The 462500-nt window shown below is 42.4% G+C and overlaps 3 protein-coding genes across 13 annotated transcripts in view; all 3 read right to left on the bottom strand.

Annotated features, from left to right (window-relative positions):
* mcf2a (MCF.2 cell line derived transforming sequence a) overlaps nt 1-68700 on the bottom strand; it is a 92129-nt gene extending 23429 nt beyond the window's left edge. For 3 of the 5 annotated variants that reach the window (XM_060927779.1, XM_060927781.1, XM_060927783.1), the window contains exons 1-15: nt 65949-66451; nt 54985-55053; nt 51615-51729; nt 49670-49760; nt 41991-42110; nt 41752-41868; nt 41511-41660; nt 32955-33076; nt 22316-22430; nt 22099-22218; nt 15365-15556; nt 15043-15234; nt 12678-12849; nt 7597-7673; nt 7342-7424 (exon numbers count right to left, since the gene is read on the bottom strand). In XM_060927779.1, coding sequence (XP_060783762.1) covers nt 7342-7424; nt 7597-7673; nt 12678-12849; nt 15043-15234; nt 15365-15556; nt 22099-22218; nt 22316-22430; nt 32955-33076; nt 41511-41660; nt 41752-41868; nt 41991-42110; nt 49670-49760; nt 51615-51729; nt 54985-55053; nt 65949-66042 — 1829 coding nt within the window. In that variant the 5' untranslated portion in view covers nt 66043-66451. Of the gene's footprint in view, nt 1-7341; nt 7425-7596; nt 7674-12677; nt 12850-15042; nt 15235-15364; nt 15557-22098; nt 22219-22315; nt 22431-32954; nt 33077-41510; nt 41661-41751; nt 41869-41990; nt 42111-49669; nt 49761-51614; nt 51730-54984; nt 55054-65948; nt 66452-68613 lie in introns of those variants that run through there. The other 2 variants (XM_060927780.1, XM_060927782.1) reach the window with 2 other exon arrangements.
* A 17108-nt stretch (nt 68701-85808) lies between these two features.
* Nucleotides 85809-359202, bottom strand: atp11c (ATPase phospholipid transporting 11C). Of its 7 annotated transcripts, none has more exons than XM_060927771.1 (31): nt 358703-359201; nt 253232-253351; nt 251739-251828; nt 191723-191803; nt 188976-189083; nt 183088-183216; nt 182654-182742; nt 179506-179556; nt 179085-179149; nt 172191-172272; nt 171954-172104; nt 169854-170051; nt 160159-160329; nt 158267-158454; nt 158115-158186; nt 151493-151566; nt 151291-151394; nt 151006-151187; nt 143693-143959; nt 137895-138066; nt 137592-137694; nt 130063-130208; nt 129907-129966; nt 126136-126263; nt 122274-122409; nt 122112-122177; nt 121890-121993; nt 115446-115602; nt 98787-98895; nt 97916-97947; nt 87964-88019 (listed from the first exon to the last, which is right to left on the bottom strand). In XM_060927771.1, exons 1-29 carry the CDS (start codon nt 358727-358729, stop codon nt 98791-98793), a joined length of 3426 nt encoding a protein of 1141 aa, XP_060783754.1. In that variant the 5' UTR covers nt 358730-359201; the 3' UTR covers nt 87964-88019; nt 97916-97947; nt 98787-98790. The 7 variants fall into 7 exon arrangements, with proteins under 7 accessions (XP_060783760.1, XP_060783755.1, XP_060783761.1 ...); XM_060927774.1 differs by having other exon boundaries at nt 98787-98892; XM_060927773.1 differs by lacking the exon at nt 358703-359201 and adding an exon at nt 358430-358513.
* A 100502-nt stretch (nt 359203-459704) lies between these two features.
* sox3 (SRY-box transcription factor 3) lies at nt 459705-461803 on the bottom strand. Its single transcript, XM_060926924.1, has one exon. It carries the CDS (start codon nt 461540-461542, stop codon nt 460631-460633), a length of 912 nt encoding a protein of 303 aa, XP_060782907.1. The 5' UTR covers nt 461543-461803; the 3' UTR covers nt 459705-460630.
* Nucleotides 461804-462500: the final 697 nt, after the last annotated feature.

Genomic DNA, 462500 nt, shown 5'->3' with positions numbered 1-462500 from the left:
TTCTGAGGTAGTCCTCCTCCTTCATTATTCCATCCACTTTGTCCAATGAACCAGTTCCACTGGCAGCAAAACAGCCCCAGAGCATGATGATCCTACCACCACCACCAGTTGGTACAGTGTCCTTCTGTACATGGTGGTCATTGTGGCCAAACAACTCATTCTTTGTCTCATGTGACCATACAGCTATCCTCCAGAAGGCTTTCTTTGTCCATGTGGTCAGCTTCAAACTTTATTTAGATAGCAGCCTCTTAGTCCATGGTGATCTGAACTGTAGACAGTGATCCATCAGCTTCCGGTTCATGGCAGGGCTGTGCCATGGTGGTTCCCAGGTTGTTCCTGACCATTCAAACCAATTTCCTTTCAGCTGAGGTTGACAGTTTGGGTTTTCTTGAAGCAAAGCGGCTTGGCAAAGTGACTACACCTCACAATAACTTGCATACAATTTTTTGAACTGATCTTGGAATTTGCAGTTGTTTAGAAATGGCTCCAAGAGACATTCCGGAGATGTGTATATCTGCAAACCTCTTTCTCAGATCTGCACTGAGCTCCTTGGACTTTCCCATTTTACTGTGTGTTGGTCAATCCAGTGAGTGCTGTAACAAACCCTTTTTATGAAGGCACAGAGAAGTTACCAGCTGTAGTCAATCAATCACAAACAGGAAGTTAAGAGACCTCAGCCTTGGCAAGATAAGAGACATTTTGGAAGTTTCAGCACCTCTGAATTAATAATCTAAGTGAGTTTATGTAAATTTTTGACCCTGTATGTATAATTTTGACCCTGTGTTGATTTCAGAAAACACAAAGAAAATTAAAACTTGTGCACCAAATTCTAGTGGGGTTTTTTTTATTATTAAAGATGTATGCTCTACATTCTGCCACAGAAAAACAGTTCAGAGAAATTACTGAAAGCCCAAATATTGCCATGACATTCATGTCACTGACCACAACTCTGTGTGTGTGTGTGTGTGTGTGTGTGTGTGTGTGTGTGTGTGTGTGTGTGTGTGTGTGTAAATAAAAAAAAAATGTATATCTTCTTGGAAAATCTGTCTTGTAAAATAAAATCTGTTTTGTAAAAAAAAAAAGTCTTTGTAAACAAAAGAAGGAAAGAGAAGAAGTTTGTCTACTTGTAAAGGGGGAAAACAGGAAAAAAATGTCTTGTAAAAAATTTCCTCTAGAATTTTTGTTTTAGATATTATATTTAGATATTTGTGTTTACAAACCCACCTAGCCTAGCTATTTAGCTATATGTGGGTGTGTAATTGATTGTACTTATTTAGCTAAAACTTGAATAAACTTGAACTTGGAAAAAAAAAAGAAAAAATATATACAATGACGTACACAAAGCAAACACACACGCACATCCAGGTCATTCAACTTGTATATCTTTGCTCTTTAATTCCCGGTAAATTGAAATGCTACAACAGATCTCCATTTTGTGCAAAAAAAAGAAAAAAGTGAAAAGGACAGGCTGGATGAGATAATAGTGATAGAATGATACTTTTATGAGACATAAAACTAAGCCTGGGTGGCACGGTGGTGTAGTGGTTAGCGCTGTCGCCTCACAGCAAGAAGGTCCGGGTTTGAGCCCCGTGGCTGGCGAGGGCCTTTCTGTGTGGAGTTTGCATGTTCTCCCCGTGTCCGCGTGGGTTTCCTCCGGGTGCTCCGGTTTCCCCCACAGTCCAAAGACATGCAGGTTAGGTTAACTGGTGACTCTAAATTGACCGTAGGTGTGAATGTGAGTGTGAATGGTTGTCTGTGTCTATGTGTCAGCCCTGTGATGACCTGGTGACTTGTCCAGGGTGTACCCTGCCTTTCGCCCGTAGTCAGCTGGGATAGGCTCCAGCTTGCCTGCGACCTTGTAGAAAGATAAAGTGGCTAGAGATGAGATGAGAAAACTAAGCCTTCTTTTCATCTCTGGTCCCTCTTGCCGGTTGTTTGGGTTTGATAGACGCATCCTTGATCCTTTCAAGAAGTTACAAGAAGCCCTTGATGAGCGGTATTTTTGAAGCCGTTATGTAACGATACACGTTAATCATTTAACAAATGAACTATGTAAAGAATGAGCACAACAGGGATGTTGATTAATTTCTTATAACAGCATGTCCTGAAGTGTTTTATTCCTCTTGTGCCACAGCAATTCACCAGCAAGTACAATTTTAATTTGACACATCGTGCATGCAACTGTTTATATTTAGATAATAATAATAATAATAATAATAACAACTTTATTTAATAAATTCCACGAGGTGGCGCTTCTTCTATTGAATATTTTGCCTAAACTATCTACAATAAAATTACAAGAAATAGATACTACAAAAATTAAAACTGAATGATGCATATATAAAAATGTTAATCATAATAGAGGAGAAAAGATTGGAGTTGCAAACTTAAGGAATCATCAACTGCAAAACTTGGAAACCATGAAAACAAATAGAGCGGAGGCTCCAATTATCAACAGTCCATAATTATCGACACTTTTTCAGATTTACCAATAAACAATTTTACAAAAGGTGAGTTTCAGTTACAACAGTTATTATTAGTTAATGAATCAAATGGAAGACCCGTCTCGCCCTTTGATCTTGTCGTCTGATGAAACAGATCGTTACCTGAGATGGAATTTTTTTTAGCACGATCAGCAATTTGAGGAAAACCCGGACTTTATCATCGCAGGTAAGCGTGGTGGAAAGATCATGGACATGTTTTTACTTCTCAAATTCACCGTATTTCATGATCTCCTTGTCGAATCCCACTTTGTTTCTTACTCTTTCAGTTGACAGTCGACATTTTGTATCTATATGCGTGTTTGAGAAGTCATGTGAGGTGTCGATAATAGTGATCACTTTCACCGGTGTCCACCATTATCGACACCCTGTGGAATTAAGTGACATTTACAACTATTATGGATCGATCTTTGTGTAACATTGTTGAAGTAGATGAAGTACTTTTAAAAAAATAAAAGTGCTCTGATTTCGAATAATTTTTTTATGAGTCATAACAGAATGGAATGTTTATAGAGTATTTGGAATCCTAGTGCAATAAATAGAATTGGACCAGAATTAAATTCCTAGCATATAAAAATTACATGCTTGAAATATTCGGATTTTTCTATTCCATTCAGAATTTTTTTTTTCTTTGCAGTTTGTAGTAAATATCTACCACATATTACAATATCAGTAAACATTTTATATTTTGGTTCAAGGAATGACATGCGACCTTTGACCTGGATTTTCTTGTGGTTACAATGTCAATCTCCTGTTGACGTTTATCGGTAAACTACAAAACTAGAAATTAATACAAACAACAACGAATGATTAACAAAATGTGATCTACGAAAATACTTAGAAAGTGGAACAAAAAGATTTTCTGACACAGGTTAAACGTTATCAGTTCATTTGTTTACAAACATTGGAATTACTTCCTCATTTATGTAAGCACAAAGATTGATATTTATATAAAATATATTTTGTACTAAATGTAAGTATGTAAAACACGTTTTAAATAAAAACTATGCTTTGTTAACTTAATACCACATACTGATTTTTTCTCATCTCATTATCTCTAGCCGCTTTATCCTGTTCTACAGGGTCGCAGGCAAGCTGGAGCCTATCCCAGCTGACTACGGGCGAAAGGCGGGGTACACCCTGGACAAGTCGCCAGGTCATCACAGGGCTGACACAGACACAGACAACCATTCACACCCACATTCACACCTACGGTCAATTTAGAGTCACCAGTTAACCTAACCTGCATGTCTTTGGACTGTGGGGGAAACCGGAGCACCCGGAGGAAACCCACGCGGACACGGGGAGAACATGCAAACTCCACACAGAAAGGCCCTCGCCGGCCACGGGGCTCGAACCCAGGACCTTCTTGCTGTGAGGCAACAGCGCTAACCACTACACCACCGTGCCACCCTACTGATTTTTTATTTAATTTTTTTAAAAATAAATAATCATCTGGATGTCGATAATTGTAGAACGGTGTCGATAACTGTGGACAAAGTTGTCGATAATTGTGGAACGGTGTCACGTGATCTGATATGCTAAGTAATCAGGAATCAACTCATTTTTTTTCCCCAGTGGAAGTTAGAGTAATTATTCATGCACAATTTATGTATTGTAAGTCTTTTTTACTTTTGCAACGGCCAAAAGATCGTTAATGTGTCGATAATTGTAGCCACCGCTCTATTTTACATTTTGAGGCAATTTTACTGTATATTTTTATATATATAATATATAATTTTTAATTCCAAGCATGTTTTTTTAATTAAATTAATAAACGTTCACACAAAAGAATGAGTAAATAATAAGCTAAATAATTAAGTAAATGTGTTCCCTGTGCCTGTTCATTTCACTGGTACTCAAACATAGTCAGGATTTAGCAATGCTCTTCCTTATATATGCACGCGCGGAGAGAGTGAGTCAATTCAACCTCCTTAGGTAGACAGATTAAAGGAGAACTGAAGTCATTTTTAAACTTGCTTTATTTCTTAATTAACGTGGTATTCAATTATGTTTTCGGTGTTAGTAACCTTCTATCGTGACTCGTATTGAAAACTAATTGCAAGTAAATATTACACTTATCGGCCTATTCGGTTTTTAGCCATGTTGAATTTAGTTCATTTGGTCCACGGCAGGTGTCGCTTATCTGCGCGATCTTCATGAGACTTGTGTGAGACTTTGAAACGTGAAGTGTCAGCCAGGTGTCACTGCCGCCATTTTGAAAACTGTTTTCCAAACAAAATATTACACAAAAACGAGTTTAAATGGCGATTACTGCCTACTTTTTTCAAACTTTCCTGATTGCTATCAAAACAAACAATTAGCTAACTTCCGGCTTGATTATGTCAGCATTCGAAAGAGGGCGCGCGCGTCTTTTGACAACGTTGGCAGATGTCGGTCACTTTGATTTCCACTGTACGTTTTACTTCCGCCCTACGATGTCTCACACAGGTCTCAGCGAATCTCGTTTACGGCCATTGCTTTGACATATGGACTGATGTATTACAGAGCATATTTCAAAACACTCATAACTTGCTACAGCAGTGACAAAATAGCTGTCAGAAATGCATTCTTGTATTCAATAAAATGAGAAACAGAATTTTGATTAAAAAATTTGCCTTCAGTTCTCCTTTAAAACCTCTCTCTCACGTGCGCACACACACAAACACCTCATTTATGACACTAAATGAGATAATCACTTGTCTAATGGAGTTAAATTTGATTCAAATGTGGCAATATCAATGTGACATTCCGATATCCATACGTAATCCCATAACATACTGAAATATATTCATAGTGTTTTGCGTACAGTTATTTAATAGTTAACTCTGTGTACTTGCAATATACAAGAAAAATAATTTACAGTGGTGCTTGAAAGTTTGTGAACCCTTTAATGTTCTATATTTCTGCATAAATATGACCTAAAACATCATCAGATTTTCACACAAGTCCTAAAAGTAGATAAAGAGAACCCAGTTAAACAAATGAGACAAAAATATGATACTTGGTCATTTATTTATTGAGGAAAATGATCCAATATTACATATCTGTGAGTGGCAAAAGTATGTGAAACTCTAGTATTAGCAGTTAATTTGAAGGTGAAATTAGAGTCCGGCGTTTTCAATCAATGGGATGACAATCAGGTGTGAGTGGGCACCCTGTTTTATTTAAAGAACAGGGATCTATCAATGTCTGATCTTCACAACACATGTTTGTGGAAGTGTATCATGGCACAAACAAAGGAGATTTCTGAGGACCTCAGAAAAAGCGTTGTTGATGCTCATCAGGCTGGAAAAGGTTACAAAACCATCTCTAAAGATTTTGGATTCCACCAATCCACAGTCAGACAGATTGTGTACAAGTGGAAGAAATTCAAGACCATTGTTACCCTCCTCAGGAGTGGTCGACCAACAAAGATCACCCCAAGAGCAAGGCGTGTAATAGTTGGCGAGGTCACAAAGGACCCCAGGGTAACTTCTAAGTAACTGAAGGCCTCTCTCACATTGGCTAATGTTAATGTTCATGAGTCCACCATCAGGAGAACACTGAACAACAATGGTGTGCATGGTAAGGTTGCAAGGAGAAAGTCACTGCTCTCCAAAAAGAACATTGCTGCTCGTCTGCAGTTTGCTAAAGATCATGTGGACAAGCCAGAAGGCTATTGGAAAAATGTTTTGTGGATGGATGAGACCAAAATAGAACTTTTTGGTTTAAATGAGAAGCGTTCTGTTTGGAGAAAGGAAATCAATACATTCCAGCATAAGAACCTTATCCTATCTGTGAAACATGGTGGTGGTAGTATCATGGTTTGAGCCTGTTTTGCTGCATCTGGGCCAGGATGGCTTGCCATCATTGATGGAACAATGAATTCTGAATTATACCAGTGAATTCTAAAGGAAAATGTCAGGACATCTGTCCATGAACTGAATCTCAAGAGAAGGTGGGTCATGCAGCAAGACAATGACCCTAAGCACACAAGTCGTTCTACCAAAGAATGGTTAAAGAAGAATAAAAGTTCATGTTTTGGAATGGCCAAGTCAAAGTCCTGACCTTAATCCAACAGAAATATTGTGGAAGAACCTGAAGCGAGCAGTTCATGTGAGGAAACCCACCAACATCCCAGAGTTGAAGCTGTTCTGTACAGAGGAATGGGCTAAAATTCCTCCAAGCCGGTGTGCAGGACTGATCAACAGTTACCGGAAACGTTTAGTTGCAGTTATTGCTGCACAAGGGGGTCACACCAGATACCGAAAGCAAAGGTTCACATACTTTTGCCACTCATAGATATGTAATATTGGATCATTTTCCTCAATAAATAAATGACCAAGTATAATATTTTTTGTCTCATTTGTTTAACTGGGTTCTCTTTATCTACTTTTAGGACTTGTGTGAAAATCTGATGTTGTTTTAGGTCATATTTATGCAGAAATATAGAAAATTCTAAAGGGTTCGCAAACTTTCAAGCACCACTGTAAAACACCAGCAGCAGATTCAACACCAGTTTCCCCCATTGACTGTGAGTGTCCCCCAGAGGCACATACGCAGTCTGTGTATTCAGCTGAGAGCGAGTCGCTCTTTGTTTTGAACGAGTGGTCCGGGTCTCTCATAAATTCCGAGCAAACTAAAGGACTACTTTGGCTACGATATTGTTTGGGAAAACCATGTTAGCTTGATGATGGATCTTAGGAGGTAATTAAAGACACTCTTGGCCTTAAGAGGCTTTCAGGAAACCCACCCCAGATTTGGGAATTCAACAGTGCTGTGGCATAATACATTTTAATAATGAAATACTCAGATTTTTTTGTTCTGGTCAAGCACAGAAAAAAGAGAGAGGACTCACTGTTTCAGCAGGTCTGCTCCATCCTCACCATCCACAATGTAGGACAGTGTATTGCGGTTCTGATAGTCGTGCAACACCTCAATCTGACACACACACACACACAAAAAAAAAATCGTATATACATACACTCAAGTCATGTGTCTGACAATGCCTAACATCCACATATTAAATATTAATCACAAACGAACTCTGTACTGTAAATGAAACAGACAGTGGTATCGTATGTTACACGGTACTTCAGTCAGACTCTGTTACCTTCCTGGAGTTTGGGCTTTTCCGTGTTGCTCTTTTGCCTGAGAAGTCAAAGTTGAATTTAATACTTGAATTGAGATCTGTGGAGCAGGAAAAATATCAGTAAAATGAATTCCCCCCCCCCAAAAAAAAGGCAGGGGAAATAAAATAAATTATCAGATGAGTAAAGACATTTAAAAATAAATAAATAAATAAATAAATAAATAAATCCCAGCCTGCTCATGCTAAAACAGTTCCAGTGACAGTGCAATTATACTTGGACATATAACAATTTGTAAATAGAACTGTAAATATGTAGTCAAGAATGATGCTTCTACACAGAGCACAGAATTAGGAGATAGTTCCCAGTTACTCTTGGGTATGAGAGATCACCAAGAAAGAAGTTTTTCAACTACCTGCTTCTGGCTTTGATGCATTTTCTAGATGTGTGGAACAAGCAGGGGTGATCCTTTTGAGATCCTACACAGCAGGGGTCAGTATCTGCTCCTAGATTTAAGACTGGTTGGTTTCTTCCTAACCTCCTGGCACTGTGCTCTGGCTCCCGCAGAGTCTGAACGTATGTATTAACTCCAGCTCCACTAGGACTCGCCATTTTACACTATATGTAACCAGTGACTGCTTTTCGCTGAGGGTCTCACTATAACCTAAACCAACATCCACCACGATATCCTCTTGATATCTCGCAGTGCTTTCCTTCCTTATTTTAATAATGATTGAAAATAATGGCGGTCGTAAAGGTTCAAAAGCATTTACTGCATGCTGTCGATAGCTTTGTTAGAGTTTACTGTAACTAGAGCGCATTTCCTCTAGGATTAGTAGATCCATCCATCCATCCATTATCTGTAGCCGCTTATCCTGTGCAGGGTCTCAGGCAAGCTGGAGTCTATCCTAGCTGACTATGGGTGAGAGGCGGGGTACACCCTGGACAAGTCGCCAGATCATCACAGGACTGACACAAAGAAAAACAACCATGCACACTCACATGCACACCTACAGTCAATTTAGAGCCACCAATTAGCCTAACCTGCAGGTCTTTGGACTGTGGGGGGGAAACCAGAGCACCCAGAGAAAACCCACACAGACACGGGGAGAACATGTAAACTCCACACAGAAAGGCCCCAATCAGCCACTGGGCTCGAACCCAGAACCTTCTTGCGATGAGGCAACAGTGCTAACCACTACACCACAGTGTCGCCCTGGATTAGTAGACATGCTCAAACACCCCATGTTTGGGGTGCCAGGGAGGGGTAGAACCTCCGTTGGGGAACATGTCGTGCTCTTCGGAGTAGTTTACCCACGTTGGTCTCCACCTGACACTCAACTCTCACCTGTGGCTCCTCGTAGCTGTTTGCATGCAACAGCAGCCACACCCCGGGCAACAGCTTCGACAGGCCGGCAAAACCAGGCGAGGGTAGCTGAAGTGCCTGAAACCTTCTACCTTGCATGTAAAGACTGGATCTGACAGACTCTGTGGATGAAACCTTCATGGTTCAATGTAGAGGAAAGCGTTTACAGCAATGCACTGTGGAGTGCAGAGAGCAAAATGAGGCACAGAAGGATATCTTGGTCATCCACTGCATCCGTTTCCATCCTCCAGTTATCTTGACCTGGTTTTGCCATTGGAAACAGATGGCTTCGGACGAGAAAGTGAGGTCGATGTCGCGCAACTCTTCTTCACTTTCAACAAATTTATCACGCAAACCATCTGTCATCCTTCTTCTCAATGGTCAGAGACTCAGCGAAGTTGACCGGTTCACCTATCTAGGCAGTACACTGTCGCAAAGCGTAACCATTGACGCGGAAGTGAACGTTAGAATCGCAAGAGCCAGTGCAACCTTCGACAGACTATGCACCACTGTTTGGAACAGAAGAGGTATTAGCTTGGTGACTAAGCTGAAGGTATACAGGGCAATAGTACTCTAAACTGCTTTATGCTTGTGAAGCCTGGACAGTGTACCAATGCCATGCCAAGAAGCTCAACCACTTCCACACAATATGCCTCAGAAAGCTGCAGGACAGGATTCCCAACACTGAGGTTCTCACGTGAGCAGCCCTTCCCAGCATCTATACCATCTTGATACAGTCCCAGCTATGCTGGGTTGGCCATATTGCTCACGTGCCAGACTATTGGCTGCCCAAAAGACTCTTCTATGGTGAGCTACAGCAAGGGAAGAGGTCACAAGGAGGTCAGAAGAAATGCTTTAAAGATACCTTAAAAGCATCCCTTAAAGCTTTTGATATCAACCATGACCCTTGGGAGGAAGTTGCTCTGGACTGACTCAAATGGCGCTCAGCTGTACACAAAGGCGCCAAGCTGTATGAAGCCAGCAGGACTGCTGCAGCAGAACAGAAGAGACAGGCCAGAAAATCACAGGCAAACACTCTCCCAGATGATGTCCCTCCCCCATTGTCTGTCCACATTAAGTGCACCTTCCATGCACAAATAGGACTTTTCAGCCATCTGCGCACTCGCAGACGGACCTAATTTTCTTCAAGTTTTTCCTTCCCCCCCTCCCTCCTAAACAGGATGACAAGAATGGTCCTCATCGAAACTGATGGAAATAATAATAATAATAATAATAGTATTATTATTATTATTATTATTATTATTATTATAAGATACAGTGATGCTTGAAAGTTTGTGAACCCTTTAGAATTTTCTATATTTCTGCATAAATATGACCTAAAACAACATCAGATTTCCACACAAGTCCTAAAAGCAGATAAAGAGAACCCAGTTAAACAAATGAGACAAAAATATTATACTTGGTCATTTACTTATTGAGGAAAATGATCCAATATTAAATATCTGTGAGTGGTAAAAGTATGTGAACCTTTGCTTTCAGTATCTGGTGTGACCCCCTTGTGCAGCAAAAACTGCAACTAAACATTTCCGGTAACTGTTGATCAGTCCTGCACACCGGCCTGGAGGAATTTTAGCCCGTTCCTCCGTACAGAACAGCTTCAACTCTGGGATGTTGATGGGTTTCCTCACATGAACTGCTCGCATCAGGTCCTTCCACAATATTTCTATTGGATTAAGGTCAGGACTTTGACTTGGCCATTCCAAAAGAATTTTATTCTTCTTTAACCATTCTTTGGTAGAACGACTTGTGTGCTTAGGGTCGTTGTTTTGCTGCATGACCCACCTTCTCTTGAGATTCAGTTCATGGACAGATGTCCTGACATTTTCCTTTAGAATTCGCTGGTACAATTCAGAATTCATTGTTCCATCAATGATGGCAAGCTGTCCTGGCCCAGATGCAGCAAAACAGGCCCAAACCATGATACTACCACCACCATGTTTTACAGATGGGATAAGGTTCTTATGCTGGAATGCAGTGTTTTCCTTTCTCCAAACATAACACTTCTCATTTAAACCAAAAAGTTCTATTTTGGTCTCATCCATCCACAAAACATTTTTCCAATAGCCTTCTGGCTTGTCCACATGATCTTTAGCAAACTGCAGACGAGCAGCAATGTTCTTTTTGGAGAGCAGTGGCTTTCTCCTTGCAACACTGCCATGCACACCATTGTTGTTCAGTGTTCTCCTGATGGTGGATTCATGAACATTAACATTAGCCAATGTGAGAGAGGCCTTCAGTTACTTAGAAGTTACCCTGGGGTCCTTTGTGACCTCACTGACTATTACACGCCTTGCTCTTGGAGTGATCTTTGTTGGCCGACCACTCCTGGGGAGGGTAACAATGGTCTTGAATTTCCTCCATTTGTACACAATCTGTCTGACTGAAGATTGGTGGAGTCCAAACTCTTTAGAGATGGTTTTGTAACCTTTTCCAGCCTGCTGAGCATCAACAACGCTTTTTCTGAGGTCCTCAGAAATCTCCTTTGTTCGTGCCATGATACACTTCCACAAACATATGTTGTGAAGATCAGACTTTGATAGATCCCTGTTCTTTAAATAAAACAGGGTGTCCACTCACACCTGATTGTCATCCCATTGATTGAAAACACCTGACTCTAATTTCACCTTCAAATTAACTGCTAATCCTAGAGGTTCACATACTTTTGCCACTCACATATGTAATACTGGATCATTTTCCTCAATAAATAAATGACCAAGCATAATATTTTTGTCTCATTTGTTTAACTGGGTTCTCTTTATCTACTTTTGTGAAAATCTGATGTTTTAGCTCATATTTATGCAGAAATCTAGAAAATTCTAAAGGGTTCACAAACTTTCAAGCACCACTATATGCTATCTAATAAAGTGGTACTACTAGTTAAGGAATGAGTATTTCCCTGCATCTGAAATCACTCCCTACTCACTATATAGCGGACTATATAGTGAACTCGCCATTTTGGAGTGCTGTCTGAATGTATAGTGAGCATTATTACACCCTATATAGTGCATTCAAAGTATCCCACAATGCATCATGAAAAGTAGTGTACAACCGATGGTCACTAACCAAGCAATATATCCCAGCATGCATTGCGGTCACACTGACAAAGAAAAAAAAAAAAAGTGTGTTGGGGTGAATGGACGAAGGAAGAAACACGTTATAAACAGACATTCAAGTACAAATAAAAATAGCAAGAGAATAGAAAATAAGCTAACATAGAATAAGACAGATAAAATACAAGAATAAAAGTTAGTGTAGAGCGAGGAATGGACCGAATCGATCAGATGATTCACTGCCGTTGAATCATCAAATCTGGTTTAATAAAAGGCAGCGGCAAAGAAGAAAGGATCCAGCCTTGATGTAAAAGAACTTGAAAGATGCAGCAGACACAAAGTACTTTGTATTGATTAATGCGGGAAATATGCTCAGTATAATATGTATTTATCACAAAGCTACATGCAGGTATTTATTATTTTGAAAACCCACCAGCCGACTGATAATGTACGTTTTAATTGTGTGACAGTAATGACATAAATAACGGCGCGGCGGAGTAGTGTCCGAAAGTGTTTTTTTTTTTCATTTTATGAATGAGCTCACTATATAGTCCTCTATGTAGAATTCCTTAGATAGTGAATAGGGAGTAGTGAACGAGTGAGGGATTTCAGACACAGGGTTTGAGTTTCTCTGTGTAATTATAGGTGGAGAGGTATATCAGTGTACCATATTTTGGGGAAAAGCCTGGGGACTTTGGATGTGGTGGATTCTCTGGTCGAGGTGCTACTAGCTGGATCGGCCGCACACGTTTGTCTGCAAGTTTCTTCAGGCAGGTCTGTCTCGTCTGGAATAGGTTCTGTACAGATGCATACTTCTCAAAAGTCTTCTCTATATGAGTCTGGAAACACATGGACATGAAATACATTTATATCAGCAACAAAAATGATACAAACAGAAAATTACACACACACTACTGTGCAAAAGTCTTCGGTACAATGCCTTGCAAAAGTATTCATCCCCCTTTAGTGTTTGTCCTGTTTTGCTGCATTACTAGCTGGAATTTAAACGGATTTTTTTTTGGGGGGGGAGCACCAGTTGATTTACACAACATGCCTACAGCTTTAAAGGTGCACATTGTGGGGGTTTGGTTTTTTTTTTATTGTGACAAACAATAATTAATATGAAAAAACAGAAATCTGGAGTGTGCATAGGTATTCACCCCCTTCAAAGTCAATACTTTGTAGAGCCACCTTTTGTTACAATTACAGCTGCAAGTCTCTTGGGGTATGTCTCTATTAGCTTAGCATTGGGATCCCTAGCCACTGGGATTTTTGCCCATTCCTAAAGGCAAAACTGGTCCAACTTCAAGTTAGATGGGTTGTGTTGGTGTACAGCAATCTTCAAGTTATGCCACAGATTCTCAATTGGATTGAGGTTTGGGCCTTGATTATGTAATTCCAAGACATTTAAATGTTTCCCTTTACACTCCAGTGTAGCTTTAGCAGCATGTTTAGGGTCTTTGTCCTGCTGAACCGTGAACCTTCGTCCCAGTCTCAAACCTCTGGCTGACTCAAACAGGTTTTCCTCCAGAATTGCCCTGTATTTAGTGCCATCCATCTTTCCTTCAGTCCTGAATAGCTTCCCTGTTCCTACAAATGAAAAATATCCCCACAGCATGATGCTGCCACCAACATGCTTCACTGTAGGGGTGGTGTTCTGGGTTTGCGCCACGCACGGCATTTCTCATGATGGCCAAAAAGATCAATGTTGGTCTCATTTGACCAGAGAATCTTCTTCCATGTGTTTTGGGAGTCTGCCACATACTGTTGGGCAAACTCCAAACATATTTTCTTCAGCAATGGCTTTTTTTCTGGCCACTCTTTCATAAAGCCCCACTCTGTGGAGTGTCCGGCTTAAAGTGGTCCTATGGACAGATACTCCCATCTCCACTGTGGATCTTTGCAGCTCCTTCAGTGTTCTCTTTGGTGTCTTTGTTGCATCTCTGATTAATGCCCTCCTTGCCCGGTCTGAGAGTTTTGGTGGGCGGCCTTCTCTAGTCAGGTTTGTAGTGGTGCCATATTCTTTCCATTTTGCTATAATGGATTTAATGGTGCTCTGTGGGATATTCAAAATTTGGGATATTTTTTATAACCCAACCCTGATCTATACTTCTCCACAACTTTGTCTCTGACCTGTTTGGAGGCTCCTTGGTTTTCATGTTGCTTGCTTAGTAGTGTTGCAGAGTCAGGGTCCTTCCAGAACAGGCTGATTTATACAGACATCATGTGACAGATCATGTGACACTTTGATTGCACACAGGTGGATCTTAATCAACTAATTATGTGACTTATGAAGTGAATTGGTTGAACCAGCTCTTATTTAGGGGTTTCATATGAAAGGGGGTGAATACCTATGCACACTCCAGATTTGTGTTTTTTCATCTTAATTATTGTTTGTGTCACAATAAAACAACAATTTGCATCTTTAAAGTGGTAGGCATGTTGTGTAAATCAAATGGTGCTAACCCTCCAAAAATCCATTTTAATTCCAGCTTGTAATGCGACAAAACAGGACAAACACCCAGGGGGATGAATACTTTTGCAAGGCACTGTACATGTAAAGAAATGCTGGAGACCAAAAATGGCTTAAAAAATAATGAAATTAAATGTTTCAACATGAAAAAAAATACTATAAATTACAGTAGGACATAATAAATGAAGCAAAGTCAATATTTGGTGTGAGACGACCCTTTGCTTTTAAAAAAAAAATAGTCTCAGGTACAGTTAGTGCAGTTTTATAAGGAAATGAGCTGTAGGTTTTACTGAGCATCTTACAGAACCAGCCACAGTTCTTCTGGATACTTTGACGGTCACACTCGCTTCTTAATTTTGCACCAAAACCCAGTAGCCTTCATTATGTTTTCTGTTTTAATCTGAAAAGTGGCCTTTTATGTAATATGCTGCTCAGGTCCAAACTTTTTTTCTCTAACATTTAATTTTGTGCTGCAAAATGAATGTTTGGAACTCTAAAACGTTTTTGTACTGATTTGATAATGTAGAAGTCATAATGAACAATGAAAATGAAGGTTTACCTGTAGCTGAGGAGTGAGAACTCCCTCATATTCCATAAAGAGCAGGTCTGGTCCTGCATTAAGGAGCACTGGCGCCCCCTCCTGGAACTTCTCTATATCACTCAGAGCTGCCTGAGCACCTTCTTTAGAATGAACTTTTTCTAACTGCTGATTGGCCAAGAGGTAAGTGCCATCATCACACCACTTCTGGGCCTGCACAAGAAACACACACACAAATCGCTCAGTTTATGGATCTGGAATATGAACAAATAATTCTTAAATCTTTGTCGAAGATGATTTTTGAGTTGAACAGAAGCAGGGTGTGTGTGTGTGTTAATCTCACCTCCTCTATGTGTTGCAATAAAGTTTGCACTTGTATGAGTGTTTTGCATTTTGCACTGATGGCAGAGTTTAGTGTGTCACAGTGGTGTCTGAGCTCATTACAGCGCTGTACGATCAGAGGCGTGGCATAATGATGACCTGCAGCCAACTGGTGTCCGTGCAAAATCATCACCTGGGCCCGAGTCATTTCCTCCTTCCAGCACAGAAAAGAATGTCAAGTCAAGTTTATTTCTATTGCGTTTTTAACAATAGACATTGTCGCAAAGCAGCTTTACAGAATTTGAATGACTTTAAACATAAGCTTTATTTAGATTTTATCCCTAATCTATCCCCAATGAGCACGCCTGTGGCGACGGTGGCAAGGGAAAAACTCCCTCAGATGACATGAGGAAGAAACCTCGAGAGGAACCAGACTCAAAAGGGAACCCATCCTCATTTGGGCGACAGACATGATTATAACATTAACAGTTTTAACATGAAGTCAGTTTCGTTGATGTTATAACTCTTCACTGATGGAAACCTGAGTGCAAAACTGAATGTCAGACAGAGTCACAGATAAGACGTCATTTTTGACATCAGAAAGCTGTTGAAATTACTAATATTTATAAATCGAAACATCCGTATGTTCGCTCATAAAAAAAAAAATGTTTACAGGAAAAACATAGTGAGGTGGAAATTAAGTTTTCAAAAGTTAAAAAAAAAGTACAAATTTATTTCTGTGGTATACAGTGGTATGCAAAAGTCTGGGCACCCCTGGTCAAAATTGCTGTTACTGTGAACAGTTAAGCACGTTGAAGATGAAATGATCTCCAAAAGGCATAAAGTTAAAGATGACTCATTCCCTTTATATTTTAAGCAAAAACTTTATTTTTATCTTTTACATTTTCAAAATGACAAAAAAGGAAAAGGGCCCAAAGCAAAGGTTTGGGCACCCTGCATGGTTAGTACCTAGTAACACCCCCTTTGGCAAGTATCACAGCTTGTAAACACTTTTTGTAGCCAGCAAATAATCTTTCAGTTCTTACCTGGGGGATTTTCACACATTCATCCTTGCAAAAGGCTTCCAGTTCTACAAGTTTCTTGGGCTGTCTTGCATACGCTGCTCTTTTGAGTTCTATCCACAGATTTTCAATGATGTTTAGGTCAGGGGACTGTGAGGGCCCGGGCAAAACCTTCAGCTTGTGCCTCTTGAGGTATTCCATTGTAGATTTTGAGGTGTGTTTTGGATCATCGTCTTATTGTAGGACCCATCCTCTTTTTAACTTCAACTTTTTTACAGATGGCGTGATGTTTGCTTCCAGAATTTGCTGGTATTTATTCGAATCCATGCTTCTCTCGACCAATGAAATGTGCCCTGTGCCACTGGCTGCAACACAACCCCAAAGCATGATCGATCCACACCCATGCTTCAGAGTTGGAGAGGTGTTCTTTTCCTGGAATTTGGCACCCTTTTTTCTCCAAACATACCTTTGCACATTGTGGCCAAAAAGTTCTATTTTGATTTCATCAGTCCACAGGACTTGTTTCCAAAATGCATCAGGCTTATTTAGATGTTCATTTGCAAACTTCAGATGCTGAATTTTGTGGCTAGGATGCAGGAAAGGATTTCTTCTGATGACTCTCCCATGAAGGTCATATTTGTTCAGGTGTTGCTGCATAGTAGAACAGTGCACCACCACTCCAGGGTCTGATAAATCTTTCTGAAGGTCTTTTGCAGTCAAACAGGGGTTTTTATTTGCCTTTCTAGCAATCCAACGAGCAGTTCTTTCAGAAAGTTTTTTTCATCTTCCAGACCTCACCTTGATCTCCACTGTTTCTGTTAACTACCATTTCTTAATAACATTACAGTCTGAGCAAACAGCTACCTAAAAACACTTTGCTACGTTCTTGTAGCCTTCTCCTGTTTTGTGAACATCAATTATTTTATTATTCAGAATGCGAGGGAGTTGCTTAGAGGAGCCCATGGCTGTTGATTTTAGGGAAAAGTTTGAGAAGTCAGAGAATTTATACAGCTTTGAAATCTGCATCACCATCTGACCTTTCCTAACGAAGAATTTGAACAAGCCACAGCTCAATAAGCTAATTAAGGTCTGGAACCTTGGTAAAAGTTACCCGAGAACTCAAATGTACTGGGGTGCCCAAACTTTCGCATGGTGTTCCTTTTCTTTTTTCACTCTCCAATTGTACAAAACAAAAATAATACACAAATCTTGCAGTAAACGCTGAAATGTCTCATCTTTACCTTTATGCCTTTTGGTGATCAGTTCATCTTCTGCTCACTTAACTATTCACAGTAACAGACATTTTCAGTAAGGGTGCCCAAACTTTTGCATGCCACTGTATTGTTATACACCACAGTGGTATATAGTGGCATATACAACCCCTGGCGAAAAATATGGAATCACTACTCTTGGAGAATGTTCATTCAGCGGTTTGATTTTGTAGCAAAAAATAAAAATAAAAAAATCACAGATATGACAATTATTTTATTTAACAGCTGAACATTCTGGCTTTGTAAAATATACCTAAAAAAATTAAATGAAATTGTTGTAATGAATGGCACTTTTTTTTTAAAGATCAAGTAGAGGAAAAAATTATAGAATTATGAGCCCCAAAAAAATAAAAATAAAAAAATCACAATAAGTACTTGTTGCACCACCTCTGGCTCTTAGGACGGCTTGAATTCTTTGAGGCGTGGACTTCACTTATGAAAACCAATCTTATCAGCCACGTTCCAACTTTCTCGTATAGCAGTTGACAGATCAGCTTTGCAGGATGAAGCCTCGTCATGGACCTTCCCCCCCAATTTCCCCAATAAATTTTCAATTGGATTGAGATCCGGACTGTTTGCTGGCCATGTCACTGAGTTGATGTGCCTTTCCTGAAGAAAAGTTTTAACGCTCTTTATTCTGTGGCAAGGTGCATCATCATCCTGAAAAATGACTTTATCACCACCAAAAGTACTTTCGATTGATGGAAGTGTCCAAAATTTCAATGTACACCTGTGCATTTACTGTAGAGGTAATGACTGCCATCTCCCCAGGTCCTTTCCCTGACATGCAACCCCATATCATCAATGACTGTGGAAATTTGCTTGTTTTCTTCACGCAGTCATCTTTATACAGTATGTTTCATTGGAACGGCACCAAACAAAAGTTCCAGCATCATCTCCTTAGCCGATGCAGATTCGTGATTCATCACTGAATATCACTTTCATCCAATCATCCACAGTCCATGACTGTTTCTCTTTAGCCCACTGGAACCTTGTTTTCTTCAGTTTAGGTGTTAAAGATGGTTTACATTTGACTTTTCTGTATGTAAATCCCACTTCCTTCAGCTGATTTCTTACAGTTCAGTTACAAACATTGACTCCTGTCTCTGCCCATTTGTTTTGCATTTCTTTTGTTGTGCATTTTCTATTTTCAAGGCTTTGAGTTTCCTGTCCTGACGCTTTGACATCTTCCTCGGTCTACCTGTACGTTTTCTTTTTACAACCTTCCCATTTTTATTTGTACTTGACCCAAATTGGAAACACAGCTGACTGGGAACAACCAACATCTTTTACCACACTCCATGTTGAATTACCTTCTTTAAGGAGTTTTATAATCCTTTCCATTGTTTCAACTGACCGCTCTCTTGTTGGGGCCATGTTTCCTGTCAATCAGCCAGGTCCACCAGTTCGTTAAGGTCTATAAGCACTCTCCCTGTGTCCGAAACCGCTCACTCGTTCACCGCTCCCTACCCCCTACAGTATATAGGGAATTACTATATAGAGGACTGTATAGTGAGCTCATTGGTAAAATGAAAAAACGCTTTCGGACACTAGTCCGTCGTGCTGGTATTTACGTCATTATATCTATGAAGAATCTCAGTCATCCAGGTACATAGTAATCTGTGGTTGGTAGAAGAGAGCAACTGGACTTGCTTGAAGATTATTGAAAACGTTTCGCCTCTCATCCGAAAGGCTTCCTCAGTTCTGTCTGACTAATAGGGAGTATCACTTTGGGATGAGATCCCTTCGACTGGTGCGGGACTATGAGAGGACTTCCAGAAAACTGGCAGACATCTTAGCCAGAGAGGATCATTCATTTTTGTCAACCTGGAACGACCATCATTGAACAGAGGTGGGTGTCTATGACATCTTTATCAGCCACCTACAATGCAGCCATTAGCATTCTGATTCGGATTCTATGATGATCCATGAGAGGATAAATACTTGATACTCCCTATTAGTCAGACAGAACTGAGGAAGCCTTTCGGATGAGAGGCGAAACGTTTTCAAGAATCTTCAAGCAAGTCCAGTTGCTCTCTTCTACCAACCACGGATTTACATCATTACTGTCGCACAATTTCACGTGCCAGATCAGTCGGCTGGTGGGTTTCAAAATAATAAATAGATGCATGTATTTTTGTGATAAATACATATTATACTGAGCATATTTCCCACATTAATAAATACAAAGTACTTTGTGTCCGCTGCATCTTTTAGCTTTTTTAAATCAAGGCTGAATACTTTCTTCTTTGCCACTGCCTTTTATTAAATCACATTTGAGATTTTTAATTTGATTTCTTTCAACGCAACCACAGTGCATGATGGGATATATTGCTTTGGTTAGTGACCATCAGTTGTACACTACTTTTCATGATGCATTGTGGGATACTTTGAGCGCACTATATAGGGTGTAATAATCCTCACTAAGGTTTCGGACAGTCCTACAAAATGGCGTCCCCACTATATAGTGCCCTATATAGTGAGTAAGGAGCGATTTTAGACACAGGGTCTGTTTTAACTGGAGACTAATTTGCATATTTAAGCTTGTGTGGGTATTTGTTTTAGAAATGCAAGTTATAGGGTGATTCCATCATTTTTTTCCCCCTCATCGAGTGATTCCATATTTTTTTCCTCTACTTCTCATCTCATCATCTCTAGCCGCTTTATCCTCTACTTGATCTTAAAAAATGTGCCATTAATTACAACAATTTCATTAAATTTGAGGTATATTTTACAAAGCCAGAATGTTCAGCTGTTAAATAACATTTTGTGTCATAGCTGTGGCTTGTTTTTGCTACCAAGTAAAACAGCTAAATGAACATCCTCGAAGAGTAGTGATTCCATATTTTTTGCCATGGGCTGTAGTCATACAGCAAATTTTCTTCTGCTTTTGCAAACACTTCTAATCTTTCACTCATATACACTACATGGCTAAAAGTTTATGGACACCTGACCATCACACCCATGCACAGTTCTTCCCCAAACTGTTGGAGTTGGAAGCCTACAATTGTATAGAATGTCTTTGTATGCTGTACAGTTTCCCTTCACTGGAGCCAAGGAGTCCAAACCTGTTCCACAATACCACTGTGCACAAAGTGAGCTCCATGAAGATATGGTTTGACAAGGTTGGAGTGGAAGAACTTAAGTGGCCTGCACAAATCCCTGACCTCAACCCCACTGATCACCTTTGTGCTGGATGAACTGGAACACTGACTGCACACCAGGCCTCCTCATGAAACATCAGAGCCTGACATCACTAATGCTCTTGTAGCTGAAAATCGAGTGTGGAAACCTTCCCAGAAGAGTGGCTGTTGTTATAACAGATGGCTATGATGGTCAGGTGTCCATAAACTTTTGACCATACAATGTACAACTGCAAACAAACCCTATTGAGAACACAGACATACACTTATAGAAAAGGGGTCATATCCAGAACACTTAAAGGTAGACTGCCTTTCAGATTTTTCAAGTTTAGGTCATGAAAAGAATTTTCCCTGACACCCAATTATTTTTGTTTAGTGGACCGAAAGCTCCTGAATTCGAATCACAGATTTCTAATTTCATTAATTTTTAAAAATAGAACAATTAATGAGTTTAGGGCCATGTGGCCCGAAATTCTCTGCTATTTTTTCTTGCTTCACCATGACGCAATACAAGATACTACGTCATGCATCAAGTAGTGAGCTTTCCCCATTCACACAAGGCATTGTGGGGTACAAATTTGAAACAGGAGAGAACAATGGCGGACAAACTAATAACTAATAAATATCGGCAGTCAGTGAGCACCTCGGTATGATCAGCTGTTCGTTTAGTGACAAGATGATGTAACTGGCCCTGTGATGACCTGGCAACTTGTCTAGGGTGTACCCCGCCTTTTGCCCGTAGTCAGCTGGGATAGGCTCCAGCTTGCCTGCGACCCTGTAGAACAGGATAAAGCGGCTAGAGATAACAAGATGAGATGAGATGAGATGATGTAACTGTCAGTGCACGATCAAGGTAAACCTGTAGATGGCAATAATGCAACACTGGATGCCAGCTGCTGTAAAACCCAAAAGATGAAGAAGCAGTCAACGAAGGTAATGCGCACATGGATTTCCTCTGTCTGCTTGAATGTGCGAAGCGAGCGATTTCATGCACATTATTTGCTAAGGAATCCGTTAAAATTAAAGAACTTCCCAACCACAGAATGGCCTGGGTTTTTTAGATATTACAGAAATAAACACATCATAATGACCAAATTTTAGAGGGAGCTAAATTTCACTGATTTTATGAAATCGAAAGGCTGTCTACTTTTAAGGGTTATTTGGCAGTCACTTGGGGAACCCTTAAAGGTTTTATGTCGAACTCTACAACAGATTGTTTCCTCATCAGAAACACTTCCTAGAAGAATCCTTTAAGAAAGTGGAGAACCCTTAGCTCACCAAAGAACCCTTTGAAGAACCAAGAGAGTGCATTTAAACTACCTGGGCTCGTTTCTCCAGAATATCCAGCTCTTTGATGATCTGCTCTGTCTGTGCCAGTGTTTCTCCTGTAACAATGAGCTTCCTCTCCTGAGCACTCAACTTCTCCAAAGATTTCTCCATCTGCAAAAGTCAATACAGGTCCAATATACTGTAGACATCCAGTACAGTCCTGTTGGCATTGTGTTGCATTGTTTTTGTGCTCAGAAAACCAGTCTACCTCTTGAAAGCTGTTCTCGTATCTCAGCAACTGCAGGTACTGCTGAAGTTTGATGTGGTGCTTGTCAAAGAAATCATCAAATGCCATCTCCATATCTCTCAGCTGGGCCAGCAGTCTGTAACAGCATGCAAAAACAACAAGTTGTTCTATATTTTTTTCCTTAATACTATGTTACATTTGAAGCCAACAGTTTCTACACACCTCAGCCAAAGATATTCAATCTCAGTTTTTCCATGTTTGCTACAAGTTTCTTTTGGCAAGTCAATTGGGGTATCTACTTTGTTCAGTTTAAAACAATCAAATTGAGACCAATTTATTTCAGCTTTTATTCACTATATCAGAATAACAGTGGGCCAAAAGTTTACATGCACCATGTTGACAGTCTACATAGTCTCGATGTTTCCAGAAATGAATGTAATTACTTAAAATCTTCTCAATTTTCATAAGAGTCAGTGGGAGGTGAAGGAGCTGGAGGTATCAGGAACCATAGGATGTACTGTACATCCACCATTAAGACAGTCCTACAGTGCCACGGCCGGACAGAATGTCATGCAAGAAAGAAGATACTTATCCTAAAAGTGATTTGTCGACTGAAGTTTGCTGGTGATCACTAACATTTTGGAGAAGTTTTCTCCAGCCAGATAAAGACTATGAAACAAAAAAAATCTGGCCTTAAAAAAAGCATAGGCTTAAGGCAATGACCCAAAGCATACCATTAAAGTTGTAACAAAATGGCTACAAGACAACAAAGTTACATTATATTCCAGGCATTTAGCAGACACTCTTATCCAGAGCGACGTACAAGTTAAGAATTGCTGAACTTCTAGACAAGAAAGTTCTGGTGCCAAATAAACAAGTGACAGAATAACTCCTAGTGTAACAATTGGCAAACAACCAAGGAAAATAAGCCAACCATATAAATGAGTTGGCAAAGTACAACAAAATTGAGAACAATAAATCCTCATCGGCTAACACTCAGTCATCATGGCCAGGCTAGACAGCAGTGTTGTAGTTGAGTCACTAAACCTCAAGTCCGAGTCCAGTCTTGAGTTCCCAGTGTTCAAGTCCGAGTCATTAAAAAAAAATTGAATTGAGTCCGAGAACAAGACTCCAACTGCACCATTTGACGGTGGCTGTTTTAGCGCCATTAACATTAGTTTGTTCCTGAACATGATGTATGAACAGGTGAATGTGCATTCTCTTTGTCAGGGAGTGCAAAGTATTCTGTCAGAGATGGTTGGGAGACGGATGCAAGTGCACAAGAGGTTTGTTTATTAATACAAGTGAAGACAGGTAAACAATCCAGAATGGCAGGCAAAATCATAAAACGGTGAAACTGACAATAGGTCGAGCAAGGCACAAACAGGCCGTCATAGACGAGGCAGAATCAAAGACAAGAAACAGGAAATCAGGGATCAGGAACCCAAACAAAGAAAAAAAGCTCAGTAATGTGTCAGCAACGCAACTCAATACTTCGCAAAGTAAGTGTGTTTTCACAGTTTTTATATAGGCGCGTTAATTGCGCCTTAATCCTGTGCAGGTGCGAGTTGTTTACGGTGCGTGTGCAAGAGTCCACTTGGCGTGTGTGCTGTCCAGAGCACGCCCAAGAGTCTATCTGATGCACGTGTCAAGGTGCACAGGTGTGGCACTCTTGCACGAAATTAGTACAAAAATTAATGTAGATATAAATATCTTATGCCAAATTATTATGGCATGTTACAAAAAATAAAGGAAAAAAATCTGAGTCCTCGTCTCCAATTTACAAGTAATAATGCACGAGTCCAAGTCATCAGTGCTCAAGTCCAAGTCAAGTCACGAGTCCTTAAAATTAGGGCAAGAGTCAGACTCAAGTACTACAAGCCTGCTAGACAGTACACAGTCTGGGTTGGTCAAGACAGCTAAGGCAGCTGCGTGATTACACAGTGGGCAGGGAAGAAGGGGAGAGGTGCAGCCTAAAGAGGTGGGTCTTCAGTCTACGCTTGAAGGTGGTCAGAGAGTTGGTAGTTCTGACCTGGATGGGAAGGTCGTTCCACCAACGGGGAGCCAGAACATACAGCAGTCTTGAGTGGGCTGGGCAGGAGTGGCAAGGAGGAGGAGGGGCCAGGTGACCAGTAGCAGTGGAATATAGGGATCTGGTTGGTGTGTAGGATCAAATGAACATTTGGAGGTATGCTGGACTTGACCCCTTGGACTACCTGGTAAGCTAGTACTAATGTCTTAAATTTTATGTGAGCTACAACAGGTAGCCAGTGAAGGGCAGTAAGCAGAGGGGTAATGTGGGAGGAATGAGGGCTAAACTGTTAAAAGTTAAACCACTGGAGCGGTCATCACAAAGCCCTGACCTGAATACTATATAAAACTTGTGGACTGAACTGAAAGAGTGTCCAAGCACAAACCTGACTGAGTTAAATCAGTTCTGCCAAGAGGAATCAGCAAAAATTCTGTTAAAACATCATGAGAAGCTTGTTCGAGGGTAGCCTAAGTGTTTGATTCAAGTTAAGCAATTAAAAGGCAATGATGCTAAATACTAACAAAATGTATGTAAACTTTTGACCAACTGGAGATATGCGATACTAGATAATAGCTGATATAAATCTTTTTTTCTTGGCTAATATACAGTACTGTGCAAACATTTTAGGCACATGCAATGAAATGCTGTAGAGCAAAGATACCTTAAAAAATGATGAAATTAAATGTTTCTACATTAAAAAAATACCATAAAGATCAGTAAGCAGTAATGCATGGAATAAAACCACTCTCATCTCATCTCATTATCTCTAGCCACTTTATCCTGTTCTACAGGGTCGCAGGCAAGCTGGAGCCTATCCCAGCTGACTACGGGCGAAAGGCGGGGTACACCCTGGACAAGTCGCCAGGTCATCACAGGGCTGACACACAGACACAGACAACCATTCACACTCACATTCACACCTACGGTCAATTTAGAGTCACCAGTTAACCTAACCTGCATGTCTTTGGACTGTGGGGGAAACCGGAGGAAACCCACGCAGACACAGGGAGAGCATGCAAACTCCACACAGAAAGGCCCTTGTTGGCCACGGGGCTCGAACCCGGACCTTCTTGCTGTGAGGCGACAGCGCTAACCACTACACCATTGTGCCGCCCGGAAGAAAGCCAATGTTTGGTAAAATGACCATTTGCTTTAAAAAAAAAAAAAAAAAAGGTCTTTCAGGCACAGTTAGTGGAGTTTTATAAGGAACTGAGCATCTTACAGAATCAGCCGGAGTTCTTCTGGACACATTGACTGTCGCACTTGCTGCTTATTTTTGCAGCAAAACCCAGCAGCCTTCACTATGTTTTTTTTTTTGTTTGTTTGTTTGGCTGAAAAGTGGTCTGTTATGTAATACGCTGCTTTCTTTACTGACATACTAACATTTTTCTGTAACATTTAATTTTGTCCTGGAAAACTAATGTTTGGAAATCTAAAATGTTTTTGTACTGGTTCCATAATGTAGAAGTCATAAAAGTCTATAACAAAGTTTGTGTTAAAAAAAAAATTCGGGTGCCTATGACTTTTGCACAGTACTGTATATATTTAGGCAGTGCCTAAAAGCAGAGCTCCTGATGAGTATATGAACAAAATATTTGCAAGGGCACAAAATCAACCTGAATAGAATAAAAATATTACAGCATATGAACCATTGAATTGTGTAGTGTAGTGCATTTCACGTCAATAAACTGCTACGTTGTCTTGTGACAGTGAGACTAATCATAAGATATGAATCACAATTACGAATATATATTTATTCCTTTCTTTGACACTGCATGCCATGCACCAGAAACAATACCACGATATTTATTATGGTGTGACTCTACCGGGTGCCTGGTGGACAGTGCCTTCACTTTACATCATTACTGTATAGTTATGATCAAATATTAAACTTGATACGTCACAGTTATCTGGTTACATCTTTCACATCAACATGCATTGGTGCGCGCGCAGCGCCATTCGGACGAATTCGCATGCACCTGTTCCTGATTAGAGTGCAATCACAGCGCATACATCTAAGGACTCTCAGTAACACACAGACTTTACAACAGCCTTCTATTTTGTATTGCTTTTCTGGTTTTGGCCCTGTTTGCATTTTTGGACATTGAGCATTGTATTAACTCTGATATCCCGTTTGTGCCTCACTCACCCATTGCCTGTTTTTTTTTACTCTGCCTTTGTATTGGTTTTGGATCTGTTCACTAGTGTTTTTTCAAAAATAACTTTTCCTGCACTTAAATCTATCTACCACTTTTATATGACAGAAATTGTCAATTGTCCAACAAGCTAGTGGACTCAAAATGGTTTTAACTAGTTTTATACAAAACTGTTGTGAATATTTTCCGTAAAACGTGTTAGAAAATAACCCCGCATTATTTAAAAAAAAAAAATTAAAAATAAGCACTGGAAAAAAAAATCTCTCTTATGTAAATAATGATACAAATTCCATTGTCTGGTGGTCAAGTGTTTATGAGATGCATTGCCTTGCGCTTATGATCGGGTTCCCTGTAGTGGTACAGTGTCTTGCAAAACTATTCATCCCCCTTGGTGTTTGCCCTGTTTTGTTGCATTACAAGCTGGAATTAAAATGGATTTTTGGAGGGTTACCACCATTTGATTTACACAACATGCCTACCACTTTAAAGGTGCACATTCTTGTTTTATTGTGACACAAACAATAATTAAGATGAAAAACAGAAATCTGGAGTGTGCATAGTTATTAAACCACCTTTCGTATGAAACCCCTAAATAAGAGCTGGTCCAACCAATTAACTTTATAAATCACATAATTAGTTGATTAAGATCCACCTGTGTGCAATCAAAGTGTCACATGATCTGTCACATGATATCTGGATAAATCAACCTGTTCTGGAAGGACCCTGACTCTGCAACACTACTAAGCAAGCAACATGAAAACCAAGGAGCCTCCAAACAGGTCAGAGACAAAGTTGTGGAGAAGTATAGATCAGGGTTGGGTTATAAAAAAAAAAATCCCAAACTTTGAATATCCCAGGGAGCACCATTAAATCCATTATAGCAAAATGGAAAGAATACTTCACCACTACAAACCTGACAAGAGAAGGCCACCCACCAAAACTCTCAGACCGGGCATGGAGGGCATTAATCAGAGATGCAACAAAAACACCAAAGATACCACTGAATGAGCTGCAAAGATCCACAGCGGAGATGGGAGTATCTATCCATAGGACCACTTTAAGCCCTACACTCCACAGAGTGGGGCTTTATGGAAGAGTGGCCAGAAAAAAGCCATTGCTTAAAGGGGAAAAAAATAAGAAGAAAAAACATTTGGAGTTTGCCCAACAGCATGTGGCAGACTCCTCAAACACATGGTAGAAAATTCTCTGGTCAGATGAAACTCAAATTGAACTTCTTGGCCATCATGGGTGAGGTGCAAACCCAACACCCTGAGAACACCATCCCTACAGTGAAGCATGGTGGTGGCAGCATCATGCTGTGGGGATATTTTTCATCCGCAAGGACAGGAAAGCTGGTCAGAACTGAAGGAAAGATGGATGGCACTAAGTACAGGGCAATTCTGGAGGAAAACCTGTTTGAGTTGGCCAGAGGTTTGAGACTAGGATGAAGGTTCACGTTCCAGTAGGACAATGACCCTAAACATACTGCTAAAGCTACACTAGAGTGGTTTAAAGGGAAACATTTAAATGTCTTGGAATGGCCTAATCAAAGCCCAAACTTCAATCCAACTGAGAATCTGTGGCATACAGGGGTGATAGCGTTCCGGCGCACCGCGCCGGATTTCCGGCGCGCCGTGGCTGGGGAAAAAAAAATAAAAAATCTAGTTCGCCCATTGTCCTGTGTCATTCTGAGATGCGCAGATAGACAGTAAAGGGAATTCGGAATTCCCTTTACTGTCTATCTGCGCATCTCAGAATGACACAGGACAATGGGCGAACTAGATTTTTTTTTTTACCCCAGCCACGGCACGCCGGAAATCCGGCGCGGCGCGCCGGAACGCTATCACCCCTGGGCATAACTTGAAGATTGCTGTACACCAACACAATCCATCTAACTTGAAGGAGTTGGAACAGTTTTGCCTTGAGGAATGGGCAAAAATCCCAGTGGCTAGATGTGCTAAACTAATAGAGACATACCCCAAGAGACTTACAGCTGTAATTACAGCAAAAGGTGGCTCTACAAAGTATTGACTTGGGGTGGGGTAATACTTATGCACACTCCAGGTTTCTGTTTTTTCATCTTAATTATTGCTTGTGTCACAATAAAACAACAATTTTCACCTTTAAAGTGGTAGGCATGTTGTGAAAATCAAATGGTGCTAACCTCCCAAAAATCCATTTTAATTCCAGCTTGAAATGCAACAAAACAGGACAAACACTTTTGCAAGACACTATACATGTACATACGGACATCGTATGGTCAAGCCATCAAAAATTAGGTCCATGCATTACCATATTCTCAAGTATTGCACTCCACTCTGCACTTTGTGTGTGGGGAACTCTGCTATTATTTGAAATTACCTTTTGTGCAAATAAAATAGATAACCTAATTGACTTAACACAGGAAATGCATGGTAAAATGGAGTGTGTGGAGTTCTGAAAAACTGAGCTTGTATGTCTTTACTCATATCTTAAGTGTATGTAGGTGTAAGCTTTGGCCTGTATACATTTTTCAAAATACAACTAGTGCTGTTCTATATTTTTCCCCCTAATACTAGGCTATAGCTATGTTTTGCCAAATATATCTACTGTAGTTCTACAACCTCAATTCCAAAAAAAGCTGGGACACTGTGTAAAACGGAAATAAAAACAGAATGTGGGGCAAGAACGGGACAACATTTCACTTTCAAAACTACAGCAGCTGGTCTCCTCAGTTCCCAAACATTTACAGACTGTTGTTACAACCCCAATTCCAAAAAAGTTGGGACGCTGTGTAAACTGTAAATAAAAACAGAATGCAATAATTTGCAAATCATGGAAATCGTATATTTAAGGGGTCATCAAACTGCGGGCCAACTCCGGCCCGCCACCCCCCTTTGACCAGCCCCCCAGCCCCTCTGCCCCCCACCACTTGAACCGGCCCTATGAGGCAATCCCCAAAAGTGGTCATGGCCTATTTTTTTTAAATTGCTTTTTGGCAAATAATAACATGTCTGCATCTTGTATTTTGTTGATTTTATCAATTAAAATTGATATTTAGTTATAAAATGAACTATTCATATTTTCTGAATTTTCGTCATATGCTCGTGATCAAGCAGTGACAGGCAGTGCACCCGCAGAGAACTGTCAGTGTTCAGGACAAAATGGCTAGCGGTAAGCGAAAAGCTGACAGAGTGCAGAGTTTTTAAAGAACAGTGGACCACCAATTATTTTTTTCGTTCAGTGTAAGGACCGTGCAGTTTGTCTTGTATGTAAAGAAAGTGTGTCGGTTTTCAAAGAATATAATCTGCATCGTCACTATGAAACCCGCCACAAAGAGTATGCTAGTTTGCGAGGGCAAACAAGAGAAGACAGGATTCGGAGGATGAAATGCGGACTGGCTGCACAACAGAATGTATTCCTTCACCAAACCCAGATCAACCAGGCTGCTGTCCGAGCTAGCTATAAGGTAGCTCACCTACTAGCTACCCATGGAAAGCCGTTTACTGATGGGGACTTTGTTAAAGTATGCATGCTTGCTATGGCCGAGGAGGTGTGTCCCGACAAGAAGGATGCGCTCAACACGGTGAGTCTCTCCGCACCTACTATGACCAGGTGAACCGAAGATTTAGGGGACAACGTGTATGACCAGCTGAATGAGAGAGCGTCAGAATTCGAGTTTTTTGCTTTGGCCATGGATGAAAGCAATGACGTGTAGGACACAGCACAACTGCTGTGATCTATTGATCTATTGCTCATATTATTATAATTTCACTGTTTTTTTTAATGTATTTTATAGGCCTATTTATTTGACCTTTAAGTGCTGCACACAATTATTAATATTATTAATAATATCAACAGGCCTACCTACAATTTATAATTTTCCACTTACCTTTGCCAGTGTCAATCACCTCAACTAGACAGATGTTTCTTACCTTGACAGCTTTGATGTTATTTTTATTAGAAAATAAATAAATGGAATATCTGTGGTATTTCAAATTAAAACAAAGTGTGAAGACTCAATTACTACTTTTGCAAACCACTAGTAAAGATAAACACATATGTGCCAGGAATCAAGTGTTGATATAGTAGTGGGGATATGGTAGTGTGGATATGGTAGTGTGGATATGGTAGTGGAGATGTAGTAGTGGGGATATAATAGTGGGGATATAGTAGTGGGGATATAGTAGTGGGGATATAATAGTGTGGATATAGTAGTGGGGATGGCTGTGCCAGGCTAGTAATCTCTACTACACAATGAGGCCTGCTGGTGGTCATATTTGTCTGGGTCATACAATTCTATGTTATATAGCTGACCCGACCCCGGCCCCCCCATCACAGTCAGGAACGACAATGTGGCCCCCAGAGAAAAAAGTTTGGTGACCCCTGGTATATTTCACTGAAAGTAGTACAAAGACAACATATATGTTGAAACTGACAAATTTTATTATTAACATTATTTTTTTAAACATATGCTCATTTTGAATTTGGTCTCAACACGTTTCAGAAAAGTTGGGACAGGGGCATGTTTACTGTGTTGCATCACCATTACTTTTAGCAGCACTCTGCAAACGTTTAGGAACTGAGGAGACCAACTGCTGTAGTTTTGAAAGAGAAATGTCCCATTCTATCCTGATACACAATTTCAGTTGCTCAACAGTTCAGGGTCTCCTTTGTTGTATTTTGCGCTTCATAATGCAGCAAATGTTTTAAATAGGAGACAGATCTGGACTGCAGGCAGGCCAGTTTAGCACCTGGACTCTCTTACAACAGAGCCATGCAGCTTTAATACGTGCAGAATGCGGTTTGGCATTGTCTTGCTGAAAGAACGAAGGCCTTCCCTGAAAAAGACTGTCTGGATGGCAGCATATTGCTCTGAAACATGTATACATCAATCAATCATTCAGTATTAATGATGCCTTCCCAGATGTACAAGCTACCCATGTCATGTGCACTAATGCACCTTCATACCATCACAGATGCTGGCTTTTGAACTGTGCACTGATGATGTGGTGTCCATGATTTCTAAAAATAATTTCTACTTTTGATTTGTCAGACCTCAGGATAATTTTCTACTTCACTTTAGTCCATCATAAAAGAGCTTGGGCCCAGAGAAGGTGGTGCTGTTTCTGGATATTGTTTATAAATTGTTTTAACTTGCATTTGTGGATGCTGTAATGAACTGTTTTCACAGACAATGGTTTTCTGAAGTGTTCCTGAGCCCATACACTGATTTCCACTACAGACACGTCTGCTTTTAATGCAGCGTCGCCTGAGGGCCTGAAGAACACAGGCATCCAATGTCAGTTTTCAGCCTCGTCTCTTGCATACAGAGATTTCTCCAGATTCTCTGAATCTCATCTCATCATCTCTAGCCACTTTATCCTGTTCTACAGGGTCACAGGCAAGCTGGAGCCTATCCCAGCTGACTATGGGTGAAAGGCGGGGTACACCCTGGACAAGTCGCCAGGTCATCACAGGGCTGACACATAGACACAGACAACCATTCACACTCACATTCACACCTACGGTCAATTTAGAGTCACCAGTTAACCTAACCTGCATGTCTTTGGACTGTGGGGGAAACCGGAGCACCCGGAGGAAACCCACGCGGACACGGGGAGAACATGCAAACTCCACACAGAAAGGCCCTCGCCGGCCACGGGGCTCGAACCCAGGACCTTCTTGCTGTGAGGCGACAGCGCTAACCACTACACCACCGTGCCGCCCTTCTCTGAATCTTTTAATGATATTATGTACCACAGAAGATGTAATCCCCAAATTCTTTGCAATTTTATATCGAGGAACGTTATTCTTAAATTGTTGCACTGTTTGCCCACGCAGTCTTTCACAGAGCGCTGAACCCCTCCCCATCTTTACTTCTGAGAGACTCCGCCTCTCTGGGATGCTCTTTTTATACCCAATCATGTTACTGACTTGTTGCCAATTAACCAAATTAATTTGTTTAGCATTACACAACATTTTCAGCCTTTTGTTGCCCCTGTCCCAACTTTTTTTGAAATGTGTTGCTGACATCAAATTCAAAATGGGCAAACATTTAAAAAAAAATTTTTTTTTCCTCAGTTTCAACATTTGATATGTTGTCTTTGTATTATTTTTAATGAAATATAGGGTTTCCATGATTTGCAAATCATCGCATTCTGTTTTTATTTATGTTTTACACAGCGTCCCAACTTTGTTGGAATTGGAGTTGTATTTTCATGTTCCTAATACTCCCATCTGCTCAGGTCTACAAATCAAGTCACCATTATGGTTATCAAAACCATTTACATGTATAGTGAGTGATACAAAATCTCATACACAAGACAATGAGGCTATGAACACCTGACTGAAAATAACCAGAAAAATGAAGTCTTCTTTGCTCAGCTGTCATTTGTAAGAATATTACACTCATTCTTGGATATTGTTTTTGCTTGTTTGTTTGTAAGTAGGTCAGAGTCAGGGCAGTAAATTAGTCATGAGGGCTACATACCTTTGCACTGTGTCCCAGTCCTGTGTTATATCCCAGTGCGCATCTTTATTCTCCTCCTTCCCAGAAGCTTCCAGGCTGGAGAGCAGGTAGCGTCCCTCCCTCATCACTGAGCTAATCGCATCCTACATTCACAAAGAACACAAACTTCTGTCATCGTCCCAGGAGAGGCATACGGTAGAGAACAGTATTACATGACTGGAGTGGCAGAGACAAAGAAACACTCAAGAGACACTAAAATTGCTTTGGATTTCAAAGAATGTTTAAAAGAAGCCTTAATTATTTAGAATTATTTCTTTTCATATCATGTTTTTGTATTACTTTGTAAATTATTTATAGATTATAACTTAAGCACTGTTCAGGCTGGACTGGTTTTGCCAGAGGAGGCTTGGTGATGTAAGCTTGAAAGGAACGCTTGCTGATTTGAACAGGACACAATATTTATTCAGTTTACTCAAATTACCACAGACCAGGCTTGTAGTACTCGAGTCTGACTCGTGCCCTAATTTTAAGGACTCGTGACTTGACTTGGACTTGAGCACTGATGACTCGGATTTGGACTCGTAAATTGGAGACGAAGACTCAGATTTTTTTTCTTCATCTTTTTGTAACGTGCCATAATAATTTGGCATAAGATATTTATATCTACATTCATTTTTGTACTAATTTTGTGCAAGTGTGTCACACCTGCGTGCCTTAGCGCGTGCATCAGATAGACTCTCAGGCGCGCTCCGGACAGCGCACGCACCAGGCGGACTCTCACGCACATGTCGTAAACAACTCGCACCTGCACAGGATTAAGGCGCAATCAGCACACCTATATAAAAACTGTGAAAACACACTCACTTTGCGAATTATTGAGTTGCGTTGCTGACACATTACTGAGCCTTATTTCCTTGTTTGGTTTCCTGATCCCCGATCTCCTGTTTCTTGTCTTCGATTCTGTCGAGTCTACGATAGCCTGTTTGTACCTCGCTCGACCTATTGCCTGTTTCACTGTTTTACGATTTTGCCTGCCATTCTGGATTGTTTACCTGTCTTCACTTGTATTAATAAACACACCTTCTGCACTTACATCCGTCTCCCAACCATCTCTGACAGAATACTTCACACTCCCTGAGAAAGAGAACGCACATTCACCTGTTTATACGTCATGTTCAGGAACAAACTAATGTAAATGGTGCTAAAACAGCCACCGTCAAATGGTGCGGTTGGAGTGTTGGACTCAACTCGGATCAATAGTGGACTCGACTCAATTTTTTTTAACAACTTGGACTTGACTCAAACTTGAACACTGGGGACTCGAGACTGGATTCAGACTTGAGGATTAGTGACTCAACTACAACACTGCCACAGACAGGCTAGACTACACAGCTTAGATGTACAGGTCTACTGACAGGCACAAACAACAATAGGGTTTTTTTTTTAAACTTTGAGATTGAGTCAAACAGAACAGAGAGCTCAGGTGTTCTGTTAAACAATTTACTCCAAAATTATGACTTTTCAGACTAAAAACACTGCCAGCTTATACTCAACTAATACCACAGATTTTGTTGGTAACCATTTAAATACACTCACTCTCACAGCCAATCCACCTAGTGGCATATTTTTGGGAAATGGGAGGAAATAGTCCACTGTGCCACCCAATATTAAGCACCATTCAATCAATATTCCCTTTCTTTTTTTTTTCCTTGTTGAGCAAAACCTATTTCTATTGTGCAGACCCTTGAGCAGAAATACCCCATGATGTGCACAAACTGTGGCTGTTCTGCCCTTGCCTCATTAGTTGTAGCATCATCACTCCTAGCAGCACAACTATGCTAAAAAGATTTAACATGTGATTGTTAGAGGTGTTGAACCACTCAAATAGCTTGTGATGCTCAAAGATAATGTAGCTAGTTGGCATTGTTTGTGGTAGGGAGTGAATTTGAGTGGTGGCAGGGCTGTCTCTGTTTTTAATAAGTATTCCTGTTTGGGCTTTCAGAAACTAGGGGAAACACAATGCTGCTATGAGAGTCAAGTGTACCTGTGGCCAGTCATCTGTCGGTTACTCTAACTGACTAACACTTTTTTTTTTTTTGTTCCTTATGTGGGAGCATGGGCAGCACAGTGGTGTAGTCATTAGCGCTGTTGCCTCACAGCAAGAAGGTCCGGGTTCGAGCCCCGTGGCCGGCAAGGGCCTTTCTGAGCGGAGTTTGCATGTTCTCCCCGTGTCCGCGTGGGTTTCCTCCGGGTGCTCCGGTTTCCCCCACAGTCCAAAGACATGCAGGTTAGGTTAACTGGTGACTCTAAATTGACCGTAGGTGTGAATGTGAGTGTGAATGGTTGTCTGTGTCTATGTGTCAGCCCTGTGATGACCTGGCGACTTGTCCAGGGTGTACCCCGCCTTTCGCCCGTAGTCAGCTGGGATCGGCTCCAGCTTGCCTGCGACCCTGTAGAACAGGATAAAGCGGCTAGAGATAATGAGATGAGATGTGGGAGCATCATCAGAAGTACATAACTGTCCATGCATAGTTTAGAGGGAACAGTAATTCCAATTCATTACAGAATGACATTCTGCTGTTTATCCATTTATCGTGACATTTAATATTGTGGAACATCCTCATGACAAATTACTTCCTGTCGTCACTTACATTAGAGGAGCTATAAACAGTTGCTCTCTGATCAGCTGTTCTTTTTGATGGTGACAAAAATCACAACTTGTCATGTTAATAAGTACGGAAGCCGAGAGAGGCCCTTCATATAATCTTTTTTTATTCACCTTGTTATCCCGAGATAACGACATAATTAATTCAGGATCTCGAGAAAACAACACAACTAATTTGAGATCTCAAGAAAACAAAACCGTTATTTCGAGATCTCGAGAAAACAAAACAATTATTCCGTGATCTCGAGAAAACAAAACATTTATTTCATGATCTCAGCTGTATCACTGTATCTCCGTCGGTAGAGACGAAGCCGGGCCAGTCTTCTGCGGAGGTGCCGCGGACTAATTTTGAAATTATCCCTTATTAAAAGACTTAATGCAATCTCTCCCTGTGTCAACCCCTGATCAAAATATTGCCTTATTAGGTGATCGATTATTCCAGACATTCTAATGACCAAAGTTGCATCTATACAGAATGAGAAATAGCCCCAAAGTCAGCATATCACAAGTCTCTTGACGTACCTGAATGAACCATTTCTCAGCTGCTTACTCGAGATCACGGAATAATTGTTTTGTTTTCTTGAGATCTCGAAATAACGGTTTTGTTTTCTCGAGATCTCGAATTAGTTGTGTTGTTTTCTCAAGATCCTGAATTAATTATGTCGTTATCTCGGGATAACAAGGTGAATAAAAAAAAGGATTATATGAAGGGCCTCTCTCGGCTTCCGTAAATAAGAAATCAGAAGGGGCAAATTTGACGTGTAGTGTCACTAGTGTGAACACCTTCTTACCAGATTCAAAAAAAAAAAAAACCCCACAGCTCTGTAATACAAATATAGTTTTTCTGTTAAAAATACTTTGAACATACACACAATGAGAAACTACTGACATTTTGCAACTGTTTAAGACCTTAGCATTCAGAAAAGGACAGCTGAAAAAAAGGATTTCAGGGGCGTAGCTGGGGGGTCCCTGGGGTGCCCATGACCCCCCCCCTTTGTCGGACCATACATTTTTTCAATAGCCACATAAGAATATTACAAAAGCACCCACTGTAATTTTTCTAACATTTTTTTTAAACCAGATTGTCACCTCAGCCTCATTAGGGTTTCTGTAACCTTGTATGGACTTCCTGTGGTTTGGGCGCGAAAACCCAGTTCTGCGCAAGCGAAACACGATCACACTAGAAAGCATGGTCAAGCTGCCAGTGTAGCTGCAGTCTTTTTAGTTGCGAATTACGAGTATTACCTCTTGTGTTGTTAAGTCACCATGTCCAAACAAGCATAACTTTCCTCCTCCTTTCAACGTGAAGACAGGTAAGCAATTTATTATATATTTTTTCCATCAAAGTTGCATGTTGCGGCTTCGAAGCTACGTTTTAGTGTGCCGTTTCTAAAATACATCAAGAAAACGTGGAAGAAACAGCAATGATGGAAGAGCCGGTTTCTAAGCTACCTAAAACTAGCAATGGTAATTATTTTTTGTTACATATTTTTCATAGTTCTATTTTAGTACCAAGTCAAATTTTTTTTATGATAAAACAGACTCAAAACAAGATGCATCATCGCCTTCGGCAGACCAAGAAACACCGGCCCAAGTGGCAGTTGCTGGTGAGTGAGCTTGGTTTGCTTATACTATGGTCGCTGTTGTTTGGTCTGATAGAATTCACCTAAAACATTAGTACGGTCAGTAAGCTCAACCATTCTTTTTGGTCGATGTAGGCTTTCTTGATTTGCCAGATGAAATAATCTTGAAGATTACGAAGCACCTACCGCTCTTGGCAGTGTTCCATAGCTTGTCGAGTACCTGCAAAAGGCTGCTGCAGCTATCTCACACGGCCGTGTTATGGAAACGTTTCATGTTAGAAGATACAGGACGTCCTCCTTTCTACACCATCCATAGTTTTAAGAGCAGTTTTGAGAGGTATTGTACTCATTTTTCACCATCTTTATTTTAACGGCAATTTTGAATAACATTTCACCTTTCGGCGGCACAGTGGTGTAGTGGTTAGCGCTGTCGCCTCACAGCAAGAAGGTCCGGGTTCGAGCCCCGTGGCCAGCGAGGGCCTTTCTGTGCGGAGTTTGCATGTTCTCCCCGTGTCCGCGTGGGTTTCCTCCGGGTGCTCCGGTTTCCCCCACAGTCCAAAGACATGCAGGTTAGGTTAACTGGTGACTCTAAATTGACCGTAGGTGTGAATGTGAGTGTGAATGGTTGTCTGTGTCTATGTGTCAGCCCTGTGATGACCTGGCGACTTGTCCAGGGTGTACCCCGCCTTTCACCCGTAGTCAGCTGGGATAGGCTCCAGCTTGCCTGCGACCCTGTAGAACAGGATAAAGCAGCTAGAGATAATGAGATGAGATTTCACCTTTCAGTTTAGTAAATTCAATTTTGCACAAACGTTGGAAAATTGCTCAAACCTTGTTATTTTAGATTTGTCGACAAACTTTCTCATAGAAGACATTTCTTTTGTAATACATTTGTGCACCATGACCACACAGTGGCAGTCGGGACTGGCAATGATGAACATATACTATGGCAGAGCGATCAACATTGACAAGATCGTTGACATCTTTGCCATTCGTCATCCATGACGCCTTTTACTTAGAAACATTTTGGCCGATGAGCAGTAAGACAACAAGAATGGAGAGCTCTGCATCGGTTGACTCGGGTAAGATGTCGAGCCGCTATCCATACACTGGCGCTGTTCTGATAAACGGTCCTACATCTGCGAAGCGTCCTACGGTAGGAGGGGATGTCAGACATGTCTGTCAAGCAGTCCTACATTGCAGGAAATCCTACAGTGTGATTCAACTTTAACTTTTAGTCATAGTTCGCGGTTTTTCCCTCTGCAAAGAACATGCTTCTACATTGATACAACGTCCACCAACCCTGTCAGAATTCATATGAATGTAGGACGTTCTGACAATTCAAACGACTCCATCAGAACATGCTTTTACATTCATATGAATCTAGGATGCTCTGACTCTTCAATTGACCCTGTCAGAATATGTAGAATTAATAGGGTTTTTTTGTCACTATTCACAAGTACCATTTGCTGTATTAAAATGAGTGTAGGACGTTATTACAATTCAAATGACGCCGCAGGACGTTCTCACAACTCATATGACCCCATCAGAATATGCTTCTACATTAATAAATGAATGTAGGATGTTCTGACAATTCAAAAGACCCCTTCAGAATATGCTTCTACATTAAAATATGAGTGTAGGACGTTCTTACAATTCAAATGACGCCGCAGGACGTTCTGACAACTCATATGATCACGTCAGAATACACTTCTACAGTAAGTAGGACGTTCTGACTATTCAATTGACCATCGGAATATGTTTTTACTATATGAATGTAGGGTGTTCTGACATATGCTTCTACATTAAAATAGGAGTGTAGGACGTTCTGACAGTTCAAACGACCTCGTCAGAATATTCTTTTACTTTAATATATGAATGCAGGACTTTCTGACAACTCAATGACCATCAGAATATGCCTTTACATTAACATATGAATGTAGGAAGTTTTGACAATTCAAATGACCCCACCAGAATATACTACACTCACTGTAAAAAAGAATAAGTTAAGCTTACTTGAAAAAAGGTGGAAACTCGTTGCCTCAAATAAATGAAGTAATATAACTTGTTCTCTTTCAAGTTATCTTTACGTTTGATCAGATAGGTCAGAAGTTGAAGCGCTTTGGTGGAAGATCATGAAGGGGAGATATTTCAGATGTATTGCAAGACTCACGCAACGGTTAGAAATCAGCATTATGTTAGATTCAGTGGCGGCTGGTAGTCTTTCAAACAGGGGAGGCTGGTCGGTTACAATATTTCCAGATTTTAAAACACATCAATTTTGCCCATACTCTTGCCTCTGATCTGGCTGATTGTTGGCAGCGTCACAAACTGTGAAATAACAGGTTCTTTTGGCCCATTAGCCTACTGTCCAATATACATGATGGTGGTGTTGAGGGGGTATATTTTAACATTTTATATTTTAAAATTGTGGCATGTTGTCTAAAAATTGATCATTATTGAAAGCAGCTCTTTGTCAGGAACCTCAGCAGTAGAGCTGGGTGCCACACATTTCATTCAATGACACTTTCCCTATATTTTACTTATTTTGACTGAGAAATGTTTTACTGACAATTTTGATAACCCTTCACTTTTAATCCAGGTCTGTAGTGTGAAATGTTCTCGGCTGTGTTTTTGTTTAAAAATGTTTTCCAAATTGTAGCTGTGTTTAATTCATATCCAGAAAAATATATATTCCAATATAATATACTCAGCATAAACATTTTAAATAGATTCTATATTTTTGGTCCATCCATGACATATTACTAAAGTAGCCTATTTACTGTTGTTGATGTGGGTCACTTGCTGTTAGCCAATTCACTTTCTCATACCAGGAGAGCTGAAAAGAACGAGTATTATTCCCTACCTTTTTCACTAAGTCAATTTGAGGCGTTGGTCTACCCTGCTCTTTAATTTTAATTTTTTCCTCGAAAGGAAGACTGGCAAATGGCTTCGCCAAAATTAAATCAGCAATGCTTGGCCTCCGTGCGCAGCTTTCTTGCTAGCTGACTAGCCCCTTCAAGTTCAAGTTCAGTCACTCAAATAAACTAAATTTCTGGAACTAAGATAGCAAACTTGACAACACTATATTTACACTTTATTTACAATGAAAATATATACAAACTAAAAAAGCTGGTAGAAACCGTATGTAATGAATGAAATCGAAATGTAAGCTGATCTCTTACAATACACCACAGCACTTGCGAATCCGCATGGGACTGAACTGAAATTCACCGCTGCCTGTCTATATTTGAAACGAGCTGTCAATCAAAGAAAATATCCGGCCGCTTTCACCAATCACCAGTCTCCTCGCGGAAACTGCCATGTCCCTCCCACTGTGAGGCTGGGAGTCCGGTGGGCGGGCGTTTTCGCAGTATTTGTCCAATAACCGTCTCGCATTTTGAGATTGAAACGCGCATAGCTCCCAAATGCCATTGAAGTCCACTGAGGCTGGGAGTCCGTGAGACTCCGTGGGCGGGCGTTTTCGCAGTATTTGTCCAATAATTGTCTTGCATTTTGAGATTGAAAAGCGCAGAGCTCCCAAATGCCATTGAAGTCCACTGAGGCTGGGAGTCCGTGAGACTCCGTGGGCGGGCGTTTTCGCAGTATTTGTCCAATAATTGTCTTGCATTTTGAGATTGAAAAGCGCAGAGCTCCCAAATGCCATTGAAGTGTACTGAGGCTGGGCTGCATCGCGCTGTCATGAGGGGGAAAAACTCACGCGCACATTAAAGTTATAAGGGAATGATTTCGCACTGTAGTTGGGTTGAGCACATATATTTCTATGATTCTGGATCTGAAATAGCAATGTTATAAGGTCGGCTATAACATAAGCCTAGCGCAATTCATCCTACACGATGTTCATCATTTTTAGAGGAGGCTGAGCCTCCCTCGTTGTCTTGGAGCAATCGCCCGTGGTTAGATTAAGTAGTAAAGATTGAATGCACGCCGTTAATCTGCACCGTTTATAGCACAGCTGATGTAGGACAAAAATCTGTTCAAATGCCAGGAAATGACGTTTTGTGCTCTGCGCATGTGCAGTGGGGCTTTGTAGGACGCATTGACGTGTAGGACAGTTTATCAGAACACCTGATAAAGCTGATTTGGCTTAATCATTGTCCGACATCTCAACAGCTCGCAACGAGATGAAAGAATGATGCAAAGACTGCGTTATTTTCTCAAATGTATTCAATGTATTTTTTCATTTACAAACCTGCAGGTATGTACTCAGGCTGCCAGTCAGTGTGTGACCCCCCCTTTGAAAAATCCTAGCTACGCCCCTGGATTTTTCACACTACACTCTCACTCACGTTTGACTTTCAGCAGTACCTTCAGTCTCCTGTACTTCTCAGTGTGTGACAGCAGCAGCAACTCGATGGCGTTGCTCTCCTGTGATAATTCCATCTCGGCCAACTCCGTGCCAAAGGCCTGTAGCATCTGAGCAATGTCCTTCACAGTCACTGCGAAACTCTCTATAGCCTGCAAAAAGAAAAGACGCCTCATCATTAACATCACCATTGATGTAATCCGTTATCTGTATGTGGAGGTGGTATGAGTGGCAGCGCAGTACAGTTCTGAGGAAGATCCAGTCGCTATGGCAGTAGTCCAGAGTGCCTCCAAAATCCGAAGTTAGTTGATTCTCATCAATGTAGCGCAGTAAGTCAGTAACCGAGCTCAGCATTACAACCTGATATACACACACACACACACACACACACACAGTCTATTAATACAGGGACGGGGTAATTATGGTATACTGTGTAGTGCTGTGGCTCTCCAGGAGCATAGAATAAGTGTAGATGGTCTTACGGGTAACTTGAGCATAAAATCCTCTTGGCTGAAGCGGAAGACAAGGTCTGTGAATGTGCGCTGGAAGAAACTGGTTGGTCTCAGAACTAGTACCAAGTGAAGGTTTCCTGGAAAAGATTCCTAGAGGACAGAAAAAAAAAACAGCATCATGAAGCACATCCAACCACCAAATCCAACCTGAGGAGAAATCTTCTTTACCACAGTTACAGAGAGGGCAGCTCTTATTACCTCACCTGCGACGGAGTAAGCAGGGTGAGGTATTGTAATCAGTGCGGTTTGTTTGTTTGCGTGTCTGTCTTAATAATCTAGCGTCTAGACAGTTGCACTGATTGACTTCAAATTTGCAGAGTAGGTGGCACTGGTCCATAGATTACCTAATTAAATTTTGGAAGTAACCAGGTTAAGGTCACCGGAAAGGTCAAAATCGTTTTTTTTTTTTTTTTTACAATAACCTTCAATTTCATCGTTTTGATTTCAAACCAAAACATGCATCTTTCAATTCTGCTTCCAACCATAGGCTGCATGATGGGGTAGCTTGGACAGTCTCCATAGCGATTGGGGGTTAAAGGTCAGGGGGGATCAAGGTCAACATCAAAATAACATTTTCCATTATAACTCAAAAGCGGTTGCCGACAGACAGATGTTTACTATTATGAGCATATAGGAACTCCCATATGGCCTTTCATTTGGCATCATGATCTTTGACCTTGAGTGACCCTAAAAGATCAAACTCAAGGTCATGGGTTTTCAAAGGACTATAACTTTAAAATGGTTAATGATAGCCAGATGTTTACCATTATCAACATATAAGAAGTTCCAGACATGCTTTCAGTTGCTGTCATGACCTTTGACCTTGAATGACTTTGAAATGTCAAACTCAAGGTCATGGATTTTCATCGGACTATAACCCAACAGCTGATGATTGAGAAATATTACCATGATCAACATATAAGTAGAAAATAAGTGCTGCCAGGCACAAATTCCACATTATTGACAAATAACTGCACTAATAAAGGAAAATCAAAATGGGTGCAATTTCATTCCTGATTGTGAATCGTAATCATGTTACAATTCTATAGGAATCCACAATATTTAATTTTATGCCATGTGAAGTTATCGTGTTGCATTCTGGGGGAAAAATATCAAGAATGGTTCATTTTGCCAATGAGAGCATGGACTTTTTTTTTTTATTTGGTCTTCATTGTTTTTGATGGAATAGCTATAATAGGTCAGTCAGCATGATGATGAGTAAGCTAGCTTTAAAAAAAAAAAAGTCAGATTTTAGCAGGTTAGGGAAAGGAAGCTCTCACAATGATGATCTCAGATTGTACGTTTTGACTATCACTTCAGTAAATACTCTCAGATGGTTTGTCAAGGTATGATATTTTAAATATTATCCATGGATGATCCACTACGTTAACATCCAAACTACGCCTAGTGACAGCTAACATGAGCTAAGCGTTACTGAGTTAGCAAGCCAGCTTACGTCAATATAGAAAAACAAACAACCTGCTCTTGAATTAGTCCAATTTCAACAAATACAATTCTGAATTCACAGATTATTAGGAAACGAGTTACTGCAAGCAAATTATTTCCTTCCCATTTGTGTTTGTCATTTTTGACCCGTTTGTATTTGAGGAACAAAAGACACGTGAATAAAACTATACATGTCCTTGGATGTTTGAACTCTAAATGTCACTTATTGCATTTTGTATTTGTCATATTGTCATTAATACCATCATATTCGTATTTACTATCACTTCACACGGTATATTCTAGCTGCTGCTGTAACGCCTTCATTTCCCATTTAATCATAAAGGATTAATACAAGGTTATATATCAGAATTTCATCATGGGTGCCAATAATTCTAGAGGGTGCTGTCGAAAGTATTTACTTCTTCCTCTGCTACATCATTAGCACAAAAGGTATTTCAGATTGTGTGTTAATGAAAAAAAAAAAGAAGACCTTTACTTTGTCCCCAGTTAGTTGTGCTGATGTTGCTCAGTGCTGCTGTTATTGATTCAGTAACTGGGTGCAAACTGCTGCAGAGATGAAGTCCATCCATATTGTGTTTGAGAAAAGGACAAGAAGCTGGTGATCAGCTGATTATTACCAACCACGAAGTGTAAATCTGTGCAGGATTCTCTCCACAAAACAAATCCGACCCAACGTGAATAACAATGCTGAACACTTACGAGACAGACAAGCTCGATTAACTTTGCTAACGTTAGAAGTTGTTCATGGAAATGTGTTTCAAGGATCGTACATCAATCTCAATACAAAGCAGGGCTTTCTTTAAAGTCTCATGTAAAACACCAAATAACATCAGCAGTGGCATGAATAAGCTAAATCCACTCTAACCCTTTAAACGCCGGAGTGTTACCATTGCAGTATCCTCTTTATATCCGTGCAGGACTCTGTAGAAGGAACAAGGAGCACTTATGATCACAGCAGTTTAAAACGTACAGATAATCCTTTAAATCAGCTCGTCCTCTCCTGTCACTGCGTGCATGATGCAGTACTCTTGTGGCTGCAGAACTACCTGCAGTCTCTCAGTCTCTCTCTCTCTCTCTCTCTCTCTCCACAGCACAAACTCATCATGTATAACCTGCACGTAGTGCATGCTGCCTAAACTCAGGTATCTCTGCGTGCAGGAGGTGGCCAATCACATGCAAGCCTCACTCAGCACTTTTTTTTTTTAAGGTTTGCTCCATTGCACCAAGCAAGAGCTGAAATCCCTTGCTTAAGTTCTTAGATTTAAAAAAAAATGTGGAGCACATGGCAACATGCTGCAATCTGTGCATGACTTCCGAAAATATTCTAACTTCAGCACACAATATGACATTACTGCCTAATTAGGTATAACTAGTCCTCTAACTATGATGTACAGTCTCTGTGTCAATCTCTCTCTGTCTTCATGTCAGCCTCTTTCTCAGTCTCTGTCAACTACTCTTGCAGTCGTCTCCCAGTGTCGGTCTCTCTCTCTGTCTCCCAGTGTCGGTCTCTCTCTCTGTCTCCCAGTGTCGGTCTCTCTCTCTGTCTCCCAGTGTCGGTCGGTCTCTCTCTCTGTCTCCCAGTGTCGGTCGGTCTCTCTCTCTGTCTCCCAGTGTCGGTCGGTCTCTCTCTCTGTCTCCCAGTGTCGGTCGGTCTCTCTCTCTGTCTCCCAGTGTCGGTCGGTCTCTCTCTCTGTCTCCCAGTGTCGGTCGGTCTCTCTCTCTGTCTCCCAGTGTCGGTCGGTCTCTCTCTCTGTCTCCCAGTGTCGGTCGGTCTCTCTCTCTGTCTCCCAGTGTCGGTCGGTCTCTCTCTCTGTCTCCCAGTGTCGGTCGGTCTCTCTCTCTGTCTCCCAGTGTCGGTCGGTCGGTCTCTCTGTCTCCCAGTGTCGGTCGGTCGGTCTCTCTGTCTCCCAGTGTCGGTCGGTCGGTCTCTCTGTCTCCCAGTGTCGGTCGGTCGGTCTCTCTGTCTCCCAGTGTCGGTCGGTCGGTCTCTCTGTCTCCCAGTGTCGGTCGGTCGGTCTCTCTGTCTCCCAGTGTCGGTCGGTCGGTCTCTCTGTCTCCCAGTGTCGGTCGGTCGGTCTCTCTGTCTCCCAGTGCCGGTCTCTCGGTCTCTCTGTCTCCCAGTGCCGGTCTCTCTGTCTCTCTGTCTCCCAGTGCCGGTCTCTCTCTCTCTCTGTCTCCCAGTGCCGGTCTCTCTCTCTCTGTCTCCCAGTGCCGGTCTCTCTCTCTCTGTCTCCCAGTGCCGGTCTCTCTCTCTCTGTCTCCCAGTGCCGGTCTCTCTCTCTCTCTGTCTCCCAGTGCCGGTCTCTCTCTCTCTGTCTCCCAGTGCCGGTCTCTCTCTCTCTGTCTCCCAGTGCCGGTCTCTCTCTCTCTGTCTCCCAGTGCCGGTCTCTCTCTCTCTGTCTCCCAGTGCCGGTCTCTCTGTCTCCCAGTGCCGGTCTCTCGGTCTCTCTGTCTCCCAGTGCCGGTCTCTCTGTCTCTCAGTGCCGGTCTCTCTGTCTCTCTGTGCCGGTCTCTCTGTCTCTCTGTCTCCCAGTGCCGGTCTCTCGGTCTCTCTGTCTCCCAGTGCCGGTCTCTCGGTCTCTCTGTCTCCCAGTGCCGGTCTCTCTGTCTCTCTGTCTCCCAGTGCCGGTCTCTCTGTCTCTCTGTCTCCCAGTGCCGGTCTCTCTGTCTCTCTGTCTCCCAGTGCCGGTCTCTCTGTCTCTCTGTCTCCCAGTGCCGGTCTCTCTGTCTCTCTGTCTCCCAGTGCCGGTCTCTCTGTCTCTCTGTCTCCCAGTGCCGGTCTCTCGGTCTCTCTGTCTCCCAGTGCCGGTCTCTCGGTCTCTCTGTCTCCCAGTGCCGGTCTCTCGGTCTCTCTGTCTCCCAGTGCCGGTCTCTCGGTCTCTCTGTCTCCCAGTGCCGGTCTCTCTGTCTCTCTGTCTCCCAGTGCCGGTCTCTCTGTCTCTCTGTCTCCCAGTGCCGGTCTCTCTGTCTCTCTGTCTCCCAGTGCCGGTCTCTCTGTCTCTCTGTCTCCCAGTGCCGGTCTCTCTGTCTCTCTGTCTCCCAGTGCCGGTCTCTCTCTCTCTCTGTCTCCCAGTGCCGGTCTCTCTCTCTCTGTCTCCCAGTGCCGGTCTCTCTCTCTCTGTCTCCCAGTGCCGGTCTCTCTCTCTCTCTGTCTCCCAGTGCCGGTCTCTCTCTCTCTGTCTCCCAGTGCCGGTCTCTCTCTCTCTCTGTCTCCCAGTGCCGGTCTCTCTCTCTCTGTCTCCCAGTGCCGGTCTCTCTCTCTCTGTCTCCCAGTGCCGGTCTCTCTCTCTCTGTCTCCCAGTGCCGGTCTCTCTCTCTCTGTCTCCCAGTGCCGGTCTCTCTCTCTCTGTCTCCCAGTGCCGGTCTCTCTCTCTCTGTCTCCCAGTGCCGGTCTCTCTCTCTCTGTCTCCCAGTGCCGGTCTCTCTCTCTCTCTGTCTCCCAGTGCCGGTCTCTCTCTCTCTGTCTCCCAGTGCCGGTCTCTCTCTCTCTGTCTCCCAGTGCCGGTCTCTCTCTCTCTGTCTCCCAGTGCCGGTCTCTCTCTCTCTGTCTCCCAGTGCCGGTCTCTCTCTCTCTGTCTCCCAGTGCCGGTCTCTCTCTCTCTGTCTCCCAGTGCCGGTCTCTCTCTCTCTGTCTCCCAGTGCCGGTCTCTCTCTCTCTGTCTCCCAGTGCCGGTCTCTCTCTCTCTCTCTGTCTCCCAGTGCCGGTCTCTCTCTCTCTGTCTCCCAGTGCCGGTCTCTCTCTCTCTCTGTCTCCCAGTGCCGGTCTCTCTCTCTCTGTCTCCCAGTGCCGGTCTCTCTCTCTCTGTCTCCCAGTGCCGGTCTCTCTCTCTCTGTCTCCCAGTGCCGGTCTCTCTCTCTCTGTCTCCCAGTGCCGGTCTCTCTCTCTCTCTGTCTCCCAGTGCCGGTCTCTCTCTCTCTCTGTCTCCCAGTGTCGGTCTCTCTCTCTCTGTCTCCCAGTGTCGGTCTCTCTCTCTGTCTCCCAGTGTCGGTCTCTTTCTCTGTCTCCCAGTGTCGGTCTCTCTCTCTCTGTCTCCCAGTGTCGGTCTCTTTCTCTGTCTCCCAGTGTCGGTCTCTCTCTCTCTGTCTCCCAGTGTCGGTCTCTCTCTCTCTGTCTCCCAGTGTCGGTCTCTCTCTCTGTCTCCCAGTGTCGGTCTCTCTCTCTGTCTCCCAGTGTCGGTCTGTCTCTCTGTCTCCCAGTGTCGGTCTGTCTCTCTGTCTCCCAGTGTCGGCGTCTCTCTCTCTCTGTCTCCCAGTGTTGGTGTCTCTCTCTCTCTGTCTCCCAGTGTTGGCTTCTCTCAGTGCCAGTGTCTCTCATTGCCTGTCTGTGCCAATGTCTCACTCTGTATCAGTGTCTCTCTGTGCCAGTGTTTCTCTGTGCCTCTCCCAGTCTCTGTGCCAGCCTCGTTCTCAGTCTCCGTATCAGCTTCTCTGTGTCAGCCGCTCTTGCAGTCTTCTCTGTGTCAATCTCTCCCAGTCTCTTTGTCTGTCTGTCTCTCTCTGGGTCTCTCTCAGTCTCTGAGTCTCTCTCAGTCTCTGCATCAGTCTCTCTGGGTTGCTCAGTCTCTGTCAGCCTCTTTCTTAGTCTCTATTTCAGTCTATGTCAGTCTCTGTGTCAGCTGCTCTTGCAGTCTTCTCTGTGCCAGTCTCAGTCCGTCAGCCTCTTTCGCAGTCTCTGTTTCAGTCTCTCTGAGTCTCTTTGTCTCTCTCAGTCTTTGTGCCAGCCTTTTTCTCAGTCTCTGTGTCAGTTGCCCTTGCAGTCTCTGTCAATCTCTTGGTCTCTCAATCTCTGGGTCAGTCTCTCTCAGTCATTGTGTCAGTCTTTGTGTCTGTCTCTCAGTCTCTGTGTCAGTCTGTCAGTCTCTCTGGCAACTCCTCCATCAGTCTCTGTCAGATTCTCTGTCAGTTTCTCTTTCAGTTGTCTGTCATTCCTTCCATCAGTCTTTCTTTAAATAGTCTGTCAGTTTCTCTGTCAGTCTCACCATCAGTCTTTGTCTGTCTGTCTGTCAGCTTGTCCTTCAGTCTCCCCATCAGTCTCTCTGCCAGCCTCTCTTTCAGCCTGTCCTTCAGCTTCTCCATCAGTCCCACCGTCAATGTCCCCATCAATCTTTGTCAGTGTATTCATCACTCTTACAGTCTGTCATTTTCTCTTCTCCACCAGTACTCTCGGTCATTCTGCCTTTCACTCACAATCAGGCTCGTCCTCTGTCAGGCCATTAGCATGCAATAGGGTCTAATGAAAGTATAAAATGTTTTTAAACTATTTTAAAAATTGTATACACCTGTTTACCAGGTAATCCACCAGTTCTCACATACTCAATATGATAAAACACCAATAATGATCGGCCCGTTTCTAACAGCTAATTATAACCTGCTGAAAAGAGTGACAAATTTAAGTAAAACGTAGTTCAGTACTTCTAAACTTCACCTGCCCTTCCGCCAGTAATGTGCAATGCAGCCAAAAGAAACTTCATCCAATTCGGCACCATGAACAAATACAGAGTTATTATTGGCCTCAGTGTGCAACTCCAATAATGATATTAAATATGTACAGTACCAGTCAAAAGTTTGGACACCCCTACTTATCCATAGGTTTTTCTGTATTTTGACCATTTTCTACATTGTAGAACAATGCTGAAGACATCAAAACTATGAAATGACATATATGGAATTGTGTGGTAAACAAAAAGTGTGGAAAAAAATTAAACATTTCATATTTTAGATTCTTCAAAGTAGCCACAGTTCACCTTGATGCTTTGCACACTATTGGCATTATCTTAACCAACTTCATAAGGTAGTCACCTGGAATGCTTTTCAATTAACAGGTGCCTCGTCAAAAGTTAGAGCAATTTCTTGCGTTCTTAACACATTTGAGCTCAAATAGTAAATAAAAACAATATAGTAAATAGCCCGACTCCGTAACTGTAGTAATCCAGATCATATCAAGAACCGCTCAACTAAGTAAAGAGAAATGACATCCGTCATTACTTTAAGACATGAAGTGTCTTAATTAATAAAAATAAAGAAAAAACATTGAATAATAAGGCGTGTCCAAACTTTTGATCAGCTCTGTACATTGAATACATTAAAATACAAACATTTCACCACTAACATGCATATGTATGTTGGGAACAGAAGTAGGATACTGATTTTGTAATCATAATCAGGAAGTCATAATCTCTCACCGCAATCCTTGCAAGTGCTGTTTTGATGGAATTCCAGGTATCCAATCTTCGGTCCAAAATAATGATAAACTTTACTCCGGGTTGTCGTGCTCTGAAAACATCAGCAGTTGCAATGAAGTAGGTGAGAGCAATATAGAACCTTAAGAGTTAATGTTTACACTACCGTTCAAAAGTTTGAGGTCACCCAGACCCCACAAATGTGATGCTCCAGAAACTCAATCTGCTCAAAGGAAGGTCAGTTTTATAGCTTCTCTAAAGAGCTCAACTGTTTTCAGCTGTGCTAACATGATTGTACAAGGGTTTTCTAATCATCCATTAGCCTTCTGAGGCAATGAGCAAACACATTGTACCATTAGAACACTGGAGTGAGAGTTGCTGGAAATGGGCCTCTATACACCTATGGAGATATTGCACCAAAAACCACACATTTGCAGCTAGAATAGTCATTTAGCACATTAGCAATGTATAGAGTGGATTTCTGATTAGTTTAAAGTGATCTTCATTGAAAAGAACAGTGCTTTTCTTTCAAAAATAAGGACATTTCAAAGTGACCCCAAACTTTTGAACGGTAGTGTAAAAGCTTGCAAACTGGGAAATGCTTGTAAAGAATACTGTATACAGTATGTATGGTTTTGTGTCAGCCAGTATGGTTTGGTGTTTAGTCTTAGTGTTGTTGCTGTCTTTTTATAGTGTCCTGTAATATTCTCGTGTTCTGTTTCGTGTGTTGTTGTTTTTTTATTTTAATTATTACCTCGCCCGCGACGGAGCAACCGTGGCGAGGTATTGTAATCCGTGCGGTTTGTTTCGTCTAGACGGTTGCACCGATTGACTTCAAATTTTCAGGGTAGGTGAACAATGGTCCGTAGATTACCTGATTAAATTTTAGGGGTAATCGGGTCAAGGTCACCGGAAAGGTCAACCTTTCGGTCAAAATAACATTTTTCCATTATAGCTCAAAAAGAAAGAGGTTCCGCAGCATTCGGTGCAGGACCACCAGGTTCTGTAACAGCTTTTTTCCCCCAGGTCACCAGACTGCTGAACTCCAAACCCAAACTCTAAACTTCTATTTATAACTTGAACATTCCTAATTCTACAGGTCACTTTATAATATTTTTGCTGCTGCATAATTTAATTTACTTCATATTTAATTCTGTGCTGAGCCAGATTGCAACAAGATTTCGTTCGGTGTACACTTGTTGCATACTGAATGACAATAAATGTCGTCTAAGTCTAAAAAAAAAACAGTTGTCGATAGACAGATGTTTACTATTATGAGCATATAGGAACTCCCATATGGCCTTTCATTTGGCACCATGATCTTTGACCTTGAAAGGTCAAACTCAAGGTCACGGATTTTCAGAGGGCTGTAACTTGAAAATAGTTGATGGTAGACAGATGTTTACCGTTATCAATTTATAGGAAGTGCCATACGGGCTGTCATTTGGCACCATGACCTTTGACCTTGAATGACTGACATGCCAAACTCAAGGTCATGGATTTTCACAGGACTATAACCTGACAGCTGATGATTGAGAAATATTACCATGATCAACATATAGGTATAAAATAAGTGCTGCCGGGCAAGGTTTGTTTTGCCTGGCAACACTTGTTTATTTTTAATTTGGCTTCAAGGAACTACTCACTGGTGATCAAAACATCTTGCTAAAGGACTACAGTTGAAAATTAGCCTGCTGGCTAACACTGGCACATTTACAGACATGTTGATTAATGCCTGTTGTCCTTATAAATAAATGAAATGAAAATGAAATAAGGTTGAAGCATATGGTTACATAGTGAAGTTAAGATTACTGAAATAGCTATAGAACTGAGAAACGGCAGTTTGCAATGATTTAATGTGGACAGAATATATAAACGAGCGTTGCTGTGCTGCATTGCAGTGAGAGAGAAGGAAAGCAGGAAGAAAAGATAAATCAGTATCACGTACCGTGGAATCAATGTGAGATACGTGAGGACTTTAGCCAGCGCTTCCTCCGGGATATCACTGAAATCTGAGCATTCTGGCAGAGTAATGATGACACTAGAATCTTCGCCACGGCCCCCTGAAGAGACCAGATCACAGTGTTAGGATGTCCTTGACACACGCAAATACAGTTGCAACCAGAAGTTTACAGTACATACAGTTTAGAAAAAGATACACAAACTTTTTTTTTTCTCCATGTCTGACAGTAAAATTGAGGAAACTTTTCCTGTTTTAGATCAGTTAGGATCCTCCCTCTTACATACACCAAGTTGACTGTGACTTTAAACAGCTTGGAGCATTCCACATGATGATGTTTTGGCATTAGACATTTCTGATAGGCTAATTGACATCATCTTCAGGCTATTTCCCACATGGTATGGGGTCGCCGGTGCTAATCCATGCCCTCCAATACTTTGTCAGTTGCCATTTCCTCCATCACTCCAGCAGCTTTCATATCTTCCTTGACAGTCTTGTAGACATCGTTTTGGATTACCTCTTCCTCTCCTTCCGATGGACATCTCTCTCACTCTTTTTTCCAACATACCCAGAGTCTCTCCTTAACACATGTCCAGACATTCTTAGCCTTGTTTCCATGAGTTTTCCACTCAAAGGCCCCACTCCTAACTTTTGTCTTACCACTTCATTCTATACTTTGTTCAGTTTAGTCAGACCAAGAGAGAATCGCAGCATCTTCATCTCGTCCACGTCTATCTGCTTCTCTTGTGCCTTGGTGACTGCCACTGCCTCCATTCCATATAGCATTGCTGGCCTGATGACAGTTTTGTAGAGTTTCCTTTTGACTTTTGGAGCTACCTTTTTGCCACACATAGCGGTAATGCCAGTCACTTTTCTCCAGCTGTTGCAACCAGCCTGGATCCTTTTGATCACTTCTCTATTGCTTTCTCTGTCTTCTTGTACAGTTGACCCCAAGTACTTAAACACCATTACTTTTGGTACCTCTTCTGCAAGTAGTGTAATTGTACCATTCTGATGACTGTTGCTTATTTGGAGGTATTCAGGTTTTGTCCTACTGACCTTCATGCCTCTCATTTCCAAGGCTCTCGTCCAATCCTCAATATTTTCTTCCAATTCATCCCTCAACACTCTACATAGGACATCATCTGCATACATCATATCCCAAGGTGAATCCTTTCTTATTTCATCTGTCAAACAGTCCATGATGATTACAAATAGCAGTGGGCTGAGCGCTGATCTCTGGTGTATTCCACCTGTACCTCAAAGGGGTCACTTAATCCACCTGAGCACCTAACCTGTGTAAGGCAGGTTAGGTTGACATCAAAACTGACATCATTTGAGCTAATTGGAGGCATACCTGTGGATGTATTTTAAGGCAAACCTTCAAACACAAGGGCCTCTTTGCATGACATCATGGGAAAATCAAAAGAAATCAACCAAGACATCAGAAAAAGAATTGTGGATCTTCACAAGTCTGGTTCATACTTGGGTATAATTTCCAGATGCCTGAAGGTCCCACGTTCAACTGTACAAACAATAATATGCAAGTATAAACACCATGTGAGCGCACAGCCATCGTACCGCTCAGGAAGGAGGCGGCTTCTGTGTCCCAGAGATGAGCATGCTTTGGTGCGAAATGTGCAAATGAACCACAGAACAACAGCAAAAGACCTTGTAAAGATGCTGGCTGAAACCGGTAAGAGAGTATCATTATCCACAGTAAAACAAGTTCTGTACCGACATGAGCTGAAAGGCCACTCAGCGAGGAGAAAGCCACTGCTTCAAAACCACCATTAAAAAAAAAAAAAAGCCAGATTAGAGTTTGCAGCTACACATACATGGAGACAAAGATCGTAATTTTTGGAGACGTGTCCTGTAGTCTGATGAAACAAAAACTGAACTGTTTGGTCATAATGATCATTATGTTTGGAGGAGAAAGGGGGAACCTTGCAAGGCTCAGAAGACCATCCCAACCGTGAAGTATGGGGGTGGCAGCATCGTGTTGTGGGTCTGATTTGTTGCAGGAGGGACTGGTGCACTTCACAAAACAGACAGCGTCATGAGGAAAGAAAATTATGTGGATATATTGAAGCAACATCTCAAGACATCAGCCAAAAAGTTAGAGCTTGGACATGGATGGGTCTTCCAAATGGACAGTGACCCCAAGCATACCGCTAAATTAGTTGCAAAGTGGCTTAAGGACAACAAAATGAAGGCATTGGAGTGGCCATCGCAAAGCCCTGACCTCAATCCTATAGAAAATTTGTGCAAGCAAGAAGGCCCATAAGTTTGACTCAACTCCACCAGTTCTGTCAGGTGGAATGGGCCAAAATTCCTGCAAGATATTGAGAGAAACTTGTGGAAACACTTGATCCAAGTTAAACGGTTCAAAGGCAATTCTACCAAAAACTAACCAAGTGGATGTAAACTTCTGACTTTGATGAAAGTAATTAAAAATTCTCTGAAAAATTCTCGCTGATTATTCTGATGATATTTTACAAATTAAAATAAATAAATAAATGAATAAATGGGGGGATCCGAACTGACCTAAAACAGGAAAAGTTTCCTCAATTTTACTGTCCAACATGGAGGAAAAAAAATTGTCTTTTTCTAAACTGTATGTAAACTTCTGGTTGCAATTGTACTATGTTGTAAATATGGCTGAGTGCACAACAGGTGTAAATGGCTATGATTTTTGCAAATACAATAATCTGTGAATATACAGTAGAAACAAGACAACATGGTCAGCACTATCCCCCGCCACGAACATTTTATGAAGACCTCTTAATACTTACCTACTTATCAGCCCATTGCTTTAATATTAACTTAAGATGTCGTAAGTGCCATGACACCTTCATAAAATGCTACCCAGCTTTTTTCAGTAGTATGAGCACGCAAAGTTTTATCGATGTAGCTTATGCAGTTTCTGAGAAAACTTGTCCAGACTGAGTCCACTTGTACGAAGTCCAACAATGAAAATCAAGAGCCATAACTCTGAAAATAATAATTAAATCGTAAAAGATTTTCAAACTCCATTTAGATCATGAATAGTAATCTGAGCACGCAAAGTTTCATCGATGTAGCTTATGTAGTTTCTGAGAAAACTTGTCCAGATTGAAACTGACGGACTCCATTCCTATATCCCGCTGCACACTTCATGGCGGGGGATAATAACCAAATCACAACTTTCTGCTTGGCTGGGAAAAACAAAAAACAAAACACTAGGCTAAATATGTATATTAATGGAGCATTAAATATCTGCATGCTTTGCATATATGAGAAAAGATCTCCGAGTAGAGCACATCATTAGAGCAGACATTAATGGGATACCATGAAGGCAAACTACTCAGTGCCTCACCTGATAAATAAGCCACTTGCTTCTCAATATAGCCAGCCACCTCGTTCATACTCACAGGAATTGACACCTCTGGATAGAGGACAGAAAGAGAACAACATTTTCACCTTCCTGAGCACTTAACGGGTTTGGTGGTTATGAAAGCCACAACAAACCAATCCTGACATAATGAAACTATTTTTAAGATCATTACAATGCCAACCAGTGTTCACATGGCAAAACAACCAAATTAAGCAGGAATGTTCAGCTTAATCACATTACTGACTAAATCATTTCATGCATTATCAAAAGTCCAGTAGGTTATAAATCACATGCATTCTTGCAAGACCGTTTGCATTTCTGTTTCTTTGTCACTGGGATGTACCTTTCATTTCAAGGAAGCATCCATGTGCTTGATTGCATGGTGACCCCTTAAAGTCACTTATTACAGTGTCTTGCAAAAGTATTCATCCCCCTTGGTGTTTTGTTGCATTACAAGATGGAATTAAAATGGATTTTTTTTGGGGGGGGTTAGTACTATGTGATTTACACAACATGTCAACAACTTTAAAGGGGAAAGTTGTTTTATTGTGACACAAACAATAATTAAGATGAAAAAACAGAAATCTGGAGTGTGCATAGGTAATCCCCCCCCCCAAAAAAAAGTCAATACTTTGTCTCAGAGCCACCTTTTGCCGTACTTACAGCTGCAAGTCTCTTGGGGTGTGTCTCTATTAGCTTAGCAATTCTAGCCACTGGGATTTTTGCCCATTCCTCAAGACAAAACTGCTCCAACTCCTTCAAGTTAGATGGGTTGCGTTGGTGTACAGCAATCTTCAAGTTATGCCACAGATTCTCAATTGGATTGAAGTTTGGACTTTGATTAGGCCATTCCAAGACATTTAAATGTTTCTCTTTAAACCACTCCAGTGTAGCTTTAGCAGTATGTTTAGGGTCATTGTCCTGCTGGAACGTGAACCTTCATCCCAGTCTCAAACCTCTGGCTGACTCAAACAGGTTTTCCTCCAGAATTGCCCTGTATTTAGTGCCATCCATCTTTCCTGTCCTTGCAGATGAAAAACATCCCCACAGCATGATGCTGCCCCCACCATGCTTCACTGTAGGGATGGTGTTCTCAGGGTGTTGGGTTTGCACCACACATGGCATTTCCCATGATGGCCAAAAAGATCAATTTTAGTCTCATTTGACCAGAGAATCTTCTTCCATGGTGTTTGAGGAGTCTGCCACATGCTGTTGGGCAAACTCCAAATGTTTTTTTTTTCCTTTTCTTTAAGCAATGGCTTTTTTCTGGCCACTCCGCTCTGTAGAGTGTACGGCTTAAAGTGGTCCTATGGACAGATACTCCCATCTCTGCTGTGGATCTTCACTGCTCCTTCAGTGTTCTCTTTGGTGTCTTTGTTGCATCTCTGATTAATGCCCTCCTTGCCCGGTCTGTGAGTTTTGGTGGGCGGCCTTCTCTAGTCAGGTTTGTAGTGGTGCCATATTCTTTCCATTTTGCTATAATGGATTTAACGGTGCTCCGTGGGAAATATATTTGTGATTTTTTTTTTTTTTTTTTATAACCCAACCCTAATCTATACTTATCCACAACTTTGTCTCTGACCTGTTTGGAGTGTTCCTTGGTTTTCCTGTTGCTTGCTTAGTAGTGCTACAGACTCGGGGTCCTTCCAGAACAGGTTGATTTACTGTATACAGACCTCATGTGACACTTTGATTGCACACAGGTGGATCTTAATCAACTAATTATGTGACTTATGAAGTGAATTGGTTGGACCAGCTCTTATTTAGGGGTTTCATACGAAAGGGGGTGAATACCTATGCACACTCCAGATTTCTGTTTTTTCATCTTAATTATTGTTTGTGTCGCAGTAAAACAACTATTTGCACCTTTAAAGTTGTAGACATGTTGTGTAAATTAAATAGTGCTAACCTTCCAAAAATCCATTTTAATTCCAGCTTGTAATGCGACAAAACAGGACAAACACCAAGGGGGATGAATACTTTTGTATGACACCAAGTACCTTAGAGGGTACTGCCGCAGTGACAAGCTGTTGTACCCATAAAGATACAATAATGTACTTTGTTTTCTGAGAATGTAGGGAATTGTTTGATGAGGTGGCATTTTCTATGAGGAGACTTGTATTTAACATTTATGAAAGAAGGCTGCAGTGTCAGCATTTTGTAGCAAAGGTAAAGCCGCTCCTTTAAGTTTTCAAACATTGGAGAAGATGGAGATTTTTTTTTTTTTAATTGCCAACATGACATGGCATGAACAAGAAAAAAAAGGGGTGGGGGGTTTAAAAAAAGAAAACATAAGTGATAGCAGAAGCAAGCTTATTTTGTGGACATTCCACAACATTAAATGTAACTATAAATAGACAAAAAATTTGAAGTGACATTCTGTAGTAAATTAAAATATGTTGTTTTAGTTAAAAGAATAAAACCATGGAATGTTCTGTTAAATGTAGGAAAATGATCACCTTCATGGTGGTAACAGTAATTCTTGATTTTTATCCCCCGGCATATAATGCAGGGGATATAGCTATCGCTCTGTCCATCTGTAAACACTTTAGTTTCTGGAGCATAACTCAAAAACATTAGAAATTTTCTTCACGAAACCTGACAGTTATGTTAAGTGACTAGAGGAGTTGTGCCTTTTGACGTTTTGGGATTTCTGTGATTTTTATTTTTTCCGTATTTCCATGGCAACCAATTCAACTTAGAAAAATTTGGAGTGGGGTTTCACATGGGGGCCGGGGGGGATACGTCATCGCCTGATGACTCTTTTTATTAAAGGTATGCTCTGTTTTTTTCATATTCCATATTATGCTCTTCTCATAGAAAATGTATTCCTCATCACTCAAATCACTAGATTTTCCAAACAAAATGGGCCCTGGTAAACTAACAGACCAGTTTTGATTTCTCCCTGGTCAATTTTTTAGGCTATAAAACACCACCATGTGGGATCACGTCCTGCTGATCCAGTAGTGTTATAGTAAGTGCAGTATAGCTTTATAATTACATTTCTATCAGTATAGCACATGTAACAGAGCACTAATACAGTATGTTACTTATTTTACAGATGACGAAAACAGGTGGCACTTTTTAACATATGGCTCTTGCTTGTAAATAATAAATATAGGACATTAAAACTGTGTAAAGCTCGAGAGATAATGTAATTGTGCGTAGAATGCTGCTGGAGCCAGTGGAAAGGTTTGACAGTAAGACAGGGGCATGATAAATAAATGAACTCACTCAGAGATGAATGTTTAATGGCTGAGCAAAAAAAAAAAAAAAAAGCCATCGTCAGCATCAGTGCATCACTACATAAATGTGCACACACTCCTTAACTTGTACTTTGTTAAAGAACCTCTTGCTTGTAATGAAGCATTTAGTCATTTAGGGAAAGAATCTACCAACTTGGCACAACTTGATTTCGCAGTTCTGCCACTCTTCCTTGCAAAAACACTCTAGATTTCTCAAATTGTCAAAGAATCTCCTATGCATAGCCCTCAAGTCATTCCATCCCATCTTCAGCTGTCTAACAGAGACCTGCAGCCAAAACAGATGGGTATTTGGAGCGCTCCATCATTCTAGCTTGACTAGAACCCTAGTCCCAGCTGAAGAGAAGTAGCCCAGTAGTATGATGCTGCCACCACCATAGGCATGGCGTTCTTTAAGTGATCTAAGCTGTCTTGTTTTGTGCGAAACGTCTTATAATTATGACAGAAGTTGTACCTTGGTCTCGTCAGACCAGAACACATTTAGCGACAAGATTTGGAGTTTGCTCAACTGTATGTTTGTTATGGCATAATTTAGGTGGGATTGGATTTTTTTTTTTTTCTGGTGAGAGAAAGCGTTTCCATCTAGCCACCATCTCCCACAGCCCAGACATGTGGAAAAATATGAAAGACTGTTGTCACATGCAGGGGAAAAAATTTTACTAAACAAATAAGTTTATAAAGCCTTTTTCTGTCTATTTTTTATTCATTTTAAGCTCAAAATTGTCTTGTTCTATTGCCAGATTATTTTTGCTCTTTCAAATGTTTATACCGTATCTATAAAAAATAAGTAAGTTATATCCCAAAGGAATAAGACAATATTAAGCTTGAAATTAATAAAATATCTAGAAATAGGCTTAAGGGTCTAAGTACTTTCCTTTAGTCAAGATATCTTCACTTATACACACTTTTTTTTCAGTGTTGGATTTTAATTTTCAACTTTTAAAAACAATATTTAAAAGGTATCCATTCAAGGCGGCACAGTGGTGTAGTGGTTAGCACTCTCACCTCACAGCAAGAAGGTTCTGGGTTTGAACCCAGTGGTTGACGGGGGCCTTTCTGTGCGGAGTTTGCATGTTCTCCCCGTGTCCGCGTGGGTTTCCTCCGGGTGCTCCGGTTTCCCCCACAGTCCAAAGACATGCAGGTTAGGTTAACTGGTGACTCTAAATTGAGCGTAGGTGTGAATGTGAGTGTGAATGGTTGTTTGTCTCTATATGTGTCAGCCCTGTGATGATCTGGCGACTTGTCCAGGGTGTACCCCGCCTTTCACCCATAGTCAGCTGGGATAGGCTCCAGCTTGCCCACAACCCTGCACAGGATAAGCGGCTACAGATGATGGATGGATGGTATTCATTCATTTACTACAACGTGTCATTGTTAGCATAAATAGAAGTACCATTATTACATAATAAACAAGTGTTGCCAGGCAAAACAAACCTCGCCCAGTAGCACTTATGATGAATATGAAGGAAGATATCACAAAAAAAATAGGTACCCTGTGGGTACATGTGGCTACTGCTTATAAATAAAATTGTTTTCTGATACCATGTCCATACAGTAAATAGAGTAAATATACTGTATATGCTATATGAGGCAATAGCCACAAAAATGAAGCATAAACCAAAAATGATTAAAAAAAAAATCACAGAAGTAAAATATACCAAGTGTCTATACTTTTTATATTATTCTACTCTTACCTCTTACAGTTTTCGAAACTGAAACCTCTGAACCGAGGCTGACATACACACGCTGTCGCCATGACCCAAACTCTTATTTCCTAGAAATGGCCCGGCGCTAGAGCTCAGTGGAACGCACTTTCCCTCTGTAATAAGCATAAACATGTCTGAAAGCGATTTCTTTAGTTTAGTCCGTTTATTTCGAATGGTGAACCGAACACGTGCATGCACGACTGTTACACTCTTACATTCTTACAGCACAATGACGCAGTGGCTAGCGCCTCTATATGAGGCAGTAGCCACAACAAAAACGATTTTGACCTTTTTGGTGACCTTGACCAGATGACCCTCAAAAAGTTGGAGGTTCTATTTGAGACCAATGCCCAGCTATCCTGAAAGTTTCAAGAAGATTGATCCAGCCGTTTTCCCCGTAATATCGTTAATGAAAAAACAAAGAAACCCGACCGAAAACAATACCTCGCCCCCGAGTGGACTCCGTCCCGGGCGAGGTAATGATGGCTGAGTCTTTTAACACATCACCAAAAAATTTGAACAGAGAAAATGTGTGTGGTGTGATGAGAACTTTTGCCTCTTTAGTCAGTTTAATCCTAATTTTAAAAGCAATCATCCCAAGAAGAGATATTAGATTGCATGCATGTTCAAATAATAATTTAAAAAAACCCACCAGTGGTTATGTCGCTCTGCTTATTTAACGCTTGAATGGTATTCCATGTTTGTTCTTCCATGCCAATAAAATGCCTTTTATCAGAGGATCCAGTGACATCCTGACATTATGTTGGCTTTACACACATAGCCCATGGCAAAGCACATAAACCTTGAGCCAGTCTTCTCTTTTATTACTGAGGAACGGTACACAGATGTTTGCAGAACCATCCATTCCCCATTTCGCTCAGCTGAGTGGGAACTTGGTTTTCAGTTTGTAACTATTGGTGAATGTATTTTCAACTCAAAACAGCTTACCATTTATCTGATGCAGTTATGCTATTTTGAACTTTGGATGACATGCTGGGAGATACAGGAGATACTGAACTTTCCTCCCACCACCCTTTTGCCTTTGTAACTTAGGCAAGGAAACTCCTTAACTGCTCAGCCTAAGTGGTTTTTCCCCTGCCGAAACTGTATGAACCACATCATTATTTTTTATCTACCCCCCAAAAAAAACACATTCACTGAGAGCAAGTTTTTTTTTTTTGCCCAGTTTATAGCTTGGTGTTGACTATCTCCTTACCACAGCACACAGATGAGGAATGGCAAAATCTATTCATACTGTATAATGGGGACAACGGTCATTCTTACCTTGGGCTTTGTGCACCTCTTTTATATGCTGCTGTAATTAAATTTTAATTATAGGCTATTTAACACAACCTCCATTCTAAATTTGATGCCTTCTGAGCAAGCAATTTAAGCACGTCATTGGCAATGTCTAGATGAATGCTTATCAAGTTTTTTTCCTCATTATATACTGATCAGCCATAACATTAAAACCACTGACGGGCGAAGTGAACACTGAATATCTCATTACAATGCTGTATTGTCGTGACTGTACATTCTTTTCTACAAACTAAAAATGGTGTGTAGCATTTTGTCATACTCTTTTCTACATCTTTAAAATGCTTTCTGTTCAATCATATTCCCTTGTTCTCTTATAATATCGTCCGAATGTCTAACCTATTTTTTTTTGTCATGTTCTCTTCTGTTTTGTGAACATACATCCTATTTCTCAATGTTCTATCTTAATATATACTAATTTGTCGTTCTATTATATACTGTCATTCTTAGTCCTGGGTATGACTTTAAACTGCAACCGGGGTGAGTCTCAGGTCCAGGAGGACTCGAGTATTGGGGAAAGTGGAGTTACCCCTTAATCACCATTGCTCCCAGGTCCGCTCTGACCCGGAGTGGTAGCACCTGCCTGGGTTCCAGCTATGGGTTAAATAATACATCACCAATAAAGCGCTGACAGCACGGTGCTTTTCAGTGCAATGTGGCAGATGAACCCAACAGGGTCAATGGCGCATCACCAGATGGCATGCAGAAGAGCCACTGAAATAGCCAACGGATGGCATCACTCAGCAAGTCAGTTGTCACTGTGGGGAAATTTCCATACCTGTCAGGTCTGTGGCACTTTTGTGCATCACTTGGCATCAGGTCTGGAAGTCGAGAGAGACAACACGATGGGGCCACGACATTGTTTGTCTTACCTTACTCTGCAAGGCGCTTCGTTAGGAGAGGAGCTTTAGTGCGGGCCTTGCGACCCAACTGCATTTCTGTGCATCCTAATGAAGCAGTCATCATCGCTAGCAATGGAGAACTGACAACAATGGCACCTGTCAAGGGGTGGGATATATTTGGCAACAATTCATATATTCAGCAGTTTGTACTACAGTAGCTCTTCTGTGGGATTGGACCAATTGGGCTAACCTTTGTGCCCCATGCAAGTCAATGAGCCGTCAACAACCATGGCCCTGTCACCGGTTGTCCTTCCTTGGACCACTTTTGGTAGGTACTAACCACTGCATACTGGGAACACCCCATAAGATGTGCCATTTTGGAGATGTTCAGACCCAGTCATCTAACCATCACAATTTGACCCTTGTAAAAGTCACTCAGATCCTTACGCTTGCCCATTTTTCCTGCTTCCAACACATCAACTTCAAGAACTGACTGTTTTCTTGCTGCCTAACAGATCCCACCCCTTGACAGGTGCCATTGTAAGGAGATAATCAATGTAATTCACTTCACCTGTCAGTGGTTTTAATGTTATGGCTGATCAGTCTATACTCTACATAAGTTTTGGGGTGTTTATTTTGACATTTGGTATCTTACGAGCTGAAACTAAATCCCAACTAAAGACAAAGCTGCTGTATATCCCTGGAGATGTATCACCACATCAAGATCATGTAATCTTCAGAAAATATTCAGATCATCCCAGCTGACGCACACAGCCTTGGGTAGTTCTGGACAACCAGCTATTCTTCTTGCCTCACATTGCTATCCTGATTTGGTTATGCAGGTTTCTTCTTTACAAAATCAGGCCACGATGCACCTCATACTCTTATCCACTGACCGTGAGTTGGCCTAGTGGTTAGCGTGTCCGCCTCTCGACTGGGAGATCACGAGTTCTACTTGCGGTCGGGTCATACCAAAGACCATCATAAAGATTGTATCTACTGCCATCTGGCAAGGCACTCTGCAATATAGATGTGAGTGGGGAGTCAAACTCTCGCGGTTACCAGAGGACTAGAACCCCACTGTAACCCTAGCTGTATAGGCGAGAGGCTGAGGGCTACGGAAATGGAGATCGGCGCTGCACCCATACGCCTTAAAGAGCTGGTTAGTACTGGGACAGGAGACTGCCTGGGAAGACCAGATTCTGGCATGAGAGGAACCTTGACACTTATCCATTAGGCACATAGGAGTAGTTTTGATAGCTGATCACATTTTCTTTCTCTAAAAGGGCACTTTAGTGCGAGGGCATTTGGTGAAAAGGGGTTCAAGAGGGATTAATGGCTTGAGTGATTGTAGGGGAGGCATATGAAAGAAATGGAGGATGCTGGACAGATTTGCAGTCATGATCACGTTCTAGTATTTCTACCATTTAATTTTCATGCGTGTCTGATTCTGTCTGTATCTCCAGTGTGGTACGGCATGGCACTGTATTTTAAGCATGCTCAGAATCACTTTACTAGAAATGAGGAACCACTTTAGAAACGAGGACTTGGACAACAGGAATATTCTAAATCTGGTAGGCTTTACTCTGGAGTACCGTGACATATAGGACAGTGGCGGAGATTTAAACTGACTCTATATAAATTACAGAACTGGTACTTGAAGGATTTATAGCTCAGGGAAACGGCAAACCTGTTAAATATTCAAATGATGAAAACACGATGTTTTTGCACCAGTACAGTACATCGGTTTCTCGATACACTGAACCAACCCAAATCTGAGAAGAACAGCTGGATCATGTTACCCTGGCCGTTAGACAACGCTAACCATAACATCAGGTAAAAACAGACGTGCATAGCTGCAGAATTACCAGCAGAGGCCAATAAAATGGCATCACAAAGAATGTGTCAACGTATGATACATTTTAACTAGTGCTGTCAAAAATGTCGCGTTATTAACGCGTTAACTTGACTCAATTTTAACGGCGATAATTTTTTTTATCGCGAGATTAACGCTCTGTGACATGATGCCACGCCCCGCACAGCCAGAGTCCTATGCCCTCCCCCGAAGAGCCACGGTGCTCGGCTTAGGTTTCGTTTTCCCATCGGCGGCTCCAGCCCCACTTTGCAGTGGCTGTGACAAGACGTGTTATGCTCTGCAATAAAAAAAAAAAAAACATTGGTACAACCAGTGTTCGAACTATGCCGATATTTTCGGGGGGTCCCTTTTTTTTCCCTTGGGGGGGTGCTTGCGCTTGTCTCAGAGCGCGGATCTCCATCGCGCGCTCACTTCGGATATGCAAATGCTTCCCGTTACACACGATTGCTATGTCAATAAACATCATTTTGCCAATATTTTAGAGACCCCCCAACATTTCCCAAATCATGTTTTCAAGGGATCTCATGTCTGTTTCAGGGGATCTCGGATCCCCCGAGTACCCCCGTAGTTCGAACGGTGAGCAAGCCCATTCACTTTTTTATGCTGATAAGAGAATTACATGGTTTTTCATGTGACAAAAATGTGCGATTAAATTGCGATTAATCGCGAGTTAACTATGACAGTCGCAACATTAATCGCGATTAAATATTTTAATCGCTTGACAGCACTAATTTTAACACTAAAGTCAAAGCTTGTAAACAGCTTTCGAGGAAGCAGAGCATATCCTTCAGGTATAACTTCCAGTAACTTTTTTTTCTCCCACAGAATACGTGATTATGGAGAGGAGAGGAGAAAGTGAACTGGATAGCAGTATAGCATCCAGATGCTGAGTCACTGTTTCAGGCAGAAGCCATGTTTCGGGGCTGCAGGGGAAAATGAAGAGGAGGAGATTTGGAGCAGATGGGTAACTACAGCACTGTGTTGGTGGCCGTTCTGCCATCTGGTGCAGCGCAATGTGAATTTCGTTCTCATCATCACATCCCGCATCAGTCCTTGAAATCTCATGTGTGAGGAGAATGGGATTGCACTATCTGCCAGCCAGGATAGTCTACGGAGCATTTTCATCATAAAGCAAATGTGTAAACAAAATGTTACAGTTAACAGGAAATTGCAGGAGTGTGGGTGGGGGAATGTTACATCATCCTATTAACATTTTCACAATATAGATGATATCATGGTATAATTACATTATTGGCATTTAGCAGACACTCTTATCCAGAGCAACACACAACGTACCCAGAGCAGCCTGGGAAGCAGTTGGGGGTTATGTTCCTTGCTCAAGGGCACTTCAGCCATTCCTGCTGGTCCAGGGAATCAAACCGGTGACCTCCTGGTCCCAAAGCTACTTCTCTAACCATATTGGTTTTATAGACATGACCAATCCCGTAGTGGTATTAAAACTACTGAAACACTACGATTTGATGATATTGATTAAACAACAAGAAAGAAAAAGCATGGGAAATAAAACACTGGGTGCAAAATGTACTTCATGCCCAATCAACTCTCTATTACTGTCATAAAGGCGTTAGTTATTATTATAAATATAATGATACCCAAGATACTCTCAGAAGAGCGTATTACGCTGTAACCTGTCCATACACATGACATCATCCATCATCTTATACTATAAGGAAATATGATCATTGCATATGATCAAGCTTTACACATTTGTTTTCAACCGCATAGCCACTACATTCTATATGTCGATTATAAATAAATACCGAATTTGTTCAGGGCTTAAAATAACCCATGCTGCACTACTACTAAGATGAACAATATGAGTAAACAAGCAGCTGTTAAAGCGGTAGGTGCATGGCTGTGTGATGTCCCTGAAGCTATAGACCCAGGACGCAGGGAGAGTTTGTGTGTGATGAGTACTCACGCTGCAGTGTGTTCTCCAGTTCTGTGCCAGCCTGCAGAAGGCTGTAATAGCCCTCCATGTCTCTCTGAGGCTGGTGAGGAGAGGCTGGGCCCATTCCCTAGCCGTGCTTCAGGAGAGAAGACCACACTTATGGGCCTTCAGGCCCTCACATCCTTCCTTCTTTCTTTCCTGCCTCCGGTTCCTCAAAGTCGTGAGAAGTACCGAGCACAGAGCTGGATCAGGGCTCGTCTTCTGATGGTCACTTTGAATGAAGCCAAGTGTATATTCCAGCTTCTCCAGCTCAAGGTGCCATCTAGGAAAATAACACCACCAAGTGCGCACACACACACTGCTATGACCAGGAGAGAGGTCACACTATGCTAAAAAAAAAAACAAAACACACACACACACACACACACAGAGGGTGAGGTAGAGAAGCGCTGAATGTTAGGAACCCATCCTTTACCAAACAGTAATGAGACGTCTGTGAAGTGCCACTCCATAACAGCCCTGTTCCTCTCTCTACACACCACTATTTCTGTGGATGAGAGTGCGTCAGTGCTGCAGCTCTATGTGAGGCTGCTGACACTTCAGCTCCAGGCTCCTCCCTGTACTGCTCTCTCAAATCCCCTCATTGGTCAGCCAGGCATAGGAGGAGCGGCTAAAGCCCTCCACTACTGCTGTATTGTCTCTTTGGAGGCTCGTGCATCAGACAGCTATACTGATACTCTCACTCACACACTAGGAATCATTGCATGGGAAATAAAAACATTTTTCTTTCCGCAGCTTTGTACTCACTATCCGTGCAGTACTGGAAACATAAACGGACATGGACGGTGTATTTCCCACACAATCCATTTTCCAATATCCATGTTTATTAGTTTCCATTCTTTTCCACGGAGGGTCAATGTCACACCTGGATATCTTTAATATTAAACACAGTGGATATAAAAATTCTACACAGCCCTGTTAAAATGACAGGGTTTTTTTTTTTAATGGAAAAAGACTTGATACGATTTACAGTGTACACACCCCATTAAAATTATAGGGTTTTCTGATGTAAAAAAAGACACTGATAAATAATTTCAAAACTTTTCCTACCTTTAATGTGGCCTATAACCTGTATAATTCAACTGTAAGCATAATACTAATACTTTGTTGAAGCACCTTTTGATTTAATTACAACATTCAGTCTTTTTGGGTTCACACCTGCCATCAACTAAAATGACTCTGATTAACCCCAAATAAAGTTCAGACATTTACTCCGTTGCATCCTCCAGCAAAAGCCAGGGTTCACAGAGAGCTTACAAAGCATCAAAGGGAGCTCACTGTTGAAAGGTATCAATCAGGAGAAGGGTACAAATATGGGACAACAGTGACATTACCGAGAACTGGATGTCCCTTCAAAATTAATGAAAAGACAAGATGAAAACTGGTCAGGGAGGCTGCCAAGAGGCCTACAGCAACACTGAAGGAGCTGCAGGAATTTCTGGCAAGTACTGGTTGTGTACTACATGTGACAACAATCTCCCGTATTCTCCATATGGCTGGACTATGAGGTAGGGTCAAAGAAACATCCAGGCCCAGCTAAATTTTGAAAAAAAAAAATAAAAATACATCAACTCTCCCAAAAGCATGTGGGAAAATGTGTTATGGTCTGATGAAACCAAGGTTGAACTTTTTGGCCACAATTCCAAAAGGTATGTTTGGCGCAAAAACACCACTGCGCCTCACCAAAAGAACACCACACCCACGGTGAAGTATGGTGGTGGCAGCATCATGTTTTGGGGTTGTTTTTCTTCAGCTGCAACAGGGGCTTTAGTCAGGGTGGAGGGAATTATGAACAGTTTGAAATACAAGTCATTTTTGGCCCAAAACCTTCAGGTGTCTGCTAGAAAGCTGAAGATGAAGAGGAATTTCATCTTTCAGCATGACAGTGACACCAAAATAGTTTTGGAATGGCCCAGCCAGAGCCCAGACCTAAATCCAATTGAAAATCTGTGGGGTGACCTGAAGAGGGCTGTGCACAAGAGACGCCCTCGCAATCTGACAGATTTGGAGCGCTTTTGCAAGGAAGAGTGGGCAAATATTGCCAAGTCTAGATGCGGCAGGCTGATAGACTCTCCGACCCAAAAAGACTGAATGCTGTAATTAAATCAAAAGGTGCTTCAACAGAGTATTAGTTGAAGGGTGTGCACACTTATGCAACCAGCTTATTGTACTGTTTTTTTTTTATGTTTTTCCCCCAAACAGATGTGTTTGTTTTTCAATTGAATTGTACAGGTTACAGGTCACATTAAAGGTGGGAAAAGTTTTGAAATTATTTATCGTGGTGATTTTTTTTTTTTTTTTACATCAGAAAAACCTATAATTTTAACAGTGTGTACACACTTTATATCCACTGTATTTTGAGTTCATTTTCATTCCAAAAAGCCTGCAATGTTAACATGGAGTGTAGACCTTTTATATGACCCCTAATAACCTAATGGAGCTTTGTGATTCACCCAGTACTTCCCAAAAGGAGATCATGCCCATGTCCTACCCTTTCTTAAGTGGATAATCACACCTGCATACTGTAAATTTATACATAAGAACTGCTACTGCAACCTAAAGAAAGTGATGCTTCCACTACACACCCTGTCAACACACTTAGTACTGTTTGACTAGAGGAATAATTTATAATTACATGATCCAATGTCACCCAGAAGAGGATGGGTTCCCATTCAAGTCTGGTTCCTCTCAAAGATTCGTCCTCATGTCCTCTTCCTTGAATTTTTCCTAGGCACAGTCACGTCTGGATTTCTGTAAAGTTGCTTTGTGAAAATGTCTAAAGTACTATACATAGAGGATATTACACGGTTGCATGAAGATATGAAGTTTATCTTCAAGTGGTGAATATATTCATGAGTCAGCAAAGCAAATGAATTAAAATATTTTCAAATACGAGAAATATGTAATGCTCTTTATATTGTCTCCACAAAAAATATGCAAGTTAATTAAAATAATTCTAATGTTGAACTGGTTCGCCATGTTGACAACACGCATCTAGTCAGTGGGAAAACACTGGGAGTAACATCACTGGAGTAAAATATCTGGAATTATTATACATACATGCCACTTTTTCCATGGAATAAAAACCTGTATTCTATTCCCTCCTAGTGGGTTTATTGATGGCATACAATATTATCATATCGCTTCTCCTCCATGTATTACGCCACTCTCCCCAATGGAGAATGAGCATGCAATATTGTTATAATATTGCATGCTGTCAAGACAACACACTCAGTGCGTTTACATGCACATAGAGAAAATCTAATTTCTGCCGTAGCTTGACTGAAATCGAAGTTCTAAATGCCAAGGAAACACCTTAGCTCGGCTGAAATCGAACCGAACTGGATTTCTCGTAATCGAGCTACGTGACCTAGATTATGCGATTGTAGCCGAGCTACTTAGTGCATGTAAACCCTATCGAGCTACGTAGTCGAGCTACTTACTTCAGCACTGCCCCTTCCGGAAGTGACGAGTGACGAGACCACAAGCGGGAAACACAACAGCCTCGGTTGGCATGACAACAGTAGTAGTAGCGAGCAGCAGAAGAGGTCAGGAGGAACAACATCTCTCGATGTTGCTGTCCTCATCGTCGTTCTTCTTGTGAACACGGAACTGATAACTTTGTTTATACTCTTGAATAGCTCTTCTTCATGACGACAACCGGAAGTGTACCAACACGATGGGGCGTGTAGCGCCACCTGTGGCTCGGGTGCACAATGTACCTCACACAATAGCTCGATTTCCTTGTGTGCATGTAGGATTGGATTTCTCTGGCACCCCTGCTGGGACCCTTAGTTCGATTACCGACAGCAGCTCGATTTGGATGTGCATGTAAACGCACTGAATGTCTCATGTTGGAGCTCATGCGAAGATCCAATGACAAAACATTTCTGCTGTGCATGCGCACAATCATTTCTTTATCCACCAGAAAAAGAAGACAAAGCTAATCCAATGCTACTGCTAGGATGAGCGATGCTATAATTAAGCACTAAATAAATAAACTAAAAGACTGAAACCGAAGATGTGCTGAACATCCAAAAGGCTACCAAAACTTTCATTAAATCTTCCTCACGCATATTTACAAGAGAAGAACATACCAACGGACATCAAAAAACTGGAAAAGAGACACACTGGAGATGTAAAACTTCCATGCTAGTGAGTGAGTGACAATTTGTAAACAAACATGGCCACAAGATTTGCTTCGCTTGAAAGGAAGATTTTGAGAGAATTTTGGTTGCCAGGTTACATCGTTGTGTGTAGTTGTCAATGTTGATTATAAAAGTAATGAAATACATTACACAGGGAAAATAGTAATAATAATAATATTCATTGTCAGCTCGACTGTGCTAGCATTGGCCTGCGCTAACACTACACCAGCTAGAAGGTAACTCGACTGCTGCGCTAACAGCACAGAGTTGTCTTCGACTCGTTAAAATATCATGCTAGCTGAAAGGAATATATCCGATAGACCACTCAAAGCCAGGCAATATTATTTAAATATGTCACTCGGATCCACTATGCATTTTGTATGAAAAATGTGAAGTTTTCAACACGAGAAGATAAGCTTCATATCTTCAAGCCAAAGTTGATGTTCTTTTTATTATATCGACACAAACAAAAAGTACCCAAAACAATTCATCGATTTCCTCACAAGTGACAGATTTTTGTCACGGCTTTGGATCGCCATGTCCCGGATGTACTTCATCTGAAAAGCACTTGTGTCTATATAATATAAATAAAAATGTAATGGAATTGAAGTACTTCACATATTTAGGACTCACTTTGTTCACTTACCTTTCCTTCTCTACCCTTAACTTGATAAAATTGAAAATAAAACTACACTTGACTTGTTTTTATACACCAATTCTAATCCATTTCTAATCTCATTTAGAATAAGAATCTGAACAGAAATTCTGTTCAGATTCTTATTCCAAATAAGATTAGATTATTCTTGCTGAATAATAAACAGAGGTCTCGTCCTAATGGACAGCAAATAAACAGTGTACTGTACCTTTTATTGGTATGAGTGTGTCCCAGCGACCTCAGGGACTGGGTAGCCATGGAAAAATCTCATGTACACTAATCTTTTTTATGGCTGTACTTGCCTCGAAGTTGGTACTATGGTTGTTAGGGGAACACTGTATCTTTGGCATCAATTCATAGTTCATTTTGGTTTGCAGCTCCCTGTTTATGCTAAACCTCTGTGGTTCGCAGGTTGTACAACAGAAAAGCATCTGCCCTTCCACTGGGAACAGCTTACCCATGGCTGGGAGCCAACGGAACCAAATTGGCCATGTTCTCTGGGTGGGAGGGATGGCGTACTCGCTTCCCATCAATCACAGTGACACTAGCCAATCATAGACGACGGTCGGCTCATGTATGCAGAAGGGGGTGGATAGCAATTTCCTCAAGTGTGCACTGTGACACCACATGAGCAGCAGTTCAAAAAGATCGATGGTCTGCATCAAGATAGAAGAATCTGTTTGCCGCACCCTTCCCTATTGGTATCGGAGCCATTCTACCGAACGGGTGCCATTTGCTTGTTGCTACTCTTCAAAATTAAACTTTTTAATCCTTTTTCAACACCGAATATAATAACACACACATTTAACTATTCAAAATGTGTATTGGTCAATCTTAGAGTATTTTATTTCATTTTTTACAAGATTTCTAAGAGCAAGATGATTGCTTCTGATTGCCACCTCATACCTATCCTGTAGCTCTGCATCATTCTGGAAGGACTTCCAGTTATACCTTACACCCCTTGGTGCATTATTCTTCTGTGCTTACAGGGGAGTTAGTTTGAGCTCAGTGGTTGCGAAAGTGTACAACAGGCTGATTTTGAATAGAATAAGACCACCCCTGGACCCTCTTTTGAGACTCAACCAGAATGGCTTCAGAGGGGGAAGATCGACAACTGCACAAGCACTGGCACTAAGACAGCTCGTCGAGGGCGCAAAGAAGAAAAACCTGTCGGCAGTTTTAACATTCGTCGACTTTAGACAAGCCTTTGATTCCATTCACAGAGGCAAGCTCATGAAGATCCTCCTGGCATACAGCATTCCTTCTAAAATAGTGCAGTCAATAATTGATATGTACGCTAACACCTCAGCTAAGGTCCTCTCTCTGGACGGCGAAACAGAAGCGTTCAACATCGAAGCAGGCATCTTGCAACACGACACTTTAGCTCTGTATCGGTTTGTGATCACACTTGACTATGCTTTGCGAAAAGCAATAAATGGTCACGAAGAACAACTAGGGTTTACCATACACCCAAGATGGAGCCAGCGAGTGGGCCTGGTCATGATAACAGACCATGATACGGTAGCTTCGCGGAGAGTATTGCACTGTTGAGCGACTCCGTGAGCCAGGCTCAAACGCTGCTCAGTGGTGTGGAGACGCAATACAGAAAGCTCAGGCTGACCTTGAACGCAAAAAAGACTGAGGTAGTACCGCTGAACATCTCGGGCAAGGTCAAGCTGACTACTCTCAATGGTAAGATTTCTGTGAAGGATGATTTCAAGTACTTGGGCTTGTGCATTGGTTCATCAGGGAAAGATATTGGTGTGAGAAAGGCCCAGGCCTGGTGCGCACTCCATAAGCTGAAGAACATCTGGTATTCAAATATGGCAATCCGGTTTAAAAAGAAAACCTGCATCTTCAGTGGAATCTATTCTCACGTACGGATGTGAGGCCTGGACACTGACGGTCCGGGAAGAATTGAGACTGAACGGCTGGTATACACGCATGCTCCGAAAAGTCCACAATGTCACCTGGTAGGACCAAATTCCAAATGAAGCGCTGTATGGAGATTTACTGCCACTCTCTTTAAAGATAAGATCAAAACGATTGCGTTTGGCATGGCACTGCGTCTGCCACAGCGATGAGGCAGCTCACAGCTTGGTTCTGTGGGAAGCACGCCATTAGTCAGGCTTCCTGGGGCGGACAGAGCCTGAGATATGTCAACCAGCTGATGCGCAATACTGGTTTCGCTTCAGCAGATGAAATTAGAACTGTTATGGGTCACAGGCCATCCTGGCATACCATCGCCAGTCATTCCCAAGGAGACTCGACCTAGTATTAGTAAATGATTGCTTTGTCCTCAGTCCTGTTAGCAAAATTCATGCGTCATTTTAAAAGTATGTTTAAAATTATGTCAACGTAAGGCCTCTGCATGCTCTCGCGAGAAGGCTTTCGCAGATAGCTTTTCGCAGACAGTTGTAATTTATCGTTGAGCGGGGAGTAATAGGCGTGCGCGATGTTATTCACCACCACAACGCAAGGGGGCGCGAAGTCGCTAGGAGTAGTTGGTGGGTGTGGTTAGTGGAGTGTTTATCCTCCGGTTACTTATAATGACGAACTTTTTTTTTTATAATGACTAGAACTGGATTCGTATAGATGTACGTACTTCCTCGATCAACCGCTCTTCGTGCTGCTCCATCTTCGCTCGTGTTTTTAAAAATGGCGGTCGTGAAAACAAACCAAACCGGGAAAGTAGGGAAGCGGAAGTGCGTGTACAGCGGATGTAGAGTGGACCAATCAGAGCCCTCTTGTCTGCGAGGCTTCTGCGGTGGTCACAATTTTTGGGAGGTGCGCGCAGAGCGTCTGCGAAGGTGGGGGGGCTACGCAGACACTGTCTGCGACGCTATCTGCGAGGACTGGGTTGTCAGCATAAATTGGCCTTAATTCCTTTCTTTTCCCATCAAGAAAAATATTTTAAAGAAATGATTGGTGACTTGATTAAATAATATACTTGTGACTAAAAATCACTTTATATGCACGCAAGTTGTACTTTTCTAAAACTGCAAAGCCCCTTTTCTCTTTTAAAGGAGACTTGAACCTCAACCTTATCAATTTTTTTAAACAATTAGATAAATGATGGACCAAACATAATTGAAAAAAAGTGATTTTTCTTTCGTCTCATCTCATCCCATTATCTCTAGCCGCTTTATCCTTCTACAGGGTCGCAGGCAAGCTGGAGCCTATCCCAGCTGACTACGGGCGAAAGGCGGGGTACACCCTGGACAAGTCGCCAGGTCATCACAAGGCTGACACATAGACACAGACAACCATTCACACTCACATTCACACCTACGGTCAATTTAGAGTCACCAGTTAACCTAACCTGCATGTCTTTGGACTGTGGGGGAAACCGGAGCACCCGGAGGAAACCCACGCGGACACGGGGAGAACATGCAAACTCCACACAGAAAGGCCCTCGCCGGCCACGGGGCTCGAACCCGGACCTTCTTGCTGTGAGGCGACAGCGCAACCACTACACCACCATGCCGCCCCGAATTCTCAATGTAATCATGTCTATTTTCAAATATTTCGCTCTCCTCTCTGGGTCAGCATCGTGGCGAGCGCAATAGCGCCGCTGCTTTTCTGCAACACTTAGTGGTGGATTGGCTCCCTGTAAGCAGAGTTGGACAAAGTACCCACGTTTATTACTTAAGTCAAAGTACAGGTCCCACTGGTTAAATGTTACAAGTTGTCCAGTCAAATTTTTACTTGCTTTTAAAAATACTTTATTAAAAAAGTACATTTTCCGTCAGTGCACTGTTGTATTATTGCCACAACGCTTACAAAACCTAATGCCTCTGAAGCAACCGACTGGATTTTCTGACTAGTTTGTAGAACCTATAGAGCTGAAACTCCACCTGACATGCTAGCAAACTCTTTTCAAACTCGAAATCATATTGGGTCGCTAATGTTACTAGAAAGGAAAGATTTTTACATTCTGTTTATTTGGCAAGATTACGCTAATATTATTCATGTTAGCATAACTCTGTTTTTGCATGCTAACTAAGAGCGTCCAAGTTAACTAGCCATGTGTTAACGTTAGCCATGGACAAGGCTACAGCACCTTGGCGGGCAAATCCACAGAAAGTCATTTGACTAACCAGACTGCATAGCTATTGCAACATTATCGCTAGCTCTAAAAGCACAGACAACTTCACTGCAAGCGTTCTCTTGGAATAAAACATTTACACACCTCAATATGCTTCCGCAGGTTGGACGGCAAGTTTTTGAAGGCCGTGATGTGGTTCGTTTTAGGGAAACAAAACGAAATGAATCTTTATTCCTTTCAGAAAACTGAAACATGGGTTCTAGGTATGGCCATGAGTGTGTGCATTCTCCAGAAAAACCGCCTCCTTCCATTCTGCCATCAACTGATCGTGTTCAAATAATACTGCTGAGAAATTGAGCTTGATTTTATCCAGGTCTATGGACGTGTCGTGACCCTAGTGATTACTGACGGGCTGTTTCAGTGTCACCTGTGAAAAAACCAATTGTGTTTTATAAAAGAAAGCAAAAAATATCCACTTTCAAAGCTGCTTCATTAGACTGGTACCAAAATTCAAAAAAGTGCTTATTTAAGGAGTTAAAGGCATTTTTGAGACAAAGTCGGCAAACAGTCTTATTTTGTCAATTTGGGTGTGCCGAATTCACATCTGCAATTGCCGAGCTCTATCTGACCTCTGTTGACCTCTAGAGGTCATTGAACTTTGGGCCTGTAAACGTCTCAGCTGAACCCAGTTTCTCAGCTTTCTAAGGAATGAAATGTACTAAAATGATTAATGAAGTTAGCAAATGGCCTTGTTTGTTAAATGTTTGGGTGCTGAATTCATTTTTTGTTTGTAAAATGACATACGACCTCTGATAACCTCAAGGTCATTAAACTTGGCCTATAGGCCTATGCATTTAACGGCATTTTTAAACTGACTTTACTCCCCCAAAAAGAATATGAACAGACAAAAAACAAATAGAAAGGAACAAATACAACATTAAATACCAGTCCATGTACATGTGACTTACTTTTCACAATGAGAACGCCTAGGCGATCACCTTACATAACATTGCATTACATTTAGCGGTTATTGTTTATACAAAGCTACTGAAAAAAGGACAGATTCAGCAGCATACAAAATGTGGGGGCATACAGGGTATACAGGTTAATCAGGGTTAGTATATAGGAGAGTTTTTCTTTGTTGTTTGTTTTGTTTTAAACGGGGTAAAGCCTTTACAAAAAACAAACAACAAAGAAAAAAACTCGTATATACTAACCCTGATTAACCTGTATACCCTGTATGCCCCCACATTTTGTATGCTGCTGAATCTGTCCTTTTTTCAGTAGCTTTGTATAAACAATAACCGCTAAATGTAATGCAATGTTATGTAAGGTGATCGCCGAGGCATTCTCATTGTGAAAAGTAAGTCACATGTACATGGACTGGCATTTAATGTTGTATTTGTTCCTTTCTATGTTTTTTGTCTGTTCATATTCTTTTTGGGGGAGTAAAGTCAGTTTAAAAATGCCGTTAAATGCATAGGCCTACACTGTGTGCACAATTATTAGGCAAGTTGTATTCCTGATGATTAATTTTATCGTTGAACAAATACAGTGCTCTCAGTCAATCCAAATTGTTAATAAACCTAAAACCAGAATGATTAACAAAGGAAAGGGGAGTTTAGGCCTTCTCAGGGGAATATACAAGTGTGCAGAATTATTAGGCAACATTTAGTGTGCAGAATTACTATGCAACTAAATGAAAAGCTTAAAGTTTCCCATCTCACTTGTTTATTTTAATTTTCAGTGAAACAAATAAACAACTCAGAATTAACAAATAAACACTTCTAGCATTTCAAAAATATTCAGTGACCAATATAGCCACCCTTCTTTTCAATAACTGCCATGAGCCTTCCATCCAGTCTGTTAGTTTTTTGATTTGTTGACGATCAACTTTTTGTGCAGGAGCAACCACGGCCTCCCAAATGCTATTCAGAGTGGTGTATTGTCTTCCCTCGCTGTAAATCTCATGCTTAAGAAGGGGCCACAAGTACTCAATAGGGTTTAAGTCAGGTGAGGAAGGGGGCCATGTCATTACTTTGTCATCTTTAAGGCCTTTGCGGGCTCGCCAAGCAGTGGAGTACTTGGGTGCATGTGATGGTGCATTGTTCTGCATAACAATCATGGCCTTCTTGAATGATGCAGACTTCTTCCCATACCACTGCTTGAAGAATGTATCTTTTAGAAACTGGCAGTAGGTTTGGAAGTTGATGTTAAGTCCATCTTCAACCTGAAATGGTCAAACTAGCTCATCCTTAATAATAGCAGCCCATGCCATTACCCCTCCACCACCTTGCTGGTGTCTGAGTCAAAGTGCCCTGTGTCCATTAGTTATCCAGCTATGGGCCCATCCATCTGGTCTATCCAGAGTCACTGTCATTTCATCTGTCCATAAAACCTTTGGAAAATCTGTCTTCAGATATTTCTTGGCCCAAACTTGACATTTCAACTTGTGAGTCTTGTTTAGTGGTGGTCGTGTTTCAGCCTTCCTTACCTTGGCCATGTCTCTGAGCACCGAACACCTTGTCCTTCTGGACACTCCAGGTCGGTTGCAGTTCTAGAATATTGTGGCGCTGGAGGATAATGGGTTCCTGGTAGCTTCATGTTTAATCCTTCTCAAGTCTTTTGCGGTTAATTTGTGTCTTTTCTTCTCCACACATTTTTTGCGACCCTGTTGACTATTTGCAACAAAACGTTTGTTTTGTGCTCACATTTCTATAGCTTAGCTATTTCAAGAGTGCTGCATCCCTCTGATAGGCATTTTACAATTTTTGTCTTTTCAGTGTCTGTTAAATCTCTTTTTTGGCCCATTTTGCCTGAGATAAAGAAGCTGCCTAATAATTATGCACACCTTAATATAGGGTATTAATGACTTTAGGTCACACCCTCCCTCATTACACAAATAAATACCACCTGAGAATGCTTAAATCCAATTAGCATTCAAGTGTATCTAGCTTGCGGTTGGAAAACATGCATAGAAATAATGGTAGGGTCAGAGTACTCACTTGCCTAATAATTGTGCACACAGTGTATAGGCCAAGTTTAATGACCTTGAGGTTATCAGAGGTCATATGTCGTTTTACAAATGAAAAATGAATTCAGCACTCAAACATTTAACAAACAAGGCCATTTGCTAACTTCATTAATCATTTTAGTACATTTCATTCCTTAGAAAGCTGAGAAACTGGGTTCAGCTGAGACGTTTACAGGCCCAAAGTTCAATGACCTCTAGAGGTCAACAGAGGTCAGATAGAGCTCGGCATATTGCAGATTTGAATTTGGCACACCCAAATTGACAAAATAAGACTGTTTGCTGACTTGGTCTCAAAAATTCCTTTGGGTGTCACAATTTTGGATTTTGGTACCAGTCTAATAGTAATGAGGACCTTGATAGAAAGGTAGTGGAGTAAAAAGTATGGTATTTGTCTTTCAAATGTAGTGAAGTTAAAGTCATCTCATCGCATTATCTCTAGCCGCTTTATCCTTCTACAGGGTCGCAGGCAAGCTGGAGCCTATCCCAGCTGACTACGGGCGAAAGGCGGGGTACACCCTGGACAAGTCGCCAGGTCATCACAGGGCTGACACATAGACACAGACAACCATTCACACTCACATTCACACCTACGGTCAATTTAGAGTCACCAGTTAACCTAACCTGCATGTCTTTGGACTGTGGGGGAAACCGGAGCACCCGGAGGAAACCCACGCGGACACGGGGAGAACATGCAAACTCCGCACAGAAAGGCCCTCGCCGGCCCCGGGGCTCGAACCCAGGACCTTCTTGCTGTGAGGCGACAGCGCTAACCACTACACCACCGTGCCGCCCTAAAGTCATAAGTTTCCAAAAAAAAAAAATACAAGTACAGATACTCAAGTAAGTGTACTTCGTTACTGTCTACATCTGCCTGTAAGTATGGCATTCACGTTGAAAAACTGATCTTAAAATGCCGACTGTAAAACTTAAATCAGCTAAATATAGTCTTATACTGACTGATATTCATAATAAATCAATAAACCCGAGGAGTCTACTCATTCCTGTTATGATCACTCACTTTTCATTTAACTAACAGGACTGAGTTTTTAAGCATAGAATTAGCAAAATATAGCCACATGGCATATCCATGCTAGCAGCATAAGGACATTTTGCACATTCTAGTGATTTACGAAAATTAACATTTTAAAAATAAACAACGTCTAAGACATAATTTAGGTAACAGGACAATATGTTGAGATTGACCATCCTGGTTATGGTTACAATACTATCGAATATATCAAAAAAATAAATCAGAGAACTTACTTTTGGCCTTCCCATGAGCTTCAGATGATTCAAAAGATGTAACTTCCTGTTGGATATATGACTTGTGGAATGTGTTACAGTAACAGGACTGAGGGAAAACTAAAATGTATATTTTAACTACAATATTGTGCATTTCGGGCGGCATGGTGGTGTAGTGGTTAGCGCTGTCGCCTCACAGCAAGAAGGTCCGGGTTCGAGCCCCGTGGCCGGCGAGGGCCTTTCTGTGTGGAGTTTGCATGTTCTCCCCGTGTCCGCGTGGGTTTCCTCCGGGTGCTCCGGTTTCCCCCACAGTCCAAAGACATGCAGGTTAGGTTAACTGGTGACTCTAAATTGACCGTAGGTGTGAATGTGAGTGTGAATGGTTGTCTGTGTCTATGTGTCAGCCCTGTGATGACCTGGCGACTTGTCCAGGGTGTACCCCGCCTTTCGCCCGTAGTCAGCTGGGATAGGCTCCAGCTTGCCTGCGACCCTGTAGAACAGGATAAAGCGGCTAGAAATAATGAGATGAGATGATTGTGCATTTCTCATTTTAAAAACATCTTTAAAGAATAGATGGGATATGGAGTTACACAAAATATGCAAAAAAAAAATTCTGAAGGATTTAATTAATTGTATTTAATGGTAAAGTGAAGTGTTTAAAAGCAGGGATAGGTAACTAATGCAATTTTTTCAGTGTTCTGGGCAGCTTTTATCGATGTTTTAAATTATAGATCATAAATTTTCAATTAGATCAATATATAGGACACTTTAATAATAAAATTAATACCAAATGGCACCCATTTGGTAGAATGGCTCATCTGTTATGTGATGGGGTGAGAAAATATGGAAACCATCCATCCATTATCCGTAACCGCTTATCTTGTGCAGGGTCGTGGGCAAGCTGGAGCCTATCCCAGCTGACTATGGGCGAGAGGCGGGGTACACCCTGGACAAGTCGCCAGGTCATCGCAGGCCTGACATATAGAAACAACCAACCATTCACACCTACGGTCAATTTAGAGGCACCAATTAGCCTAACCTGCATGTGACTATGAGGGAAACCCACACAGATACGGGGAGAACATGCAAACTCCACACAGAAAGGCCCCCGTCGGGCACTGGGCTTGAACCCAGAACCTTCTTGCTGTGAGGCAACAGTGCTAACCACTACACCACCGTGCCACCAAAATATGGTAACCCTGTTGCTTATTAGATTTTGCTTTCCACTGGCATAAAGCTGAAAGTTATACACAGATAGGGATATTTATAGCTTGTTCAAGATTTTCCCTCCATAAAACTCATTTTCCTGTATCTACAAACTAAGGATACAGTTTCAGTGTCCTCAACTTCCCCATAAAAATGACTGAAAGATGAAATTTTTTCCTCATGATATTACCTTATAATCAGTTGGACTCGTGTCTTGGACTCGACTCATTTCAACAGAGCCGTCTTCATTATCTCCATTCCACATTGTGCCTTTGTTCACTGCACTGTGCTTTCTTCAGTTACTTTAATCAGTGGCTCCAGACTCATTTACACGCATCTTACCATTCATACCATATTTCATGCCCTTTTCCTTTTGCACTGTTGATCCCATGCCATTTGCTGATTTGCATGTCTGGTTAGAGGCTAACTACATTACATTAGTTTTGTACATGTTCTCTGATCAGTGACAAAGTTTAATCTAATGTAATATAATCTTCCACCAAAGTTGTACGGTAGGAGTCTTTCCCCTGTCGTTTCTTCTGCCTATTTCATTAGATAACGAGTGCTCTGAGAGCACAATATCCCCTGCTGGCAACTACGCCATAACTCTGGTAAAATGCAACGGAATTGAACGAAATTGCAATATGTGTATTACCGACATATGACAAAGAATCCTGCCAAGTTTTGTGGAATTCCTCCAAACATGGTGCGGGGAGTTGATTTCAGAATGGGAGTACCCTTCCTGGGATGGACATGACAATCCCCCTTCAGGCCTTTCAGCCAGCAGGGGATAATTGTGAGGGAAGTTGATTTCAGAAAGCAAGCACACCTTGATGAAATTATTAACAAACTTGTACTTTGGCAATCAAGGGTATAACTCTGGTAAAATTTGCCCAAATTAAATGAAATGTCAATATGTGTATAACGGTCATATAACAAAGCCTTTTGCCAATTTTGGTGGAATTCCTCCACAAATTGTGAGAGGAATTGATTTCAGAAGGAGAAAACGAACTCAAAATTGTCAAATTATAATTTTGTTCATCAAGGGCTGTAACTCTGGTAAAATGCAACCCAATTTAACGAAGTTACAATAGGTGTAGCACCGATATATAACAAAGAATCCTGCCAAGTTTCGTGAAATTCCTCCAAAAATTGTGAGAGGAGATGATTTCAGAAGGTAAGCACCCTTCCCAGGACGGACGGATGGACAACGCCACAACCCAATCCCCCTTCGGGCCTTTCGGCCAGCGGGGGACAAATGGTGGAAAAGTGTGGGACGGCGTCCACCGTCACATTCAGAGGCGATTCTAGAGTCTGCTGTGGCCCCAAGCAAAAATTTCCAGGGGGCCCTTCTGACCAGTGTTCATCACCAATGTGTTATAATCTGACACCAACGAAAAATGTATGAAACCAAAGTTTTTTAAATTCCAAATGTGAAAATACAATGGTAAAGAACAATAAAAAAACAAAATAAATAAGCCCTCGGGCCCTGACTCTCGGGGGGCCCCAAGCAGTTGTCTGCCTTGCCTGTTCACAAACTGCGCGTCTGTTCACATTAATTCTTCCTCAATATCTGCTCTACATGGTTTCATTCAGCTGAAGAGAAATACACTGATGCTCCGAATATATTTGACTGAGGTCTAACTAACCAAAATTCATCCACCTTTTACATGGCAGGCGTCACTAAGCTCTTGCTAACCCGTCATGTTTGAGAGCAATTAATATTTGATGCTACGCTACCATTTTTAACAAACTTGTAAAGCACAGCTCTTTCATTACGTTATTAGTTTTACATTTTGGGGATATTTCACTCTCTCACTCCAGTCAAGAGGTTACACAGTCAAGTCTGACGGGTGTTTTTAGGAATCTTACAAATAACCATTATTTTTTTTTTTTGGGGGGGGGGGCTGGCTTTACCTTGAAACCTTTAATTTCATTTTATAGTTCTTTTATCATTTTTTTTTTTTACCCTTTTCCCTTTCCATCATCCTTTTCCTTTCAGGTTTGCTATGAGTGGGTTTGATGGGAGACAGGAGTTTGGTCAGCTGTTAAATGTGCACTTGCATGTTTTTAAATTGTATTTGTGTTTCTGCAATTAGTAATTTTCTTTTCCCTGTGGGAGGGGAAAAAAATTACCAAAAAAATAAAAGTTAAATCAAAACCGTTATAATTTTAAATTAAGATTTCCTGCTGAAGATTTGCGCTCGTCGTCTCGATCACTTTCCTAGGGAAGCTTCACCAAAGGGTCCCCTAATAGACCGAATACATTGTGGCTGCCTCTTCCAAGTTCTAAAATTGGGTCATTCCATGCCAAATCAACAAGAGGTTATGCTCGACCATCTCAGATTTCAATGAAATTTGGAGGGCTCAGAGATACTATTAAAAGAAGTTAATCCCCAAAATTTGAGCTTCCTGTCTCCAACAGTTTCAGAGATACAGGCATTTGAATTTTTTGATTTTTTTTTGCATTTTGCTCAAAACATACATATTTCAAAGTGCAATATAATCTTTATTATGCAAGATAGAAACCTAAAATTTTGCACAGAGAGACTCAATGTCTTGTATTACAAGCTTCAACTTAGAATTTCAATGGTCATTGTATATTAGATGGTGATTTTAACAAGGAAATTAAAAAGACAAATTTGCATTTTAACTCATTCTGGAAGCTTGCCTGTGGCAGTAATGCTTAAACTAAGAATGCTATTCAAATCTACACAGAAATATCTACCAATTTCAGTTTTACCAAGTCTCCACTATTCCTAGTTTGTCTGTAATAGGGTTTTTGAAATTCGCCGATTTCTAAAACATGCCATTATCAGTAGCAAGAAATCCAATGTGGGATAGCAGTTAGGAACTTGTAAGTTTTTTTTCAGTAATCCCCAAGACCCATATTTTATATTTCCAAATTTTTGTTCTGTGTCTCTCAAGTATTTTTAAACTACAGGGGTTTAAAAAATCCATATTCACCAAATTCAAATTTTTGATATATTTTCATACAACTGATATTTGAGGGTTAATAAATGCTTCAATAAGGCTCAAGTAGGTTAGGAGACATGTTTCTTCCTCAATTTTAAATAAAATTTCAATTAATGATTATTTGTAAATTGATTTTAATCTAAGACTGTGTAACATTAGCAATCAATGACCAGCTGTTGTGTACCAGTCAACAGCCAGCCTTATCAATATCAACACAGCACAATAGGTGACCTTTGATACCAGAACAGATGGCTCATATCTTATAGTTTTAGAGTCTGTAAACTGCATACTTGTTCAGATAACATTATATTGCTTGGATTATATTAAATACATTGTAATACAGAGCACTGAGAAAATTTACCAATGTTATTAACTGAATGTTTCTCTTTGCAAGGATTGGATATTTTGAATAGTTGACTAGGGAATTTAATTGTAGTTGCTTTCAATTTGAGATCAGAATAAATGAGTTTGTTTTTAGACATCTAGAAATGGCTGAACTTCCTCCCTGTTCTATAGGAATTGGACTAAAGAAAGATTCTGACTGCCATAAACTAACATACAACAGAAATTGTAAGTTAAATACACTCAGTATAGTTTGGAGCAAATTTCATTAATTAATAAAACTTCATTTTAGAACGTAAAGTTTCTTCTACTCGTTGCAGCTTTGCTTTGCCATATGCAGCTTTCTGTTTGTGGCTATACTTGGCAATTTTCAGTGGAGAGCAACCAATTAACACAAGGCTTTTGTCAAGTGATTCAGCTACCTCACCAGTGTATGCTGGATCCACATCTACACACATGCTCTCTTGTTCTGATTCTGTAGAACCTGCTGAATCTGCTTGGCTTAAATGTTCTTTCACTCTCTGAACGTTTAGAACACAATTTTTGTCCAGGTTTAATATTTTTATTTATCAGTTTTGAAAGTGAATCTGCTGTTTCAGGAAGAATTGAACGTAATTCTGTTTTAACTTTTTTCTTGTGCCTTTCATATGGATCACAACAACTTTTCTGTAGCTCTTCATATTTCATCAGAAACAATTTCTCATGATGCAGACATACTGTGTCTGTGCTTGAAATGTTCTCAAGTTCAGTTCTCTGTTTAATTAATGAAATTTGCTCCAAACTATACTGAGTGTATTTAACTTACAATTTCTGTTGTATGTTAGTTTATGGCAGTCAGAATCTTTCTTTAGTCCAATTCCTATAGAACAGGGAGGAAGTTCAGCCATTTCTAGATGTCTAAGAACAAACTCATTTATACTGATCACAAATTGAAAGCAACTACAATTAAATTCCCTAGTCAACTATTCAAAATATCCAATCCTTGCAAAGAAACACATTCAGTTAATAACATTGGTAAATTTTCTCAGTGCTCTGTATTACAATGTATTTAACATAATCCAAGCAATATAATGTTATCTGAACAAGTATGCAGTTTACAGACTCTAAAACTATAAGATATGAGCCACCTGTTCTGGTATCAAAGGTCACCTATTGTGCTGTGTTGATATTGATAAGGCTGGCTGTTGACTGGTACACAATAGCTGGTCATTGATTGCTAATGTTACACAGTCTTAGATTAAAATCAATTTACAAATAATTAATACTGAGCATTAATTGAAATTTTATTTAAAATTGAGGAAGAAACATGTCTCCTAACCTACTTGAGCCTTATTGAAGCATTTATTAACCCTCAAATATCAGTTGTATGAAAATATATCAAAAATTTGAATTTGGTGAATATGGATTTTTTAAACCCCTGTAGTTTAAAAATACTTGAGAGACACAGAACAAAAATTTGGAAATATAAAATATGGGTCTTGGGGATTACTGAAAAAAAACTTACAAGTTCCTAACTGCTATCCCACATTGGATTTCTTGCTACTGAAAATGGCATGTTTTAGAAATCTGCGAATTTCAAAACCCTATTACAGACAAACTAGGAATAGTGGAGACTTGGTAAAACTGAAATTGGTAGATATTTCTGTGTAGATTTGAATAACATTCTTAGTTTAAGCATTACTGCCACAGGCAAGCTTCCAGAATGAGTTAAAATGCAAATTTGTCTTTTTAATTTCCTTGTTAAAATCACCATCTAATATACAATGACCATTGAAATTCTAAGTTGAAGCTTGTAATACAAGACATTGAGTCTCTCTGTGCAAAATTTTAGGTTTCTATCTTGCATAATAAAGATTATATTGCACTTTGAAATATGTATGTTTTGAGCAAAATGCAAAAAAAATCAAAAAATTCAAATGCCTGTATCTCTGAAACTGTTGGAGACAGGAAGCTCAAATTTTGGGGATTAACTTCTTTTAATAGTATCTCTGAGCCCTCCAAATTTCATTGAAATCTGAGATGGTCGAGCATAAATTTGTCAGATATTTGTTGATTTGGCATGGAATGACCCAATTGTTTAAAAAACCAAAAAACACACCTTTTAAATAAAACTGATTACAATTATATTTTTGATAAAATAATTTGATTTTTTTTCAGTTAAACCAACTCAGACAAGACATTTGATTTCAAAACAGTTTTATTATACAAAGATTAATTTTTATTTGGAACAGACCGTGTTAAAGAGGTACATTCAGCTCAGAGGGTCAGAGCCTGAGGGTCCTGACACCGAGGACATGGCTGCCTTTGTTTGTGCTGGACTCCCATCAGCACCACATCCTGATACAGCCCCAGTTTTCACCCTCAGGTAGTCTTACACCTTTTTTTTTGGACATTCCTTCCCTCCATTTTCTTACAAAATAGCTTGGAAAAAAGGGTGCATTAAAAATACTCATTTTTTTTTCTCCTTGGTTTCAGGCAAGTATGACAAATCAAACAGATATAAGCTGTGAAAATAGCATCTCTGATGTAATTTAAAGATATTTGAAACATTGCAAGCAGGTCCCTTTCACCCATCCCGAGCACCACACACACAGACCTGGTGTATGCATGCACTGTGCACACATGCACCATTACTCAGACTAATAAAACTTTATCTCAGAATGTCACTGCTAAATGGCTGTGCAACACCGACATCTCCAAATAAATCTTTCAACCAAATTAAATAAAAATACAATATAGTGCTTTTATGTATAGTCTCTTTTTTTTTCTTTCCCAAAATAGCAATTAAATGACAGAAATAGAAAGTGCTCATCAGCTAACTGAAATCTGGGCTTAAGATGCTTGGCATCATGACACAGTCAGAGGTCTAACACACGTCACTGCTCTCACAGTAATGCACATACAGCTGCTTGAAATTGAGTTCAGCTGTAATGGGGCACGACGCTTCGCTTTTCAGATCTGAATGATTTCAAAACATGGCTAATTCTTTAAAAAAAAAAAAACCCTGCATGCTGAAAACAGGTTCTTCATGCCCACTTTGGGCTACTAGCAAATACATACAAACGTAAAGAATCATTCGGCTTTCATTAAAGGGCGTATTGAGCTGTGACCTCGTGCACCGTTCCAGCTTTAAACCGACCGAGCAATGTGTAAAAACGCTGATCTAGCAGCTATCCCTGCTCTCAAACATCTGATTAACCCAGCATGTGGGATTACACAAGCTAAACTTACTGTTCCTGATGATAAAAAGAGACGCACGCCATAAAAATATAACCTTTGTGACTAAAACTACGTAAATAAATATACGCCGTACTGACTCGCACGGTCAAAAGGAAAAAATCGGTAATAAATCAAGAAAATCATGGCACATCGAAATGGAATGTATGAAGAAGCGCAAAGTAGGAAGGATCGAAAAAAGGAACCGAAGACGAATGCTGTGGCAAAAATAAAAAAAGAGTGAAAACTGACCTCATGTCAGGACAGACAGAGGGAAAAGGGAAAAACAAAACAAAAAAACAAACAAACCAACAAAAAAACAAAAAACAAAAACACTAGCCCCCCCATGTTCCACACTGTTTGAATGCGTGTTGATTTCAACTTCACTTCAGTCTAGCTCACATAAAACATATCCAACACCAGCAGGACTGGCCATGGAGAGCAGGCACTCCAGAAAACTTTTTTTTTTTGGTTTCCAGCATACACTTGACGCAAATAAACATCCTCTTATTAACAAGTAGTAATCCATAATCTCGCGTGATCCCTGCATCAGAAGATACTATGATCGGCACTCAAATTTAAAAGCTTGCACACTTTAGAATATGCCTCCTAATCTCACACACACACACCTCTCGCTTAACACAAGTGGACACACAGCATGTTGAAAGGCAGCTTTGTAAACCAGTAGGGTCAGGGCTATTGGTACAGCATGTTCGAGAAAGCCCAAAATCTTGAATGTCTGACACTAGCTCGACTAGAAACCTGGAAGAAAAGACCTGCTGGGATGACGGGGGGGGAAAAATGTGGCACTGTGACAGAAGAAGTGGTGGATGGGTTATGAAACATCATGGTCCAATAAGTGGCACATGCTGTGAGGACCAGCGACACAGTGTGCATACGTGAAGTCACACAAGAAAGAGGAAAGGATGAACGGGAGAGAAACAAGAGTCAGAGGTTTGTCAGGCTGCTGGATCCAGGCCTGGTATGAAAAGGCTTTGTTGGTTTGATTTTTCCATTTCGTTTCATTTGGTTGCTCCCATTTTCTTGTCCGTTTCTGACCAGGCAGAAGGACAGGCAGCCAGTATGGCTCAAGGTTCTTTCCCTCCAGGCTTTTCCACGTCCTTCAGTCGCGTTCTTTCAGAAGCTTGTAGGACAATGGGATGACGGTACCGATCTGTAGGAAGAGCAGAAATACACACAGTGATGCATCATTTCTATGCTGGGCAGGAGTTTCTGAGCTGAACCACCGCTGACTATGTTCACATCAAACATCACAATGGTGGAGGGGGAAAGAAAGGAGGGAAATAATAATAATAATAATAATAATAATAAAACCACCACATGATCTCAGTGACTTTAACATGACATGGTTGCAGGTGCCAGACAAGCTCGTTTAAGTATTTCAGAAACCGCTGATGTCCTGGGATTTTCATGCAAAAAACAGTCACATAGAAAACAGTCCAAAAAGCCAAAAAGGGGAAAAAAAAAATTAGCAAAAGTTCTGCAAACAGAAATTCCTTGTTGATGGAGGCTTAAAGAGAATGGCCCGACTCTTTTGAGCTGACAAGAATGCTAAAGTGACTCAGATAACCGCTCTTTACAACCGTGATGAGCAGAAAAGCATCACAAAACGCATCAAATTTTGAGGCTGAAGGCAACATTACGTAGGTTCCGCTCCTGTGAGCCGAGAACAGGAACCTGAGGTGAACAGGAATCATCCAAATGGTTAAACATTGGAAAAAGACCTGGTGATGTTTTAACAGTCAATTCTCCAGGTCTAGTCTGCCGTCGTAGCCCAGCCACCTCAAGACTCGATGTGTATTTTGAAATGCTTTTCGACTCATCATGGTTACAAAGAGTGGTTATTTATTTGAGCAGCCACAGCCTTCCTCTCGGCTCAAAAACCAGTCTGGCCATTCTCCCCTGCAAGGCGTTTCCAACCACAGAACTGCTGCTTAGTGGAATTGTTGGTTATTTTTGCACCACTCTGTGTAAACAGTACAGAGTGTTTTGCACAGGAATTCCAGGAGAACAGCACTTTCTGAAATCCCCAACCCATCTGGCACCAACGACCAAACCACAATCAAAGGCAGGGAGATTACATTTGCAGTTCTTGACCTGAACTGGCATGATTTTATGCTGCCGCATGATTAGCTGATTGTAGAACTGCATAAATGTGAAACGCTATGGGGGTTCTTCAAAAAACGGCCTGCGGATTATTTAACGTAGGACTATGAACTGAGAACGGATTCAGTGTTTAACTTGTGTGCAGGCTTGGGCTCATTTCTATCACGCAAATCATGGTAATGTTTCAATTTAAAGATAAAAATCGCTGTGGTTTAATATTAACTAAAAGAGTCAGAAGGAAACCATATGACCAAGTAGATAGAACACAAATGTTCATTAGGTCAAATATTAAAAGTGATCACCAGCATCTCAAATCAAAACATGAAGTTAAATCATTGGTTCAAATTTGTCAGCTTCTTTATGCACAAGATTAGAAATGATTAGATCATTGCTTGATTGAGTTTGATTTGATTGTATTAGCCAGACTGTGGTCTGCGTACATTGTGCTTTATATATAGACATGAGTGTTTTACTGGGAAGTACACCACTCGTATTTTTCGTATGAACTACAGCAGAGACATCAAGAACAGCAACCGTGACATAAATCTCCATGGGTTACTCATGAGGAAATCGACGACTTGTTTTGATAAATTTGGGTACACTTTGTTTGTGAACGTGTCTACGTAATAAAAGCATCACCACACATTGGTTTGAAGATATGAAGCTTATCATCTTGTGTTGAAAAACTCGTATATTTTTCCGTACAAAATACATCACGGATCTGAGTGACATATTTAAATACAACCCCGATTCCAAAAAAGTTGGGACAAAGTACAAATTGTAAATAAAAATGGAATGCAATGATGTGGAAGTTTCAAAATTCCATATTTTATTCAGAGTAGAACATAGATGACATATCAAATGTTTAAACTGAGAAAATGTATCATTTAAAGAGAAACATTAGGTGATTTTAAATTTCATGACAACACATCTCAAAAAAGTTGGGACAAGGCCATGTTTACCACTGTGAGACATCCCCTTTTCTCTTTACAACAGTCTGTAAACGTCTGGGGACTGAGGAGACAAGTTGCTCAAGTTTAGGGATAGGAATGTTAACCCATTCTTGTCTAATGTAGGATTCTAGTTGCTCAACTGTCTTAGGTCTTTTTTTTTGTCGTATCTTCCGTTTTATGATGCACCAAATGTTTCCTATAGGTGAAAGATCTGGACTGCAGGCTGGCCAGTTCAGTACCCGGACCCTTCTTCTACGCAGCCATGATGCTGTAATTGATGCAGTATGTGGTTTGGCATTGTCATGTTGGAAAATGCAAGGTCTTCCCTGAAAGAGATGTCGTCTGGATGGGAGCATATGTTGCTCTAGAACCTGGATATACCTTTCAGCATTCATGGTGTCTTTCCAGATGTGTAAGCTGCCCATGCCACACGCCCTAATGCAACCCCATACCATCAGAGATGCAGGCTTCTGAACTGAGTGCTGATAACAACTTGGGTCGTCCTTCTCCTCTTTAGTCCGAATGACACGGCGTCCCTGATTTCCATAAAGAACTTCAAATTTTGATTCGTCTGACCACAGAACAGTTTTCCACTTTGCCACAGTCCATTTTAAATGAGCCTTGGCCCAGAGAAGACGTCTGCGCTTCTGGATCATGTTTAGATACGGCTTCTTCTTTGAACTATAGAGTTTTAGCTGGCAACGGCGGATGGCACGGTGAATTGTGTTCACAGATAATGTTCTCTGGAAATATTCCTGAGCTCATTTTGTGATTTCCAATACAGAAGCATGCCTGTATGTGATGCAGTGCCGTCTAAGGGCCCGAAGATCACGGGCACCCAGTATGGTTTTCCGGCCTTGACCCTTACGCACAGAGATTCTTCCAGATTCTCTGAATCTTTTGATGATATTATGCACTGTAGATGATATGTTCAAACTCTTTGCAATTTTACACTGTCGAACTCCTTTCTGATATCGCTCCACTATTTGTCAGCGCAGAATTAGGGGGATTGGTGATCCTCTTCCCATCTTTACTTCTGAGAGCCACTACCACTCCAAGATGCTCTTTTTATACCCAGTCATGTTAATGACCTATTGCCAATTGACCTAATGAGTTGCAATTTGGTCCTCCAGCTGTTCCTTTTTTGTACCTTTAACTTTTCCAGCCTCTTATTGCCCCTGTCCCAACTTTTTTGAGATGTGTTGCTGTCATGAAATTTCAAATGAGCCAATATTTGGCATGAAATTTCAAAATGTCTCACTTTCGACAGATATGTTGTCTATGTTCTATTGTGAATACAATATCAGTTTTTGAGATTTGTAAATTATTGCATTCCGTTTTTATTTACAATTTGTACTTTGCCCCAACTTTTTTGGAATCGGGGTTGTAATATTGGCTGGCTTTTTTTCCCCATGGTATATCAGATATATTCCATTCAGCTAGCATGATATTGAATGAGTCGAAGACGAGTTCAATATCATGCTAGCTGAATGGAATATATCTGATAGACCATGAAAAAAAGCCAGCCAATATTATTATTATTCGTACACACTCTTCATATCAGCATTCTCAAAGGCCAATGCTAGCTTACCCGCGACTCTGCGCTGTTAGCATGGCAGTCCAGTTACCTTCCAGCCGGTGTAGCAGTAGTGTTAACGAAAGCCAATGCTAACGCAGTAAAGCTGAATATAATTTTCCCTGTGCAATTTAGTTACTTATAAAATCAACATCAGCAACTACACAACGGCGCAACCTGGCAGCCAAAATTCTCTCAAAATCTTTCACTTTTAATGAAGCAAACCTCGCAGCCATGTTTGTTTACAAACTGTCACAATCACTTGCTAGCGCAGAAGTTTTACATCTCTGACATGTCTCTTTTCCAGTTTTTCCATGTCCGTTGGTATGTTTTTCCTCTTGTAAATATGTATGAAGAATATATAATGAAGTTTTGGTAGCCTTTTGGGTCTTCATCACGTCTTCAGTTTCAGTTTATTTATTTAATGCTTAAACCTAGCACTGGATTAACCTCATCTTCTCTCTTTCCCGGCCGACCAAGAAATGATGTGTGCATGCGTAGCAGAAAAGTAGTCAGTGGATCTTCGCATGAGCTCCAAATTGTGACATCGTGTTATCTTGACAACGTGCAATATTGTAACAGTATTGCACGCTCATTCTCCATTGGGGAGAGTGGCGTAATACATGGAGGATAAGCAATATAATATTGCATGTCATCAATGAACCCACTAGAAGGGAAGAGAATTCATATGTTATTTACCAGCTTAAGGTCGGTCCGTATGGTGAAATACCATGACCGAAGTCTTGAAAGTACTGAGCGAGGCCCTCTGGGTCGAGGTCAGTATTCAAGGCCGAGGCCACGGTATTTCACCATACGGACCGACCTTAAGCTGGTAAATAATATTTTTATTTTTCTTTACCAAATTCTAGCAGAAAACGAGAGCGCCCGAAAGAGAAAACTGAGCCGAGCCGCCATTTTGAATCCTTATTCATGGCTGTAATGCAAATTGCTTCCTCCTCGGTATACAAGTGCACTTCCATGGCAGGAAAAAAACTACATTTTGCCGCCTATGTAGTCCCCTATTTATACAAAATTGAGTCATTCAGGATTCAGCCATGTTTTTACTCAGCATTAGCAACAGTTACAGGTTTTTAGCTTTCTCCTGAAATGTTTTCTTTTATTTCTTCTTCCTCAGGGTAGTAAAACTCGCTTTCGCTGTGAACACTTATCGCTATCCATACTGTAAAATTAATGCTATTCTCCTGAGAAATGCTGGAAAAAATGTATAAGATTTTTGATAATCTTATAAATAAATCTTTATATATATATATATTATATATAAAAAAAATGTTGACAAAAAATTCTACCATGTTTTTTGTTGTGAATGAGCGAGTCATCAGAGGTCCGTAACCAGGGTCCATACCGTAGGATACGGACCTGCTCGCCAGCCAATCAGAGCGCAGGATTTGGACCGCGAAAAAAATAAATGTTTTTGTTCCATGGAAAAAGTGGCCTGTATGTATAATCATTTCTGATATTTCACTCTGATGACGTCAGTCCCAGTGTTTTCCTGCTGACTTGACACGCGTTGTCAAAATGGCGAACCGGTTCAAAATTAAAATTCTTTTGATTAACTTGTGCTTTTTTTGTGTGGATGTGTCTATACAATATAGAGGACATTACACGGTTGTGAGAAGATATGAAGTTTATCTTCTCTTGTTGAAATCTCTCTCTCTTTTTTGTGGCTCACTCATGAAATATACATTCACCACTTGAAGATAAACGTCATATCTCTGTGCAACCATGTACATGTCCTCTACACACACACAAAATATATGCGCACGCATGCAGTTGCAGTCAGAAGTTTGCATGGACACGAAATGTCATGCATACAACTATAATAGGGGAAAAAAAATTTGGTGCAAGCTTTATTTTGGGTTTTCTGAAATCAACACAGGGTCAAGGGGAAGGAAACCCCCGCCCCCCACATACAGCAGACCAAACATTTGGTTAAATGTCCCTTAGCAAGTTCAATCTTGACCAGACTTTTGGTAGCCATCAACAGGTTTCTGGTCAAATTCTGGTTGGGTATTTGACCACTCTTCTTGACAGTATTGATAGAAATCAATTAAATTTGTGTTTCCTGGAACAAACCTGACTCTTATGCAGGCTTGTAGTACTCTAGTCCAACTCGTGCCCTAATTTTAAGGACTTGTGACTTGATGAGCACTGATGACCTGGACTCATAAATTGAAGACGAGGACTCTTTTCTTTAGGTTTTTGTAACATGCCATAATAATTTGGCATAAGATATTTATCTCTACATTAATTTTATACTAATTTCGTTCAAGAGTGTCACACCTGCACGCCTTGGTTCATGCATCAGATGGACTCTCGGGCACGCTCGCCAAGTGGACTCGCACGCGTATGCCATGAACGACTCGCATCTGCACGCCTATATAAAAACTGACTACACACTTGCTTTGCAAAGTATTGAGTTGCGTTGCTGACACATTACTGAGCCTTGTTTGAGTTCCTGTTTCTCGTCTTTGATTCTGCCGAGTCTACGATAGCCTGTTTGCCTCGCGCGACCTATTGCTTGTTTTACACTTTTGCCTGCCGTTCTGGATTGTTTACCTGTCTTCACTTGTATTAATAAACACACCTTCTGCACTTACATCCGCCTCCCAACCATCTCTGACAGAATATTTCGCACTCCCTGACAAAGAGAACGCACATTCACCTGTTCATACGTCATGCTCAGGAACAAACTAATGTTAATGGCACTAAAACGGCCACCGTCAAATGGTGCGGTTGTAGTGTTGTTCTCGGACACGACTCAATTTTTTTTTTTAATGAGTTGAACTTGAGGTTTAGTGACTCGGCTACAACACTGCTTTTAAGCACAGTCCACCTATTTTCCACAGGTGTTGAGGTCAGGACTTGTTTGAAGCTTAATATTAGCCTGCTTTATCCATTCCACAACCAGCTCTGATGTGTATTTGGGGTCATTGCTCTGCTAGAACATCCAAGTGTGTCCAAGTTTCTGATGGTTTGAAGTTATGCTGAAGAACTCTGAGGTAGTCCTCCTTCAGTATTCCATCCAGTTTGTGCAATGCACCAGTTCCACTGGCAACAAAACAGCCCCAGAGCATGCTACCACCACCATGCTTACAAGTTGGTACAGGGTTCCTCTGTACTGCTGGTCATTATAGATAAACAACTCAATCTTGGTCTCATCTGACCAATAAAACTTTCCTCCAGAAGACTTTTTCTTTGTCCATGTGGTCAGCTGCAAACGGAGCTTCAAGATGTCGATTTTGAAGCAGGGACTTCTAGATAGTATTCCAGCAGCTTCCAGTTCATAGCAGGCCTGTGCTTTGGTGGTTCCTGACCATCTGAAACAATTTCCTCTCTGCTGAGGATGACAGTTTGGGTCTTCTTCCAGCAAAGTGGCTGCACCTCCCAATAATTTATACTTGGGTACAATTGTTTGAACTGACGATCTTGGAATCTGCATGCGTGTTTAGAAATGGCTCCAAGAGAAATTCCTGAATTGTGTAAATCTGTTACACTCTTTCTCAGATCTGTACTGAGCTCCTTGAACTTTCCCATTGTACTGTGTGTTGGTCAATCCAATGACTGCTGTCAAACAAACCCTTTTAATGGTGGCACAGAGAAGCTACCAGCTGTAGTCCATCATGATCACTAACAGGGAATTATGAGGACTTGACAAGTTAAACATTTGAGAACTTTCAGCCCGACTGAATTCATTACCCAAAATAAATTAAAACTTGTGCACCAATTCTTGGGTTTTGGTCTATTAAAGCTGTATGTTGTATAATCATTCTGCCACAGAAAAAGAACAGTTCAAAGAAGAAAAAGAAAAAAAAAAAAAAAAATCACTGAAAGCCCAATATTACTTCTGACCGTAACTGTATTTTTTTCGCGGTCCGGTTTCCATCAAATCCTGCGCTGGCGAGTGGCTGGCTGGCGAGTGGGTCCGTATCCTACGATACGGACCCCAGTTATGGACCTCTGGCGACTCGCTCGTTCACAATAACGAACATAGTAGCAATTTTTGTCAACATTTATTTTCGCGTTTCTCAGGAGAATAGCATTAATTTTACAGCATGGATAGCGATAACGACAGTTCACAGCGAAAGCAAGTTTTACTACCCTGAGGAAGAAGAAATAAAAGAAAACATTTCAGGAGAAAGCTAAAAACCTCTAACTGTTGCTAACGCTGAGCAAAAACATGGCTGAATCCTGAACGACTCAGTTTTGTATAAATAGGGGACTACATAGGCAGCAAAATGTAGTTTTTTTTCCTGCCATGGAAGTGCACTTGTATACCGAGGAGGAAGCAATCTGCATTACAGCTGTGAATGAGGATTCAAAATAGCGTCTCGCTTCGGCTCGGTTTTCCCTTTCGGGCGCTCTTGTTTTCTGTTAGAATTTGGCAAAGAATTACATATGCAAAAATGAAATATTCAAAACAAGTCTTTTTCCACCATTATTATGACACACCAAAAAAAAATTGAAAAATCAAATATTGTAAGAAAGAAACTTAGAATAACCTGGTTGCATGCATGTACACACCCCTTAACTAATACTTTGTTAGAACACCTTTTGCTCAAAATACAGCACTCAGTCTTTTAGGGAGAGTCCAGAGTCTCACACATCTTGATCTGGCAATCTGCTCTTCCACTCTTCCCAGATCTCTCACTTGTAAAGAGATCTCCTGTGCACAGCCATCTTCAACAGATTAGCTGATCTTGATTTGGAGTTAATCAGACTCACTTCACTGATGACACGTGTACAGGCTTGTAGTACTGGAGTCCAACTCGTGCCCTAATTTTAAGGACTCGTGACTTGACTTGGACTTCAGCACTGATGACTGACTCGTACGTTAACTGCATTTGGACTCGGACTCTGATTTTTTTCTTTTTTTGCAACATGGCATAATATCTTTATCCACGTTAATTTTTGTACTAATTTCGTATAAGTGTGTCACACCTGCATGCCTTGGCGTGTGCATTAGACAGACTCTTGGGCATGCTCTGGACAGCGCACGCAGTAAATGACTTGCACCTGCACAGGATTAAGGCACAATCAGCGTGCCTATATAAAAGACCGTGAAAAAACACTTACTTTGCGAAGTATTGAGTTGCATGACTGATGCATTATCGAGCTTTGTTTGGTTTCCTGATCCCCGATTTCCTGTTTCACGTCTTTGATTCTGCCGAGTCTACGATAGCCTGTTTGTGCCTCGCTCGAACTTGCCCGTTTTACGATTTTGCCTGCCGTTCTGGATTGTTTGCCTGTCTACACTTGTATTAATAAACACACCTTCACTTACATCAGTCTCCCAACCATCTCTGACAGAATACTTGGCACTCCCTGATCAAGAGAAGGCACATTCACCTGTTCATACGTCATGTTCAGGAACAAACTAACGTTAGCGGCGCTAAAATGTCTGGAGAGAAGCCGCTAGGATTGTCTGTTTTGCTTATACAGACTTCTCGTACAGTGGGGGAAAAAAATGCACTGCTATGGTGTTCCATATGTACAAGAACTATCGAAGAGACGACGGGGACATCCTCGAACTTCAATCGTCATTTGGCAAGACTCCACCCAGAGAAGGAAGTGACACGCTATGCTCATTGCCCTGTTGATGGTGGGCGGGGTTTGCTGAGTGATGAACTAGCTTTTTATCTGTAGCCTATTAACTAAAGTGGGGCAGTTGAGCAGTAACGCTTTCACATAAAGGCAGCAACAGCCTTCGGTAGTTGACTCGAAATTTTCTTTAATGACTTGGACTTGAACACTGGGGACTCGAGGTTTAAGCCTAGGTCACAACCGGACGTACGATTTTTTTGGCCGTGTGATTTTTGGCGTTTCCCCAAATCGCTGCTTTTTTTTGTTTGTGGAGAAAGACGCACATTGGCCGCAAGTTTGTCTTGCAACCTGAAAAAACGTAAGCGCCTGTAGAGTTTATTTGACATGACAAAGAACCTCTGCGGCCGGTCTGCGGCCAGTCTACGGCTCGAAAATCAGCACGTAACACGCGCACCCTCCGTGCGTTTCTTTGAACGTAGACACCGAGGCTTAAGTGACTCGACTACAGCACTGCAGGTGTATGATGATTACTTTTGAACATCAGCTTGAATGTGATGGGGTAAACTGAGCAGTCATATGCCCAATTATAACGTGCTTTCACTTGAATTTTCCTGATTGCTGCGTCACATTAAAAAATGGAAAAAGACCTGATTTATCATAGCTTCATTTCTTTACATGAGGAAAAACTTGAAATGCACTGTACAGAAATAAAAGAAAGAAAACTTTCGTTTGTTTTCCCGGTTTCATTTCGAAACGGACCAAAAAAAGAATGAATAAGCACAATGTACACAGACCTGCTGAGAGCAGATCATTGGCATCTTTGCCATCAAATTGTCAAGGCCATCATATTACCTGGCTATATGAAGGAGGGGGTCCTCGGACAGCTGAGAAGAACAGAAAAGTGGATTTAATGCTGGGGAGGGAGCAATGGATATAGTCTCATCTATATCGGACTCGATCACCATGCACGCATTCGCAGCAAGCAAAAGCACATAATCAGGGTGCGAAGTTCTTGTTAAAAAAAGTTTCCAAGTTTCAGCAGCCAAATACACAACACACTGACCAGGCTGGTTATTGCAGGGATGACATGCAACACAGAGCACACAAATGAAACAAACAAAAAAAAAGATAAATCCCAAACCACATCCAAACACGTGTCATGGACAAGACCACTTAAAGATGCAGACAGGTTTGCATAGTATACACGTGTACGTATGATACAGAACACCCACACCCCCGACCACAGAAAGGATTTCCAGACCAACATAGCTGAAAAGGGTTTAGTCAGGTAAAGTCGGATATTAGTCAAGTACCCAATCAGAGGGATTTTTTTTTTTTTTCCTAAGAGATCATGCAAGAGCTTTAAGAAAAAGCATTTTGCTTAAGCGGTTAAAGACTTCATTTCTTATCGCACCTTAACCCTGTCTTAATTTAATTCAGCTAATGTTTACACGTATACTTTACATAATGAGAACATTAATTTAATCTAGATTAAACAGTGTCGCTGAAACCTGATGTTAAAATATACCTGCAGATGTTGTAATTCTTTTTTTTTTTTTACAATGTGCAATTTGACTACAATGATTTGAAAACCATGTCTTTTTCAGCCAAACGGCACTATTTGATCAGGTGAAGGCTGGAAGTACAGGAATTTACCAGAAGAGACATGACTGCCTGGGCAGCACTTAAGAGGAGAAAAGCCCTGCATTGGTAGGTCTGGTACCTGTTCATAGGACAGTATTGGACTCGTCTGAAAAGGTTCTCATGAGCAGAGGCCTGGCTGAAGATTGGGAGGACTGGCCTCCCCTCGCACCCGAGCGAGCCGGCTTCTTCTGAAAGGGTGGGGAGTGTGTGAGACACTTAAAACACCATGGAAAGTTTAACCAAGTCATACAGCCCCCCCCCCCACACACACATTCTCATTAGTCTGATAAAACCTTATACAGCCTTCTCATTGCTTACAACCATGGAATCCAAAAGTCTGAATTAAAACCCAGGTGGCAGTAATGCATTTACACTGTTTTGTGACTGTATCCATCCAGAGATGAACCGTCATGCAAGAGGCACTAAACATCAAGTGCTCCCCCACCCATGACATACGGAAACAAGATAGGGCTTTTACAGGACCGTATTGCTGCCACACCAGAACAAAAAATATGGATCAGTATCACGTTATGATGTGAAAAGTTTATTTATTGTTATATTTTTCACATTTTAAAGGAGATACGCAGAACCATGGCCTCACTTTCGTTTATAAATGCCTTGAGACCTCAAGAATGGCACAGGAATAGTTTTGAGCGTTAACAATAAATCTCATCTCATCCCATTATCTGTAGCCGCTTTATCCTGTTCTACAGGGTCACAGGCAAGCTGGAGCCTATCCCAGCTGACTACGGGCAAAAGGCGGGGTACACCCTGGACAAGTCGCCAGGTCATCACAGGGCTGACACATAGACACAGACAACCATTCACACTCACACCTACGGTCAATTTAGAGTCACCAGTTAACCTAACCTGCATGTCTTTGGACTGTGGGGGAAACCGGAGCACCCGGAGGAAACCCACGCGGACACGGGGAGAACATGCAAACTCCACACAGAAAGGCCCTCGCCGGCCATGGGGCTTGGACCCGGACCTTCTTGCTGTGAGGCGACAGCGCTAACCACTACACCACCGTGCTGCCCTAACAATAAAACTAATATAGTAATTTTGATGATTAAAGTGATTCGTAGCGATCTGAGTGAATGACCTTTACATCCGTGATGTCACAGCAGGAAGTCTATCAGTCTCATCGCCATTTCCGCTATAGTAAAACACAGAGCTGACTGCAACTCCGATCCTCCATTTTGAGCCAATTTATTTAATCGCCATGCCACGTAGATGTGTTTTTGGCTGGTGCAGCAGAAGGTGGATTTACATTGCATTCATGGCCCAAGAATATTCAAACTGCAAAGATCTGGACGCGTTTTGCGAGAAGTTCACGGGCACATTGGGCGCCTATGAAGTGGTCTCTCCTCTGCTCTGCACATTTTACTGAGGACTTGTATGAGACCTCTGAACTGTTGAGGAGCATTGGCTATAAGCCCGTATTGAAAGACGGTGCAGTACCAACAATTAAATAAAACAAATATTTATTTTATTTTTTTGAAAAGGAAAGTAAACTCCGTTGCACCAGTTCTCCCGGAGTGTGAGCCGAGGGTTGTTGCTAAAACCTGGGATGGAACGGAACGGGACGTGACATACGGCATTATTGCTCGGGCAGTGACCTCCCTGCGGTTGTTGCTAAACACAGTGATGTCCCGTCCTGTCCCGGGTTTTAGTAATTGCCTGAGCCGAGCAGTAATGGCAGAGTACTCAGTATGGAGAAAATAGAGAATGAGCGCAGCAGCAGCCTTATTTCTGCACTGGATATTGCTGCCATCTCGCCCTTACATGGAAGAAGTGAATAAACAGAGAACTGAACGAACAACTGAAAGTCAGATTGTTTCAAAAACAATCGGCCACAAGATTGGCCTTCAAGAAGCGAGAACACAGACGGGTAAGCTCCGACTCTCATTTGGATATAAAACAACGTGTTGTTTACCTGCATTTAGATTAATACCTGTAACTTGTATTGTGTGTTTAAGTTACCGGTATAAGATTATTTAATTTGCTTCAGAATGTGATTGTCTCAGTTTATCTGATTATTTAATTAGCCTTTTACGTTTTATCAGTGAAAATGCATGCATGTTGCATAAGTTATAACACCGATCCTGTTTTAATGAGAGTCAACCCACAATCAATGAAGTCAAATCAGTCTTAGTTGAGCAAGTCGGTAACAGTATTTCTTACTTTCACCATAAATTTTTATTTATATGACTTTGGTCTGTAGCTGTCAAAGGCCTCGGCCTTAAAACCGGTTACTGCTGTGATGTCACGCACTCAGGGCTGGCTGGCTCAGCGGGGCAGCTCGAACACCAACTTTGCGGTCGATTTTAACTCTCAAAAATATTTTTTTAAAATTCCCATTTATGCAGCATACAAGAGTCAAGGATGGAGATACTATCCACTCAAAACTTATTTAAAAATAAAGGTTCTGCATATCTCCTTTAAAAAGATTTTCAAGTGAAAATACAAACATCAAATTCTGACAAGATACTTTTCTTGTTATAACAATATAACTATACATGTTATAATGCGATGTTTCACATTACAATAAGATCATTTATATTGTTAGGCTATAATGTTAAACTCCTGTTGGAATGAGGAAAGTGTGTGTGGAGAATAGATAAACCGAGGAACATGGCTCATTTACATGATTTGATTAAAGGGGCCGGCTCACTCTTCCCAGAAGCCTCTGTGCCAAGTAGCGAGTTGTCATTTTCACGTCCACAGATATTCCGCTGTTTGGCTGTAGGAAGTCATCGGATTTTCATACATTGTAACTTTTAATGTGAAATGAAGGATATTTTGTCAAACGTGATTATATTTAAAATTTTTCAACCAATCCATCTGTTTTCGTAGGTTAATCTGCTGTAACGGGCCAGAACCAGCCTCGGCTGTCTCAATGCTGGCCACGAAGGAAAGAAAGAAACAAAACGTCTTCTTATTCGATTCAAAATTTCACTATAGGACATGTTGATGAAGAAAAAGTTCAAGATGGATTTCGAAGGGATCACGAACAGTGAATTTGCAGAGGTTTTGCTGCACAGAAATTGAGTGGAGTAACGATCACATGATTTAAAAACAAACAAACAAACAAACAAACCATAAACTGGATTCTGGGAAGGGCAAGTCGGCCCCTTAAAGCTCTACTTCATGCTTGGGTTGAGACATGGCGAGACTGTGCATTTCTTGAGCATGATTAACGACTTACAACAAGAACCTGTTCTCATTACAACATGATAAATTTGTATGTCGTGATAATGTGAAAAACACCTGATCGCAATAAAATCCTCATGTTACAACGCGGTACTGATCCGTTTTTCATTTTCTGGCATGGCAGCAATATCCTGCTGTATAAAGTTATTTTATTATTTACAAATCAATCAAAATACATTGTATTTCAATGTTTTTAATTGAAACAAATCTCTTTTTTTTTTAAGCATAGAGGAAAGATAAATGTCATCATGCGTTTGCCAGGACCTAAATGCAATGTTTTTACGGTTAACATATTACTTGCTGGAACCAATACCTACACTGTACGTCACAAAAATATAAGCATGACTTCATACAATTATAATTTTGTAGCTTATTTCATAGTCCTGACAAATTATAATAAATATATCAGTGTTTCCCCTGAATTTACTGGCTGGGGGAGAGAGGGTCACCTGCAAGACCCCTCCCCACAGCTCCTGTTACACAGCATTTGGACCTGAGCAAACAGTTAAAGGAGTCATATTTAAATCTTCATATTTATCTTAGAACAATAATTAGAACGTTTTTTACAATCCAAGTTGGCTCAAAGCCGCTGATCCCGTGGCGAGTCCCGTGCTGAGGTGATGCAGTTTCAGCAGGAGAGCTGGTCGGGTTCTATTCAGGCAAAAGGTGAGGGGGACAAAGTACAGGCACAAATCCTCAAAGGGGCTTAAAGTTTTCCAGTTAGCCCTACCCGAGGGGCATCTGCTGTACTCGGGTCTCTCTTGCAAAAGAAATCTTCATCTCAATTAAATTACCTGAGCAAATTAAAGGTGAGAGAATACCTTGGAGGAAAGTTCATCCCTCCAGTACAGTTCCACAGAGTTGGCAAGGAGCACTGAACATATTCTGGAGACTCATGGTGGCCTCACTACTAACACACTTCATTTTGGCTTTGTCACCCATCTGTACCACAGCCTCTTCTAGCTTACTGCTTGATTCTGTAATTCTCTCACCTCTCCACTTTCTACATAATGTTCCTGCTCCCTGACCACCACCTGGGCCGCCACCTGCTCTTTCTCCCTAACCACCACCTGGGCCGCAAGCTGCTCTTTCTCCCTGACCACCACCTAGGGCCGCCAGCTGTTCCTGCTCCCTGACCACCACCTGGGCCGCCACCTGCTCTTTCTCCCTGACCACCACCTGCTCTTTCTCCCAGACCACCACCTGGGCCGCCACCTGTTCCTGCTCCCAGACCACCACCTGGGCCGCCACCCGCTCTTTCTCCCTGACCACCACCCGCTCTTTCTCCCTGACCACCACCCGCTCTTTCTCCCTGACCACCACCCGCTCTTTCTCCCTGACCACCACCCGCTCTTTCTCCCTGACCACCACCCGCTCTTTCTCCCTGACCACCACCTGGGCCGCCAGCTGTTCCTGCTCCCAGACCACCACCTGGGCCGCCACCTGTTCCTGCTCCCTGACCACCACCTGGGCCGCCAGCTTCTCCTGCTCCCTGACCACCACCTGGGCCGCCAGCTGCTCCTGCTGAGTTCGACACAAATTATTTCCAAATAAAAATACTTTTATGAAAGTGTTCTACTGTAGTGACTTGGAGATTAAAATGGCATACGAAGCATTTGTAGTTCTGATTGATTCATAACTCTAATTAGAAAGTCGGAGAGCTTATTTTTTCTTTCTGTAATTTGTTTTCACTCCCCTCTTCACTCACGACCTTGTTTTATGTGCTGAGTGAAGAACTACAGTAGTAGACTGACTGTGCTCATTTGAAATAACATGTAAAATACTCATTTTCTATGGCTAGCTAACGTGACGTTTACAAAGTGATATAATTTTCCAAAATGATCTCACTATGAATATTCGTAACATAACGTTAGCTAACTTAATACAGCGTGTGTCTGAAGACATCACTCACTTTTACTTTTGGAAATTTTTTTTTTTGCAATATCCTCCATCTTTTGCCCCTTGGGGGGATTCGGACATTGCTAACTATTGTTGGAATCAAATAGTTTGTGAGCGCATGAGAGGAGAGCGCAGTGGACGGAAAACCGGCAGCCCGAGTGGTGGATGTTTCTGCATGGTCCTTGTGCCTGCCCCCTCCTGTTTTTGAGCAGGTCCTCTTTCCACGTGGTCCTAGTGCTTGCACACCCCCCCACAATACAATGGTAGGGGGAAACACTGAATATATTATATCGACTTATTCCAAAATTGTAACCTGTATAGATAAGGAAAGAAAAAACCCTTTACAGAGATTCTCCGATGAAAACATGACTCTACCGTTTGTCATGAGCAGTGAAAAGAAGGCTGTAGCATAATGTGTAATATGAGGAATTACGGTTTCATCATCACGCCACAGTCTGACCTGTTCATTATGCAAGTCGTGTAAATGATCCCAACTCAATAGCAATAAAGCGGTTTAAACTATAAACCAGTGTGGGTTTCACGTTTATAAACACACAAAAATATGCACCAACACAGACACAAACTCAGTAACTTTCAGTACAGACACTCTGGATGACAGCCCACAGCAGCTTTGTGCGGAACAGTGTAGACTCGGCTGAGCACGCATGCAGGTACTGTATAATCTGTGCAGATGCGTGCTGCATTCACCTCATTGGGCATGCACAGACAAAGCAGGTGACTGGGGAACAGGAGGCTGAGGGAACTCAAACACACACACTGCAGCATTCTCACAGTGGCGCACACACAACCATCCATCCCTCCATCACGGATGGCCTGAGCATGAACCCACGGAATTCCTTTGCATTCCCTCTACACACACACACACACACACACACATAGCATTCAAGCTTTCAAAGAAGCTCACTGAGCATTCCTCTCAGGAACAAGTGCACAAAACAACAACCCAAGAGACTCTCTGGACTACACACACACCCCCCCAAAAAATGGGGGGAAAAGACAGGAGACAAGTTTGGAGAGAAGGCAGGCAGAAAACAAGGGGGAGAACCAAACAAACACAAAGAAAGGCAGGCCAAGAGACCTCAGTCACTCCAGGAAAAGCTGTGAGTGCTGGTAGTCTGCGACAGCATGAAGATCGTGGAAGTCCCAGAAGAAGGAAGCCGCTGTTTCTTCTACAACACCGAAAAAAGACAACAAAGGCGGGAAATAGGAGACAGAGTAAGAGTGATCAAATAAAGGAGAAACATGAAAGCGAATAAAGAGGGGAGGGAAAGGAAGGAAAGTAGGAAAAAAAATAGTCAACAATGTGTGTCTGGGAAAACAGAAATTAAACAGGAAGTAAAAAAATAAATAATAAATAAAAGGACACGTAAAAAGACTGCCATGTCTGGCCTACAGATTCCTGTACATGCAACGTCGTCCTCTGTAAGAAACCTGTAAAATATCATCAGTGAGATTTATACGTTCAGTAGATTTCAGAACCTGGGGTGGAATCATCCCCAAACAGTCTGAGAGCTCAGGGAACGGAACAGAGCAATTCAAAAAAGAAAAAGAGGCATTTAAATTATAATAGTGAGGAACGCTCCGAGTGTGTGCAGTTGGGTAGTGTGACTCTTACTAATTCCATCTAAGATACTCCGGTTTATACCACAGCGCTGCTGAAATCCGTTTAATCAGAATCGGTCGAATAATTTTCGAGAATAGCACGGACCTGATATTAGTGCCAGGTTCAAACCAAACCACAGGTCTAGATCAGTGTTTCGCAAAGCGTGGTCCGCGGACCACTGGTGGTCCACGAGAGACCTCAAGTGATGTGATCTACAAATGTAATTTTCAAGATAAGCTAGCGTATGCTTTGTAACATTATTAGAAAGTTAAATTTATCCAACCTTGTTTTTAACGACAATCAAACGGGCCTGTAATTTCATCGTTATTATTATTTAAAAAGCGTTCTGCATCTGAATTTGCACCACATAAAACTTGTAGTGTGCACGTGCTCTTATTCCGCCTCTCGTCTCTAGGCAACAGTCACCTCACAAATCTCTGCCTCACAGGCAAACAGACCTGAAAACAAGCAAACGAAAATTCTCAACATATAATAGGCTAATCCTAACTAGCTCGTGCTCGCGGCGATTTTTTTAATTTACTGAAAGTGAAACAACAAAAGTGAGACAAAACCCACATCGAACGTGTCAGTTCTGCATTATCTGCAAGAGAGGTTGACAGCCTAGTGGACATTGCAGCAGATGGCTCCCTAAAGATGGCATTTAGGGAAAAAATCACTAACAGATTTCTGGGTTCGTGTGCAGCCAGAACACCCCAAACTTGCTGAGTCTGCATTAAAAACACTCCTGCCATTTTCATCCACATACAGATGCGAGGTTGGGTTTTCAGCACTGGTTGGGTTGAAAACTAAAAAGCGAAACTGAGTCAATGTGGCCCCCAATCTCAGATTAAAGCTGTCCAGCTTGGAACCAGATATTAAATCATTGATGCTTAGTATGCATCAGCACCACTCCTCCCATTAAGAAAAAAGAGTCGGTTTTGAGCAGAAGACAAGTAAGTGTAATCTGTTAAATCTAAAATTTGTTTTGTTCATTTCAGTTCATTCATGTTCCTCCTAATTTTGAACAATTTTGAACTATTGATATGAAATGTTCTGATTAACTGTTTGCTGAATTTTAAACCTCCATACTTTTGCCTTTAAAAACCACAGAGGATATGGAATGGATAGGCCTTTAATGTATTTAGTTAACCATCATTTTTTCAATTAAAAAACACCTAATAGTACACATCTCTGTATGGGGTGTGTGTGTGTGTGTGTGTGTGTGTTGGGGGGGGGGGGGGGGGGGGGGGGAGTGTTTGACAGCTGGTCCCTGAAATTTTTTTTTTTGGGACAAAGTGGTCCTTGGTCTGAAAAAGTTTGAGAAACACTGATCTAGATTAATGCTCTGGTACCAATATGTTATGGTTTCTAAAGTAACAGGTCATTTACCAGGACTTGGAGGATGTTCAACATAATCCAATTTGCGATATAGTGACGCTTTTTGTAAAGAGACGTTTATTTAGCCTTGTGAAAGGAGTCTTGAGTGTCGGCGCTTCGTAAGTGCCATCACCCTGGAAAAGTCTTCAGAACGGACGACTTTGTGCTTTGTTTCTCTGTAACATGACGAGCTAATTTTTTTAATCTTATTAACATCAAATGAGGAAAACAATATTTTACACCTGCTATTAACGTAAGCGGTAGCAGGAACTAACTTAAGCCTAGGTCACAACCGGACGTACGATTTTTTGGACGTGCGATTTTTGGCGTTTCCCAAATCGCTGCGTTTTTTTTTTTGTTCGTGGAGAAAGATGCACGTTGGCTGTAAGTTTGTCTTGCAACTTGAAAAAAACGTAAGCGCCCGTAGAGTTTGTTTGACATGACAAAGAACCTCTGCGGCCGGTCTGCGGTCACACGCGCACCCTCCATGCGTTTCTTGCGTTTTTTGCACGTAGACCGGACGTAGGAGCACGTACGGCCGGTTGTGACCGAGGCTTTATCGCAAACGTTCCACAACATTAAGCGTAAATAAGAATGGACAAGTTGCATGACAAGATTAAACAAGTGTCCGCAGGAGAGAACGCATCCCCCCCCAGCCGCCACTCCAAATTTTCCCAAGTGGAATTGGTTGCCATGGAAATACAGAAAAAAAAATAATCACAGAAATTCCAAAACATCAAAAGGCACAACTCCTCTGGTCACTTAACTGAGGTTTCGTGAAAAAAAATCTTAATAGTTTTAGGAGTTATGCTCCAGAAACTAAAATGTTTACAGACGGACAGAGTGATCGCTATATCCCATCGCGTTATATGCCGGGGGGATAAAAATGGTAATCGCTGGCAAATCACTGTGGACTGAGATGAAGTAAAGACTTCAGGGTTTGATGCTACGTAATATTCCGCTTCAAAGTGGTCAGACGTCACCCCACAATGCTGTTCATTATTTTCCTATAACAGCACACCCGGTCATGTTTTATTCATTACTTATAGTCTAGGACCTGGCTTAGACATGCACGCACATAGTTTAGGAAAGGATAGCTCAACTATTATAGGCTAATTTGACTCCAAGGAATAACTTGGGACGTGTGCCAAAATCGCTATCTGGGGCAAACAGCCTGAAAATTAACAATCCAAGATGGCCGCCGGTATTACGGTATTATTATTGCGTTACTCATGTTCTTGACCCTGGTTTATGTCACACAAACAGTAATAATGTGATGTTAAAAGTTGTATTGTTGGCTGTTAAACATTTAGGCTCTCAAGATACTGCTGCCTACTAAAGTTTTTTTGTATTTTTCACTTTAAAAGGTCATAGGCAAGGGTCGGACGTGAAACGTAGAATATCAACTTTATTGTTTAGAAGAACGACCCAAAAAGTGAATTCAATCTTCCTGGTGTCTAATTTGCACCCTAAAATTGAATAAAACGGTTAAAATATAGTGTTTTGCGCAAGTTCCGAAGGTTTGTTTACATCTCACTTATGTGCACTTTCACCGCCAGGGGACCGTCGTCGTGACGTCATTTAAGGCAAACAGACTGGGAGCAGCTCTGTGTTTACTTGCGAACCGAGCACACGTGTACGGACTTTGGTCGTGAGAGTTTGTGTAAAAAGTCTGAAAGCGATAGTGATTTTGAAGTCGGAACTCTCCAAATTGAATACAGAGAGATGAAACCATGTATGTATGAACCTCTGGCCGTTGCAAAGCAATCGGTGAATGTGGCTCACTGGTTTGACCGTGCGGCCTCGGAATTGGACAGCGACTCGGCCGACTCTGATCACGGTGACCCCGGACCTCGACAAGACTCGCGCCCAAACGATTTATCCTGGTAGTTATGATAAATTCCTACTTTCGTCGTAATACTAAATAAGAGCCCTTTTGAAGAATAATTAAACCGCCCTCCCTAGCGGATATGGGTAACGATTACTTGGCAGTGCGCCGGTAGGCCACATTAGCCTGCCATCCGCGACATTATACTATTTATAGCCGACTCTGAGTGAGGAAATATCCCTTTGTCTCATTTCCACAGTGATTGTACAGGATCCCTCAGGATTCTTGACTTGTCAATTGCAAGCAAAGGTAAAAATGTTTATCTCCAATCTTCTCCTTTTAGCTTGAGCTAAAACCCTCTGGCTTCATGCGCACAACCCACTTGCTCCGCCTCTTCTTTTTTGGAAAAAGCCAACCCTCTCGCTCCGCCTCTTCTCCTCTTTCAGAAAAAGCCAACCCACTTGCTCCGCCTCTTCTTTTTTGGAAAAAACCAACCCTCTTGCACCGCCTCTTCTCCTCTTTCGGAAAAAGCCAACCCACTCGCTCCGCCTCTTCTTTTTCGGAAAAAGCCAATCCTCTCACTCCGCCCCTTCTCTTTTGGAAAAAGCCAACCCTCTTGCTCCGCCTCTTCTCCTCTTTCGGAAAAAGCCAACCCTCTTGCTCCGCCTCTTCTCTTTCGGAAAAAGCCAATCCTCTTGCTCCGCCTCTTCTCCTTTTTCGGAAAAAGCCAATCCTCTCGCGCCGCCTCTTCTCCTCTTTTGGAAAAACCCAACCCTCTTGCTCCGCCTCTTCTCCTCTTTCAGAAAAAGCCAATCCACTCACTCTGCCTCTTCTCCTCTTCTGGAAAAAGCCAATCCACCCTCTCTGCCTCTTCTCCTCTCTCGGAAAAAGGTAAAAACTTCTTCCTGAACCGGTCCCGTTGTTACAGTTCACTGCACAACAGTAAGGCCTGGGGTTTTTCTTTGGAAATTCCCGAACGCACGTCTGCACTTAAGCCGAACGGCAATGTAAGTAAACGGAAGTGGACTCGACTCAAGCGGTTTGTTTGACTTAAATGACGTCACGCGCCAAGTGGTCACGAAAACAGCCTAACAGAAATGTGCCACGATCTGCGCTAACTTATTTTAATCATTACTTATTAACGATACTTCTTGGGACCAGAAGAAAATTACAGAGGGTTTAACATATAAAGTTTCAAATGTGCATAAAATTAAAACTGTTGCCTATGAGCTTTAAGTTAACATTCCATTGATCATAACAGCATGACTGAAAATACAATTTCTTTATATTAATCAAATGCTTGCTTTCTTATACTCTCCTAAATTATGTGCATAGGTCTCCCAATTCCATGATTTCATATTTGAGGTAGGGTTATTCTGTTTTTCTCATGTTTTCTGTGAAACTGCAATTTTGGCTGATTTTTGGCATTTTGTCACCTCAGGTTCACTCTGCGAATTAAATGGGGCCACTTTGTTTCAAACGAGGTGGTCCTAGATAAAGCAAACGTAGAAGACCTTGAGATCAAACTGGTCAGAAATCGCCTTTGCTGGATGGGGCACGTTTGCCATTTGGACGATGATCGCCCAGTCAAAGCTCTATTATATGGCGAGTTAGCTGATGGAGCCAGAAAAGTGGGCTGACCACTGCTTCACTACAAGGACACGTGCAAGAGTGCTCTCAAGCGTGGGGAGGCTTTGGAAGACTGGAGTTCTATGGTTAACGACCGCAGCAAGTGGAGACTTCTGAACTTTAACACTGTCACAGGATTGACATCAGAAGAAAAGAGGACTATGAAAGAAAGCGTGCAAAGCGCCATAAACAGACAACTACCAACTACAATACTTCATGAACTATAGACTAATTTGACTGTTATTCACTGCGTTATACCCGTATCGGTGTCGGAAGGACGTATATTTTTTTCCTTGCCCATGACCATAGCTTGTTTCCTTTTCCTTCAATCATGAAAACGATGTCACTAATGGATTCCCCATACCCAAAAACCTATAAAATTAAATATTGCACATACTTCTGTGGTGAGTGGTTCAAAAATTCTCATCTCATTATCTCTAGCTGCTTTATCCTGTTCTACAGGGTCGCAGGCAAGCTGGAGCCTATCCCAGCTGAGTACAGGCGAAAGGCCGGGTACACCCTGGACAAGTCGCCAGGTCATCACAGGGCTGACACATAGACACAGACAACCATTCACACCTACGGTCAATTTAGAGTCACCAGTTAACCTAACCTGCATGTCTTTGGACTGTGGGGGAAACCGGAGCACCCGGAGGAAACCCACGCGGACACGGGGAGAACATGCAAACTCCGCACAGAAAGGCCCTCGCCGGCCACGGGGCTCGAACCTGGACCTTCTTGCTGTGAGGTGACAGCGCTAACCACTACACCACCGTGCCGCCCTGGTTCAAAAATTGATATTTTCAATATGGCTACCAGCGGCCATCTTGGATCGGTAATTTTCAACCTGTTTGCCCTGGATTGCGATTTTTGGAACGCGTCCCAAGTTGTTCCTTGGGTTCAGATTAGGGATGTTAACCGATGACCGTTTGACCGATGGTTGACCGAATCAACGTCAACCGGTTAATTTTTTTTGGGGTTGTCGGTTAAAAAAAAAAAAAAAAAAATCGATCGTTTTGAAGCTGCCGATTTTGGAGCGGAGAACCTGGAATTCTGTGTTGTAAACGCTTGGGGCATGCCATGCGGTGTAAGGACAACAGCTGACAAATCAGAAACACCCATTCAGTCATGTCCCGCCCTCCCGCCCCAGTTGAAGACAGCTGCCACTCGGCGAAAGAAAAGTCTCAGTGTTGGATTACATTTTACTACGATGTTAACCAGGTACGGAACATCAAGGAAATTCTTGACTATCAAAGAAACAAGAACACGGCGCATGAATGAAGTCGATGGTTGATTAGTCTGGTGAATATTAATGTCAACGTAATAATCATAATACACAAGATCTGAACTAAAACCTGGTTACTCACTGATGTTACTTAGCATCAGACAGTTGCTATATTAGCTTAGCGGCTAATCAGCTCAGCTATCCCATTCCCAATGGCTGTGCACAATTAGCAGCCATGTAACCGTAATATCAGTAGTTGGAAAACAATTGCAGTACGAGGTCTCTGTGGCTCACTTCAAAGAAAAGTGCCTAGTCCGTAGCAGTATGCAATATCAACACAGCCTACTACAGTTAACTGTAAACACCAGGGGCCGTATTGCTAAAATGTCCTATCTTCAATGAGAAGTTAAGATGGGACAAGTGTATGATAGGATTGTTTTCAATAGGCTACTCAACGCAAGCACCGGTAGTGACTGAGCTAAAGCTTGCCGCTTAGAAAATGACGGCAATTTATTGAGAACATGTTCACACTGATATTTTTAATGCCAAGTTGCAACTTAACAAAAGTGCGTGCCCCTTGCTGACACGGCCATTTGTCCTCCGCTCCAATACAAACCCCTCGACATCAGTGCCGCGTTTGACTAAATGTTTCGCGCTGTAGAAAAGGTAATGCGAGTGGAGGGCAGCGACTGGGACTGAATGTGCGGATGATCACGGTTAGATTTAGAATAGATTCTAAGAATTCCAATTCTAGAATTTTAAACTCATAGATTAACCGACTTTAACTGGCTAATGAGGCTCGGTGGTCGGTCAAGATTTTTTTTAAAGTTTTCGCCATCCCTAGTTCAAATTAGCCTGTAACAGTTGAGTTATCCTCTCCTAGATTATGTGCATACATATCCAACCCAGGTCCTCTACTATTAATGGAATTAGTCACAGTTTACAACTAAACCGAACGCCCGAATGCGTTGTATCGAATAACAGGGTTTCTGCAGGCTTGAACAAGTTCAATTTAAGACTTTTTAAGACCATAACAGGTTAAATTTAAGACTTGTGCCGCACAAAAAAAATAAAGAAAACTGGGAGAGCCTGAATTACTTTCAAAATAACATTTATCATTCACCAATGAACTCATTACATCCCTAGGGTGCGCTCTTGCATTAATGAGGAACTAAGCTGCAGTGGAGCCAAAGACATCCCGCAAATCACTTGAGGATGAGGCATTCGATTCCGTACGGTTTGTGTGTTGTAACGTTACAGTTTGCACGGAGTTAGCTGATACACCGTCTCGAGATGTGCTTGGACCTGACAACGGTGAACAAAATTGAGTGACGGCATGCGATTGTTGCAGACTTTTATGGGCAGCCTGGTGCTTCTCCGCTTTCGCGTGCGATTCCAGTGCCTTTACACCCAGGGTGCTGAGTTTGAGTGTTCTTTTGCACAATGTGCAGTACGCAGGGCTGTGAAATAGAAATGACAAAATCCAAGGAAACAATTTTAGCAGGGGGTCTGGGGGGAGCAGCCCCCCAGGAGCCGGGGGCCCAGAAGCTGAACAGATTTTGTGTATATTGATAGATTTGAAGCATCTCCTGAAAGCAAATATTTTCTCAACCATGCCATTTAATTTGAACTGTTTATTATTATTATAATAAATTGAATATATAAATGTGAACAAGATGGTCTACCTGGTAATCTATAGTTCGACAGCTTCAATTTCACCAATTCCGCATGTTTTTTTTCCTTTAACATGGTCAACCAAACGCGTTCTTCCACCAGAACCGTACTTCACATCCTGATGGCACAAGATGCAGTAAGCTTTCCCCGGTTCTTTTATCTTCCGTATGTGCTCATTCACTACTGACTTTAAACTCCAGCCATCGCCAAGTCCATGGATTTTTGATGCCGTTTTCCTTGTCAAATGTTTTTAATATCGTCGGTCTCACTGTCCTCCCTCTGAACGATGTCCCTCCGTGACACGGACATACCGCGAAATTCTCCTTTTCAAAACTGTTGATATCGAAAGCGTGTTTAAAGAACACAAGATTCGCGCCGTGGTTTGTAAGCATGGCGCAAATGCCGTAAACCAGTCTGTCATTGTCGCAAAAGAAACCTACGCCCCCCCCCCCATTTTTATTGCAAAATTAGATGATTTACTAAAATGATATTTTTGGCGGCCAAATTCGCGGAATTCCGCAGATTTTTCACAGCCCTGAGTACGCCTCAAACGGATTGTTTGGTGCACATTTTAAGCAGTCTACGAAATCATTGCGTTCAAGCCAGCAGTCATTAAACTTGCATTTGCCTATTTTGCTACAAACCGTGACAATCTCCCTCGCTTCTTTTAGGCTCTACTGTCCAAATGTGCGCGTGCCATGCCCTGTGCATCACCATGCCAACCGGGCTAGACGCCGGATTCCACTGTGTCTCATTTGTAGTTTGCAGCGTAGCCTACTGATACTAAAGGCCTCTGCATACTCTTGCGACAAGGCTTTTGCAGATAGCTTTTCGCAGACAGTTGTAATTTATTGTTGAGCGGGGAGTAATAGGCGTGCGCGATGTTATTCACCGGCACAACGCAAGGGGGCGCGAAGTTGCTAGGAGTAGTTGGTGGGTGTGGTTAGTGGAGTGTTTATCCTCCGGTTACTTAATGACTAGAACGGGAGTCGTATAGATGTACGTACTTCCTCAATCAACCGCTCTTCATGCTGCTCCATCTTCGCTCGTGTTTTTAAAAATGCCGGTCGTGAAAACAAAACAAACCGGGAAAGTAGGGAAGCGGAAGTGCGTGTACAGCGGATAGAGTGGACCAATCAGAGCCCTCTTGTCTGCGGCGCTGTCTGCGAGGCTTCTGCGGTGGTCACAATTTTTGGGAGGTGCGCACAGAGCGTCTGCGAAGGTGGGGGGGCTACGCAGACACTGTCTGCGAGGACTGGGTTGTCAGCATAAATTGGCCTTAAGTAGGCCTAGCCTATATGACCAATTATGAATATCACCAACGCATTTAACAAAAAAATGGACGTAAGGATTTAAGACTACAAAATTGCATTTAAGAACTACAATGCAATATATGCTCGTATTTTAGCCTTTTTAAGGCCTTAAATTAGGATTATCAAATTTTAGACTTAAGACTCCACAGAAACCCTGGAATAAAGTGCCTCTCAGTTTTGCAAGCCAGAAACAAGAAAGAAATTGGATACACTGGCTTCATGTTTATGTTGCATTACAGTTTTATGTAAGCAGTGTTAAATTCTGCCACTTCAAGTACAACAGTGCTGCAAACGTGTGCAGTGTCGAGTTTTACACTGACGCAGCTTCTCTGCTTATCACTCAGTTCAGTGAGGAGTTGGTTCCCATCTGTGAATTATGCAATGATCAGTTGGACTGCATATGCCGTTTCTCAACAGTTGGTCACTTTATGTGACAAGCCTGAAGAGGCGGGAAAGGCTGTGCGTGATGGAGCAGATCGACTCCATATGCTCTTCTCCAGCCTCAATTAAATCAGGGCTGGTGATTGAGCTAATTAATAAATGTGTCACTTTTAAAAGGGTTTTGCGTGTAGTCTTAGTCCATTATTGGATGAAGGTATGTAAAATCCTGAGTTTATGCCTATTATAGTGCAGCTCGCTCTGCATTCGTTAGACGGATAATAGAAAAGAATGGAGATGCTTAAAACGGCCGAGTACCCTGAGATGAAGAGGAATAAAAGATCGAGAGAGAATATATATTTAAAAAAAAAAGAATAGAACAAAGGAAAATAGGAAAGTAAGAAAGAACAAGGGCAGCTGATGGATGTTCGAAGTTTTACAGTCACAAAAGTAGAACATAATGAGATGTGCAGAGGCGGGATGAGAGAGAGGTAAAAAAATACGGGCTGGAAAATGATCAAATTTCATGTGGATGACGGGTTATGAAAGGGGAAAACTGAGAAAGAGGGAAGTACCTGTTGAGCGCGGGGACTTCTGGGCTTACGCAGGACCGCCAAAAGGATTTCAGGAAGGAGACTGACGACGATGAGGAGGATCATGACCAGCCAGGCAGACACCGAGCTAAGCATGTTAGCGAAGACAAAGTACATCCGCTGTTGTCTCAGGAATGGCCTAGGAGAAAGACGAGAGAGTGGATGGGAGCGTGGTGGTATTAAAGCAGAGATGTACTAGTAATCTGTTATACGTCACAATTCAACATGCATACTACTGGACAAATATTCATCAGGAATATAGCAGTCACTCATGTTGCTGCTACTGAGGAAGCATTTTCATTAAAGGAACATTTAACATCATGATAATATTGTAAGACATGATAAAAGGTTACCCAGTTAGCAGGCAGGAAACTATTCACTGAATTCACAACCTGGTTTGATTCACAATTTGATTTCCCCACTATACTTTTTTTTTTTTAATTAAAGAACATTTCCGGACAAAAAAAATATGCAACATTTATTTTCCTATTCTACATATCCACTTAAAGGAGAACTGAATGAATGAACTCTATTGTCACTAGTCAGTGCCAGCGAAATTAACCATCAACCTGTCCTTACATATACACATACATACAATTGACAGAGGGGGAGTAGACAGGACAGGAAGACAGGGATGAAAAGAAAAAAACAAAACAAAACATAGTAACATGAGAGGGGAGGAGAAAAAAAAGCAACCCCCACACTATGCTCCTGTGAGGAGTACAGTGTGGGAACATTAAAAAAAACCACCTCAGCACATAAGCACAAAATAACACAAGTACACTTTACAACATGAAAACTCGGGACTTGAGGGGGGATGGAGGTAGAGGTAACCCAGCGCAAGCAAGCAGCCATCCGTTCCTGCAGCCATGATGGCGCTGGTTGCGCACCCGCTTGTCACACTGGGGGTAAAAGTGGCGACCGTGGGAAGTGGGGGAAGGAATGCAAGAGCATCTCACTGCAGTGATCTTCAGGGGGGAGTTGTTGTCCCAGCAATGGCCTTGGCCAAGGCCAGTGCTGTCTGAGGGAGCCGAAAGCAGATAAGATTGGGATTGTTTGGTCTTGGGGCAAGTAGATGCATTCTTTTACACGACTACTCTGTTTGTCCATTCTGGTCTCCGAATCGATCCATTTTCCTTTGCAAAGCCAAAAGCTTCTCCATGTTGCGGTTCAAGTTCTAATAGCCACAGTCTGAGTGCCGACAGCTCTGCCCACCGCTTCAATCATGTCGGGCAGCTTTATGGGGCTTTGGACAGCTGTCACCGTTTTCTGATTTCCTCGATAAACCAGGGCAATGCCTAATCCAATCAGCAAAAGACCTGCAATCATGGTTCCGAATAGGTAGATGTCTTCAATGTCCTCCACAGAAAGAACTGCCAGGCACACGACCCGCCACCTCTCCCACGCGTCCATCGTGTAGCCAGCTGCGAACGTTCTGGCAGGACAGGCTGGTTCCCCTGAACCCAGGCTTCTCATTGAGAAAATTGCGTCAATTGCGTGAAGAGACCAGTTTATCAATTCCATGATTTTTAGTTTGGAGAGCAGTGCGGAGAGAGTCTCTCAAAAGTATAGACAGTAGACAGACGAGACACGAGGCACAAAGCAGGGAAGATAAGGGAGAGGAGAGGCAGAGTGATGCGACCGCCTTCCGTGAGAGCACGGAGAAAAAAAGTCATTTTTAAACTTGCTTTTTTTCTTAATTAACGTGTTATTCAATTACGTTTTCGGTTTTAATAAGCTTATATCGTGACCCATATTGGCAACTAATTGCAATTAAATATTATACTTATCAGCCTATTCGGTTTTTAGCAATGTTGAATTTAGTTCGTTTGGTCCACGGCAGGCGTCGCTTGTCCGTGCGATCTTCGAGAGTTGCGCGAGACTTCGAAACGTGAAGTGTCAGCCGGATGTCGGTGCCGCCATTTTGAAAACTGTTTTCCAATCGAAATATTGCACAAAAACGAGTTTAAATGACCATTACTGCCTACTTTTTTCAAACTTTCCTGATTGCTATCAAAACAAACAAAACTTCCAGCTCGATTACATCAGCATTCGAAGGAGGGCGCGCAGGTCTTTTGACAACGCTGGCAGATGTCGGTCACTGATTTCCGCTGTACGTTTTACCTCCATCCTACGAAGTCTCGCACAGGTCTCAGCGAATCTCGTTTACGGCCATTGCTTTGACAAAAGGACTGATAGATTACAGAGCATATTTCAGACCCTCATAACTTGCTATAGCAGTGACAAAATAGCTGTTAAAAATACATTCCTACATTTAATAAAATGAGAGAAATAGAATTTTGATTTAAAAATTTGCCTCCAGTTCTCTGCTAAATTAATTTTGTTAAATAAAAAAAAAAAAAATCATTTTCTTAGGAAAACAATTTACCCACATTTATAAAGGTTGGAACAAAATATAGCCTATTAACTAACATTTTTCATTTTTAATAAAAGGAATACTTAATACCAAAGAAACCTTTTTTTAATAAAACTTTCTAAATAGTTCTCCTACTTCCATTTTTCTTCTCCTCTTTAGCTTTCAGCAGTCTGTAAAAAGAGAGCTCCCATTTCTTGTTAAATCTATTTGTACAGTCCATCACACAACAGCTCTCCCATTTCAGCTGCATGAGAGCTGCGTTACTTCCACCTACAGTGAAGTCAAGTGCAAGCCCTGCATTTTAGGTTACTGCACCCTTTTCTGTCTAAGCAACGCAATCACGGCTAAGAAAAACTAAGATAAGATATTCCTTTATTGATCCCCATGAGGGGAAATTCAAGTGTTGCAGCAGCTCAAGCACAGAGTAAAATATAGATAATTATTATACATACGTGCCACTTTTTCCATGGAATAAAAACGTATTCTATTCCCTTCTAGCGGATATATTGACGGCATGCAATATCATAATATTGCTTATCCGCCATGTATTACACCACTCTCCCCAATGGAGAATGAGCATGCAATATTGTTATAATATTGCACGTTGTCAAGACATGTCACACTTTGGAGCGGATGCAAAGATTCAATGACAAAACCTTTCTGCTGCGCCTGCGCACAATCATTTCTTTGTCAGCCGGGAAAAAAAAAAGACAGGGGTTAATTCAGTGCTTGGGTTAAGCACTAAATAAACAAACTGATAACTGAAACTAAGGATGCACTCAACACCTGAAAGGCTACCAAAACTTCATTAGATACTTTTCACGCACATTTACTGTACAAGCGAAAAACATAGCAACAGACTTTGAAAAACTGGAAGAGAGACACAACGGAGATGTAAAACTTCTATGCTAGCGAGTGACTGACAGTTTGTGACAGTTTTTTTTTTTCCGTTTCCGCTTCCGGTTGAGAGTACGTCGTGCGCATTCTGGCTGCCGCTTCTCACCAGAGCTTTTTTTTTTTAATTTTATTTTTATTTTCTTTCTTTTTCAATTTTCATTTTTTTTCTTTGTGTGTTTGTGTAGTTTGATGTTTGAGTGTTTTGTCCGCCGGTGGTGGTGTAGCTCCGGACCCAGTTTTGGGCGTCGGTTTCCCTCCAGGCCTTGGTTCGCCATGGGCGATGCCTGCGCTCCCAGCTGTGGACTGCAGTGGGTTCGTTGCTCATTTGGCATTCGTGGCTGTCCAGCGCTCTGTGCTTTAATGCTTAGCGTGATGTTCCGAGCGATGTTGCTCGGTGGCGTCGCGGCGGCTGTGCGGGCGGTTTGGGACACACCGGCACTCTGCGTGGCGGAGCTTCTCTGCTCGCTTTGTGGATCCACGGCTTGGTGTTCAAGCGATGTGGCTGGCGGCGGCTGTGCTGGAGATGTGGGACTCGTCTTCGTGCGCCTTTTGGTGGGACTGTGGCTGCTACACCTCGGTGAATTACACCCTGACCCCTACTTGGTGGACTTTTTACTTTTTATTATTTATTTATTTATTTATTATTTTATATTAATTTTTTTTCTTTTTTTGTCTATAATTGTAAAGCGTCCTTGGGTTTCTTGAAAGGCGCTATATAAGTTCAACTTATTATTATTATTATTTTGTACACAAACATGGTCGCAAGGTTTGCTTCATTAAAAGCGGAAGATTTAAAGAGACAGACGTGCTGAACACCCGAAAGGCTACCAAAACTTCACTGGTTATTCTTCACGCATAGTTACAGGAGAAAAACATACCAACAGACATTGAAAAACTGGAAAAGAGAGTGATAGCGGAAATATTGTCGAAGTTCTACTTGGAGATGAGGAAAAGTGACGGAGACTTTTACAAGAGGACTTCACTCAGCAAAGCCCTTTTGTTTTGAATAACCGCAATCTAACAATGAACTACGACCAAAAGTAACTCTGAACTTGAACTGTCTACCTGGTAGGGCTGGGTTCAAAAGATCGATCCACGATCAGATATCGATTCACGTTCAAAAAATACAAGATCGATCTCTTCCAGGTGGCTATAGGCACTATGTTCCCAACCGCGCAAGGACCGCTATAAAAAGTGGGTGCCGGCAAACGAAACCGAAACTCAAGAACGCGAGATGGCTGAAGCTGCACAGCTAAAAATCACCGCCTGGCCTGAAAGCTGATGTATGGCATTACTTTGGATTCGAACGTTACGAGGACAGAGACGAAGTTGATAGAACAAAAGCAGTGTGCAAACTGTGCCACATATACCCCTTTTCCACCAAATCAGTTCCAGGGCTGGTTTGGAGCCAGTGCTGGTGCTGGTTCACAACTCGTTCAACTTGTGAGCCAGCTGAGAACCGGCTTGCTTTTCCATAGCTCGCGGTGCTAAGAGAAGACACGTCATTATGTCTCTGTATACGTCAGTTACGTCGTTGTATACATCATTACGTCGCTACGTTTGCATAAACCTTGGCGCGAATATCGAAGCAAAAACAACGCGGAAGAAGCAGCAGCAGCAACAACAATAATAATAATAATGGATGACTTCGCGTTTGTACAGCTGCTGCTTCTCGTCGCTTAAAAATGGCGATCTTTCGCGGTCTTGTTATTGTTGTCGGTCTTAACAACTCCGCCCCCCCACTGACGTAAGCGGTTCTTTCCTCTGGCCCAGCAGAGAGTTGGTGCTAGCCTGGAACCGGTTTTTCTGGCCCCAGAGCCAGTTCTTTGTCAGTGGAAACAGAAAACCCGGTTCCAAACTAAGCACTGGCCCCGAACCAGCCCTGGAACTGCTTTGGTGGAAAAGGGGCAAGAGAGGTAAAATATAGTGGCAATACAACCAATCTCCGCAACCACTTATCCAGGCACCACGCCGACACAGTTTCAGCTAAACCTGCGGCAAATCAAACTGCACTGGAGAAGGCATTTGGTGTTAAATTACATGCACAAACACATATGGGGCTGTTCCTGTCAGTAGGGACAGTTTTTACTTTAAAGTGACAATCCAGCAATATCTAAGCAGATCGATATCGGATTGAATCGGATCGTGACCTTATGAATCAGAATCGAATCGATCCAGGAAATCTGGATCGATTCCCAGCCCTACTACCTGGATATAGCTTGGATAGAAGTTGGGTTGTTGTTCAGGGTTTTTGGACTTGGACCATTTTTATTGTTAGAACTTTGACTTTGTACATTGGATTGACAGAACACTGAATTACATTCGATCAGAATCAGCATTCAATATTGGTAAGTCACCCCCCCCCCCTTAACTTTTTGTAAAGTCTATAATTCTTCCATCAAATGTGTATGTATTATAATAATAGCTGGTTTTTTCGTGGTATATCAGATATATTCCATTCAGCGACTCATCTTCAACTCGTTCAGTATCATGCTACTGTAGCTGAATGGAATACATCTTATCTCATCATCTCTAGCCGCTTTATCCTGTTCTACAGGGTCGCAGGCAAGCTGGAGCCTATCCCAGCTGACTACGGGCGAAAGGCGGGGTACACCCTGGACAAGTCGCCAGGTCATCACAGGGCTGACACATAGACACAGACAACCATTCACACTCACATTCACACCTACGGTCAATTTAGAGTCACCAGTTAACCTAACCTGCATGTCTTTGGACTGTGGGGGAAACCGGAGCACCCGGAGGAAACCCACGCGGACACGGGGAGAACATGCAAACTCCACACAGAAAGGCCCTCGCCGGCCATGGGGCTCGAACCCGGACCTTCTTGCTGTGAGGCGACAGTGCTAACCACTACACCACCGTGCCGCCCCTGGAATACATCTGATATACCATAAAAAAGCCAGCCAATATTAATGAAATATAGGTTACAAATGCTGATAATAATCATGATGCATTTTTTTTATTTCATTGATTCGAATGGTCATAAATTAGCATCGGGATTTATCATCACACGATACATCATTATGTGCCTGGTAGTTAGTACCTGCGTAATCCCCCAACATACAGAAATAAGGTTGAAACGTTCAGCCATAAAAAAAAAAAGTTTCATACTGCTTTCCACATTTACTCACCAAATTATGCCTCCCCAGAAGAAGCTGAAGAACACATAGAAGGCCAGTGAGCCCCAGATCACAAAGTGATTGATCCATGTCCAGTGCCGTGTGTCCAAGGCCAGCTGAAAGAGAAAGCAGAAAACAAGTCATGTCATGCACTTTTCATTATAATAATATACACAGACAAACCTAAACTGATGCAAGTAATCCAACAGATATTTGCTTGCTCCTCATGCTAACCTTTAGTGTGACGGTAAAAACAAGGACTGTAAAAACTGTTGTTCCATAGGACCAATTTCCAAACACCTGCAAGAAAGCGCCGGAACGTGAGGATAAACAGGCCATGCTATTACTGTACCCAGCTTGAAGAACTGTTAAAGAGTAGCCAGAAATGACTCTGACCTGGCCGTTGTCCTGCAGTGCTGGGTTGCTGTACAAACATTTGACACCAAAGAAGAAGAGAAGCCCCTGGAAAACCCCCAATATGGTCCAATAGAAGAAGGGACACCACCGTAACCTGGCGTTCTTTGCTATCTCCCTATAGAAAGGGCGAAGAAATCAATTTAGAGAATAAGAAAAGAAAACTGGAGTCGATACAAACCATAAACTTTTATCATCATCATCTCCAGGGTGGCACGGTGGTGTAGTGGTTAGCGCTGTCGCCTCACAGCAAGAAGGTCCAGGTTCGAGCCCCGTGGCCGGCGAGGGCCTTTCTGTGCGGAGTTTGCATGTTCTCCCCGTGTCCGCGTGGGTTTCCTCCGGGTGCTCCGGTTTCCCCCACAGTCCAAAGACATGCAGGTTAGGCTAACTGGTGACTCTAAATTGACCGTAGGTGTGAATGAGAGTGTGAATGGTTGTCTGTGTCTATGTGTCAGCCCTGTGATGACCTGGCGACTTGTCCAGGGTGTACCCCGCCTTTCGCCCGTAGTCAGCTGGGATAGGCTCCAGCTTGCCTGCGACCCTGTAGAACAGGATAAAGCGGCTAGAGATAATGAGATGAGATCATCTCCAGAAACATGCTCCTGATGTTGGAAGATGGCATGTTACTTTTATGCATTAAAACGTCCTACATAATTCTAATCATTAAGACCAGACCAACGCAAACTAAAGATCGTTAGCTAGCTAACGTTAAATGTTAAAAGCCATGTGACGCCATGTCAAGACCTGTAACGTTTTCTATTTTGAAATGCTGGAGAATGTGTGTTGCTGATGAGTGCACAAGTTTTGAGAACACCGGAGAATTTACTACTTTCTAAATCACAAAAAAATGATACAACTCCAGTCAATCAATCAATGTGCGCATGCCCAATGTGGGGTGCATTCAGATCCAGCTGAATGATTTATGGGTTTGTTTGATCTCGCTCCAACTTCTGGAACAAAAGTGACAGCCCTAATAACTCACATCTCCATTTATCATGAAACTGGGCAGAGAGGGGCAACTCTAAAGCATTTAGGTGTGCAGTTCAAGATCTACACAGGATATATATATATATATATATATATATATGGCCTGAAAGTAGATGCTGCCTTTCCTCCATTTCAACACACAGCCGTGACTGAAGTTGCAGCAGAGTGGAGACCACAGAATGCACAAGGCACATAATGCACTTTCTACCTTCACCTGATTGTTAATTTCTTTTAAATTTAGACAAATTTTTTGATTTGGAGTAACTGCTGGAGTTTTATTATACTGGTTTACCTCTGTCCATCCGTAACACCCTTTTTCTCAGCAACTACAAATCATAGCCACTTGATATTTGGTACCGAGCTTCAGCTTGGGGTTCTATACCGTGTGTACCGTTTTCAGGTCTGTCGCACGTCGACTTCCTGTTTACCGACTGAACGCATTTACGAAACATGTAGCATGGATTTACAAAATTTTCGTAACACTGTTCTCAGCAACTACAAATCACAACTGCTTGATATTTGGTACAGAGCTTCAGCTTGGGGCTCTATACCGTGTGTACCGTTTTCAGGTCTGTCGCACACTGACTTCCTGTTCACCAACTGAATGCATTTACGAAACATACAGGGTGGATTTTGACACTATTTCAAGAAGCAAAATGCTGTTTCAAAATGACCGTTTACCAGGATGCTATTTGAAATCCCCGGGGAGAGACGCTGCTCTTTACTGACTTGTTTCAGGATTAATTATCTGTTGAAGCCAACATTCATAATAAATGTCCTATTCCTTCGATTGCTTGCATTCTGATACAAGTGAGAGCGGGGGGGGGGGGGGGGGGATACGCAAGCGAGCAGTAGCTCACAGCTGATCTTGTTTTATTACTGCCACTTTGCTCATCCTTGGGTTTAAACGTGGACGGAAAAACAAGGACATCGGAAATTTTATTTTTCTTTTGTATCAGCAAGAAAGTTCATTCAAAGATGCATTTTTGAATGAAGTATTCATCTTAATGAATGCCTAAACCAAAGCCAAGTTTAAAGCAAATGTACAATTCATAACCCAAATAGTCGATTATTCATTTCAATAATTGATAGATTAATCAAGTAGCAAAATAGCTGTTAGTTGCAGCTCGAGTACAAATGAACGATTTACCAATTCAAAATGAAGCGTAATGAAAGCGTGAAAAGTTCATTGTGCGTGTAATACAATTTCATTACTTCAGTTTTGAATATCAATGTTTCATGGCCAATTTGTGTCACACAATATTAAAAAAAATGACCGCGACTCTTAACAGCAGGCACAGAATTTATCATCCTTGGGTGGAACCCATATTGTTAAACTGAGAAATCTGCAGTGTTCACAAATTAACACACCTAGGATCCTTTCTGCATTCTCATCTCATTATCTCTAGCCGCTTTATCCTGTTCTACAGGGTCGTAGGCAAGCTGGAGCCTATCCCAGCTGACTACGGGCGAAAGGCGGGGTACACCCTGGACAAGTCACCAGGTCATCACAGGGCTGACACATAGACACAGACAACCATTCACACTCACATTCACACCTACGCTCAATTTAGAGTCACCAGTTAACCTAACCTGCATGTCTTTGGACTGTGGGGGAAACCGGAGCACCCGGAGGAAACCCACACGGACACGGGGAGAACATGCAAACTCCGCACAGAAAGGCCCTCGTCGGCCACGGGGCTCGAACCCGGACCTTCTTGCTGTGAGGTGACAGCGCTAACCACTACACCACCGTGCTGCCCCATTTCTGCATTCTATTCCTGACAAACAACCTTAATATACACTTGTGGCAGCGGGGGTGTGGCCAAATGGCGGTTTGTGAATGGAGGACGGGGCCAGGGAAGGGCACAGCAAAGTCAGTCTACCTGTTGTCGACTGATGTGTGTTTTGCAGTGACGACGGAGGATAGAAAAGCAGGGAGAGAGCGAAGAGACGGGCTCTCTCCCGATCAGAGCACGTGTGTGAGTGTGACAGAGAGAGGAGTAAAGCTGAAAAGCAAGTTATAAAGTCACAGAAATAAAAAGTCTGTGTTAACATCAGTTCCCGCCTGCCGCGCTTCAGTATTCCACCCACATCAGACACACTATACAGCCAAAAGTATATGGACACCTGACTGTCAGACACACGTGCTTGTTGAACATGACAATCCAAATTTATGCGCATTAATAGAGAGTTGGTCCCTCCTTTTCCTTCTATAACAGTCTCCAACTTTGAGACAGCTTTCCACTAGATTTCCACGACTACCAACGTGGCTGTGAGGATTTGCGCTCATTCAGATCCAAGAGCCGACATTGACGCAAGGTGATCGTGTCCTGATTTCAGGCGAGAAGGCCTGGCACACAGTCAGCGTTCCAATTCATCCCAAAGGTGTTCCAGTTTAGGGACGACCCATACATGAATGACAGTCATGTGGCCATGTAGGTTATTTGCAACACACTCGATTGGACCATCAGTCACTGTTTATTGAATTGTTGCCTTCTTCTCTTTGTAGAAGCCTAAAGTGTATTATTTTAAAAGGTAGGGTAGGTGATTTTGTCGACACCGGCAACAGTAAGCATGTAACTGAAAACTCCCATGCCCTTCTTTCAGTGCTCCCTCCACTCCTCCGAAAGTCCACGAGAGAGCGTGTGGGGTAGAGCAGCGCAGGAACTTTAAACATTTGTCTAACACTCTGGATGGAGATTGCACATTCAGTGGAAGCAGTCAGCTAACAATTTATCCATCGTAACACACTGCCACAAGTTTAACTGGTAACGGTATTATTATACTACAACAACAAAAAAAATCCAATTTAATAATGACAATAGTATGGAAAAAAAAAAAAAAAGTGTCTTACTTGTAAAGAGAGGCATTATGTAGCAGGACCTCAATGGCTATGTGCTGCTCCAGCAGACTGTATGCCAGGATAGGCATGGAGGTAAAGCAGATGTTGTACATCGTCAGATAAGCTGCATCATACAGGGGCTAGAGAGGGCAGGGATGGCAGGGACATGGCACCCGGGGTTAATACAACACAAAGGAAAAAGTGCACCCACACACGCACACACTACCATGAACAAACAAGTACGGTATATCCCCCGCTGGCAACTACGCCATAACTCTGGTAAAACGCGATTGAATTGAATGAAATTGCAATAGGCGTATTACCGACATAAAGAATCCTGTCAAGTTTCGTGAAATTCCTCCAAAAATTTAGAGAGTTGATTTCAGAAGGTGAGCACGCCTTCCCGGGACGGACAGACGGAAATCGCCACGACATAATCCCCCTTCGGGCCTTTCGGCCAGCCGGGGATAATAATTGTCAAGGAAGTTGATTTCAGAAAGCAAGCACACCTTGATGAAATTGCCAAAGTACAAGTTTGTTAATAATTAAGGGCATAACTTGCCCAAATTAAACCAAATGTCAATCTGTGTATAACTGTCATATAACAAAGCCTTCTGCCAAGTTTGGTGAAATTCCTCCACAAATTGTGAGAGGAGTTGATTTCAGAAGAATGTACACCCTCATGAAATTGTTTAATCAAGGGTCAAAACTCTGGGAAAATTTTCACAAACGAAATTAAATCGCAATCTGCATATTAGCGTCATATAACAAGGCTTTTTGCCAAGCTTCGAGAAATTCATCCAAAAATTGTGAGAGGAGTCGATGTCAGAAGGCAAGCACACCTTCATGAAATTGTCAAAGTATCATTTTGCTAATCAAGGGCTGTAACTCTAGTAAAAGGTGACCCAATTTAACGAAATTACATTACAGTATGCGTATTACCGACAAAGAATCCTGCCAAGTTTCGTGAAATTCCTCCAAAAATTGTGAGAGGAGCTGATTTCAGAAGGTGAGAACCCTTCCCGGGACGGACGGCTAGACATCGCCATGACATAATCCTCCTTCAGGCCTTTCGGCCAGCCGGGGATAATAATTGTCAAGGAAGTTGATTTCAGAAAACAAGCGCACCTTGATGAAATTGCCAAAGTTGGTTAATAATTAAGGGCATAACTCTGGTAAAATTTGCCCAAATTAAACCAAATGTCAATCTGTGTATAACTGTCATATAACAAACCCTTCTGCCAAGTTTGGTGAAATTCCTCCACAAATTGTGAGAGGAGTTGATTTCAGAGGAATGTACACCCTCATGAAATTGTTTAATCAAGGGTCAAAACTCTGGGAAAATTTTCACAAACAAAATTAAATCGCAATCTGTGCATTAGCGTCATATAACAAGGCTTTTTGCCAAGCTTCGAGAAATTCATCCAAAAATTGTGAGTCGTCGTCGATGTCAGAAGGCAAGCACACCTTCATGAAATTGTTAAAGTATCATTTTGCTAATCAAGGGCTGTAACTAGTAAAACGTGACCCAATTTAACAAAATTACATTACAGTATGCGTATTACCGACAAAGAATCCTGCCAAGTTTTGTGAAATTCCTCCAAAAATTGTGAGAGGAGCTGATTTCAGAAGGTGAGAACCCTTCCCGGGACGGACGGCTAGACATCGCCATGACAATCCTCCTTCAGGCCTTTCGGCCGGCGGGGGATAAGAAAGCCAACTCCACAGTAAGAGTAAAGACTGTGTGTGGCCACATGCAAAATATAAATCAAATCTTTCTCTCTTTTTTAAGCTACATCCATTAAACTCTGTGTGTGCTACAGCATAATGCCTCACTTATGGTCATTAGTCAGAGCACATGAATGCAGTTTCCTTCTCCAATTATTCAGCCCTTTTATTATGGAGGAGTCAAAACGCTAAAGTAGGAAAAAATGAGGGGGGAAAAAAAGTGAAACATTAACACTGGCAGCCTTGAGATAAAAATATGATAATTTGCTATAATTGCTGACAGGTTTGTGTTAACTATTCATCCAAGCCTGTTCAGGCCAAAAATAAAAAATTCCAAGGGGAAAAAAAAAATGTAATTAGTTAAAGCATGTCAAGTACATTTTTGCTTCCAAGTCAACTGAGAGGCTGTCCACACGGCAACGGATTCAGGTGAATCTGATAAAATTGTTTATCGTTTCGGCCTGGCGTCCACACGGCACCGGCGTTTTGGGTGCCCCAAAACGATATTTTTTGAGAACAGGTTCCAGAGTGGAAAAATCTGGCAACAGCGCCGTTGCGAAGTCGTCTGGATGAGTAGAACGGATTTGTTTACAATGACGTCACAACCACATGACTAGAACAAGCAGCACTCTCGCTGTTTTGTATGAACCACTGCATTGCATTCACTTTTGTATGCAGCTTTTCTTTTAAATAAACAAGTAACTGAACCATTTCTTGAATTTCTTTTTTTTATTGGATAAGACTGCTTTTCAAAATGTTCACACACAATATAAAAAGTTATATAAATTATATAAAAATGCTTTTCAAAATGTTCACACAATAAGAAAATTAAGTTATATAAAACTATGCACACTAATAAAACTAATTTGTACACACAGAAGGCACGATTTCCTCGCGTAGTCGCAGCCATCTTCTTCTTGTTGTTGTGTGTTTGTTCCTGTGAGTGCTTCACGCCGGGTAGAAGGGGTTTATGCACATGCGTCCTACTTCTTCTATTGTTCTGGTGTCTCCGATGGGACCGTCTTAGCCCATGTTTACATTAGACCGTATCAGCGGATCATCAGATTAACGTTTTTAAAACGATTAGTGTGCACACAGAAACACCAATACACGATTTGCGTGCACACAGCAACACCAATACACGGATACGCTCGGCTCCGCAGGCATCCTGCGCTCCAAATCACTCCGCCCTGAACAGCGAGTGCCCTCTGGAGGGTGCGCACTCCGGCCCTGCGCAGCTCACACAGCGCGCGAGTGAAGTGCACAAGCTGTGATTCGGGACTGAGCCGCTGTGTGTGAGATCCCAGCGCATATCACTTACCACTTGCAAGTGGAAGGATGGCAAGCCTAAAGACAATCATAACTACACAATGGGCAGTATTTGCATCAGTATTTGCAGTATTTTCATACTTTTATACTCTTTAATGAAAGGTGATACAAGGCGGAAGTCCGCGCCGTTTTTCAGCAGTCGCGTCACATGACCAACGCCAGCGAATCAGGAAGGTGGAGGTCACAGTGACGTTGTCCAATGAGATGCCAGCTAGAGCTCAGCACAGCGTATCCGCGTATTCTCAATGTTTACACAGCACCGGACCACACACGATCTGGATTGAATACGTGGACGCTGGCGGATTCCCGTTTCCCGGCGTTTCCAGGCGTTTTAATGTAAACGGACAGTGCATCCGTGAAGAAAACGAGACAGATACGGTCTAATGTAAACGTAGCCTTAGAGCGCACGTAGAGGTGTGGCATGTGTATTGCATCGTTTTCAGCAAGCGTTGCGTTGCCATATGTACCTGATATTTTACTGATCTGTTGCCCATGTGGACGCGATATTTTTTTAAATAAAATCTTGTTGCCGTTGTCGTGTGGATGCAGCCTGAGGCGATGGTGTTCTTGTTTTTGAGAAAACAGAACAAATAATTAAAATTAAAATATTTTGGTGATCTGAAAGCAGTCCACACCACACCACAATCACTAGGGGGCAGAGAGAGAGAGGAAGGAAATAACAGAGGGGAAGTACAGACAGGAAGTGGCTTTTCTCTGAATGCTCACCTGTTGAGACCAACCACAGAAGAACTGGTAGAGGAACTGAGGTAAAATGAAACAGAGGTTCTGAGGGGGAAAAAAAAATTATACACATCTTAATTTGTTCAGGACAAAAACCGCGATGCATGTTATGGTATGAACAGCCATTTTAGTTTTCTCTACCTTGTAGAAGAAGTACTGCACGAGGTGAGCGATGCGGACGTAGTAGAGGTGGCCATGTACCAACAATAGCTTCTTTAAGTGTTTCAGTTTAGGGATGGCATAGTCACTGTTTCTGACTGCCTGTCGCCCCTCTTTACCCTTTATACCTGCAAGACGAGAAGAAAGCAAGTCAGCCTGTGAAATGAAAGCTGCCCCTACACTACTGAGGAAATAAGACACTGCAAAACCTACTTTAAGATGAATTTTGATTAAGCAATATCGCACAAGCATGTTCTCCCATATAAACTGTACATTGAGTTGACTGGAGTGTGTAGGAACTTTCAAGCTGTAATCCATGACTTCCAGATTAACTGGGGGACAAATATGAGGTGACACAGAGGCCAAATTCCCTTAGTCATCCATCAACATGGGAAAAGAGACGAGAACACACAAACCAAATAAGAGAGAAGAAATGTGTCGACCTTCATAAGTCAGGGACCGATTATAAAAAATATCTACTGTTAGGGCAACAACAAGAGTGCTCCGAGAGCACAATATCCCTCCTGGCAACTCGGCCATAACTCTGGTAAAATGTGACGGAATTGAACAAAATTGCAATGTGTGCATTACCAACATACAACAACAAATCCTGTCAAGTTTCATGAAATTCCTCCAAAAATTGTGAGAAGAGTTGATTTCAGAAGGTGAGTACCCTTCCTGGGATGGACATCGCCACGACATAATCCCTCTTCGGGCCTTTCAGCCAGCGGGGGATAAAAATTGTGAAGGAAGTTGATTTCAGAAAGCAAGCACACCTTGATGAAATTGCCACAGTACAAGTTTGTTAATAAATAATTAAGGGCATAACTCTGGTAAAATCTGCCCAAATTAAACCAAATTTCATTATGTGTATAACTGTCATATAACGAAGCCTTTTGCCAAGTTTGGTGAAATTCCTCCACAAACTGTTAGAGAAGTTGATTTCAGAAGAACGTACACCCTTCATGAAAGTGTCAAAGTACAACCCCGATTCCAAAAAAGTTGGGACAAAGTATAAATTGTAAATAAAAATGGAATGCAATAACTTACAAATCTCAAAAACTGATACTGCATTCACAATAGAACATAGACAACATATCAAATGTCGAAAGTGAGACGTTTTGAAATTTCATGACAGCAACATCTCAAAAAAGTTGGGACGGGGCAATAAGAGGCTGGAAAAGTTAAAGGTACAAAAAAGGAACAGCTGGAGGACCAAATTGCAACTCATTAGGTCAATTGGCAATAGGTCATTAACATGACTGGGTATAAAAAGAGCATCTTGGAGTGGCAGCGGCTCTCAGAAGTAAAGATGGGAAGAGGATCACCAATCCCCCTAATTCTGCGCCGACAAATAGTGGAGCAATATCAGAAAGGAGTTCGACAGTGTAAAATTGCAAAGAGTTTGAACATATCATCTACAGTGCATAATATCATCAAAAGATTCAGAGAATCTGGAAGAATCTCTGTGCGTAAGGGTCAAGGCCGGAAAACCATACTGGGTGCCCGTGATCTTCAGGCCCTTAGACGGCACTGCATCACATACAGGCATGCTTCTGTATTGGAAATCACAAAATGGGCTCAGGAATATTTCCAGAGAACATTATCTGTGAACACAATTCACCGTGCCATCCGCCGTTGCCAGCTAAAACTCTATAGTTCAAAGAAGAAGCCGTATCTAAACATGATCCAGAAGCGCAGACGTCTTCTCTGGGCCAAGGCTCATTTAAAATGGACTGTGGCAAAGTGGAAAACTGTTCTGTGGTCAGACAAATCAAAATTTGAAGTTCATTATGGAAATCAGGGACGCCGTGTCGTTCGGACAAAAGAGGAGAAGGACGACCCAAGTTATCAGCGCTCAGTTCAGAAGCCTGCATCTCTGATGGTATGGGGTTGCATTAGTGCGTGTGGCATGGGCAGCTTACACATCTGGAAAGACACCATCAATGCTGAAAGGTATATCCAGGTTCTAGAGCAACATATGCTCCCATCCAGACGACGTCTCTTTCAGGGAAGACCTTGCATTTTCCAACATGACAATGCCAAACCACATACTGCATCAATTACAGCATCATGGCTGCGTAGAAGAAGGGTCCGGGTACTGAACTGGCCAGCCTGCAGTCCAGATCTTTCACCCATAGAAAACATTTGGCGCATCATAAAACGGAAGATACGACAAAAAAGACCCAAGACAGTTGAGCAACTAGAATCCTACATTAGACAAGAATGGGTTAACATTCCTATCCCTAAACTTGAGCAACTTGTCTCCTCAGTCCCCAGACGTTTACAGACTGTTGTAAAGAGAAAAGGGGATGTCTCACAGTGGTAAACATGGCCTTGTCCCAACTTTTTTGAGATGTGCTGTTGTCATGAAATTTAAAATCACCTAATTTTTCTCTTTAAATGATACATTTTCTCAGTTTAAACATTTGATATGTCATCTATGTTCTATTCTGAATAAAATATGGAATTTTGAAACTTCCACATCACTGCATTCCGTTTTTATTTACAATTTGTACTTTGTCCCAACTTTTTTGGAATCGGGGTTGTACAAGTTATTTACTCAAGGGTCAAAACTCCGGGAAAATTTTCACAAACGAAATTAAATCGCAATCTGCGTATTACCGTCATATAACAAGGCTTTTTCCAAACTTCGAGAAATTCGTTCAAAAATTGTGAGAGGAGTCGATGTCAGAAGGAAAGCACACCTTCATGAAATTGTATTATTTTGTTAATCAAGGGCCACAACTCTGGTAAAATGTGACCCAATTTAATGAAATTGCAATACACGTATTACCGACATATAACAAAGAATCCTGCCAGGTTTCGTGAAATTCCTCCAAAAACAGAGAGGAGTTGATTTCAGATGGTGAGCACTCTTCCCGGGACGGATGGATGGATGAACATCGCCACGACATAATCCCCCTTCGGGCCTTTCGACCAGCAGGGGATTAAAAAGTGGACACGAACTGGAACTGTTGCAAACTTGCCTGGAAGAGATCCCAAATTTAGTAAAATCTTGGGCTTTCCAAAACCTCCAATAGAGAAAGAACTCTATCCCAACTGTAAACAGGGATGTGATTTGGGGCTGGTGAAATTGTCTGAAAATTTTAGGCGGGGGTCTGGGGGCCGCAGGCCCCCAGCTGGTCCAGGGCAGCGCCCTGGTGGGGGGACAAGGGGGGAAGCCCCCCGAAGCTCCTGGGTTTTGGGGTTTTCTGACTTAAAAATTGTACTAAAATGGCAAGCAAAACACACAAGAAAAAACTTGTCATGATTAACAAATTCAAGCCAATTTAATGGTCAACATGCAACTCTGACGCACGCTCTCACTCACCCCCCCCAAAGAACCAGCGCGAGCAGGGCCCGCTAGCCCTGCGCCTTGGGACGTTATTCGCCCTGAGGCGAGCCGCGGCGCTCCGCTTAGGTTTCGTTTCTATCCCGGGCTCCAGCCCGACTTTGGACGCTCGTAGCTCGGGCAGGGGAGGTCCCAGTATCCCCAAACTTGACAGCCAGAGACCTCTGCCCTCTCCCCAAAGAACGAAATCGCTGAACAAATGTCTCACAGTCTTATGTCCAACGTCTGTAGCAACCTCTTTCTCCAACCATTCCCAGCGGAACTTGTTTTTCACTATTCTGTCGATTTCTTTAACTCGATTTGCATCTTTACGCTCGATCACGGAGGCTGCCATCTTTCAACTCTTTGTTTGAAGCGAGCTTACGTACAGCTAACAAGCACGTTCATTGGTTGTTACAGAGCGATGGGCCAATCACGTACCTCGTTTCATCTCAATGACGTAATTGCGTAAATGACGTAATTATGTCAATGAGATGAAACGAGGTACGTGATTGGCCCATCGCTCTGTAACAACCAATGAACGTGCTCGCTTCAAACAAAGAGTTGAAAGATGCCAGCCTCCGTGATCGAGGCATAAAGATGCAAATCCGAGGCTGCCATCTTTCAAACAAAGTCGGAACGAATAGGATACAAATGTGGATTTGAGGGAAAAATCGGAAACATTTTTTTTTTCAAGTTTTGAGGTGAAAAAAGCGGAATTCCGCGAATTCGCGGAAAAAAAAAAAAATCACATCCCTGTGTAAAATATGGTACAAGTCCTGTGACCTTTTGGGGCTGGTTTTCCTCCAAAGGCCCTGGAAACCTCGTTAGGGTACATGGCATCAAGGACTCCATGAAATACCAGCACACTTTAAATCAAAATCTGACTGCCTCTGCCTGGAAACTAAAACCAGGGTGTCCTTGGACCTTCCAGCAGGACAATGATCTGAAGCGCGTGTCCAAATCAAGACAAAAATGGTTCGCTGACCACAGAATCAAGCTTCTGCCCTGGCCATCTCAGTCCCCAGACCTGAAAACCTGTGGGCTGAGCTGAAGAGGAGAGAGCACAAGAGAGGGTCGAGGACCCTGGATGATCTGGAGACGGTGTAAAGAGGAATGGGCTCAGATGCCCTGCTCTGTACCTTATAAAATGTTATAGAAGACTCAGTGCTGTTTTACTGGCAAAGGGAGGTTGTACAAGATAGTAAACACAGGGGTGCCAGTAATAGTGGCACATGTGTTTTTGTTGAAAGTAATTATTTCTGAATGAGGGATTTGTTTTCCTCTGAATAAATTTGCTTCAATTAAAAGGTTCGATTTTTTTTTTCAGTGAGATGAAGCGACTTCACCAAAAGATGTATTTTTTTCCCCTAACGCTTTTTCCTAATCTTTAAAAGGGGGTGCCAATAATCATGGAGGTCACTGTGTATACACGCATACATAGGAGTAGCGAAGGGATGGGCAGCAACGTCACCTAACAACAAGGTGGTTCTGGGTCCAAACCTTGGGGCTGGCTGGGGCCTTTGTGTTTGGAGTTTGCATGTTCTCCCCGTGTCTGCACGGGTATTGTCCGGATGCTCTGGTTTCCTCCCACAGTCCAAAGACGTGGATGAGCTCAACTGGCTACTCTAACTTGTCCAAAGGTGTGAATGGGTGTTCACGTCTGTATTAGCCCTGCAATAGACTGGCGACCTGTTCAGGGTGTACCCCGCCTCTAGCCTGAACTTAGCTGGGATTGGCTCCAGGTTCCCACGCGACCCTGATGCATAAGCAGTATTCTTTGTTTGCACATGACATCATGGCTAATTACGCATGAGGCTTTGAACTGGAAGTTGGCCATGTTGGAGGATGTACACAAACTCATGCGGCACAAATTTACTATAGAAGATATACTCGAGAGGTTGTTACGCTCAAGAATTCCTTTTGTTTCTTTGCTATGCTGACTCTGTGCTGTAATTGGATGCGGGCACAACTTGATTCGAGACAAGGGGATTTGTAAGCTCTTTAGATTTCCAGCAACTATAAATAATCAAGGAGGAGAGAAAAAAAAAAAAAAAAGAGTTGTCCATGGAGCACAGTCCAACATAAACCGGGCTGATCTAAACGACGAGAAAGCAAAAACCACACAAGTCTGCAGTGAGCATTTTATCACTGGTAAGTGCTATGAACTAGTTATTAATGAAAGATTGCAATATATAAGAAAATATTGGATTGTTTAATAGTCTGGTAGTGCAGAAACTCGCTGCCGTCAAACGCGACAGAGTCGTGATCATCGAATGTGTGAGCCGACAATCAAAGGCTTCTACGATCATTTCATTTTAAAAAGAGCTGTAGGCCATTTTTGATTATTCTGCTTTTTCTTTCCATTATGGAAACCAGCTGATCTTGACAATTTACAGATCCGGATTGGGCTCCAACACAAAACATGGGCCATAACAAAATCAAAGATGGTACTAAAGCGGGAGCTCGAAATGCTCGGGTCAGAAAGCACAGAAAGAAACGCAAAACTATTGAAGAACCTTCCCAAACTATCAGTCAATCGAACAAGATTCATATCAATCCACTCCCTCAAACACTGCAGCCTCCTCGCCCGGTGAGTGCTCTTTTATAACTAAATATGTTACATAGTGTGTTAGATACCTATTTTTTAAACAGTCAAAAAGATTGTTTTTAAAATAGATTTGAGAAATGACTACAAGCTTCGAAATGTAACTCCTTTACCTTCCAGTCTGTACTCTTACCACTGTATACATACACTACCGTTCAAAAGTTTGGGGTCACTTTGAAATGTCCTTATTTTTGAAAGAAAAGCACTGTTCTTTTCAATGAAGATCACTTTAAACTAATCAGAAATCCACTCTATACATTGCTAATGTGCTAAATGACTATTCTAGCTGCAAATGTCTGGTTTTTGGTGCAATATCTCCATAGGTGTATAGAGGCCCATTTCCAGCAACTCTCACTCCAGTGTTCTAATGGTACAATGTGTTTGCTCATTGCCTCAGAAGGCTAATGGATGATTAGAAAACCCTTGTACAATCATGTTAGCACAGCTGAAAACAGTTGAGCTCTTTAGAGAAGCTATAAAACTGACCTTCCTTTGAGCAGATTGAGTTTCTGGAGCATCACATTTGTGGGGTCGATTAAATGCTCAAACTGGCCAGAAAAATGTCTGGACTAGATTTTCTGTTCATTTTACAACTTATGGTGGCAAATAAAAGTGTGACTTTTCATGGAAAACACAAAATTGTCTGGGTGACCCCAAACTTTTGAACGGTAGTGTATATATTTCGGATATCTTCCAACATGGCGGCGGTCAATGACGCAAGCAGTTTTGGTCACATGGTTGCAAACGAAGAATAGATAGATCATTGCTGTTGGTCAGTGCGGTAAATCTCACTCAGTGCGTTTACATGCACATAGAGAAAATCGAATTTCTGCCGTAGCTCGACTGAAATCGAAGCTCTAAATGCCATGAAAACACCTTAGCTTGGCTGAAATCGAACCGAACTGGATTTCTCGTAATCGAGCTACGCGACCTAGATTATGCGATTGTAGCCGAGCTACTTAGTGCATGTAAACCCTATCGAGCTACGTAGTCGAGCTACTTACTTCAGCACTGCCCCTTCCGGAAGTGACGAGACCACAAGCGGGAAACACAACAGCCTTGGTCGGCATGACAACAGTAGTAGTAGCGAGCAGCAGAAGAGGTCAGGAGGAACAACATCTCTCGATGTTGCTGTCCTCGTCGTCGTTCTTCTTGTGAACACGGAACTGATAACTTTGTTTACACTCTTGAATAGCTCTTCTTCATGACGACAACCGGAAGTGTACCAACACGATGGGGCGTGTAGCGCCACCTGTGGCTCGGGTGCACAATGTACCTCACACAATAGCTCGATTTCCTTGTGTGCATGTAGGAGTGGATTTCTCTGGCACCCCTGCTGGGACCCTTAGCTCGATTACCGACAGTAGCTCGATTTGGATGTGCATGTAAACGCACTGACTGTGGTAGACTAGTTAACATAACAGAATGCTCACTTCAGGCGAGTTTAAAGTCACAGGATTTTCTTTTTCCTTGCGTCCATTTTGGTGAAATTGTCCACTGGGCAAATAAAACCCCAACAGCCCAGACGAGAAATCGGCTCCTTCTGAGCTAGTGATCTGTTGAACTTACCAATGCCCACATGAGCCTCCAGGATCATACTGACATCATTAGCACCGTCTCCAATGGACAGGGTGATGGGAGAGCCTTTCGAATTCTTCACCATTTTCACTATCTACAAAGTTTAATACAAATACATGTTATACCGTATTTCCAGCATTCACACCTCAACACCTGTATAACAACAGATTCCGTGTGCCCTCTATGCACGTGTGTACAGGACCAGTCAAAAGCTGGGACAAACTTCCTCATTACTATGAATCAGTAAACGGTGTCCAAACTTTTGACTGGTGCTTTATGTGCTGCATGTCAGACCTGTGCCTTCTGCAGGGGCGCCATGCGGCAGCAGAGCACAGCTGTGCAGTTCTGGCAGATCTGCAGGAAGAGGCTCTTGTAGCGGCTTGCGTCAGGAGATGAGTTCAGTACTAAAGACAGTGTGGCTCCGTCGATGATGAAGCCGTATTCCTGACTGGCTGTGGACCAGCTCCTGAGGGAGACAAGTGCACATACGCTAGGTTTAAAAAAAAAAAAAAAAAGCTTCAAAATTACACCATCTTTAAGATGCAGCATCTGGATAAAACAAGATCAGCTGTGAGCTACTGCTCACTTACGCATCCCCCTGCTCTCGCTTATATCAGAATGCAAGCAATCGAAGGAATTAAACACTTATTATGAATGTTGACTTCAACAGATAATTAATCCCGAAACAAGTCAGTAAAGAGCAGTGCTCTCCCCGGGGATTTCAAACAGCGTCCTGGTCAACTCATTTTGAAACAGCATTTTGCTTTTTGAAATAGCGTCAAAATCCACCCTATACGTTTCGTAAACACATTCAGTCGGTAAACAGGAAGTCGATGTGTGACAGACCTGAAAATGGTATAAATGGTCTAGAACCCCAAGCTGAAGCTTGGTACCAAATATCAAGCAGTTGTGATTTCTAATTGCTGAGAAAAATGTTAGGAAAATTTTATACCGTAAATCTATGCTACATGTTTCGAAAACGCATTCAGTCGGTAAACAGGAAGTCGATGTGGGACAGACCTGAAAACGGTACGCACGGTATAGAACCCCAAGCTGAAGCTCGGTACCAAATATCAAGCAGTTGTGATTTGTAGTTGCTGAGAAAAGGGTTATGAAAATGTTATAAATCCATGCTACATGTTTCGTAAATACATTGTCCATAAACAGGAAGTCAACGTGCGACAGACCTGAAAACGGTACACACGGTATAGAACCCCAAGCTGAAGCTCGGTACCAAATATCAAGCAGTTGTGATTTGTAGTTGCTGAGAAAAGTGTTATGAAAATTTTATAAATCCATGTTACATGTTTTGTAAATACATTCAGTCGGTAAACAGGAAGTCAATGTGTGACAGACACGGTATAGAACCCCAAGCGGAAGCTCACTACCAAATATCAAGCAGTTGTGATTTCTAATTGCTGAGAAAAATGTTAGGAAAATTTTGTAAATCCATGCTACATGTTTCGTAAATACATTGTCCGTAAACAGGAAGTCGACGTGCGACAGACCTGAAAACGGTACACATGGTATAGAACCCCAAGCTGAAGCTCGGTACCAAATATCAAGCAGTTGTGATTTGTAATTGCTGAGAAAAATGTTAGGAAAATTTTATACCATAAATCTATGCTACATGTTTCGAAAATACATTCAGTCGGTAAACAGGAAGTCGATGTGGGACAGACCTGAAAACGGTACGCAAGGTATAGAACCCCAAGCTGAAGTTTGGTACCAAGTGGCTATGATTTGTGGTTGCTGAGAAAAAGGGTGTTTTGGACAGAGGTAAACCAGTACACACCTCCCCCGGAGCGGGGGTATAAAAATAATAATAATAATAAAAATAATACTATAATGCTGACTGCATGGATACACAAGTCCTTCAGAAAAGTATAATTAAATCTTTTTACTCTGTTGCAACGATTTTGGAAAACTAGACAGAACTACACTACCGTTCAAAAGTTTGGGGTCACCCAGACAATTTTGTGTTTTCCATGAAAAGTCACACTTTTATTTACCACCATAAGTTGTAAAATGAATAGAAAATATAGTCCAGACATTTTTCTGGCCATTTTGAGCATTTAATCGACCCCACAAATGTGATGCTCCAGAAACTCAATCTGCTCAAAGGAAGGTCAGTTTTATAGCTTCTCTAAAGAGCTCAACTGTTTTCAGCTGTGCTAACATGATTGTACAAGGGTTTTCTAATCATCCATTAGCCTTCTGAGGCAATGAGCAAACACATTGTACCATTAGAACACTGGAGTGAGAGTTGCTGGAAATGGGCCTCTATACACCTATGGAGATATTGCACCAAAAACCAGACATTTGCAGCTAGAATAGTCATTTACCACATTAGCAATGTATAGAGTGGATTTCTGATTAGTTTAAAGTGATCTTCATTGAAAAGAACAGTGCTTTTCTTTCAAAAGTAAGGACATTTCAAAGTGACCCCAAACTTTTGAACGGTAGTGTACAAGAGACAGATTTGGTATTGCTTTGTTTCATCTTTCTGATCATAAGACCTTTATTTCAAGCAACTGCAGTTTTGAATGTATTTTATATACCAGTAGTTGTGTATTTAGATTCCCCCCCTTAAACTTTACTGGGTTTTGAGTAATAGGTTTTCTATTTATTTGTTCTTCATTAGAGATGAATGTGCTTAAATGATGAGCACTGGATTGATATTAAGGTTGAAAAATGCAGCATACACATTTTTCACTAGATTGGTTTACTTTGCACCACACATGCCCCTTTTCCACCAAAGCAGTTCCAGGGCTGGTTTGGGGCCAGTGCTTAGTTTGGAACCGGGTTTTCTGTTTCCACTGACAAAGAACTGGCTCTGGGGCCAGAAAAACCGGTTCCAGGCTAGCACCAGCTCTCTGCTGGGCCAGAGGAAAGAACCGCTTACGTCAGCGGGGGGGGGGCGGAGTTGTTAAGACCAACAACAATAAGACCGCAAAAGATCGCCATTTTTAAGCGACGAGAAGCAGCAGCTGTACAAACGCGAAGTCATCCATTATTATTATTATTGTTGTTGCTGCTGCTTCCGTGTTGTTTTTGCTTAGATATTCGCGCCAAGGTTTATGCAAACATAGCGACGTAATGACGTGTCTTCCCTTAGCACCGCAAGCTATGGAAAAGCAAACTGGTTCTCAGTTGGCTCGCGAGTTGAACGAATTGTGAACCAGCACCAGCCCCGAACCAGCCCTGGAACTGATTTGGTGGAAAAAAGGCAAAAGTGTCACGCCACCGTCAGACTACAGACGTCACTATTGTTTCTAGTCAGAAATTGTTTCCTTTCATCTTTTCACAAACCAAAAACCTACAGGTTAGCTGTTAAGATTAACGTCCTAATTCTTTTGTTTGTGGTACATTCAGGAACTCAGACTCCACAGTTTCCCTCCCAGTACAGTGGTGGCCAAAAGTTTTGAGACGGACACAAATTTTGGCTTTCACAACGTTCGCTGCGTCAGTGTTTTGAGAGTGTACTGAAGTACAATTATAAGCATTTCATACATTTCAAAGGCTTTTATTGACAGTCAATTTTGGGGCTTTTGTTTGTCCGCAGGTTCTCGATGGGATTAAGATCTGGGGAGTTTCCTGGCCAGGGACCCATAATTTCAATGTTTTGTTCCCTGAGCCACATATGGCCCTTTTCCACTACCCTTTTTCAGCTCGCTTCAGCTCACTTCAGCCCGACACGGCTCGCGTTTCGACTACCAAAAAACAGCACGACTCAGCTCGCTTCAGCCCTGCTTAGCCCCTAAAACTCGCACCGTTTTGGAGTGGGGCTGAAGCGAGCCAAACCGTGCCGAGTGAGGCTGGGGGCGTGAGCAGACACTCCCCTGTGCACTGATTGGTGAGGAGGAGTGTCCTCACATGCCCACACACGCCCCGCGAGCACGCTGGGATCTGTAAACACCGTAAACCCGGAAGAAGGAGAATTACGAGAATTATGAAGCCTTATGCGCCTCGCCTCATCTATACGCTCTTGCCAGTATCTGTTGCCGTTGTCGGTGACAACAAGCCACAGCACCAAGACCAGCAACACTAACGACACCATGTCCTCCATGTTTATTGTTTACTATCCGGGTTGTGAGACTACCGCTTAAAAGATCACTGATGTCACTGTTTGCGCTGCTTAACGACATCACGTAACGTCCACCCACTTTCGCTAACTCCACCCAATGTGTCCACCCACTTCCAGCCAGCACGGTTCAGCGCGGTTGTAGTCGAAATGCAACTCCAACAGCCCCGCTCAGCCCGACTCAGCCCAACTCAGCACGGCACGGCTCAGCCCGACTCAGCCGCGTTGGTAGTGGAAAAGCGGCATTAGTCATCACTTTTGCCTTGTAACATGGTGCTCCATCGTGCTGGAAAAAGCACCGTTCATCACCAAATTGCTCCTGGATCGTTGGGAGAAGTTGATCTTGGAGGATGTTTTGACCCCACTCTTTATTTATGGCAGTGTTCTTTGGCAAAACTGAGAGTGAGCCCACTTCCTTGGATGAGAAGCGACCCCACACATGAATAGTCTCAGGATGCTTTACCCTTGGCATGAGACAGGACTCATGGTAGTGTTCACAGTCTGTCTGGAGAAGAAAATCGTTTTTCCAGATGTCCCAAACAGTCTGAAGGTATGGAATCAATTTTGTGCCAAAATGTTCATACAATACTTTTGAAATATCAAACAAAAAACAAAATTGAAAAAAATAAAAAGTCAATTTTTTTAGACTGGCAAACAAATTATTCATGTAATCGTGCAAAATATCAGTCTATTACTCTTCAGAAACCTTTTATTTTTGTTCCGCGTCTTTCTCAGTTTTGTTTGACGTAATTTATTTTGGTTGCGATTCCAGCTTTCTCGTTTGCTCTCCCTGACTTTTTGCTTGCAGTTTTGGCGCAAACTTCACGTGTGGGTGGGCTGTCCAGGAATGCATTCCCATTGGCTAACTTGTGTTTGACTGACAGCTACGTTCAGCCATTCCCTACTCGGATTCTGGCGGACTGTTTGACGAGTGACCGATCCATTGACGGTAAACAAGGATCGAGTGGACTTCAGTGGCGACTATGATATTGAATTAATTCAAAGTGTAAGTGCGGGACAAATGTGCTGTATGTGTTGCAGTAGTACACAAGTCCACTCGATCCTTGTTTACCGTCAATGGATCGGTCACTCGTCAAACAGTGCGCCAGAATCCGAGTAGGAAATGGCCGCAACAGCCTCTGGGGGAATCTCTGAGCGTAGCTGTCAGTCAAACACAAGTTAGCCAATGGGAATGCGTTCCTGGACAGCCCACCCACACGTGAAGTTTGTGCCAAAACTGCAAGCAAGAAGTCAGGGAGCGCAAACGAGAAAGCTGGAATCGCAACCAAAATAAATTACGCCAAACAAAACTGAGAAAGACGCGGAACAAAAATAAAAGGTTTCTGAAGAGTAATAGACTGATATTTTGCACGATTACACGAATAATTTGTTTGCCAGTCTAAAAAATGGACTTTTTAAATTTTTTTTTTTAATTTTGATTTATCGTTTTTGTTTGATATTTCAAAAGTATTGTATGAACATTTTGGCACAAAACTGATTCCATATGAAGGGGGCTTCATCAGAGAAAATAACTGTACCCCAGTCCTCTGCAGTCTGCCCTGCAAAAAGATATTTTCTCTGATGAAGCCCCCATCGAGAACCTGTGGTCGATTCCTCAAACAGCGGGTGGACCAAAAAAAAAAAAAAAAACTCCAAGCACTGATTATGCAAGAATGGGTTGCCATCAGTCATAATTTGGCCCAGAAGCTGGTATCCAGCGTGCCAGGGAGAATTAGAGGAGTCTTAAAAAAAGAAGGGTCAACACTGTAAATATTGACTCTTTACATAAGCTTGATGTATTTGCCAATAAAAGCCTTTGAAACTTATGAAATGCTTATAATTGTACTTCAGTACACCACAGAAACATCTGACAAAAAGATCGAAAAACACTGAAGCAGCAAACTTTGTGAAAACCAAAATTTGTGTCCGTCTCAAAACTTTTGGCCATGACTGTAGTTCCACAGTGAAACCCAGTTTAATCTGATATGTCTTTATCGAGACTGCAGACCTGGTGATTCCACCTTTGGTGGGTGCTGCATCCTGCACTGCCCTCTTGTGGTAGTCCAGGAGCACCTCATGGAGTCGTTCCTCGCGCTTCCTCCCGCCATCCTCCAGTGTGCGCACAGTCAGCTCCAGCAGCTCTGTGCCACTCCGGAACAGGCGGCAAGCGTAGCACGTGGACTTGGCCGTCTCCATCTTGTCTCCAGTGAGAACCCACACTTGCATCCCAGCTCCATGTAGGGCTTCCATTGTGTCTGCAGCCTCTTCCTGCAATCTGAAAGACAACAAGGGAGAAATATTCAAGAATTATAGACGAAATGCAGGTTTGGGAAATCACACATCACGGATATGGCTGCATGCAGGCTGGAATAGGTCTGGTGTGACAACTATACAACACAAGATCATGGTTTTTCAGTACATGATGTTTATTTCTGGAATATCTTTAAAAAAAAAACAAAAAAAAAACAGGCTATTCTGTGGCTGGGAATTTATTTAATTTGACAAGATTCCTGAGCAAATAATGTGGAAGAAATCGCTCGCTTCGCGCAGTCAAGCTGACACAGGAAGTCCGTGTGTGCATGCGCAGGTTTACCTTCGATCGTGCACTGACGGTTACATCATTCTGTCGCTAAACGTACAGCTGATCACACCGAGGTGCTCACTGACCGCCAATATTTATCTATCAGTTTGGTCCTACGTCGCGTTTCCTTTTCTTCGCAACATAACGTCTTTTCCTCGCTTTCTGGTACTGTAGTCCAGGGGTCACCAAACTTTTTTCTCTGGGGGCCACATTGTCGTTCCTGACTGTGATGGGGGGCCGGGGTCGGGTCAGCTATATAACAGAATTGTATGACCCAGACAAATATGACCACCAGCAGGCCTCATTGTGTAGTAGAGATTACTAGCCTGGCACAGCCATCCCCACTACTATATCCCCACTACTACACTATATCCCCCGCTACTACATCCCCCGCTACTACATCCCACACTTGATTCCTGGCACATATTTGTTTATCTTTACTAGTGGTTTTCAAAAGTAGTAATCGAGTCTTCACACTTTGTTTTAATTTGAAATACCACAGATATTCCATTTATTTATTTTCTAATAAAAATAACATTAAAGCTGTCAAGGTAAGAAACATCTGCCTAGTTGAGGTGATTGACACTGGCAAAGGTGAGTGGAAAATTATAAATTGTAGGTAGGCCTGTTGATATTATTAATAATATTATTAATAATTGTGTGCAGCACTTAATAAAGGTCAAATAAATAGGCCTATAAAATAAATACATTTAAAAAAACAGTGAAATTATAATATGATTAATAGATCACAGCAGTTGTGCTGTGTCCTGCACGTCATTGCTCTCATCCATGGCCAAAGCAAAAAACTCGAATTCTGACGCGCTCTCATTCAGCTGGTCATACACGTCGTCCCCCAAATCTTCGGTTCGCCTGGTCATAGTAGGTGCGGAGAGACTCACCGCGTTGAGGGCATCCTTCTTGTCGGGACACACCTCCTCGGCCACAGCAAGCATGCATACTTTAACAAAGTCCCCATCAGTAAACGGCTTTCCACGGGTAGCTAGTAGGTGAGCTACCTTATAGCTAGCTCGGACAGCAGCCTGGTTGATCTGGGTTTGGTGAAGGAATACATTCTGTTGTGCAGCCAGTCCGCATTTCATCCTCCGAATCCTGTCTTCTCTTGTTTGCCCTCGCAAACTAGCATACTCTTTGTGGCGGGTTTCGTAGTGACGACGCAGATTATATTCTTTGAAAACCGGCACACTTTCTTTACATACAAGACAAACTGCACGGTCCTTACACTGAACGAAAAAATAATTGGTGGTCCACCGTTCCTTAAAAACTCTGCACTCTGTCAACTTTTCGCTGACCGCTAGCCATTTTGCTGTCCTGAACACTGACAGTTCTCTGCGTGTGCGCTGCCTGTCACTGCTTGATCGCGAGCATATGACGAAAATTCGGAAAATATGAATAGCTCATTTTATAACTAAATATCAATTTTAATTGATAAAATCAACAAAATACAAGATGCAGACATGTTGTTATTTGCCAAAAAAGCAATTTAAAAAAATAGGCCATGACCACTTTTGGGGATTGCCTCATAGGGCCGGTTCAAGTGGTGGGGGGCAGAGGGGCTGGGGGGCCGGTCAAAGGGGGGGTGGCGGGCCGGAGTCGGCCCGCGGGCCGTAGTTTGATGACCCCTGCTGTAGTCGGTCTTTCACGTTTCATTTGCGTCCTCCATTTTTCTCTCCTGTTTCAAATTTGTATCCCACAATGCCTTGCGCGAACAGGGTAAACTCACCATGTGATTCATGACGTAGTATCTTGTTTTGTGTCATGGTGAAGCAGGAAAAAATAAACAAATAGGGCCACGTGGCCCTAAATTCATTATTATATATTTTTTAAAAATCTAATAAAATTGGAAGCCTGCAATTTGAATTTGGTAGCTTTCGGTCCACTAAACAAAAATAATTGGGTGTCAGGGAAAATTCTTTTTATGACCTACACTTGGAAAATCTGAAAGGCAGTCCAGCTTTAAAGTTCACCATTTCCAAAACAGGACAATATTAAATGACATGCAACATTGCTGCAGCTACTACTAAATGCAATTATTATTAACTGACATGTTAAGAGGATGATTCTAAGCCTTTGGTTGTTGATGGAAACAAGAGCAGCTGTGAGCTACTGCTCACTTACAGTGGTGCTTGAAAGTTTGTGAACCCTTTAGAATTTTCTATATTTCTGCATAAATATGGCCTAAAACATCATCAGGTTTTCACACAAGTCCTAAAAGTAGATAAAGAGAACCCAGTTAAACAAATGAGACAAAAATATTATACATGGTCATTTATTTATCCAGGAAAATGATCCAATATTACATACTTGTGAGTGGCAAAAGTATGTGAACCTTTGCTTTCAGTATCTGGTGTGACCCCCTTGTGCAGCAATAACTGCAACTAAACGTTTCCGGTAACCGTTGATCAGTCCTGCACACCGGCTTGGAGGAATTTTAGCCCGTTCCTCCATACAGAACAGCTTCAACTCTGGGATGTTGGTGGGTTTCCTCACAAGAACTGCTCGCATCAGGTCCTTCCACAACATTTCGATTGGATTAAGGTCAGGACTTTAACTTGGTCATTCCAAAACATTAACTTTATTCTTCTTTAACCATTCTTTGGTAGAACGACTTGTGTGCTTAGGGTCGTTGTCTTGCTGCATGACCCACCTTCTCTTGAAATTCAGTTCATGGACAGATATCCTGACATTTTCCTTTAGAATTTGCTGGTAAAATTCAGAATTCATTGTTCCATCAATGGCAAACCGTCCTGGCCCAGATGCAGCAAAACAAGCCCAAACCATGATACTACCTCCACCATGTTTCACAGATGGGATAAGGTTCTTATGCTGGAATGCAGTGTTTTCCTTTCTCCAAACATAACGCTTCTCATTTAAACCAAAAGTTCTATTTTGGTATCATCCGTCCACAAAACATTTTTCCAATAGCCTTCTGGCTTGTCCACGTGATCTTTAGCAAACTGCAGACCAGCAGCAATGTTCTTTTTGGAGAGCAGTGGCTTTCTCCTTGCAACCCTGCCATGCACACCATTGTTGTTCAGTGTTCTCCTGATGGTGGACTCATGAACATTAGTCAATGTGAGAGAGGCCTTCAGTTACTTAGAAGTTACCCTGGGATCCTTTGTGACCTTGCTGACTATTACACGCCTTGCTCTTGGAGTGATCTTTGTTGGTCGACCACTCCTGGGGAGGGTAACAATGGTCTTGAATTTCCTCCATTTGTACACAATCTGTCTGACTGTGGATTGGTGGAGTCCAAACTCTTTAGAGATGGTTTTGTAATCTTTTCCAGCCTGATGAGCATCAATAACGCTTTTTCTGAGGTCCTCAGAAATCTCCTTTGTTCGTGCCATGATACACTTCCACAAACATGTGTTGTGAAGATCAGACTTTGATAGATCCCTGTTCTTTAAATAAAACAGGGTGCCCACTCACACCTGATTGTCATCCCATTGATTGAAAACACCTGACTCTAATTTCACCTTCAAATTAACTGCTAATCCTAGGGGTTCACATACTTTTGCCACTCACAGATATGTAATATTGGATCATTTTCCTCAATAAATAAATGACCAAGTATCATATTTTTGTCTCATTTGTTTAACTGGGTTCTCTTTATCTACTTGTAGGACTTGTGTGAAAATCTGATGTTTTTGGTCATATTTATGCAGAAATATAGAAAATTCTAAAGGGGTCACAAACTTTCAAGCACCACTGTACGTATCCCCCCCCCGCTCTCGCTTAGATCAGAATGCAAGCAATCGAAGGAATAGGACGCTTATGATGAATGTTGACTTCAACAGATAATTAACCCTGAAACAAGTCAGTAAAGAGCAGCGTCTCTCCCCGGGGATTTCAAACAGCGTCCTGGTAAACTCATTTTGAAACAGCATTTTGCTTCTTGAAATAGTGTCAAACTCCACCCTATACAGTGCTCAGCGTAAATGAGTACGCCCCCTTTGAAAAGTAACATTTTAAACAATATCTCAATGAACACAATTTCCAAAATGTTGACAAGACAAAGGTCAATATAGCATCTGTTTAACTTGTAACGTGAAAGTAAGGTTAATAATATAACTTAGATTACACATTTTTCAGTTTTACTCAAATTATGGTGGTGCAAAATTGAGTACACTCCACAACAAAAACTACTACATCTAGTACTAAAAATCATGGAGGCCATACAAAGTACTAGATGTAGTAGTCTTTGTTGTGGGGTGTACTCATTTTTGCACCACCCTAATTTGAGTAAAACTGAAAAATGTGTAATCTAAGTTATATTATTAACCTTACTTTCACGTTATAAGTTAAACAGATGTTATATTGAACTTTGTCTTGTCAACATTTTGGAAATTGTTCGTGTTCATTGAGAAATTGTTTAAAATGTTACTTTTCAAAGGGGGTGTACTCATTTACGCTCAGCACTGTATGTCTTGTCAACACATTCAGTCGGTAAACAGGAAGTTGATGTGGGACAGACCTGAAAACGGTACACACGGTATAGAACCCCAAGCTGAAGCTCGGTACCAAATATCAAGCAGTTGTGATTTGTAGTTGCTGAGAAGAGTGTTACGAAATTTTTGTAAATCTATGCTACATGTTTCGTAAATATATTCAGTTGATAAAACAGGAAGTCGATGTGCGACAGACCTGAAAACGGTACACACTGTATAGAACCCCAAGCTGAAGTTTGGTACCAAGTGGCTATGATTTGTGGTTGCTGAGAAAAAAGGTGTTTCGGATGGACGGATGTAAACCAGTATACCCCCCCCCCCCCCCACACACACACACACACACCTGAATTCTGTACTTTATACCTGATTTACTTCTTTAAACTAGATAGAACTCGATGCCAACGGCGTCGATGGGGATGCCTCCGCCCGGTAGACTATACGCCTTAAGTTGTGATTTGGGGATGGACATTTGACGTCACAGTAATCCTGACCTGGTGAAATTACTTGCATCAGCCTTGGAGACATTGTGTTCACAAGGTTTTCGGACAGACATTTGACCTCACAGTGACCTTGACCTTAGACCTTTTGATCTCAAAATCTAATCAGTTCATGTTTGTCCCAAAGCGCACAAATGGTAGCCTGGCAAGCCAGACTAAATGTGAATATTTAGTCTGGCCTCGATCCGTAGACATTTCTGAAGGGTGGGGGTAGAACAAACCGCTGTCTTTCAAACTGTCTCTGTGCGTATAGGCCAACGCTCTGACCAATCAGCGCAACAGTGACTGTGACGTAGTCAGAGCGACAGAAAGCAGTGGGGGAGACCTTGAAATAAATAATTTTTCAAAATGCGTATTAATTAATAAACAGGTTCTAGATATTAAGAAGTTTGGAGATAATGACCACAAGTTTGGAGTCTGTACCACCTACTTAACATACATTTATTTTTTTCAAGTGTTTTTCAAGGGTTTGCTTAAACTGTTTTTGAGAGTTTTTATTTAGTGGTGTTTGGTGAAATAATTTCCCTTAAATTTAAAATAACGGGAAAATAAGAAACAATCAAAAAGTAATGTTTCAAAGCTGTTTATTAATTCTTCGTACTGCACAAACTAGCCCCATCCTTTTGGCTACGAGCGGAGCCAGCTGGTAGATCAGACTTTTGCCATAGCCGGTCGGCAAAACAGCGAAACGTCCTTCTTGAAAAGGAATGAGCAGAGAGCCTCTTCCTGCTCATGTTTCAACGAAAACTCCAAGTCTAATTCTTCTAAAACTGATTCCAAAGCGGAGTCAAACGCGCGCTCTTCACTAGCCCGTAGCCAGCTTTCCTGTTGTGCTTTCTCCAGCGTCGCGCAGCTTTGTCGTCACTCCTGCAAAAGCCCGCCCAAAGAATCCAAACAAAAACCTTGCGTTGTGATTGGCGGGCACGATTTGATGCCCGGGTGTTTTTATGGTGCGAGGCTAGACCCACTCGCTAGGCAAAAATATTTTTGGCCGCTAGGCGGGTGGGTCTAGTTTACTAGACTACACAAATGGTGAAAGTTTGGTGAAATTCCTTTCATCAGCCTTTGAGATATCGCGTTCACAAGGTTTCGGGACGGATGCACACGGACAGACATTTGACCTCACAGTGACCTTGACCTTAGACGTTTTGATCTCAAAATCTAATCAGTTTATCTTTGTCCCCAAATGCACAAATGGTGAAAGCTTGATGAAATTCCTTTCATCTGCCTTGGAGATATTGCGTTCACAAGGTTTGCGGACAGACATTTGACCTCGCAAGACCTTTTGATCTCAAAATCTAATCAGTTCATGTTTGTCCCAAAGCGCACAAATGGTGAAAGTTTGGTGAAATTCCTTTCATTAGCCTTTGAGATATCGCGTTCACAAGGTTTCGGGACGGACGCATGCACGGACAACCCGAAAACATAATGCCTCCTGCACCTTACGGTGGCGGAGGCATAAAAACAGGAAGCTCCTTACAAAACAAAATAGTGTAGCACATTTTAAAGGGGATGTACGTAAAAGTAATGTTTAGGGCATGAAATGATAACTTCATGGGACACTGGTACACTTCATGTACATAAGATTTATTTGTTTACATTTGATGAGGTTTTTGGGTAAAATGGAAGCAGCCTAAAGTTCCTGAACTCTAAAAAGTTGACTGATTTCCTAATGGCTGAGGGAGCAGAGTCGACCTAGTATACTATTAACTGCTGTTAATGCCCTGTCGGCCACTGACCTGCCCTCAGCTGTAGTGCACACTGGGATACTGACCTGTCCTCTACTGCTGTAGCTCCAATCAGACTCATGTCCGTCTCCACCTGGTTATACACCGCCATGAGCTTCACCTCACGATCTTGCAGAGCCAATCGCGCTTCCCTTAGCCTTGCATCTGCTGCATCATACTCCTCTTGACTCAGCTCCTTATAGGCCACACACAGGGTTCTGTAGCCCTCCTGTTCACATTCACACACACAACCCCATATGTTTAGTGTTTACCAGGTGTTTGAGTTTTTCCACGACCTGGACGTTTACTGTAAAAGCTGAGAGAAAGGATACCGTAGCATTGCGCTCAACGTGCATGCGAATTCTGTCCACCTCATCCGCCCTAACTCTGGGAAAGATTGAGGAATCTGCCCCTTTGCAAAAAAGCAGTGTCTTACCTGAATACACAGACACACAACAGGACAGTTATTCATTCAGACTTCACCTTGTTTGAAGTTCAAAAGATTGGGAAATTATTAGTCACATGTTAACTTACCCTTCTCGGTCCTGACTATGACGCTCATTCTCCGCCGCACAGGGTCAAAGTTGAGCACATGAAGCAACTCGTAACTGCAAGTCAATAAAAGGAAACCATAAAGACCTTGAACTACCTTTATTAAAAAGTATCATCCGCCATCATAAAATTATCCAGAACAGTTCATCTCTATTGGTATTCATAAATCATCCCCTGTTACCGTAGCTCAAGGTGTGCCTCAGGGTTCTGTCCTTGGTCCCCTTCTTTTTATATTATACGTTTCTCCTATAGGCCAGATCATTCGCAACCATGGCCTTAACTTTCATTGCTATGCTGATGACATTCAAATCTACAGTTGCGCTTGAAAGTTTGTGAACCCTTCAGAATTTTCTGGCATTCTATGGGTGGCAGATCATTCAGTGTTGCTGCTCCTAAACTCTGGAATTCACTACCACAATCACTCTTCCTTCAAAGCTAACCTGAAAACTTTCCTCTTTACCTCACACTGCTCTTCTTAGTGTGTTTTTAGTGTGTGTCTGTTTTTTGTGTAACTCCTGTGTAAAGCGTCCTTGGGTTTGTGAAAAACGCTATACAAACTGAAATTATTATTATTCCTGAAAAGCAGCGCACACACACGACTCATCACTTAGCACAACAGAGAACATGAGCATAATTGTGTGTCAGCCTGGCAAAAGTTTGTAAAATATTTTTGTACAAAATGACATGCAAGTCTAACAAATTGTCTTTGTGCTTTTCTGACTGTATTATCGTTTTTAGACTGATAGTATTCTTAGTCTGTGACCTACTGAACCAGTATCAGGATGTATTTATTGAGAGAGACCTCAAAGGACTTATGCAAGTCGCTCTGGATAAGGGCGCCTGTCAAATGCCGTAAATGTAATTTAAGTTTTCTGAAATGATCACAGGGTCAAAATTATACATGCAGGGTCAAAAATGTTCAGGCACCCACTTAGATTATTAATTTAGTAGTGCTGAAAGTTCTAAAAATGTCTCAACTTGCCAAGGCCAAAGCCTCTTAACTTCCTGTTAATGATCATGATTGACTCCAGCTAGTACGGTAGCTTCTCTGTGCCAATATAAAAAGGGGTTTGTTTGACAGCACTCACTGGATCGACCAACACACAGTACGATGGGAAAATCGCATGTATTCCGACCATTGTTCATTATTGTACCCTTTGCTGGATCAACAATGCAGTTACAGATAGGAACAAGAGTGCTCTGAGAGCACAATATCCCCCCTGGCAACTCGGCCATAACTCTGGTAAAATGTGAGTGAATTGAACAAAATTGCAATATGTGTATTACCAACATATAACAAAGAATCCTGTCAAGGTTCCTAAAATTCCTCCAAAAATCGTGAGAAGAGTTGATTTCAGAAGGTGAGTACCCTTCCTGGGACGGACATCACCATGACATAATCCCTCTTCGGGCCTTTCGGCCAGCGGGAGATTAAAAATTGTGAAGGAAGTTGATTTCAGAAAGCAAGCGCACCTTGATGAAATTGCCAAAGTACAAGTTTGTTAATAATCAAGGGCATAACTCTGGTAAAATTTGCCCAAATTAAACCAAATTTCAATCTGTGTATAACTGTCATATAACAAAGCCTTCTGCCAAGTATGGTGAAATTCCTCCACAAATTGTGAAAGGAGTTGATTTCAGAAGAACGTACACCCTCATGAAATTGTCAAAGAACAAGTTATTTAATCAAGGGTCAAAACTCTGGGAAAATTTTCACAAACAAAATTAAATTGCAATCTGCGTATTACTGTCATATAACAAGGCTTGTTGCCAGGGTTCGTGAAATCCCTCCAACAATTGTGAGAGGACTTGGTTTCAAAAGGAAAATACACTCATGAAATTGTCAAAGTATAATTTTGTTAACCCTCTGGGGTCTGAGGGTATTTTCTGGCACTCATGATTTTGGCATGCTCGGATTTTGTGATCAATTTCAACAAATCTAAGCAGTATTTTCAAAGTCATATGACTTTTTTTGTATTCAGCACAAGTTCAGCTACAATAATATCTATGTAGTATGTCATGATTGTACTTAAAAAAAAAAATAACAAATGAAGATGCTCTAAAAAGCAGTTTTAGAAGTGTGTTGGAATGTGTGGGGAAAAAACAAACAAATAAAAAAACATGACCTTACCCATAATGACAAAGCGTTTTGGTCACTTGAGGTGATTCTGTTCAGTCTTAGAAATGTATCAAGCACAAAAACTTAAATCTGCTCCATTGATTTGGACAATTAACTGGCCATTAGTACATTTATATGTCCTATTATTTTGGGATAAAGGGTTGGCAGTGGGAGGGGTATTCAATTAGAAGAGTAAAAAAATCCATTCCATTCAATGAGAAGAGTGAAAACCCCTCCCACTGCTGTAACGGTGTTACCCAAGGTTCAAGTATAAATTTTAGTTCGGGTGCCAGGCAGGCCCAAAATCCTGCCACTTAACTAAAAGTAACCACCGCCAGCAATAATAAAACAATAACAAAAGTAGGATTTAAATGTGCATATTCTGTTTACTTATTCACACACAAAAAAATAATGGCATCAATACAACTCCATAATGTTCTTATGCTCCCAATACAGCAAAAGGGGCATGAAAAAAAAAAAAATGTCGTGTAAACCCAGTGCTCGTGTGTGTGTGTGTTTTTGTATGTTTGTGAATGTTCGTGTGTGTAGAGGGAGAGAGCGTTTGTAGTTCCAGTAGCGCTTGGTAAACGAGCAGCAAGGGGCGTGTGGATTACGGATTAACTCACAGTTCTGGAGCTGGCTATGTAAACTGGATTGTCCTGGATCCGAAGCTTCAACAGTCCTTAGCCATCCGCTTCCCGCATCAGGCTTGAAGTAGCTATTAGCTCCTCCCACCTGTGGCTTGCGATGTTCCTCCGTCACGGAAATCTTGCTTGGGTCGGCTTGCAAATCTCCGCTGCAAATTCCGTCGTCGGCAACAATGTACAAGTCTTCCACTCGGTTTAGCTTCTACTCCAGAATCGCACCTTCACGCTTTGCTTGCACAGGAACCAAACGGAGCTCTGCACTGCTCTGCTGCACTACACTTCCTCCCCTAGCTACGGATGCAACATCGTGACATTTAAAAGCGAGCGCTTCATCAATCACGCGTGACCACTCCCTCAATCAGCGTTCGCAAGTGTTGTGTGTTATGTTAATGAGGTGAGTGCTGTGTCGTTTTAGTGTGCTTTTGAAGGTGACAGTGATGGGGAAAACGTTATGTCTGAGGGGCAGAATGTATTTCGCCACGCTGCCAACTCTTCATCCCCTCAGGTCAAGTCACAATGGATACGATAATGATTTTTCACACATTCCAACACTGTTCTAAAACTGCTTTTTACAACAGCTTCATTTATCTGGTATTTGACTTTATTTTGGTATTTGAGTCTATTCAGTGTGCCTTGAAATTAACTCTTGTACTATTTTACTCAGTTCAGAGCCACAACCAACTCTGTTACACAATTACTCCAATGATCTTTCGCTGGATCGAGTCGAGGGGAGAAGGGGAAGCGCCGCTCATCAGTGTCGCGGTTCTCAAGATTGAATTGAATCGCTGTCCTGAATCACCCGAAGCACATAAAATCTGCGTACCATCTCGCAACAAGTTTTACCTCCAAATAGCCTAAACTATATCTGACAGATTTTATCCTGTTTATGGTGGGCGTTCCCACTGTGAAAGAGAAACCAATTGAAACCGAAAGAGTGAAAGTGATCATCATGCCGTTACCATGTGAAGAGTCTTTTATGAATGCATAAGCAGGTTCTCAGTGTTCCGATTCCGGTGTGACTGAGTGAGGTGACAAGTTTTACGTTTCATCTAATTGAGGTAATTTAAAAACTATAATATTATTTGGCAGTGGGCACATAGGAAAATGTAAAGTTTGTCAATATGTTCATCATGCTTGTATGGTGAAAAACTCGCAAAGATATTTATCTAAATGCACGACCTACTCATTCTGAACCTGTCGAGCTTCGCCGGCGAAGCTCTTGACCCCAGAGGGTTAATCAAAGCCTGTAACTCTGGTAAAATGTGACCGAATTTAACAAAATTACAATACGCGTAGTACCGATATATACACGGATGCAAACGGCGCGCCTTTTGGCGGATGCCGCCTTTTTCACGGCTGTCTGGGGGACTTGTGTGAATCGCGCAGATCCGATGAGTTTACTGTGGGTGGTAGAAATGGGCAACTGGACTTGCTTGAAGATTCTTGAAAACGTTTCACCTCTCGTCCGAAAGGCTTCCTCAGTTCTGTCTGACTAATAGGGAGTATCAGATATTTATCCTCTCCTGGATCAGAATCAGAATTCTGATGACCAGCTCATCTAAGGTGTCATTGAGGCATCATGTTGGTGAGGGTCACTGGAGGCTGGGTGTGAACGGCGAGTCATTAGGGTGATCAAAGGATTGCCCGTTAGGGTGATCAATGACAAGCTGACTCTCTCTGTCCGCCTGCGAGTCACTGAAAACAGCTGGGTCCTGGCGTACACCCAGCCGTCTGGGAAGAGTGTCCAAGACCGCATTGTAGATGGCTGATAAATGATGTCTTGGGGCCAATTTATGCTGACAACCCAGTCCTCGCAGATGGCGTCTGCGAAGCCCCCCCCCCCCGCTTCGCAGACGCTCTGTGCGCACCTCCCAAAAATTGTGACCACCGCAGAAGCCTCGCAGACAGCGTCGCAGACAAGAAGGCTCTGATTGGTCCACTCTACATCCGCTGTACACGCACTTCCGCTTCCCTACTTCCCCGGTTTGGTTTGTTTTCACGACCACCATTTTTAAAAACACGAGCGAAGATGGAGCAGCACGAAGAGCGGTTGATCGAGGAAGAGAGGAAGTACAAACATCTATACGACTCCAGTTCTAGTCATTATAAGGACAGCGGTGTTGAATGACCTGTTGCTCAGTAACCGGAAGATAAACACTCCACTAACCACACCCACCAACTACTCCTAGCGATTTCACGACTTCGCGCCCCGTTGCATTGTGGCGGTGAATAACATCGCGCACGCCTATACTCCCCGCTCAACGATAAATTACAACTGTCTGCAAAAAGCGATCTGTGAAAGCCTTGTCGCAAGAGCATGCAGAGGCCTTTAGACCCCCACCTCTGTTCAGTGATGGCTGTTCCAGGCTGACAAAAAAGGCTTCTTTAACCCCTCGCTCATACCAACGATCCTCTCTGGCTAAAATGTGTACGTTACAATCCTGAACGCATTTTAGCCAGAGAGGATCGTTGGTATGAGCGAGGAGTTAAAGAAGCCATTTTTGTCAACCTGGAACGGCCATCACTGAACAGAGATGGGGGTCTAAGACATCATTTATCAACCATCTACAATGTGGTCTTGGACACTTTTCCCAGACGGCTGGGTGTACGCCAGGACCCAGCTGTTTTCGGTGACTCGCAGGCGGACAGAGAGAGTCAGCTTGCCATTGATCACCCTAACGGGCAATCCTTTGATCACCCTAATGACTCGCCGTTCACACCCAGCCTCCAGTGACCCTCACCAACATGATGCCTCAATGACACCTTAGATGAGCTGGTCATCAGAATTCTGATTCTGATCCAGGAGAGGATAAATATCTGATACTCCCTATTAGTCAGACAGAACTGAGGAAGCCTTTCGGACGAGAGGTGAAACGTTTTCAAGAATCTTCAAGCAAGTCCAGTTGCCCATTTCTACCACCCACAGTTTACTATGACCTGGATGATTGAGAATCTTCACAGACATCCAATGAGTTTTTTTTTTGGGGGGGGGGGGGGGGGGGGGGAACAGTAAATCAGAAAGCTGCGTGCGTAAAGCCAATTGGCTGCGCGCCATTATCTGCTGCTGGCTGCACTTCACTGCACGCGCAAGGATTTCCATCAGTCCAGCGTAAGTTACGTAATTGGCTTTATGTGCGCAGCTTTCTGATTTACTGTTTTCTTCTCATACTTATACTTCCTATGTTTCATGGACTGTAACGGCATTTGCTTATTTAGTAATTTTAATACAGAATTTACTTTGATGAAATTATAATCAGACACTCCAACGCCCCCCCCCCCCCCCCCAAAAAAAACATAACTCATCGGATCTGCGCGATTCACCCAAGTCCCCCAGACAGCCGTGAAAAAGGCGGCATCCGCCAAAAGGCGTACCATTTGCATCCATGTATATAACAATGCCTTTTACCAGGTTTCATGAAATTCCTCCAAAATTTGAGAGAGGAGTTGATTTCAGAAGGTGAGCGCCCTTTCCTGGGACAGATGGACATCGCCATGACATAATCCCCCTTTCGGCCAGCAGGGGATAAAAACTAAGACTATGCAGTCCAACCATAATCTATTATTTCAATGATTCGAATCATCAAATTTGCATCTTGGTTTATTGCCACATGATATCATTACATGCCTATGAATAATAGAACAGTTTTTGACAATGCTGAGCAATTTTTTTCCCCCTTTAAGTGAGAGTAATATTGTATGGACGTGAAGCAGAGTGCACACAACACTTGAACCTTCTCCGCTCAGGTTACATTCTCCACAGCACAAATTACTACTACAACACTGGGGCAGTATGGATTCTATACCACACCTTTCTGTGAACAGAAAGAACAGCACTTACGCTTCTACGCCATTTTGGCGGTTTCTTATCTTCATCGTTTTACTGTCCAAACCCATGAAGGTAAACCCGTATCTGAGGAAGAGAGACGTGTTATCACATTGATACAACTAATGCCAGTCATCCATGAACAAGGGTCAAGAGCAGTGGCTTACTGCATGGCTCCTTTAACTAAAGCGACCTCATCTGGGGAGGACGCAATGTATCCTGTCTGCTCGGCCTGCTGGGAGTGTCCTCCGTCCAGCCCGTCTATTTGGTCGCCATCAATCTCATCTGGCCCCGCCTCTTTCACCTGCACTGTGTGGCACAGACACAGAGCCCGCAGGAAAAGCTCTTCCTTCTCCTGAGAGACGGACAAAGAAAAAGAAAGGACAAAGTGTACGCAACTAAAACGCCAGAGACATGGAGGGGACACACGTCACAAGGACACAGCAGAGTTAAGCGCTCCCAAAGGAGTCCAGAAGCTGCGGTACTTGGTATAGAAAAAGACTAAATACAAACGGCATTTGTTTCAGAGCCAATATCAGGTCAACCAGATGAAAAGCCTTCTATGAACACCTTAAAGTGCATATCACGGGTAAATTCAGGAGCGAGATCAATGTAATTCCCCTATTTTATATTAAACTTTGGTCAAATATCTGTCACATTCGGCATTCTCTGAAATTTTTTTTACCTTGCGCAATACCAGAAAAATTCAGTTGAAATCAAGCCATTTGAGGCGAATTGGTCCGCCTCTGAAAAAACTTGGCATTTGGATTTCCTGGGAAACATTGATTTTCGTGACGTCGCGTGCGGGACGCCTCCCTCTGAATCCGACGTCAGCGTTGGTTTGTTTATGAGAAAACGAACTTTCTTCAACGTTATCCGTAATTATTAAAATGATTAACAGATGTATCATAGGAGGGTGTAGCAACACCAATCTTGATGGGATTAGTACTCATCGTTTCCCAAAAGACCGGACAATGAGAGAAATGGGAGCACCTCATGCAAGGCACCCAGAAAAATTGGCTACATGCTACAGACTACAGCATTATTTGCAGTGCTCACTTCACAAGGCCCGACGACTTTGAGAACTATTTGCAGTGGGAAACGGGCTTCGCGAAGCAACTTGATCTGAAAAAAGACGCAGTTCCATCTGTCAGAATGCCCAAAGCAACACCGTCTCCATCTGTGTCAGCGCCGCCAAAGGAGCCAGCCGTGTTCGTCTCCCCTGACAGAAGGCGAAGTGCCGCATCCACTGAGGCCCTCGAAGCCGAGGACCAAGCAGAGCCGAGAAAAAAACCAAGAAAATCGGCAATTTCACAAGTCGACTGTTGCCAGGGTAAGAAATAATTCTGACATCTCATTATATTCTTCATCCAAAGGTGAAGTAACATTGCGCTCAAGTGACAATTCCATATTTCAATGCAAAATCGCTAGCTGCTAAACGTGGTCTACACAGGCTGTGCACTGAAACCGTGCAAAGCTCGCGCAGCCCGCTGGCGCTTCCGCAGGTGACGTCACGAATCTGGCTCCAGACTCGCTTGGGATTTTTCCAGACGCGTTTTATTTTATTTTTTTCTGCTGTAGACAGATGGCCTTGTGCAAAATTACCCTTCTGGATGAGTGTGTAAAGGGACATTCTTTCATATAAAAAAAAAACGAAATTGGTCCAGGATATGCACTTTAACGGTGCATTTGCAACTTGTAGAAACTATCCTAGACTTAAAATAATCAACGAACTTCAAAAGATACCTTCGAAATACTATGACAATATTGCCGTGCAGTGTGCACGGCTAGTTTCTGGTTGTTTCGGGCTTATGTTCGGTTTTTCCAGCCCAGAAATCAGCCTCGGCCCTGACCAAAGCAGAGCCACACAGCTTTCCTCCATTTTAGTAAGAAGCAAATCAGAAGCCATACACAGTTGCCAAGAATGGCTGGGACTATTTAGGAGTCAAGAGGAAAGCTTGTTCATGTTTTTCACTGATCTCTAAAAAGTACAAACCGCTACTTCAAACAATAATATACAGTTCAACAAGCATGTAGTCTGAAGCACAGAGTGACTTACACTCCCAGCCTTCTGATGGAGTTTGTTTATTGGCCCATCTGTCACACAAAACCCGTCCACCTCGCTTCTGGACTCGGTGTTCTTATACTGGAAGCCATCTATACAGCACTCAATAAACTCCATGTTGTTCTGGGTCAGCGTCCCCGTCTTGTCCGTGAAAACGTACTCCACCTGCAAATAACAAACAGGCCAAAGTCAATGTAAGGCCATAAACGCTACACTAGAGCTGTACATAAGCGTACATGTGCCTGCTCCCAAAGGAATGCTGATGAATCCTGTCCACTTCCCCAGAAAGTCTGGCCAATCCCTTCCGCAGTTATTGTTTGCACTTGCCCACGATATATTGACAAAATTTGTTGGTTCGATTTTATCTAAAGACGACCAACAGGATCCCAGTACCAATGCGTACCTCAATGATTAAAGCGACACTTGGACCAAATTTCCCCTCTTTGAACACTGGAGGAAACGCTCTCCTGATTACGCGTCTCAGAGGTGGATGAAAAACTCAAAAAAAGCACAATGATTACGGTGGACATTTTGGTGGGAGTGAGATTAAGGGGGAATGGTTATAAAGAAAAGCAACTACCCTAGCAAATGGGTTATAATACGATCAAAGTAACTATCAGGAATTTTATTGAGGCATCAGACTGGCATCAGCTAAAATGTGCTGTTATGGATTAGCACAAAAAAGATGGACAGCTATTCAGCTAAATTAACACTTTTAAATGGTGTAAAAAAGTTGCTTGGTGCTCACAACTTGGCCGATTTTAATCATTTCTTTTTATCATGATTACAATATCAGGGATGCTGTCCATCCACCCATCCATTATCTGTAGCCGCTTATCCATGGGCGAAAGGCGGGGTACACCCTGGACAAGTCGCCAGGTGATCAAAGGGCTGACACACAGAGACAAACCACCATTCACACTCACATTCACACCTACGGTCAATTTAGAGTCACCAGTTAACCTAACCTGCATGTCTTTGGACTGTGGGGGAAACCGGAGCACCCGGAGGAAACCCACGCGGACACGGGGAGAACATGCAAACTCCGCACAGAAAGGCCCTCGCCGGCCACGGGGCTCGAACCCGGACCTTCTTGCTGTGAGGCGACAGCGCTAACCACTACACCACCGTGCTGTCTGGGATGCTGTTGTAATCATAAAAGCGGAGATGCCACCCAAAAAGAAGCTATGAACTCTTTAGTAAGTGGAACAAATGTTAGGGGCAACTAAACGCCCATAATAAATTCCATGTTATGAAAAACTACAAATTTAGGTATTCTATACAGTGGTGCTTGAAAGTTTGTGAACCCTTTAGAATTTTCTATATTTCTGCATAAATATGACCTAAAACATCATCAGATTTTCACACAAGTCCTAAAAGTAGATAAAGAGAACCCGGTTAAACAAATGAGACAAAAATATTATACTTGGCCATTTATTTATTGAGGAAAATGATCCAATATTGCATATCTGTGAGGGGCAAAAGTAAGTGAACCCCTAGGATTAGCAGTTAATTTGAAGGTGAAATTAGAGTCTGGCGTTTTCAATCAATGGGATGACAATCAGGTGTGAGTGGGCACCCGGTTTTATTTAAAGAACAGGGCTCTATCAAAGTCTGATCTTCACAACACGTTTGTGGAAGTGTATCATGGCACGAACAAAGGAGATTTCTGAGGACCTCAGAAAAAGCGTTGTTGATGCTCATCAGGCTGGAAAAGGTTACAAAACCATCTCTAAAGAGTTTGGACTCCACCAATCCACAGTCAGACAGATTGTGTACAAATGGAGGAAATTCAAGACCATTGTTACCCTCCCCAGGAGTGGTCGACCAACAAAGATCACTCCAAGAGCAAGGCGTGTAATAGTCGGCGAGGTCACAAAGGACCCCAGGGTAACTTCTAAGCAACTGAAGGCCTCTCTCACATTGGCTAATGTTAATGTTCATGAGTCCACCATCAGGAGAACACTGAACAATAATGGTGTGCATGGCAGGGTTGCAAGGAGAAAGCCACTGCTCTCCAAAAAGAACATTGCTGCTCATCTGCAGTTTGCTAAAGATCATGTGGACAAGCTAGAAGGCTACTGGAAAAATGTTTTGTGAACGGATGAGACCAAAATAGAACTTTTTGGTTTAAATGAGAAGTGTTGTGTTTGGAGAAAGGAAAACACTGCATTCCAGCATAAGAACCTTATCCCATCTGTGAAACATGGTGGTGGTAGTATCATGGTTTAGGCCTGTTTTGCTGCATCTGGGCCAGGACGGCTTGCCATCATTGATGGAACAATGAATTCTGAATAATACCAGCGAATTCTAAAGGAAAATGTCAGGACATCTGTCCATGAACTGAATGTCAAGAGAAGGTGGGTCATGCAGCAAGACAACGACCCTAAGCACACAAGTCGTTCTACCAAAGAATGGTTAAAGAAGAATAAAGTTTATGTTTTGGAATGGCCAAGTCAAAGTCCTGACCTTAATCCAATCGAAATGTTGTGGAAGGACCTGAAGTGAGCAGTTCATGTGAGGAAACCCACCAACATCCCAGAGTTGAAGCTGTTCTGTATGAAGGAATGGGCTAAAATTCCTCCAAGCCGGTGTGCAGGACTGATCAACAGTTACCGGAAACGTTTAGTTGCAGTTATTGCTGCACAAGGGGGTCACACCAGATACTGAAAGCAAAGGTTCACATACTTTTGCCACTCACAGATATGTAATATTGGATCATTTTCCTCAATAAATAAATGACCAAGTATAATATTTTTGTCTCATTTGTTTAACTGGGTTCTCTTTATCTACTTTTAGGACTTGTGTGAAAATCTGATGATGTTTTAGGTCATATTTATGCAGAAATATAGAAAATTCTAAAGGGTTCACAAACTTTCAAGCACCACTGTAAATCAAAATTTTAATTAACTCATTCATTAACATAAAAAACACAGAACTGACACTGGCCCTGTGTCTGAAATCACTACTCCCTACTCACTATCTAGGGAATTACTATATAGAGGACCATATAGTGAGCTCATTGATAAAATGAAGAAAACGCTTTTGGACACTACTCTGCCGCGCCGTTATTTACATCATTACTGTCACACAAAACGTGCCAGATCAGTCGGCTGGTGGGTTTCAAAATAATAAATCCATATTATACTAAGTGTATTTCCCACATTAAAAAAATACAAAAAGTACTTCGTGTCTGCTGCATCTTTCAGTTCTTTTAAATGAAGGCTGAATCCTTTCTTCATTGCCGCTGCCCTTTCATCTCATCTCATTATCTGTAGCCGCTTTATCCTGTTCTACAGGGTCGCAGGCAAGCTGGAGCCTATCCCAGCTGACTACGGGCGAAAGGCGGGGTACACCCTGGACAAGTCGCCAGGTCATCACAGGGCTGACACATAGACACAGACAACCATTCACACTCACATTCACACCTACGGTCAATTTAGAGTCACCAGTTAACCTAACCTGCATGTCTTTGGACTGTGGGGGAAACCGGAGCACCCGGAGGAAACCCACGCGGACACGGGGAGAACATGCAAACTCCGCACAGAAAGGCCCTCGCCGGGAACGGGGCTCGAACCCGTACCTTCTTGCTGTGAGGCGACAGCGCTAACCACTACACCACCGTGCCGCCCCCGCTGCCCTTTATTCAATCAAATTCGAGGCTTTTGATTAATTCCTCACTCTGCACTGGAACTTCTATTCTTATATTTTATCTGTCTTATTCTATGTTAGCTTATTTTCTATTCTCTTAGTATTTTTAATTGTACTTGAACGTCTGTTTATAATGTGTTTCTTCCTCCGTCCATTCACCCCAACTTTTTTTTTTCAGCACGACCACAACGAAAGATGGGTTTCAGTCACATGACTTTTCTTCGCGGTTTTACCGGAAGTGAAATAGCTGGTGGTCTAAACGGCTGCCGTAGCGCAAACAACTAGCGATAACTTATCAGAGTACGCTCATAATCTAGAAGCCGCTGCTCACTTTAGATATATTCAGAAGATTGCTATGTGCAATGGAATCGACCCCTACAGTCTGGGAAAGAAGGATTTGGCATACGATCTCGAAAACGACCCTTCAGTCGAGTTCCCCGACATCTCGAACTATCTGGTGTTACAGACGTCCTTCTACACCGCAAAACAGATGAACGCGTGGAAGAATATAGAGGCTTACAACTTTTTTTTTTTTGTGTGTGCATGTGGCTGGGTAAAGGACCTCGGTATCAAGTCACTGCCGAATGAATCCTGGATTGTTTTTGCCTGTGTAAGTGGGTTTAAACTTTTCATTCGCATCTTTACAACGAAGTGCTGCAAGTTCAAGTGTAAACAAACAGTTTGCTCACTTCTCACTTGTGTTTGCGCTTTTCTCTCAGGTAAATCATTCACAAAGATCATCAGAAACCCCTTTAACCTCCTAGGGCTTAGCGGTCACATGCGTGGACAGCACTTTTTAGAAATTCAGAACAAGAATCCACATATGTGGACATACTTTTTCTCAAAAAGTACATCTTATCAAAGATGATGCTTAGTTTTTATTCTAATCAGGTTCTAATAAGCCCAAATAGCAAAAAGAAATAAAAAATGAATGTAAAAAAAACAGCTTGGGTCTTAGGAGGTTAAAGACCTGGATCTTGGTTAAACAAGACGGAGAAGTGATCACGGCGCATTGTAACTGTACGGCTGGGGAAGAATTTTGTTGCGATCTTCACGCATATGGACTTTGTGAGGAGGAAACAAAGAAACAGCTGGGGACTTTAGCGCCTGACTAAAAAAAAAAAAAGTACCGTAAAATAACGACACACAGCAAGAAAAGTACTTGGAAAACACCAAGGCCGTAGCTGAGAGGGAAAAACAAACCTTTCATGAAGTGATCACTGCAAACTCGAGCATGCTCCGACTCGGCTCCCTTCGATTTCAGCGACGGGTTCGAAAGCCACCTTTCTCGACGTCTTTTTGTGAAATCCTGTGTTCGTTCACTTTTTTATTAGTTCACAGGGAACCCTGAAGAAAGTTATTAGTTTTACGGTTTGATCAATTCGAACAACCTAAAATAACACGAGCGTAAGGCATTTTTCACTCGAGCAATGGACCTTCTCCGTACAAACGCTTCGTTAACTGAGCTTTGGTAGACCACCAGCTAAAGTTTTGAATGACTAATGAGGCGGATGTGACGTCACGTGAAACCCAGCAATACAATGGTTTTTGCGGTTTGTGTTCTCTTAATAATCTCTTGAAAAACCTCCAGGTTTAGTCGCCTTTCTGAGTAAAGTGTGTGTGTGGAGCTGTAACCTTGAGGCAGTCTTGTGGTTAATGAGTCCTGAAGAGAGGCATGAGAGAAGGACGGCCTGCAGAGATGGTGACTGTTCAAAAATAAGTGCGAGTTCATGGACCTGTTGCTTTCCAGGCTTGGCGTTCCCGACAGCGTTTGAATAACTAATGAGGCGGATGTGACGTCATATGAAACCCAGCAATATATTGCTTGGTTAGTGACCACTGGCTGTACACTAGGGTTGCCACCCGTCCCGTAAAATACGGAATCGTCCTTTATTTGGCAATTAAATCGTGTGTCCCGTATTGAACCGATACGGGACGCGATTTGTTCCGTATTTTCATAAATGTCCAATACGCATGTCTGTCTCACATAACACTAAATCTAACAATCATGAACAAAATAAAACAGGAAATACTCCGTTGCGGGATCTACCCAGGACACAAACCCCTCCACTTTGTGTCACGCTCTGTGCGTCTGTGCCTGGCTGCCTGCGTCACTGCGTGTGGCGTTGTCACGGTTGCCTAGAAACAGACAATACACACCGGAGCTGCTCAAAAAACCCGGGCCTTTTAAAAATGTCTGCTGCACCCGGGACTCCACCACGTCCTCGAAAGCGTAAACGCTTACAAAAATACAGACGTGAGTGGGAAGAGGCACATCCTTGGCTGGACAGCGTGAGTGGAGACGACTACAGAGCAAACTGTAAACAGACATACGTTTGTTGTTTTTTGTTCTTTTTTTTCCTCTTTAAGTAAAAATGTCCCCACGGTTCACAAAGAGAGTCCCTACACCAAGAACAGTTATGCACTTACATTTACAGTGATAACGTTCTCAATATATTTAGATTATATTTTAAAAGTTCATTGTTGCCCACTTGTACATTATACATTTTTACAGCACTGGCAATAAAGCATTTCAAGCTTCAAGTATGAGTAACTGCTTTCTTGATCACCCCTTTACTAAAAACACCTACAAAATGAAACGTACCACTGCTGCGGGCACCCCACCCCATGGGAGTCGTGCCCGTGGTGGTCATGGCCCCAAGGAGCCGTGGTGGGCGTCCCTTATTTTCATTTCTGAATGGTGGCAACCCTATTGTACACTACTTTTCATGATGCATTGTGGGATACTTTGAGTGCACTATATAGGGTGGAATAATGCTCACTATCCATTCGGACAGCACTACAAAATGGCGACCTTGCTATAGACCCTTCCCACGTGACGTCATGACAAACGCGGCCGCCATTTTGGACATGAACTACCAGTAGTCTACCACAGCCAACATTGAGGAATGACGGCGAAGCATCGAAAGGAATATAGCCATCAAAGAAAGTTTTTTTACTTTCAGCAAGACTTCCATCATGCCATTATATTGTTGTGCACCTGGATGTAGTAACCATCAACACACAAGGCAAGATTTATCATTTTATCGGATCCCGACAGATGCTGACCGACGGAGAAGATGGATGGTCTCTAAAATATTGGCAAAATGATGTTTATTGACAGCAATCGTGTGTAACGGGAAGCATTTGCATATCCGAAGTGTTGTGTTTACATCAAAGATAAAATAAACCGATATGACAACGACTGCTGCTGCCAGGTTGGGGACACAAACTAGTAGAAAGGAAGTGTGCCAACAGACTTCCTTTGTGGTCGATTCTGCTTTAAGGTAAGATGCATTTAATTATTTGTCTGCTGTGGGTTTGGAATCGGTAGCCTGACCGATTCGTTCATGTTTGTGGTGCCATTTGTTTGTTGACATGATTTCCAGTGATGCTTTGGTGCTGCTGTGGATCAGATGTGTTGAGTAGCCTGACTGTTTTTTTTTCTTCTTGCGTGTGGTATCATTGTTGACGCGAGGTTGTTTTTTGAACATGCCAATGCGGACACGATTTCCCCTGATGAGTTATGACTACAGACGCGATGCGTGTGTGGAGTCCGCGTGATATGTGCGTAAGATAGGCTTCTCGTATGTTTGGAGATCCGCACTCTGAGACAAGCGCAAGCACACACCCCCCAGGGAAAAAAGGGACCCCCCGAAAATATCGGCATAGTTCAAACACTGGGTTGGAGAAAGTAATGGCAAATAGTGAGTGCACAAACCATAGAAGGTAAACTGTACACAGCACCAGGGCAGTGTGATGGTATGTCTACTTTTAGATTGTGTTAGCTTATCAATGAACACACTCGGCACTCGACGAGTTTCATGTCTTTACGACGGATACTTAAATGTGTGTTAGGTATTATTGTTGCAGTCTAAAGGCCAATTTATGCTGACAACCCAGTCCTCGCAGATAGCGTCGCAGACAGTGCCTGCGTAACCCCCCCCACCTTCGCAGACGCTCTGCGCGCACCTCCCAAAAATTGTGACCACCGCAGAAGCCTCGCAGACAGCGCCGCAGACAAGAGGGCTCTGATTGGTCCACTCTACATCCGCTGTACACGCACTTCCGCTTCCCTACTTTCCCGGTTTGGTTTGTTTTCACGACCGCCATTTTTAAAAACACGAGCGAAGATGGAGCAGCATGAAGAGCGGTTGACTGAGGAAGTACGTACATCTATACGACTCCAGTTCTAGTCATTATTAAAAAAAAAAGTTCTAGTCATTATAAGTAACCGGAGGATAAACACTCCACTAACCACACCCACCAACTACTCCTAGCGACTTCACGCCCCCTTGCGTTGTGCCGGTGAATAACATCACGCACGCCTATTACTCCCCGCTCAACAATAAATTACAACTGTCTGCGAAAAGCTATCTGCAAAAGCCTTGTCGCAAGAGCATGCAGAGGCCTTAAGCAGTCATTGCAGCAGCTAGATGAGCGAGAACCGAAAGGGTCTGTGCCATAAACCGTTATTTCTTCATGTCCAAAATGGCGGTCGCATTTACGAAGGTCACGTGAGTGAAAAGGGTCTATATAGCGAGTGATTTCGGACACAAGGCGGGACTGTGTATTAGGGAACAAACAGCGTGCACTTCATTACCATAAGTAAAGGGTTAAAATCAGTGTTGTATAGTAACGAAGTAAAAATACTTCACTACTGTACTTAAGTACATTTTGGGAGATTTTGGACTTTACTTGAGTTCTCAAAAAATTTGAGAACTTTCACTTTTACGTCACTATATTTTTTAACTTAATTGCATACTTTTATTCCGATACATTTTCAAAGAGCCGTTTCGTTACTCTTTACAAAAAAAAGGAAAAAAAAAAAAAAAAAAAGTGTTTTAACCCCACTGACTGCAACGAAGTCAGGACGTGCCTGGGCTTGTTCACCACTTGCGCATGACAACCAGTAGGCTGCACCTGTTGGCTTCACGCAGTAAGCAGAAAGCTAGCTTCGCAATCAGCAGCCCTGATGGAAGAGGAGACGGAGACAGCAGCTACTGTGTCAAAACTGTGGTCTCCATCTTCAGATGCCAGATAGGCAGCTTCATTTTTCCCCAAATTTATTTTTTTCTTGTTTATAATGGTTGTGTGTGCACCTCTATTTTCAGCAGTGTAATTGCTGGTCATGAACCATTGGTGACAAATTACCTTCAGTTTACCAAAATATAAAAAATATTACAAATTCAGATTGCCTTTGCTTGTTTACTTTTACGTGTACTTTTAATTACATTACTTGAGTACATTTATTTTTGCATTACTTGTCATACTGAAGTCCAAGAAATGTCAGATACTTTAAGACTTTAACTCAAGTAACATTTCAGTCAGTGACTTTGACTTTTACCAAAGGCATTTTTTGGAAGGGTACCAATACTTTTACTTGAGTGTGATTTCCCAGTACTTTATACAACACTGGTTAAAATGATTTAAACTGTTGGTCACATATTACACCCCGTCACACACACTGTGTGGTGGGGAGGGGTGTTGGTCTAAAGGCCAATTTATGCTGACAACGCAGTCCTCGCAGATGGCATCGCAGATAGCGTCTGCGTAGCCCCCCCCCCCACCTTCGCAGACGCTCTGCGCACACCTCCCAAAAATTGTGACCACCGCAGAAGCCTCGCAGACAGTGTCGCAGACAAGAGGGCTCTGATTGGTCCACTCTACATCCGCTGTACACGCACTTCCGCTTCCCTACTTTCCCGGTTTGGTTTGTTTTCACGACCGGCATTTTTAAAAACATGAGCGAAGATGGAGCAGCATGAAGAGCGGTTGATCGAGGAAGTACGGACATCTATACGACTCCAGTTCTAGTCATTATAAGTAACCGGAGGATAAACACTCCACTAACCACACCCACCAACTACTCCTAGCGATTTCGCGACCCCTTGCGTTGTGGCAGTGAATAACATCGCGCATGCCTATTACTCCCCGCTCAACGATAAATTACAACTGTCTGCGAAAAGCTATCTGCGAAAGCCTTGTCGCAAGAGCATGCAGAGGCCCTAAGACCTTGAGCCTTTTGAAATTCTCACCTGACCGAGCTCCTCATTAAGATCAGAGGTATTAACCAGCGCCCCCTCCTGAATCTCTGGGTCAAAGAAATCCTTATCCCAGGTGATAAAGATGGAACCCAGGAACTTCTGCATCTCCACAGTGACGTACATGGATACAGGGATGATGAAGTTGAAGAGCACCATGAAGGACAGGAAGTCTGTAAACATCTTCAGATACTACAAAAAAAAAAACAGAAAAGGAAGAATAATTTTCCGAGAAACCTACATAGGCAGTGCTTAATTTGTGAAGTGGGAGGTCCCGGAACGCAGGAGGTGGGTGGGTCCGGCGACAAAAAAAAAAAAAAAAAAGGCGGGGGGTGGTTTACTATACTAAGTAACTTTAAAAACGCACAATGGAATTCAACACGATATCACTTTAGATCCATGCATATATTTGAAATTTATGATATTGTATGTAATGCACACACATCTTGAAACATCGATAAAGGACATTTATTGTCAAACTCAAGAATTAATTCACAATAAAAAAATTCAAAGTGACGGTTGGTCCATGTTCGGACCGTCATGCTGGAGATTCTGGGTCTGTGTCGTCCAGGGGTCTCAGCAGCAGTGACTGAGGGTGTCAGGAATCTGTCACGGAGGTGAGCTAGCCTGATGTGCTGATCCTGAACTGGCGTCGTGACTCGAGGCTGACCAGGGCGTGGACGATCCCTGGTGCTCCCTGTCTGTCTGTAACGCTGACTCAAACGGGAAATGGTTGAATGATGAACACCGAAGTGCCAGGCGACCTCTGTCTGTGTACTTCCGGCACGCAACATCCCGATGGCCTGTTCATGTTGATTTTGGCTTAGGCGTGGCATTTTCCCATCATTTCCCCCGGGGATTTATAGGCAAGATTGTGTGTGTACAGTGTATGCAAAATTTGTTTGAAAATTAAAGCCTGTCCATGTCATTGACTACCCGAGTCATATTGTACGTTATTGAGTACAACTCCCTTAAATTCTGATTTGAGCACAGATTTGGAACTTATTCGGGCGGAACGAAGTTATTTTTCCATTGTGATATATTTCTTTTCTTCTTGAGATAAACTCAGCACGAATTCAGCAAGTTTTATCAATGTGCGTTTTTAAAGTTACTTAGTGTATAACTTTATGCACACACGCCTATTGCATGACATGTATTGCAACAGCACCAGTTATCAAATCCTAGACAACAATGGACAACGCTCAGAATGTTCTCCAAACAGGCACTCAAGTTCACGCTCGCTCTCCACACATACGTTAAGGCAGGGGTCGGGAACCTTTTGGCTGAGAGAGCCATGAAAGCCACATATTTTCAAATACATTTTCGTGAGAGCCATATATATTAAATTATACATTAAATTTATCTTCTAAAATAACAGACTGTACTCATATCACAACCGGTTTATTTCACCATTGAAGATCAGATCACACAAGACATGAGTTAAATGACTCATTTTAAGGATTTAAGTAGGGGATTTAAAAGCATAGCCTAGGATTTCAAGCATATTTCAAGTTTAAAAGCAGTGCCAGCAAACGTAAGTGCAATCAATTCAAGCAACAGTTAAGAAATAAAGGGTTTACAAAACAAGTTGGAGACTGGTACACTTGCAGCAGGTGCTGGTGCAGTGTCACTGTGTCCAACGTCGTCCATTTTAGGTCGTTTAGGATCCGGCTGTCCTGGGACTTTGAAAAATTTTAGTAAGCTTTCTTGTTTTTTTGCCATTTTTTCCCCACAGCGCAAGCTAACGGCTACAAAAAACCTGGTGTTCTACTGAGCAGAAGTATACACCCCATGCCCCCCCCTTCCCCTTTCACATAGATTTTGTGGATGTCATAGGAGAGAAATCAACAACAGATATCAAAATCAAAACCGAACACTAAACACATTTTATTTACTTATTTATTGTTTGATTTTTTTTTCCCTTTGTGATGGTCACGGAGGTGATCTGATCCATTTAAATAGCTGCCGGAACACCGAATGAAATGAAAATAGCTGCCGGATCCGACGACGGAAGTTCCGGATCTTGTTCCGGCTCAAATTAAGCCCTGTACATAGGCAACAGTGGACATAAGGGAGAGGAAAGAGAGAGATTACCAAAGGAGTCGTCTTCTCCTTCTGCGTTTCCTGGTTGTACCAGGCACTGTCGGATCCTTCGTGGTTCTGCCAAATGTGCTTCAGTGTGGTGCACACGACTGCTTTACTGATCAGGATGCACAGATAGACCAGCAGGAAAGCATTGATGGACCTGTTAAGCGAAACGCACACCAAAGTAAAAGCGGCTGAGACCCTGCTCTCTGTTCAGCCATGCTAATTCCTTCTTTATCCACTTACTTCTCTACAGCTGAGCGCTTCTGAGACTTGCCCTGGTAGTTGAGAGCCATTTTTGTCTCCATGCCTGTGTACACTGCTACACCTGCGAACAGACCCAGCACGTGTGGAGTTAATCCTCCTATTCTGCTTGCCTTAGTCCGTCTTTTCTCATCTCAATTTTAAGCAACACAACCATATGGATATCGGTTTTCCAGCTGGACGGGCACAAGAAACCGGACAGGCCTCGTAAAACATGGGATGAGGTGCTAACTGAAGACCGGAGATCGAGTGGCCTCGCTGCTGCAGATGCCCATGATCGAATTAAGTGGAGGAGGAAACTACGTTCATACAACCCTGATTCCAAAAAAGTTGGGACAAAGTACAAATTGTAAATAAAAACGGAATGCAATAATTTACAAATCTCAAAAACTGATATTGTATTCACAATAGAACATAGACAACATATCAAATGTCAAAAGTGAGACGTTTTGAAATTTCATGCCAAATATTGGCTCATTTGAAATTTCATGACAGCAACACATCTCAAAAAAGTTGGGACAGGGGCAATAAGAGGCTGGAAAAGTTAAAGGTACAAAAAAGGAACAGCTGGAGGACCAAATTGCAACTCATTAGGTCAATTGGCAATAGGTCATTAACATGACTGGGTATAAAAAGAGCATCTTGGAGTGGCAGCGGCTCTCAGAAGTAAAGATGGGAAGAGGATCACCAATCCCCCTAATTCTGCGCCGACAAATAGTGGAGCAATATCAGAAAGGAGTTTGACAGTGTAAAATTGCAAAGAGTTTGAACATATCATCATCTACAGTGCATAATATCATCAAAAGATTCAGAGAATCTGGAAGAATCTCTGTGCGTAAGGGTCGAGGCCGGAAAACCATACTGGGTGACCGTGATCTTCGGGCCCTTAGACGGCACTGCATCACATACAGGCATGCTTCTGTATTGGAAATCACAAAATGGGCTCAGGAATATTTCCAGAGAACATTATCTGTGAACACAATTCACCGTGCCATCTGCCGTTGCCAGCTAAAACTCTATAGTTCAAAGAAGAAGCCGTATCTAAACATGATCCGGAAGCGCAGACGTTTTCTCTGGGCCAAGGCTCATTTAAAATGGACTGTGGCAAAGTGGAAAACTGTTCTGTGGTCAGACAAATCAAAATTTGAAGTTCTTTATGGAAATCAGGGACGCCGTGTCATTCGGACTAAAGAGGAGAAGGACGACCCAAGTAGTTATCAGCGCTCAGTTCAGAAGCCTGCATCTCTGATGGTATGGGGTTGCATTAGTGCGTGTGGCATGGGCAGCTTACACATCTGGAAAGACACCATCAATGCTGAAAGGTATATCCAGGTTCTAGAGCAACATATGCTCCCATCCAGACGACGTCTCTTTCAGGGAAGACCTTGCATTTTCCAACATGACAATGCCAAACCACATACTGCATCAATTACAGCATCATGGCTGCGTAGAAGAAGGGTCCGGGTACTGAACTGGCCAGCCTGCAGTCCAGATCTTTCACCCATAGAAAACATTTGGCGCATCATAAAACGGAAGATACGACAAAAAAGACCTAAGACAGTTGAGCAGCTAGAATCCTACATTAGACAAGAATGGGTTAACATTCCTATCCCTAAACTTGAGCAACTTGTCTCCTCAGTCCCCAGACGTTTACAGACTGTTGTAAAGAGAAAAGGGGATGTCTCACAGTGCTAAACATGGCCTTGTCCCAACTTTGAGACGTGTTGTTGTCATGAAATTTAGAAAAATTAGGTGATTTTCTTTAAATGATACATTTTCTCAGTTTAAACATTTGATATGTCATCTATGTTCTATTCTGAATAAAATATGGAATTTTGAAACTTCCACATTGCATTCCGTTTTTATTTACAATTTGTACTTTGTCCCAACTTTTTTTGGAATCGGGGTTGTACCATGCAATGTCAAACCAACTCGTCAGCAACGGAAACTCATGTTAAAGTGTATGTAATGCCTTATTGTAATGATTTAAAATCAATGTACATCATTAGGAACAATCAAAACGAATTAATAAAGCAGGGGGAAAAATAATATACATCATCATCATCAAGCACAAGACTGTTGATAAATCGTGGCTTCCGGATCCCAGAAAAAGGCAGCCTTGCCTCAGGGCTAATTTCGCATGACGTCATGCGTGGAACCTTGGTTATCTGGGTCGTTTCGGTTCATCTGACTCCGTGCTTGTTTACTCGCTGAAATTGTTACAAAAATAACCATGTCAAAGCGCTGAGTTGTGTTTGGATGTTCAAATTCATATCCAACAGGACATTCGGTTCACGAATTTCCAAGGAACGACACTAATCTAAAGCGACAGTGGGTGAGGTTTGTGCAAACAAACAAAGCGGGCAGATTTCGTGTCGCCTACTAATAATAAATCTGATTCGTCAAGTGTTCACCACCACCCGAACGACCACATGGGAATTACTGGAGCAAAAAAGAAACCCAAATGACGTTTGGACAGTTCGTCGATTCCATTATCATCTGTCTCTCTCTCTCTCTCACACACACCGCACGAGATGCAGGATTTACCAGCAACATTTACACACTTGCGACATCTGATCTCATCATATCTGATGCACTTTAATAGAAAGAAAAAATGTGCACGCACAATTATTAACTGGAACGTGTTAAATGCTCTCAGATTGCAATATTCAATTTGGTTTTAGTTCTGTTCAGGAAAACATGATAGGCAACTACCGCATTCTACACATCCCTCTCTCGATCCATCTCTCCATCTCGCACACGCTACAGAGGAAGCCTGTCGTGAACTGACACTACGTTCACACTGCAGGCTGAAGTGACTCAAATCCGATTTTTTCGCCCATATGTGACCTGCATCCGATCTTTTATTGACAATATGAACGACACCGATCCGATTTTTTCAAATCCGACCCAGGCCGTTTGGATATGTGGTCCTAATTCCGATTCCTATCCGATCTTTTCATATGCGACTTCAGTCTGAACTGCCAGGTCGCATTCATCCGACTTACACGTCATTGACAAGCCACAAACGTCACTATTCTGCGCTGAAGTAGGCGGCGGGCCTCTCAAAAAAAGTTACAATAACACGGCGCATGACATCGATGCGACTCCGCACCCACTACCCCGCAGAACGCCTGAGCCAAAACCCTTGCCCTCTTCCTTCTCAACCTCCTCCTTAACATCAGGCTATTGTGCATGTTCTGGCTCCGTCGCAACAACAACTGCATCATCGCCAGGTACTCCATGCTGGCTACTGTCATACACAGGAAACTTTAGGTTACTTCCGTAAACACTGGCCATGCTCACCGCGTGTGACGTCGTCGTATCCTGCAATGCGCATGCGGAACACTTTTAGGTCGCTTTTCGTTCATACTGAGGATCACATACAAGTCGCATATATTTGTTAATGTGAACGACCTCACAAAAAATCGGATTTCACAAAAAAATTGGAATTGAGCATTAAGCCTTGCAGTGTGAACGTAGTGTGAGTGAACTGCCAGTTTCCTGTCTTGGGGGGCTCGAAAAGATAACCATTTACTCCGGAATATCCTTGATAACCATCTGCCCCTTCATCCGAGATATAAGAATCCCAATCACTATCAGAATTCTCGCCAAAACGTGATTCCATATCGAGACTGGTCTAGCCACTGCTGCGCACATGAACGAAACTGGTACCTAGACTGTTACACGTGTGACGTCACGCACCCCTGCAGGATCTTCCGGTGCAGTCTCGGCAGATCCCATGAAAATCGGCTGATCTTATTGATTTTCCATTAATTTATGGCCGTTTGGATCAGCTGTGGTTCGAAAACACATGGTCAATCAACATAATTGCTTTGTACAAGGAAAAAAGTGGGGTTTAGGGGCGTTACATACACTTTAAACGGATGGACAGATAGAGCGAGAATTATTACAGAGAAACGTATTGCATCGATAGACAAAGGCAGATGTGTGTGAATGGGTTCGAGTGCAAATAAATGCACTCATGGTGACAAACTTTCTCTCATACTCAAGTTAAATGATCTAAACATTTACAGATTCAATCTGATTTCGAGCCTCTGGGTGGAGTTGAGTGTTTTCACAGTGTCCTCACTGGTTTATGGGTTTCCTCGGAGTGTGAATGGTGCGTGCGCGCATGGTGCCCTGTGACAGACTGGTGTCTCATTTGGGATGTATTCCCAGCTCGCATTCAGCCAAGCACTTTGGACTACTGGACTTCCATCGTGGAAATATCCATTTACAGCCCCAATTCCGTGAATTTGGGCCACTGTGTAAAACGTAAATATAAAGAACAAACAATGACAGTTTGCAAATCTTGTAAACTCTAAACATGCCCCTGACCCAACTTTTTTTGAAATGTGTTGCTGACATCAAATTTAAAAAAAAAAACCTTATTCAAAAAAAACAATTTCTCAGTTTCAACATTTGATTTGTTGTCTTCGTATGATTTTCAGTGAAATATATGGTATCCAAGATTTGCAAATAAAAGTGTGTGTGTATATATATATATATATATATATATATATATATATATATATATAAATAAATAAATATTAGTGCTGTCAAGCGATTAAAATATTTAATCGCGATTAATGCCGCGACTGTCATAGTTTACTTGCGATTAATCGCAATTTAATCGCACATTTTTGTCACATGAAAAACCATGTAATTCTCTTATCAGCATAAAAAGTGAATGGGCTTGCTCACCGTTCGAACTACGGGGGTACTCGGGGGATCCGAGATCCCCTGAAACAGACATGAGATCCCTTGAAAACATGATTTGGGAAATGTTGGGGGGTCTCTAAAATATTGGCAAAATGATGTTTATTGACATAGCAATCGTGTATAACGGGAAGCATTTGCATATCCGAAGTGAGTGCGCGATGGAGATCCGCGCTCTGAGACAAGCGCAAGCACCCCCCCCAGGGAAAAAAGGGACCCCCCCGAAAATATCGGCATAGTTCTAACACTGGTTGTACCAATGTTTTTTTTTTTTATTGCAGAGCATAACACGTCTTGTCACAGCCACTGCAAAGTGGGGCTGGAGCCGCCGATGGGAAAACGAAACCTAAGCCGAGCACCGTGGCTCTTCGTCCCGAGGTGCGGGGCTAGCGCGCTGGTTCTTTGGGGGGAGGGCAGAGGACTCTGGCTGTGCGGGGCGTGGCATTACAGTCTAGCTGCTATCGTTTTTCTAAGCAAAGTCTCTGTTCCAAGTTCCTGGCAGTTTCAAAAGCTTATGAAAAACCTACATCATGTCACAGAGCATTAATCTAGCAATAAAAAAATTATCGCCGTTAAAATTGAGTCAAGTTAACGCATTAATAACGCGACATTTTTGACAGCACTAATTTTATATATATATATATATAAAAATAAAAACCCCACCGTGACCGAGGTCTTGAAAATACTGACCTCGGTCACGATATTTCACGATACAGCCCGACCTTACGCTGGTAAATAATATTCATTTTTTTTCTTTACCAAATTCTAACAGAACACGAGAGCGCCCGAAAGGGAAACCATATTTACAACTATGGAATCAATTTTGTGCCAAAATGTTCATACAATACTTTTGAAATATCAAACAAGAATGACAAATCAAAATACAAAAAAAGAACAAAAAGTCAATTTTTTTTAGACTGGCAAACAAATTATTCGTGTAATCGTGCAAAATATCAGTCTGTTACTCTTTAGAAACCTTTTATTTTTGTTCTGCGTCTTTCTCAGTTTTGTTTGACGTAATTTATTTTGGTTGCGATTCCAGCTTTCTCGTTTGCGCTCCCTGACTTTTTGCTTGCAGTTTTGGCACAAACTTCACGTGTGGGTGGGCTGTCCAGGAATGCATTCCCATTGGGTAACTTGTGTTTGACTGACAGCTACACTCAGCCATTCCCTACTCGGATTCTGGCGGACTGTTTGACGAGTGACCGATCCGATCCATTGACGGTAAACAAGGATCAAGTGGACTAAAGTGGCGACTACGATATTGAATTAATTCAACAAAGTGTAAATTCAATATTATAGTCGCCACTGAAGTCCACTCGATCCTTGTTTACCGTCAATGGATCGGTCACTCGTCAAACAGTCCGCCAGAATCCGAGTAGGGAATGGCTGAACGTAGCTGTCAGTCAAACACAAGTTACCCAATGGGAATGCGTTCCTGGACAGCCCACCCACACGTGAAGTTTGTGCCAAAACTGCAAGCAAAAAGTCAGGGAGCGCAAACGAGAAAGCTGGAATCGCAACCAAAATAAATTACGTCAAACAAAACTGAGAAAGACGCGGAACAAAAATAAAAGGTTTCTGAAGAGTAACAGACTGATATTTTGCACGATTACACGAATAATTTGTTTGCCAGTCTAAAAAAACTGACTGTTCTTTTTTTGTATTTTGATTTGTCGTTTTTGTTTTTCAAAAGTATTGTATAAACATTTTGGCACAAAATTGATTCCATATACAACAAACCTGCTGCAAGCTCATCAAAAACCTGTTTGACAAGCTATGTCAGCTCAGAATTTTCCAAAAATAAAAAGAACTTCATCTAGGCGATCCATGTTGTAAATATACTGAGAAATGCAAAAATAAATGTTGACCAAAAAAAAAAAATTGCTACTATATGTTTTTTTGTTGTTATGAACAAGCAAGTCGCCAAAAGGCCTGAAACCGGGGTCCGGATCGAAGGATTCCGGACCGCTCACAAGCCAATCAGAGCACACGATTTGATGGAAATCGGGCCGCGAAAAAAATGTTTTATTTACGCTTTACACAGTGTCCCAAATGTATGGAATAGGAGTTGTATTTTAACACCTTCGTAAACGTTTATGGATCATTTTGACACAGACGGACCACACGGGTTCAAAGAAGGTCTGCACCTACCATAAATCTTCTTGGTGTTTTTTAAAGTTGCACCTTTCAGGAGCAGATTCTCCGGACCCAAAGATCTACAGAACACAAATACATGACATGCAGATCATACCAACAGCTCCATGTTCATGTCCGTGACGGACAACAACGTAGCAGATGTCTGAACACAGTGAAGTGAGTTTGCTTGGTGTGGGCTGGTTGTGTGAAGGACAGGGTGTGTGGACATTTACGACGCATTACTCACTGCTCCAGTGACAAATAAGTGTTTTTGTAGCTGTGTTTGAGCAGCATAGTCCTGCTCTGATGTAATGTTTGTTTCGGGTTACAGGTCAATGGAAGAACGAACAGAAGAGGAAAGTCTCAGAGCTGAAGGGACGGAGATTACAGAGGTGGATGACGTCGGATGAGGAGAGTAGAACAAGGACGGCCTCACCTTACTAGTGACTCCTGGTCGGGCTTGTAAATGTGCATCCGTCCCACAAACCTACACAAACGAACACGACACACAAAAGTACACCGTGACCTTGACATAGTAAAGTACTAAATATAACTGATCACTGCCTCCAGATGGTTGAAACATACTGATCCGTTATTTGTGCTCATCTGGAAGTCTTCATTCTATCTTCTAGAAAGATCTGTGTGCCGTTCTAGCAGCACAATCAATAACATCTCCACAGCGAACCGTGCATCTGAAATGCACCAATTATAGAGACAAGATGCTGACTGGTTTTGACCCAACAATAAAGCACGCTGGCCCCGAGATCCATTTATAAAAACTTCACCCGTGCCAGAGAATATGTAGAACTTTTGCAGCAGAGAATTTAAAGTCACCTTCAACTCTCTCAAGCACGCTTTTATCAGAAAATAGTTTTGAGGAAACTTATTCCACGACATTTTCAATACAGGCTTTTGACACATTTTAAGAAACATGTAGACCTCGATAATAGTACTGAAGATACGAGATACAAATGTTTCTGGGTCATCAAATATGACGGGGACCATCCCGCTCCACTATGATGAGCAGTTTGAGGCCGTGTCACACTGGTTTACAAAAGGGAAAGAAGTGGTGTGTGGGGGATTGTGCATGGTTTTAACCCCTTCGATACCCTTGGACGAGTCACGTACGTCATGAAATCTTTTACCGCTGTGCCTTATGACGTACGCTACACATTACCGTGAGTTGGCCTAGTGGTTAGCGTGTCCACTTCTCCATCGGGAGATCGCGAGCTCTATTCGCGGTCGGGTCATACCGATGACCATCATAAAAATGATACCCAGTTACTTGAATACACAATGTACACCCTTGGTGTGCATTGTGTTTCCAAGTACTAGTAATTCATGTTTATGGACAGGTTCTCATCGACAAGACCTGTTGTCTTGGTTTATTGTTTTTTTATGCTTTTGAAGTTGTTTTTGATTACTCAACTTGTTACTCTACAACAGTGTTTTCTGTGATTTTTCTATACAAATATTAAAAATATAAAAGTTCTGAACAAGTTAGAGAAAGATTATCAAAATATCCCAATTTTGACCTATATGCCCGGCCCATTACAATTAATTATGGGTGGCAGCCAAGGGGTTAATTTGCGTATGGCAGGCTTGTCGAGTACTCGAGTCCAGGACACGTGCCCCAATTTTAAGGACTTGTGCATTAACTGCATCAGGACTCAGAAAATGGAGACGGAGACTTGGATTTTTTCTTTTTTTTTCTGTAACGTGCCATAATAATTTGGCATAAGATATTTATATCTACATTCATTTTGTACTAATTTCATCTAAGGAGCATCACACCTGCACGCCTTGGTCTATCTGTGTGCATCAGATAGACTCTCAGGCGCGCTCCAGATAAACAACTCACACCTGCACAGGATTAAGGCGCAATCAGCGCGCCTATATAAAAACTATGAAAACACACTTACTTTGCGAAGTATTGAGTTGCGTTGCTGAGCCTTATTTCCTTGTTTGCGGATTTCCTGCTTCTCGTCTTCGATTACGCCGAGTCTACGATAGTCTGTTTGTGCCTCACTCGGCCTATCGCCCGTTTCAGCGTTTTATGATTTTGCCTGCCGTTCTGGATTGTTTACCCTCTTCGCTTGTATTAATAAACACACCTTCTGCACTTGCATCCGTCTCCCAACCATCTCTGACGGAACACTTCACACTCCCTGACTAATGGCCCTTTTCCACTACCCTTTTTCAGCTCACTTCAGCCCGACACGGCTAGCGTTTCGACTATCTCAGAGCAGCACGACTCAGCTCGCTTCAGCCCTACTCAGCACGCAAAACTCGCACGGTTTTGGAGTGGGGCTGAAGCGAGCCAAACCGAGCCGAGTGGGGCTAGGGGCGTGAGGAGACACTCCCCTGTGCACTGATTGGTGAGGAGGAGTGTCTTCACACGCCTACACACGCCCCGCGAGCACGCTGGGATCTGTAAACCCGGAAAAAGAAGAATTACGAGAATTTCTGAAGCCTTATGCGCCTCGCCTCATCTATACGCTCTTGCCAGTATCTGTTGGCGTTGTCGGTGACAACAAGCCACAGCACCAAGACCAGCAACACTAACGACTCCATGTCCTCCATGTTTATTGTTTACTATCCGGGTCGTGAGACTACCGCTTAAAAGGTCACTGATGTCACTGTTTGCGCCGCCTAACGACATCACGTGACGTCCACCCACTTTCGCTAACTCCACCCAATGTGTCCACCCACTTCCAGCCAGCACAGTTCAGCGCGGTTGTAGTCGAAATGCAACTCCAACAGCCCCCCTCAGCTCCACTCAGCCCGACTCAGCACGGCACGGCTCAGCCCAACTCAGCCGCGTTGGTAGTGGAAAAGCGGCATAAGAGAACGCACATTCACCTGTTCATACGTCATGTTCAGGAACAGACTCATGTTAATGACGCTGAAACGGCCGCCGGTTGGAGTCTTGGACTCGACTCAGATCGATAGTGGACTTGACTTGAAATTTTTTTTTTTTAAATGGCCTGGACTTGAACGCTGGGGACTCGAGACTGGACTCGGACTCGAGGTTTAGTGACTCGACTACAACTACGCACAGAATCTGGATTTCCTTGGGTGGATAGGAGTGTGGACACTTCAGTGCCTTTTTCTGCTTTGCATCAAGCGAGATATTTTTCAAAAAGAGAAAACTGTAGGTATTAAATAATAATAATAATAATAATAATAATGTGGTGACTTTAAATGGGTCCGAGTTCCAGCTGAGCTGCTGCAGTGAGCAAAACCTGCCAACAGAGGGAGCATGAGAGATCTCTGCTGTGAGCAACAGGAAAGCGCAGATTCCCTAACAATATTTGTACAAGTCTGCTTGCGCTCACTGTGGCTCAACAGGATGGCTGATTATAAACACGGACATCTATCGCCGCGGTGAAACTCCACCGTTTCCTCCTTGGCCATCTAATCAGCAATGTTTTTGATTAAAAATCAACCCAATACTCTAACCAGGACCATTACCAAAAGATCCGGGGTTCAACTGACAAACAACTTTATTTACATGTACTGTACTGACTCGATGTACTGAGTTTGTGCCAGTATGTTTTGCAACACACAAGATGAGTTCATACTTGTAGAGGTCAGGCTGGGGCTGCTCACACTCAATGGTAGCAATGAGAGACTGCAAATCCTTCTCTGTATCTGGCACAGTGTAATGTGTCTGAAAGAGAAACCAAAGGCTCAGAGAAGAAAGAAAAAAAAAAAGAAAATGGCTCAGTAGAACAAACTCCATGCAAAATAATCCATATTTAAAAAAAAAAAAAAGTTCAATAATTGGCTGAAGTGTCGGGAGGAACATGACAAGTTGTAGAAAGATGACAGGATGTGGGTCAACTATTTTAAGAACCAGAGCAAATCGAGGGGGGAAAAAAAAAAAAAAAAGCAGCGATCTGGGCCTCTGCACTTCATCTAAACTGGAAACGCACAACTAATGTAATGTAGACATAAACGCGATGGCCTTTAATAGAGCTATGGCCGACGTCACGAGATGTGGAAATAAGCTCACTTTATGGTTGGACTCCCCGTCCAGGCTGGCTGTGGTGACGAAACACGTATCGTCGTCTCGACTGGAATGCAGCAAAATGAGGTCACAGGGAAAGGTCTCATCCTCCACAACCTCCACGACATCACCCACCTGCAAAATAAAAACCATCCAACCAACACGCGACAAATTTGACAAAATCGGACAGGTTTCTGCATGGCGGGCTCCTGGCGAATCAGCAGAGCCTCCTTTACTGGCTGTATCCATGACCCGATACGTTCTGATCGGCACAGCACTTTGGGTGGTTCTTTCGTTTCCTTTTTCAGATGCGCACGTGTCGTGTGTGTGTTTGAGCTGCTCTGCTTTAACAGCCGGTTTCAGATGGGGTCAGAATTTAAGTGGGATTAAGAGCAGACTTCCGTTCGAGAACATTTCCTTCACAGACGCTGACTGACTCCTGATGGTTTAGAGTTTCCGACTACGACTTGAAATTCACTGGTGAATCAAACACTGCAGTCAGATCACGTTCTCGAGCAGCACAACACCTTCGCTTCCCCACTGAGAAGAGTGTTTCCGGTTTCATATACAGCGGTCCTTTTGATCTTTTATCCATGCTTCTCTATGTGCCAGATTCTAATAATAAAGAACATCACATGGTGGCGCAAAGATATGAAGTTTAGCTTGGTGTTAATATTTTCGCGTCGCTCACTCGTGGATTCACCACTCGAACATAAACTTCATATCTTCGTGTGACTGTGTAATATCCTCTATTAAGCCTCGGTCACAACCGGCCGTACGTGCTCCTACGGCCGGTCTACGTGCAAAAAACGCAAGAAACGCACGGAGGGCGTGCGTGTGACATGCTGATTTTCGAGCCGCAGACCGGCCGCAGAGGTTCTTTGTCATGTCAAACAAACTCTACGGGCGCTTACGTTTTTTTCAGGTTGCAAGACAAACTTACGGCCAACGCGCGTCTTTCTCCACGAACAAAAAAACCGCAGCGATTTGGGAAACGCCAAAAATCGTACGTCCGGTTGTGACCTAGGCTTTAGATTACAGTACTTTACGAGTAACAAGAGCAAGTGTTATCTTTATAGCATATATTTTATTAATGATACACTTCTTTAATGAGTGATTACATGTATAAATTCCTTGTGCCACATGCCAAGAGTCCTTATGTATGATGGTTTTAACACATCGCTGTGCATGGGCATTTCTTTTCTTAGACATAAATACAGATTTGAGAAATGGTTTATCTACTCTGAGCTTGAAGAAGCATGGACGGAACCAAACGTGGCAACGCGCAATTGGTGTGAAAAGACTGGATGCAGTAACCAATAGGCCCGTCACGATACATTTTGTTGGACGATATACTGTCTCAGAAATGATTGCGAACGATATTATTGTTGACGTCTTTTCAAGACAATTTTATGCCACTGGTGAAATAATAAACGACGATCATGCAAATACACCCTTTCAAAGAACAGTAAACTTTAAGTCAACTTCAACAGTGGAATGTAAAAAATATAAATATAAATAAATAACCTCAAGAAATAAAAACAAAAAACCGCTCAACAAAAACAACAAATGGCTCTTAAAAATTGCACTTAAGTAAATATTAACTTGGCACAGGGTAATAAAGAGACCAACATTCTTTTCTTCACAGGCAACATTCTGCCAATCCAGTTTCTCAAAGATTGCTGCCCAGATAAACAAAAAGTGCAAAGTAACAACGTATTGCCAGCCGTCATTTGGATAAAAGTAATAATTCGAACGAGATAACATCTAGACAAGGGCGTAGGTTTGGTATGAACATTGGCGGGGACAAAAACCCAATGCCAACCCACAGTGGCGCCAACTTCAGGTCAACATTAGAGGGTCACAATATTTTTGCTCCGTTGTGTTCCACCAAAAAAGATCCATCATCTCTCCAAAGTCCAGACTTTTAAAATTTGAAGTTCAGAAGTGTAGTAATTCATGAATAATAATAAGCAATTCATTTGATTAACTGCAAATCTTGCATGTGATGATTAACTCATTCTACCAATTTGTAAATGTGTTTTTTACAAGCGAATAATGCATTGACCGTCAGGAAGGTGCATGTTCTTTTCTCCCTCATAAATGGAAGTAAAACACATCCGGAGCCTTAAACACTGTTCCACGAGGCTGGCAGGGGGAGTCTGCTCTCTTCTGTGGGATCTTTAACTAGTTTTAGAATGCTAGTTTAAGCTGATATGTGATTGATGTAACAGTAAAACAGGACGAGGGCTCGAGAACTTTGACACGTTGAAAGGTTAGAATTTTACTTGGCAACAGAATGTACCTGAATTCTGATTATTGCCTTTCTGTCGTCTTCTTGAGCCCAGAGCGGAGGGAGCGGAGGGAGTGACGGGGTTCTACAGAGAAGTTTTGAGCCTACCGCTTTCAAATGAAGCCCCTTGAAAACCAATCAGTTCAGCATATGTATGTACTCGGTATGTGACGTTTGCAAAAGAGAGGCGGAGTAACCAAAAATTTCTGATCGAGAAGGCGGAGGCTGTTTTGCTTATTACATGAAAATTTTTATTTGATTAAAAGGTGTCTGGGCCACGAACGATGTCCACATCACCATCGGGTGGTGGTTGTTGTTTACGTGCGTCATGTTACATGAACTCGGTCAGGGCTCTCTGCAGGTCTTGAATGAATGAATGAAGCCTTTGTCATGTAGTCACAAGTACTAGTGAAATTAGCTGTCAACCCGTCCGTACATATACATACATACATACAATTGACACGGGGAACAGACAGGACAGGAAGACAGGGATGAAAAATACAGAGTAACATGAGGGAAGGGGAGGAGGAAAAAAAAAGCAAACCCCACACTATGCTCCTACGGGGAGTACAGTGTGGGAACATTAAAAAAAAACACCTCAGCATATAAGCACAAAATAACAATACAACACGAAAACTCGGGACTCAAGGGGATGGAGGGGGGCGGGCGATCATGGGAGGGGGGGAAGGGGGGAGGGGCAGAGGTATAGGTAACCCAGCACAACCAAGCAGTCCGGTCCTGCGCCCGACAACGGTGCTTATCCACTTGTCACACTGGGGGGTAAAAACGGCGACCATGGGAAGTGGGGGAAGGAATACGAGAGAGTCTAACAGCAGCATTCTCCAGTGGAATTGTTGTCCCAGCAACGGCCTTGGCCAAGGCCAGTGCTGGCTGAGAGAGCCAAAAGTAGATAAGATTGGAATTGTTTGGTCTTGGCGAGTAGACGCATTCTTTTTACACGACTACTCTGTCCATTCTGGTCTCCAAATCAATCCATTTCCTTTGCAAAGCCGAAAGCTTCTCCATGATGTTATCCATGTTGCGGTTCAAGTTCTGAATAGCCACAGTCTGAGTGCCGACAGCTCTGCCCACCGCTTCAATCATGTCGGGCAGCTTTATGGGGCTTTGAACAGCTGTCACCGTTTTCAGTCTTAACTGAAGCGCTTCAAATTAAGGCTTAGCGGGCTGCTAAAGTTCGCAGGCACTTCACAAGCAAGACTCGGTGCAAGATTAGCCAGCATTAGCGCAGTTTGACATGATTTAATAATGTTTTTGTGACCTTAATGAACACCAATTGTTGTCGGTATCAAGTCGGATTGTTATTTACATGCCACACAAACTTAGAAAACAGTCATATTCGTATGTTGTCGTTTTTTAAAAAAAACACACTAAATACGAACTGTTAACTGATTAATTTTACGAGCTAATCTAACATTACATTCCTCAAGGACAGTTTGCTAGCTAGCAGCTGCTCACTGCACCCGCACTTGCTAATTGACATGGCAGCCGAACTTGCTTGCTGTTTTTGCGACCACGCCCACAGAGCCGATATTCATGAGCAAATTTTGCATGGTTTCGCCCAGTGGAAACCTATAGTAACCATTTGTGTACCGCGCACGGAGCACAATTTTTTTTGTTCAATCAGAAATATTGGTAGGGACCTGTCCATACCCAATTCTACGCCTATGGTCTGTACAATGGAGCAACGTGTCGTCTCTTCCCCATTCAGTGGATGCCCTGGCCGGATAACTGTTGCATGCTGGGAGGCCCCACCTCTGATAGAGAGCTGCATGAGACGACAGAAAACAGCGCAGTGTTTTATTCAGTCAATGGGTCAAGCTAATACTCTGGCGACTTCCCTATGTAGATGTACAATGCGTAAATGCCAAAATCGCGGTAAAAAAAAAAAATTACCGAGTTCACTTTCATTTACCGTACGACAAGTCGGTATATCGAATATCGCGACAGGCCTAGTAATCAACAATAGAAAAGAAAAAAAAAAAAAAAGAGTGCGAAGAGGACATAATGATGCTTCAATGAAAAGTAGTGGTGATAAGCGGTTTGGGCGTGCCCCAAAACCTCAAATTTTACAAAAGCATCATTTGTACCTGCATGCTTTTGTCTGTTTTAGAAATGTAGCACATTTGATTTTGAAGGATGTAAAAGAGAACACAGTTATCCATACAAACCCATAGCAAGCTTAATAAATTATGCATACGGGCCACTTTTTCCATGTAATAAAAACATGGATTCTATTCCCTTCTAGCGGATTTATTGATGCCATGCAATATTATCATATCGCTTATCCTCCATGTATTACGCCACTCTCCCCAATGAAGAATGAGCGTGCAATATTGTAAGAATATTGCACGTTGTCAAGACGACACTACGTCATGTATCGGAGCTGATGCGAAGATCCAATGACAAAACTTTGCTGCTGTGCATGCGCACAATCATTTCTTTGTTGGCTGGGAGAGAGAAAAGATGGGGTTAATTCAGTGCTCGGTTTAAGCACTAAATAAATAAACCGAAAAGTGAAACTAAAGACGCGCTGAACACCCAAAAGGCTACCAAAACTTCATTAGATATTCTTCATGCATATTTACAAGGGGGGGGGGGGACAAAACAAACATACCAACGGACATCGAAAAACTGGAAAAGAGACATGTCGGAGATGTAAAACTTCCGCACTAGCGAGTGACTGACGGTTTGTACACAACCATGGCTGCAAGGTTTGCTTCATTAAAAGCGGAAGGTTTAAAAGAGACAGACGCGCTGAACACCCAAAAGGCTACCAAAACTTCACTGGATATTCTTCACGCATAGTTACAGGAGAAAAACATACCAACGGATATTGAAAAGCTGGAAAAGAGAGCGATAGCGGAAATATTGCCAAAGTTCTACTTGGAGGTGCGGAAAAGTGACGGAGACTTTTACAAGAGGACTTCACTCAGCAAAGCCCTTTGGTTTTGAACAACTGCAATGTTACAATTAACTACGACCAAAAGTAACTTTGAACATGAACTGGATATAGCTTGGATACAAGTTGGGTTGCTGTTCAGGGTTTTTGGGACTTGTACCATCTTTACTGTTAGAACTTTGACTTTGTACACTGGACTGGATTGACAGAACATTGAATTATATTTGATCAGAATCAGCATTCAATATTGGTAAGTCACCCCCCACGTTCTTAACTTTTTCTAAAATCTATAATTGTTCCATTGAATGTGTATGTATAATAATAATGGCTTTTTTTCATGGTCTATCCGATACATTCCATTCAGTTACTTGTCTTCGACTCGTTCGGTATCATGCTGGATGAATGGAATATAATCAGATATATCACTCCAAGCCAGCCAATATTATCCATGTGTATTCTGCAAATGTAAAATGGATACAGTTCCATTTTGCTGGCTTATAAGAATGCTATAATAATAAGCAGCTATGGGGAGCTACAGAGTTCATTTAAAACCACAGCTTTTATTAGTGCTGCACATCAGGAAAAACTGCTTATACATTGTACACAAGCAAACAGAGTTGTTTCCTCCTTCTGTCTCACACACACTCGCAGACAGACATTGGTGGAGCAGCGGACAGGTACCTTGATCTTCTCGCTCTCCTTTCGCGCTGGCTGACCGTTCTCCAGCACTCTCACTTGGTACTTATTCACTTCGTTGTCTGCTTTGTGCCGCAGCCAGTCCTCATAACCCTAGAGAGAGAGCAAGCGCGAGAGAGAGAGAGAGAGGGGTGTAAAAACAGACAAAGCAGTACATGAAATGTCTGCAGTGAGCTATAATTTGTCTTTGTGCTGCCTAATTAAAATCAAGACAGAGGGTACAAATACATAAAAGTCGTAATAATAATAATAATAATAATAATAATAATAGGGGCGACACGGTGGTGTAGTGGTTAGCGCTGTCGCCTCACAGCAAGAAGGTCCTGGGTTTGAGCCCCGTGGCCGGCGAGGGCCTTTCTGTGCGGAGTTTGCATGTTCTCCCCGTGTCCGCGTGGGTTTCCTCCGGGTGCTCCGGTTTCCCCCACAGTCCAAAGACATGCAGGTTAGGTTAACTGGTGACTCTAAATTGAGCGTAGGTGTGAATGTGAGTGTGAATGGTTGTCTGTGTCTATGTGTCAGCCCTGTGATGACCTGGCGACTTGTCCAGGGTGTACCCCGCCTTTCGCCCGTAGTCAGTTGGGATAGGCTCCAGCTTGCCTGCGACCCTGTAGAACAGGATAAAGCAGCTAGAGATGAGATAAAGAGAAACCCATGTTGGTACACTGTACGCAGTCACAGAGTGCGTTTACATGCACATAGAGAAAATCGAATTTCTGCCGTTGCTCGACTGAAATCGAAGTTCTAAATGGCATGGAAACACCTTAGCTCGGCTGAAATTGAACCGAACTTGATTTCTCATAATCGAGCTACACGACCTAGATTATGCGATTTTTGCCGAGCTACTTAGTGCATGTAAACCCTATCGAGCTACGTAGTCGAGCTACTTACTTCAGCACTGCCCCTTCCGGAAGTGACGAGTGACGAGACCACAAGCGGGAAACACGACAGCCTTGGTCGGCATGACAACAGTAGTAGCGAGCAGCAGAAGAGGTCAGGAGGAACAAACGAAGAAGAGAAAATGGCGAGCAGAAACGTGCACTTCTGGAGCAATGAGGAGACAGAGTTCATGCTCATTCAGCTTAAGGAGTTGAATATATTAAAATTCACAGACGGGAGAAAAACGCGCAATGGAGAACACGGAACTGATAACTTTGTTTACACTCTTGAATAGCTCTTCTTCATGACGACAACCGGAAGTGTACCAACACGATGGGGCGTGTAGCGCCACCTGTGGCTCGGGTGCACAATGTACCTCACACAATAGCTCGATTTCCTTGTGTGCATGTAGGATTGGATTTCTCTGGCACCCCTGCTGGGACCCTTTGCTTGATTACCGACAGTAGCTCGATTTGGATGTGCATGTAAATGCACTGACTCTCCACCTCAAGTTCGAGCCTGGTGTGTCTGTAATTCTGGAAGAAAAGGTCAAAGTCCATCTCTCTGCTCTGCTTCTTCCCAGAACAGAAGAGCTATGAAACAGTTTTTGGTACTGTGTTCGAACCAGAGACCAATTTTATGGCCGTTCCAATAGTTGTGAGTGGGTAACATGACGCACATACAGCCTCACATGTTTTGGGAAGTAAATGCGATACAGTTACGTTCATAAAAAGGTCAGTGACGTCATCAGTCACATTCCTGCATATTTAACCATCCCAGAAACCCAAATAAGTGCTCGTTTGTCATCGCATTTTATGAGAGCCCAGCTGCTATAGGATTAGCGGGATTAACCAGTTGGGATCCTGCATTATTTCCAATTCTGTTTGAAACCGACTGGCCAGCTGGCTGGCCAGCTGGCTGCACCGTACGCACAGCGGCATTGATGTGACAGCCAACGAAGTACTGGAGGAGGAGAAGAAAAAGAAGCATAGATCTGGTTTTATAGGTTAAGTAATACGCCATATGTTCATAATTATGTGGACACCTAACCAAATCGCAACCGAATGCTCTGGATGAACGTTACATTAAAGATTTAGTCCCACCTTTGCTGTTGTAATAAGTGCCACAACTTCTGGGCAAGCTTTCCACTAGATTTTGGAACATGGCTGTGGGGGATTTGTTCATTCAGCCACTCGAGCATTAGTCACTGATGTTCGGTGAAGAAGCCTGGTGTGCAGTCGGCATTCCAAATTAAAAATAAATGCGTTCAGTGGGGCTGAGGTCAGGGTCTTGGTGCACAAAGGTGTGTATGTATATATATATATATATATATATATATATATATATATATATATATATATATTGTGTGTGTATATATATATATATATATATATATATATACATACACACACACACACACACACACATATTTTATCAGTTTTTGCTGGAGGAGTCTAACAAGCTCAAAGTGCAGAAACCTTTTTAGTTTCCGCTGAACAGGAGAGTACATTTCTAGAGACCAGGAAGTGTTACAGTTGAGTTTTGTGGTACTGAGCTTTAGTCACTGCTGAAACACAAACTTGACAGAAACGCACAACAAACCTCGTACAACATTACGGTCTTCACGGATCCGAAGGATCCACTTAATTTTTTGGGATGCAAGCACGCTTGTAAGTGACCGACGAACTCCTCAGTCAAAGGTACAATCAAAGAAATAGAAACAATCTGTCAAACAGCAGTAAGATCTCAACACTGGGTTGAGATTTGCATCAAGTGAACTGAAAACATGCTCGAGTGAGACTATGAGGAGGGCAGAATGCGGTGAGAGAAACAGACAGAGAAGATACTGTGGTCACCTGTTTGATAGCAGTCACTGTTATCACGAAAAACAGTGGTAAGCCACTCGTCACAGGGCTGGTTGGGGTGTCCACAATAACCTAGAGAAACACAGGAAACATACAGTGCTGCTGTTAGGTGCAGCCTCACATCTCACAAACAACACTTTAAAAAGCAATAAACGATATTCACCCACTCTGCGCTGAAGGTGTCCTGTTTATTTCCTGCAGCAACAATTTTATAAATCGGTGTTCATTCATGACACTTTCATCACTCGTTAAAATACATCACCCCATCCCATTTTCTTAAATTGCATTTTACTTTTACAGGAGCATGTGTGCGCAAAATTAACTCGAGTCAGATTTGGTATGTACTTCAAATCATACTGTACGTCTCAATATACAGTACCAGTCAGACATTTGGACAATGTTTTTCTTTATTTTTATTTATTAAAAGGCACTTCATGGCTTAAAGTAACGACGGATGTTGTTTCTCTTTACTTACTTGAGCAGTTCTTGACATATGAATGACTGCAGCTGTGGAATAGGGCTCATATCTCTCTAGCCGCTTTATCCTGTTCTACAGGGTCGCAGGTAAGCTGGAGCCTATCCCAGCTGACTACGGGCGAAAGGCGGGGTACACCCTGGACAAGTCGCCAGGTCATCACAGGGCTGACACAGACACAGACAACCATTCACACTCACATTCACACCTACGCTCAATTTAGAGTCACCAATTAACCTAATCTGCATGTCTTTGGACTGTGGGGGAAACCGGAGCACCCGGAGGAAACCCACGCGGAGAACATGCAAACTCCACACAGAAAGGCCCTCGCTGGCCACGGGGCTCGAACCCAGGACCTTCTTGCTGTGAGGTGACAGCACTAACCACTACACCACCGTGCTGCCCTTTGTTTACCATATACTAGTGCATCTCAAAAAATTAGAATACCATGAAAAAGGTTTCTTTTTTTCATAATTTAATTAAAAAAGGTAAACTTTCATATATTCTATATTCATTACATGTAAAGTGAAATATTTAAAACCTTTTTTGTTTTAATTTTGATGATTATGGCTTATAGCTCATGAAAATCAGAAATCCAGTAGCTCAAATTATTAGAATATTCCCCAAGATCAATCAAAAAAAGGATTTACAATACAGAAATGTCCAACTTCTGAAAAGTATATTCATTTATACACTCAATACTTGGTTGGGGCTCCTTTACCATGAATTACTGTATCAATGCGGTGTGGCATGGAGGTGATCAGTCTGTGGCACTGCTGAGGTGTTATTGAAGCCCCGGTTGCTTTGATAGTGGCCTTCAGCGTATCTGTATTTTTGGGTCGGTGTTTCTCATCTTCCTCTTGACAATACCCCATAGATTCTCTATGGGGTTCAGGTCAGGCAAGTTGGCTGGCCAATCAAACACAGTAATATCATGGTCAGCAAACCATTTGGTAGTAGTTTTGGCACTGTGGGTAGGTGCCAAGTCCTGCTGGAAAAGGAAATCAGCATCTCCAAAAAGCTCGTCAGCAGATGGAAGCATGAAGTGCTCTAAAATCTCCTGGTAGATGGCTGTGTTGACTTTGGACTTGATAAAATACAGTGGACCAACACCAGCAGATGACATGGCACCCCAAATCATCACAGACTGTGGAAACTTCACACTGGGCTTCAAACACCTTGGATTCAGTGCCTCTCCACTCTTCCTCCAGACTCTAGAACCGTGATTTCCAAATTAAATGCAAAATGTACTTTCATCTGAAAAGAGGACTTTGGACCACTGAGCAACAGTCCATTTCTTTCTCTCCTTAGCCCAGATAAGACATTTCTGACACTGTCTCTGGCTCAGGAGTAGCTTGATATTAGGAATGCGAAAGTTGTATCCCCTTTCTTGAAGATGTCTGTTCGTGATGGGTCTTGATACACTGACACCAGCCTCAGTCCACTCCTTGTGAAGCTCTCCCAAGTTCTTGAATCAACTTTTCTTGACAATCCTCTCAAGACTGCGGCCATCCCTGTTGCTTGTGCACCTTTTCCAGCCACCCTTTTCAGCAATGACCTTTTGTGGCTTACCCTCCTTGTGGAGGGCATCAGTGATCATCTTCTGGACAACAGTCAAGTCAGCAGTCTTCCCCATGATTGTGTGTACTGAACTAGACTGAGAGATACACTGTGTTCATACCAGGGCTTTGAACCGGTTCAAGGAACGAAAACGAAAACCGGGAACTTTTTCTATTTCACATGGAACAGAAACGAAACCAGAAACTTTATTATTTTTTATGTTCCGGAACAGAAACGCTTATTAAAAATAATGGTAACCGGTTAATACCGGTTTTTATTTCGTTCCTCAAAGTTTCTGTAGCCTACGAATAAAAAAGTCATTCTTCTCCTGCGCAAGTTTCTATAACCCGCTGGGGTTCACTTCCTGTGTGACGTTCGCTGACTGAATGGAGAGAGCGGGAGGGTGGACTACTATCACGTCTCCACATCTTAAATAAGAGGTAAATATTGCAGTCTATCGTTACTCGAAAACGTCAATTTCAAACACGATATCAAAATATTTGTCCACGTTAATGAGAGGCTCGCGAACATTAAATGACGTTAACCTCTGTTAGCCTATCAATGCACAGGGCCTGACTAGCCTTTGGTAACACACTAAACGAATTATCTTTCATTTTTGGCACTTTTTCTGTTTGTGTAGATGGGAAGACATACTGAGAATCCAAATCGCCAACATTTGAAATAATAATTGTTTTGAATTATTTCTTGTCTTATTTAATGAAGGTTGTAATAGAATTAGCCTACATTTGGCTTAAGCTGGATGAGACAGAGACATCATTTTATAGCCATTTGTTAAACAGCTGACAGGGAACGTAATTAACCGTTCCGGGAACGAAATTTTTTTTTGTTCTAACCGGTTCGGGAACGTCTATTTAATGGTGGAACCCAAAACCGGAAACGTTAAAATTCCGTTTCTGTTCGGAACGAACCAATAGGAAAAAAATTCTGGTTCAAAGCCCTGGTTCATACTGTTTTACTCAAACTCGAAATGAAATATTCTAATATTTTATGATGGGGTGTTTTTATGTTTTTGTACTGTATGCCATACTGATTAAAATTAAAATAGAAAAATGCTTGAAACATTTTAGTTTATGTGTAATGAGTCTATAATATATAACATTTTCACTTTCTTAAATAACTGATGGAAAATATTGAACTTTTTCACAATATTCTATTTTTTTGAGATGCATTAGTAGTTCCATATATTAGTTCAAAGTTTTGATGACTTCAGTATTGCTCTACAATGTAGAAAATAGTCAAAATGCAAAAAAAAAAAAAAACCCACAGTCAGTGAATAGGTGTTTCCAAACTTTTGAGTGGTACTGTATTATACACATTTATAAACTAAATCTAACGGATTTGGCTAAATAGTGATATTTAGACTCCCACAGTTCAAGGACATGCACGTTAGGTGTGTGGTGTGTGCGCGTGCGAGAGAATGGTTGAGAGGAAAAAACTACTATAATAAGACAGTAGAAAGCAACAAGAAACCACTACTGTAATCCTTCCCTAGAAACTCTGATGGAAGACAGAGTGGCCACATCACCCGAGTGACATGCCAGAGAGAGAGAGAGAGAGAGAGACCCAACTCGGGCCTGAATTTTCAGCACTGAAACCTATAATGATAAAAAGAGCCTGTGATTTCCATTAACTAAGGGCCAATAACTCCTCTCTCAAGGAGAAAAAAAAAAAAGTATCTTCACTTAAATAGAAATGTATGAAAAGATCATGAGTAGTATAAAAATGGTTAAGCAGGCCTAAATGTACATCAAGAAACAAATCAGTGTTGTAGTCGAGCCACTAAACCTCAAGTCCGAGTCAAGTCATAAAAAAAAAAAAATTTGGAGTCGAGTCTGAGTCCAACACTCCAACCGCACCATTTGACGCTGGCTGTTTTAGCGCCATTAACATTAGTTTGTTCCTGAACATGGCGTATGAATAGTCAGGGAGTGTCAAGTATTCTGTCAGAGATGGTTGGGAGACAGACGTAAGTGCAGAAGGTGCGTTTATTAATACAAGTGAAGACAGGTGAACAATCCAGAACGGCAGGCAAAATCGTAAAACGGGCAATAGGTCGAGCGTGGCACAAACAGACCGTCGTAGACTCGGCGGAATCAAAGACGAGAAACAGGAACTCTGGGATCAGGAAACCAAACGAGGCTCAGTAATGTGTCAGCGATGCAACGCAATACTTCGCAAAGTAAGTGTGTCTTCACAATTTTGATATAGGCACGCTGATTGCACCTTAATCCCGTGCAGGTGCGAGTCGTTTATGGCATGAGCTCGAGAGTCCGCTTGGCGTGCGTGCTATCCGGAGGGCGCCCGAGAGTCTATCTGATGCACGCGCCAAGGCATGCAGGTGTAACGCTTGCACAAAATTAGATATAAATCTCTTATGCTAAATTATGGCGGCATGTCCCCCCCCCCCCCAAAAAAAAAATGCAGTTAATGCACAAGTCTGAATTATCAGTTCTGAAGTCCAAGTCAAGTCACGAGTTGGACTCGAGTCCTCCAAGCCTGGAAATAAACATTTTGAAATTTGAGATGATTTCATAGCACCTTCAATGCACACGTGATTTTGGGATGAGGGGGAAAACCAATTGGCATGACGTATCGCATTAGGGCAATTCCATGTAAATGTCAACCTCACCATGCAAAAATAAAGCAACATGTAATACATCAAAACCACTCCCAGAGATATCACCTAGGCCTGTATTTTACAGATGTGAATAAGTTGAACCAATTTGTAACCAACCTAATATGTCACTGTCAGTCTTTCTTTCTTATAATGTAAAACCCAAGCTAAAATCAACTTTGATCATGTACCATTCTATATTATTGCCACAAGCCACAGAAATGTATGCTAAAATCCACAAAACAGCAAAACAATAGCCATCCTAAATATTATTTAAGAACTTTGATAGTTTTAGCTGATATTTAGAGTTTTTCAAAGGGTTATGGTGGTTAAATTGCTGATTTTCTAAGCATATGCCATGTCTATTTCAGACGCGTCACATCCATAACGGAATTTCGTCACATCCATAACGCTGACTTTTCCTTCCGAAACTCTGCATGAAATACAAAATATTTTAAACAAAGATTTTTTAATATTCACCTTGGACCCCTCTATCAAATGGATATCTCCATTTCGACATTAGGTTTACAATTTCACAGAGTTTGATAAAAATGTACAGTCACCCAAGAAAAGTGATACTTTTTCTGTCACATCCATAACGCATCTTTTATTGGCATTTTCTGGCATGCCCTAGATGTACTATAGGAATTGTTCTTGTTCTATCACTTCTCCAGTATGGTACAGCCTTAAAATATGCAACACCTGTTTAAATACTGGGAGACAATAAAACATGCACTGGGTCATTTGTTGCCATTTTGAGTTCAAGTGTCACGTCCATAACGCTGGAATTGCTCATTACAGACAGCAATGTTCACACCTCTCCTGTTGGCTAATTGGTTCAGATCTTGAGCAACTAGCCTATAGAGATCTTGCAGTCACGTGACCAGAAAGTTAACAGCCGCCATCTTGTCGGTAAAAAACACAGCTGAATACCGCTGCACTCGTGTACAGAACGGATCAATTTCAACCGACGGACTACACGGCTCATTTTTCTAATGAATAGATAATTAGATATATGTCTAAAATAAACAATCTACAGATTAGTGACCCTTATAGCTTACCAGACGGAGTTTTCACGACCGTGTCAGTGGATTTTGAACTGCCAGCGGAATACCTGGACGTGTATAATTACCTTATTAACTTTCCCTCGCTGTTCAGTGGTGAAGCACTGCATGCTTATAAATCTCTGGATAGTTATCTTTACAGAAATTCAGGATTTGTCAGCGACTCAGATGTGGCATCTTGTAAACAAGAAAATAATCCTCATTGGACGGGTAAGTCACTTAAGTATTACTAGTACTGACCAGCCGATTATAGAATAGAATAAGGTAATTCCAGCTGTAATTCCAAATCGTCCGTCTTGTTTACCATGGATCTGGCGTTGGAGAGGTAGCGGCTTAGCAGTGGAGATTTGAGTGGCTGTTTTCTGAGCTTAGTCAACAGGCCAGCTCTGCAGCCTCGCTTTTGCTTCTGCTCCTGACGCCGCCTCCTTCGCTTTGCTTCCGATAATCTACGGAGACCCCGCTGGTCTCGCTATCTCGTCCGGAATGTTGTGCATGCGATGGAAATTGCTACAAACCATCATTTTCTGCTGGAAACCACTGTCCAGTAAGTCCCTACAGTTGTAGTGAATATTGAAGTCCGATACAGACGAACAACACGCAAAAATACACACAAAAAACGTGCACAGGTAGGGAGAGCTTGTAGCCGCAGCCGTTGTAGTAGAATTGTATATAGTAGGGTTTTCCAGAAGAAAAGGTAGAAGTAGAAGGCGGAAATATGGCGTTTGACCGACAAGATGGTGTCTGTCACAATCTGGATCGGCTGTGATGTCACATGCAAGATCTCTATATTGGGAGCTTTTCCACAATCACGCCTCCTGTTTGCTCAAGAGCTGGGATCAGACAGTGATTTCCATTTACTGGTGGTACAATTACAGCATGTACTTTTCCCAAAAAAACAAAAAACAAAAACAAGAGTCGAGAACATCTGGTTCATGTACTGATGCACAAGTTAATGATGAAATCATTAACTTGGGCGTCATGTGATCCCTGAGCATCGCTTTTCTGGTTAGTGGCTGAACAAGGATATAAGACAATGAAATGACTGCTTTTCACTGAGGCATGTTCTCTTCACATCAAGCAGTGCAAAACAAATCACTGATATGCCCTGCATTTCCAGTTTGTTTGCTGATCTCTGTAAAACAATGTGTCCTGCCAACTGGTTTTCCCCGCAGTCCAACGCCGTGTTTGCATTTAAGCGTGCCATGAAAATTTCTTCATAATGCACACAATAGAACTGCTTTCATTAGGCCTACATACAGGGGTTAAATTGGGATTGGTTATGTGGGGGGGCTCTGCCTCGTACCCGCCCCTGCCCCCGCCGCCCTGCCCCAATATACTTTTTGGAAAATAACCCTCTAATTTGATAACCATATCATATTGCACAGAGATATACACCTTATCTGTGTGTTGTAGGCCTATGTGTGTCTTGTAGTGCCCCCCTACACATTATGGCAGTTTGAATGTAGATTGGTTGGCCAATGTAACAGATTGTACAGGTTGTTGTACATTGGTTTGAAGGAAATGATTAGTGGAGGGGTCTGGGGGTCCTCCCCCAGAAGTTTTTTATTATCATATATGTTATTTGCTGAATTCTGGTGCATTTTAATAAGTTGTTAGCTGACTTTACAGAGGTAGGTTGAGCAATATCATGTTAAATCTTGTCACATGCCTACAGGTGAAAAATGTGAAGGAGAAATGTTCAGTGAGAAAATTTGAAGGCTTGCACAATCTTAAACCAAAACAGTAGATTTATTTTGGAGGATAAATGTTAAATATGCCAAAACACTGTCAGTCAAATTGTCAATCAAATATATTCATGCAGTGAATGCAACCAAATACAAACAACACTATAACATTGGAAGCATTTATTATTATTATTATTATGTATTCAATTATTTATTTGGCATGTGGTGCTTTTTGTATTGTCTAGAACATACATAAGATGAGCATATTATAGCAGCAAAATAGAAGCACAATCATTTGAATGCAGCAAAAGTTTTGTCGATAACTGGGGACTATGGAAATTGAACTCGCCAAATGCACAGACAGTTCGTTCAAGCACCTCTGATGGATTAGGATCGTATGCAGGTAAAAGGGGAGACGGTGTACGGAGAAAATTATAAACAAGTCACAACGCTGAAACACAAGCCCCAAAACCCGCAAACCACGACTTCTGATTTTTTTTTTAAAGCGAGCTCACAAAAAAAGAAACCCCAAAGTCGCTTATAAAAAGCGGAATTGGCAACCCACGCAGTGTTCCAGAAACCAGAATCTCTGATCGCAAGTTCTGTTCTAAATAGCTTTGACAGGTCGTCTTATCAGGAAAACTATGATCTATCTCATAAAAGTCATGGGTTTATTGATTAATAAAACGATATTTAATTATTCAGAACTGAAAATCATGAAAAGGGTTTGTTGCTTTTGATGTGTGCGTAATCATATGCCATCCGCTCCGAGCTTATGTGCCGGGGCTCAGCCCCGGACAGCCCCGGCCCAATTTAACCCCTGCCTACATACATAAGTATTCATCTGGAAACATGCACATTTGTTAGTTTTCAAGTACTTAATTAGGAAAAAAAAAAAAGTTTAATCCATCTTCATTACTCATATACAGCATGCACAAAGTGTTAATATAACAAATACTTTAGCATACTTTATATATGAACTGTACAAAAAATTTAATTTAAAAAAGACAATTTGTACACATCCATTTTAAAGTGCATATCCTGGACCAAATTTTTTTTTTTTTTTAATTATATGAAGAGTATGCAGGCCTAGACATTCAGCATTTACCACTGGTGGCCCACTGGGCCAGTGGAATTGAAAAGTGACTGGCCCAAATGGAAAACTTGGTGGCCCGAATGTGTGCGGTACCTGCATTCGGGCCACCACATTTCATACAGTTCATAATACACTATGATCATTGATTTTTGGCTAGAAAAGTAGACTTTAGGGGTACATGTTGTTGCCGAACGCAGCGAGGCTGAAAATTTTTGCAGAATATCCCCAAGCCACATCATTGTAGGAGGCAATAATCTCCTCATCTCCATACAAAGTAGTGTCACTTTTTCATGACCCCCCCACAAATTCATAGCCCCCCTCCCCCATAAATAATGACCGCCCCCTAAAATTAAAAAGAGCCTTCTCAAGATTATCACAACTTATATTTTGATTTTGTACCTGAAAACAATACTGACAAGACACAGTAACTCAGTCCAAATTACCAGCAATGGACTCAAACAGTCAAATCAAATTGAAACAAATATTTAAAATGTTTTTGCTTCTGAAAATGTGCACTGCACTGAAATAGCGATAAAGTAATTGAAGGTTTATAGTTTAGTGCAATAGCTTTCCCCTTCTACACTCATCTAAAATGCATGCACATCCTATGTCCCTTTACACACTCATCCAGAAGGGTAATTTTGCACAAGGCCGTCTGTCTACAGCAGAAAAAATAAAATAACAAAACGCATCTGGAAAAATCCCAAAGGAGTCTGGAGCCAGATTCGTGACGTCACCTGCGGAAGCGCCAGCAGGCTGCGCGAGCTTTGCACGGTTTCAGTGCGCAGCCTGTGTAGACCACGTTTAGCAGCTAGCGATTTTGCATTGAAATATGGAGTTATCACCTGAGCGCAATGTTACTTCACCTTTGGATGAAGAATGTAAGGTTGCTACACCCTCCTACGATACATCTGTTAACCATTTTAATAATTACGTGATAACGTTGAAGAAATTTGCAGAAAACCACCAGGTCGCTTTCTCATCAACAAACCAGCGCTGACGTAGGATTAAGGAGGCGTCCCGCACGCGACGTCACGAAAATCAATGTTTGCCGGGAAATCCAAATGCCAAGTTTTTTCAGAGGCGGACCAATTCGCCTCAAATGGCTTGATTTCAACTGAATTTTTTCTGGTATTGCGCAAGGGAAAAAAAAATATTGCACAAAATGCAGAATGTGACAGATATTTGACCAAAGTTTAATATAAAATAGGAGAATTACACTGATCTCGCTCCTGAATTTACCCGTGATATGCACTTTAAAGGATCCATGTTCCATCTTGATTTACTGGCAGTTAGCTTATCCCAGCCGATAATATTGGCAGACTAATGTATCTGTTGGGGCGTAGTAGTAATGTACAGTCAGCTAGTTTGCTGATCCAGACTATGGAAGCATACGCGTGTGAGACCACGGAGCACGCTGCGTTTGCGTCACTTGACTAAAAAGGTCCGCAAGTCACTGAGTAATTGATGGACTATAAAATGTAAATGTACTGTCCTCACGCTGCATATTTTCTCTCAATATGTTTAACTCCATGCACATTACAGTCTGAAACTTTAACAGTGCAAGAACCAAGATAACACATTTTCAAAAGTATCACAGTATTAAGCATTTAAACACAAACTGGTGATGAAAATTAATGGGGGGAGCTTTGTACAAAGGTCTCGTGTGTGTATATAACGAAAAAAAAAACACCTCACGGAAATAAGAGATCAAATCCCCTAATATTAGTCTCAAATTTTTGAGAATGACTTTTTCCATAAAAACTGACCTCATACAGTGTTGGTAGATCAGCAGGCAGAGGGGTTTGCAGTTTCATAGTTACAGATGTGTTGAGGCGTGTTGCGTTGCATTGCGTTGCGTAAACAAAAACTATTTTGAGGCGGTCAATGAATGAAGTAGTAACCATTTTTTAGGGTTGTTGAACCTCCTTATCAGCTGAACAACTAAAGATAAAAATATACATTAGTATAAATATGCACGTGATCATCGGAAAACGTGCGTGCTGATTGGTCGAGAAGTTTGGACTATTTCTCGATAATCGCCTCAAGCGACTCGGCAAAATGGCAGCCAAACGCTTGGTCATTGCAAGTCAGGAAGAATTACACTTTATGAAAGAAAATCCTGTTTCTAAAAAGCATTAAAGATGCTGCAAAGTTTGGTCAAAAACTATTCAAAGGTAAGGTGGAATTGTGTTATTTTATCCATTTCAAAACAAGTATTTATGAGTCGGCATAGATAAGCGGCAAGTCTGCACGCATGACATTTGCATGTTGCTTTTGAAGACTGAAATAAATTTTTTTTTAAATAAACCACCAGTGCATTTATGCTAAAACAAACAATTATCCGCCTCAGGCTCAGTGAACTTGTGGCCCTTTTCCACTACCCTTTTTCAGCTCACTTCAGCCCGACACAGCTCGCGTTTCGACTATCTAAGAACAGCACGACTCAGCTCGCTTCAGCCCTGCTCAGCCCCCAAAACTCGCACGGTTTTGGAGTGGGGCTGAAGCGAGCCAAACCGAGCTGAGTGAGGCTAGGGGCGTGAGGAGACACTCCCCTGTGCACTGATTGGTGAGGAGGAGTGTCCTCACACTCCCACACACGCCCCGCGAGCACACTGGGATCTGTAAACACCGTAAACCCGGAAGAAGGAGAATTACGAATTACGAGAATTATGAAGCCTTATGCGCCTCGCCTCATCTATACGCTCTTGCCAGTATCTGTTGGCGTTGTCGGTGACAACAAGCCACAGCACCAAGACCAGCAACACTAACGACTCCATGTCCTCCATGTTTATTGTTTACTATCCGGGTCGTGAGACTACCGCTTAAAAGCTCACTGATGTCACTGTTTGCGCCGCCTAACGACATCACGTGACATCCACCCACTTTCGCTAACTCCACCCAATGTGTCCACCCACTTCCAGCCAGCATGGTTCAGCGCGGTTGTAGTCGAAATGCAACTCCAACAGCCCCGCTCAGCCCGACTCAGCACGGCACGGCTCAGCCCGACTCAGCCGCGTTGGTAGTGGAAAAGCGGCAATACACTACCGTTCAAAAGTTTGGGGTCACTTTGAAATGTCCTTATTTTTGAAAGAAAAGCACTGTTCTTTTCAATGAAGATCACTTTAAACTAATCAGAAATGCACTCTATACATTGCTAATGTGGTAAATGACTATTCTAGCTGCAAATGTCTGGTTTTTGGTGCAATATCTCCATAGGTGTATAGAGGCCCATTTCCAGCAACTCTCACTCCAGTGTTCTAATGGTACAATGTGTTTGCTCATTGCCTCAGAAGGCTAATGGATGATTAGAAAACCCTTGTACAATCATGTTAGCACAGCTGAAAACAGTTGAGCTCTTTAGAGAAGCTATAAAACTGACCTTCCTTTGAGCAGATTGAGTTTCTGGAGCATCACATTTGTGGGGTCGATTAAATGCTCAGAATGGCCAGAAAAATGTCTTGACTCTATTTTCTATTCATTTTACAACTTATGGTGGTAAATAAAAGTGTGACTTTTCATGGAAAACACAATTGTCTGGGTGACCCCAAACTTTTGAACGGTAGTGTAGGTGAATAATAACCTCGACTTCATCGCAGTTATTATCCACCTCACCTTTGGCGAATAATTGTTAAACAGTCTGGACAGGAAAGGTCCCGGGCACCCGAGCTATTTATCTGATTTATCCACGCGGACATCACGTCTCCTCTGAGCTTTACTTCACTTCCATCATCTCGGTGTACACACACACACACAGCATGCTGCTTGCAAAATGGAAGCCTAAACTTGCATTGAGACCGTGTGTATTCCCACAAGCCACGTGTAAGGTCCACGACAGGCTATGCGACACACTGGAGGTACAACAGAGGTGTGTCAGTGAATGAGAAAAGTCATCACCGTGGAACAGGAACATGTAGCAGTTGGTCACACTTCACACACAAACAAACCCATTTCAAGGTAAACAACCCCAAACTGTTTTACTATCTACACGCTCAGGCACATCCACTTTACACATAGCAGTTAAAGGCAGACTGATTTTTCCAATCTGGTCACCACCTGCAAAACCTCACACTCACTCACTCTCTTTCTCTCTCTCACGCACACACAGGCTCCTGAGAAATAAGCTTTGGCAAGCAGAGACAGACACAAACATGTTCAAAGCAGCTTCCAGATTCCACTAAGGGACTTGTGCTGATGTCACATATGGATCAACTGGAACAAGAGACAGCATACGCGAGTGACTGACACACACACACACACACACACACACACACACACACACACAGAGAGAGAGAGAGATCTCTCTCTGGAATCACCATATACAGACATGAAAATACTCTCTCGCCCTGACATAGTGAGGCAGCTTGTGTTGATCAGAGGATCAACATCTGCCAGAGGTGTGCTTGCAGCTGCTCCGTGACACTACTGTCACAAGTATTCGCACAGAGAGACCAGACGAGGGAAGAGGAAAAGCTTAATGGGTCAGAAGAGAATGGCTCCAGAAGGAGTCCAATTCACACTTTTGAGCAAAGTTGGTAAAATAAATAAATAAATAAATAAATATTGTTCCTGGTATCGTCTCCGTTGTAATGTCTACTAAGCAGGGCTTTGAACCAGAATTTTTTTCCTATTGGTTCGTTCCGAACAGAAACGGAATTTTAACGTTTCCGGTTTTGGGTTCCACCATTAAATAGACGTTCCCGAACCGGTTAGAACAAAAAAATTTCGCTCCCGGAACGGTTAATTACGTTCCCTGTCAGCTGTTTAACAAATGGCTATAAAATGATGTCTCTGTCTCATCCAGCTTAAGCCAAATGTAGGCTAATTCTATTACAACCTTCATTAAATAAGACAAGAAATAATTCAAAACAATTATTATTTCAAATGTTGGCGATTTGGATTCTCAGTATGTCTTCCCATCTACACAAACAGAAAAAGTGCCAAAAATGAAAGAGAATTCGTTTAGTGTGTTACCAAAGGCTAGTCAGGCCCTATAGAGGGCTACCGCATGACGTCACCGCGCCGCAAGATTTTGTTAGGCACCATATTGGAAGACCAAGTACACATCTATGCAAGTACATACATACATAAAACAAACTACACCTGAAATGTAGCCAGGGCCGGTTCTGCCCTAATCTGGACCCGGGTGCAACATCACGCAAATCCCCCCCCCCAAAAAAAACAGTCTAAATCAGGACAACCATCACATAACTATAAACATTTTATATCAACTATTTTAACTAAATGGGCTATAATAAATAAGCCTGCAGGCAGCCACGGCGGGCTGCCTCAGAAAACTAACCATTCAATGACACAACTGAAAGCCTGCAGCCACGGCGGGCTGCCTCAGAAAACTAACCATTTGTCCTACCTTAAAACTCGTTTTGCATTTTCTGCCTCCTTTTTTGTATTTTCGACCCTCCGTTTATTTTCTTTCCTGAAAACCCGATTTGTGTCCAGACATTTTGTTCTGCTACCAACGAACTAACTCGTCAGGTCTCGTCTCTCGAGCCCGCGATGATTCCCGTGGGAAGGGCAACAACTGATACATTTTTACAAACAGCCAATAGGGAGGTTGCAACGTTCAGGCTCTTCTTTGCTCAGACACTCAGTAATGCACTTATTATCACATGGAGACGTGATAGCAGTCCACCTTCCCGCTCTCTCCATTCAGTCAGCGACCGTCACACAGGAAGTGAACCCCAGCGGGTCATAGAAACTTGCACAGGAGAAGAATGACTTTTTTATTTGTAGGCTACGGAAACTTTGAGGAACGAAATAAAAACCGGTATTAACCGGTTACCATTATTTTTAATAAGCTTTTCTGTTCCGGAACATAAAAAATAATAAAGTTTCTGGTTTCGTTTCTGTTCCATGTGAAATAGAAAGAGTTCCCGGTTTTCGTTTTCGTTCCTTGAACCGGTTCAAAGCCCTGCTACTAAGTGATAAAGCAATAGGAGACTCATTTTCTCTGGAAGTGTGTGGCACATAGCTGGGATCCCGTTTCCAGGAAAGTAAAATGGCCAAGTTCTAGCGAAATGCAATTCACTATCCAGATTTCTGAAAAGCTGCTTTGTGACCGTGTCATATTTAATGCGCAACAGAAATCTAAATGAATGACTTCCGGTGTAGCGACTAATGGAGTAGGACGCGTTTCTCCGAGCTCCTGCAGCAACCTTTAAAAAACCCTATTTTAGGTACACCTTTTGTATCTTTTTTCGGTGTGTGTGTTCTCCACCACCATAATTTGAATTTAACGCTGGTTTTTTTTTGCCGATCTAAATGCCTCCAAAGCCTAAAGTACCTGTGCAGCCACCGCGGCCTGCTTCGCACGTTACATCCCCGCCTCGTAGTGATTCTTCTTCTGGTCTGGCTGAAGCCGCAGGCGGCGCTGCTTTCCACGACTTTAAGGCCGAGCTGCTCTCGTCACTCCGTGTTGAGATGTCGGCTATTTTTAAAACTGAGCTTCAGGCTGCCTTGACCGAAAACTTGTCAAATATCAAGGCTGAGCTACAGGCAGTGAAGACTGAATTATCCAGTAGCATTACAAACATCCAGTCCGATGTGTGCACTCTGAAGACTACCGTAGGTGAAATGGAGACATCGCTGTCCTCCTGCGCCGACGACATTACTACCTTACAGGCTAAAGTGGAGCATCTGACAACTGAACTGACGAGATTGGACAATAAATGCGAGGATTTGGAGGCGAGATCGCGGCGCAACAACATACGGCTAGTGGGCATTCCCGAAGACTTTTCCACCTCCTTTACTGCTACAGCTGTTTCCTCTCTGCTCAAGGAGGCCTTTAACCTCGCGAAGGAGCCTCTCGTGGACCGCGCTCATCGTACTCTCCAGCCGAAACCGAAGCCCGGAGAGCGCCCGCGCCCCATAATCGCTCGTCTGCACTACCATACAGACTGTGTGGACATACTGCGCCGAGCCAGGGCTCAGCAACGGATCAAGATTGGAGACATGAGTTTTTCTGTCTTCCCCGACCACACTCCGAGGACGGCCCGTGCCCGAGCCTCCTTTAATGAGGTCCGACGCCAGCTCCGCGAAATACCGGGGATTCGCTTTGGTTTGCTGTACCCGGCGCGCCTCCGGGTCACTCATAACGGTGCAGAGAAGGAGTTTAAATCACCAGAAGAGGCCAGTGCATTCATCAGATCGCTCAGTAGTGAGAGAACCGAGAAATGATACACAACCTTGAGGAAGCAGAGTCAGTTAATATTGACAGTTATTACTTTATTTCATTTGTTTCCTCTTTATTATTCTCATATACGCACAATGTGTGGTTTTCAGTTTTCACTTGGACTTGATTGGTTGTACCGATCTGTCAAATGTTGCTAGGACTGCAGGAGCTCAATCCGAAGCTCGATAGTCATGCTCAAAGCCGCAAGTTTTCGTTTTGGGGATCTGACTCCTTGTGGAGTTAGCACTGGGTTCTCCATCGTTTGGGGATGGGGTCGTTGTAAGTGCAATGGGGCGGGGTGGGGGGTTCAATTTGTAAGTGTGGTGTTTTTTTTTTTTTTTTTATTCTTTTTTGTGGGTTTTTTTTATTTTTTGCGTTTTTCCCCTCTTTTCCTTCCTTCCCTGGGGGTCCGTTTTCAGTCTATTTCTATCTCTAGGAACTTAACATATGTCCACCAACGCTCGTACTCCTGATATTCCACATATTGGGTCCTCTGTGAGATTTTTGAGCTGGAATATTAAAGGCATGGGGAGTCCAATTAAGAGATCAAGGATATTTGCTCATTTGAAACGTCTTAAAGCTGACCTAGTGTTTCTGCAGGAAACCCACATGCGCGTCAAAGATCAGGTCAGACTTAAATGTTCCTGGGTTTCTGAGGTGTTTCACTCTAATTTCAACTCTAAAGCCAGGGGGGTTGCTATTTTAATTGGTAAGTCAATCCAGTTTTCAGCTTCTAAGGTGATATCAGACAAAAACGGCAGATACTTAATTGTTACAGGCACGCTATTCCATACTCCCGTTTTATTAGTTAACATATATGCCCCCAATTTTGATGATCCACACTTTATGAATAAACTTTTTGAATGTCTTCCCTCATTGAACAACAGCCTTCTTATAATTGGAGGGGACATGAACTGTGTAATTGATCCCAACCTAGACCGCTCTAACCCACAAACTCTGACCCCTTCTTTAATGTCAAGGTCACTTTCAGATTTTATGTCTAAGAACAGTTGCATTGATCCTTGGAGATTTTATAACCCTTGTACCAAGGAATATTCATTTTTCTCTCAGATGCATCAGTCTTTCTCTCGGATTGATTATTATTTTATTGATGCCAAACTAATTCCCAAAGTACTGTCTGTCAATTACCACCCGATTGTTATTTCTGACCATGCTCCTCTTTCTTTAGATATTCAGTTTTCTTCACAACCCCGTTACTCAACACCTTGGAGGTTCAATACATTACTTCTCTCAGATGATAAGTTCACAGAATTTATTGCAACTAAAATTGATGATTATATCTCTATAAATCAGAATGATATGGAACCTGTTTCTTGTTCACTGCTGTGGGAATCATTAAAAGCATACTTGCGGGGACAAATTATTTCCTACTCTGCCCACTTGAATAAGTCCCGTAAAACCAAATTGCAAGAACTCTCTATTAATATCGCCAAATTGGACCAACAACTCGCTACTTGCCCCTCTCCCAGTTTACTTAAACAACGTGTTGATTTACAGACTGAATTTGATCTCATTACCACTAGTGATGCAGAGCGACTTCTCTTACGATCACGCTCCACATATTATGAACATGGCGACAAGGCAAGTCGGCTCCTGGCTCATCAACTACGTCGCCAGGCAGCCTCACGTATGATCCCTCAGATAAAAGATTCATCTGGCTCATTGCATAAGGATCCCATTACCATTAATTCTGTTTTTCACTCATTTTACTCCTCTTTATATACATCTGAATCTTCACCTGACACCACTGAAGTGAATTCATTCCTGGATAGCCTCAATTTTCCTGTGTTAAGCTTAGATGCTGCTAAAAAACTTGACTCCCCATTAACGGTAGAAGAAATCACTCTCGCTGTGAGTAGCATGCAAAATAACAAAGCTCCTGGCCCTGATGGATTCCCAGTTGAATTTTTTAAGAGATTTCAGGAAAAACTGCTCCCTTTACTGCATGCTGTTTATAAAGAATCACTGGAACATGGCACTCTCCCTCCCACTTTAAGGCAAGCCTCCATAAGTCTCCTCTTAAAAAAAGATAAGGATCCAAATCTCTGCAGCTCATACAGACCTCTCTCATTAATAAATGTAGATGCTAAGATCCTTGCTAAAGCTTTGGCCTGTCGCCTGGAAAACATTGTACCAACTATTGTCTCACATGAGCAAACTGGATTTGTTAAGGGGCGGCAGTTATTTTTTAATGTCCGCACACTCCTAAATATTATTTATTCTAAAACTACCACAACAACACCCGAAGCAGTAATCTCGGTTGATGCAGAAAAAGCTTTCGACAGGGTTGAATGGGACTATTTATTTACTGTACTAAAGAAATTTGGACTGGGAAATGGGTTCATTTCATGGATACGTCTCCTTTATACATCTCCACAAGCAAGCATCTCCACTAATGGCATCCAATCCAGTTTTTTTACTCTAACCCGTGGTACCAGACAGGGGTGTCCCCTATCTCCTCTATTGTTCGCACTAGCTATAGAGCCCTTGTCAATCTTTCTGAGGTCCTCCTCAACTTTTAGAGGGATCTCACGATTGGGCACAGAATTTAAGTTGTCACTTTATGCTGATGATTTATTGTTATATGTCTCAGATCCTGTCCTTTCCATTCCCACAATTTTATCTGCTTTCCAGAGATTTGGATCATTCTCAGGCTATAAAGTGAATATCTCTAAAAGTGAATGCTATCCTATTAATGCTTCAGCATCACAGCTTACACAGTCAGATATCCCTTTTAAGATGAATCTGTCTGGCTTTAGGTATCTTGGGATCAGCGTTACTAGAACGTTAAAGTCACTTTTTTCTGCTAATTTTTTACCTTTAATGTCTAAAATTAAATCTGACTTCCAAAGATGGAGAAGCTTGCCTCTCTCGTTAATTGGAAGAATTCACGCAGTTAAAATGAACATCTTGCCCAAATTTCTATTTTTGTTCCATTGTCTCCCACTTTTCCTGCCAAAGCAGTTTTTTAAAACAATTGATCAAACTATTTCTGATTTCTTATGGTGTGGAAAGGCTCCCAGGATCCGTAAATCCATACTTCAGAGATGTAAATTCAATGGTGGATTGACACTTCCGAATTTCCAACTGTATTATTGGGCGGCACATATTCATAAAATTTCATTTTGGTTCAAATCTACCAATCTGCCATGGTGCAACTTGGAGGCACAGTCATGTGTTTCATCCTCCTTACCTGCTTTACTTACCTCTTCTATTCCATCTAACCCCTCTGGCTTTACAAATAATCAAGTGGTTCTCTCCACACTTAAAATTTGGTATCAATTTAGGAAGCACTTCAAATTTAAGTCAGCGTCTACATTAGCTCCTTTACTGAAGAATAATTTATTTCAACCTCCGTTTACAGATTCAACCTTTCTTGCATGGCATAATAAAGGCCTGAAATGTTTTAAAGACCTTTACAAGGATGGTATTTTTCGCAGCTTTATAGATCTCTCAAAAGAATTTCATCTCCCACCTTCTCATCTCTTTCGATACTTTCAAATTAGACACTGCGCTAAAGCTTTGTTTCCAGTTTTTCCTTCCTTACCGCCTACTCTACATTGGGAGGTGTTTTTAAACCGCGATCCACTTCAAAAATCATTTATTTCTAAAGTTTATAACGAACTTCTTTCTTTTGATTGCTCACCAGTTACTAAAGTTAAGACTGCCTGGGAAGATGAACTGGATCTAAACTTGGAGGATGACTGGTGGGACACTGCTCTTAAGAAAATTCACACAAGCTCATCCTGTGCTCGTCTCACACTTATACAGTTTAAAGTACTGTTTAGAGTCCATTTTTCCAAAGCTCGATTGTCTCAAATCTATCCCAGTATTGCTGACAAATGCGACAAATGTCATGCCTCATCCTGCAATTTAACCCATATGTTCTACTCTTGTCCGCTACTCTCTTGCTTCTGGTTGAATTATTTTGATACCATGTCTAAAATACTATCAGTGACCATAAAAGTCTCCCCCCATGTTGCTATATTCGGGCTCCCAGAGGACCATAACCGGTTTACCTCTCATCAATTGGATATTTTAGCTTTTACTTCCTTACTGGCAAGACGCCACCTTCTACTCCACTGGAAGTCGACTAAAGCTCCCTCGAGTCGTCAGTGGCTCAGTGACGTCATGTCTTTTCTAAAGTTGGAAAAGATCAGATATTCAGTGAACGGTAACTCTGCTAAATTTTATAACAAGTGGCTTCCCTTTCTTACATTCTTCCACTCTCTCCAGTCTCTGCCCCCTAACTGACGGACCCTCTCGTTCCCTTTTTTTTTTTTTTTTTTTTTTTTTTTTTTCTCCCCTTTTGGTTTTATTTGTACTGTGTAGCTTTAATATTTTAATTATTTCATAATAGAATCTCGTTATCAATTTTTATTTTTTTTTTTTTTTGAATTGTGTAATGTTCTTGTTTGTATGAAAAAAAAAAATCCTAATAAAAATATTAAAAAAAAAAAAAAAAAAAAAAAAAAAAAAAGAAATCTAAATGAATTGCAGCGCGCTGAGCTGAGCTGGAATTCTCTGCAGGCTCGCGACAACACATTAAAGCAACAAACTCAAACGACCGGCTGAAGCGAGTTCCTCGGACCAATCCGACTGCACTGATCGGTGCAGAAACTGTACAACTCGCGACTTCAGTTCCTACAAGCTTTCATTAAATTGGATTTGCTGCTCAGAAATGGTAGAAAAGCCACAGCAGCTTATTTCCCCGAGTTTAACTACAACACGAGATGCTTTCTGACCAAAGATAACTTTTGTTTTAAGAACATAGCATCTTGCAAAAAGTATTCATCCCCCTTGGTGTTCGTCCTGTTTTGTCACATTACAAGCTGGAATTAAAATGGATTTTTGGAGGGTTAGCACCATTTGATTTACACATGTCTACACCTTTAAAGGTGAAAATTGTTGTTTTATTGCGACACAAACAATTAAGATGAAAAAACAGAAATCTGGAGTGTGCATAGGTATTCACCCCCTTTCGTATGAAACCCCTAAATAAAAGCTGGTCCAACTAATTCACTTCATAAGTCACATAATTAGTTGATTAAGATCCACCTGTGTGCAATCAAAGTGTCACATTATCTGTCACATGATGTCTGTATAAATCAGCCTGTTCTGGAAGAACCCTGACTCTGCAACACTACTAAGCAAGCAACATGAAAACCAAGGAGCCTCCAAACAGGTCAGAGACAAAGTTGTGGAAAAGTATAGATCAGGGTTGGGTTATATATATAAAAAAAATATCCCAAACTTTGAATATCACACGGAGCACCATTAAATCCATTATAGCAAAATGGAAAGAATATGGCAACACTACAAACCTGACGAGAAGGCCGTCCACCAAAACTCTCAGACCGGGTAAGGAGGGCATTAATCAGAGATGCATCAAAGACACCAAAGAGAACACTGAAGGAGATATAAAGATCCACAGTGGAAATGAGAGTATCTGTCCATAGGAACACTAAGTTGTACACTCCACAGAGCGGGGCTTTATGGAAGAGTGGCCGGAAAAAAAAAAGCCATTACTTAAGAAAACCTGTTTGGAGTTTGCCCAACAGCATGTGGCAGACTCCCCAAACACATGGAAAAAGATTCTCTGGTCAAATGAAACGAACATTGATTTTTTTGGCCATCATGGGAAATGCCATGTGTGGCACAAACCACCCTGAGAACACCATCCCTACAGTGAAGCATGGTGGTGGCAGCATCATGCTGTGGGGATATTTTTCATCTGCAGGGACAGGAAAGCTAGTGAGGACTGAAGGAAAGATGGATGACACTAAACACAGGGCAATTCTGGAGGAAAACCTGTTAGAGTCAGCTAGAGGTTTGAGACTGGGACGAAGATTCACGGGCTAGCAGGACAATGACCTGGAAACATACTGCTGAAGCTACACTGGAGTGGTTTAAAGGGAAAAAAAACATTTAAATGTCTTGGAATGGCCTAGTCAAAGCCCAGACCTCAATCCAATTAAGAGTCTGTGGCATAACTTGAAGATTGCTGTACACCAACCCAACCCGTCTAACTTGAAGGAGCTGGAGCAGTTTTGCCTTGAGGAATGGGCAAAAAGCCCAGTGGCTAGATGTGCTAAGCTAATAGAGACATACCCCAAGAGACTTGCAGCTGTAATTGCAGCAAAAGGTGGCTCTACAAAGTATTGACTTTGGGGGGTGAATACCTATACACACTCCAGATTTCTGGGTTTTTTTTCCCTTTCTGTCACAATATTAAAAAAAAAAAAAAAGGCACCTTAAAATGGTAGGAAATGATGTGCAAATCAAACGGTGCTCACCCCCCAATAATCTATTTTAATTCCAGCTTGAAATGCAACAAAACAGGACAAACACCAAGGGGGGGGGGAATACTTTTGCAAGACAATATCGAGTGAATTAATATTTATATTCTCATCTTGTCAGTTATCAGTTAAAACGAAAAGATGGTGTGGATTTTTGTCTCACTGCCAAAATTTAAAAGCCCTTCGTTTATGAACCCTGTCCACGGGTTGCCAAAAGGATTTAGACTCCCATCTTCATTAAACTAATTGAGATGCATCAGACCAATCAATCCATTTATTCATTCACGGTGAGTAACAGCTTTATCCTGGTCAGGGTTGCAGTGGATCTGGGTAAACACCCTTAAAGGGATGTCTCGTCATGGCAGAGAAACACGTGCGCACACATTCACTTCTACAACCAATTTAAAAGCAGTTAATCCTGCAGTGAGCAGGTTTCTTGGAACTGGGAGGAAACTGGAGAACCCAGAGTAAACCCGCTCAGACATGGACAGAATAGGAATGCAACAGTTCACCCAATTCACGATTCGATTCGCAATATTGGAGTCACGATTCGATTTTACCCAAGATATTAATTTAATTTTTTTCCAAAAATATTTTATTGAAAAAAAGCAACGTTTATTTTCCTATCAGCTTAAATATTCCAACAACTGACAATTTGGTTTTAAAACATGCAACAGATTTGTGTATCTATGCATTAAAAGAGCTTATATCAAAATATAAGAAGAATTCTACAATATTTATGTGTTTTTTAGATGCGTCTAAAGCTAGCCGCACACTACGCTGATTTTCAGCGTACCGAGCCAACTGAAGTCGCGAGTCAGGAGTAAAGACTAGTTTTCGATGGTACCGACTCCTCTCACAGCCGATTCGAAAAACTAATCGGGAGCCAGACTGATCGGCGAGAGTAGCTAGCAATAGCCAATCATATCTTTCGCATATAACACGTGACATCATTAAACACAATTTCTAGCGCGAGAAATACGTGTTGGTAGCACCTAATGCAGGTATATACTGTAATTCCATAGACTGAAGCTTTATCCATAGACACAGTGGGCTGGAAAGCCACTCTGCTCAAGTTGTGTGGCTGAATTCCAAATCGCTTTAACTCCCCTATATAAGTGCACTATTTAAGGTTGGGAATAATAGCTCATGCAGCCTAGATAGTGCGCTACATATTCCATGTTGTGTCATTTGTAATTCAGCCTGTAGCATCTTCAAGTGTTGGATTTAACAGTAACTATATCCAATAGCCAATCACAAAGCTATTAAGTTGTCACGTGATATTTAGCGGAATGTTTGTTATGATGCTTAGTTCGCATAATCTCGTTTGGTGTCGCTTCAATCGCGACTGCACTCGTCAACAGTCGTGAGTTAGTCGGGGATATGTGCGTGCCCTGTCGGGAGTCGGCTCTGAAATGGGTCGGTTCGGTACCGCGTGGATCGGCGTAGTGTGCGGCTAGCTTAAGGCGTTCGACCGTGTCAACCATGGAAAGCTGTTTCTAAGACTATTTGAACGAGGGGTTCCTTTATACTTGATGCGTGTCCTGCATTACTGGTATTCCCATCAAACCATGCAGGTCAGATGGGGCGATGCATGTTCTAGCCCTTTCCTTGTTACCAATGGTGTCAGGCAAGGTGGAATTCTTTCTCCTGTTCTTTTTAATCTATATATGGATGACCTGTCCAGGAAGCTAAAAGATTGTAAGACTGGATGTATGGTTGGGGATAAGCTTGTTAATCATCTATTGTATGCTGATGACTTAGTTGTCCTATCACCCTATAGTGCTGGTCTCCAGCAATTGCTCAGAGCCTGTTCAGACTATGGGATGGAGTATGACATCAAATATAACTCAAGAGTGTTGTCACGATTGCCAGGACTAAGGAGGCCCCGGTCACACCGCCCGAACTTTGCTGGAGCGTTCCTTGAACGGTAGGGAGGGGGGGCCAAATTTCGACAACACTCGTCACCGCGCACAAAATGGGAAATAAAATCGAAAACAAGGGCGTTGGCTTAGCAGTGCACCGCTGAAGCCGGCGTTGCTTTAGCGTTGGTTTAGCGGTGACGCGAGCGTTGGTTTAGCGGCGTTCTGCGCATGCGGGCTTTGGCTCGGCGGGGGTATAAAGTTGGTTTAGCACCAATCATAGCAAGTCTCTCAGCATCCATGGTGATACAGTTTTACTGCAACTTTGAGCAAATTCGATATAGATGAGGTCTGAACTCAACGGCAGCTCAATTCCAAATGAGCTCCTGGTCCATTTCTCCCCGTATTTATAGCCAAATTCTGGTCCCGCTCCGACACCTCTATACCAACGCCAAACCAAAGTTCATCGCCGCCATGGATAGCTGCTTCAACGCCCGACACCGTTCCAGCAACCCCGTGTCCGCTCGTAAAACGCTTACAACCGCTCCACCAAAGTTTGTGCAACGTTTAATCGCCGCCTGGGCAACGCTGGCGAAGCAGCGGTGGTCCAGCGTTCAAGATTTCTGCGTTGGCCTAGCGGACCCAAGCGTCCACGAACTTGCGTCTAGCGGTGCCAAACTTTGACTGGGCGTTGGTGGAGCGGGGATGAACTTTGCCGGGGCGGAAAATTGCCCCCTCCTCACCGCTCGCAATATTTTGTGCAGCTCAAAACTTTCGGAGCGGTAGGAGGGCCCCTCGAGAAACATCAGCGGTGGCCAAGCGTATACAGCGTTGCTTTAACGGGGGCCAACTTTTGTTAAACGGTGGTGAACGGTTACGAGTGGTGATGAATTTTTTTCACCGCTCCAGGAACGCTCCAGCAAAGTTCGGGCGGTGTGACCGGGGCCTAAGGAGGATCAAAAACTACACTTCCCTTCTTTTTATTTACATGACACTGTGCTGACAATTGCAACTAAAGTAAAATACTTGGGTCATATTCTTAGAAATGATTCACGTGGATGATGACATTCAGCGTCAATGTTGCAAACTGTATGCTCAAGCGAATATGCTGGCACGTAAATTTTATATATGTGTACCAATGACGTCAAAATATCTCTCTTTAGAACATACTGTACTCCACTGTATACAGCTGACCTTTGGTGTAGCTATAGCAAAGCAAAGATGAATAAGATCAGGGTGGCATATAATGATGCACTTAGAATCTTGCTTAAGACGCCTAGGTGGGAAAGTGCAAGTGCTCTGTTTGTAATTGCAAATGTACCCACGTTCCAGGCTCTAATGAGAAACCTCATGTACAAATTTGTGTGTAGGTTAACAGCATCAAGAAATGCCATCATAATGTGTTTGACTAGTATTAAGGAAAGTGATACCCAATACTGAGCCAATTGTATGCATCTTCAATCTGATTTCTTTTTTAATGTGCGCGCGCGTGCGTATATATGAACATACAGGGGCTTCAAAGTTCGGGAGAATAGCAGGGTACAAATAATTTACAGCAGGGTGCAAAATGGTAAAATGTCTGCCAGCAGCAGACATAATGCATGCAAAGCGTGCAGATAGATAGATAGATAGATAGATAGATAGATAGATAGATAGATAGATAGATAGAGAGTAGGGCTGTAACGATACACCCAACTCACGATTCGAATCGCGATTTTTGACCCACGATTCGATACACCCACGATTTTTTTAAAATGTATTTTTAAAGTAGTAAATTTGACTTAACATTTACTTACTTACATTAAACTATTTAATAACAAATAATTCAGACCACTGCAGAGAATGAGTAATATGTATGCAAAAATGAACAAATGTATATCCAAAGACTGTTTTATTTCTCAAAATAATACTGTTGAGCCGGAAGCTCTGTTTTTTTCGGTTCTGAAAAAGTCATTTTTCCAAATCGTGTAAATCCGTTCAGATTTTTTTTGGGGGGGTGGCTCTCTCACTGTCTCACACTCATAGGGCCAATGATTTTCTGTGATCGCGGAAAACAGATGGAAATTACGGAATTTTTATGGTGAAACATTGCTCGCGTGTCAAAATGTAACTGCCGCAGAAGGCTTCTGCCCAAGCAGACATGCCTTCAGTGTTGCCAGATATTGCTAACGTTTTCCACCCCAAAATATGTTCAAAACCAGCCAAAAAGCACCTAAACCCACCCAATCTGGCAACACTGCATGCCTTTCCGGTCAAGTGATTGTGATTGGCTTGTGGCACACCTAGCCAGCCAATGAGCTGCTTGTTTACAGATTCGCTCCCCGCGTCGCAACCAGAATGGCAACCGCTTAAAAGAAATGAATGCTGTGCCAGTGGCGAGTGTGGACGTTGCGTGACTCGCAGAAGATTGTCGCAGGTCAGCAAAAAAACGACTTACTAATAGATATAAAAAATAAAAGTAATTTAAGTAAGTTTAAAATGTAATTTAAATAAAAAGTAAAGTATTCATAAATTGAAGTTTGGAAGCGCCTCTGTTTTTGGGCTGAGGAGAAGTTTGAAAGGGTGTACCGCGATTCTGCCTTCTTGTATCGCGACACGGATCGTGGCTCTGCGTATCGCGATTTCGATTTCAATACGCATATTGTTACAGCCCTAATAGAGAGAGATATGCAAGTATGAATTTTTCATGGGGTGGGATGGTTTGGAACAGGCCATCTAAAATTTGGATAACATTTACCCGGGACAGGTATTTGAGGTGGGTCGTCTAGCTTAAGCTTGATTAGCGTTGTTACGCACGCCAGTGTTTCCCACAGAAATTTTGGAGACTATGGGGGCAAGCCATGGGGGAGGCGCGGGGGTTGTTTAAAATTGAGTGATATGTTAAATATTAAGTTATTACTGAAAAACTATTGATTAAAAAAAACAGACACTGAGAAATGGACCTATAAACAACTTTACCAATATAAAAGATTACCAGGACTACAAAAAATGCAGAAAAATAGGCTTTACTTATCCAAATGCTCCTGTTGGTTCAAAAGTTAAAGTGCATAGAACCTCACAGCACAACATGAAGTTACCTTAAAATATAATATAAATGCCTCAGCTTTCATGTAAGGAAAAAAAAAAAAAACTAATACTAGTACTGTGTGCAGGCAGTCTCTCCTGAAGACTAAACAATAATTATAAACTAATAAAATAAATGGCTCAGGCTTCATAGAAGAAAAAAAACAATTTGAACAGAATCTCACAGTATGATGCTGAAGCTGCCTAAACAATGGAAAATAAAATACCATTTTGGCAAAAACATTGGCATCCATTAATTTCTTGTATTAAGTAAAAAAAATATGTTGCCAGATACTGCTGACGTTTTCCAGCCCAAAATATGTTCAAAACCCGCCAAAATGCACTTAAAACCACCCAAATTGGGCGGGAAAATGCGCAATCTGGCAACACAGGCGGCAGATGTCGAGGATGTAAACACAGTTGACGCGGCAACGGACATGCATGACAGTGGATGTAAGTTACGTTCACAACTTTTTTTGCTGTCAGAAATGTTTAATATTAAATTTTGTGACTCGACTGACAATAGCCGGCGGCATAACAAGCCATAGCCGGCGATTTGCCGCCAGTGACCGGCTACTTTTGAGACTGCTGAACATATTATAATGTGTGTTTCTTGTATGTACAATTTTGGACCCAGAGTCTGTAAATCAAGTTAATTATTATTCCTTTTGTTTTATTTAAAAAAAAAAAACACACACACACGTTTCATTTCCTTAACCCACAATTTACCCACATTTGTAAAAGCTGGAGTAAAATATAAAAGCATAAGCCTATGAACTAAAATATTCCTTTTATTAAACCAAAGTTAATTTAAAAAATAAAATAAAAAAAGTTGGCCTTTTCTTAAAGCTGTACCGTCTTTCACATTTTTCAAGTGCAGGTCATGAAAAGAATTTTCCCTGACACCCAATTATTTTTGTTTAGTGGAACAAAAGCTATTGAATTCGAATCACAGACTTCCATTTTTATTAGTTAGTAGAGGTAATCGTATGGGGCCGAGTAAAATTAAGGTTTAATTTCACTCGTGATTTCGAAGTTTTGAAATTTCAAAAGTCTGCATTACTTTAAGAGTCTGGTTCGTAGTTTTCCCCCATTTTCTTTCCTCACTTCTGCATAAAACTGTGATAGCACCTTGTCTAACTCACAGCATTCGTATGCCACTAGAGAGTCGTTTATTTGTCTTTCCGCGGCCCATTTCTTAAACACGGAAAGCCAAGAATTCGTACTTTTTTTTTGGTATTTTCATCTTTGCTTGCAGCTTTCAATTGGTTTATATAATTTCTTCGTCAAATATAGCGAAACGCGGCATTGCTGAGTCAGGCATTTTGTTGACAAAATTTGCTAATTTTTGTAACCGTAACCAGGCAACGAACTAGCCAATAGCATTTCAGAAATACGGCCCCGTGTTAAGGAAAAAAAGCCCTCCTTGACTGACCAATCAGAATTGAGTAATCTGGCCCTATGTATTATTTTTTTTTTAAATAGAACAATTAATGAATTTAGGGCCATGTGGCCTTAACTTCTCCGCTATTTTTTCTTGCTTCACCGTGACGCAATACAAGATGCTACGTCATGCATCACGTGGTGGGCTTTCCCCGTTCGCGTAAGGCATTGTGGGATACAAATTTGAAACAGCAGACGCGAATGAAAACGTGAAAGACCGACTACAGTAATGGAAAGCGAGAAGACGTTATGTTGCGAAGGAAAGGAAACGCAGGACCAAACTAATAAATATCGGCGGTGTGATCAGCTGTTCGTTTAGCGACAGAATGATGTAACTGTCAGTGCACAGTCCAGGTAAACCTACGCATGCGCACACGGACTTCCCCGTCTGCTTGACTGCACGAAGCGAGCGATTTCATGCACATTTGCTCAGGAATCCCCTCAAATTAAATAACTTCCCAGCCACAGAATGGCCTGGATTTTTTTTTTTAAAGATATTCCAGAAATAAACATGCATCACAATGACCAAATTTCAGATGGAACTAAATTTCACTGATTTTATGAAATCGAAAGGCCGTCTACTTTTAAGAAACCTTTCTAAACATTTCTACTACCTTCACTTTTCTTTAACTTTCAGGAGTCTGGAAAGAGAGCTCTGCTTTCTTGTTAAATCTATTTGTACAGTCCATCACCCAGCAATATGTTTAGCACACATCAGAGTTGTTGTTGTTTTTTTGTGGTTTTCATGACATTACCACTGTGTTACTTCCACCGACAGTGAAGTTACGCATATTCCCACTGTTGTACATTGACAGCAGAGGGCGCAATCATGCAATTACAGCTTGGAAAAAAACGATCATGCAGCCTGATCATTGTGATTTGTTCATTTCCTCAACTCAAATAGTCAAATTTGTATTGCGATTTATCGTTGCACGATACATCATTATATGCCTAGGAGAGAACATGTGAAACTTCAACTTATACGGTAACCCGAGATCAAGTTAAATTGAAAACTAAGACTTTTTACTGCCGTGCTAATTTAGGACTGGATTTATATTTATGACGTACTAAATATAAAAACCTCATCTGGCCATGTTTCAGAAAATGAATGAACAAAAACATTCACTCCAAACACTCTCGTGGTTCCTAGAAGCCTTGACAGTTGCTGGCAGTCGTTGCAGCAAGTTTCCACAACACCTCATCCTAACAGCATGTGTAGTGAACAAGCAACAATAATGACAACAGCAGGTGCTGACATGTTTAACATGTGAGCATATGGAAAGCAGCATATGGAAAGCAGCACATAAAAAGCGCTTGGCATGTAATGGAGGTTTCAATTCATAAATACCAGGAAACTCATTGAGAGTCTTGTCCATGGATACTGGCCAAAAAAACACTACAGCTAGAGTCAATTAGGTTTTAAAACTGCCAGAGCACACATTTAGGAGGTATGAAAATCTTACAGCGCCTGTACATCCATCCATTATCCGTAACCGCTTATCCTGTACAGGGTCACGGGCAAGCTGGAACCTATCCCAGCTGACTATGGGCGAGAGGCGGGGTACACCCTGGACAAGTCGCCAGATCGTCACAGGGCTGATGCATAAAGACACCAAACCATTCACACTCACATTCGCACCTACGGTCAATTTAGAGCCACCAGTTAGCCTAACCTGCAGGTCTTTGGACTGTGGGGGAAACCGGAACACCCGGACACAGACAGACATGAGGAGAACATCCAAACTCCACACAAAGGCCCCTGGGCTCGAACCCAGAACCTTCTTGCTGAGAGGAGACAGTGTTAACCACTACGCCGCCCCAGTGCCTGTACATTATATGCTTAAATGCAAGACATTTCATGTAACTTTACGACACTTTTTACAGACCTGAGGAAGACACCCTGCTATCAACCATATTTAAACAAGTCAAACGCTCCACCTTACAGCACCACCCTGTAATCATCCGTCACTCCGCCCTCTGTGGGTTATGAATAAATACAGTATAAAAAGTCAGCAGTCTCTACGATGCCACAGTGGGGGAACAAAACTGGCCTTGCCGTCTGGGTGGGAGGGGAGGGCTGGGCTGATGTTACTCTCCCCTCTAGGGCTGCGTACCTAAACGTATCATCAGGTACCGGTACAGAGGTTTAGGTGCAGGTCCGGACCTGTACCTGAACAATTTGACAAATTCTTCTGAACTTCTTCAATAACGACAGAAACATTAATAAACTGTTAACAACTTGTCAGTATCTCTACTCAAAGAAAACCGAACATAACTAGGTTTCCTACCTCACTTCTCAGTCACCCTATAGTTAACTTGGGACAAAAAGGTCATAAGTTGTCTCACAGCGAGAAGTGACTACACTAGAGTACTACAGACTCCGCGCAGTCCACGGCCTTTAACTTACGCGGCAAAATTACACAAAGCAACAAAGGCCGCCAATGCCAGCAAAGGAAAAAGGGCTGACCTGCTTTTGAGTCTTTTTGACCAATCAGAACGCTGGATCAGCCAAGCTCTCATAATGTCTCGTGAGACTGTGGCGAGAAGATCTCAAATCAAAGATGGCTCTGATTTCAAGTTTCAGCACGGCATTTTACGTCTTTTCCAGTGCTAAATTTGTCTTCTTCTTTGTGGTAGGATTTACACATCTTCAGTCACAAAATAAGCAGATACTTGGTGTAAATTTATATCGGTACAGTACCGGTACTTCATGATCCGCTATTTTGGACCTGTACCGAATCGATTTTCACAGTACAGTACCGGTACGCAGCCCTACTCCCCTCTGTCAGTCAGTCATGTGTGTCTGTGTGCTCATGTATGTGGAAGAGGGTAGACGATACCTTCTCTCACTGCCTTGTGATTTCTTCCAACAGGTGCATAAAAAGAGCCACACGCACAGGAGGTACACTGCAGGTGTATACGCTGGCCTCGATTTGGATCTGAACGGGTTTAAACGTCAGCACTAATGGTGCGATGGAACGCATCGCAACATACCTGCCGAAAATGGCCAGACATTACTGTACTACAGTACAGATCATGTGTCTAAATGATGCATGCTATAAGGAATCCTGGAGGTAATGTGCGCTAAACTTGGCACAGGTCAACACTTGACACAAATAGATGTGACTCAGTCTTTAATCCTCAAGGCTAAAAAAACTTGAAGCACTTCCATTATGCTGAATAAACAGCTTACAGCTAATGATCGCTAGCTACTACTGTATATCTAGTTTGATTGTTCAGACGGTGTTGGACAGAAGTCCTGGTCAGGAGGACTGATTTATATTAACACACTCGTTCTAAAAATTTGCGTCTCTATAGTAACAGCTCATTCATAGGGACTTCAATGGTGGACGTTCCTCATAATCTAGTTATTTAACAAATTTTTTTTTCCGCGGTCTGGTTTCCATCAAATCCTGCGCTCTGATTGGCTGGCGACCGGGTCCGTATCCTATGGTACGGACCCCAGTTACGGACCTCTGGTGACTCGCTCGTTCACAACAACAAACATGGTAGCATTTTTTGGTCAACATTTATCTTTTTTTATAAGATTTATTTATAAGATTATCAAAAATCTTAATTTTTTTCCAGCATTTCTCAGGAGAATAGCATTAATTTTACAGCATGGATAGCGATAACGACAGTGTTCACAGCAAACGCGAGTTTTACTACCCTGAGGAAGAAGAAATAAAAGAAAACATTTCAGGAGAAAGCTAAAAACCTCTAACTGTTGCTAACGCCGAGCAAAAACATGGCTGAATGACTCAATTTTGTACAAATAGGGGACTACATAGGCGGCAAAATGTAGTTTTTTTCCTGCCATGGAAGTGCACTTGTATACCGAGGAGGAAGCCATTTGCATTACAGCCGTGAATGAGGATTCAAAATAGCAGCTCGGCTCTCCCTTTCGGGCGCTCTCGTTTTCGGTTAGAATCTGGTAAAGAAAAAAATAAATATATTATTTACCAGCTTAAGGTCGGTCCGTATGGTGAAATACTGTGACCTCGGCCTTGAATACTGACCTCAGCCCAGAGGGCCTCGCTCAGTACTTTCAAGACCTCTGTCACAGTATTTCACCATACGGACCAACCTTAAGCTGGTAAATAACATGCATCTCTTTCCGGGTGAGAATACACAGTGCGAGTTTTGGCTGCTGCTTCTCACCGGAGCTTTTTATTTTTCTTGTCTTTTGTGTAGTTTGATGATTGTTTTTTGTTTGAGTGTTTTGTCCGCCGGATGTGGCATAGCTCCGGATCCAGTTTTGGGTGCCGGTTTCGTTCAGGCCTTGGTGCTCCGTGGGTGATTCCTGTGCTCCTCGCGATGGACTGCAGTGAAATCGTTGCTCTTTTAAACATCAGGGTTGTCCAGCGCTCTATGCGGCAGTGCTTCTGTGCTTGGCGCGATGTTCCGAGCAATGTTGCCCGGTGGCGTCGCGTTGGCTGTGCAGGTGGCGTGGGACTTATCTTCGTGCACCTGGTGGGACCGTGGTAGCTACACCATTGGAATTGCATCCTGACCTCCTTTTGGTGGACTCTCTTCCCCCCCCCTCTAATTTTAAAGCGACCTTGGATGTGAGAAAGGCGCTAGATCAATTGAACTACTACTAATAATAATAATAATAATAAAAAAATCGAAAGGCCATCTACTTTTAATAGATTGTAGGATTATTTAATCTATAAGGTCCTGGCTTTGTGTTAAGTTCTATGATTTCTCCAAGCACTTCCCAATGTTTTGTTTCTCTTTGTGTCGCCAGGGAACAAATGGCGCAAATGTGCTTGGGGTATACATATTTCCAGCGTGCAGATACATCACCCTAAACGCTAACGTTCTGTTGTGACACATCATGCCTCTGGCTGCAGAAAGCCGACTCACAATGTGAAAAAACAAAAAACATAGCGGTGCTGCCTCATGTCAGCTTTAATTGGTTCAGTGTAAACAACCAAAGCCAGAATACTGAGGTGCCTTCTTTACACCAATATTGCAGATTATTATACATACGGGACCCTTTTTTCCATGGAATTTAAGCATGTATTCTATTCCCTTCTAGTGGGTTTATTGATGGCATGCAATATCATCATATCGCTTATCCTCCATGTATTACGCCACTCTCCCCAATGGAGAATGAGCGTGCAATATTGTTATATTGCACGTTGTCAAGACAACACAATGTCACACATTGGAGCTCATGCGAAGATCCAATGACAAAAACTTCTGTTGTGCATGTGCACAATCATTTCTTTGTCAGCCGGGAGAGAAGTTAGGGTTAATTCAGTGGTTGGTTTAAGCACAAAATAAACAAACTGAAACTAAAGACGCACTGAATACCCGAAAGGCTACCAAAACTTCATTAGATATTCTTCATGCATATTTACAAGAGAAAAACATACCAACAGACATCGTAAAACTTGGAGAGACACGGAGGTATAAAACTTCCGCGCTAGCAAGTGACTGACAGTTTGCACACAAACATGGCTGCAAGGTTTGCTTCGTTAAAAGCAGAAGATTTAAAGAGACAGGCGCTGAACACCCAAAAAGCTACCAAAACTTCACTGGATATTCTTCACGCATAGTTACAAGAGAAAAACATACCAACGGATATCGAAAAACTGGAAGAGAGCAATAGCAGAAATATTGTCAAAGCTATACTTGGAGATGAAGAAAAGTGATGGAGACTTTTACAAGAGGACTTCACTTGTGGACTTCACTCAGCAAAGCCCTTTGGTTTTGAACAACTGCAAGGTAACAATTAACTACGACCAAAAGTGGGATTTCACCGGGGCTTAGACCAAGATGGCGGCATGATTTAATTGCTCCACGCACCCTCGCAGAATTTGATATAAATCCCCGAGTTATATTTATTAGTTCAACAGCAACCATGTCAAAAATCGCGTCAAACAAAGAGAGTGATATTTTCAAGCATGCAAGAAGTTCGCAAAAGCAGAAAAATGAGCCGACAATCGGGAACGAGGAGCAGGCTAGCATGGACCAAGCTAGCATAGCCGACGTATTAACAGAGCTAAAGACGCTTCGTGTGGAGTTCAGTGGATTTGATTCCAAACTGGACGGTATAGACGGTTGGCTCTGTAAGATGGCCAACTCCATTGAGGCTCTAGAAAATAACACGAATGAGGTGAAGCGGGATGTAGCATCCAATGTTGCACGGATGGACGAAGTCGAAACACGCATCATGTCAACAGAAGAGAAGTTGGAGACTAGCATGGCGGAGCTTAATAAAGCTTCAGGACAGATCACATACCTTGAATCCAAAGTTGAAGACGTGGAAAATCGCAATTGGAGGAAGAATTTATGAATGTTTGGACTCAGAGAGGGAGAAGAGGGAAGCCGACAACTGCTGGATTACGTGCAAGAGATGCTGCCGGGCTGGCTGGGTACTGATAAATCCATCATGCTGGAAAGGGCTCATCATACACTGGGCCCGGCAAAACCAAACCAAGACAGAGCAGTCCTCATACGTTTCCTGAAGTTCCAGGACCGGGAATTTGTTCTCCGCTGCTCCAAAGTGTGTGACATCAAACACAATGGAAACAAACTCTCCTTCGCCCAAGACCTTCGCCTTGCCGCTGAGGCAAGGAGACGGAGACGTGAATGCAACGCAGTTAAGAAGCCGTTTATTGATGCCGGCTCCTTCCGAGGGTTTCAACAAAATCCATGCAGAATAAGAGTACTCCATAATGGCAAGATTCACCTCTTCTTGTCACCGGAGGATGCAGAGAAATTTCATCGCGGACTCTGAAGAGACGCATGGGTTTGTTTACATACAGAGAATCAGCTGATGCCTGTTGACAATGCACTGCACTAAATAATGTTGGAGAGATGAGGTGCACGAGGGTACTATAATTTAATTTAACCTAGTTATTTCCAAGGCTTAACTTTAAACTCTATGGACGCTAACAGACGGATAACGTGGTTTGTTTCCATGTCCACAAAATGGTTGTCATCTTGGAGCAGCTTTCAGCTTTGCAAGGAATACGTTTTTCGGAGATCAATTTGAATAGAATGGACAGATATGGACGAGCGGTGTGGACGTGCAAAGACTGCGTATGGAAAGACCAAACAATTTACATCTTATCGACATTCGGCTCCCTGAGACAGCACCGGCCTCGGTTCAGGCCGTTGCTGAGACAACATTTCCCCCTGTAGGTCACTGCTGGGAGACACTCTTGCATTCCTTCTCTAACTTTCCGCGGTCGCCATTTTTACCCCCAGTGAGACAAGCGGGTGCGTGACCAGCGCCTTCATGGCTGCAGGAGCGGACGGCTGCTTGCTTGCGCTGGATTACCTCCCCCCAAGTCCCGTGTTTAAAGTGTACTTGCGTTGTTGCGTGCTTATGTGCAAAGGTTTTTTAAATGTTCCCACACTGTACTCCTGACAGGAGCATAGTGGGGGGGGGTGTGTGTGTGTGTTCTTTTTTTCCTTCTCTCTCCTCATGTTGTGTTTCCTTTTTATCTTAATCCCTGTCTTCCTGTCCTGTCTACCCTATGTCAATTGTATGTTGTATATGTACGGACAGGTTGATGGCTAATTTCGCTGGTACATGTGACTAGTGATAATAAAGGGCATCATCATGTCGGGTCAATCAGCTGATGCCTTTTGATAGGCCATTACCGTAAATGTTGGAGAAAAGGACTAGAGAAGTTTGGACTGTATTTTCTGTCCAACGTTACCTTAAATATTGTATAAAGGGCCTAGAAGTTTTAAATGTACTGTTACTTGCTTGAGGCGCATCGTTCAATAAATACAATTTTTAAACTACATAAAGAAAGAACCATTTTTGGTTTCTGTTATTATCATTGTTACTCTGCTCTTTTTGTTTGACATGTTAGCTGCGATAACCATTCAGTTAGGGGTATTGTTTTGTGGTTTTTCTGGCTGCATGGTTAGTGGACGTCATTCATGGTCTGCCTGGGATAGGTTTACCAATGAAGCTGCTCCTCAGTTATGTGGATCAGCATCAAGTCCTACAGATGTTACAGGTTTTGGAGGGAGATTGGGGGGGGGGGGGGGGATTAGAAGGGTTCAGGGGTTTACATTGTTGTGGGACGATGTTGTTCACGTCTCCCCAGGTATGTGTACATGTATGTTTTTTTTCCTTTTCTTTTCTTTCTGCAGCAACCTCTTTTTTCCCCCTCTTTTCTTTTGTATAGATACTTATGCATCATAAGTAACTCCTCTAACATAAAAATAACGAGCTGGAATGTCAGGGGGCTTCGAAAAAGAAAATTAAAACAAGTTATGAGTAGGATTAGACATCTCGAATCTAAAATCATATTTTTGCAGGAAACTCACCTGACAATTGCAGACTTAAAGCGCGTACAGAGCAGATGGCCTGGCCAAGTACTACAGTATATGCGTGTTATAATAATTATGCAAGGGGAGTGCTTATCCTTATTCACCGGACAATGCCACTGCAGATTGTTTAAAACTATACGAGACCCTGGTGGAAGATACGTTATTGTCCAATGCAATATCCTATCAATGACATGGAACCTAGTGAGTATTTCTGCTCCCAATGACGATAACCCCAGTTTCTTTAGGAATATCTTTCTTGACTTGTCTACCATGAATGGATTTTTTTTTTTTATTTTATTTTAGGAGGGGACTTCAATTGTGCTTTAAATCCAATAGATCGTTCAACGGGCCATGACGCAGGTCAAACTCAAACTAGAGAATTACTGAAACAATTTATAGAAGACCTTAATCTAGTGGATGTTTGGAGAGAACGGAATCCTGATATTCAAGTACATATAAAATCACATTCCTGTATTGATTTCCATTATTTCCAGAGAACTCTTACCCAAGGTTAGCGAATGTTGATATAATGGTATCGTAATAAGTGACCATGCTGCTGTAATCACTCAAAATCCAAATTGACAAAGTTGTCCATAGCCCACCTAATTGGAAATTCCAGGCAAGATGGCTGGCTGCAAGACCAAGCTTTTGTTCACACTATCGGTTCTAAAATTAACAGCTTCTTTGCACTAAATACTGATGAAACTAGTGCTTATATCAGATGGGAAGCATTTAAAGCATTCATCAGGGGAGAGATTATTAGTTACACCAGCTGTAAAACGGAAATGGAAAATCTAAATCAAAATATTGGAAAATGACCTATATACAAAAGAAATTGATTATATTAAGAGCTCAATATAATAAAATGTCCACTGATGAAAGTGCCACAAGTTTAATGTGGTTGAAACAAGGCTACCATGATCAAGGAGAGAAGGCTGGAAAACTTTTAGCCTGGAGAATAGAATAAAAAAAAAAAAACCCTGACCGAACAATAAATAGTATTAGGACACCGCAAGGGAATCTAATAATAGACCCACTAGAGGTAAATATATATGTTTCCAAGATTTTTATGAATCCCTATATAGATCAGAATGCAACCAAGACTCTGATGCGCAGGAAACATTTATTGATCAGCTTCAGTCATTATCTGACGACATAAAAAATGAATTGGATAAGAATAAAACAGTCGAGGAGTTGCCAGACGCTATCCAAAATATGAATAGTGGTAAGGCACCTGGGCCTGATGGGTTGCCTATAGAATTTTATAGAACATTTAAAACTCTCCATCCAGACGTGGTGATAACATCTGAGGTTTCAAAACACCATCATTTTGGAACTAACAGTTCCCTGGGAAGAGCGTCTTGAGGAGGCAAATGAGAGGAAAAGAGCCAAGTACCAGGAGCTGGTGGAGGAGTGCAGGGAGAGAGGTTGGAGAACCTTCTACGAGCCCATAAAAGTCGGCTGTAGGGGTTTTGCAGGGCGCTCCCTCTGCAAAGTCCTGAGCCGCTTGGGCACAGCAGGAGCAGCTAAGAAGAGGGCCATTGCATCCGCAAGCAAAGCCGCAGAGAAAGCCACACGGTGGCTTTGGAATAAAAGGGGTGATCCATGGACTGCTACTGGGACGCAAGTCAGGGCTTGATCAACCCCGGCTGGATCGCCTGGGTGAGGGTATATGATGTTGCGAGACCCGAAACACCCGAGGACCCCAGGATACATCACTGAGGATGTGTCCCAGTGCATCCATGAGATGTTTCTAGCATAGAAAACTAAATTAGTAGAGCCGCTTCTAAATATGTTTAAAGAATGCTTCCAGGAAGGAACTCTTCCACCCACCATGAGACTAGCTATGATAACCCTCATCCAAAAACCAGGCAAACCATCCACAGAGTGCTCATCGTTTAGGCCAAATCAGTCTGATGTGTAGTGACACTAAAATACTTTGTAAAATGTGAGCAAGATGATGAGATCCACACCTTCCTAAACTTATACATAATCAGAATGGGTTTGTATGAAATCGTCAAGGTTTCCATCACATCAGAAGAGCCCTTAATATATTACATGAAAAAGCTGGTGATAAAGATACAGCGGTACTGTCATTAGACGCCCAACAGGCATTTGACAGAATAGAACAGCACTGTCTTTTTAAATTGCTACCACGATTCGGATTTGGAGAGGGATTCCTTTGATGGATTCGTGTTCTCTATAGTGTTGTCTCAAAACCATTCAATTTACAGCGTTCAACCCAAAAAGGCTGTCCACCATCACCGATGCTATTCACTTTAGCTATTGAACTCCTCGCTTTGGCTGTCAGAGCCCATGATGGCCTTGCGGGCATCCGGATAGGTGAACAAGAACATAGGATATATCTTTGTATGCCGATGACGTTATCCTTTTTCTGACCAGGCTTAAGGATAGTATTCCAAATCTAAAATCGCATTAATTCAAAAATTTGGAGGAGTTCTCTGGATACAAAATAAATTTCTCTCAGTCATCACTATTATTTCTAAATAAAAATGCACATCAGACACCAACTATAAAGACACCGTTTACAAATGCAAAAAATGGTTTTACTTATTTAGGCGTTAAAATTACACCTGAAATCAAAACTATTGTATCTTCAAATTAGGACTCGCTAACAGAAAACATAACATTAAAACGCTTGACAGTAATGCCAACTTCAATGATCGGTCGTATTAATATAATAAAAATGGATATACTGCCAAAATTGCTGTACCTTTTTCAATAAAAATCAATCCCACTCCCACAGTGTTTTTTTGATAAAATAATTAACATTCTTGCTAAATTCATTTGGAACAATAAAAAAAAGCTAGGCTGCGACTGAAGTTGCTTTACTTGCCGTATGAGAGAGGTGGCCTTCGTCTTCCAAATCTGCGGTGGTCTTACTGGTCTGCTCAATTACACTCTGCTTCGTTTTACTGTAGCTCAGATATTCTTCCAGCTTGGGTAAATACTGAGCAAACAACTACCCCAGAACTACCCCTCAAGCTGTACTGATATTCAGCAGATCTTAAAACATTGAAAAAAAAAAAAAAAAAAAAAAAAAGACACAGAACCCTTTTCTTCAATACGTCATTGACATTTGGTATCGTGTACACCAGCATGTTGTTGACATCCCTGCTTTATCCCGTTTTTCTCCTATATGGGGGAAACAATGATTTTACACCAGGTAGAAATGATGGTGGTTTCAAGCTTCGGGCAACCAAAGGTGTGCAACGGGTAGGGAACCTATACAGAAATGGCAAACTACTTACTTATGAGCAATGTAAGGAGCAGGACAGACAAAAAAAACAAAACATTTTTTTCAAATATTTACAACTGATATTTTATATCATCAAAAAATAATGTTTGAGCCACCTTTGACAAATCTTGAAAACCTAATCATTACAAATCTGGCTAAAAGGGGTTGAGTATCTTTGTTTTATGGGACTCTGGGATCTCATGAAAAGCAATCATCCAAAGACGGATTAGAAGCATGGAAAGTCGATAGGATATACTTGAAGACCCCTGATCTTGTAAACCCCTCGTACACATGAATAGTCAGTGCCCCCAAAATGCACTGTTGCTTTGGCGTTGTGTAAGCACCAAGTCAAAATGCGTAGACTTTTTTTTTTTTGGTGCCTGAGATCCTGGGGAAGTGGAATCTTAAGAGATGTTTTATGGCGTATTCACACCTACGTTGTTTGGTCCGGACCAAACGAACCAAGTTTCCCTTGGTCCGGACCTTTTGGGTTGGTCTGAATACAAACCACCGAACTCTGGTCCGGACCAAACAAGCGGACCGAGACTAAGCTGCAAGGTCGGACTCGGTCCGGACCAAAGGAACCCTGGTGCAGACCTTTTGGAGGTGTGAAAGCAGACCAGACCTAATCCGACAGTTTTGCTTTTTTGTACCTCGGGAGCTTCCGTCGTTTGTTGAGCATTATGGGAAACAGAGTCTTGACACTCCACCGCAAAGTGCAAACACTGTTTCGGTTGTCAAGGGAACCTTACGACAGTCGTTCAGTCATTCAGACCAGTGGGAGGCTAGACTACAGAGTACAAAAAATGAGTAGGGGGCAAACGTGGGCCGAGGAAGAAACGCGTACCCTTGTGGATATATGGGCAGATGTCCACATATCTGAGCTTTTGGAGAGAACACACAAAAATGCCGACGTGTTTGCTGTATTCAGTGAGAAAATGAAGGTGTTCACGTGCTCCCCAGAACAATGTCGGCTAAAAGTGAAGAAACTCCGTCAGACCTACATTAAACTCAGGGACATTCTTTCAAAAAGTGGCGGTACTAGCGACGCAAAAAAGAAATTCATCTATTGCGTGAAGAGCCAGAACTGTCACAACATGATGTGCGCTCATCAGCGCTATCCTCCGTAGCCGCCTTGCCCTTTGTCGTTGATAAATTACTTGTACAACAGCATAGTAATCGCACAATTGTGAAAACAGTAAAAACTGGAAAAAACATATAGCTTTGATGACATTAAAAAGAATAACAGCACGGAAAGCCTCCATGACTACTTTTGAACTTAACGCTTTGTGCGCGTGTCGTCTCTGACCAATAGCTGAACGACCTCAGGGCGCGTGGCTTTGTTGACAGATTTTGGTCCGCTTACTAAAATGTACAGTGTGAAAGCGAACCGCACCAAAATGAAAAAATTAAAAAAAAACATTTGGTTCGGACCAAAGCAAGTGAACTATCGAACTATCCTGGTCTGAATACACCCTTAATGTTTGAATGTTGAAATGGGGGGAAAAAAAAAAAACTTGTTGCAATGCTACACGTGTCGTCAACTTGATTCAAAATAGTCTCTGGTCTCATATCTAGAGTATTTTACTAATTACAGGTCACAAAAGGAGAATCTTTTAAGCTAGCAATGCTTAGTTGTAGAATTTAATATTCCTAATATTAGTATATTTATCTTAAATTCAGTTTTTACTGCTAAGACTTTGTCATCAATACAAGTGAAATACCCTTAAAATGAAATAAATAAAAATGACTTGAATGGCTAAATGTAAGAAGTACGATCTTGTTAGAAGAACTATTCTGATCATTTTGAGTTAATCAGATCTCGCATAATAAGTTCCCCAATCTTATTTTGGAATTATTTCATCTAAAAACAGGTTAGATTTTTCATCTTACTTTAAGAAATCTTACCAAGTCAAATTTGACTAGTTCCACTGGCAGATTTTTTTTCACCTGATTCAAGCAAATATGCTTTGTTTTAATCTTTTACTTCTTATTTTTGAAAGGCCATTTTTTGCAGTGAACGTGTAGTACATTTTGTTTACAATAATGAACTTCCGCTCGTAGCAATTTTTGGTGTATTTAGTTTTCTACAGTCAAAAGGCAGCACGGTGATGCAGTGGTGAGCACTGTTGCCTCACAGCAAGAAGATTCCAGGCTCAAATCTCTCAGGTGGGGTTTCCATATCAGCGGATCATCAGATTAACATTTTTAAAATGATTCGCGTGCACACAGCAACGCCAATACACGGATACGCTAATCACATGACTAATTAGACGGCACGCAAGTTGAAATGTGTCAGTGCGTCTCAACGCTTCCTCCTCAGCGGCTGTGCTCCAAATCACTCCGCCCTGAACAGCGAGTGCCCTCTGGAGGGTGCGCACTCCGGCCCTGCGCAGCTCACAGAGCGCGCGAGTGAAGCGCACGAGCAGTGATTCGGGACTGAGCCGCTGTGTGTGTGATCCCAGTGCATATCGGGCATGCGCAAGTCACTCACCACTTGCAAGTGGAAGGATGGCAAGCCTAAAGGCAATCATAACTACACAATGGGCAGTATTTGCATCTTACCATGAACAACATTAAGAACGACAAAGCAAAGCGTTATATTCATACTTTTATACTTTTTAATGAAAAACAAAAAGGTGATACAAGGTGGAAACAATAGCAGGAAGTGAAGTCCGCGCCGTTTTTCAGCAGTCGCGTCACATGACCAACGTGGCATGAACAACGCCAGCAAATCAGGAAGGTGGATGTCACAGTGACGTTGTCCAATGACGACGTCAGCTAGAGCTCAGCACTGCGTTTCCTCGTATCTCAATGTTTACACAGCACCGGATCAGGTACGAACTGGGTTGAATACGTGGGCCCTGGCGGATTCAAGTTGTTCCACCTGTGGAGTCGTTTCCCGGCGTTTTAATGTGAACGGACAGTGCATCCGCAACGAAAACGAGAGGGATACGGTCTAATGTAAACACCACCTCAGCCGACGGGGGCCTTTGTGTATGGAGTTCGCATGTTCTTCCTGTGTCTGCGTGGGTTCCCCCCCACCCACAGTCCAAAGATATGCAGATTAGGTCAAATACCCAGGCACTGGGGTTGCACAAGCCAGTGCATACTTGGTGCTGGTCCCAAGATTGGATAGACCGGAGGAGGGTTGCATCAGGCAGAGCATCCGGTGTAAAACCTATGCCAAATAACTTGTGTGGGAGGGGAAAAAAAAAAAAACAACCCACACAGATCCACTGTGGTGTCCTTTAAAAGGGAGCAGAAGTAGTAGTTGTTTTATACAGTCAAAAATGCAGTTTTACATTTTTCATGACCTTTTCATTTCCTATTTTCTTTATTAAAATATTCTGAGAATCAATTTGAATTAAATCATGAAGCCAGGATAGTGAGCCAAACCAAACCATGACCAGAGACGTTATACCTCAAATCCATAATGCAAAACTGCACATTGTAGATTTGAGCAAAATGCATTACGCCGCAGGCGGCACTCTCTCGTGCACACGTACCGCAGTGGCGATTGAATATGACTGGAAATCAGGCAAAATAATGTCAAGGTCTGTACAATAATTTCCATAAATCTGATCTACTTCAGTATTTTACTGAGAATACTCAATTTGATTTCACTGGTTCCCTCTTAGCCTCCTTCCACATTTACAGCAAAATAGTACCCTGTCCACACTAGGGATTTTGTACTGATACGAAACTACTTTCGTACCGCAACACCTGTCCACACTAGCAACTATACCGGTACTGTAGTGGTATAACTGTATCGGTACGAAACCCACAAATGTATGGGTTCCGTACCGGTACAGTATCGGTACTGTAGCGCTTCGCTGTAGCGTGGACAGATGAAGCGGCTCTGTATCGATACAAATATAATGCGCAAGCGCAATGAACCATTCCTACTTCTTCCGGGTTATTCATACAATACAATACGCACGTGCTTTCCAGCTGTAAATAAAACGTCAAAATGGCTCAAAACGACCGTGGAGCTACATGGAGCAAAGAAAGGGGGGAGAAAGGGAGGGGGGAGGGAGGGGAAGAGGGAGGAAGAAGGGAAAAGGGAGAGAAAGGGAGGGGAAGAGAAGGGAAGAGGGAGAAAGTGAGGGGGGAGAAAGGGAGATTCATTTTCTTTGTTTCTTTCTCAACTGCCTCGCGCGTTTTATACGATTCGACTGAATAAATGACCACCAGAAATACAGACTGTACATTGACAACAAAAAGTGCACACACGTCGTTTCATCCGCCATATTCTCGGAAGGAAGTTACTCGGTAACCACGGAAACATTTCGCGCACGCGCATTTCAACTACCGTGAAAGAAAACCGCAAACATTTCTCGCTAGTGTGGACAGATGCACTAAACTGTACCGGTATACTTTGTATCGATACAGTTATACCACTTTCGTACCGGTAGAAGTGTGAACACAGCATGGGTCCCAACAGATCTTCCACCTTTCTCCATTTGACGTGCATTTACCAAACAATGCTCGTTTCTATAGTGCACCATTTTCCATTCGTCAAACGTGAGCGAAGTATTTCAGGAACTGGCAGAAAACCTTGAATGGGCTGCGAGCTCGTGATTTCATACAACTGTTGGTTTGACCTTGACGACATCCTACCAAGGTCTCAGAATAATGGTTTGCACCCTTTATACAAGCTTTTGTCCCAGTGTAGAGGGCTCCGATGAGATTTTTGATGCGATTTTTAGTGGGCTTCTTTGCAAAGATTATGCTTACTTGGGAACATGGCATCTAAAAGAACCAATGGATGGTCACAGTCAAATGGCTCACGGACACTTGGGCAGCCTCTGCGGTTTTTTGATGTTCTTTTCACATACCATTCTCCCGGAATACAATTAAGTCATCGTTCATAGCCGGAGCTTGATTTAAAGGACCAACGATGCTTCTCTTATCTGGTGGCGAACATGGTATTTAAGATGAACATTGTTCTCAGCAGTTTCCATCAGCTTTACGCCATTAAAACTTGTGGGCTGTGTGTCGTCGTAACACCCCAAACATCTCCAGTTCTCATGTCGACAATCAGTTCCAATACTTGTGCTGAAATCTCCACATGCAATTCTTTGATATGAAGGATATAATTTCTTGATTTTGCTGAAAGCTTTTGACAGATTGTTATGAAAGGATTCTTTACTGTAGCATGCATATTCTTCAGTGGGTGAATAGCATGAAAATCAATTTCACCACTTGTACATGGGCTCTTACCGCCAGTACTCTACCTCCCATACAGTGGTGGACATCAATTAGACTACGTTCAGACTGCACCCTGAAACGACCCATATCCGATTTTTTTGCCCATATGCGACCTGTATCCAATTTGTTATTGACAATCTGAACGACACAGATCCGATTTTTTCACATGCGACCCAGGCCGCTTGGATATGTGGTCCTAATTCCGATGCATATCCGTTATTTTCACATGCGACTGCAGTCTGACCGGACAGGTCGCATTCATGCGACCTACACGTCATCAACAAGAGACAAACGTCACTATTCTGCGTTGGCTAATCCCGCCTCTTTGGTGGAAAACAACAACATTTGTACAGTTTTCAGAATTTAAATAGACTTTAATAGAATTGATCAAGCTAATGGTGGATTTGGTAGGGACCTGGATGTTGATCTGTTAGCCTGATTAAATAAAACAGTTTCTATAACTGATTTATAACTTAAACCATCCTGTATTACAAGATAAGATTGTTCTGGAAATTTCCAGTAATTTGACACCTTCGGTCTCTTTACTCTGCTGTTAATCAGATTATTGTGTGAGTTCCGCCGCTGCCACAAAAACCACATCGCCAGGTCTCGCCTCATCTCCACAGCAAACTGCACTGGTGTTTATGCACCTTGAGTCAGCGCTGAGAGAAGTTGCAGAATTCAGCTGGCTATAAACAATCTAAATAAATATTTATAAAAATGTAGAAAAAGTTTATTAATATGACGAAATAAATATGTGCAAATTATTAAGCCTGAATTAAGAGTTTGGTAATACAGCGGCCGTATCCCAAATGACTGCCTACTGAAGCTCGAGTGCACTATATAGAGTTTAAAAATCCATTACTTCCTAGTAACATGTAGTGCACTTATATAGAAATTAGAGAGACATTTAGGAGTCAACCCTCGTTACCAGGCTACACGTTTTCATTTCAGTTCAGAAACAAAAACACACACGAGACCTCACACTTTAACACTAACCAGATAATTAAACAAACAAACAAAAGAAATCATTAAACTTGAGTGCGCTTTTTTTGTTTACGTATTACGTAGATGTGCTTATTACGTGTCAATTTGCGCATGCGGGACACTTTTGGGTCGTTTTCTGTTCATATTGGAGATCGCATACAAGTCTCATAATTGGTAATGTGAACGGCCTAACAAAAAAAATCGGATTTCACAACAAATCGGATATGGGTCGTTTCAGGTTGCAGTCTGAACGTAGTGTTAGTTTCACCTGTGGTGGGAATACTACAGCCACTCCTGCCTTTGCTTTCTTCATACGACTGTAAACTACCTTCCATCCTTTAAGACGGCGGCGGTCCATCGCTAGCGATGATGACTGCTTCGTTAGGAAGCGCAGAAACGCAGATGGGCCGCGAGGCTCGCACCAGACTTATTCTCCTTTCCTAATGAAGTACCTTGCGCACTAAGGTAAGACAAACCAAATTGTGCCCCGATCGCGTTGTCTCTCTGGACCGCCAGACCTGATGCCAAGTGGTACACAAAAGTGCGACAGACCTGACGGGTACTGAAGTTGCCCCGCAGTGACAACTGACTTGCCGAGTGATGCCATCCATTGGCCATTTGGTGGTGCACCACTGACCCTGTTGGGTTCATCTGCCACACTACTGAAAAGCACCCTGCTGCCAGCATAGGGCTGCGTACCTAAACGTAACATCAGGTACCGGTACAGAGGTTTAGGTCCGGACCTGTACCTGAACAATTTGACAAATTCTTCTGAACTTCTTCAATAATGACAAACATTAATAAACTGTTAACAACTTGTCAGTATCTTTACTCAAAGAAAACCAAACACAACTAGGTTTCCTACCTCACTTCTCAGTCACCCTATAGTTAACTTGGGACAAAAAGTCATAAGTTGTCTCACAGCGAGAAGTGACTACACTAGAGTACTACAGACTCCGCGCAGTCCACGGCCTTTAACTTACGCGGCAAAATTACGCAAGGCAACAAAGACTGCCAATGCCAGCAAAGGAAAAATGGCTGACCTGCTTTTGAGTCTTTTTGACCAATCAGAACGCTGGATCAGCCAAGCTCTCGCAATGTCTCGTGAGACTGTGGCGAGAAGATCTCAAACCAAAGATGGCTCTGATTTCAAGTTTCAGTGCGGCATTTTACGTCTTTTCCAGTGCTAAATTTTCGTCGTCTTTGTGGTAGGATTTACGCATCTTCAGGTCACAAAATAAGCAGATACTTGGTGTAAATTTATATCGGTACAGTACCGGTACTTCATGATCCGCTATTTTGGACCTGTACCGAATCGATTTTCACGGTACAGTACCGGTATGCAGCCCTATGCCAGCACCTTATTGATGATGTATGATTTAACCCATAGCTGGAAGCCAGGCAGGTGCTACCACTCCGGGTCAGGGCGGACCTGGGAGCAATGGTGATTAAAGGGTAACTCCACTTTCCCCAATACTCAAGTCCTCCCGGACCCGAGACTCACCCCCGGTTGCAACTTAAAGTCATACCCAGGACTAAGAATGACAGTATAATGCATTATGGATAGAACAGGATAACTTCGGAGAGATCAGAATGAGATAGAACAGAGAGGAGAGTGCATGTGCACAGAACAGAAGAGAGCATGACAAAATTAATACAGAATAGGACAGACATTAGGATGATATAATAGAGCAGGGGTGGGCAATTATTTTTTCCATGGGGCCACATGAGAAACAGAAAATTTTGTGGCGGGCCGGACCAAAAGGCTGAACTAAATTCTGCATAATATTAATTGTATTTCTTTATATAAAGCAATAAATAACATTGTTCTTACAAACTGCTAAGACTGGTAAGAGTATGGAAAAAACGAGGTTGCCTTACAAAAAATGTCATTTATTCAATCAAATTTCCCAAAACAATGGTTAACAAAATGTGAACGCTTGTACCATTTTTTTTCAGTCACATTCACCCCAAAACACAATAAAGACATCACAATATTGTCTTTCTACTCCAAATATCAAGCAAGATACGTCATATTATAATAATGATGCCCACATTTGTAGTCTAATCACCTCATTTGGTGTTTTTCAGATCTGCTCTCCGCAAGCTAAACCCACGGCTTTATCTCTGACTTCAGTAAATAAATACTTAGCAATCCATGTTTTGTTGAAAGCCCTGCATTCGGCATCTACCTTTCTTCTTTTTGCGGACATTTTGGGGGCTAAAGTCTTCTTGTGACCTGCTCGCAACAACATCGATTCGGTGTAGGTATCAGATCTACAGATCGACTCGGGCTCCGGCGCCTGCTGGTGACGTCACACTATGTGATTGGCTGGACCGTTTGAAGGATGACGTACAAGTTTGTGGTTGGTCTGGACAAATTACGGAAGTAGTTATCGCGGGATTAGGTTTCGTGGGATTTCATGTCATGTTCATGTCGCACGCATTGCGTTTTTGTTCAAAATAAAAGCAGTGCACATTCAGAAAAGAAACAAAAGAAGAAACTGGTTGTACGAATCGCTATTCAGTCCATGCATGAGGCAAAATTAGAAAATACGTTTATTTTGTAATTTCTAATTAACCTTATGCGGGCCGGTCAGAATGAACCAAAGGGCCGGATGCGGCCCGCGGGCAGTAAAATGCCCAGGTCTGTAATAGAGTATCTTATGAGCGAACAGAAGGGAATATGATCGAATAGAAAGCATTTTGAAGATGTAGAAAAGAATGACAGAGTAGACAGTCATGACAATACAACAGAACAGATTAAAAGAAAGAAGGGAATATGACCGAATGTACCAGGCCATCAGACTCCATTTTGCCCTGGCGTGTAATGCAGGTTGCCTGGATTCAGCACATCTGATGGATCGATGTTTTGATGTACACAATATGCTCTGCCAGTTTACTTTCAGATGTGCTGGTAATTCTTTGGCTTCGTCTTAAAAACACCCTCTCTCTCTCTCTCTCTCTCTCCATATATACGCTGAAATCCATTTTGTAATTAAAGCGATCCAAAAATAACCTTTTAATAAAGCTTGATCATTAAAAGATGAAAGAGGTTACTTTACATCTTATCGCCATAAATCCGTTAGCTCCCCCAGCCACAAGGCCAGGTTCCCCGTGGTGCGCCACAAGGAAGTGGAGTTTGGCTTGAGTGCGAGAGGCGATTAGTCTTACCGGGGATCATCAATGCCTAATGAATTTATACCGTAAGGATAAGTTGTGCTTTAACACCTACTTGCACCATTTGCTGACTATGCCAATGTGAAATATTATCAGATGCAAAATTAAATGAATAATCAATCATTAAAATGCAAAATATTTATTTCAAATGGATGAACAAACAGAATATACCGGTCAGATCCACAGTTATTGTTATTTGTGCTGCCTACCACAGTACACTGGAGTGGAAATTAAATAATGAATAGCAGAGGCGGCATGGTGGTGTAGTGGTTAGCGCTGCTGCCTCACAACAAGAAGGTTCTGGGTTCAAGCCCAGCGACCAATGGGGGCCTTTTTGTGTGAAGTTTGCATGTTCTCCCCGTGTGTGTGGGTTCCCTCCGGTTTCCTCCCACCACAGTCCAAAGACATGCAGGTTAGGTTAACTGGTGACTCTAATGCCACTTTTCCACTACCAACGCGGCTGAGTCGGGCTGAGCCGTGCCGTGCTGAGTCGGGCTGAGCGGGGCTGTTGGAGTTGCATTTCGACTACAACCGCGCTGAACCGTGCTGGCTGGAAGTGGGTGGACACATTGGGTGGAGTTAGCGAAAGTGGGTGGACGTCACGTGATGTCGTTAGGCGGCACAAACAGTGACATCAGTGATCTTTTAAGCGGTAGTCTCACGACCCGGATAATAAACAATAAACATGGAGGACATGGAGTCGTTAGTGTTGCTGGTCTTGGTGCTGTGGCTTGTTGTCACCGACAACGCCAATAGATACTGGCAAGAGCGTATAGATGAGGCGAGGCGCATAAGGCTTCAGAAATTCTCGTAATTCGTAATTCTTCTCCTTCCGGGTTTACGGTGTTTACAGATCCCAGCGTGCTCGCGGGGCGTGTGTGGGCATGTGAGGACACTCCTCCTCACCAATCAGTGCACAGGGGAGTGTCTGCTCACGCCCCTAGCCCCACTCGGCTCGGTTTGGCTCGCTTCAGCCCTACTCCAAAACCGTGCGAGTTTTGGGGGCTGAGCAGGGCTGAAGCGAGCTGAGTCGTGCTGTTCTTAGATAGTCGAAACGCGAGCCATGTCGGGCTGAAGTGAGCTGAAAAAGGGTAGTGGAAAAGGGCCATATGTGTCAGCCCTGTGATGACCTGGCGACTTGTCCAGGGTGTACCCCGCCTTTCGCCCGTAGTCAGCTGGGATAGGCTCCAGCTTGCCTGTGACCCTGCACAGGATAAAGCGGCTACAGATAATGGATGGACGGATAATGAATAGCAGACTTGCAGCTTTAATCTGAGGGCGCTTACATCTAAAAAACAGTTGAATGCTCGGAATTACAGCAATTTTTAAATATGTGGTCCGCTGGGTTTCTTGCCTGGTGAAGTTTTGCCAGGCCTTTACTGCACCTATATTCAGCTCCTGCTTGTTCTTGGGGCGTTCTGCCTTCAGAAAGTGAAATGCATGCTCGATTAGATTCAGTTCAGGTGACTGGCTTGAACACTGTACAACACTGCACTTCTTTGCCTTAAAAATAAATCAATCAATCTTGGGTTGCTTTGTGAGTATGCTTCGGGTAATTGATTATCTGTGAAGTGCCAGTCAGTGAGTTCTGAAGTCTTTGGCTGAATGTGAGCAGATAATTTCACGCTGGACATTACAGTATTCATCCTGCTGCTTTTGTCAGCAGTTACGCCAATACGTGCAATGGAAGAGGCTTGCAGTACTCGAGTCCGACTCATGCCCGCATTTTAAGGACTTGTGACTTGACTTGAGCACTGATTACTCGGACTCGTGCATTAACTGCATTCGGACTCGTAAATTGGAGACGAGGACTTGGATTTTTTCTTTATTTTTTGTAACGTGCCATGATAATTTGGCACAAGGTATTTATATCTACATTAACTTTTGTACTAGTTTTGTGCAAGAGTGTCACACCTGCGCGCCTTGGCGCGTGCATCAGATAGACTCTCGGGTGCGCTCCGGACAGGAAGCGCGCCAAGCAGACTCGCACTCGCACTGTAAATGACTCGCACCTGCATAGGTGCAATCAGCGCGCCTATATAAAAACTGTGAAAACACACTTCCTTTGCAAAGTATTGAGTTGCGTTGCTGACATTACTGAGCCTTATTTCCTTGTTTGGTTTTCTGATCCCTGATTTCCTGTTTCTCGTCTTTGATTCTGCATTGTTTACCTGTCTTCACTTGTATTAATAAACACACCTTCTGCACTTACATCCGTCTCCAAACCATCTCTGACGGAATACTTCGCGCTCCCTGACAAAGAGAAGCACATTCACCTGTTCATACGTCATGTTCAGGAACAAACTCATGTTAATGGCGCTGAAACAGCCACCGTCAAATGGCGCGGTTGGAGTCTTGTTCTCGGACTCGACTCGGCTTGAAATTTTCTTTAATGATTTGGACTTGAACACTGGGGATGAGACTGGACTCGGAGTCGAGGTTTAGTGACTCAACACCACTGCAAGGGAACCAGTTCCACTGGCAGCCACACACTCCCACAACATAAGATGAGGTGGTAGTCTTCAGATCATGAGCAGATCTTTTCCTTCTCCATTCTCTTCTCTTCCCATCATTTTGGTACAAGCTGACATCTCTCTCTCATCTATCCATAGGATAACGTTCCAGAACTATACAGGATTTTTCGATGCATTTTGGCAAACTCTATGTTCGTCTTGGTTTCGAGGCTTACCAGTGGATGACATTTTGCGATAAACTCTCTGTATTTACCCTGGTGAAGCCTTCTCTTGATTGTTGACTGACACTACCTCCTGGAGGGTGTTCTTGATCTGGCAAACTGCTGGAACAATGTTTTTCTTCACCAGCACAAAGCATTCTTCGGACAATCTACAACAGTGGGTTTCCGTGGTGTTCTGGGACGAATGCTATTCCTCAGGGGCGCCGCCAGAAATTTTGGGCCCCATGAAAGATTAGAATTTTGGGCCCCCCAACTTTGCCCACCCTCGTCACAATTGCACTATTGTCATTATTTGTAACCTCTATCCCTCTTTTATGTGTGCTGCGCTTTCTCCAGCTCCTCAATTTGAAACCAATGGTTTAGAACGTGTGAACATTCCACACACGTAACCATGTCAAACACTTGACTGGTGTCCGTTATTAGCAACACTTTAATCTAGCAAACTGTATATGGCGCTCGCTCATTAAAAACTTCAATCCTAAAGCATTTATGGGTTGTACTGCTGCTTACCTCCTTCTCCAAAGGGGGGTTCAGTGGTTTGGTAGGGCGGAGGTCCCCCTGAGGCTGAATCTGTGCATATTTAGGGCACCCCATTAGTTATGAAACTGGTTATTAGCACCAGCATAACGTAATATTTCATCTTGTTTATCACAAGTCAGTTCAGTTATTAAAATGGAAAAAATGTCACTGTACAACTGTAAAAGTGTTCTCTTGATAGGCTAATCCAACCACGTTCATACTGTTCATTTACCATTCGCTAATATTTTGAACACACATGTGAGCGATAGCTACCTTTCTTTGGGAAAAACTGAGTGACCAGTTGCCTGCCTCTCCGGTCCCTCTCAGCTGCCTTTCTTTACGTTTTTGACAGCCACTCTTCATATTTAGCGATCATAGACTGTACGCACTCCACTGCTGGCTGGCTGGCTGCTGCACCGCGACACAGCAGCAAGTAGCGTTGCACTGATCAGCACACAGATTTAACGCATCGCGCTTCTACCAGAACTGGACCGTACCATTTTGCAAAAGGGGGAGGGTTAAATGACAATATGTTGAACTCAAGAAATAGACAACCTTGTTCAATTAGCTCATTTTACCAGATGGAATATTGCATTGTTATTTCAAAAGTCTTATTAAAATCATATCAGCCCCTTAAAGGGCCCCATGGCAGTGCTGGGCCCCTAGAATTGTTCTAACCTTTCCCCCCTGGCGGCGCCCATGCTGTTCTTGAGCTCACCATTGGATCCTCTCTTTTTACAGTTAATTTGGCTACAACCGATGTCGACTGCTCAGCCAAATGACGGCTCGCTTCACTGGACAGCTTTTTGGACTTCATGTTGAGCGTTAACGGCAACAGATTCCAAATACAAATGGCACACTTGAAAGCAACTCGATCTCAACCCTTTCATCTGCTTATCTAAGTGAAATAAAGAGGGAACAGCACACACCGGGGCTAAACCGTTCGCCCGATTTGGATGTTAATACCATGAGACTAAAGCTGAAAAAAAGTCTGCACTTTGAGCTCATGTTCATAAGTTACTTCCCCCCCCATGCTGGATAGCTGCAGATACACACAAGCAGCATAATGCCCTGTTACATAAACACTGCACCAAATCCAGTCCATTAAACCTGATGTCTAACTCTGGAACTAAACACTCGTTCTAACTGAGGAAACCATGGGAAGACCTGCAGTAATCTCGAACAGGTGCGAGCAGTGTTGAGTAAACACTCGGTATCCTCTACAACAGCCGACAGGATGAACACTGTCCTTTCTTCTCTACCATCACGGGCACATTTATACAGGATACTCCAGCAAGATATGTTCAAGCGTTCTCAGTACGGACCAAGATCTTCCAGCCTCCCTCCTCCTCCTCCTCCTCCTCTCTGCTTTTCTTCGTCCATCCTATTCCCATCAGGACCGAGCAAAAGGCATGCAGCTCTATTTATAGCCACGCTCTGCTTTTTTTAAATCTGCCAGTGACTATTTGTGGCTCTAGAGAACTAGAGAGGGCTTCCTGGCTGCTGACGTCAGCAGGACTGTGCTGCAGAGGCGCAGATACAGAGAGACAGAAGAATAAAGAAGGTAAAGACAGAGAGCCAGAGAGTTCTGCGGAAAAACTGGAGAGGACAGAGATTTTAGGGGGGGGGGGGGGGGGGGGAGGAGGTAGAGCAGGATTAGGAAAAGGATTCGGAGAGAAAAGATTAGGCGCGGGAGGGAAAGACAGACATGCGGTTTGGTCTGATGTCGCATTCTTGGGACGCTTCAGCGGAATGGTGCGGCACCATTTCCGTGCCTGTGATGTGGGGGCGTGGTCTCTGAGTGACAGGAGCTCTGCGCGTGTGAGAGAGAGATTCCCTCAGAGCGTTCTAATCATGGGCTGCGTGGGCAAGCTCGGCAGAGAGGACTTCCTCCAGAGGGAATCTGGATTAGTGGAGACACGCCAGCCACATGCCAGCACTTGGTAAACACAGGCGACCTACGGAGCACATACTCGTGCACGCCTAAACACACACACACACTCTTTCCACAAAAACACGCAAAGGAACAATAAGCCAAAATAAAAGGCACCCATGTGCGACAGCAAATATTTGCACTCTCTCACACAAGTGGTGTGAAGGTCATCTCACACACAGTACAGGGTATTAATGATCAGAGTAGGGCTGGGCGATATAATCGGTAGATTATAGTGATTGCGATACGACCGATCGTATTGTCAGCCAACTGAACCTCGTGAGGATTGCGATTTATCCCCAATATCAACTTTCCTTCAGAAACGAGCAGGTAGCTGCAGTGTTTTTACCTCCATGAGCACTCTGTATAACGTCTCATGGTACAGTTTGAGGTTCCATCACCCAGCCCAAGATGTGAGCATGCGATACTATATGATACAACCATCACACACGTCCTCGTGCTGTGCATTCTGAAGGGAAGAACCCTGCACCGGGTGCATGGAATGGGAACACTCCCATAGCGGATATTTATCAGGTCATTCCAAACCGAAGAAGTGATGGAGTGCATCAAGTTCATAGGGCACTTCAAGACTGCCATTTCTGGTGGACACTTTACTCCTGAGAGACTTTGGTTTTATGCTAAAAAAAAAAAAAACCAAACGTGGGCTAAAATAAACATAGGTCAAGTAAAAGCAACTGACACAGTTAACCATGTTTATACACAGAGTTTAACTAAAATTGGCATGCCGATTCCAAAATTGCAGTCAGTTTTTTTCTAGCACGTCAAGTTTTTTCTCCACAGCTTACCCTCCAGATAAGCAAAATTCCACTGTAGTAGGGCTACGTTCACACTGCAGGCTGAAGTGACTCAAATCCGATCTTTTCGCCCACATGTGACCTGTATCCGATCTTTTATTGACAATATGAACGACACAGATCCGATTTTTTCAAATCCGACCCTGGCCGTTTGGATATGTGGTCCTAATTCCGATTCCTATCCGCTCTTTTCATATGTGACTTCAGTCTGAACCGCCAGGTCGCATTCATCCGACTTACACGTCATCAACAAGCCACAAACGTCACTATTCTGTGCTGAAGTAGGCGGCGAGTCTCTCAAAAAACGTTACAACAACATGGCACATAATCACAGGCGCAGATAGAGGGGGGGACTCGTCCCACCCAGATTTAAATTCACCTCGTTCGGTCCCCCCCACTTATAGGGAGGAAAAAAACGTCTATGCTGTCTTTCTTTGCATAAGGCAAACCTCACGGAAAAATCAAAAGACTAATTACCATTCGGTTTATTGAGGTGCACGGCAGTGTATACATATAGTTGCAACAACTCACATAAAACAAAACAAAGACTGATATTCGGTTGGTTGAGCTGCGCAGACTGCACAGGTTGCGAGCTCGAGCTTGGTTGCTATGGTTACTAACAAGTTTGACAGGCATATCGGGGTTGGGGTTGGTTTGCTGGCAGCTTTGTCCCCCCCAGTTTTTTGTCCCTCACAGTTCAAAAAACGTATCTGCGCCCCTGCGCATGACATCAATGCGAGGGACGCTTCGGGCTGTGAAGGTTCTGAATCTTCTCAATGGAAGGACGCAGAGGTTAGGGAGCCGATTTCCATTTGGGGGGATGCAGCTATTCAAGCTAGATTGGATGGGTCATACCGCAACCGGGCGGTTTTACTTCTGTAAACACTGGCCATGCTCACTGCGTGTGACGTCATCGTATCCTGCAATGCGCATGCGGAACACTTTTAGGTCGCTTTTCGTTCATACTGAGGATCACATACAAGTCGCATATATTTGTTAATGTGAACGACCTCACAAAAAAATCGGATTTCACAAAAAAATCGGAATTGAGCATTAAGCCTTGCAGTGTGAACGTAGCGTAAGACTATTTGAAGGTTATGGAAGAACGTTATCAGGGTAGATGGGATGTACATATGATGGCTGACTATTGTTGGAGCATCAAACACGATAGTCCTCAAGTTGAACACTCCAGAAAGAGCTATAAACGTAAATTTTTACCTTAACTACTTGCACAGGTGGCACGGTGGTGTAGTGGTTAGCACTGTCGCCTCACAGCAAGAAGGTTCCGGGTTCGAACCCAGCGGCCGGCGAGGGCCTTTCTGTGTGGAGTTTGCATGTTCTCCCCGTGTCTGCGTGGGTTTCCTCCAGGTGCTCCGGTTTCCCCCACAATCCAAAGACATGCAGGTTAGGTTAACATGGGTCGGCCTTGGGCTGAGGTGCCCTTGAGCAAGGTACCTGACCCCTGACTGCTCCCTGGGCACTCTGGTGTGGCTGCCCACTGCTCTGAGTGTGTGCGCGCGCGCGCGCGTTCACTGCTTCAGATGGGTTAAATGCAGAGGATGAATTTCACTGTGCTTGAAGTGTGCATGTGACAAATAAAAGGTTTCTTCTTGTGTTTGACTGACAGCTACGCTCAGCGATTCCCCCGGAGGCTGTTGCGGCCATTTCCTACTCGGATTCTGGCGGACTGTTTGACGAGTGACCGATCCATTGACGGTAAACATGGATCGAGTGGACTTGTGTGCTACTGCAACACATACAGCACATTTGTCCCGTACTTACACTTTGAATTAATTCAATATCATAGTCGCCACTGAAGTCCACTCGATCCTTGTTCACCGCCAATGGATCGGATCGGTCACTCGTCAAACAGTCCGCCAGAATCCGAGTAGGGAATGGCTGAGCGTAGCTGTCAGTCAAACACAAGTTAGCCAATGGGAATGCGTTCCTGGACAGCCCACCCACACGTGAAGTTTGTGCCAAAACTGCAAGCAAAAAGTCAGGGAGCGCAAACGAGAAAGCTGGAATCGCAACCAAAATAAATTACGTCAAACAAAACTGAGAAAGACGCGGAACAAAAATAAAAGGTTTCTGAAGAGTAACAGACTGATATTTTGCACGATTACACGAATAATTTGTTTGTCAGTCTAAAAAAAATGGACTTTTTACTTTTTTTTTTAAATTTTGATTTATCGTTTTTGTTTGATATTTCAAAAGTATTGTATGAACATTTTGGCACAAAATTGATTCCATAGGACACTGCAACTGAAACTGAGGACATCACGTTGGGAACTCCCCTTCAGTGTCACTTTACGTCAAAACCTTCATCAGGCTCTTGCTAATATTTATTTATTCATTTTTTAAATACAGTTGTTTTTTTTTTTAAATGGTCACCTGTGTATTTATACGAAAACAATTATCTGCCTCAGGTTCAGTGAATATCGGTGAATAATAACCTCGACTTCACCTCGGTTATTATTCATCTCGACTTCTGCAAATAATTGTCAAATGTAGCACAGATCATCTGCATATTACTAGCTTAAAGTGCACATCTTGGGTATATTTCGACGAGAGATCAATGTAATTTTACTATTTTATATTAAACTTTGGTCAAATATCTGTCACATTTTGTGCAATTTTTTTACCTTGCACAATACCAGAAAAATTCAGTTGAAATCAAGCCATTTGAGGCAAATTGGTCCACCTCTGAAAAAACTTGGCATTCAGATTTCCCAGGAAACATTGATTTTCGTGACGTCGCGTGTGGGACGCCTCCCTCTGAATCCTACGTCAGCGCTGGTTTGTTTATGAGAAAACGACCTGGTGGTTTTCTGCAAATTTCTTCAACGTTATCATGTAATTATTAAAATGGCTAACAGATGTATCGTAGGAGGGTGTAGCAACACCAATCTTGATGGGATTAGTACTCATCGTTTTCCAAAAGACCGGACAGTGAGAGAGAAACGGGAGCGCTTCGTGCAAGGCACCTGGAAAAAGCAGAGGACCAAAGCAGAGCCGCGAAAAAGACCAAGAAAATCAGCGATTCACAAGTCGACTGTTGCCAGGGTAAGAAATAAGAGACTATACTCTAAATTAGGTGTTCCTGTGCTTGTGTGGTACATGGATAATGTTATTTATTAGCACACACGAAAGCGCTGGGCGATAATACACTTACTTCACATGTATCAAGGGACATGCGTGTCAGGGCTTGAGATCTTAGGACCTGTCAAACACATTAAATGTATATACAACCCTGCTTAGCTGATTCCATGCGTGTAGCTTATGAAATCTTTCTCCTACAGCAGCCAGTACTCTTCTAAATGAAGAAATATATAAATACATAATAGTAATTAGGAAAAAATATGATTTATGTAACAGATAGATGAGCATTGATGTATGAATCCATGGGTTTAGAAGCTCAGGTGACAATTCCATATTTCAATGCAAAATCGCTAGCTGCTAAACGTGGTCTACACAGGCTGTGCACTGAACCCGTGCAAGCGCTCTCAGGTGGGGTTTACATTAGACCGTATCAGCGGATCATCAGATTAACGTTTTTAAAACGATTCGCGTGCACACAGCAACGCCAATACACGGATACGCTAATCACATGACTAATTAGACGGCACGCAAGTTGAAATGTGTCAGTGCGGCTCAGCGCTTCCTCCTCAGCGGCTGCACTCCAAATCACTCCGCCCTGAACAGCGAGTGCCCTCTGGAGGGTGCGCACTCCGGCCCTGCGCAGCTCACAGAGCGCGCGAGTGAAGCGCACGAGCAGTGATTCGGGACTGAGCCGCTGTGCGCAAGTCACTCACCACTTGCAAGTGGAAGGATGGCAAGCCTAAAGACAATCATAACTACACAATGGGCAGTATTTGCATCTTACCATGAACAACATTAAGAACGACAAAGCAAAGCGTTATATTCATACTTTTATACTTTTTAATGAAAAACAAAAAGGTGATACAAGGCGGAAACAATAGCAGGAAGTGAAGTCCGCGCCGTTTTTCAGCAGTCGCGTCACATGACCAACATGGCATGAACAACGCCAGCAAATCAGGAAGGTGGATGTCACAGTGATGTTGTCCAATGACGACGTCAGCTAGAGCTCAGCACTGCGTTTCCTCGTATCTCAATGTTTACACAGCACCGGATCAGATACGAACTGGGTTGAATACGTGGGCCCTGGCGGATTCAAGTTGTTCCGCCTGTGGAGTCGTTTCCCGGCGTTTTAATGTGAACGGACAGTGCATCCGCAACGAAAACGAGACGGATACGGTCTAATGTAAACACCACCTCAGCCTGCTGACGGATCCGCACGTGACGTCACGAATCTGGCTCCGGACTCCCTTGGGATTTTTCCAGACGCGTTTTATTTTATTTTTTCCTGCTGTAGACAGATGGCCTTGTGGAAAATTATCCTTCTGGAGGAGTGTGTAAAGGAACATTCTTTCATATAAAAAAAAAAAAAAACACGAAACTGGTCCGGGATATGCACTTCTAAAGTATCCACAGACACGTACTTTTAAGGGCATGAACATCTGCGGTAGCACATTACTACCACCCCGAAATCTCTCAACACCATCAGCTCAACAAGGAGAATAAAGACAGCAGGCTCCAGGCAGGAAGCCACTGTATAAGCACATCTCTCACAGTGCTCACACACACACACACACACCCAGTAAGCAAGCATAAACACTTACCTGCACCAAAAATATAATAAGGAAGTAAAAATTGGCGATTCTTCTGAACTGCTCAAACAGGTTCTTTGGCAGGAAGTTCCATATTGTGTACTGCAGAAACAAAACCAAAAATCACACAAATCACCATGATGGAGAAGCAAATAATACACAGCTGTGGAGCATCCAGAGCTAAACAGAAAATTTGCAAATCTGCGGCTGCGGAGGAGGAGGAGGAGTGCGGCATTGTGGGTGGGAGTCTACTGGCTTGACAAAAAGCTAAAAGAAGGATCCAAATGCCTTCGGTAGTGGAACAGAAACGAACGTAGGATGCTTCAGAAAGTTGAGGACGGACTCTAGAAATCAGACGGCCATTTCTGCAGGTGTTTCGCTCATTTGCATAATCGACTCGTCTCTCTTCCTCTTTCTCCGACTGTCGGAGAGGAAAAGCTAAGCTGAGCTGTGACCTAAATGGGCAAACAATGACTTGTTCGCATGGCGCATGACGCACAGAACTAATACCGAGTCTGGAACATGATGAAAGAAATGTTTGGAATACTCAAGGCCTATGTACAGGAGACAGCTACTGCAGGCAGAGGGGGAAAGAAAAGTGATAGAGGTCAGAGAGCAGCTGCCAAGTCCATGACAGCACAGGAAAGAGACAAGAAGGGCCTTGCCTCGAAAGCTCAAGCACGGGCAGAACATTAAAAACGAGGACTGAGAATTAAGGGGAAAAAAAAAAAAAGCCATAGAAGGCAGGCAGGCCTCGAGTGAGGATGAAAGCGGTGAGGTACAGTGCAGAGGGATGATGAATGCCAGACACGGCGCAGGGGTAGCGCAAGCGTGTTTACACCCGTCTCACCAGAACAGGCTTGATCACGCGATTCCACAGCAGGATTGTCGTGAACTCTATAAATCCCCATTTCTCATCTCTCTCTGGCCGAGCGCACGCAACGCCACGGTCAGCTGAGCGAGATTTCGCAAGTCCCATCAGATTCAGGTAGGAGACTGAGAAATCACTCGCTCCATTCACTCATTACTTGCGAGTACGCCCGACGCGCAAATAACTGGCAGAAAGGTGGGGTGGAAAACACGTTTATTCGCACCACGGCATTTCATGGCGAGTGAGCGCGAGGCAGGACAGATGATTTGAGAGGATGTGAAAGAGGGTGGGTGCATTTGTGGAGCGTACTTCTGGGGCCGCCTCTTCACCTAAAAGAAACAGGTGGTCAAACAGTGGGGAGGCGAGGAAGTGTGCGTGTGTGTCTCTCTCCCTCTCTCTCTGCGTTGCCATGGCAGTAAACAACACTTGATCATTACAAACAGACAGAGCTTGCAAGGAACTCAAGTCTGTCATTATTTTAAAGCCTATAAATTAAAATCTAAACTGATTACACCACACAATACCACAGCGTCCACAGTCATTGAAATACACCTGCACTATTAGGGACAAAAATAAAATAAAATAATTTCATATTATATATATGAAAAATAACCTCCCACTGGAACTCACATACCTTGGAAGACACTATCCTGTTGTCACAGAATTTAGGAGGGATGAAGGCCTCAGTAGCCGGACATGTGCGATGTCCGATGTAAATGGTCCTGCTGTCCACTCTTTTCTCATCGCCACCACACTACATAGAGAGAGAGAGAGAGAGAGAGAAAGAAAAGAAAGAAAGAGAGAGAGAAAAGAAAGAAAGAAAGGAGAGAGAGAAAAGAAAGAAAGAAAGGAGAAAGAGAAGAGAAAGAAAGGAGAAAGAGAAGAGAAAGAAAGGAGAAAGAGAAGAGAAAGAAAGGAGAAAGAGAAAAGAAAGGAGAAAGAAGAGAAAGGAGAGAAGAAAGAGAAAGAGAAGAGAGAAAAGAAAGAGAAAGGAGAAAAGAAAGAAAGGAGAAAGAGAAAGAAAGGAGAAAGAGAAAAGAAAGGAGAGAAGAAAGAGAAAGAGAAGAGAGAAAAGAAAGAGAAAGGAGAAAGAGAAAGAAAGGAGAGAAGAGAAAGAAAGAGGAGAGAAGAAAGAAAAAGAAAGAAAGAAAGACAGCAATCAGAATGCACTCAATTGAAGAAGGCGATGAAAGCTGCGGGGAGATGGGCCTGCTGAGGGTGAGCGTTTACAGTTGTCAGGTCTGCTCCGGATCAAGCTCAGGCGCTCGACCAAAGGCAGGACCGATTTAGAAACGCTGCTCGTTAAACACCATGTAAGGGCCGATGGTGGAGCCCCAAAACCAGCTCTCCGAGTCCAGCATCGTCAGAACGTACCTAAAAGCACTTGGACAGCAGAGCACTGCGAGAGACTTGGCTTACTGAATCACACCAGATAACTCAGCTCGTCTTATCTACATATACAGATGTGCTGCTGGGTAAAGACCACTGTAAAGGAGTTCAAGTGAGCTGCACAAAACACATGAAGGGACGGCGTGTGGAACGTGCTCGCTCAGAAAGGAGGATTAACATATGAAGAGAAGTATAGTCAAATACACAGTATTGGGCAAAAAAAAAAACCCCGCAGATTCAAAGATGTACTGTAGAACATTTTTTTTTTTTTAAGATACCATCAAAAAGAATTCAATTAAATGTTTCGATATAAAACCTATTAAAAGCAGTAAGCCATGATAAACTAAGCAAAACCAAGATTTGGTGTAGGAACCCTTTGCTTCCAAAAAAATAAAATAAATAAATAAAACACACACAGGGTGGCACGGTGGTGTAGTGGGTAGCGCTGTCGCCTCACAGCAAGAAGGTCCGGGTTCGAGCCCCGTGGCCGGCGAGGGCCTTTCTGTGCAGAGTTTGCATGTTCTCCCCGTGTCCGCGTGGGTTTCCTCCGGGTGCTCCGGTTTCCCCCACAGTCCAAAGACATGCAGGTTAGGTTAACTGGTGACTCTAAATTGACCGTAGGTGTGAATGTGAGTGTGAATGGTTGTCTGTGTCTATGTGTCAGCCCTGTGATGACCTGGCGACTTGTCCAGGGTGTACCCCGCCTTTCGCCCGTAGTCAGCTGGGATAGGCTCCAGCTTGCCTGCGACCCTGTAGAACAGGATAAAGCAGCTAGAGATGATGAGATGAGATGAAAAAAAACACACGTATTAGCTGGTTAGTTTTACTCAGCATCCAGGGGTCGAAATTAACTTTTGAATGTACTTGCCCTCAGGGCAACCAACCCCAAAAATTTACTTCCCGCATGCATGTATCAGTTACCCTACTTTTCTGCAGGTTGACTGGGTAAGTAATTTGCATAAAAAGCAATCTGGATGTATATTATAGAGTATGCAATAAAATATTTCAACTTGTTTTGCCATTGTTTGATTACTGATTGATAGAAAGAAAGTTATAACACTCATGTGTGTTTGGTGTTTATTTCATCATGATGAACAGTAAAACAACTACATATAACTACTAGTATCTTCAATTAAACACGTTAAACAGTCAGAAAACATCATGGTCAAGTGTAACTGATCAAATCAGAATGAAAAATCAGTCCAAAAAGACGCTTCGTTCGTTCTAGCCTACGTGACCGTGGCGCCTCGTGTGAATAATCATATCATGTAGCGCCATCTCGCGAATGGAAGCGTCAACTACCGCAACGAACCAAAGTCAAGGACGAACGAAAGAGAAGATGGGAAAAATACAAGTTTTCGTTCTGTTAGGAATCACAACTTAATTTTTCTTGGTAAAACAGACATTCAAACACAGTTGTCCGACGGACAACTAGTGATAATTTTATTGTCGCCCGAGTATGAGAATGACTTGCCCATGTCCGTCGGTACATGCCTAATTTCAACCCCCGTCATCTTGGAGAATGAATCTAACACAGGTCTGCTGGAGACTTGCACTTTCATGCAAAACCCAGCAACCTTCATTATGGACAGGCAGCAGGCCGTCAAGACCATACGAATCAGAAAGGACTTCCTGCGCTTCTTGGACGTACGAGTTAAGGCCAATTTATGCTGACAACGCAGTCCTCGCAGACGGTGTCGCAGATAGCGTCTGCATAGCCCCCCCACCTTCGCAGACGCTCTGCGCGCACCTCCCAAAAATTGTGACCACCGCAGAAGCCTCGCAGACAAGAGGGCTCTGATTGGTCCACTCTACATCCGCTGTACACGCACTTCCGCTTCCCTACTTTCCCGGTTTGGTTTGTTTTCACGACCGCCATTTTTAAAAACACGAGCGAAGATGGAGCAGCACGAAGAGCGGTTGATCGAGGAAGTGAGGAAGTACGTACATCTATACGACTCCAGTTCTAGTCATTAAAAGTAACCAGAGGATAAACACTCCACTAACCACACCCACCAACTACTCCTAGCCATTTCGCGACTTCGCGCCCCCTTGCGTTGTAGCGGTGAATAACATCGCGCACGCCTATTACTCCCCGCTCAACGATAAATTACAACTGTCTGCGAAAAGCTGTCTGCGAAAGCCTTGTCGCAAGAGCATGCAGAGGCCTTTAGTGTTGTAATCGAGTCACTAAACCTCGAGTCAGAGTCCAGTCTCGAGTCCCCAGTGTTCAAGTCCAAGTCATTTAAAAAAAAAAAAAAAATTGAGTCGAGTCAAGTCAGAGAACAAGACTCGGCCCGCACCATTTGACGGTGGCTGTTTCAGCACCATTAACATTAGTTTGTTCCTGAACATGACGTATGAACAGGAGAATGTGCGTTCTCTTTGTCAGGGAGTGCGAAGTATTCCGTCAGAGATGGTTGGGAGACGGATGCAAGTACAGAAGGTGTTTATTAAGACAGGTGAACAATCCAGAACGGCAGGCAAAATTGTAAAATGCTGAAACAGGCAATAGGTTGAGCAAGGCACAAACAGACTATCGTAGACTGGACAGAATCAAAGACGAGAAACAGGAAACCAGGGATCAGGAAACCAAACAAGGCTTGGTAATGTGTCAGCAATGCAACTCAATACTTTGCAAAGTAAGTGCGTTTTCACAGTTATTATTTCGGCGTGCTGATTGCGCCTTAATCCTGTGCAGGTGCGAGTTGTTTACGGCGTGTGCGCTGTCCGGATGGCGCCCAAGAGTCTAGCTGATGCACGTGCCAAGGCATGCAGGTGTGACACTCTTGCACGAAATAAGTACAAAAATTTATGTAGATACAAATATCATGGCAAATTATTATAGGATGTTACAAAACATAAAAAAAAAAAAAAAAGTCCTTGTCTCCAATTTACGAGTCCGAACGCGGTTAATGCAAGAGTCCGAGTCATCAGTGCTGAAGTCCAAGTCGAGTCACAAGTCGGACTCGAGTACTACAAGCCTGGTACGAGTTCCATCAGCTGAGCAAGCGCACCCCAAGGCTGACCGTGTGTCACGTGGGGAAATTCCATGATTAGCTATGTAGCAAGTCATCCTCTATTTCTTTCCAGGTCGCATCCCTTTTTGTCCTGCCACGATGGAACTGATTAGACGTTCTGCCTGCTGCGGCAATTCAACCAACTGCTCTTCTTCAAATCTCCACATTATACACGCCGCCATTGCCACTGCAGTGCTGTCCTGCGACTTGTGCGTCATCGCGTGATGTCCTTCTATTGGTAGAGGAGTTCCATGGCAGAGTTCGCGCTCTGATCTTCAGTAAAATTTTGATATTGCCAGAACTCTGCCGTCGACTGTCAGCTCAACAAGTCACGGTTTGCGTTCTGAGATCGTATGTAAATCCGGTTGTAATGAAGCTCACACTCCCTCCTCTGCAAAAGCAATTTCCTCTCGAGTTTGAAACAAAAGCGGTTTTAAAACACACCTTTAAAGGTCCCATGGCATGGTGGTTTGTTGATGCTTTAAACAGGCTCGTGGAGGCTTCCGGATGTTATATCCGCAGCCTTTCTCGAAATGAACCCTCGGCACGTAAATATAGCCTCCTGGGAGAAAACCCCATTTCAGCACTTTTCCCAGTGCGTCGTTTTGCTAATGAGAAGCAGGAGGCGGGGAAGGGTAGAGGGTGGGGGCTGGCCATGGGGGAGAGGGAGGGGCTTGACCAAGCTGTGCGCACACACTCACTGCTATCAGCGCCTAGACACTGCTAAGACAAAACCCCGTTCTCCCTCGGACTCCTTTCATAAACTCAACGTGACACAGAGAACAGAGAGTGTGTTCGGAGTGGTAGTTTACAAACGTATAATACCCTAGGCTTGAAAACACACTCCATAACCAAAGAGGATACAAGCAGCAGCTACAGCAACATATCGCTTATCCAACAGAAGACATGCATTGCGGAGCAATAGTCAAACATAAGCTCATAAGTTACAGTCAATTTCCAGACTAAACTCAGTTTAACAGAGCATGCTGCATGCTCTTTGGTTTTGTAGCGCAGAGTACCTGGCTAACTGCAAGAAGCGGTTAGCTGCACAGCTAATGTAGCCATTGCTAGGCTAACGCACCGATTCTAAAACACGGCAAAACGACTTAACAGTTATACACTTACTTGTTCGGTGTTTGTGGCTGATGCGGCAGGGACGCTTGGTACGGACCCAGGCTTCAGTGACCGTTGATGTGCAAAACCTGCCCTGTACTGTCCCAAGTTGTGGAAACATTCCTCAGGAAAATGCTTCCGACAAACATACACCGTCTTAGGTAGACTCGACGGCGTATTATTGAAGTAAATAAAATTAAGCCACTGCGTCTTCAGGGGCTCTCCCGTCGGCAGTAAATACAGACTCTTTTCTGTGTTGTCACATCCATGTACAGCGCAACTTCCATGTTTTGCTCTCTTAGGTGATGCCATGTTGTTGTGTCCTCTATGGTCTCCTCACTACAACTGGGCGGGCAATCCATACAGTGGGTGGGAATCCAGAGGGGGGGGGGCGTGGGGATCATCTCCCTTGCTGACGTAGTAAAGGGAAGAGCTTATCAACGCGCCGTTTTGACGCACCATTCTCAAATGTTGGGCATAGTTTGGTTTACACATTATGAAATTTCTAGCCACTGGGGTGACTTAAGAAGGTCAGAGGAACTCATTTTAACGTTAAAAAACCTCAGAAAGTGAAAATTTCATGCCATGGGACCTTTAAGCTTGTGGTTTTCACAAGTGCTAATAAAAAGGTACTCTCACTCTCTTCCCCCCCCACAACTATTGATCAGAGAGAGCTAATGTTTAATTAGCCCTGTTTCAGTTCATTACATTTTAAAGGGCATTAGCTTCAACTCGTGCTCATTTCTGCAGCATTGTAAACGCAGCGTCTTGAGAAACCACCATGTCATACTGCACCGAATTCAAATTTTGTATAAACGTCTTTTAAAAAAAAAAAAAGTACGACTTGAGGAAACTCATGTTGGCTGCAACTTTTTCTCCCTTTTCAGAAATCCTCCGTCATTCGTTCGGGTTTCCAGCCCTTACGGTAATGCAACATTCACAGCTTGCAAGCTGTCACTTCCTGTACAAAGTCTTGTTTGTTTGTTTTTAACTCAAGCAGGACTACACCACGCATCACTACACACCAAGCACAACTGGCACCTGCAGCAGCGCAAGCGGGAACATCTGGAACTGAACCAAAACGTTGCGAAATCCTTTTGTTGGGAGCCGTAACGTGAAATCAGTACACAACCGATTCTGGATTGTTTTTTTTTTTTAACTCCTGTCCATCTACCACGATTTTTTTCCTCTCTTTTGTCCGAGTTCTTGTGCATTATGAACAATCCGCTTGCTCTCAATCCCACTGGACAGACGGTCATTTTAAACTCAGTGCGGATAATTTCACGATTTCATTATCAAACTAATAAAACATCGTATCAGTGTTGTGCTTGATTCAAAGGTTTCTGCCATCAGGCCATTATTAAAAAATGTTCTGTTTCCGGTCCACCGGCCGGGTGAGTGCCGTTTGTGCGGTTGAAATTTTTTTTTTAACACCGTTTTTTTGACATTTTTTTCGGGTTTGTAAATCTAAAATCGAACTTGACATTTCCGCATTCCCAGCCATGATAAATAAGTAGCCAGCCGGGGGAGTAAACAAAAAATAAACTCCTGTGCACGCAGTTCCCAGGATTAAATGTATTTTCCACAGACCATTTATTTATTCACTTTACTCAAATACAAAGTAAAATGGCAGTAAATCATCTTTCTTTTCTTGCGTATTGCATCATGAGGCGTTCCTGGCTTGTAAATCTCTTATTTTCGGTGCATGACACATTCACGCAGCTGAGCATGCTATGAATTAACAACGACGATGGTCTGCAGTGGTGGCTACACAATTACACACTCAGCGAACATTTCTCCATTTGTGTATGAAAATACACTCCAACCACTCAGTTTGGGTTCATTTACAACCAACGGTGTCTTTTGCTGCCAGCACGTAATTGAACGAGAGAAGACTGGTTTACCGGAGACAAAATGAGCGTCATCTCTGCTTCTGTCCCCTCCGACGGCCCCGACACACTACTGCCTCCGCCGAGTGCGTGCGCACACACCGCATGTCGGGGCCGCGGATGAGTTACTCCCCCCCAATCAGCGAAGTCGTCGGGGAATTTGTGCTTATTATCGGTACAAACAGCGCAAATCACAACTTAAATGAGTGCGGTTCAGTTTGACATTAATGTCAGTCCGTTAGATAAACATTTAATTTTATTAAAATCAAAAATTAATATTTAGAGCCTGTGGGATACAAAAATAATAGTCATTAAAGTAGCCGGCTGGACTTAATTGTGTAGTCGGCTGTATGGCCGGCAGCCGGCGCTTGTGGAAAGCCCTGCATTCCGCGCAGAATATAGAACTGAATCAGCTCTGCGCATGCGCCGTGCGGCACAAAAAAATGTCAGCCACCATGAAGGAAGGAGATCCGGAGTTTTCAAACATTTGCTTAAGTGTGAAATCGCAAAATGGTATTCTAGCGAACAACAAAATAGTAAAGATTCAGAAAAACAAATCATTCAGTGATCATTTTAATAGTGTAATTTCATCCGAACTAGGCCTAACGCTCGATTTAGAACTACAAAAAGTCCGTGTGTCGGACATTTTAAGTACCTTTGTAAAAGTTTTGCAAATGTTGCAGTCAGCATTTAAAATGCTAACTTAAAGATTTTGTACAAGTTTCAGTTGATTTAACTGTCATATTTTATTAAGTGTGTCTGCTTTTGTAATAAAGTACTGAAAGAAAAAGCAAACACAGCATTGCGATTTCTTATCCATCCATATTTAAAAAAAAAAAAAATCCCTCCCTCCCGACTGAAATGTTTTTGCTCACCCGATGGACAGGAAACGGATATTTTTTTTAAGGATGGCCTCAGTGTTTTCATAATGGCTACCGTTAAATCAACAACGAGAAAATCACTCCTGTTAACAACTTAAAATCTGTCGTAAAGAGTCGATGCTGAACACATGGACGTGATCGTGAAGTGGTTGAAATGTCGGACTGTAGCGCACAAGCACGGTGTTATTCAATCACAAGATCACAGAAAGCAGCTTGGATTGTCCGTAGTTTTGGAACTTGGATCATACTGTTCTACTGCTGCAGTGCGAGTGGTGTTTTCAACCCGCAAGTTCTTTGTCGTGTTACAACATGATTAGTTCCATCACTGTGCTACCACATCACTGTACATACAGTACTAGTCAAAAGTTTGGACACCTCCAAATTCAATGGGGTTTTTTTCTCTTTATTTTTAATAATTAAAAGTCACTTCATGTCTTAATGGATGTCGCGTGTCTACTTACTTGAGCAGTTCTTGACATAATATAGATTACTACAGTTGTGGAATAGGGCTATTTACTGTATTATTATTTACTATTTAATATCAAACACATTAAAGCTCATAGGCAACGGTTTTCATTTTATGCACATTTGAAACTTTATATGTTAAAAAAACCCAGTGTAATTTTCTTCTGGTCCCAAGAAGTCTTGTTAATAAGTAATAATTAAAATAAGTTAGCGCAGATCGCGGCGAATTTCTGTTTGGCGATTTTCGTGACCACTCGGCGCGTGACTTCATTTAAGCCAAACAAACCGCATGAGTCGAGTCCACTTCCATTTACTTGCATTGCCGTTCGGCTTGAGTGCAGACGTGCGTTCGGGAATTTCCAAAGAAAAACCGCAGGCCTTATTGTTGTGCAGTGAACTGTAACAACGGGACCGGTTCAGGAAGAAGTTTTTACCTTTTTCCGAGAAAGGAGAAGAGGCGGAGAGAGTGGATTGTGCGCATGAAGCCAGAGGGTTGTTTTTTTCCGGAAGAGGAGACGAGGCGGAGACAGTGGATTGTGCGCGTGAAACAAAGTCAAGCAGTCAAAGAAGAAACGGAGCAGTAACGCTCAAGCTAAAAGGAGAAGATTGGAGGTAAACACTTACTTTTGCTTGCAATTGACAAGTTAAGAATCCTGAGGGATCCTGTACAATCATTGTGGAAATGAGACAAAGGGATATTTCCTCGCTTAGAGTCGGCTATAAATAGTATAATACTTGTATTACTATTAACAATATATTATATTAGCAATATAAATGAATCCACGTTATATTATAGGGATTGCGTGCGCACCCATGTGTGGTTTAATTATTCTTCAAAAGGGCTCTTATTTAGTATTACGACGAAAGTAGGAATTTATCATAACTATCAGGATAAATCGTTTGGGCACGAGTCTTGTCGAAGTCCGGGGTCACCGCGATCAGAGTCGGCCGAGTCGCTGTCCGATTCCGAGGCCGCACGGTCAAACCAGTGAGCCACATTCACCGATTGCTTCGCAATGGCCAAAGGTTCATACATACATGGTTTCACCTCTCGATATTCAATTTGGAGAGTTCCGACTTCAAAATCGCTATCAGACTTTTTACACAACCTCTCACGACCAAAGTCCGTACACGTGTGCTCGGTTCGCAAGTAAACACAGAGCTGCTTCCGGTCTGTTTGGCTTAAATGACGTCACGACGACGGTACCCTGGCGGTGAAAGTGCGTGCAAGTGAGATGTAAACAAACCTTCGGAACTTGCGCAAACCAGTATATTTTAACGGTTTTATTCAATTTTAGGGTGCAAATTAGACACCAGGAAGATTGAATTCACTTTTTGGGTCGTTCTTCTAGACAATAAAGTTGATATTCTACGTTCCGCCTCCGACCCTTGCCTATGACCTTTAAGGCGGCAAGAAATTGCTGTAATTAACTTTTGACAAGGCACGTGTTCACATATCAGCATTCCAGGTGATTACCTCATGAAGCTGGTGAATATAATCTCAAGTGTGTGCAAAGGTAAACGCTGGCTACTCTGAAGAATCTAAAACATTTTTTTTTTTTAACTACATAATTCCATACATGTTCCTTCCTGGGACGGACACTGCCACGACATAATCCCCCTTCGGGCCTTTCGGCCAGCGGGGGAGAATAATTGTGAAGGAAGTTGATTTCAGAAAGCAAGCACACCTTGATGAAATTGCCAAAGTTTGTTAATAATTAAGGGCATAACTCTGGTAAAATTTGCCCAAATTAAATGAAACTTCAATCTGCATATAACGGTCCTATAACGAAGCCTTCTGCCAAGTTTGGTGAAATTCCTCCACAAATTGTGAAAGGAGTTGATTTCAGAAGAACATACACCCTCATGAAATTGTCAAAGTTATTTAATCAAGGGTCAAAACTCTGGGAAAATTTTCACAAACGAAATTAAATCGCAATCTGCGCATTACCATCATATAACAAGGCTTGTTGCCAAGCTTCGAGAAATTCATCCAAAAATTCTGAGAGGAGTCGATGTCTTCATGAAATTGCCAAAATACAAGGCTGTGAATCAAAGGCCACAACTCTGGTAAAATGCAACCAAACTGAACAAAATAAGACCGTCATCTATATCCCCCGCCCTATATACCAAGTTTCAAGATATTGTGTCACATTTTTTCAAGTTCTGCTGCAGGAAACCAACCCTACCTCTTCACACTGACCTCAGCAGCCCATGGCATAAACCCACCAGACCTTTGGCCCAGTTGAGCTAAAAATTAAAATCTCACATTTCTTAGTATCAAAAGGCACATGTACATTACTTAATCAACACACATACCAACTTTCAAGACCATACCACTCCTAGGTTTCAAATTCTGCTCCGGAAACAAAACCTACCCCTAAGACTAACCTGAGAGACCAAGTCTGAAATTGTTTCCATGGAAACATCTAATCTCATCTCGTTCTCTCTAGCCGCTTTATCCTGTTCTACAGGGTCGCAGGCAAGCTGGAGCCTATCCCAGCTGACTACGGGCGAAAGGCGGGGTACACCCTGGACAAGTCGCCAGGTCATCACAGGGCTGACACATAGACACAGACAACCATTCACACTCACATTCACACCTACGGTCAACTTAGAGTCACCAGTTAACCTAACCTGCATGTCTTTGGACTGTGGGGGAAACCGGAGGAAACCCACGCGGACACGGGGAGAACATGCAAACTCCACACAGAAAGGCCCTCGCCGGCCACGAGGCTCGAACCCAGACCTTCTTGCTGTGAGGTGACAGCGCTAACCACTACACCACCGCGCCACCCTCCATGGAAACATGAAAAATTCAAATTCCTCAAATTTCTTAGTATGAAAAGGCACGTCGACATCACCTTGTATACCGAGTTTCAAATCCGTATCATGAAAAGTTTTGGATATATGCCCCGGAAACGAACATTGCTCTTAGAAACTATGTAAAAATTTGAAACACACTTTCCCCCCCACTCAAAAATCCAAAATAGCAAAAAGGCACCAGTTCACATGTTGCCTGATATGTATACAAAGTTTTATGAAGATATCTTCAGTAAATTTAAAAAAAAAAGATATGGCCCGTAAACGAAAACGTGTCCGGATGGACAGACCCCATTTCTATATCCCCCGCCAAACTTTGTTTGGGTGGGGGACAATAATATTTGCAGTACCGACATAATGCCTCTTGCCAAGTTTAGTGAAATTCCTCCAAAAATTGTGAGAGGTGTTGATTTCAGAAGGAAAATACACTCAGGAAATTGTCAAATTATAAAATTTTGTTAATTAAGGGCTGTAACTCTGGTAAAATGCGACCCAACTGAACGAAAGTGCAATATGCCTATTACCAACATATAAAAAAAAAAAAAAAAAGAATCCTGCCAAGGTCTATGAAATTCCTCCAAAAATTGAGAGGGGAGTTGATTCGGAAGGTGAGCACCCTTCCCGGGACAGACGGACATCGCCACGACATAATCCCCCTTTGGGCCTTTTGGCCAGCAGGGGATAAAAAACACAAGTAACGTGGACTACCAACATTCAACCAATCAGAAGAAGCCTTGCATGCTCGATAAAAACATGGCTTTGGAGTGAATACTGACATGAAGGGTGATGTGTTTGGATTTCAAAAAAGAGCTTCAGCGAACTTATCACCAATACCCCATTTTCCACCAACAGAGAACGGGTTCTGTTCTGGTCCGCACGCCAAATTTTGAACTGTTCAAAGCACTTCGACCAAAAATTAACTGGTTCGGAACCTGAAAAGCTGCTTTCCAGCTGGAACCGAAATATAGCCGTTTTTTCCAGTGTGAACCATGAGGTCATCAGTTCAGAGAAGAAGCAGCACGCAACAGAAGAAGGAAAACTCAACAGAAAAGGATACATCTTCAGAGGGAAAAAAAAAAAGAGGGAATGAAAACAAATAGCTGCAATAACAGAACAAAAGCTCGCAGGTAATCACTGCGCTCCGTTATCCTGCTGCTAATGTTTACTTCCATTGTGCAACGCCTTCCATTCAGAACATCCTGATTACAAAGGTTCTGCTCAAAACTGGTGGCTGCTTCACTAACGGACACCAAGGATCAAAGAATCCTGAACAGAACCTGTTCAAGAACCATTTCCTGTTGGACAAAAAGGGATATCCGTGTACGTTCACGGTCAGCGTAACTCCAGAGAGCGTTGAATGAGTGCGAGTCAGGTCAGTGAGTGCGTGCGTGTAGGTGTCACACACAACAGATAAAGGGGAAGCCAGATCTTCGGAAAACTTCCTAAAATCCAGCAGTTGGCTGGACTGTGGCTTGGCACTAATGTGTGAAAACAATACAGAAACACTTTTATGATACACGGCATGTGTGTGTCTCCAAGTTTGCCAACAGTGCCGGCTGAGTAACTGTAGCGCAGGCTTGTTGTACTCTAGTCCGACTCGGACTCGTAAATTGGAGACGAGGACTCTTTTTTTTTTTTATTCATTATTTTTGTAACATGCCATAATAATTTGGCATACAATATTTATATCTACATTGTACTAATTTCGTGCAAGAGACAGAATGCACGTTCACCTGTTCATACATCATGTTCAGGAACAAACTAATGTTAATGGCGCTTAAAGGTCATCGGCAAGGGTCAGAGGCGGAACGTAGAATATCAACTTTATTGTCTAGAAGAACGACCCAAAAAGTGAATTCAATCTTCCTGGTGTCTAATTTGCACCCTAAAATTGAATAAAACGATTAAAATATACTGGTTTGCCCAATTTCCGAAGGTTTGTTTACATCTCACTTACGCGCACTTTCACCGCCAGGGGACCGTCGTCGTGACGTCATTTAAGCCAAACAGACCAGGAGCAGCTCTGTTTACACTTGCGAACCGAGCACGCGTGTACAGACTGGTCGTGAGAGGTTGTGTAAAATGTCTGATAGCAATTTTGAAGTAGGAACTCTCCACACTGAATATCGAGAGGTGAAACCATATATGTATGAACCTCTGGCCGTTGCGAAGCAATCTGTGAATGTGGCTCACTGGTTTGACCGCGCGGCCTCGGAATCGGACAGCGACTCGGCCGACTCTGATCGCGGTGACCCCGGACCTCGACAAGACTCGCGCCCAAACGATTTATCCTGGTAGTTATGATAAATTCCTACTTTCATCGTAATACTAAATAAGAGCCCTTTTGAAGAATAATTAAACCACACAGGCGGGCGCGCACGCAATCCCTATAATATAACGTGGATTCATTTACATTGCTAATATATCACTAATAGTAATACAAGTATTATACTATTTATAGCCGACTCTAAGTGAGGAACTATCCCTTTGTCTCATTTCCACAGTGATTGTACAGGATCCCTCAGGATTCTTGACTTGTCAATTGCAAGCAAAGGTTAAAATGTTCACCTCCAATCTTCTCCTTTTAGCTTGAGCGTTGCTGCTCCGTTTCTTCTTTGACTGCTTGACTTTGTGTTCGAATTTTGTCAGAACAGCGTCAGGTTTGAGCTTCTCTGTCCGACACTGACACCTAAACTCTCCAACACATGGGGATTCTTCAAAAAGTGATCAGAGCACAGAGTGGCGTATTTACCCGGCTGCCAACCCTGTCGCTTCACACGCACAACCTGCTCTCTCTGCCTCTCTCGGAAAAAGGTAAAAACTTCTTCCTGAACCGGTCCCGCTGTCACAGTTCACTGCACAACAACAAGGCCTGGGGGTTTCTTTGGAAATTCCCGAACGCACGTCTGCACTCAAGCTGAACGGCAATGCAAGTAAACGGAAGTGGACTCAACTCAAGCGGTTTGTTTGCCATGAATGCCATCACGCGCTGAGTGGTCACGAAAATCGCCGAACAGAAATTCACCGCAATCCTCGCCAGCTTATTAGGGCCCGAGCCCTATAGGGCGAAGGCCCTATTGTTCTTGTAAGAGTTCACTATTATTATTCTTCCGTCTTCTTCTTCTTCTTTATTTTTCTCCGCTGTTGGGCCATTTTCGGGGTGCTTGCCATGGGCGAAAACGCACCAAATTTGGCACCAGTTCCGAGAATTGCCACCGCTACTCAGAACCAAAAGCCCAAACTTGGCCGGGGCTCAGGGCCTCTATAGCGCCCCCTAAGTCGTTGTGATTTTGGCCTCCCGCATTAAGGTGCCTGGGTGCCGTGTAGTTTGTAGTAGTGGCATGCCATTTGGTACGCATATGTATCTCACTAAGCCGGACAAAAATGTAATGCCAATGCATTAGCCACGCCCAACAGGAAGTGAGGTAATTTCACTTTTGTGCGAAATGCATGGCCACGAAGACGGCGCAACTCCTCCTAGACCGTTCATAGGAATGTCACCAAAATTGATACACTTCATCTACAGACATGGCTGACAAAAGTTACTAAATACCTTTCACGTAGGATAAACCGTTCAGAAGTTATACGTCAATCAATTTTCGATGCAAAATTTTACATGCTTAAAAATTCATAACAAATCTTCTGATTGCTCAAAACTGCTCATACTTCACACGCAAATCACTCATTGGGCTTCTGACATGTTAGCCAATTTCTGTGATATTTCGCCACTGGGGGCGCTATTTTTGGGCAAAAAATCCAATCTTTCCTCAAATTTGGTCAAACTTCACGGCCGCCCTCTTACTACCTCCCATGTCATGTATACCACATTTTGGGAATTTTCGTCCATGGGGGGCGCTGTTTTTAGCCGACGCAATTGCTCCAAAACGGGTTTTTGGTAAATAATTCCATAATCCTTTCCCTTCACACCACTACCTTGTGATAGTACGTTGCTGTTGTAGACACTTATTTTTCCAACTCATAATCGCTCATGTACAGCATAGCGCCACCTACTGACATGGGAAAAACCAAAAAATTTATTCTTCAAAAATCTATATCTCATCTTCTATTTACTCAATTGTCATCAAACTTCATACCCAAACTCTTCATAGCTCACCTGACATATACGCCAAATTTTGTACAATTTCGCCCCTGGGGGTGCTGGTTATGGCAAAAAAGATATTGCAGCTTCTGATTTGTCAATCTTGGCAAGCAAACTCTTTACAAGACCCTTATTGGGGCGCTTGCCATGGTCGACTACGCACGAGATTTGGCTCCTTTTTCTTAGACTGCCACCGCTACTGAGAACCAGAAGCCCAGATCCAGGCGGGCCTCAAGGCCTCTTTAGCGCCCCCTAAGTCGTTGTGATTTTGGCCTCCCGCATAAAGGTGCCTGGGTGCCATGTAGTTTGTAGTAGTGGCATGCCATTTGGTACGCATATGTATCTCACTAAGCCGGACAAAAATGTAATGCCAATGCATTAGCCACGCCCAACAGGAAGTGAGGTAATTTCACTTTTGTGCGAAATGCATGGCCACGAAGACGGCGCAACTCCTAGGCCGTTCATAGGAATGTCACCAAAATTGATAGACATCATCTAAAGACATGGCTGACAAAAGTTCCTAAATAACTTTCACGTAGGATAAGCCGTTCAGAAGTTATACGTCAATCAATTTTCAATGCAAAATTTTACATGCTTAAAAATTCATAACAAATCTTCTAATTGCTCAAAACTGCTCATACTTCACACGCAAATCACTCATTGGGCTTCTGACATGCTACCCAATTTCTGTGATATTTCGCCACTGGGGGCGCTATTTTTGGGCAAAAAATCCAATCTTTCCTCAAATTTGGTCAAACTTCACGGCCACCCTCTTACTACCTCCCATGTCATGTATACCACATTTTGGGAATTTTCGTCCATGTGGGGCGCTGTTTTTGGCCGACGCATTTGCTCCAAAACGGGTTTTTGGTAAATAATTCCATAATGCTTTTCCTTCACACCACTACCTTGTGCTAGTACGTTGCTGGTGTAGACACTTATTTTTCCAACTCATAATCGCTCATGTACAGCATAGCGCCACCTACTGACATGGGAAAAACCAAAACATTTATTCTTCAAAAATCAATATCTCATCTTCTATTTCCTCAATCTTGATCAAACTTGATACGCACACTCTTAACAGGTCACCTGACATATCTCCCAAATTTTGTGAACTTTTGCCACTGGGGGCGCTGTTTTCAGGCAACAATTTATATCTCGGCTTCTGATTGGTCAAACTTGATCAAACTTGACACAACAACTCTTCATAGGTCCCTTGACATGTAGACCAAATTTGGTGAACTTTCACCACTGGGGGCGCTCATTGCGCTGTAGCAGTTGCAGGCGAGGTGTTTACAATCATGAGGCACCAGGAGTATGTTGTTTTGGTTGCCTTAAACACACATGACTTGTGGGGGATGGGTAGGCAGTCGGGAGCAGGTGTTGTAGCGTTACATACAGACTAATAGATGTCTAACAGAAGACAATCCTATGTAGCTATAGCTTGGTGACTGATGAGGTAAATACATTAATTTGGTTGGGAAGCCATGGCATAAAATGTTCTGTCCATGACAACATCTCAGCGCACCGTGTACTCTGTGTCCAATTCTGTGCTTTTTCGCCATTGTGGGAGTAATGTCTCTTGCCGAAGAAGCTGTGGAAGGTATTTCGCGGGGACGCATGCCCCCGCCCCCCTTGGCCGCTGGCGCGAGGGCCCGTCGAGGCCGCTTGCGGCTTTAATTTTAATTATTACTTATTAACAATACTTCTTGGGACCAGAAGAAAGTTACAGAGGGTTTAACATATAAAAAGTTTCAAATGTGCATAAATTGAAAGCCTTTGCCTATGAGCTTTAAATGCCTGGAGAGAAGCCCCTAGGACTGTCCACTTTGCTTATACAGACTTCTCGTGCAGAGGGAAAAAATAATAATAATAATAATAATGCACTGCTGTGTTCCATATGTAGAAGAACTATCGAGGAGACGACAGGGACGACCTCGACCTTCAATCGTCATTTGGTAAGACTCCACCCAGAGAAGTAAGTGACACTACGTTCTTTGCTCTGTTGATAGCGGGGCTTACTGACCGATGAACTAGCTTGTGTTAACCCTCTCTTGTTATTTGCCCTGTTGATAGTGGGCGGGGCTTGCTGAGTGATGAACAAGCTTTTTATTAACTATTAACTATAACGAGGCAGTCGAGCAGTAATGTTAGTCCAACACAGCAGCAGAGACACTTTCACATAAAGGCAGCAACAGCCAGCGTCAAATGGTGCGGTTGGGGTTTTGTTCTAGGACTCAAAATTTTCTTTAAATGACTTGACTAGCGTCAGTCTGACTTTTTGTATACATTTATCAGGCTTTCGTCTAAACTGGGGAACAGGGGCGCTGCGCCCTCTTACTCTCGGCGTGCACCCCCTTACCGAAATGCCAATTGAACCCCAAGTCACACTTAGGCTAGATCCACATGACAACGGCAACGAGATTTTTATTTTTTTTTTTAAATATCGCGTCCACATGGGCAACGGATCAGTAAAATTTCAGGTTCATGTGGCAACGCAGCGCTTGCTAAAAACGATGTAATACACATGCCACGCCTCTACGTGCGCTGTAAGACGGTCTCATCGGAGACATCAGAACAATAGAAGTAGACGCATGCGCATAAACCCCTTCTTCTGTAGCATCAGCCACAAAGTTTTGATTATTAATCAGTAGCGTAAAACGAAAGACGCGGAAAGAGGAATGAATGGGGGTAGATGGAAGCCGGTACACCAACATTCTGAGATCCTCCAGAATTCTTTAATGGTCCGGAATAAATTGAATGCTACACGTTGATGGATTACTTTGTTCTTCTACGCCCTTTTTGAGGAATGTATTGTCGGACTTAAACCAACATCTGAAGAGGTGAGATCGCTCCTTTTTTTTCCCCCTATTTTTGCTGGCAGGATTGTTTTTGTTTTTGGAAAGCGCACAGGCGGTGCACGGTTTGGTACTGCTTCCGCAGTGTTTGGACTAAAGACTCTGCCCTAAGGGCTATTCTCTCACTCACTCACTCTCTCTCTCACTTTGCACCATTACACAATAAATATTCACAGTGAAAATATTTTGTAAGCACAAAACGAACTCGCATCAAGTTCGTTACACTTCTACCCGGCGTGAAGCACTGACAGTCATGTGGTTGTGACGTCATCGTAAACAAATCCGTTCTACTCATCCAGACGACTTCGCAACGGCGCCGTTGCCAGATTTTTCCACTCTGGAACCCGTTCTCAAAAGATTTCGTTTTGGGGCACCCAAAACGCCGGTGCCGTGTGGACGCCAGGCCTAAACGATAAACAATTTTATCAGATTCACCTGAATCCGTTGCCATGTGGACAGGGCCTTATATGCTACTGCACAACATGCAATCTTTCTCAAAACGATCTTTTCTTCGTGAAAACATCCCAGCAACACCACGTGACAATGTGTCTGATCATCAAATGCGTTATAATTACTCCAAAAATATTCCAATCATAGTAGATACACCACCAGACGGTGCAAAAACGACCCGAATTGGCGTTTTCCAGACTGAGGCGCCATGTTGTTTAGTTGTTGACTTGTCGCGGCTGCTCTCGCGAGATTTGACATGGGTTACATACAAGGTCAGCTGACTTGTAGAGCGAGATTTCTCGAGACTGAATGACCTTTCACCCACCGGCGCGGGAGCTTTTGACAGAAGTAGTTCGCGAGTTGTTTTTGTTGACACTTGGGCATTTAAAGATGTCATCCCGCGGCACGAAACGGAAGAAAGCCGAAGACTGTCCGGGGCAGAAGATGATTACTTCTTTCTTTTTCAATGTTGACAGACAATTTGTTACAATTTCCCTCTCAGATAGCCTCAGAACGTCCCATTGTAGCCTCAATTTTTCAAAGGCTTCGCACGGCGGAGGGGGGGACGGACAACCGGTACCATCCCCCCCCCGCTTCGCTCCCTCGCCATGGTGAGCGCCCTCATACTAAATTTTTCTAGAAAAAACCCTGCATTTATTATTAATTTAAAAAAGTTAAGAAAATTAAATACAAACAATATTTCAGTGAGCAACTCTGACAATAAGCAGTCAGTGCTGGAAAAGTCAACTGAAATTTAGTGAAATAATTCATCAAGAGACACAGTACTTTCACTGTGACACCTCCATACGAACACAAAAGCTGTCAGTGTGTGTTAGCAGGCTTTCAGCGATGCGCTTCCTTTAGCTTGACCTGCTCGGCCCATTTTTCAGCCTGCTTGGGAAAAGTGCAAGTGCTGGTGCTATTACTCGCAGCTTGAATTATTTAGAGATCAGAAGGGATCCGACAGACTAATGCACAGTATTGGCACCTTCGAGTGTGTGCGACCACCAGTAACGCGGTCCCCGTCGTCGTCATCTGTCTGGACGCGTTTAGCTCGATAACGTTATTGACAGAGGTGCCTGAAGAGGCAGGGAATATATATATTTCTTCCTGACTCGCATCGTCACGCAACCTGAAATCTTCCGAGATCTTCAGCACAACACATTAGAATGCATGATGTGATGGAAACAGCTTGCACTCTCGACCATGGAGATATTTGCCTATTCACCCATGTTTATGGAAGCCACGACACGCCTTGTTCCCATCAGCAACACGCACTCGCACGCATCATCTAAAGTGCATCTCTTCTCCTGTCCGGTCCCCCCCACCCACCCCCACCCCGCAAGCTGCTCTGGCTTCAGTCTGTTGGGTGACATTTGCCGTCAGGGTCGTTTGGATGTTCTGGCACTCCTGTCAGGAAGAGCCTGAGATTATGTAAGGCTCGGCAGAGCGTGACCGTCCTTGCGAGTTCTCATCGCACGTTGGGTGTGTTCTCCGACCGGATGGAGCACACCACGCCAAGAAACGAGAGCAGGTGCCAGAGCTTAATGGCAGAGTCCAGCTCCACCAGCATGGAGGACAGCAACATAATCCACCATCCATCAGCATTAAAGGCAATCAGGAGCGCTTGCGAGAAGAGGACAGAATGGGCTTGAAAACAATATTTCAAAAAAAAAACTCACACGGCCATTCCAGGGTACGTCACAGAAATTTTACCAAAGCTCAGATTACTGTCGAATACTTGATACTGATCTGACAAAACATTCTGTGCAAAATGAACAAGTCCATCCTCAATAACCCGAACCCATAACTACGTCATCGCTTGTTTACTGCAATGCATTATGGGTGATACCCGGGGTCAGCGCCGCCGTACTGTTTACTTTCGCCTTTGTTAAACGCCGCATTGTTTTGTCTGACCGCTTTTGACCGTGCCGAAAGTGAATTGCTGTGTGCCTTACTGTCTCTCCACGGCAAAGACAACACCTAATTTCAGCTTTTATCAGCTGCCAGTCGAGAAGAAAGAAATGGATAAGTTTAATCCGCAACGAAAACCTTCGAGCTGAATCGAAATGGACAAGTGATTATAGCTTACGTTTCTCTGGTGGGAAAAAGACGGACAAACTGTGACCCAGCAATATTTCCACGGTCTGGGGGCGTCGTGGCTCGGGTGGATGGGGCGCCATGCCGTGGATCCGGGCGACCCGGGTTCGGTTCCGGCCCGGGGTCATTTCCCGATCCCTCCCCGTCTCTCTCTCCCGCTTGTTTCCTGTCTCTGCACTGTCCTATCCAATAGAGGTGCAAAAAGCCAAAAAAAAATCTTTAAAAAAATATATACATATATTTCCACGGTCTGCGGAACGGCCTTCGGTTATAGAAGATTATAACAATCGACACTGTTCATAGTCTGAAACTCGCGACATTCCAAAGCCTGTAAAACAAAGAAGCGTTCTTCAGCCTTTGTCTCTCGACGTACCGAAGCGCTCGGCAGCCGAACGAGCCTGTCGGATTGATAAAACTCCCAAACCACGAAGGGTTCTCTTTCGGGTGTGTATATAAATGCTCAGTGTATCTCACTAGCGGCATTTATTGAAGAAAATGCATTTATACTGAACGTGAAATGGCAAAATCAGCAGGTTTTCAAAGGTTTTTTATTTTATTTTTTGGTAATGTTTCCTGATATCAAGTTTTATTTAACTAATCACTCATTTATAAAATGTTTTGATGCCGTTCATCTGGGCCCGGGATCACAAAGCAATCTCACCTTGCGTCCGAAATCACTCCCTACTCACTATATAGTGAGAACGCCATTTTGTAGTGCTGTCTGAACATAGTGAGCATTATTACACCCTATATAGTGCACTCAAAGTATCCCACAATGCATCACAAAAAGTAGTGTACAACCGATGGTCACTAACCAAGCAATATATCCCATCATGCATTGTGGTCGCGCTGAAAAATCAAAAGCCTCAAATTTTATTTAATAAAAGGCAGCGGCAAAGAAGGAAGGACTCAGCCTTGATTTAAAAGAACTGAAAGATGCAGCAGATACATACAGAAAGTACTTTGTATTTATTAATGTTGGAAATACGCTCGGTATAAAAAATGTATTTAAGTCACCAAGATGCATGCACGTATTTATTATTTTGAAAACCCTTCAGCCGACTGATCTGGTACGTTTTAATTGTGCGACAGTAATGCCGTAAATAACGGCGCGGCGGAGTAGTGTCCGAAAGCGTTTTCTTTATTTTATTTTACTAATGAGCTCACTATATAGTCCTCTATATAGTGAGTAGGGAGCAGTGAACGAGTGAGTGATTTCAGACACGGGGTTAGACTTCAGTCAAAAGCTGATTTTTCATAATAGCTAGCCCTTACTCCACCTGTAATTTTCATTGCGCTGGATCAAGATTAAAGTGCACATCATGGGTAAATTCAGGAGCGAGATCAATGCGATTCTGCTGTTTTATATTAAACTTTGGTCAAATATCTGTCACATTCTGCATTCTCTGCAATTTTTTTTTTACCTTGCGCAATACCAGAAAAATTCAGTTGAAATCAAGCCATTTGAGGCGAATTGGTCCACCTCTGAAAAAACTTGGCATTTGGATTTCCCGGCAAACATTGATTTTCGTGATGTCGCGTGCGGGACGCCTCCCTCTGAATCCTACGCCAGCGCTGGTTTGTTTATGAGAAAACGACCTGGTGGTTTTCTGCAAATTTCTTCAACGTTATTGTGTAATTATTAAAATGGTTAACAGATGTATCGTAGGAGGGTGTAGCAACACCAATCTTGATGGGATTAGTACTCATCGTTTCCCAAAAGACCGGACAGTGAGAGAAATGGGAGCGCTTGGTCTACACAGGCTGTGCACTGAAACCATGCAAAGCTCGCGCAGCCTGCTGGCGCTTCCGCACGTGACGTCACGAATCTGGCTCCAGACTCGCTTGGGATTTTTCCAGATGCGTTTTATTTTTTTCTGCTGTAGACAGATGGCCTTGTGCAAAATTACCCTTCTGGATGAGTGTGTAAAGGGACATGCTTTCATATATAAAAAAACAAACAAACAAACAAATAAATAAAAATTGGTCCGGAATATGCACCAAGTCCAAGGCTAAGATTTCATGAGAACAAAGATTTTTAGAAAACAGTAAGGAATAACTGAAGAAACAAATTTAGACTTCAGTCTAAGATTGCTTCGTGATCCAATATACGTCCTCAGAAATAAGACATTGAGATTTGATATTGTTGTACAGTGTGGTAGACTCTGTCTAGACTCTTACCTTCTCACCAAGCTTGTAAACCCTTCCACCTCTTTAAATCACCAATCGCATCGTCCTCCACGACAAAATCGCTCCTCTCGCATCACTCTCACGTAAAATTAATCCGACATCCGTCATACTGCTCAACTACCGACCCCGGCTGTCCCCCATACAGAGGTGGGCAAAGTACCCAACTTCATTACTGAAATCAAAGTACAGATCTCACTGGTCAAAATGTTACTCCGATACAAGTGAAAGTTGTCCAGTCAAATTTTTACTTAAAGTACTTGCTTTTAAAAATACTGAAGTATTAAAAGTACATTTTCTGTCAACGCATCGTTGTATTATTGCCACAACGCTTACAAAACCTAATGCTGTTACCAAAGACAGAAATGTGAATTCACAAAATGAACGCAAGCTGTGCCATCATGGTGGTTTAACGCTAAGCTACCTAGTCCAGTGAAGCTCCACCTGACATGCTAGCAAACTCTTTTCAAACTTGAAATCATTTTGGGTAGCTAACGCTACTAGAAAAGAAAGATTTCGACATGCTGTTTATTTGGCAAGATTATGCTAAAACATATTTCTGAAAGCACTTCAGAGAAGTTAACGTTATCCATGTTAGCGTAACTCCGTTTTTACATGCTAACTAACAGTGTCCAAGTTAACTAGCTATGTGTAAACGTTAGCCGTGGACAAGGCGACGGCAACTTGGCGGGCAAATCCATAAAGTCATTTGACTAACCAGACTGCATAGCTATTGCAACATTATCGTTAGCTCTAAAAGCACAGACAACTTCATTGCAAGCGTTCTCTTGGAACAAAACATTTATATACCTCAATACGCTTCTGCAGGTTGGACGGTGAGTTTTTGTAGGCCGTGATGGGATTTGTTTTCGGCAAACAAAGCAAACATTTAAAACGAAACGAATCTTTAATCCTTTCAGAAAACTGAAACATGGGCCATGGGTGCGTGTGTGTTACCCAGAAGAGCCGCCTCCTTCCATTCTGCCATCAACTGATCGTGTTCAAATAATGCTGTTGAGAAATCATTGCTCTTGATTTTATCCGGTCTATGGACGTGACGTGACCCGAGTGATTACTGATCGGCTGTCTCAGTGTCACCTGCGAAAAAACCAATCACGGTAAACCATCCACTTTCAAAACCACTTCATAGTAATGAGTAACGAGGACCTTGATAGAAATGTAGTGGAGTGAAAAGTACAATGTTTGCCTTTCAAATGTAGTGACGTTAAAGTCATAAAAGCTTCCAAAAAAAAATTACTCAAGTAAAGTACAGATACTCAAAAAGTGTCCTGAAGTCCAGTACTCAAATAAATGTACTTCGTTACTGTCCACTAGAGCCCTGCACTCCCGCGGGAGTCCCGCGGGACCCGACGCAAAGCAGTGCGGCGCGGGACAAATTTTGAAAGCTCATTGCGGGCGGGAGGGGGAGTGCACAATGCGGGAGTGGGCGGGAGTGGTGATGAGCTGCAGTCCCGCTAACTAAAAACGTGTTTAAAATAAAATTTATAAATTATTAATTTATGTCTATCGTATATAATTTGTGCTGGATATTTTATTTGGCATTAATAAAAACATTTTAAGATGCCTAAATTTGCGGATGTGGTCTAATCTCGCGTACGTTTCCGATTCCTTTCCGCTCTTCCGTGTTTGAGATCTCCGATCATGGCAGAAAAGCAGAGCTCCTCTAGTGAAGCTCACAGTGCTTCAGAAGTAAGTGCTGCTTTAAAAAGAGGTACATTTACCGTTAAAAAGTCAAGAGTATTAGTCCTAAGTATTAAAAAGTATTTAAAAAAGTATTAACTGGTATTAAAAAGGACTGTGTATCGCACAGATTGTTCAATTTAAAGCGAGAAATAGACAGTGTATAATCTGAGGAGCTGGTTGTGGTTGCGCAGCACTTCATATGAGAGGAGAATGAAATCGCGGTTGGAATCCTAACGCCACAGACTCGGAAGTGGGCGTGCGAGTGCGCAAAGTGAGAGCTGTCAATCATGAGCGCATGCAGCGCTCAACTTGGAATGTGTCAGCAGAATGTCAGAGTCTAAACAAACTTACAATAAATGAAGGATCGGTCAGTGGAGAGCTCAGCTAAGCTCAGCATGTTTAATTCCCCAAGCCAATGACAAGAACTTTCGTGAGAACGCGAACGTCTGCATCATGCGGGATTTGCGGGCGGGAGCGGGACAAAATATGGCAGGCGCGGGTGGGAGCGGGACTGAAAATCATAATTCTTTGCGGGAGCAGGCGGGACTGCACAATGCGGGAGCAGGACTGAAAATTCTGTCCCGCGCAGACCTCTACTGTCCACCTCTGCCCCCATAATGCATTGCGGTAAACAAGTGATGACGTAGTTATGCTTGGGGGCTACTTCTAATAGGCATTACAAGGCCGTTCGGTATTTAGTTGACCAAAAGGGTGGGTTTTTTTTTTTTTTTTGGGGGGGGGGGCTTCCATTATGTTCCACACTACAACACATTTCTGCAGTTCTAGCTGTTCTTGTATGCAGCACCTACTGTCGTAAATAATAATGGAACGGTGCAATGAGAATGTTGATCCTGGCCCAGTCTCGGATAAATGGGCTTAAAACCGAGCCAAGGTTCTCACGTTGAAACCTTATAAGTGAAAACAAAAAGATCAAGGACAAGGCTAGTGATATTCGTTTCAGTTCAGAGCAGAGAGGTTTAACACAGCGAGTGCTCGTCTAATCAAGGTTTAATAAACAAACAAGCAGTGCTGCACACAAAGGCTGCATTCCAGCCGAGGCTTTCCCGTGCAATCCAACCAACAACGCCTTTTTTGTGGAGCTACTCCACCTTTAACTTTCATCCTGAAGAACAACAAATAATCCATTTAACTGTTAGATTCAAAACACGGCGTGACAATTACAGATACAAAATCGAAGGCTCTGTTCAGACTTGACGCATCGCAACACCATAACCTTGTCCAAATATCCAAAGGCCACTTTTTGAACTCCAATCGAGAGATGTTTATAAAACTCAGCACTTTAGACGGTGTGCTAGAAAGGTAAATATATCTTGGATAGCCTTGACCCCTTTCGAGGCACACGGGCGCCAGCTGTCCAAATATGGCATCATCCTGACGCCGCAGTTCTTCTGAACAAGAACATATGAACAGAACTCCTTGTTCTGAGCTCTCCGGTCGGTCCTTTCAATCATGCCTCTACCCCTAGAAGTTCCTTCTCGCATAATGCTAATGGTATCATCAAAATGGTTGTGGGCCCAGTAACGGACTGGAAGTCTGTATTGCTGTGATGCAGTGTCAGTGACTACGTTTACATGCATGTCCAAATCGAGCTGCTGTTGGTAATCGAGCAAAGGGTCCCAGCAGGGGTGCCAGAGAAATCCAATCCTACATGCACAAGTGAAATCGGGCTATTGTGCAAGGTGCATTTTGCACCCGAGCCACACGTGGCGCTACACGCCCCATCGTGTTGGTACACTTCCGGTTGTCGTCATGAAGAGCTATAGTGTTGCCAGATACTGCTGACGTTTTCCAGCCCAAAACATGTTCAAATCCACTAAAATGCACTTAAAACCCCCAATCTGGCAACACTAGCAGTTCCGTGTTCAAGCTGTTAGGCTTGCTCTAACAGACTATGGCTACAAACTGTCCGGCGCAGACCACTGTTTTGTAAGAAAACTTATTTTGCACAATAATATTTTTCTAAAGTCCATTTTTTGCTTACAAAAAAATATATTTTTTTGCTTACAATTTAACCTATGTCTTAATAAACACACAAAAAGTTAAATTTTGTTTTTATTGACATTCTTCAGATGTTGGACACATTTTATATACATATTATATATATATATATATACATATATATATATATATATATACATATATGCACACACATACATACATACACACACATACATATATATATATACACACATACATATATATATATATATACACATACATATATATATATACACATACATATATATATATACACATACATATATATGCACATACATATATATATATATGCACATACATATATATATATATGCACATACATATATATATATATGCACATACATATATATATATATGCACATACATATATATATATATGCACATACATATATATATATACACACACACACACACACACACATAATGACTTGTTTATGTACACAATTCACAGCTATGCAACAGCTGTACAGATGTATTTGGTGATACAGTAAGTGAGCTAAATTTTAACAGTGCAAACAATGCCACAAAAAGAAAAGATTCATGCCGTTGTCATGATTCGTTGTCATGCCGACCGAGGCTGTTGTGTTTCCCGCTTGTGGTCTCGTCACTCGTCACTTCCGGAAGTAGCTCGACAACTAGCTCGATAGGGTTTACATGCGCCAAGTAGCTCGGCAGAAATCGCATAAACTAGGTCGTGTAGCTCGATTCCGAGAAATCAAGTTCGGTCCAATTTCAGCCGAATTAAGGTGTATACATTGCATTTTGAACTTCGATTTCAGTCGAGCAACGGCAGAAATTCGATTCTCTCTATGTGCATGTCAACGTAGTGAGTCAGTCATCAGGACCCGCTGGTATGAAGCAATCGCTGCGAATTTAGCATTTAAAAGTGTGTCCAAGGCCAAACATCTGTGTTCCAATTTAGTTTCGAAATGAGCTCAAACACTGTCGGGAACGCCGAGCCTGGAAAACAGGTCCATGAACTCTCACTTATTTTTGAACAGTCACCATCTCTGCAGGCCGTCCTTCTCTCATGCCTCTCTTCAGGACTCATTAACCACAAGACTGCCTCAAGGTTACAGCTCCACACACACGCTTTACTCAGAAAGGCGACTAAACCTGGAGGTTTTTCGAGAGATTATTCAGAGAACACAAACCGCAAAAATCATTGTATTGCTGGGTTTCACATGACGTCACATCCGCCTCATTAGTCATTCAGAACTTTAGCTGGTGGTCTACCAAAGCTCAGTTCACGAAGCGTTTGTACGGAGAAGGTCCATTGCTCGAGTGAAAAATGCCTTACGCTTGCGTTATTTTAGGTTGTTCGAATCGATCAAACCGTAAAACTGATAACTTTCTTCAGGGTTCCCTGTGAACTAATAAAAAAGTGAACGAACACAGGATTTCACAAAAAGACGTCGAGAAAGGTGGCTTTCGAACCCCTCGCTGAAATCGAAGGGAGCAGAGTCGAAGCATGCTCGAGTTTGCAGTGATCACTTCATGAAAGGTTTGTTTTTCCCTCTCAGCTACGGCCTTAGTGTTTTCCAAGTACTTTTCTTGCTGTGTGCTTTTTTTTTTTAGTCAGGCGCTAGAGTCCCCAACTGTTTCTTTGTTTCCTCCTCACAAAGTCCATATGCGTGAAGATCGCAACAAAATTCTTCCCCAGCCGTACAGTTACAATGCGCTGTGATCACTTCTCCATCTTGTTTAACCAAGATCCAGGTCTTTAAAGGGGTTTCTGATGATCTTTGTGAATGATTTACTTGAGAGAAAAGTGCAAACACAAGTGAGAAGTGAGCAAACTGTTGTTTGTTTACACTTGAACTTGCAGCGCTTCGTTGTAAAGACGCGAATGAAAAGTTTAAACCCACTTACACGGGCAAAAACAATCCAGGATTCATTCGGCAGTGACTTGATAGCGAGGTCCTTTACCCAGCCACATACACAAAAAAAAAAAAAAAGTTGTAAGCCTCTATACTCTTCCACGCGTTCATCTGTTTTGCGGTGTAGAAGGACGTCTGTAACACCAGATAGTTCGAGATGTTGGGGAACTCGACTGAAGGGTCGTTTTCGAGATCGTATGCCAAATCCTTCTTTCCCAGACTGTAGGGGTCGATTCCATCGCACATAGCAATCTTCTGAATATATCTAAAGTGAGCAGCGGCTTCTAGATTATGAGCGTACTCTGATAAGTTATCGCTAGTTGTTTGCGCTACGGCAGCTGTTTAGACCACCAGCTATCTCACTTCCGGTAAAACCGCTAAGAAAAGTCACGTGACTGAAACCCAGCAAGATCTTGCTTACATTGCGTTCATGTTGCAAGAATCAACTGTGCAAGGACGAGTTCTTTGAACATAAAACAAGAAAACTACACAATCCAAAGTTTTCCAGACCTCCATCAAGAGTACATGATCTGAGTGGCTCCCCCTATCGAGCGAGCCCAAAGGCTTAACGTAGAACAGGCGGCTAATGCCGATAAATATCGACACTATAAACACTCAAGTATCAAGATATTACGCTAGCATGAAGTCTGTGGCATCCACGCACATCAATCAAGGGCACACAATCCTTGTAAGCAGCGATGTCACACATCAGGCCATTATTAAAAAAATGTTCTGTTTCCAGTCCACCGGCCGGGTGAGTGCCGTTTGTGCGGTTAAATTTTTTTTTTTTTAACGCCGGTTTTTCGACATTTTTTTCGGGTTCGTAAATCTAAAATCGAACTTGACATTTCCGCATTCCCAGGGCTTTCCACTAAGGCTCATACTAGCCAGCCATGATAAATAAGTAGCCAGCCGGGGGGAGTAAACACAAAATAAACTCCTGTGCACGCAGTTCCCAGGATTAAATGTATTTTCCACAGACCATTTATTTATTCACTTTACTCAAATACAAAGTAAAATGGCAGTAAATCTTTTCTTTTCTTGCGTATTGCATCATGAGGCGTTCCTGGCTTGTAAATCTCTTATTTTCGGTGCATGACACATTCACGCAGCTGAGCACGCTATGAATTAACAACGACGACGGTCTGCAGTGGGGCTACACAATTACACACTCAGCGAACATTTCTCCATTTGTGTATGAAAATACACTCCAACCACTCAGTTTGGCTTCATTTACAACCAACGGTGTCTTTTGCTGCCAGCACGTAATTGAACGAGAGAAGACTGGTTTACCGGAGACAAAATAAGCGTCATCTCTGCTTCTGTCCCCTCCGACGGCCCCGACACACTACTGCCTCCGCCGAGTGCGCGCGCACACACCGCATGTCGGGGCCGCGGATGAGTTACTCTCCCCTGATCAACGAAGTCGGCGGGGAATTTGTGGTTATTATCAGTACAAACAGCGCGAATCAAAACTTAAATGAGTGCGGTTCAGTTTGACATTATTGTCAGTCCGTTAGATAAACATTTAATTTTATTAAAATCGAAAATTAATATTTAGAGCCTGTGGGATACAAAAATAATAGTCATTAAAGTAGCCGGCTGGACTTAATTGTGTAGTCGGCTGTATGGCCGGCAGCCGGCGCTTGTGGAAAGCCCTGCATTCCGCGCAGAATATAGAACTGAATCAGCTCTGCGCATGCGCCGTGCGGCACAAAAAAACGGCAGCCACCATGAAGGAAGGAGATCCGGAGTTTTCAAACATTTGCTTAAGTGTGAAATCGCAAAATGGTATTCTAGCGAACAACAAAATAGTAAAGATTCAGAAAAACAAATCATTCAGTGATCATTTTAATAGTGTAATTTCATCCGAACTAGGCCTAACGCTCGATTTAGAACTACAAAAAGTCCGTGTGTCGGACATTTTAAGTACCTTTGTAAAAGTTTTGCAAATGTTGCAGTCAGCATTTAAAATGCTAAAGTTTTTGTACAAGTTTCAGTTGATTAAACTCTCATTTTATTAAATGTGTCTGCTTTTGTAATAAAAAAGTACTGAAAGAAAAAGCAAACACAGCATTGCGATTTCTTATCCATCCATATAGTGTAAAAAAAAAAAAAAATCCCTCCCTCCCGACTGAAAATTTTTTTGCTCACCCGGTGGACAGGAAACGGATTTTTTTTAAGGATGGCCTCAGTAAGCCTGCGAGCTTCTCTTATCTGTTCACCAAAACGCTTCAGGACACCAAAAGTGTTCGGACTAATTGACTGATATTTGTGGTTGTATTCCTTTAAGCCCTGAAACAGCCTGAAATATCACACTTGAAGCTTTTTCCGCCCTCTGCCACGAACGACACACCACAATAAGCATGTGCAAAATACCCTCCTGAGGCTCTGACTGGAGACAAATGTTATGCAAAAAACAGACACCTGTAAGGACGTCAGTTAAAATCTCCTGTGCATTGGTGTTTCAAGAACAAAAAAATAATAATTAACAATATTACAAAACCCCGGTGTCCTGACTGAGCCATGCCTGGCATGCTGTCAAAGGCTCGGTGTTTGGAGCAATATTTGGCGGGGGGTGGGGGGTGGAAGGACTGGCAGCCACGAGAGTCCTACTGGATGGGAACGCATTTAGCATACGGGAGAGCAGGATCAATTACACAAACACCAGCGTACTCAACTGGGACAAGGTCCGACTTCTTAGCATTAGTGGATTGAGTAAACAGCAGCATTACAATACGAGATTAGGCTCGAAAGAACTGATGTCCGAGCGTCTCGGAAGGCCCTTTAATTCTTCCTGTTTGGCTTACGTGTCAACCAAGACGCTGCCTTTTTGAAGTGGTTAACCAACACCAGGGCTTTGAACCAGAATTTTTTTCCGATTGGTTCGTTCCGAACAGAAACGGAATTTTAACGTTTCCGGTTTTGGGTTCCACCATTAAATAGACGTTCCCGAACCGGTTAGAACAAAAAAATTTCGTTCCCGGAACGGTTAATTACGTTCCCTGTCAGCTGTTTAACAAATGGCTATAAAATGATGTCTCTGTCTCATCCAGCTTAAGCCAAATGTAGGCTAATTCTATTACAACCTTCATTAAATAAGACAAGAAATAATTCAAAACAATTATTATTTCAAATGTTGGCGATTTGGATTCTCAGTATGTCTTCCCATCTACACAAACAGAAAAAGTGCCAAAAATGAAAGATAATTCGTTTAGTGTGTTACCAAAGGCTAGTCAGGCCCTGTGCATTGATAGGCTAACAGAGGTTAACGTCATTTAATGTTCGCGAGCCTCTCATTAACGTGGACAAATATACTGATATCGTGTTTGAAACTGACGTTTTCGAATAACGATAGACTGCAATATTTACCTCTTATTTAAGATGTGGAGACGTGATAGCAGTCCACCCTCCCGCTCTCTCCATTCAGTCAGCGAACGTCACACAGGAAGTGAACCCCAGCGGGTCATAGAAACTTGCGCAGGAGAAGAATGACTTTTATTTGTAGGCTACGGAAACTTTGAGGAACGAAATAAAAACCGGTATTAACCGGTTACCATTATTTTTAATAAGCGTTTCTGTTCCGGAACATAAAAAATAATAAAGTTTCTGGTTTCGTTTCTGTTCCATGTGAAATAGAAAAAGTTCCCGGTTTTCGTTTTCGTTCCTTGAACCGGTTCAAAGCCCTGACCAACACTGAACACTTTCATTATGACTTTTGATCAAATAACGCATGGTAGCATTAAAGGGGAACTGAAGTCATGTTTAAACTTGCTTTATTTCTTAATTAACGTGTTATTTCAGTTACGTTTTCGGTAACCTTATATCGGCATATTAGATTAGATTACACTTATCAGCCTTTTCGGTTTTTAGCCACGTTGAATATAGTTCGTTTGGTCCACGGCAGGTGTCGCTGATCCACGCAATCTTCACGAGACTTGTGCGAGACTTCAACCGTGACGTGTGAGCACCGCCATTTTGAAAACTGTTTACACAGCGGCCAGATCGCCATATCGTTCCAATCGTTCTTTTTGAGATTTGCCAGCTTCATCAGTGATGGAGTGTCAGTCCTGCGCGCTGTGGCCATGGCGCACCTCAGCTCAATTAAAGAACTATGCGTTTGCCTGTTTAAGGACTGTGCTGATGCATTTGCATCGCGAAGTATTACGATACGCATGTATGCATTACTGAGCCTTTCTACCTGCTGTCTTGATTTCCTGTTTCTCGTTCTTGTCCTCACTCAGCCTTTGATGTAGCGTTTGCGCCTCGACTGACCCTTTTGCCTGTGTTCTCATTTTGGATCATTATTCTGCACTTCTGTTAAACTGTATACTTCTGCACATTAGGGCTGTAACGATACACCCAACTCACGATTCGATTCGTATCGCGATTTTTGACCCACGATTCGATACGCCCACGATTTTTTTTTAAATGTTTTTTTAAAGTAGTAAATTTGACTTATTAACATTTACTTACTTACATTAACTATTTAATAACAAATAATTCAGACCGCTGCAGAGAATGAGTAATATGTATGCAAAAATGAACAAATGTATATCCAAAGATTGTTTTATTTCTCAAAATAATACTGTTGAGCCGGAAGCTCTGTTTTTTTCGGTTCTGAAAAAGTCATTTTTCCAAATCGTGTAAATCCGTTAAGATTTTTTATGGGAGGGGTGGCTCTCTCACTGTCTCTCTCATAGGGTCAATGATTTTCTGTGATCGCGGAAAACAGATGGAAATTACGGAATTTTTATGGTGAAACATTGCTCACGTGTCAAAATGTAACTGCCGCAGAAGGCTTCCGCCCAAGCAGACATGCCTTCAGTGTTGCCAGATATTGCTAACGTTTTCCACCCCAAAATATGTTCAAAACCAGCCAAAAAGCACCTAAACCTGCCCAATCTGGCAACACTGCATGCCTTTCCGGTCAAGTGATTGTGATTGGCTTGTGGCACACCTAGCCAGCCAATGAGCTGCTTGTTTACAGATTCGCTCCCCGCGTCGCAACCAGAATGGCGACCGCTTAAAAGAAATGAATGCTCTGCCAGTGGCGAGTGTGGACGTTGCGTGACTCGCAGAAAATTGTCGCAGGTCGGCGAAAAAACGACTTACTAATAGATATAAAAAAAAAAAAAGTAATTTAAGTAAGTTTAAAATGTAATTTAAATAAAAAGTAAAGTATTCATAAATTGAAGTTTGGAAGCGCCTCTGTTTTTGGGCTGAGGAGAAGTTTGAAAGGGTGTACCGCGATTCTGCCTTCTTGTATCGCGATACGGATCGTGGCTCTGTGTATCGCGATTTCGATACGCATATCGTTACAGCCCTACAGCACATGCATCCGCCTCCCTTGCGTACGTGACATGGAGATTATTCCATACGATTTCGAACCAACTGAGAAGAGTCGGAAAGACGGCAGGATAAGGACGAGTCCGTCGCGCTGGTATTTACGTCATTACTGTCGCACAATTAAAACGTGCCAGATCAGGCGGCTGGTGGGTTTTCAAAATAATAAATAAATACATGCATGTATTTTTGTGATAAATACATATTATACTGAGCGCATTTCCCACATAATCCTCATTCAGGTTTCGGACAGCACTACAAAATGGCGTCCACGCTATATAGTGAGTAGGGAGCGATTTCGGACGCAGGGAAAACTTCCGGCTTGATTACGTCAGCGTTCGAAGGAGGGCGCGTGCGTCTTTTGACGACGTTGGCAGATGTTGGTCACTTTGATGTCCGCTGAACGTTTTACTTCCGTTCTATGAAGTCTTGCACAGGTCTCAGCGAATCTCGTTTACAGCTGTTGCTTTGACATATGGGCTAATAGATTACAGAGCGCATTTCAAACACTCATAACTTGCTACAGCTGTCAGAAATGCATTCCTACATTTAATAAAATGAGAAATAGAATTCTGATAAATTTGCCTTCAGTTCTCCTTTAACCAACATATGGATGAGTACTGACAAGCTTAAATGTGCCTGTCGCAACCGGTTAAATGCACCCGCAGTTTGGCTAAAGTATCAAACGGGGCAGGAGTCGACAAATCATTTGATTGTCTTCATGGATCACACCACTTGCGTCATGCTCGGTGAGCCAGTAAGCTCAGAGCAGGGCAACACGTCCAACATTAGCCCAGAAATTAATAATTTACGTATATAAAAGAGGACTGACTTGATGTGCGTTTTTATTTGACTGATTTACCACTTCATTTATCATAAAGGCAAAAAAATCCTGGAACACAAGTCAGGCCGTGTTTTAAAAGCTCGTTCAAGTCCCTTTATTGCACACTGGTCTTATTGGGGCATGTTCACGAAGCCTTTGGATGGCAGGAGCACGAGAGAAGAAAAAGACTTTCTTGCTCACCTCGAAGAGGAAGACGCTGCCACACCTCGTGCCTTCCGTGTCAAACTCATGAGCTAAGATGCACAAGCTTAACATGTAGCAACAAGGGCACTCTGAACTCCGCTTGCGATGAACCATCTATCTGCGCGTGACTGACGGCATGCACACCAAGACAGGAGATAAGGACGAGATGGTCAAGTTTACACAATTACAATCTCGGACCGCAATAAATCCCAAGTGGTGGCTGCAATCTTTCATTCCTACAAGTGCTGAATTACCAAACTAAGTTTTCATTGGCCAGTCTTAACGAGAGACGGAGCCGAGGTGGACATCACGAAGCAACGTAGCGTAAAGTAAGCTCAATAATGGTAATAAAACAATGTTCTCGTGACATCATCGAGAACAAACGAGCCGTTTCAAAAGTCTTGCTCCAGTACTTCGAGTCAGCAAAAATGAACACCAGAGGATCCTTAAGACAAAAAATAAATAAAATTAAATCTCGAGCAAGTCGGTAATAAGCAATAAACTTGTAATAAATGTCCTAATAGCGCGTAAGCCGTTCTGCTCCTTATCTGCTATTAACAAAATTAAATCATGAATTCATTCAAAAAGACCAGGTGCAGTAATTTCCATTTTATGGTCGCTCACATTTCCAACCTCATTTTTTGATTTGCATGCCAAATTAGCAGACAATGAGCTCAAGGTTCACAGATCCACCTCAACTTTGCATCACAGCCACGCTGGGGAGGGAAGAAAAAAAAAAAAACCTTGACCACACATCTGAAACAAGACATGAGTATTGGATCAGACTTCACATACTTTCCAGTCCAATCCAGCTACGCATTTCAAAAGTATTCATTGTGCGTTAGGGCTGCTCGATTATGGAAAAAAATAATCACGATTATTTCAGTCAATATTGAAAACACAATTATTCAAACGATTTTTTGAAACCATGCATTTATTCAGCATTTCTCTTTAAAACAAAAACCTCTGCAACCTATTGATCATTTACGTTCACCTTTCTTTCAAACTGAAAATATAGTCTAGAAAAACTGAAGTTTGCGATGTATAAAACAAAATAAAAATATTCTTTTGATATAAGACAGAGAAAAACAAATGTACATAGGCTGCATGTCTTTGGCTAAATGATATCCGATGGATGCTGTGAGTGCGTTGTGTCTCTCCGAACTCGTGGCATTGTAGAGAGTGGCTGAAATGGACGGCTGCATTGTCTTGCTGGTTGTGGCGGCATCGGCTTTATCTTTTTGTTTGTTTTTTATTGTTTCGTCGTGAATAACTATCACTACGTTCAGACTGCAACCTGAAACGACCCATATCCGATTTGTTGTGAAATCCGATTTTTTTGTTCGGCCGTTCACATTACCAATTATATGAGACTTGTATGCGATCTCCAATATGAACAGAAAACGACCCAAAGTGTCCCGCATGCGCAAATTGACACGTAATAAGCACATCTACGTAATACGTAAACAAACAAAAAAAAAAAGCGCACTCTTCAAGTTTGCAAGTAAAGCATGGAGATGAAGCGAGACCTGGCGATGTGGTTTTTGTGGCGGCGGCGGAACTCACACAATAATCTGATTAATGTGGGCAGCAGACTAATGAGACCGAAGGTGTCAAATTACTGGAAATTTCCAGAACAATCTTGTAATACAGGATGATTTAACATCCAGGTCCCTACCAAATCCACCATTAGCTTGATCAATTCTATAAAAGTCTATTTAAATTCTGAAAACTGTACAAATGTTGTTGTTTTCCACCAAAGAGGCGGGATTAGCCAACGCAGAATAGTGACGTTTGTCTCTTGTTGGTGACGTGTAGGTCGCATGAATGCGACCTGTCTGGTCAGACTGCAGTCGCATGTGAAAATAACGGATATGCATCGGAATTAGGACCACATATCCAAGCGGCCTGGGTCGCATGTGAAAAAAATCGGATCTGTGTCGTTCAAATTGTCAATAATAAATCGGATACAGGTCGCATATGGGCAAAAAAAAAAAAAAAAAAAGTCGGATATGGGTCGTTTCAGGGTGCAGTCTGAACGTAGTCTATGGCTCAGTTTCAGGTGGTTGAAGAGGTTTGTAGTGTTGCCAAGAGGCGCAGATACTACCTTATTGCAAATCTTACACACGCTGCGCTTCTGTTCCACGTCGGATTCTTCGAATCCAAAGTGATCCCATATTACACACGTTTTTCATCCCTTTTTGTCGACCAACCGATTCTGCCCTCCTTCTGTCATCTTGCGAGCCTACCTCACGCCAAACAATTCACAATCTCTCCTCCTTTCAGCTGCGTGAGTGGAGAGCCATAGACACGCACACACTGCTTCCGCCGCGCGAGTGTTGTCAGCAAGTCTGCGCATGGGCCCGCGGGAAGGAAATGTATTGCGTGTGCGCTAGGGCTGGGTATCACCAGATACCTCACGATACGATACTATGGCGATATTTTGCCCACGATAACGATAATATCACGGTACAACGATTCTGCGAATCGATATATTGCAAGAAATTTCAACCACATCACGATATTTGTGTCACTGAAGAAAATCTGAATTTATTGACCACTGTAAAATTACATTTCACATGCATAACTACACACTCTTGCCAGACATATATTTGTCTCTATTCCACTGCTGGCAAAACCAAGAGTTGCTTCACTACAACATACAGAAAATTCCCATTTCTGTGCTAGTATTCTCAACTTTTCTGTAAGCATGGACACATCAGTGCTGCTTAACAAGCAGAATCAAATTGTTTTATGAAAACTTAAAACTTGCACTGCAGACTGCACAGGCATTTCAGTGCTAACACTAATATCAGTTTGTTCTTTGTAAACGTGAGAACATTTAACTTGTGCTTATTTTGCAGGAACAACACACTGTCTGAAACACATTGAAAAGTGCAGTGGGCATCTTAGTCTCCCTGAGCAGTTATGAAACAAAGTGCAGTGTGGGTCAGTGTCCACACACTGAAACCTCAGTGAATCATGTTTCTTCTGAACTTTGAGTAAATACTCAAAATAAAATGCAGTGTGTCACACACACACCAAAATTGAAAATGCAAGATAAAGTGCAGCTTCTTGCCTTTGGCCTTAAATGACAAAATTAAGTTCACAGTTACAGTAAGTCACACATCACTGAAGTAGACGGGAGGACTTTGGCGCTGTCCAGTGTAGTTTGCTTCGGGTCGGGTTTCGGTGGCTCCGGCTGAGCTAATATGTCGGGGTGGTGTTGTGCTAAGTAAGTTCGCAAGTTTGTTGTGTTACCTGAATATCTAATTGGAGCGAAACAGGTTGTGCAGAGTGCGTACTCTTTGTCCAGCTCACTGTTTTTTTCTCCTTTCCTTTGGAATCCAAAGTGCCTCCAAACATCTGCCTTAAAGTTCGGCGGCGTCTTTAGGTTTACGTTAACAGCCATGCTTGCTTGTTTTTTTTTTTTTCCCCTCACTGCAACCGCTGGGGAAAAAAAGAGAAGACGAAGAGTGCCTTGCAGTGAGGGAGCGGCACAGCGACACCTCGCGGAGCAGCGGTGCGGAAGTCGTACTGGATTTACAACCCGTCTGAAACATGATTATTTGAAAAAATATCGATATTCAAATTGAGTATCGATATTGAATCGGAAGACAAAGTATCATGATATATCGCCGTATCAATATTTTTGCACACCCCTAGTGTGCGCGTCCCCGACAAATGGCAAAATAATCGTTTCAACTCTATTATGAATTTTGAGATCGTTTGACACAAATCGAAATCGTGATCAAAATTCGATTAATTGCACAGCCCTATTGTGCGTGTTCATCAATACAGCTACAACGATTCACCACAGTGCACCGAAAATCGAGTTCGTACCTGCCGTACCAATTACCGATCCACATAGCTGTATTTTCGGTTTGATTCGGCGACATTTTTTTATTTCGATTTTTACTGATTTATAAACGCGTGTGTAACCATTACACCTACATCGTTAAACTGATCAGCTGGAATAGAGCACAGCTTTGCTCCTAAATAAAACGTGCAATTTGATTGGTTGGGGTCCTTGGTCTTGTCCAATCAATCAATCAATCAGAGTAGCCGACACTTTACACGGCAATGCCATTGCTGGGCACCAGAATGGCGGAAGCCAAGCTTAAAAGATCCTTCATCTCATCTTAAATCGAAAGTTTGGCTACATTTTGGGTTTCGAGAAGACACGAAGGACATTGCATGTGTTATGTTGATGTGAAGTGTAAGGGAGGATCGAATATGAACCTCACAAATCATTTAAAACGAAAATGTAACGTGGATGTAAAGGAAGTGCGTGCTGCCGAATTGAAAACGTTACGAAAAGTAGTAAAACCAGGTACGCGGGGACAGTTAAATCTGACTGAAACGAGAATAGTGGAGCAGGTTAAGGCAGATTTTGCTCCAAATCGTGGACTTTGTGATATAAGCATGAAACTTGGCACGATTGTTGCTGATAGGTCACTTTTTCAGAAAAAAGTGCTAGCCAGGAAAAAAATTCAATATGGCGGCCATTTTTTCAAGATGGCCGCCAGACGTGTCCCTGTTTTGTGGTTTTGCTAAAAAAAAAAAAAAAAGTGCAAATTATGATAGGAACATGAAATTTGGCAAGAATGTTCTGTGTAGGTCATGTTAACAGCTAAAAGTGCTAGCCCCCCAAAAAATTCAATATGGCGGCCATTTTTTCCAAGATGGTTGCCAAAAAAAATCCCCCGTTAGTGGTCTTGCTCTGGTGTCAAAGTACAAAAGATGAATTCAATGAAACATTTTTGATTTATTGCCATTATAATACTGAATTACATGCAGAAAAACAGAATGACTGCACAATTAGCCAGTCTGGCATGATGAAAAGCCTATTTTTCCACAGTGGATAATCTTGTGAAACCCTTACATTCCAATGCTTTTTTGGGAAAATTCCCATATCCTTCCTAAGCTCCAAGAGTTGTTTCTTGCTGATTGATCCTTCCATCAAATAGTCCCAAATGAATTGGTCACATTATTTTCCAGCATGCTCATAGGCCTTTCAGAGAAAAACAAGTGAACGAAAATAGTGCTAATGCTCAACAGTGAAAAATAACTTGGTCAAATCTATGACATCGACAAAAATATCCATTGCTGAGATCTCTCTTATCCCTGAACTGCTACCCCCCCCTCCCCCAGCACCCAATTACACAGTTTTAGGTAGTCAATGCCCCCTACCATAAAAATGGTTTGCCAGCTCTGATTTATGAATGGATATGTACCACTGTTCAAAGTGAAGTTTGGTAGACCATTTGAATTTGGATTACTTTGCCATCGCCAGCATGGCTAGGCCCAAAGTTCAGTCACTGTTCCTTGCTTAAAAATCTCACAAGGGCAACTGCACAGTGGAGTACACCCTATTCCAGCCTTCGAGCACTTGCATTTGGGATACTAACTCAATGTTTAGCTGACATTGAACCCCATGCTGAGTTTCACAGCAGTGTCTGTCACCAGTGTGCCCTGGTAGTGAGCGACATACACTCTCTTCTTACGCCCTATGAACTGCCAGAAGATGTGCCATTACTCGGCATCCTCATAGTCCTGTTCCAGTAAGTGCCATTACTCGTCCTCCTCATCCCCTTCCAGTTAGTGCCATTACTCAGTTTCTTCTGCCAAGAGCAACTGGTTTTGAGGCGCCAGATACCCGCCTTTCACACCACCTCTATCTGCAAAATCACCCCTGCCGGCTCTGGAAGGCTAGGGTGGACACTTGACTGCCAGAGGCTGTGTGGTTCGCAAGCCATTTGGGATATTTTGTAAGCAATGAGAGCTCATTGCCATCCCGGCAATAGCAGTCCATTTTAGGAGCACACATGAGCACACATGGAGGGCTAGCACTTTTAACTGATAACATGACCTACACAGAACATTATTGCCAAATTTCATGTTTATATAACAATTTGCTCTGTGTTTTCTTAACAAAAACATGAAACGAGGATGCGTCTGGCGGCCATCTTGAAAAATGGCCGCCACATTGAATTTTTTTCGTGGCTAGCACTTTTTTCTGAAAAAGTGACCTATAAGCAACAATCATGCCAAATTTCATGCTTGTATCAAAAAGTGCACAATGGTTTGCTTAACCTGCTCTACTAGAAATAAAGCCACTTCGAAGGCTATTGGTGGCTACCTCGCCTATAACATGCGACCATACTCTACCGTACAGAACGATGGGTTTAAAAACACGATAAAGGTCCTTGAGCCAAGATATTCCATTCCTAGTAGGACATGCTTCAGCAAACACTCAGGAATTCATCCATTCAAGTTGCCAAAATATCCTTACTTTAGGCCAAATAAAAAAAAAAAAAAAAAAAAAGTGCGTTTCCGGTAACCTGACCGACCGAGAATTTTGGCGGCCAAATTGCCGACCGTAAAGTTATTACAAATTTCCCTCGATATTTTAGTGTAAGCGGCGTTAGTTTGTCATAATTTTTTGTTTCAACGCATTCAAGTTGTGAAAGAAACGATAAAAAGTAAAATGTTTCGCCACTTCTATCAGCCCTCCTGCATAAACATGGAAGCGCACTTGTATACTGAAGGAGGAAGGGAAAACTGAGCCGAGGCGCCATTTTGAATCCTCATTCAAGGCTGTAATGCAAATTGCTTCCTCTTCAGTATAAAAGTGCACTTCCATGGCAGGGAACACCACTACATTTTGTCGCCTATGTAGTCCCCTATTTATACAAATAGGAGTCATTCAGGATTCAACCATGTTTTTGCTCGGTGTTTTTGCTCGACCCAAGTCCTACAGTAGTACTTAATGGAAGTAGCCTAGGACGTTATTTTCACGTTATTTCTTGATAAGGTGTTTTCACGTTATTACATGAAAATATCATGAAATAACGTGATAATTTCGTATCATGAAATTACGTGATGTTATTACATGATAAATATATTGTAAAAACGTGATAACTTTGTTAACAATATCTTTTCACGTAATTACTTGATTCTAAGCCATTTTTTTTTTTTTTTTTGAGTGTGGCAGCAATACGCTTCCGTACATCATAACTCGAACTCCCGCGATATTATTTAAATTTAAATAAGTTTATAAATTTAAGTAAATAAATTTAAGATTTAAAGCACTTATATGATGTGTGGTATAAAGGATTCTGTGCCAAAATACTATTTTGTAAGATGTTTACTTGTGTTAATTTTTTCGAACAAAAAAAATTAAGAAAAAAAAAAATTTCCTACCTACCGACCTTATTTTAGTATTTCATGTTACCTGAAACACTTTTTTTTTTTGGCCTTATATATTTTAAGCATTTTACACTTACATATCCTGTTCCCTAGTCAGCATTTGGAAAGTTCATCTTTCCAGACAAATTTCAGTGGGATTTTGTGAAAGTTTAAAATCTGAGGTTTGTTGGCCCTTTATATTTAGTTGCAGAATCGAATCGAAGGGTCTGAATCGCGAATTGAATCAGTGTCTTAGTGGATCGTTGCAGCCTGAGTGTTCATGAGCAGTAAACAGCGTGATGAGTGAACGCACATGATTTATTGTTGCGTGTTGAAATTAAATGGTGGCACGTCTACTACTGAAAAGAGGACGGTGCTGTTTTTACTGCGCCCTCATACTCTACTGAAAACATTTACTCGAAAATCATGCACGCGATTGAATAACAGCATGGAAAAATCTTCTCAAAATTATTCCGTTACAATGAGCGTGAACCTCAATTTAAAAGCCTAATTTTAATTTATGGAGCTAGCTACTTAGCATGTAACAATACATCATGTGGTGATAAACCACGACACAAATTTAAGACGATTCGAATTGATGGAAAAAAGTGGAGGCAGATTTATCATCAGGCTGCGTAACTGCTTAATTTTTTCCGAGCTACAATCACATTGCTTTGAAAGCAGAAGGCTTTTATTTCAAATCAAATTTGTATTGTGGTTCATCACCACATGATGCATCGTTACATGCGTAGTAGCCATGCTGTAACAGTGGATGATTTTGAGAAGACTTGCATGCGCTTATTTAAATGGAGCTCATGATTTCAAATAATCGAGGTTATGTGACTTAAAGGTCATCGGCAAGGGTCGGAGGCGGAATGTAGAATATCAACTTTATTGTCTAGAAGAACGACCCAAAAAGTGAGTTCAAATCTTCCTGGTGTCTAATTTGCACCCTAAAATTGAATAAAACGGTTAAAATATACTGGTTTGCTCAAGTTCCGAAGGTTTGTTTACATCTCACTTGCGCGCACTTTCACCACCAGGGGACCGTCGTCGTGACGTCATTTAAGCCAAACAGACCGGGAGCAGCCCTGTGTTTACCTGCGAACCGAGCACACGTGTACGGACTTTGGTCGTGAGAGGTTGTGTAAAATGTCTGATAGCGATTTTGAAGTAGGAACTCTCCAAATTGAATACCGAGAGGTGAAACCATGTATGTATGAACCTCTGGCCGTTGCGAAGCAATCGGTGAATGTGGCTCACTGGTTTGACCGCGCGGCCTCGGAATCGGACAGCGACTCGGCCGACTCTGATCGCGGTGACCCCGGACCTCAACAAGACTCGCGCCCAAACGATTTATCCTGGTAGTTATGATAAATTCCTACTTTCGTCCTAATACTAAATAAGAGCCCTTTTGAAGAATAATTAAACCGCCCTCCCTAGCGGCTATAGGTAACGATTACTTGACAGTGCACCGGTAGGCCACATTAGCCTGCCATCCGTGGCATTATACTATTTATAGCCTACTCTAAGCGAGGAAATATCCCTTTTGTCTCATTTCCACAGTGATTGTACAGGATCCCTCAGGATTCTTGACATGTCAATTGCAAGCAAAAGTAAAAACGTTTACCTCCAATCTTCTCCTTTTAGCTTGAGCGTTGCTGCTCCGTTTCTTCTTTGACTGCTTGATTTTGTTTCACGCGCACAATCCACTCTCTCCGCCTCATCTCCTCTTCCGGAAAAAAAACAACCCTCTGGCTTCACGCACACAATCCACTGTCTCCGCCTCTTCTACTTTTTTCGGAAAAAGCCGACCCTCTCGCAGTATACGCGACTCAGCTCCTTTAAATAAATTATTTTACAATCCAACTGTTAACATGTATGTTGCCAAATAATTGTCAGAAGCAAGCAAGCAATTGCTGATGATCCATTCCTTCACAGGGCCCTACATTTCTCGTGGCATGGTACTGTAGCTCATACAAATCAATTAAAACCAAACCCAGACAAGCTCAACGCACAGCATTTTATTCAAGCTGCAATGCGAAAACAATGCAGTGGTATTCTGCTCCTGCCATGTACATTTGAAAAACTAAACCGATATCTTCTTCCTGTAACAGGAGGGATGTTGATGTACAACTCGTCAAAAGAAACAGGAACAAAAGTATATTGACTTTACTTCGCTGAATATTAAACGGAGTAAAACTATAAACACCTGTTTAACAAAGAACAAGAAACAAAACCGAATCATTAACAGACATTACAAGAATGCATTCTGAAAACTTAACGTTGAACTGAGAAGAAAAAAAAACATGGTAGTAAGATGGTTATTGGGCTAAGAAGTTTTTTCCGAGTGCCACACAAATAAAGGGCAATGATGTTCTCTCTCTCACACACACACGGGTTGGATATTAACTTTTTTGTCCACCTGCCACTGCGGCTGGTGGATTCCAAGCCATCAGCCACTCAGTTGGAGTGTGTTGGGTTGGTTGGTAGTTTGTTTTAAACATCCATCCACTTTCTTGTTTCGGACAGCGAGCTGGCCTAGTGGTTAGCATGTCCGCCTCTTAACCAGGAGATCATGAGTTCTACTCGCGGTCGGGTCATACCAAAGACCATCATAAAAACGGTACCTGCAGCCATCTGGTAAGGCACGCTGCAATACAGATGCGAGTAGGGAGTCAAACTCTCGCAGTTACCAGAGAACTAGAACCCCACGGTAACCCTCGCTGTACAGACGAGGTCGAGGGCTGTAGAAACAGAGATCGGTGCTGCACCTATACGCCTTAAAGTGCATATCCTGGACCAATTTCATATTCATATACATCCCTTTACACACTCATCCAGAAGGGTAATTTTGCACAAGGCCATCTGTCTACAGCAGAAAAAAATAAAACACGTCTGGAAAAATCCCAAGGGAGTCTGGAGCCAGATTCGTGACATCACCTGCGGAAGCGCCAGCAGGCTGCACGAGCTTGGCACGGTTTCAGTGCACAGCCTGTGTAGACCAAGCGCTCCCATTTCTCTCTCATTGTCCGGTCTTTTGGGAAACGATGAGTACTAATCCCATCAAGATTGGTGTTGCTACACCCTCCTACGATACATCTGTTCACCATTTTAATAATTACGGGATAACCTTGAAGAAATTTGCAGAAAACCACCAGGTCGTTTTCTCATAAACAAACCAGCTCTGACGTCGGATTCAGAAGGAGGCGTCCCGCACGCGATGTCACGAAAATCAATGTTTGCCGGGAAATCCAAATGCCAAGTTTTTTCAGAGGCGGAACAATTCGCCTCAAATGGCTTGATTTCAACTGAATTTTAAGGTTAAAAAAAAAAAAAAAAAAAAGGGGCACAAAATGTGACAGATATTTGACCAAAGTTTAATATAAAATAGGAGAATTACATTGATCTCGCTCCTGAATTTACCCGTGATATGCACTTTAAAGAGCTGGTTAGTACTGGGACAGGCGACTGCCTGGGAAGACCAGATCCTGGCATGGAAGCAACTTTTTTTCTTTTTTAAACTTTCTTGTTTCAACTGAAAGTATGTAACTTCATGTGAAAAATAATACAGCAAGAGCTACAATATTCAAGCACAATTGAGGTAAAGAGGCCATTATACACTTAAGTTAAATATTTAAACTTGAGAAAAATACTGACATCGCTCTCTCTCACACACACGCGCGCATACAAACACTGAACTGATGGTCGTTACACATCTTATATTTGGAGTGTTGCAATGTGCGTTCATGCCTTTTTTTTTTTTTTTTTTAAGTTCTGCATAGGTACAACGTAGACCAACGTGATAATGCCAGACAGTTCACTGATGACAGACGCCACAGAAAATCACCCCAGACATATCAAGCACACACACCTTACCTCGACATCACTCTCACTGGTTTGAACATTTTGGTTTCATTTAATTTAAAAAAAAAAAAGGGAAGTAGGGGCAATAGTGTGGAAACAAATAGTTTACCATACTTATCTAGACCTGGCAATTACTAAAATCAAATTCCACACTTTCCCATACTGCGTAGGGTTGTGTTCAGAGTTCCTAATGCTGAAAAATAAAAATAAAAAATCTAAAAATGGGAAAGTGCTGTTGTGTGATTGACTGGAGAAATAGATTTAAACAAGAAACCGGAACTAAAGAGGAGGAAAAATTGTGCAGCATGGTGGTGCAGTGGTTAGTGCTGTTACCCCATAGCACAGTCCTGGGCATTTTACGGCCCGCGGGCTGCATCCGGCCCTTTGGTTCATTCTGACCGGCCCGCGTAAGGTTAATTAGAAATTACAAAATAAACGTATTTCCTAATTTTACCTCATGCATGGACTGAATGTGCATTGCTTTTATTTTGAAGTTGTGTTCAACAAAAACGCAATGCGCGCGACAGGAACATGACATGAAATCCCACGAAACCTAATCCCGCGATAACTACTTCCGTAATTTGTCCAGACCAACCACAAACTTGTACGTCATCCTTCAAACGGTCCAGCCAATCACAGTGTGACGTCACCAGCAGGCGCCGGAGCCCGAGTCGATCTGTAGATCTGATACCTACACCGAATCGACGTTGTTGCGAGCAGGTCACATGAAGAAGAAGAAACCTTTATTCATCACATGCACACTTCAAGCACAGTGAGATTCATCCTCTGCATTTAACCCATCTGAAGCAGTGAACACATGCACACACACCCAGAGCTGTGGGCAGCCACACCAGAGCGCCCGGGGAGCAGTCAGGGGTCAGGTACCTTGCTCAAGGGCACCTCAGCCCAAGGCCGACCCATGTTAACCTAACTGCATGTCTTTGGACTGTGGGGGAAACCGGAGCACCCGGAGGAAACCCATGCAGACACGGGGAGAACATGCAAACTCCACACAGAAAGGCCCTCGCCGGCCGCTGGGTTCGAACCCGGAACCTTCTTGCTGTGAGGCGACAGCGCTAACCACTACACCACCGTGCCGCCCAGACTACAAATGTGGGCATCATTATTATAATATGATGCATCTTGCTTGATATTTGGAGTAGAAAGACAATACTGTGATGTCTTTGTGTTTTGGGGTGAATGTGACTGGAAAAAAAAAAAAAAAAAGGTACAAACGTTCACATTTTGTTAACCATTGTTTTGGGAAATTTGATTGAATAAATGGACATTTTTTGTAAGGCAACCTCGTTTTTTTTCCCCCACTCTCTTACCAGTCTTAGCTTAGCAGCTTGTAAAAACAAATGTTATTTACTGCTTTATATAAAGAAATACAATTAATATTATGCAGAATTTAGTTCAGCCTTTTGGTCCGGCCCGCCACAAAATTCTCTGTTTCTCATGTGGCCCCAAGGAAAAAAATAATTGCCCACCCCTGCCATAGCAAGAAGGTTCTGGGTTCGAACCCAGTGGCCGACGGGAGCCTTTTCTGTGTGGAGCTCGCATGTTCTCCCCGTATGTGCTTGGGTTTTCTCCCGCAGTCCAAAAGACATGCAGTTTGGTTAACTGGCTCCTCTAAATTGGTCGTTCGTCTGGGGAGCTGCGACAGGCCTAGCAAGCCGGCAGGAGATGAAGTGTGCTCTCGATAGAGACAGACAGCCTCCTAAGAGGCTGGCAACTGACAGGCATGAAGATAAAATAAAATACATGTTCCCCCAACCCAAAAAAATAATAAAAACAAATGAAATGTGAAAATGGAATCGTTTAAGATGGCCTTTCGATTTCATAAAAATCGGTGAAATTTAGTTCCCTCTGAAATTTGGTCATTGTGATGTACGTTTATTTCTGTAATATCTCAAAACATCAAGACATTCTGTGGCTGCGAAGTGATTTGATTTGAGGGGATTCCTGAGCAAATAAACGCGCATGAAATCGCTCACTTCGCGCAGTCAAAGGAAGTCCGTGCGCATGCGCAGGTTTACCTTGGCCGTGCACTGACGGTTACACCATTCTGTCGCTAAACGAACAGCTGATCACACCGAGGTGCTCGCTGACATTTATTCGTTTGGTCCTGCGTTTCCTTTCCTTCGCAACATAACGTCTTTTCTTCTTGCTTTTCGTTAGTCGGTCTTTCGCGTTTCATTCTCACACTCGCATCTGCCATTGTTCTCACCTGTTTCAAATTTGTCTCCTACAATGCCTTGCGCGAACAGGGAAAGCCCACCATATGATGCATGACGTAGTATTTTGTATTTTGCCACGGTGAAGCAGGAATAAATGAATAACCAGCCTCAACACTAGGCAATGCTCAATCGAGACATTCGGGCAGAAATATTTTAGCAAGTTAGGCCCGTTCAGGCACACCTATGGTCAGCTTCTTTAAAGTGCATATCACGGGTAAATTCAGGAGCGAGATCAGTGTAATTCTCCGATTTTATATTAAACTTTGGTCAAATATCGGTCACATTCGGCTTTCTCTGACATTTTTTACCTTGCGCAATACCAGAAAAATTCAGTTGAAATCAAGCCATTTGAGGCGAATTGGTCCGCCTCTGAAAAAAACTTGGCATTTGGATTTCCTGAAAAACACTGATTTTCGTGACGTCGCGTGCGGGACGCCTCCCTCTGAATCCTACGTCAGCGCTGGTTTGTTTATGAGAAAACGACCTGGTGGTTTTCTGCAAATTTCTTCAACGTTATCCCATAATTATTAAAATGGTTGACAGATGTATCGTAGGAGGGTGTAGCAACACCAATCATGATGGGATTAGTACTCATCGTTTCCCAAAAGACCGGACAATGGGAGAGAAATGGGAGCGCTTGGTCTACACAGGCTGTGCACTGAAACCGTGCAAAGCTCGTGCAGCCTGCTGGAGCTTCCACAGGTAACGTCACGAATCTGGCTCCAGACTCGCTTGGGATTTTTCCAGACACGTTTTATTTTAATTTTTTCTGCTGTAGACAGATGGCCTTGTGCAAAATTACCCTTCTGGATGAGTGTGTAAAGGGACATACTTTCATATAAAAATAAATAAATAAACAAACCACACAAAATTGGTCCAGAATATGCACTTTAAGCACAAAAATGACTTTCGAGTGAGTACATTACCCAAAATAAATAAATAAAGTTACCCAGCATCCTTGCCTCCCCCGTGATCGCCATTTTGCTTTTTTCATCCTGATTTGTAACCAACAACGAGCCAATCAGATTTGATTCCAATTGGCTCACTTCAGGCGCATTTGTGCTTTTTAATCACTACGAGTGGTCGCTGGTGCACGCTACGTTTTCCCGGGGTTGATTTCAGGATGTACGTGTACATTCCCCAAAAAAAAAAAAAACACCTCTAGTGGTAAGTACATTCAATGAATGGAAAGACATGCTTTTGTGCCTCAAATAGTAAACCACACCCTCTACAGTATAAATATATCTTACCCCATTTATTATTTGAAATTGGCCCATCATGCATATATCATTGATTTGTTTCATGTTTTCAGGGCTTGTCTTGTTCTGCTGCAGAAATAAATGTTTTTAATTTTTATTTTTTTTAAAAAGCATGTACTTTTGTCTAAATAACTCAATTATACCCCTAGAAAACATCAATATTGCCTTGAACCGTGTACTTGTAAACTTGCCGAAATACCACAAAATTTTAGGGCAAAAAGAAATTTGGGGGGGGGGGGGGGGGGGGGGGGGGGGGGGGGGATTGAGGCAACTTGCCCTGCAGGGCAAAAGGTGTCAAAAAAGTTAACATTGAGGCCTGAAAGTAATGGAGAATTTAGGGCCACATGGCCCTAATTAATAATAATTAGTGATGTCAAGCGATTAAAATATTTAATCGCGATTAATGTCGCGACTGTCATAGTTAACTCGCGATTAATCGCAATTTAATCGCACATTTTTGTCACATGAAAAACCATTGTAATTCTCTTATCAGCATAAAAAGTGAATGGGCTTGCTTTGTACCAATGTTTTGGAGCATGGCAAAGCATAACACGTCTTCACACAGCCACTGCAAAGTGAAATCTAAGCCGAGCACCGGGACTAGCAAGAGAACCATGAGTGAAGTGATCTACTGCTTGAGTTAGTCTACAACTCTAATCAGAGAGATAGGTTACACAGAGACGGTAGGCTTGACATGCTTGATTATAATATAAAGTACACTATTATATTAACTAAGTTGTTCGTTGATAAATATTGCATTGAATCTGATCTTTACTGTTTCAGCTCACTTAACACATTTTGTACTTTTACACTTTCTGCCTGTTGATGCGTCGCGCTGTCCAATTAGAGGCGGCCAAATTTGCATATTACAGGAAGGATTTCTGGGATAGCATTGAGTTTACAGTTCAGAGGAATCTGGCTTCTTTAGACGCTGTCTTCTTAAAACTGAATAAATATTTAAAGAGCCAAATGAGCCAGTCTTTTGAACAGCTCTTTTCAAAGAACGGATCACAAAGATGCGGATCCCATCAAAGAGCCATAAATCCCATCTCTACTAGCACGCCCTGCCCACGCTGGTTCTTTGGGGGGAGGGCAGAGGACTCTGGCTGTGCGGGGCGTGGCATTACAGTCTAGCTGCTATCATTTTTCTAAGCAAAGTCTCTGTTCCAAGTTCCTGGCAGTTTCAAAAGCTTATGAAAAACCTACATCATGTCACAGAGCGTTAATCTCGCGATAAAAAAAAATTATCGCTGTTAAAATTGAGTCAAGTTAACGCGTTAATAACGCAACATTTTTGACCGCACTAATAATAATTCTTTTTTTTTTCCACTAATAAAATTGGAAGTCTGTGATTAGAGTTCAGTAGCTTTTGATCCACGGAACAGAAATAACTGGGTGTCAGGGAAAATTCTTATGATCTAAACTTGAAAAACCTGAAAGGCAGACTACCTTTAATGCTGCAAATTGAATAAAATCATGAATTGAGTTCATCATTACATGCCTACTAGCTACAGTTTAACCCAACACCTTAGCTGGGTTGCAAAAAAACGAGCTAAACACTGCATCACTTCATTTTGAACGTTCAGCCATTAGTTTAAAAAAATAAAAATTAAAAAAAGTACAATTTCATAGTAAAATTGTAATATTAGTATTTGTCTTTTCCTTGGTCAAGGAAATCGGTTTGACGATGGGAAATGCAGTTCAAGAGATCCGCCACGACCAACGTTTTACACGGCCTGTTTAGCTACGCTGTAGCTCGGTGACTGACGTCAAAGATTGCTCGTAGTGAATCTGCCACATCCCACCCCATCCAAAGTGCCTTCCTGATGTTTCAAAGGCACCCGAAGCCTGTTCAGGTTGACGTACACGGCAGGTTGGCCTTAAGAGTGTTGATGTTGAATCATCCTTAGTTCCTTTACTGCAGAGAAAGGAGTGTGTGTTCCTGCCAAACTTATTCACTTATAAACACACACACACACACACACACACGATGATATCTCTCGTGTCACCCTGTGTTTCCAGATCTCTTATTTTTCATGCAACTGTATATGTTTAATCCTACAGTCATACTCCGCTCATGATGGTTTAGAGTCGCTTGCAATCTGTCAGTCAATCTGTTAATCTTTACACGCTCAAGCAGCTCCTGCCGTTTAGTGTAGATACGGGTGTAGTTCAGTTACTCTGCACTTGTTATTCTACTCGAGCTGTAGCTTGGCAAAAAGATCATGGAAACGTTTTGCATTTGGACACGAAAAACCGCGAGCGGCTTTCCAGCTCATCTTCATATGCAATCAGCTCAGCATCTATAGCATATGGGTTAAGCGAGCAGGGAAACTGCTGAGGGAGGATATTAGAGTAAACCACAAGCTCCTGAACATCTCCGAGCAAAGATGTCCTACCATCATGCTTAGGGTGCATCAGTTGCCCTCACTTTCATAAAATTTGATGCATTTTTGTTTGGGTGTTCCTTTTCACCAATAAAGACATCCTTTATTGTAAAATTTTTTGACCATATTCAAAAGTCTAATGGTGGCACCATGAGGTTCATTTTTTGCCAAAAAACACTTATTTTATGTTTTCGCGTAAGGTTTGAATCACAATGTTGGACTCCATTTATTGATTTCTTGTGACCCAGAGATCATGTTAAGAACCTTTGCGAGGGATTGAGAAGCATTAATGTGATATATTTGATGATCATCTGCTCGCAACACCAGTGTCACAATGGGATGGCTTGGCATCTTACCAGAGGATAAAGGCAACACTCTCAAACTTCATTGTGACAAATGATGTGGCAGAGCGTGGGGTTAAACTGGCCCATGAGAAAGCTGGTTCTGCCACAATAGAAGAAAGATTCCAGAACATTGTGCAAGTTGTAGCAAAAGACAGAGTAATGGTTCCAAATCTGAGACGGCCACATAGGAAATAGAGACATTGAGAATTTGCTTCTTAACATTTCAGTTGTATCTTCAGTTGTCTTGAAAACAGGTAATCCAGTATCATTATAACTTTAATAGGGGCTAGCATATGCATAGGCGGCAAGCTTAAAACCAGGGTTATAACACTGATAGATAATGCTAGTGACACCCTAAAATAAGGGTGTTTTCACACCTGGTCCCCTTTAAAAGAACCAGACTCGGTCCTCTTTAAGTGGACCAACAGAAAAAGAACTCAGTTCTTTTTGTGTTCACACTGTGAATTTATTACAAAGAGGATTGGGTTCTCTTTCTGGTCCAGTTAAGCTTTGATGGGGCCTCAGTCCTCTTTCTGTTCACACCAGGTCCTCTAGAGCCCTCAGACCCCCAGTGCACGGAATTCTGGGTAATTTTCTCTTGAATCAAAGTGTCTGCTGCTATGCTTGCCCTGCTGTATTCTTTGATCAAAATAGTGCGGATTAAGGAAAATAAATTTATTATATTATACATTAGTGCTGTCAAGCGAATAAAATATTTAATCGCGATTAATGTTGCGACTGTCATAGTTAACTCGCGATAAATTGCAATTTAATCGCACATTTTTGTCACATGAAAAACCATTGTAATTCTCTTATCAGCATAAAAAAGTGAATGGGCTTGCTTTGTACCAATGTTTTTTTTTTTTTATTGCAGAGCATAACACGTCTTGTCACAGCCACTGACATCCATAACTTCCATATTAGATGAGAAAACCAAGGGATGAAAAATAAAGTGCATATCACTGTGAAAATAAAAAAATGTTTTATTTTACTCTTCATTAGTTTCTTTTGAAGAGAAGTATTTGCCATAAAAGAAGAAAAAAACAGATAAAAATAAAAACGTTCATCATAGTGTGGCGCTGTATTATCTAATGCCCACTGCTTATAACTCTACACCTACCCGGTGGAGATGAGCTGGGAAACTGAAGACTGAAGGAACAGTATTGAAAAGTATTTTTCCAGTCTCACCTGTGAAAGGTAATCCCATGTGATCTCGTTTGGACGGTAAACCTGTTGGTACAGTTAAACGCAGCACATGAATGAGGCATCTTTATTCTCGGCTACTGTCTAGACGCTATACCAGAGACGGGTGAAGAATCTCCACTTTGCCCCATCCAATATGGCGGCGAGGATGTTTATATGTCTATGCCTTTCTCCATCACTCACTCGTACTCTTATTGAAGCAGCGCGCGACAAGCCTCAACAGGAACTACGGGTGACTCGCAGGGCCAAATTAGAATTTGCGTTAACAGCACTATTTTTTTTTAATCGCGTTAACTTTGACAGCACTAATAGATAGATAGATAGATAAATAGATAGATAGATAGTAGTGCTGTCAAGCGATTAAAATACTTAATCGCGATTAATGTCGCGACTGTCATAGTTAACTCGCGATTAATCGCAATTTAATCGCACATTTTTGTCACATGAAAAACCATTGTAATTCTCTTATCAGCATAAAAAGTGAATGGGCTTGCTCACCGTTCGAACTACAGGGCTACACGGGGGATCCGAGATCCCCTGAAACAGACATGAGATCCTTTGAAAACATGATTTGGGAAATGTTGGGGGGTCTCTAAAATATTGGCAAAATGATGTTTATTGACATAGCAATCGTGTGTAACGGGAAGCATTTGCATATCCGAAGTGAGCGCGCGATGGAGATCCGCGCTCTGAGACAAGCGCAAGCTCCCCCCCCCCCCAAGGGAAAATAAGGGACCCCCCGAAAATATCGGCATAGTTCGAACACTGGTTGTACCAATGTTTTTTTTTTTTTTATTGCAGAGCATAACACGTCTTGTCACAGCCACTGCAAAGTGGGGCTGGAGCCGCTGATGGGAAAACGAAACCTAAGCCGAGCACAGTGGCTCTTCGGGACAGGGCAGAGGACTCTGGCTGTGCGGGGCGTGGCATCATGTCACAGAGTGTTAATCTCGCGATAAAAAAAATTATCGCCGTTAAAATTAAGTTAACGCGTTAATAATGCGACATTTTTGACAGCACTAATATATAGTTATATTGTTGTGGCCGACTCAGTCAATAAGTTCAGAGAACTGTAAAGCGGCTGTGTTAAGTTCCAGAAGGAAGTTGAGTTTCCCTGCTACAGTCACGTGACCAACTACGGCAAACGAAGAAGGTTAAACTCCAGTGAAAAAGGCGAAGTGAACCCGGTGCGCTTTTTGTTCACAATGCGCAGATTAGGCGAACCGTACCGTTGATTTTTAGCGAACCGTACTGAGACCACCTCCTGAGGTGGTCTCAGTTCGGTTCGCTTTAAAGGGGTCTGGGTACGGTTGGAGTGTTCACATATGCGCAAAAAATGCTGAGTCATCGATCCGAGTTCGGTTAGATGGCTGAAAGGGACCAAGTGTGAAAACACCCTAAACCTCCAAATATTTTTAGACATTCTAGACATACTGTCTACAGTATCGAAGATATTTGGGATACTCTATAAGGTGCCATAATGTTTCATGAAAAGTGATCGAAATTGTCATAAAATAGCAGCTTTTTCCAAAACTTTGAGCTCCCGGTGCCACCATTAAACTTTTGAATTTTGTCAAAATATTTCACCCAGTGTGTTTTCTTACCAAAAGGAACATAAAAACAAAAATGCATCATGATCAGAGGAACTTTTCATTTTTAGGGGGCAACTGATGCACCCTGATCATGCGGTTTAGCCCAAATGATGAAGTATGCCCAACTGGCTGAAGTCCAGATTCATCCATTACGAAGCAAGGCACTGTTGCCAAACTGAAACCCCAAAATGGCACTCTGCATGCTTTGCATGTTCATTTGCTTACTCAGGATATGCGACTCACAGCGTCGGCATGGGCTGCTGGCTTCACAGGGCTCTCGCTACACTAAAAAGGCACCTTGTAATTAAGAACAGCAAGAGAGAGAAAGAGAGAAAGAGGGAGATCAATGCATGGTTAAAAATAGCCAGTGAGGCCCTTTATTTAAGCTCGGACTTCAAGTGCGGTGCAGACTTGGCACATGGAACCCAGTACTACCTGCACAAACAAAAAAAAAACAAAAAAAAGGCAAAGAAGGCAGTTGGAGCAGGGTTAGAAAGGTGATCGCTGGGATGGGTTTGATGTCCGTCCAGACTTCTCCATGCTTAGCCACGGATCCCCAGACCGACCCAAGCCATCAGTGAGCTCTAATCTCACCAGCCGGTCCTGGGCCTGCTCTGGTGTCTGTCCAGTGCGATGTACGTGATGAAGCTTTAACAGCAATGGATCATGGGTATATTCTCTACTCCGAGGCTCTCCAGGACAGTCTATGCCGTCCTGGATTAAAGTGTACTTTAGCACTTTGTCCTAAACATTTAATAACTTTTTTTATTTAATTAATGAATATAACTACAGTACCAGTCAAACGTTTGGATGAACATTCATTCATTCATTCATTCATTCATTCATTCATAGCAGGCTTGTAGTACGCGAGTCTGACTCGTGCCCTAATTTTAAGGACTCGTGCATTAACTGCATTTGGACTCGTAAACCGGAGACGAGGACTCGGATTTTTTTTTCTTTATTTTTTGTAACGTCATAATTTAGCATAAGGACATTGATATCTACATTAACTTTATACTAATTTCATGCAAGAGAGTGTCACACCTGCGCGCCTTGGCACGTGCGTTAGATGGACTTTCAGGCGTGCTCTTAACAGCTCGCACCTGCACAGGATTAAGGCGCAATCAGCACACCTATATAAAAACAGACTTACTTTGCGAAGTATTGAGTTGCATTGCTGACACATTACCGAGCCTTATTTCCTTGTTTGGTTTCCTGATTTCCTGTTTCTCGTCTTTGATTCTGTCGAGTCTACGATAGTCTGTTTGTGCCTCGCTCGACCTATCGCCTGTTTCAGCGGTTTACGATTTTGCCTGCCGTTCTGGATTGTTCACGTGTATTAATAAACACACCTTCTGCACTTACATTCGTCTCCCAACCATCTCTGACAGAATACTTCGCATTCCCTGACAAAGAGAACGCACATTCACCTGTTCATACGTCATGCTCAGGAACAAACTCATGTTAATGGCACTGAAACAGCCACCGTCAAATGGTGAGGTTGGAGTGTTGTTCTCGGACTCGAGGGTTTTTTTTGTTTGTTTTAAAATGACTTGGACTTCACTGGGGACTCGAGACTGGACTCGGACTCGAGGTTTAGTGACTCGACCACAAACACTGATTCTAGTAATGAGTACGCGTGTCCAAATTTTGACTGGTAGTGCCCGATTTATACTTTGGTACAAAAGTAGAAACGTTTCATCAGCGGAAATCTGTTGTGCCAGGGGCAAGGAAAGTGGTGTATAAAAGCGCCACGGATGTGTCAAGAAAACGGCCTTATCGGGAGCAGTAAACATGCCAGGGGGACACTCGCTGTGCAACAGCCGCATGCAGCTCCAGGAGGTTCAATATCCCCCTTCATCTATTATTTATCTCCTCTCTGCCCTGTTTAGACGGGATGTTTAGCACCATAAAGATTACCGGCAATAAACAGCTTTCAGCCGTCACCACGTCAAGCGGTTCTCCTGCCGTGTCGCAAGCCAGTATGTGGCCTTTTCCTTTGCATCCACTGAAGGCAGCTTCACAGTAGTGCCAAGAGTGTGTTTAAATAGCAGCAGCATGTCGTGTATTGAGAATCAGCCGAGGGTGTTTGAGCAACAGTGCGGCAACAGCAGGCGTGCTGTTCTGTAGCCTGTTTCTGATTAACAGCGACCCTTTCTCAGAAAAAAAAGAGGTGTGAAACACTGACTTGCACAGCCTTTCATGAGCTGTAATGCTCAACAGAATGACAAGAGGGGTCAATGCAATCTAGAGTTTAAGTAAAAATTTGCTACATCTCATATCATCTGTAGCCGCTTTATCCTGTTCTACAGGGTCGCAGGCAAGCTGGAGCCTATCCCAGCTGACTACGGGCGAAAGGCGGGGTACACCCTGGACAAGTCGCCAGGTCATCACAGGGCTGACACATAGACACAGATAACCATTCACACTCACACCTACGGTCAATTTAGGTAGGGTTTACATTAGACCGTATCAGCGGATCATCAGATTAACATTTTTAAAACGATTCGCGTGCACACAGCAACGCCAATACACGGATACGCTCGACTCCGCAGGCATCCTGCGCTCCAAATCACTCCGCCCTGAACAGCGAGTGCCCTCTGGAGGGTGCGCACTCCGGCCCTGCGCAGCTCACAGAGCGCATGAGCAGTGATTCGGGACTGAGCCGCTGTGTGTGTGATCTCAGTGCATGTCGGGCATGCGCGTCACTTACCACTTGCAAGTGGAAGGATGGCAAGCCTAAAGACAATCATAACTACACAATGGGCAGTATTTGCATCAGTATTTGCAGTATTTTCATACTTTTATACTCTTTTATGAAAGGTGATACAAGGCGGAAGTCCGCGCCGTTTTTCAGCAGTCGCGTCACATGACCAACGCCAGCGAATCAGGAAGGTGGATGTCACAGTGACGTTGTCCAATGACGACGCCAGCTAGAGCTCAGCACAGCGTATCCTCAATGTTTACACAGCACCGGACCAGACACGATCTGGATTGAATACGTGGACCCTGGCGGATTCCCGTTTCCCGGCGTTTTAATGTAAACGGACAGTGCATCCGCGAAGAAAACGAGACAGATACGGTCTAATGTAAACTTGGCCTTAGAGTCACCAGTTAACCTAACCTGCATGTCTTTGGACTGTGGGGGAAACCGGAGCACCCGGAGGAAACCCACACGGACACGGGGAGAACATGCAAACTCCGCACAGAAAGGCCCTCGCCGGCCACGGGGCTCGAACCCGGACCTTCTTGCTGTGAGGCGACAGCGCTAACCACTACACCACCGTGCCGCCCAATTTGCTACATCAAACATTTAATAACATCTGTACACTACCGTTCAAAAGTTTGGGGTCACTTTGAAATGCCCTTATTTTTGAAAGAAAAGCACTGTTCTTTTCAATGAAGATCACTTTAAACTAATCAGAAATCCACTCTATACATTGCTAATGTGGTAAATGACTATTCTAGCTGCAAATGTCTGGTTTTTGGTGCAATATCTCCATAGGTGTATAGAGGCCCATTTCCAGCAACTATCACTCCAGTGTTCTAATGGTGCAATGTGTTTGCTCATTGCCTCAGAAGGCTAATGGATGATTAGAAAACCCTTGTACAATCATGTTAGCACAGCTGAAAACAGTTGAGCTCTTTAGAGAAGCTATAAAACTGACCTTCCTTTGAGCAGATTGAGTTTCTGGAGCATCACATTTGTGGGGTCGATTAAATGCTCAAAATGGCCAGAAAAATGTCTTGACTATATTTTCTATTCATTTTACAACTTATGGTGGTAAATAGAAGAGTGACTTTTCATGGAAAACACAAAATTGTCTGGGTGACCCCAAACTTTTGAACGGTAGTGTAACTGATGAGACGTTCTGCCTGCTGCGGCAATTCAACCAACTGCTCTTCTTCAAATCTCCATATTATACGCTCCGCCATTGCCACTGCAGTGCTGTCCTGCGACTTGTGCGTCATCGCGTGATGTCCTTCTATTGGTAGAGGAGTTCCATGGCAGAGTTCGCGCTCTGATCTTCAGTAAAATTTTGATATTGCCAGAACTCTGCCGTCGACTGTCAGCTCAACAAGTCACGGTTTGCGTTCCGAGATCGTATGTAAATCCGGTTGTAATGAAGCTCACACTCCCTCCTCTGCAAAAGCGATTTCCTCTTGAGTTTGAAACAAAAGCGGTTTTAAAACACACCTTTAAGCTTGTGGTTTTCACAAGTGCTAATAAAAAGGTACTCTCACTCTCTTCCCCCCCCACAACTATTGATCAGAGAGAGCTAATGTTTAATTAGCCCTGTTTCAGTTCATTACATTTTAAAGGGCATTAGCTTCAACTCGTGCTCATTTCTGCAGCATTGTAAACGCAGCGTCTTGAGAAACCACCATGTCATACTGCACCGAATTCAAATTTTGTATAAACGTCTTTTAAAAAAAAAAAAAGTACGACTTGAGGAAACTCATGTTGGCTGCAACTTTTTCTCCCTTTTCAGAAATCCTCCGTCATTCATTCGGGTTTCCAGCCCTTACGGTAATGCAACATTCACAGCTTGCAAGCTGTCACTTCCTGTACAAAGTCTTGTTTGTTTGTTTTTAACTCAAGCAGGACTACACCACGCATCACTACACACCAAGCATAACTGGCACCTGCAGCAGCGCAAGCGGGAACATCTGGAACTGAACCAAAACGCTGCAAAATCCTTTTGTTGGGGGCCGTAACGTGAAATCAGTACACAACCGATTCTGGATTGTTTTTTTTTTAAACTCCTGTCCATCTACCACGATTTTTTTCCTCTCTTTTGTCCGAGTTCTTGTGCATTGTGAACAATCTGCTTGCTCTCAATCCCACTGGACAGATGGTCATTTTAAACTCAGTGCGGATAATTTCACGATTTCATTATCAAACTAATAAAACATCGTATCAGTGTTGTGCTTGATTCAAAGGTTTCTGCCATCAGGCCATTATTAAAAAATGTTCTGTTTCCGGTCCACCGGCCGGGTGAGTGCCGTTTGTGCGGTTGAAATTTTTTTAACGCCCTTTTTTTGACATTTTTTTCGGGTTCGTAAATCTAAAATCGAACTTGACATTTCCACATTCCCAGGGCTTTCCACTAAGGCTCATACTAGCCAGCCATGACAAATAAGTAGCCAGCCGGGGGGTAAACACAAAAACTCCTGTGCACGCAGTTCCCAGGATTAAATGTATTTTCCACAGACCATTTATTTATTCACTTTACTCAAATACAAAGTAAAATGGCAGTAAATCTTCTTTCTTTTCTTGCGTATTGCATCATGAGGCGTTCCTGGCTTGTAAATCTCTTATTTTTGGTGCATGACACATTCACGCAGCTGAGCATGCTATGAATTAACAACGACGACGGTCTGCAGTGGTGGCTACACAATTACACACTCAGCGAACATTTCTCCATTAGTGTATGAAAATACACTCCAACCACTCAGTTTAGTTTCATTTACAGCCAACGGTGTCTTTTGATGCCAGCACGTAATTGAACGAGAGAAGACTGGTTTACTGGAGACAAAATAAGCGTCATCTCTGCTTCTGTTCCCTCCGATGTCGCCTCCGACACACTACTGCCTCCGCCGATTGCGCGCGCACACACCGCATGTCAGGGCCGCGGATGAGTTACTCTCCCCTGATAAATGAAGTCGGCAGGGAATTTGTGGTTATTATCGGTACAAACTAGGGATGTTAACCGATGACCGTTTGACCGGTGGTTGACCGAATCAACGTCAACCGGTTAATTTTTTTTTGGTTGTCGGTGAAAAAAAAAAATTAATCATTTTGAAGCTGCCGATTCTGGAGTGGAGAACCTGGAATTCTGTGTTGTAAACGCTTGGGCCATGCCATGCGGTGTAAGGACGACAGCTGACAAATCAGAAACACCCATTCAGTCATGTCCCGCCCTCCCACTGCCACTCAGCGAAAGAAGAAAAAAAAAAAGTGTAGACACCGGCTTTTTAGCTTACAAATTACTATTCTGTTTTTTTTTTTTTAAATTATTAGAAGGCACATGGAGTTTAGTCCTGCCTTGGCCAGTGCATTCTGAAAGTATGTTTCGGTCTGTAGCCAACAATGCATGTTATTGCAGATCATAATCTCTCCACACAAACTAAAGGCGCAGATGCCGACTTTTTCACGGCTTTTTCATGGACTGTAATGGCATTTGCTAATGTAGTAATTTTAATACAGAATTTAGTCTGATGAAATTATTCAGACACTCCAATGCCCCCCCCCCCCAAAAAAAATCGGATCTGCATGAGCCGTGAAAAAGGCGCGCCATTTGCATCCCTGTAATAAACTCATAGGTTAACCGACTTTAACCGGCTAATGAGGCTCGGTGGTCGGTCAAGATTTTTTTTTTTTAAGTTTTCGCCATCCCTAGTACAAACAGCGCGAATCACAACTTAAATGAGTGCGGTTCAGTTTGGCATTATTGTCAGTCCGTTAGATAAACATTTAATTTTATTAAAATTGAAAATTAATATTTAGAGCCTGTGGGCTACAAAAATAAGTCATTAAAGTAGCCGGTTGGACTTAATTGTGTAGTCGGCTGTATGGCCGGCAGCCGGCGCTTGTGGAAAGCCCTGTCGAATCAGCTCTGCGCATGCGCCGTGCGGCACAAAAAAATGGCAGCCACCATGAAGGAAGGAGATCCGGAGTTTTCAAACATTTGCTTAAGTGTGAAATCGCAAAATGGTATTCTAGCGAACAACAAAATAGTAAAGATTCAGAAAAACAAATCATTCAGTGATCATTTTAATAGTGTAATTTCATCCGAACTAGGCCTAACGCTCGATTTAGAACTACAAAAAGTCCGTGTGGACAGACATTTTAAGTAGGGATCGACCGACATGTTTTTTTCAGGGCCGATACCGATTATTATGGAATTGGGATAACGATAACCGATATGTGCAACCGATAAATGTAAACATTATAATTCACATGAAATTAAACATAGCACACACTGACAAAGACCTTCATATCCACGAAATGTATGTTTAATTGTAAAATTGAACATGAAATTTTGTGCAGGGAGATGCCAGCAGCATTTGTACAATAAAGTCAAACATTAGTTAGAATAAAATGAGAAATAAAATAATAATAAAATAAATATTCACCAATAAAAAAATAAATCACTCCCTACTATATTACAGCTCACCATTTTCAGTGGAAAATAAATGAAAATACACTCTGGATTCTGGATAGAGAAAGTGAGAACGGAGTGTTAAAAGCTCTGGTTAAAAGGAGCGGCTGCTCCTTTAAGAGTCTATCGCTTTCCGAATCAGAAGCGCTAGCGAGGAGAATCACTTGCGCAAGAATTATAAATGCTAGTGGAGTACATTACAGCGCAATGTGAAGTAGCATAAGAACATTTAAGAGTTTAATTGATGTGTTTCGTTCATTAGCGTTTATCCAAGCAAGTGTGCATCCACGACACAATTAATTACTGAGCCCACAACAAGCGTCCTGACAAACTCCCTACAGTATTACACAGCCTGCTAGCACCATATCACACCTGGCGTGTTTAAATGTTCAAATAGCGCTTTATAAAGTTACCTAACATATACAAGTGCAATGCGCTTTTTGAACACGAGCCACGTCATGAAGTTTACTCATCACCGTAACAAAAAAACAGTAGGCTTGCGCTAGCCTACACAACACAAACACTACGTTTTATTTCGTCTTCCCTTGACCACCTCTCTGTATGGCTGTCATTCTACTGTTCGAGTAGAACTACTGACACATTCACAACGTTTCCAGATGGGGATTTAAAAATGACTGCAGCCTACGTTATGCTGTTTCAGCGAGACTAGTTGGTTGTAGGCTAATTCAAGTGCTTCCTTCCGTAAGCTAAGTTTGCCTGGCTACACAGATGCAAATGGACAATTTTAACGAGTAGTAGATGAAGAATGTAAACATAATGATGTTGTGCTTTTGCAACTTGTGTGTTTGTGACTTATTGCGGCAAAAGCAGCGTGTCCTTACCTTGAAGTGGGATCTGCTTCTGCCCGAGTGCCCGTACGGCCGCCTTGAAACAGTTCAGAGTTTAGCTACGCGTGTCGATTGGCTGTATCCCTTGTGCCACTTCTGCCCAAGTGCCCGTACGGCCGCCTTGAAACAGTTCACAACAAATCAGATGTTGTGGTGGGCGGGACCGTCTTCTTGAACTCAGAGGCGAGTGCAGGAAAGGACGTGCAGTGACAGTCGCGTTAGGAATGAAATGGCTGCAAAAAGGCATGTTATCGGCATATCGGTGGAAATTATGGCCGATACCGATAACCCTAAAAATGCAGAATATCGGCCCGATATATCGGCCAGGCTGATTATCGGTCGATCCCTAATTTTAAGTCTCATCTCATCTCATTATCTCTAGCCGCTTTATCCTTCTACAGGGTCGCAGGCAAGCTGGAGCCTATCTCAGCTGACTACGGGCGAAAGGCGGGGTACACCCTGGACAAGTCGCCAGGTCATCACAGGGCTGACACATAGACACAGACAACCATTCACACTCACATTCACACCTACGGTCAATTTGGAGTCACCAGTTAATCTAACCTGCATGTCTTTGGACTGTGGGGGAAACCGGAGCACCCGGAGGAAACCCACGCGGACACGGGGAGAACATGCAAACTCCACACAGAAAGGCCCTCGCCGGCCACGGGGCTCAAACCCAGGACCTTCTTGCTGTGAGGCGACAGCGCTAACCACTACACCACCGTGCCGCCCCTAATTTTAAGTACCTTTGTAAAAGTTTTGCAAATGTTGCAGTCAGCATTTAAAATGCTAACTTAGTTTTTGTACAAGTTTCAGTTGATTAAACTGTCATTTTATTAAATGTGTCTGCTTTTGTAATAAAGTACTGAAAGAAAAAGCAAACAGCATTGGGATTTCTTATCCAGCTGTATTTAAAAAAAAAAAAAACCCTCACTCCTGACTGAAAATTTTTTGCTCACCCGGTGGACAGGAAACGGATTTTTTTTTAAGGATGGCCTCAGTGTTTTCATAATGGCTACCGTTAAATCAACAACGAGAAAATCACTCCTGTTAACAACTTAAAATCTGTTGTAAAGAGTCGATGCTGAACACATGGACGTGATCGTCGTGAAGTGGTTGAAATGTCGGACTGTAGCGCACAAGCGCGGTGTTATTCAATCACAAGATCACAGAAAGCAGCTTGGATTGTCCGTACTTTTGGAACTTGGATCATACTTCAAACATACATCAAACTTTTGAACGGTAGTGTATATTGATGGATGTTTTTTGCAACGTGCTTTTTTTCTGTGCATGAGTAGATTTCATCACTATCTGGACAGTCTGCACTGGAACACAAGAATGCAGAAAGTGTCTGGCGGAGGGGAAAAAAAAATAAAACGAAGTAGACAAAAGAACAGGAAGTTTTTGTGCTGTATTAGCACACTTTTTGCAAGCAATCGCAAACCTAACCGCAGTTTAAAGCCAAAACAAAGACCAAAAAAAAAAATTTTTTTCAAATATAGGACTCCTTTACACTGACGGATAATATCCATACATGACATGTTTGAGTCCTCACTTGTTCATGTTTTTCTTTTGAAACAAAACCTGTACAACGTCCCTGGGCGCCACCATCTCACTCTGCCCAGGGTTCAAATATCACACTCCAAGGACAAACCGTGACATCACCGACTCCAAACATGACTCAGCGAGACTAGTAGATCTCGTGGACACTTCGAAATTGTTGTAAAACAACCCTAAAGATGCCGGGTGTCAAGCGTGCGGGTATAAAAATAAGCCCGATCATTTTACGTGACGTGCTTTCGTTTCTCTTTTTAGACGGCAAGAATCATGTTGCTATGGGAACGGGACTGTTTACCGGTATCTGTCTCAGTACTGCGCCTGCGTTATCTAGCCGAGTCCGTGAGATTTAAACTTCATAAAAGAAGTCTGTTGATTCACGGATTTTGCTGCCAGCAAAAAATATATCGCATGGTGACAGGAAATTTCGGATTAGATTTTTAGAATTAGAAGCCTTTGTCACGTATACAGTACATTACAGCACAGTGAAGTTCTTTGTCTGTATTTAACCCGTGTGAAGCAGTGAAAACGTGCGCGCGTGCACAAATGAACGCTTCCAATTCTCAAAATCTAAATCAGAAATTCTGTAACCGGGTGATTTTTACTGGCAACAAAAATACACGAATCAACAGGCTTCACTTTTATGAAGTTTGACTCTCACTCGGCTTGACGCACGCGCAGTACTGACGCATACTAGTAAACAATCCTGCTGCCATGGCAACGCGATTCTTGCTGTCTAAAAAGATGGCTTTTCTCAGTGAAAATGAACAAAAGCACGTCACATAAAACGATCCAGCTTATTTTTTACACCCGAAAGTTGAGGGTTGTTGACGACAACTTAGAAGAAAAGCGTCCACGAGATCCACTAGCCTCGGCGAGTCATGTTTGGAATCGGTGACGTAGGGCTGCACGATTATGGAAAAAATGATAATGACAATTATCTTGATCAAAATTGTAATCACGATTATTAATCACGATTATTCTTGATGTTAGGGAAATCACTTAAATTTTATTTCACTATATTCAAACAAACAATATGAACAGCTTTCAGTGCAGAATGAAATTTAAAAGAGAAATTCTGATTTCCAAATGACAAATAAATGAAATTTATCCAAGAAATTACCAAAGGATGAAGGAACTGAAAACTCAATTGCAACAATTACATAGCATTATACTGAGGCCTACCAGTTTTTAGCTAGAAAGCCCAGCCTATCAACATGCTCTGGCTTTAAACATGAGCGAAGGCAGGTCACAGCATTGCCTCCAGTGCTAAATAGTCTGTTGTTCCGACATAGTTAGCTTTTCTCTCTCACCTCAAGCTGCTACCTACTCTCACGCTATCACCCCTTGAAGAAGATACCGCTGCACTGAAGCTCTGCGCACTTGGCCAGTGTTGCCAGATACTGCTGACGTTTTCCAGCCCAAAATATTTCAAAACCCGCCAAAATGCACTTAAAACCGCCCAATCTGGCAACACTGCACTTGGCTTGCTTGCTTATTTAGGCGGAGTAATGAAACCTTACATGCGTCGGTTCGCCCCCTAATGGTTTGGCGGAGTACTGGTCAAAAAGTGCTTGATCAGATGCAGCAGAGCTCGCATTTTAAATGGAAATAAATCGTGATTTTCATTTAATTTAATCGTGGCAGCCAAAATTGCGATTTTCGATTAATTGTGCAGCCCTACGGTGACGTCACGATTTGTCCTCCGAGTGAGATATTTGAACCTCAGGAGAGCGAGATGTCAGCATCCCGAGACGTTTTTTCTTTTAAAATAAAATCTTGGCACAGTATACAGGTACAAATATGAGCAAGTGGACACTTGAACAAGTCTTGTATGGATATTATCCATCAGTATAAAAGGAGCTTATCTTTGGCTTTAAACAAGAGCTCACAAGCTGTGGCAGAAACAAACAGAAGAAGAATACTGCGCTAGGTTTCCATGGCACCCTTATACCCTGTCCGCACTAGGGATTTTGTACTGATATGAAACTTACTTTCTTACTTATATTTTTTTTTAAATATAAAAAGTGCCATATCGGGCAGCTCGGATAACTAAAGCCAAAAGAGGTAAAATTTGTTTCTTCCTTTTCCTTCACATGGAAGGAACACCACAATGCAGTCAAAAAGATTAAGTTAGTCTTATACCCCGTCCACACTAGGGATTTTGTACCGATACGAAACTGCTTTCGTACCGCAGCAGCTGTCCACACTAGCAACTACACCGGTACTGTAGCGGTATAACTGTATCAGTACGAAACCCACAAATGTATGGGTTCCGTACCGGTACAGTCGCGCTTCGCTGTAGTGTGGACAGATGAAGCGGCTCTGTATCGATACAAATATAATGCGCATGCGCAATGAACTATTCCTACTTCTTCCGGCAATACGCACGTGCTTTCCAGCTGTAAATAAAACGTCAAAATGGCTCAAAATGACCGTGGCGCTACATGAAGCAAAGAAAGGAGGGAGGGGAAAAGAGGGAGGAAGAGGGGAAAAGGGAGAGAAAGGGAGGGGAAGAGAAGGGAAGAGGGAGAAAGATTCATTTTCTTTGTTTCTTTCTCAACTGCCTCGCGCGTTTTATACGATTCGACTGAATAAATGACCACCAGAAATACAGACTGTACATTGACAACAAAAAGCACACACACGTTGTTTCATCCACCATATTCTCGGAAGGAAGTTACTCAGTAACCACGGAAACATTTCGCGCACGCGCATTTCAGCTACCGTGAAAGAAAACCGCAAACATTTCTCGCTAGTGTGGACAGATGCACTAAACTGTACCGGTATACTTTTATACCACTGGTATACAGTTATACCACTTTCGTACCGGTATAAGTGTGAACACAGCAATAGTTTAGCACATCATCCGATCCTGTCCAAAGCATGTTTGGCAAAAACTCTGAGGAAACTTTTGGGCTTTTTTTTTTTTGCATACTATTTACTTAACAAATCGAACCTTCACCATGTTAAAGTGCTCCAGTCCTGATATACTGTGGCACTTATCTTCAGCAAAAATATTTTTCAGCCTTGTTTTTCAGTTTTGGGCTGTTGAGTCACAGTGTGAATGAATCATGCACTTTGAAGCACTCCTTTACTCCGTCTCCGACAAGCTTGAGTAAATATGCACAAACAGTGAACAGGAGGCATTCTCTGGTGTAAAGCACGCGCGGGGGGGATAAAACCCCATCATCTGCTCATTCAAAAATGGGAACAACTCAAAATCAGTCCCTCAAAGATGCTGCTCTTTAATTTATAAATAGGCGCATGAATACCTGAAAGTAATCCCGAATTCACAGCAGACAAATGTCGCATAAGTATTGAGGCTGCATCACAACTGCCTATAGTGTGCCTCTGAAAAATCAACAAAATTAGGAGTGGAACTCGTCACAAAATTCAAAATGACAGATTGGTGCCTTGACGTGATCTGTGAGATATTCACATATTCGTATTTGGCAGATTCAGGACATGGTCGATCACTTGCTGACCATCAGTGTAGGAAGCTAAAGTGCTCCCATAAACCGGACCTTAAAGCAGATACGCAGCACCATGGCCTCACTTTTCGTTTATAAAGGCCTTGAGACTTCAAGAATGGCACAGGAATAGTTTTAAGTGCTAGCAAATCTAATATAATAATTATGATGAAATGGGATTCATATCGGTAGCGGTCAAGTGAATGACCTTGACGTCCGTAACGTCACAGCAGGAAGTCTATCGGTCTCACCGCCATTCCCGCTATACTAAAACACAGAGCTGACTGCAACTCCGACCCTCCATTTTGAGCCAATTTATCGCCATGCCACGTCGATGTGCCAGCAACACGACAGAAGGTGGATTTACATGGCATTCATGGCCCAAGAATGTTCAAACTGCAAAGATTTGGACGCATTTTGCAAGTTGTTCACGGGCACATTGGGCGCCTATGAAGTGGTCTCTCCTCTGCTCTGCACATTTTACTGAAGACTCGTACGAGACCTCCGATCTGTTGAGTGTTGGCTATAAGCCCGTATTGAAAGAGGGTGCAGTACCAACAATTAAAAGAAAACTACAAGAAAAGGAAAGCATTTATTCTATTTATTTTTCTTAAAAGGAAAATTCAGTTGTACCAGTCCTCCCGGAGCCGAGGGTTGTTGCTAAAACCCGGGACGCGACATATCGCTTGGACAGTGACCTTCCCACGGTTGTTGCTAAAACCAGTGACGTCCCGTTCCATCCCGGGTTTTAGTAATTGCCCGAGCTGAGCAGTAATGGCGGAGTACTCAGTATGGACAAAATAGAGAATGAGTGGAGCAGCCGTCCGATTTCTGCGCTGGATATTGCTGCCATCTCACCCTTACGTGGAAGAAGTGAATGAACGGAGAACTGAACGAACAACTGAAAGTCAGATTGTTTCAAAACAAAATCGGCCACAAGGTCGGCCTTCAAGAAGCGAGAACAGACGGGTAAGCTCCGACTCTAATTTGGACACAAAACAAAAATACGTTGTTTACCCGAATTTAAATTAATACACATAACTTGTGTGTTTAAGTTAGCGGTATAAGATTATTTAATTTGCTTCAGAATGTGATGGTCTCAGTTCATCTGATTATTTAATTAGCCTTTTACAGTTTATCAGTGAAAATGCATGCATGTACACGTATGCTGCATAAGTTATAACACCTATCCTGTTTTAATGAGAGTCAACCCACAATCAGTGAAGTCAAATCAGTCTTAGTTGAGCAAGTCGGTAACAGTATTTCTTACATTCACCATAAATTTTTATTTATATGACTTTGGTCTATAGCTGTCAAAGGCCTCGGCCTTAAAACTGGTTACCGCTGTGATGTCACGCACTCAGGGCTGGCTGGCTCAGCGGGGCAACTCGAACACCAACTTTGTGGTTGATATTGGGCGACACGGTGGTGTAGTGGTTAGCGCTGTCGCCTCACAGCAAGAAGGTTCTGGGTTCGAACCTCACGGCAGACAGGGGCCTTTCTGTGTGGAGTTTGCATGTTCTCCCTGTGTCCGCGTGGGTTTCCTCCGGGTGCTCCGGTTTCCCCCACAGTGTAAAGACATGCAGATTCGGTACAATGGGGCCCACTGTAATTGGCGCAAGCTGTTGTGGTTTCCCATGCCATGATGTATGTACACATTTTATTTTTATTTATATATATCTTCCTATGGCAAAAGCTAAATAAATTAAATAAATAAATGAAATGAAATTAATTAAATAAATTTTAACTCTCAAAAATATATATACCTTTTATTTCCCATTTATGCAGCATACAAGAGTCAAGGGTGGAGATACTATCCACTCAGAAATGCATTTAAAAATAAAAGGTTCTGCGTATCTCCTTTTAGGACTTCGGAAACTTTTTTTTTTTTAATGGGCAGTGGTGTCTCAATGGTTAACATTTTGGGTTACTGATCAGAAGCTCAGGGTTTCAAGCCCCAGCACTGCCAGGCTGCCACTGTTGGGGCCTTAAACAAAGCCTTTAACCCTCTCTGCTCCAAGGGTGCTTTATCATGGCTCTAATGTTTCCTTGGACAGCCTTTAGCTTTGATTATGGCACAAATTCACGAGGGCGTTGTTTCAACAACCTCATGCATCACCATAACATTTATTTCCATCCAGAGTTGCACTAATTTTCCTTGTCTTGACCACGGGAGAGTCAAACCACTCTGCAAAGTCTTCTCCAGCAGATCTCAAAGATTCTCAGTGGGGTTAAGGTCGGGACTCTGTGGTGGGTAATTCATGTGTGAAAATGATTCGTCATGCTTCGAGCCCTAATCTTACACCCGTGCCATCAGGGAAGGGGAAAAAAATAATAATCCATTGCTGTGATAACCTGGTCATTCAGTACATCAGTTTAGTCCCAATCCTGCGAGTTCTCATCACGTTATGTGTGGAAATGCTCTTTCACTACTAAACAGACCCAAGTTTGACTGGTGATTTATTTATTTTTTTATGATTAGACTTCAAGTGTTTAAGTGATCTGTAAATCACGGTCAGTCAAAAGTTTTTTTCTCCCCCCAACCACATCAGTGTTTCCCCAAAGTTTACTGGTTGGGGGCATGAGCATAGTCACATATTTAAGTCTTCATATTTATCTTAGAAGAATAACTCAAACAATTTTTACAACAGAATTCCTTTTGCTAATCCAAGTTGGCTCAAAGCCGCTGATCCCGTGGCGAGTCCCGTGCTGAGGTGATGCAGTTTCAGCAGGAGAGCTGGTCGGGTTCTATTCAGGCAAAAGGTGAGGGGGACAAAGTACAGGCACAAATCCTCAAAGGGGCTTAAAGTTTTCCAGTTAGCCCTACCCGAGGGGCATCTGCTGTACTCGGGTCTCTCTTGCAAAAGAGATCATCTCAATTAAATTACCTGAGCAAATTAAAGGTGAGAGAATACCTTGGAGGAAAGTTCATCCCTCCAGTACAGTTCCACAGAGTTGGCAAGGAGAACATATTCTGGAGACTCATGGTGGCCTCACTACTAACACATCTCATTTAGGGCTGTGCGATATATCGAATATACTCGATATATCGCCGAAAATTCTGTGTGCGATACATAAAATTATTATATCGTAGCTATCGAGTATTTTATGGTCATCTTCCGACTTGCGTTCGTTTCGTGTTTGTTTAAAACCTTTCCCGGTGGTTTTCTCCCTGTCCCTCAGGCAGTAACGCGAGAGGCTGCTTAAGGGTAAAGAAAACAATAACGTCACACACTCGCCAACCAATCCCGGGCGACATCTCGGTGCTGAAAGGAACTTCCGGGAAGATTTTCTAGTTTCGGTTGTGTTGCCAGATTGGGCGGTTTTAAGTGCGTTTTGGCGGGTTTTGAACATATTTTGGGCTGGAAAACGTCAGCAGTATCTGGCAACACTGCCGGCGGGAAGATTTCCTGGTTCCGGTTTACAGCGCTGACTCAGCTCGTGCAAATCGTTGATTTTGCATAGGCTACCGTGTAAGCTCTGTCAATTTCAGCGACAAATTAAAAATGGAAGCGGACGAATTGGTTCCTAAAAGAACTAGTAAGGGGTCAGTCATCTGGCATTTTTGGATATCGTGAGGAGGACGTGGAACAGCAAATGCCAGTTTGTAAAGTGTGCAAAAAAACCCTGTCATCACAAAAGGCAGCAGCCGGAATTATACACATCTGAGAGACAGAGCCAGAAAACATTCAGTTCAAAAGTGTGCAAAGAGAAAAATTATGCTTTGCAGATCTCTCTCTCTCTATTGTGAATGTTCCAGTGGTTCTCAGTAGTCAGGTTAATAGCTTGGAGATCTGTTATTTTTTCAATAATTTAATGAAAGAGCACTTTTCTTATTTAGGCTAAATGTCTCTCAGTGTTGAGTTTGCACTTTACTGATTTGAGCTCTGAGCAGCTCTGTATTGTATTGCCCCTTTGTTGCAATTTTCAAGATTGTTTTTGCAGTTTGTGCCACATCTTTGTTGAGTAAAAATAGTCTTATTTCAATTCAATTGTGATTAATCACGAACATGAAAATTTAAAATGTGTTGTTGAAAACCACCTGTAAAGTTAACCAAGAATGTGATTTAATCTGCAGGGATTGTAGTGAAAACAGTAAAGAGTAAAAGTTAGATTCCATGGGGTCCTTTAGAGGAGATTTAAATATATCGAGATATATATCGTATATTGTGAAATGGAGAAAATGTATCGGGATATTCATTTTTTTCCCCACATCACACAGCCCTAATTCATATTAAAATTTTTCTGGAGGAAAACTATCCTAAGTTGACAGGTGTGTGCTATTGTCACAAAAATGACAGACCTTGTAAAGTGTGATAGCACACGCCTGTCGGTCATATACTAACGATAGCAATCTCGTAGTCTGTCAGAACAGTGACGATTAGGGCTGTCACGATTACCGGTGTACACGGTTACCGCGCTAAAATATTTTTGATGGTGACCATAACCTTCTGAGTGTCAAAACCGCGATAGCTTCCATTTTCGCGAGACTTTGAACTTTCGTGCAAGTTTTCCCGCCGACGCCACTCAAGTTCACTCACTCACTGTCCGAAGTTCAAGCATGGCGGAAGGAGGAGACTGTGGTGGTCATCAAGATGAAGACATCTATCCGCCTTCCAAGCGGATAAAATCGGAAGTGTGGAAATATTTTGGATATTTCAAAAATTCGGAGGGACAACTTGTTGATGACGGTGCTCCTGCATGTAGAGTGTGCAGAAAAAAGGTGTCAGCGAAAGGCAGCAATACATCAAATCTAATGACTCATCTGCGAGACCATCATCAGCATCTGTACAGCAAGTGCAAGGTAGGTTACCGTGTATGTTTTAGCTGAAATGCGCAAAGTAACTTTTGACTTTTGACGAGGGAAGATGAAACAATTATTTCCGACTGTCAATAATGTTAGACCTTGATGATAATCTTTATTGTCGAAAGACGGCCACTGCTAGCAGTTTTAAAATGCATCTAGCACTAGCTGTGGTTAGCGCTATTCTGAGGTAAACATCACCATTCTAAGCTAAGTTACACAGCTAAACTTTCATTCGCCACAAGACGGTGAAAATGGATCAGTGAAACACATGAAGTAACGTATGACTTCGGGTCGAGGGAAAATACAACAGTTGTATCCGACTGTCAATAATGTTAAACTTTGATAATGATCTTTATTGCGAAGTGCGCCCACTGCTAGCATTTTAAAATGTGTCTAGCTGTGGTCAGGATCCACTTGTCCACTGTCCAAACTTGAAAACCTGAACCACGCCCACTCAACCTGAGCCATGCCCACTCAAATAACCGTGATAATACCGTACACCGCGATAATTTTGGTCACAATAACCGTCATGTTAAATTTTCATACCGTGACACCCCTAGTGACGATAGACACGACTGTGTCACTTTCGCGGGGAAATAACACATTGAAATGGCCTGTCGGCTGAAAGGGTCGCAAGTAGGGTTGCCAACCGTCCCGATTTGCCCGGGACATCCCGAATTTTAGGTGAATTTAATTTGTCCCGCGAGGAACAGCTCCCATCCCGTATTCCAATCGCAGTCGCAGTTTTTGATGAAATGTGGATGAAATATTTTGTCCAATAGTAGCAGACTGGTGACTGATGATACATTGAACCCTTCAACTAAACCGTCCGTTTGTGGGTGATAGGCTACACACTGGTGCGGATCGGCTTAATCCCTAATAACCTATACAGTTCGTTCAGTGTCCGTGACATAAACAAGGTGCCTTGATCAGTCAGAATCTCTTGATAATCAGTAGAGTTACCCACATTAAATATCCAAAACGAGAAAAGAATTTCAAAGAAAGAAGGAATGGTTGGAAATTTAATTTAGCCACATTTTGTATGAATGAATTCTGTTATGCATAATATAGCCTTGTATAAGGCCTGTATTTTTATGCTACAAACAATTTCTGATTGAAAAGAATACGTTATTTCATGTAATTTTACAATTATTGTTGATATTTCAATTTTGAAAATAAATTCTCTTTATTTCAATATTTTATATTATTTGGTTCAAGTGATGAGGTATTTAATATTACTAAATTTGTCAGATTAATAATGTAAGAAACAGTTTTGTTGCTATTGTCATCTCGAGTGTCTGTCAGAATATGATGGTAGACGTTGGTTTGTCTATCAGATTTTGATGATAGAAACCGATGTGTTTCTATTGTCATTTAGCATGTCCGTCAGAAATGACAATAGAAATGGTGGTTTTCAAAGAGATAAACTTTTTTTTTTTAATTGTGGAACATACATTTGCTTCATATGATTAGATCATACTCTGGCAGACATTCTATATGATTTTCATGACTTTCCTCCATGAAAAAGATTCAAAATTGTGGGAGAGTGTCGGTCAGATAAAGACTGATTTTGTCTGTCAGAATGATGGGAGAAACACGGGTTAATTAAAACGGCTTTTATTAATTAGTTACCAGGACTACTGTCCTAAAATTTACTGTGAATGTCCAAGACCCCAAATGCTACTAGAAAAAAACTTAATAGAATGATCAAAATAATCAATTCAGCAATTTAAGGAGATGGGAGTTAACTGGCCTCTGGTATGGTAGAATCTGCCACCAGCTGATACATTAATCACTGTACAATTATCCAGTCAAAGGCTCTAAAGTACTCGCTTATTTCAATCCAAAAGGTGACTCTTTTTGGCTAGGCAGCATACAACATGGAAATTACAACACAGCTCAATAAATTACAGCACGACAACTTTCTTGTAAAAAGCACTGTTCAACACTAGGTTAACCCAAAAATAAATTTAAATTTTTTTTAAATAAATGAATAAAAAAAAACCACACACACACACGAGTGCTCGGAGAGCACAATATATCCCCCGCTGGAAACTACGCCATAACTGAACAAAACTGCAATATGCGCACACTACCGACATATAACAAATAATCCTGTCATGTTTCATGAAATTCCTCCAAAAATTGAGAGAGGAGTTGATTCCAGAAGGTGAGCACGCCTTCCTGGGACGGACAGACAGACAGACAGACAGACAGACAGACAGACAGACAGACAGACAGACAGACAGACAGACAGACAGACAATGGCCACGACATAATCCCCCTTCGGGCCTTTCGGACAGCAGGGATTAAAAATTGTGAAGGAAGTTGATTTCAGAAAGCAAGCACACCTTGCTGAAATTGCCAAAGTACAAGTTTATTAATAATTAAGGGCATAACTCCGGTAAAATGTGCCCAAATTAAACCAAATTTCAATCTGCGTATAACTGTCATATAACGAAGCCTTCTGCCAAGTATGGTGAAATTCCTCCACAAACTGTGAGAGGAGTTGATTTCAGAAGAACGTACACCCTCATGAAAGTGTCAAAGTACAAGTTATTTAATCAAGGGTCAAAACTCTGGGAAATTTTTCACGAACGAAATTAAATCACAGTCTGCGTATTGGCATCATATAACAAGGCCTTTTGCCAAGCTTCAAGAAATTCATCCAAAAATTGTGAGAGGAGTCGATTTCAGAAGGTGAGCACCCTTCCTGGGATGGACGGAAATCGCTACGACATAATCCCCCTTCGGGCCTTTCGGCCAGCGGGGGATAAAAACTACTTACAATAAGCTCATTAATTTAATTACTTGTGGAAGCGGTACTAGATAATGCACTAAACTTATTAATACAGGACACTAATTATGACTAAAGTATGAAAAGGTTAAATAAGAGAGAAGTTAAGCATCATAACACGAGTTGTGTAATGAACCAGTCGTTTGAGCCAGTTGACAAAAGCTTCCTTACGTGTATATTTATATTATCTACACACACACACAGTTACTTGCCTTGTGCTGACCTGTACGGTCAGAACTCATCCATTTTAATTGAAAATTAAACACTTTCTGAACATAATTGAGAATTCAAACAGGGTCAGGGTATAAATATTGGTATCCAGATTCTTTTGAACCATGCTAGCATACTGTTAGTTATATCCCCCGTTCCAGTGGAAGCAAGGAGCAAGTCTCTGCGCTCCCTGTGTCCCCTCTACTACAGTGCGTCTATTGCTGTGTTCACACTTCTACCGGTACGAAAGTGGTATAACTGTATCGATACAAAGTATACCGGGACAGTTTAGTGCATCTGTCCACACTAGTGAGAAATGTTTGCAGTTTTCTTTCACGGTAGTTGAAATGCGCGTGCGTGAAATGTTTCTGTGGTTAGCGAGTAACTTCCTTCCGAGAATATGGTGGATGAAACAACGTGTGTGCTTTTTGTTGTCAATGTACAGTCTGTATTTCTGGTAGGGATGGCGAAAACTAAAAAAAATCTTGACCGACCACCGAGCCTCATTAGCTGGTTAAAGTCGGTTAACCTATGAGTTTAAAATTCTAGAATTGGAATTATTACAGGGATGCAAACGGCGCGCCTTTTGGCGGATGCCGCCCTCTCCACGGCTGAATCGCGCCGATCCGACCTTCCTTTCCCAAGGGGGGGCGTTGGAGCGTCCGACCACAGCTTCATCAAAGCAAATTCTGCATATAAGCAAATGCCGCCACAGTCCACGAAACACAGGAAGTACAAGCACGAGAAGAAAACAGCAAATCAGAAAGCCGCGCGCCCGCGCAAAATTTAATGTGCGCATTCTGATCTACTGATTGCGCAGCTTCCGCGCAAACGCGCGCAGCCCCCCAATCCACTGCCCTCCTTTCACACACCCCACGCCTCATGGACTGCAACGGCACCCGCCTATTTAGTAATTTTAATACAGAATCCACCTTGAAATTACAATCGGACACTCCAACGTTCCCCCCCCCCCCAAAAAAAAGTCGGCATCTGCGCCTTTAGTTTGTGTGGAGAGATTATGATCTGCAATAACATGCATTGCTGGCTACAGACCGAAACATACTTTCAGAATGCACTGGCCAAGGCAGGACTAAACTCCATGTGCCTTCTAATAATTAAAAAAAAACAATAGTAATTTGTAAGCTAAAAAGCCGGTGTCTACACTTTTCTTTCACCGAGTGGCAGCTGGGCGGGACATGACTGAATGGGTGTTTCTGATTTGTCAGCTGTCTTTAACTGGGGCGGGACATGACTGAATGGGTGTTTCTGATTTGTCAGCTGTCCGCTCCAAAATCGGCAGCTTCAAAATGATTGATTTTTTTTTTTAACCGACAACCAAAAAAAATTAACCGGTTGACGTTGATTCGGTCAACCACCGGTCAAACGGTCATCAGTTAACATCCCTAATTTCTGGTGGTCATTTATTCAGTCGAATCGTATAAAACGCGCGAGGCAGTTGAGAAAGAAACAAACGAATCTCCGTTCTTCACTATTTTATTCAGCGAAGGCATCGATTGAGGTGTGTGACTTTGCGCATGCGCATTATATATTTGTATCGATACAGAGCCGCTTCACCTGTCCACACTACAGCGAAGCGTTACAGCACCGATACTGTACCGGTACGAAACCCATACATTTGTGGGTTTCGTACCGATACAGTTATACCGCTACAGTACCGGTATAGTTGCTAGTGTGGACAGGTGCTGCGGTACGAAAGCAGTTTCGTATCGGTACAAAATCCCTAGTGTGGACAGGGTATAAGACTAACTTAATCTTTTTGACTGCATTGTGGTGTTCCTTCCATGTGAAGGAAAAGAAACAAATTTTACCTCTTTTGGCTTTAGTTATCCGAGCTGCCCGATATGGCACTTTTATATTAAAAAAAATAAATAAATGCTGACAGACCTGAAAAAAAAAAAAAAAAAAAAAACAGCAACTCGGCACCCGGACTTCTGATGTCATTATCTTTTGTTATGCAGCCAGCAATCCTGATTGTAATCACCGTTCAGTTAATTATCCCATGTTGCATAGGAGGAGCCATAAAAATATACGAGCGTTTGAAATATACAGCATAAACTGCAGTTAAACCACGAGCGCGTGTGTGTGTGGTCGGGCTCATGTTTTTACATGAAGCTCGAAAAGTAATACTGGCTTTCACCGTCACAAAATACCTCACACTGTCTCTTCGCCTCCTCTCTCTCTCCTTCACATACACCTTTCATCATCCTCTTCACATGTCCACGCGAGTGCTCTCAGGAGGACTGCTGGGAGCCGAAGCACGGCAAAGGGAATCTCACGATAAGGATTTCTCAACAGAGCAGGAATCAGAATACGAATCTGTGCGTGCGTGTGTGTAAACAAAGCAGAAATCAGAGTCAGAATCTGCGTGTATGTAATGTAATCTTATCATCATCTCTAGCCGCTTTATCCTGTTCTACAGGGTCGCAGGCAAGCTGGAGCCTATCCCAGCTGACTACGGGCGAAAGGCGGGGTACACCCTGGACAAGTCGCCAGGTCATCACAGGGCTGACACATAGACACAGACAACCATTCACACTCACATTCACACCTACGGTCAATTAGAGTCACCAGTTAACCTAACCTGCATGTCTTTGGACTGTGGGGGAAACCGGAGCACCCGGAGGAAACCCACGCGGACACGGGGAGAACATGCAAACTCCACACAGAAAGGCCCTCGCCGGCCACGGGGCTCGAACCCAGGACCTTCTTGCTGTGAGGCGACAGCGCTAACCACTACACCACCGTGCCGCCCCTTAATGTAATCTTATATATATTTAAAAAAAAAAAAACAACACACAGAAATGCATCTTGTGCATGAGGAGTTTCGAAGCGAGAAGCATTGTGAGGAGAATTTTTAAATAAACCATCCTGCCGAGTTGCTCAGTGCTACAATCTGAGAATTCTGCTTTCGCTTTTTGATAGAGACGGACAAAAAGCCAGGAAAATCATGCCACGCCCAAATCACGCACCGCTCCACTCCCTTTCCCATTTCACTGTCGCAATCTGTAGAAGAGTCTGGAAGGATACAGCGGTTGAAGCAATACGTGTTGCCGTTTTTCCTGTACATGCTCAATTTACTCTTTTGCCTGATTCTGGTGTGTGCACAAGAGCAAAGTGGGCTACGTTTTCCTTCCATAAAGGAAGACGGAAGGGCAAAGCGACAGTGTAAGCATTTCTGTCTTCCTGACAGTTAAGGAAAGATTGCTGGGGGAGGGTGCAAGACGAACGGCGGGAAAGCAAAGCACGGTTCTAATCGATACACAGCTCTCCAGATGAAAAAGGACCGATAAATCACGCCGTCCAAGCAGGCCCTTGTTTATCCCCTTTCACCCCGCCTCACCCCCGAGCCCTGCTGTGCTCTCAAATATGGTCATCGGTTTAACTTTTTGCCCCCAACAGGTGGACTGGGGGCTATTATGGAACCAAGAATACGCCCAGATTCCCACTACAGGACAGCGCTTTGGATTTCCATTTCAAAACCAGCACATGCAGGCGTGTTCAAGAGAACACAGTGCCAGCGGAAACACTGGTGGGAAACCAGAGAGCATAAACAGTGTGGACACACGTTTACACTGGGCAACTTTCATCCAAAAATGGGCAGCGATCAATGCAACACCACCACTCCGGGCACATGGCAACAACCCTGGGATTAGAGCAATTCCAGCGTTATGGATGTGACACTTGAACTCAAAATGGCAACAAATGACCCAGTGCATGTTTTATTGTCTCCCAGTATTTAAACAGGTGTTGCATATTTTAAGGCTGTACCATACTGGAGAAGTGATAGAACAAGAACAATTCCCATAGTACATCTAGGGCATGCCAGAAAATGCCAATAAAAGATGCATTATGGATGTGACAGAAAAAGTATCACTTTTCTTGGGTGACTGTACATTTTTATCAAACTCTGTGAAATTGTAAACCTAATGTCGAAATGGAGATATCCATTTGATAGAGGGGTCCAAGGTGAATATTAAAAAAATCTTTGTTTAAAATATTTTGTATTTCATGCAGAGTTTCGGAAGGAAAAGTCAGCGTTATGGATGTGACGAAATTCCGTTATGGATGTGACGCGTCTGAAATAGACGTGGCATATGTTTAGAAAATCAGCAATTTAACCACCATAACCCTTTGAAAAACTCTAAATATCAGCTAAAACTATCAAAGTTCTTAAATAATATTTAGGATGGCTATTGTTTTGCTGTTTTGTGGATTTTAGCATACATTTCTGTGGCTTGTGGCAATAATATAGAATTGTACATGATCAAAGTTGATTTTAGCTTGGGTTTTACATTATAAGAAAGAAAGACTGACATATTAAGGCGAAGGGAACAATTATTGTGACAAATTGGTTCAACTTATTCACGTCTATAAAATACAGGCCTAGGCGATATCTCCGGGAGTGGTTTTGATGTATTACATGTTGCTTTATTTTTGCATGGTGAGGTTGACATTTACATGGAATTGCCCATTAGCGGTGCAGGGTTAACACACAACTCCGAATACAGGAGATTGGAAACGTGGTGGTGCTCTGTGTGTGTGTTTATATATAATGTGTGGTTTCACTCAAATAACCAGAGCAACAGGTTTAGAGATTAGCAGCTCCTATTGTGCTTATGCCTGCAAAAACAAAAAGCAGCCTAAAAGGGAGTAAAAGTGGTGGGAGACTTCAAAAAGGATAAGCGGAGCATGCCATAACACACCGAAGAACTCATCCCATGCCTTCAAAAGTTCAGGAAAAGAAAGCATGCATCAGAGTGGCAAATACTTCAATAACATCGTGGAAAGAATTTACAAAGGAAGGAATCCAAAAAAAAGGCAGAGAAATTGCTCCCACACACATCAAAAGTCCACCTTTTTTTTTTTTTTTTTGAGCCACTGTTAACACAATCACCTCCGTCTTCAGATCTCCTCAGGGGTTCACTTCAAAAATGTGTGCAATGTGGCAAGCGGTGCTTTGGACTTGCCAACTTCTAACCTCCCCCCTAAACTGAAGCAGAAGGATGTGTACCAAGCGTCAAGGACGTAGGAACGACAACAGTCAACAATCTAAAGCACCAAAACACCCCAGCCCAGCCCACGACAGAGCTTGAGCTGCTTCTGTTATACATAGTGCTTGAATATGAAGCTTTAAAACGCACTGCGGCTGCGCACGTCTGACCGACTTGGCCGACGTCATCTAGTACTCACCATCCTGACAGAAACGCCACTAGCCTATTAGCCAGAGGAAAGAGTCCTGAAGGAGCAGCAAAGTAACACGATCTGTCTCGGAAGTGAAATGCTTTTGTCCGTTTGGTTTCGATGCTTCATCACAGAAGCTAAAACGCGAATGCTACCACACTTCTGTCGGGCTTCCACCCTGTTCATAAGATCAGTTTCAGAGCACGTTAAAAGCAGGGCTGTGAAATAGAAATGACAAAATCCGAGGAAACAATTTTAGCAGGGGGTCTGGAGGGAGCAGCCCCCCAGGAGCCGGGGGCCCGCAGGGCCCCAGAAGCTGAACAGATTGTGTATATTGATAGATTTGAAGCATCTCCTGAAAGCAAATATTTTCAACCATGCCATTTAATTTGAACTGTTTATTATTATTATTATAATAAATTGAATACATAAAATGTGAACAAGATGGTCTACCTGGTAATCTATAGTTCGACAGCTTCAATTTCACCAATTCCGCATGTTTTTTTTCCTTTAACATGGTCAACCAAACGCGTTCTTCCACCAGAACCGTACTTCACATCCTGATGGCACAAGATGCAGTAAGCTTTCCCCGGTTCTTTTATCTTCCGTATGTGCTCATTCACTACCGACTTTAAACTCCAGCCATCGCCAAGTCCATGGATTTTTGATGTCGTTTTCCTTGTCAAATGTTTTTGACATCGTCGGTCTCGCCGTCCTCCCTCTGAACGATGTCCCTCCGTGACACGGACATACCGCGAAATTCTCCTTTTCAAAACCGTTGATATCGAAAGCGTGTTTAAAGAGCACAAGATTCGCACCGTGGTTTGTAGGCATGGCGCAAATGCCGTAAACCGGTCTGTCATTGTCGCAAAAGAAACCTCCCCCCCCCCATTTTTATTGCAAAGAATTCCGTGGATTTTTCACAGCCCTGTAAAAGCCTAGGTCACAACCGGACGTACGATTTTTTGGCGTTTCCCAAATCGCTGCATCTTTTTTTTTGTTCATGGAGAAAGACGGACGTTGGCTGTAAGTTTGTCTTGCAACCTGAAAAAAAAAAAAAAACCCGCAAGCGCCCGTAGAGTTTGTCTGACATGACAAAAAACCTCTGCGGCTGGTCTGCGGCCAGTCTATGGCTCGAAAATCAGCACGTCACACGCGCGCCCTCCGTGCGTTTCTTGCACGTAGACCAGCCGTAGGAACACGTACGGCCGGTTGTGACCGAGGCTTAAGCCGTTATGCGATTTCACATACGTTAAGTTTCTTAAGACTGTAGGTTTAATGGCACATCTCACCACTGAGCTTATGTAGCCAAAACATCAGACAGGAGCAAACCATATATAAAGCTTGTTTTTCATGTACGCACATACCCATGATAAACCATGTTCTGAAAAAAAAATATTCTCCAGTTTTTTCCTTGAAAAGTCAAGTCAAAGTCGTCTTCACTTTGTATTGTTTCTTAGCTATCGACATATCTAATGGGGCTTTCCTACTACCAACGCGGCTGAGTCGGGCTGAGCGGTGCCGTGCTGAGTCGGGCTGAGCGGGGCTGTTGGAGTTGCATTTCGACTACAACCGCGCTGAACCGTGCTGGCTGGAAGTGGGTGGACATATTGGGTGGAGTTAGCGAAAGTGGGTGGACGTCACGTGATGTCGTTAGGCGGCGCAAACAGTGACATCAGTGAGCTTTTAAGCGGTAGTCTCACGACCCGGAGAGTAAACAATAAACATGGAGGACATGGAGTCGTTAGTGTTGCTGGTCTTGGTGCTGTGGCTTGTTGTCACCGACAACGCCAACAGATACTGGCAAGAGCGTATAGATGAGGCGAGGCGCATAAGGCTTCATAATTCTTCATCCGGGTTTACGGTGTTTACAGATCCCAGCGTGCTCGCGGGGCGTGTGTGGGCATGTGAGGACACTCCTCCTCACCAATCAGTGCACAGGGGAGTGTCTGCTCACGCCCCTGGCCCCACTCGGCTCGGTCTGGCTCGCTTCAGCCCCACTCCAAAACCGTGCGAGTTTTGGGTGCTGAGTAGGGCTGAAGTGAGCTCAGTCGTGCTGCTCTGAGGTAGTCGAAACGCGAGCAGTGTCAGGCTGAAGTGAGCTGAAAAAAGGTAGTGGAAAAGGGCCATAAGTGGGCTTAATAAATAGTTTATACCAACCAAACTGGGACAACTCAAATATTTGTTCAGGTCTCTCCATTACATATAAAATTTGGGCTCCACTCCAGCCTCTAATAAGAAAAGGTTTGAAAATAAGACTGACTTCTTTAGTTTGAGCTTACTTAAGGTTATTTTAGCACGGAATTATTCAAAAAAAGAGAAATGAGGACTCCCTTTAGCCTTTACTTCAACAGAAAACTGAATTTACAATTGAACAGAGTTGAGAAGAGTCTTGAACCAACCAACGGTGAAGGAATCCAAATTTCCCCATCGATTTAGAAGTCGAACACAGAACGGCACAGCATTTTTCATCATACGTTCGCCACGGGGACTTAACACTCCCCGAAACATAGCTTCTTTCAGTCGCTTGCTGGTTGACAGCACTTTCACTTGGGCATTTTTTTGTTTTTTGTTTTTAACCGACACTATTCAATGTGCTCGGGGACAGCAGGGGCTCCGTGTGCGCCTCCCCATGTCCGTTTCGACCCTTAAACCATCTTCAATGCTTGAAGAACCCCGCCCAAAAAACTTCATCACCTTAGCCTGCACTGTTTGGTTCACGCAGAGATAATTACACCACCACCACACCAGGCTGATTAAGACACATTGCGATTGGTCAAAAGCTTGGCGCTCATTATGCGTTATCGATTTTTATTGGTCACAATCACATGCTCATTGTTTACACTCTGGCTTTTCTGAAAAAGATGACTTATGATAATAAATATTAGGGCTGTAACGATATGCGTATCGAAATCGAAATCGCGATACGCAGAGCCACGATCCGTATCGCGATACAAGAAGGCAGAATCGTGGTACACCCTTTCAAACTTCTCCTTAGCCCAAAAACAGAGGCGCTTCCAAACTTCAATTTATGAATACTTTACTTTTTATTTAAATTACATTTTAAACTTACTTAAATTACTTTTATTTTTTTATATCTATTAGTAAGTCGTTTTTTCGCCGACCTGCGACAATCTTCTGCGAGTCACGCAACGTCCACACTCGCCACTGGCAGAGCATTCATTTCTTTTAAGTGGTCGCCATTCTGGTTGTGACGCGGGGAGCGAATCTGTAAACAAGCAGCTCATTGGCTGGCTAGGTGTGCCACAAGCCAATCACAATCACTTGACCGGAAAGGCATGCAGTGTTGCCAGATTGGGCAGGTTTAGGTGCTTTTTGGCTGGTTTTGAACATATTTTGGGGTGGAAAACGTTAGCAATATCTGGCAACACTGAAGGCATGTCTGCTTGGGTGGAAGCCTTCTGCAGTAGTTACATTTTGACACACGAGCAATGTTTCACCATAAAAATTCCGTAATTTCCATCTGTTTTCCGCGATCACAGAAAATCATTGGCCCTATGAGTGTGAGACAGTGAGAGAGCCACCCCCCCAAAAAAAAAAATCTTAACGGATTTACACGATTTGGAAAAATGACTGTTTCAGAACCGAAAAAAACAGAGCTTCCGGCTCAACAGTATTATTTTGAGAAATAAAACAATCTTTGGATATACATTTGTTCATTTTTGCATACATATTACTCATTCTCTGCAGCGGTCTGAATTATTTGTTATTAACTAGTTAATGTAAGTAAGTAAATGTTAATAAGTCAAATTTACTACTTTAAAAAAATATTTTAAAAAAATCGTGGGCGTATCGAATCGTGGGTCAAAAATCGCGATACGAATTGAATCGTGAGTTGGGTGTATCGTTACAGCCCTAATAAATATGACAAACACATCAATCACTGATGGATTAAGTCTGTCACTGACGAGCGCCAGCGGGAACCGTGGATGAAGTTTCATTTATAAGCTACACGCAATATGATGACAGTAATTAATAACAGTTATAACAACATACTGTAATAATAAAAAAAAAGTTACGTGAATGTGGTCTCTCTGTCTCTCTCCCTCTCATATGAACAGGATTCGGACATTTCCACTTAATATTTTATTATCATGGTTGACACGGATGCAAGTGCAGAAACTTGATTTACATAGGACAGTAGAAGTGAGGAACGCAACGAGCATCAGCATGGAAAATAAAGTCAAACGCAAGACAAACTAACAGAAGCCAGGGTTTAAATAAGGCCACAAGTGAAAGCATGCATGTATGGAAAGATCTTTACATGCTTTTCACTTATGGCCTTATTTAAACCTTTAAAACAAGTTACACTGTATATACACAAGTATTTGCTTTCTATGCAGTTTGCTGTTTTGAGGACGACAATACACGTCACAGTTAGCTTGTCAAAAACAAGATGAACACACAGGCGTCCATGTTTCTCCCGCACTTTGTACCTCAAATGCACAGTGGTTGAAAATGAGGTAATTCCGAGCTCAAACTTCCCACTTGCAAGGTAATGCGAATGCAGTAATAGTGTCTGCCTAACTGGTGCCCAACCTCCACAGGGATAAAATTCATACCGCTGAAAAAAGTTAAACAATTGCTTGAGGAAGAGTGGAGGGATTGAGCAATCCAGAAATCCTTCATGTATAACAATGACCTACAGTGGTGCTTGAAAGTTTGTGAACCCTTTAGAATTTTCTACATTTCTGCATAAACATGACCTAAAACAACATCAGATTTCCACACAAGTCCTAAAAGTAGATAAAGAGAACCCAGTTAAACAAATGAGACAAAAATATTATACTTGGGCATTTATTTATGATGGAAAATGATTACATATCTGTGAGTGGTAAAAGTATGTGAACCTTTGCTTTCAGTATCTGGTGTGACCCCCTTGTGCAGCAATAACTGCAACTAAACGTTTCCGGTAACTGTTGATCAGTCCTGCACACCGGCTTGGAGGAATTTTAGCCCATTCCTCCGTACAGAACAGCTTCAACTCTGGGATCTTGGTGGGTTTCCTCACATGAACTGCTCGCTTCAGGTCCTTCCACAACATTTCGATTGGATTAAGGTCAGGACTTTGACTTGGCCATTCCAAACCATTAACTTTATTCTGCTTTAACCATTCTTTGGTAGAACGACTTGTGTGCTTAGGGTCGTTGGCTTGCAGGGTTAGATCTTAAGGTTTTTCTGCACTAGCCAGCCGGGCTAGTGGCTTGCAAATTGCACTAGCCCGCAGAGTGTTGCACTAGCCCGCTATTTTAAGCCCAATTCCTGTGACAATTGAAAGAATTTTAAATACTAAACAAACAATGAACAAGTTGAAACAACAGAAGCTCCCAATTCAGTGTAACAAAACCAGTACTTTATTCAATCCATTATGGTTCTCATATGTGACTGTGTTTCAAACCATAATTGTCACTTTGAAGTATAAAAGAGGTAGTCATTGCTTACAGTTAAGTAGACTAGTACATGTAGTAATCTCGCAAAATGGACTAGAACTGAAATCATTCAGTTGCCTTAGACTGGAAAAAAACATAGCAAATTCTTATAGAAATGGACTAGAACTGAAATCATAAACTTATCTTGGACTAGAAAAGAACATGACTAATTCTTGTACAAGTAAACATTCCATACAAAAAAATATTCATTAATTGCGCACATACATGTAGCAATACTGTCAGGGTAACAAACATAAATGAGATCTAATGGCAACATAGGAAGATACAAGTACATGATGGCAGTCAACTGAGAGTTACAAGTAAAATTAATTTCTGTTTGTTAAGTACAAACCACAACACTTGAAATATCAATTATTTTCCCTTTAAGGGTGGGATTATTCACTAAGTGAAAGTAAGTCACCAGTTCATTCCCTGGTTGTTTCAGTCACACTAACAGAGTCTATGTGAACAATGGTATCTGCAGACTCAATCAAGCTGCAGAACACTTGATGGCTCATCCTCAGACTGGCTGGAGTTGGACTCACTGTCCTCGTAAGGCACTCATCATGGTACACAGTTACAACCTGTGTCAATGAACTGTGACAGTAATGTTCAGCAACAATGCATTACACCATGTACAATAAATAGAATGAGCTAAAAGATTTTGTATCAGATTTTGCGTGATTCAAGATGGCCACACCCATGTCAAGTTACTGCACTAGCCAACACAGGCTAGTAGCAGAGATTTTGCAGTGTTAAGATCTAACCCTGGCTTGCTGCATGACCCACCTTCTCTTGAGATTCAGTTCATGGACAGATGTCCTGACATTTTCCTTTAGAATTCGCTGGTATAATTCAGAATTCATTGTTTCATCAATGATGGCAAGCCGTCCTGGCCCAGACGCAGCAAAACAACCCCAAACCATGATACTACCACCACCACGTTTCACAGATGGGATAAGGTTCTTATGCTGGAATGCAGGGTTTTCCTTTCTCCAAACATAACGCTTCTCATTTAAACCAAAAAGTTCTATTTTGGTCTCATCCGTCCACAAAGCATTTTTCCAATAGCCTTTTGGCATGTCCACATGATCTTTAGCAAACTGCAGACAAGCAGCAATGAGACGAGAGAGCAGTGGCTCTCTCCTTGCAACCCTGCCACGCACACCATTGTTGTTCCATGTTCTGATGGTGGACTCATGAACATTAACATTTAGCCAATGTGAGAGAGGCCTTCAGTTGCTTAGAAGTTACCCTGGGGTCCTTTGTGACCTCGCCGACTATTACACGCCTTGCTCTTGGAGTGATCTTTGTTGGTCGACCACTCCTGGGGAGGGTAACAATGGTCTTGAATTTCCTCCATTTGTACACAATCTGTCTGACTGTGGATTGGTGGAGTCCAAACTCTTTAGAGGTGGTTTTGTAACCTTTTCCAGCCTGATGAGCATCAACAACGCTTTTTCTGAGGTCCTCAGAAGTCTCCTTTGTTCGTGCCATGATACACTTCCACAAACATGTGTTGTGAAGATCAGACTTTGATAGATCCTTGTTCTTTAAATAAAACAGGGTGCCCACTCACACCTGATTGTCATCCCATTGATTGAAAACACCTGACTCTAATTTCACCTTCAAATGAACTGCTAATCCTCGAGGTTCACATACTTTTGCCACTCACAGATATGTAATATTGGATCATTTTCCTCAATAAATAAATGACCAAGTATAATATTTTTGTCTCATTTGTTTAACTGGGTTCTCTTTATCTACTTTTAGGACTTGTGTGAAAATCTGATGTTTTAGGTCATATTTATGCAGAAATATAGAAAATTCTAAAGGGTTGACAAACTTTCAAGCACCACTGTACTAAAAGAAATCCTGAAGAAAGGATCAGAGTGAAGAGCCTCATCATTATACAGCTCTTACCCCATTACAGCTGGTATCTATACAGCTCACGTTGCCTGACTCAGAAGTCATGATGTCAACAGGTGACTAGAGGAAATTACAGGAGGTAGTAAAATTGCTCGGTAAGGAAGTGAAACTAACAGTGCAACCAGTCTTTCAATAGGTCAATCTGAGTGCATCATAAGTGCAATACATTACACATGACAACCTACATGATGTCTGGTCGAGGCATTATGGGTAAAACGCCAAAACAACACTATCCTTGACTTGCAAGTGATGTCAAAGCAAAATAGAAACCCGGATGTCGGCCATGGTGGATATACAAATGAGGGGTCAAGCGGCATTCCATACAAAACAGTCACGCGTGTGCAACTCTGTTTTTTCACTGCTTTAAGCATTGTTTTCGCTGTGCCATATCTTTGCGCTGTATATGTTTGTGGTCACAACAGTACTCGCGACCGTGGAACTTTCCGATTTTTTAGAAATCCGTCTGTGATTCAGAAAGAAAGAGGGCGAGGAAACTGAGGTTTAGTACGGCGAGGAGACGAGCATGGCTGAACAACATCGGCAGAACAGATCTAGCAGAGGCTAAAACCAAAACATCTCGTGTTTGTAGTAATCATTTTATCTCAGGTGAGATTCAAAAGCTCTCTCAATAATATCACGGAAGAATTTTATTCAGTCTTGCTAGACTTTTGCCATAAAATGAGCGTTCTCTTGTCGTTATAATTTTAACCCGTGTATTACCATTTCGCTTCTAGGAGCGCCAGCAAAATTATATGATAGAAACAATCCAGACTGGACGCCCACTCAGAACATGGGCTACGTTTCATCCAAGGTTGGATTTAATTCTTCAGCAGCCAAACCAGATAGAACGCAATATCTGGGTACTCAATGGTCGGTAGAAGCGTCTTTTCTTCAGAAAAGTCTGACTTTAAAATAACATGGATCAAAACCACACATATCTATCTTGTCTTTGTATCGAATCTTCGCTCGACCGTTCAAACTGTGATAATACGGAGAAAATTCAGCATTGTTTACAGACACGCTTTCAGCAGCTGCCATCCGAGTTGCTTTGTCGATCCACCATCATGGTGGACGCTCATGATATAGCACATTCTGATCATGTGCTTGCAAGTCATCTATTGGCTTCTCTATGTTGATATTTGACACTTTTGGCTATTAATTGTCCACACTTGGCAGGATGCTCTGCAAAATCAGCAACGGATTCCCCTTACAAACCAATAACCGGGGTTATCTGACCAGTGTTTAACCCTTCTTTTGTCATTTCAAACCAAGAGAGTCAACACGCGTTCATCCCTGGTCATGACAATTCAGATAGGACCTGGGTCACAACCCAGGAGAGACGAATTAATAATTAACTCACAGGCTGCAAATGCATGAGAACCCCTCCCCCCCCCAACAGATTTTCCCTAATGCCTCAGTCACAACCGGCCATACGTACTCCTATGGCCGGTCTACGTGCAAAAAAACGCAAGAAACGCACAGAGGGCGCGCATGTGACGTGCTGATTTTTGAGCCGTAGACTGGCCGCAGAGGTTCTTTGTCATGTCAAACAAACTCTACGGGCGCTTACGTTTTTTTCAGGTTGCAAGACAAACTTACAGCCAACGTGCGTCTTTCTCCACGAACAAAAAAAACGCAGCGATTTGGGAAACGCCAAAAATCGCACGGCCAAAAAATCGTACGTCCGGTTGTGACCTAGGGCCATTATTAAAAAATGTTCTGTTTCCGGTCCACCGGCCGGGTGAGTGCCGTTTGTGCGGGTGAAATTTCTTTAACGCCGGTTTTTCGACATTTTTTTCGGGTTCGTAAATCTAAAATCGAACTTGACATTTCCGCATTCCCAGGGCTTTCCACTAAGGCTCATACTAGCCAACCATGACAAATAAGTAGCCAGCCGGGGGGGTAAACACAAAAACTCCTATGCACACAGTTCCCAGGATTAAATGTATTTTCCACAGACCATTTATTTATTCACTTTACTCAAATACAAAGTAAAATGGCAGTAAATCTTCTTTCTTTTCTTGCGTATTGCATCATGAGGTGTTCCTGGCTTGTAAATCTCTTATTTTCCGTGCATGACACATTCACGCAGCTTAGTGTGCGCGCACACCGCATGTCGGGGCGCGGATGAGTTACTCTCCCTTGATCAACAGTTCAGTTTGACATTATTGTCAGTCCGTTAGATAAACATTTAATTTTATTAAAATCGAAAATTAATATTTAGAGCCTGTGGGCTACAAAAATAGTCATTAACCTCCTAAGGCCCAAGCTGTTTTTTTTTACATGCATTTTTTATTTCTCTTTGCTATTTGGGCTTATTAGAACCTGATTAGAATAAAAATTAATCATTTTTTGATAAGATGTACTTTTAGAGAAAAAGTATGTCCACATATGTGGATTCTTGTTCCGAATTTCTAAAAAGTGCTGTCCACGCATGTGACCGCTAAGCCCTAAGAGGTTAAAGTAGCCGGCTAGACTTAATTGTATGGCTGGCAGCCGGCGCTTGTGGAAAGCCCTGTCGAATCAGCTCTGCGTATGCGCCGTGCGGCACAAAAAAACGGCAGCCACCATGAAGGAAGGCGATCCGGAGTTTTCAAACATTTGCTTAAGTGTGAAATCGCAAAATGGTATTCTAGCGAACAACAAAATAGTAAAGATTCAGAAAAACAAATCATTCAGTGAACATTTTAATAGTGTAATTTCATCTGAACTAGGCCTAACGCTCGATTTAGAACTACAAAAAGTCCGTGTGTCGGACATTTTAAGTACCTTTGTAAAAGTTTTGCAAATGTTGCAGTCAGCATTTAAAATGCTAACTTAGTTTTTGTACAAGTTTCAGTTGATTTAACTGTCATATTTTATTAAATGTGTCTGCTTTTGTAATAAAAAAAGTACTGAAAGAAAAAGCAAACAGCACTGCAATTTCTTATCCATCCATATATAATAAAAAATAAATAAATAAAAAATAAATCCCTCCCTCCCGACTGAAATTTTTTTTGCCCACCCGGTGGACAGGAAACGGATTTTTTTTAAGGATGGCCTAGGCTTAAGAAGGGCTCCTGAGTAGCACAACAAAAAGCAGTCAAATTGAAAGTTCGAATCCCAATGATGTCACAGTCATCTATGGAGCCAAGGCAGTAAAACAGGCTGTGCTCTCTGGGTGAGAGGGACATCCTGGCATTGAGGAAGTAATTCTAATTCTTGTAAACAGATGCACTGATGTTGAAACGGTGTCAGAAAATCTTTGTTCCACTTTCTAAGTATTTTCGTAGATCATATTTTGTTAAGGCTTATTTTACAATCAGGGTACGCAAGCTAAAAATCACATTTAACACTTATTATCTTCAATATCAAAAGGCTTGACTAAATAAACTCGGTTGTTTATTGTAGCCCTGTGATAGCTCTATTTACCATGCAAAAAAAAAAAAAAAATTTGGTGATAACGTTATTTTTGGTGAATGTATGGCAATATGTGTCATATTTAGCAAAATTACTCGTGTCATTTAGAAAAAGTGCTTTTTTGGCCACAGGTAGCTCCAAAAGGGATGCACTTACATCATTCTTTATACCATAAAACACATATTTGGTTCCATATCATTGGAAACATAGTTAAGTTTTAATGTTGAATGCCAGTAAGTTTTCAGACTATTTTGATCAAATTAATATGGAATTGTGTCAAAACAAATGTCCTCTCCGAGACAGCTAATTTTTCAATATAAAATAACATATCTAAAATGATTATTTTCATCCTAAAATGTGGTCAAGATATTGGGACATAAATATTAGAGACAACTAACACAAAGCTTACAGCCTTAGATTTAAAAGCACTGTGGAAGGAGTGGATTCTGAACTGTCAAAAAAAATGTCCTCTCCAAGACAAAATGTCTCGGAGAGGACAGTTATTTTGACATAAGGTCACAAATATTTAGGAGACCCATGCATAAATCATTTTTAATATGGATACATACAGTGGGGCAAAAAAGTATTTAGTCAGTCACCAATTGTGCAAGTTCTCCCAACTTAAAAAGATGAGAGAGGCCTGTAATTTTCATCATAGGTACACTTCAACTATGAGAGACAGAATGGAGGGAAAGAATCCAGGAAATCACACTGTCTGATTTTTAAAGAATTTATTTGCAAATTTTGGTGGAAAATAAGTATTTGGTCAATAAAAGTTCATCTCAATACTTTGTTCTATACCCTTTGTTGGCAATGACAGAGGTCAAACGTTTTCTGTAAGTCTTCACAAGGTTTTCACACACTGTTGCTGGTATTTTGGCCCATTCCTCCATGCAGATCTCCTCTAGAGCAGTGATGTTTTGGGGCTGTCGCTGGGCAACACGGACTTTCAACTCCCTCCAAAGATTTTCTATGGGGTTGAGATCTGGAGACTGGCTTGAAATGCTTCTTATGAAGCCACTCCTTCGTTGCCCGGGCGGTGTGTTTGGGATCATTGTCATGCTGAAAGACCCAGCCACATTTCATCTTCAATGCCCTTGCTGATGGAAGGAGGTTTTCACTCAAAATCTCACGATACATGGCCCCATTCATTCTTTCCTTTCCTTTATCAGTCATCCTGGTCCCTTTGCAGAAAAACAGCACCAAAGCATGATGTTTCCACCCCCATGCTTCACAGTAGGTATGGTGTTCTCTGGATGCAACTCGGCATTCTTTCTCCTCCAAACACGACAAGTTGAGTTTTTACCAAAAAGTTCTATTTTGGTTTCATCTGACCATATGACATTCTCCCAATCCTCTTCTGGATCATCCAAATGCTCTCTAGCAAACTTCAGACGGGCCTGGACATGTACTGGCTTAAGCAGGGGGACATGTCTGGCACTGCAGGATTTGAGTCCCTGGCGGCGTAGTGTGTTACTGATGGTAGCCTTTGTTACTTTGGTCCCAGCTCTCTGCAGGTCGTTCACTAGGTCCCCCCATGTGGTTCTGGGATTTTTGCTCACCGTTCTTGTGATCATTTTGACCCCACAGGGTGAGATCTTGCGTGGAGCCCCAGATCGAGGGAGATTATCAGTGGTCTTGTATGTCTTCCATTTTCTAATAATTGCTCCCACAGTTGATTTCTTCACACCAAGCTGCTTACCTATTGCAGATTCAGTCTTCCCAGCCTGGTGCAGGTCTACAATTTTGTTTCTGGTGTCCTTTGACAGCTCTTTGGTCTTGGCCATAGTGGAGTTTGGAGTGTGACTGTTTGAGGTTGTGGACAGGTGTCTTTTATACTGATAACGAGTTCAAACAGGTGCCATTAATACAGGTAACGAGTGGAGGACAGAGGAGCCTCTTAAAGAAGTTGTTACAGGTCTGTGAGAGCCAGAAATCTTGCTTGTTTGTAGGTGATCAAATACTTGCTTGTTTGTAGGTGATCAAACGCGCGTATAGATACAAAATGGCGACTGTCAAATGAAAGAGTAAGAAACAAAGTAGGTTTCGACAAGATCATGAAATATCGGTGAATTTGAGAAGTAAAAACATGTCCATGATCTTTCCACCATGCTTATCTGCGATGATAACGTCCGGGCTTTCCCTCAAATTGCTGATCATGCTAAAAAAAAAAAAAATTCCATAAATCAGCTAACGAGCTGTGTCATCATACAACAAGCTCAAAGGGTGGTGGTGGTGGGGTTATTAAATGTAGGAATGCATTTCTGACAGCTATAGCAAGTTATGAGTGTTTGAAATACGCTCTGTAATCTATCAGCCCATATGTCAAAGCAATGGGCGTAAACGAGATTCGCTGAGACCTGTGCGCGACTTTGTAGGACAGAAGTAAAATGTACAGCAGAAATCAAAGTGACCAACATCTGCCAACGTTGTCAAAAGACGCGCGTGCCCTCCTTCAAATGCTGATGTAATCAAGCCGGAAGTTTTCCGTGTCCGAAATCGCTCCCTACTCACTATATAGCGTGGACGCCATTTTGTAGTGCTGTCCGAAACCTTAGTGAGGATTATGTGGGAAATGCGCTCAGTATAATATGTATTTATCATAAATACACATGCATGTATTTACTTATTATTTTGAAAACCCACCAGCCACCTGATCTGGCACGTTTTAATTGTGTGACAGTAATGACAAATACCAGCGTGACGGACTCGTCCTTATCCTGCCGTCTTTCCGACTCTTCTCAGTTGGTTCGAAGTCGTATGGAATAATCTCCATGTCACGTACGTGAGGGAGGCGGCTGTATGTGCAGAAGTATACAGTTTAATAGAAGTGCAGAATAACGATCCAAAACGAGAACACAGGCAAAAGGGTCAGTCGAGGCACAAACGCTACATTAAAGGCTGAGCGAGGACAAGAACGAGAAACAGGAAATCAAGACAACAAGTAGAAAGGCTCAGTAATGCATACATACGTATCGTAATACTTCGCAACGCAAATGCATCAGCACAGTCCTTAAACAGGCAAACGCATAGTTCTTTAATTGAGCTGAGGTGCGCCACGGCCACAGTGCACAGGAATGACACTATCACTGATGAAGCTGGCAAATCTCGAAAAGAATCTAAATTGGAATGATATGGCAAGGTAAGATGTATAAGACAGTAGTGAGACCAGCTGTGATGTATGGATTGGAGACCGTACCCTTAACGAAGAGACAGTCGGCAAAGTTGAGGATGTTAAGGTTTGCGGTGGGAGGTTGGACAGGATAAGGAACGAGCACATCAGAGGGACAGCACACGTGGAGAGCTTGAGAATTAAGCTAAGAGAGATGAGACAGATGCAGAGCATGCTGGAAGGAGAATGTTGAGGATGGAGCTGCCAGGCACACGAAAACGAGGAAGGCCAAATAGGGAGATACATGGATGTGGTGAGCGAGGACATGAAAGTGGCAGGTGTGGTAGAGGAGGACGCGGAAGACAGGGAGCAATGGAGACGAAAAATCCGCTGTGGCGACCCCTAATCGGGAGCAGCCAAAAGAAGATGATGGCGGCAATCTGACCGCTGTGTAAACAGTTTTCAAAATGGCAGCGTTGACATGTCACGTTTAAATAGGGCTGCATGATTATGGAAAAAATGATAATGACGATTATCTTGATCAAAATTGTAATCGCGATTATTAATCATGATTATTCTTGATGTTAGGGAAATCACTTAAATTTTATTTCACTATATTCAAACAAACAATATGAACAGCTTTGAGTGCAGAATGAAATTTAAAAGGGAAATTCTGATTTCCAAATGACAAATAAATGAAATTTATCCAAGAAATTACCAAAGGATGAAGGAACTGAAAACTCAATTGCAACAATTACATAGCATTATACTGAGGCCTACCAGTTTTTAGCTAGAAAGCCCAGCCTATCAACATGCTCTGGCTTTAAACATGAGCGAAGGCAGGTCACAACATTGCCTCCAGTGCTAAATAGTCTGTTGTTCCGACATAGTTAGCTTTTCTCTCTCACCTCAATCTGCTACCTACTCTCACGCTATCACCCCTTGAAGATACCGCTGCACTGAAGCTCTGCGCACTTGGCCAGTGTTGCCAGATGCTGCTGACGTTTTCCAACCCAAAATATGTTCAAAACCCGCCAAAATGCACTTAAAACCGCCCAATCTGGCAACACTGCCTTGGCTTGCTTGCTTATTTAGGCGGAGTAATGAAACCTTACATGCGTCGGTTCGCCCCCTAATGGTTTGGCGGAGTACTGATCAAAAAGTGCTTGATCAGATATGCAGCAGAGCTCGCATTTTAAATGGAAATAAATCGCGATTTTCATTTAATTTAATCGTGGCAGCCAAAATCGCGATTTTCAATTAAATTCGATTAATTGTGCAGCCCTACGTTTAAAGTCTCGTGAAGATCTCGTGGATCACCGACCAAATGAGCTACATTCAACATGGCTAAAAACCAAAAAGGCTGATAAGTGTAATATGCCAATACAAGTCACAATATAAGGTTAATAAAACCAAAAACGTTATTCAATAAACACGTTAAGAAAACGCAAGTTTAAAAATGACTTGAGTTCTCCTTTAATTAACCAATAACTGCAACTTACCTTTGTTTAAAATAATAATAATTTAAAAAAAAAAAAAATCGATAATCTGAGCCGCCGCCCAACAGAGCTGTTTAAACATATTAGCTGGAAGTACATTTACCAAGTCGTACAACAACTCCAGCACAATATCCACAAAGAAAATATATATATTTATATTTCAGAGGTGGACAGTAACAAAGTACACTTACTTGAGTACTGTAGTTAAGTACACTGAGTATCTGTACTTTACTTGAGTATTTCTTTTGGAAACTTATGACTAACTTCACTACATTTGAAAGGCAAATATCGTACTTTTCACTCCACTACATTTCTATCAAGGTCCTCATTACTATGAAGTGGCTTTGAAAGTGGATGTTTTTTCTTCCCTTTTCTAAAACGTGATTGGTTTTTTTGCAGGTGACACTGAGAGCCGATCAGTAAATCACTCGGGTCACGTCACGTCACGTCCATAGACTGGATAAAATCAAGTTCGGCGATTTCTCAACAGCATTATTTGAACACGATCAGTTGATAGCAGAATGGAAGGAGGCGGTTCTTCTGGGGGGAACACACGCACCCATGGCCATACCTAGAACCCAGAGCCCATGTTTCGGTTTTCGGAAAGGAATAAAGATTCGTTTCATTTTAAACATTTGCCGAAAATGAACCACATCAAAAACTCGCCGTCCGACCTGCAGAAGCATATTGAGGTATATAAACGTTTTATTCCAAGAGAAAGCTTGCAACAAAGTTGTCTGTGCTTTTAGAGCTAGCGATAATGTTGCAAACATAGCTATGCAGTCAGAGAGAGAGAGTGAGAGAGAAAGAAAAGCTTTATCACATGCACACTTAAAGCACAGTGAGATTCATCCTCTGCATTTAACCCATCTGAAGCAGTGAACACACACACGCACACTCAGAGCAGTGGACAGCCACACTACAGCGCCCGGGGAGCAGTCAGGGGTCAGGTACCTTGCTCAAGGGCACTTCAGCCCAAGGCCGCCCCATGTTAACCTAACTGCATGTCTTTGGACTGTGGAGGAAACCGGAGCACCCGGAGAAAACCCACGCGGACACGGGAAGAACATGCAAACTCCACACAGAAAGGCCCTCGCCGGCTGCTGGGATTAAACCCGGAACCTTTTTGCTGTGAGGCGACCGTGCTAACCACTTGCACGAGTCTTGTCGAGGTGCGGGGTCACCGTGATCAGAGTCGGCCGAGTCGCTGTCCGATTCCGAGGCTGCACGGTCAAACCAGTGAGCCACATTCACCGATTGCTTCGCAACGGCCAGAGGTTCATACATGTATGGTTTCACCTCTCAATATTTAATGTGGAGAGTTCCTACTTCAAAATCGCTATCAGACATTTTACACAACCTCTCACGACCAAAGTCCGTACACGTGTGCTCAGTTCGCAAGTAAACACAGGGCTGCTCCCGGTCTGTTTGGATTAAATGACGTCACGATGACGGTCCCCTGGCGGTGAAAGTGCGCTTAAGTGAGATGTAAACAAACCTTCGGAAATTGAGCAAACCAGTATATTTTAACCGTTTTATTCAATTTTAGGGTGCAAATTAGACACCAGGAAGATTGAACTCACTTTTTGGGTCGTTCTTCTAAACAATAAAGTTGATATTCTACGTTTCACCTCCGACTTAAACTTTGGTCAAATATCTGTCACATTTTGCACAATTTTCTTAGCTTGCACAATACCAAAAAAATTCAGTTGAAATCAAGCCATTTGAGGCGAATTGGTCCGCCTCCGAAAAAACTTGGCATTTGGATTTCCCGGGAAACATTGATTTTCGTGACGTCGCGTGCGGGACGCCTCCCTCTGAATCCTACGTCAGCGCTGGTTTGTTTATGAGAAAATGACCTGGTGGTTTTCTGCAAATTTCTTCAAGGTTATCACGTAATTATTAAAATGGTGAACAGATGTATCGTAGGAGGGTGTAGCAACACCAATCTTGATGGGATTAGTACTCATCGTTTCCCAAAAGACCGGACAATGAGAGAGAAACGGGAGCGCTTGGTCTACACAGGCTGTGCACTGAAACCGTGCCAAGCTCGCGCAGCCCGCTGGCGCTTCTGCAGGTAACGTCACGAATCTGGCTCCAGACTCGCTTGGGATTTTTCCAGACGCGTTTTGTTATTTTATTTTTTTCTGCTGTAGACAGACGGCCTTGTGCAAAATTACCCTTCTGGATGAGTGTGTAAAGGGACATACTTTCATATTTAAAAAAAAAAAAAAAAAAAAAAAAACACACACAAAATTGGTCCAGGATATGCACTTTAACGTTAAACCACCATGACTGCACAGCATGCGTTCATTTTGGGAATTCATATTTCTGTCTTTGGTAACAGTGTTAGGTTTTGTCAGCGTTGTGTCAATAATACAACGACGCGCTGACAGAAAATGTACTTTTAATACTTAAGCATTTTTAAAAGCAAGTAAAAAATTTGACTGGACAACTTGCACTTGTATCGGAGGAACGTTTGACCAGTGGGATCTGTACTTTGACTTAATGAAGTTGGGTACTTTGTCCACCTCCGACAGATGCATCTCAGCAGCAGCAGCATGAACAGTGCCATGTGCTGACAAGCAGATAAACAGAATAATTGGTTATAATGCATGCTGTCTGAGCTGCATGATTTCACCGAGCACTTCCCATCTAATGGGGGTCATTAGGGAATTAATTCTCGGCGTTTGAACAGAAACATTAAAGCAGTATTAGATTAGATTAAGGTTCTGGGTTCGAGCCCAGCAGCCAGCGAGAGCCTTTCTGTGTGGAGTTTGCAAGTTCTCCTCGTGTCAGCATGGGTTTCCTCCGGGTGCTCCAGTTTCCCCAAAGACATGCAGTCAGGTTAGCACTCAAGGTGCCCTTGAGCAAAGTACTTAACCCCTGACTGCTCCCCAGGCGCTCTAGTGTGGCTGCCCACTGATCTGGGTGTGCGCACGCACGTGTGTGTTCACTGCTTCAGATGGGTTAAATGCAGAGGATGAATCTCACTGTGCTTGAAGTGTGCATGTGATAAATAAAGCTTTCTTTTTCTAAATTAAAAAGTCAGCTCTTAGAAAATAATCAGATTTGTGTTCTCTCTCTTCTCTCCCCCTCAAATCTGTCCCTCCGAGTTACACGTCGGTCCTGGGATCGAGATGCTGACCTCTTCTGCTCCTCGGACCTGCCTGATCCATCCTGGTGCCCTGTGTCTGGTTGGAGTCTCATCGCATCGCTCCTGTGGAGGGCGGCCCCATGTGGACAGTTGGGGGTCACGCCTGGAGGACGCTCTGACTCTTGCGGTGGTGCTTTTGTGGCTGGGGACTGCGGTTGTCGTGAACGGTTTTGCGCTCGGGTTTCCGTTGGTGGGGGATTTATAGCATCAACGAAGCTGACTTTATGTTAATGTTATAGTCAGGCTGTCTGTTGTCACCCAGATGAGGATGGGTTCCCTTTTGAGTCTGGTTCCTCTCGAGGTTTCTTCCTCGTGTCGTCTGACGGAGTTTTTCCTTGCCACCGTCGCCACAGGCTTGCTCATTGGGGATAGATTAGGGATAAAATTAGCTCATGTTTTAAGTCATTCAAATTCTGTAAAGCTGCTTAGCAGCAATGTTTATTGTTAAAAGTGCTATAGAAATAAACTTGACTTGTGTTTTCTCTCCCTCCCCAAATCTGTCCCTCTGAGTTACATGTCGGTCCCGGGTCCTTAGGTGGTAAGTGGTTAGCACGTTCACCTCACAGCAAGAAGGTTCTGGGTTTGAACCCAGCGGCCAGCGAGGGCCTTTCTGTGTGGGTTTCCTCCGGGTGCTCCGGTTTCCCCGACAGTCCAAAGACACGCACTTAGGTTAATACGGGACGGCCTTGGGCTGAGTTGCCCTTGAGCGAGGCACCTAACTCCCAACTGCTCCCTGGGTGCTGTTCACATGGCTGCCCACTGCTCTAGATGGGTTAAATGCCTCAACTCCTCTCATTATCTCTAGCCGCTTTATCCTGTTCTACAGGGTCGCAGGCAAGCTGAGAGGCGGGGTACACCCTGGACAAGTCGCCAGGTCATCACAGGGCTGACACAGACAACCATTCACACCTACGGTCAATTTAGAGTCACCAGTTAACCTAACCTGCATGTCTTTGGACTGTGGGGGAAACCGGAGCACCCGGAGGAAACCCACGCGGACACGGGGAGAACATGCAAACTCCGCGCAGAAAGGCCCTCATCGGCCACGGGGCTCGAACCTGAACCTTCTTGCTACACCACCGTGCCGCCCCTGGGTTAAATGCAGAGAGGAAATTTCACAAGTGTGTGATGACTGGACTAACAACACAGGTGTCCTGTACAAGAAGGGCCCAAGTCGTCTCCACCTCTTGAGAAGACTGAGGTCTTTTGGTGTGTGCAGGACACTGCTTAGGACTTTTTAGGACTCTGTGGTAGCATCAGTGATTTTCTACGCTGTGGTCTGCTGGGGCTGTGGAAGTTCAGAGAGGGACAGGAAGAAACTTCATAAACTGGTCAGAAGGGCTGGCTCAGTCTTGGACTGTCCTCTGGACTCCATTGAGGTGGTGGGTGAGAGGAGGATGTTAGCCAAGCTGACCTCAATCATGGAGAACCCCTCTCACCCCCTACATGAGGCTGTGGGGGCTTTCAGCAGCTCGTTTAGTAGTAGACTGCTACACCCACGATGCAAGGAGGAGCGGTACTGCAGGTCATTCATACCTACTGCTGTCAGACTGTATAACACCCACAACTTGGAACGTAGCACCAATAACCTGTTTGTCGTTATATTTGCACTACTTCACCACTACTACCATCGATGCAATTATGTGCAAAAATATAGGCCCTAAACGATTTTTATGCGCCCGTATTTTTTATTTATTTATATTTATATATACACACACAGTCTACCTGTAATGTGCAATTTTTCCCGAGCCTCTCAATAAAGCAATTTTTCTATACTTTTTCACGGTAGATAATGCAAATAGCCCTCTGTATTTAATCCTTCGTTTGTCTAATTTTTATTTCAGTTTTATTTGTTATCCGTTTGACATTTTCTTGCTACTGTAACACGTGAATTTCCCCGATGTGGGATGAATAAAGTGAATCTAATCTAAGGGTTGTTTTACAATCAGGGTACGCAAGCTAAAAATCACATTTACCACTTATCATCTTCAATATCAAAAGGCTTGACTAAATAAACTCGGTTGTTTATTGTAGCCCTGTGATAGCTCTATTTACCATGCAAAAAAAAAAAAAATTGGTGATAACGTTATTTTTGGTGAATGTATGGCAATATGTGTCATATTTAGCAAAATTACTCGTGTCATTTAGAAAAAGTGCTTTTTTGGCCACAGGTATCTCCAAAAGGGATGCACTTACATCATTCTTTATACCATAAAACACATATTGGTTCCATATCATATCATATTAGTTAAGTTTTAATGTTGAATGTCAGTAAGTTTTCAGACTATTTTGATCAAATTAGTATGCAACTGTGTCAAAAAAAAATGTCCTCTCCAAGACAGCTAATTTTTCAATATAAAATAACATATCTAAAATGATTATTTTTATCCTAAAATGTGGTCAAGATATTGGGACATAAATATTAGAGACAACTAACACAAAGCTTACAGCCTTATATTTAAAAGCACTGTGGAAGGAGTGGATTCTGAATTGTCAAAAAAAAAAAAAAAAACTGTCTCGGAGAGGACAATTATTTTGACATAAGGTCACAAATGTTTAGGAGACCCATGCATAAATAATTTTTAATATGGATATATAAATGGGTAAGGACTACTTTGCTAAGATAAAAAAAAGTCCCTACGGCTACTACTTATTCAAGGGACATGAATTTTGTGTTGTCAATTTAAAGAAATGGCCGACACTCAGATGGACACGGCTGTGCAAGGTCTGCAGACTACACAAGAAAAAAAACCCTAAATAGTTCATGAGCATGCTATAACATTAGGTGAATGTTATGGACTACTAACAATTTCTTAACTGTTGGAATTTTATTTCTATCAGCTATTTTTTGACAAGGAGTCTTTGATAACATTTTTGATACTTTTCTTTATCTTATAGCAGATTACACAAAACTACCATACACACACACGCGTCAAAAAATTACCTGAAATCTGTTCTTTAACTGGTCCTTCACTTAAAAACTGGTACAAGAACCAGTCTGAATCAATTTGGATTTTGGACCCCTGTGACACAAACTTCATCTCATCTCATTATCTCTAGCCGCTTTATCCTGTTCTACAGGGTCGCAGGCAAGCTGAGCCTATCCCAGCTGACTACGGGCGAAAGGCAGGGTACACCCTGGACAAGTCGCCAGGTCATCACAGGGCTGACACATATGGCCCTTTTCCACTACCCTTTTTCAGCTCACTTCAGCCCGACACGGCTCGCGTTTCGACTATCTAAGAACAGCACGACTCGGCTCGCTTCAGCCCTGCTCAGCCCCCAAAACTCGCACGGTTTTGGAGTGGGGCTGAAGCGAGCCAAACCGAGCCGAGTGAGGCTGGGGGCGTGAGCAGACACTCCCCTGTGCACTGATTGGTGAGGAGGAGTGTCCTCACACGCCCCGCGAGCACGCTGGGATCTGTAAACACCGTAAACCCGGAAGAAGGAGAATTACGAATTACGAGAATTTCTGAAGCCTTATGCGCCTCGCCTCATCTATACGCTCTTGCCAGTATCTGTTGGCGTTGTCGGTGACAACAAGCCACAGCACCAAGACCAGCAACACTAACGACTCCATGTCCTCCATGTTTATTGTTTACTCTCCGGGTCGTGAGACTACCGCTTAAAAGATCACTGATGTCACTGTTTGCGCCGCCTAACGACATCACCTGACGTCCACCCACTTTCGCTAACTCCACCCAATGTGTCCACCCACTTCCAGCCAGCACGGTTCAGCGCGGTTGTAGTCGAAATGCAACTCCAACAGCCCCACTCAGCCCGACTCAGCACGGCACGGCTCAGCCCGATTCAGCCGCGTTGGTAGTGGAAAAGCGGCATTAGACACAGACAACCATTCACACTCTCATTCACACCTACGGTCAATTTAGAGTCACCAGTTAACCTAACCTGCATGTCTTTGGACTGTGGGGGAAACCGGAGCACCCGGAGGAAACCCACGCGGACACGGGAAGAACATGCAAACTCCGCACAGAAAGGCCCTCGCCGGCCACGGGGCTCGAACCCAGGACCTTCTTGCTGTGAGGCGACAGCGCTAACCACTACACCACCGTGCCGCCCTGACACAAACTTTGTACCCTGATTGTAAAACAACCCCTAATCTATCTGAAGATACTCAGTCATCCAGGTACATCGTAATCTGTGGTTGGTAGAAGAACGCAACTGGACTTGCTTGAAAAGTCTTGAAGACGTTTCACCTCTCATCCGAAAGGCATCCTCAGTTCTGTCTGTCTCTGTTCAAGCAAGTCCAGTTGCTCTCTTCTACCAACCACAGATTACTATGTACCTGGATGACTGAGGGTGTATTCAGACCAGGATAGTTCGATAGTTCACTTGCTTTGGTCCGAACCAAATGTTTTTTTTATTTTTTCATTTTGGTGCGGTTTGCTTTCACACTGTACATTTTAGTAAGCGGACCAAAATCTGTCAACAAAGCCACGCGCCCTGAGGTCGTTCAGCTATTGGTCAGAGACGACACGCGCACAAAGCGTTAAGTTCAAAAGTAGTCATGGAGGCTTTCCGTGCTGTTATTCTTTTTAATGTCATCAAAGCTATATGTTTTTTCCAGTTTTTACTGTTTTCACAATTGTGCGATTACTATGCTGTTGTACAAGTAATTTATCAACGACGACTTCAAAGGGCAAGGCGGCTACGGAGGATAGCGCTGATGAGCGCACATCATGTTGTGACAGTTCTGGCTCTTCACGCAAGACGGAGGAGGTATGGTGTCGGGATATTCGCCTTATCCATCGTAATAGATGAATTTCTTTTTTGCGTCGCTCGTACTGCCACTTTTTGAAAGAATGTCCCGGATTTTAATGTAGGTCTGACGGAGTTTCTTCACTTTTAGCCGACATTGTTCTGGGGAGCGCGTGAACCCCTTCTCCTTCATTTTCTCACTGAATACAGCAAACACGTCGGCATTTTTGCGTGTTCTCTCCAAAAGCTCAGATATGTGGACATCTGCCCATATATCCACAAGGGTACGCGTTTCTTCCTCGGCCCACGTTTGCCCCCTACTCATTTTTTGTACTCGCCTACCACTGGTGACTGAACGACCCTTGACAACCGAAAGTGTTTGCGCTTTGCGGTGGAGTGTCAAGACTCTGTTTCCCATAATGCTCAACAAATGACAGAAGCTCCCGAGGTACAAAAAAGCAAAACTGTCGGATTAGGTCCGGTCTGCTTTTACACCTCCAAAAGATCCGCACCAGGGTTCCTTTGGTCCGGACCGAGTCCGACCTTGCAGCTCAGTCTCGGTCCGGACCAGAGTTCGGCGGTTTGTATTCAGACCAAGCCAAAAGGTCCGGACCAAGGGAAATTTGGTTCGTTTAGTCCGGACCAAACAACGTAGGTGTGAATACGCCCTGAGTATCTTCACAGATATGTTTCTACGCACTTTGGGATGAGATCCCTTTGAGTGGTGCGGCAGTATGAGAGGACTTCCAGAAAACTGGCAGACATCTTAGCCAGAGAGGATCGTTCAATTTTGTCAACCTGGAACGACCAGCACTGAACAGAGACGGACAGAAGTGAGGATGCCTTTCGGATGAGGCGAAACGTCTTCAAGACTTTTCAAGCAAGTCCAGTTGCTCTCTTCTACCAACCACAGATAGCCCCTAATCTCATCTCATCTCATCTAATGAATAAAGTTGTGCTTTAGCTGCAGCAGGAGAGCCACACACACACACACACACACACAGCGCTGCTGCATGAAGAGCTCAGAGGAATCCTGGACCTGCACAGGTGTGTCAGGGAGTCCTGGGCGGGGTTCCAGTGAAGAGGCGACTTTTCTAGCAGGAAGTTCAGTCGCAATAAATCCCCACACACACACACACACTCTCTCTCTCTCTCTCTCACACACACACACCAGTCTGCCTGCCTGATTAGCCATGCGCTGCGTTCAAAGCCCAAGTTCTCTTACACAAGGAACAAATTGTCCAACAAGTAACCGCTGAACACGTCAGAGAGGAAAAGACAGTTAGCAACATTAGCAGGAAGGAAGGAAAGAAGTAAATAATAATAATAAACAACGTTATTCAGCTCGTGCGTCAAAAATAAGGCGCTAATAGAAGAGCTGGCTCATGTTGCCACTAACAACGCTTCAATTCTGAGAGAGTGTTGGGCTTTTAGCTGTACTCACCAGCCGGTTTAGGCTTCTCCGGAGCATACTGGACTCGTGTGTGTGTTTTGCTGTAAACACGCAGTTCCTTTTGTCTCAGCCGAACTAACTTTGCATGTATGACGCCAATTGAAAGCCGGTTAGTCGCGTCGTCAGCTATCTGCGCTGTGGCCCGGTTGGGTGCGCTGTGCGGGACGCGGCGGGGAAGCTACATGGCTGGCGTTCTCTCGCGCTCGCTGCCAGCATGCTCGCGCCTCGGTTCCGCAGTGAGCCGCCGGGGCTAGCGGCGCGCGCTCCCTGTGCTCAGCGGCATCGTGCAGGCGCCCTGTTGCTCAGCTCCGCCAGCAGCCCTCAGCGGAAGCGCACACCACTCAGCGGAACGGAGCGGTTCCAAAGAAAGAGGGGGAAAAGTGACAGTGATTCATTCACCGGGGATGCACCGCTCTATCTGCCTGTCTCTCTCTCTACCTCGCATTCCGCCCACAGCCTGCTCGCTCTCTCTCTCTCGCGAACAAATTTTTACTCCACGATAAGCCCCGCCCCGTCGTTGCGCAAAGCGTTATGGGAAATGTTGTTTTCAAGCATTCACTCGCGCTCTGATTGGCTGGCGAGCGGGTCGGTCGTTCACAACAAACATAGTAGCGTTTTTTTTTTTTTTTTTTTAATCAACATTTCTCTCTTTTTTTAAATAAGATTCATTTATAAGATTATCAAAAATCTTGTAAATTTTTGCCAGCATTTCTGAGGAGAATAGCATTAATTTTACAGCATGGATAGAGATGACAGTGTTCACAGTAAAAGCGAGTTTTACTACCCTGAGGAAGAAGAAATAAAACATTTCAGGAGAAAGCTAAAAACCTGTAACTTGCTAAAACCGAACAAAAACATGGCTGAATCCTGAATGACTCCTATTTGTATAAATAGGGGGCTACATAGGCGGCAAAATGTAGTGTTTTTCCTGCCATGGAAGTGCACTTGTATACCGAGGAGGAAGCAATTTGCATTACAGCCGTGAATGAGGATTCAAAATGGCGGCTCGGCTCGGTTTTCGCTTTCGGGCGCGCTCGGTTTCTGTTAGAATTTGGTGAGGAGGGGGCGTCGTGGCTCAGGTGGATAAGGCGCCATACCATAAATCCAGGGACTCGGGTTCAATTCCAACCCAAGGTTATATCCCTCCCCATCTCTCTCTCCTGCTCATTTCCTGTCTCTACACTGTCCTATCCAATAAAGGTGAAAAAGGACCAAAAAAAAGAATTTGGTAAAGAAAAAAATAAATATATTATTTGCCAGCTGGGAGGTCCATATGGTGAAATACCGTGACCTTGGCCCAGAGGGCCTCGCTCAGTACTTTCAAGACCTCAGTCACGGTATTTCACCATACGGACCTCCCAGCTTTTATTTTTTTCGCGGTCCAAATCCTGCGCTCTGATTGGCTAGCGAGCGGGTCCATATCCTACCGTACCGTTTATGGACCCCAGTTATGGACCTCCGGCGACTCAGTCATTCACAACAACAAACAACATAGGAGCATTTTTTGTCAACATTTGTCTTTTATATATAAAGATTAGTGTTGTCGCCTCACAGCAAGAAGGTCCGGGTTCGAGCCCCGTGGCCGGCGAGGGCCTTTCTGTGCGGAGTTTGCATGTTCTCCCCGTGTCCGCGTGGGTTTCCTCCGGGTGCTCCGGTTTCCCCCACAGTCCAAAGACATGCAGGTTAGGTTAACTGGTGACTCTAAATTGACCGTAGGTGTGAATGTGAGTGTGAATGGTTGTCTGTGTCTATGTGTCAGCCCTGTGATGACCTGGCGACTTGTCCAGGGTGTACCCCGCCTTTCGCCCGTAGTCAGCTGGGATAGGCTCCAGCTTGCCTGCGACCCTGTAGGACAGGATAAAGCGGCTAGAGATAATGAGATGAGATGAAATTTCTCAGCATAATAGCATTAATTTTACAGCATGGATAGTGATAACGACAGTGTTCACAGTGAAAGTGAGTCTTACTACCCTGAGGAAGAAGAAATAAAAGAAAACATTTCAGGAGAAAGCTAAAAACCTCTAACTTGCTAACGCCGAGCAAAAACATGGTCGGTATTCAAGGCCGAGGTCACGGTATTTCACCATACGGACCGACCTTAAGCTGGTAAATAATATATTTATTTTTTTCTTTACCAAATTCTAACAGAAAACGAGAGCGCCCGAAAGGGAAAACCGAGCCGAAGCGAGCCGCTATTTTGAATCTTCATTCACGGCTGTAATGCAAATGGCTTCCTCCTCGGTATACAAGTGCACTTCCATGGCAGGAAAAAAACTACATTTTGCCGCCTATGTAGTCCCCTATTTATACAAAACTGAGTCATTCAGGATTCAGCCATGTTTTTGCTCGGCGTTAGCAACAGTTAGAGGTTTTTAGCTTTCTCCTGAAATGTTTTATTTCTTCTTCCTCAGGGTAGTAAAACTCCCTTTCGCTATGAACACTTATCGCTATCCATGCTGTAACATTAATGCTTTTCTCCTGAGAAATCTCATCTCATTATCTTTCTACCTCTAGAAAGGCAGGGTACACCCTGGACAAGTCGCCAGGTCATCACAGGGCTGACACATAGACACAGACAACCATTCACACTCACATTCACACCTACAGTCAATTTAGAGTCACCAGTTAACCTAACCTGCATGTCTTTGGACTGTGGGGGAAACCGGAGCACCCGGAGGAAACCCACACGGACACGGGGAGAACATGCAAACTCCACACAGAAAGGCCCTTGCCAGCCACGGGGCTCGAACCCAGACCTTCTTGTTGTGAGGCGATAGCACTAACCACTATACCACCGTGCCGCCCCCATGAATGACATATAGAGATTTTTTTTTTTTAAAGATTTTTTTGGGGCTTTTTTTTTCACCTTTATTGGATAGGACAGTGTAGAGACAGGAAATGAGCGGGAGACAGAGAGGGATCGGGAAATGACCTCGGGTCGGAATTGAACCCGGGTCCCCGGATTTATGGTATGGCGCCTTATCCACCTGAGCCACGACACGCCCACATATAGAGATTTATGTCCTGGTTTTGGATCTCCATGTCTCAGATGTAGCTCATATGAAAAATGAGTGGTGTATTTCCCAGTAAAACACTCGTGTCCATATAATATATAATTGTATGCACAAAGAGTTGCAGGATAAAGGGTTATAAAGGCAACACAGATAATAAGTGTTACTCAAGTCAGGTTTATTTTTCTCGCGTTTTTAGCAATAGACATTGTCGCAAAGCAGCTTTACGGAATTTTAATGCCTTTAAAGATTAGCTAATTTTATTATTTATGTTACTGTAGTGATACTTCAGGTAAAGGTGTACATTATGGTGTAATTAAACTGACAGTGACAGAAAATGTCTACTGCTAGCATGTATCATGTTATGATGTTATAGCTTATGATTTATGAATTGGTCAGTAATTACATTATTTTCGATACATGTTTTTTAAGCTGTTGTGAACTGAATTAGAGAGCCCTGACTCTAGATCTGTCCAGATCCTTCAACTGATTTCATTTGCATCTGGTATATTAAAAGTATTTTAAATGTTGATACCAGCAATAATCTCTGGTTTTATCTGAATTTTTTTTGGTAAGTAATTTTTTTAATTTATTTGGTTAAAATGAAATGTCCACAAGAGAACCGAACGTCTTATTTACAGGGGCCAAAAAGTCAGGAACCAGTGAGAGTAAAACTGCTTCATTTTATATTCATTATTTATAGCATTTGCTCTACATGTTCACCCTTAATAAGCTCTACACATTTTCTCATCTACTGTTTCATGTTTTTGTGGATTTGCTCAACATAAGCCATTGCTTTCCGACATTTCGGACACCCAGTAGAAGTGGCATCTGAGCCAGTTTAAGGCTACAGGAGAAGTCTGTCTTCTTGTTGAGATGAACATCACACCAAAGACCAACAAGGTGATCGAGACTCATTCCGGATTGAGGAAAAGCAGAGCTGAGTTCCTCATTCAGCTCCAGTGTTGGGTTAATGAGTAGGTTTGGTTATAGCGCCCCTGGGTGGCTACTCCACTCTGTCGCATTCCCTCTTTCAGACAACGTGTTTCATGGATCTGCTGGTGGTTATGTTTTAAAAATTAATTAATATATTGAGACCACAAGCTCATGGCCCCGAATAATCCTGTTGAAGTTACGTCATAGCCTAACATGTGACCACTGCGTCATTATTACGGGTGTAATGATTCAACGAGCTGGATTGATTCGTAGATTTAAAAGGAAACGATCATAAATCAATTATTATTGAAAAAGGACAAACACCTGTTGTGTAAAAAAGTGTACACAGCCTGTTAAAATGGTAGGTTTTTCTGATGTAAAAAAAAAAAATGAGACCACGATAAATAATTTCAAAACTTTTCCCACCTTTAATGTGACCTATAACCTGTACAATTCAATTGAAAAATAAACAAATCTGTTAGAAGGAAAAACATAAAAAATAAAAAATGTACAATAAGCTGGTTGCATAAGTGTGCACACCCTTAAACTAATGCTTTGTTGAAGCACCTTTTGATTTAATTACAGCATTCAGTCATTTTGGGTCGGAGTCTATCAGCCTGCCACATCTAGACTTGGCAATATTTGCCCACTCTTCCTTGCAAAAGCACTCCAAATCTGTCAGATTGCGAGGGCGTCTCTTGTGCACAGCCCTCTTCAGGTCACCCCACAGATTTTCAATTGGATTTAGGTCTGGGCTCTGGCTGGGCCATTCTAAAACTATTTTGGTGTCATTGTCATGCTGAAAGATGAAATTCCTCTTCATCCCCAGCTTTCTAGCAGACACCTGAAGGTTTTGGGCCAAAATTGACTGGTATTTAGAACTGTTCAGAATTCCCTCCACCCTGACTAAAGCCCCTGTTGCAGCTGAAGAAAAACAACCCCAAAACATGATGCTGCCACCACCATGCTTCACCGTGGGTATGGTGTTCTTTTGGTGAGGCGCAGTGTTGTTTTTGCGCCAAACATACCTTTTGGAATTGTGGCCAAAAAGTTCAACCTTGGTTTCATCAGACCATAACACATTTTCCCCACATGCTTTTGGGAGAGTTGATGTATTTTTTGGCAAAATTTAGCTGGGCCTGGATGTTTTTCTTTGACCCTACCTCATAGTCCAGACATATGGAGAATATGGGAGATTGTTGTCACATGTAGTACACAACCAGTACTTGCCAGAAATTCCTGCAGCTCCTTCAGTGTTGCTGTAGGCCTCTTGGCAGCCTCCCTGACCAGTTTTCATCTTGTCTTTTTATTAACTTTGGAGGGATGTCCAGTTCTCGGTAATGTCACTGTTGTCCCATATTTTCTCCACTTCTTGACGACTGTCTTCACTGTGCTCCATGGGATATCAGAGTATATGCAACTGAGTAAATGTCTGAACTTTATTTGGGGTTAATCAGAGTAATTTTAGTTGATGGCAGGTGTGAAGCCAAAAAGACTGAATGCTGTAATTAAATCAAAAGGTGTTTCAACAAAGTATTAGTTTAAGGGTGTGCACACTTATGCAACCAGCTTATTGTACTTTTTAATGTTTTTCCTCCTAACAGATTTGTTTGTTTTTCAATTAAATTGTACAGGTTATAGGTTATATTAAAGGTGGGAAAAGTTTTGAAATAATTTATTGTGGTCTCATTTTTTTTAACATCAGAAAAACCTATCATTTTAACAGGGTGTGTACACTTTTTATATCCACTGTACTTGTGCAAATCTTAAATATTTTATTCTATTTGAAATTTAATCACATCACTTGATTTAATCACTTGAGAGTCAAAATCATATCACATCTTGTGGAAGCCTGAGGTTTAGACCCCTAATAATTATTTGGTGGAACAAGTAAAAAATCTATTCTATTCTGTTCTGTTCTTTTTCCTTTCTATTCTTTTTTCTTTGCTGTTCTGTTCTATTCTATTCCAATCATAACACATTTTGTGGAAGCCTGAGGTTTAGATTGCTCGTAAATATTTTGTGAAAACAAGTGAATATTCTATTCTATTCTAAATCTAATAATAAAATGACTTGTGAATCTAAATCATTTTGTGGAAGCCTCAGGTTTACACTGCTAGTAATTATTTGGTGGAAACAAGTAAAAATTCTACTATGTTCTATTCTATATTTATTATGTTCTACTCTATCCTATCCTATTCTTTTCTTTCCTAAATTTAATGATATAACAACTTATTAATCAAAACCATATCATTACACTGCTACTAATTATTTGATGGGAACAAGTAAAATTCTATTCTATTCTGTTCTGTTCTACACTGTCTGTTCTTTTCTTTTCTCTTCTCTTCTTTCTTTTCCATGAACATTTCTTAGAGTTATCCATTATGACTCAAAATCACATCACATCTTGTGGAAGCCTGATGTGTAGACCCCTAGAAAATTCTGTTTTATTCTGTTCTGTTCTAAATTTAATCTTATTATTCACTTATAAATCAAAGTCATATTACATCTTGGTGGAAGCCTGAGGTTTACGCCTCTAGGAATTATTTGCTGGTGACAAGTGAAAATTGTATTTTTTTTCTGTTCTGTTGTAATATGTTCTGTTCTGTTCTGTTCTATTCTGTTATTTTCTGTTCTCTTCTGTACTATTCTATTTTGTTCTATTTTATTATGTTCTGTTTTATTCTAATTGTAATCATAATTGAAATCATAAAACATCGTGTGGAAGCCTGAGATTTACACTTCTAATAATTATTTGGTGGGAACAAGTGAAAATTCTATTCTATTCTTGCAACAGTGGGGCGGAACACTGAAGCACTGTGACAGGTGGATGAATTGCAATCACTTGTTTTATTTTTGCTTTTCAGCTTTAAACACACATGCACACATAAGACGTTATGCAGGGTTATTCATGGAAAAGAAAGAAGAGAAGAGAAAAGAACAATGTAGAACAGAATAGAATAGAATTTTACTTGTTCCCATCAAATAATTAGTAGCAGTGTAATGATATGATTTTGATTCATAAGTTGTTATATCATTAAATTTAGGAAAGAAAAGAATAGAATAGGATAGAGTAGAACATAATAAATATAGAATAGAACATAGTAGAATTTTTACTTGTTTCCACCAAATAATTACTATCAGTGTAAACCTGAAACTTCCACAAGATATGATTTAGATTCACAAGTCATTTTATTATTAGATTTAGAATAGAATAGAATATTCACTTGTTTTCACAAAATATTTACGAGCAATCTAAACCTCAGGCTTCCACAAAATGTGTTATTTTTTATTCATAAGTCTATATGATTTTAAATATAGAATTGAATTGGTTGGAATAAAATAGAACAGAACAGCAAAGAAAAAAGAGTAGAAAGGAAAAAGAATAGAATAGAATAGATTTTTTACTTGTTCCACCAAATAATTATTAGGGGTCTAAACCTCAGGCTTCCACAAGATGTGATATGATTTTGACTCTCAAGTGATTCAATGATCAAGCACCAGTTTGTGAATGGAGGGTAAGGCCAGGGACAGTGAATGGCAAGTGATCACACCTGTGTTGTATTACCGATGTGTGTGTGTGTGTGTCTCTTGCAGTGACAGCTGAGGGTTTGTATGATGGGAGCAAGCAGAGAGGAGGAGCGTTCCTAGCGCTCCTCCTCTCTGCTTGCTCCCATCATACAAACCCTCAGCTGTCACTGCAAGAGACACACACACATCGGTAATACAACACAGGTGTGATCACTTGCCATTCACTGTCCCTGGCCTTGCCCTCCATTCACAAACTGGTGCTTGACCATGCCCCTGCTGCCACATACCCCCACCGCCCGACTCAATCCGGGTAGCTGTCCGGCCTGCAGCTGACTCCTTCCCTGGTGGGAGAGGTAATCAGCCACCACCATCTGCACATCTGGCCTGTGACTGCTTTGAACTTGAAGGGCTGCAGAGCTAGATACCAACGGGTGATCAATGCATTGGCATCCTTCATGCGGTGGAGCCACTGGAGTGGGGTGGAGCGGGGCGTGATCCGAACAGAGGATGAAAGAGTGCCCCAGCAGGTAGTACCGGAAGGTGAGGACTGCCCACTTGATGGCCATACACTCCTTCTCAATGGTGCTATACTTACTTTCTCACACCGAGAGATTGTTACTAATGTATAGCACCGGGTGCTCCTCTCCGTCCACCATCTGGGACAAAATGGCCCCCATCCCTCTGTCTGACACATCAGTCTGTAAAACAAAAGGGAGAGAGAAATCAGGGGTGTCTGGGTGAAAGCCCATTGGCACAGCTCTGTCCACTGGACTGGATCTGGTGCCCCATTATAGTGAGATCAGTCAGCAGGCTGGTCACATCCGAATAGTTAGGCACAAACGGGCAGTACGGTGGTGTAAGTGGTTAGCACGGTCACCTCACAGCAAGAAGGTTCTGGGTTCGAGCCCAGCAGCCGGCAGGGGCTTTTCTGTGTGGAGTTTGCATGTTCTCCCCATGTCTGTGTGGGTTTCCTCTGGGTGCTCCAGTTTCCCCCACAGTTCAAAGACATGTGGTTAGGTTAATATGGGATGGCCTTGGGCTGAGGTGCCCTTGAGCGAGGCACCTAACTCCCAACTGCTCCCTGGGTGCTGTTAGCATGGCTGCCCTGGGTATATGTGTGTGTGCTCGTTGCTCGTGTGTGTGCATGTATGTGTTCACTGCTTCAGATGGGTTAAATGCAGAGAGGAATTTCACAAGTGTGTGATGAATAAAGTTGTGCTTTCTTAAACCTACAATAATAGCCAGCCAGCCCCAGGAACTGTCTCACCCCCTTTTTGGTCTTGGGCCTCAGGCAGGCCACAATTACTGCAGTCTTGTCAATTTGGGGTCGCACCTGCCCATGACCCAAGTGGAAGCCCAGATACCATACTTCCACCCACCCAATTGCACACTTCTTTGGGTTAGCCATGAGGCCCATATGCCTCAACAACTCTAGAACAGCCCTAAGATGTTAGGGATGTGCCACGGCCAATCATTACTATATATGATGACATCGTCTACGTAGGCCATGGCATATGCAGTGTGCAGGCACAGGACTTTGTCCATGAGCTGCTGGAACGTCGCTGGGGCCCTGAATAACCCAAATGGAAAGGTGACAAACTGGTGTAAAGCAAACAGTGGAAAAGGCCTTTTTTTTCACATGATAGGGGAGTCAAGGGGATCTCCCAATATCCCTTTGTTAAATCCAATGTCGAATAAAACCGAGCCACGCCTAACCAATCAAGCAATTCACCTATGCGAGGCATTGGATATGCATCAAATTTAGACACCATGTTGACTTTTTTGTAGTCCACACAGAACCAGACCGACCTGTCGGCCTTGGGGACAAAGACCACCGGGCTGCTCCAGTCACTGTGCAACTCCTCAAGTATTCCCATTCCAAGCATGGCCTTGAGTTCATCCCAAGCCTATGTTTTTTTGTGTGTTTGGGTAAACCATATGGGCATATGGGGGGTGTCCCAATGTGGTGTTCTATGAGGTGGGTGTGACCAGGAAGGGGCGAGAACACATCGGAAAATTCCGCTTGCAACTTGGCAACCTCTGCGAGTTGGGATGGCAAGAGGTGGTCTCCACAGGGGACCAGGGTGGATTGAATGGCTACATTAGTTTTTACCTCTGGTCCTAGCTACTCCCTCTCTGGAACTACCATTGCCAATACCATGGGGACCCCATAGTTCCATAGTTTAAGCAGATTGAGGTGGTATATCTGCAGCACCCTGCCCCTATCCATTTGCTTCACCTCATAGTCGATGTCCCCAACTCGCTGTGTGACCTTGAAGGGCCCTTGCCACTTGGCGAGTAATTTAGAGCTTGATGTGGGCAATAATATGAGAACATTATCTCACAGTGTGAACTCCCACAAGCACGCATCTCTGTTATACAGCTGAGACTGACATTCCTGTGCCTGCCGCAAATTCTTCTGGGTTAGGTGACTGAGTGTATGGAGTTTTACGTGCAGGTCGAGGATGTATTGAATTTCATTTTTACTATTAGAAGGTCCCTCTTCCCAATTTTCACATATGACATCTAGGACACCATGTGGCTTATGCCTGTACAATAATTAAAATGGGGAAAACCCCGTGGAGGCTTGTGGACCTTCTTGTACTGCAAATAACAGGGGCTCAAGCCATTTATCCCAGTTATGAGTGTCTTTGTGCACAAACTTACAAATTAAGGTTCTTTAGGCTTTGGTTAAATCACCAGACCAAGCCGTCTGTTTGTGGATGATAAACACTTGTGTCGATTGATTTCACCCCTAATAACTCGGGAGTTTGCAAAGGGTGCATGACATAAACGTAGTGCCTTGGTCAGTCAGGATTTCTTTCGGAATCCTGACTTGGGAGATAATTTTAAACAGTGCCTCTGCAACATTATGTGCAGAAATGCTACGCAGCGGTACTGCTTCCGGGTATTGCATTGCATAATCCACTAGGACTAAAATAAAACAATGCCCTCATGCAAACCGATCTAATGGCCCAACAAGATCCATCCAAATTCTTTCAAAGGGGGTCTGGATTAGGGGAAAAGGACACAATGGTGCTTTTGGTGTGGCCACTGGATTCACCAGCTTGCATTCGCTACATGCCATACACTACTTGCAGACATTCCCACGAATCCCTGGCAGGTAGAAACAAACCATGAGATGGGTTAATGTTTTATGCTGGCCTAGGGGTCCTGCCATAAGGTTCTATGAGCCACATAGAATGCAAGTTCCCTGCAGCTCTTTGGGACCAACAACTGTGTCACTTTTCCACCAGTCTGAGTGTCCTGCATCACTCAATACAGTCTATTCTTAATTATTGAAAAGTACAGGAAGGAAAGCACAATGTTAGGCTGGAGGGTTTGATCATCGACTACTCTCACTTGGACAGTCTCATCCCACCCCTGCTTGAGAGGGAAATCCCTGAGAGAGAGGGGGAGGGAGGGAGGGGGAGGGCTGGGGTGCTCCCCACTCTTTGTGTCACTATGATGCGGTTTTGACATAAATGGCTCTGGGACAGCCTCCCCAGTCAAGACTATGCTAGAATCCCCTGTGACATGTTACTGCAGGACTCATCAATCACTACTCACTCCATTAAATCCTTAAACCCCGGCCAATCTGTTCCCAGAATTAGTGGATGGGTGAGGCATGGACTAACTGCTGCCACCACACCATGCTTTCCCCCCCAAAAGTGGATCTGGACAGCCACCAGTGGGTACTCATGAACATCCCCATGTACACACAGAACCTTCACCAAACATGCTATACCCAATACCTCACCTTGCACCAAGCTTTGGCAGATGGAGGTCTGATTACAGCCTGAATCCCCCAATGTGTGGTATGTACCTCCTTGGATACTCACCAGTATGTGGCATGCTCCAGCTCGATCAGGGGCGGTCTTTGGCATGTAGGGGATCTGGACCACTGCCCCCACTTCCATCACATGGCACTGGTCCTGGAAGTGCCCAAGCTCCCCGGAGCACCAGCACACTGGCCCAGGCCTCACCTCTGCACCAGTGGCATGGGGGTCACTCAGCTGTGGGGGAGGAGACACAGAAACAAAAGGGGATAAGCGGGGGACCACAGGTTTGGCAAGCTGCTTCCGTGGTGCCAACCCTGCTTCCGTGGTGTAGGAACAGGGAGGGTGCTGGAGGGAGAAAGAGAGAAGAGGCAAGATGCCTGCCTGCCATCTGAAGCACCACCAGATGGTCCTCTGCCAGAGCGATGGCATGATCCAGTGATGCTGGACAGTGGTACTGGACCTACTCCTCTGTTCCTCCCAGCAGCCAAGCGATGAATTGTTCCAACACCACCGAGTTGATGATCCTCTTGGCATCACGATCTTTTAGGCTTAGCCACTGCTGGCAGGTGTCCTGGAGCTGCTGGCTGAATGCAAAGGGCTGGCCAACCTCCTCCAGAGTCAGCGCGCGAAAGCACTGATGATGTTACTTGGGGGTGTGGCCAATGCACTGCAGGATGGTTCGCTCCAAGGCAGGATACTCCAACCTGCTGTCCGGGGGTAGTTGTTGCACAGCTAGCTGTGCTGCCCCAGTCAGGAGCAGCAGTAGGAGCACTGCTTGCTGCTCAACCGGACACCCCCACACCTCCACAGCTTGCTTGAAGAGAGTGAGGAAGGCCTCCAGGTCATCGCGGGGCCCCATCTTTGTCAGCGTGATCTAGAGGAAGCCCACTGACATTGCAGCTGGGGTACCTGCCAACACAAGCAGGTTCTGGAACGCCTGGCAGTCCTCTTGCTGGACCTGCAGTAGCACTTCAAAGCGCTGCTCCTGTTTGTTGCGCATTGCCATCAGCACCTGGTGCTGGCTCTGTTGGGCAGTGGCGAGGGCATGAATAAGGTCTTTAAATGGGGAGGACTCCATGTCGGTGGTCCACTTCAGAGTCCTAGATTTCAGCACCAGTGTAACAGCCCTGCAGTGGGGCAGAACACTGAAGCACTATAACAGGCAGGTGAATTCCAAACACTTCTTTTATTTTTGCTTTTCTGCTTTAAACACACACACACACACACACACACACACACACACACACACACACACACACACACACACACACACACGACAGTGTGCAGGGAAGCTCTCCTCCTCTCTGCTTCCTCCCACCATATAAACCCTCAGCTGTCACTCCAAGACACACACATACACACATCATTAATACGACACAGGTGTGATCACTTGCCACTCACCTTCCCTGGCATTGCCCTCTATTCACAAACTGGCACATGACCACACCCCTGCTGCCACAATTCTATTCTATTCTATTCTATTCTATTCTATTCTATTCAATTCAAACATAGGTGGAAAAAGGAGCGGCAGTAGGAGGACTACAGATTTCTTATGAAATTCTCAAACTCACTTGAAGTACTACCAAGCAACTGTGAGAACAGCAAAATCTAATTATTTATCTGTTTTAATTGCTAATGCTACCTCGAGACCGAGAGTGCTTTTTGCACCATTAACACATTTTTAAACCCACCTGTTAGTGGCTTACCTGAGAGTACTCCTGAGACCTGTGAACTATTTCTCAATTACTTTATTAATAAAATTAAGGTCATTCGATCCAGCATTATCCAGCCAGGTCCTGATCACTGTCTGCTGATGCCAGCTTCCATTAGGCCAGTGCACAGCTATCTCACTCTTTTTCATCCAGTTTCCTCTTCTCAGACGATATAGTCCTGCACATGAAACCATCCAATTATACGCTGCATGTTTTACCCTCACGCCTGTTTAGAGATCACTAGTCCAATTGTTTGGCTATTATTATTACAACTGCCTAGATTCTGGTATAATACCAAACAACTTTAAACATGCAATTGTTCAGCCACTACTGAGGAAGCCTACTCTTGATCCCACAGTTCATTTTAACTACAGGTCCATATCTAAACTTCCGTTCATTTCCAGAATTATGGAAATGTGGGTTCTGTGCAGTTACTTTCATATCTGGAAGATAACAACTTATGTGATGTGTTCCAATCAGGTTAAAAAAACCAACTTCATAGTACGGAATCTGCTTTGTTGAAGGTGACCTTTGAAATTTGCCTCATTTGGTAGAAACTGGATTTTACTACCATGGAAATTTGTTTATCAAAACTTAGTGATAACTCCCAGAGGGAGCAGATATAGGGCGAATAACAGAGGGGCCAAAATAGAATCTTGTGGAACACCTTGTGTGAGAGGTGCTGGCTGAGAAAAATGACCATCTATGTTAACAGACATAGATCTGCTGTTAAGGTAGGCCTCAAACCATTTCAACACAAGGCCCTGAAAGCCAACCTCATACTCAATGAGTATATTTTTTTAAACTTTGAACTCAGGGGCTTGTGCAATTTTAGTTCTACCGGATCTTAGTACAGTGTTTGACACAGTTGACCATGGCGTTCTGTTAAAATGGCTTGAGTATGAGGTTGGCATTCAGGGCCTTGTGTTGAAATGGTTTGAGTCCTACCTTAACAGTAGATCTGTGTCTGTTAACATAGATGGTCATTTCTCTCAGCCAGCACCTCTCACACAAGGTGTTCCACAAGATTCTATTTTGGCCCCTCTGTTATTCGCCTTATATTTGCTCCCTCTGGGGCCCATTTTTCAAAAACATGGTGTCGCTTACCATTATTACACTGATGATACCCAGTTGTATCTACCTGTGAGACCTGACATCAGCTCAACATCTGCGAAACCTTCATCAGTAAAAAAGCTGATGAAGTGCCTGGGTGATGGTAAACACTGGATTGCTCAAAATTTCCTCCAACTAAATGAAAGTAAAACAGAGGTCATTATTTTTGGCCCAACCTCATCTCCTGCTGAAATTAGCACTCAGTTAGGCTCCTTATCAGTAATGACTTATAATTATGTCAAGAACCTGGGCATCATTTTTGAGTTATCACTCAGTTTTGATAAACAAATTTCCATGGTACTAAAATCCAGTTTCTACCAACTGAGGCAAATTTCAAAGCATCTTTTTTTTCACAGAAGGACTTGGAAGTACAGTAGTCACTCGTGCTTTTATCACATCTTGACTATTGTAACTCCTTAGATGTGGGTTTGGCCCAGTCTGCCCTGTCTCGCCTTCAGCTGGTTCAAAATGCAGTGGCTAGATTTTTAACTGGGACAAGAAAAAAGGATCATATCTCACCTGTACTAGCCTCTTTCCACTGGTTACTGGTGAGATTCTGCATCAATTTTAAAAATTTGTTCTTTGTCTTTAAAGCTTTGCATAGTCTCGCTACAAAATACAGTATATCTACAACCTCCTTCATCCCTACTCAGCACCAAGATCACTGAGGTCATCCAGACCTCCTCATCCAGACCATTCCAGACTCCTCAGAGTCACAAGCTTTTGGCTGAAGTTGAGGGGCGACAGGTCATTTTCAGTTGTTGCCCCAAGGCTTTGGAATGATCTTCATCTCCATTTCAGGTCTTCTTCCTTAATCAAGATTTTTAAAACACATCTTTAGACTCACTTTTTCTCCTCCACCTTTTATTGTGTGTGATTGTGAACTAGAATTTTTTTGCACTATTATTGGTATTGCATTCATTTTATGTCCTTTGTACAGCGCTTTGGCTTAACACCTGTTATTTTTAAATGTGTTTTATAAATAAATTTGACTTGACTATTCTGTTCTTTCCTATTATATTCTGATTTATTCTATTCTATTCTAAATTTAATCATATAATTAATTCACTTATGAATTAAAATCACATCACAGCTTGTGGAAGCCTGAGGTTTACACCCCTAGTTATTATTTGGTGGGAGAATGTGAAAATTCTATTCTATTCTTTTCTATTCTATTCTGTTCTATTATTTCTCTATTCTGTTTTGTTCTATTTTGTTCTGTTTTCTTTTCTACTATTTTCTATTCTATTCCTTTCTATTCTGTACTGTTCTATTTAATCATCATTTAATTAACTTATGAATTAAAATCTTAGTGTGGTCTCAGAAATAAAGGTACCAAACTGTACTTTAACTTATTCCTGGGGTAGCATCAACAGTGCATATTTTGTACCTTTAGCGTGTGTCTTTTACCTGGGAAAGTACCTTTATTTCGTTTTTAGAGTAAAGGAACATCAGTGGTCAAGATCCAATTATCTCATCTCATTATCTCTAGCCGCTTTATCCTTCTACAGGGTCGCAGGCAAGCTGGAGCCTATCCCAGCTGACTACGGGCGAAAGGCAGGGTACACCCTGGACAAGTCGCCAGGTCATCACAGGGCTGACACATAGACACAGACAACCATTCACACCTATTGTCAATTTAGAGTCACCAGTTAACCTAACCTGCATGTCTTTAGACTGTGGGGGAAACTGGAGCACCCGGAGGAAACCCACGCGGACACGGGGAGAACATGCAAACTCCGCACAGAAAGGCCCTCGCCGACCCCGGGGCTCGAACCCAGGACCTTCTTGCTGTGAGGCGACAGTGCTAACCACTACACCACCGTGCCACCAAGATCCAATTATATAAATTTAAATCATTTTTAACTGTACACATTTCACATTTTCAGGTAAAAGATACATAATAAAGGTAGAAAGAATGGAGCCTAACCTTGATGTACCACTCAAGCAACAAGGAAAATTACTGTTTGGTACCTGTATTTATTATAGTGTGTGTGGAATTAAGATAACATCCTGTATGAATTCAAGTCCCTAGTTTTATCATGAATACCCAGTTTCTTTTCAATACATGCACAGTGTTCGATATGTGCACAGTGGTTTCTGTGTACGAGCAAACAAATAGGATTATTTTGGGAATCGGATAGTAGGCTAGATCCAGACTGGACTGGCCACAGTTCTCAAATAAAAATTAATTTTGAGTGGCCTAAACCACAGACACAGGCAACATGAGTGAGGGTGCCAAATCTTTCTGTCCGTTTGTGATAGCAGATCTGCTCAGAGAGCTAGAGTGGGTTAGTGTGTCCTGTCAGTGGGCTGCCTGGCTATTTAAAAATGGGCAATAATTTGATTTGGCATCAGCAAAGAGGTCTAGTGGTGCTTTGCTAAACCTTTCCCAGATCTGCGAATGTGAAAGAAATTGCTTGTTCATTTGGTTTGATTTAATGCCAAACTGCTTAAATATCAGCCCCTGGATACTACTGACTATTTAGGATTGTTTTTTGTGTTGGACATTAAAAAGGAAGCGATTGAAGATTTTTTTTTTTTAATTTTAAAAGGGATTTTTTTTAATCGCCTAGCACATTTACAGTACTGTGCAAAAGTTTTAGGTACATGTAAAGAAATGCCGTAGACCAGAAATGGCTTAAAAATAATGAAATGAAATGTTTCAACATTAAAAAAATACTATAAACAGCAATAAGCCATAATAAATGAAACAAAGTCGATATTTGGTGTTAGACGACCCTTTGCTTTAAAAAAAATAGTAGTCTCAGGTAGAGTTAGTGCAGTTTGATAAGGAAATGAGCTGTAGGTTTTACTGAGCATCTTACAGAACCAGCCACAGTTCTTCTGGACACTTTGACTGTCGCACTCCTTTCTTAATTTTGCAGCAAAATTTTCTTCTCCGTGCTCTCATGGAAGGTGGTCGCATTTCTCTGCCTCTCCCTTCCCTTATCTTTCCTGCTTCTGCTTCTGCTGTCTCGTCTGTCTATTGTCTATACTTTTGAGAGACTGTCCGCACTGCTCTCCAAACTAAAAATCATGGAATTGATAAACTGGTCTCTTCACGCAATTGACACAATCTTCTCGATGAGAAGCCTGGGTTCGGGGGAACCAGCCTGTCCTGCTGCAATGTTTGCAGCTGGCTACACAATGGACGCGTGGGAGAGGTGGCGGGTTGTGTGCCTGGTGGTTCTTTCTGTGGAGGACATTGAAGACATCTACCTATTCGGAACCATGATTACAGGACTTTTGCTGATTGGATTAAGCATTGGCCTGGTTTATCGAGGAAATCAGAAAATGGTGACAGCTGTCCAAAGCCCCATAAAGCTCCCGGACATGATTGAAGCGGTGGGCAAAGCTGTCGGCACTCAGACTGTGGCTATTAGAACTTGAACCGCAACATGGATAACATCATGGAGAAGCTTTTGGCTTTGCAAAGGAAAATGGATCGATTCGGAGACCAGAATGGACAAACAGAGTAGTTGTGTAAAGGAATGCGTCTACTCGCCCCAAGACCAATCAATCCCAATCTTATCTGCTTTCGGCTCCCTCAGACAGCACTGGCCTCGGCCAAGGCCGTTGCTGGGACAACAACTCCCCCTGGAGGTCACTGCTGTGAGACTCTCTCGTATTCCTTCCCCCACTTCCCACGGTCGCTGCTTTTACCCCCAGTGTGACAAGTGGGTAAGCGCCGTCTTTGGCTGCAGGACCGGACTGCTTGTTTGCACTGGGTTACCTATACCTCTGCCCCTCCCCCCTTACCCCCCTCCCATGATCGCCCCCTCCCTCACCCCCTTTCCCCTCGAGTCCCGAGTTTTCATGTTGTAAAGTGTACTGTGTTATTTTTGTGCTTATGTGCTGAGGTGTTTTTTTAATGTTCCCACACTGTACTCCCCACAGGAGCATAGTGTGGGGGTTGCTTTTTTCTCCTCCCCTCCACTCATGTTAGGCTACGTTTACATTACGTCGAATCAGCGGATCATCAGATTAACGTTCTTAAAACGATTCGCGTTGACACTAAAACTGTTAGCCGTGCACACAGCAACACCAATACATGGATACGCTTGGCTCCGCAGGCATCCTGCGCTCCAAATCACTCCGCCCTGAACAGTGAGTGCCCTCTGGAGGGTGCGCACTCCGGCCCTGCGCAGCTCACACAGCGCGCGAGTGAAGTGCACAAGCCACGATTCGGGACTGAGCCGCTGTGTGTGAGATCCCAGCGCATATCACTTACTACTTGCAAGTGGAAGGATGGCAAGCCTAAAGACAATCATAACTACACAATGGGCAGTATTTGCATCAGTATTTGCAGTATTTTCATACTTTTATACTCTTTAATGAAAGGTGATACAAGGCGGAAGTCCGCGCCGTTTTTCAGCAGTCGCGTCACATGACCAACGCCAGCGAATCAGGAAGGTGGATGTCACAGTGACGTTGTCCAATGACGACGCCAGCTAGAGCTCAGCACACCGTATTCGCGTATCTCAATGTTTACACAGCACTGGACCAGATACGATCTAGATTGAATACGTGGATGCTGGTGGATTCCCGTTTCCTGGCTTTTCCAGGTGGTTTAATGTAAACGGACAGTGCATCCGCGAAGAAAACGAGACAGATACGGTCTAATGTAAACGTAGCCTTACTCTGTACTTTTCATCCCTGTCTTCCTGTCCTGTCTACTCCCCGTGTCAGTTGTATGTACGTGTATATGTACGGACGGGTTGACGGCTAATTTCGCTGGTACTTGTGACTAAGTGACAATAAAGGGTTCATTCATCATCATCATCATCATCATCAAAACCCAGAAGCCTTCATTATGTTTTCTTTTTTAATCTAAAAAGTGGTCTCTTGTGTAATATGCTGCTCGGATGCAAACATTTTTTTCCCCTGTAACATTTAATTTTTTGCTGGAAAACAAATGTTTGGAACTCTAAAATGTTTTTGTACTGACAAGAAGTCATCTCATCTCATTATCTCTAGCCGCTTTATCCTGTTGTACAGGGTTGCAGGCAAGCTGGAGCCTATCCCAGCTGACTACGGGCGAAAGGCGGGGTACACCCTGGACAAGTCGCCAGGTCATCACAGGGCTGACACATAGACAACCATTCACACCTACGGTCAATCTAGAGTCACCAGTTAACCTAACCTGCATGTCTTTGGACTGTGGGGGAAACTGGAGCACCCGGAGGAAACCCACACGGACACGAGGAGAACATGCAAACTCCATACAGAAAGGCCCTCGCCGGCCACGGGGCTCAAATCCGGACCTTCTTGCTGTGAGGCGACAGCACTAACCACTACACCACCGTGCCGCCCACAAGAAGTCATAAAATAGAAATCTATAACAAAGTTTATATGAAAAAAAATAGGGTGCCTAAGAATTTGCACAGTACTGTATATTTATATCATCTAGTACTCAGTGTGTGTATGAGAGCTGGAGATAATCACTAATTCCCTATACCATGTTCTGTATATATGCCTTGGATGTTCAATGCTGTGAACGTCTTTGATAAACATTTCTATTTAGAATGCTTTTTCTTGAAATCAAAGTAAAGACATTATGTATATGTGTGTTTGTGTGTTCTCTCTTTAAGCAATCTGAATATGAAATGACCTCATGCTAGAATGTTCAGACTTTCTAAAGTATTGCAGTGTTTTTTTTTTTTAATGCTATAGAAACCAGGACCCATCAAAATATCTGGTTCAGTTCAGAATTTGCCTCTTTTTAGCTGAAATGTATAGCTGATTTTATCTACTACCCTGGGTTTACAGGGCCATAACAACTAAAATGATTTTTATATTGTATTTTTTATGTTGTTTCGCAGATCATGACTATTAATTGTAAAACATTACGTCTTGACATTCATTTGTTTGTTATTAATATAAACAGGGGAAATGCATCAGACCAATCAAATCATTATTGTATTAGTGTACAATTAGTGGATAATTAATACACATACAGAGAGAGAGAGAGAGAGAGAGAGAGAGAGAATGTATGTGTAATGTTGAGGTGAGGTCACATGGGGGCGCTATAGGGCAGCAAAATACTAGAAGGGACTCAGTCAATATGAAGCAGTATTCTCAATCAGTAACAAGTAATTCATTCACATTCAATCTAAAGTAAAGTAAAGTAAAAATATTGAAATCTTTTCAGTTTTCAGTGACTCGAGTCATCTGTCCTTTCAGTATTAAAATAATAATAATAATAATAATAATAATAATAATAATAATAATAATAATAATAATTCAGACTATTTGATTGACTCAGTCAGTAGCAGTTTCCAGGTTCTTGTGTTTTGGATAAGCTTACTAACTTATCCAGACAAATTAAGTGATATAAAATTGTCATTAAACATTATTCGGTCATCAGTCCCAGCCACCATTTGCCCCTTGTCTTTATATCTTTGTTGCCTGGCCTACTGCTGTTGGTGTATGTCAAGTCAAGTCAAGTTTATTTCTATAGCGCTTTTGACAATAGACATTGTCGCAAAGCAGCTTTACAGAATTTGAATGACTTTAAACATGAGCTAATTTTATCCCTAATCTATCCCCAATGAGCAAGCCTGTGGAGACGGTGGCAAGGAAAAACTCCGTCAGATGACATGAGGAAGAAACCTCGAGAGGAACCAGACTCGAAAGGGAACCCATCCTCATTTGGGCAACAACAGACAACATGACTATAACATTAACAGTTTTAACATGAAGTCAGTTTCGTTGATGTTATAACTCTTCACTGATGGAAACTTGAATGCAAAACTGTTCATGACAACTGCAGTCCTAAAGTTAGCAAGTCAACTGTCATCCTCAGCCATAAAAGCATTGCTGTAAGTATCCAGAGCGTCTTCCAAGTGCGACTTTCAACTGTCCATATGGGGCCGTCCTCCACAGGAGCAACGTGATGAGACTCCGACCAGACATAGGGCATCAGGATGTGTGTGTGTGTATTTATTTATTAGTACAGGTGGTAGTAATGATAATGGTAGGGGTGGGGGACACGGAATAGGCATATCTGATTAAACATATATTGGTCAAACATTAAGGTAGGCTGTTTCCTCATCATGTCAATTGATCCCGGTTGAACCTGAAGGCTGTCAGCAAGTACAATGAAGCAGTCATCTCGTTTACTTCAGTACTTCCTTAATCCAGACCTTATCATTTAGGAACAAAGCATCTCTACTAATCTCTGCTAAGATTTCACTCCAGCTATTTTATCTTAGCTTCTAGATGACAGCCTACCAAAGTAGCAATCAGCAGTCAGATCATTTTACTGACGCGGAGGTCAAAGACAAGCTTGAAATTATGATAGAGTGAATTGAAATACCAACAGTCATGGATCTCTGAACATTATGACTGCTTTGAGCACCTGCTAATGCTGAACTTTCGCAAACATTGATTGAGTGTAATTGGTTTAGACTGTAAGAAGTTAGCCTGGTCAATTGACAACAGTATCACACTGACCTGCACTAGCAGGAATCAGCTGTGCATGCCAGGACAAATTAATTTGAGAGGTAGGGTTTAGATTGGCATATTTCTTGTAGATTTGTTTACATAAGGAGAAATGTTCTTCTTGTAAGAAAATGAATCAATATAAAATAATGTTTTTAAACGTATACAATATTTTGTATAGAGATTTATTTTATCTGACAATCCCCCAAAATATTTTCCTCAATGAGCTTATAAATACTTGACATATTCCATCAGTTATTAAAAAAAAAAAGAGTTACGCTGGTGGAAAGAAAAGAATTCAGGCATCGTACGTACCTAACTTTTAATACAAAATGTGTATTTTTTTTTTATTTCTTCTGCATTACTTTGTCAGTAGAAAATAGAAAATTTTTACATTTCCAAGCAGTTTTGCCATTACCAAACATAACATCTGAAGTAACAGAGCCTGTTCTGAGATAAAATATAATGGATGATGTCTAGTATTAGTTGCAAAAACACAGTGGCCTGAGAAAGCCAGTTTCTCCAGATGAACTCCGAGGTTCTCCGAGGTACTGGGGGGAAAAATGCTAGTCAGTTTTCTCAGAACGCTGCATACCAGTGTACTGATGCCGTTTTGGCCAAGTATGGACAATTTGTTTTAGTTTATTACTCTTTACTTCTCTTGATAGTCATTTTTTATGTTTCATTTCATCACCTGATTTTTACACAGAACTGTAATGTTAGCGGGAAAGGCAAATTTACTGATTATTTATTTCAGAATAATTACAACAACAATAAGACACTAAACATTAATTTTCACAAGGGTTCTTAAATAAAAGCATGACTGTGCTCTAGCCCATTAGTGATAAGGTTAAAGCAGTGACCCCTTGCATCTCACTAAGCATTCCATCAGTGGCTCTTCCCTTGGTGACTCTCTTCTAGAGCACCCAGTCCTGCAGAACCGTCTCCATGGAGGAGGCCTAGCCTGCTAAAAGTTGGGAAACTTCCCCAACCATCTGTTCTAAAAGCATCCCCCCCCTTTCCTCAACCCCTCCTCCCTCCGCCTCCTTCGACTCATCCCTCATTCCCACATGGAGTCTTTGTCAGCAGTTCCTGTGCCGGGACGAGGCGTGGTGTGCTCAGGGCAGCCGTGGTGCTTTCATAGGCACCTGCAGATGAGACAAAGGGCTGAGGGTGCCAGCTCTGAAGACAGATTGATGCTTTGTGCACCGAGGGAGAGAGAAGGAGGGACAGAGTTAGAGAGAGAAACTTAAATCATCAACCTAGTCTTCTGGTTCATAACGGCTCACACAATCTAAACTGGAGGAAAAGTTACTCTAAGTAAGGGTTAGGGCGAAGAGGAAGATCTTGCAACTTCATTTGTATGAAATTGAATGAAATCACACTTGTTATTCTGAATTCCAATGAACTTAGTATCAAATCAGGTTTATATATATATATATATATATATATATATATATATATATATATGGAGTGACAAGGTTGGGGGTAGAATTTGCGAAAGAACGAAAGAAGAGTGAAGGGGGTGGAGGAGTGGTGGCAGTAGCTGTCACTCTAGTCTGTGTGAGTCCAAGCTTTAGAGGCCTCGAAGAGATGGACAGCTTTTGTGGGGTTTGCGTCAGTGCACAATAGCAGGGCTTTAATGGGCGGTAAAGCTAGAGCAAGCTTTGGCCAAAGATTCAGAGGAGTTTGGTGGTTAGTGGGGGAGATCCAGAGCTGGGTGGGGGTGTATGGGCTGTTTTACTGCTTCTCTTAGAAGGCACCAATTCATGGGCATTCAGTCCATTGCTCGTTATTCACTGAATGCGCCCAGTGCAGGAATGCAAGCGGCATCAATTAGAATGGGTTAGCAGATAGCAAGGCACAGAAGAAAAAAGCTTTCTCTTCCTTTTGCTCGCAGGACAACACAGGCCCACTATAGAAGGTGTCAGAACCACAAAGCCTTTTTTGTGATTCTCTCTCCATTACATTACCAGCGCAATATGTAAGGTGGGGATTCTTTTGATTTAAATTAAGTGGAAAAAACACTAAATCCTATTTTTATTCAGCAAGCATAATGGCGTTATACTCTATAAAGGTCTTTAACTACTTATCTGTGGCTTAAAATCTCCCCAGCACCCTTTTCTCTCTCAGCTCCTGTTTCTCGCTCTCGCCCGCCACATTATATTTATTCAAAGGCAGAGGGTCAAAGACAGACTGTTAAACAGAGCGGCTTGTAGCATTAACTGCCGCATCACTCTTAATTGTGTATCAGCAAGTCAACGGTTTGTTGTGCTGTCGCCCTTTTTATAAAGAAGAGGGTATGAATTAAAACAGTCTCTTGTAAGCTATTGTCAGTGATGTGCTTGTCCTGCCACTTTGGGGTACTCTGGGCCTTTCGGACAATGAATCGCTCTCTGACTTCTACTATTTCAAACAAAAGAGCGGAAAGACTGGAGTATACTTTGATGATCAAACGTCCGGTGACATTTAATATCATTATTTCACTATAATTTCACTATAAACAGAAAGATGCATGGCTGGCCTACACGTGAACCAAATTTTGGTGCATATTTTTGAGTTGACGTTCCACTCCAAGTGCAAATTCACATTTCTTTGGAATGAATCAGAAGTTTATAGATGCCGATATACATTAAATTTAGATTTCATTTCTGCGCCATTACACGATGATGAATAACTAATTTTTGTAGCAGGTTTCCAGCATATGTTTTAGCCTTTTAGGCATTTAAGTGATGTTTTGAGATGCCGGTAACAGGAAGAAGTGCTAGCAGGATGTTAAATATGCTCAATTGCATCATCCATTTCCTCATCCCTCTCCCAACAGAATGACCCAGCTGGCACATGTGCACAAATGGATTTGGGGATTTTTGTTCTGCTCAGATTTAATGCGAACTAACTAGGAGGAACCTCTTATAGCAAGGTGTTTGCCTGAATATGAGCAATTATGCTTCATTTGGAGCTAAATGAGGGGAATTTGCATCCACTGAAAAGGAAGCGGGTTCTAAACTGTGCAGAAAGTGCAGTAAATTGGTGCAAACGGAGCAACATGCAGACATGCATCTCCAGTATAATTGTATAATTGTGGAATGACTTGAAATGCAGCTTTCCAATTAAACTTGCTTCTTCGGCAAGGCAAAGAATCTGTGCTAAGCCATGATGGGAATGGTAGAATTGCCATATTGTAAAAATTGCCTCCTTCAAGGGGATCATTTGCACCAAAATGGGAGATCTGGAATATGGACAGATGTCTTCACATGGCAAAGTCAAATGAACTGGAGAAGCGTGGTTGACATTGCCCTCTGGGGAGAGAGATCAAGGAGGAAGAAGATGAAGAAAGGATCCATGCCCTGCAATGGAAAAATCAGGACCTCTGATTAGAAAGTAATATAATATATTGCTTGTAATTGCTGATTCAAATGAATACATTCTCTTTAAAAGAAAGAAAGAACTACAGATTTAATGCTAATACTAAATTTGTGACAAAATTTCAGGCTAGAATTTAAGTTTATGGTACTTTGTTGGATGAAAGCTTTGCAGGACAGAAGGGTATGGGAATGACAGAGTTTCATGCATCAGCAGTTGTGAGTATACAATGGGCTGAGCACTGCTGTCTGCAAGAACCCAAACAGCCAAGTCTCTGTCTGGATTACACTCTGCCGCAAACAAAAGAGGGCTCAAGTAAACGGTTCATGAATGCTGATTAATTGATGCCATTTTTCTGCAGTGTGCCATGGAGATTTAGCCGGATTGGGCACTTGGAGTAGGGTTGCTGGCAAGGAACTGGGTCAGCTTTTTACCTTTTCAAATCCCCCATATTCCATTCTGCACCTGCACAACAGCCAAAAAATCATCAACATAGACTTCATCAGCTGAGAGTGCATTCTTTGGATGCATATTTTGGTAGAATTGATCCTTAATGATACTTAAGTCGAAGGGCATTACTAACTAATGTTTCAAATCACAAGATTGCCGATTTGCTGCCTGTTTTAACCAAACTTTTTATTGAATGGTTGGCTGGGCAAAAAGGGTGACATTGAGCAACACTGTCTGCTGGAACCATGCTAACTTTTAAGACTTCTGAATACAGAGGATTGCAGAGCATTATGTCCAAGCTGGTGGCTGTGTTTGGTTCCATGCTGCTCTAGGTAACAGGGTTGAGTTAAGAGGGTTCCCACGCTGGTGGTAGGTGGACACAGGTGTCCAGGGACAGTGTGAGGGTGGCCCAGGCCCTGAGGGGTGAAGCACTGGCCCGTAGCCTGCCTCAATGCAGGCCTCCGAGGGTTGCAGCTCAATAGGCTGGGTTCCACTTGATGGTGAGAGAAAGGCTCGTTTCAGCCACGGCCCAGCAGGAAGTATCTGCTTGTGGAAGACCTCTTTTAGGAGCCTCTGTTTGTCTGAAGCCTGTCACAGCAGATGAGTACTCAGCAAACAGCGTGAACAAGGATTTGAACCAGAAAACCAACCGAGCCTTGACAATATTGTGATTGGGCCTTGTCTGCCTAGAGGGGTCTGAATGGCCAATCGAGAGCAGGAGCAAGTGTGCACAGAGTGCTGGACATGACAGGGGAAGTCAAAATCTCACAACATGTCTGAGCCTAAACAAATGTTTCCATGTGTTCTATAGGACTCATTCACAGGCAAGGGCTAGCCATATAACCACAAGGACCAGTCAGTCAGAGCATAAATGTTATTTATTGAGTTATAAGGCCAAGTATTTCCAGCAAGATCTTTTCATATTACTGTACCTTGTGAAAGCAACCTTCACCTGTTTATCTTCAACCACATATAATGAATGAAATGAATATTGCTGTTAATTAAATATAGTATAACTAAGGTTTGAGTAAAGTCCTTGAAGACATTTATTTATTTATTTATTTATTTGAAGTATCTATCTATCTATCTATCTATCTATCTATCTATCTATCTATCTATCTATCTATCTATCTATCTATCTATCTATCTATCTATCTGTCATTTTTCTGTTTTGGAAGCTGGTAGATTAAATTGTTTTCATTATTAATATAATAAAATTAAATAAATAAAACCCATATAATTAACAGTTATCCCACGAAATCGAGTCATACATGAGCTGATAACTTGACGAGATTGAGTGGAATAACCGTTTTATTATATCCACATTCACTGGATTTTGAGAAACAGATCATTTTTATTTTTTTGCAAATTCGATAAATAAAAACTTTATGCAAAACGTCAGACAAAATCATTTACGCTTAGAATGTGAACAAACTGGCAAAATGTCATTAGCAGTTTGTGGAAAAATGCTATAATAATAATTCTTGAAAAATAAAAAAGATATGTTCTTACCATGAAACACTTTCATTCCATATTTTGTTGCTTTTTTTATTTTTTGGGGTTTTGTTTTCGAGTAGAGTTTTTATTTCGTCCTCGGTTGGTTCAGCAATACGCTCCGCCATTTTGTTTTTCTCTACTCATGGTATACGAGCTGATAGCCAAGTAGTAGAGTAGCCAATCAGAGCACGTGATTGCTCAAATCCAGTGAATGTGGATAGAATAAACGCATATATGTTATTTACCAGCTGGGAGGTCCGTATCGTGAAATACCATGACAGAGGTCTTGAAAGTACTGAGCGAGGCCCTCTGGGCCGAGGTCAGTATTCAAGGCTGAGGTCACGGTATTTCACCATACGGACCGAGCTTAAGCTGGTAAATAATATATATTTTTTTCTTTACCAAATTCTAACAGAAAACGAGAGCGCCCAAAAGGGAAAACCGAGCCGAGTCGCTATTTTGAATCCTCATTCACGGCTGTAATGCAAATGGCTTCCTCCTTGGTATACAAGTGCACTTCCATGGCAGGGAAAAAACTACATTTTGCCGCCTATGTAGTCCCCTATTTATACAAATAGGAGTCATTCAGGATTCAGCCATGTTTTTGCTCGGCGTTAGCAAACTACAGGTTTTTAGTTTTCTCCTGAAATGTTTTTTTTAATTTCTTCTTCCTCAGGGTAGTAAAACTCGCTTTCGCTGTGAACACTGTCGTTATCGCTATCCGTGCTGTAAAATTAATGCTATTATGCTGAGAAATGCTGGCAAAAATTTATAAGATTTTTGATAATCTTATAAATAAATCTTATAAAAAAAAGATAAATGTTGACAAAAATTGCTACTATGTTTGTTGTTGTTGTGAATGAGCGAGTCACCAGAGGTCTGTAACCGGGGTCCATAACTGGGCTCCATACCATAGGATATGGACCTGCTCGCCAGCCAATCAGAGCGCAGGATTTGGACCACGAAAAAAATAAATATTAGTTACTGTCATGATACATTTACATGCATTAAATTATTCCGTCCATCCATTATCCGTAACCGCTTATCCTGTACAGGGTCGTGGGCAAGCTGGAGCCTATCCCAGCTGACTATGGGCGAAAGGCAGGGTACACCCTGGACAAGTTGCCAGGTCATCACAGGGCTGACACATAGACACAGACAACCATTCACACTCACATTCACACCTACGGTCAATTTAGAGTCACCAGTTAACCTAACCTGCATGTCTTTGGACTGTGAGGGAAACCGGAGCACCTGGAGGAAACCCACGCGGACACGGGGAGAACATGCAAACTCCACACAGAAAGGCCCCCGTCGGCCACTGGGCTTGAACCCAAGACCTTCTTCCTGTGAGGCGACAGTGCTAACCACTACACCACCGTGCTGCCACATTAAATTATGTTCCTCAAAAAAGTTATAAAATGCTTTTTTTTTTTGCAAACCACCAAACATTTGTAAAACCTATGTGAGCCCAAACAGTTTACAAGCAGTGTATATAATCTACTTTTTTTGTTCTGCTTAAGTGCCAATTTACCTAAGCCAGGTAATCTGTGGGCGTGCATTCAATCACCTGGCTCAGGTGTTAAGATCTGTCTAAGGTTTCTCAAGGACTGTGTTTAAGACATATGCAATATTCTCTAATATTCTTCCTGCTGTGTTCTCATTTTTCATTCACACTTTATTCCTTCAAGTGCACCAAACCCACCAAATCTATAAACCCCATACTGCACTCTATGACAGATATACATTCTTGTCATCTACATAAAAACCCACCTGAGAAAGGTGTATGAGATGCTTTATTAGCCAATAAAGGTGGGTTTACACTGTGTTTTGTGTGTAGTCTTTCATGGCTCATGGCATTGGGAGGCTTAGTCTCGCTCCCTGCACTTCCCATAATGTGGTCGGTATGCTGGAAACACCCCAAGTGCAATAGACATGACCTCTGTACCACCAGGGCTGAGCTGATACCTTAATCCCCTGTGAACAGGCCCAAGACTAGGCATCTAGGCCTGGTTAGCTCTCACACCTGCACTCTTCTCATCTGGCCCCAATCCAGCATTACGCAGGCAAGGTTCCTTGTTATTACAAGCAGTTTAAGGATCCTGTTGTGCAAAGAGGTTAGATTGAGGGTTAGGGTTTCCCTCAATAAAGCCTCAGTATAAGCTCGTCAAAGCAATATCGGATTTCATTGAGTACATTTCCTGTGCTTAGGGAATGCCAAATGCCAATGAACATTAGTACAGTGTGGATGGTGAAATTCACAACTCAAACATGACCAGAAAATTCTCTGAGATTATTTCATGATTTTTCCCAACTCGTGAACTCAGCTGATGGTTTGCGGCCATTTTTGCTGCCTTTATTACTCGAGCATGCATTTATGAACCTATTTATTTGGTTGATGGTCAGGGAAAGATGGTGACAAAGACTAGTGTTTGGTGCTGGAGGAGTTCTGCTAACTTTGAAGGCTGCTGAAGAGAGAGGATTGTGATGGAATGGGCAGGGAAGGACTGTGACTCCTCCATTGAAAGTGGAGGGGCACGCTGAATTAGGTTGATTTGCCTGTGAATAGGGCTTTTCCATTATTCTTGTTAGGAAGCTGTCACATCGAATAGAGAAAGTGAAAACCTCCTTTTATCAACCTTTTCCAAGTGAAACAGAACAGGCAATCAATAACTGAATTCACACCCAGGGGAAAGTCAAGCAGAATGATATGGGGGCTTTAGAAAAGGGGCATTTGTCAAATCACTAATGGAGAATAAAAGCTAATAACTGATGTAATGTTGGCCCAGATCAGATGGTTAGAATAAAAGCAAATCAAAAATAAACCATTACACCCAAAGTTAGAAAATATACTACTGATTAAACGACTTGTGAAACTAGATGCCTAATAAAGTTTATTAATTATTAAAACGATATGAATACAAATATAAGCAATATAGCGGTGCCCTGAGATGCCCAGAGTTACCGGGACAGGCTCCGGATCCACCACAACCATGACCAGAATAAAAGGTGAAGATGAAGATGAAATAATGATTAAAGTAATATGCAAAAAGGAAGTCTTTTTCCAGTTATATATTTTTCCCATCTAAAATGAAAATCATTGTCTGTAAACCATCTTATTTTTAATGATATAAAAATGCTAAGTAAAGGGTAACTTTATTAAATCATTTTAAATATCACCTTAAACATTACAGGTATGTTAACTAGATGACCGGATTAAAATCATTTGGATTATACATGAACCTTTTGTTCCATGTTCCATGTACAGAAATAATAAGCAGTGTTCAGTGGTGCAGAAACTTTATAATAAGGCAATAAGAAATTAAATGATTCACCGAGAACACAAAACCAAATAGTGAACATCTCATTTGAGCTTAAGCACAATCCATAATGTTAATATTAAAATAATTAAGGTATATAAAATTGAGTTGAGTATGATTCCGAACAATGAAAACCCAGATAATAAATGCAGACATTTCAATATGCTGTGTTAAAATCATTTTTATACATTTTGTCTCAGAAGATATCATTAGCCTTCGGTAAAATCCTTGTATGGTTCTAATATGCAACTTAAAAAAAACACCCCCCCCCCAAAAAAAAAAAAAAAAAAAACCACAAAAAACCCCTATATTAAATGTTTTATGTTTTACGATTAAATATTAATGTTTATTTTAGCTTTAATTAAAATAATTTTATTTAAGATAATCATTCTTTCAACAAAAATGCAGCATTTCTTCCAGTAAACGTCTCTCACTATAACTAAAACATTAATCAAATAAATTTCACATACTGCTGCTTCTAATGTGTTTCCGCTAGATGGAGAAAATGAATCGCATCATTTAACCTCATCAATCAATTTAGTAATTGATGCCTTAATTGACGGCAGGGTGATACAGTTAATTGAACACCTTTATTGTGGACTGTCATTTGGCTGGAGATCCTGCACAAAGGGAATTTAAACCAATAAATCTGTTGTTTGGGCCAACATTTGGTTTCTTTTCAAGTAGAAAGACTTCACTAGAGAAGAAAACAGAATCATAGGAGTACGATATGCACTGGTGAGAAATTTGGGTGATTATCATGACCCTTGTCTTGCTGTTTTTACTGCTGGTGTCTGTGGTGACAGAGTGATAGACAGCTGTGACCGATGTAATTGTCACATATTCATCTTTTGTGGAAATCAGAGAGATAATGAATAGGCCAAAAAGAGACTCCTTACACACACACACACACACACACACACACACACACACACACACACACACACACACACACACGACTCATTTACTTCTGTTTATCCACTGACATGCATACATATCATCATGTGCCCCTGTAGACATGGCTATCAGATGTGTTCTTTGCCAAACAGGCACACTATTTTTTTCTGAACCAGTCTTTAAAACCTGCTGGTTTGGATGAAGTGTGATGGCTAGAAGTGGCAACTGGCTCTCAGACAAGCTTGATCACTGGATTCTGTGTTGCTGCTGCTGCTGCTGCAGGGCAGTATGCTTAATTGGGTTACAGAAGACTTTAATTACCACACGTTCCCACATTCCTTGCTCCGCACCCAGACACAAAGACGACGCAGTGAGAAACTGCAGCCCAAGGCCTGGAGTGCAGCTGCAGGGTAATTAACATCACTGCTCACCGCATCTGTAAACAAACAAGCTCGCAGCTGCCACTGATGGGGAGGATGCAGATGAGAGCATGTCCTGAAAACAAGAGAAGAGTTTATGTGTGCATTAAATGTGGGCGTACTCACCTGTACGAGAGGCACTGGGAGACGCAGCGCATTAATTGATGCGTTAGAGGTATTACAAGTGAGAAAATTAGACCCCTCACTGGGATGCAGAATTCAACTAAACATTCTGCAGCACAAGTGACTTTCAGTGGATGAAGGTTAGTCAAATGGATTTTGACTAACCACAGGTTTCTATGTTAAGCCCTATGTTAAGGATTTCTTATTCAACATATACGTAACCGACTCGTCCAGGGTGTACCCCGCCTCTCACCCATAGTCAGCTGGGATAGGCTCCAGCTTGCCTGCGACCCTGTCGAACAGGATAAATGGCTACAGATAATGGATGAATGGATGGACATATGTAACCAGTCAAAAGTTTGAACACACTTACTCATTCATAAGTTTTCTTTTGTATTTTGACCATTTTATACATTGTAGAACAATACCGAAGACATCAAAACCTTGAAACAACATTTGGGACATAGATGGAATTATGTGGTAAACAAAAAAGTGTGAAACAAAAACAAAATATGTTCCATATTTTAGATTCTTCAAAGCAGCCACCGTTTACCTTGATGACGCTTTGCACACTCTTGGCATTATCTTAACCAGCTTCATGAGGTAGTCACCTGGAATGCTTTTCAATTAATATTTGCCTCGTCAAAAGTTAATTAGTGGAATTTCTTACCTTCTTAATGCATCTGAGATCAAACAGTAAACAGTAAATAATAAAAATACAGTAAATAGCCCTATTCCACAACTGTAGTAATCCATATAACTCCGCCATTGACGGTCCCAAGCCTGGATGCGAAAGGAGGAGGGTGGTCGGTGGTGGTCGTAAATTCTTGTGAATCAAGAACCCGTTGAAGACGTCACCAATTTCACCTACCTGGGTAGCATTATTGCTAAAGAGAGGGATACTGAGACAGATGTCAACTCCAGACTCAGCTGTGCATCAGCAGTGTTTAGAAGAATGAACAAGATCTGGGCCAGTACTTTGATTAGCAACCATATGAAGAGCCTGCTGTACCAGAGCATTGTCCTGCCAACAACAGTCTATGCAGGAGGAACTGGGAAAATGACTGCCAAGATCACTCAGAAGTTGAACGTATTCCACCAATGGTGTCTGCGCAAAATACTCAAGATCACCTACAGGGACAGAATCACAAACTCTGAAGTCCTGAAAAGAGCCAATCTACATAGCCTGCAAGAGATTGTGGCGGAAAGAAGAGTGAGGTCATGTTTTCCGACAGCCAGAAGAACAAATACGCAAGACAGCTATACAATGGGTACCACCAAAGGGATGAAGGAAGTGAGGGAGACCCAAGAAGACATGGCATACCACCTTCAAAGAAGATCTGAAGCAACTCAACATCACCTGGGAAGATGCAGGCGACTGCTCAAAACCGGAATGATTGGAGACGTCTTGCTGCCCGATGTGCAGGTCAACTGTATGAGAGGAACTAAGAGAGAGAGAGAGAGAGAGAGTAATCTACATTATGTCAAAAACCACTTGACTAAGTAAAGAGAAACAACATCCATCATTACTTTAAGTCATGAAGTGGCATTTAATTAATAAAAAATAAAGAAAAACACTGAATTAGAAGGTGTGTCCAAACTTTTGACTGGTACTGTAGGTTTTGCATGTAAGACCTATTAAACATGCCTAAGCATTTAATATATTTTTTTCAATAGAATTTTGAAAAGGAAATCCATAGGAATATGCTTTTGTAACACTAATCCTTTTTTTTTTTTTTTTGTTTTAGTTTTTTTTTCCTGCTCACTTTTTTAAGCATTTTATTCAAATGCTAACAAATTATTACCATTAGAAGAAGAAACCTTTATTTGTCACATGCACATTTCAAGCACAGTGAAATTCATCCTCTGCATTTAACCCATCTGAAGCAGTGAACACACGCACACACACCCAGAGCAGTGGGCAGCCACACTAGAGCACCCAGGGGTTTGGTACCTTGCTCAAGGGCACTTCAGCCCAAGGCCGCCCCACGTTAACCTAACTGCATGTCTTTGGACTGTGGGGGAAACCGGAGCACCCAGAGGAAACCCATGCAGACACGGGGAGAACATGCAAACTCCACACAGAAAGGCCCTCGCCGGCCACTGGGTTCGAACCCGGAACCTTCTTGCTATGAGGCAACCGTGCTAACCAATACACCACCATACCTCTTGTACACCCATGTGCAATGAACCGGTGCTACAGGTGCTCTAGCCCCTGCCCCTTTTCTGTTTGCTGTCCAAAGTGCCCTTTTCATAGGGACTGTTTTGTTGTTTTTTTTAATATTTGTCAAAGATAAGTTAGCTCCAACATCAATATTATCTACAATTTGACAATAATATATGAAATTATAGATTTATAAAATGATGTTCTATGTAAATACGGACATCAATCCGTGACGTCATGCATTCAGTGAACCTCCGTGCAGAAAGCGCATGCAGGCGGTTGACAGTGGGAGACGGTGCGAGGAACTGCATGGTAAGGTCACACTGAAAGTCTCCTTTCATTTCTTATCTGAACATGCAATATTGTGCAGCTTAGAACACAACAGTAAATGCGTAGGGTTGTTTATCATTTAATGAAGCCGCCTAGGCTATATTTAAACCGTTTGCTCCATCCATTTCATTAACGTGGCAGATTCGGAAACTTTAGTTTGAACGACGGCGTTAATAACACATTCTAGCAGCTTCGAAAACTGAAGGCTGAATGACGACGTCCACAACATATTCTAGGCTGTCAGACCTTCTTCTGCTGGCAATTGAGAAAGATATCCATATTGAATACAGTGTTGTCACAGACATTTTCAAGAACATGGCAAACCGAAGACTGCTGTTTTGAAGAATACTGCAGCATTTAGATGGATCTCACTCACACACACACACACACACACACACACACACACACAGAATGTTCAGTTGCAATTGAAATTTAGTTTTGAATAAAGTTAACTTGTGTGAAAAATTTGTTCCAAGTGCCCTTTTTTGAATGTTGAGCCCCTGCCCCTCCAAAGGTCTTTGCACGGCCCTGCTCTTGTATATACAGGGTGTTTCAAAAAAAATTTATAGTATTTGAGATGTAAATATCCCAAAAGCTACATAGTCTAGGCAAATAAAACTGAACAGGTTTAATGTTGAGCAATATAAGATTTATTCCTCAAAATTTGAATGAGAAATTCAAAGGTATGTGGATTCCATGAACAATTTCACAAACTTCCAATATGCACACCACCTGAGACACAGACATACATCAGGTCGGTAGTCCAGTTCCTGCCAAACACTGCAGCATGTCTTTGGTAACAGCCTTTTCTGGTAACAGTACATTTTTAGAGAATTCTCTCATAAATGCACGGTGCACAGTCTTGTTCAACTGTGTTCAAGCGTACTCTAACACACAAAACGCCTTTTCTTTTCCAGTGAATGGTATGTCTATAACTAAAAAGATAAAAACTAGTGCTGTCAAAGTTAACGCGATAATAACGCGTTAACAAGATCTCAATTTAACGCGATTAAAAAAAATAGTGCCGTTAACGCAAATTCTAATTTGGCCCTGCGAGTCACCCGTAGTTCCTGTTGAGGCTTGTCGCGCGCTGCTTCAATAAGAGTATGTGCGAGTGATGGAGAAAGGCACAGACATATAAACATCCTCGCCGCCATATTGGATGGGGCAAAGTGGAGATTCTTCACCCGTCTCTGGTATAGCATCTAGACAGTAGCCGAGAATAAAGATGCCTCATTCATGTGCTGCGTTTAACTGTACCAACAGGTTTACCGTCCAAACGAGATCACATGGGATTACCTTTCACAGGTGAGACTGGAAAAATACTTTTCAATACTGTTCCTTCAGTCTTCAGTTTCCCAGCTCATCTCCACCGGGTAGGTGTAGAGTTATAAGCAGTGAGAATTAGATAATACAGTGCCACACTATGATGAACGTTTTTATTTTTGTTATCTGTTTTTTTCTTCTTTTATGGCAAATACTTCTCTTCAAAAGAAACTAATGAAGAGTAAAATAAAACATTTTTTTATTTTCACAGTGATATGCACTTTATTTTTCATCCCTTGGTTTTCTCATCTAATATGGAAGTTATGGATGTCAGTGGCTGTGACAAGACGTGTTATGCTCTGCAATAAAAAAAAAAAAAACATCGGTACAAAGCAAGCCCATTCACTTTTTTATGCTGATAAGAGAATTACAATGGTTTTTCATGTGACAAAAATGTGCGATTAAATTGCGATTAATCGCGAGTTAACTATGACAGTCGCAACATTAATCGCGATTAAATATTTTAATCGCTTGACAGCACTAGTAAAAACAAAAAACATTAAGCTCAAAATTTTGACCTGTTTCCACACATGTATATTCTATTACTTTCTCTTATTGGTAATGTTTTATTTCTTTGGTATTTTGTATTTTAGTTGTTTTATATGACCTCCTTGTATAATGCTATTTAGTTTTTGTATTGATCTTGTACAATATGGAAATGTTACTGGATACCTTGAATTTCCCTCTGGGATTAATAAAGTACCGTATCTATCTATCTATCTATCTATCTATCTATCTATCTATCTATCTATCTATCTATCTATCTATCTATCTATCTATCTATCTATCTATCTATCTATCTATCTATCTATCTATCTAGTTAAAATTTGAGGTCAATTGAACAAGAATTGGCAAAGTTATTAAATTGTGAAATGATATAAAACATTTTTGAAACACCCTGTATTACCATGCAATGTTCATGTTTTAACAAAGTGATATTGGTCTTATAGGTGTTGCCATTGCTACTACTTTTAGCAAATAATAAACATGTATTCCAATAAGCTTCTACCAAAAAAAGACAGCATATTATAATGTACCGGTATATTATATATTTCACATAGATAGATAGATAGATAGATAGATAGATAGATAGATAGATAGATAGATAGATAGATAGATAGATAGATAGATAGAATAACTAGCAGTAGCTGTGACCAGGCATCAGTCCATTAAAGCGGTGTGGGAAAGGGCAATATGGCTGGGGAACAGAGTGGGAGATGGGGTGGGTGTTAGAGGGCAAGGGGGTGTAGAGAATAGTGTTTGTGATCAGTGGTGTGTGTTTGTGTGTGGGATATAGTTGTGTGTGTGTTTGTGTGTGTGTGTTGGGGGTGGCTCAGCAGTCAGTGCTCAGGCCCACAGTGGCGCAGCGGGACACCCGGCTGTGCTCCCAGGATGCCCGGTTGCCGTGGCTGAGCCCTGGAATGCAGAGGCACACAATGGCAGAGCAGCTCTGAGAAGACCCTCCATCCTGATAACCACATTAAGGGCCCACCAACATCTGTTGAGGCACAGGAGAAAGCCCCAATCTCTGGGCGTTAACCCCCAACAGCACTAATCATTAACCCCCGCACCCTGTGAGAGCCAAACAACAGCATCTTATTTGTCAGCCTTCCCACAGAGGGATTGTGGGAGCTAATATTTTACAGCAAACAGCGTGAGAAGGGTGCTGGCGCTGGCAATGGTAATAATGCTTTGAGGAAAATGCAGGACTATACAAGCAACATTGCAGTATCGAGTGTCAGTTTAATCACAAGCGTTTCTAGGCTCTGACAAATGCCTTCCGCTTCGTTTCTGAACTACACCCAAATGTTTTTCAGTAATGGGACTTAAGTGCTGCAGTCTTGACTGACTGTTAGGTTCACAATTGGTAATTAATGCTGCAAAAAATGTAAAAATGTGGTAAATATGAATTCCTGCATGATGATGTCGAATTTGTATTCACTTCTGACACAAAACTGGATGCATCATCCAATAAATCGATGTTTCTTTTTTTAATTAATGGTAACAGCACAGTGCATAGTGAAGTGTGTAAGGTCACTGTGCAGGTGGTTCCTCTTCAGGAGATTGACAAGACATTGGCTAAGAAGCTTGACTGAAGTGAAGACAGAACAGGTGTCTTGCCACATGAAGACTTCTCACACTCCAGTGTGCTCATCTGCCTCTTGGATGTTAGAAGCCTGTGTGAGTTTTAAAGCCCTGCCAATTCCACCCCACAAACTAAGGGACAAAGATAGAAGGGGGCTTGCGGTGGGGGCAAAATACAAACAGGGAAAAAAATGCTAAGAGAGGTGAGTGTCTTTCTCTTTGCCTCTCTCTCCCTGTGCCTCATACACAACTCTCTCTCTATCTATGGGCTCTGAGATTGGGACCTGCAGGAGGTGCCCCTAATGCACAGGCTCCTCAAGTGCCTCCACACAAGCAAACCCATTCACCGGCAGCTCATTACATGGGCAATTAAGTGTCGGGTGGGGTAGGGTGAGGGGTAGGAAGGGAAGGGAAGGGCTGCAATAGAAGGCTGCCCCTCCAGTTTCCCCTCCTCCTTTTCTCTGTACTCTGCACTCCTCCCTGCGTCTTCACCTGGGCCAGACTGGGGACACCTGCCTTCCCTGATGAAGATCCATGGCCTCATTTTCATTTTTGGAGTCGTATCAGAGACAGTGGCGCACAAAACCATGCCTGTTTCACTGCCACCCCCCTACCCCAAGCCTGGAGAGGCAGATAGAATGACATGGCTAAGTGCTCTTGCAGAGCACGGGCAGCTGCAAGGCCTGAAAATGGGATTTTTTTTTTGGGTGGGGGGGAGGAGGAGGTTGAAGTGGGGGGCTATGCTGCTTGAGATGCGCTCTGCTTGCTTATTGGAAAGTACTTCAGGTTAGGATTGGCCACAATGAGGGCCGTGTACTACCTCTGAGGAGGTCTACAGAACAGAAGGTGGGGACAGCTTGGGGGACACCTACGCTTCTCACCTGAAAATCATCATTAAATATACAAAATATAATCCAAATGCAATGCCTTTAACATCTTTAATGGACAACGTAAGTGATTTAAGGTTAAGGTCAAGATTCTTTTATTTGTCGTTTCAGCCATATAAAGTTGGTACAGTACACAGTTAAAACGAAACAACATTTCGCCAGGACCATGGTGCTACATTAAACATCACAGGACTACAATCTACAACACACATAAAGTGCAAGAGTGCAACACTGCAGACGATAAATGACACAAACAACAAAAGGTGCAGAGTTGAGTGTGCGTACTGAGGTAGTATGAAAAGGGAATAAATAAATGTGTGTGTGTGTGTGTGTGTGTGTGAGAGAGACATTGTAAAGCAATAGTGCATTATTGTCCACCGTGCAAAGACTGCAGTGTGAGTGGTGTGATCAACAGTCCATGAGAATCAGTCCAGTCCCTCAGAGTTGAGGAGTCTGATGGCATGTGGGAAGAAACTCTTATAAAGCCTGGCTGTGAAGGCTCGAATGCTTCGGTACCTTTTTCCAGACGGCAGGAGGGTGCAGAGATTGTGTGAGGGGTGTGTGGGGTCGGCCACAACGCTGGTGGCTTTCCGGATGCAGCGTGTGGTGTAAATGATGGAGGAAAGAGAGACTCCGATGATCTTCTCAGGTGTCCTCACTATCTGCTGTAGGGATTTTTGTTAAATCTCATCACTATAAATGTAAATTTAAAAACACGCATATGCAAGGGTAACCCATACCTGTCAACTTTGAGGTTTGAAAAAAAGGGATATTTCCCAGATTTTTAACTCAAAATAAGGGAAAATTTCGGAAAGTCATACCCTTCACCAAAAGTGGGTGTGTAGTTGAATGGGGGGCAATTTTCTATCTAGTATTTGTGATTTCCTGTACTCTGGGTGCATGTTGGTGATAGCCAAGACCCAAACTCAATATGCTTATGGTTTATAGAGTGCATTTGTGAATAAACTATACATTTATTTTTATTTGCTTTCAGTGGTACCAGTTATTTCCCAAATTAAGGGCTAAAATACGTATCTTATGTTAAAATAAGAAAGGTCATTATATAACCAGTCAATAAATTCAATTCCATTGCAATTTATTATGGTTTTAGCATAGTCATGGCCTCGGAACACTAGCTAGCTAGCTAGCTAGCTAGCTAGCTAGAGTAATAAAGAGATAAAGAGTAATATAAGATATTAAACCAAGAGTGATTTAAAATGGGTAAGTTTCAGATAGAAAATAAAATAGACAATGAGTGGATAAAACAGTTAATACACCAATTAGTTTACACTAGGCTATTTATGAGGTCTTAGCCAGGACATACTTAATGTAAACATGTGTAGCTTACCTTTGATTATTTGGGAGGCTTTCGTTTTCCCCATGGAAAATTTCTTTGCGATGGAAGAGTCTAGGAACATTCCAGCCACGCACTTGTTGAAATCATCAAAGAAAGAGAGGCTAATGTTTTTCTTAGCTATTAGCATCGCCATCTTCACCTCAGACCTAATCAGTGTTGCCAGATACTGCTGACGTTTTCCAGCCCAAAATATGTTCAAAACCCGCCAAAATGCACTTGAAACCGCCCAACTTGAGCGGGAAACCACCCAATCTGGCAACACTGGACCTAATCACTTGCTCAGCCTTGCCTCCGGACGTAGTTATGTAACTATTGATGCCTGAGAGGGCAGGGACATGAATTCATGGCCCGACTTCCTGCTGTAAACTCCTGTCAGAGGCGCGTCATGAATTCTGGACCTACCGACTTTTTTATATTGTGAAAATACGGGACTTTTATATATTGTGAAAATACGGGATATTTTCGGGAAAATAAAAAAACAGGAAGACAGCGGGAAATAAGTCAAAATAAGGGATTTCCCGGGAAAAACGGGAGGGTTGACAGGTATGGGGTAACCTAAAATTACTCCAGCAGTTCCAGGGTTTGTCTCATCTCACAAGCCAGACTTCTAACATTTGTAGAATCTGGTACCGGTACATTTAGTTAATAAACATGACCAAGAACTGTCTCCTATCACACGTGTCAACTTGACTGACATGGCAGATGACGAATCGTGGATTTTTTTCTGGAGCCTGTGGGAAAACATGCAAGATATTCTTTTCTAACCACTAACTGATTCAAACAAAATTATTTAGTATTACTAATTACTTAATATTTCATAGCCCTGCGATGATCTGGCGACTTGTCCAGGGTGTACCCCACCTCTCGCCCATAGTCAGTTGGGATAAGCTCCAGCTTGCCCGTGACCCTGCACAGGATAAGAGGTTATGGATAATGGATGGATGGATAGTATTTCATATTAATGTATAATTATTTAATATTATTAGTTATTTAATAGGGCGGCACGGTGGTGCAGTGGTTAGCGCTGTCGCCACACAGAAAGAAGGTCTGGGTTTGAGCCCCGTGGCCGGTGAGGGCCTTTCTGTGCGGAGTTTGCATGTTCTCCCCGTGTCTGCGTGGGTTTCCTCCGGGTGCTCCAGTTTCCCCCACAGTCCAAAGACATGCAGGTTAGGTTAACTGGTGACTCTAAATTGACCGTAGGTGTGAGTGTGAGTGTGAATGGTTGTCTGTGTCTATGTGTCAGCCCTGTGATGACCTGGCGACTTGTCCAGGGTGTACCCCGCCTTTCGCCCGTAGTCAGCTGGGATAGGCTCCAGCTTGCCTGTGCCCCGGTAGAACAGGATAAAGCGGCTAGAGATAATGAGATGAGATGAGTTATTTAATATTGTGGCATCAGAGAGGAAGAAGCATGACCAGGAAGCATTGTTAACACAAGGCACATGAGGTTTTATTAGCAACTCACACTTACAGCACTTGATATTCAGCCACAGAATTTCAAATTCAGGGAAAAACTAGTAGAGATGACAAAAAGGCTTCACAAAACAATAAATGCAAGTGAACACAAAGAACATGTCAATATAAAACAAATAACACACAATTTTACACTAGCCTAAAATACTAAATCTAACACTGATATCAGGTTGATAAGCTTAATGACACTGATTTGTGATGGTTATTAAATCCAAAGATTATACTGTATTTTGCTCATCTCATTCTGTTCTGTTAGTCCCAAGATTCTTTTTCCACTGGACATTGGCACACTGAAATGTGGAGAGTTATTCAGATTAAAACCTTCAAGCATCTGAAGCTTGAGGCCAGAAAAGAGTGCAAAATATATCAGACAGCCCAAGAGTAGACAGTTTCAGGATGACACTAAGGATTGACTGGCCAAGCTGTTTTTTTTTTTGAAAAACAGAACATGTAGTCATCTTCTATTGTCTTGTACTGTTGAGCGTAGTGCATGTGATGCTGCTCCGAAAGAAACTCCTGCATATACAGTTACTACATGCAATAAAACTGAAATGACAAGAGGACCATGATATTGTTACCAATCTAATCATTGTTACCAGGATATCAAACATAAAGCTATAGCCATACAGAAACAAGAACTTATTGGTTGTGCCAAACTCCATGCTGCCAGCATGTACAGTGTCTTGCAAAAGTATTGCCCTGTTTTGTCACATTACAAGCTGAAATTAAAATGGATTTTTGGGGGGCGAGCACCATTTGATTTTCACAACATGCCTACCACTTTAAAGATGCAAATTGTTGTTTTATTGACACAAACAATAATTAACATGAAGAAACAGAAATCTGGAGTGTGCATCGGTATCCCCCCCACCAAAAAAAGTCAATACTTTGTAGCGCCACCTTTTGCTGCAATTACAGCTGCAAGTCTCTTGGGGTATGTCTCTATTAGCTGAGCACATCTAGCCACTGGGATTTTTGCCCATTCCTCAAGGCGAAACTGCTCCAACTCCTTCAAGTTGCGTTGGATTGGTGTACAGCAATCTTCAAGTTATGCCACAGATTCTCAATTGGATGGAGATCTGGGCTTTGATTAGGCCATTCCAAGACATTTAAATGTTTCCCTTTAAACCATTCCAGTGTAGCTTTAGCAGTATGTTTAGGGTCATTGTCCTGCTGGAACATGAACCTTCGTCCCAGTCTCAAACCTCTGGCCAACTCTAACAGGTTTTCCTCCAGAATTGCCCTGTATTTAGTGCCATCCACCTTTCCTTCAGTCCTGACCAGCTTTCCTGTCCCTGCAGATGAAAAACATCCCCACAGCACCATGCTTCACTGTAGGAATGGTGTTCTCAGGGTGTTGGGTTTGTGCCACACATGGCATTTCCCATGATGGCCAAAAAGATCAATTTTAGTCTCATTTGACCAGAGAATCTTTTTCCATGTGTTTGGGGAGTCTGCCACATGCTGTTGGGCAATCTCCAAACATGTTTTCTTAAGCAATGACTTTTTTTCTGGCCACTCTTCCATAAAGCCCCGCTCTGTGGAGTGTCCGGCTGAAAGTGGTCCTATGGACAGATACTCCCATCTCCACTGTGGATCTTTGCAGCTCCTTCAGTGTTCTCTTTGGTGTCTTTGTTGCATCTCTGATTAATGCCCTCCTTGCCTGGTCTGTGAGTTTTGGTGGATGGCCTTCTCTAGTCAGGTTTGTAGTGGTGCCATATTCTTTCCATTTTGCTATAATGGATTTAATGGAGCTCCCTGAGATATGCAAAGTTTGGGATATTTTTTTTATAACCCAACCCTGATCTATACTTCTCCACAACTTTGTCTCTGACCTGTTTGGAGGCTCCTTGGTTTTCATGTTGCTTGCTTAGTAGTGCTACATAGTCAGGGTCCTTCCAGAACAGGGTGATTTATCCAGATATCATGTGACCGATCATGTGACACTTTGATTGCACACAGGCGGATCTTAATCAACTAATTATGTGACTTATGAAGCGAATTGGTTGGACCAGCTCTTATTTAGGGGTTTCATATGAAAGGGGGTGAATACCTATGCACACTCCAGATTTCTGTTTTTTCATCTTAATAAAACAATAAAGCAACGATTTGCACCTTTAAAGCTGTAGGAATGTTGTGTAAATCAAATGGTGCTAACCCTCCAAAAATCCATTTTAATTCCAGCTTGTAATGCGACAAAACAGGACAAACACCAAGGGGGATGAAGACTTTTGCAAGACACTGTCTGTCTTTCATACTCTCTTGTTAACATGTTCAGGCTGACTGGCTCCTCTCAGCACCTGAGGGCCAGAGAAGAGCTCAAACCCAGGTAATGGAGGAAGAGGAAGGCTAGAGTAAAAACAAATAAACTCAACCTCCATCCATCAGCTGAGCCTCCTCTGTCCTGGGACTGTTTACTTAAAGTGACTCCACTGTTTGCAGTTTTGTGGCAGTGCCTTGTGGGTACAAATATCTAAACTCAACTCATATCACATGTCTCCAGTACTAGCTGCTGTGAGTTTCTCTGTACCGAGATTTGGTCCTATTTTGTGGTGATTGAATGTTGGTGTAATTTTTAGACTTGCGGACATACAATGTGCTACAAATGGGATTTTTAATTATTTGCATATTTCCGTGCAGCAAAACGAAAGAGGCATTTTACCACTAATACACTTCAAGGTATACAGGTACAGGAGACTGAGCAGCACTTTTTCCCGATGTGCTATCAAAACTATATATGATCTGTCTGTTTGCATCAAGACAGCAAGAAAGATCACACACTTGCTTGCTTGGTTTAGTTTGTTTTGAGATTTTTAGGAGCAGTTATCATACGTGGCTTCCTTCTCTCTCTCTCTCTCTCTCTCTCTCTCTCTCTATCCACTCACCTGTGACAGAGCACTTCCCCTGGCCTGCTCTTATCAGCCCACAGAGGAAATGCCTGCCCCAGGTAAACAAGACCCCCTGACCCTCAGGCTCTGCCTCATGCCACAGCAGACATGGTGTTTTTTTCTGCTCCATGGATGAGCAGTAGTGGCTTAATCCTCTCTGCCATCCCCAGATTTAATCTAATCTATAAATCAGCATGTGTAAAGCAGGAACAGTTTATCAGCATGCTGCGTGCACTGTTGTGCACTCATTCCAGTATGCTGAGTAATGTGCAGCACAATACCGCTGATGGCAACAACAACTGTCGAAAATATATTTAATAAAGAATAATTCAGCATGTCAGCTATAATCCACATCCGCTTGCATAAAGAAACATGCATTTAACATAAAGAAAGAAAGCACAACTTTATTCATCACACGCTTGTGAAATTTCCTCTCTGCATTTAACCCATCTGAAGCAGTGAACACATGTGAGCAATGAGCACACACACATACATACATACATACATACATACCCAGAGCAGTGGGCAGCCATGCTAACAGCACCCAGGGAGCAGTTGGGAGTTAGGTGCCTCGCTCAAGGGCACCTCAGCCCAAAGCCGTCCCATATTAACCTAACCGCATGTCTTTGAACTGTGGGAGCACCCGGAGGAAACCCACGCAGACACGGGGAGAACATGCAAACTCCACACAGAAAGGCCCTTGCTGGCCACTGGGTTCGAACCCAGAACCTTCTTGCTGTGAGGCGACTGTGCTAACCACTACACCACCGTGCTGCCCACATAGAACAAGAATAGAACATATACAGGTTTATGAATGTTTCCCAGTCTCCACTGACTGAAGGACACCACAAAAACTCAAATTAGAAAGTTGGATAAAACTGGGTACAGACATAGTGAAAGAAAAACCAACATCAAGTGTGTAAGTAAGACGTTAGGCTTCTACAAGCCAACAGCTTCAGTGTGACTTGGAACAGATTCTACAAGTCTTTAGACCTGTACTTGATTGAATAACACCATTTGTCCAAAAGATTGGTGACGATGGTGGCTGATGATGATAGTGGAGAGCACTGTTTAACATGTCACTCCAAACTCTCCTATATGTTTTCCAATTGGGTTAAAATCTGATGACTATAAAACATCCATCCATCCATTATCTGTAGCTGCTTATCCTGTTCTACAGGGTCACAGGCAAGCTGGAGCCTATCCCAGCTGACTATGGGCGAGAGGCGGGGTACACTCTGGACAAGTCGCCAAGTTATCGCAGGGCTGACATACAGAGACAAACAACCATTCACACCTATGGTCAATTGAGAGCCACCAATTAGCCTAACCTGCATATCTTTGGACTGTGGAGGAAACTGGAGCACCCAGAGGAAACCCACGCAGACACGGGGAGAACATGCAAACTCCACACAGAAAGGCCCTTGCTGCCCGCTGGGCTCGAACCCAGGACCTTCTTGCTGTGAGGTGACTGTGGTAACCACTACACCACTATAAAACATCTCATTTCATTTCATCTCATTTCATTATCTGTAGCCGCTTTATCCTTCTACAGGGTCGCAGGCAAACTGGAGCCTATCCCAGCTGACTACAGGCGAAAGGCGGGGTACACCCTGGACAAGTCGCCAGGTCATCACAGGGCTGACACATAGACACAGACAACCATTCACACTCACATTCACACCTACGGTCAATTTAGAGTCACCAGTTAACCTAACCTGCATGTCTTTGGACTGTGGGGGAAACCGGAGCACCCGGAGGAAACCCACGCGGACACGGGGAGAACATGCAAACTCCGCACAGAAAGGCCCTCGCTGGCCACGGGGCTCGAACCCAGGACCTTCTTGCTGTGAGGCGACAGCGCTAACCACTACACCACCGTGCCGCCCACTATAAAACATGCATAATTTAAACATATGTTACATCATTTTCATCCTCATCAGACCATTCATTAAGCCCTCATATCTTGTAGATGGGGAGGTGGTTGATATCATCATCCTGGAATGTACAACCCAAAGCACTCATAAGTATAGGAGTTTTTCATCATAGAATAAAGGTGATCAGTCAGAAAAAAAACCAACAACTTTGAATTAATTTGCACTGACACTTTTCTCTGTGCCAGTGCAAATTAATTCAAAGTTTTTTGGAGTGGACTCTAACCATGCCAGCAAAAATCTCCCCACATGAATATTAAAGCCACCAGTTCTCACGGAAGATATTCTGTCATATCCATCTTATCCTACTTTATTTTTAGAGTGTAAACATTGTTTAGAAGTTGATTGATATATTGTTTATTGATGGAATTCACCAGCCGCCCTTAGATTTCCATTATAAGTGAGATATAGGTACGTTTCTCAGGACAGGAAAATGTTTCGAAGGAATTTTCTGTGGTCATTGAACACGAGCTACAGATTTGGTGGATAGAGGTTAGGTGAAAAAATGACCAATAAAGTAGTCCAGTAAATAAAAAAAACGATGTATTATTATCCACCCATCCATCCATTATCTGTAGCCGCTTATCCTATGCAGAATCACGGGCAAGCTGGAGCCTATCCCAGCTGACTATGGGCGAGAGGCGCTAGATCATTGCAGGGCTGACACATACTGTAGAGACAAACAACCATTCACACTCACATTCACACCTACGGTCAATTTAGCCCATGTTTACATTAGACCGTATCAGCGGATCATCAGATTAACGTTTTTAAAACGATTAGTGTGCACACAGCAACACCAGTACACGATTTGCGTGCACACAGCAACACCAATACACGGATACGCTCGGCTCCGCAGGCATCCTGCGCTCCAAATCACTCCGCCCTGAACAGCGAGTGCCCTCTGGAGGGTGCGCACTCCGGCCCTGCGCAGCTCACAGAGCACGCGAGTGAAGCGCACGAGCAGTGATTCGGGACTGAGCCGCTGTGTGTGTGATCCCAGCGCATATCACTTACCACTTGCAAGTGGAAGGATGGCAAGCCTAAAGACAATCATAACTACACAATGGGCAGTATTTGCATCAGTATTTCCATACTTTTATACTCTTTAATGAAAGGCGATACAAGGCGGAAGTCCGCGCCGTTTTTCAGCAGTCGCGTCACATGACCAACGCCAGCGAATCAGGAAGGTGGATGTCACAGTGACATTGTCCAATGACGACGCCAGCTAGAGCTCAGCACAGCGTATCCGCATATCTCAATGTTTACACAGCACCGGAGCTGACACGATCTGGATTGAATACGTGGACCCTGGCGGATTCCCGTTTCCCGGCGTTTCCAGGCGGCTTAATGTAAACAGACAGTGCATCCGCGAAGAAAACGAGACAGATACGGTCTAATGTAAACTTGGCCTTAGAGCCACCAATTAGCCTAGCCTGCATGTCTTTGGACTGCAGGGGAAACCGGAGCACCCAGAGGAAACCCACATGGACACGGGGAGAACATGCAAACTCTGCACAGAAAGGCCCTCGCCGGCCGCTGGGGCTCGAACCCAGAACCTTCTTGCTGTGAGGTGACAGTGCTAACCACTACACCACCATGCTGATTATTATTATTATTATTATTATTATTATTATTATTGTCCAACAAATCAATTGCCTGGTTAGTATTTATTCTTTAACAAATAATTTTTTTTTCTCAAAACAAAAATGATTGTTCAAGTAGAGTGTGATAAGAGCTTGAACATCCAACATACACACTAACACAAAAGGCTTTTCAGTGATCTGCTTGTTGAGCAGTACTAGGCTTTGAGTGACACCATGTCCATCTCTCATCTCTCTCGGGGGAAGAGTGTATATTGTTCCTGGAGTAGAGGGGCTACTGGCTGTTGAGCCACTGCTGACCTGCTTTGTGTGTGTGTGTGTGTGTGTGTGTGTGTGCGTGTGTGTTGGACTGTACAGGGAGAATAGTGCTGTCGAAATAGCAATGTAAGGGAATCCTGGTACACATGAAACCTTCGCCTTTTGCCTGTGTATGGGGCTTCCGGAAAGGTGCTCCCTTGGGAGCAGTAGCCCTGTTTGGCACGCATATTCCCACAGTTCTATTTCCCAAGGGATGCCCCATCCCACAAAGACACACACAGACACACATGTATGTGCACAACAACACAAACATGACTGCACATGTGCATATGGGTAAACATGCACGCTTACATAAATACATAGAGAGCTCAGAGGCTCATGCTCACCTTTCTGAGTCCTACACCTCAGGGTTACTCTCTCTCTCTCTCTCTCTCTCTCTCTCTCTCTCTCTCTCTCTTGTCATCTGGCCATCCATGTTCCTACCCTCCCCCACCATGTTACCTGAGCCAAATATGCACAATCCTTCTTGATGTGCTGCTTCCCACGGTGAACAGTGTGGCTGGGTGCAGCGCTGCCCCATGACCAGACATAGAAGACTGATGGACAATGAGGGCACTCTGATGATACTGGGGAACAGACCAGCTTCAGCTGTATGGATAAGAAAAAAGGCCACGTGAACCATAATTAAATGGAAGTAAAAAGAAAAGGCTCACTAATTACGCCTACTGATAATAAACTCAAAAAATTATTGTGGTTAAAATACGAAGGCAAAAAAAAAATGTACACATGATAACACCTAATTAAAACATTTCTCTGCAATTGTAGTTCAACTTACATCTGTATGGACCCTTTTCACGTGACGTCACGACAAACGCGGCCGCCATTTTGGACATGTACTACCAGTAGTTTACCACAGCCAACATTGAGGAACGGCAGCAAAGAAAGTGTTTATTTTCAGCAAGACTTCCATCATGCCACTATATTGTTGTGCATCTGGATGTAGTAACCATCAACAAACAAGGCAAGGGTTATCATTTTATCGGATCCCGGTAGATGCTGACCGACGGAGAAGATGGATAGCGGCATACCAACGCTTGTGTAGTGACCACTTTGTTGGAGGTAAGACGAATAAAATTAGCCAGAAAAGGCATTACATTGCTGTTAACATTCCATTCTAGTTTACTGTAATTATGATCTGGCAGCTATTTACACCGGATCCAGTGTAAATAGCTGCCGGAGCCAACGTCCGAGGTTCCGGAGCGCGCTCGCTCGCGGCCCGGCCGGAGCCAGCGCGCGCGCTCCGGAACCTCGGACGTTGGCTCCGGCAGCTATTTACACTGGATCCGGTGTAAATAGCTGCCAGATCATAATTACAGTAAACTAGTAAATACAGTTTTCTGCATCTCGCTCCTTTTTCTTTTATGTTTGTCGCCTTCCTCGCATTCAAACCGATTTGAGCCGAAGTCCACTACATGTCCAAAATGGCGGTCGCGTTTACGAAGGTCACGTGACTGAAAAGGGTCTATATCATATACATTACAAGTATGTAAGTGATATCAATGTTACTCATGTGTAACTAGCACATAAAATGTATATACTATTGATTGAACACATCACAGCATATTTTTTCTCTGTGGTGAGAAACACCAGTTCAGCCTCTTCACTGAATTCACTCAAGCAATTACACACCAGAAACTACACCGAGACGCTTTTGTATTCACACCAATATGCTGACACACTAATTAGGTGCAGCACTTCTCCAGAGTCCCTAAATGAAGTTGAAGGTATTGAATTTGGTATAATAACCCCCTCCCTCCCTCCCTCCCTCCCTCCCTCCTAGGCTGCAGGTCAGCAGATAGACCAGACTAAAGATAAGCAGAACAATAGGTCAGGCAGGGGAGCAGGTATGGTGTAATCCACTATCTCTCACTCATCTCCCTCCTGCCTGGGGGTCGGGACAGAGGAGGTTGTTAAACCAACGTCAAATACAACATCCTGCGTCAATGACTGATCTCTCTGTCTCTCTCCACTCCTGACCCAGTAGCTGAACACTTTTACACCTTTCACACCTCAGTAGGAGCAAAGGGAGGGTGGGGATTCCTCACATAATCAGAGGGGTGTTTGATGTTTGTTTGTGTGTGTGTAGCCCTTTTCAAATATGTAAGCTGTTATTGTATGAGGTAAAAACCGCACAGAATAGAGAACACATTTTCATTCCCACTCGGTCTTCCATCCATCCATTATCCGTAACCACTTATCCTGTGCAGGGCAAGCTGGAGCCTATCCCAGCTAACTATGGGCGAGAGGCGGGGTACACCCTGGACAAGTCACCAGATCACCACAGGGCTGACACATAGAGACAAACAACCATTCACACTTACATTCACACCTACGGTCAATTTAGAGCCACCAATTAGCCTAACCTGCATGTCTTTGGACTGTAGGGGAAACTGGAGCACCCGGAGGAAACCCATGCAGACATGGGGAGAACATGCAAACTCCACACAGAAAGGCCCCTGTCAGCCACGGGGCTTGAACCCAGAACTTTCTTGCTGTGAGGTGACAGTGCTAACCACTACACCACCGTGCCGCCTCCCACTTGGTCTTCCATAACAGAAAAGTTACGGTTATTGCATATTCCCACATGACTGTATTTAACGGAATGCTATGGAATGTGCACCATGTGAGACCAGATCTCATCTCATCTCATTATCTCTAGCTGCTTTATCCTGTTCTACAGGGTCGCAGGCAAGCTGGAGCCTATCCCAGCTGACTATGGGCAAAAGGCGGGGTACACCCTGGACAAGTCGCCAGGTCATCACAGGGCTGACACATAGACACAGACAACCATTCACACCTATGGTCAATTTAGAGTCACCAGTTAACCTAACCTGCATGTCTTTGGACTGTGGGGGAAACTGGAGCACCCGGAGGAAACCCACGCAGACACAGGGAGAACATGCAAACTCCACACAGAAAGGCCCCTGTCAGCCACGGGGCTTGAACCCAGAACTTTCTTGCTGTGAGGTGACAGTGCTAACCACTACACCACCGTGCCGCCTCCCACTTGGTCTTCCATAACAGAAAAGTCATGGTTATTGCATATTCCCACACGACTGTATTTAACGGAATGGTATGGAATGCGCACCATGTGAGACCAGATCTCATCTCATCTCATTATCTCTAGCCACTTTATCCTGTTCTACAGGGTCGCAGGCAAGCTGGAGCCTATCCCAGCTGACTACGGGCGAAAGGTGGGGTACACCTGGACAAGTCGCCAGGTCATCACAGGGCTGACACATAGACACAGACAACCATTCACACCTATGGTCAATTTAGAGTCACCAGTTAACCTAACCTGCATGTCTTTGGACTGTAGGGGAAACCAGAGCACCCAGAGAACACGCAAACTCCATACAGAAAGGCCTTCACCAGCCACGGGGCTCGAACCCAGACTTTCTTGCTGTGAGGCAACAGCGCTAACCACTACACCACTGTGCAGCCTGTGAGACCAGATATGAGGTGTAATTCATGAGATGGCAAGTGTGTTGTGAAAAGCCCAAGCTGAGACATTAGTTAGTTAGCAACAAGACACAAGTTGAGCTGCATCACGTCTCTGCCGAGAGTGCGCTCTTCCTGTTTCTGAACATTTGTTTTGTTCAAGCAAAGGTTATTTTTGCTTATACACTGGGACCAAAGTATCCACTGACTCACTTAAGCATACAAGCATGATTATCCATCCATCCATGATCTGTAGCCGCTTATCCTAGCATGATTATCCCTTGACTACAATTCCCACACATCTTGCTTATAGACAGCATTAACCACACACACCTGCTTTTACTTTTTTCACTTATAAAACCCCACATATGTTAGTTTGTCTTGCATTTGTCTTTATTTTCCATCCCTCCATCCATCCATTATCTGTAGCCACTTATTCTGTGCAGGGTCGCGAGCAAGCTGGAGCCTATCCCAGCTGACTATGGGTGAGAGGCAGGGTACACCCTGGACAAGTCACCAGATCATTGCAGGGCTGACACATATGCCGCTTTTCCACTACAAACGCGGCTGAGCCGTGCCGTGCCGAGTCGAGCTGAGTCGAGCTGAGCGGGGCTGTTGGAGTTGCATTTCGACTACAACTGCGCTGAACCGTGCTGGCTGGAAGTGGGTGGACACATTGGGTGGAGTTAGCGAAAGTGGGTGGATGTCATGTGATGTCGTTAAGCAGCGCAAACAGTGACATCAGTGACAGTGGCGGAACAAGTCAGAGCCGGGCTGGGGGCGGGGCAAATGACCGGGCCCTTTATTAAAGCTTATCATAACATCATTTTAGGCTACAAAATGTCCGCAACTGCGGTGTTTACCAATTTCAACACTACCGGGTGCAACTATGTTATTTAGTACATCAAGTCCTTCAAACAAACATGTAACTCAGAAACAAAAAACATTAGGATACTGTACATGGCTCATAATAAAACATCAATAGCCTATACTGCGCACATTATTTGAAGGGCATACGAATGAGCGCTCAGAGTGGTGACAGGAAGAGTCAGAAATAAAAGGAGGGCGGTGCAAACCTCACTGAATGCACTGTGTTTACCAATTTCAACACTCCGGGGTGCAACTATGTTATTTTGTACATTAAGTCCTTCAAACGAACATGTAACTCAAACAAAAAAAACATTCGGCGACATACTGTACATGGCTCATAATAAAACATCAATAGCCTACTGCGCGCATTATTTGAAGGGCATACGACGAGCCTTGCGCTCCGCGAACTCGTCCACGATGCTCTGTATGTCACTGATTCAGTGAGCTTTTAAGCGGTAGTCTCACGACCCGAATAGTAAACAATAAACATGGAGGACATGGAGTCGTTAGTGTTGCTGGTCTTGGTGCTGTGGCTTGTTGTCACCGACAACGCGGACAGATACTGGCAAGAGCGTATTGATGAGGCGAGGCGCATAAGGCTTCAGAAATTCTCGTAATTCATAATTATTCTCCTTCCGGGTTTGCGGTGTTTACAGATCCCAGCGCGCTCGCGGGGCGTGTGTGGGCATGTGAGGACACTCCTCCTCACCAATCAGTGCACAGGGGAGTGTCTGCTCACGCCCCCAACCTCAGTCGGCACGGTTTGGCTCGCTTCAGCCCCACTCCAAAACGGTGCGAGTTTTAGGGGCTAAGCAGGGCTGAAACGAGCTGAGTCGTGCTGGTTTTTGGTAGTCGAAACGCGAGCCGTGTCGGGCTGAAGTGAGCTGAAGCGAGCTGAAGTGAGCTGAAAAAGGGTAGTGGAAAAGGGCCAATAGAGACCAACAACCATTCACACCTACAGTCAATTGAGAGCCACCAATTAGCCTAACCTGCATGTCTTTGGACTGTGGGGGAAACTGGAGCACCCAGAGGGAACCCACGCAGACACGGGGAGAACATGCAAACTCCACACAGGAAGGCCCTTGTCGGCCACTGGGCTCAAACCCAGAACCTTCTTGCTGTGAGGCAACAGTGCTAACCACTATACCACCATGCCACCCTTTATTTACCACTTAATAAAAATATAAAAATAAAGGTGGAAATGTCAGAAACGTCTTCATTTGAGAGAGAGAGAGAGAGCGAGAGAGATCATATTCACATAACCTTTACTACAGTATATTGTTCTAAGTGTTTTATTTTACAACCCCAATTCCAAAAAAGTTGGGACGCTGTGTAAACTGTAAATAAAAACAGAATGTGATAATTTGCAAATCATGGAAATCCTATACTTCATTGAAAATAGTACAAAGACAGCATATCAAATGTTGAAACTGAGAAATTTTATTGTTTTTTGAAAAATCTATGCTCATTTTGAATTGATGTCAGCTACACGTTTCAGAAAAGTTGGGACAGGGGTGTGTTTACCACTGTGTTGCATGACCTCTACTTTTAACAAGACTCTGTAAACATTTGGGAACTGAGGAGACCAGTTGCTGTAGTTCTGAAAGAGAAATGTTGTCCCATTCTCGCCTGATATACAATTTCAATTGCTCAACAGTTCGGGGTCTCACATCTTTGTCGTATTTTGTGCTTCATAATGCACCAAATGTTTTAAATGGGAGACAGGTCTGGACTGCAGCAGGCCAGTTTAGCACCTGGACTCTTTTACTACAGAGCCATGCAGTTTTAATATGTGCAGAAAGTGGTTTGGCGTTGTCTTGCTGAAAGAAGGAAGGCCTTCCCTGAAAAAGATTTTGTCCAGATGGCAGCATATTGCTCTGAAATGTGTTTATATCAGAGATTCTCAAACTGTGGTACGCGTACCACTAGTGGTACGCGGGCTCCATTCTAGTGGTACGACAAAATTACTGTCGTGGCTTAAATCCGTGAATGGGAGCGTGGATCAGGAGAGAGGGAGAACTGAAGAGGACGTGTGTGAGCCGAGCGCAGATGCTAACGACAGTGGCAAAACCAGCCCCAGAACTGCTAGCAAACAGCAGAAACCAGTGAGGAGGAAGTATGACGAAAAATACATAAAACTAGGATTCATTTGGAGCGGGACAGAGGAGCTGCCCAGGCCGCAGTGTGTTGTATGCGGGGACGTTCTGAGCAATGAGTCCATGAAACCATCGCATCTCAAACGGCATCTTACAACCAAACACAGCACTAAAGGACAAACCAATGGATTTTTTTTTTTACGAAAACGTGATGAACTGAAGCAGTCCAAGTCCACCATTCTGTCCTATGGTACACCTGTAGCCAAAGCACAGGAAGCTTCATATCGTACCAGCCTCCTGATCGCCAGAGCCGGTAAGCCGCACACAATCGGGGAACTGCAGCTATGCATAGCCTGTTTTGATTTTTTTCAAGTACATCAAGTACAGTACTTTTTTTTTACTTAACATTTAAGAACAGTACAGTTATTTAACTTTTAAGTACATTTTCATTTAATATTTAAGAACTCTTAATATTTATTTTAGTACAACGTTTATTTCACTTTTATGTGCAATTAATTTTATTTGATTCATTATTTAAGTACAGTGTTTTATTTTCCTATATTTAAACACAGTGTTACTGTTCAAAGTACTGTGTGTAATGTTACAGTGGCCAACAATATTAAATATACTTGTTAAATAAAACCTCTGCCTTGTTTTTAATGAATACTTAGACCTACTACGCTACTGTATTTTAATGTTGGTCATTATGGTGGTACTTGGAGAGCCAAGTATTTTCTGAGGTGGTACTTGGTGAAAAAAGTTTGAGAACCACTGGTTTATATCATTCAGCATTAATGATGCCTTCCCAGATATACAAGCTACCCATGTCATGTGCACTAATGCCGATTCATACCATCACAGATGCTGCTGAACTGTGCACTGATAACAAGCCGGATGGTCCCTCTCCTCTTTAGCCTGGAGGATGTGGTGTCCATGATTTCTAAAAAGAATTTCTATTTTTGATTCATCAGACCTCGGGACAGTTTTCCACTTTGCCTCAGTCCATCGTAAAAAAGCTGGGGCCAAGAGAAGGGGGCGGGGTTTCTGGATATTTTTTATATTTGGTTTTAAATTGCATTTATGGATGCAGTAATGAAGTGTTTTCACAGACGATGGTTTTCTGAAGTGTTCCTGAGCCCATAAGTGATTTCCACTACAGACACGTGTCTGCTTTTAATGCAGTGTCTCCTGAGGGCCTGAAGATCACAGGCATCCAGTGTCAGTTTTCAGCCTTGTCTCTTGCATACAGAGATTTCTCCAGATTCCCTGAATCTTTAATGATATTATGGACCATAGATGATGTGATCCCCAAATTCTTTGCAGCTTTACACTGAGAATGTTACGTTATTCTTAAATTGTTGCACTGTTTGCCAAACAGTCTTTCACAGAGCGCTGAACCCCTCCCCATCTTTACTTCTGAGAGACTCCACCTCTCTGGGATGCTCTTTTTATACCCGATCATCTTACTGACCTGTTGCTAATTAACCAAATTAGAGTTTTGTTTCTTTTTTAGCAGAACACAACTTTTTCAGTCTTTTGTTGCCTCTGTCCCAACTTTTCTGAAATGTGTTGCTGACACCAAATTCAAAATGAGCACGTTTTTCAGAAAACAATAAAATTTCTCAGTTTCAACATTTGATATGTTGTCTTTGTACTATTTTCAATTAAATATAGGGTTTTCATGATTTGCAAATCTTACCATTCTGTTTTTATTTATGGTTTACACAGTGTCCCAACTATATTGGAATTGGGGTTGTATTATTAATTCCTGTTGTTGATGTTATTGTGTGTAGTTTATAAATGAAACTTTATCATAGTATGCGCACATGTATGTATATGAAAAACAAGCTTTATATAGGGTATGCGTCTATCTTTGGTTTTGGCGATCCATGTTAGGTCTTGGAATGTATCCCCTGTGGAAACAGCGCTCTCACTGTATCTGACAAAGTTTTCTTTGCTTATTGTTGTGATTTTGTCGCCAGTTGCTTTACATTCAGGCAGTATGAGTAGTTCCGTCATAATATCACTACATCATCATTTACCACACTGCCAGCAATGTCACAACTGGTCACAACACATAAATCTGATGGTTCCAATTCCCACTGGAGCCATAACATGATTTCCATAAATGTTACTTGGTCAACAGGGGACAGATTAAGGGTTTGATTGGTTTACTCCCCTTCTCACAGTACACCGTTACAGTATAATCATGCAAAATATACAGTTTTCATTGTGATGTGACTGGGGTATATGTTCTCATGATAGAACTATGTCCACAATTTCTCAGGTCTCAGCAACTCTTGGAAGATATTTTCAAATTATTTTGCCCAAAAGGCACTGAAACTAATCCCATAATTGAAAAAAAAAACCCAAAACAAACAAGTTAATGGGTCTAATTTCAAACTGACATCCAACACTTTTTCAGGAACACAGCAGCACTGTGGTGGTGGGCAGCATGGTGGTGCAGTGGTTAGCACTGTCACTTCACAGCAAGAAGATTCTGGGTTCGAGCCTGGCAGAGTTTGCATGTTCTCCCCATGTTTGGGTGCTCCGGTTTTCCCCACAGTTCAAAGACATGTGGTTCGGTTAACATGGGGCAGCCTTGAGCTGAAGGTTGGGCTGAAGAAGTGCCCTTGAGCAAGGCACCTAACCCCCAACTGCTCCTCAAGCGCCGTAGCATAGCTGCCCACTACTCTGGGTATGTGCGTGCGTGCTCATTGCTCGCTTGTGTGTGTTCACTGCTTCAGATGGGTTAAATGCAGTGGAGGAATTTCACTGTGCTTGAGTGTACGTGTGACAAAGAAAGGCTTCTTCTTCTACGTTCTGTCTCATTAGGTATACTTTTCAACACTGCTAGACACAAGCATTAAAGGGGAACTGTAGTCATTTTTAAATTTGCTTTATTTCTTAATTAATGTGTTATTCAATTACATTTTCGGTTTTATTAACCTTATATCATGACTCGTATTGGTATATTATATTACACTTATCAGCCTTTTCGGTTTTTAGCCATGTTGAATGTAGTTTGTTTGGTCCACGGCAGGCGTCGCTTATCTGCGCGATCTTCACGAGACTTGTGCGAGACTTCAAACATGAAGTGTTTTGAAAACTGTTTACACAGCAGCCAGCTCATCATATCATTCCAATTTAGATTAATTCTGAGATTTGCCAGCTTCATCAGTGATGGAGATTATTCCATACGACTTCGAACCAACATGGAGTAGAGAAGAGTTGGAAAGACGACAGGATAAGGATCAATCCGTTGTGCTGGTACGTACGTCATTACTGTCGCACAATTAATACGTGCCAGATCAGGCAGCTGGTGGGTTTTCAAAATAATAAATACATGCATGTATTTTTGTGATAAATACATATTATACTGAGCGCATTTCCCACATAATCCTCATTAAGGTTTTAGACAACACTACAAAATGGCATCCCCACTATATAGCGCCCTATATAGTGAGTAGGGAGTGATTTTGGACGCAGGGAAAACTTCCGGCTTGATTACATCAGCATTCGAAGGAGGGCGCGCGCGTCTTTTGACAACATTGGCAGATGTTGGTCACTTTGATTTCCACTGTACGTTTTACTTCCGTCCTATGAAGTCTCGCACAGGTCTCAGTGAATCGTTTATGGCCATTGCTTTGACATATGGACTGATATATTACAGAGCATATTTCAAACACTCATAACTTGCTATAGCAGTGACAAAATAGCTATCAAAAATGCATTCCTATATTTTATAAAATTAGATAAATAGAATTTTGATAATAAAAAATTTGCCTTCAGTTCCCCTTTAATTTTCCTGTCTATTTCCTAAACCTTAGTGAGATATTTCCAGCTAATGGGATAAAGCTATAAAATTGTTTACATACTCATCTCATTATCTCTAGCCACTTTATCCTGTTCTACAGGGTCACAGGCAAGCTGGAGCCTATCCCAGCTGACTACGGGCGAAAGGCGGGGTACACCCTGGACAAGTCGCCAGGTCATCACAGGGCTGACACATAGACACAGACAACCATTCACACTCACATTCACACCTACGGTCAATTTAGAGTCACCAGTTAACCTAACCTGCATGTCTTTGGACTGTGGGGGAAACCGGAGCACCCGGAGGAAACCCACGCGGACAACATGCAAACTCCGCACAGAAAGGCCCTCGCCGGCCACGGGGCTCGAACCCGGACTTTCTTGCTGTGAGGCGACGGCGCTAACCACTACACCACCGTGCCGCCCCTGTTTGCATACTGTATGAAAATATAAATTTAAAAAATGTATAGATTTATACATCAATTTGTAATGTATATAAAATGTATTCATTGATCTTCAGCAACTGCTTTATTCTGACCAGGGTCATGGTGGCTTTAGAAAATATCCCAGGAACTTTGGGTATGAGGAGATAATACACCCTGGATGGGACACCGGTTTATCAAAATTTAGTACATCCGATCCACAAACTGGCAAGTTTTTTTTAGAGGCAGGAGGAAACCAGAGAACCTCTAGGAAAACCCATACAGACATGGTGAATATCCCAAATATATAACTCAAGTAACCAAAGCTCAGGATTAAAGGACTCTGGAACTTTGACCCAGCAATAATCTCATCTCATTATCTCTAGCCGCTTTATCCTGTTCTACAGGGTCGCAGGCAAGCTGGAGCCTATCCCAGCTGACTACGGGCGAAAGGCGGGGTACACCCTGGACAAGTCGCCAGGTCATCACAGGGCTGACACATAGACACAGACAACCATTCACACTCACATTCACACCTACGGTCAATTTAGAGTCACCAGTTAACCTAACCTGCATGTCTTTGGACTGTGGGGGAAACCGGAGCACCCGGAGGAAACCCACGCGGACACGGGGAGAACATGCAAACTCCACACAGAAAGGCCCTCGCCGGCCACGGGGCTCAAACCCAGGACCTTCTTGACAGCAATAATATCAACTTTAATTATTTTTCATATATAAATGTATGTTTTCATTTGTAATAAAGTCAGAACAATGTTGTTGAAATGTTTCCTAATATAAATCCTCAAAACCGTGTATAGGTACATTCTTAGAATGCACTGATCTCACTTCCGACGTAAATATTTATTCATCATTTCTGACATAAATACACTTGTAAATACAGTGTACACTTGATTAAAAAAATCTGTGGCTTCATTCTGGTTTGTCTCAAATGTTTTCCAATCACGTCATGCAACCGTGTTTTACTCAAAACTTGTTGTTTATTTGCAGAAACTATGTTCTGGACGACTGAGCTAAAAATCTGTGCACTTCTTGTACCAGGAAATTAATACATTCCCAAAGTGTTGCAGGCTGAGGGGTTATCCAGGGTGGGACAAGTAGTGTAGGAAAGGCTGTTCTGGTGAATTTGTTTGGAAGTGGACCCAGTACTGTAAGGTGAAACCGAAATCAGTTTTCTATTTAGTCTAAAAAAAAAAGTGTCTCTGTGCACATTACAGTAAGGCAGGTAAGTTGATGAGAGCAAAGAAGTGCAATCAGGACATTCAGAACATTCCGCCTTTCTAGCAGCGCGCGCGCACACACACACACACACACACACACACACACACAGCTCATGAGGATAGGAAGCCCTGGCTGAGGCAGGTTAATATCAGGTACACTTGACAACAATGGTCGCCCTATGAAAAGACCCAGCTGTAATAAGTTCTTTGTTGGTTCCTTCCAGCTCCACCACATCCCATCATTACTCATCCTGCTAACCAATTTGCTGGTTGGCATGGCAACAACTGCGGGCCAAAGCCAAGAAGCAGGATTGGAATCTCAATAGCTGAAGGAGAGCATGAAAGAGAAGGAAAGAAGTTTCGAAATGTCCCCTGTGACCCTTCACTGTCCCACAAGCCGCAAATAGAAACGAGAATGAATGTCAGGATTGCAACGTCACAATTATAAATAGTATTAACAATAATCCCATACATATTTTCTACGCATTAAATGTTCTACTTTAACAATCTAACATTACTTATTTGGTTGTTTTGGTTAAAACAAGGTTGAGCTGTCCTCTTTTGAAGTAACATCATTCGATGATGATCAGGATGTGTGTGTTTGTGTCCCTGAAGGGTGTGTATAGGTATGCAGGATATTAGGCTATATTAGGCTCTAATTTCCAATCATTGAAGCCTAATTATATCACTTTACAACATTTAGCTTTTGTAAAGGTCTGGTTAGCTAGAGAAATATGGTCAGCCACTAATTCTTGTGTGTGTCAAGGTGGGGTGTGTGGAGGCATGCAGGATGTGTGTAAGCAGCCGGCTGGATTGGGCCCGAGCACGCAGGTCAGTGTGAGGCGGTCAGCAGCTGCCTCCTGGCCGCAGTCCCACGCTTCCCAGGCTGGGGGAGGATTGACAGCTCGCTAATAAAATCAGAGCGGGTCCATTGTTCCGGGGCCAGAGCCACCGCTGCTGTTTACTCTCTCCCATATGCATTATTCAACGGCCCAGGAGCTCCCAGGGAAAGGGTGTGTGTGTGCGTGTGTGTGCGTGTGTGTGTGTGTGTATGTGTAGGGGGGGGGGGTCATTCAGGGAGCCTCTTGCCCTTGTTTTGTTTTGCTAATTTTCAATTAAAATAAACCACGGGTGCTGGAGCAGGAGAGAAAGAGCGCACTATGGAAAGATAGCTTTCCCCCTACTATTTACTGTGTGACGTCTAAGGGGATTAGGGCTGATCACATAAATGACAATAAAACGCTACTTATGGAGTATTATGCAAGTGACATCGCTGTTATTTCACATACGGGGTTAGAGAGGGGACAATCAGACATGATGCTGCTTCAGTATACTTAAGCTTTTACACTCTGTGTGATGGTTAAATACCTGTCACGCACTAATGAGGCTGTGACATTAATCCAAGCAACAGTTTGCATTCTTATGGTTATGATATTAATACAGACGCATGTCATCACTTTAGGTAGTGTTTGGATTATATTGTTCACAGTACCAGCTATCTGGCCTCCTTAAGCTGTTCATCAGCCCATAATGATTTCAAACTAATTCAGGAGGAGTGTTCGATTTCAAACAAACAAACAAACAAACAAACAAACAAACAAACAAATGATCCATTCCTTTAGATTCAGATCAAACTGGATAAAAGTTCCAGCAGGCATTCAACAGGCCCTGAGACTAAATGATCCAACTAATTCCTATTAAATATCAGTAATCCAGGGAGGACAGCGTTAATCAATAAGCATACCGGTAGGCTCTTATTGTTCATTTTTTCACACAGGAGGGGGCTCCACTGACCAGGCGGGGCTGTGCACAGATGCAGTGACAGTGGGGAGTGAGGGAAGTTAAAGATTCACCACACATCTGTTCCTCTGCCACTAGAGCGGACACTCAGGCTCCTACCCCTGCTGCTGCCTGTCCACAGGCCTGTCTCTTTCCATGTCCGTCTGTCTGTCTTCCTGTTGTCTATCCCATACAGTAACTGCTCGTGTGCTGTCCACCTGTCTCGCTCTCTGCATCCCACAACACAGCTGACTCACTGCTTCCTGCTAGTTTGTCTAACTAATTGACTCTCTCTCTCCGATTCAGGCAGCAACATATGAGATAACCTGCGTATTACTTATGAAATGTTACTTATAATATAATCACTTTATTTGATTATACATGCAACTATAATGTAATGCATGTACAGTGCGGTTCCAGAAGTGTGGGATATCAAGTGAAGATGCTTTTTTTTAAACTCTTTTTTTATATTGCAAATTATATTAACAACAAGAAACTGAGCAAAATAGGGCGGCACGGTGGTGTAGTGGTTAGCGCTGTCGCCTCACAGCAAGAAGGTCCGGGTTCGAGCCCCGTGGCCGGCGAGGGCCTTTCTGTGTGGAGTTTGCATGTTCTCCCTGTGTCCGCGTGGGTTTCCTCCGGGTGCTCCGGTTTCCCCCACAGTCCAAAGACATGCAGGTTAGGTTAATTGGTGGCTCTAAATTGACCGTAGGTGTGAATGTGAGTGTGAATGGTTGTCTGTGTCTATGTGTCAGCCCTGTGATGACCTGGCGACTTGTCCAGGGTGTACCCCGCCTTTCGCCCGTAGTCAGCTGGGATAGGCTCCAGCTTGCCTGCGACCCTGTAGAACAAGATAAAGTGGCTAGAGAGAATGAGAATGAAAAACTGAGCAAAATTCAAATGGTACACTTCGAATCATTCTGCTAGAATTGACATGAATTTGAGAATCAGTATGAAACAGACAGTGTCAGATCATCACAGTGTCATCTGAACAGCTTCAGTGGAAGAGATAAGACTCAAAGAAAATCTGGTAACTCAATATCATAAATTTGCATCAATTTAAATAGCAACTGAGAAAACGTCCAGAATCTTGGATAGTGAATAGTCAAGCTATCGAAAATGTATTTTCTTTGTTTTAAAATAGTAAAAACCTTTAGATTTATTTCCAGTTTTGAAAGAAAAAAAATTCTCTGCACTCTCAGACTTTTCAACCCCACTGCATGTGCCTTCCGCTTTACCCAATGATACTTTTTCTTCCTGATGATCTGTATAAAATTTACCTATTACCTAATGACCCTATATTATGAGGACATATACAGTATATCCACATATATTGTAGAATAATTATCTATGCGTGCAAATTACTAGACAGGAGTAACATCTTTTGTCTAGATTCTGCTATGTAACCTGCACTTTGGTTATTCGATTAGACTGAGTTTGTGATTGGCAGGACAAAATATTGCTTTCAGTCTGCGTAGATAGATATCTGCTGAGATTTCTGTGCTAAGCTAAGTAAATAGTTATTCTTGGGCATTACTATAAATGAGACAAATTAGATATTAAATATTGGGGGGGATTACAGGCTAATCATTCATTAAAGTACTCACTGAAAGTGTTATTTCTATCACAATTTCTACTGATTTGGTGAAGCAATGAATTACAGTAAGCAGATATTCTGGGGGAATTAAGACAAATAAACAGTTCATAGATCATAAAATCAGTCCACAGTCTTTTACTCTTGTCCAAATCGTCCTGAAACGTAGAGCTTCTACTGGACATCTTGGGGGGAAAAAAAAAACCACAACCAAAGATTGTTTCCATCAGTATTGCAAGTTCTTTTCCCAACTTATCCTTCTCATCTCCTCACATACAGAGATGTTACGAGAGAGAGAGAGAGAGAGAGAGAGAGAGAGAGAGAGAGAGAGAGAGAGAGACTGAAAGAAAGTGTGGAGTGATCTGTGAAGTAAGCGAGAGTGGGCTGTGAATGGGGCGAATGGGGCTCAGGGTGCAGGTGAGCACTTGAGGAAGGCCTCGCACCTGCCCCCATTGTTCCTGACTAATAGCTTTATGGCAAGGAGGATCCGTCTGCCTCGTAAAGCCAGCAGGCCACTAGCACTAAAGTCTCGCTGCTGCTGAAGGCATTGTGTGAGGGTACGAGAGCATGTGTGCATACAGGCAATGGCCTGCTTAATGAAGCATCCAAGCACACGGACACTGTAAAAAACAAGAGACATAATCACATATATCGATACAGAGGCAGATTTACATGAAATGAAACAAAGAAATAGAATATTGTGTCTGTCCCACACAAAATCCATAGAATGGGAGCAATTTTGTTGGACTTCATATACCAAAAGCTACAACTTCTAAAATCGCACGTTAATACGTGCTTGCTTGTGCACAGTCTTACCCTGACCCGGACCCTGTCTTAATCTGAGCAATGTATAGCTCAACAACAGATATAAATAATAATGAAAATAAGAATAAACTCATTCTTCACACACAGCTTATCCTTGTGAGCAAAAACATAGACAGGCAGAAAGAGAGAGAGAGAGAGAGAGAGAGAGAGAGAGTACAGAACATTCTTCTCACCACAGTCAGTGTCTGGTTTCACACTGTTAATGACTGTGTATTGTTTACAGTACTGCTTCCATGCTTCCCAGTTTCACATTACTACAGCTTCATTGACGACACATACACACAGCTCCAAAACATGAGAACCACAATGGTGAAAAGATACTCAATGTTCGAAAACAAAAATTGAAAATTAAAAAAAAGAAAATAAGAAAAAAACCTTAATAGATTGAGCTGATCAGCAGGACTGTTAGTATCAGGCATGAAACCCTTTAGCTCATAAGGTCAGTGACAGTAAACATCCACATTATCATTTAATTTATTCTGTTTTCTCATACATACAGTACTACAGATAAGAACCAAATTATGTGACAAAAAAAAAAAAACACTGAAAGCTATGAGTAGCTTTTCTTGGCAAAGCTATCTTAGAAACCAATTACAGCACAAGTAATAGATCATTATTTCCCTGAATCAGCCCAGCTTATAAGGGTGGGGGTCAAAGATGGCCACCAAATGGAAAGGAGAGATTTTTTTTCTTAAACAGAGAAGGGCACAATAAAGACATAATCATCTCGCCCTCAACTTTTTTCCTCTCCAACTTTCCGTTTTTAATTTGCTGCCTGTGAAGTGCTACCTAATTTACTTTTTTGCCACGTCCCTCCAAGGTGCCATTGTTGTGGCCGCCGTGCTGCCGCGCTTCCTCTCTTAGCTCAGCTCGGCGTGAAATTGGTTTAATGAAGCTGAAAGGTATGAAGCACTGTAGATTTCAGCAACGCTGCTTCATCCCCCCCCCAACTCCCCCTTAAACTCACTCATATTACATCCTCATTTTATAAATCAGCAAATAAAAGATCACTATCTCTCACATTACATCAGTGGATATTATGGCCCAGGGAATGAAAATGGCCCTCTACACTGTTTTTCCGGGTGCATGTGTGAAGACTCAAGCTAATAGCTAATATGAGGAAACTTATGGGTGTTTCCTGGGTCACTGGGTAAGACAGTAAAGTTATCTGTTGGCCTGTAATACACACTGACCCTGAGAAATTGGCTCTCGGGTTACTCTTCCTCCGGGGTGGGGTTCTTATGGGATATCAAGGGATGTCCTGAGAGATTATTGTGTGTTAGTGAGGAGAGAGAGAGAGAGAGAGAGAAAACATGTAAGTGAGAAGGAGACTGAGACTTGTGTGTGTAGGTCTGCTACATTATATGATGCCTCCACTGGTCTATCGTTTACAGCTCTTCGTCCTGTTTTTGGACAATTGCATGAAAACGCAGACGGTAACGGAATATTTAGATCCCCACTGGAGGCTGAGAGTCTGAACCCTGATTCAGACTTTCCAAGCAACCGGTGTGTGTGTGTGTGTGGGTGGGTGGGTGGGTGGGTGGGTGTGTTTTCAAAAGTAGGCTAGCTAACTGTTGGGAGAGAAATCTCACTGTGGGGGATTACAATGAGGAGCCTGTGTGAGATTATAGGACATCTATGGATGCACTGGAGTGACATGAACATTACAGTCAATTACCGTCAAAAATGTACATACGTATCTGTCGGGCTTTCAAAGCAATATACATTTCAGTTGTGTGTGCAACTATAGCTTGAAGCACAAAACATTTTTATTATGCCAAACATACCTCACTAACATGTAAATTGTGCATGATCATCCTGTCATCAGCTGTGAGCTTCTATGTAACAGTTGGTCATCTTTTAAAAGCTGAAAATCGCTGTCCTTGGACTCATTTGTTGTGCATACAAATGGGGGCAGTTAATTACAGGACATCTCACACACACACACACACACACACACACACACACACACACACACACACACACACACACACACACACACACACACACACACACAGAGATACAGACAAAAGTGGCACTTACGGCCTAGTTAAACGAGCATGTTTAGCCTCCGACTGTTCTGCAGTGGAGACCAGCCGGTGCGATTAGGAATGTAGCACTGTAGGAGTGCTATCTCTTACATGTAATTACTCAATTATCAGGAAACACTGGCACAGGTCTGACAAAGTAAGTAAAAGCTGAGAGATGGCAACTGAAAAGAGGGGGAAAATCACCTACAATTTCATATGATGGCCTGATTTCCCAAAGGCGAGTACGTCTGATGAGGGAAAATCTGTCCCTGTTATGTTCATATTTACCTTATGTCCAAAGTGTGTCTCATGCTTTTAACTGCTAGCTTATCAAATAAAGAGACTCACAAGATATTGCTTGTACAGAAAAACGTATTCTAGACAATCATGTATTATTGCGTCTACAATAATTGTTATGAAATGAAACTCTTCAATTCCCATGTTCTTGTACATGCCTCATCATGTGGAATAATCCAGCTGACCTGCTCCGTGGATCTCCGGCTGCACTATCAGATCATTCCACTGGTAGGAGCTACTGAACAGTGTTGAGAAAGTTAGTCATTTAATGCCTTTAAAATAAGTCATGGCACTACAATCTGCTCTTTAAGACAGAATAATATGCAGAACTCTCATGTTCAATAACATAACAAAGAAAAAAAACACATGTTTATAAATCACAGATTAGTACTGAACAGGATCACATTGTCTGTCAGGCTGGAGTGTGTTTGTGGTTCGAGGTTGTGAGACAGGTCAAACACAAAGGTCACACTGAGGAGGCAGATCTGTTGGCCTGTGTTAAGAACCAACAGGAAAAGCAAACTTTGACTAACTTTAACACTCAAGACAAACAGGGTAATATCAAATAAGCAGTGGTGAGACTACACAAGTGTGGCACCTCTCGCCTTCTCCTTTGTCCTATTTGAAAAGCTTCAAGTTGGATAGTAGTTACGGGGACGGTGGCAGGAGGGGAATGTCTCCTCCTGAACATCACATCGCTGAAACTGGGTTGTGCTCATCTGCTCTAAGATGATATGGCACATTCTCACTACAAACTTGATATGTATCATTTATCTCCAAACCATCAAAGACACCATTTTCATTTGAGTAATAAGGACATTCCGCTTCTTATATATTTATAAATCCTTATTGTGCCATATAAACAAAGAAATGAAGTGTACAATAATAATAATAATAATAATAATAATAATAATAATTTATAAACTATTAGATATATAATTTTATATTTATAATAATAATAATAATAATTATTATTATTATATTTACTACTACTACTACTACTACTAATAATAATAATAATAATAATAACATTAAATTGAAGATATAAATTATTATTATTATTATTATTATTATTATTATTATCTTGGCTCACATCCAGTTGTATCATTATTATTTGTATTATTACATTTTATGTTAGAAATTCAGCTGATAAACTGAAGTGAAGAAACACTGATTCAGACAGCGATAAGAGCGATATTTCTCTCCCTCTCTCTGTCTCACTCTCACTCTCTCTCTCATTCACTGTTTCTTCCTTTCCATGTATAATCCCAAACTGAATGCTGCTTAACACACTATTGTGTTGACATACTTATCCCTTGCTCCTGAACCTGGTATATACACACACCTGGCAGTGAACACACACCTGGCCTGCCGCAGCCTCCCACCAAGAAGCCCCATAGTGTTTCGTGTTCAAATCCCGTGAGCCTGAACTAACGCATACACACACAGCACCACCACCACAAGCAGTGCAAATCCCCCTGAGACAGTCTGCCGTGAGCTAATGAGGAATTAGAGAGGACTAGGAGAGCTTTACTGGGTTTACCTCATGGGAGTGAGTCACAGGAAGACCCAAAGGCCAAAAACATGTATACATGCATCCACACATTCATTCACAAACACACACACACACACACACACACAATTTTATATGATAACTAAGTTTTCAAGTTATATTTCAAAACACGTGATGCAAGAGAGCATAAATCATCAGGCCATTTAATAGATTTAAAGTTTACTTGAGATATTTGCTTTGCTCTCACTCTTAGTTTCTCTCTCTCTCTCTCTCTCTCTCTCTCTCTCTGCATCCCTTTCCCTTACTTTTTCACTCTGTCTGTGGGAGAACACCCTTAACAGGTATGCAACACACAGTTACCACGCCAGCTTTCTGCACGCACTACTCATTACATTCTGTGTCATTAAGTATGGGGGCGGAAGAGAGGAAAAAAAAACTTAAAAGATAGTAATCAGGTGTCTAGCATGAAGATTTATAGCCAATATAACTGCCGTAATCTTTTCCTCAGTGTGCTAGCCAGAGTGCTGGAGAGAGAGAGGCGTGCATGTACAGTATTTGTGTGTGCATGGGAAACTCAATGAAGTGTTATGGGGATGGATATGTTAGCCACATGACAAAACAATGCATATGCTTGTGAGTTACAGGTATGTAGTAGAACTGCATTTGTGTACTTTATAGTTCATGTTGTTGGCTAGATAGACTTTCCAAGAATGCATCTTTAACTCAACTGGGGGGGAAAAAATACAGTATTACGCTTTGCAACATGCGTTTGTCTAACTGGGGGCATAACTTTATCAGCCCATTCATGCAAATGGTGGATGCATGAATGAGTGCATAAACTCTGTGTGTGCGTGTGTGAGATCTTGCCATGTCTGCAGGCTGAGGTGGAGGAGTCCACATGGTAGCAGGTCTTGCACGTCTGTCAGGCCTCAACCTGTAGAGACATAGAACCAACCTACACCTATAAAGAGAGAGAGAGAGAGAGGAATATTAGAGTTAAATTCCTAGATAGCAATAAATAAAGGGCCTATAACAAAACTTCAAAAGGTTAAATATTATAGTGCAATACCACTAAAGACAGATCCAACATCAAAGTTCATCTCTTTTGTTTGCACTGAAACGCCCATGCTGCATCCTCAACCGGTCTTCTTTAGAGCTGAAAAAGATACATTACCTCCAAACCACACTAAGAATACATCTGCGTTCTGTTTTTCCCTTTTCAAATTCAGAGCAAACAAAGAGAATAATCCACCTACGTTCCTAGGCCTTTCTCTCAGTCCGGTGAATTTCTCCTCCTATTTCCTGCGATGAGGCAGGGCTCAGAGAGACTGTGGATTAGAAGAGAAAACAGGCGAGAGAAAGAATGGGAGAGCAGGTGAAAAGCGAGAAAATGTTGTTGTGGCAGCCAGAGGTTTGCTCAGCTGGGTGGCATTCAGGCCCCACCCAGGCACTAGTGCCTTGCAAAACCTCTTCATGTTTGTTTCTCTCTCTCGCCCTCTCTCTCTACCCCACACACACACACACACACACACACACACACACACACACACACACACACACACACACACACACACCAAGCTGAGGATATATCACCCAGGAGTGGGACTTGAAAGTCAGGTTTGTCCACTGTGAGTTAGAGTGGGTTAGGATTACTGTTATGGGTGGTGGGATCTGACCTATTCTTGAAAAAAGGACACACCAAAACCATGGTGGAGAAGGGTGATGCCTTTTGCCTTTGGAAAGGACAAGTAACAAGGAAACATGCAGGAAAGGAAAGAGAGTAAAGAAACGTAACCAAATAGTGGAAGTCTGAGGCTCGCTTTCAGGGGGTGAGGGCGGGAGAATGAATGGAAATTTTGGTAAAGACGTGAAGGAATGAGAAGGAGAATTAGTGGGATAAGAAGTGAGAGAGGAAGTGAAGTAGCAAGGAAAGGAGGGAGGGAGGATGAAGAAAAGGTGTGGAGAGGCAGGAGGCTGCCGGTTGTACTTAGGGGCCAAAAGTTCAGCAGGGAGGAAGCGCAGGTAAACACGCAACCTGAGACAGCAAATGCCCGCTCTTCACGTGGCCTCTGCAGCTTTGAGCTGGCCTCAGGTTTCTGTCCTCTCTAAAGCGCGCGCACACACACACACACACACACACACACACACACACACACACACACACACACAGTCTTGCACGCACAATCCAAATTTCATTATCCACGTAGTTGAGACTAATACTCATGCACAGATGCACACGTTTTTAAGAACACTCAACTGTGTTTTATATAAACACATCAAAACACAAAAGATATGCCATTAAACAAAGGCAGCAATTATCATACAAGCACATGCAAATCCTTTATTCTTTTTGCCTTTCAAGGTTTATGTCTCTGTCATGTTGACTTGGGCACCTCAGGCACTAAATCATGTCTTGACATAATAACAATCAGTTTTGATGAGAGTACTATGAGTATAGACGCAGATGACCAGAACTATTTGAACTTGTTGAATCACTGAATTAGTGATTTCACTTCCTTCTAGTTTCTAAAAGGTACAAATATTATTGTAACATTTGTGGGATTATTAACATACATTTTAACATCCTCTCACCCTCTTTCTTTATCTATTTCTCTCTCACACACAAATACACACGTGTCTAGGGAGACACAAACCGGTGCTAAGCCCTCAAAGCAGCCCTGCATGCACAACGGTGATGTCATAGCAGGTCGCAGACAATGCCTGTCTCGGAGCATAACAGTAACTCACCCATGAACTGACAGAGATAAGAAGAGAACGCAATAGAGGTGAACACGCTTCTATACACTGAACAACTTGTATACACTATACTTCTCTCTCTTACTTATTTATTTGTCTATTATGTGCTTTCTTATTCTCTACAAATACAATTATAAGTGGCGAAATACAGGCACAAATGCATTTGGCCAGAATAGACTCAAGTCTGGAGGAGAAGGAAAGTTTAATTGCAACATGCCACAATTTTTATAATATTAATATAGTTACTACACAAAAACATTATTTAATGCCAAATAACATGTGCTATAATGATATTCATAAAATTTCATCAGCGTCATCATTGTGATTTCATATTAACTTCCCCCAAATGTCAAATGAATACATCTTTTATTTAGGTAAATTATATTTTACTGGGGACCAGCTACTATGATTAGAAACAAGATTAGCCAGTCAGAATCATGCTTTTTCCTGTTTCTGTTTGAAAGACAGCTAGCTCAGAGCTTACTGACAACAAGGTGACAGATGGTGAAATACTGGAGGTTTACTGAAGGAGGAGATAGACCTCCAGACCTGATTTTCTGACATAATGTGTCATTTTGCCTCTATTACTAGGATCTAGCATTTTAATGATTTTTAAAAGCTAGTTTATGGCAAGGTTATTAGTATAGCAAGATTTATTGACAATAGATCATGCATTAAATGATTAATTCATAACAAATCATTGTGTAATTACCAATTCTACTACTGTTTGACATCCATCCAAAATAGATCATATGATGATTTAACTTAATATAGTTCCTCATTCTCCTTAAGTGTATTCCAGACTACACTACTGTATCATGGAAAAATACAACCCCAATTCCAAAAAAGTTGGGACACTGTGTAAAATGTAAATAAAAACAGAATGCAATGATTTGCAAAACTCATAATCCCATTTTTTCCCCACAGCAGAACATAGACAACATATCAAATGCTTAAACTGAGACATTTTACTATTTCATGAAAAATATTAGCTCGTTCTGAATTTGATAGCAGCGACACGTCTCAAAAAAGTTGGGACGGGGCAACAAAAGGCTGGAAAAGTAAGTGGTACTAAAAAGAAACAGCTGGAGGAACATTTTGCAACTAATTAGCTTAATTAGCAACAGGTTAGTAGCATGACTGGGAATAAAAAGAGCATCTTAGGTGGGGTTTACATTAGACCGTATCAGCGGATCATCAGATTAACGTTTTTAAAAACGATTAGCGTGCACACAGCAACGCCAATACACGATTCGCGTGCACACAGCAAAGCCAATACACGGATACGCTAATCACATGACTAATTCGGCACGTAAGTTGAGAAATGTGTCAGTGCGGCTCATCGCTTCCTCCTCAGCGGCTGCGCTCCAAATCACTCCGCCCTGAACAGCGAGTGCCCTCTGGAGGGTGCGCACTCCGGCCCTGCGCAGGTCACAGAGCGCGCGAGTGAAGTGCACGAGCAATGATTTGGGACTGAGCCGCTGTGCGCAAGTCACTTACCACTTGCAAGTGGAAGGATGGCAAGCCTAAAGACAATCATAACTACACAATGGGCAGTATTTGCATCAGTATTTGCAGTATTTTCATACTTTTATACTCTTTAATGAAAGGTGATACAAGGCGGAAGTCCGCGCCGTTTTTCAGCAGTCGCGTCACATGACCAACGCCAGCGAATCAGGAAGGTGGATGTCACAGTGACGTTGTCCAATGATGACGCCAGCTAGAGCTCAGCACAGCGTATCCGCGTATTCTCAATGTTTACACAGCACCGGATCAGACACGATCTGGATTGAATACGTGGACCCTGGCGGATTCCCGTTTCCCGGCATTTCCAGGCGTTTTAATGTAAACGGACAGTGCATCCGCGAAGAAAATGAGACAGATACGGTCTAATGTAAACTTGGCCTTAGAGAGGCTGAGTCTCTTAGAAGTAAAGATAGGCAGAAGTTAACCAATCTGCAAAAAACTGTGTCTACAAATTGTGGAATAATTTCAGAATAATGTTCCTCAACATAAAATTGTGAAGATTTTGAATATCTCATCATCTACAGTACATAATATAATCAAAAGATTCCCAGAATCTGGAGAAATCTCTGTATGCAAGGAACAAGGGCGAAAATCAATATTGGATGCCCATGATATTCGGGCCCTCGGGCAGCACTGCATTAAAAGCAGGCATGATTCTGCAATGGAAATCACTACATGGGCTCAGGAGCATTTCCAGAAATCATTGTCTGTGAACGCAGTTCACCATGCCATCCACAAATGCAGGTTCAAGCTCTATTATGCAAAGAAGAAGCCATATGTGAGCATGATCCAGAAATGCTGCCGTCTTCTCTGGGCCAAAGCTCATTTACAATGGACTGAGGCAAATTGTTCTGTGGTCAGAGGAATCAAAATTTAAAATTCTTTTTGGAAACCATAAGCGCTGTGTCCTCCAGACTAAGGAAGAGAGGGACCATCTGCCTTATTATCAGTGCTCAGTTCAAAAGCCTGCATCTCTGATGATATGGGGTGCATGAGTGCCTATGGCATGGGCAGCTTGCACATCTGGAAAGGCACCATCAGTGCTGAAAGGTATGTACAGGTTTAAGAGCAACATATGCTCCCATCCAGATGACATCTTTTTCAGGGAAGGCCTTGCATATTTCAGCAAGACAATGCCAAACTGCATATTGCATCTATTACAACAGCATGGCTTCATAGTAGAAGAGTATGGGTGCTGAACTGGCCTGCCTGCAGTCCAGACCTTTCACCAATTGAAAACATTTGTGTCAGTAACAGCACTAAAAACCTGAGTTCGGAGCAGCCTTCAAACATGGCCACTCCAGAATACAACTCCCAAGTACCACAGCACCCCTCATCTCTGGAATACTAATAAATGCACCTGTCTCCTATTTGCCAGTAATCACTTCCTTATATAAGCTCAGCAGTCACAAACACCCGTTGCAAAGTATTGTTCTGTGTCTCCGTACCTGATCATACCAAGCCTTCTGACTTCCTGCGTGACTACTCGTGTTTTGACTTAGTTTATGTTTATTTTCTGACTCTGTTTCTTCGCCTGCCCTTTGACATCCCATTAGTTGAGCAACCAACCCATACCCTTCCCTGACTACGTCTTCAGCTTATTGATTTGGATTTGTTGGCAGTTTGTGACGCACCCACTCTCCCCTGCACTTGCATTCATAAGTGCCTGCACCCTGACAGGATACTTCACTAGTGATGGATGCAGCAGAGGAAGCAAAGCAAACTGCCCTCAATGCTCAGGGGCGACTGTTAGGAGAACATCAACAAATGATAAGCAATCTTAACAGCAGAATGTCACAACTCACTGCCATTGTTTTGCAGGCCATCCTGACGGAATCATTTGGGCTGCACCAGCGGACGACAAGGGGCGTCCCTTGTCGTCCGCTGGTGCAGCCCAAATGATTCCGTGTCCCAAAAAGTATTCAGGGGAAGTTTCTGACTGCACGGGATTTCTTCTACAATGCTCCCTATATTTTGCCACTCTCATGGGAGCCACAGAGGAACAGAAGATTGCCCAATTCCTCAATCTTCTCACAGGCAAGGCTTTACAGTGGGCTAGTGCTGTTTGGGAGTGTGGGGGTGAACACACCACCTCATACAATAGATTTACTTAACTGTTCAAGCAAGTTTTTGATCACCAACCTGAAGGTGTCGACGTCAGCGAGAGCCTGCTAACCATCAGATGAGGAGATAGGAGAGTGGCTGAGTATGCATTGGAAGTTTGCATGCTAGCTGCCAGTAGTAGCTGGAATGAGCCCGCTCTTAAGGCCACCTTTTGTCAAGGTCTATACCCTGAAGTGCTCACTGAACTTGCATGGCATGCCATGATGAGCGTCTCACTCTAGACTCCCTCATTGATCTGGCTATTTGCTCAGAACACCTTCTGAGAAACCAACCCACGTTACAGTCTCCTCTGGCCCCTGCTACTACTCTGGCATCCCTGACTCCCATGGAGGTTTCTCATGCTCACCTACAATGTTCAGAGAGGGATAGGAGGCACTGTGAGGGATTATGTTTCTATTGTGGTGAGTCCGGCCATCTGAGTGGCATGGTGGGTGGCACAGTGGTGTAGTGGTTAGCACGGTCGCCTCACAGCAAGAAGGTTCTGGGTTCGAACCCAGTGGCCAGTGAGGGCCTTTCTGTGTGGAGTTTGCATGTTCTCCCTGTGTCTGCGTGGGTTTCCTTCGGGTGCTCCATTTTCCCCCACAGTCTAAAGACATGCGGTTAGGTTAATATGGGACGGTCTTGGGCTGAGGTGCCCTTGAGCAAGGCACCTAACTCCCAACTGCTCCCTGGGCGCTGTTAGCATGGCTGCCCACTGCTCTGGGTATGTGTGTGTGTGCTCATTGCTCACGTGTGTGTGCATGTGTGTGTTCACTGCTTCAGATGGGTTAAATGCAGAGAGGAAATTTCACAAGTGTGTGATGAATAAAGTTGTGCTTTCTTTTTCTTTCTTTCTTTCTTTCTTTCTTTCTTTCTTTCTTTCTTTCTTTCTGATAACCAAGTGCCCAGTTCATCCACCAAACCCTAAGAAGGAGAGTCATATCTGTCAAGAAACCAGTTAACCCAGCCTGGTGAGTCATGAAATGATTCACATATCACATTCTCTAAAGATGCCTGTACTGTTAAAGCTGCCAGACTCGACCCATGTTCTTGCTGCCTTCATAGACTCGGGGCAGAGGAGAACTTCATCAGTAGCATGATCGTCCAGAAATACAAGTTACCCATGGAAGAACTCCAACAACCAGTAAACCTTAAGGCCATTGATGGGGGTCTCATTGGTGACGGGCTTGTGACCACATGCAAGTCACCCCTCGAAATCCAGGTGGGAGCACTTCATGCGGAACACAGTTCCTTGTTGGCCACTCACACAGCCCATCATGATCTCATCTTGGGGTTCCTGTGGCTCCAACTTCACTAAACCTTTTGTTGTAGAGGTTGACGCCTCAGAGACCAGAGTGGGAGGGGTCCTTTTTCAGTGCTTAGGGGATAAACCAAAATTACACTCCATCGTTTTCTACTCCAAGAAACCCACCCCAGCTGAGCAGAACTACGACACTGGCAATCGAGAACTCATAGCCATTAAACTGGCACTAGATGAATGGAGGTACTGGTTAGAGGGTGCCACACATCCATTCACTATCCTCACAGACCACAAAAATCTAGAACACTTGAAGACAGCTAAACACCCAAATCTATGTCAAGCCAGATGGGTCTTGTTCTTAACCTGATTCTGATTCACAATCTCCTACCACCCCGGTTCTAGAGACACTAAAGCAGACGCCCTCTCCAGAATCCACGCCACTTCAAACCACACTCCAGAACCCATACCCATGTTATCACCTGAATGCTTTTTGCAAGCCGTGTCCTGGGACATAGATAAGGAAATAGCACAAGCTCAACCTCCCAATCCGCCTGAGAACTGTCTCCCTGGACTCATGTTTGTGCTGCCCTAATTCCGAGGTAAACTCATCATTTGGGCCCACTCCTCTCCAGCCATGGGACACCTCAGTAGTCAGCGAACCTATCAACTTCTCAAAAATAAGTAGTGGTGGGAGAACATGACCTCTGAAATTAACCACTTTGTCTCATCCTGCTCTACCTGTGCCCAAGTGAAGGTACACGAGCTGTATCTGCTAGAAAGCTCTGTCCACTCCCAGTGCCTCAACAACCGTGGTCACATACGGTGATGCTTGAAAGTTTGTGAACCCTTTAGAATTTTCTATATTTCTGCCTAAATATGACTTAAAACATCATCAGATTTTCACACAAGTCCTAAAAGTAGATAAAGAGAACCCAGTTAAACAAATGAGACAAAAATATTATACTTGGTCATTTATTTATTGAGGAAAATGATCCAATATTACACATCTGTGAGTGGCAAAAGTATGTGAACCTTTGCTTTCAGTATCTGGTGTGACCCCCTTGTGCAGCAATAACTGCAACTAAACATTTCCAGTAACTGTTGATCAGTCCTTCACACTGGCTTGGAGGAATTTTAGCCCATTCCTCCGTACAGAACAGCTTCAACTCTGGGATGTTGGTGGGTTTCCTCACATGAACTGCTTGCTTCAGGTCCTTCCACAACATTTCGATTGGATTAAGGTCAGGAGTTTGACTTGGCCATTCCAAAATATTAACTTTATTCTTCTTTAACCATTCTTTGGTAGAATGACTTGCGTGCTTAGGGTCATTGTCTTGCTGCATAACCCACCTTCTCTTGAGATTCAGTTCATGGACAGATGTCCTGACATTTTCCTTTAGAATTCGCTGGTATAATTCAGAATTCAATGACGGCAAGCCGTCCTGGCCCAGATGCAGCAAAACAGACCCAAACCATGAGACTACCACCACCATGTTTCACAGATGGGATAAGGTTCTTATGCTGGAATGCAGGTTTTTTCTTTCTCCAAACATAACACTTCTCATTTAAACCAAAAAGTTATATTTTGGTCTCATCCGTCCACAAAACATTTTCCCAATAGCCTTCTGATTCGTCCACATGATCTTTAGCAAACTGCAGACGAGCAGCAATGTTCTTTTTGGAGAGCAGTTGCTTTCTCCTTGCAACCCTGCCATGCACACCATTGTTGTTCAGTGTTCTCCTGATGGTGAACTCATGCAAATTAACATTAGCCAATGTGAGAGAGGCCTTCAGTTGCTTAGAAGTTACCCTAGGGTCCTTTGTGACCTTGCCGACTATTACACGCCTTGCTCTTGGAGTGATCTTTGTTGGTCGACCACTCCTGGGGAGGGTAACAATGGTCTTGAATTTCCTCCATTTGTACACAATCTGTCTGACTGTGGATTGGTGGAGTTCAAACTCTTTAGAGATGGTTTTATAACCTTTTCCAGCCTGATGAGCATCGCCAACACCTTTTCTGAGGTCCTCAGAAATCTCCTTTGTTCATGCCATGATACACTTCCACAAACATGTGTTGTGAAGATCAGGCTTTGATAGATCCCTGTTCTTTAAATAAAACAGGGTGCCCACTCACACCTGATTGTTATCCCATTGATTGAAAACACCTGACTCTAATTTCACCTTCAAATTAACTGCTAATCCTAGAGGTTCACATACTTTTGCCACTCACAGATATGTAATATTGGATCATTTTCCTCAATAAATAAATGACCAAGTATAATATTTTTGTCTCATTTGTTTAACTGGGTTCTCTTTATGTCATTTTAGGACTTCTGTGAAAATCTGGCGATGTTTTAGGTCATATTTATGCAGAAATATAGAAAATTCTAAAGGATTGACAAACTTTCAAGCACCACTGTGTAGCCATAGACTTTATCACCAACCTACCCTGATCCCAAGGCAATACAGTCATCCTAGTGGTCATAGATTGATTCTCCAAAGTCCTCAAACTCCTTCCTCTACCTGGTCTACTCACGGCATTTGAAACTGCAGAACTCATATTTAATCACATCTTCAGATATTATGGTGTCCCTGAAGATATCGTCCATGACTGGGTCCCCCAGTTCATCTCTAGGTTATGGACAAAGTTCATGGACAGGCTAGGGGTATCAGTGAGCTTAACTTCTGGATACCACCCACAATCCAATGGCAAGGTGGAACGTGCCAACCAGGAGGTAGGCTGCTTCCTCAGAATTTTCTGTATGAGGAAACAAAGACTGGGCACAATTCCTTCCTTGGGTGGAATATGCCCAGAACTATCTGAAACATTCTGCTACTCAATGAACTCCTTTTCAATGTATCCTTGGCTATCAACCACCACTTTTCCCCAGGATGGTTCCCCCACTCAAATCCTGGTGGTGGACCCTTGGTTTAAGAGGAGTGAGCAAGTATGAGAGAAAGTTCACCAAAGGTTAGAACTAGTCAACAATAAGTATAAGCAGCACGCAAACAAGCATAGAGGGGAGACCCCAGTATATTCTCCTGGTGACCGAGTGTGGGTGTCCACAAAGGATTTATGAGAGCCAAATACCTGCCGGAAGCTCCATGCCTGATACTTTGGTCCTTATAAGGTGATTCGTAAAGTCAATGAGGTTTCATATAAGTTGGAACTCCCACCTCACTGCAGAATGGCTCCCACATTCCATGTGTCATGCCTAAAGCCTGCCATCCAAGGTCCCCTAGCCACAAACACACCCGGACAAGAACCTCCCTCTCTGGAACTAGAAGGAGACCCTATATACTAGGTTCACAAAATCCTCAATTCTCGGTGCAGACAAGGACAGCTGGAGTACCTGGTTGACTGGGAGGGGTGCAACCCAGAGGAGCGCAGCTGGGTTAGCTCCAAAAATATCTTGGATCCACTCCTCACCCAGGCATTCCACAAAGAGCATCCAGACAAGCCAGCGCCAAAAAAGAGAGGTCATCCGAGAAAGGAGTTTGCTCCCAGAGGGAGCACCTTGGGGGGTTCTGTCAGTAACAGCGCTGAAAACTTGAGTTCCAAGCAGCCTCCAAACATGGCCGCTCCGGACTACAACTCCCAAACACCACAGCACCCTTCATCTCCGGAATACTAACAAGTGCACCTGTCTCCTATTTGCCAGTAATCACTTCCCTATATAAGCTCAGCAGTCACAAACACCCATTGCAAAGTATCATTCTGTGTCTCTGTACTTGATCTTACCAAGCCTTCTGACTTCCTGCCTGACTATTCGTGTTTGACTCAGTTCACATTTATTTTCCAACTCCATTTCCTTGTCTACCCTTTGACATCCTGTTAGTTGATCAACCAACCCGTGCCCGACTTTGTCTTCAGCTTACTGATTTGGATTTGTTGACGGTTTGTGATGCACCTGTTCTCCCCTGCACTTGCATCCATAAGTGCCTGCACCCTGACAATTTGGCACATCATGAAATGAAAAGTACGACAAAAAAGACCCAGGACTGTTGAGAAGCTAGAATCCTATATCAGGCAAGAACATTCCTCTCCCAAAACTCCAACAACTGGTCTCTTCAGTTCCCAGACATTTACGAACTGTTGTTAAAAGAAGAGGGGATGCTACACAGTGGTAAACATGCCCCTGCCCCAATTTTTTTGAGATGTGTTGCTGCCATCAAATTCAAAATGACATTTTTTTTTCTTAAAATTGTACATTTTCTCAGTTTAAACATTTGATATGTTGTCTATCTTCTGTTGTGAAAAATATATGGGTTTATGAAAGATGCATTCTGTTTTTATTTACATTTTACACAGCATCCCAACTTTTTTGGAATTGGGGTTGTACTATATATTTGACATTAATCACATGTAATCATACAATTAGTCACAATTAAAAAGCCAAGTGAACTGAATGTTTTTAACGAGTGGATCAGATGCTGGAGTTTGGCTTGTTTATGACTGCTAACATCACATCACCAACACACAGGCATATGCCTGCTGCTCATCTGAAATGAAAAGACATTGTGTTGGATATGTTAGCAATGAGTCAAATCCAGCGTACAGAGCAAGGCCACACAGATACTGCCTTCTTCATGCAACTGTTCTCAGCACCACAATCTGTGTGCCATAGAGAAAACAATGCAGGGTAATGGCTCCATAAACAGGAGTCCAGTTAGGCCAATCAGCAGAGGAATCATCTAGAGAGCAGGGGGCTTCAGACACACTGATTGCGAGGTGATTTACCTCACGGGATAATGACTCAGCAGGCCATGGTCTGACATGAGAGCACAGAGCTTTTGAGGGGCAAAAGGAAAAAAAGAAAGATCCAATACTATTAACAGGTTTCACACTGGTGCAGATCATTCACCTAGTCATAGCTGCCTCTCACTATGGTTTTCAATATCTGCTCTCAAGCAATGGAGGAGTAGCCCCAGGTGAATGTGGCAGATTTGTTAATATTCCCCATTTTGTTTCCCATCACAAAAGGTAAGGGAAAGTGACCTTCCTATGGCATGAACAAACAGTGGGTAGGCCTACTTGCTGCCTGCTGCAGCTCATAGAATAGGTGGGAAAGGTATGTTTTTCAAATGGTAAACATGTCACGGTCCATGTGTATGTGCATATGTTTGTGGGAGGGGGTCTGTGTCAATGCTTAAATGCAGAAGCTCTTTGATGTCTTGAGTTCAACTTGGGCCTCTGAGGGCAAAGGAAGGACAGAACAAGGAGGAAGGAACTCCATCCAAATCATCTGATGGCTTTGTGGGATGGTATTGCATCAGTAAAAGAAACAGTTTCAGTGACCGCAGGCCACTCAGACGTAAACCTCAGCACCACATCAATGGTGGTTTGCTAGTACAGTGGAAAGTGGCAAGTTAAATTTTTCAGTGGTAAATTCAACTTTTCATTCAAAGATATTTCTTGTGACTGTGTATTTTTGGCTTCAAAAATGTGTAAAAACTGTGTAATGTTTTAGTTATATAGATTGGGCTGTATCTAATATCGTCTTCTTATTTCAGCTGCTCCTATTAGGGGTCACCACAGCAGATCATCCTTCCTAATTCATGATCTGTATAGTCTTCGTGTGCATGTGACGTCACGCTTACTTTCCAAACCAGAAGTTTGCCATGTTGGATGATAACAACAACCAAGATAGCGGCGCTTCACGTGTGAGCTGCTGCAACGCTTCATGATTTTCTTTTGATTTCATTGCCTTTGAAGAAAGACAATACCTACTTTGTGTGTGGTATATAATTGTGATAATAATGCTACTCATGACATAGAGTAACATTTCTTCAGAATTCCCAAAAGAATTAAAAATGGCAACAAAACAGATGAAGAACTGTCCAGAGAACACCGTGCGCTGCGGTTCAAAAACATAAATCGTCAGGACTTAACTGAGGAAAAAGCTATTTACACCCATGTGTGTGGTGACCACTTTATATCTGGTAAGAGCTCATTTCTAATTAAAGCTGTTTTCTGCTGATTACATTGAACTTTTGAGCTTTAATGCGAACACTCTGCTTCTCACCTTGCAAGAGTACCGGCAAACCTACACGATAAAACAAATCCAAATTGAGCAACAACACTCAAATTAGGACGTGATGAAAACTCATCTTGCAGTATCAAGAAACAACAGGATAAATGAAAGATCTGCCAAGAAAGCCAGATTAGAAGCAGTGCAAACCTTAGCGAGTTTGGATACACAAGGAGAACAATGTGGATCAACTTTGCCAGGTGAAATATTAGCGATGCCATTCCAGTAACCCAGTAACTTTGTTTACTTATGCATATACAGACCCTTTCCAAAAAATTAGAATATCATGGAAAAATTGTTTAATTTCCATAATTCCATTCAAAAAGTTAAACTTTCATAGATTATAGATTCAGAGCCCACAATTTAAACGATTTCAAGTATTTATTTGCTTATTTTTACATAATTTGGGCTTCCAGCTCATAAAACCCACGAAAACAGGAATTCAAAAAATTAGAATACTGTGAACAAATCAGCCCAAATTTTACAGGGCATGAATGTTTTAAATTGAGTGTCACACACTAATCATCTACTAAACTCAAAGCACCTGCACAGGTTTCCCCAGGTGTCATTAAATTGCTTCAGTTTGGTTCAATTGTCTCAGTTCAGTTCAATATGGGGAAGACTGCAGACTTGACAATTGGCCAGAAGACCATCATTGATACCCTCCATAGGATGGGTAAGCCACAAAAGTTCATAGCTAAGGAGGCTGGCTGTTCACAGACTGCTGTGTCCAAGCATATCAATGGAAAGTCTAGTGGAAGGGCAAAATGTAGCAGGAGAAGATGCACCAGCAAAAGAGATGACCATGGGCTTCAGCGGATTATCAAACAGAGAAAATTCAAGAATCTGGCAGAGATCCAGAAAGAGTGGAATGAAGTGGGAGTCACAGCTTCAAAAACCACCACATTCAGACGCATCCGGGAGATGGGCTACAACTGTTGGGTTCCTCGGGTCAAGCCACTTCTGAACCTGAGCCAACATAGGAAGCGTCTCAACTGGGCCAAGGAGAAGAAGGACTGGACTGTTGGCCAGCAGTCCAAGGTCCTCTTTTCCGATGAAAGTAAAGTGTGCCTTTCATTCGGGAATCAAGGTCCAAGGGTTTGGAGGAAGACGGGTGAGGAACAGAACCCAAGCTGCTTGAGGTCCAGTGTGAAATATCCACAGTCAGTCATGATTTGGGGTGCAATGTCCGGTGCAGGTGTTGGTAAACTCTGCTTTCTTAAATCCAAGGTCACTGCAACAGTCTACCAGAATGTTTTAGAGGACTTCATGATTCCTTCTGCTGAGGATCTGTATGGAGATGCAGATTTCATTTTCCAGCAGGACCTGGCCCCTGCCCATACCGCCAGAAGCACCAAAACCTGGTTTGATGCCCATGCCGTCACAATGCTTGACTGGCCAGCCAACTCACTGGACCTAAACCCCATTGAGAATCTATGGGGTATTCTCAAGAGGAAAATGAGGGGCACCAGACCCAACAACAAAGAAGAGCTGACAGCAAGCATCAAAGAAATCTGGGCTTCCATAACTCCCAGGCTATGCCACAGGCTGATTGCCTCAATGCCATGTCACATCGAGGCAGTGATTAAGGCAAAGGGATTCCCAACCAAGTACTGAAGATTGACATATTGTTTTGAAAGTACCATATTTTGATTGATTTGATGTGATCCTAATTTCTTTCTTTTTTTTCTGCAAAAACTGAGAAGTAAATGGTGATTTGTTCACAGTATTCTAATTTTTTGAATTCCTGTTTTCGTGGGTTTTATGAGCTGGAAGCCCAAATTATGTAAAAATAAACAAATAAATACTTGAAATAATTTAAATTGTGGGCCCTGAATCTATAATCTATGAAAGTTTAACTTTTTGAATGGAATTATGGAAATTAAACAACTTTTCCATGATATTCTAATTTTTTGGAAAGGGTCTATGTATGTGTGTGTGTGTGTATATATATATATATATATATATATATATATATATATACACACACACAGACCCTTTCCAAAAAATTAGAATATCATAGAAAAGTTGTTTATATATATATATATATATATATATATATATATATATATATATATATATATATTAGTGCTGTCAAAAATGTCGCGTTATTATCGCGTTAACTTGACTCAATTTTAACGGCGATAATTTTTTTATCGCGAGATTAACGCTCTGTGACATGATGTAGGTTTTTCATAAGCTTTTGAAACTGCCAGGAACTTGGAACAGAACAGAGACTTTGCTTAGAAAAACGATAGCAGCTAGACTGTAATGTCACGCCCCGCACAGCCAGAGTCCTCTGCTCTCCCCCCAAAGAACCAGCGCTGGCAGCTCGCGCTGCCGCGCCTCGGGACGAAGAGCCACGGTGCTCGGCTTAGGTTTCGTTTTCCCATCGGCGGCTCCATCCCGACTTTGCAGTGGCTGTGACAAGACGTGTTATACGGAGCCGTAGTAACTCGTCCCCTCACTTTTAATTACCCGAGTGCACGCCTTAACGCAAAGCGTGCGCACGGGTTATAACTCGTGCACGCACATTAATATCTCGTGCACACGCCTTATAAGCCATTCCCACGCTTTGTTATTTTTTTATTTACCATGTCCCCTCTACGGCTCCGTAGTGTTATGCTCTGCAATAAAAAAAAAAAAACATTGGTACAAAGCAAGCCCATTCACTTTATGCTGATAAGAGAATTACAATGTTTTTTCATGTGACAAAAATGTGCGATTAAATTGCGATTAATCGCGAGTTAACTATGACAGTCGCGACATTAATCGCGATTAAATATTTTAATCGCTTGACAGCACTAATATATATATATATATATATATATATATATATATATATATATATATATATATATATATATATATATATATATATACACACACAGTGGGGCAAAAAAGTATTTAGTCAGCCACCAATTGTGCAAGTTCTCCCACTTAAAAAGATGAGAGAGGCCTGTAATTTTCATCATAGGTACACTTGAGGGCGGCATGGTGGTGTAGTGGTTAGCGCTGTCACCTCACAGCAAGAAGGTCCGGGTTCGAGCCCCATGGCCGGCGAGGGCCTTTCTGTGTGGAGTTTGCATGTTCTCCCCGTGTCCGCGTGGGTTTCCTCCGGGTGCTCCGGTTTCCCCCACAGTCCAAAGACATGCACATTAGGTTAACTGGTGACTCTAAATTGACCGTAGGTGTGAATGTGAGTGTGAATGGTTGTCTGTGTCTATGTGTCAGCCCTGTGATGACCTGGCGACTTGTCCAAGGTGTACCCCGCCTTTCGCCCGTAGTCAGCTGGGATAGGCTCCAACTTGCCTGCGACCCTGTAGAACAGGATAAAGCGGCTAGAGATAATGAGATGAGATGAGGTACACTTCAACTATGAGCGACAGAATGGGGGGAAAGAATCCAGGAATTCACATTGTAGGATGATTTTTAATGAATTAATTGGTAAATTCCTCTGTAAAATAAGTATTTGGTCACCTACAAACAAGCAAGATTTCTGGCTCTCACAGACCTGTAACTTCTTCTTTAAGAGGCTCCTCTGTCCTCCACTCGTTACCTGTATTAATGGCACCTGTTTGAACTCGTTATTAGTATAAAAGACACCTGTCCACAACCTCAAACAGTCGCACTCCAAACTCCACTATGGCCAAGACCAAAGAGCTGTCAAAGGACACCAGAAACAAAATTGTAGACCTGCACCAGGCTGGGAAGACTGAATCTGCAATAGCTAAGCAGCTTGGTGTGAAGAAATCAATTGTGGGAGCAATTATTAGAAAATGGAAGACATACAAGACCACTGATAATCTCCCTCGATCTGGGGCTCCACGCAAGATCTCACCCCGTGGGGTCAAAATGATCACAAGAACGGTGAGCAAAAATCCCAGAACCACATGGGGGGGACCTAGTGAATGACCTGCAGAGAGCTGGGACCAAAGTAACAAAGGCTACCATCAGTAACACACTACGCCGCCAGGGACTCAAATTCTGCAGTGCCAGACGTGTCCCCCTGCTTAAGCCAGTACATGTCCAGGCCCGTCTGAAGTTTGCTAGAGAGCATTTGGATGATCCAGAAGAGGACTGGGAGAATGTCATATGGTCAGATGAAACCAAAATAGAACTTTTTGGTAAAAACTCAACTTGTCGTGTTTGGAGGAGAAAGAATGCTGAGTTGCATCCAAAGAACACCATACCTACTGTGAAGCATAGGGGTGGAAACATCATGCTTTGGGGCTGTTTTTCTGCAAAGGGACCAGGACGACTGATCAGTGTAAAGGAAAGAATGAATGGGGCCATGTATCGTGAGATTTTGAGTGAAAACCTCCTTCCATCAGCAAGGGCATTGAAGATGAAACATGGCTGGGTCTTTCAGCATGACAATGATCCCAAACACACCGCCCGGGCAACGAAGGAGTGGCTTCGTAAAAAGCATTTCAAGGTCCTGGAGTGGCCTAGCCAGTCTCCAGATCTCAACCCCATAGAAAATCTTTGGAGGGAGTTGAAAGTCCGTGTTGCCCAGCGACAGCCCCAAAACATCACTGCTCTAGAGGAGATCTGCATGGAGGAATGGGCCAAAATACCAACAACAGTCAGTGCGTTTACATGCACATCCAAATCGAGCTACTGTCGGTAATCGAACTAAGGGTCCCAGCAGGGGTGCCAGAGAAATCCAATCCTACATGCACACAAGGAAATCGAGCTATTGTGTGAGGTACATTGTGCACCCGAGCCACAGGTGGCGCTACACGCCCCATCGTGTTGGTACACTTCCGGTTGTCGTCATGAAGAAGAGCTATTCAAGAGTATAAACAAAGTTATCAGTTCCGTGTTCACAAGAAGAGTGTTTGTATGCACGAACAGAAGTGTTCCTAATAAAATGGCCACTAAGTTGAAGTTGATCTGTAATGGTGAACATATTAACTGTTAGCCTGCTAACATGCTAATAACTTACCAACTAATTGGAAATGGGTGCGTACATGCAGGGCCGCTGACAGCTTTGGCTGGGCCCGGGACAAAATGCTCTGAATGGCCCCCCCCCCCCCCCCCGGCTCAACCCACACACACACCCACCTCTCTTATCCCAGTCTCTACTCACGCGATTGGGGTGCTCTTGAAGGAGCAGCGATGGACGGGGGATTTCGGGCAGGGCTGGGGGCGAACATAGTATACTGTGCGTGCGTACTGTCCAGTGTGAAAAGCAGAGAAGAACACACCGCTCGAGAAACAGCGGGATATGATTGCGGGCTAATGTGAATGTTCTTAGCTTCAATCAGATATATGAAACACAATGTTATTAAGCCGTTGTGGTTATGAAATGATTCAATGCCCTGTGCGTTTGATATGGTGTTCAGTGTGACTTGCTCTCCCCTCGTTTGTAACATGAATTGCGTGCCGCGCGTGCCTTGGTTGGGGTTACTTTACGGGGCTGGAAAAAGTTGGCTGTGTCTTACCTGGCTCAGCTGCCCCACTGCCTTTGCTAGTACCTGCTGCATCATCCGAATCTTTTTTAAAATATTTATGCAGTGAGCCCCTGAGTCTCTTGGTTTCTTCCTCTCTTTTTCTCTTTTCTTTTCTGTGCTCCTGACTTGTGCATGTTGGCAAATGGCACGCACGCTGATTGTCGAAGCGCTATGATCGAACGATGTCGTTTTTTTCCCCTTAATCAAAGAGTCAGACCAAACCATTTTTGCATTGGGGTGGTAGGGGGTTCTTGATGCCTTTTTCAAAGACAATAAAGGCAAAAGATCTAGAAATCATTTCTTGAATGCAAATATAGCACATTTCTCCCCCAAATCAACACATTTTGAAATGAAATAAAATAATCGCAACTTCAGGAGAGCCCAGTTCTGGGCCATCCCCATTCCTGGGCCCGGGACAACATACCCGTTTGTCCCCCCCTGTCAGCGGGCCTGCGTACATGCCCAGACACAAGTGTTCCTAATAAAGTGGCGGCTAAGGTGAAGTGTCATGCCGACCGAGGCTGTTGTGTTTCCCGCTTGTGGTCTCGTCACTCGTCACTTCCGGAAGAGGCAGTGCTGAAGTAAGTAGCTCGACTACGTAGCTCGATAGGGTTTACATGCACTAAGTAGCTCGGCTACAATCGCATAATCTAGGTCGCGTAGCTCGATTACGAGAAATCCAGCTCAGTTCGATTTCAGCCGAGCTAAGGTGTTTCCATGGCATTTAGAACTTCGATTTCAGTCGAGCAATGGCAGAAATTCGATTTTCTCTATGTGCATGTAAACGCACTGAGTATGTGAAAACCTTGTGAAGACTGACAGAAAACGTTTTACCTCTGTCATTGCCAGCAAAGGGTATATAACAAAGTATTGAGATGAACTTTTGTTATTGACCAAATACTGATTTTCCACCATAATTTGCAAATAAATTCTTTAAAAATCAGACAATGTGATTTTCTGGATTTTTTTTTTCTCATTTTGTCTCTCATAGTTGAAGTGTACCTATGATGAAAATTACAGTGTGTGTGTGTGTGTGTGTGTGTGTGTGTATGTATATATATATATATATATATATATATATATATATATATATATATATATATATATAATATTAAATTGTAGAATGAGAGAGTTCACAATTTCAGGGTATTCAACCACTGGTAATGAGGCTAAAGCCTCCTTATAATCGGACAGCTTTAGCATATATGGGTCAAAGCCACAAATGTAAACTTTTTCTCTGAATCTTGAGTTGGCAGAGGGCTCGAGAAAGTCCAAGATGCATCACAGTTATTGTTTGCACGAGACGGCATTTTGGATTTGTATATCATCCAACATGGCAGCGGATGCATACATCACACTATTTTGTCACGTGGTTGCACACGAAGAATTGGATTTGGCATAGGTTTTTATGCCCTTCCTGGCACAACCCTCACCAATCTATCCAGGCTTGGGACTGATACTAAGTATGCACTGACTTGTGCAATCCCAGTGGCTGGGTATTTTTACCTAATCTGCATGTCTTTGAATTGGGGGGACCAACACAGACATGGGGAGAATGTGCAAACTCCACAGAGAAAGGCTCCGGTCGGCTGTGAGGTTTGAACCCGGAAACTTCTTGCTAACCACTGCACCACTGTGCCACCCTGGACTGTATCCTTATTGTTTATTGCATGCTAAGCATGATTGTCAATTCACATTATTGACTTATAGAAAGTATTTCAAGACAAAATGAACTCCATATTTTCATTTTCCCATTTTGCTCCTGCTGGGAGACATATGGCATGTATATCTCGGGAGAAAGGCTTCAGAAGGAAGAGTACTCAGAGTGGGATGTTAAGAGTAGGAAAGGGGGTCATGGGTGGGATTTTGGTGGGACGATTGGGTCTGTTTGACCCCCAGGAACAGAATGTCCCCCTTCATCCCACTCCTCCCCTCCCCCAAGCTTTTTGAGCCCAACACTCAGCTCCTCCCTGTTCTGTCACCCAGCCATTCCGCTTTGCTTAGCACACACAATGGGTGCTCCGTGCTCGGTCTCCTGACGCTGCATTCTGACTGCACACTAGGGAGCAAGCTGGTGAAGAGGGACTACTGACCTACAGGGGGTCAGTAGAGGCATACATCATGCCATCCTGGGAGCAGTCTGGCCTTGGCACCACACCAAAACCCTGCACACACATATGGACCACACAAAGCAAGTGCCATCTGAGTAAGAACAGAGCACTTGGCAACCCTGAGACTTTATAGTGTGACTTTTGGCAAAATCTTGACAAATCAGGAAAAGAAATTTTCACCTTACCTCTTTGCATAAACAGATAAAATGTTGAGGAAGAGGATGTCTTTGTGACGGAAACCTATGCATACAAAATACACAGACTTTTTTAATATTTAGCCCCTTTCTTTGAAGGTCAGGTTAATAAACACCAACTGCAATTTGCCTAATAAACTTTCACAAGAACATTTATCTCTGTAATTGTCTCTCAACTACATTTAAATGCAAATCTTTAAATGCCCCCAAATCTTTCTGTGGTGTGCACAATGCACATGATGTGGTACGTACAGGCAATTCCTTACTATCCTATCTCAAACATCTGTGCCAGAGGTGCAAACAGATGCCACACACATGCTATGTCATGTTAAGTTAATCCCGCAAGTGTTCGTACATGTCCAAGAGAGATTGTGTTTGTGGTGTGTATGGAAGAGATTAGAGAAAGTTTGGAGTTAGACTTTTAAAGTGCTTGCTTGTTCACCTACATTTCACAACACAGTGACAACTTTAAGACTAGACAGGCCTGACTGCTTCTCCCTCTCTTTGACATTCAGAGGGAAACGAAGGGAGCTGGGAAGGGACGGGAGAGGGGGCTGAATTATATGCAAATGACCCCCCAAGGAGCATCTGAATTTTATGGGGTTAGAATTTAGTTCATCTAACCTGAATAATCAAATGTGGGAACGAAAAAGAAAGAAAAAAAAAATCCCCTCCCTGCTTACTCCACTACATCTCAAATGCTGTAATCCCCTCCCCAAATCAACAATATCATCTCCTCTCCCATTAACTTACCCCTAGCCGGAGAGAGCAACAGGATGAATAGAGGATCAGTGGAAATTGCTAACAGAGCAAGAAGAGGAGGATGAGGATGAAGCGTCCCGAGGAAGGCAGAGAAAGACTTCATACCTGATCAGGCAGAGCGATCGGCTCCTGATTACGACACCGTTTTCCCAGCAGGCCTACTGCCTCATCCAGAGCTGCTGAATATGGAACAGACAGCCGACCAATCCTGGCATCACTTTCTCTCACCTAATGATAGAATTAAGGCTATTTAGAGCCATTTTCTCATAGTTTATCGGCTTTTCAGAATACACTTTGCCATGAGAAAACTGTTCTGTATTATGGTATGGGAGGTCTGGCATGCAATGGTGAAAAAAGCATTGTGTGACAGAACATAGCATTACACTTAGTTAGTGAGATGGCTGCATTCTGACAGGCACTGAAAGCATTCCAGAGTCAAAATAGTGCCTCATACTGTGATAATTTGCAATTTGAATCTTTATCTGATTCGTTTCATTTTAGGCAAAGGAAAATTATCAATTTTTTTCTGTGTTTTAAGTATTTGAAAATAACTTACATTCTAGTGAAAGCATTACGCATGACAAATACAGAAAACTACCACCTTTGTAAAGCTCATAAGTTGCCATAATTCTTTGGCTTTTCAGTTTTGTTTCACTTTGAATTAATTAGGGGGGCCAATGCAAAAGGTTATGACTCTTAGAAAGATATTAAGGCAAGGAGCAAGTGGAAAAATTCCCTAAGCTCTGTTAAAATTTATTACAGATACACAGTACCAGTGAAAAGTTTGGACACACCTTCTCATTCAATGGTTTTTCATTGTTTTTATTAATTAAAAGACACTTCATGTCTTAAAGTAATGATGGATGTCGTTTCTCTTTACTTATAGCTGAGCGGTTCTTGATATAATGTGGATTACTACAGTTGTGGAATAGGGCTATTTACTGTATTTTTACTATTTACTGTTTGATCTCAAATGCATTAAGACGTCAAGAAATTACACTAATTGCCTTTTGACAAGGCATGCCTGTTAATTGAAAAGCATTCCGGGTGACTCCCTCATGAAGCCGGTTAAGATAATGCCAATAGTGTACAAAGCGTCATCAAGGTAAACGCTGGCTACTTTAAAGAATCTAAATAGGAAACACATTTTTTTAACACTTATTTTGTTTACCACATAATTTCATATATGCTCCATACGTTATTTCATAGTTTTGATGTCTTCAGGATTGTTCTACAATGTATAAAATAGTCAAAATACAGAAAACCCTATGAATGACTAGGGATATCCAAACTTTTGACTAGTGCTGTACAGTCCACGGAGCATTATTATTTTAATCTGCATTCCCTTAAATCTATTCAGTCAATTAAACCATGTTTAGGATGATTATTCTCTTTCATAATGAGATATGACAGCAAAATGGTTTGGAGTTGCGTTCTGTTATGATATATATTTCTCTCCATCACACAAGTCTGTTTCCTCCTACTCAAACACCTGCACATGTCAAGAAATATAAAAGGAGGTGGTGAAAGGAAAGAGGGAAAGACATTTCACTCTGTCTTGTCAGTGACTGCACAGGAGAAAGTGAACATAGAACAGTTCTGTCTCTAGCTAGACATCCACTCTGCCAAACACGTACAGGGCTGGGGGTGTTGGTGTTGGTGTAGGTGGGCTAAGCTGCTGGAGTTCATTCTCTAGAACCAGTGGAGGAGTAATAATGATGAAAGGATAAGACACCACCACACTGAGCAACTGGTGCAGTTGTGCTCAGTGAAGAATATGCTAGAGATTTTTAAAAAAAAAATCAGATATCCACACATACACAAAATCACTCACATGCTTTAGGCTTTCCAAGGCTTCCCAAAAATCACTAAACTATAATCTTGAAGCGACATTACAAATCCCTTAGTTGGCTTAAATCTCAAACTTTGACCTTTATGTCAGTGAGTGAAGTTGCTGTCACTGTGTTTCCCTGTACAAGCAGGAGAATACACCCAACCAAAGCCCTCAACAGGCTTAAGATGAAATAATAATGACTACCTGTCAAGAGACGGCTTAGTTAGCGAACAGAACGAAGGCTGCGGCGCATATGGGAGTCTCTGAGAAATGGTGGCATAAATAGTTTGATTTGCTGCCAGATGGGTTTGTTTTGGAAGTTGCAAACTGAAACATGGGTCATTAGAAATGATCGTTTTATTTTGACCTGCAAATTGTTAGATCGTCTTCAAAAGAGTGCCAGAAATTCATCTTTAACGCAGGATACTAAATAAAGCAGCAGAACAATGCGTTTCATAATTAGCGCTTTATAATAAAACCTATATATCATCATCATAACAAGCACATATGACACACAAACACGAGGTACGGTGTCCTGAATGGGGGCATATAAATGCTTGCCAGATAGTGTGTGTTTGGGTGCGATCCGCTTAGACATTACCCAACGTTTAGGGGTTGCATGATAAGAGATGGTTTGAGAAGAAATTTCCATGTCAATCAGCCCACACACACACACCTGTTCTGTTAACACACCTTTAGGGACAGGAATAACAAGATGCTCAAGAAGAAATGTCTCTGTAGACAAGATGGCACCATTAGGCCACGTGGGAATATCACCCTTCTAGCTGAATGTTTCATGTAACACCTTATAGTACAAGCATCCATAATGAACACAAGTTACGAGTACAGCCACTACTAAGTCAAGCTGAGAAAGAAGACATGAATAGGAAAAAGAAAAAAAAATCCACAGAACACATAAAGTTTGTTCCTATTTACATGACAACTTAAGAGAAATGCTTTTTTATGACTCATTCAGGCCCTAAATCACGTCTTTCCCACTTTTTTCTCCCATCGCCTCAGCTATTAAATCACCATCTTGACCCGCTGACCCAAGGCCCAGGCTGTAAAAAAGCCCCCTGCAAGTCACAGGGCTGATTGGAGCATTTGAATATGAAATGGCCTCGGCAGGGCATGGAAACAGCCTGGCAAGGCGAGAGCCGTACTGACCCCCAAGCGAGGGGCCCACCGATCAGCAGCTCCAAGGACAGGGGGTTCTCTCTCTCTTTCTCTCTCTCTCCCTCGCTTGGTGTGGATTTACTTGGACTTGAGGAGGGGAGGAAGAATGAGAAGGGACGAAGGGAAAGCGTGAGGGAAAGGAGAAAGAGAAGGGGAGAATTTGAATAAGAGAAGAGGCGATTCCTGTTAGCATAACAAAGGAAGCCGCCATCGTCCCTGATTGGTGTCACAGTGCGGCTCTATAGCTGACCAGGCCCCCTGGGTGGGTTGATGTGTGGATCTCAGGCATGTTTATGCATCCAAGGTGTGATATTTGCCAGGGGTGGAGGGACCGGGAGGGTGCAAGAAGTTCTCTCAAGTTTGGGGACGAATTTTTGAGGTGAAATGTGCATATTTTTAACAACAAAAAAAAAAGATAACAAAGATTTGTAAATGCAGCCTCTTGCACTCAGAATCCAACACAGAAGTAATTTTCCTTTTAACCACGGCACAACATTTAGAAATGAATACGCTGGTACTAAATGGGAATAATATCTTTACAACCTGTTCCTCAGCACAATCATCAATAGAGTTCAATTTGAAGTACTTGCACGAGTTACTTTATCATAAAACAGCTCTTTTTTTTTTCCTGGACTGTCCATGTTGAGCACTCAGTCACATCATATTTTGTTACACATTCCTAATTCATAATTATTCATTATGATGAACAATTATGAACAATTATTCATTAATAAAAGGACGCACAATGATGATGACTATTCCTTATTTTATCACATTTCACGAAAGGTAATGTTTCGCCTGCACTTAGCTCAATTTGCATAGATCTAGATCGCAACATAATTTACAATGCCTTATAAACTTTACACTAATATCATTAGGCACAGTGAAATTAATATTATATTAATTGTGTACTTGCATTGTGAGGCATAACCTTGTCAAGGATGTAGTTTAACATACAATGTTTTCAATTTCACCATTCTATATTTGTTTTGTTTACTGTATTTAGACAAAAATACAATGTCAGGCAATAACCAGAACTGATATTCTACAGTAACCGGGACAGCTATCTGTCACTTCCTTTTCTTATCCTGCAGATAAACAAGGATCCAGTACTATGGGACCTACAAGTGAAACTGTAAAAAAAAAGCAAAAAAAAAAAAAAACATACTTTCAAATGCCACTTTAGTGAGCTTTAAAATGCCCCAATAGCATTTTGACAAGCAGCACCTCAAGGTAAAACCTGCATTATGACACTTGATGAGATGAAAGGCAGACGAGGAGGAGAGAAGAGGACCTCAGAGCACTCGAGTCTCGTCTGGCCTCAGTCTTTATTATTTTCCACCGAAAGTTTCTCAGTCACATTAATTCATTTTCCTCAAGAGAGCTGACATACAAGTAGTAACAGGGTTGTGTGCAGTGAAAGAGAATTGTCTTTTAAATAAGAAATAAGAAAATCTGAATACTGTCATGATCTGGTCTTATGCCAAACAAAATATTAGATCAAATACAAAAACAACATTAAACAGGTCCTGAGGATACCTGAAATAACAAGATCATGTAAATATCTTGTTGTCATTCATAAATAAAGTTACGTTTTTCATGTGTCTCAAACTGGTAAGGTCACAGAAACCATGCCGTCCGTAATTTGCTTGATTTCAACTGGACCGTTAATTATTTAAGAGCTGATTTTCATCTTCAGATTATTTCTGCAGCCTGTTGTATTGTTGTACTGACATTGTGCAGCTTTACATATAGCATTTGGTCAATGGCTTTTTTTTTTCAACTCATTTAGCAACAGCCTTTATCAATCAAACGTGTTCAATACTTCTAATTACATGTCAAGAAGCAGAGCCCGATAGACCACAGAACTCATCACGACAGCTCATTACTGATCCTCTACAAAAACACACAAGTTGAATTCAAACATACTTATTTTTTTATTTACATATTTTAATTAAAAAAGTACGAGGTTCAGATCAGGTTATTTACCCATAATTCATCATTCTCATATGTTACACTGACAGAAATAGGGGTACAGTAGGAGTCCATTTCTGTCCCCAAGGTATGTCTACACTAATCTACCCCCTAGGGTTCATTAATGGACCTCAAGGTAACTATGTGTACCATTTTAGGGCCAAACCGATACATATATGTTCCCAAGCAGTATATAAAGGGTACAAATAAGTACCTTAGAGAGTACTGTCCTAGTGACAAGCTGTTGTACCCCTAAAGGTACTTTATTTTCTGAGAGTGTACAAAGAAGTATATTTGAAGATGGGTGAACATTGAAATTTGAAATTGAGCAACTCATCGGATTATCTCTAATCCTCCAACATACACATTATGAACACATACTAATCCCCAGAGATGTTAATCAATTTACAAGTAGTCAATGAATAAAACTTAATTGTTCCCATGAGGATAACCTCATTACCGATGAAGATTTCTTACAAAAGTTTCCTTCATCTTTCAAATGCTCTTTAAAAAGATTTTGTAAATAATGCATGTAAGACGTGACCTTTTTTCAGGAATATAGCCTTTGGTCTGGGATAAATAAAAAAAAAAACAAGGCTGGCTAGTAGGCCCTAGAACACTCATGTTGAATGACTTTATTGTACCTCTGTGTTCTCCTGACAATACAGATTTGATAAGAATCTGTAACATGAAGACATGAAATGTTCTTTGTTCATCTGTCAATCTCTGTTCACCTCAACATCCCTGGCCAACACTAATCAATATTTGTGGCCTAGATGGAAGCCATAATCGCATACTGCCACGCCGTACCCTGCAGCTCCTTACCCTTTGTTCTGTCTGCATTGTTTCTTTACAGTACCAAATTTGTTCCACTGTCACTGAGCGTATGTGTCTCACTTCAGCTATCAAAAATAAAGTCATTTGTTCCACTGTTTTGAGTTTCGTGATGAGTGAAACACAAAAGGACATATAGACAGTAGTTAAAGTATGGCTGGACATATTGTACGAGATGTTTTGTATGTATGTATGTATGTATGTATGTATGTATGTATGTATGTACACTGTAAAAAAAATTTGTTGTTTTAGCTTAAAAAAGTTAGTGCAAGGGCTGCCTTAAAATTTTGAGTTCACTGGAATTCACATAGTAAGTTAAATTGTTGTGAACTTACTATATTAATTTCAGTGAACTCAAAATTTTAAGGCAGCCCTTGCACTAACTTTTTTAAGTTAAAACAACAAATCATTTTTTACAGTGTATGTATGTATGTATGTATGTATGTATGTATGTATGTATGTATGTTTGCTTGTTTGTTCATTTGTTGTATGCCAGCTCCAGCTACGATTACAACTTTTGTGCTTCTTTTTCAACTCTCATCAAATTCTCTTCGTTACCACACAATAAATAGCAAGGGCAGAATATCTCTAGAATAAACAAAAAGAATAACAGAATTCCTGAAACAACTTCACGTGTCTTCATTCACTAAGCCATATTAATAACATTAATGACTTTACATCTTGTATGATATCCCAATGTTTGCTTTACTCACACACAGAGCTCTAAAGCAAACATATAGTATTAAATAAACAATTACAAATACCTTAATTGGGAAAAAAAACAGTGTATGACTGGGAAGTCATTAATTGTGTTTGTATAGAGTGTAGACTTGGATCCTGCAATTAAAAACTAGGTTTTTTTTTTCTTGCTTTACTCATACTGCATGTTACACAACCACCTGATTTAAAAGGCAGGCTCAGTAGAACGTAATGTCTCTCATTTGAGCCACTGCGACTTTGATCATCTTCTTTGAAAAAGTCTAACATGAGTAAACACACCAATCCATTAGATTTGTGTTTCATTTATTTGAATTCTAGCTTCTGTTTTTTGAACCTGCTCTGATTGTCTTCCTCGATAAAGTTTTCTGGTTAGATCTGGGTTTATACACTCGTTTTCCAGTGACTGAAATTCGACTGCTGTTAATATTAGCACAGGTTTTTTTTCCACCTGTGCTCCTTTACTGAACCTGACAAGGAACAGCAGCTGACCTTTATTCCACCCACTCAGCATTCTTTGCGGTTGCTATACTATGGAGCCACCAACCACGGATATTGTTAACAGCAGACATCACAGGAACGGGATGAGCAAGCTGGCACACATCCGCCCATGTTGAGGCTGAGATTAAATCCAACTGCCAGGAGACATTATGAACTGAATTATATCTGAAAAAAACAACAACAACAACAACCTGAAAATTTGCTTTCTTTCATTTTTTGATGTATTTTGAGGCTAATGCTAGAATGGCTATAATGCAGTGCTTCAAAGCCAAATGAGTTGTTATAAAATTTAATTCATACCATAAGACCAGTGATAAAAATTAGATGCCCGGTGGCTTCATTTACAATTCTGGTTAGTGAAGGATAGATGCAAGTGAGTACAGGGACCTAAGAAGTGGAACCTACACCTAAATAAAGTCCAAAAGAATAGCCAACTCTGCGAGGTGGGGATGAGTCAGTGAGGGTCAGCTCAAAGCCCTGACCCCATAAGGATTGGATGCCATTTTCCCACGGCGGGAGCTGCTCTGAGAGGGTCTCATTAACAACATCTGCCCCAGTTCAGGGGGGATTAACCCAGCCCTCAAGCTTTTGCACCCCCTATTCTCCACTCCACTAGGCTGTCAGTCCTGCAGCCAACAGCAGCCTCTGTCCAGTGGACAGGACTGACGGCACTGCCTCCAGCCAGCCTGCTCCCCCATAATGCTCTACTGATCAATAAGTCATCCCTGATACACAACTGCATGCATTATCTGACACTCTTGGTATACCACAGAACCAGTTTAGATGGTTTTCTATTTACACACATCCAGTGTTTTGACGTCCAACCTAGTGTATGCAAATGCCTATCAATGCGTAACACGTAATGATTTCAAGCGAGGCGTTCCCCGAAAAGCCTGTAGATCAGGCATAACCAAAAGAAACGCATGTGTTTGTGAGTAAACATTCCTTTACCTATGTCAGATGTGGTTGTGTCATGGGAATGAAAAAGAATGGCACAGGGAAGGTCATATTCCAATAACGAAGATAAAACATCGATAGGCACTGACATCAAAAACATGGGGCAAAAATATTCTGCCATTCAGTGCTGTCTGAATTGTGCAGGATTGTAGTGAGGAGTAATTAGGATGGTTTAGAGAGGAGGTTAAACAAACAGCCCCGGTGAGGTCATAGGCAGATGGAAGTGAGGATATGCCTGCACTTGCTGAGTGGGCACAGCCATGTTTCAAGTAACTGTGGAGTGTGTGTGTGTGTGTGTGTGTGTGTGTGTGTGTGTGTGTGTGTGTGTGTGTGTGTGTGTGTGTGTGTGTGTGGAAGGGGCCTCTCTTGGAGAGTTCGGGTGGCTCTTGCAGATTTTTACATGCTCAAAGGGGCCTGCTGTCTGTCGCTCATGGGTTAACTACTGTTAACTACTGCGCTGCTTCTGCTGCACACAAGAAAACCTCTTAAATGTTTTTCATAAGTGACTGACCAAAAAAAAAAAAATCTCAAAATATCAGCTTGCCTACATTTTACACAAAGATAATGTTTTTGCATGTGCACAACACATTTATTAAGCTATTATATATTTAACTGTTGCAAACGTTGTGCTCACTTCTAGGCAAAGAAACTTACCTTGGCAATAACAAATTGAGACCTTGGAATGACAGGGTTCTTTCTGACAATTTGATTGATGACTGATTCTGATTTCAAGTTCAACCATAAAGATTTGAACATCAGTAAAATCAAAGCTGATACTACTTTTTGATTTTTTTTCATTGATATGTATATTTACTGTGTATATATATATATATATATATATATATAACATTTATGCCATTTTTATAATTCAAATGTCTTAAAATATACTATTGATTTCTCTTTTTAAAAAAAAAAAGCCATTTAACCCATACAGTGCCAGTATATTCCTTTTTCTGCTTAATATCCTCAGCACATTTGGTGTCAATGCACCGAAGAGCCTGAGGTATAAAATAAAACAAGGTTATGGGATCAGAGTCCACCTCACCCAAATGTCTTTGAATCACTTATTCCTTGTGTTCAAACCTGCTCAGTCTGCGCCAAGTCATGCAGCCAAAGTAGCTTAAGTAGCAAAAAAAAAAAAAGATCTGGAGTGTGTGATTAGCTGACAGGCAGCCACTATTGCGCTAGAGTGATTTAAGACCAAGCTAGGGAATGCAGGGAGGTCCTAATCTAATCTCCTGTCATCCATAGAGGTGCAGTGGGCTAATCCCAGGAGCACATTGAGGCTGCAGATCAAACTCGAGCAGTGTGTGTGGGAAGGCCGTCGGCCTCAGCAGAGTCCTCTCAGCGGCTCAGGGAAAGTGCAGCATGGGGTCTTGCTATGAAGGTGTCAGGTGCAGCAGCAGCATTAAGCTACCATATAGCACAGAGAGCTGTCACTCTGATTTGATAAAAGTCACAGCTTTGTGAAAATGTGAGAGATAAAAGATTCAGCTCAACACCACTGTTATGCGAAGTATGCCAACAAGTGTCATAGTTTGGCTGAAATTAATTCAAATGAATAAAGTTTAATAAATGAATAATAAATCAAAGCATAAATATCTATTTACATTTAGTCTTTAATTTATTGTTTGGTCATGTTGACATAAGGACTCGTTTTATTTTACGTCATGCTGCATTTGCAATACGTCCTGCCAGTCAAATTTACACCGCCAGGATTCCCCCCCCCCAGGAACACTTCTGTTTCTCAAAGCACAATGTAAATATAGCCTCAAAAGTAAGATATTGGTTCTCAAGGCTGTATATTATACATAATATAGAGATCCTCTATATTATGTATAAAATATGAATCATTCAGTGCTCCACAGCAGTGCTAAGCATATCTAATCTTTAAAAGCAATTTATATAAGATGATTGTCATGACTTGGTAAGCCTTTACATTAAACACTGAAAATATTATCAGAGAAAACATGAAATATTATATATTTTGCCTACAGAGTTAATAAAATTTGCTTTCGCCAGGGCAACTGTATGAGATTTGAACCATTTCATCTGTAAACTAACAAGCATAATCTGGATTTGATCCTTAGGCAGTTTGTACAGTCAGATTTTAACTAACTCGCCTATATGAAAGAAGCTCAATGCAGAAAAATAGAAGAAACGAGAACGACAACTGCTCGAGTTGTTGTAAAGTAGTTGTTGTACTACTTTTTTGTAGGAATGTTTTAGCTCTAGTGTGTATGGGTACAGCAATGAATTTCTATTAGACAGTAACTTCAGGCAAATGAAGCGACCTACATAAAAAAAAACTTGAGCAATAATAATAATTATTATTATTATAATAATAATAATGAGCAAACTGGTCCATATCAACAGGTGTCAACTGGAAACAGCTGGAACAGTCGTCAGTTTTGTGGGGTCAGTATTGAATTGACGTCATATGAATATGATGCTCAGTATGTAAATATGAATCGTTTGTTAATTTATTGAACAATGAGGAAAAAAAACAATTCGATATTTTTGTTATGTTGTAACATTATTATTATTTTTAAGCAATATTATTTGAAGTGATTGATCCGTGGTCACCCCCACCCACCCAGTGTAACTGCACACTTTGATTAAAGTATACAAAACAACAGTTAAGGCAAAAATGTAGGCAGATAAACCTGCTTTACGTTTTCACATCATTTACAGTTGAAGCAGCTGCTCACAGGTAGGGTGTGTTTGACTTCCTGCTCATTTAACACATCACTACAGATTACTGTGAGTTTTTAAAACGCATTTCCCTGGCAAAGTCTGCAAACTCCAGAGATCCTGAGTGTCACAGAAAAACACATGACCACACACTCAAAAAAAAAAAAAAAATCTAAGTAGACATGAGTGATTCTTTTGTACAAATTTATTCAGCATTTGAGAATAGAGCATGGTCTTAAAATAAGCACAAACGCCACTTTAAATAAAACTCTCCTTCCCACAAAAATGGGTTAAAACTCATACTGTAAAAACATCACAGAAATCAAGCTTCACACAAACAAACAAACAAACAAACAAACAAACAAACAAACTGAAACGAAAATTCAACCACGAGACATAAAGGCTATGGTTCACCAACTTAAAAATGAAAGAAAAAAAATTACTATAAATAAAACAAACTTTGCGCTCGCGACCAGCACAGTTATTTCATTTCAGTGTAGAACTAATGCAGAAATAAAATGCAGGAAAAAAAAAACAAAAAACAAATCAACTACGCAGGTTTGGACACAGCCAACAAAACTGACATTCTACAAACAAAGTGTAAACATTAAAATGAGCAAACATACTCTTCCTCCGGTATTTTTTTTCTCTTCTTCTTCTTCTGAAATTACAACAGCCTCTTCATGAAGCCACGTGTCTTTTTTTCACAGACAGAAAAGAAAATCTGACTGCGTTTCCAATCACAAGTCCGATTTTCCTGTACACACGTTGATTGCGTCAGCTTATGATATTAAAAAGGGGGGGGAAAAAGGAAGGTTGGTTTGCAATGCAGGTCTAAACTGAAAGCAACCCAGTTGATGATGTGTCATAAACCTTCAACTCATTCTTTTCTTTCTTTTTTTAAAAACTGAACTGGGATTTTTTTCCCCCTCTTTTTTATTCCAAATTATAAATGTTCAAGTATCCGAAGTACTTAGTCCTATTTTAACCCCCCACCCCTTTGATCAGAACCCCTAAAAGATGTCTGTTAAGTGTGGTATTCAGGATGTCAACTCTGTTGTCCCTAAAACACAAGTCTCTTCGATGGATTTCAGGGCCGGTGTTTCCTTCACTCTTTCGGCCCTGAAACCTGAGGGAGTGTGTTAAATGTGGGTTAGGGGCAGTGTGCTGTTGACCCCGGACCCTGCGCTCTGGTAGTGCGGATGGACGCTGTGTAAGCGGCTGCTCTGGAGTGTGTTGTGATCAGCACTGTCTCCTCCGGGCGGCAGGTACATGCTGATCATGTCCCTCAGGTCTCCGAGGCAGGCGCGCTGTGAGTGTGACGCGATGGCTGGTGGTGGCGAGCTGGGCTCTGTTTTACACACCGAGCCGAGGCCCACAGCGCCCGGGCTCTGTTGCGCGTACGACACGCCGCTGTACGTGGACGCCGCGCTCATGTACGTCTGCGCTGTGGACATCATTGGGTACTGCAGACCCGCTGTCATGTCGTAGCGGTGCATCTGTTGCAGAGGTGGTGGGCTGCTCATGCTGTGGTGCTGCGGGTAGGCCAGCTGTTCCTGAACCAGCGAGTACGCGCCGTTCGTCCAGCCGTTGGCCACGTGCGCGTAACCGTCCATGCGCTGGTGGCCCACGGACATGGCGCTGTTTACTGCGCCCGCACCAGGAGCCAAGAGCCCACCGGGTAGTGAGTACTTGTCTTTCTTCAGCAGGGTCTTGGTTTTGCGCCGCGGCCGGTATTTGTAATCCGGATGCTCCTTCATGTGCATGGCGCGCAGGCGCTTCGCCTCGTCAATAAACGGCCGCTTTTCAGCGTCGGTGAGCAGTTTCCAGTCTGCGCCCAGGCGCTTGCTGATCTCCGAGTTGTGCATCTTGGGGTTCTCCTGAGCCATCTTCCTGCGCTGGCCGCGGGACCACACCATGAACGCGTTCATCGGCCGCTTCACACGGTCCTGCTCGCTCCCGCCGCCGCCGCCGCTCTTCCCACCCGGACCCGAGCCCGCAGTGGACTGCGGCGGCAGGGGACTTTTTAGCTCGGTTTCCATCATATTATACATTCAACCGACTTTATAAAAGCGCCTAAAAAGTGAACTCTGTGACTACTAACCAAGCAAGCGCGTGAAAAGTTTGCAAGGAAAAAGGGAATAAACCCTGCCTGCTTCAAAACTATGCAGCAGTTAAACCAATAGACTTTATGGGTTAAAGACCAAAAGTTGTTGTTCTTGTTGTTGAGTTTTGTTTTGTTTTCCCGATCAATCTACCGTGTTCCTGCGTTCCTCTCCGCTCCAGCTCCTCTTGCTTTGCTCTGCTCTGCTACAGAACTCTGCAAACTTGGGCGCCAAGCCCAGCTGTTAATACAGCCTCGACCATGTGATTGGGATTGACAGCATAACAATAAGCTTCAGAGCTGACCAATCACAGCGCAGCTCGCGCTCTGCCGTCCCAACAGCGCGCTCGAGCCTCCCGTGAGCTCAGTGCAGGGCGGAAATCAGTCAGGGCGGAATCAGACTGAGCGCTTTCATTCAGCACACTTTATTAAACCTGATAGGACAGGGGGAAAATATATATATACATATACACTACCGTTCAAAAGTTTGGGGTCACTTTGAAATGCCCTTATTTTTGAAAGAAAAGCACTGTTCTTTTCAATGAAGATCACTTTAAACTAATCAGAAATCCACTCTATACATTGCTAATGTGGTAAATGACTATTCTAGCTGCAAATGGCTGGTTTTTGGTGCAATATCTCCATAGGTGTATAGAGGCCCATTTCCAGCAACTCTCACTCCAGTGTTCTAATGGTACAATGTGTTTGCTCATTGCCTCAGAAGGCTAATGGATGATTAGAAAACCCTTGTACAATCATGTTAGCACAGCTGAAAACAGTTGAGCTCTTTAGAGAAGCTATAAAACTGACCTTCCTTTGAGCAGATTGAGTTTCTGGAGCATCACATTTGTGGGGTCGATTAAATGCTCAAAATGGCCAGAAAAATGTCTTGAATAGATTTTCTATTC

This window comes from Neoarius graeffei, chromosome 8 (genome assembly GCF_027579695.1).
Source record: "Neoarius graeffei isolate fNeoGra1 chromosome 8, fNeoGra1.pri, whole genome shotgun sequence".
NCBI lineage: Eukaryota > Metazoa > Chordata > Actinopteri > Siluriformes > Ariidae > Neoarius > Neoarius graeffei.
This window is presented reverse-complemented; position numbering and strand designations above follow the sequence as displayed.

What these genes read in the sequence shown, in the direction of transcription:
- atp11c (XM_060927772.1), bottom strand. Translation starts at nt 358,729, where the DNA reads ATGCTCCGGAGAAGCCTAAACCGGCTG. An exon ending in GGAGAAGCCTAAACCGGCTG is followed by an intron (nt 253,352 to 358,702) that starts GTGAGTACAGCT and finishes CTCTCTATGTAG; the next exon opens with TGTGGTGGCGATGAGAAAAG. An exon ending in CCCCAGCCTGACCTCTACAA is followed by an intron (nt 179,557 to 182,653) that starts GTATGAACTCAT and finishes TCGTTTGTGTAG; the next exon opens with GTTTGTGGGACGGATGCACA.
- sox3 (XM_060926924.1), bottom strand. Translation starts at nt 461,542, where the DNA reads ATGTATAATATGATGGAAACCGAGCTAAAAAGTCCCCTGCCGCCGCAG.